This window comes from Anolis sagrei, chromosome 3 (genome assembly GCF_037176765.1).
Source record: "Anolis sagrei isolate rAnoSag1 chromosome 3, rAnoSag1.mat, whole genome shotgun sequence".
Taxonomy (NCBI): Eukaryota; Metazoa; Chordata; class Lepidosauria; order Squamata; family Dactyloidae; genus Anolis; species Anolis sagrei.
Genome location: NC_090023.1, coordinates 103,997,863 through 104,478,865, shown reverse-complemented (window position 1 = coordinate 104,478,865; position 481,003 = coordinate 103,997,863). Strand labels below are relative to the sequence as shown.

Sequence of the window (481,003 nt, the reverse complement as noted above, 5' to 3'; positions counted from 1 at the left end):
TATTTGATACTTCTAAAGCCAATGTGCAGGGCTCTCTTAATGGTTCCTTCTTTTGATATGCAAGACAACATGTTGGTTGTTAGAGATGGATATTGTTGCTTTAATCCTGACCATTACAAATCTATATCTGCATTTCTTTCCATATTTTTCATACATCTTATTTAACAGGAGTATGAAATGAAGTTCTCCCATCACAAAATTAACATAAAATACTGAAAAATGCTCCTGTAAATCCACAGCTATGATCATTCCTTTATTTTGATTTGAAATGTGATCTAATAATATCAGTACATCTGTTATATTACAGGATCTTTGGTAGTAGATCAACTTATATTTTTATCTAAAAAATTTATTCCCGGCAATCTGAGCAAATATATAAATTGATTCCACAAGAGTGCTAATTATAACCACTAAATTGTTTGAATGATCACAGTTTGACCATGTTATATGTTTGAAATGCATACACACACTACATAATGTAGTCCATATTTTTTGGTAAAGATTGTGAGGTATAATGTGATTTGTCTATACTTTGATGTTTTCTATCATGTGTATTTTATCCTTTTTGCTTAAGGTTTCAAAGCCCACATACCCAATAACTAAAGGATAAGAACAGACAGAAAAATAAATGATATTGTTTCTGGGGTATTAAATATAAGCCTGGCTATCACAGCTACATAGCACTAGCGAATTGTAATCAGGTACTTTGACTTAACACAGTTTTGTTTTATAATCAGAGTGGTTGCCATATGTTAGAAAACCTATCTGCCTATGTCTTAGGGGTTTCATACCTCTGTAACAAATCCAAAAACTCATTTTATAATACCTTAAATCTACCCATTGTAATGTAACTCCACTAGTATAAATCCACATCAAACTTTCCTCATGAATGTTGCCAGAAGATTACGTACATTATCACTGAAAGCAAAAGAAAGGAGCAGTGAATTAGAATGCAGTTGATACTGCAAAATAACTTTGGCTAAATCTTCTTTTAATGCATAGTTTTGCAATTTTCCTTCACTCAGCATGAAACTGATTAAAAGCTGCTCATAAGAAAGGCTTTGCACAAACAAATGTATTGTTTAATATATTTACATCTCTAAATGCTTGGCAATGTGAACTGTAATACAGGAAGGTACTGGTAGTCCAAAAAGAAGGCCACAGCGCAGCATTCAACATAGTAACGCTATTTAAATATATAGTACTTTCTCTCGTGTTACTTTGCACAGTTAATACATAAAGTGAGTATATTATATTATAGGATAAACTGTTGATACTATTATTTTTCAAGGTATATTTCTTTGAAACTATAATCATGCAAACTGCAGATTTTCTTTTAAAAGTGCTAATTTAACATGCAAGCAACCTTCAACCCAAAGGGTATCTTCATTAGGACTAGTCATATTGAATTTTCTGTGACATTTTCTCAAAACCCTTTGATAAACAGCAAGATAACTGGCTTTTCCTCCTTTTCACGTTGTTGGTGGGAGTTGGGAATGAAGATTTATTACATTGTCTTTCAATTGGACAGAAACATGCCAAGAATCTTCAAGATGGTTACAATACTACATATCTATAAAATTAAAAACAATGGATAAATTGTGCATTGTCTTTTGAAACTGATATTATATCAAATTTGCCCTAGTATATAATATTATAAACTCATTAATCTCGGAAGTATTTTTCTCCATGTTGGGAGATTATGATAACTTAGCCTTTTCTTTCTTTTCTTCCTTTTTCTTTCTTTTTATTCTACCAAGTAACATGAATAGTATAAAATCTATTCTTGGCAACTAATTGTCATCTGTAATAATTGTCATCATTAGGTGTGTATACCAAAGACAAGAGAGTTAAGCAGTTGTGTGCTCAGCTCCAATGCTGGCATTCAAATATAAATCCTTTGGGGAATCCATTTGCCAAGAAACAGATAAAGTCCATGGAAAATGTTTGTCTCCTTTTGAAACCATACACCCTTTGGGAACTCTTCTGGCACTATTTTGCCAAAGCTGGTTTGGGGAAATGAACTTCTTACAAGAAAAAAATTAAATATTTACAGATGACATCAATTATAAAATAAATAATTTTAAAATATACATAGGGATGCAGATCGTTATTAGTACATGTGTTCTTTTTTCATGGAAAAGAGCTGTATTTTCTGTTTCCATTGGAAAAGAGCCCTACTTCCTGCTTTATTCATCTTCATGCAAATCTTCCTCAGAAAAACTTTTTTTTTAAATGAATGTGCATACAGTTAGCCAGCTTAAATATAACTCTTACATTGAGATCAACGGGAATAAAGTAATAAGATTTTGCTTTGATTGGTTTATACTCAATATACTTTAAAAACACTATTTGAATTATTTCAGTGTAGTTCAAACATTATTTCTATTTGCAAATACAGTATAAGTCTTATATTACTATGCTATGTAAAACAATTATTTCTAAAAAGTGCTTTTTAAAAAACATGAAAAATTGAATATATTAAATAAGTAAATAATGTTGCAAAAGACTGTGCAAAAGACTCAAAACAAATGTTATTTAACTGTTTTGTAAAATCAACATCAAAAGATACAAGAAGCATCTTTTTTTTTAAAAAAAAAAGTAATGTTAAAGACAAATAAGTTAACAATTATATGTGGTTTTGCAGTGGGCTTCATAGAATTTACCATATGTTGGAATTCAATTTCAGTGAGCCTTGGTCTTCCCCACAGGATTAATTGGAATGAGCAGAGCTGTGCACCAGATGTAATCTTTAGCAATCCAATGATGATTTAGCAATCAGAGGGTGTCTCTTTAATTATATGAATACAGGTATTGAAATCATTCTGTCAGAACCTTGAAAAATAAAGCAAATGATGGCTAAAGATATGTTTCTTATCTCAAGACCTTCCCCAGCCTTGCTTGGTCTCTTCACTCTTTGCCTTTGGGTACCAGGTGAAAACTTTTGTATGTGCCTGACATGTTTAGGCATTATTTCTAAACTGAAATTTAAATTATGTATTTTTATATATTCTGCTCATTTTCTGTTTTATTATAGGCTGGTTTATTAGCTTTTTAAGTTTCTTATTTTAAACTGCTCTAAGAATTGGGGGGGTGGGTTTAAAATAGGGTGAATGTGCTTCAAATAAATACATTCTGCAGAAATATGGAATGATTGATGTGATGCAAAAAAAAATGCCCTTTATGGAGTCAGAAACCTATACTATCCATGCACGCCTATTGTATTGTATTGCACTCTGCTGTGCATGATGAAGCGGTGATGCTCAAGCAACAGTACACAATACAGACTGTCCCAAAAGTTGCCATGCATAGGGAAAATGGGTAATTGTAGCTAAATATAACTTTGTTTACAATATATATATAATTTAAAATATAATACGAGTTAAGTTCACAACCTGATTGTTTCACTTGGCTATTCCTGCCAACAGGATAGGATAATTGAACTAGGATCTGAAAATTTAATGTTACGTCTAGTTAAATTATACCAATGCAAGTCATCATTCATAAAAGAAGTCTTCTTTGTAATTTTGTCTTGTAAGGGGCACAGCAAGCCAGAAGTCAGGACATAATGCTAAAGGCCCAGTCCCTATATATATTTCACACTACACAGATATAACACTTCAAAACCACTTTATAGCTGCATCTCAAAGACTCCTGGGATATGTGGTCTGGTGTGATAGTAGAGCTTTCTGGTAGATATTTCTAAACTCCTCATGAAACTACAAATCCAAGAACTCTGTAGGATGGACTAATAGCAGTTAAAGTGGTACCAAGATATGTAATACGAAAATGATTGGTTGCAAAAAGAAAAGGCACTGCCTCTATAAAATGTAAAAAAGTAATTAATATTTAAGATGACTAGAATATCTAACATATTATTGTTCCCTTAATTAAAAGAGAAACTAATAATTTCATAACAGGTTTCTTTTCTCGGTACAAATATTTTTGCTCTACCTAGCTAAAGAACAAGGGCATTAAGTGTAGAACAACTTAAACCTGGAAAAAGCCTTAATCTTTGTCATAACATGTCAGGTTGCATGCATCAGAATACTGAATTTCAGTGGAGGAAACTGACATCAAACCTTTTTAAATCATTTTGTTTAAAAGAAGATGCATTCGGAAGGCTGGAGACAACACAAAACCCCAGAAGCATGAAAGCCTTCAGACACGTTATGTCCATCATTACTTTAAAAGTTGCTTCTTGACTTGTTAAGACATCATGACATTAATGGAATGCCTCCCTGAAATTACAGCCAGTGCAGCTCTCATATACAAAATTTACCTTCTTAATGTTCTGTTGTATTTCTACCAAGAAATTCACCAATTAAGTTGCTTGTGATTTGTGAAGTCCTTAATTTTATGGGATAATTTTGGTGGAGGGGATGTAAGATTTTAATAAAATGGGTTAGCTTGAAAAAGGCCAAATTTCTGGTCTCAAAATAATTGTAACTAAAAGGAAAACTATTCTCAAATTGTCTGGACTTTTTTTGTTCCCTACAGATGGACAGTCTATTTAGTGGAGAAGACAAAAATAATGTGATCATATTTAAGCACATGGTAGTTAATGAGTTCTGCCATCCTTTGGTGGCAGGCAGTTATTGTTTAGAAAAAGACAAAGGAATGCCTCCTTTGTCTTTCTTTGCCAACTCTCAGAGCCCATTACTGAAAATTAAGGTTCAATCAAATTCGTATTCAGAGATAATTAGTGGACAGCTTTGTGGTGCAGAGGATAATATGACCAAAGTGCTGGATCACAGCAGTGAGCACTGAAGTGTGAAAGAGCCCGCTTGCGATCCTTGCTCCTGAGGTCATACCCCTTCTTCTCAGAGACAATGTGGCAGTCAAAATGCAGCATTCATACCTGCTGTGATAAAAAATACAACTCAAAAAATAAATTATTTCAAGGCCCCCTCTGATAGTCTTTCTTTCCTCCCATCCCCATTTGCGGGGGGGGGGGGGGGGGGGCAAGCCAGTTCATTACTAAAAAACCATGACTTGATTAGAATGTCCCACCTAACAGGATTACAGAAGAATGTGTCAATAATTGGCAAAGGTTTGTCTTTCATTAATTAACACCTTTGTATGAATACAAACTTGTTATCCTCACATTTTATAGGTGAAAAATTAGCATAAAATGAAAGCACAAGTATTGTTGTTTTAAAAGTTGCCTTCAATAATTTGAACAATTTGTATTTTATGAGGTTTTGCTTAGCTTTTAGAAGAAATCAATTTCTTATCGACATTCTTTAAGCAGAATGGTTGGCATATGTTTTCTAGGTTTCTTTGTGAAATTTGAAATGTAGAAGAAAATTTAGTGAACCATATTTAACTTTGAAAATTGCACTCTTTTTTCAATCCATATAATAATTTTTGGGGTGGGAGGGACCACAGTCTTAGTAATATCATATATATCAGATGCTGAAATCATGTTCCAAAGTCAGAAACCATTTTCTTCAATTATATTGTACATCATAATAATATCTGTATATACTTGAACATATTTATAATTCTCAGAAATGGACTGTGCAACGTGAGTACAAAATTTAGCACAAGTAAATCATATATGAATTAGTTTTTCAAATTCTTTTTTTGCAAATTAATAAGCCACAGTACACTGAGAATTTCAGTAACGCTAATTTTATTTCTTAAGTTCTTTACAGAAATATGAAATTATGTAAAGATTGGAAATATACAAAATAACCCATTCACTGATACCTGCAAGAGCTGTGCAACTTCAGTTGTTCTTCTCTAGGTTTGTCTCAAAGTTTTAAAAATCATGAGAACGTCTCTGTGTTTTTTCCTGGTGAGACACAGGATCCAAAGAACCCAGAACATAGTTCCATGAATACAACAGAGCTTCATTATTGTATGTATGTGCTCTTTTGTTTTAATGTGTGTTACAGCAAACTATTTTCATGCCATTTTTCCCATGATGTGAGAAAAAAAACTAATTTTTAAAAAATACTGGGATGGCAGAAAAATAAAAGGGCTCGCTGAATCCCAGTTTGCTTCACTCTTGAAAACTAGTATGTTAGGATGCAATCCTATACACTTGTCACTGATAAAAGTAATGCTTAGGACAACTTCTGAGCAGAGGTGTGTATAATTTACATTTTTATTCAGTGAATTTTTCATTCACTGAAAGAAAAATCCTGAAATATACAATTTCTCTGAAATAATCACAATTCACTCTGCTTTAACAGAGTGTCAGTGAAGGAAGAATGAACTTCCTGTTTTAAATGAAATCTTTTGAGATTAAAAAGCCTGCTGATCAAGATTCCATTGATTAAGTTATCATTCAATGGCAGCAATGCATTGCCTTTTCCCAAAGTTTCTCTAACTTTGATAATTTAGTGTGTTTTCTTAATTGCTTTATTTTAACCTCATATCATATAATGTCTGATGTTGTAAATTAATGTAAACTTTGTTTAAATTTTGCAGTTATTGTCTTTGGTATGGGAATTGAATGTTTACCTTTGTTGGTGACCATCTTGAGTCCACACAGGGAGATAGGGCAGGATATAAATAAAGTATTATTATTATTATTATTATTATTATTATTATTATTATTATCAACATATAAAACAAGTTGTTCTGGAAATTAAAACTTCAGTCCAAACTGTGTTGCAGCCTTCTAAAACATGTGTTTCTAACATGCTACTAGACTATGTAAGTATTTATAATCCAGGCTGAGGAAAGGACACCAAATTGAGGAAACCTGACATAAACATTTTTACTGCCAAGTTGTTTAGATGTGGCAGTTTGTTCCTGTATCACTTTGGAGGCCATGTACTTTCCTGTTTGGGACATGGGTGGAAATTGATTTATGCATTCAGGAAGGGATCAAACAAAAAAATGGATATAGATACTAAATGGTAGAATATCTGTTTCTTACTTCTTGAAATAATATCCTAATATGCATGTTTTAAAATGTTTTAATGTTTATGTATGCATGTAATTTATTCATGTCCCAGCATTGAATGTTGCCGTTTGTATGTTGTGCTCCGCCCTGAGTCCCCCTTGGAGTCAGAAGAGCAGAATATAAATGTTTTAAATAAATAAATAATAAATAAATAAATGATGAGGGATGTACTTGCTGCAAGTGTGAAAGAAACAGTTCACCTCTCAATTTCTTACATTCCTTTTTAGAATGCGACTCAATCGAAAGCCCAGTAACAATAAGTGTGAGATTTATGTTACCTGCTTTAATGCTCCTTCAGAGATTGGAAAATATGTGAAGTTTCTTTACTACTACTGAGAATTCCCCAGCCAACATTGGTATTGATTAAAAATTCACTGCAAAGTTTTTAAAATGTCCAAAGCAAGTAAACACAAATGAGGTAGATTCAGGTGTTTCAATATAAAACATCAAATGTCAACATTTCTGTTTTACTATTTCTGCTGATCATTTTATTTTGGGTTTTGTTGTACATCATATGACTTTGGGTTATATTTTTTTTACAAAAATACTTACATTTAAAAAAAACATTAAGATAATAACTAGTTAAATAAACAAGAGAACAAGAAAAAATCAAGAAAAATAATTTTTGTTGCAGTAGCCATAATATGTTGCTTGTTAGAAAAGGAAGAAAGAATCTTGTGGCACTTTAAAGACTAACAACTATCACTCTGACATAAGGTTTTTTGGACTTTTCTTCATCATGTTTGCATTTGGCTTTGTCAGAGTCATGAATGTGGGGAGAGGGCTTTTCCATGAATTTCATAAATATGTGTGCTGTTTTGTTTATAAAAGCCTAATTAACACAACAGATTACTTTCAAACAAATAAAAAACACACAAAACATGAATCAGGCATCATATTCAGAATTCTAAATCAAAATAATAATGTATGTTAAATATTCACTTGTTCTATCAGACAAGGCCTGATGAATATTATTTTAATCAATCTAAATATTTACTGAGGTTCCAGAAAAGCAGAATAAAGTTTCAAACAATCAGAATGTGTTACCATACAGTGTTCCACTCAAGTTAGTGAAATTTCTTACTGCTATATTTAAAAACCACATATTTCTTTTTTCCTCTAACTGGAGAAATGTAAATACAGGAAACCAGAATAGGAAATAGAAACCAGAGCGAGTGTAACACAGGAACTAAGAGGGCATGCTGAGTGCTGGACAACCCTTTAGTCACACATTGGCACGATGGTCTTCAAGTAAAATACTTGATCTTGGCCCCAGCTCCCTATATGTAACTCAGGAGTTAAAATGGCTCACCTGTTGAGACTTTTGCATGTTTCCCAGGAAAACTATTGAACTGTAAATACGATTTTTACACAATTATGCCATATTCTACTTGGACAACAGCAATGGGACAGCAACAAATTCACGCAGAAAACTACACGTGCTTTGGTCTTGAGAATGTACACTTACAAATTGTGCACAAATGTCAAATGCTTATTTGATACTTCCAGAGGAATCTGTTCACTTTCTGGACAAAATCCATTCATGGGCTGAAGCTTTTCATTTCTGTGAAGCTTTAATGCACCTTCAATGCTGAGGTTCTTCTAGCACCACTTGCAGTCTTTTGCTAAAATTGCCCCTGCCTCTCATAACAGAGAAAATTATAAAAACAACCTCTGCAAACTTCCTCCATTTTTGGGATCAGAATTTGGAAAAGTTATTCCATCAGAATCCCTCAGCTAGAATGAATGCTGGACTATTACTATGAGCTGCAGTTTTCAAAATAATTACAGTAAGAATTACATGTGCCAAGAAGGTGTGGAATAAAACCATTATCAAATTAATTCAGTACAAACCAGGGTTTTCCAGTTCTCACTGTGGTCATATCAGCAAGATGGAATGGGTTGATCTCTCCTCATTCTTACTGATTGCACGGGCACCTCATTTTTATATCAGCAGACATGACAGGTGATAGCCAGGCATTCACACAGATCTCCCTGGCCAGCAGAAAGTGATGGTGGCAACAGGGAAGATGAGATATCTTCCCAGCAGCCTGACCCAACTGGACACTGCCTCAGATTCAAGGCATGCATGCTAGATCCAGGGCTATACCAGGTCAGATTAACACTGAAGTAACCCATCTGGTGTAGATGCAGTCTATGGACCACATCATATGTGCCACTGGAATTGCCATGGACTATGGTAAATCTGGTGGTGCATGACAGGGAGCTTCAAGAACCCATCACCCCATGCTCTGCATTGCCCAACTTTCCCCAGGCCCCATCCCATGGGGAGAAGCATCCACTGCCCAGCTTCCCCCCATTTTTGATAATGTAACATGAGAAGCAGACATGTAGCCGGGGGGGGGGGGGTCGAGGGGCTTCAGCCCCCCCCCCCCGAAATTCTCATCGTGGTTCGCGAAAAGGCCTTACTGGTGCATTATTTAAACTGTTATGTTTATTCATATCATGATCTGATCACCATGCTCAATATATCTCATATGCATGGGGGTATTGGGGTAAGGATACAAAAGGTTTGCTAGGCTAGACCCTCTTTCACTCAGACTCAGCCCCCCCCCCCGAAACTCAGCCCCCCCCGAAACCCCCCCTGAAAATTTTTTAGCCCCCCCCCCCCCGAAACGAAATCCTGGCTACGGGCCTGATGAGAAGCCTCCCATATCACCACTGCCATAGCATACACTTGGTTCTACTTTAGTTTAGCCATGGATTGGGAGACAGCAGGCTCTGTAACTAAACTAAAGAGGAAGCATTGTATGCTGCTGAAATCAGACAAGTCCAATATTCTCAGCCAGCAAAGTCACAGAATTTCACATGATAAACAAAGAGGGGAAATCATCAAATGGCATGGATAGCCAGCAGGATGAAGAAAATTAAATCCTAAAGAAAACAAACAAATGTGTACGGTGCTGCCATTACAGGGAAAGGAGGGCTACTTCAAACCTAGTTGGAAAACTCACTTGGCTATTTTGGTTTTTGGACCTCATAATTGCCACAGTATTTCATAGTCTGAATCCTGAAAATATTTTTTACACAATACATAGACAGGAAGAAATCTAATTGTTTGACTTTGTATTGTTAAACCAATCTTTAAAAGCTTATAACGGGCCAAAATGGTATATTAGAACATTTTAGATGTGTGTTTACTTTCAAAATGTCATTACAGGCCATACTCTTACAGAAAGAAGTAGTATTTTGGCTTTCTTTCCTTCCCTCTTTGTGTGTCTCTGAATGAATCACAAAAAGAGAATTTCACTACATTTAACCATAAGAGAGATATCCTGTGGACTTCTCACGAAAGTTTTAAAAAAAAAATAGCTCAGGAAATGCCTTGAGTTACTAAAATTTTAATTTACTCTGAATTAATTACTGGTTAATTATATCTGAATTGCACTCAAAATTTTCACTTACAATTGAGTATTCAGGGAGTTTTCTATATGTGTTTAGTGACAAACAGAATTATATTCCGCAAAGGTACCAATTGCAATAAAGGCATATTTTCTATTGAAAGAGAGCTTTTGCTCAATAGCGTCTGACTCACTTTTTGAATTGTTAAAAATCCTTCTTAATAAAATGATCTAATTTACTTTCAGTTGTTCTTTTTGTAAACCAAAAAGAGGATAGGACTATTTCATGAAACATTATATCATGACCCTGCCATGGGTGAATGGAATTTAATAATCCATTTAATTAAGATGCTCAACACAAGCAAACATTGATCAAAATTTTGTCTTGCTTACAATTGTTTGACATCACAGTGATTATCTGGAGCCGGTTTTTAAACACTGAAAATCATAAATAAAGACTATAATAATAGTAATAATAATAGTAGTAGTAGTAGTAGTAGTAGTAGTATTCTGCCCTATCTCCCTGAAGGCACTCAGGGCAGATTCCAGCATAACAATGGCAAACATTCAATGACTACATAAAACACACAATGCTAACATAAAATCCCAGAAAACCACCACATATAAAAGTAACATTAAAGCCTAACATCAAATTACGACATAACATCAGTAAATTAAACCTGGCATCAATAAATTAAACTACACGTAATGTCAAAATTCTATAATAACATAAATCTAAACAAAACACCCACATTAGTGTACAACAGCCAGCAAAAGTTCACAAAATAGTGTGTGTTGGTTATCTAGTCAAATGAGGTCATTAGACTGGTGTGGACAAGAAAAGCCCAAATAGGAATAGTTCTCAACCAGAGGCCTGGCAGTGATCTCTCGACCATCTAATCCCCCTCCTCTCCATATGCCAGTGAGCAAAAGTAGATCTTCAGTTGTTTTTTAAAGTAGAGGAGGGAGGGGGGCAGCTTTATTTCTTTAGGGAGGGAGTTCCAGAGGAGGGGAGGTGACCACAGAGAAACCCTCTCTCTCATTTCCACCACCCGTGCTTGGGATAGGGATGGGACCAAGAGCAGGGACTCCTCCAATGAATGCAATACCCAGGCTGGTTTGTAAGAGCAGAAGTGATCAGTCAGATATCCTTGAGCCATTTAGGTGATTTCCTTACTTTGCAATAGCTGTTAAGAAGACTGTAAATTATCCTTAATGAACAAATTTTATATAACCTTTATTATTGGAGAGGGTGTATTGGATATTATCTGGCAAATTTTATATGATATTTACATATCTGCTAAATGATATTTACATTAAATGACCACCTTGGATTCTTGTTGAGGCATGGCCCAGAAACCCATTCTTGATACTAGATACTGTTTGGATTTCATTTGATCAGATTCCTTAGTTGCCATATATACTTGTGCATAAGTTAACTGCATGTATAAGTTGAGGTAAGGTTCTGGGACCAAAATTATGAATTTTAAAATGACCTATGTATAAGCTGAGGATCATTCTGAAGAGAGGAGAAATTACCAGGGCTATCTGCCCCCAGCATACACCACCATTTTCCCACCTATGCATTCAAAATGGCAGTGCCGCAGTAGAGAGAGTAGAGGAGGTTGGAGTTTCTTTCAGATTCTCCCATAATGGACTAAGCTCTCAGCTTTTACCGTTCCCTTACTTTTTGATAAGAGTTAAGGTACAGTACTTACATTGACACATGTACAGGGGTTTTTTTTGGGGGGGGGAGGGGGGTTAACAAAAAAATTATACCTGCATATATACAATAGTTGACATTGTTTCCCTCTTTTTTGATACAGCTTCCTTTTATGATCCAAAGGACATGAAAATGGAACATTGCTCCAGTTCTAGGAGAGAAAAGTGATATATGACTGGAATTCACTGCATTTGTTCTTAAAACATGGTTCCTCCAAATATTGTTCCAAGTTTCAGAAATAATGTATCCTCAATGGTGGGGTAAAGCCTAAATGAGCTAAAATATGGCAATGTACAATATTCTAATTATTTCTTATCTTTCATGGGATTTTCACAACCATCTCAATTGACATATGCAAAATATTTTTCAAACTTCGTGGCACTGGGCTGTGTTAAGAAATCTTATTTGGAGATGATGAATGAGCCAACTTATAGTCTTGCAGTGAGATGTTTTGCAGCCTTTTCTTTTATGAGCAAAACAGAACATTGTGATGTTCCCTCATAAAGGTCATTATTAGCCCGAAGGTCTATGGAAACCAGCAACACCAAACATACTAATAATAGACTAATAAAGTAAATAAACAGTGGATGAAGTCATCAGAAAAGAATTTACACCTTGTCCATATGATGATATCTTCCTAAAAGGACTTTATCAAAAGTGCTAACATTTCCAGTTGGTTTCTTTGGTCCTTTCTCATGAAGACATCTAAAATTCTTCAGTGTGGTCAATGCAAGGCTCTTCTTCCATTTGCTTTAGGTTTCTCAGTGTTCTTGTTCTTCTGGTGCATTCTGGTGTCATTCTTTTTCGGAGACATTGACCATATGATCATATTCAAATAGCCAAGCGTTTACAATTTTCAAATCTGCCAAATAGCGAATCAACCTTTATAATTAGAGCTGACAAGCTGACAAGAAAAATGAATGTAAAATTGTATACATATATGAATGTTTATGTCAGATTGCCGTCTGTGCAGTTGTTTTCTCTTTGTCAATAGCCAAGGGCTCATTTCTCTGTACTAGAAGCACATTTTTATATCGAGGCCTTCAGACAGCTCCCCTTCGCCCTAGTGAATTTGCTGATTAATTTTGGATGCTCCTCTTAATTAACACCCCAAAGGAAGTCTAGATTTTCTAGCCTATATTCCATGTAAAATAAGTGAATCTGAAGAACAATGACCTAAGGAGACAAGCGCACCCCATCCGAATGACATTACAAGAACATTGAATATCTCACAAGTCAAGACCTGGTCAGGCAGTGCCTTAGGAAAATGTAGGCCTTTAATCAGGGCAGAAGTGAAATTCATATTAGTCTAATTTCATTTTCTTTGCTGCTGACAAAGAGGCACTGGATGGATGCCACCTGACAGTTGAAACATGGTGCCCCGTATCAGAGTGGGTGCCATTGGCCTTGATTAATAATTGGATCCATTTTGTCTTCCAGGCAGATACGTTGATGATGGATATGAGAAAATACAGTGATGTGATTTATTAGGAAATCAAGATAAAATAACAAACCGGGTAATTGCACATGGATCTCAAAAATGCAACTGTGTAATCAGGAGTACAGTGCCAAACACTCATAATTTCCATACCCCTTCTTAGAGAGAGTTTTAAACAGAATTCCAGCCCTCTCGTCCTTTTTAAACACAGGGTTCTCAAAAGAAAAGAAAGTATTGATGCTGAAGAGAAATAAAATACTAGATATTTAATATACTTTCTTTTTCTCTGCAGTATACAAGCACTGTATACAAACAACCAACTGTTGCTTCATTAGCAGAGCTATGGAAATTACCCATTACCTAACTTTTATATTTAAGTAACTTTACAAGTGAAATACAAAGAAATATAGCATATATTAAAAGGTCAGAGAATAAAGTTGATAACATAAGCTTTCACAGACAAAGTCTACTTTCTCAGACGAATCCCTTGGTGTCTAAGATGCTACAAGATCCCTTTGATATTCGAAGTTGGCTATGTCTTTGAAGTTTACAACTAAAAGTAGGAAAATTGGAGTATAACTTCTAAAATTCTCCAGTTCACATTGCCATTACAAAAAAAACTTTTCTAAGTTCTAAATATATAACACACACACATGCCATTGTAGTTTTTTTTTTCAAAAACCTTGATGCTGATTGCTTTAGAACTGGTTAGAGGAAACTCTAAAACTTAGAAAACTAAATCAAATGTTGGCATGTTTAGCTGTTACTGGTCCTATTGACTGGCAAGAAATTTCCAAGATTTAGGGATAAATTCTTCAGAGCCCAATTTCTAAGGGCTTTCATGGTTATAACTTAATATCAACTGGAATATTACATTGTCTACTTAGTTATTTATGAGTATCTAAGTACCATATTTCGGCTGGACATCTCCTTTCCACCCACATCGCACAGCCTATTTTATAAGACAATCATAAGATTGGAAACGTCCTTCTCCTGCAGCTCAATCACCAGCTGAACTTCCTTTTTTAAAAAATATGGCTGTTAGGAATGGCATTCCTGGGCATGACAATAGTGCCATGATCATGGCCATGTAGTGTTCATGAATACAGATTAGTTATATATCCATAACTTGAGATAACAGATCTGTAAATGCAATACTGAATTTCAGCCATCCTATATCCTGTCCTCATATATGAGTATTTTTCACAGTTTTGTTTTTGCAATTCAGTGTCTTTTTCATCCACAGTAAACAATTGTTCTGTATTTATCATGCTTGTCAGGAAGCCACAAGGAAGCCTATCTAAAAGGAATTGCTTTTAACTAAAAACTAGCTTTAGGATTAATCACAGTTTGCAGCATAGCTGAAAAAAGGTTTTATTTTTTATAATCCTTTAATAATCTTCATTCTGAAGAAATCATTCTCCCTGCAGAATTAACCTGGCATTTATAATAGTCTAACTCCTATATGTTAGTCCCAATTTGAATAGATCTATTTAATCAATTGTTGATTGGCCAGTCAAAGCATAGGTAAATCCCATTGATTTCAATGGATGGGAGAGGAATAGGAGTCAGGCTAATATATTTATGCAGGCTTTTCTTCATCATAAGAAAATGTAAACTACCAAATAAATGTAGCAAAATCTTAAGAACCAACTCTCATTAAAGTGAATGAACTTCCTAAAATTAATCATATAAATTAATCTGGAGAGTAAGATTAACAACAAAAATAGAAAATACAAAATCTTCAACAGTTTTTTAAGCAATTGTTAATAAAATTCATAATGAGAAATCCAAAAAAAATTCTGGATATTGTCTTCTATATATTCACTGGACATAGCATCTATTACCCCAGCCCTTTTTAACTGGTCCTCTGGATGATCTTAAGGCACAGGAAGGCTGATATGGACAAAGACAGTCCTTCATATAATCAGATCCCAACCTGTTTGGAATATAAAAGTTGAACTCAGCACTCTACCTTGGACCAGGAAATAAACAGGCAGCCAATTCAAACAGTTTAATATCAACAGAACTTAACAGAATACCTTTTCATGATTTAAAGCATTGTGGGTTCAGGCTGCTTTTGTGAGTGATATAATCTCTGTTCTATGAAATCTGAGAACAATATATATGCAAGGTTCTCATGCATCAACTCTGTAATTCTCCTGTTAATGGTACATCCGGCATGATAACATATATTGCAATCTTCTATGGCTTCAGATAAGACTAAAGATTCATTTTAGTTCTTAGTAACAGAGACCCTTTCACATTTTCAGAAGTAACTGGCTGACTCTCTTTCCCGCCACCCCCTTCTTAGAAAAGGAAACTATAACATGTGTTGTCCTCTTGACAGTACCTTTTGAACCTTGTTTTGTGTCAATGTAACATAAAGAAACAAGAGGCCTACGTGTAATTTGCTTTTTCCCGAGTATCTGCTTTCCATCTAATGTACTGTTGTGAAATGAAGCCAGTAAAACTATATGTCTAGTCCCTTCGAAGATCTCGTTTTGCTATCTTTATTCAGTGACAAATTTGAGTTTCCATTGCTTGTTCCGTGATGATAAGCCACACAATTTACAGGTATAAGTTAACAAATGAGATCAATTAAAATGTCTCACAGTGGCACCTGTTGCAGGGTTGGGTTGCATTGAATGCTTCCCACATCACTGTGCCTCAATGGTGTACCATTTGCAGCCTTTCCACATGCAAAGCAACAATGGATGTGTTGTTTCCTAATGGTCATGAACCAAGAAAGTAGGCCTTATCGTGTAGCTTAGGTTTATGATTATTATCACTTGTAGAGTTGCTGTGGGAAGGGCAGCAGGAGATAATGTCAGAATATCCCCCCTCCCCATGTCTTTTGCACAAATGAATAATTGAGTCTCATGCCACTCTTGACTGCAATAGCATCTCAGATTGCCCAATTTATTACCAATTTGTGCTGGCAGCAAACTTCATCCATGACACTAATTTCTTTGCCTGGTAAATATGTATGCTTTGCTTTTATTTTGCTTGTTAATTTATTTTAAAAGTTACATTTTTTAAATTTAAGAAATAAAGAAATTGCAAGAGAAGTACAAATTTACCACTGCAGCATGTTCCTATCTCATGTTACATATATTCCTCCTTGTAAGCATATTGTCTCATGAAACTTAACAATCGTTTTACAATTGGTCATATTAATGGAAAAACACATTAAAACATTGTGCTTATCAAGAGTTATGAATGCTCTTCATCATTAGAATGAGAAGCTTTTAAAGGGTACAATACAGCTTAATTGTAGCACATCCCTTTAAGAACAAAGATGTCCAGTTTTGCTGGAAACCTTTTTAAAGAAGCTATTAAAAATCCCCAAGGAAACATTTTTATGTGCATCACTGAAACCAATGATTTGAGTAGAAGGCTAGAATCTTCAACTATCAAACCCCATAGCTGAAATATCTAAGATGTATTTCTAGACAAATTTCTCATATATCAGCTAGTCTCTTGTTAATTATTTAGAATACTGTACAATTAGAATTCAACATACACTATACTCAACCTCTTCAGAATCCATAAACTATCCTCCTCCCCCAAGACTGCATTGCTCGCGAGTAGTTTTCCTGCCTCTCCTAATACAACTAGTGTTACTATCACTGCCAGCAGACTCTATCACAACACCTTCACTGCAAGCCTCTGAGAGTAGCAATTCTTCTTGTTGCACCATGTAGTAAAGGCCACAATCACTGAGATCTGGGACACAGCCCTGCCCCGCCCCCCGTGAAAGTGAAAAAATAAAGACAAATAAAGAAAATACTATTTTGTATTTCAGAAAATACTTCTCTCAAAATCTCTAGGTCCTCCATTGTGACTCTATGGTCAATTTCCATTGGAAGCTGACTATAGATATGAATTAGAGGACCTAGAGATTCCTTGAGGGGTGCTCTCACAAGAAATCTCTAGATCCTTCAGCATGACTGAAAGATGTTGACCACAGAGTCACAATAGAGGACATAGAGCTTCCTAGAAAGAACCTTTTTAATCAAATATGTGAATGATCAAATCCACAAAAGTCATAACCAGATGAATGGTATTTTTAAAACCAACATTTTCAAAACCAGGTGTTACTATAAGGGTAACAAAGTGAATTGCCCTCAGTAAGTACTCAATGAATACTCCTATGAAATTTTCATTCTAGTCCTCAATTTCTAGTGTTGCAGAATGTGGGACACTAAAAACAGTTCATACTGAGAACCCTTACATTTCACGTGTTTACATTTCCTTGGTAACTTTACTCCATTTCTTGGGAAGGTATGTTTCTAAAAGGCCTACTGAATGCTAGAAACCAGTAAGATGCCATTCATCAATAAGAATTCTCATTTAGGGGCAATCCTTTCATTTGCCCACGCTTGTCATAGCCACACCCCAACTTTCAACCATAGTTGCCTACTCTTATTCCAAATGAAGATAAACCTGAAAAATACCAAACAGACATGACCAATCAACTTTACTCAGAAAATAAAACATTTTCCAATGGGATTTTTTTTTCCTGGGGGCAAACACCAGACCTGCGTTTTGATTGGGTTGACTGGAATGTGAGTAAAGTATTCATTATATGTTGTAGGTAGAGTTTGCAATTATGGCTTTCACACAAGTGCAGTGCTGATTGCGACGGAGGAACTGTGAGTGTTTCAACAAGCAGGCTCCACACTTTGACCACTTACTGCGAGTTAAAGCAACAAGGCAGGGCTGCCCTTTTCCCTTGGTGGCGATGTTTGAATTCTATTGATTAATGTTGTTTCTATTCAGGGCTGAAAGGATTGTTTACCACAGACTTTCAATCAACCTGCCTTAGCGGCACCCTATTACCCATGATAACAGGGGCGGCTGCAATTTGGACCTGAAAGAAGCCGGCCTCCAATAGATTCTCGGATGCTTTTGTGCTGCAAAGGCCACCCTGTTATCTTCATTTGTAATTTGTTTTCAAGAACAGTGATTTACATTTCAGTTGGATTACACCTTTTAATGTCTCCCAAACGTAAAGTGGCTGCTGTGGAAGCTCACATCCCTGCTAGATTTCAAACAGTGCATTTGAGGTTTCGATGGAGAGGATTAGAATTACAATTAAAATCAAAAGATCCCTGATTCTTTTAATGATGTGTACTAACCCTTTGTAGCCTATTGCGCAGGGATATAATAGTATTTTTTTCGTATAGTCATATGTAATAGTGGTTTTTTCCCCCCCCTTATCTTCTACAACTAAGCGTCATACCTCTGAGAAAGACAACTTTCTATGTATAAAGAGTTCAGAGAGACAAATTACATTGGGGAAAAGAAAATATTTCCTAAGACAGGAGTTGAATGAAATATTTTACAGTCAGATCTTAGACATCCATATATTTTGGGAACAGGTTTTCCCATTTTTAACATCTGTGTGGTTAGTTTTCAAAGTTGCTCCCTCATATTGTTGTGAATAATTTTATTTGGCTGGGAAAGCAAGCCTAGCCAAGCACAGAATGACCTTCCATTTTTGGAGCTTTTCAAAGACATAAAAAAATCCCCAGATCCCATGTCTGTTTATTCATTTCCATAGAAGTCATATGTAAATATAGATTTACATCACAGTCTACCTGATATCCTCCTCATAATGGTACACATATTTAACAGCTTATAATTCTGCCATTTATTTTGCTTTTTACCTTCAAGACAGGTATATAGCCTTAAAAGGATTAAAGATTTGAGTAGTAATATCATGACATTATAAAGAAATATATAACCTTTGCAATTCTATGCTTTGACATGAGAGCAGTGCAATGCCACGGAAAGATAACAATCTGAACTTCTTACATAAAATTGTACTTTCAGATGGAATTCATGACTCTGATTAAATTATTATTAAAATATTTATTCTCCAATGTACATAAATATATTTATTTGGCCTTTAAATATCACTATGGCTACTGTTAGCTGTTAAAGAGTATACAGTGAGCCCTCAGTATCCACTGGGGTTTGGTTTCAGGACCCCACCCCCCATGGATACCAAAACCCGTGGATATTGCTGTACCATTACACTCAGTGGTGTAAAACAATGGGTTTTCTTATATAAAAGGGCAAACAATTCAAATAAGTGCCAAAGGGTTTTTTTTCCTACTATTTTTTTAGCCATGGTTGCTTGAATCAATGAATGGAGCACCCATGTATATGGAGGGCCAACTGTTTAAATTTTGGAGGGAAATCCTATATTTTTCATAACTTGACAAAACCATACCCACATTTCAGAAATGCAGCAAAACCCTGTTAGTGAATTGCAAATATGCGTTCTGGGCATTGGTAAGTATCCACTAAGGCGCATCAGGCGATAGGCACTTCTGATAAGCATTGGGCACTTATAATCCACGTTGGACTTTCTTGTTGCATTTCTGTACTTCCAGTGTCCGGATGTACATTAAGGAGCCCATTATACATCAGATTGCATTATACATCAGGACATGGTTCATCTCTCAATCTACATGCTTCCATTGTTCAACATCTAGGTATTACGCCCAGTTTTGCTTTACTTTGTTATATAAAAAGTATACAAAATATAGCAGTCATTTATTTTTTAAAATATATTTATTTAAAACTTTTATATCCTGATCTTCTCTACCTCCATAGAGGGACTCAGACCAGCTGACAGCAAGGATTCAGTGCTAACAGTTAAAATCTAAAAACCATACATCGACAGTAAATTAACGAATACATATAAGATAAATTACATAAAAGCCATTCACAAAGATAAAAACATTTCCAACTCAGTCTGTATATTCAGTCCATATATTGTGGTCAATAACTTTGGTCGATTACCAGTCTCAGCCATCATTCTGCAAAGGCCTTGTTCCACAGCCAGTTTTCACTAGCTTTCTAAAAGTCAGGAGGGAGGGGGCAGAACTAATTTTATTCAGGAAGGAATTCCATAGCTGTGGGGTCACCACAGAAAAGGCCCTGTCTCTCTTTTCCACCAGACGTGACTGCAAAGGTGGCGGGACTGAGAGCAGGGCCTCTCCAGACGATCTTAACACTCTCCTCATAGGGGAGAATACATTCGGACAGGTAAACTGGGCCGGAACAAATCTGGATTTTAATGGGTAAAGAAAGTAAAGATACATTCTTTGTAAATGGGTTATAATTCTCTTATCTTTATTAATATGCTATGTTTTGTTTTCTATAGCATTTGTTTCAAGTTTCACTGTTTCAAGTGTTCCTGCCATACATCAAGGGAACCACTGACCGCATAGGGAAGCTGATGAGGAAACACAACATACAAACAATCTACAAACCCACCAAGAAAATCCAACAAATGCTACGTTCAGCAAAGGACAAGAGGGATCCTCTCACTTCTGCAGGAGTCTACCGTATACCATGCAGCTGTGGACAAGTCTACATAGGGACCACCAAACGCAGCATTGCCCAAACAAGAATTTAAGAAATTAACCTTTTCCCTCCATAAATAAGCATTTGCCTATAGCGATTCTGAGTATCAGACAATGCTAGAACACCCAATTAAAAAGCGTATCCTTAAATTTTGTTCTTTTAATTTATTTTGCTAACATTCCTAAAAGAGAAGATTAGTTACAAAGTAAGGGCATTTTGTCTGTCTCTCTCTGTGTGTGAATGAAATGTTAAAAAGCAAATATAATTAAAAAGAAATACTGGAATTGACGAGAATTAAGATTCAAATACATGTTTATTTTTAATGTGAAAGAATATATTACTTAATTTTTGTTTTGTTTCGTTTCTGTTATTTATTTAGAAATACAGCTGCAAATCTTTATAAAGACTATTTGTCAGAGCTGGAATAAAAATTGCATACATCTTCATCAGTTCATTTCTATTAATTTTTAAAGAGAAGCAAAAACCTAGGGACACTTTGATGCAATTAATTAGTGTTGCCAAGTAAAAAGCTAGTGGGCAGTCAACCTAGGATGTCTTAAGTGATTTTGCCACTTAGGGATAATTTAGTTCATATATATGTGTGTGTGCGTGTACACACACACACACACACATGACCACAGTATTATTTAAAGAATGTGCAATTTGCAGCACAAGCCTTATTTAGTCAAGTCCAAACAATTATTGCTTGTTGTATAGCAGAAATTTTCTTTTCTTTTCTTTTGAGAATGAACTTCTGGCACACGGCCTTCTATCTTACTGATATTTTTATTTTTTATTATTATTCCCTTTCTTCTCTTTCTTTCTTTCTTTTTTTTTAAAATAATGTTATTATTAGATAATTTTAAAAATTCTAATTTGGTGAAAAAGAAAAACAATGTACAAAAAAGGAGAGAAATAAGAAAAAAGTAATGAGAAAAAAGTACAGCAAATAAAACAATTTACATTTGATCTCTAATTTTCCTAACAATGGTTATACATTCTACCATATAAATTAACTTCTCCCACTATAATTACTATTCATATACTTCTACAGCTTAAGCAAAACTATTAGTTATAGAGATCTACAGTTAATATATTATTCTCCTATTTCTGCAAAAAGACAATCAATGGTTTCAAGATTTCTGAAAATGTCACAATTAACTTCTCTCTAATTATTTGCTATTAGAGTTGATTTTTTTTACTATGTAATTCTTCACTTTTCTTTTTCAAAAATAACTTCGGGAGTAAAGTTGGTACTACTCCTACCTCAAGCAGATCATTACACCAGTGGGATTTAAATTAGTTGTTCCATTTATTTCCACAGGTTTACTCTAGGTGGAATTGACACTGAATTACAATTGCAAGCTGCAGGTAGTATAAAATACATCCCCCTTCCAGCAACTTCATTGCTGTCTCGATACCCACTGCAGAGCAGAATGCAGGAACATGTGCAATTCTTCCTCCACCCTCTACACCCTTGTAACTGAAAAAATAACCAAAACATTAGTTATGCTGCAAAAGGAATTATTTCCCTTCCCTGGTTACTATTTATGACCTCATCACATTGGACTGTTTTTGGCAGTTTCTTGATAGTTTTATGACACCAGTTTCTTGATAGTTTTATGACAGAGCTCACAAGTTCTAATCCCACGACACACAGAAACTTCCAGCGGGGCTCCACCATAAAACTATGAAGGAACTGGCACATGTCATCAAGGCGGCAGCACGGGATGAGCCATGTGATGCAAGATGTGGGGTGATGGGTTCCCCATTCCCCTTAAAGGGCATCACCTTTGTGAGAAGTCGACAATCATAACATGACTCAGTTATACATTGGTCAATGGGGAAAATAACTAATTCCAGGTAGTTCATTCTTTATAATCAGCTACTTCAAAATGTTCCCTTACTTAGTTGTATTTTCTTACTTTGTTATAGGCACACAAGTATGGATGTGAGAGATTGTGAGAAACAGTGAGAGAGAAAGGAAGACAAACAAAAGACATCTTTACTGGCTTATTTGTTACGTTTCTAGTAAATCAGAGGTAAAAATGGCCTTTCTCCCCTCCTTCTGGTATAGGTTAAAATGCTTAGAAATTCTGCTCTTATTGGGCAATTGTAACTGTATTTCATTACTTACCTTTACCTGGGAGTAAGCCCTAATGAACCCATATGAATTGACTCTGTAAATTTGCCTGAGATTGTACTGTTATATGTGGGTTTTCTTTTCCTTTCAACATAAAAGTAAAGCTTCAATTCAATGTTGTGTTAGCTTATGATAAAATAAGCTGCACAGCAATCCAGGGGACACTTACTTCTGAGTAAATGAAGTTAGGATCAGTCGAGCTATAAGCTTCACTAAAGACAGTTAAATTGCTTTTAGTAAGCTCTTCTGTTCTGGCGCTAGATATACCCAACAATAACAGGTTAAGGAAAGGAGATTATCATAAAGATGTACTCATTTTCAGTGGAACAACTGACACAGATAGGTCAGTGTATTATTTGAATATAAAAAGATGGTAATTAACATTGGAAGACACTTGTCTATTCTCTGGCTCAGCATCTGCTCAATAAAGACATATGGTATTATAGGCATTTCTGTCCAGAAAGACCAATCATACAGAAAACCCAGTAAGACAAGGGACATGAAAAACATGTGGCATGGATGGGTACCATATAATCTGCCAGGTGTTGTTGAAATGTATCTCTGAGAAGCCCTAACCAATACACCAAATAGTAAGAAATACTGGGAGTGGGAATCCAAAATTATCAAGATTTTAAGGACTTTATCACACGAACCTTACTGTACTTCAGCAGTTGAGTTAGTGTTGATAATGTATGCATACAAAGTTGAGCCTTTTTGATATTGCACCTCCTTTCAGAAATGCCAATGCACCAATTTGCCAATTTATTACCAGTCTTCTGCACACTCTCATAACCTGACCTCCCTGCACTATTCCCTACCCATCATCATCATCATCATCATCATCATCATCATCATCATCATCATTATCACAGTTGTGCCATTCAAACATTTTTAAAAAATCAGCAAAGACATGTATAAAATAAAGGTAAAGTAGCCACCTTGGGAATAACGAAAGGAAGGATGAGTATTCTGCCCACAGATGTCACAGCTTGCCAGCACAGAAGTGGGAGGGATCCATTGCAGTATGATAGTCAGTGGGAACATAGTCGGATAGGGAGTTATTGGTGGATTTTGCTCATCAATAGGTAGGGACAAGAGAATTGGGGGAAGAGGGGACAGTAGCGAATGAACATGGTGTTATTCCAGCTGCAATGCCAGTTAGCCTGCCTCATATGATAAACTCATTTCTGTGATGTTGTTATATGTTGTTATATGTTGTTATATGCCATCGTTGATTTCAATGTATGTTACTCTGTGGTCAAAGGGTTTTTAACTGTGAATTTTAAAATACTGTTTATATTTAATTCTGTTTTAATGTTTGCATAGTTTTAAATTTATATTGTATGCTAATGCTTTTATGTTAAGCCAGTTTGAGTCTCCTTCAAGAGAGATAAAGCGGGCTATAAATAATAATAATAATAATAATAATAATAATAATAATAATAATAATAAATCCTTTCTTCTTTCCTTCTACCTTTGACATTATCAGTGACAGCAACTGTAACAGAAGAAACAAAACTAGTGTGGGGAGCTTGTTTAGCATCATTGCCAAAGTCAACCACACCACTAGGCAGAATAAAGCAACTGGCATAGGAAGATTTAAAAAAAATAAAAGCAGCTTCATAGCTTTCCTTGCCCCCACCCCACCCCACATCCTGTTCTGCTCAGGGGGGGGGGGGATGTTACAGAATTTTAGTTCATTGCAATTGCGAAGCAATATTCAGCTGGCATTCTCCTTGTGTATGATAGAAGAAGAAACATCTTGCCCTCTGCCACAGGTGGTAAAGTGTCTTTGACTCCATGGAAAGCAATAGCAGAACAAAAATGGAAACTAGGCAGATCAAAAGCAGGTGAGCTTTCTGGCAAAAAGGAAAGCTGGACATCAGTAAGATGAGGAAGAATATCAATTCCATACTACAAGGTTTAGAAAGTAAGTGCTGTCTCTTTGAAGTTCATAAAATGGTAGTATTGGAAGAAACCCAAGAGTCTTGAAGTCCAACCCCCTCCTATGCAAGACTCCACATCTGACAGATCCCATAGAATCATAGAGTAATGCATGGGGGCTTTAAAATGCACACATTGAATTAGACTATGCTGATTCATATAATTCACATTCTTCCAAACAAAGAATGTCCCTGGTATCTTTCAGAGAGGTTGGGTGATAAAACATCCAAATCCTGGGAATAGGTTCTTTTGCTCCTATGAGTTTTTACATGCCTTTTCCCTAAATATGTGATTGGATGAAAGAATCACTGTGATTCCTGTGACTATAGTGTTCTCAAGCTGATTATATAAAATTCAATGAGAGTTTCATATGAGTATTCCCTAGGTCAAAATGATTTGTCTGAAGACATCAATTGATGTGGTAGAATTAACTGTAGAAGCAGGTGACCTTGCACCATTCTTGTCCAATCATGCAAAACCATTCCTTCCTTTACAAAGATCCTCTGTCTTTTTATATTCCTCTTCAAGGACAAACACACTTCGGACAAAACCTCAGGAAAGCTTTTTCGCCTTGCTGTGGTATCATTTCTCTTTAGTGACAGGAAAACCTCTCTCTTAAAAACAATAGAAAAACCAAGTGGCAAAGTCTACTGACAGCTGCTTCCATGATTGACATGAAAGGATTTCCCTCACCACCACCACAAAAAAAAAAAAAAGGCAGACGCATGCCTCAAATTTTTATTTAAAGACATTCTGGTTCATATATTTCAATCCAGATTACCCAGACAATTGTGCCTTCCATTGGTAGTGACCCAAGCACTAAACCTCTTAATTTCACTGCTAATGAAGCTGGTAAAACTTACATGCAAAATATATATTTCTGTTCAGCAGCACAAGGAGAAACTTGACAGGGGTATTATCAGAAAGGACACCTTTCCTGACTGAAATAATCACCTGGCTAATCTGCTGCCATAAATCATGCCATATTACTCTTCCTCTATCTTTAAGAGAGGTCATCCTCAAATACCTAAGGCAGTTTCATGGAACGGACTCCCTGGACATGGTTTTAGCAAATGGGACCATCGTAAATACTTATCTTTGGATTTTCTGTCTTGCATTTGGCTACTTTTCTTTCTAGTTTTTCAAAATCATTTTATACAGAATGCATTTATATGATAGACAATACACCACACTCCCTTCACTCTGATCATAGGCTGCTGTATTAACAAGCCATTGTGCATTCTGAATAGGGTGATTGGTTGGTAGTTTAATCTAAATGGAAGACGATTAAATACAACAGATTTTCTTTTTGCAACCAGTGGTGTTATCCTCAGAAACCATTCTGTTCACTTGTGTGCATCTCTGCATTTCAGCATTCTATTGTGTTTAGCTCTGATGTGCCCAGTTTTCTAGGAGAGCATTAATATTAACTTATGAAAGTGACATTTATGCTGTTCTGCTTATTAAGTGCAATGCCTTTTCCCCCTCCTACCCAAGGCCTTTCTGTCATATATGCTCTTATGTATGTATGTTTTTATAGTATTATCAAAGCAATAAGCAAACACAGCAGTCTTCTAAAAGGGAGGGATATTTTGGTGATTTATGAGATGAATAATACATTTATCAGAACTGACCTGTATCTATAAATGCATGAAGAGCATTTCTAGATGGACAAAGAAGGAGACAAACAGAAGTTAGTAATCTTATAGAATTTATAGAATTAAGTATTAACAGAGAGTTTGATCATTCTGTACACTACACAGGACAAATACTGTACTACGGTGAATGCCCCCACTGAGAAGATACTCACAAAATGCAACTGGACCTGTATTTTTTATTTTTCAACCCCTGCATAAAGCATGGTTGAGCAAGGGGACAGCCAAGCACAGACCATGCCTATTCACTTGGCCAGGTTCCCCATGGATTTCTATATGCAGATTTAATTCACTGTAAAAGTTATTTCACTTGTAATTTCCTTTGATCAACTGGATGCAATTTTCAGATGTTCAGCTCTATATACAATGAAAAAAGATGGACCCAACTGGGTGCATGTAAGCAAATTAGTAAGATGGGGTGAGGATCTTCTGATCCGTTGTTGAATGATCGTGCCAGTGTACCTCACCATTGGCTATACTGATGAGGGTTTTGGGAGAGAGTAACCCAGGGGACTGCATGTTTCTCATTCTTGAAGTAAGTAAAATGCTATTATCAGGATGAAAACACAATCTGACCCAAAATCAATAAATGAAATATGAAGAATTAATTCGAAGAACGATGGGTATGCACATTGCTGAAAGGGGCATAACTCAGCTATGCTTAACTACCTGTTTTCTCTCTGCACAATGTCCTGCCAATGAGCAATGATAGTGTACCGTGTATGTAGAAAGTAGGTGTCTGAGCACAGCTGACTTATGTCCTTTCAGCAATAAGCACTCCTGTTTACCTTAATTTAATTATTTCCCTTTCTGTTATTCATTTATTGATATCTCATTTTATCATTACCCACATATAGATATATTATCATACCCAAAGTCATATTTTAGAATGTGTTTCATTTGCTCTGGACCAATGTTTTGGAGGAAATGCAGCTTGGAAGGGTGACTCCTCTTATCAATCCACTAGGTTGGTATGGACATGTTTCTAGATGCTGTAGACCACATATTGTTGGAATTGCAACAGCACTCTGGCCATCTACACCAATTATTTAATGTAGCTTCAAGCTATTTCTAAGTAGCTAGATTATTTATGCTATGAAGGCACACTGCAGCATACTCTAAACCCAATAATCTGAAACATGCAAAGGTGGGGAAAAGTCAATTCAAGTGCTGGTCTTGGCCTATAAAGCCCTATATGGCGCCGGCCCAGCTTACTTGTCCAAACATAATTCCCTCTACGTTCCACCTCATAGTTTAAGATCGACTGGGGAGGAATTGCTCTCAGTCCCACCAGCTTCGCAAATGTGTCTGGTGGGGACGAGGGACAGGACTTTCTCAGTGGTGACTCCCTGCCTGTGGAATTTGCTCCCCAATGACATTAAGTCGGCTTCATCCCTACTTTCCTTTAGGAAGGAACTGAAATCATGATTTTGGAACCAGGCTTTTGGCCAGCAGGCATGACAGCACTTTGGATGTCGACCTGGACTGCATGATTGTGATAATAATGGAAATACCTACATTATTGTGATAATAATGTTTTAACTGTTTTTAACCTATTGTTTTATTTATTGTTTTATATTGCTGTTATATTTGTCATATTTGTTGTGGCATTGAATTGTAGCCAGTGTAAGCCACTCTGATTCCCCCCCTCTGGGGATTGAGAAGGACAGGGTAGAAATATTGTAAATAAATAAAAAAAATGAAACCGCTGATGTGCATCGGCATGCTGTAGCATAAACCACATTGCACTGTCAAATTGATTCCACAGAATGCAAATTGCTGTGGCAATATCCAACATGCTCCTCTGATATGCACATGCGCATTCAGGAGGGGTGGAGTGTAGGGGGAGGGGACACATTCTCAAAGGCTGTCAAGCCATGGACACTGCAGATCCTGGAATGTGTCTGAGACCAGCCACTGAGGGCCCTTACACATAGGCCCAAAATGCAGGACCTGTTACATTTTTAACCTGAGGCATCCAAACAATGCCTAAGGTAAAAGCAAATTCATTCAGAACACAGCAGGATTTCCTTGCTTTGTTCCAAATTTATTAGACACCCAGTAAGAACTGGGTCTTACCAGGTGTGGGCCCAGTGTAGATTGGCCCCAGGGACTGGTTCACACAATCTCCAGGCAGAGGCGGCCCTAGGTAATTTTCGACTGTAAGCAAACAGTATTTTGGCACCACTACCCCCTCCACCAACCAATCACTGATATATATTTTCTGTTCGTCGTGGGAGTTCTGTGTGCCATATTTGGTTCAATTCCATCATTGGTGGAGTTCAGAATGCTCTTTGATTGTAGGTGAACTATGCATCCCAGTAACTACAACTCGCATATGTCAAGGTCTATTTTCCCCCAAGAGCGCCTCAAGAGTGCCCCTGGGCAAAACCAACTATACCGCGAATGCTTACTTTGTGTAATGTGTTGAGCCACCCCTGTCTCCAGGACCAATCCACACAACCATCTTTGTTTTTTGGGTGCAAAAACCCGAGGGCATCTACCCCTCCCCCAAAACTCCAAAAACTACCCTTAATTTTTTTTAAAAAAAACTTAGCCAGCTGTAATTAAGATACTCTTTCAGTTCTCCTGGTGCATAGAAATTATTTGCCAGGAGATGGGAGTTGAGAAGGAAAATCGCTCCTCCCCCTGTCTCCTGGCACATCATTTCAATGCACCAGGAGGACTGAAGGAGTATCTTAATGGCAGCCAGGTAAGTTTTTTAAATTTTAAGGGTAGTTTTGAGGGGCTTCTGGGTGGTTGGGTGCCATTGTGATAGTTGGCATGGGGTGGCATCTAAACACCTTGCCCAGGAAAGCCAGGGTTTTGCACAGCTTATGGGAACAAAAACTCACACCGAAGTGGGTTTTACCCTTGTCAAGAAGTGCCCTAAGTGTGTGTAATCATGATCTAGGCCTCAAATTGGTTCCAGGTTTTACAATGTAATCATGCACAAAGTGAACCCACATTCTTCAATGGTAGTTTCAAACTGACTTAAGTAGATGTGCCCTTAGAGTTTAAAGAGTTGGTTTTCTCTTCAAGAGAGCAGCAGTGACACAATTAATTCATGTTTCATTGACCTAAAATCCCCTCATATCCACTTATTCAAACTTCTCTTAACCTGATATGAGAAATAATTCCACTATTTTTCTCTGCCCTCTTTTAGTTCTTTCATGGCCTCAAAATGAAAACTAAGTCCTCTTATTCTATCTATCTATCTAACACCCTCAAAGAGCTTTCCTATCTTTAATAAAAGTTGAGTTTATTTTTATAGCAATTGGTATCTATGATTCTTAATTATAGTAATTAGACATTGAACACATGCACTTTCTACCACATGTCAAATAAGGCGTTAGAATCCAGTAATTGTAAGGTACCACTAGGCCAGGAAAAGGCGTATCTCTGGGGGCCATTGTGCAGCCAATTTTTGCAGCAACACCATTTTTAGAAAGTCCCCCTTCCCTGGGTACATTTACTGCAATGCACTGAACTCAGAAACCAACAGGTGCCTAAAACCTCTTCTATACTGACACTATAATCCATCTTGGAACCAGTTCAAAAGGAACCAGTTTCACTGCGAGGTGATTAGGCTGACAGGTCTAGAACTGGTTTGTGGCCAAGATAGTGATTACATTGAACACTGAACATGGAACCTGGCCTCAGAATGCTTTGCAGGGGTTTCCCCCCATTTCGAGGGGAGATGTGCATCAGTAATCCAGAGGCATATGTGATGGGGGAAAACGGAAAGTGACAGCAGTGAAGGTAATCACTTACCCCTTCCAGGGAATGGATTAGCCCCTTGGTACCCAGCCAAGGCCTTGGAGTATTTTTGAAAGCCCTCATTTGGGATCTTTATTGTGCTTCAGCTAGGGCAGTTATCCACAATGTGCCCTACATTTTGGGGAGCTGATTTTGCCCTATATCTGGGATACACATGAATCAGCTGCAGCCCATTCTTTGGCTGATCTCAGACTTTTCTATGACTTTTTAAAAAGTGCTATATCACCCTTGATATAGATTGCAGAGTGCATTGATTGTGTACCTTTTTGGCCACTGCAACCTCAAGTCAGCTTTGGACTGCATGATATGGTCAATGCAGAAGTGCCCTGAAATCCATACAAAGAGGAATAAGTCAACACAGGTTTCATTTTAGCATAAGTCTGTCTCAGGGCCCATCCAGACAGCCCCTTTATTGGGGAAGCTTCAGCAATAAAAAAGGGGCTGTCCAGATGATGTTCTGGCCAACCCACAATTAATTCTTCACAAACCAGGAAAACCCTGGTTTGTGGTGAAATAATTAGATAGTGGATTTATTCCACATCTTCTTGGAAGGCGCAGGATAAACCCACTACTTCTGGTGTCTGGACTGCAGTCCAGATACCATTCCCACAGTTTTCTGGGCTAAATTAGTGGGGAGAACTGTGGGAATCTCAACCACCTCCCCAAAAGCCCTAAACTCCCCTTTTAAAAATAAAAGTACTTACCAGCCTCCGTTGGAGATCTGTGGTGATTTTCCTCCCCCCTCCCCGCTCTCCTGGCACGTCATTTCTACATGCCGAGAGAGCTCTGGCAAGACTGTAATGGAGGCCAGGTAAGTTTATTTTACTTTTAAAGGGGGTTGGGGGATGTGAGAAAGGGGGGAAGATCTCCAGATGTTCTGCCAGGCCAGTCCTGGCAGAACATCTGGACACCTACCCCAGAATGCATGTGCTTTCTGGGGTCAGTGTAGACAGACCCCCCAGGAACATTTGCGTGGATGCTCCTCAGATAAGGGGCTGTCTGAAAGTGCCCTCAGAGATCTGAAAGTTGTGTGTTTATACTTTTAAATAATCATATTGCTCTTACTGGTTTATTATGTGATTTTTATGCCAGTATTTCAGAAGTATCAATGCAAAAAAAAAGTTTCTTCTTCTTAACTTTGAGGCAGATTTAGCATATAGAACCATGTTATTATAGGTATAGCATTGTTTTGTTTAATGTCTTTAAGTATCAACCGGTATTGGGTAGTACACTACTGTACCACATGGATTGCATTAACAAGTTTAAAAACTGTTAAGATCCATTCTTCTTTTGCCAGAGACAAAATGGGAGAGGGAAGTAAACTGGCATGATGCAGGCAAACTATGTTTTGGTAAAAGATATGTGGTGGGGTTCTAGGAGCAAGGCCTGTGGAGTTCACACTGGTTCTGAGCTATAGTTTAAAATGAAAGTCAGCAAATCCTTGTCTTGTTCTTTATTTTGCAATATCAAGAATATAAAATCAGTTGCAGAGCAGAAAACAAATGCTGGTTGAATGGGGCCCATGCGAACCAAGGTGCATGGGCATTTTAAGTCCCTGTTTCACCAGGAAGGTTATTCAATTCAGTGCCTAAATTTGTCATATGGTTCTCTTTTTGTTCTTCCTGCCTCTAAATCTCATTTCAATTCTGTACCTTTCATACTGTTCTTAATGTTCATCTCTGTTGTAAACTACACTTTATTTTTTCTCTGAAAAGCAGTTTTAAAAAGTCCCTTTAAGATGTGAATAAAAACGGAATAAAATGTGTTCACTTGCATTTACAGTGCTCCATAACTACTTGGAAATCTTATATTTCATAACAACTATGGAATATAGAAAAGATGCCTTGTTTTTAACAGGCAAACCATAACTCTAATGCCTTCAGGGAAGGACTATCTTTAGAGCAAGCCTAACACCTGAACAAAATGGGATCTAGCATCTGCTCCTTCCATGTATCAGATGTTGCTTTTGCACTGATGGGATTATAGGGGTAATCGGCAATTGAGATTATGAGAGTTGCAGTTCAGAAAACCTGGAGGGCCCCATGTGCTCCATTTCTGATTTAGATGATACGGTATGCTTATAATCATTTCAGAAAGGCTCTGTACTATTGTGGTTGTTGTTATTACCTGGAAAAAGTATAACTAGCAAACTGGGAAGGGGGAGTAATTGTTATTATTATACCCCAACAATGTTTTTGGCCTTGGGTTTTATATTGAAGTTATTTGATAAAACAAACTTGAGTGACAGATGCAAACTGAGGGTGGCACTGGGTCCCTCTGATCTTCTCTAATTGAATTTTTGTAGGCTGAATTGAATGGGGAAAGTTCAAAGATCTGGGGATCCATATTACACAAACATTGTTTCATTTAATCAAAACACTCTTTGAAGTACAACACTTGTAGACCACCTGTAGCTTTGAAATATAAAGTCATATGAAAGCCTCAGTGACTCTGAAGAGGAGTGCGTGCAGCTATGATATGCCAATGGAAAGAAAAAAGCAAAGTGGGTAAGATGATCATGAAAGCATCGTTTGTATTAATGTTACTCTTCAGCGTCCTTTTATTCCCCAGGGAGAAAAACCGTCTAAAGTGGTAAGCAACACATTGCTTTATTCAGGATTTTATCTAGATTGTTTTTATATTTTTTATTATATTATATTTTTGTATGGTCCTGCAGCTTTAATTGTTTCTACACCTGACTATTTCATGTGGATTTTGCTTTGTTCAAGGTGTTCTGCTAAGAGCCTTATTCCAGATTCAATTCTCCTCTGTGAAGTTTACATTTAAAGGCAATTTCAAAGACAAAATGGGTGTAATGCAGTCCTTGCTTTTATATAAAGGATGCAATCAAGGTGGTTTTCTGCCTTAGAATTCAACAAGCATCTTGTAAAACCTACGAGGAATGTGAGCACAACAAAGGCAGCAGCAATCCACTAATATATTCATGGGTAGCTGAAAAGTTTATGGTGGCCAGACTTTGCATGGTCCTCCATATCTTCTCCTTGAATGTGTTTTTTTTTTTGGGGGGGGGGGGTTCTTTTGCCAAGGAAACTTCTCCTCAGAATGAGAGTGTCATTTCCTCATAAGAATTCTACCTCCCCAATGAAACTTAAAACTTAAAATGGCAGTTGCACATTTAGAAATACAGTTTGGACAACTAGAGAAGCAGAACTAGCAAAGCTACTATGAAAATTTAACAATTGCAAACACAGTCCCATGGATTCCTGTATTTGCTTCCAATTTGCTATCACAGAATACTGTGGCCACCATCCCAGCTAGGAACTGGTTCCTAAGGTATTTGTTTAGGCATTCCTCCCCCCCCCCTTCATTTTTCTTCCCCTACCCCTTTCTCTCCTTTCTTCCTTCTCTACCTCTTTTTTTCATTCCTTCTTTCGCTCTTTGGTTTCATCCTCCCTTGTCTCTTTCCTTCCTTCCTTCCTCCTTTCTCTACTTCTTCCTTTGTCTCCTTTATTCCCTCCCTGTTTCCTTCCTTCTTTCAATTTTTATTTCCTTTTCTCCTTCCTTCTTTACCTCTTTCCTGCATTTCCCTCCCTTTTTCTTTCCTTTTTTCTACTTTCTCTTCTTCCTTCCTTCCTTCCTTCCTTCCTTCCTTCCTTCCTTCCTTCCTTCTGTACCTCTTTCTTCCTTCCTTCTCTCCTTCCTTCCCTCTTTCCTTCTTTTCCTCTTTCATTCCTTCCCTTTTCCCTCCCTCCTTTCTTCTCTTCTTCTGCTGTGGCTCAGTCTGAGTCTGAGTCTGAAACTGAACTTTTTGGCCCTTCTGGGCCTGGGTCTTCTGAGCCTGAGCATGATTTTCTGCAGGATGACAAGGAGACTGATGGATTTAAGATTCCTGTACATGAGATTCCTGTACATGCTCCAGACGGGACTGATAGTGTGCCTTCTGAAGAAGAAACAGCAAGTCTTTTCCCCGGGTAAAGGAATGTGCCTTTAGATAGAAACAGTGGAATCCCACAAGTACAACTGGAGACTCCTTTCGGTTCCCAGAATGATCCGGCCCAGCTGGGCCAAGATAAGGAGTTTGAAGATAATAGTGAATTAATGAGTAGACAGGACCGTTTGCAATTAAGGGTTTGGAGAAGCACACGCCTTGCTAGCAAGAGGGAAGCCAAAGGTCAACGCAATGCTTTCATGTTCGGGAAGGTTATTTAATGATGTAGCTGACAGGCATTTCTTGTCAGTCCAATGTTACTTCTTACCCGTTAACTTCTGTGGAATAGCCTCAACTTTTGCAAAATGCTCCTGGCTTTTTGGAGACTGGGATTCTGATCCTGATTTTACCTGTTTGCCATGGACTCTTGTTTGACCATTGCTAAGGGATTATGCTTCATATTATTTGCCTGTGGATCTTGGAAACCTTGCCTTTGCATTTAAGACTCTGTTTTACCTATTGTACTTCTGCATCTTTATTTCTCTGTTTTGATTTTGCTTTTTCTCAATGAACTACAAAACTACAGCTTTGGTGTGTGCTGGTGTCTTGAGCAAGGTGAAAACTACCCTGAGTTGCAACACCTTCCTTCCTGTCTGTTCTTCCCCAATACCATGGTAGAGTCCCTGGTGAGAGGAGGAGAAAATGGAAGGAAAGAAAGGGAGGAAGGGGAGGGAAGAAAGTGAGGGAGGGAGGAGTGATAAAAAAAGGAAAGGGAGGAAGGAGGGAAAGGAAGGAGAGAAGGGAGGGAGGGAAAGAAGTAAAGGTAGGAGAAGGAAGGGAAGTAGAGAAAGGGAGGAAGGGAAGGGAAGAGGGTGGGAAGGAGGGGGTTGGACTGGATGGCCTTTAGGACTCCCTTCCAACTGGTTGGCCATCTGTTGTGAGGGCTTTGATGGTGTCTTTCTTTAATGCCAAATGAGATTGGGCTGGATGGTCTTTGGGACTCCCAGCAATGTCACTTTCGTGTGTCCCTATTACCCCCTTCATGGCACCTTCCTCTTTCCTTTGTGCTATGGGAGTGTGTGTGTAGGAGACAGAGAGTCAGAGTGTGTGCACAGAGTGTGGCCCGTCTCCCTCTTCTCCCCCCCCCCTTTCTCTCTCCTCCCCCTCATCCTTCTCCTCAGCCTCTGCCCTTTGATCTCTTGCCTTAGTGTTAGTTAGGGGCCGAGAGACATGCTGCTTCAGAACCCTCATTCTGTGACCTCAGCGCGAGGGGGATGGGACAGGGGAGGTGTGTTGTCTTCTTCCTTTGTTGAATTTAAAGATGTTTTGTGGGGGTTTTTTTTCAGTGATGGTCACTCCTTGGATTGTGAGGAGTTTTGTTGCTAAATTTGGGATCATTTGGCCCTGTAGTTTTGTTTTTTGTTTTTAAGGTACTCATTATGCACAGAGCATTTATATATATAGCATTTCAGGCTACAGAGATGTGTGAGAGGGAGATATTGAATGTACAGTATGTACAAAGAATATATCTCTGCTCTGGGGATAAAAACAATTGCAATTACAATATGACCTCTGTATCTGCAGAACTTATATAAGTCATTTAACTTATCCACAGTTTAATTTATGGCCTCATCTACAAGCTGCACTCTCTTCTCTGCAGTCCATCCCACTGACAATAACAGTGTTTGCTAATATCCATGGTTCCACATATCCAGGAATATATCCTCTGCAATATAAGAGTCATATTGTTTGTTTGTTTATGTTTTTAATGATTTATTAATTTAATACCCAGCTTTTCAATTGAGATGGGATCCCAGGTAGCTTGCAGTACAGTACTGCAACTTGCTTCGTTATGACACTAGGGAAATGTAGTTTAGGGTGGGGCCTTTTGAATTCCCAACTGCAGACAGCAGAAATGTAGAGCTACCCACTTTAAAGCCCTGGTGTGATAACATCATAAGATGAAAAACCTCTACAGATCACCAATCTCGCTTGTATAGAGTGATGCAGTCTTTAAGGGTGACCAAAGATATATAGGATTTTAAAGATCAAAATAAGTGCTTTGAATTGTGCCTAAACGTCCTCAGCCAATGAAGATGTTTCAATTGAAATAGATTTAGATAATCTGTCTCATCCAGGAATTTCTAGAACTGGGAGGCCAGGCCACCACATGTACAAAAATGGCCTCAACACAGCCTATTTGAGGCAAAATTGAAAACCTCCCTTGATATAGTGAGGCATTCACTATTCTCCTTACACATTCCATCAGTCTACCTTGGGCTTTTTAAAGGTGTGGGTCCAATATGCATGTGATAGCTCACCACTTCAAGGATTCTGTCCACATCCTCAGATTGCACAAACTGAAATGTATTCAGTAACACAGGACTAACAAGGACCAAAATAACACCCGCCTGATCTATATCAAGAATATTCAAGTCAGAGTAGGTCCAAGTGATTTTATTCCATTTCTTCTGTTTTTTTATCTTTAAAAAATTAATCTAGAAACAATTTCCAAATTTTTTTAAAAAACAAATCAAGTTGAATTAAAAAAAAATTCCTAAAACTTAGGAAAACTCATTAGGAACAATTTAAAGCAGCAAGACTTTTGTGCTCTTTTTCCAAGTACAGGCAGTTCCCTAGTTACAAACATTCATCGTACAAAGAAGTAGGGGTGGGACAACAGGAGATTCATCTACATGTGCATTAAAACACGACTCACCCTGAATTGGCACCTGGCTGTCCTTAAAATGCTTCTCTACTTATGGTCAGTTCAAATGGGTTAATCTGCCTTTGTTCTACTTCAGCAAAAGCCAGAGGATGAAACACTAGATAACCCCATGGCTTCATGGCAGTGTGAACAGTAGGACCAGGCAGTGTGAAGCAGTATCAACTCCTTTTCTCTGCATGAAGATTGTGCTTGTGTCACCACTGTTGCTTCTCCCAGCCATCCACAGAGCTCTCTGTTTGCTCCTGGTTGTCACAAGCACCCTGTGTTACCATCATCAGAGGCACCAGCACAACCAGGAAAGAGAAAGGGCAATTGTCATGTGGGCACCATGCTGATATCACCCATTAAGGCCAAGAACTCACACTGAGCTCTGTATGGGGCTGAGAGGAGTAATTGTATACTATATATATATATATATATATATATAGAGAGAGAGAGAGAGAGAGAATTGTGATTTCTTTTGGGATGACTTGGCTTTATGTAATTATATGATTGCTTTTAATGTATTTTATGTATTGGCGTGTTATATGACATGATGTTTTTAAACTACTGTTTATGAATCATGTTGTAAACCGGCCTGAGTCCCTCTCTGGAGGTCGAGAAGACTGGTATATAAAAGTTATAAAGGACAGGGCCTTCTCGGTGGTGGCCCCTCGCCTGTGGAATGCACTCCCCGGGGATATTAGGACATCAACATCCCTCCTCTCCTTCAGGAAGAAGCTAAAAACCTGGATGTGGGACCAGGCCTTCGGGTAGGCTGGCAGATGGACAAAGACAACCAATAATGACCAGAGTAGGAAAGGACAACGACAATGCTAATTGGTTTATGGACTTGGGTTTGGTGAACACTGACCACAAGATGTTTTTATTGCTGCTAGTTTATTGTCTGATTGTTTTAATTAGCTATAACTGAGATATTATGTGTTAAATTTGTGTATTGTATATTGCATTGTATGTTGTAGTTGTTAGGCATCGAATTGTGCCTTTTGTAAGCCGCCCTGAGTCCCCCCTAGGGGGTTGAGAAGGGCGGGGTAGAAGCACCCCAAATATATATATATATATATATATATATATATATATATATATATACACACATACATACACACACCACCACCACCACCACCACCACCACCAGAAAGCACTGTCTCTATTTCAGCCATTCATGCAGATGATTTTGGAGTACTTTGGAATATTTTGGAATTCTGTAAAAGCGATGCTCATTCCGTATTACAAGACATAATCTTCAAAACATTCAAGCTCAGACTGGAGGTACAGGATAATGAATTTTAAAATTTCCACAGGGTAAAAAATGTGGGAGACTCTAGCATGCACATGGAAAGCTAGCTACATTCATCATTATAACAAATGATACAGTTGTGGATATGATTAATATTCCTTTTGCATAGCAAAAGAAGCCTTACCAAGCAGTGACCAGCATGCATAGTGATAACCCCCTTCACCAAATATGAATTAATTCTTAGAAGGGGGAGGAGATCATAAAAATACTCAGAATGCTTTTTTGGGAACTAGTTCCTACTGCCATAAAATAATACAGACAAGAAGAAACTTCAAGAGAGAACTGCTGAAACAAAGCTAAGGTAAAATCTTTGTTATTCTCTGTTCCTCTGAAATTGTGGGGTTTTTTGCAATTCTCAAATTTAGGCAGAGAAAAAACAACTTTTATATTATTCAACATCCTCTGTTTCAATGCATGTGTCTACTGGCTTTTTAGGCTTTTTCAAGTGGCTGTGACATTATTAACAGGAAGGCCTTCATCTCAATGTTTTTAACATTCTAATGAAAAAAGCCCAGTTGTATGGGAAATATTTGTGTATTGCATTGTGATGAAAAAAAAATCTAATAATTTGTATTATTACTATTTATTTAGTTTATATGCTGCCTTTCTCCCAGAATGGGACTCTAGGCGGCTTCCAAAAACAATATGTTAAAACATGAACATGACTTTAAAAACAATTAAAATCATATATCACATTCTAAAATTGATTAAAAGGATACAAAAGTTAAAAAGATATATCAAAATACCCAATAAAAAGCCACCCTGTTATACATTTATATAATTTACTTAGATAAAAAAGTCTTTGACTACCAGAAAGGACAGCAAGGGAGTTTCAGATGGTGGGATCAGCCATTGAGAAGGCTCTCTCATGTCCTCACCAAGTGATCCATTTACGGTGGCAGGATGGAGAAAAAGGTGCTGGCAGATTGATATAGAAAGATATACTGGTAGACTTTCAGATAGTCTGGATTTTTCTTAGATTCAGGGGCCCAAATTCACATGAAATAAGTGTTTTAAATGGCAATTTCGTGTGAATTTGGAGGCCACACCGGGGGCCAAACTGCCACCTTTTCCATGAGGAGGTGGGCACAGCCCCCTGGCGCCCTTTTTTCCCTCACCCCCTTTCCTGGCTTCAAAAGATTAAAAATAGACTCCTTGCTGAGTTCGGAAGTCTCCTTTGCTCCGTTGTGCCCAAAAATGATGCAATGGAGCTTTTGAGATGCAGACCTTTCTGAAAGGTCCAAATCTTTGGAATCATTTTTTTTAACCCAGAATAACCCTGGATTCCCAGGTATATTCCAGGTTAAGGTACATTATCATGAGGTGTCATTTGGACTCCTTATGATAATGCAGCCCCTCTCCTTGTCCCTGTCCCTGGATCTATAGCTAGTGCACAGTTCTCCTCACAAAGCAATATATGCAGTATTTATTTGCTAGTAGTATTGAGAGGTTCCAAAACAGAGTTCTCAGGAAAGCTTGCAAGAAGAAATTTAAATGCATAGATGTTGGAGAAAGAGTAAGAAAAGGGCAGCTGCTGAAAGATACTCTTCCCTGCACCTTGTCATCAAGAGGGGCCTGAGCCAGGCTGCAGTCCCCATTAGGTAAACATAAAGGTTTTCCCCTGACATTAAGTCCAGTTGTGTCCAACTCTGGGGGTTGGTGCTCATCTCCATTTCTAAGCCGAAGTGCCGGCATTGTCCGTAGACACCTCCAAGGCCATGTGGCTGGCATGACTGCATGGAGCACCATTACCTTCCCACAAGAGTGGTACCTATTGATCTACTCACATTTATGTGTTTTTGAACTGCTAGGTTGACAGAAGCTGGGGCTGACAGCAGAAGCTCATGCCACTCCCTGGATTTGTACCTGAGACCTTTTGGCCAACAAGTTTAGCAGCTCAGTGGTTTAACCCACTGCACCACCTGGGGCTCCACAGTCCTCATTACAATGAGTAAAAATTGAGAGTAAACCATAGTTCAAGTCTCAGGAAGTAGATAATTTCAATAGACTTCACTGTTATCAACAGTATCCCATTTTCCTAGTAAGTCCAGGAACAGATCCTCCATGGATATGTGAGTCATACTGTACTTAAAAAAACAAACAAACATGTAAATGCTACAAGTTTGGCCTAAAACAGAACTCTCTTCCAGTCTTCTTTGCCCATGCCTGAATGAACACCCAGAATCCATCCTGTAGTAGCAATTCAAGGTGCAGCTTGAGGTAGCACTAGGAGCAGGTGATATTTCTTGACCACCATTCAGGGACACCACATTTAAAAGCTACCATACCACTACATCCCTTATTATATCACAAATTGAATGAAATGTAAATAAAAGGGTAAAGGTTTCCCCTGACATTAACTCCAGTCACGTCCAACTCGGGGGGGGGGGGGGGTGCTCATCTCCATTTCTAAGCTGAAGTGCCAGCGTTGTGCATGGATGCCTCCAAGGTCATGTGGCCAGCATGACTGCATGGAGTGCCATTACCTTCCCGCAGATGCGGTACCTATTGATTTACTCACACTTGCATGTTTCTGAACTGCTAGGTTGGAATGTAAGTATATATTTGCTATTTGGAAAAAAGAATGTTGAAAATGTTGAAATGATACAATGTTCAATATTTAATGAGATTCCATCAGAGGAAACAGAAGAAAGATACACAAATCTTCAACATGTTTAGGTTTATATCTGCCATAGAGAACAAGCAATGAATGTCTGGGGTATTTTATCCCGTAAAACAAAAAAGCCCGCTACCTCCTAGCACCTTTTGGAGGCATAACCTCTCCCACCCTTCTCCTTTGGACTCGGTCATTCATGCATCACATGTTTTAAGGAAAGAGAAGGGGAAATGGGTTAACGATAGGTAAGTTCAATCATCTCACCTGGCAGAGAAACCAGCTGCCAATTAAAGCTTTCAAGGACAGTCTTTCCCTTTCTCTGCTTTTGTGGATTTCTTGTAGGCAGGAAAGAGGCAACTTCTATTTATGAATATCTATTTGCCTCTATCTCCTCCACAGGTGTTAAATAATTAGAGCTGGCAGAATTATGCACTGCAAATAATATTCATTGTGAATAGAGCCGCCCCTCCCTCCCCTTTTTTTTGTTCACAAATAATTAATGAAGCTCTATTCTTGCAAATGTGTTTATTCTCATAAAAATTCATCAAAGACTTTGGACAAAGACTTCATAATCTTGAGAAATGCTGTGAATACTTTCACCTTCAGGTAATCTAGCTCCTGTTTGGGCCCCGAGCAAATGGCTGTCTCACTTTGTAGCCTGTTGAGTTGCTACTTGAACAAAAAGAGGAAAAGGAGATGTCGTGCTAAAGTAATTAGTGGATGTCAGTGCTCATACAGATGAGATTTCTTTAGCAACACTTGGAAGTAGAGATGAAAGGAGATATGAGACCTGACATAGGTTACTACAAAAAATAGAAACACAGGACTCTTTCCCACTACACAATCATTGTGCTGTATTTCACCTTAACTGCCATGGGAACTTCCTTTGGAATCCTCACATTTCTGGTTTAAATCTCTCTGACTGAGCATTCTGGGTAGAATTTGGAGCATTCTAAATGTTTCTTCCTAAACTGTGAACTTGTCATAGCAGTTAAAGTGAAATATAGCATTGTAACAGAGTATTAGAACAATCAGCAAAGAAGTGTCCATCTCTCTCCTTGTAGGACTTCATCACATGAGGCAGATAAATTGGCATTGCAACTGGACCATCACCCAAGATTCTCATGATACCGTGTACATTGCATGCTGGTCTGCCTCCTCTCCTTGGTTCTCCCATTAATAGCTCCCCAACTCAAAACATCACTCCCCATGAAGACCTAGGTTCACAGCTTGGGAGTTCTCCTGGATTCATCACTGAACCTAGAAATGTGAGAGAAATAAGGTTGAACACTGTGAAAGCCTTACTGGTACATTATTTAAACTGTTATGTTTATTCATATCATGATCTGATCACCATGCATAATATATCTCATATGCATGGGGGTATTGGGGTAATGATACAAAAGGTTTGCTAGGGCAGACCCTCTTTCACTCAGACTCAGACTCCCCCCCCCCCCAATCAAAATCCTGGCTACAGGCCTGGCCCGCTACAAGGGTCTTCCTCCAACTTGGAAATCCCTAAACAGATGCAGAAATGGAGTGGGCAAATCAAAAGACAACCTGGCAAAATGGCACTACCTAAAAGAATCCCTCATCTTGTGTGACTGTGGAGCAGAACAGACAACTCTGTACCTGTATGCCTGTCCGCTATGCCCTGCCTCATGTAGAGAGGAATAATTGTTGGAGGCTACAGACAATGTTGTTGCTGTTGCCCTTTTTTGGTCAAAGGTTATTTAGCCACCTGCGCTCCTACTTTTTAAATCAGTTTTATACTCATTTGTGTAATGCTTTTGATACAAAATAAATAAACTACATCAGAGGTTAAGTTTGTCTGTGGAGACCCTGCTCTTGGTTCCACCTCCTTCACATGTGTGGTTGGTGGGGACGAGAGACAGGGCCTTTTCAGTGGTGGCCCCTTGTCTATGGAATTCCCTCCCCAAGAAATTAGATCAGGTCTCTCCCTTCTGACCTTCAAGAAAAAACTAAAAATGTGACTATAGGGCCAAGTCTTTGGTCAGTAATTTTTTGATCAGTGCAAAAAGGTAAGGGAATACGAAATAGTGCAATGACAAATGGAGTGGCTCTGGATTATGATTTCGGGCTACATGGTTTTAATGATTAGTTTTAATATTTGATGTTTTTAACTTTTTGGATTTTATTGTATTTATTTTATTTGTATGTATTTGTGAGGCATTGAATTGTTGCCTACTGTAAGGATGCTCTGAGTCCCCTTTGAGGTGAGAAGGGTGGGGTATAAATGAGGTAAATAAATAAAAACAAGTAACATTCCTATCGTCTACTTTAGTGCAGTGGGTTCCTTCTGCTTCTGTGCTGGTAGCTGGCAGTAAAGTGATGACAGGGTACAGGATTCTCCCCCACTGCCCCTTCCCCTCACTATTCCTAATCTTGCTGCTTTCCTTTTATTTGATATTTTATAGTTATATTTTCCTTTTTTCTAAAATGCTGCAATTGTGCAATTGCAATAAAATAATTTTAAAAGGAACAGTGGTAATGCATGAAGGCAGGGTTATGACAGTGTGCAGAGGTATGGTCGTAGTACCACAAATAATGCGATTGCACAATTGAAAGAAGTGTGATATCAAGGATACTCAACCTGATATGCAGAGGCGGCCCTAGGTAATTTTCAATGGTAAGCAAACAGTATTTTGGCGCCCCCCCCCCCCCCAAAAACCAATCACTATCTATCTATCTATCTATCTATCTATCTATCTATCTATCTATGGGGGCATGGACAAATTTTGGCCCTCCAGGTATTTAGGACTTCCTACTGGCTGTTTGGAATTGTGGGAATTGAAGTCCAAAACACGTGGAGGGCTGAAGTTGGCCCATGCCAGCCATACATACACACACACACACACACTAGTCATCCCCTGCCACGCGTTGCTGTGATCCAGTCTAGTGATCTTGAAAAGAAAGTAATAAGAAAGTTGGTTTCTAATATATGTAATTTCTTAATGCTTGTGGGTAAATAGTATTTCTTGTTGTTTCTTTGTCAGTGTTGATGTAGTTCCAACACAAAATACTGAAGGGATTTGGGGAAAATAGACTCTGATACTGGAGGGGTTTTGGGGAAACATGTACAATAATTTAGATTTGCAGTACCTTCAGTCACTTCCGTTCATGAAGAAACCTCCTTGCCGCCCTGAGAGGGGTGATGGCACAGCTGCCTGGAGAGGCACTTGCAATGCTGCCCCTCTTCACACAGGAGAAGAGGCCCTGTGCTCCATCGGCTCCTGGGTATGCGCTTTGCATTCTCTTCCCCCACACGCTTTGCAACTCCGGGAGAGGGACACGCGCCGGCATTACCAGGCGCACGGAAAAAGAGCCCTCATGCAGGGAGCATGCTCTCCCTCCATCCTTCCCTCACAAGTGCGCACGTTGTCCTCCTCTCCTCCTCCTCCTTGCAGGCCAAGGGAGACAACAACACCAGTGTGCATCCTTCTCCCAGCGTTAGGAAGTGCATGGAGAAGGAGGGCGATGCAGGGCGCACATTTCCTAATGCCGAGAGAGGGATGCGCAGTGGCATTGCCGGGCACGTGGGAAAAGAGGCCTCGTGCATGCCTCTTTTGTGTTTCATCTTGGGTGCTATCTTTGAAATGTGTCATTGTGTATGTAAACAGCTATCCCATGATCCCAAACATTTTTATTTATTTACAGTATTTGTATACCGCTTTTCTCACCCTCAGGAGGACTCAAAGTGATTTACACACTTCTAGTTCAAAGCACTTTGGATCAGGGATACTCAACCTGTATTACATTACAAACTGCTAGACCGGCTGTTAGGTATTGTGGGAGTTGAAGTCCGAAACACCTGGAGGGCTGAAGTTTGCTCTTGCATGTGCTTGACCCAGAAGCAGATGAAGAGCCCTCCTTCCATCCAACTGCCACTGCTTTGGCCTTGGAGAAACAGGTGGCATGTGAAGCCATGGAGCCCTTCCAGACAGGCCCTATGCCGCATTATCACAGGGTGTTTACGCCCTACACCACTGGAAAAATTATACTGCCTAGCTGGTATTGCGCCACCTGACATCCGCCGGGAAGTGGCGGCCAATAGTGAAAGGACCAAGGCAGAGACATCTCCAGCTCATCCTCTGTTTGGGTATCAGCCAGCACGTCAACGACTTAAATCTAGAAATAGTTTTCTAAGATCTACAGAGACACTCGCTGGAACACCTCAGCAAGCGAGAGTCCAAAAGTGGCAGCCTCAAACCCAGCACCTCAGCCCATGGCTGATACCAGATGAGAGACTCCCCCCTGGGCACACAGAGGACTGGGCGACTTGGAAGGCACTGAACAGACTGCGCTCGGACACCATGAGATGCAGAGCCAACCTTCAGAAATGGGGCCACAAAGTGGAATCCTCGACGTGCGAGTGTGGAGAGGAGCAAACCACTGACCACCTGCTGCAATGAACCCTGAGCCCTGCCACATGCACAAGGGAGGACCTTCTTGCGGCAACACCAGAAGCACTCCAAGTGGCCAGATACTGATCAAAGGACATTTAATCAACTACCATACTCACAAATTTTGTAATCTGCTTGTTTTGCTTTGTTCTGTTAGAAATGTAACATAATTTGACTGGTTGTTCTGACATGACAAATAAATAAATAAATCCCAGGTTTTCAGCTTTAAACTGGATCATATGAGTCCACTCTGCCAGATAATCCAGGATAAACAGAAAACCTGCAATCACATCCTGGGATATAGGGCCTGTCTGGACAGGCCCTTCATCCCTTCCCACACTGGCATCCCTTTGCCTTTGTGTCATGTTTTAATTAAATTATACACCTAAGGGCAGGGGAGCATTTTGTTGTTGCTTTACTCATACAGTGACAGTGTTACACAGTTGGTGTTCTGCAACCACTGCTTCAACCATCCATGGTTTGAAAAGATTTTTTTTAAAAAAAATCCCAAAGCAGTCTTTGATTTTGCCACTTTGTACTGTGGAAATATAAATATAGAGCTCCATAGTGTCTCGTCCAACAGCAGTTGGGATTGAGCCCTGGAACTGATGGAAGGATAAGTGGAAGGACAAGAGTTAGCAACCCAAAAGACACTGCTGCAAAATGTAATTGCTAAAATATCAAAGTCAAAATATTATCCAAATTTAAACTATTCAGCCAGCAATGGAAAGGAATCACACAGGATCATATTTTTGCAGTCCATTAAGTGTGTTGATGACAAATCAGATAAAGGAATACTGGGGAAATTAATATAAAGCAGTGTGTATAAAGGGACATTACATTTGGTAATCTAATGCAGGCTTTAAAAGGTTTTAAAGATCAAGTCAGGGTCTGCTGCAGTTTTTAGTTTTGGATATGTTTTTTATGGATTTTAACTGAATTTTTAAAATACCAATGATATTTAATTCCATTTTAATGTTTGCATATTTGTGGATTTTAAACTGTACTGAAATGTTTTTAATCTAAGCCAACTTGAGTCTTCTTGGGGAGAGAAAAAGCAGGGTATAAATAAACATAATAATGTGTTGTGGAAGGCTTTCATGGCCAGAATCACTGAGTTGCTGTGAGTTTTCTGGGCTGTATGGCCATGTTCCAGAAGCATTCTCTCCTGACATTTTCCCCACATCTATGGCAGGCAACCTCAGAGGAACAAAATCTGGCTACCAGTACCCTCTAAAATAACCCTCTAAAATCAGAACAATAAATAAAGAGCAACACTAAAAAAAGGGGGGGGGAATTCCTGACATGAAGCAATCAGGGCCAGTTAACCACTCCCAACAAAGGATTCCTGGGCAGCAACTAGCTCGGCTTCGAAGCTGCAAGGCCATTAAATACTCATCAAGATGACCAATTGCAACATTCACACTTACCTCAAGCAGACATGAGTTCTTTTTCCCACCCTGGACATTCCACAGATATACAAACTCCACTTGCCTAGTTACAAACAGACCTCACAGCCTCTTGAGGATGCCTGCCATAGATGTGGGTGAAACATCAGGTGAGAATGCTTCACCAAGCACCAAAGAGCATTCTGAACTCCACCAATAATAGGACTGAACCAAACTTGGCATACAGGACTTCCATGACTAACAGAAAATACTGGAGAGGGGGTTGGGAAAAATAGACCCTGACATTTGGGAATTGCAGTTTACCAAGCACCAAAGAACATTCTGAGCTCCACCAACAATAGAATTGAACCAAGCTTGGCATATAGGGCTTCCATTACCAAATACTAGAGGGGTTTGGGGGAGGCATGTACAAAAGATGACATTTGCAGTACCTTTTGACCAGGCCTCCTTGCTGCCCTGAGAGGGGTCCAGGCTCAGCTGCAGGGAAGGAAAGGGAAAGAGAAAGAGCCTGGCTGGCTGCCTCCCTCCCTCCTGGCAGCACGTGGAGGGAGGGAGGACTTCCCTCTCGCCTAGTGGGCGGGGCCTGCGCTTCTCCATTCGAAGGCTGTGGAGGGCGCATGGGGCCTGCAGGAGGAGGCGTGGCCTAAGGACAGAACAGCGCCCCCTGGCAAAAAAAAGTATTCCGCCACCGCTTACTTCGAGTAATGGACGGGCCGCCCCTGCTGATATGCAACCAGTATCGTTAATTAGAGCAGAGGAATAAGAGGCTCGTGCAATGAAGTCCATTGTGATGCATTTAACGACAAACAGTTGTAACAAGACCCCACAGGAGATCTTCCAAGCTGCAGCTGCCTGTTGCAAAGCAATTCAGTGCTTTCCAAAGTACCTCTTCATTGACAAATCTATTTCTTGGAAAACTCTATGTTGGCACAGCAGCCTTGCTTCTAAGATAGGTTTTCACATCTGAAAACATAGTTATGCTGATAGATCTCTGTCATCATAGCTATGTCTCCCAATGTAGAATCTTAGCACTCATCGTTAACACTGACCAGAAGATACAATATCACGTTCTGTGAAAAAGGAAATAACTATCCCTACAAAGCTTCAATTCACTTCCTTTGTTTAAAAATAGAGTGTATAAATACAAAAACCCAAGGGTTCAAACATCTGAATGTAGCAGAAAGCAAAACTGACAGATTTGCCCAACTTTATATTATATCTAAGGGCACTATGAAAATAATTAGATTGTGTGTGCACCATAAGAATTACTGCTAATGCAAAGGCTCAGCCTTCCTCTCTCCAAAAGAAAAGATATAAGGATTGCCTATGATGATGGTAACCTTAGTATTTTAACTTGTTAAAAGATGGGTGAAAATATTCTGTTCTTTATTTAATCAAAATTGGAAATTTTAGCACACCTTGGAATACATCCAAACTATTGACAATTTCAAGTAATTTAAACTAACTTTACTCTTTTTTGAAATTGTCTGTAATGGGGCAATAAAATTGAAATTATACATTCAAGAGCATTACTTTTTCAGGAGTTGCCATGGGCAAAACTAGATGGAAATACTTGTCCTGGCTCCAGTGATTCATGATCAGATAAACTCCTGCTTGGATTCCTTTATGGACATCAATATTTTAACAACTGGAATTGTGATCACTAGTTAGCTAGAACTATACCATTTTTAAAAGAATTGCTTTGCCTATCTATGATGAGGATCACTTCTGAAGTAATGTACTGACCCTTATATTCATTGCCAACCTGCCCATGCAATAAGATCTTGAAATGAGGCAGTCCTGTGAAAGTGTCACAAGTACCTTGTATATAAAAAAATAAAGGCAATTTATTGTGCCTGACCCCGCTCCCCTTTACCTTTAAAATATTATTCCTAAGAAAGGTCAAATATGCCAACAAAATAAACTTTTGGGGTAACAAAACAATCATATAATGACACTTAAAACTGGTTGTTGATGTTGTTTTCTTAGGCTCATTTGTCACATTTCAGTTTTAGCATATGTGTGAAGGTTGCTTTTCTTGTTCACTTGTATTTTAAGTAATAGATTTGTTATTGTAAACTTATATGTCTTGTATATCAATCTAGAATCTATCTGGACAAGAACAGTGTAGAAATCAATCATTTAGGTACTCAGTCAGTGATCATTGCATGCATTTCTGTCTATATCCACACAAATTTTGTGAGTATATCAGCACAAAGACATTAATGCTTCTTTTTTTAAAAAAAAACTATAAAGCAGTGTTTACATAGATCCCAAAGGCATCAGATTTGTAGCATGCTGTCTCTGGGTGCCATAAACGTGCAGACAAGGTTGTCAGATTCATGATACATGAACTCCAACAATCCACAACCAAATATCACATATGAAAATTTTGCTGATGCCTTATCCGAAGAGTGGAATACAATACTCTGCATTTCAGTATTTTGATTGTTTCTTATGTTTGGATATTAGAAAAAAAATGTTAGACTAAATTTCTCAGTATCTTTTGACCAGCACGTACTTTGCCTAAGGTGCTTCAGAATTTGGAAAGTGTAGCTTTAACAAAGACATTTTGCAAAATAATAGTTTATAGCAGGTTAGTAGTCAACTTCTTCTAAGCACTTTTTCCCTCTGTAATAGTGATTATTTACATTCTGAAACATCTGGTATCAGTCAACCCCCATTTCAATTCTTGTGGCAATTTCATTCCCAATCTCTGCTGCTTGAAATACACATTTTATTCCATTTTGAGCTCATAGTCATCTCCTAAAAACATTTGTAGTGTGACAGGTAATGCACTTGTTTAAATCAACTAGTTGTTTCTTTTTCTGACTTCCCTGGAATAGTAATTTTTCTTGCCTTAGCCCCAAAGAAGTTCAATCAGATTCGCTCTGAGAAAGCAGAAACAAAAGTTACTTACAACAAAGTATCAGTGAAAAGGGTGAGCAGAAGCTGTCTTCTCCACCTTGTCCTTGACAGCAACCAAAAGGAATATAAGTAAGGATTGTATTCAAAATGGGGAAGCAGTTTTAATAGTCATAGTCACTTTCACAAAGCAATGTAGTTGGAGATCCTCTTTTTAAAGCATACCCTGTTTTATAGAGGGGATATATCAGTCACTTATCTTCCTTCCTATCTCCAGTCTAAGGTTTTCCACTGAAAAGATGCTAATTTTTCTATCATACATTTCCAGAATCCTCAATTTTACCTTCAGGAGTGTGTTGTTGTTTATTCATTCAGTCACTTCCGACTCTTCATGACCTCATGGACCAGCCCACACCAGAGCTCTCTGTCAGCCATAGCCACCTCCAGCTCCTTCAAAGTCAAGCCAGTCACTTCAAGGATACAATCCATCCATCTTGCCCTTGGTCAGCCCCTCTTCCTTTTTCCTTCCATTTTCACCAGCATCATTGTCTTCTCCAAGCTTTCCTGTCTTCTTATTATGTGGCCAAAGTACTTCATCTTTGTCTCTAATATACTTCCCTCCTGTGAGCAGTCAGGCTTTATTTCCTGGAGTATGGACTGGTTTGATCTTCTTGCAGTCCAAGGCACTCTCAGAATTTTCCTCCACCTACACAGTTCAAAAGTGTTTATCTTCCATCTCTCAGCCTTCCTTGTGGTCCAGCTCTCACATCTATAGGTTGCTATGGGGAATATCATTGCTTTAACTATGCGGATCTTTGTTGCATGTGTGATGTCTCTACTTTCAGGAGTGTAGCCCACACTAAAAACTACCGAGATGATCCAATATTGCCTGCTTCTATTTGAACCTTGCTAATGTTCAATGAAAATTGTGAGAATAACAGTATTTTCTGTGGATTCCATAAAATAGAATTTTCATGATATGTGTTTCTTTTGTGGCTGTTATTATTATTAGTTTTATTTCATAGTTATTACTGAAAATACATTTGTGATAGAAAAGAGGAGGAGATGTTAAAAATAATCCATTCTGGGTGTCAAATATACTAGGTATGCCACAGGTGAGGAGAAAATGAAGTCATTCATTAAAAAAATATGTGTGAATAGAAATAAGACTATAAATTTCATGGGCAATTTTGGCAACCTTGGCTAAAATTGCCAAAAAAACTCAGGAAAAAAAAAACAAGAATAGATCAATGGAGAATAAAATACAAAAATTAGGAAGATGTAATCAGAGTCAAAGACCTTGAACAAAGTGATACAATAGCAAAGGGGGCTATCAAGTCCACACTGGCAGGGAGGGAAGCTCATTTTCCCCTCTTCTTGTGTGTACTTAAACCCCCTTTGGAGCAGGTTTCTTAAACCCGCTCTGAAGTGGCTTTAATGTATGTGTGGAACTAACCTAAGATTTTTAGAATTCTAGCTTAAATATAAAGATTAGACAAAGATGTTAAGTATTTAAAAAAACTCAGTTTCCATAGATGTAGTCAGAAATAGTGACAGAGCTATGTTCAGTGAGGATTAATGGATTGATTGAGACTCCATGGAAACCTATTTGGTGACTTTGGGAAAGTCATTCTCTAACTGCAGGAGGAAAGCGATGACAACCCACCTGTGAATAAATCTTGCCAAGAAAACCATAAGACAAGAGTCTTCATAAGTCAGAGTCAGTTTAAAGGAATGCAACAACAAATAGATACACAGACATCTATACTTATAGATAGGAAACAAGCATGTACAATAATTTGAAGAATATTGAAAGAAAGATGCTGGAAGCACTAAGTAGGAAAAACAAAACAGATACATCAAGATATTTTATAAGAAGAAACACCTATGGAGTAGAGATACTGAAGAGAAATATATAAAATCATAAAGTTCTATTTTTTAAAAAATGTATTATTAATTCTCATTCTTCCGTCTCTGCCCATAACACCCCGAAGTTCATGTCACCGCAATATCAAGGGCTTATCCTTACCATAAAGACAGCAGTGAAACTACCAATTATGGGTGAAATGGTGCTTAAGACAACTTAATAATTTCAACAGTAGAGATAAAATTAAATGCATGATCAAGAACAAGTCCTTATTACTGTCCTGCTTTTTTATATATCAAACAACGTTTGAGAAAAATCCATGTTGTCTATTCATATGGAGGAAATGGCATAATTAGCGTACAACACTGAGAAAGGGGAAACCATTTTCTTAAATGATGAGAGATACTGGCCTAGAATTATTTTTAAAGAAATTATTTGGAGCAATAGCACTAAAATGAACAGCCAGCCCTATATGTAGGCAGATCAAGATAAGCTGCCTCAGGCAATATATACTGAGTACAATATAAAACGTCTCCAGTTCTTTCTGTTTTAGGAAATGTTGAGCATCATGAAAAAGCAGCATAGTTTATTTTGAATATATTTTTACTATCAGGAAAAATGGGAGAAGGATTATATTTTCAGCCTCAGGAGCTGAAATAGCCTGTACGGTCTAGGCTTCTTTATACCTTGGGATATGAGGGAACCAAATGTGTTGCTCTTCCTTAGGTCAAATATATCTATAGGACTAGTTCTAACAAAATCCTATGAAGGGCTATTCAGAAGTATATTTGGGTGTTATAGCTAGCTGAAACTTCAGCCTGTGACTGTTATGTATACCCAGAAATAGCAATGGAAATTGTTGAGACTGATTTATACTGCAAAAATATAAATGTTATATCATACTCTTTTTTGCTACCTGACACTAGTTCCCAAAAAAAAGCACATAAAGCCATGAAAAAATCATACAAACTTCATTGGTTGTGCTGCATTCCAGAGAACAAAAAGGTACATAAAACTCACGAGAACATTTGAAAAATTTTGTGGTGTCGTGATTTGAGCATTGGACAATGACTCTGAAAAAACTGTTTGAATTCCCATTCTGCCATGAGCAAGTGACACACTCTCATCCTTAGAAGAAGACAAAGAAAAACACCACTCTGAATTTTTAAAAAACCCTCTGAGATAGGTTGATCTTAAGGTTGCCATAGGTTGGAAATGACTTAAAAGCATACAACAACAAAAATCCAAACAATGGAAAAATACAAAGAAATGTGCCTTAGAAAATTCATATGAAAGAAAAACATATTTTAATGTGAGAGAAATACATCTGAATTCCTTTGTGGAAGAAAAGAACAAAGGACCTCATGAAAAAGGCTCATGGATTTGCCCCTTGCAGGGCGAATACGTAGGCTCCTGGTGGGGGGCGTGGAGAAGCCATTGCTCCAAATCCTGCATCACCCATTTTACCTTGCCCCTCATCCCATGGGGGAAGCGTCACCACCTGGCTTCCCCCCATTGCTGGGAAGGCATCATGGAAAGGCTCGCGTGTTGCCACGGCAGCAGGATGCACTGCTTCCTCTCCTTTTTTGGCACAGAGCCCAACCTCAAGTGCCTGTACTTCATGTGAAGGGATTTGTGCCAAAAACGGGGGGGGGGGGGGTCAGAGTACGACGGGTAAATCGGCCCATCTGATGAGGTAGAAAGTCTCACATCCAGATTTAAACAAAGGATAAAAATGCAGGTGGAGTTAGAGAACTACAAGAAAACTTCTCCTACCCAGATCCCCTCTCTGCTTCCTGTTCACTTTCCAGGAGATAAAAAGTTTACATTTCTTTTTGGCAAAAGTAGAAGCACAGAATGCAAGCTTTCATTCTATTTCCTCAGAGACTTTTTAAAAAACTATCAAAAAATCCATCAATGAGCACCACAGCGCACAGTGGTTGGTATTGGTGATGAAGATTACATCTTTTAAAAAGGAGCTATCATATAGTACACCATTACTGGTAGGAATTTAAAGAGTGAAGGAGCAGAAACAATCTTTCCAAATAGGAGCTTTTTGGATTCGTGTTGAACAGCAATTGCACATTAGTCTCCCTCCCTCATTTTCAGTGTGTTGTGGGGGGAGAGACTTGAGAAACCTTCTTCAAACTTTTGATTACTTTGGTCTTCAGGATTGCGGACTGATATCTCATGCATGATTTCTAGAGTTGCGGGTTTTTCCATTCCTTGTGCATTCACTCAAAATGATAAATCAAAAAAACTTTACAAAGAAAGGGACACTGCAAGAGCGATCGCTTCCATGCTGAGCTTCTCCTGTTGTCTTTTTAAGGTTGTTCTTTCTTTCCTTTTTCACAATACAAAAGCAGCAATTGGCTCAGCAAGATCTGATAAATGTCTTATTATAAAAACTCGAACGTCAGCTTGCATTTAAAAAGGAAATGATGGAACTTGTAATCAAAAGAAAAAGGGAAAGGGGATATAAATGACTGGCAGTTCCCATTTCTTTACAAGTGTTATATTTCAGTCCCCTGCCACTACCACATGTTTCCTGTTCACAGATAATTTGTACAACATATTTTATCATTCAGTTTTAGACACAGTTGAAAGGCTTTTGCCTAAGGCTTGGAACACTTTGAAAATTGTATACCATTTGCAAAGCTTTCTTCTGCTTCAGTGTGCAATTAGGTGACTGCCTTTTTCAGCAGACATTGAATTTATCATTTGTGGAATTAGAATTCCCCCCCTTCTCTGCATGCATATTGCACCCCTGCCAAGGTGACTAGGGAACAAACATTGTTCCCACTGAGGAGTTTGTGTACATAACAATTACTTTTCTCCCTGAAAAGTAAGAGAAGCAGCAGGTTTTAACCATCTGAAAGGATGCTTCTTCTCATACCAAGTCTTCCTTGCTAGCCACTTTTTAGCTATTTTCATAATGCAGTGGTGAAAAGTGGTATTTTAGACTCTGCAATAATACTTAACTAATATGTATGCTTGTGAATCATATGCAAGGCTCTCACATAGTTGTTTCTTATGTACTTTCGCCAAGATCACCTCCTTCCTTCCACTCATATTCTCATGAAAGTTTTCTAAGCCAACAGAGCCATAATCCCACTTGTGTGCTAGGAGCCTCCCCTGCTGGAAGGTTCTAGCAAAAGGTGTCTTAGTTGGGAAGTTACTGTCCGGGACTCAGTATGCACTCTTGATGTGTTAACTTCTTTCCAGTACAAGGATGGCTGAGTTGAGGCCTATTTATTTAGAATGCAAGTTCCATAGATATTCAATGGGATTTCCTGTTAGGCAAGTGTGCACAGGACAGAAAAAGAATCACACAATGCACCTTGAAAACTGACAAATTTCCAGTGGAAAAAATCTTCTGGGTTTGATTTTGCTCTGTTCCATTTAGTAAAGCCGAAACATGTCTAGGGTTGTTTTTAAAGGCAAACAGATTTATTGCAGAGTAGGCTTTCATGGGCAAAACTCCATTTCATCTTAGGCGTGAAGCACATCCTCAGTTGGCTCACATAATCCTGTAAACAGTAAGGCCAAAAGAGCATGAAACACAAGAGGTACAGTCTCTGATACTTTGTGCAAAACCCAAATGTATAAATGAGAAGCATGGGGGCCATTCACAACTACTTGGCAAGACCACATTTTCCTGGTTTCCTAACACCTGCAATGGAAGAGGAAGTTTTAGTAGTTTCAAGTGATCCTTGAACACTAGAATGACAAGGAAAATAAAATACAGTACCATCCGAAATCTGATCTTGAAACAACATTAAGAAATACAGACTCTGGCACAGACTGAGAAAAGGTTTGAAGGCAGAAAGATGTTTTGAACAAAAAAAAGTATGTCATTAGATATTATCAAAGCCACAGTTGGGTTTTTGAAAAAAAAAATCAGTATTTTGTGTTGTTTCACAACAGTGTTGAACATTCCTTACTTGGAATTCCATAATCTGAAATATTCCAAAATTGTCTACATGGGTGACTGACACCTATGTATTTTGATGGTTCAATGCACAAAAGTTTTGTTTTATTCACAAAATTATTTTTAAATATTGTATAACATTATCTTCAGGTTATGGGTATAAAGTGTATATCCGACATAAATTAATGTTGGATCCCATATTCAATATTTATATATATGTGAATACAGGCATTCCAAAATCCAAAATAAAATACAAAATGCAAAAGGATTATGGCCCCAGCCATTTCAGATAATGGATGCTCTACCATGTCATAGCAATGCTGACTTAAAGGTACAGTGGAGGGGGGGGGGAGTATTTAGTCAGATTCCAATTGTACAAGTTCTCCCACTTAAAAAGATGAGAGAGGCCTGTAATTGACATCATAGGTAGACCTCGACTATGAGAGAGAACATGAGAAAAAGCATCCAGAAAATCAGATTGTCTGATTTTTAACAAATTGATGGTGGAAAATAAGTATTTGGTCACCTACAAACAAGCAAAATTTCTGGGTCTCACAGACCTGTAACTTCATCTTTAAGAGGCTCCTCTGTCCTCCATGCATTACCTGCAGTAATGGCACCTATTTGAACTTGTTATCAGTATAAAAGACCTCAAGCAGTCACACTCCAAACTCCACTATGGTGAAGGCCAAAAAAGTGTCAAAGGACACCAGAAACAAAGTTGTCACCTTGCACCAGACTGGGAAGACTGACTAGCCAAGCAACTTGGTATGAAGAAATGAACTGTGGGAGCCATAATCATAAAATTGGAGAGATACAAGGTTACTGATAATCTCCCTTGATCTGGGGCTCCATGCAAGATCTCACTCCGTGGTGTCAAAATGATCACAAGAACGGTGAGCAAAACTCCCAGAACCACACAGGGAAACCTAGTTAATGACCTGCAGAGAGCTAGGACCAACGTAACAAAGGCTACCACCAGTAACACGCTATGCTGCCAGGGATTCAGATCCTGCAGTGCCAGACATGTCCCCTGCTTAAACCAGTACATTTTCTCATGCTTTCTTATGTTTTGTCCACTTTCCTTTGCCTGACACAGGCTGCATGTGAAGTGGCAGTGAATTTTCCTTTCTCATCTACCTTGGCCTTTCCCAGCAACACATACTGATTTGGGCTGGCCTAGAAAGTTTTTGATTTGTTGCTACTGCTCTTCCCAGAGGCAAAGAAAACAGCAAAAAAATTCATTTTCTGTCCCTAGAACAAGTGGTTTAAATGAAACAATGCAAACCAGCTGAATAACACCATCTAGCCTCTCAGATTTAAATAAAAGCATTCTATTTATTGTATTTAATCAATTCCAAGTTGCCATTCATTGCAACATACACACAAATTTCCAGCTTGAGAAATTAATTTCCTAGAATATTTTTAGAGTCTGGTTAGATATGCTATTAGGTGAGAAGGGGTTCAAAAGGCCATAGGAAACTGTTTTTATTCTGGCTCCCTGCATGTGCCTCTCTCCACCCCAAACCACCTTACATTTTGTCTCATTGCACAGCCAAAGTGTTTGAGACTCTGGATTGTTGTAGGTTTTATCGGGCTATATGGTCATGTTCTAGAGGCATTCTCTCCTGACGTTTCACCTGCACCTGTGGCAAGCATCCTCAGAGGTAGTGAGGTCTGTTGGAACTAGTAAAATTGGGTTTATATATCTGTGGAATGACTAGGGTGGGACAAAGAACTCTTGTCTGCTGGAGCTAAGTGTGAATGTTTCAACTGACCACCTTGATTAGCATTTAATGGCCTGGTAGTTTTTTTGGTGTTTGTCCTGGCCAGCAACCAGAAAGCCTCCCCAACCCTGCTGATGTCCTGTCCCTGAGTGATTTGTTCTTTTTAAAGCATTAAAAGGGGACTATTGTTGTCTTTTGGCTACTGTAAAAGCAAAACTGTTGCTTCCACCATCTTCCACTGTTGGCTGAGATGATAACAGTTGCAGAAATGGAAGCAGCAGTGACCAAGAGAGCAGGAAGTGAAGCTGGCAGAGAGCAAGAGGTGGCCATCAAGAGTGGAGGCAGTAGAGGCAGTGAAGAGGTGAGAAGCATCTGCAGCAGGCCAGAGACAAGAAGTCATTTTTTGTTGCTTCTCAACACTACTCTTCATTGCTGCAGCCTCACACTCCAGACCATGTGGCTTATTCTTGTCTCCTGGCTGTGGCAGATGCTCCTCATCTCTTTGCCGTTACCATTGCCTCTACTCCTGATGACCTCCTTTTGGTCTTTGCTGGTTTTCCTCTCCTGCTCTCTCATTCACTGCTGATCCTGTTCCTGTGATTGTAAGGTGTACCTCATTTTTGAAGGTTTTTATGTGCAAAAATATAAACCTTATAATTGATGAAATATTGTGTTATTGCATTGGCCTATGAGTTAAAAGAAATTACAGAAGGCCTTCCACATTCATTGTGATTAAAAACACAGGATCCACATGATCATGGAAAAATATTAATTAAAAAACACTATATTTTTACCTGAGAGAACATCACCATGGGAATCTCTAGGTCCTCCAACACAACTCTATGGGCAACCTCCAATGTAAGTTGGCCACAGTGTTGCACTGAGAAGTAATTCTGACAGATAACATATTAATAAAATCCAGGAATAATCAAACCCATAAATGTTAAACCTGTGGATGTGGAGGAGTAACTTTATTTTTTTTTCCTTCTGATAATGTATAGCAGAGACACTTTAAAAGGGAAGTCTAGACTAAACATTGCAATGCTCTGACAATTTCAGGACATAGTCAAAGTTATTTTTTCATGAATATCCTAGTTCATATGCATATTAAGTGAACTGAAGAGGGGCTGGTTTCTGAAACTCCAGCATTGACAGAAAAATTCCACGTTTCATCACTCTAACAGAGAGCCTTTGTGGTTGTTAACTGAAATATATCAATTAAAACCCTGGGAGACATAGAAAAGCTGTAGTGTGAGGGGCAAAGCTAACAGGATTTTAATCTAATTGTGCACTTATCTGTTTTGTAAATAATAGGTTACAAATTGCCAAGTGTATGGAAGACTCTATACAAGCCTAATTTATATCAGAATATTGAATTAATAGTGGGCTGCTGATATCCTGAAATTGAAACCTACTGGGGTGTGCTGAATATGTATGTATACAAACAGGATGGCATGGCCTATTCTTATGATCACTTAAGAATACAGTGACAGAGAAAAAATGGGCCAGTGAGGTCTGATCCAACCAATGATTTTCAAATGTGCTAAATGACAACACTAAAGCTCCAAACCATCCCCAGTCAAATTGAAATACTGGCTGGGGATAATAGGACTTACAGTTTAATGTAGTTAGACAGTGGAATCGTAAATTACAGGCAACACAGACACTTAATTTTTTTTTTAAAGATAGCCATATTGGTCCATGACAGGGGGAGGTAGAATTCAAAATCTAGAGTGCAATAGCACCTTTGTTAGGAGCAACCAAAATGCCACTAAACTATCTGCAAGTTTTTGAATGTTTCAACACTATCAGACTTGATTTCTCAGAGTTTAGAAAGTCACTTTTTAAACAATTTTTGTTATAGCATATGAGGAAGTGGAAGATGATCGCTTTTAATTAGAGGGCTGATTATTTTCCTCCAGGTTTCAGCACAAATGTTGAAAGAGCTTGTGGAAACCCCTTTTCACGCTGACCCTGCTGTTCCAACCCTTGGGCTCCTATTACTCATCTTTTCTCTCAGCCTCCCTTGATGATTCTGGAATGCTTATAGTCATGGACAAGAGCCTGTTTTGATCAGTGTGGTAAAGTGTGGCATTATTTATTAAAATAAAACATACAGACAGTAGATATAGAAAATAAAAATATTTATAATTCATTTACAGTAAATATTTATTACATAATAAAAAAAATAAATATTTAGCCTTATGACAATTCTACATACATAGTTCACTAGTAATCATTATGTTTGAAACCAGGAAAAGTGTCTCCCCGAACTCTGTCTACATTATTTGATACCCAATACCCAGTTCATATATTCTCCATCCTCCTCCTCCTGACATCCTAAATATATTTCATCTTGCCCCTAGCCCTCTCTTTAACACACATGCCTCAATGGATCCCAAGCTTTTGTCCTTCAAGTATTTGAGACTTCATCTCCCAGAAACCTCAGTCACCTTGGCCAACTGTCAGGAATTCTGGAAGTGAAAATTCAAAACACTTGGATGACTAAAGGTTGGGAACCAATGTTCTATTTATATCTATCTAGGCCTCACTTCGAAGCACTCCAAAAGTTGTAATTGGTTGGCCCTGCTCAAGTTTGTCCAGATTCTCACTTCCTAGAGGTATTCAAAATGTACCATTTATTATGGCACACAGGGTACAGTACTTTGGTTGTCTAATTAAAAGTCAGGACTAAGGACTTTACTGCACAAGTCTCTAAAACCAGATCCTGGCATTGCAAACCTATCTTGCTTTGACTTGGGGCCCACCAGGATAACCCCTCTTCTCTGACTGTTTCAGCATTCAACCTGTCCATGTAAACACTTGCTCTGCATTGTTCATATGCTGATTGACTTCAATGGACTTTATGACTTGATCCAGAATTTCCATTGGGTTAGTTAATAGACTGTTTCCAGCTAAATGAGTGCCATAGTGCGCATTGGGGATGTACATTTTGTGGATACCACAAATGTAATCCAACTTCAAAGTGGATTTTAGTGCTGATGTAGTAGGCCCTTACATATTATATTGCTCTTGTAATTTAACCATATTATAATTCTTTAATTTCAAAATTACAGGTAACTGTGTCAGTTATAACTCATTATTTCCAGGTTCTGGGTGTTTCATTCTTCCTACAACAGGAACTCAGAGTTTAGAAGAAAAAAACCATGATGACTGACCATGGATGGAATAGAAATTCATCAATTCCCTGAGTTCCCAACCCATGATAAATTCATACAGGAAGAAAAGAAGAAGAAAAGAGACACACTGAAAGTCCCCACACATGACAGGATTTTTTGTTGTTATAATTCTCACTGAAAAATAAACTCTACACATTTTCAGAACTGTGAAATATTTTGAGAAATTGTTCAAGTTTGCAGTAAATGCCTGTGCTCACAGTCTTTTTACTGTGCAGAGAAAACTGTACCTGGAGGGAAAACACTTCAACTATTTAAATTGTTTTTTGCTATGTAATTGGAAATTACACAATATACAAAACTAAATTCCACACTATATCCCTATGTAAATAATGTGGTAAAAGTTTCAACATCATGACTGTACTCTTTGCAGGTTAGAAAGCCTAGTAACCTAAATTTCATGCAACAGAAAAAGAAACACAGACTGATTGAGATTGCAGCCACAGGTGGTTTCATTATGCAAAATCACTGATTTTGCCCAACATTTTTGTTCTGTAACATTGCTGCTTTCTGTGAACAATAAAGAGCACTATTGTACAAAAATGGGTGTGTGGTTCCAATGCTGTTTAATCTTCTGCATCATTGATGTTATGCAATATTGATATTTTTCATGTAGAAAACACCAGTGTTACACAAGACAATGTGCAAAATTCTGCAAAGTTGCAGAACAGATGGGCACATGGTTTTGTTATGCAACATTGCTTTTTGCCATCAAATATTTTCGTTTTGTAAGATTTTTGTTGTACAATTTTTTTGCTGTGAGATATAATGGCATCTAATAGCTGTGAAAGATATTATGCTAAATAGGAATTTACAGAATATGAGAGATATAAATTACTTTCTGTTATATATTATGCATCAAGGGTGCAATCCTATCGATGTCAGTTTAGAAAGAAGTCACATAGCTTATTCCTGCCAAGGTGTACACAGAATTAAAATGGAAACTGGCCATACTATATTCACTTGCCTCAGAGCATAGAATCATAGAATCATAGAATCATAGAATCATAGAATCATAGAATCAAAGAGTTGGAAGAGACCTCATGGGCCATCCAGTCCAACCCCCTGCCAAGAAGCAGGAATATTGCATTCAAATCACCCCTGACAGATGGCCATCCAGCCTCTGTTTAAAAGCTTCCAAAGAAGGAGCCTCCACCACACTCCGGGGCAGAGAGTTCCACTGCTGAACGGCTCTCACAGTCAGGAAGTTCTTCCTCATGTTCAGATGGAATCTCCTCTCTTGTAGTTTGAAGCCATTGTTCCGCGTCCTAGTCTCCAAGGAAGCAGAAAACAAGCTTGCTCCCTCCTCCCTGTGGCTTCCTCTCACATATTTATACATGGCTATCATATCTCCTCTCAGCCTTCTCTTCTTCAGGCTAAACATGCCCAGTTCCCTAAGCCGCTCCTCATAGGGCTTGTTCTCCAGACCCTTGATCATTTTAGTCGCCCTCCTCTGGACACATTCCAGCTTGTCAATATCTCTCTTGAATTGTGGCGCCCAGAATTGGACACAATATTCCAGGTGTGGTCTAACCAAAGCAGAATAGAGGGGTAGCATTACTTCCTTAGATCTAGACACTATGCTCCTCTTGATGCAGGCCAAAATCCCATTGGCTTTTTTTGCCGCCACGTCACATTGTTGGCTCATGTTTAACTTGTTGTCCACGAGGACTCCAAGATCTTTTTCACACGTACTGCTCTCGAGCCAGGCGTCACCCATTCTGTATCTTTGCATTTCGTTTTTTCTGCCAAAGTGGAGTATCTTGCATTTGTCACTGTTGAACTTCATTTTGTTAGTTTTGGCCCATCTCTCTAATCTGTCAAGATCGTCTAACTGAATTGGGTAGGACTTTATATCTGAAGACACATGTATGCAATTGCACTGTTAAAACCTGGGTAAAATAATTTCAGATGTTTTTGTTTTTTATAAAATAGGAACAAAGCCTAGCATTCTGTTCAGCAATTGTACATTAAGACACACAAAACAGAGTTTATGGGAAGTCTCAAATATATGAGGGGTATTTTTTAAGTAAGGTCCGTTTTGTTGTAGACACTAGTAGTTCATGCACATACTGCAATGAGCACGTGCGTTGTGTACCGGCATGCCTCTGGAACAACTCTGCTCAGTTTCCGCTCTATAGCTAACCTGTACGGTTCTGTTCTGTGCTTTAAAAATGTTTAAGACTATCAACTCACCCGCCGCATGTGAGGTTCGCTCAGTGATACGGTTTTTGTCAGCAAGGAAACTGCCTGCTGCAGAAATTCATTGACAGATTTGTGAAGTGTACGGTGATACTGTTATGAGTAAAAGCAAAGTGCGTAAGTGGGTATGACAATTCAAAGATGGCCGTGACAACGTCCATGATGAAGACTGCTCCGGTCACCCTTCTTTGATTACAGACGATTTGGTGGCTTCGGTTGAAGCGAGGTTTCTATGAAGAGGGTATTTTAAAATTGGTTCAGAGGTATGATAAGTGTTTGAACAAACTTGGCAACTATGTTGAAAAATAGAGTGAAGTATGTACTTTCTGAAAATAAATTTACTTTTTTGAAATAAACTTTCATTGTGTCCTTATGTTCAAACGGACCCTACTTAAAAAATACCCCTCGTAAGTTCAAAGTAAGATCTCTGTGAATTTGAAAATGAAATGATATTTTTAAAAATATATCCTATCACAAAAAGCCTGTAGTGGAGTGCTAATATCCATTCAAGGAGATAATGTGCTACTGGTATGAAAGGCCATGGAAAATAAAGTTTTACTACTTCGTTATTCATAAGCACATAAGACTAGTTCTTTGTTAAAGGAAAATATTAATAATAACTTCTATATTATTTTTCCTGAATCCTTTTTTGTTAGTTTTCAACTGGCTAATAATAGCAAATTACATTATTCTTCACTCTAGAATACATTGTATGGATATGTACAACTTAGCTATTGCAGTAGTATGCCTTCAAGCTATCCCTGACCTGTGGTGGTCCTAAGGTGAATCTATCACAGGGTTTTCACAGCCAGATTTGTTCAGAGGTCATTTAATTCCTCTGAGGCTGACAGAATATGCTATTCCCAAGGTCCCCCAGCATGTTTCCATGTGAGGTGGAGATTTGAATTCTGGTTTTCCAGAATCCTAGTGTAAGTGACTACACCACATTGGCTCTCTATACAGTGCAGGCAACTAATAATATTAAGTCAGTTTATTTTACCACTCAGTTCAGTATTGTTTAATTTAACTGATAACAGCTATCCAGGAGGACTTATTTATTTGCCTTCTAGATGTATGGGCAGTTTAGTGTGCATCAAAGAAACAGGCTCCTAACTTACATTCACATAACCATCTATAATGGACACTGGTTATTGAATAACATCTGGTTTAATGAATATGGACATCATAATATTAGGCTGCAGGCTTTTTCCCATACTTCCTGGCCATCTGTAGCCACATACACACTCATATCTGTGTTCAAAAAGAACAGGAGTCTTAAAACAAAAACCCAATGAAAGCAGCGCCCAAAGCAGCCAAAACATCCATTGCAACATTCCACTGCAGATGGTCTACCCAAGGAAATCAAGCAGGTCAAAGTCTCCCTATCATTCTTTAAGCACAGGTGATCATACAATGGAGCAAGCTCTTTAGGTTCTAAATCCAGCCCAAAAGTTAATTTAAATGTAGCAAGAAAACTATCTTCCTTGTTGAGAGTATGGAGTTAATCAACAATCAATAACCTCACTGTGGCCCAAAAGGAGATGGTAGCAACCACATAATAGTTGTTTTGCTATTCTGGGTCAAAATTAGCTTTCTTAAGGTTGTTTAAAGACACCCATAACTATTTTTAAAGTGAAGTTGATAAAGATGGAGTGTTAATATAGAAAGTAAAATGGGGGATGGGAGAGAACATGATATTGATGTCACATAAATGCCATATATATATTGTTGTTTATTGATATTGTGGCATTGAATTATTGACTATGTTAGCCGCCCTGAGTCCCCCCCCCCCTCGGCCGGGGGTCGAAAAGGGTGGGGTAGAAATGCTGTAAATAAATAATAAGTAAATATAAAGTGTTGAACAAAGAGTGCCAATTCTTCAATGGAGATATGACATTGCTTCTGCTAACTATATAATAAGAATGCAATCAGACAGGGTTGGAGAGAGGGAGACTAAGAGAGATTGAGAGGGAAGAAACTGAAACTAAAGCCCTTAGGCAAGAGTATTTAGGCAAGGTAATTGGAAGAAAGCCCAATGTCAAAAACTTCATATGGATACTTTGATCATAAGTAGCATGGAGACAGAAAGTTTTTTGAACAACAAATCATATGAGTGAAAATATTCATGGCATAATTAGATAAATAACAGATCTAGTGTCTATTTTTATTTTCCTTGATGAGAAGCTTTGCAGGAGAGACTGCTGATAGTTAATTCTCCCTAACAACAATCTGTGTAATCACAAACCCCAATTAGCTGTGCCTGTTCTATGCTATACAAACTATTTCCTTAGCGCTTCACATCACTACTTTGTAATTAGCTTTCATCTACACGAGCTTTGACTAAAAAAAAAATTATATAAAAGAGTGTAAGTGATTGTACTGCCACTCAGTATTCTGTGAAATAATCGCTAGCGATTTCAATCAGATTAATTTTATCACCCGTATTAAGGAAAATTACCTCCCTCTTCACTCTCTACAGCTGAGGGCTATTTCATTTCCTGAGATGTTCATAAAAGCATAATATAAAGCAATCTGTAATTGTAAATATCCTTTCCTAATAACTTTGAGATATTTCCTTAATACGTCTTTACATTTGGAGTTTCCGTTCCATAAAATACAGTAACAAGTGCTCTATTATGTTTTAAGTGTGTGCTGTTAAGCTGGACAACTTAGCACTGTCCTTCCTGTTTTTACATAGGGTTATATTTAACTTGTAGATAATGGGAACAAGGTTTAAAAGTGATGGAGCGGAATAATGGCGTTACAGCAATAATATATCTTGCTATTGTGAAGAATAGAACTTTACAGCCCTTTTGCAGGTCAGCCAACTCTGCTTCCATTTTTCACTGCCTGACAGGTTTCACCTTCACCCATGTTTGAAATGGGCACTAAAAGTGACTTTTCCAAACAGGGCCAAGCTTTTTCTGTTCTCTTGTCTTGTATAGGTAAGCCACCTGCTCGAGGCTTGCTCCCCCCCCCCCACAAAAAGTTTATATTTCCCTATTTGCCTAACTGCTGACAGTTCATTTTCTTTTAATACTCATCTTTCTAAGCATAGATTAAAATGCTTATAATGGTTCCAGTAACCATGGGAAGTCACTCAATGAAACTGTCAGAGCTTGGGAAATACCCTTTTGGAACAATAGCTCTGGGATTATCCCTCAAAGACCATGGCATACGGGAAGATTCAGTGAGTTATTGTTGGAAAGCTAATTTTCCAAACCTCTCAAAATGGTTAGCTGAAAATAGATGATACCACAGATGTGTGGCATCATCAGCTTGAGGAAAAGGTTGCAACATTTACATTTGATTTAGGGAAGATTGCCACATAGACATTGCCAGAAACAAAGGAGAAGAGGACACCAATGTGCAGGAAATATTCATACGCTAATCTTTAAAGCCTCTCTATGTTTGGCAGTCTTTAAATATAGGCTACTCTTTCCAGCTCTACATTTCTATGGGTCTGTATGAACAATATGATCCCAGAGGCTGACTCGAAGATCAACCTCTTAGAAGCATATCATAAAATATGCCTGAAGGACCTAGGAAGTGCAGTACTGACTCTGTGGATATGGGGGCTACATTGAATAGACACAAGTGTCTATAACAGTAACAGAAATAAAGTAGAGCTCATCATAGCAGGGAAGAATGTGACCAAACGAATGACATATCTCCTCAGACCTCCTGACCAAGTACTCACTATTGATGGGCACGATTGATGGGCAGCCCTTTCTTTTGCTTTTTTGCCTAAGAACCTATTTGCTTGGATAATTAATCCCACAGAGAAGAGGTAATACAGCACAGCTATAGGGGGAAATGGATGATGGGTTCTGTAGTAGAAGTTTGTAGCCATGACAGCCGCCACCTTCAAAAAATAAAGCTGTCCTACTGAAAGATGTGCTTCTCAAAAGAGGTTTTCTAAAATGGAGAACTACAGGAAAGAAGATTCCACTTGAACACTGGGAAGAACTTACTGATTGTGAGAGCTGTTCAGCAGTGGAACTCTCTGCCCCACCTAGAGTGTGGTGGAGGCTCCTTTTATGGAGGCTTTTAAACAGAGGCTGGATGGTCATCTGTTGGAGGTACTTTGAATGTGATTGTCCTGCTTCTTGGCAGGGGGTTGGACTGGATGGCCCACGAGGTCTCTTCCTATGTTTCCTGTTTCTATGATTCTATGATTCATGGCAGTTTATCCCCCCCCCCCCCCCATGACAACCTGGTTTAAAAAGTGACTTGTAACATATAAATGATCCTTCTGCCATGGTAAGTCACCAACAGGCTTCCAAAGATTCTGTGCACTGAGAACCCTTGAAATATTAGGTTGCATTGTGTAAAGTGCTCACGTGACTGCCCTGGATTATATATGTATGTGAGAGTGTGTGTGTGTGTATGTGCAATGTGTGTGTTCAATGAATATTTTTCAGGAGGAGATAACTTGGTGCACAAAATCGTAGTGTTGTACAATATCAATGTGTATGTTTGTGGCCAGAACAGAAAAATGGGACAGAATGAGACTGGGATAGAAAAATGTGGCCGGAACAGAAAAATAAGGATTACTGGTGTATAGACCACCCTATTCCTCAATAGTTTCCCTTCCTGAGAAGTCCGAGTTGGTTTCAGTACTAATGTTACTGTCATGTTCCACCAGCTTATTTTTAGGGAACCTCAATATCCATGTTGAGACTGCTCTGTTTATGATTTGCTTTTCTTCAGGATACCTATAGATCAATTCCAAGTAGTATCTCATTCTATTAACACCATAGTTCACACCCTGGACCTTGGTGGGATGGTGGTGAATTGAGTATAGAACTTTTCATAGTTATGTTATCATGGACAGATCATTATGTGATGGGTCTGAGTCTCACTGCGACTTGAAGTCTCTATGAATGGGGTACTAAATTAAGGGTCTGTCCCAGGTGGCCCACTGACACAGATCAATTTCTGATGGGAATTTCATATTTACTTGGCAAATGATCCTGATCAATCCTTGGCTGAACTCTGGAACAGATAAATGGCCCAGGCAGCATACAAAACCGAGTATTGACTCCCACAGAGAGGGGTTTAGTGATCCCCCTGGTTTACTAGAGAATTGATAGCAAATGAAAGTAGATTAAAAATTATAGAGTTATGGCAGAAAACATGGAGTAGGTGTGACTAAAATAGATGGGAAAGTTTTTTAAAAGTCATGGGAAGTTTTCACTGTGGCAGTGAAGAACCCATGCTTCTCTATCAACAGATATCATTGTGTCTGTATATGGTCACTTGGAGAGATGTTTTGTGTGTAATCTTGCACAAAAAAGAGTATGGAACACCTGATATCCCTATGAAAAAAATCCACAACATTTTGCAGAGCAAATCATTTTGATCCTCTCTAAATTGGATTCTATAGTTGATCAAGTTTCAGTGGATGTAACCTTGACCCTTACTTGTAAAGTGCTTCTGTGTTTCAATTTGTGTAACCTGAAGATGTGGTCAGGATCCCTGGAGAGGTAACTTTTAGGCTTGTTTGGTCATGGGAAGAAATGGTTCAAAACTCGTTTTGGATGTAGGGGGCGCTGGCGATTCGGTTCGGAAATGATTTCCGAAAATTCCCGGAAAAAAAGTCAGATTTTTCCAAATTTTCTGAAATTTCCGAATTGTTTTGTTAATTGCGAGCATGAGTACACAATACGTGAAAAACTGCTTCCCCAAGGTAATTATGAACAGATAAAAGCAGATTTGTAGTTCTCACAAGCACAGTGTGTCTCCCAAAGCAGGGACGCCTCAAGGAAAGTACTGTTGGGCAGTTCACAAAGGTCATTTTGAACAGATAAAAGCAGGTTTCTATCTCCCACAAGTAAAAAAGTACAAAAAAGTACAAAAAAAGTAGTATGCAACCCCAGGCAGAGATATTATTATTAGAAATTATTATTATAAATTATTTGAAATTGTTAGCAAATAAGGGGATTCTGAAAGTCCAAAGGGACTTTCTGGGATCCCAAAATCCAAGGTCTCTAGAAAGTTTAATTCAATTGGCAGACAGTGGCAGGCAAGAGAAGAACACTTGTCCCAGTTGCCCTTTTGTGCTGCCCTGCCCTTCTTCCCTCCCCAAGCAAGCCTCGCAGGCAATGGGCCTGCTACCAGCCTTTCTCTTCTCCCCAATTTGTTGTTCCCTTCCGTTCCTATCTGTAACCCTGTTGCTCAGTCGCACCTTTCCCACCCAAGCTGCCTTCCTGACCCGTTCATGTCCCCTGCTCGCAATGAGCCCATGAGGCACACACAGCCCTTTTTAAAGGGCAATGGCTGCTGCGCCATAACCCTACCCTCTCCCCACATGGTTTCCCTTCATTGGCAGGAGGCAAACATCCCAGCATGCAAACTGCTGCTTGCCTTGCAGCGTGCTTGCCTCCAAACACTGAGTCATTTCTCATTCACTTCCTGGCTTGGAACAAAGATGGCGACAGTGGCTTTGAAAGGGCATGGATACTTCTGGGTTCCCAAATCGCTTCGAAATTGCTTCAAAACGGTTCAGTCCTCTTGGCTAGTGCAACTGACAAAATACATCAGGACTTGTGGACTTCCAATTCTATACCCAAATCTACTAGAGGAATTAGATCCAAAAATGGTGGCACAACGAATACAGGATATAGAGGCTCAGAAAGACATTGCCACCCTTAGTAAAGCCGGCTCACTGAAATGGTTAAGTTGTTTTAAACATACTTTTCAAACAGCCGAATACCTAAAGACAGAAATGCCCAAACATCTAAGGAGGGTATTCACTAGAACCAGATTCGAACAGACAGATACAATGGTTAAACATGGAAGGTTTAACCAAGTTCCATATAATGAGCATTTCTGTATCTGTGGGGTGACAGAGGTAGAGGATATTACACATGTACTGTTTAATTGTATTTTGTACAACAAAGAGAGAAATCAATACCTCGGACCATTCATCATACAGAAGACTCACTGGGATCCCCATATCAAAACTACATTCTTAATGGCTGGCCAGAATGCTAAGATAACACACCAAACAGCCCTTTTCCTTTATAAAGCAATGCAGCTGAGAACTGCGTATCTGGAGGCGATTGGGGTAAACTGTAGGGGTGACACAGATATCTAAGTGGCTTGGGATTGTGTAATAACTGGCCTATTTTAACCTTCATTTTAACCTTCGTTTTTAATTTTTGTGGTATGAAATTTTATCTTGACATTTTAATGATAATATTTTTAGTCATCTTTTAACCTAATGTGTGTTGGTTCACTGTTGTGGGGGTCTTGGGATGGTCATTGTTGTCTGTTTGTGCACGTGTCTGTTTTTGTTTTTAATGTTGATGCGGTAAATAGACTATTCAATAAACTTTGCTTTGCTTTGCTTTGCTTCAAAAAGGAATTTGATCCGAATTTAATCCAAATTCCAAGGATTCCGAATGGACCAAACCATGCCTAGTAACAGTAACTACATGTATGCTAGACCTGTGCCCTACCTGAGTTTAAAAACACCCAGAGGGGGGCTGTGTAAGTTTGTAAGGGAAATAGTGAGTGCCTTACTGCAACAAAGCAGGTTCCTGCCATGTCTGAAAATGATTGTAATGAAATTTTTGGAAAGAAGGAATCATCCAACTTTTATTTTTAAAATTCCTCTGAGGAATTTTGTGTGACTTGCCCAGCTGCTTAAATTGGAAAAAAATCATTTAAAACAGTGTATGATTGAAACATACTGAAATGTTGCAGGAATGATGCCCTACCCATGTTCTGGCAATGTAGAGAAATTCAAGGGGATACCTCATTTGGTTTTTTTAAAGACATTATTGTAAAAATGTTTTAAAATTCCTTAAAATCTGTGGATTTGCTTACAAGTGACAAGTTTTATCCTAATACCTATAAAAATCACAGAGAAACGAGCCTCTCAAGATTTTCCATTGCCGCAAATGGATTGCATCTTACCAAAACAAGAACAAAACTTTGGAATTCGAATTACAAATTGAAACACCCACCTCTGAATCTTCCCAAATCTTCCCAAAACAAAAGGGGGGGGGGGGGCACCTGAAATTCAAAACAAAAGTGAAACAGATTTCTGCCATTTTGCACACTTTTATTATTTATACATTTTCAATGTCAAGTATTCCAAATGCACAAAAATATTTCCAAAACTCTTCTGGTCCCAAGCATTTTGGGACCGGAAGAGTTTTGTCTATAATATCCCCTGTATTATAGACAAGGGGTTATGAGGGAGAAACTTTCTTATAGCCTTCCAATAAGCACCATATAAATATTAAGCATTATTATTAAGAGCAGAGCAAGCCAACTAAAAACACTGGAGAGCACTGTCTCCTTGAGAAGCATGAAATGATATATAAAGATTAGGTGAAATCAATGCTCCATTCAAAAAGTGTACCTTTCAAAAACATGTTTCAATTATGTTCATTTAACCAAGGGTTAACCACTTCTGAAACACAAAGGGTCCAATTTTCTAATGATTTGTGTTAGTGTACAAAATCAATTTAACTGTCCAGTTTCTAGAAATGTACAAGCCCCCAAGATGAGTTCCACATTCATCAAATCTGTTTAAAACCCATTTGGAGCCTTTTTCTTATTCTTTTTGAGATGCAGAAGCATTAAGAAGATTTAATAGTTTAAGGAAATATCAAGGCTATTTGACTACAATTATTTCACATTATTAAAAATTGACTTTGCTTTCCCCTCAATTGCTCATTTTGGTAGGCCGAGGGCAACACTCACAGAAGAAATCCCTTAATTGTTCTGTTGGAAATAAACTTTTACACATTAAATTTTGCTCATCAAATGCTTTTTTTCCAGTGAATATTTTTCAAGAGGAGATAATGTTGTGCACAATATTCTAGTGTCATACAGTATCAGTTTGGATCCATGAAACTTATGAAACTACCATCTTCATCCATTCAACTACATTGAACTACAATTCAACCACGCCCACCTTGCCCTTCCACATCACTGCTTGTCACCAGGGAGGCCAGGGAAACTGCGAGATTGTAAATCTTGACCAGACATCCGAAAATAATTCCGAAAAATGGGTAAATTGTTTCAATTCGTAATTACTCCTCACACTATTCCAGCATGGCTCGAAATTGTTTCACAAGTCATTTTAATACGAATTCATTACGAGTTTAGAAACTTATGAACACGATCAACCAAGCCTACAAATTACTGTAATTGATTTGAACACAGGGCACATGTGTTTTTATAGATATTGAATAGTAAAAATAGGGCTATTTATTTTTACAAATAGCATTAGAGCTCTTGGGTTTCTTTTAAAGTGAAAGAAGTTCTTTCACTTCAATGCAGAGGAACACTGTGTGCTCAAATGAAACTGTGACCAAGGTAAGGATGAATTATTTTACAGATGTGGATTCACTCCTAGTCCTGCCTAGGTATTTTGTCCCACAAAGTGTTGTACTGCTGTGCATTATAACCATTGCACTGTGGTTATGCTGCTTGCCTCACTTGTGCAGTGCTCTAATGGCACAGTAATAACCATGTCCTCCTCTGAAGCTTTGATTATTTTGCTAAAGAATCAGGATTTATGGGCACATACTTGTCTCCTAGCAGCACAATAAAGTCATAGCTTTCATATATACACTATTTAATTAGTAAAAGAAAAAAATATCAACTGTTGTAATTCATCAGTAGTTCCAAATAGGGGTGTGCAATTCAAGTAAACTCTGTACAATTTTTGAGTGCTCCTATTCTGGTTTTTGAGGAACTGACTGAATTTGGGAGGGGGGAAATACCATTTATGGATTTGTCAGCCAGAATTTCCATTTTCGCTCCGGGAAGATCTGGCCCATTGGCAAAAATCGTGGAAATTCCAAGGCTCCCCTTTCCATCATTTTTAGGGCTATTGGGACAATACTGGCCACTAGGGCTGGGCGGTTTCATTCGTTAATTTCATAATTCGTTAATAATTCGTTATTTTTCTTGATAACGAAGCGATAACAAACTATTCAGGAGCAACTAAAAAACGAAACGAATTTTTAAAGCTATTTCGTAATTGTTTTGTAATTGTTTCGTTATTATTTCCGTATGTCTGGTGCAAGTTTTATAGTTGTTTCCCTCCCCTCTCCCTGGTTGCAAGCGGTCGGCATTTACCCCACTTCCGGGTCCCTGGCCTCTGCTTAAGTGGATCAAATTCTCCTCTCCTCCTGTCATCACCTCACCTCGTTCCTCACTCTGGCCTGCGTGCATTGGGCAAAGAGACACAGCAGTGCAGCACTCAGAGACCTGCCTGTTGCCTGCCTAACCTCTTTCCTTCTCCAGGTTAAAACTATTATATTTATTATATTTATTATATTTATTATTATTATTATTATTATTATTATTATTATTATTATTAAGAATGGATGGCCATCTTTCAGTAGTGCTTTGACTGTGCCTTACAAGCACGAAGGCAGAAAGTGGTTTGTTATTATTATTATTATTATTATTATTATTATTATTGAGAAGCATTGTCAAACCAGAATAGAGATCTCACCCCCCTCTCTCTCTCTTTCCCCCCTCTTTCCTTCTCTGAGGTTAAAACTATTATTTAAAACTACTATTTTCACGTTGCGCAACCGCGTCCGCCATTTTAACGAATTGATTCGTTAATATTAACAAAATTTCGTAAATATCAAACTTTTTAAAAGGAAAATTTTGGAATTCTTTTAAATATCGAAACGCAAAAAAACCCAAAAAAATGAATCGATTTTAGAAACAAATTTTTCCGTTTTTACCCAGGCCTACTGGCCACACACAGAGGATATATTTATAACTGCAAAACCACCAAGTTTCAGAAAATTTGGATCAACCACTGATGTTTAGGAAATTCTTAAAATTTCTAGAAATAAAAACTTCTTTTCAAAAAACAAGATATGCCTTGGAATTTCTCCACAGCAACAGTATAGGAGCAGCAGTAGGGCATAATTCCTGCCAACTTTCATAGATCCACACATTCCAAAATGCACAGGAATGAAAAATATAACTAATAAAAACAAATACTGTTCCTAAGCTTTTGAATGTCTACACGGTTGTCAAGCTAAGTGAACTTGGACAGGAGTATACACAAGGCAGAATGTAGGGCAGGGAAGATGAATAAATGAGTCAGTCAAAGAGGTGAACAAGAAGGGGATATATATGTGTGTGTGTGTGTGTGTGTGTGTGTGTGTATATATATATATATATATATATATATATATATACATACACACACACACATACATATACAGTTGCAGGGAGAGGTAGGTGCAAGATAGAGTACAGAAACAAGAAGATAGAAAGGGTTGGGGAGGAATTGAATTCTTCCCATGGGGACTCAAGAGAGTCAGGCTATCCCACCCCCACCCTCCACAAAGGTCCACTTTCTTACTCTTATTGGTTCAGGCAAGGCTAAGGGAACACACACGTACACAGTGTGCCTACTGCCACAATGCTACTGAAAACAAATGAAAACAGCTGTTTTCAGCAGCCACATTGTCCATTTCTGCCAAGTCAATCCAAGCCCTATTACTCATTCTGTTTCTGGGAATTTTGTTTCCAAAATTGCCAGATTTCCCAGATCCCATTTGAAAAACAGCACAGCGCACACTCTAGTTCCAAGGTACTATAGATACTCTGATGTGTTGTATTTTTAAAAAAATATATATGAAGGAAAGCATGCCTGGAAAATGTTATTTCATAACATTTCATATCAAGATCTAATCATCACATTAAAAAAAAAACCCTAAAAGTTCCCAGCATAAGAAAACCAATTTGTATTTTAAAGATTGAAGATTTAAAAGAGCAATCAAAATAGTTTTAAAAGGCAAAAACTTTAAAATAATTGCTCCATCTTTCAAATGTCTTTGGTTAACATGGTTAAGCATGAATCATAGAATCAAAGAGTTGGAAGAGACCTCATGGGCCATCCAGTCCAATCCCCTGCCAAGAAGCAGGAATATTGCATTCAAATCACCCCTGACCATTCAGCCTCTGTTTAAAAGCTTCAAAAGAAGGAGCCTCCACCACACTCCGGGGCAGAGAGTTTCACTGCTGAACGGCTCTCACAGTCAGGAAATTTTTCCTAATGTTCAGATGGAATCTCTCTCTTGTAGTTTGAAGCCATTGTTCCGTGTCCTAGTCTCCAGGGAAGCAGAAAACAAGCTTGCTGCCTCCTCCCTGTGGCTTCCTCTCACATATTTATACATGGCTATCATATCTCCTCTCAGCCTTCTCTTCTTCAGGCTAAATATGCCCAGCTCCTTAAGTCGCTCCTCATAGGGCTTGTTCTCCAGACCCTTGATCATTTTAGTCGCCCTCCTCTGGACACATTCCAGCTTGTCAATATGTCTCTTGAATTGTGGTGCCCAGAATTGGACACAATATTCCAGGTGTGGTCTAACCAAAGCAGAATAGAGGGGTAGCATGACTTCCCTAGATCTAGACACTATGCTCCTATTAATGCAGGCCAAAATCCCATTGGCTTTTTTTTGCCGCCACATCATATTGTTGGCTCATGTTTAACTTGTTGTCCACAAGGACTCCAAGATCTTTTTCACACGTACTGCTCTCGAGCCAGGCATTGTCCCCCATTCTGTATCTTTGCATTTCGTTTTTCCTGCCTAAGTGGAGTATCTTGCATTTGTCCCTGTTGAACTTCATTTTGTTATTTTTGGCCCATCTCTCTAATCTTTCAAGATCGTTTTGAATCCTGCTCCTGTCCTCTGGAGTATTGGCTATCCCTCCCTATTTGGTGTCGTCTGCAAACTTGATGATCATGCCTTCTAGCCCTTCATCTAAGTCATTAATAAAGATGTTGAACAGGACCGGGCCCAGGACGGAACCCTGCGGCACTCCACTCGTCACTTCTTTCCAAGATGAAGAGGAAGCATTAGTGAGCACCCTCTGGGTTCGTCCATTTAACCAATTACTGATCCATCTCACTGTAGTTTTGCCTAGCCCACATTGGACTAGTTTGTTTGCCAGAAGGTCATGGGGGACCTTGTTGAAGGCCTTACTGAAATCCAGGTACGCTACATCTACGGCATTCCCAGCTTCTATCCAGCTTGTAACACTTTCGAAAAAAGAGATCAGATTAGTCTGGCATGACTTGTTTTTGATAAATCCATGTTGACTATTAGCGATGACCACATTGGTTTCTAAGTTTTTGCAGACCACTTCCTTGACAATCTTTTCCAGAATCTTGCCTGGTATCGACATGAGGCTGACCGGATGGTAATTGTTTGGGTCATCCTTTTTTCCCTTCTTGGAGATTGGGACCACATTGGCCCTCCTCCAGTCTGCTGGAACTTCTCCCATTCTCCAAGAACTCTCAAAGATGATTGCCAATGGTTCCAAAATGACTTCCGCTAGTTCCTTCAGTACTCTTGGGTGTAGTTGATCTGGCCCTGGGGACTTGAACTCATTTAGAGCGACCAGGTATTCCTGGACGACTTCTTTCCCAATTTGGGGTTGGATGTCCTCTAATCCCTCATCCACTCCATCTTACTGAGGTTGAAGATGACTTTCTTTTTGTGAGAAGACTGAGGCAAAGAAGGCATTAAGTAGTTCTGCCTTTTTCCCTACCCCCTGTCAGCATTGCCCCATCTGCTCCTCGAAGAGGCCCTATCGCCTCCTTGTTTTTCTTTTTTCTACTGACATAAGAAAAGAAGCCCTTTTATTGTTTTTAATGTCCCTGGCAAGCCTGAGCTCATTTTGTGCTTTAGCCTTGCGGACCTTTTCCCTACAGGTGTTGGCTATTTGTTTGAATTCTTCTTTGGTGATTTCTCCCTTTTTCCACTTCTTGTGCATGTCTCTTTTGTGTTTTAGCACAGTTAGAAGTTCTTTGGACATGCATTCTGGCTTCTTTGCACTTGACCTATTTTTTCTCTTTGTTGGCACAGTTTGCAGTTGTGCCTTGAGTATTTCACTCTTGAGAAATTCCCATCCATCTGTAACTCCCTTGTCTTTTAGTATCTGTGTCCACAGAATGCTGCTCAGCATTTCCTTCATTTTTTGGAAATCGGCTCTCCTAAAGTCCAAAATGCGGGTTTGACTTGTCTTAGTTTCAGCCTTCCATTATACCTCAAATTGCAGGAGCACATGGTCACTTGCCCCTAAGGATCCGGCCACTTCAACCGCATCGATCAGGTCCTCCGCATTTGTGAAGAAGTAATAGTTTAGTTCAGTGCCTGGTGATTTTGAGCTATGGGTACCCGTGCAAACTAAAATGATCCATTTCATTAGAATAAAACTTGAGTCATATCATTAAAGCTTCATTGGCTAAACTGACATAAAAAATCAATTATTTTGATCTTCTTGTGTACAATTAGAAGAGGGCACTGCTTTACTAAATGAGAACTTGCGTTGTCCACAAAGGCTTGGATTCTGGCCTTGAGTAACCTCAAATCAATTATTTATCTGGTTTTTCAAATTAGTTGAGATTTTTGGATTTTGAAGCCCAGAATACTAGGAGGACAAAAAAGTGAGAAGAGCTGTCTTAACTGGAATTCCTGAAACCAAGTATTATTTTCAACTTGAAGTTAAAATCAAAAACAAAGGATTGTATTCAATCTTATAAGTGCAATAGAACAGAGCCTAGTTAGTATTACGGCAAAGTGGCATATGATATAAGCTGGAATTCTGGATCACCTACTTAGAACAGATAATCTATTATCCTGTTGCTGTTCTGGTATGGTATATACCAGATTGGCCTCAAGAGGGTTTACATAGATATGCATACCCAGTGTGGCAGAGGCAAGAGAGAGTCCCAACTACCCAGTGATGCCAAACCTGGTTTGGCACCACTGGACAGCCACCCTTACCATCCCCTCTCATTCTTCATGTTGCAATGATCTCTAGGTGTGACATGGATCCTGCTTGTCAGCCGTCACCTGTGATGAAGTTGGATGGGGTAACAGAATTAAAAGGGAAGAGGGGAAACAATAATTCCCCCCTCCTCCCCCCTTTCTTCCTGATTACCTTGGCTGACATCACTGCAGGCAATGGCCAACCAACTAGACCTATGGCAGTCCTAAGTAATTTTGTAAGTTTGTATTGTTCTGACTATAGTTTATGCACAAATGATATCTTATGATTATCTTGACATTCTCCACCATTTAGTGGGCAAAGAAATTAGGAGTGCTATCTCTCCAAATTCTTCCAGAAATAAGATAAATTTTACAGCACTTTCTCAGAAATAAGGGTTACTATTAAGGGTGAAGCAGTTTAAAATCACATCCCCAACATGCCCACAATTACATGTCACAGTCCCCACATTCACTGCTTTTGGGGAAGCATATCTAAAAACACTTCGAATACACTGGGTTGTTGTAGGTTTTTTCAGGCTATGTGGCCATGTTCTAGAGGATGTAGTGAGGATACCTCTGAGAATGCTTGCCATAGATGCAGGCGAAACGTTAGGAGATAATGCCTCTAGAACATGGCCATATAGCCTGAAAAAACCTAAAACAACCCAGTGATTCCAGCCATGAAAGCCTTCGACAATACACTTTGAATACAGGTTCGGAGCACTTTCAACTGGTTAAAAGTGGGAGTTCCATTTTTCAAAACACAGGTTACAATCAGTTTCAGACTGGTTTGGAATTAATATAAGACAATATTGTTGCTATGGTAAGTAATTCTGTTCATGATCGGGGAGGCTTCAGCTCATATTATAAGCCTCGTGTGATAATGTTCAAAGTCAACTTGATGAATTCCACCCAAATTTGTTCACTAATTCCACCTACAATAGAGTAATTCATTCAGCTGTTTAATGATGAGTCAACACTTTTGTCAATTGCATTCATTCAATGGGTTTAATCTAGTTGGGACTAATAATATATTGCAGATTATGAATTAGAAATAAGAAATGCAAGCATCCCAGAAGGAAATATAAATGTGCTCTATACCTCTCCATGCAAAGAATGTAGAGAAAAAACATTTCAGTTGAATTTTCCATTAATTATTTTCCTTTGTATCAGGACCACATACACGTTAAGCAGTCTTAACCACCATAGTCAAGGGTAAAAGATTGTGCGGTTTATTTATGAAAATTTTTCTTCCCCAACTTGTAACAAAAAATCTCTAGTAAAATCAGCACTAACAGGTTAAAACAACTTAAAAACAATAAAAATAAATTGCATAGTCTGAAAACATATTAAACAGTAAAAACATTAAATGGGCTTTAAGGTCTTGTAATTCAACAGGGTTTGGCAAGCCTCATTCTAGCTTTCTATGGATATACACAGAAGCTTTTGCAGCAGGGTAAGAAATGCCAAGCTTGTTCAAATTCAAATTACTACCGTCCACATTTCTCTTGTGCCAACACTGGAATATGAAATTTACAGGCCAAGTGTAATACATCATGCATAACTGTATATAAGGTTATATCCATGCAACGTTTTTTTTAAAAAAAAACGAATACTTTGAGCTCAGTTTGTGCAGAATGAAGCTTTAGTCTCTTCACTTTTCCTGCTGCCCTACCCGTCACCTGCTGTCTCTTGAAAAAACTTATAGTGGAAAATGGTATTACCTAGAGATGTGAGAATTTTTAAAGTCCTGCCTGCATTCCTTTGCCTTCATTTCTTGCTCACCTATAATTCTCCTCTGTGATGGCATTTATACTGTGGTGGTGTAAAATATCTTTGGCAATATGGAAACCATGCTTAAGAATGAAAGCAAGCAAGTGTATATCTGCATTAGTCTTGCGGCAACTGTAGTGAACAGCATGTTATAGAATATCTGGCAGCATCATAACGATACATTATCAGTGGTATAGAAAGATTTCACTTGTTAGATGCAGCCAGCCCTCCATATCAATGGGTTCTGCATCCAAAATTCAACCAACCATGTCCTGAAAATACATTTTTAAAAATCTAACTGATATATGCTTACCTTGCTGTGGCCCCACACCACTTTGCAGATTATCATGCTCTCTCTTGCACTAATTTGCCCTTATATATAGGTTTGTCATTTCTCTGCATCTTTGCATAGAATGGGATTTGAGTGGCCACACATTTCTGTATCCACAGGAGAGGGGTGATCCTGGAACCAAATCCCCGCAGATTCCAAAGACCCACTGTATATCTTGCATTACCTTGGAAGTTAAAGATTTGAAAAAGATGGGAAAGTTGGGAACATGCTGCGGGAGTAGACACTATTTTTCAGCAAACTGTTTGCGCAGTTCTCATCTCTATGGAAGAGCGAGACAGGTTGGACTGGGTATTTTGGTTTTCTGTTTTTCTTCTGCACTAAACATACCCCTTGGGAGTTCCTTCTCGTTTAGCCTCACCAAGGAGTGCACTCAATCCAGGGACCCAATTGTGATTTATCTGGAATTAAATTGCCAGTTAGGGATACTCTACCTGTTTAGGAGTTCTGTCATTGGTTGTGATAGGAGAAGTGACCCCACCAGCAAAAGGTAGGAGCCCCTGGTGGCGCAGTGGGTTAGACCCCTGTGCCGGCAGGACTGAAGACCAACAGGTCGCAGGTTTGAATCCGGGGAGAGGCGGGTGAGCTCCCTCTATCAGCTCCAGCTCTTCATGCGGGGACATGAGAGAAGCCTCCCACAAGGATGATAAAAACATCAAATCATCCAGGCGTCCCCTGGGCAACGTCCTTGCAGATGGCCAATTCTCTCACACCAGAAGTGACTTGCTCCTGACATGACAAAAAAAAAAGCCAGCAAAAGGTCTAGAGTGCTTCTCTGCTGTAGACCATTTGCTGCATCATTTATTGCCAATAAATATAGATTTCCTCCTTCCAATAGCATATATCTGTGCTTGGTACCAAAGTCTTGGGGAGGGCTAGAACGATGACCATTTCCTAAACAAAATAGCAGACTAATTACATTTAGCATCCTATGACACTTCCACTTGAGCTGGAGGACTGGTGGGCTTGCTGCCCATCAGATAACACAAGGGAGCTTCCTGTGGAAACCCCTCCTCCAGCTGGAGGGAAAGCACCATATGATGCTTCCTTCTCAACACAGGAAGCTTCCCATGTTGTGCTGGGTCCCCAGCATGGGGCTTCTCCAGGAGGGCACTGCTTTCCCCTTGTGATGGCAAAAGTGTCACTGAGAAGGAAAGATTCGCCCCACTGCTCCCTTTTTCCTCACCAGAAGCCAGGCAAACGGGATGCTTTGACTGGTTAATATGATGAGGCTGTAAAAAAACAAAACAAAAAACAAAGGTGCTAGCATCTAAAGTAGAAGACTCTGCTTTGTTGTTATTTCTACCATAGTCTAACAGAGTTGAAAATGTGTTAAGCATAAATATTTAGCAAGTACAAAAGAATATCAGGTTTGTATAATCCTATCTTATTCATCTCTACTCAGAGGTAAATTCCATTTCAATCAATGGCATTGACTCCTAGATAAATGGGTATAAATCTAAGTCCTAACTATAAATTCTGACAAGCAGTGTATGTGCATATGTGCAAAACATTGTCTTGGTACCATTCACATTGGTTCTGTATTTGACTTGCACTGTTCTTGATAAGGACATGTCAAGATAAGAGTCTACACACACATACCTAGAGTGACAGAATGAGACAATTATGTTGGGAAGGATCACAACTTAATCATATTCTAGAAGCCTAGTAACTACCAGTGTGACCAAGATCAAGCCCATTGATCAAATTAAAGAAATCATTTGATGAATCAGCAGTGTACAGTAGGGAAATAGGATGCACCGACTGTTAATAAGAGTGCACTAGCAAATTCCGAATTAAAACAGGATACCAGTTATTCCTGCAATGTTCTTGTAGCAGAATTGCACATTAATGAGGCTTAAGGTGCATCTACACTGTAGAATTAATGCAAAGCACACAATGTTCCGAAGATGAAGTGTGAGTCCATTGAGGTACAAGATTAATTCTAGATCTATGTAAAATGAATTCAATTCCCATCACAGCTGAGCTGGTGCCTCAGGCAAGACAATGGCTGAAATCTTGCATCACGGAGATTTGTGAATCATGTAGCTATATCTGTAGCTCCATCTCCTGATGCAAGCTTCACAAACCCACCTTGTGTAAGCAGTGGGATTGCTAACCCATATGACCATTTCCATGTTGTCAAAGAGTTGAGAGAAGTCATGGGAATGTGTCCAGCTATTTACATTTAGTTGAAAATGCTGTAACAATGAATCAACAAGAAGCTTCTTGGTACGTTTCTGCAGACGAAATCCTTGAAGCAAAATTAAATAAGGGAAACAGTTGAACATATTCTTATTGTCCCTCCACCCACACATACTGATAACATGGAAGTGGCTTTAATGTGGATCAGGCTACATGGCTTGGGGAAGATTTGAGTGGTTGCATGGTCAGAACAGAATTCTGACCTTCCAACCACTAAAAAAGTTTTATGATCTAATAATAATAATAATAATAATAATAATAATAATAATAATAATACACTTTATTCATATTCTGCTCTTCTCCCCTAGGGAACTTAGAGCAGATTGCAGCATTTACATACATAGGCAAACATTAAATGACTTTACAGTCATATACAATGGTAACACACAAACACAAACAAAGGCTTCTCCTTTCATTTCCAGCTTCTGGAGGCAGTGCTCATCTCTGGCTCTGGGGAGGTGCTTTCTCCATTTTCAAGCCGAGGAGCCCACTATGTCACTTCCTGGTTATGTGGCAGGCAAAATTGCTTGGAGCATCTCTTTGCCTTTTCCTGCCAAATCAGTACCTATTTATCTATTCACATTTGCATGTTTTGAGCTGCTAGGTTGGCAGGAGCTGGAGTTAACAGATGGAAGCTCATCCCGTCTCACGGATTCAAACTGCCAACCTTCAGGCCAGCAGTTCAGCAGCACAAGAATTTAACCCATTGCACCATCATTGCCACATAATATTATTGTTGTGTGCCTTCAAGTCATTTCTGACTCATGGTGACCCTAATTCAGCCCATTTTTCTTTGAAGCTGAGAGTGTGTGACTTTTTCCAAGGTCATCCAATGGGCTTCCATGTCTGAGCAGGGATTAGAAATGCACACTGCACAATGAAATCCAATACATAAACAAGAAAACACCATCTTACATCACTGTAATTGAGTAACAGAATGCCAATTATGTTTTTTCAAATGCTGATTTTAATCTGAGTAGAAATATATTAGGGTCTTTTATTCCAACAAAAAATAGTCTTGTGGCAACTGTAGTGAACAGCATGTTATAGAATATCTGGCAGCATCATAATGATACATTATCAGCTATCCAGTGGTATAGAAAGATTTCACTTGTTAGATGCAGCCAGCCCTCCATATCAATGGGTTCTGTATCCAAAATAATAAAAGTATTGCAAGGAAAAAGTGCAGAGTACGAAAGTGCAGTGTATAGCAATAATCTTCATATTGTGTATATACCCACATTTAACCTATAATCTTTTCAGGTAGGTATTGCATTTCTGTTGATCTTTTTAAAACTCCTTTTAATTAAATTATATTTTAAATTTCTGTTTTGCCTCGGCCCTTTTTTGCATATTGTATTTTTGTCTGCACTGTTTTTGTGTTATGTTGTAATATGCCTTGTGTCCTAATTCTGGGAGGAAAGTGAGGTAAGAATGAATAGTGTGTGTGTGTGTGTGTGTGTGTGTGTGTGTGTGTGTTCTTTCCTTTCCTCTTATCCAACAGTTTTGAGGCATCCACATTAGGCAATACTGAAACACAAATTGGATCCAATCTAGTAGTTGAAAATAAGTTCTGTTAGTTCAGAAATAGTGATAAAACCTGAACATGCCTAAAATCATATAATAACATATTATGACCTGGGAAGCTAGAATCCCTTTAACATTACATCCGAATCTCCTTAATCCATCAAGTATGTTTAAGCTCAAAACGGAATTCCTCTGTGTATTCCTGTATTCTGTGTTTCAAACACCTCCCACGTATTTCCAACATTTTGCTCTTTGACATATACTAGTTAAGCTTATTAATTAGCATTTGTCTCTTATTTCTTTTTTTTTAAAGAAAATAAGTATTGGCTGCGATCACAATTGTTTTGCCAGGCAAACATAAAAGGGGCACTTACATTTATTGTCTAAGACAAGCTAAAAGCAGTACAGCTCCATTGCACAGATACTTTAATGAGATGGTGTTTTTCCTTCCCTCAAACTGAATGCCAAAAGATGCATGATCCACTTTCTGAGCCAGGTCACCTTTAAGAGAACAGCGACGTGCCTATCGAATTCCCCGCCATTCCTTGCCAGAGATGTGTCTGCGGGCGCAAAGCCTGTGACAAAGGACTGAAATGACTGCACTTTGACTCCCTTCTACATTGTGTTTGTTTAGGAAGGTCCCAGAAATTGTATTTTACCAACCACATTCGCTATCAACACACAATTATCTGGCTTAATCATGTGGAACAGTGGCAAATTCACCTGGGGCTTAAGAACTAATGACATTCTCGTCTGAGCTGCTTTAGTGAAATGGCCTAGCACCTGAAGCAGGAACAGCAAGATTGCTCAAGAAAATTTGGTTTTCTTTTTTCATTTCACAGCATAGGGGCTCTGCTCAAATCAACAAACGCTTCTGATTAAATAGCTGTGGTAGTTGACTTATTTGCACTTGGGTGTATGGCTCTGAATGTGCATTGAGAATCCCTAACCTTTACAGGAAAGGAATTGTCTGTGACTTGTGTTTAAGGCAAGACATCTCGTCATGACAAACATGGTCAAAGAAGCTGAGGCAAAATCATTTTTGACTTATTACCTTTGACTTAGCAATGTGGCTTCGATATTTGGGGGGGGATTCAATGTTTTAAGATTTTAGATATGTATATTTAAATTAGAATAAGAAATCTATACATAAACATATCTATTTTTGTATAACATTTCCTAACATTTATACGATGTGTGTACATAATTATTCTGTTTCCTCCCCACACCCATCCCGTTATCAGTGGTTTCCAACCTCTGGTCTTCCAGGTGTTTTGGATTTCAGCTCTCAAAATGCCTAACAGTTGGTAAGATGGCTGGGATTTCACGGAGTTGAAATTCAAAACAACAGGAAAATCAATGCTTGGGAATCACTGCGTTATGTGGGTTGAAGATAATCATACAGCATATGTTTATGTCCTTCCTTCCTAGTGATATATTTTTCCATTCTTCTTCTAGCATCATAGCTATTATTTTAAAATTCCATGCAAAGATTCTGGCAAATACAGATTAAATCACAAAGCCTTCTGTAAAAGTTTTTTTTCCTTCTCCTTTCTTTTTACAAAAAATTAATTCCAAGTCTTCAATAAAGCTTTTTTCTTTGTTCATCATGGCCAATTTATCTTTTTCAGATTTTCTAAAAGCAATTACTGTCCATTCCTCTATTGTCAGAAGATCTGACTTTTTCCAATACCATGCATATAGCATCTGTGCTGCACTTATCATGTAATGCAGTACTTTGTGGTTTAGTAGATTAAATTGTTTGTTTGGCATTCCCAATAAAAATAGTTCAGGTTCTAGTTGTGTTTTTGATATGAAAGTTTCTCACAGTTTCTTGTACCCTGCCCCAGAATTCCACTGCAGTTTTGCAACACCAACACATGTACTTCTTGTTCCTTATATACGTTTTAGCAAGTTCTGTTGTTAAACAAAACAGTACTCTTATAGTAAACATGAGTACTGATCTGTACTTGAATCATTTGTCTGCCTTATGTGATTGATTTAAATATATTTTTGCATTATCAGAACAGTTTCAAATACAAAAGGAAGTGTCAATATTTTGTAAATCTTACTATACAAAAGTATTTTAAATTCCATTATATGAAGTAACACTGCACAGCCAAATTAATGGGTTTTAAAAAAAGAATGCAAGTATAATGTTTTCTCCAAGCCCCTCTGATATAAATTACTTTTTGCTACATCATGCAGTGCTCGGCACACCTGTACATTTTGGCCAGGAAATGAGGGGCCAAATTAGCCTCTCTTGGGCTAATGTTGCTTTATGTTCCTTCAAACAGCCCTTAGGATTTTAAATTCTTCACAAAAAGTCTTTCAATTTTTTTTAAAGACAGGATAAGCCCAACAGAGTTCTCAGAAGACAAAAGTAGATTCATGCAACAGATTCCACTCACTTGAAGTCTGCTTATTTAGTACTCTGATATGAGCTAAAGTGGAGCCCTGGATCATGATTCCTTAAGTAGGGGTGTGGAAAAGATCCAAATGTATTATGAAAAGTTCACAGATGCCGAAATTCTATCTATCATTCTAAATGGACATATTGAACCAATGGGATTCATCTAAGTGTTTACTCTCTATTCAAAACATGATTCAATGGATCTAATCTAAGTTGGGAGTAATCAATAGGATTCAAAACAAAGAGGAAAACTTTTCAGAAGTTTGCTTGAATTTTTCATAACCCTTCCGTTCTGATGGATGATCCAGATGATTGAATGATTACATTACATTCTGCCATAGAGACATATTACATTCCTATACCACACTGAAAATATGAGGGTCGGCATGTTATAGCAATGGTTTGAGCATTGAATTATTACTTTCTCTTTGGCCATAGAAACCCACTGAGTGAAACTGTGCAAATCATAGTATCAGAGGAAGGCAAAGATACCCCCTCCCCAAGCGAGCAAATCTTGCCAAGAAAACCCCATGATACAAGATTAGGGTCACTATAAAATCACACAAAAATAGATAATACACAATATTTATTATAGTTTCTAATGTGATCGCAGATTTGTTTCAGGTACAAGAGTACAGAAAATTTGAAGCATTCAACTTAATGGATTCATACTCCCAATGTCTTCTGGATATAAATGTATTTCTTTATTTTAATCAAAATGGATTAATTCTGTTATGCTGTATTTAGGCAATCTTGATCACTCTGCTGGAGAAGAGCTATGGATTGTGGTCCTAAAGTCTTTTCTTGCGCACAGCTTGGTTACATAGGTGAACTATAGAGGGGGAGGGGCACCAGAGAGAGCCTTGGACCATCATAGATTTCTTTAAAAAAAGACTTTTGTAATTGGGTGCTTAAAATATTTATAGCCTGCTCTTTCACATTGCTGTTTACCTGGAAGTTAAGATAAATATACTAATTTAGATATAAAATAACAAATACCAAAAATACAATAATCTAAATGCAGTGGCACAAATACATGCTGTAGCAAAAGTTCTTTCAAACTACTTTCCTTTAAAATGTTTAACTTGGCACCAAAACAACCACAAATACCGTGTGCTGTTGAGCACCATTACCTGAAAGCTATGGGCTAATCAGCAAATGCCAAAATAATAGCAAGAGGTTGGACAATCAGAGCAGGACCTCAGACAATATCTTATGGGAGAATAATAATATAATTATAATTATAACTTTATTTTTGTATCCCACCACCATCTCCCCAAAGGGACTCAGGGTGGCTTACATGGGGACCAAGCCATGAAGTGAGTGTATGGTTGAAGGCTTTCATGGCTTGAATCACTGGGTTGTTGAAGGTTTTTTCGGGCTATATGGCCATGTTCTAGAGGCATTCTCTCCTGATGTTTCGCCTGCATCTATGGCAAGCATCCTCAGAGGTAATGAGATCTGTTGGAACTAGGAAAATTGGGTTTATATATATGGGGAATGACCAGGGTGGGACAAAGAACTCTTGTCAGTTGGAGCTAGGTGTGAATATTTCAACTGATCACCTTGATTAGCATTTTGATGGCCTGGAAGTTTTTTGGTGTGGCTTGTTAGTGCCTGGGGAAATCTTTTATTGAGAGGTGATTAGCTGTCCCTGATTGTTTCCTCTCTGTTGTTTTGCTGTTGTAACTTTAGAGTTTTTAAAATATTGGTAGCCAGATTTTGTTCATTTTCATGGTTTCCTCCTTTCTGTTGAAATTGTCCACATGCTTGTGGATTTCAGTGGCTTCTCTGTGTAGTCTGACATGGTGGATGTGAGAGTGGTCCAGCATTTCTGTGTTCTCATATAATATGCTGTGTCCAGGTTGGTTCATCAGGTTGATCTGGCTGACTTCTCTGGCTGAAGTAGTCTGCAGTGCCTTTCATGTTCCTTGATTCGTGTTGGGAACTGCATTTGGTGGTCCCTATGTAGACTTGTCCACAGCTGCATGGTATACGGTAGACTCCTGCAGAAGTGAGAGGATTCCTTCTGTCTTTTGCTGAGCGTAGCTTTTGTTGGATTTTCTTGATGGGTCTAAAATTACAACAGCAAAACAACAGAGAGGAAACAATCAGGGACAGCTAATCAATCACTTCACAACAAAAAATTCCCCCAGGCACTAACAAGACACATAAAAAAACTGCCAGGCCATCAAATGCTAATCAAGGTGGTCAATTGAAACATTCACACCTAGCTCCAACAGACAAGAGTTCTTTGTCCCACCCTGGTCATTCCACAGTTATATAAACCCCATTTTCCAAGTGCCAACAGACCTCACTACCTCTGAGGATGCTTGCCATAGATGCAGGAGAAACGTCAGGAGAGATTGCCTCTAGAACATGACCATATAGCCCAAAAAAACCTACAACAACCCATGAAGAGAGTACTCTAACTGATGCAGTCCCATATATATTATGAAAAGCTCACAGAGGCCCAAATTAAATAAACTCAAAACTAATCCACTGGTCATCATTCAGTTTATGTAGCAAAAGATGGGCACAGACAAGGAAAATTGGTCTCATCTCCACTATTGGCTTTATTCACAATATAATCTGACTTTGTGGACTTTTCCAGGATTACTCTGACTTTGCTCTGCTTTTGGCAAAGTGGGGGGATATTTCAGACCTTCCTGGAAATTCTGGAAAATCCTGGGATTGCATGGCAGCCTGGACAGCTGAATCAAGTCCAATTCAGTCTGAATCACACTCCAGACATCACACCATCACATAGCACAGGGGTAGAACTGTTTGTCCTGTGCCACAATCTCCCTTCCTTCATGTGTGTTGCTCAGATACCCAATTCTGACATCAACAGAGGCATTGTGATGGCCAGCAGCTCAAATGGAGTACTGTGGTTGCATTAGAGCCGCAATGGCAACATGGAGGGTGAAATGGTTGTCCAATGGGGCCAATGTAGTCTCATCCTGGTTGGACTGTCTAGATGCCAATATGATGCCATACAAATTTGTCTGGGTGTGTCTTGTCACCTCTGGCCTGGCCTGTGCTTTAGCAGCTAGTGTGTAAACTGAACCCTGTTGGCATTGATGCCTGTGACAGATAAGGCCTGGCTCATTACTTTGTCCCCTTTGAAAAAGAATAGTATGCTAACGTAGTTTGGCTTTTTTTTAAAAAAAAATTACATTAAAAAACTGAGGATCAAATTATGCTTGTTTTTTTAAAAAATAAATCAGTTTATTTAACACCCAGTTATTTTTCTTTAAAAGCAGTGTTATTTTTCAAAAGCTGTGGGAAAAGAGACACCTCTGTATCTAATTCCACCCTACTGGGTCTGCTTTACTTTGGCTGCTTTTCTCTGCAAGGGGAGAAGAAAAAGGATTGGTGATTTACCTGAAAAAGAACTGAAACACATCAGTTTTCCATTTTTTCAACTTTATTCTCAAAATAAAATTGCATCTATTAAGTTGGAGTTTAGCACCCTTTTCCTTTAGTTCCCTAACACCTCTATTCAAAAAGCCCTTTTCCCTAAGAATGCTCCTTATTTTAAATGCTAATAAACTCTTTGGGTTTGGTGACATGCATTTACACATTCTATATAGTTTACAGATCACATTCACGAGTATATACTGTAGCTTGAATGCAGTACTACAGTCTAAATACCATACCATAAGGCAGGCCCGTAGCCAGGATTTCGTTTCGGGGGGGGGGGGGGGGAGGGCTGAATTTTTTTCACGGGGGGATTCGGGGGGGGGGGGCTGAGTTTCGGGGGGGCTGAGTCTGAGTGAAAGAGGGTCTAGCCTAGCAAACCTTTTGTATTGTTACCCCAATACCCCCATGCATATGGGATATATTGAGTATGGTGATCAGATCATGATATGGATAAACATGTTTAAATAATGCACCAGTAAGGCCTTTTCGCGAACCACCATGAGAATTTCGGGGGGAGCTGAAGCCCCCCGAGCCCCCCCCCCGGCTACATACCTGCCATAAGGTGAACATCATGTATAACCTACACAATTACCTCATGCATGAACTGGTCCTTAGAATTATAATTCTGATCATACTATGGAAGTAGTTAAGTGATAATGAAGGGGGGGGGGGGATCCAGGTAGTACAGAACAGAAATCCTGGAAAATACTATCATAATATTAAATGCTAGCGCCTATATAGAGCTATGGTAGTTAGCTATTCTTCAGTCACTTATCACTGAGATTAGCATATTCAGACATATCTGAATTGGGAGGATAATATGATAATTTTCACAGTCACCAAGTGGAAAATATTTATGGTGTGGCAGTTAAATACATTGGAGTGTTATATTTCAGAGGTTTTAGCTTGATGACATAATAAGCAATTGGGTTTAAATAACAGCTGGGTGAGCTCAAGAAAAGGCAGGGGAAAGCCTGACTAGGTAGAAAGCTTACTCCTTAAAAAAAAAAAAAACATTCACCATCACGATTGCCAGCCTGGGGCAAGCTTAATTAAAGTCAATGGAGAAAAAAATTGAATATGTAAAAGTGCAATTTGGGGCTCACAAAGCTTGAATGAGTCAAAATATGAAACAGTAAATGTTTAATAGTTGGGAAGTTTTGTGCTTAGTGAGTAGTTTATCATTTAGTGTATTCCCGCCTATTTGCTTTTCTTTTCTTTTCTTCTTTAATCGGGTTCTATCCAGGATATAGGACTCCTGAACCTGGAAAGAAATGATATTTTGGGTTGAGATGTCTGAATGGCATTGTCACCAGACACACAGAAGGCCCAATGAAGCAAAGAACTGAGGTGAGCCTCAAGGCTGAAGAATGACTATTGAAGAATGATATTCATTCGTAGTAAATTAGCCTATCTTCCTAACAGCCTCCAAGAATAGCTAACCAAAGAGGTTTACAGGTGGGAGGGAAAGAATGAACTCAGTGAAATCTCATCTTCACTCTTACCAGTCATAAAGAATATCCCTTTTTTTAAACAAAAATGATGTTCTATTGAAGAGTGTCAATGATTTGTTTCTAGATGGGAAAATTCTAATTAACCAAACATTAGCTATGTAGACAGCAAGATCAATTCTGATTCAGACCAATCCATTGTTCACATGGTGCTCATGCATTCATTTTTAATGAATGGAGGAGAAATTAAAATGGACACATTTCTCATGCCTGATGCAAACAGGCCACAGTGGAACGTCTCTGACCTAATCCTCACTGGAAAATATATATGATGGGGATAATATGAAGTTATAATAAGGACAGGAATATAATTTCTCTGATGCTAAATAATACTGGAAGGAGATAGCTAGAGTGGCTAAATGGGACATTTGGGCCTCTGTAATACCAGCTAATTTACCAGCTAGGCTTTTCACCCTCCCATCTACTTTCCCTATGCCATCTAGCCAGGATCATTTAAACAAGGATTTCTAGATATCACTCCACAAACTGATATATCTTTGCTGCCCGACTTCAAAAACAGAACAACATTTGGCATAAAAAAGTACCTTAGGATGAACCTCACACAGGGAACAGGAATAGCTTTTACCAGAATTAGATTCGAGCAACTTAATCCTATGGTAAGAACAGGACGATTTCAAAAAAATACCTTACCACGAAAGAATATGCATCTGTGGTGCATCAGCCATAGAGGCCATTGTGCATATTTTGATTTTGTCTGGTTGTTGTATATATGCCAAGATGGGATCTCAATATTTTCAACTGCTTTTAGTCAGAACAACCAACTGGGACTCAATTGTCAAACTGTCTTATTTTCTTCCTGGGGAGAATCTACACATAGTTCACTGCATAGCCGAATTCATTATAAAGACTGCCCACCTGAGAGATCTCTTAATCTCACAAAATAGGGTCCCTTGTCATGGCGGTGAACTTATCTAAATTCTCTTACTGACTCTTACACTCATCACTCTACTCCCCCTGCTTTCATTTTATAATTTAATCCCATTTTACCAATCAAGCTTTATCATGTTTTAATTTATTTTAGTTAACTATCACAATTTTGCATAGTGATTAGTGTCTATTTGTCTGTGTATTTTTGTTTTTGTCTTTTATTGTTGATATGGTCAGTGGGCTAATCAATAAACAGATCTATCTATCTCTTATAATAGTTGATCCAGGAACTGATGTTTTGAAATTTTAGCAGGTGGAACTACATCGTATCGCATTCTTCACCTATCAAAAGCCATTTTTAGCTTATCCAGTCTACAAAAAAAAAAAAAACACCCCATGATTATCCCCAACCTTCCAAGAAAGTAGTATGGTGTGTGATAGCAGTAGAGGAGCATCCAACTTCTTATCTATAACTAGAGTCACACAATATGGGATCAGTAGTGCTATGCATCCTACCCACATGTCTCCCCCTCCCCATCTCATTCTATAGATCAAGCCTGCACAACCTGCAGGCCTCCATGTGTTTGGGCCTCCAACTCTCAGAAGCTCTAGCCCAGTGGTTCTCAACCCGGGGTCCCCAGATGTTTTTTTGCCTACAACTCCCAGAAATCCTAGTCAGTTTACCAGCTGTTAGGATTTCTGGAAGTTGAAGGCCAAAAACATCTGGGGACCCCAGGTTAAGATCCACTACTCTAGCCAGTTGTTCCAATGGTCAGGAATTCTGGGAGCTGAAGTCCAAAACACCTGGAGGACTGCAGGTTGTTCAGACCTGTACTAGATGGTTTTCTGTGTTTAGTTGGCTGTATCAGTTAAAATGGGGCCACGGAAAGGGGGGCAGGGAGAGACATGCTGTAGGTCTGCCTCAAGTGACTTTATAGCATGTTTTCCTGACTCAATATCCACTTATCATATAAGCTATAGGAATCCTGTTCTGTATTCAGTCTTGCAACTCTAGATACCATACTCCAACTCCAATAATATTGCAATATTTTTTTAAAAAATGGAATAAAGTATGTTGACCCTTGCAAGTGGCAATAAAGATCACTTTATCCATGTGCATAAATAAAAGCAATTTCCCATATACTACTTATTTTATCAGCAAGCACATACTCTTATTATCATCCATTCTGAGCATGGCAAAAGAATCCCCAATAAAACTCTTATCCTTTTCCCAATAGTGTCACCAGAAGGATGTTCATGATGGAAACCACACTGGGTGACACCAAGAAAGGGGATTACACCAAAAGGACTGCCTATAAAATCCTTGTGCAATGTTTCAACAGAAATGTATTATTGTTATAAAACATATCCCTGTAGTTAGATATTACCACTTTTTCCAACTGCCCTGCCCTATAATTTCATTGCACAAGCCCCTGCCTGCCTGAATTTAGTACTTGATTACTTTGCCAAGCTATTGACTGTTGTTGGTGTTATTTTATGTTGTTTATTATGCTGCTTTTATAAACTTTACGCTGTTATGTTTTTATGTTTTGATCTATGTTTGACCGGACTAGTCCTCATGTAAGCCACCCCGAGTCCCTTCGGGAGATGGTGGCAGGATACAAAAATAAAGTTATTATTATTATTATTATTATTATTATCACAAAAACATTTTTCATAAACCCAGCTCCAGCTTACAAAGAAGGTAAATCTCTTTGCTTTTTTGGTTTAAATATTTTCATGCTGTGGCCATTTTATAACAAATTACAATGACGTTTCAAATTACGTGGTTTCATCTGCATTCACTACAAGTACATGCAATTTTTAATGGCTGGTGATTTTTTAAAGTCACTGATTCTGTCAGATTTTTAGCTACAATATTGTGTAATGATCTGGTATGGTAGGGGGTCCATGGGGTTGATACCATTAATATCTACACAGGGCACCCCAGTGAAACCACGGCTTCTTTTTGCCACCTCCCCTGGTATCTCTAGGCATGGTACACTGGAATATTGTCAAGACTAGGCAGGATATATGGCTTGTTGTAGGGTCCAACAAGAAAAAGGCACATTTGAGAGCTTCTTCCGGATTTGTATTCTGGGCAATAAAAATGCTCACCCTGGAAAATCACAAGCTAGTTAACATATTTCCCAAAACAAAATGGGACCTCATTGTGAGACAATTCTTCAAATGAGAAACCCTTGACACTGGCAGTATAGAAAAATAAAGCACATGTCTCTCAGTGGGTACCCAGGACCTATATTATGTTCTACTGCTGGTTACAGAATTTTCAATATTTTCATATCTTTTTTTTTCACTCATATGAACTGCAGCTTATAGCAGTGGTAATCATTTCCTGTGTTTGAAAAAGAGATGAAAGCATTCATGGATGAAAGCAAGTTGGATTTAATCTCCTTCTCTCTCATCCAGGGCACTGTACTGATCATTTTCCAAAAAAACAAGACTTAAGCTCATTTTTGTCATGACAAAACTAGTTTCATAATAATCAGATGGCAATTCCTAGTGTACACAATTCTAATATAATTACCAGGAGGGAAATGTAGAGGGAGTTGCAGGTTTGAGATAAAGAAAAGCCTGTGGAATTTTGTATTAATGTCTCAGACTCTCTTATTTGTGCAAGTAATCAATCTTTCTGGGAGTAGAATAGTAATTCTTTGTGGGGGAGAGAGGGGGAAAATGACAAGAGTCTGAGGAAGAAAGAAGATAATCTGAGTTTCATTCTGTACACAGCAGGTCAGCTGTGATTGACAAAGCTCATCACAAAACTATAGCTCCCAGAATAATCCCAGTAGCTGAGTTTCATTTGCAGCCAGAGCAGTGTTAATGACATGTTTAACAGCTGCTTGTTGAAGTTTGGAATCTGCATTAACCTGCAGAGCAGTGAACAGAGAAATGAGGGAGTCGCATTGAAATCAAGCCTTCATTATGCTGACAGGCCAGGTTAAGGAGGAGAGAGAGAAGGCTCAGTGGGAGGGAGGGGAAAGTCTCTGGGTACAGAAGGGTTCAATTGCAGATAAGGGCAGTGAAGAAGATGACAGCGCCTGATCAATAAGCACAAAAGGAAAATGACATGTGCTTAATGCCAGACTTTTTAATGAAGGGAAGAGGGTTAGGCAACAGGGTTATGACACCTCAACAGAGAAGACCACAGAGGACAGGGTGGGCAGAGGGCAGGCAGATCTCTCAGTCTTGTTTGTGTCGCATTTCTCTCAATTCTACCCAAATTTGCCTCCAGAACATGGCCATATAGCCCAGAAACACCTACAACAACCCAATTCTACCCACCTTTTCCTTCCATCCTTGTTTTGTGTTAGGTTGCAAGACTTAGTGTATTTTTCTGCACTATAATATTGACACATCTTTTCTAATTTGCACATTTTTGTGGAAGACTTCAATGAGGTTAACTTAGGGAACCCATTAGCTGAAGGATGTTTCTATGTATTTTTCCATTTTTGTACATTTTAGCTGTTCATATTTTAAAATGTGTACGTTGTTTTGTTTGCATCTTCCTCTCCTCCTGCTGACACACTCTGTAAATCTGACAAATGTGTGAATGCTATGGGAGAAGTGTGCTTTTTCTCACAACATGTCTCACGAGGTGCCAAAATCCTACTTTCAAGAAATGGTTGGGTTCAATGATTTTTTTTTCATACTTACTGCATGATAGTATCATGCTTATTGTGTGGTGCTGTTATGCCAGTCTCAAAGAAGAGAAAGTTTATACAGCTTGGCATGACAAAATAACCATTTTTATAACACCAGCATACATGTCTTCACTTGTGTGTATTCAGTGGTGAGCCCTGCTCTGCTCCAATAACACACCTGTTATACCTTTAAGGACAGGGTTGCCCCAGGCCTGTCATAGTCCCCCAGTCACAAGAGGGTTCAAAAATGCTGTCCACCTCTCCTGGGCATGAACATTACTGCCCTACACACCCTAAGTCCCATTCAGGGACATCATTCCTACCAATGCTCAAGAAACAAGAAATTGGTGTCTTGGATCCAGGATCCATGCCAGTTACCACAAAAGGTGGGCAAGGCCCTGCCAGAACTTAGCTTTCATCAACTTATTAAAGCTGCAATCAAAGGACAAGGTAATCAACAATGTCTATGGCATGCCAGGAATGTCACCACTCAAAGAAGATTCCATGCCCTAATCATTTTCCCAAAAAAAAAGTTAATGTAGCTTCTTAGTGCACCACATATACCTTCTCTATCCATGAGATTGTCCCCATTCTAGCTGCATTTCCCTCACATCTCCTAGTAATGCATCCACACAGTCCAGAATGCTGCAATCATTACTGCCACAGACTATGATATCCAGATCCATCTCAAGTGGTTCCTTGGTCTTGCCCTAAGTGCACCCCACTGCCATGAGCTTCTCTTTTGGAGCCTGCATCCATGCCCAATCATGAAGAAGAAACTACAGATCTTTTTGAAAGCAAGGGAATGAATCTGCAATTCCATTATCCAATCCTCAAACATAACAAGCAGAGGATAATATATTAGCAAAGCATAACAACACAAATGTCTTCATTAACTTCATCACCTTCCCTGACCAAAAAGACTCCCTATTGATGACGCTAACAGATCATTGGTGCCCAAACCAGAAACATATCCTCTTGTCCCTGAAACTATTCACCCAAATGGAAACAACTCCTAATATAGGAGAAAGAAGTCACAAACTATATCACTTTCCAAGCAACCCTTAGGTGAAAATACATCCTGAATCCAATGCTCTTAGTTGCTTCCAAGTGCACCTCCAAATCAGCATCTAGTTATCACATCTCCTGCAACTGAGAAATTTGATTGTGATATTTGAGGAACTTCAGCCACACCCCCAAGTCCTTGCCCTAAGTGCACCCCATGTGGTAGTATGGAGCTTTAACTCTAGCTGTAAGCCCCCCATCAGAAGACACCATTTTGCAAGCAAGTAAGGTATCCTAACAATCCCCTCACATCCATTTTCACAGAGCCCTGAGCCAATCTCTTAGTGCAGTGGTTCTCAACCTGTGAGTCCCTTGGTGTTTTGGCCTACGACTCCCATAAATCCCTGCCAGCTTACCAGCTGTTAGGATTTCTGGGAGTTGAAGGCCAAAACATCTGGTGACCCACAAGTTGTGAACCACTGCCTTAGTGCTTCCAGTTTTTCCCTTGGCAGGCAAGATAGTGCTCCCCGCCCCCCCCCCCCCGAGTCTAACCAGATGCCTAAGAATACCAGCGTATTGCTCCCCACCCCCAGACTCCTGTGGTAGTGTGACATATTAATTCCATAGTCAATGTTTGAACATCATTCTTTCCCAGTACTGCCCATCACCAATAAATCATCAAGGTAATGGATAGGATGAGACAACCTTAGACTTAATTTCCCACTCGAGTAAGTAGATGAAAGTCTCAAGAGTAGCACAACTTACTCAGCAGCCCACAGGCTTGGCCTTATCATAATACCATTGAAGAAAAGGCTGAGAGGAAACATGATAGCCATGTATATGTGAGAGGAAGTCATAGGGAGGAGGGAGCAAACTTGTTTTCTACTGCCCTGGAGACTAGGACGCAGAAGAATGACTTAAAACTACAGGAAAGGAGATTCCATCTGAACATTAGAAATAACTTCCTAACTGTGAGAGGTGTTCAGCAGTGGAACTCTCGGCCCCGGAGTGTGGTGGAGGCTCCTTCTTTGGATGCTTTTAAACAGAGGCCGTATGGCCATCTGTCAGGGGGAAGGGTGCTTTGAATGTAATTTGCCTGCTTCTTGGCAGGGGTTTGGACTGGATGACCCACGAGGTCTTTGCCAACTCCATGATTCTATGATTCTATGACCCCAAAACTGAAAGCCAAGCAGGCAGAAATCATCAGATGAACTGGGAGAAGCTGAAATGTTGACTGGATGTAACTTTTTTGCCATAAGTGCTCACAATCCACATGCACACACCAGATAAACTGTCTGATAAAGGACTCATTGGGTGTCATGCATTACTCTGGTGGATTGGCATCATTCACTGATGCTCCCTTCAATTATAAAATGTGCTGGATATGCTTACCTACCCCTGGGGATTTTTTAAAGATCATTCCCATAGGAGATGTTCCCAAGTTGCTCATAGGTTGCTCAGCAAATGGCCCTGCTACCTGGCTGGCCTTGCCCTCCATCTTTATCTTTTCAGCCACCATCTCCAATAAATCACTGTCTGATCAGAGTTTGCCTGATTCAAATGCCATATGCAAACCCTCAAAAGGAATTTGAAATCCATAAGCAAAACCCTTATTACTCAATCTGATGACAACTTCACTACTGCCACTTTCCTTAGATTGTCCCTCAACACTCCAGCTCAGTCCAGTTCCTTCAACATTTGAAGAACAAATGCTCTTGCATTCAAAGGATCTTGAGAAATGCAGAAACAGAAACAATCACACACATATATGTATCCCCACTCAATCTGAATAAAACCCTCATCTGGATCACTCAGGCCAAGCTATAGTGTTCAACCCCTTCATTCAAACATTGTCATGGAATGGACTATATAATCTTACTAATTCAAGGACTACAAAGGGTTTTTTACGCATCTGAAAAAAAATCTGACACAAAGCACATAAAAAAATCCTCAAAAATGGGAAATGGCTTTAAAAATCTGAACATCTTTTCTTTAACAGTAGAAGAATCAAATATTTCTCTGTGTTTACCTGCCGACTGTATCTCTATGAAAATGCACTGTTAGCATTGTTCATTCATCCCCTAAAACATGTTAACAAATTCCATATATCTGTGACTGTCACTTTTGTACCTCAATCTTTTAAATCCATATTCTAGAACAAAGGCTACAGGCAAAGATAAAGTGATAGCAACTTATTGGATATAAAAACAAGAAACGAATAAGATAGATTATTATAATTTTTGGACAAGGCTTAAAGGAATTCTGTTTTGTGTTGTTTTCTGTTAACATTCTAGTTACCCCAGAGTGCCAAACCTTTTAACAAAAGTTTTAGATCTCAGTTTGACTTTATGTGCCTGTTGTTTCAGTATGTTTGTCTAACAAGAAGACTCCGTTACTCCTAAAGCCACAAATGGAAAAAGGTGAGTAAAATTAAAGTTCATCTCATTGACCACCACCCCCATGTATAGTAATTAGACAGATAGATGAGAGTTCTTACTTGATGTCTCTAGTGTAATTTGATTTTTTATTAATTTTGTTTTGCTACACAATGTAACAATCAAAATAGAAGCTAATGCAGCACTTGAGGCTATCTGAGTAACTGACACTCGCATGTCTATCCAATGGGTCTCCTGTAACGTAAATGTAATTAATTCGCAATAACATTCCATCACAGATTCTCTTCAAGATGAGATATATTTACTTTGTCAGCACAAAAGGAGGAGAGGGGATTGTTTAACAAGAGTAAAAAAAATGTGAGGTTACTTAATCACAACTAAAGCAATTTGGATATGAGTTCAAAAATATATACTGTCAGGAAAATGTTGATAGAGGATAAATTCCTACAGCCTTATCACATAGGGCAAAAAGGCATCCTAGGATGCTTCTGCCCCAGTTCACCAATGGAGCCCCATGCCACCCATCAGATAACGTAAGTGATTTCTGGAAGGGATCTATGGGTGAACTAGGGTGGCAGTGTGGTGGGACATTGCCATCACCAACATGGAAGCCTCCCTGTATTCCGTACGGAACAAGGGGACTTTGGCGGACTCAAGCTTTATGGTGACGTTTCCCCACATAATATGGGGAAGTGTCAACTGGTGGCCGGGGCACCAAGATTGCCCCAATACTGCCCAGATTCACCACAGAGGCTGATGAATCTCAGCTTAAACTTACTTTACTTCTAAAGATAAGCTCTATTAAACTTAATATGAGAGCTACTTTAGAGCTGTGGTATCAAAATGATAGTCCCTAGACCTGTTGTGGTTACTCAGCAATTGACTTGCATGTTTCTAAGAAAGAAACAATATGGTGGGTCAGTCCCTGATACCTTGGGTTTCATTAAAAATGCTGGTCAACCACATCAATATCCATTGCTGTTGTGAGTTCACTCCATAGCCTACATTCCTTTTAGACTCAGCAGGGTGAATGCTATCTGGCTTTTAAAGCTTATCTTTTTTCCAATGAACTCAAGATGGCAGATCTGGTTTTCCTCCTCCACACTTTCTCTTTAATGCTACACTGTGACTTAGGACAAGGTGAGAAAAACTCACTGACCAAAATTCACACAGCAAGTTTCTATGGTTCAGTAGGAACTTAAACCTGGAATTTTCAAGCAGTAATCCAGTAGTCTTGCCACTGCTCTACAATCGCTTTATCTGCAGCAGGGGTGACAACGCTATGGACAGGATGGGCATCTTTGCTCCAGACCTCAGCATAGCTTTGGACACCTCAACCACAATTGCATCAAAGAAAATTTACAAGTTTTTGCAAGATCTGCAATTTGCACAATTTCAGTGCTTTTGGACACAATCAAAAGCAGAAGACAGTGTGAAAACCACTTTGAGTCACCCAAGGGCTGAGAAAAGTGGTATATAAATATGGTAAATAAATAAATATGCACCAGGAGTGACCAGAACCTTTCATTTCACCCAAATTTTGGAGATGGGATGAGGTTCAAGGATCTAAGATTCTATACCCAAAATATAGGGCTTTATAGCTGCAAAAATAATTTTGGAATAGATTATAACTGAGGAACTCACTAGACTGATATCTTCAAGTGAAAGAATAGAACAGTGTTTCTCAACCTTTCTAATGCCGTGACCCCTTAATACAGTTCCTCATGTTGCGGTGACCCCCAACCATAACATTATTTTCGTTGCTACTTCATAATTGTCATTTTGCTACTGTTCTGAATCATAATGTAAATATCTGATATGTAGGATGTATTTTCATTCACTGGATCAAATTTGGCACAAATACCCCATATGCCCAAATTTGAATAATGGTGGGGTTGGGGGGAGGGACTGATTTTGTCATTTGGGAGTTGCAGTTGCTGGGGTTTATAGTTTGGCACACAGAACACCCATCACCAACAGAAAATATTGGAAAAGTCGGTGGGCATTGACCTTGAGTTTTGGAGTTGTAGTTCACCAAACATCCAGAGAGCACTGTGGACTCAAACAATGATGGATCTGGACCAAACTTGGCATGAATACTCAATATGTCTAAATGTGAACACTAGTGGATTTTGGGGAAAATAGACTTGACATTTGGGAGTTGTAGTTGCTGGGATTTATAGTTTACCTACAATCAAAGAGCATTCTGAACCCACCAATGATAAAATTGGGCCAAATTTCCCACACATAATCCACATGACCAACAGAAATACTGTGTTTTCTGATGGTCTTTGGCGACTCCTCTGACACCCCCTTGTGACCTCTCCAGGGGTCCCGACCCCCAGGTTGAGAAACACTGGAATAGAAGGATGTGATTTTTTTAAAAAACTTCAGTGCTACTTTGGCATTTACTCTAGCACATATATTATCTTTTTAAAAAATGTTTGATTCAACTAAAATGTTTTTCCTGTTTCAACTAATTAGATATTTTAATTTCCAATGCCAGCTGAAGCACAACCCAAATAGCACACTCACCTGCTCGGGGTTTTTGAGTAATCTTGCTAATCCTGCTCAGCTGTTTTAATAGTAATTCCATCTATCTCCTTCGAATCAGAACCATACCAAGTCTAATTAAATTTATAGCTTTATTCTATGTGTGTTTACTTGAAAGTAAGTCCTATTGAGTTCAACTGGATTTACTGCTAAGTGCGTGAAGGATACAGGATTATTTGAAAAAACTGGATGGAGTCCTTTCAGGGTCAAATCACAACAAATATAGCAGGGAAGCTTGCCCCTGATCTACAATTTATCTTATGGGTGAATTCTTGTAAAGTTTGTAAAAACATCGTGGATAAATAGCAGACAATTTTAAGAAATTCTATTTTTCTCCTTTCAGTCCATCACTTGCTCCTATTGGTTCAGATAATTGTGGACTTAGCAAGGAATAGCTTCAGCGAACTTCTTTTCATTGTATTTCCATTTTTGGAAACCTTAATTGTTTGGCTATTTAGGAGGATCTTTCAGTTCTCTGGAGCAGATTTTCAAGTACAAAGGATGGGGTTGGAGAGAAGATCTGTCAAAAACTGTTTCCCTTTTCTATCCACAAAGGACCATGATAACTCAAAAATCCTTCTCAAAAGAGAAAGACAATGTAGGATAGAGTTCTCCCTGACCACTTATATGCATACTATTCATTTAAAGAGACCTCTCCAAGCATTGTGAAATGTTAATGCAACTCTTTTCCTAATGATCAGTGCTTCTAGCTTTCTAGAAGTGAAGAGAATCACAATTGTTTGTTTCAGCTTTTCAATGAGTGATTGAGCAAATAGTCTTGATAGCAACTGTGAGTCCAATATCCTCAACCAGTGCCATCAGTGGCTAATTGGGCTCTGTTTAAACACATATTCTTTTTTAAAAAATAGTTTTTATTAAAGTATTGTAAATTACAGTGAAAGTGGGAGAATATTTTCAAGAGGATAGAAAAGTAGGAAAGTTGTAAAGGCAGATAGAGAATAAAAACAAATGTGAAAAACACAAGAAAAAAACTTAAAAATTATATATTTAAAAAATATAAAAATATGAAAAATGCACACACAAAAAGAGAGAAAAAAAACACATGTTCTATATGCCAGGTCTTGTCTACATTATACTTTTTCTGATAGAAAAACACAGCAAGCAGGGGCTCAGTGAAGTACTATGTATATACTATGTATATAAAATTAGCTCCTTTTCTTTATCTTGCTACTTGTTCATCACTTCCCATTTGCCCTTGAAATCTAATCTAAAGACCACACACACTACAGACACTGTCTTGTTATGTTTTCCAAACAACTAGGTTTGTATGTCTAGTTGTTTGGATAATATAACAAATACTTAATGGAAAAATACATAATGTGTTGAACTTTGTGTAAACCAGGTTCAAAGTAATGCATTAAAAGTTACAAAGTGGCAACAAGTAACTTCCAAGGTTAGCAAAGGGCAATGCTATACCAATGCAATGATGTTCTTTTTTCTTTGCAAAATGAGAAACAGCAGGGGGGAGGGTAGGAAATATATTGTGAGATGTATTGAAGAAGCAAATAGATTAAGTGATGTAATACTCTTGCAAGAAGTATCCCTAGAAAACAAAAAAAATGCATACAGGTTTTTTGGAAACAATCCCCATTTACAACTCAGGCTTTAGGTCCTGTGTTCGTGCAGCATCTCCAAATTGACAAATGCATTGGAATTTGTTAAACCAAGCATGACTGGAAGCTTAAATGCTAGTCTTTAGTTAGCATTTCTAAACGAACTTGAAGGACAGATGTTTCTTCACATTTGGGAGTTTCACTTTTTGAGACCTTGATTTTTCATGGATTTGTTAATATCTTCTCTTTAGGATTCTCTACATCCAAAGGAGTGATACCACCAAAGGAGTGATACCACCAGCAGCCACAGGAAACAACAGGGTGCCTTGTTATTGCTCAGAGGTGCACTAAAAGAGCACCCTGAATCATACCAAGGGTCTCAATGCCACACCTACCTTGTTTGAAAGTTAAGCAGAAATCCATCTTTTACTAAAAAGAATTTACACTTGGGTATTTATGAACCAAACAACACAGCTGAAGACCAGTGAATACTGAGAATGGATCAAGCAAACCATTCACGATAAATAATTTGCGTGGTAAATTATTTCTTCCTTCTCTCCTTTTCTACACTACGTACTGTTATTTTCTCTTTCCCCATCCCTGAAGATTGATTTCTGAACAGTTATCTGCTAGCATTCAATTGCTAATTATACTTGCACACAACACAATTTGTAAAGGTTGTGTTAAATCTTTCCCTTAAGCAAGGCAAGAATGTTTTATATCTCAGGAACCATATGAGGCAGAAAAAAGAGAAATGATAGTAAGTGTGAAGAAAGCTCATTTTTTCCAGTGTAATGTTTTCTCCCTCATTCTTTTTTTCACCTTAAATTAGAAGACAGTGAAGAAGTTTAAAAATTAATATATCCAGCCATCATTTCTTTATTTCCCAGACATTTGATTGGAACACCCCAATATGCACCTCTGGGACTATGTCTGTATCCTCTGAAACAGAGATATTTTCCCAAAAAGATTCAGGTCAGGTGAAATAGCTTGAGGGCTGCTTCAAAGGACTTCCTCGCTTTGCCTAGTTATAGGAGCAACCTTGACGCCACAGGTCTCCTAAGCAAGTAAAGCTCACAAAGAGTGTTCTAAACATACCAAATTGGAAGAACTTACCACTAAGAATTGAAAGAATAGCCATTACTGTTTATTTCCTGATAGAACATTCAAGAAAGACTTTACAAAGGATTAAGTCAAAGGTCTGAGCTTTTATTGCCTACCAAAAATATAGAGATTATATTGTCCCCATGGGATTGCCACAATCAGTTCTTCCCTCAAGCCTATACAAAAGGATACCATAGAATATGTAATAACCTATTTCTCTCTCTCAATCTCGCCTTCTGTCTCAATTTCTCAAATATCCACACACAGACATTTTATTTTAATCCACCTTTTTTTTTTTAGATAAAACATTATGTTGAAACGCACATGTTGGAAAAAAGTATCTTAGGCATGGCATTTCGGAGGAACATTTATGAACAAAGAAAGCTCTTCAGCAACAAGATGGAGCTGTTGGGGTTCATCCTGGGTGTGAACCTGAACCTGAACCTGATTCTCTGATTGTATTTCCTGATGCTGTTCTGTCGCCGCTGGGCCTATAGCTAGTTGACTTTAGATATAGTATGTGTAACCTTTACCCAGCGGGAAGCCAGGGGTCCTAAGAAAAGTTCTCAGAGGCTTCCTTTACAAAAGGAATCTTCAAATGGCTTAAAAGGTACAACAAAGTCTTTTATTAATGAATCAAACAGGAATTGTAAAGCTTTCTTGGTAAAGTATCAGTTCTCTCAAACTTGTCTGCAGGGAACAGGCACTATCTTCAATAACTTTCTTCTTTACTTTAAAGGAAAATTCCCCTTTTTAACTTCTCCCAGGGCTAACTAAAATCCAACCCTCACTGGTGTGGGCTCCTCTGCCAGGCCGAACTGCTTCTCGAAACACTGAGAGGACCTACCAGACAGGCAATGGATGTTCTTTAGAGTTGGCTGTCTTCCTGGAAACTCCCAAGGCTGTAGGAAGGAATCCCTTGAGTTCTTAGGAGACCCTTAAAGCTGTGGGAATGCTTCCCTGGCGTTCTTTCCCTGGAGCTCTTAAAGGTTGAAGCCTTTGTACAGAGGAAGTAAACACATCCTATACATTGGCTAACCTTGCTGTGACTGACTGGAAATGGCTTCCTTCCCTCCAAAGCCTAGAAAGGGGGTGGAACCAGGGAACCCAATGATAATTGACAGGTGGCTTGCCCTATGAATGCAGCCAAAAGAAGCCACCCAGGCATGTAGCCAGGGGAGGGGCTCGGGGGGCTTCAGCCCCCCCCCCCCCGAAATTTTCATGGTGGTTCACGAAAAGGCCTTATTGGTGCATTATTTAAACTGTTATGTTTATTCATATCATGATCTGATCACCATGCTCAATATATCCCATATGCATGGAGGTAATGGGGTAATGATACAAAAGGTTTGCTAGGCTAGACCCTCTTTCACTCAGACTCAGCCCCCCCCCCGAAACTCAGCCCCCCCCCCCCCCCGAAACCCCCTCTGAAAAAAATTCACCCCCCCCCCCCCGAAACGAAATCCTGGCTACGGGCCTGAAGCCACCTATCTACAGAGTCCCTGAAACTTAGAACTATAAACATTCAGTGCAAAGCACAAAATTGGAGCTCCTGGAACAGCTGTTCCAGAACAGATGCTACTGAAAATGTATTTTCTGATGCTAATGAAAATGTATTTCTTGATGCTAATGAAAATGTTGATTCTGAGGTTGTAGAATCAGTGTAGAGGAAACTCCTGCAGGCTTGGGAAGTGAAAGTACACATTCTCATGAGAATGTTTCAGAACCAAGCAGTGATAACTCTCCAGAAAAGCTAACACCTGGGATCCTTAATGAGGATAGAAGAGGACTGATTTGGCAAAACAGGGGTGAATCGTAGAGTTTGCGAAGGTCAGCCAGATTGAAAGAAAAAGTAACAAGGGCTTCAAAGCCTGGAGGCATGTCACGAAACAGATTCCTCGGCTCTAAGTGCCTCTCGCTGGGTTGACTCTTTAGATCAGGCATTGTTTTAGTCTGAGGCATTACCTTGGCAGATCTCCCATTTCCTGTGGCCTTCATCCCAAGAGGCTTCTAGTGCTCCAAGTACAGTTAGTGGATTGCTAACAGGTTCCAGGATTTTACAGTGTTGCTTTTGGTTTTTAATCTAGTTCATGGATATTTCTGATTGCTGATTTTTACTGTGGCTTTTTGACTTTGCTCTATTTTGTAACCATTTTTCATCAATAAAAAAGGGATTGTTTTTTCCCACAGTCAAGTGTGGTGGATTGTTGTCTTAGGGTCTCGTTTCCTGCTCTGGGTTGCAACAGCAGCAACAGCACCCTCCTGTAGCTGGAACCAAGCACAGCCTCCAAAAGATGCCAAATGATGAGGAAAAAGCCTAAATATACCTCTATTTGTTGTCTGTCTTGTCGTTGTAAAATTGGCATTGAATGTTTGCCATATATGTGTTCTGTGATCTGCCTGAGTCCCCTTCGGGGTGAGAAGGGTGGAATATAAGTACTGTAAATAAATAAATAAATAAATCAACCAACCCGCTAAAACCACTGATTTAAAACAATGAAAATACAAAAAAAATATCGCACACCCATTGAACATCCTTATGTCCCAGCTAGTTAAAGGCTGAAGGTCTGTTTTAATAAAAAGGCATTTGGTTGTTGGAACAATGGGAGCTTGGTGGTGACAAGTCTTCCTTGAAGTGAGTCCATAGAATAAAAGCTTCCACCAAAGAGCTTTCTCTCATGTCCTCATTATTCCACTAGATAGCTCTATGTAGGTGATAGGGAAATAACCACTCTTGAAGATAATAAAACTCAAGTAGACTTGTGTATGGGTCTGCATATGTACATTATCTGTATGTGTATATATGTGTACATACATGGTAATCTCCTAAACCAGAAATATTAACACCCAAGCAGACAGCATTTTGAAAGAAGTTTAGTTTCACTTGATATTTAACTCCCAGAAACTTCTAAAAGTCAAGAGCAAATGAATACACATCATAGCAACGCTATGACCATTTAATCGTTTTTCCATAAGAAAAGATTAAAATGCTTTAGTTATGCTAGATTAAATGCTTACTTGATAATTGCAATGGACAGTATGCTTTCAGAATAGGAGAATTAAATTAAAAGAAAGACAACTGTGGCAAATGTACTAGTGGTAGAATTAGAGAGTGTTTCATCAGCTCCCAATGCCTCCACTGTAATGAATCTGTCAAAAGATAATAATATTTTAGTGAAAGGTGCGATTGGATAAGTCACGTTATTTATTAACTGTTACCTTAAAATATCACTTTTGTCTTATTATTAAAAAGTGGTTAGAGTGCAGCAGGGATGCCTGACATAAAGCATTTAAAAAGGATTATGTCTCTAACAGGCCTTGGAGTATATTCAGTGTGCTGTAGACTCAGTAGCAGAACGTGTTAATACCTGATGACTGGGGGCAGTCAAGGCGCTGTAAACTGACAGGGACTGTATCAGACTTCCTCGGATCGCTCCTGTAATTCATCCAGTGCATTTAGAGAGTTCCCTGGAGCTATATTTGTCACAACAGTTTTAACCAGCCAGCATCAACAGCCTTAGCTTTTCTAACCTTGATTTCCCAAAGAGCTGCAATTATCTGCTCCCTATTTGCTCACAGAAAAGGGATAGAAGAGAAAAGAAGTTACACCAGAGAGAGGAAATCAAAGGTTGCTTTTTGCCCCCTGGGAGTAGGGAGAGCAATGCATTTGGGTCATCCAACCTATGTATTTTAAGTTATTCTGGGTACTGCAGTCTAAAAGAGTAACTTTTCCAAGCTCTGGAAGTGATGAGAGAAAATTTAAAATTCCACAATGGAGGACATCATGAGAATGGTCCATTGTCATTCATCAATGTCTCCAGAGGAGAGCGACTAAAATGATAAAAGGTCTGGAGAACAAGCCCTATGAGGAGCGGCTTAACGAGCTGGGCGTGTTTAGCCTGAAGAAGAGAAGGCTGAGAGGGGATATGATAGCCATGTATAAATATGTGAGAGGAAGCCATGCGGAACAATGGCTTCAAACTACAAGAGAGGAGATTCCATCTGAACATGAGGAAGAACTTCCTGACTGTGAGAGCCGTTCAGCAGTGGAACTCTCTGCCCCGGAGTGTGGTGGAGGCTCCTTCTTTGGAAGCTTTTAAACAGAGGCTGGATGGCCAGCTGTCAGGGGTGATTTGAATGCAATATTCCTGCTTCTTAGCAGGGGGTTGGACTGGATGGCCCATGAGGTCTCTTCCAACTCTTTGATTCTATGATTCTATGATCATAGTGGAAGTATACAGAAGGGAAGAAACAGCACTATGAGACAGAAGACACAACTGTCTGGGACTTTATTCTTTGAGGTTTTAACCTTCAGTAATCGTAAAAGCCTTTCATTTGGACTACAATTAGCAGGTTTTATCTATATAGCACCTAATGTTTTTTCCAGTTGTAAAATACAAAGATTTCTTGAGAAATTCAATGTCCTCTGACTCAGAAAGGCGCAGTTAACTTTGCATAGGACAGAGGCAGCCTGAATCTCAAGGCAAGTTACGTTTCTGCTACTAATGGAATATTATCTGATTTTTACTGCCCGTTGTTCCTCCCCCCCACCCTCCACCACATGACCAAGATAAGGAATTACCTGCATCAGGGTCCCCTCCCTTTAACCCATCTTAAATGACAACAGAAATAACATCTGAAACTGTTCACCTCATCATACCTTCAGTGGCAACTCTCAGTGGTGCTCTGGTTCACTGTCGGTCATGAAGAAGCTGTCACCACTCACCCCACTTCACCGGGTTCCTCTGGCATCTTTTCACACGGGGGGAAGCATTGTACACACATGGAGCGCACAGTTTCCCCCATGGAAGGAATGGCAACACAGGAAGCCTCCAGTGTTGCAATGGTGGCTGCACCCAGTTCCGCCTTCCTTCGACCATGAAGTCGACACGACATTGTGTGACTGGAGCCAGCTGGTTCCGTGGGTGACTGGGACTAGATTGGTATTTGCCACTGAATCTAGTCCCATATGATGAGGTCTTAAATGTAGGCCTATAATTCTGTCATCACTTTTCTTCTCCTGTATGATTTTTTAAACAAATTTGACTGATGAAGAAGCCAGCAAAGTTTCAAAAGCATGAATTATATATTTTGCTATTTATGTTTGCCCTTAAAGCTTTAAGTTATTTTATGGATTTTGGATCTTGTTCTAGCCTGGCCACTGTTCTTGCTCCCTTGGCACATGAGACATAGGTGGATTTGCTGGTAATGTGTGTTCTCAATAATACCTGCACATAGCAACACTTTAAGTCTTGCAGTTGACCTGGGAGGTGTCACAGTTCGCATGCCATTCCCAAAGTCCACTCATTTTTAAGGCTCTTATGAACACACCCTCCATTGGGAAAATAATTATGGACTTTTGTAGGAGATGTATTTGTTTTCAATTACCTTCAGTGTTTAAAATAAGGTATGAGGAGAAGATGTTAAATATCTCTCACACAGAGAGTGCTGGCACTCTGATAAACCTCAGAGCCCCATGTGATTTCCTGAAGTTGAAAAAAAAGAAAAATATAGGAAATATCAATCACAGATCTCCCACTGACAATCACCTAAATTTAGCCCATGTGGAACATGTTTCAAAGTGTGATTGCGTAATGTGACTCGACCGCTATGTTCTTCCCTGTCATCAAACAACAGGGGTTGATTTCTGGTATAGTTCTTTTTCCTCAACCAGCATGTGGGGGTTGATACCATTTCATCACTGTCTGTAGCCTTTGGAGGTGACCACAGAGTGAATTGTTTGATATCTTCTACCAGGCTGTTAGCAGAATGATACAATCGACCCTCCATAACCACAGTTTCTGCATCCACAGATTCTACTATCCATATTTTGAAATTACTGCACACACACCCCCCCTAAAGAAATTTGATTTTCCCATTTGATATAAGACATGCCATATGCCATTGAATATGATGGAACTTGAGCATCCACAGGTTTTTTAATTAAGGGGCCCTGAAATCAAACTTCAGTGGATATCAAGAGTGAACTATACATCTTATTGAGAAATCTACTGCATTTACCTGTGGGACAACAAATGATGTCCTTTGGTGCTTTACAGCTACAAATCACCTTTTTCTCTGGGTGCATTTACACTGTAAAATTAATGCAGTTTGATGTCACTTGAACTGTCATGGCTCAATGCTATGGTATCCTGGGAATTATGACTTACAATGTTTTTTGCTTTCTCTCACAGTGCTGGTGCCTCACCAAAGAGCAAAACCCTGACACCATAGCATCGAGGCATGGCAGTTAAATGAGAGTACATTTTGCTTAACTGTACTCTCAAGTGTCATGGATCAGTTCCATGGCTATTGCATGATGCACATAATTGATCTGGGGAAATGTGGTCTTGACCTGCATTACCTGAAATCACTGGATACTCTGTAGCTTTCTCAAATCTCTAGAGCATCCAAGTACTTTGGTGGCATGTAATCAACTGTGCTGAGTAATTCAGAAGAGGCAGCTGCTTATATCCCATTCAGCTTACCCCGGACACAGACAGCAAAGGGAATGGCACCAAACTTGTTCCCATCTAATTTATCTTAGCAGTACTCACTGGGCACAAAAATAGAAACATATCCTCCTTATCTCCTGGAGTGATGATATCCAGAACACAGAGGAGATCAGAGTGGGGAAGGGGGAAAGAGAGAGCTATTCCCCCTCTTCCCCTCCTGCCATATCTTCAGCACATTTGATATCACCATCCCAAGCACTAAGAGGTATTCACTGCCATTTTGGTGTCTAGTAGACACCACTAAAATAAGTTAGAAGGTGGCAAGGTATAGGTGGTGTGTGTGTGTTGCACAGAAGCAGTTCTGGTGCTGCTCACTCATGCAGCCACCATGCAGCTGCCAGGCTAGCTCGGGGGCTAATAGTGTAACTAGCACTGATGCTAATAAGGAGTAGCCCAGATCAGTATTAATATAACTGCCCTATCAAGATGCACCCCCGGTCTCTGTCTCTCTCACACACATACATGCACACACATAAAAACGTAACTTTGGCATTACAACGGTATATCAATTAATAAAGAAGTTCATTTTTAATCCCTTTTAATACCTTCAGATTTAATTCTCTGGGGGGAAATTGCATTTCAGAACTATTCTCATTGTATCCTACTGGGTTTCTGTTCTTCCTACTTTTCCCTTCTCCTCATCACATCCAAAGCCCAGATACATACAGGCAGTACCTGGGTTACAGTCATCTGACTTACAAATGGCTCCTAGTTAAGAACATCGGTGAGCCAACAGGAAGTGAGAGATATCTACCCCTTGGATGGGAAATTCATTCATGAAAGAGTCATCATGGGGGGGGGAGGTGTCTCCACTGAAGCTTTATCACCAATCCTTGTTTCCACAAGAAGCCACATTTCCAAAATCCAGTTATCCCAGGGACAGAAAGGAAGATGAAATCTTCTGCACAGACAGCAAAACAAATATCACAGGGGTGTTAATTCTTCCCTATGCTATCCAGAGCTGATATAGATATATTTTTGCTGGAGTTAGACAAAAATGTACCTGTTCCAACTTACACACAAATTCAACTTAAGAACAGACCTACAGAACCTGGGGACTGTCTGTATATATTAACGTATAAGTAGCAGGTCCAGCAGAGGCTATGTTAATGCACACCATGGACTCCTAATTTTGTAGAGGTACCTTCTACCCAAGCTGGCCCTCAAACTCCAACCCCTGGGAATCCTGACACTCTTCCTGTCTTTGTTCCCCTAATTTTTCCTTTGCTGGATTGGGTTAGTAGACACCTTGAAATGAACTTATGGTTGTGCTGTGGTCGTCCTCTTTAACTAAATTCACAGAAGAAATATGGTGCTATGCAGGAAGCATGGTAATTCTGCTTCTGAGATCCAGGAGTTTAAAGGGTGTCTTAGGTCCCCCATAAAAAGGAATATGGATCGGATTTTTTTGAGGACATGAGGAAAGGGCAAACAATAAAAACCCTTTTCACAACAAAGAATTGGCTTTCTTTCATACACTTGGGCAACGTCAAGTCCCTGGTCAATACAGGCTGTAATATACATCATAACAGCTATTGCAGAGATAACACTGGCCTTAATACCAGTGTTTTCTTCAAGTAGCCAAAATAAACCTCTAATTCTAGTTGGTCCAAAGGATTTGTTTAGGTATTGAAGTTTCAAATGGAATTACAGTAGTGAAATCAACTTTCCAGATCAAGTCTGGATTTCCTTCATATATTTTCTCTCTTTTAGACATAACACACTTCAAATAAAACTTCTGTTAACTAAGGCTCTAACCACAGATTAAATATTTCTTCTGACATTATTTGACTGATAATATCAATTTCAAAGTTCAAATTTTAATAAGGTATTACAAAGCATGGGAAGAAACAAGCTAATCAAGCCAAGTTTCATATTTCCTCCCTTTGTATAAAATGATAATTGAATTTAAAGCTATGCTTTGTCTCTTTAATATCTGCTAAATATGGATGAATTACTGAATATATATTTATTCTCAGACTCATTTGAAGGCAAATATTTACAAGGCTTTTCTCATGTAATCTGATTTTAATATCTCAACTGAAAATGATTCATAACATGTGGCTTCAAATACCCTGTAGTTAAGGAGGCCAAAAATTAATTAGCAGATTCTGCTATGGGTTTCTTGAAACTTACACTGCCATTTGCCTGATTATTTTAAATTATTGTTACTTTCATTAGGTAGCAATGACCTGTAACCATCCTGTTCTGACTTTTGATGCCAGTCTATGATAGCTGTAATACAGTAATTTTCCTGTTGCTTGCTTTGAACACTTTGAACACACCTAGCCCTGTTTTGAAATGGAGAGAAAACCAAGCTAATTCTTGCAATCATTTTCATGCCTGAGCAAAGCACAATAACATACAATTGTATTGTGGTGTGTGTAGCAGATTGCAGTACTACTTGGAGCATTCATCCTTCTATTTACATAATTTGGGGTGGTATTTTGGGATGGGGGAGGTCAATCAGGTCCATCTTACATTCAGTTATTTGTGAATGTGTACTGACCCTCTCCTTCATAGGTACATCTACACTGTACTTACTTACTTAGGAGATCCCTCATTGTCCGAGTAAGATTGTCCTCCAAGTTCGGTGTCCTGGCGGTGGGCCCGTAGGTAACTGTGGAGCCCTATTTTTGACCTGCATGTTCTCCCGCAATGAGGGCATTGGTTTCCAGGTGAAAGGAAGGAATGAACTTTAATTGCCATGGCTTAATACTATAGAAAATTAAAATTAAAAGTTTGATGAAGTTCGAGCAATCTTTGATAGAAAGGGCTAAAAACCTTGTAAAATTACAATACCTGGGATTCTATAGGACTGAACACTTACAATTAAAGTAGTATCAAATTGCATTCATCCTACAATGTATCAGTGGTTCTCAGCCTGTGGGTCCCCAGATGTTTTGGCATTCAACTTCTAGAAATCCTAACAGCTGGTAAACTGTGTGGGATTTCTGGGAGTTGTAGGCCAAAACACCTGAGGACCCACAGGTAGAGAACCACTGAGATGTACTCTTAGCCTCCATTAATTATCTAGATTTTGATATTCCGCCTTTTATTTGGACTAGGCAAAACTGTAAAAGTGGGGGTTTTAAAATCCAATTTTGAGTTTTCTGACTGTTTTTTAAATTAAAGGATTGTACACTGTGTCTAGATTCTTATCACTTTCAGAAATCCAGTTTCCATCCTTGTGCAAATATTAATTCAGAATCATAAAATATGTGTACTAGCTGTTCCATAAGTAGCCACAAGCAGAACAATGCCATTAAAATGTTTTCTGTTTAGTGTAAAATTGGATACCACCAAGACATAAATGATGGCATGGATATATGTTTATTGGACTGATTAACAAACAGAATGTAATAGTTTAATTAATAGGCAAAATGTTTCTGGTGCCAGACTCCTTAGTTGATTAAAATAAAAAATAAAAGTGGTGTCATAGAAATAGACACACCATTAACACAGTACAATAGGCTCCAAAATATGTCTGATTTTTGCGTCACATTCTGGATTATGATATTTAATGGTAGCCTTACATCTATCTCATTCAGGAACTGTGTAGTTATCCATATATTGGTGAATTGCCATTTTAATACCTCAAGCTAGTATAGCTAGTGGTGAGGAATTCTGAGAACTGTTATTCCACAAATATCTAGATATGTACACAGTTTCCATAATGAGCTGCAATAAACTTTTTAATCTTATGCCCTAGCTATGTTGGCTGAGAGGATCTCAGATGTGGAATCAAAAAAGCTACCTTTTCCATTCTCTGTCCTAAAATATGTCAATTTACACAATTGGCCTTTGGGAAAAGGTTTTTGAGAGCAATTCACAAAAATCCTTATTTTATGAATAGTGGGGTTCTCAGGCTTCTCTCCCTCTCCCCACACAGCTTCTTTATCCCTCAGCAAAACACCCTTTCTCCTTCACCAAGACAAAAGAAGTTCTCCTATCAAAACCTTTCCCTAGTAATCTCAGAGGACAAAGCAAGGTCTCACACATACACATACGCTAGTACCCAAATTACCCTCAATCAGTCAGATAAATAAAGTTTGGTTTTCCTAATGGTTTGTAATGTTCTGCTGAAGGTTTTATTGCTTCCTGCTACGTTCTGCACATCACAATGCTCTCCTTGAAAACCAGTCTTCAAACATCAATTGCACACAGCCTGAAGGGCTCCTTAGAGAAGGGACTGGAGGCAAATATTCTGAGGCTGAAATCCAATAGATTCTATCTTGAACTAAATGGGGCTTGCATTTGAATTGATATTGAGAACTAGAGTTGCCCAGGGTGTCAACCCTTTCTGCAGAAAGTATGAAAACTAAAGAGGAATCAGCCTTCACTTTAGTAAAGTATCAAACATATGTGCCTCAGTTTTACTGTTTCCCTGAATTAAAACTACTTCAAACATAAAACAGCAAGCAGTTTCAGGCTAGAAACTTAGGACCTCTTCACATGGGGCTAAAACAGTCCTGTTTTGTCACTTTTGGCCAGGTCTGAATGGGAATTGCTGAACATCATCAATCGTTGCTCGGCAGGTCCTACCCACAGTCCTCCCAAAGTGGAGGGGAAGCGCAAGAAGGTGCTTCCTCCACCACCACGGGGAGGAAAGTGTGTTTTGGGTAGCTCCAATTGAGCTACTTGCATTTTCCTCTCTCTTCCCCATATAATGGGGGAAAGGGCAGTGGGACAATGAGTGATGCCACGCATTGCCAATCTTTCTCCCATCTGATGGGGACAGGGTGCCAACATGCCCTGTCCCACCCCCACAGTATGATGGGGGCACAAGCCACCTTGCCTTTCACTGGCAACTGCTGGTGAAACCGCATGGAAATCCTTAGAAAACATTTACCAATAGTTTTTACATTTACATATGCATTGAGAGCCTAACTAGCTAATACAAGGATTTTGTTTAAAAAATGGGGCCTTCATCCTTAACTTACCATCTTGGTGATAGAGAAGTGAAGCATGGCTGAAGGAGAAGAGAGGAAGAACAGATATATGAGAAAGGGCAGCATGTATTTTAATATGATAGATAACTCTAGAAACTTTCACAGGCCACATGGTGTAGTTATTTAGATATACAAAATAGATGTATCATCGTCTATTTCAAAAACCAGGAAGAACAAACTATGTGTGCTTTAGGGAAGAAAACCAGGAGAGTTTTGCATGTCCTACCCAGAATCCAATTGCTCTAACAATTGAAGGAGGGAAAGAGTCAGTACTGGAATTTTCCAACAACAGACATATATAGGGTTATTTTATTAATAGACTCCTTATCATCCCTGTTTGACGTCATCACACCTTTTTTAAAACAAAAAGGAACAAGGAATAGGAAAGAAAAAAACAAGTGAAAGAGTAAAGACAAAGCAAAATATAAAGAGAAAATATAAACACTGTATGACAGAAATATAGAAAGTAGCCAAAGATGAGAAGAAGGATATGAGGAGAAATAAACCATCAAGTCATTTGAGGAATGCCAAATAAAAGATAGGAGACATGATTGTTTCTCAAAGTTTCTTCATTCCTTTCAGAATAGAGGATTTGTGCCCTCAAATAAGCCAGAAAATGGCAGCAATTTGGGCCTGAGGTTTATAATTTTGTCTTCAGTTTAGGAAGGTTTTTACAGAACTCATGAGACACTGGAATGGTCCAAGACATTTTATTGCTGAAGCAAAGATGAAGCACACACATACAATGTATAAAGTGTGTATAAAGTGACCCAAATCGTCAACAGTAGATATTTGACAGTATTTTCTACAAGATCTGAAGGCACCAAAGTAGTTTACTGAGTCCCCATTGGGATAAATAATGTGTGTTGTTGTTGTTATTGTTGTTGTTGTTGTTAGTGCATTACAGACAAGCTCTGTCTTCATTAGTTAGCTCCACAGCATTTGTCCCACATTACTTCAGAGCTGGCCCTGAAGCCTCTGCAATATGCCTAGTTCTAGGGAAAACCTTTGGGTAATATGTATTTAGAAGAGAGCCAGCATCGTGATGTAGTAGTCTGAGTGCTGTGCTGCCACTCTGGAGACCAGGGTTCAATCGCACTTGGCCATAGAACCAACTAGGTAACCATAGGCATGTTTTACTTTCTCAGCCTCAGAGGAAGGCAACAGCACACTTCTCCTGAACCAATCTTGCTAAAAAAAATCTGTGATAGATTTGGCTTAGAATCACCATATGTTGGAAATAACTTGAATACACACAGGGATTGCCTCCACGGCTGTCGTTTTCCCCTTTTCTTGTCTTCCTCGTATGCTCCAAAGTGCAGGTGAACATTCCAACAGAGAAATGGAGGGAAAAACTGCATTCCCCAGCAACTGTGAAGCTGCAGATTCTGCAGAGCTTCAAACCAGTTTGAGATGATGTTCCATGGTTAAAGTAATGACCTTTTTGATCTCAAACTTGTTCTAAACATGTCCATCTAATCATCTGCAGAGTGAAATGATTTCTGCCAAACCAGTTCCAAACCAACTTAAGTAGTCAGTGTAGAAGAGCCCCTAGTCTAGCATTTAAACCATTATCTTCCCCTGCAGCTCATTAACTTTGTATACATTTAATGCAACATATCTTTTTAACCCTGTAGATGTGCAAGAGGAAAGGAAGTGATCCTGCCCTCAGCAGTAGGCATGAGTATTTCCTTTGGCCCTTCTTGAGTAGATGGCATGTTGTTAGCATCAGCAATTAACTTCCATGCTTTGATTTATGTGCAAAAGAGCACAAATGTGGACACAGTAGGCATAGCAATAACTATTGAAAAATCTCAAATTCAACTCATGGTACTTGATATGCACTGTGAATTCTACATAGAAGAAAAAAGAGGAGATGGGTAATGGCGTAAAGCACCCTGTTCTGTCAATCACCCTGAAAAACATTCTCAAAGAGCAATGATGATTTTAAATTATCACCCCTGGGTGTGGTTTTAGGGTGATGGAGGGGGAGATGATGATGATGATGATGATGATGATGATGATTTACAATCAATCCCCACACTTACAATCAATGTCGTCATCATTTAGGAAGGATGTGAACATGCTTCTTTTCAATTTAGCCTTTTCAGTTGTGTTTATTATAATGATTTTAATGTTCTGCTCTTTAAAATTGTTTTAATTATCTTGTCATTGTGTTGATTGCCACTTTTGGGGACAACATATATACAAGCTGAGCATCCTTTATTCAAAATGCTTGGGACTAGAAGTGTTTTGGATTTCATTCCCCTTCCCCCCAGATTTTGGAACACCTGTATTTGCACCTATATACATCTTGAGATATTAAGATGTATATAGGTGCAAATACAGGTGTTCCAAAATATTTGGATATGGGACCCAATTTCAAGCCACACAATTAATTTATGTTTCATATATATCTTATATAGCCTGAAGGTAATATACTTAGTATATACAATCTCCAATCTCCCTTTCTTGGGTAAGGTGCTGGAGCGGGTGGTTGCCTCCCAGCTCCAGGGCTTTTTAGATGACATCAACTACCTAAATCAGTCACAGTCTGGTTTCAGGCCTGGTCACGGTACCAAGACAGCCTTGGTCGCCTTGGTGGATGACCTCCGTAGAGAGCTGGACAGGGGGAGTGTGACCTTGTTGGTTCTCTTGGACATCTCAGAAGCTTTCGATACCATCGATCATGGTATCCTTCTGGGTCGACTCTCTGGGATGGGTCTCGGGGGCACGGTTTTGACGTGGCTCCGATCCTTCCTGGAGGGTCGATCCCAGATGATGAAGCTGGGAGACGCCTGCTCGGACCCCTGGCCTTTGCCCTGTGGGGTCCCGCAAGGCTCCATTCTGTCTCCCATACTTTTTAACATCTACATGAAACTGCTAGGAGAGGTCATCCGGAGTTTTGGAGTTAGGTGCCACCTCTATGCAGATGACACACAACTCTACTACTCTTTTCCACCCAATTCCAAGGAGGCCTCTCGGGTGCTGGACGAGTGCCTGGCCGCTGTGTCTATCTGGATGAGGAGGAACAAGCTGAAGATCAATCCCGACAAGACAAAGGCCCTCCTGGTCGATCGTAAACCTGACTGGGGTAACCCCCTGAAGCCACAGGTCCGCAGTTTGGGAGTCCTCTTGGATTCATCGCTTACGCTTGAGGCTCAGGCATCGGCGGTGTCTGGGAGGGCTTTCGCACAATTGAGACTCGTGCGCCAACTGCGACCATACCTCGCGAAGGCTGATCTGGCCGGGGTGGTCCATGCCTTGGTCACCTCCAGATTGGACTACTGCAATGCGCTCTACGTGGGGCTGCCCTTGAAAACGGCTCAGAAGTTCGAACTGGTCCAACGGGCAGCGGCCAGGATGTTAACTGTGGCCCCTTACAGAGAGAGGTCAACCCTCCTGTTCAAGGAGCTCCACTGGCTGCCGTTTATTTTCCGAGCCCAATTTAAGGTGCAGGTGCTTACCTACAAAGCCCTGAATAGTTTGGGACCCTCCTACCTGCGTGACCGCATCTCCATCTATGAACCCACACATTCACTTCGGTCATCTGGAGAGGCCCTGCTCGTGATCCCGTCTGCGTCGCAAGCGCACTTGGTGGGGACACGAGACAGGGCCTTTTCTGTGGTGCCCCCCCCCACTCTGGAACACCCTCCCCAAAGATCTTAGACAGGCCCCTACATTGGCAGTCTTCAGAAAGAACTTGAAGACCTGGCTGTTCTGATGTGCCTTCCCAGATTAGGAAATCTCCAATACCAAGTCCCATAAGCACTTTACTAGAACTATGATTGCTGCACACCGCACACTGCACTTGCCCTATAATCCTACATACCTCCTGTCACATCAGCACTTTTAATCCTGTACCCATTACTCTGGCCCGGCCCAGTTTTATTGTGTCTTAGTGTATTGTTTATTGCTTGTTGTTTATATTGCTTTAATTGTTTTTAATTTGCTTTAGGTTTTGTATTGTTATATTGTGTGTTGAGGCCTTGGCCTTTGTAAGCCGCATCGAGTCCTTCGGGAGATGCTAGTGGGGTACAAATAAAGTTTAATAATAATAATAATAATAATAATAATAATAATTAGTCTGAAGGTCATTTTGTACACAATTTTTAAAATAAGTTTACTCATGGAACAAAATTTGGGTACATTGAATCATCAGAAAGCAAAAGTGTTGCTATCTCAGCCACACATGTGGATAATTTTAAATTTCAGAGTATTTCAGATTCCAGAATTCCAAGTAAGGAATGTCAAACTTGTATGTATTTGCACGTGTGCATGTGTGCATATGTAGCCAACCCCAGTTTTTGTATATGTGAGTGTGAATTTAGGCAAACGCCATGGCAATTTCATAACCTGAGTACCAAAAACAATCTGTAAAGAGGTCGAATAAAATGCATTACAATCTACTTTTGAAGCACTTTGAAATGGTGACAAATGGTCTGAGCAGTGAATACAATGGCAATCCTTAAAGTTAAAAATGAAGAACATTCAAAGCATTAATAAAATAAACTTGCGGTTTGATGGCAGCTGTGGAAAGTAATGCTACCATTATAGATAATATAAAGTGCACTATCTTCCATTAATTCAGTCACTATATCCTGTTTAATTTTGTCAGAGTAACACAGGAGAATATTTGATAGATTTCCCCCTCCTTGGGCCTGCATACAAGGTTCAGATAATAAGTGATTTACAAGATCTTCAACATGATTGCAGCCAAAGATACACTGCTGTTCTGTCAGAAACATTTCTGTTGTTGTTATTGTTCAGATCAGCACTCACTACAATGTGTTCTCCATCTCTGTGCCTGCAGTGCTCAGCTGTGTGTCTCTCTGGCACATGGCTGTCATTTTCACAGTCCACAGTGCCATCTCGTGGCAAGGCGTTAAACAAACCCCCGCTGGCTCCCCCGCTGCTACACTCAGCAAGGGGCTGTGGAGTGCAAAATGAAGAGTCAGGGCAATCAGGCAGATTGATTCTCTTCTTTTCCTTCATGACTTAGTTGGGTCTCTCATCAAATGGAAGGCAGATCTATGTCGGCATGATTAATACTCTCAGTGCATTTCTACAATCTTCAAAAGCAGGGATAACAGTTGAGTCACATATCTGGAGACTCATAAGGCAGGGAGACATTCCCAATGCAGAGAAATAAATCTATATCTGGGGCAAATAACCTCACTATGCTGGGATTTTGCCCCATTAAGCTGATTGTTAGACTCAGTCAGAATTTGTCTAAAGGCTTTCTAGTTTGTGACTTTGGCCTTCTTTCCAGGGACAAACAAAGGTCCAGAACTTGCAAAAATTACCTTTCTGAATTAAAATTCTCTGAATTTTCAACCAGCATGTCTGGGATTCTGGAAATGATAGTCCACAAGATGATTTTAGCAAACTTTGTGAAAGGCTATAGCTCAGGTAAATGGTTGAATGATTTATAGGTAAAAGAATCTACTCTTCTTCTTAAGCCTCTCCAAATAGGATGTGAGAAGACTTTTGCTTACAACTACAATATGCTCCCCCTTTCTACCATCTTGGTACCCAGAGTTTTACTTACCCATTCTCCCAAAAAATATCTCCGCCCTACCCAGAAGTGCTTGTTGGCCCTTCCACTGAAAATTCCAATGCCGTGGTCTGTTTCAGCCCAAGTATAGTTACAATCTAGGGTTCTCTATCATCTGTAATTTCAGATATCTACTGGATTCTTGCAACATATCCATGGGGATCATACTGTAGACTGACAAAAGGCTATCAGTTTCACTTTCTCCCATATTTAAACTTTAAAACAAAATAAGACATAAAACAATAACTTGGCAATTCTTTCCATCCTCAACATGCCATTTGTATATTTTCATAAACTACCCAGAAGGAAGGAAAAGAAAACTATACCCAAAATCATTTTGGGCAGTAAAGAAAATGTAACTAGAGTTATGGAGCTGGCCAGTGAATTCTGATCCAACCTTACATCTCTACTTCCTGGGAAACATCTGACAGAGGTTTGTCCCTCTGTTGTTCAGGAAACAGCTGACTGACATGCCCACCTTATCCAATAAGTGATTCCCAGTGCATCATGCAGAAGCAGTACCACTGTTGCAATTCCCCTTTCATAAAGGAGGTCATTCCTATGGGCGGGTGTGGAAACATCATCAGCTGCTCCACAAGTGGAAAATGGATCCCTCTCAAGCACAGTGACCACTTCTTTGTAAGTGAGAACTGGGTTACTTTCATGGTTCCTATGTGTCCCTATGGAACCAGCATGGTGTAGTGGTTTGAACACTAAACTACAAATCTAGAAAACAAGGTTTGAATCCTTTCTCAGCCATGAACACACATTCAATGACCTTAGCCTCAGAAAACAGTCTCCATAAATTAGAAACAACATGAAGGAGCACAACAACAGCAACAACAAAGTGTCTCCTAATCTATGTAGGGATTGTGAATACCACACAGTCATGAATACATCACTCCAGGTGATGCATTCATAACTCCACAAAAGGTTTACAGACAGGATTACCCTCATTCCATTTGCACTGATCAAATTCGATAGGCAAAGGTATTCCAGACATGTATGTGCTTCTATTAGCATATTGTAGTTGATGAGCCTCCTGAGAAAAAAAAAGTGGTGGCTTAATTGAATGCTGACAAGATGGAATGCAGAGGGATTCAAACCCAGACTGTCAAGAGTTCATTACTGAAACCCCTGGGCCTATACAAATAAAATCCAGTTTCTCCCATTATGTTTTTATCTCAAATTGTTTCATACTGAATATGAAAGGATTTGCAATTTTTTGTCAAATTCAGAACAAGAATTGTTTGAGTTAAAATCTTATCCACTCCCATTTCAAAACCTGGAGGATTACTACAATGAATAGAGCGCTAAATGATCACACAATACACATGGCATATTTTGTTAGAGCATCTTATTTCAGTAATCACTATCTATTTAAAAAAATTTAAACATTTGTGATAGCCAAATTGTTTTCTTGTAGATTGTTAATCGCCCTATTGGTTGTTGTTGTTGTACCCTCAAGTCAATTCTGACTTAAGGTGGCCCTAAAGTGAACCTATTATGGTAGTGGTTCTCAACCTGTGGGTCCCCAGGTACTTTGGCCTACAAATCCCAGAAATCCCAGCGAGTTTACCAGCTGTTAGGATTTCTGGGAGTTGAAGGCCAAAACATCTGGGGACCCACAGGTTGAGAACCACTGTATTATGGGGTTTCCTGGGACTGGGGATGTATGACTAGACTATCCCAAGGCTACACAGTGGCCAAGCAGGACAGCTATGGAAGACTTGCTGCTTTAGCCTACCAGGAGAATTCAGAAAGCCACCACTGCTTCCCAACAAAAAGGAATGTCTTCTCCAAAGACTTTGAAATCATGGGGGCATTTTTACCATGTTATGAGAAGGCATGACTCAATAGAAAAGAAACAATGCTAGGTAAGGTAGACGGCAGTAGGAAAAGAAAAAGACCACATTCAGGGAACCCATGACCCTGGGGGTCTTTCCAGATAGGCCTTTATCCCAGCAGAATCTGCATTTTAAAAATGCAGATCTTCCTGGGGGCCCATCTACATTCACCCCAGAAAGTACACACTTCTTGGGGCAGGTGTCCAGGTGTTTATAAATGACACGTCAGGAGAAAGGGGCGCAGGAGCGATTTTCCTCCCCCCCCCCCTTCTCCTAGCATGTCATTTGTATGCAGCAGGAGAACTCCAGCAGCCATCTGATGGTGCCCGGATGAGTTTTTTTCTTTTTTACTGTGTTTTGGGGGCTTCTGGGAAGGAGGTTGGTATTCCCACAGTTTTCCAGACTAATTTAGCCCGGAAAACTGTGAGAATACTGTCTGGACTACAGTCCAGACATTGGAAGGAGTGGATTTATCCCGCGCTTTCCAAGAAGGTGCAGAATAAACTCACTATCAAATTAATTCGCCACAAACCAGGGTTTTCCTGGATTGTGGCAGATTAATTCTGGTTTGCCCAGAACATCGTCTGGACAGCCTCCTTTTTATTGTGGAAGTTTACACATTAAAGGGGCTGTCTAGACTCACCCTGTGTCTGAAAGACCTGAGCAGGGCTGTTGATGACAAAGTGTCTTGAAGGCCTCTCATTCATTAAGTCAGTTAAAAACAACAACATAGATTCTATAGGTCTATGAACAAAATTTTAAAGGTGCTGCCATACTTCTTTTTTGTCCTCCCTTTTCTGCCTTTTTATTCTACAAGTGACTAACTTGGCTACTTGTTTGATAACAGATTTATGATAGCTTGAGCTTTCTTGGATTACAATATGTAGTTCAGTCAAGTGCAGGGCACTGTGTTCATAATAAAGAATTAATTAAACAGCTATGCAGTACCAGTCGTTACATTCAGCACTATCAGGTAGATGCCTTGGCATGTCAATTAATACCAAAATGACTTTGAATATCAAAATGACTTTGGAGGTAGAGGCTGGATCTGTTGGGAGTGCTTTGAATATGATTTTTCCTGCTTCTTAGCAGGGATTGGCCCACGAGGTCTCTTTCAACTCTATGAGTCTATGATTCTATGATTCTGTGACTTGTATAGGGTATCAAGTGCTTTGTGTTTTTTTGCTGGGGGTGGGGGCATTTAGTCTTCTGCCTTGGCTGTCTTCCATCCAAACTCAGAACCCTCCTATGAATTTGCAGATTCATAGCAACCTCTGGTGCAATATTGTAAATCCTCTTCATAAGGCATGTTAGTAGGATAATAGCTTTACTGGGTCCTATAATTTCACCTTGGGCCCTTTCACACCACATAATTATACTGCTATGATTCCACTTTAATTCTCATTGCAGCCTTCAATGGAATCCTGGTCATTTGATGAAGCACTGGTTCTCTCTGGCCAAGAACCTCAACACTGGGGTGTTGTGTAGTTTCCGGACTGTATGGCCATGTTCTAGTAGCATTTTCTCCTGATATTTCACCTGCATCTGTGGCTGGCATCTTCAGAGGACGCTGGCCATGAAAGCCTTTGACAATACATTGAACCTGAACACTGCTTCCTAAATAGCAAATCCTAGAACTACAGAGAGTGCAACCACGGCAGCCAGACTGGGAACATAGTGCTATAGTTTTGTAGCATGAAAGGGTGTCATGTATTTTCTATGCTGGTGTCTGTGTTGACTGTACTTTGCTGCTGTTGTCACCCCTATGTGAGCCTGCCTGTGGTATTGTTTAATACGGGGGGCTGTCCCATGTTTCTTTGACAGAGAGTTTGTTAAAGGAGGAGGAGAGCTATTGATCAAATACCCTGACAGTGTCGATTCGAAAGCAAAGCATGTATACCTCCTCTGCATGCTACATCTTAATTTAAGGGAATGATGACTTTGGAAGACAAGTGACAAAGTATTTTAAAATAAATGACAACTATCATCACATATTTTCACTTGGCAGGGTGGTAATTTATCTGATCTGTTTTAGCTATGAGGAATTAGGGGCAGGAATGGAGAGGATGATTATACCTAGAGTGAAGGGAAACATTGGCAGTTATGAAGTAGCATGTAATATATTGTCTAGTATCAATCTAAAGGATTACCAAGCAAGTCTGTCAAACAGGCCATCTTTTATAACATTGCTCATTTTTGCTGTTAGTATGTTTTCCTCAGAGGAGACTTTTTACTGTCAAAAATATCATTAAGCGAGGATCATTTCCTCTGTATGTGTTTGCAGGCATGCATGCATACGATTGCATGTAGGCATATCTGTATACATATCTGTGTATCTGTGTGCATGTGTATGTATTTGTATAGGGATATATAATGCAGTTTAGTTTTAATTTTGTGCATTTTTGTAAGTTCATAATGAAAAACTACATAGTGGGTAGGTTTCTTCTCTCATAAAGCTGCATTTCTCTGTGTGTAGTGAAAAGATTGTAAATGTAGATGTTTCCTGCAAGGTCGTGTAATTTTTAAAAACTATGCAGTTTATGTTGTGCCAGGAACAAAAAAGTGCGGTGAATTACAGGAACCTTCTCTATGCAGTTTTTCCTTCCTGCACAACTTTCTCAACTTATGTGGAATTCCAGATTTGACCCCAGTAGAGAAATCAATGAATTCCCATTCCAACCCTGATGTGTGTGTGCATGCATTTCTGTGTGTGTTTTTTTATTGTATATTTGTACAGTTATTTATGTATCTAAATCTTTATTCCCCTATTTACTATTGCAGTGTATTTGTGTGCAAATCTACATTTAACTAAATTGATGTATAATCATGAAGACAGAGAAAATTGCCTGACCACCTTAAGAAAAATCCACCCGATACTAAACAAGCAATCTAAGAATGGTGCTACTTGGGAAAATTAAGATGGAGATCAGTTAAGAGCCTGTGTGGTTATTTGTTTACATGTTGGACTGGAACTCTTGGACAACAGGATTTAAATTTTCACCAGGCCATAATAACCCACAGACCAATGGGTCCATCTACACCCCAGGATTAATGCAGTTTGAAACCACTTTGAGTGCCATTGCTCAATGATATGGAATTACAAACCCAGAGATACAGTGTCTACTCTAAGAACCCAAAATGGTACCTTAGATCCTTCTAAGTGGTGATCCTACTTCTCTGGAAAGTTCTCCCAAAAGGCCTTTCCTTTTATAAAAGTCATTGATTCCTTGCTGTATTCTCAGTGTCACCGTTTAGTCTACATTACTGGCTCTTAATATCATTTTAATATCAGAACATTCCAATATTTTAACATTTTGCTTCCTTTTTCTGCCATTCTACTTACTTATGTTACAGACTGATATTGACTTTCCTTGATGAGCTGTCATTTACTGGCTGAACCATTTCCCAGTTGGGTAGTATATACTGTTGACCTTTGGGAGCATTTCAAGTTGGGTAGTATATACAGTTGGTCCTTGTAATCCACTGGGGGTTGGTTCCAGAACCTACAGTGGATACCAAAATACATAGACACTCAAATCTTGTCACGTACAATGGCATTGCAAAATGGTTTCCCTGATGTAAAATGGCAAAACCAAAGTTTGCTTTTTGAGATTTTTTTAAAAAATACATTTGCAATCCATGGATGGCAGAATCTGTGGATATGGTGAGTTAACTGTTAATATTTAAAATACATACATACATGTTTTTGAAATATTGTAAGTGTGGTCACACCAGAGATATACAGAATAGCATAATGACAAACGCTTTGCATTAAAAACAAACAAACAAAACAATAGCACTCATTTCCCTCCCCATCCAAATACATATTGTTAATGTAAAATAAGGCCTCTATCACTCAGCTGTATAAAATCCACACTGAACTGGATTATATGGCAATGTGGACTCAGATAATCCAGTTCAACGCAGATATTGTGGATTATCTACCTTGATATTCTGGGTTATATGACTGAGTGGAAGAGCCCTATGAGATTTTGATTGTGGGTTTGGAAACTGGCCCAGTTCTTTCTTAAGTCATTCACAAATATCCTTGACATGTCATTTCTTTCTGCTTAGCAGTTTTTTTTTATTTTCTGTAGTTTATAAGCTCTTAAGCAAATGTAAGAGGGAAGAGAAGCTAATGTATCTGATAATTCACTATATCTGACTGACAACCTCACTGAATTTCCCTGTGGTGCTAGCAAAACACTGTTCCAAAAAGTAATAACATACAAAAATGAAAGGATCATAAGGATCTTGTCGTCAAATTTAATTTCAGAGAACAAAAAAAACCCGTGTGAGATAATTTCTGTTTAGATCAGTCAAAAACTAGTCGGGAACATTGGTGCCAAAAGCTGTAGTGGAGTAATATGATCTAAGCTTAAAATAGCTGCCAAGTATACCATGTGGTGACTGGCACTATTATATGTGTTTTAGTGTGAATGATCTGTTTCAAAGTAAAACTACATAACATCAAGCTACACCAATGAAGAAAAGAAAGGTTTCCCATTAACCCATCTAAGTTTTACTCTCCTGTAGTTCTTAAAATGCTAGAGTTTTCATTCCAACACACACACACACCCAACACATACACACACACTTGATTTGACTGCTGGGGTTTGAAGTTCCGATTGGTAAGGAACACTCTGTTACTGGCTTAGTGATAGAGTACATGCTTTGCATACAGAAAATTTCACATTCAGCTCCCAAGAGCTTCAGTTAAGAGGGTCAGGTGATGTGCCAGTACCCTAAGGAGCTTATCATAGTGATACGTGACGGGCTAGATCAGGATGAGCAAATGCCAGCCCGTAGACCATGTGTTGCCCCAAAGTAGTTTTGGGGGACCACAAGTTAAAAGGTAACTTCTAAGGACCTCATCACATTTGAGCATTTTCCCACTTCAATCCACTTTAAATGCTGTGACTGTCTCCTACAGAACTCTGAGGCTTGTAGTTTAGGGAGGCCACGGGCGTCTCTGGATGAGCAGTTTAAAGGCCCTTCCCTAAACTACAAATGCCAGAATTCTGCAGGAGGCAGTCACTGCAGAATTCTGGGGTTTGTAGATCATGACTAAAATGTGGAGCTCTAAACAGTTTAATAGCCTATTTTGCAAGACTATGGGGCTTTAGCCATCAAAAGGCATCCAATTGAGAAAAACAGCAACCATCCACCTTTCTTTCTCTAATTAGATAATCCTCTTACCACTTTTGATTATAGCTTAATCAGTCACAAGGAACTTAATGAAAGGTTCAGCAACAACTCTTGAAGAGCACCTAGAAACTAACAAACTGAACAAACTTACAAAATTGTTTCCATAGTGTCACCCAGGACATTCCATAGTAATCAATATATCTATATAAATAAAAATGTAACGTTCATTTGTGGGATTGACATAACTCAAAAACCACTGGGCGAATTGACACCAGATTTGGACACAATACATCTATCAGGCCAACAAGTGACCATCCCTCATAAAACCACTGAAAAACACAGCGTAAAAGACTTAAAAAGCCAAAAAAATACATTACAATGCATGCGCAAAGCCATATATATATACAAATATACACACACAAAACACATATACACAAACTGGGCCACACCAACGCATGACAGGGGATGGCTAGTCCATAATAATTTGAGATAATATACTTCATTGGAAAGCAAAAGGGTGTCATGTACAAGTGTTTAAGCAAATAATGCCTCACAAACAATAACAGTTCTAACATTAGCAGTAAGAACTTAGTCTTTGAGATCCAAGTATCTAAAAAACCTCTCCTCCATGCCTTAAGTAATTTTTAAAGGTTTCAATCCAAGATTCCCTGATAAGACAAAAGGAAGAAGGTAAAAAGGGGGGGGGGGAGCAGGAGTAATATACAAAATGATAGTGGAAGCAAAAGAAACAATGCTTAGAACAATAATGGAGTAAGGAAAGCATACTTTCAGAGGAAAGGGTGGAAAAGATAATGAAGGGGTAAGTACCATTAAAATGGAAAAGTTTCAAAAATTAGTAAAAAAAAATTATTTAAAGTGGTATAGAACCCCAGCTCAGCTAGCATATATGATAAAAGACTCCAGCTCAAACTGCTGGCATTGTAAAAAGGGAAAGGGATGGTTTACGCATATGTGGTGGGAATGTGAGGAAGTGAAGATTCTGGAAGAGGGTATTACAACAAATAAATGAGAACATGGATATAAGCTCTGAAATGCCTCAAAGCTCTACCTTGTCCCACATGTTGTTAAATATCTTTTTCAAGTAGTTAAGGGAGATCTTTAGAGAGTTTGATAATGGGTACTATCACTATTTTGATAAGACAAAACTCTACTTATGCTTGGTATTTGATTCAAATGGTTCTGTTGATGTGCTGGACCACTGCTTACATCCTGTAATGGATCGGGTGAGGATCATAGAATCATAAAAAAGGTAAAGGTAGTCCCCTGACATTAAGTCCAGTCATGTCTGACTCTGGGGTGTGGTGCTCATCTCCATTTCTAAGCCGAAGAGCCAGCGTTGTCCGTAGACACCTCCATAGAATCATAGAATCAAAGAGTTGGAAGAGACCTCATGGGCCATCCAGTCCAACCCCCTGCCAAGAAGCAGGAATATTGCATTCAAATCACCCCTGACAGATGGCCATCCAGCCTCTGTTTAAAAGCTTCCAAAGAAGGAGCCTCCACCACACTCCGGGGCAGAGAGTTCCACTGCTGAACAGCTCTCACTGTCATGTTCTTTCCTCATGTTCAGGTGGAATCTCCTTTCTTGTAGTTTGAAGTCATTGTTCCATGTCCTAGTCTCCAGAGAAGCAGAAAACAAGCTTGCTCCCTCCTCCCTGTGTTTTGTAACAATGCCATGTGGCTTCCTCTCACATATTTATACATGGCTATCATATCTCCTCTCAGCCTTCTCTTCTTCAGGCTAAACATGCCCAGCTCCTTAAGCCGCTCCTCATAGGGCTTGTTCTCCAGACCCTTGATCATTTTAGTCGCCCTCCTCTGGACACATTCCAGCTTGTCAATATCTCTCTTGAATTGTGGTGCCCAGAATTGGACACAATATTCCAGGTGTGGTCTAACCAAAGCAGAATAGAGGGGTAGCATTACTTCCCTAGATCCTATTGATGCAGGCCAAAATCCCATTGGCTTTTTTTGCCACCACATCACATTGTTGGCTCATGTTTAACTTGTTGTCCACAAGGACTCCAAGATCCTTTTCACACGTACTGCTCTCGAGCCAGGCATCCCCCATTCTGTATCTTTGCATTTCGTTTTTTCTGCCTAAGTGGAGTATCTTGCATTTGTCTCTGTTGAACTTCATTTTGTTAGTAATTTTGTTTGTCAATAAACTGAAACAGAACCTTTCAGATGGAGGTTTGGGAACTGGTTATTTTTCAAGACTGAGAAATGAATGGGGTTGTACTGCCTCTGAAGGAGCAGTGACTTGGAAATACTCACAGATCTATGTTTCTCTCTGGTGGCCCAAGTACGCTGAATCCCTTGGAACCAGCTCTGATTGGACACCAGCTGCTGCCCTCCCTGGATCGGGATAACCTACTCACAATAGTCAATGCGCCAGCAATTTCTCAATTAGACTACTAAAAGGCTCTTACAAGAGACTGAAGATGACTTGGAAGTTTCAGATGGTGCAGTGAAGTAGTAAGACCAGAGTATCATCTCGACAACACATAACACCAATTCAGTTCTGGTCTGAATTTCAGGTGCTGATGATGACATTAAAACCCTTACATAGCTTAGGACATAGATACTTGAAGAGTATATACCTGTTCACAAACTGAGGCATTTTGGAGGGGTGTCCTCCATTTCTCACTAGTAAGAGTGATATTTTGCATGGACATGAGAGAGAATTTCCTTTGCTATGGCACCTCAATTTATGGAATACTTTCCCCTTAAAGATCCAATTGGTGCTAGTGGTAATTTCTTTTAGGCACCAAGTTAAAACATGGCTTCTTATTAAAACTTTTGCAGCCTATCCTTTTTTAATTGTACACATCCATGGATTTAACTGTTTTAGTCCTTGTTGTTTCAGCTTGGTAAATTGCTTTTGTCTTACATAAATTATTCTGCTGTTTATATCTGGAATTGTTTACAATTGTTTCTATTTATATACTTGTCAGCCTCCCTGAGATTTTACAATACTGAGATTTTACAAAACTGATACAAGTACTGATTTCAGTATAATTTAAAGATGTAAATGCTATATCTCAAAATGTAGCCTGGAGGTATGTAGGACAATATCTATATGTAGTTTGTGGTCAGAGCTGAGAGGAAAATAGTTTAGCAACACTATCTATACCAGCTTAAAGTACAGGCAGGAGAAAAGGTGGGAAAGAAAGGTAACACTGGCCCTGAAAAAAAAATAGTTATCCAAGCAAGTTGCGGATACCATTGTTGTGCTAAATTAATGAAATTCAACTTCACCATTTGGAAAGAGAGAGAAACCTTCCTTCATACAAATATTTTCTTAATTAACTTTTTATTTTAAAAAAGAGAACATATACAGCAATTTTTCATAGAAAACATATGTCAAACACAAACAAATCTAGATATATTTTAAGAAATTCAATTATAATATATTCCTGGCAAATGCTGGAATAAAAAAAATTATCTATGCAATCTGTCCATACTTTCAGGATGTAGTTTTGGCATACATTTAGTTGTTAATCACTTTCTTCTGGCTCATCGATCGTGAAATAAATAGCCACTCCTGATCTGAGCTCTGTATTATGCACTAATGCACACAGAGAGAAATCTGGACAGCCTTTTTTCTTTCTAATTACATCCTTTTAAAGATCAACCATAGCCTGGACCCAGATGACATGAAGGACAACCAGCCCTGCAGTCAGTCAGATATAGGTTAACTATTATGACATGTTTCCATGCTCTTAACACAAGGGTGGGCAATGTAACCCTCTACGGGTCCTGCTACATGCCACAATTAAAACACCATGATTTCATTTTAATTGCAGCTTTTTGCTACAGAACTGTGGAATTGGTAATTGGGGGAGAATCATGAGAATTCTCAAAGAGTGCTAATGCCTTACCGAACTAGAAATACCAGGATTTCACACAACGTTGGCATGGAAGTAAAGTGGAACACAGTGCTATAGTAGTGGCATATGAAAGAGTCCCAGATGTCATTGTATTGTACTTCACAGTATCTCTGACTGTTGACTATACTGACTAGAACTCATGTGAGTTATGATCCCAATTTAATCTAGAAGGCCACAGGTTGCATTTTCTTGATGTAGGAAATAGAGTGTGTAATACATTTCTTTGAAACATGTGGAAAGTTATTCTCTGAATCACTTCTATAGTTAAGCAGGTGATTACAGGATTCTGGGAATCTGAAGAGATCTTGGCAGTTACATCAGGACATGGAAACAGGGTGGGTTCCTGCCTCAGTCAGTGGATCCTGTTGGGATTATCTGGCTGTGCTGACAGCACCCAAGCAACAATAGGCAGATGGGCTTAATCAGCCATTAAATTTTTGACAATGCTCCCAACACTCCAAAAGTTGTTGGGAATTGAAAAAAGGGCTAACTAGCAGGCACTGCTCAAATAGCTGGACCATAAAAGTGGGGAAGGAATCCCAGAGGCATCTTCAACACTGAACCCTGTTAACAGATATTGATCCCTGGCTGCGAGGAATAATTTATTTCCCCATTGGCCTCATTGATCTGAAAGGAGAACCAGATGAACAGGGGTGGGCATATTCTGGAGCTCAGAGAACTGCACCAGCTAATTTTGACATCTTGAAGCTACCATTTTTACAACCAGAAATGATGTTGCATCCCTCCTGGTGAGCATTTTTTTCTACCCTGGGTATGGTACAAAAGAGTCAGGGAGGTGTCTGATGAACTATAAGCCAAATGACTTGGCCAAATGAGTCAGGCCATAACTGCAAGGGGAAGAAAAACAATGACAGCAAACTATATAATACATCTTCTACAATCAAGAACACCAAAAACAAAAAAACAAGCTTTAGAACAAAAGCCTAATTAAATATGCTTCCACAGAGGATTTAATCCATGAACTCTTCCATTCTCCTGCACTGTTTGAACATGGAGGCATTTGGTGAAGAAATTCTGTGGCTTTCCAGATACTGTTGGACTGAAAGTATCATCTACCCTAGCTAGCACAGCTAATTGTGAGGCATGTCAGGAGCGGCTGGAGAATAGTTGACCTAAACTCCACTGAGTCAGTGAAACAGATCTAGATTGGGGAAGGCTAGTTGTGAGAATCATATAGCACTTTAGATATTGTTAAATTGCAACTCTCAAGTATTGGCTATACAGGGGGCCTTTGGCATCTACTGGGGTTTGCTTCCAGGACCCTCCATGGATACCAAAATCCGTAGGTGCTCTAGTTTCATTATATACAATGACATAGAAAAAAAGTCATTTATATAAAATGGCAAAATTAAGGTTTGCCTTTCAGATTTTAAAAATAATTTTAAGCCATGGATGATTGAATCAATGGGTGCAGAATCAATGGCTACAGATGGCTGATGATACTGTCTATGTCTGCTGGTATTTGCACAACATCTGGGAAGTCACCCCTAATTTGGGCTATACATAGCAACATCGAAGCGCTATTCTACTGACCTCATCTTCTGTACTCCCATGTTAGCTAAAACATTCCATGGACAATTGGATGCTATTTTAAGAGCCAGAACATTTGCTCAGATTAAACCTAATGAAAAGTATTGAAACAAGAGATAATAGGAAACTGAAATGCTCTGTGGAACATTTGTTAGTTCCAGCATAAGTACTTCTGTCATGACCATTTATACATTACTTACCTAATAAAAGAAAACACATGGTCAAGCTTACTCAGAACTAGACATACTTATTTGGAACCAAGTGCCACTGAATTCAGTAAGGACTCACATCTGAGTAGACATGTACAAGACTCTGCTACTTGCCTAAGCAGACCTAAAATGGCACTATCCATAGACTGGACCGTAGGAGGAATAATAGTAATAATAATGTATAAAAATAGCTTCTCAGCAAACCTTCCCTATGATTCCAATATTTCAAAAACTCAACTAATCAGAGTGCAGGTAAATTGTACGTCCTACCAGTAGGAAAAGCATTCCTGAAAACACAGTAAAAAATATTCCAACTGGCGCCAACATAAAAGACCAACCATAGCGAGCATAGAGAGAAAAATCTGGACAGTCTATTTTCTTCATAATCACATAGTTTTCAAGATCCGCCATTGCCTGGACCCAGATGACATACAGCACAACCACCAGTGTGAACAAAATACCTAGAAAGAAGAAGAAAAAAACGATAGTTTTTATTGAAAACAATAGTTTTATCAGACTGTACAGCAAAAACCATTGTAGTCATACTGGCCGAGGGATTTGGGGCGGGGGGGGTGTCTATTTTAAAAAACTTGCCCTTGGCTTCCCAGCAGTAGAAATACCTGGAAGACACAGTGAAATACTGTATATACTTGAAATACTGTATATACTAGTTTTTCAGCCCTTTTTTAGGCTGAAAAAGCTCCCCTCGGCTTATACTTGGGTGATGAGCCTGGCAGGAAAGTGTGGGGCTGAAAGAAGGGTTTCTTTCAATCCTAAACCTTCCTTCCAGGATCCTCATCTCTCTGCATAGCAACTCAGTTCGCCTTCCTCTCCTCTCTCGCGCAGTGCCCACCTCCTCTGCTCATTGTTATGCAGCATGCACCTTCCTCTCCTTCTCTCTCAGTGCCAGTCTTTCCCACTTTTCCTTATTCATATACACACAACATTTCCCCCAAAATTTATTGTTAAAACAAATGATGGTCATTATTGGAAGGATGAAAAAGCACATTTACATTGAAAAGGGTTAGAATAATTAGAGTTGGACAGTCTTATCTTAAATTACAGTTTTATATAAATATTTTTTAAAAATTAACCTACTGATGCCTCAATTAATGTAATTTTATTGGTATCTATTTTTATTTTTGCTGTATGTCTCACTCTCGGCTTATACACGAGTCAGTAAGTGTGCCCAGTTTTTTTGTGGCAAAATTAGGTGCCTCGGCTTATACTCAGGTTGGCTTATACTTGAGCAAACTTTCGCTACGATCCCCATTTCAAATACTCAACTAATTAGAGTGCAGGTAAACGGTATCACTTATTACCACACAGCTCATTTAATATCAATTTATCTTCAATAACCATAGGAATTGAGAGGATGTAGAGACCAGAGTAGAAGACAACAGACACTGCACAGGTGCAAGCAAATTTCTTCATTGTTAAAAAGGCAGAAACCATCTTCTCATGAAACTCTGTAGAAATACAGGAATCTGCCTTTGACAAAGGGATATTATTGATTCACCTAGCTCAGCAGGTAGGCATTAACTTGCAGTGAATTTCAAGCTGGTGTATTTCACCTAGAAAAGCTGGGGACTGAACTGTTACACAGGGGGAAACTTGATATGTATATGAACACAGATCTTTTCTCTCCAAGTTAGATAACTCTCGTTATATATTAGGCTCCTTTGTAAAGTCACTGAATGATTCTGGGAGTTGTAGTCTGGCAAAGAAACTTTTTTTCTTGCTCTGATCATAATATTGAACTTGCTTATTGCAAGGATTACTAAGAAAATGTATAAAATTGCTCTGAACCCTCTGACCAACTGCCTCAATTTGGAAAAGACAGTCATGATTTATCCTCTGTTATCCCACTTTTTAACGCTTCTAACGTTTTTATTTTCTCATCCTACTTCTCTCTTTTGTCCTCTGCTAACATCAATGGCTAAAAACTGAGTTCTCCTTCATCCTCAAGACAATTTGGTCCATGGGATGGAAGACCAAGTAGAACTCACTACTATTTATACATAACAATAATGATAATAATAATTTTATTATCCACCTCTCTTTTTGGCTTGAGGTGAGGCACAACATAGTCAAATACATCTATAAAAGCACACATTAAAACACAATTAAAATGCAACCATAAAAAGTTTATATGAAAACATACACACATTAAAATGCATGAGATAAAAGATGAAACACAATAAATATTTGATATTATTTTAAAATTTGTAGTTAAAACTGACTGGGTAGACCTGCCAGAGATAGGTCTTCAGTTGTGTTTTGAATTCTCACAGCTCATTTAGGTGTCAGCAGGTTATTCCACAGACTTGGGGCAGCTGATGAAAAGGTCCTCTGGGTGATGGTTGTCAGTTGGGTACTGGCTGGTTAGAGTAAGCGTCCACCAGAGCACCTAAGTGTCCTAAAGGGCAGGTTGTGCAGGAGATGGTGATCCTGTAGGTAACCTGGTCGCAAACTATGTTGAGCTTTAAAGGTCAAAACCAACACGTTGTACTTTGCCCGGAAACTAACTTGCAACCAGTGGAGTGACTTAAATATGTAGGTAATATGCTCACTCCTGGGTGTTCCTATAACTAGTCTGGCTGCAATGATTTCAACTAATTGGAGTTTCTGAACTTGGAACAGAGGTAACTCGGCATAAAGCTCATTACAGAAGTCCAATCTTGAGATTACCTGCAAGATGAAGTGCTCGTATACTGTACATCTTGAGATAAGACTATTTGAATGACTATATACACATTTGCCAAGGTCTGAAGAACTGCAGAGGAAGCCTTCTTCTTGGCTCTGACACCTTTAAATGTTTGGTTGGGATGTCAGAGAAGACTATGGCCATTTCAAGGGATTCTAAGCTGCCTTTCTTTCTTCTATCCATCTGTCCAGATGTGTTACATGAGGAAGTTTTGGCTGTTTGAGGAGTGGCATTTCTCTTTATTAAAAATTCTGAGGTTTATTAATGTGACTTTAATTGAGTTTTAATCTATATTTAAATTTAATCCATATTTAAATTTAGTTTCCATCCATATGATCACCTTTCAGTGTCATTTTTTGGCAGAAAGGCTGGGTATAAAACAAATAAACATGCCAAACAGAATGCATTTATTTTGGGGGAAACTGTTCTTAGCCTCTTGTGCTGACAACTGTCAAGAAAGGCCAGAATTGATGTTTTCAAGCCCAGTGGTTGGATTAACCTCATCTCTGCCATTTTAACTTCAAGAAGCCTACATTTTTAGACACATTTCAAACTGCTGCACATTTCTTCATTTTTAGCTGGTTAGACCTTTGCTTGAGGCACAAGTGTCTCTTTAGTAAAAACAGAATTTTCTCAAAGCTGCAATGAATCACAAACGACTGGAGGAAATTATTTCTAAAACGTGAAATATGTGCCTGAAAGAGATTAGGAGACATACGCATCCATTCCCTCACACAGAGAGTCTCTCCTCCTGCCTTTTCTATTTTGTTATTTTATTTATAAAGTAGACCCATGTTTGATACACAGCACTGTGCAATGAGATAAGACACAAGCTTCTTGGAGGTCAGTCTTTTCTGCCATTAACATTCCCTCTTCTCAATTGGTTTCACTCAAACTCTTCTGCTTATTACAAAACAAAACAAAAAGGGGGGGGGGGGGTAAAACAGAGAATGCAGAACCTTTAAGAGTGTCTGGGAATTCAAGAGCAATTTCGGGGCCTTGTGTGTTCTCTGCACACAGCAGTGCCTTTTGCTTGTCAGCAATGAATGGCTGTTTATGACATAAAACTTCCAAATCAGATACAGACATGAAGTCAACAGGTGCCAAGCGGTGTGACAGCAGCCTTGGGCAGATGCCTATAGTAAATTTAGAGCTATGCCGATTTGTAAAAAGTCATTTTGTTCACCTGTTTACCTTACGGATTTTGCTCTTGCTGTGGATATTGTTGGCAGGGGACTGCACACTGATGGGAGAATCTACATACAACAATAACAAGACAAGTTCCACTGCTGAAACTTTTTAATGGGAGTTATTCCAGTAAAGGCTGGCATGAAATCTAAGGGCATAATTTAGTATGAGCTGAGGCACAAAAGAAGAATCTAGTCACACAGCTGTCTCCGTCAAGATAGTGACTAATAGCAAAAACCAAAGCATTCCACAAGTGATTGAGCATCAAGGAAGGAACAGAACACAAGGCAGAAAGCATTTCATATGGTCACTGTAAGAGTGCCACAGCTAAAATCAGGTTTTGCTGTTGCCAAATCCAGTCCCTACTTTTCCTCATAGAGTAAGAGAAGTTAATGCCAAAATAGCAAGGGGGGGGGGGAATCTTCTCATTTACACAAAATGCTGATGTTACTTTTTGGATGCCTGAGGGTGCATCTTCACTCTAGAATTAATGCAGCTTGACATCACTTGAACTGTCCTGGTTTAGTGCTATGTAACCCTGGAATTGGTAATTTAATGAGGCACCAACATTAGTTGGCAGAGAAGTACTTGTAAAACCCCAGCTTCCATGATTCCTTAGCATTGAGCAGTTAAAGTAATAAAACAAAACATATGCATATGTTAGGGAGTATTTCCTCACCCAGTTTCCAATAGGTCTTCCCATTGAAAGAAAATTCAGTTTTCCTCAAACAGCTAATCTTAGTAATTGTTATCTTCAAGGCAACTCTGACTTATCACGGCTCTGTAATGTCAAAGTACATCACTTCTGTTTTGTAGACCATGGTTTACTGAAAAGTATAAATTTGTATCTATATATCATATGGGTTAAGACAACAAAGTATCTTGATTTGGGGGGGGGGCAGCAGATGTGATGGAACATTTTCCCACAAGACTTTTATTTGTTTATAGGAGGGAGGAACCTAAATGTGGCAAGTCGTTGAAACTGGGTAAGGTTTTTTTAATGCTATGGAGATGGCAATCCCATATAGAATCTAACTTTTTTTTATTTGTGTACATTCTGCAGGACAGAACAATATTTGGAGGAGTAAAATTTCCCATTGCAATTCCTGAGGCTTAAAATGTGTGATTAGCATTTTCATTTTCAAAATGCAGTCTCTCTGTATGCTCATAGTGTCACTGCACGGTAGCTGGTGAAAAATTACTTCACCTTGGTATGGACTCATACACAAGAGAAATGTCTATAGTCTGGCAACATTACCATGGAAGCAGGAATCATTTGGGTGCTAGTGTAGGGACTTTTTCTAGGATCTTCCCAAACAAGACCATCACTATAGAGATTACCACAAGATTATAACTCTAAACATTGCCTATTTGAGAGGGATGAATGCCAACCAGAAGTGAAAATCAGCAAACTTTAAACAGTTCTAAATTGCTTCAATGCCCCTCCTCTGGCCACATTATGGGTCAGTTTTTAGAATATACATATAGAAATGGTGGCCATAAATATAATCTGTTACATGTTTCTAGGAAGGAAAAGCCATATTGCACTCAGAATTTTCTTCACAATTTCGCTAAAGCTCGGGTGTTTATGTGTAGTCTGTAAAGTGATTGATGACTATGATAGCAAGTATTCCAATATAGTCACTATTTTATTGAAGAAAATGAGGCAGATGACATGTCCACAAGGCAAAAACAGTGAGGATTCATGATCAAGGACAATTTTTAGTCCAGATACTCCAGAGCCAAGCTCAGCTTCCTTTGTGATGGAAAATAATAATTGATGAGACACAGATAACCAATAGGACTGTGTGAGTGATATGTTTCAGATTGTTGAATTATCTCTTTTTATATTTTATATCATCTATCTATCTATTTATCTATTCATCACCTTGTCTGCATTGTATTATTAGTAACAGCAAAGTCTAGTGGTTTGAGTTTTGGACTCAACACTCAAACCATTCATGGAAGGAATATCTGCTAAACCGGGGAAACCCACTGAGTGATCGTAGGTAGATCATACTCTCTCAGCCTAAAAGTAAGGTAATTAATCTAACCAGAAAAATCTTCTGTCCCAATCATTATAAATTAGAGTCAAGTGGAAGCAAATGACAAAAAAAAACAAAAACAAACAGAAACAGAAACAATCTAATGTAGCTGCAATGTTCATAATAAATTTTAAAATGCTGTGATATCATCATAGGATATCTTTAGCATATTGTGATAGGGATGATGGTTTGTTGTTCATTCGTTCAGTCGTCTCCGACTCTTCGTGACCTCATGGACCAGCCCACGGCAGAGCTCCCTGTCGGCCGTTACCACCCCCAGCTCCCTCAAGGTCAGTCCAGTCACTTCAAGGATGCCATCCATCCATCTTGCCCTTGGTCGGCCCCTCTTCCTTTTGCCTTCCACTTTCCCCAGCATAATTGTCTTCTCTAGGCTTTCCTGTCTCCTCATGATGTGGCCAAAGTACTTCAACTTTGTCTCTAGTATCTTTCCCTCCAGTGAGCAGTCGGGCTTTATTTCCTGGAGGATGGACTGGTTGGATCTTCTCGCAGTCCAAGGCACTCTCAGAACTTTCCTCCAACACCACAGCTCAAAAGCATCGATCTTCCTTCGCTCAGCCTTCCCTATGGTCCAGCTCTCACATCCGTAGGTTACTACAGGGAATACCATGGCTTTGACTAGGCGGATCTTTGTTGCCAGTCTGATGTCTTTACTCTTTACTATTTTATCGAGATTGGACATTGCTCTCGTCCCAAGAAGTAAGCGTCTTCTGATTTCCTGGCCGCAGTCTGCATCTGCAGCAATCTTTGCACCTAGAAATACAAAGTCTGTCACGGCCTCCACGGTTTCTCCCTCTATTTTCCAGTTGTCAATCATTCTTGTTGCCATAATCTTGGTTTTTTTGACGTTTAGCTGCAACCCGGCTTTTGCGCTTTCTTCTTTCACCTTGATTAGAAGGCTCCTCAGCTCCTCCTCGCTTTCGGCCATCAGAGTGGTGTCATCTGCATATCTGAGGTTGTTAATGTTTCTTCCAGCAATTTTCACCCCAGCTGTGCATTCATCCAGCCCCGCACATCGCATGATGTGTTCTGCATACAGGTTAAAAAGGTTGGGTGAGAGGATGCAGCCTTGCCGTACGCCTTTCCCAATCTTGAACCAGTCTGTTGTTCCATGGTCAGTTCTTACTGTTGCTACTTGGTCCTTGTACAGATTCCTCAGGAGAGAGACAAGGTGGCTTGGGATGCCCATCCCACTAAGAACTTGCCACAATTTATTATGATCCACACAGTTAAAGGCTTTAGAATAGTCAATGAAGCAGAAGTAGATGTTTTTCTGAAACTCCCTGCCTTTCTCCATTAGGTGGTGACCCTTTGCTGGAGGGGATGATGGTGGTGAGTATGCAATTCTTTGGTTGTCTGATATGCTTATTTTTGAAGTATGTCTTGCCTTAACCTAAACGCAAAGTGCAATGTATATCACTGAGTAAATTTCACCTAGAATTTGCCCAGGTTAAAACCACTTGAAATGAACAATGGGAGAAATATGGGGATTTTTAATCTAAAGCTTTTGTTCCAATGAGGCTGGAGCAACTAACATTCTCAGATGCTGTGGGTTTATCTGGATTTATTTACCAAGAAAAGACCAGCTCTTCATCCAAAGTGTGTATCTTTTAAAAAATGCAATATAATAATTATGGTGGACATGGAGTTGCCAGAGTTAAAACTGCGCACAGTTCCTGTACCTTTAAGGGTTGGGTCCTGTCTGATTTTAGAGGCTAAGCAAAGTCAGTATTTGTTAGTTCTTGGATGGAAAATAACAGCAAATACAAGGTGCTATAGGCTATATTTCAGAGGAACAAACTGGCAAGACCATCTCCGAGTATTTCTTGCCCAAGAAAACTCCATAATTCCCATGGGCTTGCCCTATGTCAACAGGAGACATGAAGGCACATACACAATTTTTCTTCTTTGACGCAATGGTTAAAGGAACAGGAGGGCAACTCTAGGAGGGTACAATTTTATGATTTTATAAATGGCTTGTACAACTGAGACTTCAACAGGACACTTACCAGCAGCGATGAAGAAGCCTCCCCCTGTTTTGTACAGCACATGGCTTCCAAATGGGGCAGCACAAATGATGAAGAAGCTAGCGATGACTACAGTGACTACTCCCAGAAGCAGAAGGACTGACCAGAAACCACGATAGACTAGATGTCACCAAAAGATGGGAGAGAGACACAAAAAGCCTGTTATTTTTTTCTCCTTAAACCATCCTTAAGGGCAGAAGGCAATTTTATAGACCCCACCCTTTCATATTTCTCATTAGCAAGCCCAACATTTATTCCAAAACAGCTTCCTATTTAACAATAATCTCAGAGTACCATATGTCCTTCATTAGGCTTGAATGCCAAACCTTATCTGATAATCTTGGGTTATAATGATGTACATTAGAGTGCTATGAAGCCCTCTTGCTTGGCATTTCCATTGTACATGTGTGGTTAATAAATTCATTTACTTGGTCAATGGAAATTGTTCATAAAATAGTGTGCTGAACTGTGGCCAAGATTCTTCAAGATAATTATATGGTTTCACTAGATAAGACTGATTTTTCCAAAGTAGTAACAGAGACGAGAATGAATGTAAGGAAGGCAATACCTAGGACAGAGCCAAAATAAGTCATCATAATCTCACCCCTTAAAAACAATAAGTGATCCCTTTTGTGAAGATGTATAAAGTTCACAAAATGAATGTATATATAGTTTTGAAAACAAAACTCTTTCCTGACAAAGGAAAAAGGCAAAAAATTATAAAGGAGCAAGTGAAATTTGCTATCGCTGAAGCCATTCTCACAGTAAAGTTCTTTGTATGTTATTCAAATCAAAATGTAAAAATACAGAATCTCATTGAGCCAAGGGCAAGCAATGCAGAATTAATGGAAGCAGCTGGTGATAAATGGACTGAGAGCTTTGTGACATATGGTGCTTCCCCTCCCCAAATAAATGTTCATAACAATCGTTTAGCAGGCTAATTACACATCTATTTCCAGAGACATTTTACAAAGACCATGGTCATGGTGGAAATAAATTCATTTCCGAAATTTTAAAAGGAGCAATATTAATTCCACTTGCTCAACACATTACAAGTTGTTATAGGTTCTCCTATAGACAGAAGAAAATTAAGAAATGAAGGCCATGTGTCATAAATAATAACTGAAGTTTAACGAGAAGATACCTAAAGTAGTTGAAGAACCTTCATGAAAATATTGAGTTATGCCAAATATCACTCATTCAGTCTTATGATTATGAAAAGGTGTGTAACTTTACGTCCCCAATGATTCCAAAAGCTCTGCGCTATGTGAAAATATGAATGAAGTTCAGAATTTATTTATGTACTAAATGTGGATTGGGATATCTAAATGACCAATTTCACATAAAATCCCTGGTTGAAGGACGATCAAGACAGTGTTCTTTCTGAAGCAATTATCCATTCAAGTCCAATTTAAAGATAAAGTAGCATCACAATGAATAGCAGAGGCTTTCAAGTTACCCATAAACAGATAGTAGTGAGATAGGCAACATATATGCAGTTCATCTTTTTCATTCTTTTTCACTCTCCCTCAATCTTTTATTATACTTATACTTAGATCAATCATTGTATTTCTGTTCCATCTTATTTCTGAGAGTGGGACTTTAGGTGGCTTATAGAATAAAACGAGATAAAAGTGAAGTCATAAATTGCTGAAAACATACTAAAAGATAAGATTTAAAATACTATTAAATTATCTACAGAATTAAAACACTAAAATATTTTCATCTGAAAGGATAGTTTAAAAAAACCATACAGCAGTAAAAAAAAGGGGGGGAAAACTAATTATATAAAACACTTTCCAAATGAGTTGTTGTAGGTTTTTTCGGGCTATATGGCCATGTTCTAGAGGCATTCTCTCCTGACATTTCACCTGCATCTATGGCAAGCATCCTCAGAGGTAGTGAGGTCTGAGGATGCTTGTCATAGATGTAGGTGAAACGTCAGGAGAGAATGCCTCTAGAAAGTGGCCATATAGCCCGAAAAAGCCTACAACAACCCAGTGATTCTGGCCGTGAAAGACTTTTACAATATTTTATATTATTATTATTTACTTCATTTGTATACCGCTCTCTCTCAGCCCGTAGGCGACTCAGAGCGGTTTACAGCCAAGTAAGTATACAAAGTGCACAACATTAGCATTTAAAACAGTAACCAAGTCAACTACATCAATATAACAATACATCAATATAACATCAATACATCCATATAAGTAATGGATGTAAATACAGTTTCCAAATGCTTATCTAAATAGGTATAATTATTTCTAAATTTATTTTCATGTAAATTTGCATGTGCACCTTTTTGGTAAATGTATGCCTTCTCTCATTTTTTTATTTGATGATGCATTTCCTCATTTGGGGGGGGGGGGGATGCATAGGGATAATTTATATATCACTATTTTTTATTGTTTGGAGCTTCTGGAGACCAGAGGCAGATCTACACTGATCCAATAACCAGAGCCAATCCAGTGTGGTATATGCCAGATCAGCTGTGATATGGGTCACACAGGCCCTTTCCAAGCTACTGAAGAGGCAGAAGGGTGTCCTGGCCATCCAGTGGCATCCTTCTGCCTCTTCATGGTTCAGTACCCCTAGACAGTCACCCTTATCACCCCCTTCTGTCCTTCCATGTCATGGCAATCTACAGCTGTGAAACAGGTCCTTCTGTCAGCCGTCACCTGCAGAGGCATCAGATGAGGAGATGAGGCAATAAAGAATGGGGAGAAATGAAAGGAATTGGTCCCAGATGAGCTTTGTGAAACATTGGTCACCACTGAGCTGATCCAACCTTAAAACAACCTAAGTGGTCAATTTTTATTTATTTATTTATTTATTTATTATTTGGACTTATATGCCGCCACTCCCCTGGGGTTCGGAGCGGCTTACAAGAATGGCTAAAATCTAACAAAATTTAAAATCAATTTAAAACAATTTAAAAACGGCAATATCAAACATTAAAAGCCTGTTGAAACAGGTATGTCTTACATGACCTGCGGAAAGCTGGTAAGTCCCGCAAGGCACGGACTTCAGGTGGCAGATATCAATGCAGATATCCTCCAGGATATCCCACCTTAGCCATGGAAACCCATTCAGTGACATTTGAGAAGTCACACTATCTTATCCTCAGACAGACCAAAGGTGAACAATGTTTGAACAAACCGTACTTTTTAAAAATCCCATTAATAGGTTCACTTTACATTCCCCATTAGTTGGAAATGATCTGAAGTCACATAACAATAACAAAAAAGGCTATTACATTCAAGCCACTTCTGTTTCAACAAGTAACTACGTTGTGTCATCATCAGCCATGATCGAAACCTTCAACCTTCTCACATCAACCTAGTATTTATCTTGTCAACTAAATGAACTCTCATGACTGCCCTACTTTTTTTTCCTGATAAACAACTTGTTTGATTTGCACTAACTCATTTTAATAATATTAGTGAGCAAAATAAAGCTGAAATACCAACCAATTCAAATGATTTCAGCTGCAATCAGATAAATACTTATGTGAGAGTAAGTTCTGTGGAATTTAATGAGAATTTATTTCTAGGTAGTCATGCAAAGGATTTCATTTAAAAAACTCAGTGACACTTGAACATGGAAAAAATAGTAGACAAAGGCATTTTGTAACACTTGGGGATTGAGGGCTGTACCACACTGGTGCAAAATGTGGTTGGAACCAGAATAAAAAATGCCAGCTCTGAGCTATGTTGCATCTATTCCAGGCAGCCCTAAGCTGCCTTTGCAGTAGGAGACCAGCCAGCCAGCTCAGCTGTGCCAAAGCTGGTTTGACAGGTCTGGGCATGGGCTGGGTTTCCTACCCTCCCTGTGTCCCCATTTGCCCCCAAAACTACAGAAAGTCTGGACTTTCTGATTCTGCATCATGCAGAAAGCAACAGAACCTGGGAGGAGTAAGTCCCCCCATAATCCAAAACTCTGTTGCATCTTGCATGATGCAGAATCAGGAAATACAGATCCAGCAGCAACAGTAAAGGATTTTCTGTAGATTTGGGGTGAGGGATGGGGATGCCTAGGAGCAGAAAGGCACTACCATCCCTTCCTCAGACTGCCTGAGCCTGGGAAGAGGGATGGCTATGGGGACACAATCTTGGATCTTGTATGGTGAAACACTAGGAAAGAACCAGATCTTCCTGAATGATTTGGACCTTTCACAGTGGGTTTTTTTTCAACCAGGGTCAAACTGGATTAATTTGTTTAGACTGTTTGTATTGTGTGGATGCACTAGGATAAAACGACTCCTACACTGCATTAAATAGCACACCTGAGAGAATGAGGTTTACCAAAAGCATACACTTTTATGGATTCAGGCCAGTTTAGACTGTCTGCTTAATCTAGTGCCAGTCAAATCTACCAGGATGGTAGCCAAATACACTGAACTGAATGCTGTGTAATGGATCTTCCCTGAAAGTAGGCTGCCTGAGCTGCCAGAAGAAGCTTTGGGATAAGTCTGCTTCTTTTTGTTGGTGTGGACATGGCCTAAGTCAACTGCCTCAGATGAAAAAAAATAGTACAATAATGCTACTTTCAACTTCTTACTTTTATACTGTTACAATTCCATTGTGATATTATTTTAAAAAATAAAATGAAATTTTAGTTTAATGTTTTAGGACAACCTCAGAGGCCTGGGGCATAGAGATTTTAATGATAATGATATCAATAATTTTTAGGTTTATTTATATTTATATGATTTGTGTTTTATGGACAAATGTATATGTTGAGTTGGGAGGGAATGATGGTATTATGTAGTTTTGTGTTGTTGTTTTTCTTCTATTTTGTTCACCATTTTGAGTCCCATCCGTGGGAGAAAAGTGGGATAAAAATAAAATAATAATAATAATAATAATAATAATAATAATAATAGAGCAGAAGCAGCTAAAATATAGGCTTACAAAGAGTGGCATGTGAGATTTTCGTTCGTACAATCTTTTGGTGAGCAAGAACAGGAAAGAGAAAAAGAATAAAACTTAGCATATTGTTATTCATTCTGAGACCTTGGAGTATGCAAGTAAACTTAACTGATGCCATAAATACTCCATGTCTACTCACACGTGAATGTGGAAATTAAGCTATTTATCTGTCAGATGACTGCATAAACATGAGGTTAGATGCAATACTTACAAGCTATATAAACTATGTCATCTTTATATGCAGTATATTTTCCAAGTAGTAGAGTATAAAAAGGCTGAATAGTCATTGAACTTGGTTCTGCATTTTAAGTTTGACAACCCTGTGTTGTTGCAACAGGATAACTGAGAATAGTTCCCATACCATAGCCCCACAAGATTTTTCTTCAATATGTCATAGCACTTGCTGCAGCTAAAAATAAAATGACTTGCTAATGTAATTCATGGAATCAGTGGACTTGAAGTATCAAGAGAAATCCTGAATTATAGTCCCATGTCATTTGGCAAAATGTGGCGATAGCTCTCTTATGTATGCTCAAGGTTTTTTAGAGGTAGGCATGAACCCAGAACTTTGGAAGCCTTTTTAGTGTGCACCCAGTGATAGAGTGAAACCAGGGTTTCCCTGGTTGAAGTGCTAGGACATTTTGTTTAGTAAGGGTAGCATCCTATACCATCACCATTTTGATGCTTCCCTGTTCCCTTCAAACCTTTTAATATGTCTTGAGCAACAACAGAAGGAACTTTCCTAGAAACAATATATTGCTGAACATGGAGTATCATACTGAAGCTGAAACTATTTTGTTTTTTGTAGCTCCAGAGTCTTGAACATGGAGCAATGGATTCAAACTACAGAAAAATAAATTCCTTCTAAGAAGATCTTCCAAATGTAAGCACTGTTAGACAGTAGAATATGCTGTTTTGAAGTGTCGTAGATTCTCCTACTTTTGAGGTTTTTAAGCAGAGACTGGATGGACATCTGTCAGGGCCCATGAAGCAAAATACGGTCCTTCAAATAATCTGTATCCAAGCCATGTAGTGCTTTATACATCAAAATCATTATTTTGAATTGTGCCCAGAAACACAACAGACCTGTTGCAACAAGCAAGTTGTCTGCTTCCTGTTGTCAACCCATTCACAATCTGGTTTCAGTTTCAGTCTGAAGTTTCTATCTGCTTTCCAAAGGTTTATGAAAATCAGAAGCATACGTAAGGAAGCAGATGTGGTTTTCACTCTGACAGACCCCCCAGGACTATTCTGTAGTATCTCCCTCCCCCCAACCCGCCCGCCCGCCTCATGATTCAATATAATGTTTTGTCAACAAATGTCTCCAAACACTCTCCATGGGATATGTGGTCATTTTAGCATATTTTTGCCTCCCTGTGTGTTAAGTTTTTACAACAGGTCATTTTCAGTCACAAAGCAGGCTTTTCCTAGATCTATAACAAGCCAATGGGAGAAAAAATGTTTCTTAGCCTTGTAGCAAGGCAAAAGTACCACTCAATACAATCCACTGTCTTTAACAAATACGTTTTCTTCCCATTTACAGATATACCATTTGAGATATGGCTACTTAACATATAGCTCTGGCAAGCGCAAATCATGAAAGAACAAAATTTAAGAATATATATTGATCTAGAGTTCAGCTGTGACCTTTCAAGGGTTGTTAGCTGTGGTTCCTGTTGTTAGAACATAGGTTAGGACAGTTCCAGCCTAAAAGCAGTTTGTGTATCAACTTTGGAAGAAAATCCCTGTTTCAAGTTTCTGTTTTATCAAAGCTGAGTAGGCTCACCATGCATGTATGATTAATTATATCTGATAAGAACTGCATTCTTATCTACATTTACTTGAGAATAAACCTCTATGAACTCAGTGGACCTTAATGTCATGAAATAAAATGCATAAGATCTAGCTTTGTGGAGACTGTGTTTCACAACCATTTGTGGTTATTATTAGTCTTTTATATAGTGGCAAGACTAAAAGGATGTAACTGGAGATATTCAGAAGAACAATGGAACGCCAAATATCCCACAATGACAAGCACACTGATAAATATAATGCACTTCAGACTTGGAATATGTACAAATTGTAGTGCACAGAAATGGTAAGCAAGACTGACAAATACTTTAACACACACGTTTTGTATTACAAAAACTACGTAGGTACTACACTGGGAAATGGGTAGTTGAGGACAAAGAGAAGACAAATCCCCAGAGGCAGATATTTCTATTATACCAATTATCCTGTAATAATTATTTCACAACTTCTTTACTGTGAGATAACTCTCAGTGGCGGCACATTAAAAAATATTCTAGAAGGACACATTTTCAATATTCCATGGGAAACTGTCATTTAAATATGAATATTATTTCATCACATTGCACTTTGTAATGAAGATCTTAAAATTATTAATTACAATGAAATTAGTCCACATGAAGGAACTGAAGATGAACATGTCAGAATCTGGCTACTTTCCAGAGATGATTAACCCCCATGATCTATATATGTATACGGAGAATTACAGTAAGTCCCATAGCATTCAACAGAATTTGCTCCCCCAAAATATATATATAGGCTTTGGAGATGCAAGATGTCATTATTAACCTGAAATACTAGCAAATTTTTCATATTATTTTCTATTAGAGCAATAAGACAGTTTAGAATGGATTAATGAATGATTAAACACAAGAAATTTCGGAAAGATAGAAGAGCCACACAGCTAATTCCCATTTATCACATTATTGTTGAAGAAATATATTTTAAAATCAAAGATAATGCAATCATAGTTTAATTATTAAAATCTCAGTGTAACTGCAGAGCTTGACTATGCCTAGGAAATTGCCAATATTGTAATTCTCCTCATGAAGAATTTTGTTTGTTTAAATTTGGGATAAGCTTTAACTGGATAGACACACTTCATTATAAACAAAAAAGCTCAGATATCTATATTCAAATCAGAAGTTTTAGAGAATTTTAATTCAGTTTGAAACAGCACAATGCATGTATGCAAAATCCAAATCAAATTACATTAATTGAACGTTTTCATGACAAAGTTGGGAGATCTGGATATATTTTGAAAAGGGAATGCTTTGATAACAAGATATAATCATTTCATTCACAGATTTAAGAAAAAATCAACAGCACTGTAAAAAGAACTCATGTCATTGATAAATTATGACTCTATGAAACAAAGGATTCTGTAAGCACTTTTTTTCTACCGTTTTGCCATTATAATCTTTATGAATATTTTGGTCTTAATTACATTCTGTGCCTTTTCATATTTTAAATATATTTATAGTGGGGATATTTTAGGATTTCTAATCTGTTTAAATGCTCTTTGTGAGTTTCAAACTGCATTATATTGCTTAGCTGCCACTACATGCTTTTGTGTCATCTTGTTGTCATTGGTCTCACTTATTCATAATGTGTGGATTGAAAGGACAGGGTTGAATCTAGAAGGGACATTCCACACTTCATTTGCAGAAGTGTTGTGTTGGCACTGCCTAATACAAAAGCCTGTCCCCACGTAACAGGAACAGAGCTTGGAAAAGCCATCGTTTTGAATTACAACTCCTCAAGCTTTTCTGTCAGGGACCTTTGTCTATGCTGGTTGGAGCCTGAGTGCAAAAAAGTTATCTTTTCAAAATCTGGACAAAATCTTCAAAATTTGGGGAAAAATATAAATGCCTTATAATCTAGTTTCAAAATGTGAATTAGCTGCATTGAACTTGTCTACACTGACCTATAATCCAAATGAATGCAGTTATTCCACATTCTGAAACTGGATTATAGGACAGTGTAGATCCAGCCTCCACTGAAAAATCACAAAATCAGATTTTGGTCCATCTAGGCCAGAAACATATTTTCAACAGCAGACATGGATGTTATGAAACAGATCACCCTACTCACAAACCAGTGAACAAGAAAATGCTTACTAATTGCAGAATGATAGGCAGTTGAGTTGTTTTCATCTCGTAGTAGAGGAAATGGAGAGAGGTAGGCATGGGTGCAGTTTTTAGAAGGTGATTGATTTGCTGAAAAACAAGAACAATCTGTTAAATTATTGTCTAGGTTTTTCATAGATGTGCAAGTGTAACATCTATTCCCTTTTATGAAGTATTTGTGCACCAATTTGGATGGCCCAAGCACCGCAGCAGCACACATACGATACTTCTCAGTGCCATTGTTTTTCATGACTACTTCTAGTACTAGTATTATTGCCATGCTCTGGAGAAAGAAAAGGATTTTCCAAATAACCACAATAAAAAGGACATGTCTGTCATCACTCTTACAGCATAAAACTATCCCGAATAATCACTTTTTGAACTGTAATTCCCAGAATACCTTAGCCAACATAACATAAGAGTTGACGTTCCCTCAGAGAAACATTTCTAAGCACTCTCTAAATCAAAGTCAGCTCATGGGAATGTGAAAGTAAATCTAATGCTCCTTGTTGAGGAGTTTGTACAACCTCTTGCACAAGCAAAAACATGCAAACAGCTTTAGCACCTGTTACAGAATACTGCATGGACTCTTATGTGAGCATCTGAAGAATGCATTCGCACAGACTCTTGAAGACATTTGCCAAATCACACCAGTGGCTGCCTTCCTTCAGCACAAAGTTCTGAGGAAGCCATGCACAAGCCCAACAATTTGGAGCCAATCTGCCAGCTCTTGAAGTTCAAGGAGCAGAGAATTTATGCATAGTGTAGTGCAAACTAGCATATTCTATCTAGTCTAAATATATGACTGGATAATTGCAATATAGCATTTTCTCCAACTGGTGACATTACAGGTTGCTTCAAAATGTGTTTGTCTTCCAAAAAAAATGGTCTCTTCCCCTTCCCTCTGCAGATCCCCAGATCTATAGATATCCTTAAAAAAATAGAAACTCAGTATTCACTGGAGGTTGGTTCCAGGACACACACAGTCCCCTGTGAATACTGACATTTGCTAATGCTCAGGCCTCATCAAATACAATGGTGTCCCTTTATATAAAATGACAAAATGATTTTGTTTTGGATTTTTTGCGAGGTGGAGGGGAATATTTTCAAGTCATGGATGACTGGATCCATGGATATAGAGGGCCAATGGTAGATGTGGTAGACTTAATGAGAATGAACCCCTTGTCAGCAAATATATATTTGAATAAAGCAGAATGAAACCCTATGCAAATATAATTTCTTTTTCTTGTTTATAGTTTGTATTTAAAGACAAAAATAATACAAAAACACACACATAAAACAAAAACATGTTTACACAAATTGCTGGTTGGGATATTTTTTAAAATGACTACTTATCTAAATTCTAACAATTACTAATACTACGCTACTATTAAAGGCTTAATGCAGATAATACAACATAAATACAAAAATGAAACAGACACTTATACAAAAAGAACAATACTAATGAACAAACATAAACTAATCTATAACCTCTGACTCACTGTATGCTGATTTTTATCTCTCTTTAATCTATTCTCTTTATTTAAATCAGTGGTTCCCAACCTTTTGAACAGGGACCACTTTGACCAGGGGCCACTTGACCCTGGTCAAACCACTCTCCAACATTAGTACCAAAAGGTTTACAAATCAGTTTTTGGTCAACTTTAGATTCAGTTTGGTTATTTGGGGTGCTGATTCAGGGAATTGCATTGGATAGACCACATCAGCTCTAGTTTCTGATACAGGACATAGGCCATCCAGTAGTTGTCATCCGCTCACCCACAGAAAACCATATTTAATAAACCTCAACACTATAAGAGGGTATTACGAGACCAGTCGCTCTCATTGCAACTGTGTAGTAAAGGTGCAGCCGCAAACCATATTTTAGTTCTTGCAGACCACTGGTGGTCCATGGACCACAGGTTGAGAACCACTGCTTTAAATGCTATTTATAAAATTACCCTTATACTTTTAGTATACTACTAAATCCTAAAACTTTCAATAAACAAATGCCCCCCATACAAATAGAATTTCTGAAGTGAATATAATGTATCAAGAACAAAACATGTATTTAAAAAAATCTGTTCTAAGTAAAATTAGACTTATATAAAAGAAGGATACTTACTATACCAAAACTTCCACATACTGTTAGCATTCTCATCTACCTTCCCATCAAACCAGCACCTCCAGAAGAAACCTTCATGATGGAAAGTAATCTTCTCTTCCTGTGGGAAATAAAAAGGGAGATTACTATTCAACCCAACTGATAAATTTAAAGAAAGAAGGCAAAAGTCATACATTTATAAAAGGAGTCACAATATCTTCTTTTTACCTGTGCTATTTCTGAATGCATCTGATCAAATCAGAATTAATCATCAAAGTGTCAAAGAAATTTAGATGAAGCAAACATTTATGGCTGGTATTTCTAGATGAGGAATAAATAAACGTCTTATGACAGTACTTTCAGATGCCATTCAAAAGAATAAAAATATATACTAACCGCTGTGTCATTCAGACTTTCTGAACACCTTCCAACTTCTGTAGCAAGGAGCCAATAGTCTGTTCCAAAGGCAACCAAAAAGAACAAAATTCCCAGAGCTCCAAAGAAGCCTCCAAAAAATATCCCAACACTCAGTTTCATTGCTGATTTGGTTTTGATTTCCAGAACAGTGTATTTTCAAGAAAGGGTTTGGAGGGGAATCTCCACAAGAAAAAATAGCAAAGGATTACACCACAGACCTGAAAGTGCTCTTAGGAAAAGAATAATTGATTTAAAATATTGTATATAAAATTATCCCTGTGGGTTTTTCCACTTGCTGTTGTGTGATTTGTGTCCCATTAAAGTGCAACCTAACAAATAGACAGGGACTTCTATTTTTGGAGACCCCATAAAAGAGCCTTACAGTACTTCCCTCAGTAGGTGTGGCCAACCACAAATAGCTGACCTTGCCTTAGCTGGATATTGACTTGAAAATTGTTGCACTTGGTGCTTCAACCGATGTGGAAGGGGATGAAGTTACTGCATGCCCTTGTCAATCAGCAGAGGTTGGGTTTCAATGTCCAGCACTGGCCAGCCATTCCTGGTGCACAGCCTGCAGTCTCCCTCCATAAGCAGGCATGGAATGCTTACCCTCCATACAGACACACTCACAAAGCACAGGCCCAGGGTTGAGGCTAGAAATCATACTATGAACATATTATACTATTCCTTAAAATGTGTGGATCTCATTCACTGACTGAGATGTAAAGTCACAGCAGCAGCTATTAATGTTCTGGATCTCTTAGTGTAATCAATCTATTATCGGCCTTATTAGAGGTTCCATAAAGTGCCATTTAAAGTTCAATCCTATACAACATGGCAGTGAGCAGCTCCCAAATCAGCGTGAAGTGAATCTGCTCCAGGTTTTAATCCAATCTTTAATGGAGATATCCAATGAATAGGATTTATTTTTCAGGGTGCGTGTATAGGTTTCAGTACCTTGGATAGCTCTTTTAGAATTCAGGTCCCATCTATAATGCCATATAACACAGTTTGAAAATTTTATTATATGGTCAGTGTTGACTCATATAATGCAATTTAATGCTGTTAAACTGCATTATATGAATCTACAGTCATCAGGTAATGCAGTTTCAAACTGCATTGTATAGCAATGTAGATGGGCTTTCATATAATGCAGTTCAATGCTATTAAGCCGCATTATAGAGTCTACATTGACCATATAATACAGCTGGGGCCTCAAACTTAGGGTGCATCTTCACTGTGGAGATAATACAGTCTGACATCATTTTAACTGCCAAATAGTGCTGGTGCCTTGCCAAACTACCAAAATCAGAAATACTCCTAAATCCAAACTTGTTCACACAAGGATAAGCAACAGCCAGGAGACAGGTGCTTTCAAAGTCTCTTCCTCAGTCCCCTTTCTCCTCTTAGCCGGCTTGGGGGCGGGGGGCAGGGGGTGGGGGGAGAAGCAGTAGGATTTCCTTCTCCTCCTGAGGTGGCAGGCAGATGTAGTAAGCAACAGGTTTTTTTTTTTGGTGTTTTTCTCAGTGATGGTCACTCCTTGGATTAGTAGGTGTGTTGTGGGCAAATTTGGCATCACTTCATCCAGCAGTTTTTGAGTTATTATGTCACTAAAAATGAACAGAGCATTATATCATATATATATATATATATATATATATATATATATATATATATATATGGGGCTGGATGGCTCTTTGTTAGGAGGGCTTTAATTATGTTTTCTTGCCCTGGTGAAAGGAGTTGGACTGGATGGCCTTATGTATTTTCTGTTGGTCATGGGGGTTCTGTGTGGGAAGTTTGCCCCAATTCTGTCGTTGGTGGAGTTCAGAATGCTCTTTGATTGTAGGTGAACTATAAATCCCAGTAACTACAACTCCTATCGTAGGTCTATTTCCCCCAAACTCCATCTTTGTTCATGTTTGGGCATATGGAATATTTGTGCCAAATTTGGTCCAGATCCATCATTGTTTGAGTCCACAGTGCTCCCTGGATGTAGGTGAACTACAATTCCAAACTCAAGGTCAATGCCCACCAAACCCTTCCAGTATTTTCCCTTGGTCATGGGAGGTCTGTGTGCCAAATCTCCTTGAGATCATCTGGGGGGGCCCTTCTCTCGATCCCGCCTGCCTCACAGGCACGTCTGGCGGGGACGAGAGAGAGGGCCTTCTCGGTGGTGGCCCCCCGGCTGTGGAACACTCTCCTTGCAGACATCAGGCAGGCGCCCTCCCTCATGTCCTTCCGAAAAAGCCTCAAGACATGGCTTTTCGAGAGGGCATTCAATTAATGTGCAACAACAATATGACAATATGGCAAGAAGATCGGAATGGAACAAGGAATATGAGACTGGTTATGATTCTACTAAGAGACGTAGCGGATTTTTAGTGTCGTCTGTGGTTGTGTATAGTCTATATGTTTTCTGTAAGCTGTCTTCTGTATGTGTTTGTACACCGCCATGAGTCGCCCGAACGGGCTGAGAATGGCGGTTAATAAGTGCATTAAATAAATAAATAATAAATAAATAAATTTGGTCCAATTCCATCATTGGTGGAGTTCAGAATGCTCTTTGATTGTAGATTAACTATAAATCCCAGCAACTACAACTCCCAAATGACAAAATCAATTTTTTTGAGTGATGGTCACTCCTTGGGCTAATAGGTGTCTAGTGGCCAAATTTGGTGTCAATTCGCCCAGTGGTTTTTATTTATATAGATAAATAAATAAATAAATAAATAGATATGAAACATAAATCAATTCTATGTTTAGACTTTGATCCAATCTCCAAGATATCTCATTATGTATATGCAAGTACTCTATTCCAAAATCCCACCCACTAACCCTCCAAAATTAAACAAAAACAGAACACTTCAGGTCCCAATAATTTCACATAAGAGATGCTCAACCTGTAGCTGTTTTAGGCAGCAAATGATGGCTGGTGCAAAGAGAGTCATGGTGGGACCTTCCTCTTCTGTTACAGCATAAAACTGTATGTTACAGGCCACTTGTCTTGCACCGCTTCAAATTTATTATAATTCTGCTCCTTCAAATATATACTTTCACTTTTAAAGATTGTGGTTTCATAAGGCTTGTTTTAAAAATCTACAAAATCTATATAATGCCCCTCATGAATCTTAGTGGAAAATCAGATGGTGGCATTTCTTAACCACAATTAAGCCCTTATGTTCCATTGCAAGAAATGAACCAAACCCCTGTGCAGCTCTGGCCTCAAGTCTTATGGAAACAATTATTGATTCACTCACACAATCATATAAGGCAGACATTTCTGGGCAAAATTTATATTTGCTATTTAAAAATCTGTATGTTTCACTAGCTCTTAATTTGACACATGACATGTTATGGTTCTGTCTACGGAGAGTATTCCTCCAGAGGGGTGGGATTGGATTGTTGTCATGCTCTCTTCCAAGTCTTATGTTTCTATTAATTTATGAAGAGTCTTGTGTTTAGTTACATGGAACATAGCAAAATGTACCTCTTAGCATGCTAAGCTTGCCTATGTGTAAATGTATGAAGTATCCTAGTATGCCATTTTTTCCCTAGTAGACTGAAAAATTGAAGTGCTCATGCCTTATAATAACAACTTCCTTTATTGATCTTTACTTGTACTGTGTGCCTTGCATGCATTCTGCATAAGTAAATTGATTTGAGCCCCATCTACACTGCCATATAAAATCCAGATTATCTGATTTGAACTGGATTATATGGCAGTTTTATTTATTTATTTATTTATTTATTTATTTATTGGAAGACGCCTGTGCGTGAATTTTTTTAATGTATGGAGATCAGTGCACAACTGATCAACACACAGTCTTCACAGATGGAACAGTTTAACAAGACAGCCGTGGTGTTGCAGCCTTCTTCCACCTTCACAGCCATTGTAACATGTACCATGCTCCGCCTTTGAGGTCTTTGGGTCTCCAGATTGTGCTTGGTCTGGAACCTCCCCCACGGCCACTCCTGGGAGTGCATGTGTAATGAATCCCTTACCTTAGCTGGCTGGCTGAAGCCTATGGGAGTGGGCCTGGCAAAGCCACAGTGTCCATTTTAGAAAAGGAAGCTGGGTGGAAGCCATTTTAGTTAGGTTTTCCTTGAGGGGGGTGTTCAAGTCTTAGAGGGAAAATAAGGAGGCTAGGATTGGCTAGGAAGATGGGGGCGGAGCCTAAGTGGTCTAGAGGGGAAAAGTGTCTTTTTAAAACTGAGGCTTGAAGTCCCAGTTAGTCAGTTGGAGTTGGTGTTGGAGAGTGGGTGTTAGCTCAGAGTGAATTTGAGTTTAGAGAAGAAGATTGGCTTAGGCTTTTGTGAGGTATTCAGAGTAGCTATTAGTAGATAGCTAGAATACTGTTGTGGAGCAGGGCCCAGTTATTGGACTGTTCAATTCCTAGAGAAGTCTAGTTCAGAGTATTTTTGGCTAGATTCCTAAGGGGCAGTTTTGGGAGTTACTTTCAGAGATTAATTTCCTGAAGTAATTTTCTGTGGTGGAACTTTGAAGACTTGTAACCCAGAAGAGTTTAAGATTTTACTCTAACTCAACCACAAGCTTTTCATGCCAGTATTTTCTGAAACCATTAAGCATTTGTACCTGAATTACTTCAAGCTTGTTCAATAAACATTCTTGTTCTTTTATTAACTTATACCAGTCTCAGTGTGTGTACCTTTGTGGCGAAAATATTTCTAAAGTCAGCTTCACTGCAGCCACTAAGAAACTATAGTGGCACAGTGTGTGTTACAGAACAGACTCACAATATTACCTCAGCCTGATTAGTACTGGAATGATGGCAGTGGGATTCATTTGAAGAAGCATTTTAAGTCTCTCAGTTCTAGTGTTTCCCAGTTCCTACCTTTTAAAAGGCTAAGTGTCTATCCCCTTCTCTGCTCTAATCTCCTCTAATATTGGTATAATCAATGGGATATATTACAGCTGTTTCAACAACAAAAATATGTAGCCTTTTGACGGCTTCATATTTTTGTTGAACACGTGTTCATATCTTAGGAGGTACCTGTGCGTTATAGCATGACTCCAGTCGTTGTGCCCGCAGGTTCATTGGAACACACAAGCCCTCTCACCACAACAAGGTGACAGTCCATCGGGGACTTTATTTTCCATCTTCATCGCTATGATACTGCACCTTGTTGATGGGAAGCTTCCCACCGGAGTGGAAATCATCTATTGGACAGATGGCAAGCTATTTAACCTCAGCAGACTGAAAGCCAAAACCAAGGTTACAACAACATCTGTTATAGAACTCCAGTATGCTGATGACAACTTCATCTGTGCGCATTCAGAAGAAGACCTACAAGCCACTCTAAACACCTTCGCAGAAGCATACGAGCAGCTCGGCCTGTCATTAAACATCGAGAAAACCAAAGTGCTCTTCCAGCAGTCACCAGGCAATCCCTCTCCAATCCCAGAAATACAGTTTAATGGTGTAACATTAGAAAACATTGACCATTTCTGCTACCTTGGCAGCCACCTCTCCACAAAAGTCAACATTGACACTGAAATTCAACACCGCCTGAGCTCTGCAAGTGCAGCCTTTTTCCAAATGAAGCAGAGAGTGTTTGAGGACCGGGACATCCATAGGGATACCACGGTGCTTGTTTATAAAGCTATTGTCCTCCCAACCCTGCTGTGATGTCCGTGAGACACGGACATCACATGCAACTCCTGGAACAATTCCATCAGCGCTGCTTCAGGAAATCTCTTGGGAAGACAAGCGGACAAATGTCAGCATGCTGGAAGAAAGAAAGACCACCAGCATTGAAGCGATGGTCCTCCACCATCAACTCCGCTGGACCGGCCATGTTGTCTGGAATTGCTCTACTCCGAACTCAAGAACGGAAAACAGAATGTTGGTGGACAGGAAAAGGAGATTTAAAGATGGGCTCAAAGCCAACCTTAAAATCTCTGGCATAGACACTGAGAACTGGGAAGCCCTGGCCCTTGAGCGCTCCAGCTGGAGGTCAGCTGTGACCAGCAGTGCTGTGGAGTTTGAAGAGGCACGAATGGAGGGCGAAAGAGGGAAATGTGCCAAGAAGAAGGCTCGACAAGCCAACCCTTTACAACAACAACAATTTTGTTGATTAGCCAATTGGCCTTATCAAAAACAAACGATGCAGACATAACATACAACATATATGGATATGGACAAGCCAACCCCAACCGGGACTGCCTTCCACCTGGAAACCAATGCCCTCACTGTGGGAGAAGATGCAGATCAAGAATTGGGCTCCACAGTCACCGACGGACCCACCACCAGTACCCCGACCTTGGAGGACCATCATCCTCGGACTACGAGGGATCACCTAAGTAAAGTAATATGGCAGTGTAGACTCATATAATCCAGTTCAAATAAAATAATGTGGATTATCTGCTTTGATAATCTGGATTACATGGTAGTGTAGAAGGGGCCTTGATTTGAAAAAGACATTTCTAAGTGTTGCTCTGCAAGCTCTATCCAAACTGATATTCTTAATATCAAAATCTTCCTGACTAATTCAACTGTTAAAGCAATTATCTTAAGTTTGTAAAAACTACATTTCACATGGTTGTTCAATGTTACTACAATGTTATTACAGTTTTTACTATGAGTGCCTAAAGGTAATTTTGTATACAATATTTAAATTGATTTTGTGTATGAAACAAAGTTTACATACATTGAAGAACCAGAAAGCAAAGATATCACAATTTCAACATGGATGATATCAGATTTTGGCCCGGAAAACTCACAGCAACCCGATGATTCCGGCCATGAAAGCCTTCAACAACAGCAACAAAAAATCCTTTTTCCAGACTGATCATAAATATGACAAGTTGTTATATTTATTTCTTTCTGTGATGTCTATGACGGCTTTCTCCAGCCGACTCAAGGTGGCTCTCAACATCTTAAAAAGTACATAGAACATAAAACCGTAGCTAAAAACAGATAATCCATATTATTAAACAATAAAGTTGACATCAGTCTAAAATTCCCCATCTGACTGTAAAATGCCTGGCTTCAACTAAAAGTGGCTTCAAAAAGGAAGGTCTTCCCACCTTTCATAAAAAGGAAGGTCTTCCCACCTTTCATAAATGACATCAGTGTGGATCATGTGAGTCCACACTGCCAAATAATTTGTAACTCTGGGACTGCCTGCATTCAGTAAAGAAGCAAACAGGCTCTTTAAGAGTGAAGCACATTACTGTTGTATGTGCGCTCTAGGGGCCCTTCCACACAGCCATATGACCCAGAATATCAAGGCACATAATCCACAATATTTGCTTTGAACTGGATTATCTGAGTCCACACTGTCATATAATCTAGTTCAAATGGGATTTTATACAGCTGTGTGAAAGGGAGCTAAGAAATACAGTGTGACTGCATACATCTTAGGCTGGATCTACACTGCCATATAATTTATTTATTTATTTACTATATATACCGCCTCTCTCAGCCCGCAGGCAACTCGGGGGCGGTGTACAGTCAGCATCAAAAACATAAACGGCTGATCGTTTGTGGGATTAACATAACTCAAAAACCACTGAACGAATTGACACCAAATTTGGACACAAGACACCTATCAGGCCACCAAGTGACCCTCACTCATAAAAACACTAAAAAAAACACAAAAAGCCAAAAAAAATACAACACATTTGCAAAACCACACACACACACATATATGCAAACACATATAAACACATATACACAAAATACACACACATAAAATACACACAGACTGGACCACAGCAACGCGTGGCAGGGGATGGCTAGTTAAAGATAAAACAACAATATCAATATCAATAAAAACATGGATCAGTTTAAGTCTTCTTGTTAAAAACATTATCCAATAGCATCGTCCAGCCGTTCCGTTTTTTCTCCATGTGTTATATTGTGTCTGCAAAGGCTTGCTCAAAATCCAAGTCTTGACTTTTTTTCGGAATGTTAAAAGGGAAGGGGCCGCTCTAATATCCCTAGGAAGGGCATTCCACAGCCGAGGGGCCATCCCTGAGAAGGCCCTGTCTCTCGTCCCCGCCAGACGTACTTGTGATGAAGGTGGGATTGAGAGAAGGGTGTCCCCAGACGATCTTAAGAGTCAAATTATCTGCTTTGAGCTGGATTACATGAGTCTACACTGGTATATAATCCAGTTCAAAGCAGATAACCTGGATGTTATATGGCTGTCTGGAAGGAGCCTGGCTTCCTGGTTGTCAGCCCTGCTTTTTCGACTCTCCTTTGAGACTGAAAGCCTGGGTGCATCTACACACTGTAGAACCAATGCAGCTTGGCACCACTTTAACTGTTGTGGCTATAATGCGATGAAACCAAGGTGGTTTTCCATGGTCTTTAGCCTCCTGTGCCAAATAGTGCTGGTGCCTCACTAAACTACAGATGCATTGAGCCCTAGCAGTTAAAGTGGTGTCAAACTGGATTAACTCTACAGCGCAGATGCACCCCCAGGCAGCCAGCTATTGGCAGAGAGGAGCCACACAAGTCTAAAGTGCGGGAGGGACCTCCTTCAGGTCCCTCCCAGAGGCCACACTGCGCAGGCGCGGGGGACTTGGCCCTCTCCCTGGCTGCTTGGTTTTGCTTCCCTCTCAAGGCGGCCGCTGCGGTTTTTCCTTGCTTCCTTCCTTCCTCGGCGCCCCTTCGCTCCTTTCTTCGGCCTCGTATGAAGAATGGGAGTCCCAGCCAGGACCCAGCCCCGCCGATCCCTCCTCCTCCTCCTCCCGCCGGAATGGAAAGGGTTCAGGCGGCGGAAGGAGCTGCTTGGCCCGCCCGCTTCGTGCTTTGCTTGTACGCCGTGGGCTTCCTGGTGAGCAGCTGCATCCCCATTGTGCAACGAAGGCAGTTGGGACAGCACTGGAACCGGCCATGGCTCAGTGCTGTGCAAACATAGGGGGTTGGCCTTTGGTGAGGCAGAGAGAGCTTCAGACCTTGCAAAACCACAACTCCCATGATCCCATTGCATTGAGCCTTGGCAGTTCAAGTGCTGTCAAACTGCATTCATTCTACAGTGTAGCTGCACCCTCTCAAAGGCACCTTCCACACAGCTATATAAAATCCCACAATATCTGCTTTGAACTGAGTTATATGGCAATGTGGACTCAGATAACCCAAGGCCCTTCCACACCACCCTATATCCCAGAATATCAAGACAGAAAATCCCACATCGGTTTTGAACTGGGTTATAATGCGATTAAGCATTATATTAAGCATTATATTAAGCATTATATGGCGGTGTAGACTCAGATAAAGCAAAGCCATTCCACACAGCCCTCCATCCCAGAATGTCAAGGCAGAAAATCCCACAATATCTGCTTTGAACTGGGTTGAAGAGAGATATTGAGAAGCTGGAAGGTGTCCAGAGGAGGGTGACTAAAATGATCAAGGGTCTGGAGAACAGGCCCTATGAAGAGCGGCTTAAAGAGCTGGACATGTTTAGCCTGAAGAAGAAGAGGCTGAGAGGAGATATGATGAGGGCCATGTATAAATGCGTGATAGGAAGTCATAGGGGGGAGGGAGCAAGCTTGTTTTCTGCTGCCCTGGAGACTAGGACGCAGAATAATGGCTTCAAACTACAGGAAAGGAGATTCCATCTGAACATTAGGAAGGACTTCCTGACAGTGAGAGCCATTCAGCAGTGGAACTCTCTGCCCCGGAGTGTGTTGGAGGCTCCTTCTTTGGAAGCTTTTAAACAGAGGCTGGATGGCCATCTGTCAGGGGTGCTTTGAATGCAATATTCCTGCTTCTTGGCAGAATGAGGTTGGACTGGAAGGCCCATGAGGTCTCTTCCAACTCTATGATTCTATGATTCTATATGGCAGTGTGGACTCAGATAACCAAGGCCATTCCACACAGCCCTCTATCCCAGAATATCAAGGCAGAAAATCCCACAATATCTGCTTTTAACTGGGTTATCTTGAGTCCATACTCAGATAATGTGGGGTTATCGGGCTGTGTGGAAAGGCCCAAAGACTGGCTGTTAGCATTAATTAATTTGTTGTTGTCTTTTAAGACAGTGGGGGGATTTGGATGGGGCTTGGGCACTGATATCCTGGCTCCTACTTTCATTTCTGGGTCATTACATTTATTCTGCTGTGATGTTCCAGGTGTTTTGGACTCCAGTTCCCAGAATCCCCGATCATTGGCCAAGGTAGTTGAATTCCAAAGACTGGAGAAGAGTTTGGGAATCACTGCAAAAGAGACCAGATCCTGTCTGAGGCCCCTTCCACATCTGTATAAAATCCACATTGAACTGGATTATATAGCAGTGTGGACTCAGATAATCCAGTTCAAAACAGATGTTGCGGATTATCTGCGTTGATATTCTGCGTGTGGAAGGGCCCTGATTATAGAAGTTAAGCAGGGTTAGCCCTGGTTAGTACTTGAATGGGAGACCTCCAGCAAATACCAAGTGTTCAAGAAAAATATCTGCACGGTGTCAGGGATATCCACATTAGTTCTTTCTGTGCTTCATAATTTTCTCTTTGGATTCACCACAGTTGCCAAATGTACAGTCTTTGGCAAAAGTATGATAGCTGGCACCCAATGCTGGTGGTGTGACCCGGGTCAGAATAAGAAAATTGAACGTATTTGAACGTGTTTGCATATGATATCCGCATAGCCTTAAGCACTATGCATGGCTGTTTGTCCCCCCCCCCCCCTTTTGTTTTTCTGGCGAACTATCTTGCCATGACTCTGTCACACCTCCGTCTCTCGCTGCGCTGTCTCGGCATTGGGTCCCAGCTATCATACTTTTGCCTAGTCTTCATTCAGTATGTACAGTAGACCCTTTGTATCTACTGGGATTTGGTTCCAGGAGCTCTCAGGGATATCAAAATCAGTGAACATTCAGGTCCCATTCTGTACAACAACATAATAAAATGGCGTTCCTTATATAAACTGGCAAAATCATGTCTTGTTTATTGGATTTAAATCTACTGTATACATCTAAATCTATATTCAAACAATGGATGTTTGGATCTATGGGTGGTTAAATTTGTGGATACATAGGGCTGGCTTTATTCTCAGAATGGGTCTTTGTTTGCATGTGTCATACTAAAGGGAGGCCCATACATTGAACAGAGTGGTAGATTAATCATAGAATCATAGAGTTGGAAGAGACCACGTGGGCCACCCAGTTCAACCCCCTTCCAAGAAGCAGGAACATTGCATCAAAGCACCCCCGACAGATGGCCATCCAGCCTCTGTTTAAAAGCCTCCAAAGAAGGAGCCTCCACCACACTGGGACAGAGAGTTCCACTGCCAAACAGTTCTCACAGTTAGGAAGTTCTTCCTAATCTTCAGGTGGAATCTCCTTTCCTGTCGTTTGAAGCGATTGTGAAGTAAACTACAAGTTGCAGTAATTTCCCAGCATACTGTTGTTTACCTATGACAAACCTTGGTCCACAAATCCTAAACCCATGAAATTGGAGCTCAGACATTTTCTTTATTGAATTGCAACATAGCAGGAGGTGGAGGAAATCTGTTTACAAATTATTACATTAAATCCTCTGTTCTCAGTATATCTAACTTACAACAAATGTGTATTGTCTCTTTCAGGATTTCTTTGGAGTCAGTATGGTTGTCCCCTTATTAAGTCTTCATGTCAAGTCTTTAGGAGTGAGCCCAACAGTTGCAGGAGTGGTAGGTGAGCATGTCAGCTTCCCTTATAAGCAAATGGTGGAAGGTTCTCGTCAATACCATGCAATTTTGCATTTAAGCACTAGCCTGGCAGTTTATGCGAAGCCGTGAGGCCCCTTCCACACTGTCCTATATCCCAGATCTGATCCCAGATTATTTGATTATCCAGGGATTATCTGACAGTGGAAACTCATATAATCCAGTTTAAATCAGATAATCTGGGATCAAATCCTGCGATAGAGGGCGATATAGAAGGGACCTGGGTGGCTTGATGGAGAGGATGGAGTTCTTGCCCTTCCTTTGAGCCCAAAACAGAACCAACAAGGTTAATATAAGAGGAGTGTCCATTCTTCTCTGACCAGCACAGAAAGAAACACTGTGGTCTGTTACAATAGGAACCAAACTCTTAATCCCTCCACTTTTCAGACTAAATATTGCTTCAAAATGTCTAATGTTTCCTGGCTTATTTATAAAATCAAATTTAATAGCTACAATTAACCAAAAAGGAGATCTTTCTGTTTCAGTTTATAGTAAAATTCAAAGAGATATCTGGGCAGGGGGGGAACAACAAAAGAATCCCACCTCTGCCACCAAAGCAAGCGAAAATTAACGATATATCTGAGGCAGGGGGGAACAACAAATCCCACCTCTGCTTAACAAGGCAAGGGATGATAAAGTATTATAAATAACCGATGTTATTGGTAGTATTAGCCGCCACCACCTCAGCTTTAGTGGTCTGAGGAACCAAAAGTGTGAATGTGTTGTAGGTAAAGGTGTGTTTGCCCTGGTTCTTCTATGGCTTCTTCACTGGCTGACTGGACTTTGAAATGGTTTGACAGAGTGAGGCTGACACCAGTTAAAAGTGAACTAGAAAGAGTTTATTGAACTTGGAACAAATATCACCTCATAGAATGAGGGGTACAGAAACTTGATTCAGATGCAGAGACTTAATAGGATTAAACAGTTAGTTCTACTGACAACAAAGCTTTTAAACTTGTGAGTTTCCTTAAACACACTGTTCTATTCTTAGAAACAGTAACTCTTAGAGAACAGACTCCTGTCTGCCTCACACACAGGGCAATAAGATATCTTTAAACTTCTCCTAAGTTTAATAAGACAAAACTCTCTTTTACTGGTCCTCTTAACACAGTAAAACCCTAGCCTTTGCCTCAACCTTATTCCCTAACCTTAAGGCTCACTTTCTAGCTTTCTTTCCTGTCAGAACCCTATTCTAGCTTCCTCTCCTAAAATCCTATCCTTCTGTGTCTGATGTTAAGACACTTCTCTCTCCCTGTCAAGAGCTGACAGCCTTTTTCCCTCTCTCAACCAACTCCTCCCCCAATTGCTCTACCCAATCAGGAGATGGCTTGACTCCTCCTCCTGCCTCTGCCTGCCTTTCAAGATGAAAGCTACTGATATTCAGCCTTCGGCCTTGTCGCCTAAAAGGTAGATTTCACTACAAGTTCTTCTCCGTTTTCGTTACAAACATCTGACTTACAAATGACTCATAGTTAAGAACGGGGGTGAAACAACAGGATCAAGACTGTAGCCGCGGTTAACCCCCCCCCCCCCCCCAAATTTTCAAGTTAAAAAACTGGTTTACTCAGGAATTTTAACTGGTTAATCAAATTCCCATGCTAAGTCTATGAGAAGTAAAAGTTAAATTGATTTAATTAACTCTATATAGAATGAACCATACTATTTAAATTATTTTGTGTTATGGAACTTCTCTTCATGATTTGTTGTTGTTTTTTTTCAACCCCCCCCCCCCCAAATTTGTTCTGGCTATGGCACTGACAGAAAGTGAGAGAAATCTAGATTTAGTAAGGGAAATTCACTCCTGAAAGAGGTTTCATGGGGAAAAAGGTGTCTCAACTGAAGCTTAATCCCCAACTCTTGTTTCCACAACAAGCCACATTTTTGAAAATCCAATTATCACAGAGATGGAAAGTGAGATGAAATCTTCTGAACAGGGGCACAAACAGGAAAACAAACTCCACAGGAGTGTTAACCCTATGCTACACAGAGCTTGTGTGTGTGTGTAGTAACACTTTAAAATGTACCTGTTCTGATTTACATGCAAATAAACAAACCTACAGAGCCTATCTTGTTTGTAACTTGAGGGCTGCAGATAGTGACATTTCATAGCTTGCACACCGGAAGTTCTGACAAATTTGGTGTTCAGCTGTGCATATTTCTTCTGTGTGTATTGCATTTGTAGAATAGAAATCACATTCTTCAGATCAGCTGTGACATTACCTTTGCCCTCAGTTGACATATATGTCTAAATCTGTGGGTCGCCGGGTGTTTTGGCTTACAACTCCCAGAAATTCCATCCAGTTTACCAGCTGTTAGGATTTCTGGGAGTTGAAGGCCAAAACATCTGGGGACCCATAGGTTGAGAATCACTGGTCTAAATGGTACGGGTTCATATAATGTAGTCCTAACTCAAAGAAGAGATAGCTGTAAGGAACTCCTTTTGCCAACAGAAATTCTCTTCCATTAACAGAGGCCTCTTCCATCCGCTGGTCTCAAAGATCTACAGTACCTAGGGCCAGATCAACTACACCCCAGAGTATTGAAGGAACTAGCGGAAGTCATTTCGGAACCATTGGCAACCATCTTTGAGAGTTCTTGGAGAACGGGAGAAGTTCCAGCAGATTGGAGGAGGGCCAATGTGGTCCCAATCTTCAAGAAGGGAAAAAAGGATGACCCAAACAACTACCGTCCGGTCAGCCTCACGTCGATACCGGGCAAGATTCTGGAAAAGATTGTTAAGGAAGCGGTCTGCAAACACTTAGAAACAAATGCAGTCATCGCTAATAGTCAACATGGATTTATCAAAAACAAGTCATGCCAGACTAATCTGATCTCTTTCTTCGATAGAGCTACAAGCTGGGTAGATGCGGGGAATGCCGTGGATGTAGCATACCTGGATTTCAGTAAGGCCTTCGACAAGGTCCCCCATGACCTTCTGGCAAGGAAACTAGTCCAATGTGGGCTAGGCAAAACTACGGTGAGGTGGATCTGTAATTGGTTAAGTGGACGAACACAGAGAGTGCTCACTAATGCTTCCTCTTCATCTTGGAAAGAAGTGACAAGTGGAGTGCCGCAGGGTTCCGTCCTGGGCCCGGTCCTGTTCAACATCTTTATTAATGACTTAGATGAAGGGCTAGAAGGCATGATCATCAAGTTTGCAGATGACACCAAATTGGGAGGGATAGCCAATAGTCCAGAGGACAGGAGCAGAATTCAAAACGATCTTGACAGATTAGAGAGATGGGCCAAAACTAACAAAATGAAGTTCAACAGTGACAAATGCAAGATACTCCACTTTGGCAGAAAAAATGAAATGCAAAGATACAGAATGGGGGACGCCTGGCTCGAGAGCAGTACGTGTGAAAAAGATCTTGGAGTCCTCGTGGACAACAAGTTAAACATGAGCCAACAATGTGATGTGGCGGCAAAAAAAGCCAATGGGATTTTGGCCTGTATCAATAGGAGCATAGTGTCCAGATCTAAGGAAGTAATGCTACCCCTCTATTCTGCTTTGGTTAGACCACATCTGGAATATTGTGTCCAATTCTGGGCGCCACAATTCAAGAGAGATATTGACAAGCTGGAATGTGTCCAGAGGAGGGCGACTAAAATGATCAAGGGTCTGGAGAACAAGCCCTATGAGGAGCGGCTTAGGGAACTGGGCATGTTTAGCCTGAAGAAGAGAAGGCTGAGAGGAGATATGATAGCCATGTATAAATATGTGAGAGGAAGCCACAGGGAGGAGGGAGCAAGCTTGTTTTCTGCTTCCTTGGAGACTAGGACGCGGAACAATGGCTTCAAACTACAAGAAAGGAGATTCCATCTGAACATTAGGAAGAACTTCCTGACTGTGAGAGCCGTTCAGCAGTGGAACTCTCTGCCCCGGAGTGTGGTGGAGGCTCCTTCTTTGGAAGCTTTTAAGCAGAGGCTGGATGGCCATCTGTCAGGGGTGATTTGAATGCAATATTCCTGCTTCTTGGCAGGGGGTTGGACTGGATGGCCCATGAGGTCTCTTCCAACTCTTTGATTCTATGATTCTATGATTCTATAGAACAGAACTGTTCTGCTGAACTCTGATAAGTCAGAAAAGCAGGTAGAAATGTGTGGGATACGGAACTATCCAAATTATGCCAAATTCAAACCTCCTTTATCTCAAAGACACAACCAGAATGGTTAGGGAAGGGTAGTCCTATATAATTTTAAGTATCTTTAGACTAGTATGGTTTCTATATGGAATAATTCCATCTGGCTTAATGTTGGTGCAACTTGTTCTTATATGTCTTTGGTCATTTCGATTGTGCTCATACAAGGGATGTTTCTGCAGAGCTGATGCATTTTAGCATCAGGGTAACATGTTCAATCAAAGTAAATTTGTCCACTAGGGAAACCCCTTGGTTCCTCTCATTGCATCCCAAGTACTGACAAAAATACCAGATTCCAGCTGCTGTCAGTAAATTATTTCAAAACTTGAAAATGTTATTGGAACATTATTACAGCTTTTGAAAGGAGTACAATTAGTGCTACTTGTTTAAAAAATAAGACACAAGTAACATTACTCAGGTGTCATATGTAACTAACACATTAATCTTACATTGTTATTCATTTTTAAAAGCCCCCCATAAATAAAAATGAAATAATAAGTAATTGTTGCTCATACTAACAAAGAAACACCCAAACTAAGCATTCAACTAGTGTCCTCTCAATACCCCCCAAAGTAACACATCACAAGTGACAGTACCATGTGTAGCATCCTAATTCCAAGGTCTGAATTGCTCACATCGTTTTCCCCATCTCGTTTCCACAAGGCCTTGCTAAATAATGAAGTTATTCAATTTTAAAGGGTTTATTTAGCCAGAAATATTTGTGAACCAGTCAGAGTTGATGTCAGAGATTATTTGCTTTGCTATTGTTGAAAATGCATTACAAAAAAATTGCTCCAAAAAGATGACTAATATTTGATTTTCAACATTTATCTTGCTTTTAGGGTCTTTATATGGAATACTGCAGCTCTTTTCCAGCACTTTAGTGGTAAGCTTCCCCGATGATAAAGTATTGCTGAGTTCATAATGCAAAAATATCCTTTTGAAGGTAGTCTTTAAGAAGAATGATATACCCGATCTTTAAGAACAAGTGATATGTGTTTTAAAGGCTATTTAAGTGTATTTATTGTATTTTAATCTGTTTTTACCACACTGTCACTATTTTTTTTTGCTTTTATATTGTGCTTTTTAAACTTGATTAAGTTGAGATTGTTAGCTGCCTTGAGCGCCCATGGGGAGAAAGGTGGGGCATGATCGCTTCTCGGTCTTTTGGCTAAGATCAAGTGTAGAATAAAGATAATAATAATAATAATAATAATAATAATAATAATAATAATACAAATTCTGATATAAATGAAAGTATCATTTACTGCCACCTCGGCTGCTGCCTTATGCTCTTGTTCAAAGGAATGTGGAAGCCTCACTTCATACCTCATTCCACACAAAGCGGTAAACAATACTTCTGTATGCAACCCAGACAGCTGGATGCATATGGGATGCACACAGGAGCCCATCACACCCTTTTCTGTTCTCTCCAAACTTTTAGAAAGAATGTGTTGAGAATCATCACACAGTAGACAGTTTTTCTCCTCCCACTCGGTCCTAAGCCCCCTGACATCGCTCCCTGTCAGTCCCTCCTTTTTTTTTCAAATCTTGTGCAGTTATGCAGGGGTTTTTTTTAACCAAGCAGCCAGTTAGCATCTCCCTCACCCCCGTTCCTGCTTTGTCATGATTTTAGAAAAATACCAGTCTCATGGTGTGAAGAAACTTCAGAATTGTGCCGTTTCAATATTTTCAAAAAAATAACCAGAAAAGAAAATCACTAGTTAGTTTAGAGGCTTATCAGGGGTCTGTCCCCAGCAACCACTGCAAGTGTAATGGCAGCTGCTTCCATAGAGGGTCAGCAAAAGCCACCCCCAAGGAGACGTCACAGGCACAGCCGACGAGTTGCATACTGCAGCTGACGTCTCTGATGTGCACTGAGTGAAAAAACATGATTTGAATTCTGTGTTCTTTATATTCCATTTCTGACACTCTTTGCCTACATTTGACTAGCAGTTGCTAACGAAAGGGACCATGCGGCATGTGGTAGAACCCATACGCAACTGCAGGCAAAGGATCTCAAAAACAACATCTAAGACTATGTGATGAAATCCTTCATGTTTGCAGTCCCGCTCAATTTAGTAAAGCTTGTAGAAGCCAGGCTCACTCCCCTAAGAACACTGTAGCCTTCCATCCTTGCCCATTCCTGATCTCGGCAAGCTCAAGGAAATGTCTGTTGCCATTGCAAAACATATTTTAGTACCCACCTCCACTTTAAAAGCAACTTCCTTTGCATTCTGCACATCTCTATTTAAGAGACTGCAGAGCAAAGGTGAAGAACCAAGGTTCCAAAAGACCAGAAAGACCTGCTGAGACACAATGTAGCCTTAATTACCAGTCTCATGGTGTGAAGAAACTTCAGAAGAAACTTCTGATATTTGGTCCCTGGCTAGAGTGTTCTCAGAAGCTTCTTTGGCTGGAGAATTCCCCTGCCTTGTCTGCTGTCTCTACATGGAAAGGGACAGGAGAGGAAAGTGTATTAAACTATCTCAACATCAGTCGGCTCCTGAACATCAGTTGGCTCCTTCAAGCATTTGTCAAGTATGCAGTCAGCTATACGGGCCACTCATCATCCCAACTGGGGTTAACATTGCTACTCTCCTAACACAGGAAAGGCAAAAGTGCAGGTGAATCTAGGAAGTGGTTACTCCCAGACTATGGTCTCAGTGGGCTCCTGGAAGCACCAGTTGAGTATGTCCCACTTAACACAGTGGTTATCTACTGGGGAAAAAAGAAATGCAATGCCATTATCATACTGTGTAACATCTTCTCTGTATAGATTCTCTCACATCTTATTATACACAACTTTTCTTTATTAGCTTGCAGTTTACTAAAACCTCAGGAGAAAAATATAAAGAAATTCATGGTTTTGTCTTTGATCAAGTGACCAAAGATAAAAATGCAAATTCCTCTTTCTGCAAGCCTGTCAAAGAAATGAACTTTATAGGTCACTTGGGGAACTTCTGTGAACTGAATGTCCTGTCCATGCTGCAAAGTAATTAAAAGATTATGGCTGACCTCTCATATACTTTAAGTTAAGATACACAGAATCAGTCCATTCAGAACAAAGAGCTGGATTTATTTCTGTATTGCTGTTGTTACTGTTATTTTATTTTTATTTTATTTTTTGGTCGTGTCAGGAGCGACTTGAGAAACTGCAAGTTGCTTCTGGTGTGAGAGAATTGGCCATCTGCAAGGACGTTGCCCAGGGGACGCCAGGATGTTTTGATGTTTTACTACTGTTGTGGGAGGCTTCTCTCATGTCCCTGCATGGAGAGCCAGAGCTGATAGAGGGAGTTCATCCGCACACTCCCTGGATTTGAACCTGCAACCTGTCGGTCTTCAGTCCTGCTGGCACAGGGGTTTAACCCACTGCGCCACCGGGGGCTCCTGTTACTGTTATTAAAGGAGGCGATCTAATTCAGGAGCCTCTGGCGGCACAGTGGGTTAAAGCGCTGAACTGCTGAACTTGCTGACTGAAAGGTTGCAGGTTTGAATCCGAGGGGCAGACAACGCCGACTCTTAGGCTTAGAAATGGAGATGAGCACCAACATCCAGAGTCAGACACGACTGGACACCGGGGGAAAATCTTTACTTTACCTATCTTAATTCATCTGGTGCCTGCATAAAGCATTTGCTTTGGATATTTTTTTTTCTAAGTCTTTTTTTCTGAGGCTTCCAGGATCAAGAAGGATCTGGTGCTTTTAGGGTACTAGCATACATCCATTGCAATCCACAGGACTTAAGTTACTCATGACCAGTTTGTCTCACTGATTTCAGTGCATGCTAAAATCACTGAGAAAAATTGGTCATAACTAAGTGAAGTCTTGTGTAATTTAGTTGATCAGGTCTAAGCATAACTAAATCTGGAGTGAACTTCCTAAATGTTTACAGTGATTTAACTTTGAATGTGCTTTGAATATGTTTCAATGGTTTATATCTGAATTTTTAAATTCTGTTTATATTTAATTCTGTTTTGATGTTTGCATATTTGTATATTTAAAATTGTGTGCTAATGCTTTTAGGTTAAGCCTCTTTGAATCCTCTTTGGGAGAGATAAAGCGGGGTATAAGTATAATAATAATAATAATAATAATAATAATAATTTTCTTATACTGATTTACTGAAGTCATTCCTTCTGTGTCTTCTATAGGGATCTTGGAGTGATGTAGTAGGAAGACCATATTGCCTACTTGTCTGCATTCTCTTCAGTGCATTAGGTTATTTTGTGCTTAGTATGTCCACTAATATTTTCCTGTTTGCTGTTGCTCGCATTTTTGTGGGTAAGTAGTAATTTGCCATTTAGACTCAATCTCAATCAATAATTAATACGATATCAGGAATTATAAATCAGTGTGTTTGTTTAGTTCAGAAAAACAACAGTTCTGAACAGCTATGTTGTGCATCAGCAAAAAGGTTAAACATGTTTAATACCAATGTTTTTCCAATAGAAAAACAGAAGATATAATTCTGCTTTATATTTTATTTTTAAATTAAATTGTACCTGTTCTTGTCATAAAAGGTGCAACAATTTGGAAACAGATTGGAACTTGGAAAAGGTATTTTTTTCAGACTATACTTTCAGAATCCCCCAGCTAGCATGGCAAATGTGATATTTTATATTTTGAATTGGATTTGTATTCATAGCAGTTCATTGCTTATGTCAAAAGATCATTGAAAAACTACATAATAACAAATATGAACTGATTATAAACAAGAATATATGTATATATCACTGTTGTACAATATAAAATTATTGGAAAGGTTGGTTTCTGCAGAATTCAAAACGCTTGTCATCTAGGAGACTTGGAACAACCCACAATAATTTTGCTAATACAAAACAATTCAGTGAGATAGATGTGCAGTATAACGAATGAGTTCACAAAGATGTCTCACATCCTGCTTCAAGGGCAATGCAGGCTATAGAAGACCCTGCTGTCTGTATCATTCAGTAAAAATACTTTTTATTTCTTGTCTGTGTCCCAAGCTCAGTTCTGTCAAATAGAAAGACAGAAATATTTCTCAGGAGCAATTAAGCAGTATAAAGTGGGCGCTAAAGGAGATAGTGAGGGAGAACCTCAATATTGCTGACTCCATGCACACATTTCCTCAGGATAATAGGGGTTTTCAAATATCTTCTGGTCAATACTGTTGTTGGCACTGTCTGAGTCACGATCTGGTAAATGCTTTCCTCCTTTCTTAAACTACAGCTGCCTTCTCATGCTGGGTAGGGAATTATGGTGAATGCAGGAGATTTCCAAAGATCATACTACTTAAATTTTGTAGACATTACATATTGCATTTTTTTAAACTCCCAATTTCTATTCAGGGCAAAATGTGACTTTTGAACCATAGACATGTCCCAGGCTCTTTTTGTGGTCCTCACTTCCCCCTAACTGTTTCTCCTTTATAGTTTCAAATAACTTGCAAGGGCTTTAAGACTCAAAGTACAGATTTTTCAAAACCAGCAGTGAATATCTAGATCAGGAGTCCTCAATTTTTTTAAACAGAGGGCCATGTCACAGTCTTAAATACCTTTCTTGTTCACTTTTAGGTATCTTCAAACATACGCACTCCATTTCAAAAGTTCTCATCTCTGACTTGGTTCCTGAGAAGCAGCGCCTCTTAGTAATAGGACATTTCAATGCAGCCGCCAATTTTGGCTTCATTTTGGGACCTCCTGTTGGAGGCTACCTTACAGAGCTAGAGGGTGGTTTTCACTTGACAGCATTTGTCTGTGCCTCCATCTTCATCTTGAATGCTGGTATGTATGTGTTGCTCTGTCAAGGTTTTAAAGCTATTTATTACTTCATTATATTCACAAGGTTTATATGATTTATATGCAAACAATGTAAATCAGTTCTATACACTTACCCTAGACCAAGGCCAGCTATGAGGACAATCCCTATCCTGAATATTTATGCATCTTGTATCTTTATATCATGGGGAAAAATTAATGAAACCATACACATGAGAACTGCTGAAGTGTTAATTGAAAGACTCTTAATTCAGGAAGGAGAAAAATAAGAGGCATTTGTTCTGCTGCTGATAGACAATTAGAAATGAGTAAATCTGGTAATCTCTATAAATCATGCAGGTGTCTACTGGTAGATCTGGATCTACCTGTACTTAGCCTCACCTCACTAGGGATTGCAATTTTGGATTACCTCCACTTAGTTTTCTCTCATTCCTCACTGCAGCCACATCCTGTTTTCTTTATTTTGGTTCATAAATTATGACTTTGGTTTCTTGCATTGCATATAAGCTGGTAGTTGATGTGATGCTGTCATTGTGCCTTCTTGTGTGAAAATTGGTCTTCCTCTCTTTAAACCGGCATAGTTCCATTCCACTTAGGCAGAAAAAAATGAAATGCAAAGATACAGAATGGGGGACTCCTGGCTCAAGAGCAGTACATGTTATAAAGATGTTGGAGTCCTCATGGACAACGAGTTAAGCATAAGCCAACAATGTGATGCGGCAGCTAAAAAAGCCAATGGGATTTTGGTCTACATAAATAGGAGTCTAGTGTATAGGTCCAGTGAACTCATGCTACCCCTCTATTCTTTCTTGGTCAGACCACACCTGAAATCACACTGTATCCAGTTCTGGGCACTGCAGTTGAAGGGAGTTGTTGACAACTGGAATGTGTCCAGAGGAGGGGCCACTAAAATGATCAAAGGTCTGGAGAACAAGCCTTATGAGGAGTGGCTTAAAGAGCTGGGCATATTTAGACTTCAGAAGAGACGGCTGAGAGGAGACATGATGGCCATGTATAAATATGTGAGGGGAAGTCATAGGGAGGAGGGAGCAAGCTTGTTTTCTGCTGCCCTGGAGACTAGGACGCAGAACAATGGCTTCAAATAACAGGAAAGGCAATTCCACCTGAACATTAGGAAGAACTTCCTGATTGCAGAAGCTGTTCAGCAGTGGAACTCTCTGTCCAGAGTGTGGTGGAGGCTCCTTCTTTGGAGACTTTTAAACAGAGGTTGGATGGCCATCTGTCGGGGGTGGATTTGTTACAACCTGTTCAGCTTGATGACGTGGACAAGATTCTTGGAGCGTTGAGAGCAACCACCTGTGCCCTGGATGCTTGCCCTTCCTGGCTGGTCAAACTCGCCAGTGGGGGATTGGCCGAGTGGATCTCAAAGATCATAAATGCCTCATTGGAACAGGGTCATATTCCATTGAGCCTGAAAAGTGCAATTGTGAGACCGTTACTTTAAAAGGCGTCCCTAGATTCCTCGGTCCTAAATAACTACCAGCCTATCTCTAACCTCCCCTTCCTGGGCAAGGTTCTAGAGCGGGTGGTTGCCTCCCAACTCCAGGGATTTTTGGATGAGGTTCCATTCTATCCCCCATGCTTTTTAATATCTACATGAAACCACCTGGTGAGGTCATCTGGAATTTTGGAGTTGGGTGCCATCTGTATGCAGATGACACCCAACTCTACTACTGATTTCCACCAAATTCCAAGGAAGTCTCCAAGACCCTGAACCAGTGTCTGACTGCTGTGATGGACTGGATGAAGGTTAACAGGTTGAAGCTTAATCCAGACAAGACAGAGGTCCTCCTGGTCAGTCGTGGGGCCAACCAGGGTATTGGGTGGTAACCTGTGCTTGATTGGGTTACACTCCCCCTGAGGGCACAGGTCTGTAGCTTGGGCTCAACGCTGTCACTTGATGCTCAGGTGCCGGCAGTAGCCAGGAGGGCCTTTGCATGACTCAAACTCATGCACCACCTGCGACCATACCTCATGAAGTCTGACTTGGTCAGCGTTGTCCACGCCTTGGTTACATCCAGATTGGACTATTGCAATGCGCTCTACGTGGGGCTGCCCTTGAAGACAGCCCAGAAGCTCCAACTGGTACAACGGGCAGCAGCCAGGCTCCTTACTGGAGCAAACTATAGGGAACATACAACGCCCCTTATAAAACAGCTTCACTGGCTGCCAGTAAGCTTCTGAGCCAAATTCAAGGTGCAGGTTATGACCTATAAAGCCCTAAACGGTTCGGACCCCACCTATCTTTGCGATCGCATCTCCTTCTTTGAGCCAGCGCGGACTTTAAGATCTTCCAGGGAGGACCTCCTTTCGCTCCCACCACCATCACAAGCATGGCTGGTGGGATGAGAGAGAGGGCCTTCTCAGTGATGGCCCCCCGCCTCTGGAACGCCCTTCCTAGAGAAATAAGACAGGCCCCATCCCTCCTCTTTTGTAAGAGCTTGAAGACCTGGTGGTTTAAACAAACCTTTGAGAACCACTAGTTCTAGCTTAACCCTAGATACTGTTGAAATTGGCCATATCTTTTTCTACCAATTACCCAGGTTACTTTCTTCTATTTAGCCCTGGAAATGTACAGCCATAGACTCTACCTAATTTCCTGGGCCCTCTAAAATCACACTAGCCTTGGCCCGGCCTTTTCAATTGCCGTGAACAGGCAGGATTATTTTAAATATATACGTGCTATTGTGTTTTTTAATGCTTCTATTGTCTTGTTAATTTTATGTTTATTCTATTTTCCTTGTATGTATTGATTATGTTATTTGGAAACCACTCTGAGTCCCCTTTGGGAGACAAAGCGGTATATAAATAAAGTTTTTTGTTGTTGTTGGGTACTTCAAATGCAATTTTCCTGCTTCTTGGCAGGGGATTGCACTGGATGATCCACAAGGTCTCTTCCAACTCTATGATTCTACGATTCTATGAATTCAAAGCACCAGCTTTGCATTAATTCTCTTTTATATATACCTGTATATGTGAGACTGGTGTTTTTTTCCAGGATACTTCATTACTTCCAGAAAATAATTCAGAACTCTATGATTGTCACTCCATTTTCTTTGCAGGAGTTTTCTGGATGGTGCTGCAACATGAAAGAAAGACCCATGGAAATGAATGGGTCACTATTAATAAGAAAAAAGACATGCTCTCAACAGAGATTAAAAACAGCCTACATCTCCAGTCCTTATCTCATGATGCTGCAAAGTACAGCCCTCCAACTGAATCCTCTTGGACTCAAGTTATATCTGTGCTCAAGAGGCTTGACAGCATTGCAAGGTCTGATCTGTGGGACCTTTTTCTGGTACGGCTGCTGATGTCTGTTGCAGTGATGTTGTACCACAGCAATTTTGTCTTGGCACTTGAAGAGAGGTTTGAGTTGAAGCCTAAACTGACTGGCTACTTTATAAGCTACAGCAGTACACTTGGAGTCGCTGCTGGCTTTCTGCTTGGACCAATCACAAGACTGTATCAGCACAATACCTATGCCATCCTGCTGCGGTCCACTGTTCTCACTTGTGTGCTACTGATGCTATATTCGTTGTTGGAAAGTGTATGGGCTGTTGTCATATCTTCCACATTTTTAGCTTTTTCAACCACTGTAGGCCGCACTTGCATTACTGACCTTGAACTGACCCTGGGGGGTAATGAAGCCAGTGGTCTGCTTATAGGCATTGGTCAATCTGTGTCAGCCGTGGGACGAATAGTTTCCCCTCTCATCTCAGGAATTGGCCAGGAATTCAGTCCATGTGGGCCTCCTCTTCTTGGAGGTCTGCTGGGATTTGTAGCTGTACTCATCATGATCATGAATAAATCGCGATATTCTGGCACCAGGAGCACGAAACTGAAAAGCACGTAGTGAACTACATTGCATTTCATGCAAACAAAATAAAAACAACAGTGAAATCAAAATGTTTTATCAAAGAATGTAGGGGTTCAAAAAGACTGTGCTGCAATTTCAGAAACATTGGAGAAACAAGGAAGAAGCTGAATGCATCTCTTGCATTTTTCCCCTGACCTGCCAACTCAACAGGGGTGATCTGAAATGACCAGAAAAATACATTAAATCACTAAGGATTTCCCAGCTGTAATTCAAAGGGAAAGTTGTCACATCTAAGGTCTGGAAAATCCTTTTAAAAATACTGTAAGACACAGCATTTTCCGATTCCAAAATTATACTTGCTACTTTAAATGGGTTAAAGGGTGCCATTATCATTGTCTGTGGTAATCAGTTTGATCTTAAAATGTAGGGCATTCTTCCATGAAGAAGGAGCCCATTGTGTTGCTGTCCTACAGCAATTCCAAGAGTGGGCCAAGTGTCGGTACTTTTATGCCACTTATCACTCTTGGCTTAGAATAAGGGTAAATGTATTGAAAGATAGATGGCATCATCTGGTTATGTGCTTTAGACGCTACTAGTTCTCAGGATCCAGCTGAACTGGAATCTGCAAAGCCAAGAAAGATAAATCAGAGGAGAATGCTAGTTTCAGAGCACCATCTCACCTTTCCATGTTACTCCTCTATGGAATCTTGGGCAAGATGTACTTTTTTTACTCTGTCTCTGTATTCTCAAGTCTCCCTTATGTTTGTAACACTGGAGGACTGGGTTGCTGTGAGGTTTTTTGGGGGGGATTTATGGCCATGTTCCAGTACATGCCCAAAAAAACCACAACAACCTAGTGATTCCAGCCATTCCAGCCTTCGACAACACCGGAGGACTGCCTTCAGCACCAGGGGAAGACTGTGGGCTTGTAGCATGCCACAAAATATGCATCTTTTGATGGATCAGGAATTCTACAGGCCTGCTTTAAGTAAATAACTCAATAGAAAAAACCAGTCTGCAAAGAGAATGTGTTACAGTCACCAAATAAAGTTCTAACAAGGCAAAAATGGGTGATTTAAGGAATCTATAACCTCTCTGTACTTAAGGACCAATTCTAAGCACATTTCTTCAGAACAGGTTTCCTTGGAACAAATCTTGAGGCTTAGTTACATATTACACCAGTGAGTAACTGAATTCTAAGAAGAGTAGGGTAGGGGATGTTAATATTTTCTTTACTCACTGCTCCAAACTAATATCACTTCTCCTCTTCCTCAACACCTCGTGCTATTTTAGTTGTACTTGAGGGTGAGAACCCCACCAGAAAGCAGGAAGGGAAAGTTGTAACTTGGTTTGAAATGTGGCACATGTATGCACTTTTAACTATTTGGTCAGTTTTACTCTTCCAAATAGTCAAGTTCAGGGTATAGAGCAGGTGTATTCTGACTTCCATTTGCTCAGAAATATGTTGTGCATGGGAAAGGGATGCATACAGTGGCAAGCTTTGAAACCAAACCAGCATTTACCTGTTAACAAGTCCAATTTATATCCTTTGGGGACTGCATTTATTTTGAAACTTGACATAACATTTAATTAGGTCATTTAAATTATGTAGATAAATAAAGATCGTGAAAGTATTGTGGTATTCCTGGGAAAAGGCAGGCTATAAAAATATGGCCTCAGAAATGTCTTGTTTAAGACAATTTTGCAGTACTGTACTTGTTTAAAGCAAGCAGAATGCTTATCTACAATGTTACTGTTCTCAAGATTGCACTATAAAGTTGATAAAGGGAAATAAAAGGAAAATTATTACTTTTCTGCTTGGTTTCATAATTGTCACTTGCTTAATTGTTGTTCCAGTTAGAGTACATACACAGTAGGCACATGGTATTCCAAAACTGAACAGGTTGTTTACACTTTTAAAATATAAAATACTGTATATAAAGTACAAATAAGCAAGGGACCATTGTAGTATCTTGCATGAATACTTAATTTATCACTAGATGGCAATGTCGAGCTGGATCTTTAGTAGACTGGACAAGGTGTGAGTTGGATGTATAATAAAATATACATCTCTGCAATTTTCTTCTTGTGGGCTTATTCTCTACCATTCTCAAGCCATTTCCCACAGGTTCTTTTGGTCAATAAGCAGTTTATGACACACCACCAAGGTTGGTTCTGCATTATCCACAGTTTTGAAGAACAGAATATGGGATGTACTTACATGACATGACTAACTAGGAAGCCAGATAAATTGTGGCTTGTCATGGAGGAATGACACAAGAGTGTCTGCCTTAGGGCCTACAAAGACAAGATTCACAAATATATATATACATGAATTGAGAATAAAAACAAAGATATTTCAAACTATCCATTTTAACAGATTTGCACATTTAGAATGATCTGTCAGTCCCTAATGGTACATTGAAGCAAAACGGTGCCAAATACAATTATACCTAGAGGTTATGAAAACCTTAATACAGCACTGGCTGGCACAGAAATTATTGATGTTTTTAACAGTGACTCATATCTTTAAATTTTACATTTACCTGGTGTTGCAGAAACACACAGAGCTAATTTCAGATGCTTCAACTGTGAGAGTCTATAATGTCAATCTGCCCTGAATTCAGGAGTTGTTCCAGGTTTGAAAGAACTACCTGCATTGCTTCTCCACTTCTGCCTTCTTTTGGTTTGTGGACCTACTGGAGAAGCAGAGTCATGGTCATATTGAAAGTTGGAATGCATCTCTGCTCAGAAACACTGGGTAACAACCATTGTAATAACCCACTGTCCTTCAGGGATCTATCATATCACTGACTTAAGTTCTCAGAAGTACCCCTTCCTCTTAGTCTTTTGCAATGTAAAGAAACCTTTTCTAAAAGACTTCTGGCTCTTGTAATCTGATTTCGGGATGATTGGAAAGAAGAGGTAGCCCCAGGTCCATTGCATTTAACAATTTTGCCAGCAGAGGTCCAGCACTGCATTCTGTCCATAGTAGAATATTGCACTGGTGCTCATTAAATGCTCATTAAATCACTTGGAAAAGGGAACCTTTGGGATATCTTTTGGCCTTTGTTATCTGCCAAAAAAGACTGCTTGTTGGTCTCAAGAGAAGAATTAAGGAAAAGCAGGGTACTAGTGCCCCTCTTAGCAGGTTATACAGAAAACCAAGAAAAACAGCAACCGTGAATATGGCTGGTTTTCATAAAATATAAAGAGACTCGGGAGTGGTAAGCTACACAGATTCCTGCTAATACATAGAGAGTAATGTCTGCTTTCTCAAATTATGCTGGTTGCATAATTCCTGAATGTAAGCACATAAACTGATATACCATACATACTTCCCATGGATGGTGTGAGCCACATTTGTGGCGCCAGAACTTAGCGTATGAATTACTATTAGTACAAACTCTGTTTACCACTATCAGCCATCTCTAGCAGTGCAGTGAACCACACAATGTATTCATTGACATTTTACAGATCAAAACATACACACGTAGCCAAGCAACATCAAAGTGTGATCAAGCTGGCAAAAGTTATTAACAAGGACAGCTGGACATTAGAATGTAGTAAGTCATGCTGTCTTTACAGTTGTGTACTGTCCATACTATCCGCTGGACAATATGTAATGGTTTTAACATGTGCAACATTATTAATCGTGAAGTAATAACTTTACAAAGTTATACAACTTGGTACACAAGACAAAATGAACTTACTGTTTTGCAATCTTACAAATGTTTGTTCAGACATCCCATGGAGTTAGGTGAGATTTCATCCCATGTAAATAAATATACATACACATACATGCACTATTGTAAATTAATACAAGTACTATACACTGCCTTGCAGGGATTTTACCACCCTTCAGCATCACTGTTGGTATGCATCAGTTTCAAATTGGCCAGCTAGGAGATGGACACTTGGTTTTTGTGATGTTAATTGATTCTAATGTTTTTATTATTTGTTGTTATTGTTTTTACTGTGTCTGTTTTATCTGTAATCCTTGGGCTTATCCCTCTGTAAGCCACCCCAAATCCCTTCGGGGAGATGGAGGCAGGGTATAAAAATAAAATTATTATTATTATCAGGAATCAACACTCTCACCATTACTATCCATTCTCTGCATGGACACTGCTACAGCAGATTTGCAGACTATGCATCCTTGGACACTCCTATATGCAGATGACATAGCACTCGGCCACCAAAAACGTGCTGCCCCCCAACAACAGCTGCAGATATGGAGTGATAGACAGTGAAAATGGACTTCAACTGAACATACCCAAAACAGAGTATCTGGAATGTGGCCTTCATAGGGTCACTGGTCTCCATAGATGGCGACACAATGCCAGTCGTATGGTCACGAATAAATGCAGCCTGGCTGAAATGCTGGCAAGAATGCCTGAACAACTCATGGCTAAGATCTACACTACAGTTGTTCACTCAGTAGCCCTCTATGGGTTCCTGGACCCCCAAAGAAACATGAACAAGCACTTATTAACACAATGGAAATGGAAATGCTTCTTGACTGTGTGCCAAATGATGGCAGCCATGAAAGATTAGGAATAGAAGTGATCAGCAAGAAAATGCAGGAAGCAAAACTATGATGGCATGACCATGTCATGAGAAGACAACCAATCTCAGTAGCACAAACAGCACTCCATTTGGAGATTGCAGGATGATGACCACATGGATGGCCAAAAAAAGATGGATGGACACCATCAATGAAGACATGCATGCTGCCAACCTGAGACCTGAGGATGCCCAAAACAAAGCCCTGTGGAAAGGACAGTCACAATGCTAACCCCCTCCATTAGGAAAATAGCTTAGAAAGAAGAAGACACAAGCATGCACACACACACAATGTCAGATTTGTTGTCTCGATTATTCTACGCTTTTTCTAGAAACATGGTGATTTAACCGATGCATGACAGGACATCTACAAAAAATAATGCCATTAACTGACAGTTTTGCAGAAACTCATTAGAGTTCACCCTTTTAAAAGGGAGGAAAAACAGTAATTAACACTCAGTTTTTCCATTTGTCCCCAGGAGATGGCACTAGAGGCCAGCCATTGTATCTTATGCTCAAAACATCTATATATTGCTTTAATATTCAGGAAAAACATCGACCATTTTTGTATCAACCAATAGCATCAAACATAAATTCACCATATTAGCAGCAATGTTTAGAGAATGCTAATCAACTAATCTCATATTTTAGTCATCAGTTTGAACTGTCTGTAGCATGATTTCATATGTTCAATACACACTAATTCAGTAAACTTGATTTTCTATAGTAAAACTCATGGTCTTTTGAAATAGTAAATTTGCTCAATTAAACTGATCACATATACTAGTTTGGACTGAATATAGTCAAGACACATGAACATCTTTTATTTATAAATTTGCTAAAGCTCTCAAGTAAAAGTTTTTTAAAAACTAAGTTGTCTAGGAAATGTTTCAAGTAACAAAATGACTCTGAAAAGAACAAATACTCAATGGTTTTTTGGGGGTTTTGTTGTTGTTGTTGTTGCTGTTGTTGTTGCTGTTGTTGTTATGTCAGGAGCGACTTGAGAAACTGCAAGTCGCTTCTGGTGAGAGAATTGGCTGTCTGCAAGGATGTTGCCCAGGGGACACCCAGATGTTTTGATCCTTGTGGGAGGCTTCTTTCATGTCCCCGCATCAGGAGCTGGAGCTGATAGAGGGAGCTAATCCGCGCTCTCCCCAGATTAGAACCGGCAACCTGTCGGTCTTCAGTCCTGCCGGCACAGGGGTTTAACCCGCTACCCCACCGGGGGCTCCCTCAATATATGGACAGAGCACATTGTCATATTCTGTTGTAACTATTAGTTATGATAAGTACTTCTGCTCTTTACATCACATTGAATGTTCAACAAAGATTAAAATATATTTTATTGAATAAATAATTTTGTCTCGTTCAACTCTTGTTGGTAAAAAAGTATGTCTAGGCATTTATCTCATCATATTTACAAGGGTTTAGAATTTAGACATCTTTGAAACATCCTTCATATTACCTGAGCCAAATAATAACAGTAGAGAAAGAGAAAACAAGAGAATGTCAACTACCTCACAGGCTACAATGTATAGTTGCCGCTGCTGCAGAGTAACATGTTCAAGCATGATGAGGGCTGCAGTCCTTCACCCAATTTGTTTTTGTTATTGTTTTGCGCCTTCAAACTGTTTCCAATTTATGGTGACCCAAACCAAAGGGTTTTCTGGAACTGAGACTGTGTGAGTCACCCAAGGTCACTAAGTGGGTTTCCATGGCCAAGTGGGGAAACAAATACTGTTCTACACAGTCATAGTTCAATGCTCAAACTACTACACCATGATCCCTAGGAATAAGCCCCTTTGAACTCAACAAGCTTTACTTCCGCATAAGCATGTATATGGTGGCCACTGTTAAGACATTTAACAGTTTACCACTGCAGCCTTTCCCTCTTCAGTGCAGCTCTGGAAATGATTGTGTTTTCAGTGTCTTGTGTGCCCTTAAGAGCAGAGCTAAGCAGCTGTGGAAAGCTAGGGAGGCACATTAGCCACCCAGGAGACCATGGAGGGCCACAACTTCTCCCACAGATAAAAAAAAAAGTTTTCCCCTAAACCTCTGTGGGCATGAGTGCTTTAAAAAAGTATTTCCTTGATTCAGAGATCTGTTCTCTGAATACCACTGTGGACATTTTGGAAAATGTGGGGCTAGAAAGATGTTTCTTGGAGGGAGGGGGGAATGCAAAATTGTTTTTTACCTTCAAGTGGGCAGGGAAAGCTCCAAATGTAGTGGAAATGCCCTGAGAGTACATCTGGGATTATTTGGAACTCAAAATTGAAAAAAAATGTGCAAAATTTTTTGGCCCCTGGCAAGGGGGGGGGGGGGGCTCTGGCGGCCACAAAATAGTCCCAAGGGGAGCATATCCCACATTCAAGCCATACTTTGCACACACTTTAGGGAATGAGTTCTTGCAAGTGCCATTAAAAAGAGGTGCATTGTGCAATTTTTCAGTGCAACTCATAGTCAAATTTACCATTGACAGCTTTTACAACAAAACACATTGTGCATACTAAAAATACAATACATACTTGATAAAGCTTCCCTTCATTACAGAAATTAGAAAAAATGCAAAATTGTTGCATTATTTGGCTCCATGTAGCAGGTAAGGATCCTTTTTCTCTCCTGGCAACTAATGAAAGAACATAGTCTTCTTTTATTTTCATTTCACACCAGTATCTGGGATCATACCTTTAAATGGATCCAGTTGACCACTTACAGTCTACAGAGTGCTAACCTATCAGATCTGTTCTTGATTGATATAATTACTCTGTTTATTGGTTTTCAATATGGTTCATTCTCAGATTTATCTCGGGGCCTTTCAGCTTTTGATGTCTGTCGGGCTAGCCGAGGCGGTGGAACTGGCTTTGCTGATTTGTCTTCTTCTGCTGACTCTTCTTCATTCACAGTGCCAAATGTTGGTCTTGGCAGCAGTGGCTGCCTGAAGGCTCTGGTTCCCAGAGGATGGCTCACTGGTTCTCTGTTATCCTTCTTTTCCATTTCATTCTTCAATTCAAACCGACATTGCTGCTGTCGAAGTCTCTGGTCTCTTAAAATTCTTCCAGCTTCTGACTTTAAATTCAGCACCGAGGTAGGATCGGGTTCGAGGTCACTGTTGTCACTTACTGTAAATGCGATAAATAATTAGATATTAGTATTTTTTCTGATGATTTATCATCAAATTAGGTTATGGAACAAAACATTATAGTAAGAATCTTAGAATGTGAAATCCACAAAAAATAGTTATTGCATGAACTACAGTGTTACTGTGTGCCCCAAGGGCCCTTCCACATAGCCCTTTATCGCAGAATATCAAGGCAGAAAATCTCACAATATCTGCTTTGAACTGGGTTATCTGAGTCCACACTGCCATATATCCCAGTTCAAAGCAGATAATGTGGGATTTTATTCAGCTGTGTAGAAGGGGCATGAGATAAGAGAGTAAGTCCAGTGGTTTTTCATGGCCAAGTGGATATTTGAATCTTGATCTCTCAGAGTCCCTGGTGCAACTTTCAAAACACTACCCCATCTATTTATTCAATTATTTGTTTATTTTATTTAAGAAATTTATACCCTGCATTTTCCCACTTAAGGGCCCAAGACGGCATACAGCAAATAAAACATGCTTAATAAAAGTTAAAACATTTAAAATCAAACATTAGTAGTTCCCATCATACATTCTAAAACATACATTAAACTATAATAAAACATTAAAACTTTAAAACTACCTATAAATACATCATACAGTCCAGGTTTGTCCTCAAATTTGTAAGTTCAGTCAAAGGCTTCCTTAAAAGATGGGTTTTTAGCTTTTACACATATTACATTATGTATTTGAGAACTCTTCCTTGTGCAAATGGGGAGATTCTTCTTTCACATGACTGCTAACATGATTCAGGTCATGTTAACAGCCATGTTTCAAGTCTCTCAGGTTGTGCCCCACCCTCCCTATCACATTACTCTTGACATATTAACCACATGACTGAAAATGCTCCACATCTGACTTGCATTACTCATTTCCCAGGCATCTTCAGAGATACATTTCAGTATATGTGTCCAATCGACTTGCTGTTGTCAAAACACTTAGGATAGGACTCATAGCAAACCTCGTTTGCCTAACACAGATTTAATGGGAACATAATCCTGTATGAAATGGGATCGCCACTGCAAAGAAGCTGAATGAAAGAGGGATTCCACCTGATGTATCAAATGATATATCTTGGCACATGAGGGCACAGTCAGGCACCAGTACAGTCAGCCATTATAATACAATAGGGGAATAAAACAGTGCCTCTGATATAAAATAGTAAAATCCAGGTTTGCTTTTTGGATCTTTTAAAAAACACTTTCAAGTTGTAGATAGGTGAACCTGTGGATATAGAATCTGAGGATCCAGAAAGCAACTGTATTGTGCTGAAAGTAAGCTGCTTATACTACATGAGAAGTGGCATTGCTTTGTGATGGACAACAATTGCAGCTATCATTTGAACAGCCTGTGTCTTAGAAGAAGCCTCTGCTGCAATATAAAACTGGGGCCTTTCATTACTTAGCTGAATCAGAGTACAAAACAAGGCTGCAAAGATGTTTTATTTCTGCTAAAATCACCCTCTTTTCACTCATTGTTGCAAAGTAAATTCTACTTCCTCAGCCAGTATATTCCATGTTTGTTCTCATACACCCTCAAAATCATTGCAACAGCATCCAAACTTGATCCACTGATGACGAGGAACAGCCATGTAGTGCACTGGAAACAAGGTGCTAATTTACCTTTAAATAATACTGGGTAGAGGGAGGAGCAAGGTTACAGTTACACTAAAATATGAAATAAAGGGAGAGAAATGAGAGCAGGCTAATAAATGACCACAACACATTCACTGTGTTGGATTTCTAAAGGAAACATGATAGGGTGCAATGGGTAATGGATGTATTTGGTTCTTAGCCCTTTTCAGATCAAAAGAGCCTTTTACAAAGGCATGCTACTAAGAGAAAGGCCTGAAAACCTAATAAACGGAGACAAACACAGTGGCATACTGAGGATTCTGGTCAAATGTCCCAAGCCTAACAGCAAATACATGGAAGAAGGAAAGACTATGGTTGCTACCTGTTTGAATTTGATATGCACATGACAGTTACTATGTTTACCATTGTATTGTTTGAAATACCACATGTTTACAACACATGATCTAGCAAAAGCAGAAGGTTTGAAAACCATAGCTAAGACACAACACAATGGCATTGGAAACCTGCAATTATCAGGAATCTATGGCTGAGATCCAAAGACTCAAACAGCTAATTCCAAACATCATAGGGCGTTGGGGATTGTGGTCCTTACACAACCTCTTGGAAAACTGCTTTATAGACTTTTCAATGCAGTTTTTGCTGCAGTGGGGGCTGCAAGTGAATTACAGAAAGTCAAGAAGGGAACTGGGAATGTTCAAACACCTAGATGTGCCTTCAGTTGTTCTTTGGATGTGGGCCTAGTACTTTAACCTCAGGGGAAAACAATAGTTTTCTTCAGAGAATTAAAGATGTCGCAACAGATCCATTGTTACATGTCCCATTTTTGTCACACATCAAACAGGTTTCGCAGGTGTTTTTTTTTAAAAAAAGCGGAGACAATGTACAACAACAGGACTAAAGTAATGGGTGTGTAACAGCCAATGATGCTTCCATCAGACTCCCTTCCAGGACTAGTTCAAGGTGATGATGATGGAGTGGAATTCAGTCAAATATTATCCTGTGATCTACTCCCCCATCCAATCTTTCTCAGTGTAAGCTCCTGTCAAACTCTCTTTCCACTCTCCCATTAATCACAAAAAGTACTATAGACTGTGAACAAGTGTCTCCATGCTGCGTGCCTAACTCTGTTGTCACACACTCAAGCAACATGCCTTTGATCTAGAATTGCAATGCTCAATGCAATGTACTGATGGATTCGGATAGGGAAGAAATGTCTCTTTCTACAACAGGGTGTTATTAACAAGACAGGAGACAGAGATTGGGCTAAGTGATTACAATTTTTATTTCAGACAAACAACAGAAACACATAAAAACAACCTGATAAGTCAGGCAACTAAAAACATACATTTATAGAGAAGAATCAATGAGTTAGAAGGAGAAGGTGATGCAATATATTTGAATATTAGAGGAGAAGTTGTGAGGAGGAGAAAAGAAAAGAGTTGGGCCCAAACAAACAAGTGGGAAATGAAATTGGGCAAACAGAAACAGAAATATTAATACCTTACACATCACAGTACACATATAATTTGCTTAGGCAAGGAAGGATAGAGATAATAGAAAAGCAGAACATGAGAGAACAGGATGCAATATTTTATCTCCAGCAAAGAAAATGTCGATCTGGTGTGTATTGAGAATAACTCTAATACTGAAGTGTTATGGTTATGCCAATAGTCTCCAGTTTGAACTGCATTATAATAAACAGTATAGACCCCTATAATGCAGATTTTAACCGCACTGAACTGGATTATATGAGTCTACACTGCCGTAAAATCTAGTTCAGGGCAATTAACTTGCATTCTGAAACTGAATGAAAGGGCAAATGCAGATGAGGCCAAAATGGCCTTTAAGTCAGGTTTCAGAGTCAAATGTGAATAGGAGACCATTATGGATTCTCGTAAGTCTGTCTTACTAACAGGATGTCGGCTATCTTTTTTTAAAAATCAAGGATGGGGGAATACACAAATATTAATTACTTCTGACATTTCTTCAAGTCCAGATTACTTCGCATATATCATCTAATCTTTGCTTGATTACTTTTTGGGACTACAACTCTCAGAATCCCCAGCAGGCACAACTGTTTACTCCCTCTGTCCTGCCTGCACAACTTTTGTTAGGCATCATCTCTCCAGCAGAGTAAAATATTCTCAAATTAAAGCGCTAAGCAGTATACCCAGCAGCAAAACATAATCACCTAGAAAAATGCACAGGCTAACGCCAGTTATACAACTGGAGACACAGATATATACCAAAACACTTAGGGAATGTTGCACAAAAAACACTTAACATCTGCCACATAATAGATGTGTAGTAAAACTACTTTGGACATATGAGGGAAAAAAATCTTGACCTTATCTAATGTTTCCGATCCCTTAACGGGTAAATGGGATAGAAAAAAATGCTGAATAGTTCATTCTTCTTTTCATTCATTACCTTTGAAAGAAGCCTGATTTCTCTTCCGTACTTTCTCAGCAAGTTTAGTGTTTTTAGGAAGTGAAAGGTAACGTGCTGCTTTGGAAGCTGGCTGTGAAAACAAACACAATATTGTATGTAAAAAATGGTAGATAAAATGTATGAGATGAGTATTAGTGGTGCTTTTTCCTACCCCACTGCATGTAGAAGTAAACTTATGAAAAAGGTGGACAACGGCACAACTATGCTAATTAGAAATTCACAGAGTGCACATATGGCACACACAATCCTGCTTCCTGTGTTGTCTACAATTTTTTTACAAATTTTAACTGTTGGAATTTGTATGTTTTTTAAGTTGAAAGCCACCTTGAGTCTGCAATGCAGACAAAGACAGGGTAAAAATACTCTAAATAAATAAATAGTGCATAACTTTTATCTCCCTTAAAAGTTCTCTCTGTGTGTGCACACATGCATATACATATACCTTGCTTTAAACAGATGTGACTTATGTAATGCTCTACAAGAAATATTCTCAGATTTCATTGGCAATGATGCTGACATAATGATCACTGTCAGATCCCAATTTGTGATGAGAGTGATTACTTTAAGGTCAGCTGAATTATAGTCATATAGAGTCTGCTGTGTACTCATGAAACAGAAACCACAGGTACCAAATGAAGCATGGCGTGGCTAGTGAAAACCACTTAGTAGCCTCACCATGTTGCTCCAACAACATTTAGTCACCTTGCTAGTAGCCTATATTATAAATAACAAGTACCGGTCTCGACAGGCTGTTGCTCTTCCTAATGCTCTCCCTCAGGCTGTGTCGCCGACGAATCAAGATTTCTTTAGCTTGTTTTTCATTTGCATCTTCAGCAAGACTGTATCTGTTGTATGATGGTGTCTGAAACAAAATGAAACCAACAGTCATATTTTAAAAAATGTATTAGTGCAGTAAGGGTATTAAGGATCAAAATACAGCCATAATTTGGTGCTTTCAGAAATTTCATGAACATTCAGACTAGAATAAAATAGAAAATAAATGTGTCACTGGGGATTTTGACAGTAATTCATAATGGATTTTAATTGTTCATTTAACACCAATTCATTGTGGATTTTAACAGCATGCATGAGTATACTATTTACACTCATGTTAGCCTTCTCTATAAGTTAAGGGCAAGCTTTGGGACAAATCTACAGATTATGATATGATCAATTGATAAATGAAAGTTTATTATGTATTGAGGTAAAAACACCACCTCAGGGGCCAGCCATCTCTGTCATTTTCCCAGCCAGGCATCCTAAAAGGCCAGAAGCCAGGATGGAGAGAAGTTGGTACTTTTTAAGGTTCACCTGGGATAGACTTATCTGTCACCTTTCAATACTCTACTCTGAGAAGGGGATGGTTCCTTTTATAAGTCACCCCATAGATAAGTCAGCCCTTTTTGGGGGGTTGATTTTTGATTAAAATTTTTTTGACTGATAACTTTTTAGGGATGTGCAATTTTTCATTAGTCATTGTAAGTTGTATCAAATTCATTACCTTCATACAATGTGATATACAACGTGCAGGTATTGTCCGTGCCAAAAACATAAGGTTCAAAACTTACTCAATACTTTTTTGTTTGCATTATCGATATCTCCCAGTTTCATTTTCAGCACAAGGAACCAAAGCAAAGCAAAAAAGGTTGCATTTCCTCTTTAAATTAATGGCCTCTTGCAATTAGGAGAGGGAAGCAGCAGGGAGTAAGCAGAGTTCACTGGGAAAGAGACTGGGAAAGCACAGAATTCTGGGAAATGTAGTTTGAGAAAACAGGGAGCCCTAGGGCAGAGAATGCAAAAGGCCCTGCTTGAAACTACTTTTCCCAGAATTCTGTTCAGCATCAGAAAGCCCCAATCAGAATAGGGGAGAGATGTGTCCCTCTGTAGCAGCAACCAGCCAGACTTCCAATAAATTGATGAATGTGCAAAGAGGAGGACTGACCAATACTTCTAGTAAGTAAATCTCTGTGCTGGGTGGGAAATCCTAAATGGAAGTCCTATTAGTTAATATGAGAGACATTCAATGATATAGCTGTTAGGCATCTCCCAATATTTATTGGGAGATGCCTAAGAGCACTGACTTTTAAATTTGTTGATCCTATGAGAGAAGGCAGAAATGACATATAGCTATGCTGTGTGCTATCCACAAAATCTCTTGGGTCATACTGTATGTTTCATTTTAATTATCATTTGTGGTAATTACAATTCTTAGTTTTTGTAAATTAATTAATTTTCAGGCATCAGGTCCAAGTTACAAAAGCTCTGGAAAAGCTTCTTTGAAAACCATAGGGTGGAAATTAAAAATAAACATCATGGGAGGATGTACACCATTAACAACCAAGGATTCATACAAACAAGGGCATGAACTAGAAGACAAGCCACTGAGACATATCCTAATTCTGTACCACAGGAAATGCATCACTATCCATTGGTTAGTGCAGCATTTAGGCACAAGAGATCAGAATCAAAAAGTAATTGTCAGCATTACCTGTTGTAATTCTGAGATGTAGTGTGGTTCTATTAATCATTATACTTGTAAAGTAAGTAAAATAAAACCAGAACTGCATTGTTTATTCCTCTTTTTTACTCTGTAGTTATTTTTTCTGAACAAAAAACAATGTAGAACAGTACAAAATGTGACTAAAATAAGAAAAATCCCTGAAGATGCTTTTGCTGCTCCAAAGTAATGAGTAAAAACATAAATAACCAATACTTTTTTTAAAAAAGTACTTACCAGTAATTATGTGACTTTTAAAAGGTGCATCATTATTCCCCATTGCTCAATTAACATTATTATTTGTAATGGGCTATTTCCAAATGGTTGCAAAACCTCACTTGGTCAAATTTAATCTTAAATGGTAGCACTACCAATCAGCCTCAGTAATCTCTTAATGAAAAGATCTTTTTATAATAATAAAGACAAAGAATTATTTTTATAATAGTCGGGGTATAGAATTCTGATCCTTATTGTTGTTGTGAACTTTCAGGACATTTCCATCACATGGTGACCTTAAATGAACTATTATGGGGTTGTAATGGCAAGATTTGTTCAGAAAAAAGGTTTGCCATTGCCTTTCTCTGGGCTGAGACCGTGTGGCTTGCCCAAGACCACTGATTGGGTTCAATTGCTGAGCAGGGATTCGAGCCCTAATCTCCAGAGCCATAGTCCAACCCTTAAACCACTATGTCATGCTGGCTCACATGCTAGAAAATGTATCATAAATAAAATGTACTGATGTTTTGAATGAAATATCAGTACATTTTTGAATGAGCTACAGCATATTCAGAGTTTATGTTAGAGTAAACACTGTCACTCCGGCTTAGTGCTAAAGAATAATATTTGAAACCAAGTTCCAACAGGCTGCTACAATCCACTCTTGAGTCTTTTGGTAAAGACAAAAGTACAGCTTGTCAAGTTTCTTTTTCTGTAATACAATTTATTCATCAGCTTTCTTATATGCTAATCCTAAATACATTTGCTTGGAGGCAAGTCTCACTGATTTAAATGGAAATTGCTTCCAAGTAAGCTTTCTTATGATGGCATCCTAGTGCTTTCAACAGGGAAGGAAAAACATCACCAGCTGAGGAAGTAGATACATTCACAACAGGGCAGTCCATTAATATGGTTTTCTACTTACTCTCTGTCGTATTTGATAGAGATTCTTCGTTAAAATATCTCTTATATCATCCGTAAGGGCAGGATAAGAAGGAATTCTTTTTTCTTCTTCTTGAAGCTCACTGTTGCAAAATAAAATATAAAGCTCAACATGTTATAATTCGAAATAATCTGACCTACTTTTCCTTCAAGACAAAGTGTTATTTTAAAGTTTGAGAGGACATGTTATATTTTTATCAGAAAAACATGACTGGTCTAATTAAAATGATCAAGGTAAAGGTAAAGGTTGTCCCCTGACATTAAGTCCAGTCATTTCTGACTCTGGGGTGTGGTGCTCATCTCAATTTCTAAGCCGAAGAGCCGGCATTGTCCATAGATACCTCCACGGTCATGTGGCCGGCATGACTGCATGGAGCGCTGTTACTTTCCCACCGGAGCGGTACCTATTGATCTACTCACATTTGTATGCTTTCGAACTGCTAGGTTGGCAGAAGCTAGGGCTGAGAGCGGAAACTCATGCCGCTCCCCGGAATCGAACCTGTGACCTTTCCGTCAACAAGCTCAGCAGCTCAGCGCTTTAACCCACTGTCCCACGGGCAGTGATTATGTATTATATTTAAATGATTATGCATTATATTTAAATGGCTCAAAAAGCACAAAAGTGGATAGAAACTAACTAAATTGCTGATTTTTTTAAAGAACAGGCTGAAGCGAAATGTTTTTTCAAATCTAAACATGAAAAATTGGATTCAAAAATAATTGTTGGCAGGATGGAGAATTGATTTTTAAAAATAAATGATCATCTGCCCTTTAAACAGACTACTTAATATAAATAAATGCTTGTAGTATTAAAATACAAAGGTATTGCCAAAAAATATCAAATATCCCATTGTATCCAACTGAAAAACGCTCAAAGAAACACTATAATAAACATGTGGTTTGAGAATCCCTTATCCAAAATTTATGGAACCAGGAGTGTTTTTGGATCTTGGATGGGGTTAGATTTTGGAACATTTATTTATATAAAGTAAGTTATCTTGGAGATCGAATCTAAGCCTAAATATGAAATTAAATTATGTTTCATTTACATCTAATCCACATAGCCTGAAGGTAATTTTATACACAAATTTTTAAATACATTTGTACATGAAACACATCTTCCCCTTAATCTACACTATGCTCCCACTGAGCCTGCCCATTCAGTGACATCTTTGTACAGATCAAGGACCTCATAAGATGGGCAGGTGGAAAGTGGTGTAAAGAAGGCGAAATGGAAAAATAGACTGAACTGCCCTCCTTCATTCCCTACCACCTTTCCCTGTCTCTTGGGATGGCTTCCCATCCAACATGGTTTCCTATCCTTTCCTTATCCTTTCCCTGTTTCCTCTTTATCTTCATCAATTAGGAGTTGGATAACACCTGACTCCTCCAAAGCCAAACGTTGTCAAAACAGAGCTCCATGGAGTCCCACCAGAAGTTGCCTTGTGTCATGTGATGGGTTCTGTGGGACTCCGTTTCGTCAATGTGGACAAATGAGGAAAAGACACAGAGAAGACTGTGTCCGATAAGATTCTTAGTTAGCAGCAACAAGAAACTGGGCCTTTACAGTGCTGAAGCTACCACTGTGAAATGCTTTCAAAAGGAAGTCACCTGATAACTGTTTTTCTCATAATTCTGGCACAAGGCAAATACTTTTCCTGTAGTCCTAAGCATTTGAAATGCTATCCCTCTAAATGTCCTCATTAATCCCCTGCCATCTCATTTTCTAACAGTTATTAAAATGTTCTTGGAAAATCTTTGAAAAATATAAATCTTTGGAATAAATGTACTGAAACATGCAGCCTTAAATGTGGAAAATAATTTATTTTCACTTTCAATCTTGGGACAACAAGAGAACAACACAAACTTCAAGAAAAATGACCTTACAGCATGGAACAGCTCATATCAGGACAACATAAACTGACAATGGTATTACCATCTACATACCTGAGAGAAGCTAGAGATGGTACTGTTGTCATCATTCCATTCTCTGCCATCTCAATGGCATGTTTTATTTCAAGTTTCTGGTATAGAGCTACTATACTTGATTTGGGCTGACTTTCCCTAATTAGAAGTTTCCTCAGGTACTTCTTATCAAACTTTATAAACCTATAAGAAGAAGATGTAGTGGTATTAACTAATTTATCTTGCTAATGCATTAAAGGAGTACTGTAGTTAAGGCAAGTTCCACCCCAGACACTATTTTCCTTAGTCTGAAAAGTCTATTGCTTATAAAAGTCACACCAGTTCATTATCTTTTCAGTAGAATCAGTGACAGTGTCAAATATCAAACTAATAAAGTTAAAACTGCCACAGATTCAGGAAAGTAAAAACTATAAAAGTTTACATTTACCTTTTTTACTAAAGTTTTAAAACAGGTGTATCATATAGCACTTATTAAAAATGAATTAAGTCTTGGTGAGGACACAGTCCTTTACATCTTGATGAGATTCTCAATAGTGACTATGATGATTACAACAGTTTTCCTGTCCCATATCCTAGAAATCCCCACTTCTATTCATTACAGACACTTGGCACCACAAATTGATTCCAAGTAACTGCCTAATGAATTGTGTGGGATGAGGAAAAGATGATGCCCAAATTGCAGGGCAGCCTTGGTTCTCCTGGTGGAGGAGGAGCGACCTGGAAGCACATGGTGGATCTCAGAGAGGCAGTGCAGCTGCAGGGATCCCCCCCCCCATTTCCCACTCCACTCTGCCCCACCCCACCCCCAATGCATGACCACTGCAAGCCAACAGCATCCCAGAGCTGCTGGGAGCTGACTGGCTGCTTTGATCAGCTGGACAGAGCATATATAGGCATTCCACAGCAAGGGGCTCTTCAGCTGCTTCTGGGTTTACTCAACTACTTCTCCCTCTAAGTACGTGCGGCAATTTTGTTACAACTTTGAGTTGAGGAGTAATTGGCATTGGTTTTGGATCCAGGAAATAGGGACCAATGCAAACAGTCACTGCTGAATTCAAGGGGTTCCATGGTGGAGAACCCCGGTTGAGGTGTGGCTATAATGAGGTCATACCCAGGTGGAGGTGGACCCAGATTGCATCAGGGACATGAGGTCTGAGATATATCATAAGCTGGGATGGCCCAGAAGGTTGTCTCAAGCAGCCATGACTGACAACCGGCACAAGGCCAGCTATGTAGTTATATTGGTTAACAAGCAGACCTGCTGACATTAGGATCGAGACCCGTGTAGGGCAACTTTGCTGAGCTGCAACCAAATAATATTGTGGCCTTTTTACTACCAATGCACAATGTTGTTTTTTTCTGAGTACATCTGCGAGGAGGGCCAACGATCCGCTTACACAGTAAAAGGGACAGCAGGCAAGACTTGCATTTTAGTAGCTACCCTTTTCAATTTGCCTCTCTGGGCAACTGACAGTCCAGCATCAGAAAAAGTGGTGGAGGATGGAGAAGGTGGTTGGACAGGGAGAAGAGAAGGTGAAACAAAGAAAAATGATTTTGAAGTAAATCAAGTTTTGAATTCAGATAGTGAATTGATAGCTGGTAGAAAGGCCAAGCAAAAAGCAAGACAAAAAAATAACTCCTTCCTTGGAAATAAATGTCTCTTAACTCATGCAGACTTTCTGCCAAGTAAATTTTCCTCTTATTGAAGTGTCATTTTTATATATTTTTATTTAAATATCTAGCAGTCGAGTCTCATAAAGCTCATTATTTGTGAAATATTATTACAAAAAATAATATTGCCATCTTGTCCCCTGTGACATCAGCGCCCCTCCCCCAACACCAACGGCCACTCTGGGGCCAGAATAAAGAAGGGGAGCCGGGAGGACATTGCCATCTTGTCCCCTGTGACATCAGCGCCCCTCCCCCAACACCAACGGCCACTCTGGGGCCAGAATTGTTTTTATACTATGTCTTGAATTTTGTTGTTCCTATGTTGTACACCGCTGTGAGTCGCCCCTGGGCTGAGAACAGCGGTATATAAGCAAAGTAAATAAATAAATAAATATTGTATAGAATTAGCACATTTCAGAAAGTCAATATTGTACCAATTAATCTAACTGGCCTTTGACTTTTGGTCTTCAATGCTCTACGTACTTATCTTTCCAAAAATTATGACCCCAATGTCCACACACATCTTCAACACCAGCCTTGACATGATCAAAGAACTAAAATGTAAAGAAAAAGAGAAAAGAATCATTACTTATTTTTGTGCATATGTTTGCTATATGTGAATCTTACAGGAACATTAATTTGTCACATAGATGTAACAGAAAAAGTTTCAACTGATATAAAAAATTAAGACTAGGCCAACTCTAAAGTCTTTCTATATATTAAACTACACCCTCATGTTATGATAACCCACCCAAGGTGAATGGGACAAAAATATTAAAGACTCTGCTTCCCTTATACAAAATTCTGAAATCCAAAATATTCCGAACTCCAAAAAATGTCCAAATGGGTGGCCAAGATGGTAACATCTTTACATTCTGATGGTTCAATGAGCATAAACTTTTGTTTCATGCACAAACCTATTATAACTACAGTGTATAAAATTACCTTTGAGGTATGTGTATAAGATATACTTAAAACATAAATGGATTTGTGTTTAAACTTTTGTCTCATCTCCAAAATATCTCATTATATACATATATACAAATACATGCAAAATACAGAATGCATCTAATCCCAAGCACTTTGGATAAGTGATGCTCAAGGCATTTCTCCTTCATTCTTTTTTCTCAACCAGTCCTTGGTCTATCCAGGCATGACTGGTGGGGACGAGAGACAGGGCCTTCTCTGTGGTGGCCCCTCGGCTATGGAACTCCCTCCCCAGTGAGATCGAATAGGCCCCCTCCCTCTTGACATTTAAGAAACTACTGAAAACGTGGCTTTTCAAGCAAGCATTTGCGGAGTGAGATGAAGCAGTCAAGATAACTTCGGGATTGGTGAAATGTCGAATGTTCTATGTTTTATGTTTGTCTATGTCCGAAGTTTATAGTTCACGGGTTTTAATTCATTATTATTTGCTATTTTAGTGATGTGACATATTTTATACTTTGTGAGGCATTGAATTTTGCCAGTTACTTGTGGTGAACCACATTGAGTCCCCCTAGGGGTTGAAAAAAGCAGTATGTTAATGAAATAAATAATTAACCATGCCTCCTCTCTTAGTATATATGCATGTCCTGGTATGCAGGTAGCTCTTGCTTTGGAATGTATTTCCAAAGCAATTAGATTGGGATGAAAGAGAAATCCACTTGGCCATTTGTCTGTAGTTGTGCCTTTAGGCAATGTTTGTAGGACCCATTGCCCTGGTCCACATGCAGCCTTCAGGAGACCGTTCAATTTTGTCTACATAGCCTACATACAAGTATACTAAAAAAAAAAAAAAAAACCAACCCAAAACCAAAACCCAATATCAACAACAAAAGATTAAAAATACTTTTTCTAGAATAATACTATTGCATCCTAAGCATCCAAAAAAACAATAACTGCAAACTACAAACAATCTATGTTATCTAACCTTAGGGATTTACATTCTCTGTCTGGTGTTTATATTCTCTCTGTTTTCTGCACCCATTTAGTGAAAAGGCACTATTGATACATCCTTTCTCACATACTAACACACTTGTAGTCCAAAAAAAAAAAAAAAAAAAAACAGTGATGGAGTTTTTGCTCCATCTTAGCTGGATGAACACAATAAATGGGGCCCAGTCTTTCTTATAGTTAATTAGATTTTTCTCCTTAATCAATACAGTAAGTTTATCAATTTCTGCAAGTTCACTTATTTTCATAAACCAATCGTCTTGAGATGGAATCATTGAGTCCTCCCCTCTTTGAGAATAAGTAATTTGAACTGCCATTATCATGCATACCAATAACTTTCCCTATTTTCTATTGAGAAAATAGTAACTGTAAATATTAACTGAATTAAATTCATGTATAAAAGGAGAATGCTGTAGTAAATTTTCATCACCATCCAAGGGGGTTCAGGGAGTCCCAATCTGGCTATCATTTGGGCTCAATCTGGCACCCCAGAAACTGAATCAGGCCCACATTTCTGGTCAGTGTATAAGAGCCCAAGGCTCCATCTTATACAACATGTTATTCAATATGGATATGAAGTACTTGGGGGAGGTCATAAGGGGATATGGGGAAAGATGCAGGTATACAGGTAATGAACCAGTACCTATATAAGCTGAATGCAGTCCAATACACTGAAGATGCTTCCAGATAAGACACAAGTTCTATGTGGGTTGCTGGGTTATGGAACTGTGAAACTTTTCTGCCCTTGATAAAGCTGCACCTCCCTGAGAAAATGCTTTCTTGGGAGTATTCTTGAATCCATTATTCCATTGCAGAAACAGATGGACTTTGTGGCTAGAGTATTTGGAGCCAATTTTGACTGGTCTACCAGCTATGGCCACACTGGTCCATGCACTGGTAACTTCCTAATTATAGTACCATGCACTTTATTCAGGATCACTGTTGAAGATTACTTGGAAACTTCAGCTAGTACAAAGTGCAGCAGCTCAACTGGTAACCAGAACATCATACAATAATCATATCACACCAGTTTAAAAGAAGTGCAATAGCTGCCAATATGTTTGCAATCTGAATTCAAGATGGTGATAATTGCATGACCTAAATGGCTTGAGTCATTAAATCTTGAAGAAGCACCACTTCATATACATACCTGTCCAACATGTATTTATTTATTTGTTTGTTTATTATATTTATATACCATCTCTCTCAATCCGCAGGCAACTCAAGTCCGCAAGGTGAGCCCTCCTCTGTATCCCATCAGTCAGGGAAATATGTGGCAGAGAGCCTTCTTTGTTATGGCATCCCAATTATGGAACACCCTTGAAGGCCTGATTGTCACCAGCACTGTTGTCATGTCAATGTCAGGTGAAAACGTGGGAGCTAACTAAAGCTTTGAGGGCCTGATTTTCCACAAACCTCACTTGTATATTGTTTTACATTGTTTCAACACGTTTAACTGTTTCAACCAGTCTTTCTAACTTGTTAAAATGTTTCAGCTTTTGAAAGCTTTGCTATTATTTACACCTTTTCAATTTGTCAGACTGGTCACATTGTATCCTACCTGGAGATCTCTGGATAGGTGAGATTTGTAGTGGTGATAGCAATAAAGAAACTAACACTTAAAATATGATAAAGGATCTGAAAAACTCCTTTGGATATGTTTCAGTCCTAAAATAAACCATAAATGTATATAATAAATGCATTACATGTGCATTATGTATAGCACACTACATTATTTCCTATTACAGAAGAAAAATGCAGCTACCCAAATGAAAATTCACTGCATTTCCAAGTAGCACATTATGCACGCAAGCTGTAAACATACCCGACAATAAATTTCTTCACTGACAGCAGGTTGCTTTTTATTTGCTTTTTTAACATCAAGAAATTCCACAAGTGGGCGAATTGTTATTCCCTGTGCAAAAGACAACAGCAACAAGCATAAAAATTAATTCAGCCCTTGAAGTTATTTTCCATTTGTTATTTTCATATTCTGTTGGATAAATACATTTTCAGCATGTGACATAAGGGTGTGGAGTTATTCAAAGGTAAAAACAAGAACTTTGTGTTTCATAAGAGAAGGTATGGCATTAAGAAATAGTTTAATATTGTCTGGAATGGAATTCTAGACTGAGCTGCATTCTAGGCTACAGTGTATGAGGAGGAAGAAAAAGATCTGGTACTCCAGCAAGAGTACACTATAATCCAGAATTTAGATGAAAAGGAGACAAATTCTGGATTTTTCAAGGGATTTACTGGAGAAAATCACAACTAAATATAATGCAAAGGCAATGGAGGCATAAAACCCATGTCTAGTTAATGTAGAGTTAGCAACCTTATAACCAAATTGCTTGGTTCCATTTCAGCTGACTCCTTATTTGTTTTTCCCTCATCTACTTTCCTCACTTTAATCCTGTCATTTTTTTTCTTCCCACTTTCCTTTCCATTAGACAGCATTTTTGAATTTTCACACGTGTCTGTATGTAAAGTTCTGAGTCCCTTTTGGGTAAGAGGGGTGGGATATAAATATAGTAAATAAATCAGCTACTGGGTTGTTGGTTTTTCAGGCTATATGGCATTATCTCCTGACATTTCACCTGCATCTATGGCAAGCATCCAAACCTCACAACCTCTGAAGATGATTGCCATAGATCAGTGGTTCTCAACCTGGGGTCCCCAGATGTTTTTAGCCTTCAACTCCCAGAAATCCTAACAGCTGGTACACTGGCTGGGATTTCTGGGAGTTGTAGGCCAAAAACATCTGGGGACCCCAGGTTGATAACCACTGCCATAGATGCAGGCAAAATGTCAGGAGAGAATGCTTCTAGAACATGGCCATATAGACCAAAAAAGCTACAATAACCCAGTGATTCTGGCCATGAAACCCTTCGGCAATACAAATAAACTACTTTTACACATTTTACATTGAAGCCCCAATCCTGAGTTTGCAAAACTTGAGTGAGGCTGTTGGTAACAGGGTGACTTGGAGATCTCTCATTCATATGTCCTTTGTTTGATATCCCCTTCAAACAACACTCAAATGGCTTAAGAGCCTTTTCAAACTACAGTTACAGCATTAAAGCTCTCTTTAACTATCATATCCCATCCTATGAAATCCTGGGATTTCCAACTTAGACATCAGTATTTAGAACTTTTAGCCAGAGAGCTCTAGTGCCTCACAAGACTGCAAACTCCAGGATATTTATAGGTTGCAGTCATGCCAGCTAAACTAGAATCATAATGTTAAGTGTAGTGTGAAAAAGCCATATGACAAGATCATACAAGATGATAAGAGTAGACATTATATTAGTGCATTATTAACTAATTTATCAATAAGCTCGTGTGTTTCTTTTTGAATGAAATCTTTGATAATAGGAACTGGGCCTATTATAGGATTGTAAAGCAAGTAACTATTTAGTTCCATCATGTTGGAAAGTACTATGTACACAGTCTCACCTGAATGAAGACAGTAAAGAATATCACCACAATAGCAGCTGTAATGAAAAGCTTCTTTCTGGGGAACACAGCAGATGGAAGCAGGAAAACAAGTGAAAAACATATGGCTCCTCGGAGGCCTCCATAGGCAATAATAAATTGGTCCTTAAATGTTATAGGAATTGTCCGGAACACATTAATGATTTGAGTCAATGCAAAAACCCCTAAAGGAAATAGGAAAACCTTACATTTAAGAACCACTCAGAACCTTACATTTAAGACAATGGAAAGCTTCAGAAACAAAGAAAAATACACATATATTTCTATTTGCATTTTTCCCCTCCTTGGGAGTTTCTCTCCATCCTTTCACAAGGGTGGAGGATTTTCTTGATAAAAATCTCATACCTACAGTATGTAAGAGAAGGACCCTTTTCCACTAGGAAAAAAAAATCCCACGTCTGCTGCACTTAAAAGAAATCAGATGCAAGGATTTATTTATTTATTATTTGTGGTATTTGTATACGACCCTTCTCAACCCCAAACGGGACTCAGGGCAGTTCATAGTATTGGCAACAATTCAATGCCATTGATAAAATACAGTATAAACATCAAAATTAACCCTTCCCTGAGAAAACATTAAACATTATTAAACCCATTGCATAAAATCACATATCAAACAAAGACATAGCCATGGTTCGTAAACAGTCCTGGGTCATTGCACTTTCAAATTTCACTTTAACTTTAAATATTCCTATGATGGGATTCTACAGAATTTCATTTTGTTTTATAGTGCTATATCATTTTTTTTCTATTTTCCATTCTGATGTTGCTGGGCCACAAAGAGAAAATGGCTGACTCTTCAGTTTTGGATCACGGATTTATCAATTTTGATGCTTAAAAGTCCTTAGGAAGGATCACCTGGAAAGTCCCATTATTTTTGTACCAAAATCATATCTTACAAGCAGTTTTTACTTCCCTTGAGATTAGCTTTTTCTTTGTCAAAGGCACCACTCCATTAAATATAACATTTTCTGTTATAAAGTGTGTTACAGAGCAAGTGAGAATGTATTCAGTAACTCTTACCTAGTGCACGCCAAACCAAACAGAACAGGAGAGTGAAGCAAACAAAAGCCCAGTTCCACTCATGATTTTTTCCAATTGTAGATACTCCCATGAAAATAAAGATAAGCGTCTCACTGACACTGCTCAACATCTTCATGAAATATTTTATTGTAGTGTACGACTTTTGAGAAACATTCTCCTCCACATATTTGTTCATAGTCATAGCACAAGCTGTAATCCTGCAAAAGAAAACCATATTCCGTTTCTTTGTAATCATAAAAACGCATTCACTATGATCCCAAAAACATAGACTATTATCCCAAACATTTTCTAAGAATTGTGAAAGGGTATTTTCAAATTTTCAATTTTCAAATTTCTAGTGAAATTCTCACTTAAACAACTCAGTGCACTGTGTATATTTTCAGCTTCACAGAGATACATCAAACTGTGGTTAATAACAAACCCTATTATTTTCTGTTGGACAATCAACAGAGGAGTTGTTGAAAGGACATAAATGAATAAAACGTTGCTGCTATTATTATTATAAATTAATAAAATGTTGCTGTTATTATGACCCCTTGCTTCTCCCAATAATAGGACTAAAAGCAGCTAATAACATATTTTTAAAAAATAGTAACATCAGTACTGCTCATTTTATTTTCCTCCTGCAAGGGTACTTTAGAATAATTGTTCAAGGGTACTTTAGAATAATTCCTGAAATATACGGATTGTCTCAAAGCTAAGGCTAAACTTTTAATTTTTTTCTTGTAGAAAAAAATTAGAAATGAATAACCCTTAAAGGAAAGTCATTAGTCCTTGATGTTTTGGAAAAATATTTCATACCATCATACTGACTAAGCATGATGAGCAACTGCTATAATTAAGTGTGCCTTATCTGTTGTTCAGCTTTGTGGGATGTGATGTGTCATTATTTCACTTTTCATGGGATGGCATTCCATGACGTTGGATGAGCTGCAAATGCATATCTTGTGTCTGTGGCACTAGGCTTCCATTTTAATTTTGAACTTTGAGCTATTTTCCAAGATGTGCCATGACCTACAAAATATTTTCCGGATTGACATCTGAAACTTCTGCTTTGTGTAAATTTCAAATGTTTGCAAAAACAAATCTGTCTTTGCTACAAATAAAATTATGACTCATCAGATCAGATCTCAGAAAAGTTATTTTTGGACTATAACTCCCAAATTTCCAACAAGCATATGACACAATGTGTGTTTTTATTCTTGTTAAGTTTATCACACATGCAGATGTATACCAGTGAATACTGCAAATGAGATACTCAAAAATATAATGCATGCAAGGCATAAGCTGCATCTACATTGTCATATAATGCAGTGTGAGTATCACATTAGCCTGGTGCATCCATACAAGGCATACAGGCTAATGTGATTTACCTCTAGGTAAGTGACAATGCAGCTGGATCCCAAATTTACAAAAAAGTGGAGAATGTCTGAATTCTGCAGCAAGATTGACATCTTCCCCACTTTGGAGCAGAGGGGACGCCATTCCAGATCCTGATGAAGGCTCAAGAATTGTGTCCCCACAGCCGTCTCATGCTCCCTGGGCCTAGCTAGCCCTAGGAGGTGAGATGGCAGTCCCTTCCTGCTCCCAGCATTTCCCTCATCAAGAAAATCTCCCCTTTACATCCTATTCTTCTCATCCTGTTTATTTATCATTAAGTGAGCCTGATAGCTTTTGGAGGAGGAGAGGGTGCTCACTCCTCCCAAACTGCTTTTCTCACTTAATGACCAAAACAACAGGAAGGGAAGAGCAAGCAGCACTGCTATTGGGAGATTTCTTTGCCTTTTTCAGAGGAATGGGGGTGCTGGGGAGGAGGGTTGGAATCTTGCCCCATGTTCAGATATAGTAGCTTCTGCACAGCTGGCCTGTAGCACCAGTGTCCTGTCACAGATGCAGACCAGAATACCCTATGTGGTCTCAGTGCAACTCAGAACTGTATGGAAGGTCCCAGGGCCACTCTTGATTTGGAAATAGGAAGCAGGAACCTTCTCTGATTTTCCATTTTTACCCCATCAGCTAGAGTCCCTAACCAAATTTCAGCCAGTTTGCAGTGTGGCACAAATAAATTGACAAAAAGGAGGAAACTACAGTGTGTGGCCTGAATCATACTATTGTCATCTAAATTTAAGTGGTCCTTTGATATTCACATGTCAAGTAACCACATTATGCTCACCAGAAGATTTCATCATCAACTGCAACTTCTTGGGGAGAACAATGGGGATATCACACCCAACCAGTCCTGGGTTTCATTGGATGTTTTAAGTCTATTGGGCCTCACAGACATTCCAGAGTCCAATTATTTCCAAGGTTTGCCAGTCATTCTACAGACTGATAATTACAGCACCATTGTGAATTGTAATCTTAATAACTGAAATAAATTATAATTGTGCACAGTTTGAAGCTATAGTATGTTTACCAGCTTTGACAGTGCAATGTCATATGAGTACATGGCCTCTCAGAAATAAGTCCATTGAATTCAATAGGCAATGCTCCCAAAACACTGTGACCTAACACTGACATGTCCAGGAATATGCCAGTGTTCTACTTTTTTCCAATAAAAATAAATTAAACATTGGATTATTAAAATATGAAAACAAGGAAATGAAGCAGAAGGGAAAGAGGGAGAGAAAGAAAAGGGAAAGAGAAGAAAAAATATGTAGGATATTTAGAAGGGCTAGGCATAGCAATTGACTATAATGTCCAAACTGCATTGCTAAAGCAGAAGGATCCTCTGTAAGAAAGATTTCAGCTGACTTAAACGTACCTAGAATAATCACATTCACTTATCTAAAACCATCTTTAAACAAGGAAAAATGAAACTGTTTAAGGGCAGTGTATGCATATATTTTATAGGTCCACCATGAATGCAAGTCACCCTTGCACAAACAAGGCAGTTTCTGTCTGGTGACTGGAAAAATCTAGATCACTAGCTGTGGTCATCAAGTTTCTTTGACCTACTACTAAGACTTACAATAGTTTCAGTGTGCTTCTAGCCATTCTAGTTTGGAGCAAAATTAAAATAAAATAAAGACTTTAAAATAACATAAGAAGAGTTAAAAGTATGTACAGGTAAAAATCTAATTTTTCCAAAGCAAAAAAATTCCTGGGTTATCTGTTCTCATTAAGTTTTTAAAGTAAAAAAAAACAGTTAAGAGGAATTCAGGAGCTGGATATGAAGCTGCTCCAAAAACACATCTGAAGCTGGGTTGTTGTAGGGTTTTTTTGGGCTGTATGGTCATGTTCTAGAAGCTTTCTCTCCTGACATTTCACCTGGATCTGTGGCTGCCACAGATGCAGGCAAAACGTCAGGAAAAAATGCTTCTAGAACATGGCCATACAGCTCAAAAAACCTACAACCCAGTGATTCCGGCCATGAAAGCCTTCAACAATACATCTGAAGTTGCTCAGTGTTGTGTATCTTCCTCTTAATTCCCCATTTTTAAAAAAGAGTTGGAATCAACTTTAACAAAGTGTGGCCATTGTAATGAATATGCTATTAATTAAGGCTATTAATTTCAATGAATCTGATCAAATTATTACTAAGCGTGGTTCTGGCTCTATTTATCTGCTTGGACAAATGCAAGAGGATTCCAGGCCATCCCCACATTACCTCTTCCTCTGGGAAATACCCTTGTTGTTGCCATTGTGATGGACTTAGGGTAGCAGTCAGAACAGATGGACATCGTCAAAATATTTGGCTTTTGAGAGGAGGGGGGACCTTATTTTTGAAAAACCAACTTGTCCAGAGACTTCAAGGTTTTCTTGGTAGTTTCCAGGGGGCCAAGAATGGCTCCACTAGGACAATATGTGGCTGATGGGATACAATTTTCCCACCTCTCCTATATACCAGTAAGATGCCTAAGTATGACTGCAACCACCAATCAGATAGGGAAATATATTAGGAATAAAATATGAAGAAGTAATTTGTTGCCATCAAATCATTTCCAACTTAAGAAGACTCAAATGCAAAATCATCAAGAGGATTTCCTGCTAAGATTTGTCTGTAAGGAGTTCACCATGACCGAGGAGGGATTCATGCATTGGTCTCTCAGAGTGCTAGTCCAACAGTAAAATCAGTGTACTATACTGGCTTTCAGTTTCTAGGTTAATGAACTTTTAGCACAGCACTCTGTCTGTTAACTGAGTTCCGATTACAGCATGCTATATATGCAGCTTATCAGCAAAGAACATTCTTGTAGGCTCTAGGTAGGAGGTTGGACTTTATTCTAACCTTCTTTATTCTGCTTGCTAATTAATAGCTGGCTAATTGTTATCAGTTGTTGGTTCTGGGATTGCAGCCTAATGTAGGGATATCCTGAACTACATGAAATAATAGTTGGCTACTGGAATTTACCAGAACAAAATGTTATAGCAGTACTGAGGTTAACAGCAGTTAAAATTAACTTATGTTCCAGCAAAACCTGTCTTTCAAACTGGCTGTGTTAGCATTTCCAGAATAACTGCCTTTCATTTCATATAATTACAATACATCACTAAGAAAACAAGTTTCCAGTGAGGGTCTATGCTAGCTGGATGCAATAAAGAGTTATCTCAGCAAATGACCAAGTATCATAAAACAGCAATCACCCTGTTAGTGCCTTGTGAACTCATTCTGTTTGCAGTCAAATCTCTTAGAAGGCCAGTTGTAGTCCTCTGTTATAAGCACAACAAAAAATCTCATGGCAATAACAGATTTATGGTGGCATAAGCTTCCATGGACATTGTCCATATAATTCGAATTAGAAACAGGAGGAAACTGGTAAGTACTCATATACTATTAATAGTATCTGAAAGTCTAGATGGGGCTTTTCAGAATGGGGTCACACAGTTTAATCTGTTGCTTTATTTGGATTTGTATCTAAGAAAGAGGCATATTTAACCTTATTTAAATTAATATATTTTCCCATTGTTCACTTTATGTATGACCAAAAAATCTTCCAGAGCAAATTTTTTGCACCATATAGAGATATCAGAAGAGTTGCATTGCTACTGGAGATATAGATAAATATATATAAAGGAGATTATCACACGACATTGTTAAAGCACTACTATACCATTTTCATTCCTACAGCTGCCTCTCATGTAATTATGGGGTTCTAGTCATACTAGCTACATGATCTAGGAAGCATCTATGGACAATGCTGGCTCTTCGGCTTAGAAATGGAGATGAGCACCACCCACCAAAGTCAGACTCCACTAGACTTAATGTCAAGGGGAAACCTCTACTTTACTTTAGTTCAGTGATGCCCATGAACTCTCTGACTGAGAGTTTTAAAGAGTCCTCCCCCAAGCCGCAAGTCCCAGGATTCCATAGGAGGCACCCATAACATTTAAAGTGAGATAACAGTGCTTTAACAGTGTAGTGTGAAAATCTCCAAAGCCAAGTTCCAGCACTTCAAAGTGAGATTATGGCTCCTTCTACACTGCCATATCATCCAGTTCAAAGCTGATAAACTGGCTTTTAAAATTGTGTGTGTATTTCCCAAAACAATGAAAAAGGACATTACATTAAAACATTCACCATCTGGTTAGAGTGAGCAATAATCTGATAAATGATAGGGATCATTTAGTCATTTAGTCCGGAGACTCAACTATGAGAGTCTTGATGGTCAAATTTTATCATTACAGGCTAGTTTTAGGGAGGCTGAGCCTATGTTCATGGGTCTACAACTTAAGTAAATCTAATTCTACTCACAAAGAATATTGAATCTATTATTGTCCTTTGAACATTCATAACTCACAACTATATCCTGGTGATCTCAAAGGAAAAACTGAGATTAAAGATTCTAATGAATTCATAGTATTCTTAGCACTGTATATATTTTAATGGATACTTACGCCATAATGCCTGAAAGGTGAAACATTTCAGCTGTTATGTATGCCAAGTAACTGTATAAGAAGACAAAGAGTGGCTCAATCACTCGGATTTTGTGAGTATAACGAGTAGTAAATGCTGCAACAAATCCCAGTACGATTCCAATCAAGACTCCACCAATGCCAACTACAAAGAAATTAGCAATTCCAGCAAATACGTCAATGGCTTCAATTGTACGCATCTGGCAAAAAGACTTGAATAAATTGTACAGGACCTATGAGGGGAAAAGGTTGACCTTTTAGAATTCTATTAAGATCAAATCAGCACAACATTAACCCCAAATGTAAAACTGTATAATTTAGATGTAACATAACTTCCAACAACATAAAGTTTCAAAATAAACAAATAAGAATTTTCAAAAAAGGAAATATGTGATCTTGAAACACAAACTACTCAAATCAAGTTACTTCAATGTGTATTATTTATTTGTTTGTTTGTTTGTTTGTTTGTTTGTTTCACATATTTGTATCCCATCCTTCTCACCCCCAAGGGAGGACTCAGAGCGGCTTCACGACAGGCGAGCACAACATGGGATACCTCCCGTGTTGCTAGGAAAAGTGCCTCACAACACTTTTACCCCGGTTGGCAGAGGTTGGAGGTGGACCCACAGGTGACATCTGATGGCTGCAGTGGATCTCCATCCCTGAAGCATCTTAGGATGCTTCTTAGATGCTTCTAAGCATCTTAGGATGCTTATTTGGAATTGTGTGACGAAGTCACTAATTTCAATGCAGGTTGCAAAATATGTTCTGACTGCTAGAAAACTAAGGGTCAAACAAGGTAATTAGAACTGGTGAATAGAATGCATCTCTTTCATTTTCAAGCTTATACCTATGCTTTAATTTTGGGAGGATGTTAGTGTAATTATATGAGAAAATAAAGTTTTATTGCAAATTTTTATTGTTATAGATTTAGTTTTTTTTACATGTAAGGCCACTGTATGATAATTATAAATGTCACATTGAGCTGATTTGTATTATTATATGTATTTTGCATTGTTAAATACTTAATAATGATGGTCCATGGTGAAAATAATAATAATAAAGTTACAAGTTATAATTACAGTTACTTAGATAGAGATGTTTGAGGAGAAATTGCCAAACTGAAAGAGAGGGTAGAACACTAAAGCTCCCTGACATGGGGTTTGTATCTATTGCACAAGAGAGAACCTGAACTTTCTGAAGCACATTCCCATCTCACATTAAAGCTGCTTGCTCACTTCCTTGTTCCATTCCCCAGACATTCCTCCCTCCTATCAAATATCTGCCATTAAACTTGGGAATTGGCCCAGTTTATTTTGAACATAATGAAGCAGTCACTGAGCCGTGCCATTTCACATTACAAATGCAGAATCTCATGTTTGAATGATCCCATTTAAAACAAAAACAAACCCAAAATCCTACTTATAGAAGAATGCCTTTTTACTGTAGCTGACACTCAATTTGACATTTATGAGTATTTATGAGATATGTTTTAAGGGTTCCTGTCTCAGGCTGTTAAATGACCAAATGTCAGAACCAAAACTTACTACTTAAACAAAAAGCTGTATGAGATATTAAAGATTACAGTACTCGATTTGTAGCACACTTTGCAGCAAGTAGCTTTGGAATGACCCGAGGGGGGGGGGGGGCTCTCTCTCCAGCTGCTTATATCACTGTCTCCCACAACAGGAAGCATTCATCATTTCTAAATGCCCCAAGTCTTAGAAACCCTTCAGCTGAGATGCTGGCCTGCTTACAAGCCAGGTTTTGGTCTGTTTGAATCTTCAGAAACAGCTACAATAATGGAGCTCATGGCTGGAATCACTGGGTTGTTGTAGGTTTTTCAGGCTATATGGCCATGTTCTTGACGCATTATCTCCAGACGTTTCACCTGCATCTATGGCAAGCATAAAGAGAGCTTTTCAGGTGAAGAACCATTCTAATATGAATCTCCACCTCTGGCTACCTAAAGTGGTTGAATTTGTTATCATATAATAGGCATAGTCTCCTAAATGTACCAAAGAGAGGAAACCTATTGAAGGTAAAGGTAAAGGTTTTCCCCTGACATTAAGTTCAGTCGTGTCTGACTCTTGGGGTTGGTACTCAGCTCTAAGCCATTGTCCGTAGACATCTCCAAGGTCATGTGGCTGGCATGACTGCATGGAGTGCTGTTACCTTCTCACCAGAGTGGTACCTATTGATTTACTCACATTTGCATGTTTTTGCTAGGTTGGCAGAAGCTGGGGCTAACAGCGGAAGCTCATGCCATTCCCCAGATTCGAACCTGCAACTTTTTGATCAGCAAGTTCAGCAGCTCAGCAGTTAAACACACTGTGCCAACTTATTGAAGGATGATCAGATCTATTCAGATTAATATGAAAGGGAATGGTTCAAAAAAGCTGCTCGTCATTGTAGGGGTCTCTCTTGACATCAGAATGGATTCATGTAAATGAACCCCAGAAGTATTTGTGCACATCTTTAGTTAATCCAAAAATCTGGCCATTTTTATTTGTGCCTTCAGTTACATTATGAAAATGCATCCCATGTGGATCTGCTTTGGAAAAATATTTAGAAATTACAGCTAGTACACAATATAGGAGGCAGACTGTTGTGTGTACTTTAGAGACTTTGTATCATTAGTCCCAGATCTATTTCACTCTCTGAGAGGGCAACAGTTTCTCCATATGATGGGGAAACCATCGTGAGAAGGAGTTGTGAACGGGGCAACAGATTCACCCCGTGGCTTCCTCTTTCCTCCCCAGAAGCCGGCCAAGTGAGTTGCTTTGCCTGGCCTATATGATAAGGCCATAAGATATCACTGCCTCCTAGCAATGTCCATAAGTGTTGCAAGTAGACATGTATGTACAGTACTGAGAGTTTCAGGGATGTAGACCCACTGCAAACTCTAACACATATGAAGGATGATCAATGGGTTTGATCATCCTTCAATAGAATATCTGGTTTCTTCTCTTTGGTACATTTAGCAGACTATGCCTATTACATGATAGCAAATTCAACCACTTTAGGTAGCTGGAGGTGGAGATGCATATTAGAACATGCTTTCACCTGAAAAGCTCTCTTTAATTTGTTTCTAAGAGCAAGTCAGTAAAGACACGGAATGTAACATACAACAACCTGAACAGTATTGGCCCAGGACACCTTCTATACTATTTCCTGTCCTTTGAGCCTACCTGATATCTGACATCTTCATTAAAGTCCCCATTGCAAGTGCCACCATTAAATAAAGTTAATGGATGAGTGGGCACACAGGATAACGTTTTATCTGCATTGGCACATTTGTCAAACTCCCTCCTACGAGGTCAAGACAATTCTATTCCTATATTTGCCAGAAAATAAAAAAATGCATCAGGTTGTTTTTAAAATTGTTTTTGATCCTTTTAAACATTAAATGGTATTATCTTTTACTGGCTTTGAAGTAATTGGAGATACAACTTACACTATATCTATATTAACCCACATGCACACACATTATAATTTTTTCTGCTATTAAGCATCACAAAAACATCTGAAAATTTGGGGGAAAGAGCAAGCAGGATTAGATGGACCTTTGGTCTGCTCTAGCAAAGCTTGTCTTATGTTCTTAATATAGTAAGAACACATTTTATAAATATTTCATAAGCCTCCAAAGCATGGCTGGTAACATCTGCTAGTATACACTATTATTAGATTGAATATATTATCGGGTTACCGTCATATAAGATTTTTAGACCTTTTCATTTTTTTTAAAAAAAAGCAGAACATTACAATTGGGGAAAACTCATCTTACCATGAAGACAAACCTTCCTTAAGCATTGGCTCTTAAGTTTTAATGATCTGAAAATTTAGAAGGCAAGTATGGGGAATCATATGGTCCTCTAGATATTATTAGACACAGGGTCTCCATCTACACTGGCATATAATGCAGTCTAGGAATCACATTAGCCTGTTGCATCCATATGATGCACACAGGTTAATGCAATTAAACTCCAAGTAAGCCTATTAATTCATCTAGACCCCAGGTTAAAAAGAAACACAAAGATGGTCCCGGATCCTATGACAAGATTGAGAAATTTTCTGGTGTTGGGACCATGGCGGCCCCTTCCACACAGCTAAATAAAATCCCACGATATCTGATTTGAACTGGGATATAGGGCAGTGTAAACTCAGATAACCCAGTTCAAAGCAGATATTGCGGGTTATTCTGCCTTGATATTATGAGTTATAAGGCTGTGTGAATGGGCCTGGAGACTTCCCCCAAGTCTTCAGAGTAGTTGAAGACACAGTGATTTATTCCTTAAGCATTGATTATTCACTACAGTAAGATTTATTGATCTGAAAACTTATAAAGCAAGTCTGGGGAATCATGCGATCCTCCTGATGATGTTAGACTCAGGGCCCTTCCACACAGCCATATAACCCAGAATATCAAGGCAGAAAACTTTGCAATATCTGTTTTGAACTGGGTTATCTAAGTCCACACTGCCATATATTCCAAAGTCGATAATGTGGGATTTTATTCAGATGTGTGGAAGGGCCTCAGGGTGGTTCCAGACAGGCTGTTATCCTAGGAGTATCTGCATTTAAAAACATGGATGTTCCTGGGGGCCCATCTACACACACCCCAGAAAACGCATGCTTTCTGGGGTGGGTGTCAAGATGTTCTCCTGGAAGTTCCCAGGAGAACACCTGGAGACTCTAACCTCCTCCTCAAAAGCCCCAAAACACCCTTTAAAAAACGAAAGTACTTACCCAGCCTCCATTAGAGAGCTGCCGAAGCTCTCCTGGCACATAGAAATAACATGCCAGGAGAAAAGGCAGGAGTGGTTTTCCTCCCCCCCCCCCCCTTTCCTCCTGGCGCATCATTTCTACGCAACAAAAGAGCTCTGACAGCCGGGTAAGTACTTTTGTTTTTAAAGGACTTTTGGGGGTCTTCTGGAGAGGGTGTTTGGTATTCTCACAGTTTTCCAGGCTAATTTAGCCTGGAAAACTGTGGGAATACTGTCTGGACTGCAGTCCACACACCAGAAGTAGTAGGTTTGTCCTGTGCCTTCTAAGAAGGCACAGAATAAACCCACTATCAAATGAATTCGCCACAAACCAGGGTTTGTCAAATGTTTTCATTGGTGCCAAAACAGGAAAGGGTTTGCTTCCCAATTTCATGAATTTCATCCCAGTAATGCTTCTCGTCATGAACACAAACCAACAATTCACTAAAGAAGACAAAAATATATACCTGCACATTATGTATCTAATTTGAGATTTGTTTTTTTCTTCTCAAAGAGCCAGTCTGAGTGGATGTCGTTTGAAGGTTTTTTACTGGTACATATGTACTGAGAAACCATATGACTTCGTTATTACAATAGTTTGGGTCCACACAAGATAAATACTATGCATTAAAGAAGAAAAATACAATTTTGTTTGAGGAGTGGAATTCATTGTACTTTTTATACAATAATTGTTATAACAGTATAGAAGAAAGTGATGGATACAAAAGGGATTTTTCAAAAGAAAACTAAGTGAAGGGCAAAGTCTAATAACGTTCCTTGTGTGATCATTGTCACTTATGGAAATTGATTGCTTGGGTAAATGAAGTCTGTCATCTTTTAAAACAAATCCAGTTAATGATTAACTATTTTCCCATCTCAGGGATGCAGGATCAGTTACATAAAGGAATAACCTCAAAGTGCTTATAAGCAGGTAAGTATCCACATTGAGCCACTGCCGCATGAAATATCTGAATGCAATATTCATATGCTCTCCATGCTCTGTGTACTTATCCCAAAGTCAGATAATGCCAAGAATCACTCCCCCACATGTTAATATTTTTGCTTTTTGTGGTGGCTGTTCCCATAAGAGGCCAAGCTGCCTCCTCCCTTGCTCTTTCTGCTGGCAGGAAAAGATGCTTTTATATAAAGAGCCATTTGGTGGTAGCAGATAGCAGATCTATAGTATTTTGATTTTAGCATGCTTTAAATATCTTTCAATGTTTTAATGTATTTTTCAGTCATCGTTTAATATTAAGAGTTTGTTAATTGTATTGTGTTTTTAAGATGTTGCACACCACTGTGGGTCCCATAGTGGGAGAAAGGCAGGATGTAAATGAAATTAAATAAGAGAAATACATAAAATATATAAGGCATGAAAAAATCCAGTAATGAAACCATTACAGTGTATTGCCAATATTTATCCTTCAATTAGATTAGGCAAGGACAGGCATTGTTCTTAAACACAATAATATTTCTGCTCTATGTCTTTTACGGCTGAAAATAAAATGACAAGTTAGAAGTAACAGGTTAAACCCAACTAAAACAGAACTAGTGAACCAATGATCCAATAGTAAGTCAACTCAATTTAATCTGATTGGGTCCACTCTAGTTAGGACTAACAATAAAATTCAGACTACAATAGCTTAAAGTGATATAGATATTGATATAGATATATAGATATCAAAAGCAACTTACCACTGTTACAGCATCATTCAAGAGTGACTCCCCAAAAACTAGGATGTACAATTGCTCATTGACATGAATGTTTTCAAAAACAGCCAACACTGCTACAGGATCCACAGCTGAAATCAAGCTGCCAAAGAGGAGGCTTTGCAGCAGGGTGATGTCAGTCAGGCCAAAGGCATCAACCTGGCAAATGGCAAAGAGTGAAATGCCAATTCCAAAGGAATTCCAGAGAGTTCCCACAACTGCATACCAGAAAATAGTACCAAAGTTCTCAAAGAAGAGGCGTGTTGGCATAAAATAGCCAGCATCAAGGACAATTGGAGGAAGAAGATACAAGAAGAAGACATCACTTTTCATCACAGGGGGAGATGTTTCTTGTACTCCAAACATAATCCCTCCTAGAATTAATCCAACCAGAATAAGGAGGCAGCTCTCAGGCACTACATGGGGCAACTTGTGATAGAGATGAAAACCTTCAAGAAGGAAAGGCCAGAAAGAAAGAGAGATGGTTAGTTTGTGCACATATAAACTAATATTCTGCTATTCTCTGTGAAATTGTATATTTATATACTTATCTTTTTTCCCAAGTTTCCTGCTACATTCCAGTTATTTGAGGCACCAATATATAAATAATCAAACAATAGTCACAAAGTAACAAAAAAATCCAGATACACTCAAATATGCAGAAGTGAACAAGGTTGTGCCAACTAAACAAAAAGGGTTATAAAATTTAAATGGTCTGTAAAATAAGTCAGAGGCGGGAAATCACGGCTTTCCAGAAATCTGCAACTTCTACCAGTCCTAACCTGCATAGCCAGTAGTGAGGGCTATTGGAAATGGTAGTCTGACATCCTGAGGGCCACAAAAATACTCTTGGCTCCTAATATAATCTGTAGCTCAGGGATGTATAATTCCCCCATTGTATAGGCACTAGGCAGTGCTATACGTTTTCATCATGAGATAATACTGGCATTGTTGTTGTTGTTCATTCATTCAGTCGTTTCTGACTCTTTGTGACTTCATGGACCAGTCCACGCCAGAGCTCCCTGTTGGTCATCATCACCCCCAGCTCCTTCAAGGTCAATCCAGGTCAGTCACTTCAAGGATACCATCCATCCATCTTGATCAGCCCCTCTTCCTTTTTCCTTCCATTTTCCCCAGCATCATTGTCTTCTCTAAGCTTTCCTTTCTTCTCATGATGTGGCCAAAGTACTTCATCTTGGCCTCTACTATTCTTCCCTCCAATGAGCAGTCAGGCTTTATTTCTTGAAGTATGGACTGGTTGGATCTTCTCGCTGTCCAAGGCACTCTCAGAACTTTCCTTCAACACCACAGTTCAAAAGCATCTATCTTCCTTCACTCAGCCTTCCCTATGGTCCAGCTCTCACATCCATAGGTGACTATGGGGAATACCATTGCTTTAACTATGCGGATCTTTGTGATGTCTCTAATCTTCACTATTTTATCAAGATTGTTCATTGTTCTCCTCCCAATAATTAAACGTCTCCTGATTTCCTGGCTGCAGCCTGCGTCTGCAGTAATCTTTGCACCTAGAAATACAAAGTCTGTCATGGCCTCCACATTTTCTCCCTCTATTTCCCAGTTGTCAATCATTCTTGTTGCCATAATCTTGGGGTTTTTTTATGTTTAACTGCAACCCAGCTTTTGCGCTTTCTTCTTTCACCTTGATTAGAAGGATCCTCAGCTCCTCCTCGCTTTCAGCCATCAAAGTAGTGTCATCTGCATAGATGTATCTAGCAGTGCTTCATATGCCTGTTTATGTTGACTGATTGTTGACCTCTAAATGAAAAACATTTGGTTATCCAGGTGTTGTAGGACTGCAACTCCCAACAAGCCTCTCCAAGATAGCCACTAGTTCATGATATGGGGTAATGAGGTTACATTTATGGAACCTTACTCTTATTTCCTGTGCCCCCCCCCCCCCCACAAAAAAAACCTTAGAAGCAATGGGCAATATTTAGAAATAGTGTTTGAGGGGCAAAGCAGAAAAAAATAGCAGGCAAAATCAGGTTCTTCCTTTTTCCAGAAAGATATTCTGCTAGATCCCAGCCATGTCAGCAAATAGAAAGAAACCATCATTGATGTATTTCCTTCCATTAATCCATCCAATGATAAGACACTGTGATTTTTTATTGCTCTATCAACAATATACATATCTTCTTTAACAATTATGTGGCTCCAGGCCAAGTAATGGAAGATAAAAAGGCCACCACTCCTCATTATCACGAAGGAAGAAGTATGGATTGGAGACTAATGTCCATTTGACACAGATTCTCAAATGCTAAAATCCAAACTCATTTGAGAAAACTATGAAAGCCATAATACAGGTTTAAAAACTCTGAATCCTTGTCATTTCTTGTGTTCTAATGAAACAAAGGAAGGCTGATTCACAAACATTTTAGATTCATCGGGGCTGCCTGTCTACCTGGGTGTCAAACATTCTGTATTTAATGGAGCACAACCACAACGAGGCAGGGATACAATGACAACCCTGCTCTGTTGGGAAGCTAAACATAACTGAGAATCCACTGCACAATGGGAAATGGATTGTCTTTAATTTCAGTTTTGTTGGGTTGCAGACTCCCTTTATTTGTATTTTACTGAGTTGAAACGGTTCATCCTGGACATTAAGTTACACATCAAAAGATCCAGTTCATATTTAACATGTAGTGAAGCACTCAAAATATAGCTACCTACTACAGAAAGTGTTGCAATGTTCGGGTGTACATCATAATATGAAACTTTTTATTGCATTGAGTGACTTTTCTCAAAAGCTATAATTTTATGACCGCCTCCCTAGATGCCATGGGATCATGGACATATTTTCTTATATATGAATAGAAAGCTGACAAACATAATTGTCTTGTGAATTTTTTTTATTGCTATTTTCCTGAACTTTTATAGCTTACGGTGAATAGTATAATGCATACATCGAGTATATCACTCATTCGGTAGAGTATACTATTACTGTAAGCTGTAAAATACAGATGAATAGGTCTTTAGTACAGAAGATAGTACAAAAACTGTGGGTCAAGAGAGCTGAAACTGGGAAGCAAGGGGGATGACTAACCAGTGGTCATAAACCCTTTGTGGCTGTAACTGAGGCAATCTCCCTCTACTGTTCTTGTGAAGAGAAAATCTGCTCATTTAAAGATACCTTTATGTTCAAGTTAATTATGTGAAAAATATGAAAACACATTTTTCAATGTTTTTCAAAGCATTTCTTTATTAATAAAATTTCAAATCATGCAGGGAATACTAATGCAGGATTTACTGGAAACCAATCAAGAAAAATTGATCATAATTTTGCCTAATATCTCTTCAAAACCATTAGACCGATGAAGGAAATGGAACAGTTTAAGTACTGGTAAAGAAGTATTTCTTTTTGCCTCTCCTGAGTTGTGGTTAACATGATACATTTTCAAGTGCAAGCTCTGATAATGACAGTCACTATTACCACCGCTACCACAGGATTGACCAAAAATTGAGACAGTTTTAATCTATATCAGTTCTTTTGATCCATGTCAGCTGTTTTGATCAACATCATTTCTGATCTATATTGTCATCTCAACCAGGAACAGGACTTTTTGCAAAGTGAACAGAAGTTAATTGCTCTTGCAAGACCAATCGACCTCAAAGTATTGGCTTCTTCAATAATGACAGGCTAATATATAATCTGTGATAAAATAAATTCCCCTGCCCATCCACTTTTGAGAGGAAGGAAACAGAGAAATTTGAGAGTAAATAATAACATTGTCCTGCCTAATAAAAAAATCCTCATATGTGGAGCCTGTGATTCCTGCCTCAATTATACTACTGGGCCAAATCAGTACAGTCTCAATTGTTTCACTAATGTATTGGTTTGCAGTGTCTAAAGTGTATAATAAAAGGGTAAAGTGATACAAAAATTGCACTCTAGGAGTGACCACACATATCCTCACAATAGTAGAAATAACCAACTCTACCATATAAACAGGATCCATACATGCAGTTATCTCAGAGTAAACTACACTGAGTTCTGAGTAGACCTATGTAAAACTACAATATTAGGGACTGGAAAACGTCATTCGAGAGCCTGTATCTTCCACATCCAGTAATCTAGTCCCTTTATTAAAGCAAAAACAAAAAAAAACCCTCACAATTCTCTTGATTGTGGCTGCCATTGGTGAATCAACTGCTATAGTTTCATATAAGCAAGAATATCCTTGATTACTTTATTTAAAACTAATATTGGAGAATTTGCTTTTTCTGCTGGGTATGCAGCCACATCCATCATGTTTTTACTTAATACTAGCTTAGGTACCTGGTGATGCCTGGGTTAGATCTTTTATCAAGATAAACATAAAAAGTATTCATTGTTGGCTTTTGGATTTATTGAATGGACCCATTAGAAAATGCATAATAATATGGCTAAACCCCAATCATAATCTGTCATTGTTCCAACTCTACTCATATTCAAAGTTGGGCATGTTGGGTCTGTGTGCAAAGTTTGGTCCAGATTCATCATTGTTTGGATTTACAGCACTCTTTGAATGAGAGTGAACAATAACGCCCTAAATTGAAAGTCAGTTTCCACCAAATCCCATGAGTATTGAAAGTTGGCCATGATGGGTATGAGTGCCAAGTTTGGTCCAGATTCGTCATTGTTTGGGTTCATAGTGCTCTCTGGGTGTAGGTGAACTACAACCCCCCAAATTCAATGTCAATCTTCTCAAACTCCACCAGTATTCAAAGTTGGCCATGTTGGATATGTGTGGCCATATTTGTCTAGATCTGTCACCATTTGGGTTCACAGTGCTCTCTGGATGCAGGGTAAACTACAGCTCCCACATTGGTGGGTCACACCCCCCCAACCCCCTCCAATATTTTCTATTAGTTAGGAAGGTTCTGTGTGCCAAGTGTGGTCCAGATCCATCATTGGTGGGGTTCAGAGTGCTCTCTTACTGCAGGGTGAACTACAACTACTAGCATGGTAAGTCTCTCCAAACCCTTTCAGTATTTTATGTTGCTCATGAATGGGGGTCTGTGTGCTAAGTTTAGTCCAGATCCATCATCGGTGGGGTCCATAGTGCTTTCTAGATGCAGGGTGAACTACAACTCCCACCATGGTGACTCAGTACCCCCCCCCCCAACCCCTCCAGCATGTTCTGTTGGTCATCGGGGTTCTGTGTGCCAGGTTTGGTCAGATCCGTTAATGGTGGGGTTCACAGTGCTCTCTGGGTACAGGGTGAACTACAACTTCCATTATTATAGGTCAATCCCCCCAAACCCCTCCAGTTTTTGTTGGTCACATTGGGTCTGTATGCCATCTTTGGTCCAGATGCGTCATTGGTGGGGTTCACAGTACTCCCTATATGCAGGATGAACTACAAATCCCGTCATGTTGGGTTATCTTCCTCACCACTATTCAAAGTTGGGCATGTCGAGTATGCGTGCCAAGTTTAGTCCAGATCCATTGTGGGTTGGTTTCAGAATACCCTCTGGATTTATTTATTTATTTTATTTATCATGTCATCAGCAGCCAGACATTTGTATTACATTTTTAACAAAAACAAACAAACAGACAAAAAACAGAATTTGCAAGCTTGGTAGTTGATTAAATGTCCTTTGACCAGTAGCTGGCCATTTGGAGTGCTTCTGGTGTTGCCGCAAGGAGGTCCTCCATTGTGCATGTGGTAGGGCTCAGGTTGCATTTCAGCAGGTGGTCTGTAGTGCTCTTCTCCACACTTGCATGTCGTGGATTCCACTTTGTGGTCCCATTTCTTGAGGTTGGCTCTGCATCTCGTGGTGCCAGAGCGCAGTCTGTTCAGCGCCTTCCAAGTTGCCCAGTCTTCAGTGTGCCCAGGGGGGAGTCTCTCATTTGGTATCAACCATTGATTGAGGGGGACATGAGAGAAGCCTCCTCACAGGATTGCAAGACATCCGGGTGTCCCCTGGGCAACATCTTCGTAGACGGCTGATTCTCTCGCTCCAGAAGCGACCAGAAGTGACTCTCTGGATGTGAGTGAACTATAAGTCCAAATTCTATATTCAATCCCCACCAGATCCCTCCAGTATGTTGGCTCTTATGTGCCAAGTTTGGTCCTGATCTGTCATCAGTGGAAAGTTGGAGCAGTCTTGGAAATACGTTGCCTACAAACATCCATACAAACATTGCCTTTTATATTAGATAGATAGATATAATAGATAGATAGATAGATAGATAGATAGATAGATAGATAGATAGATAGATGATAGGGATTAATTGTTCTGAAAGTGTAATATGATTTCCCTCACTATAAAAATAAAATAATAGAAAATGTAAAACTAATAAGCAACTATTAGAAAATAAATCAACAAAATGATCCAAGATAATTGCTGTGGAGTGAAGAGTGTGGGTGTAGAAAACCTCAGGTTAATTAAAAGAGAAAGAGCACAATATTACATATTCCACATAGAATCATAGAATCAAAGAGTTGGAAGAGACCTCATGGGCCATAACAGGAAGATTTCCTTTAGGGAGAGAATTTCAAAACTCTGTGACACCACAAAAAAGGGTCCACAACTTGTCAGTTTTTCTAAACTTTATTGGCATAAAAACCAGAAAATACACATAAACAGTATCATCTAAAATGATTTAGTACCTGTTTGTACACATATACATATAGTAACAGAAAACTAGAATAAGTATCACATATTTCATCATATCATCTCATGGATTAAATCAGATTATCTCCAAATAAGTGCTTTTTGAGATCCAGCATAGTGTAGTGGTTTGAGTGTTGAACTAAGGAGGCTGAAGCCTGTAGTAAATTTGCTTTGGTAACAAAATGGGAAGAAGGTACCCCTCCCTGCAGAGAAGGAGCAACATGTCAACAGCAGGGTGGAAATGCTCCAAAAATTGTGTGTTCTGCAATAGATAAGCTAGTCTTGAAGGTAGGGCTTGCTGAACATGGGCTGAGGCTTGGGCTGGGACATGAGTGGAAACAGATATTTGGCTGAAATTTGCCCCTGAAAACATGTGCCGTAGAATCATGATAGATAAGAAAAACCTATATGTTGTGTGGTTAAGGGGTGTGGGGGCACGGCAGCCTTTTCAAGTACTGTGACCTGCGTGTGCAGTACAGCTGATCCATCTCCTTATGGCCATGATGGAATAAACCTGAGACTGGTTTGCTGTTCAAATCTGGGGAGTGGAAGCTCCCATCTGTCAGCTCCAGCTTCCCATGCGGGGACATGAGAGAAGCCTCCCACAGGATGGTAAAACATCCGGGCAATGTCCTTGCAGATGGCCAATTCTCTCACAACAGAAGTAACTTGCAGTTTCTCAAGTTGCTCATGACATGAAAAAAAATAATCCAATAGCTCAAATACCCACACTGACCACCACTGAACATAGCTATAGTGATGCTACAGGAAGAAAAAGTGGTGAAGACTAATGAAGTGAAAAAAGATGTTGTAATAAGCTTCTTTCTCAGAGGCAAAGGGTGGGGGGTGTGCACTGTAGAACTAATGCAGTTTGATCATGGGAATTGTAGTTTTACAAGTTCTCCAGACTTTTCTGCCAAATACTACTGGTGCTTCACCAAAATACACATCCCATGATTTTATAGCATTGAGGCACAGTCATTTAAAGTGGTGTCAAACTCCATTACAGATCCATCCTTTGTTAACAGAAGTATGTCTATATTAAAAAATGAAGTGTCTGAGATACAGCATATATGTCTCCACGCTCTCCCCATCACAACTTCTCATTTTACAGTTGTTTTGTTTTCTAAGTGGACAAAAGATTTTTAAAAACCGCCTAAAAGGCATCAGGTTGCACATCAGAAAGATATTATTATGCAAGAATCCTCCAACGCCCGATCATTATCTGGAGATGTTCCTCTGGTCACAAAAGCAAGAGATCAGTGCTTCTTTGGTGCTTCCTTTGTGATAGGAATCATCCGCCCCGGTTGTTTTATGAGAAACAAATTGTCAGAGAAATCTTTATCAGCCAAACTGGTGAAAGGTTTAGATTGGAATAGCCTGGGATTTTTCTTCTGATTTGTCAGTTTCTGAAGGGAAGCTCCAGGAATCTGACCATTCCGGATACTCGCTAGGAAAACAAGGATGTTCCAGGGCTCAGAAATACAACTTGATACAGGCAAGAGGGGGAAGAAGGAACTCCTGGCATTCCAGGTGTGAAGGACTACAACACCCATAACACTATGTAACAAAAATTGAAAACAATTCTGTTCCTGGTCTGAAAGTGTTATTTCTTGTTTAACTGTACAGCACTTGCTTTGAACATCATTTTTGTACTCCAGAAACTTTGTTTTGTGGGCTGCCACAAACTATGTTGAATTGAGGTATTCACTGAAAACTATAGCAGAGTATGCTGCAGGATGTCCCGCAAAAACAAAGTTTTGGTAGTGTTATAAATATTTCACATGTTTTATGATAGAAGCAATCAGGAAATGACATAACCCAGGAACAAAAGTTGTGTTACATCAGTAGTTGATGGACCACCAGTGGTCCACAAAAGTCAAAACAAAAATATGGTCAGCGGCCTCACCATTACTACACTGTTGCCTCAAAATCACATAGCAATTGGAGCGACAGGTCTCACAAAACCCTCTTTATAGTGCCAAAGCAGAGTGGTGCAGTGGGTTAAACCTCTGTGCCGGCAAGACTGAAGACCAACAGGTCGCAGGTTTGAATCCGGGGAGAGGCAGATGAGCTCCCTCTACCAGCTCCAGCTCCTCATGCGGGGACATGAGAGAAGCCTCCCACAAGGATGATAAAACCTCAAAATCATCCGGGCGTCCCCTGGGCAACGTCCTTGCGGATGGCCAATTCTCTCACACCAGAAGCGACTTGCAGTTTCTCAAGTCTCTCCTGACACACACACACAAAAAAAAATGGGAATGTCAGGAGGGGAGAGGCTGACTACCCACAAAAGGTTACTACTACCACATCAGATATTAAATATGGTTTTCTGTGGGCAAGCAGATGGTGACTACTGGATGGTATAAGTTCTGTATCAGAAACTAGAGCTGATGTGGTCTATCCAATGCAATTTTCTGAATCAGCAACCCAAATAACCAAACTGAATCTAAAGTTGATGAAAAACTGTTTTGTAACCCTTTTGGTACTAATGTTGGAGAGTGGTCCCTGGTCAAAAAAAAAGAAAAAAAGAAAAAAGGTTGGGAACCACTGTGTTACATAGCAGGAAAACTCACAGCAACCCATAGTGTAATCCTCCAGCAATGGCTGTGTTGGTTGGACCAGATGAGAAAGGATGCCCAAACTCTATGGAGCGCCAAAGCCGGGCATCTCCCTACCTGCGGCGCTCACCTGTGCCCTTTCCCCGCCCCGGGACGACCCCTCCCTCCCTCCCTGCCTCCCTGCCTGCCCTCTCCTTACCGATCTTGGCCAAAGAAGCCAGCAGGATCCAGAGGGTGATCTCGAAAGGCACCTGGACGTGGGGGTAATCCAGGGTGAAGACCTGGAGCCGGGTCTCCTCGACGGGGGTGGCGCTGGGCGCCGGCGGGGTCTCTGCAGGGCCGACGCTGGCGCCCATCCTGGCCTCGGGCGGCAGGCTGTTCCCCGAGAGAGCGGCCACGGCGCAGGGCTGCAGGAGCCCGGCTAGCAGGAGCGCCCAGGGACCCATCGCCCCCTCGCTGCCGCTGCCGCTGCCTCTCCTCCTCCTCCTCCTCAAAGAGCGGCCGGGCTGTGCTCCAGCATGGTCGGGGCCGGCGCTGGGGTGGCACTGCTGGCCGGCAGAGGGAGACAGGCGTCACGCGGAGGAGGAGGAGGAGGAGGAGGAAGAAGAAGAAGAGGGCAGGGCCCGGCACCTGCTGCGCTTCTCCTCCTCCTCCTCCTCCTCCTCCTCCTCCTCCTCTGCTGAGGGCGTCCTCCCCTCGGCTCCCAACTGGGGCTTCTCCTCAAAGCCAGCGCCTCTACCTCTCGCCCCAGGGCGCCCAAGCACGCTTTCCCCCCGCCAGAACAATACAGAACAGGAGTTATTCCTCTAAAGCTGATTCATAAGCAAGCCCCGCCCCGCCGCAGCCGAAGCCCGGACAGGTGCTGCCTCACGCGCCTCGGGCTCCGCTGAAGGTCAGCACGCGGCAGGAGCGCAGAGGGGGGCGCGCGCTCGGGAAAGCCACCTGCCCCAGCAGTCGCAGGCAGGACCTACACTGCTCTAGAATACAGCTTGGAGCTGCATGGTTGGTCAGTGTAGACCAGGCATGGGCAAACTTCGGTGTTTTGGACTTCAACTCCCACAATTCCTAACAGCCTCAGGCCCCTTCCTTTCCCCCTTTCCCTTAAGCCGCTGAGGGGGGAAAGGGAAAGGGCCAGAGGCTTTTAGGGATTGTGGGAGTTGAAATCCAAAACACCTGGAGGACCCAACTTTGCCCATGCCTGGTATACACTCATACCATGAAGTTGAATTGCACTTAACTGGATTATAAGTCTACACTGACCACGTAATGCCTCAGGTTGGATCTATTGCCATACTTCCTAGATTTGGAGCATGGCAAAAGTTCAACCTTGAGGTTACTAGTGCATGCACTATGTCTGTGCATGCATTAGTAACCTCAAGGTTGAACTTCTGCCATGTTCAGAAACTCCAGCTGGTTCAAAACACAGCAGCTGGTTTGGTTACAGCAGTGGTTCCCAACCAGTGGTCCACAAGAATGAAAATGTGGTCCATGGCCTCATCATTAATACACTGCTGCCTCAAAACCACATGAGAGCGACTGGTCTCGCGAAAATCTCTTATAGTGCCGAAGCAACAGGGATGTCAGGAGAGGAGAGGCTGACTACCCACAAAAGATTACTACTACCACATCAGCTCTTAATTATTAAATATGTTTTTCTGTGGGTGAGCAGATGGATGGCATATGTTCTGAATCAAGAACTAGAGCTTATGTGTTCTATCCAATGCAATTTTCTGAATCAGCACCCCAAATAACCAAACAAAATCTAAAGTTGACCAAAAACCGATTTGTAACCCTTTTGGTGCTAATGTTGGGGAGTGGTCCCTGGTCAAAAAAAAGGTTGGGAACCACTGGATTACAGGAACATCTAGGCTAGTGGTTCTCAACCTGGGTTCCCCAAATGTTTTTGGCCTACAACTCCCAGAAATCCCAGCCAGTTTACCAGCTGTTAGGATTTCTGGGAGTTGAAGGCCAAAAGCATCTGGGGACCCCAGGTTGAGAACCACTGATCTAGTCATTAACATATTACCCCTATCCTAAAGTCACTCCACTGGCTGCCAATTAGTTTCCAGGCAAAATACATTGTGTTGGTTTTGACCTTTATAGCTCTACATGGTTCGGGTCCAGGTTACCTACCGAATCACCAACAGTTTAGGTTGTGTACATTAACTTTCAACTATCCTGATAACTTACTATAATTGCCACTTTGTAGATTTTTATATCCACAAAATAAATGCTATAACACGACTTGATGCCACTGAGATATTATCTGTCCTAATGTTGAAAAACTTTCCTATAGTTGGCAGGGTGAAGACAGGAACACTAAACCAATTGGGACAGTCCATTTTTACCTGGAAAGGGAGCTTCCCGACTATAACCAATAACTAAATTTACATTTGGGGGGCAAATGGCATAAGAGCAGGGCACATGATGCACACTAAATATGTGTATCTATAGAATTAAAATACCAATTCACACTTTATTGGAAAGCATACTTGTCTCATCTGACATTGTAGACAGTAATTTCCTATATAACACCTGAATGTTTCAACAGCAACAACTCCCTTGGGAGGAATATGTCACTGGCCAGAGAGCTCTGCATTTATATGACTTACTCACCATGGTATAGTGTTCCTGCCCTAGCCCTGCCAGCTCTGAGATTCTGTGAATAAATAGAATTCTGCTTCCAATAATAGCCATGACCCAATGCCTTGAGTCTTCTGTTGGTGCAGAATTAGATACTACAACTCCAACCTTCTCATGTCCTCAGCATAAGGAATATTGAAAAAAACAGTGTAAAGTTTCTCAACTCTATGACAGCTAACGTTCCTGTTATGGCATTCCATTTTGATTTTTCAAAATCATGTATTGGAATGTAGTGGGAAAATTGCCATGAAAATTAATTTATGGAAAGCTATCCTAAGTCTAATATATAGCCAACTTTACACATTTGAAATGCAAACCTAAATCTAATATGCAAAGAAGCAGCACATGGTTTTAGTAGAACATTAATCCATGCCATGCCTAGTGGCAAATAATGTAATAGAATCTCATGTTCTGACTGAAACTGTGCCCTACAAATGAATGAACTGGAGGTTTTTATAGAGAGAATGTACAAAGGGAGTTTGCTAATAGAAGCCATGACTCAGTTTCTGTCTGCAAATTTGGTATAGTAATATTAACTCTTCAGGATTGTTGAAAAGTAATGGGTGTGAAGGGGTAATAATGGCCAGCATTGTTTTAGTGACATTTCAAAGCGTAGATGCAAAATGTTTACATCTGCTGACACTTTCATAGGGCACCAGGAGATCGCAATGGATGACATCATCAGTCTTCATCTGTCTCTGAGAACATAGCTGGTCACTTCTCTGATCTGAACAACAACTCTCCACCAGCCACTCAATAACCTTGGAGGCTGCCATGATTAAACAGTATCTTGAAAGGAAATTGAGAAGAAAGATGTGACATAGGGCACATCTACACTGTTCATTTAACATGAAGGGCCAGTGAATTAGCTCAGTAGTGGCTAACCGACACACTAAGCAAATCCAGGTTAATGTAAGCCAGGGCTGCTTAATATGGCCTTGAATTCCATTAATTAAAGTCGTGGATTGCTATGAATTCTTCCATGGAATCAAGAACAAACCACAACTTTGTGCCAATGTAAGCAATTGGACCAGTTTCAAGATCCCATGGCCTTCCTATGTTCTCTGTATGATATGTGATCGGAAACAGTCACCGAATTTCCTTTGTCCTAGGTAGCAAGATGGACGGTCCCATCCCTTCCTAGACACTTGTGATGAAGTAAACAGAAAGTGCCGGTGACCTTGCAAATATTACCTTTATTTACTGTAACACATAGAATTCCTAAGGTGTCTGGGGCATTGTAGGAAAAGTAGTCCCAAAAGTAATTTATCCAATCTGTCTTCTGAGCATGTTGATGTTAGTGTGCCTTCAAGTAGTTTCTTACCTATGCTGACCCTAAGGCAACACTATCACAGGATTTTCTACACCATCCAATGTTTCAATGGGTAAGCAAAAATGTGAACCTTAGTTTCCAGAGTAGTAGTGTACTACACCATACTGACTCTCATGCTTTGAACATATGCATCAGAAGTTTTAAAACAGTTTCCACAGGCAACCCCTTGTAGAATGTGTTATAGTTCAAATGGGGTATAATCAAGATGTGTGTCACCACAAACACACTAATATGGAAATGGACTGTACATGTGCTTAAAGCATATTAATGTTATCGTGATATTACATCCTATTTGGACTACTGTAACACATCTTATATGATGCTGCCTTTGCAAACATTTTGCAAACTTTTATTGTAGCAAGAGCGTTGAGATCTGATACAAGGACTCTTTTGGCCCCCCCTATGTTGAAACAGCTTCACTGGTTTTTTGGTTCATTTCTAGCACAATTCAAAATGCTAGCTATGATCTTTAAAACTCTATGCCACTTAGAGCCAGACTATTTAAAGGCTCTTTTATTACTTGAATATAAATATCTGAAAGTTCTCTTCCTCTATGATCCTGAGCACACCTCCTCCAATTCGGTTTCTGCATGAGTCTTACTCATTCCCATTCCAGCCAGGTTGGCCTCTATTATTTTGACTCTGTGTACCATGTCAGTTCCCATCCCTGGTCCCTAATTTAATGCACTCTATATTGGCTTATTTGCAACATGCTCATGCTAATAATACTTTGTCAGCTTACAGTATTTCTTGTATGGCTAGAGGAATTATTGAATATTGTATGAATACTGTATCGATTTTCTAAATACTAAGAGAAGAATAGTGGAAGACAGCAAAAAAAAATTAGAACAATATCAGCCTGTGCTTTATAGATTTTAGAAAAGCTTTTGAGGGGTACTAAATTGCACTGCAAGTGAATGAATTTAGTCAAGGAAGACCCAGCTCTCAGTTTGCAAGTCCATGTTGATTATAGGGTGACTTGAAGATATCTCATTCATAAGTTTGACAAAACTCAAAGTTGACTTGATAACAGTTGGTTGTGTCAGGAGCGACTTGAGAAACTGCGAGTCGCTTCTGGTGTGAGAGAATTGGCCGTCTGAAAGGACGTTGCCCAGGGGACGCCCAGATGATTTGATGTTTTTATCATCCTTGTGGGAGGCTTCTCTCATGTCCCCGCATGAGGAGCTGGAGTCGATAGAGGGAGCTCATCCACCTCTCCCCAGATTCGAACCTGCGACCTGTCGGTCTTCAGTCCTGCCGGCACAGGGGTTTAACCCACTGCGCCACCGGGGGCTCTGACTTGATAACAGTTAACAAATGAAGTGTCAAATGTCCACTTTTGTTTTTGTTTTGAACAGCTGTCAAATCAACTTTGACTAATGATGACCCCATGAATTAGAGACCTCCAAGGATGCATCTACACTGTACAATTAATGCAGTTTGACTCCACTTTAACTGCTACATTTCAGTACTATGGAATCATGAGAGTTGTAGTTTTATAATGTGCTTTTACAATTCTCTACCAAAGTGTGCTGGTGTCTCACCAAAATACAACTCCCAGGGTTCCATAACATTGAGCAATAACAGTTACAGTGATGCCTTCTTCTTATGCTATTGCTTTTGGCCTTCCCAAGTACTGTTGTCTTTTCTAATGAATCATGTCATTTTATTTTATTTTATGATAAAATAAAAGTACAATAGCCTCAGTTGAGACATTTTAGCTGATAGTACAGAATTTTCATAAAACTCTTTCCTAGAACCACATTTCAAAGGATTTGAAATAGTTTTTAAGGATGTGCGACTTGGCAAAAAAGTGCTGCTTTTAGTCCAGTTTTCAGCTCCCCCCCCCCCCCAATTTTGTTTATTGGGAAACTCCCACAATCAGGAGGTGGGTGCCATTTTCAGTTCGGTAAGATTCATTCCATTGGTGCAAATGGGGAAACTTTAGACTCTTTAGGCTTGTGTCTTGGTCGTTTTAGGCCTCTCATGATTACACTTGCCTCTCTTGTAGGCTATATTTACAACTGTAAGCCTGCCAAGTTTCAGAATATTTCACCAATCCATTGATTTTTGGGAAATGTATAAAGTTTGTACCTTTACCAAAGCTCGACTTGAAGTTGTCCTTTACTCTGCTCCAGTAGCTTATTGAAGGGTGTGTTGATTGTGCTTTTCCTGCACAGCAGGGGGTTGGACTATGGCTCATGTGGTCTTCTCCAACTTTTATTATTCTATGATCCGACCTGAAAGTTTCAAATTCTGGCATTATCTGTGGTTTCATTTTGGGTGGTCTCATTCTAGAGTTTTCAAGATAAAATGGGTATATCATGTTGCCTTCTGTTCTGTCCTAATAAGTGGTATCTATAGTGGCACTACCATTGTTCCTGAGAGATTCACCACCAATGTAATCCCCCTCCCTCCAGTACAGCTTCTGACCAATAGCTGTTTAGCACATTTAGCCTGGCTCCTCAGCAAAAGTCTGTTTGACTTGGGAGACCTTACCAGGAGCACTACTACCAGCAGCATGGCCTCTTGCCTCAGGAATATGCAATTCCACCACCACAGAAAGATACTTCACTCTAGAATCACCAGTAATCATATAATCCTAGGTCAGCCAATTAGTTCTCAGTAACAACAAATTTCAAAGGAAAAAGTAGAAGAGGAGTCAGATAACAGTCTTGAGTCAATTCAATTACCAAACTTCCAAATGACAAAAATGTGTCCATGAATCCAACACTGAAATCACAAAGCAGTCCAAAGTTCCAACAGCATTCACAGGTCTCTAGAGCACAAGCTCCAAGGCTTGGTTTCAAACGTTGCAGCCAACAATCGGGTAGCACACTGTAGACCCTTAAATGCTGCTTTCACAGCTGATCCCAGTTGCTGGCCATCTTCTCCGTGAGTCTAGCTGAATGCCTCAGCTAGGACTTTTCTATTTTCTGCTAAGGTACCATTAACTCTTCCTCAGCCTGCTCCACAGATGCCTCTTGAATTTGGTCAGCAGGCTGAGTAGTTGTTGCTTCTGGATGTTGTTGAGGGAGTTGCTGTTTCTGACTGGGCACTATCTCAAAAGCCAAACCCTCATCTATGTTATCCATGAAAGTGCCATTGGTGGGCCATTTTGCGGGGGGGGGGGGGGGGGGGGGGTTACGATTATATCCTGCCTTTACAGTATGGAGGAAGGGGACATATACAGTTCTTGGGGTTTTTTTCTAATCTCAGAGTAATTCTATAAGGTATTTTATGTTCTTATTTTATTTATATTATATACATATCACACCTTTCTTCCTACATGGGACACATGGCAATAAGTGAGGCCCAAGCAGCTTATTGAAGGGTGCTTTGATTGTGCTTTTCCTGCATGGCAGGGGGTTGGACTAGATGGCCTGTATGGTCTCCTCCAACTCTATTATTTCTGTGATCTGACCTGGGAGTTTCATATTCTGGCACTATCTGTGGTTTCATTTTGGATGGTCTCATTCTAGGGTTTTCAGGATCAAAGGGGTATATCCCAGGCATATAGGGGGGGGGGGGGGCTTGAGGGGCTTCAGCCCCCCCCCCCCCGAAATTCTCATGGTGGTTCGCGAAAAACCCTTACTGGTGCATTATTTAAACTGTTATGTTTATTCATTTCATGATCTGATCACCATACTCAATATATCCCATATGCATGGGGGTATTGGGGTAATGATACAAGAAGTTTGCTAGGCCAGACCCTCTTTCACTCAGACTCAGCCCCCCCCGAAACTCAGCCCCCCCCCGAAACCCCCCTGAAAAAAATTCAGCTCCCCCCCCCCCAAAAAAAAAATGAAATCCTGGCTACGGGCCTGCATGTTGCCTTCTGTTCTCCAGGCCCCCAAATGTCTCTTTGGAATATGCTATGATTTCTTTCAACTATTGAAAACTTTGGCCCTTTAAATGTTTTTTGGAGCACAAATTTCATTCAACATTACCTATGCTAGTAAAGATTGTAAGCCAAACAAATGTGAAGGGTTTCAGTCACCCACATCTGCTTTATTTTAAAGAGCTTTTTGTATTATGTAATAATTTTTTAACTGCACTCAGATGAGAGGATCTCTCCTGTGTTAGTCCAGTGGTGCCACTTTGGCTTAGATTGCAGATTACCATATTAGCACCTTCTCTCAATATCACAACACATTCATAAGTGGACAGAACTATATTTCAATGATAAGTCATGTAGTGGGATATAAAAACATGTGGTGACCTTCTATGGAAAATAAATGTTCCTTGGAACATTTTCTGTTCCAAGGAACAGAAAATGTACCTAAGAATTTACTTCCTGAAAATACTAACATACTAAAACTATATGTTTTCTTGGTCACAAGAATAATTGGGAATCTATTATTTATTTACTTTATTTATATACCGTCTTTCCCACCTTGGGGTGGGGGGGGGGGAGAGATTCAAGGTGGTTTCTTATTCTTTTTCTCTTTGAAGACAAAAATATTATGCCCAAATGGACCTGTTGTATGCTTCTATTTTGGACCATCACAATATCAGAGAATGACTGCACAGATAATTTATCAATATATATATACAAAGATGGAGATCACAACATATCTACACAATATTTATTTAATGGCCTTTTAAGCCACAGTAATCTGACTCCCTGTTTAATATTTAAACATAAACTATTTAAAAATTGAAAAGCGAAAAATGTTCTCCTGATGTCATATACCAAACTGCAGCACAATTATTCAGCTCTAATATCCAACCAACATCATATAAGATAAAATACAATTATTTCCCCCCTGTGCAGCTTTGGGGAATGTCACTTTGATATCTGACAATTTATATTCTGATACATTAGACCACTCTGAGTCCCTCAATGAGATAGAGAAGCCGGGATATAAAACAAAATAAATAAATAAATAAATAAATAAATAAATAAAACTAGGATAATAAAACAATTTTCTAACTTGCAAGTATCTTTCTTCAAGCATAATCTGGATATTTCCAAGCATAATTTCCCAAAATATTTACAGTTAATTCTGCCTGAGTGAAAAGATCAGCTGTTAGAAAGAGAAATGGAAAGAGATGAATAATGGTGCATCTGCACTGTAGAATGAATGGAGTTGTCACTACTGTAGCTGTCAAGAGTCAATGCTATGGAAATCCTGGGAACTGTGGGTTCTTTAGGCTTCTCTACCAAAGAGTGCTAGTGCCTACCAAATAGCTTCCCCTGTTAAGATGGTCACCATCCCCAAGTATCCATTGTGTACATTGGACTAATTCTAGTGTGCTAACCAGAGGTAACCTATTAAGCCAATCAAGGACCCATTGCATATTGCTAAACACTGCATCCCTTTCATATCATGCCCCTCTCAGAAGTGGACCATTAAATGGATTTACACTTCAAATGTTTCAATGACAGTTTATTGAATTTTCTGCCACTCAAAAAGTCAACCAACAATGATATCCAACAGGGTCCTGAGCCATTCAGGATGCAGATCCTAGCCAGACAGTTTTTCACCCAATCAGGAGCTGGGTACAGATTTCTTGAATGACTGTCAAATGAAATAAGCATGCTCTGTATTTTCAATTGTGTTATGCCAGTACTTTAGAGTGCTTTCTCTGCTGACATTCTCTCTGGCCATTGAGAATAAACCTCTGCTTTGGTCTTCTACCCATTTGTGTCTGATTTAGCCATATGGGAAGCTAAACATGGCAGGGGGCCCAAATCTGCAGTTTTATATACAGTTTCAAACTGCATTATATGCCAGTGTAGATGGGGCCTAAAGCCTGCTATCTTGTGGTGTGGCTGTAAGATACATTTAGGCTGTGATCCTATAGTCCACTGAATGGCATCCCAGAGCTATAAGGTAGGTCAGTTCCCTCTGAGATAGGACCTCATTAGGAGGACGAAATCCAAAGTGGGACACTCTTCCCACTTCTTCTTAGAACTTGAAAATGCTATTTCTGGACCATTATTCTTAGTGACCATATTGGCTGGGTGGGGAGCTATACATTTAAAGTAACTCTTTTGAATTATCATCATGCCTCCAAGAAGGGAAAGGATTTGCTCCAGCTCTGGTGCTATCAGGAATAGGAATGTTGTTGTTAACAACAATACTATAATAAATGAATAAGTAGAGGGAACTGAGGAGGGGGAGGGATAGAGTAGAAGGAGAGCAGCAATTTCACTCCTCCCTGACTTCTATCTACCCGGCAGAGCTTAGAAAAGTTTGGAGTACTTCAGTTGTGAATTAGGTTTCCCTGCCCAGCCAATTTCAAACCTACTTAAATGACAGGAAATGAGGCCCAAATGAATATTATATGCCCTGTAATAAGACAGGAAATAACAACCTGGCTGTGTCCAAACATCAACAAATCTCCACCTCCTCCTTAGGAAAATGGCTAATATCCTGCCTAGTAGTAGTAGAGTATCAAGTTCCCAAGTGTTATCACAACTGTTGATGTTATCACACCATGGCTTTAAAGCAGGAAGCCCCACATTTATGCTGCTGCAGAATTCTGGAAAATATAGTTTGGCAAGGAATGGACCTCTGTAGTTGAGAATTGAAAAGATCCTGCTCTAAACTACATTCCCCAAAATTTGGCAGGCAGTAGAAATGTGGGGCTACCCACTTTAAATCCCTGCTGTGAAAATGTGGTTAGTGGCTGTTTGGTCCAGGAGTCTGATGAAGCCATTGCCTCCAAGTAAGAATTTGCTCCCTATGAAATTTTCCTTCAGACTCTAAATTTCAGTCATTACAGAGTGATACATTGAAGATTGTTCACACTCAGAAAATATTAGATTGGCTGTGTTCCCATTCCCTTGATAACTTTGTCTATCCACTACCACCCCTTTTGATGCCTAAACTATTAAGTAAAGTTTGAAATTACTGGAATGCTACAAAATTAGATACTGAAGACAAAATTTCATGGGTGGAAACAAAAACTCATATCTGTAGGACCAAGACCTACATTTTGCCCTTCCTGGAGCTGCACCTGATGCTGCCTTTGAGGCATCTATAAGAAAGCATTATGCAAGGAAATATTAGACATATTTTTGTCTAGTATCCCCAAAATAGTCAAAGTGATATAAGCACCACTTTTCTAGCTTGAAGTCATCAATAATTTTCCTTTATATGGTACACTGTTTTCTATGACAAGATACTTTTGAAACATGAACTAATTGCACTGCAACACAAGATATCATTACAGAGCATAGTACACACAAAGCAGGAATGACAGGACAGTGTATCAATCTATGGCCCAGAAAGTCTTACTCCTTATTCCTTCTTATAACACTAAGCAGAAGATCTAGCAGGAAGAATGTCCTGCAAAAAGAAAACATGTGACATTTTAGCATGCTTTCCTATGTCACCAGTGGTTAACCTGAAATTTGACTATGGGACAAAGAAGATTATAAGACAAGAATGCAGAACAAGCCATCATTTATGTTATTTAGAGGTACACTGCCTCTAAAATTAGCAGTAAAATATAACTTAACTACCATGGCCAGTCATCATTGATAAAGATGTCATCTTTATTGACCTGTAGAGATCAAACAGATCAAATGTATTTATCTGAGGCCCAATCTACACTGCCATATAAAATCCAGATTTTCTCCTTTGAACTGAATTACTGTATATACTCAAGTATAAGCCAACCCAAATATAAGCCAAGCCACCTAATTTTACCACAAAAAACTGGGAAAACGTATTGACTTGCATATAAGCCAAGGGTAGGAAATGCAGCAGCTACTGGTAAATTTCAAAATAAAAATAGATACCAATAAAATGACATTAATTGAGGCATCAGTAGGTTACTTGTTTTTGAATAGTGTATTTCAAAGAAAAACAGTAAACAAGCTCTGTAAGTGGAAATGTAGGGTCAACAAACACAACATGGTATCAACAATAACTTTAATAATAAAAATACAATAGATCACATCCTCAGCTGCTGCAAGAAGATCATGCAGACAGACTACAAGCAGAGGCATAACACCGTTGCTCAGATGATTCATTGGAACTTGTGCCACGAATACCATCTGCCTGCGTCAAAGAACTGGTGGGATCACAAACTGGAAAAAGTTACAGAAAATGAACACATCAAACTACTCTGGGACTTCTGAATTCAGACAGACAGAGTTTTGGAGCACAATACCCCTGACCTCACAATCTTGTTAAAAAATCAAAGTATGGATCGTCGATGTTGCAATCCAAGGTGACAGAAGGATTGAAGAGAAACAACTGGAAAAGCTGACACTATATGAGGATTTAAAGATCAAACTGCAAAGACTCTGGGACAAGCCAGTCAAGGTGGTCCCAGTGGTGATTGGCACACTGGGTGCAGTGCCTAAACACCTTGGCCTGCACTTAAACACAATTGGCACTGACAAAATTACCATCTGCCAGCTACAGAAGGCCACCTTACTGGGCTCTGCATGCATTATTTGCCTATACATCACACAGTCCTAAACACTTGGGAAGTGTCCGACGTGTGATCCAATACAACAGCCAGCAGAGTGATCTTGTCTGCTTTGGACTCATCTTGTTATGTTTCAAATAATAATAATAATAATCATCATCATCATCATCATCCCATCCTATTTCCTCATGGGGACTCATGCCAGCTTCCGACATAGTAACAGGCAAGCATTCAATGCTTATATAAACAATGCAGAGCTAGATATAGATCTATAATTATATATGCTAATTTCACATAGGCACCTCCCCCTGAAGCATTTGCAAAACCTCTCTCTCTATATATGCATTTCCCCCCTGAAATATTTGCAAGCCCTATATATCTATGCAGAGGTCGCCCTAGGTAATTTTCAACGTTAAGCAAACAGTATTTTGGTGCCCCCCCCCCAACCAATCACTGATATATATTTTCTGTTTGTCGTGGGAGTTCTGTGTGCCATATTTGGTTTAATTCCATCATTGGTGGAGTTCAGAATCCTCTTTGATTGTAGGTGAACTATATATCACAGTAATTACAACTAGCATATGTCAAGGTCTATTTTCCCCCAAGAGCACCTCAAGAACACCCCTGGGCAAAATCAACTATACTGCAAATGCTTACTTTGCGTAATGGGTTGAGCCGCCCCTGTATCTATGTTTATATCTATCTAGACATTCCCCCCCCCCTTTCTCTCTGATCTATAAGGCCGGCAAAGGGAACAAAAATGCACATATAAAGTGAATACATTTAGATACACAGAAATCAGGCTTCCAAAAGATTTCAGGGGAAATTGATATATAAGATGAATATGCATATAGATATGTACAGATAACACAGGGCTTGCAAAGATTTCTAGGGGGGGAATCTATATATTATTTACAAGCTTTGGAACATGCATTTGCCCAAGGAAGTAATGCAAGCAAAGCCCCCCCCCCCCCCCGAAAAAACTTTGGCATCTTTTCTCCTTCCCTTTCCCACCTCTTTTATTTTTCCCATTTTCAAACTCTAAACATAGCCAGAAAAAGCTTTTTAACACCCACCCACCCCCCAAAAAAACCCACCCTATTTTTTTCCTTAGGAATAAAAAATACACACCTTATGTTGCTGACTTTTGCAAATATAGGGCTTCATTTTCCTTTGTAAACAGATATAGGGGAAGAATGGAATAGATATTGCTTCTTCCCCACCAGAAATATCACTTCTGGTTTCTTTGCAGGAAATTGGGTGGGTTTGAAAGAGAACCATACAAACAAGGCGGAAATGAAATATATCTCCTTTTCCTCCTTCCCTCCCTTTTGACTTCACACTAATAATAATAAATACTGCAGATTTGCAATGTTCTGGAGAAGCGAAGGAGTGAGGGAGGATTTGTAAAAGAATACATACTCTGCCACCCAGCTTGACCTCATTATAAGCTGAGGGAGGCTTTTTCAGCTGACAAAGGGGCTGAAAAACTGGGTTTATCTTCAAGTATATATGGTATATGGCAGGGTAGGCTCATATAATCCAGTTCAAAGCAAACAATGTGGATTATCTGCTTTGATAATCTGGATTATATCGCAGTGTAGAAGGGACATTAGCCCTACCAAGTACATGCTGATGCTATGTAATACTAGTTTACACCCCTTGGAAGAACTTGACATATTTTCAATGTAGCAGTATTTTAGAGAAATACAATGCCTTTAATCCATTAGGAGTATCTAAATTCAAAGCTAATATTACTTGGCAAGAGATATGTGTGATTCCATTATATTGCTATGAAAATCTCATTTTTATAGATCTCATTCATTCACAGGAAAGAGCTAAATGAGAAAATACATTTCTCACAGCACACAAATGACTGGTGTTTTGTGTGAAAACTAATGAAGTTATGGAATTACTGCAGAATGATGATGAATTATACTCCCTTATATACAAAGGCTTGTCCATTTATGTTCTAACACAAAGGACTTTTATGATCAATCCAATCATAAGGGGTGAATAGGTTCTAAAATTTTCTTAGTCTTGAAATACTTGGCACTTAGTACAGTTCTGAAAAGAGAGAAGTGCTCCATAAAAGTAAATGAACAAATTATCATTTCTTAAAAGGTTTTGAAGGGTAATTGATCAGATTGTCTTCCTGTGGGTTGTCACACTATTTCCCTTCCCATTAGCCTCATCTCTCAATGAATCTACAATGTGCTTCAGAGTTACTTTCAGTTGTTCATATATTAGAGAATATTGAATTAAAGGGCTAAAGATTGTTCATATGAACTTCCTCCAACCAAAATCCAGTACAATTGGATAAATAATTTACATTTTTTTGCATTAGCTTTTGCTAGGAGCCTGCTACACAAAATAATTAGCTCCACATTCACTCTTAGAAACAAAGGGCTCAGGACAGACTGGCACAATCGAAAGGAATATTTCTCTAATTAAGTCCATGAACAATGTAGTCACCATATCATGAATTCTGCTTAGGCTTAATGCCCTGACTTTGACGTAACCAAGTCAGATTGTGTAAAGTGATACAGCAAGTCCAGAATTTACTGTTTAACTAATACGTTTGTTTCCAATACAGAAGATACAATGAATAGATTTCCTGTTCTTCCAGAATCCAGCAAGTCATTTTTACACTAGCAGATCAGTCATGTTTCAGCAAAGCATTTCCTATACTGAGATTTTAACTGATAGGTTTCCCTTCTCAAATATATGACTGCACTATAATTTTCAAATTACAATAATGGGAGAACATCTGTTTAAATCAGGCATGGGCAAACTTCAGCCCTCCAGGTGTTGGACTTCCACAATACCAAACTGTAAGCTGTTTGGGATTTCTGGAAACTGAAGTCCAAAAGATCTGGAGGGCCGAAATTTGCCCATGCCTGGTTTAAATGTTTATCTCAATGAAGCTTATTAATACATTCAGTCAATCAGTCTGTGCTGGGCTTTTCTCCTGAGATCCAAAATGGCTTACAATGTAATTGAAAACAAAATAGGTTGCAAAATAACTAAAACAAACAAAAGCTAAAACGCCAAAAATCTTGATGGAAGTGATGTGGTCAATATAACATTAAACAAAGCACTTGGAACCATCTGGAACAATCTAAAGTAATATTATGGCTTTCAAAATTGTGTGAACAGTGTATGTTAAAACAGAAATCCTCATCCCTGTCAAGCCTCAAAAAGTTTGGTGAAGTGCCAGGTTTTAATTTGGCACTAAAATGAGGCCACTGCCGGCACAAATTGGGCCTCAGCAAAGAAGGATTTCTGCCTGAACTTCATTGTTCCCATCGATAGGACACAGAAGAGACCTTCCCTTTCTTGTCCTCAGACAAGTATATACAGGAAGAAGACCTTCAGGTGCTGAGGTCCCGAACAACCTAGGCTGTGTGGAATTCAAGAACAGAGATCTTCTTTTCTTTACCCATGTTAAGGGGAATATCAGGCTGTATCAACACTGCAGAGTTATAGCAATTTGACAACACATCAACTGCCATGGCTCCGTGCTATGCAATTCTGAGATTTGTGGTCTTGCTAGATATTTACTCTTCTTCATCAGAGAACTCTGGTTTCACAATTACAAAAGGATTTTATAGTCTGGCACTATAGCACTGCTATAAATTTGCAGGGTGAACGGTCTATCATTTACATGCACTAAGCAGTTTGTCTAAATACACAGAAAAGAACTAGAGGTTTTTATAAAAAGCTTCCACGTACTGAAGTTTTCATCAAGGAAAGTTGAATCTGTGGGTGGCATAACAAATAAAACTTATATTCTTCCATATCCAGAGATCAGTTAGTGCCTTTGCTCTATAGCTATAAATCTAGAAAGTAAATTAAGATAGCCATAAAAACTTCATGACTGAAACCAAAACCCAGTTACTTGTGAATGATAAGGTTATATACATACAGCTTTTGTTTGGGTTATAAAGGTTACATTAGTATTAAATACACAAAAAGCTGCGTATGTGTGAAATTTATTAAAAGGAAGACAGTCTTGAGCAGGTAGTCAAAGGCTTGATAGAATGAGAACTTGAAAAGGATTGTGAAGCTGTAAAAATAGGGAATTTCAGCAGATGTTGCGTGTTACCTGATTGCATGATTAGCAGCATCTACTAGACATCCTTTCTTTTCCAAAAACCCTCTCTAGTTTTCAACCTGTCAACCTATAAGATAAAAAAATATGATGATGATGATGAACTAGAAGAGCAAAGCTTGGATCTGTTACTTTTGTGGACTACAACTCTTAGCATCTCCCTGCTGTTATGGTCCTTTGACATAATAGACAGCAGTTTTTCAACAGGAAAGAATTTCTTTACCAAGCACTATTTGGGGGTTTCAGAAACATAACTTTGAGAACAGCTCCCATAATCCTTCAAGCACATAGATGGCTGATTCTGAGGTGCGTAATAAATAACTTCTCCACTCTCCACCTCTTTCTGACTTTCAGAGGCTGGCTGCTGTGCGGACTTTGCATATGGCCCACTGCAGCAGTTCTTAAACGATGTGTACTAGAAACTTTCACTAATTCCACCAATTCCTTGTAAAGTCGGGACATTGCTTACGCAATTACCTTTCTTAATATTTCTTTTCAAAACCAGCTTTGGCTAGCAGATGGTTTTAAAGCTAAAATAAACTTTCTAAACAAATCTTTCTGTGAGCCATGTAACAAGTAATGGATTGACCAATATTGAATTGACTTTAGTTTAAGAATATAGTTATGGCAGGCTTTTTTTTTTTTAAAAAAAAAGATTACTGAAATATTTGTGGGCTGCAGGACAATTTCATTTGGGAGCAAAAGCTTCATTCTGAACCCCACATCCTACTGCTACACTCCTGCTTTAGTTTAGACTGCCAGATTAGGAAGTGACCTGGAAAAAATGGCCTTCAGAATTTGTGTCCCATCAACAGAGTGTAGCCTCCAGCCAGGTATCTGTTGGCCTTCCAGTCACCTGAAAACTTGTCCCATCCTGTTGTTGTGGTCCCAGGCAAGCAGTAAAAAGTTTTGTCATTGTTTCCATAAGCCTCCACCCACTTTGGTGTCACGCAGCACAACTCAGGCCTGGGGCAAAAAAACCTGAAATCTTCAAGAACTCTCTCTATAAACTATTCCTCTCTAGGGGGAATTGCATATACAGCTTTCTCTACATCTACGTTGTACTAGCTAATTTTTAGAATTCTGGTGGAACAAGTAAAAAGTGAATATTCATTTTACCCATAAACGAGACACTGTTTCATAAGATCTATCTCAATTTGAGAGAGACAATTGCAATGAATACACCTCACTTTTCAACTGCTTTTAAAGTGTACCAGTTTCCCTCTCCACCTCTAACATCTCCCACTTTTTCCAATTATTTCAATTGCTAAGTTCAAAATACAAAAAGAATTTGCACTCAACTTACCAGTGGGAAGAGAACAGGGGCATATTCTTGTCCTTACCTGAAAACTTGGGCAAAGCCAACTGCTGCAGCAACTCCTCATTTAGCTTTCTGCAGGTTCTCTTTATTAATCCTGCTCACACGCTGGGCCATAAATGACCTAATTTTCATATGTGAGATGCTGGAGGATATGCTGCTATTGTTAGTTACTGACATCTTGGATTTATCGTGTTTTAATTGAATCATGGCTGCCTAAAATTAAAATTGATTTATTACTGATATATTGATATGGAATGTTATGCTTTCTGTTGTAAGTTACCATGAGAAGACTTCAGTCTTAGAAGGAAGTTCAAAATTCAAACAGTAATAAAAGTTTTATTGCCTAATATATTGACAAAAAGGAAATGTTTCTTGGTCCTCTCTCTAGTTTTAGTTTTATGGTTTACGAAAACAATACCAAAGTTACTATACAAAATTATCATCTACAAAAGGGACATCAAAAAATGTCACAATCAATATTATTTCCTAACACACACATACCCTCCAACATTTTGCAGATAAAAACAAGGACAGTAGAGTCAAGTGACATCAGAGTGTGGTCAAGATGGCAAAAGTTATTAATGAGGAAGAACACACCATTTCCAGTAGATTTATACAAAAGCAAACTGAACATCTCCTCATCACACTAGAGAATGAATCCACTTTAAATCCGGTTTCTGCCTCCTCCAGAATTCTGTTTGTAGTTTAGTGAGTCTGTTAAAGGCTCCTTCCTAAACTGCAAACCCCAGATTTAAAGTGGATTCATTCTCTAGTGTGATGAGGAGATGTTCAGTTTGCTTTTGTATAAATCTACAGGAAATTGCAATATTCTGCCCACTTGTCTCCTTCTATTGAATTAATTGAATGCAAATTATCTTTGTACTTTGAACTCAGTTTACAACAATTGGACTATGCTAATGACGAAGAGTGGACACAAGAGGAGAAAAAAGAATATGGTACATTTTTAAAAGTGGGACAACAGAGTATTAATCAGGACTGTCCCTACCAAATCGAGTTAATTGGGTAGTATGTGTCCAAGTTCTGAAACAAGGCTATGATGCTGAGACTTTAATTGTATTGTTAATCCCAGCTAGAGAAGACACACTAACTCAATGCTAACTTAGTACAACTACACTTATTTATTTAATGGGTCTACTCTAACTGGGACTACGAACACGATTTACGGAATAAACTTCATTTCATAATCCCAAATGGCTTCATAATGTTCCATATAATCTGAGTTTTATATGCTAACATCACATGAAAAACTGCAAGAGTATTGTTTCTTAAACCCTCTGCAATATCCCACCCCCCAGCCCAGCTAATCTATGAGCAAATTGTCAGGATGATTGTTTCAGGCAATTGAGTACAGTTTAGTCCTCTATAGCCACAGATTTTTAAAACCCATGAATCCATAACTGGAAAATCCAAAAAGCAAATCCACAGGATACTTGGAACCAAACTGGTATTAAGAGCCTGCTGTATGTTGAAAAGGGACTTAAGGAGTGTCAGAAAATCTCCCCTCCCTCACAGGCCTTTTAGAGCCAAAGCAATGAGCATATGTTTGATGTTCAGGAACGTTCCCTTGAAGTTTGTAGACATGCAAGCATACAACTGAAGCAGTTCATTTGGCTGGTATCAAAGTAGTGCCATTCAATAAATGCCTAAGAATCTGGGAACAAAGATTGCAATTTATGTTCTAAGAGCAATCCGTGTTCTGTCACTTTGAAAATAAATGTTGCAAACCTGGGCAATTCTAGGCAAAAGCAAGCTTGTTGACTAAAGTAATTAAACATTCCAATTGCAAAGAATTCTACTTTTAGTAAGCCCCTGATTGTGAAATTCATTACTTCATGCTATCAACAGAGGTCAGTGCTGCACTTCTATTCTTCTTGCACTAAAAGCATCTCATTTCGAGCAAGTTTGCTGCAAGTTTGTTATCATCTTCATCATCACCACCAGCAGCAGCAGCAGCCATAATTTAATTTAGGTCCCATTGTGAAGACACTGGAATCTATTTCAAAACACTTGAATGGCTTTGGAAGTTTGAAATGTTGCCAATTTTTAAGTGGCAGGGGTTGTGTGAGAGGTGTTAGAATACATCTTTTCCCAAGGCTGGCCCAAAACATTTCCTTCTGCAAAGTGGAACAATAAATAGCATGTGTGCACACAATCAAGTTACATCATTATGCCCAAAGCCAGCTAAATTATCTTGACATATGATGCAGAAGATCACACACATACCTCTCACCATCCCTGCAGTAAAACAAAAACAAAAATACATCAATGAAAAATTAAACCATAAATGTCTTCCCTTATATAACACCTACATTCTGCTGAGCTGAGGTAGGTACCTTACTATCCCTGAAAGCAGACCCCACCCTTTCTTCAATTAATATTTCTCCTCACTCCCTATTCATCCTCCCCAGATTATAGCCAGCCGCCCATGGGTGTAACCACAGAAGGTGAGAGTGTGGGAGGGTAGAACATGTTGCTCGTTTAATTACTCAGTGCATAACTGTGGTTGCATCTACACTGTAGAATTAATGCAGTTTGGCACCATTTTAAATGCCATGGCTCAGTGCTATGGGATCACCACTGCAATCACGCTACTATGCAGTGAATTGTATCCACCCTTCTCCTCTTGTAATTCCTGCTTACTGGCCAACAGCCATTGTAGTCAATGGAGGTCCATTCTGCTCTCTTGGGAAACAGCTGATTGGTGTTACCATCCCCTCCCATGAGTGATCCCCGTGTGACAAACAGAACTGAGATTCCTGTCACAATTCTCCCCTGTACCAGAGATTACTTGTGTGAGGGATGGAGTAGGAACATCAACCAGCTGCTTCCAGAGTGACAGCAGAATTGACCTTGATTGATCACAGCACCAGCTGTCTGGCAAATGGAGACCTAGAGGTATACATCTACACTGTTTACTTAATACAGTTCGGCTGCTATTACTTTAATTGCCATCACTCAATCCTATGGAGTCCTGGAAGTTGTACTTTGGTGAGACACCAGCACTCTTTGACAGAGAAGACTAAAGACTTTGTAAAACTACAATTCCCAGGATTCCATATAATTGAGCCATGGCAGTTTAAATGGTGTCAAAATGTATTCATCTGATGATGCAGATGCACCCCACAAGGCTTTCACAATCCAATCTAAACTAGTTGTAAATATGTAACACTAGGTTATGCATATGTAACTCAGCAACAGGATTCTGGTTGAAATCCTGGGGCTCAAATATTGGGCACATAAAAATAACTTAAGAGTGACACTGCAGAATTGATGCAGGCTGATAACACCATAGATAATGCTATGGAATCAGCTTGACAGTTCTCTGCCAGGGAGTGCTGGTATTCTTTTTAGTTTCCATAGACATATGACTGTGCTTGGGTAAGAAACAAGAAAGATTTGATCAGCTTTCCTTCTCTGGATTATCTCTACACATCTTGGGGCCCTTCCACACAGCAGAAAATCCCACTTTATCTGAATGTGGACTCATATAACCCAGTTCAAAGCAGATATTGTTGGATTTTCTGCCTTGATATTCTGAGATAAAGGGCTGTGTGGGAGGACCCTTAATATAGAGCTCACATGAAATTCCAAATCACTGGGGGACCATCAGAGATTCAGGACAGCACTCCTGGAAGAGACTACTGTAGATTGGAGAAGATGGATTAAGGGGATCCTGATATGTTACAGAAAATTATATGTTACATTCATATGCAAAAAAGAGGGAGACCTATATGTGTATGTGTCATTGACGTACTTCCAAGAAGATGAAGTCTTTGTACAAACCCTCAGAGTTTGTCTGAGGGCCCTTCCACACAGCCTTATATCCGATAATATCAAGGCAAAAAAATCCCACAATATCAGCTTTGAACTGGATTATCTGAATCCACACTCAGATAATGTGGGATTTTCTGCCTTGATATTCTGGGATACAGGATTGTGTGGAAGGGCCCTGAATCATATGTAACTGTCAAGTTCTTCCACTTTCTATCTTCTAAGAGTGAGAGTTCAAGTTTCAATCTATTGTTTTGACTGCCAGAAGAAGTTTCAGGCACACAACCTGTTTATCCAGGAAAAGAAGCAACAATGTAACATAGGGTCAAAGGTGCAGCCTCTTGGTTTCAAAACAGATATAACTGGCATTACCCTTCTATGCATAACAACGTGTACATGTTATGGAAGGTTAATCCAAATTCGGCTGCACAAATTGAAACTGGTTCATTGATCATGATTCATCTGAGATTGCTGTCAGACATAAATAGCTTAATTAATAGATGATTCACATGCTTCAGCAACTATGACTTATTTCATAGTTGCTTATTTGTGTGTTTAGGCGGTTCTGTGATTTGTGATTTTTGGGTTAGTCTGATAAAGACATCAGTTATATATTGTGACTTCTAATCCTTCATTAACATTTTATATTAGACTAATGGTCATAGATAATTTTGATCACAATGCTTTTGAAAGTATTAATGGAAACAAAATTTGAGGCAGTATTCATAGTTCAAGTGCCATATAAATGGTAAATGGTACAATTTTGGTAAATTAAGGCAATCCTAGAGTTGCCACAATTTAGAAACAACTTGAATGTACATAGTACCAGCAGCAACTGGAGGCCCTTCCACACAGCCTGATATCCCAGAATATCAACACAGAAAATCCCACATTATCTGAGTGTGGACTTAGATAACCCAGTTCAAAGCAGATATTGTGGGATTTTCTCCCTTGATATTCTGGGATATAGGGCTGTGTGGAAGGGCCCAAGGTCTGCATTAAGTGCAAAATCAATTCTTTATTCTCTATGGAATCATGCTTGAGGTCTTTGGGATAAAGATTAAGATTATCTGATTATTGTTTTGTGCTTTCTAGTGCCCTTCCAAACAGAGCTCAAAATGTGGGGCATATTGGACTTTTACCAGAAGCATCCAAACAATGCCTCTGGTAAAAGAGAATTAATTCAGGACAAAACACGTATACCCTGCTTTGTCCTGAATTAGCTAGATATCCCATTAGACCAAGGCCTTCCTGAAAGATCTGGATCTAATGGGATATTGGGCCTGTGGGGACTGTCTCCTGGGTACTCCCGGGAGTCAGTACCCACAGCCCTCTCAGTTCTTTGGGCTCCATGAGCCCGGAGAACTGAGAGGGCATCCACCCGTTCCCCAACACCCCCCCCCCCCAACTAGCTTTAAAGGCTTAAAATAACTTACTGGCCTGCCATTAAGCTCCTATGGCAGGTCTCCTGGCACTTAGATGCCCCAGAAGGGGGGGGGGCTGGGGAGATGTGACACATCATTTACATGCACCAGGAGGCATGCTGGAGGAGCTTAATTGCAGCCCGGTAAGTTTTTTTAACTTCTAAAGCTGGGGGGGGGGGGGGTAGGTACTGGAAGGACATTGAGAAAGCTTGGGTTTTGGGGAAGGATGTGTGGACCCACATCCTCACTGAAGCGAGTTTTTTACACCCATTTTGGCACAGATTTGGGCCCTGTCTGGAAGCACCTTAAGTCATTTTTGTTTTTGTTGTTTGTGGGAGTTTTGACAACATTTGTTCAAAGGGGTCTTGCTTTTGCCTTCCTCTGAGGCTGATTCACATGCTCCCCTGTGACTCACCCAGGGTCACCCAAAGGATTTCCATGGACGCGCAAGGATTCAGACTCTGATCTCCAGAGTCATAGTCCAGCATTCAAACAAGTACGTCACACAGAGTCTCCTAGAATTGCCTTATCCATATACAAGGCCTTCCCGGTGTTATGGAAATAAGGTCAACTGAACTCAAACCTTTTTTTTAGTAGACACATTTTGGACTGCATAATAGTTACTGCTAATTTAGACATATTTTAAAATAAATGGTAAATTGCATTATACTAACATTACCAAATTGCTCTGAAATTATAATTTCTCCCTGAAAATGCAATCTTCCAGTATGAAAGAAAGAACAGGAAGTGAAAAATTAAAACTCTCTCAGAGCAGGATAGGCTACAGTAAACAAAAGCTAATATTGACTCTGGCAACTTTATATGGTGATAACAACACTGAAAGAATTACTTGTAACTACTGTTCTAAAAAGAAGTGAAAATAAATGAAAGCAAAGTAATAGATCATTAAACAGTACCCAGTTCTGCCAAACTTTCATTGGCCAGTCATATCATAAAAATCTTTTGATTTCAAAACTCTTCAGTAGAAACATTATGGTTGTTTCACCACTAGTAAGGGTTCAGCCCAGAACTAAAGAACATATAGCTCTCCATGTTTCAGACTCCTATCTTTTATAATCTCTTATCATTGACTGAGTTTGATGGAGACCGATGGCCAAAGTACCTGGGGATACCGTGGATTAACCCAACATTTACTTGTATCGCCATAGTCTAGGATTATGTGGTGAGCTAAGTGGAATGTACTTTTTTTATTTGAACCAGCTAATACCCAATAGTGTCAGATCTGTTGCTGAGCTTAGAGGTGTGAAAACCCTAGTTTATTTGCTAACTCATGTATTATCCAATCCTAGACACTTTAACAACCCACAACAAATGATGCTCTATATCAACCATCCATGGGTTTAATCAGGTTGACTGACAGCCCAGCAAAAAGAAGAAGTGACTTAACTGAATACTGGATTTAAGACAACTATGAATTATGTAGTAGATTGCAGCCAAGCCAAAACCTCTGGTTGGCAGATGCCCCAGATATCATTCAGAATTTGTGGCTTGCTTCTGAGAAATAAGACTAAAGTATGGGTACATCCAAACTAAGCAGCAATTAATGTTTAATCCTTGATTAGTGGAACCATAGGTGTGAATTTAATTCTTTTTCTGAGTAGGTTTACCCGTTATATTTGAGGTTAAGGAAAGAGAAGTTGGGTAGACTTATCAGGTCTACACTTCATCCTTGATATCCACTGGACAAATAGTGGCACAGGAGTCAGACAGGAACTTAAAATTTAAAAGTATTTTGGAATACATCAACACAGAACTTTATTTTTAAATTGTTTTTAAACTGTGTTCGATTTTAAGCCGCTCTGCAAAAGCAAGACCCCTTAAGCTGTTCTTGTAAGCCGCTCCGAGCCCCAGGGGAGTGGCGGCATATAAGTTTGAATAATAAATAAATAAATAAATAATTTTTCAGTAACAAAACTGAGCTCATGTTTTCCCTTCACACATTGTCCTGGTTCTCCCTCATTCACCAGCTTTCTTCATTCCAGTATCCTGATTTGGATTGCAGAAGCCTTTTAAATATTTTGCCATTGTTAGATAGTTAGGCATGAGAACCCATGCCTATCTATTTTCTGCCTACCTCTCTTATGCTATATTGTGTGTGTGCATGCCATCAAGCCACTTGTCAAACTATCGTTTTCTTAGACTTAGACTTGAACAATTGGTTGTACTACTTTTTGGGACAAGACTAGTGGAAAAGAAATTGGCAGGAAAAGAAAAAAGAAAGAAGCAAAATACCCAGGGCAAATCTAAGTAGATTAGAAAATGGGTGGATGGATGGAAGGATGAATAGAGCACAAGAGGATCTTGTAGTATCTTTGAGAGTGACTGAGAGCCCTTCCACACAGCCCTATATCCCAGAATATCAAGGCAGAAAATTCCACAATAGCTGCTTTGAACTGGTTCATCGGAGTCCACACTCAGATAATGTGGGATTTCCTGCCTTGATATTTTGGGATACAGGGCTGTGTGGAAGGGCTCTTTGAAAGAAGCTTGTAGCATAAGCTATTGTGAGTCTATATCAGATGCATATGATATAGTAGAAGAATGGTATATGATTTCTAGACATCACAAGTCTCTCTGAACAAGCTGGAGCAGAAGATTTCAATTTTTAATTGTTTTAGTATATTGCAATCTTTTAAACCATTTCCCTGCCAATTGCATAATTCAGTAGAAAACAGTTCCACTCCATTCATACCTGTTCTCAGCAGCTTACTTCTCATGGTGCAAAAATGACATCAGCCATCAGGCTTCTATTAGGTTAATCCATAGAGTAATTACATTGCAGTCCAAGATAATAGCAGAGAGTGGAACAAAGTGTTTTCCCAACTAAGGTTTCAGTTGAGGTTGGAAATCCTCCAGTTTGTTCTCCTTTGCAAATCATTACCGATAATAATCCCTGTTTTATTTCATCTTCTTGCGGTCTATGGGTTTTTCAACAACACACCAAAAGCCCAAAATAATATTTCTTGTTGCAAGAACCCAAAAGGGTACATTCAGTTCAAATATCCTCTTTTAATATATTTTCAATAAATTTAAAAATGTTTTGGAAGTCGATTCAAATAGACACACAATATCCTCTATTTGATGCTGCATCTTCATCACTCACATATCGTACATTCATATGACTAATAAGGAGTCCCCAGTGGCGCAATGGGTTAAACCAGTTTAAACTGGGTCATATGGGTCTCCACTGCCAGATAATCTGGGACAGTGTTTCTCGGGCTCCTTCTACACAGCTGTATAAAACCCAGATTATCTGATCTGAACTGGATTATATGACAGAGTAGATTTGGATAATCCACTTCAAAGCAGATAATAGGAATTATCTTCCTTGATATTCTGGATAGCATGGGAGTGTGAAAGGGCCCGCAAACTCTGCTCCTCCAAGTGTTTTGTACTTCAGCTCCCAGAAATCCCAGCCATTTTACCATGCTGTTAGGAATTGTGTGGGTTGAAGTCCAAGACATCTGGAGGAGCAAAGTTTGACAAACAGTAATCTGGGATAATCAGATACACAATCTACAAACTATCTACAGACCTACTAAGAAAATCCAACAAATGCTACATTCAGCAAAGGACAAGAGGGATCCTCTCACCTCTGCAGGAGTTTACCCTATACCATGCATAGGGACCACCAAATGCATCATTGCCCAAACACGAATCAAGGAACACTGCAGACTACTTCAACCAGAGAAGTTAGCCATAGCAGAGCACTTGGTGAACCAACCTGGACACAGCATATTATTTGAGAACACAGAAATGCTGGACCACTCTAACAACTACCATATCAGACTACACAGAGAAGCCACTGAAATCCACATGCATGTGGACAATTTCAACAGAAACCATGAAAATGAACAAAATCTGACTGCTAGCATTAAAAAAATCCCTCTAAAATCATAACAGTAAATAAAAAACAGCACTCAAAAACAGGAGAATTCCAGACAAAAACAATCAGGGCCAACTAATCACCTCCCAACAAAGAATTCCCCAGACAGTAAGAAGCCTGACCTTGAAATTGCAAGGCCATTCAATGCTACTCAAGGTGGCCAATTGAAACTTTCATACCTACCTCAAACAGACAATAGTTCTTTCTCCCATCCTGGACATTTCACAGATATATAAGCCCCATTTTCCTAATTTCCAACAGACCTCACAACCTCTGAGAATGCCTGCCATAGACGCAGCAAAATGTCAGGACAGGATTCTTCTAAAACATGGCCATACAGCCTGGAAAACTCTCAACAGCCCTGTGATTTCAGCCATGAAAGCCTTTGACAATACGATAATCAGATAATCTGGATCAGATCCTGGGATATGGGAGGCAGGTGTGGAAGAGGCCTCAAGATGCTTTCAAAATGAGTAACAATATGTTCTTTTTTTGTAAACCTGTGAAATATATTTTGGAGCAGGTAGTGGAGTATTAACAATAAAAGTAGTTTCTCAAGTCACTCCTGGCATGAATTTTTTTGTGACTAATAGATATTTGCATAAACTACTCACATTGAATAACATTGTTGATAAGAATAGTATGACATGGGATTACTACAAAGATGCAGTAAAAAGATAAACAGATTCTGTATGTATCTTACCATAAATTGCAGTGGTCCAATGAATAGTAAAGCTAATCTGAAATCATTCATACATTTCCATTGGACATATACCTCATATATCTTTGAGACATAAGCATAATGTATCAGGAAATGTACAAGTGTGCACCTATGACCAAACTGGTAGTACAGATTAGTAGCTCACAGAAGATTGTAGTTTACAGAAAAGACTAACTCTATGAATTAAGGCAACCCAATACCAACAAGCTCTCAATCAAGCACAGGATGGAATGAATGATGTAATTGCATCAATGCCTGTGGTTGATATACGAAAATGCACAGGTAATTGTTCCAGCATTTCAGAAGTGGGTAATTGTCTAAATGTCCTTCCAGTTTTGACTGTGCACAGTGACAGCATAAACAATACACCAGACCAGCTTCAACATTTTGGAAACTCTTGAATGGCCAGCCCATTAAGTGGGCTTCCTTGATAGGCAAGTCATAGAAAGAATTCAGGCCACACAAAATAGGAGAGATCCAAACCTTAATGTTGTGTTTAAGATAACTCACAGCTTCAGATCTAAGAATATGGCCATGCAAACTTAGAAGAACTTGCAATGGGAAAACTTATTGAATTTTATAAAATTCATCACACTAGAGAATGAATCCACCTTAAATCCAGTTTTTGTCTCCTGCAGAACTGTGGGGTTTGTAGTTTGGTGAGGCTGTTAAAGGCTCCTCCCTAAATTTCAAACCCCAGAACTCTGCAGGAGGCACCAACCAGATTTAAAGTGGATTTGTTCTCTAGTGTGATGAGGTCCAATTAAATCTCATTGGTCTCAATTCAAGATCTGCCACTTTCATAATGTTCTTGAACAATTTGTGAAATGTAAACAATCCTGCAGAATAAAATTGGGAAAGTTAAATAAAGCAGGAAAGCAATAAATCCACTTTTAAAACTCGTGTGTGTGTGTGTGTGTGTGTGTAATCAGAGTAGATTGTACAGTCGTATGGTTTTATAAGTAATTGTTATATATGTCTGTGTTTATGTATCTTTAAGCCCTGTTATTGGTTTTTATTTGGGTTTTTTTCTGTTAACTTTTTAAATTTAATATATAGGAAGAACGCTAGTATAATGTAATTGAATGGATGAATAAATTATAACGCATGTGCCAATGGACTCTACTCCTTTACACATCAAACACACAGCATTGTGTGTAAAATTACACATAAAATCAACTTGCAGGGATACAAGACTTCTTATAAAAACTCACACTCACCTATTTCTGACCATGTAGTCTAGGTTTTTGTGCTACAAGGATATAAATGTATTTTTAAACTTCTAGCAATGGACTAGCCATATAGTAGAGCTTTTGTACGCTGCAATTCCCAGAATAAGCAATAGCCAGAATGGCTGGACGATTCTGGAAATTGTGAACCAAAAAATAATAATAATATTTCTAACCTTTGTAAAACAGCCTGTAGATTTTAATATCTTCCTGCAGAGCTTTCAGACAATCAGGACTCATATATTTTTCTTTACCCATGATGTCTAACAATATAGACATATTCCACCATTAGAGTAGAATCATAAGTATTTCAGAGATACCCAATATTTCCCAAAAGAAATAAAACAAAGCAATGAAAACAACAATTATTTTGTGTGCTGATGGGGGGGGGGTCATGTTTTTCTTCCTGTAAAGTGTCTTTCTGGCCCATAAAAATGTTTATCATCCCTGGATTCTGCTGTCCATTTGATGGCAGGGACCAAAGGGAATGGTGCTGTGTCCACCACATCCTCTGACTCAGGTTCCTGAATATCAGTTTCAATTAGTGCATTATGTTGAGGTTTCAGCAGCAACTGTGTTGTTTGGGCTCTGGCTATTTTCTCTTCTTCATTTGTTCTTCTTCTGCAGCCTGCAAAACCTGCTCGTTCACGTCTTGAAGGCAGCTGCCTCATAGGAAGTAGTTCCGGCTGATGCCATTTCCTTTGGTGTGACCTTTGCTGCGGCTCTGAATTTAGTTTAATGAACAGAGATTCAGAATCACTACTGGAATCTCCTGAAATTCAGAAACACAGGAGACAAAAAAAGGATTGTAAAGAGCTGTAATATGTAGATAGTAGGGCTGGGCAGTTTCATTTCGTTAATTCGTAATTCGTTAATAATTCGTTAATTTTTTCAATTACAAAACGATAACGAACCATTCTGGAGCAATTATTAAAAAAACCGAATTTTCAAAAACGTTTTGTAAATGCTTCATATTTCGATATTGTATTCGTTTCGTTATTGTTTTGAGGTCGTTTCGTTATTATTTCCGCATGTCTGGGCCAGTTTTATGGTTTAATTAGTGAAAAAAAATTATAATATCACACCAACAGTCAACAACAGAGGGAGAGGGAAGCTTCAGAAGGTTTTGGAGGTTTTTTAGCGTATTTCGCGGTCGCATCCGCCATTAACGAATCGATTCGTTATTGTTTCGGAAATCGATTCGTTAATTTTTTACCATTTACGAAATTTCGTAAATATCGAACTTTTTAAAAGGAAAATTTTGTAATTATTTTAAATATCGAAACAAAAAAAACCCCCCAAATACAAATCGATTTTAGAAACAGATTTTTCCGTTGTTACCCAGGCCTAGTAGATAGATTTAGCCACCTTTTGAAAGGTTGCACATTTTAGTACAGTCTAAGGTCCTAAATATCCTAGAGAAACAATGTTCTGTATGAATTTGGAAGTGAAGTAGGGTCATTCTTGGTTAGTATTTCAATGAGAGACTCTCTGGAGTTAGCATGTGGACCACAGAATGTGTTGATACAGCAAATTACCTGCTCACAACCCTCTCCTCTATAGGTTGCTGATAGGTTAGACGCATGCATGGGTCCATATCCAGACATCAGCCAACCTTTTTATCAGTGAACCTGACCACCTAGGCTGGGACTGGGACAATAGATTTGGGGCTTATAGTCCCTCTGCTAACTACATTTGCAGGAAAGGCATCCAATCCCGACTGGACATGGCCATTTCTACCCAATTCATCTCAAGTCCTTTCAGGAAAACCACATTCCTACCAAGACTTGAAGAACTGGCAAACGATATCATGGATCCAGGGCCCATGCTAACCACTCTTATAAATGTACAATGAGGTGACAATACAAAAGCATAGCAAGAACACATTCTGTATTAGAAAGTAGATGCTCAAAGCACATCTTGTATGTATCAAGGAGCCAGGCTTCCACCCAACCTTTGTAAGCATTAATCTGGATTATTCACATCATTTCCACCAGCCAATAAATTCAAATTGAGATTTAAACTAATTGGCTCATTTCCTTGTGTCCCCCAGAGGCTGCATGAGCCATACAGACCTCTGGGATGAAGATACAGGCTACCTACCATTAAAGGTGACTACCAACACTCTATTTCTTCCTTGAACTACAAAAAACTTTGTGTGGTTGAGTCACACAGATTTTTTTCTGTATGTTTTTAAATACACCAAACCTCAGTCTCAGCTATTTTCATATATATCAATCATCCTGCATTAAACTGGATTAACACTGGTTTTTCATGTTGCAACTGTCTTCATTACCTATTTCCGCCAATAAAAGCCCACTAATAAACAACAACGCAAGCCAGAACATCCTTGGCAAGTAAGTCTGTAATTAGCAACTTGTTTTGATTAGCATTGAAACCCAAGATTGGATTTGAATCACATGTAATTGCCAAAGGATTTTTTTTTTGGGGGGGGGGGGGGAATCTGGGTACAGAGAATTTTAGCTTCAGGGCCCTTGGCTGAGCTGCATTGTGTCAGAGGGTGTGGCATTCACTGCCACCATCTAATCAGATGATCAGAAGGGAAAATGTCACAATGCAACACACAAAAATGCTGGCTTCTTTTTTTCCCAGAAGGGGGTTGAAATTCAAGGGGCAGAACATAGGTGTTGCATGTCAACAGAGATGTCAGCAGAGATTTAAGCCCTGGTCTTTGGAGAGAAAGTCCAGTGCTCAAACACAGCACCATGCTGGCTGGTCCTTTTATTTATTATTCTTAAAGGTATGATTCTACCCAATAGCTTTTGTTGGTAAGAATGGGTTATTAAAATGATAATAAAAAGGGATAGTCAAGTATCCAATGCTTGTCAATCTAGGGCGCTTCCAGACAGTGCCAAAATCCCCACTGGTTGGTCACCTAGAATTGCTTTCTTTATATGGAGAGACTTGATTCTTTAACAAATGCAAAACAGACAAATACCAACAGGTGAATAATACCATCATTTTACACCAAGTAAGAAAACAGTGTTACATGGTGATTTCTGTCTGATACTCAAAAGACTGAAGATGCCATGTAAAATGTGTGCGTACATTCTAGTCTCAATCCTATGTATTCTCCCTGCTTACTTTCCATCAAACGAAAGAGGCAGAAAGTTTTAAAAAGATATTATTCCAATAGTATGAGTATCTTTCTCCAGTGAAAGCAAAGCATCCTGTGAAACACACCATGCAGTTCATCACACGTCATGCATTCCTGATCCAAAATCCTCTTTCCTGGGAATAGATATAACTATTTGTTAGTTATCTCAGGAACTATCCATCTTACCCTTATCCTGGAATCTCAAGGCAGCACACAATAAAAATATGAAAACCGGTTTTAAATTAGAAACATCAATAATAAAACTTGGTAAACATAGTCACTATTAAGACCAGTTTTAACTGCAATTAAACCACTTTTAAAGCCACAACAATTTAAAACCCTTGAATTAGAAATAAATCGGCACCTCAAAGCTTTAATAAAAAAACTTATTTTAGCTTGCCACTGAAAAGGCTAGTGCCAGTTGGACCTATAGATGGACGACATTCCACAATCTGGATGTCATGAAGGCCCTCGTCTGTGTCCTCCCACTTCCTTAGGGCTTTCACTGTTATCACAAGCACCTTGCATTTGGTGTGAACTAGGAGCAACTGACAGCATTATAATATTATTTTGGTGGAAACATGTTACCTGTTAGATCTTCTTTATTCCTAGCTGTTCTTCTGTTGAATCGAGTGTTACCAAATGGTAATGACAAAAAACGTACACTTTTGGCAGGTGCCTGCAGACAAACCAAGGTCAGGAAGTCAATAATATTATTCTTCAATAATCTATGTTACACTTCAATGAATTTGGTGACTCTGAAAGGAATATGTAATACACATCTGATAGGTATTTTGAAATTGGCAATTAATGAAATACTGCCTGCCCTCCACATTGGTGAATTTAATTTTTGCAGATTTGACAATTCATGAATTGTATTGAATCCTTCAGTGCAACTTTGGTGAAAGTTGACCATAGAATCACAGTGGAGGACTTGAAGATTCCTGGAGAGGTGTTTTCTCAGATAAAAAGGTTTTTTAAGGTGCAATTCTGAAGATAGAACAATTTTCTGAACTCATATTGATTTCCTGCAAGACTAGCTCTTCAGAAATAAATTTTGTAAGGTTTATCATGTTTGTAAATGCCTGCTTTGCTTACTTTCACAAAACTATGGGCATTGTTGTATATATTCATAATCAAAGCAGTGTCCCAGTTCAGACACAACAATGGATTCAGGATTCAGGATTTTGAGGTTGTTTCTTGTAATGCCGAGGTAACTTCTTTTTGCTACATCTGATTAACACAGCTACTAGGGGTGTGCACGATTTTGTTTTTGTGTACCGGATTCGGGTGTTTCAGCAGAGTTGGTTCCTGAATCCATGAAAACGCGCCTAGTGCAGGGCAGCTGAAGCCTTAGCTGGTACAGATCACAGCAGCAGGATCCTTTTGGCTCATGGGGGCTAATAAAGGGGACCAATGGGACTGAGCAGCACTCTGCGCGTGGGCATAGCAGCCTCACAAATCAGGAAAGCTCCTTCTTTGCTTTCTTCCCCAGCAAGCTCCTCCATCCCTTCCTGAAGGCCCTCCCCGCCACGCCCACTTGAGGCAGATGGGAATTTGCTTTCCCATCTGCTTCAAGTGCAAGCATTGAAGGAGCCTTGTGCTCCCTCCCAGGGTATGATGGGAATTGAGGTTTTTCTGTTTTTGTGTTTCTCACTTTCTTTCTCAGCCAATCAGAGGCCTGGTTGACTGTGTCTGTCCATTCCACTCCCCCCTTGTGATGTGTGCTTGGGACTTCAATTCACAGAACCTCCTAGAACAGGCATGGGGAACCTTCGGCTCTCCAGGTGTGGTGGACTTCAACTCCCACAATTCCTTGAGGCCAAGGTAAGCCTTTGGGGTGAATGCCGAGCCTCAAGGAATTGTGGGAGTTGAAGTCCACCACACCTGGAGAGCCGAAGGTTCCTGACCCCTGTCCTAGAATCATAGAATCATAGAATCAAAGAGTTGGAAGAGACCTCATGGGCCATCCAGTCCAACCCCCTGCCAAGAAGCAGGAATATTGCATTCAAATCCCCACTGACAGATGGCCATCCAGCCTCTGCTTAAAAGCTTCCAAAGAAGGAGCCTCCACCACACTCCGGGGCAGAGAGTTCCACTGCTGAACGGCTCTCACAGTCAGGAAGTTCTTCCTAATGTTCAGATGGAATCTCCTCTCTTGTAGTTTGAAGCCATTGTTCCGCGTCCTAGTCTCAAAGGAAGCAGAAAACAAGCTTGCTCCCTCCTCCCTGTGGCTTCCTCTCACATATTTATACATGGCTATCACATCTCCTCTCAGCCTTCTCTTCTTCAGGCTAAACATGCCCAGTTCCCCAAGCCGCTCCTCATAGGGCTTGTTCTCCAGACCCTTGATCATTTTAGTCGCCCTCCTCTGGACACATTCCAGCTTGTCAATATCTCTCTTGTAATTTTTTAAAAATGTTATGGTAGAAATTTTAAACATTTCTAAAAGATTAGTGGACTGGTGAAGAATTCTGAAACTTGGCAGGCTTTCAGAAGTAAATGTGGCCTACAAGTGAGGTGAGCTTCATGCTGATAGGCCTAAAAATGACAGAGAATGAGCCTCTAAAGTTTCCCCATTGAGGCCAATGGACCATTTCTCTTTCTCTACCTCCCTTCCCACTCCAAGGCTGCTAAGGGAGGGACAGGCCAGAAGTCTGAATCATTCACATGTAAAGATCTTTCCAATTTAGGGTTGAAGGTACACGAGATAGCTAAAGCACCTCAGGTTGTCCATCATTGACCTTCACGTATGATTTAGTAAGTAGAATTGTAGGTTGTCCTAGTACTAGGCCACAAAAGGGAGCACTTTAAAAAACTAAAGAAAAAATGGACAGGAGATTACCCAGATGTATAATCATCATCACCCCTTACTCCATTCATAATGTTAACTGCATAACATGTTTTCTATGGTCATCTCGCACTACTCAGTGTTAGGGCAATAATTCCACATTAACTCCCAGAAATCCCATCCTATGGAATTCTGAAATTTGTAGAGCAGTGGTTCAGAACCTGTGAGTCCCCAGGTGTTTTGGCTTACAACTCCCAGAAATCCCAGCCAGTTTACCAGCTGTTAGGATTTCTGGGTGTTGAAGGCCAAAACATCTGGGGACCCACAGGTTGAGAAGCACTGTTGTAGAGTAATGAGGTAATAGGCCTCTCCGGCTGAAAATTCTGAGTACCTGTCCTGAATCTGTACATTCCAGGATTCCACTTAAAATACTGTGAGAGTCCTGTAATTCAGAAATCCATATCCATGGCTTCACTTACCTGCACCTAGGGGGAAAAAAATGGTCTTTCTGGGAATTGGCTAGGTCCTAAGTGTGAGTCTATGATATGCTTCTTCTAAACATTATCAGTTGGTTTGACAGTTAGCAAATTCCTAGAAAGGTCCTCTATCTAAAAAGCTCTAGGTACTCCAAGACAACTCTATAGTATGCTGGGACCAGAAGTAAGCTAATTTCCTGGCATTTGGTCATATCCACAGTTTCCAAAAAGCATGGTCCAGCCAGGAACACAGAATCATAGCACTATAATTGGGTAATTTAAAGGTGCCCCAGATTACCATGAGGAAATTAATGATTTGTTTTCCTCCCATTTGTTTCTAAGCGTATTATACTTTGTATACTAGGATTCTTGTTTTCTGTGTCCTGAAGAGATAAATTGATTTCCAGGCTTTTCAAAAAGGCCATCGCACCTTTCCAACCATTCAACTCACTTTAGGTATTCCTGTTTAAAAACAATCATTTTCATGGTTTTCCCTGTGATATAATGATAAAGGGATGCTTGTGCTAACTCTTTTAAGAAAGGAGAAAAAACATCAAAAGGAATGCAGGCACGTTGTTTGCCACCCCAGCCCTCCTCTGCCCTACCTAGAGCACCACAAAGAGCCTTTATCTTACTACAGTTGCAGGAGCAGAGCTGGAATAATAGGATTGGTGAGCACAGAAACTCTCTCTGGGCCATAGCTGAAAGTGCTAACAAACAGTATGCTTTGTGTCGCAAGATGTTCGGCTTATTTGCATACTTCAATTCCACAAATAACGCAGCTTGTGTAAGTGGTACCAACCTGCCCTCCCCATGGAAGGCTTTTCTTCACAGTCTGCCTCAGGCTCTGCTGGCGTCGGATGAGGATTTCTTTGGCTTGCTCCTCACTTGCATCTGCAGCAAGGTTGTACCTATTATATGACAATGTCTGAAATGACAAAAACATTCCTTCCTATATTTGTCAAGTTATACTCCCCATATTATTTGCATGCATCATTGTCATCAGCTGATCTTTACAAAGAATGATGTTGGCCACCTACTGCCAATGCAATGTAATAGTAATAGCAAATTAGCACTACAAGGTTGGATCTGTATATAATCAGAATTTCACTTAGCTACACCAAAGTTATTTTTGAACTATAATTGCACACATCAAGGTATCAGCAGGCTTGAGCAATCCAGAAGTTTTGAGAAATGCAAAACTTGTAGAGGGAGAAATAGCCCATTCAGGACTGAATATGCTCATAGCATGCTAGATGACTTTTTAAGTTGAGATTCTAATTGATTCTAATATACTAGATTTTATGTAACTGCATCGAATATTTTTATGACCGAAAGGGGATATCTTTCCAGTTCCTTATGTGCTATTGTCTTCTACAATTATTTCAAATATCCATTTATAAATGCTTTAAACAAGGTCCTGAAAGTTGAAACCAGCTGCTAAGCAATTTAGTTTGCATTACAACAACAGCCTTATGCTAACTTAAAGAGGTCCTGGAAGAAGAAGTTTCATTCATTACTGTATCTAGTCCATTAAAGTTAACAGAATAAGACATTATTTTCCCATTCTTCTAAGTTGCCAAAATATTATTTGGAATAATGGAATGTCCTTCCAAGACAGTCTCAGGCCAGTTCCACACAGCAGAAAAGTCTACGCCAAACCAGGTTTTAAAAACCCGGGTTGGAGCAGACTTTAGTCTGCACACCAGCCCCAAAAGCCCACATTTTCCACAGGAGAGTGTCTAGATGTCCTCCTGGTACCTTTCTGGAGAACACCCAGACACCTAACCCCCCCCCCCCATGGCTTTTAAAAATAAAACTACTCACCTGGCCACCATTCAACTGCTGCTGGAGCTCTCCAGGCACATAGAAATTATGAGCCAGGAGGAGGGGGGGGGGGTGAGGAGTGATTTCCTTCCTCACTCTCCCCTTCTCCTGGCACATCATTTCTACATGCCAGGAGAGCTCCAGCAGCAGATTAATAGTGGTCAAGTAAGTTTTTTTTAAGTACTTTGGGGAAAGTTTTGGGGGGGGGGTGTAGGTGCCCTCGGAGTTTTCTGGACTACCCGGCAAAGCCGCAGGAGATCCCGCACTATGGGTCTTGTGTGGAAGAGCCCTCAGCCCTCACTCTACTCTGTTCTTGCAAGCAGGCAAGGGCCAGCTTATCAAAACAGAACTTCAGCTTTTACCTGGTTGCGATAGTGCAACAGATCTGTTAGTTTTTCATGTGTTTTTGACCATTCTAAATTAAAGTTTGCAAGTGGCTTATTGTTCAGTCCTTTATCCGTTTTCATATTTTAGATCTGTTTGTTTAAAACACATTGTTTTAATTATTTAATGGGTAAGCTGCCTTAAGTACTATATGAGTGAGAAGCAGGACAAATAAATAAATAGATAATAAAATAAATTTGCAGATTTTGCTATGACATGCTAATATAACAGCGAGCTCTCTGCAAATAACTAGATAGGAACTTTCAATCATTCGGTTTTGCAGCAAGTGACTTATGCCACCTAGTGCTTGTTCTGGGAATCTAACTCATTCTGTCGTAGATCATCATCAAATCATAGGCAAGGCTATCACTCCTGGCCAAGTATGATTGTCTCCCAATGGTAGAGTCTTGACGGTGGGTCTCTAAGTAGAGACCTATTCTGGATCTGCATGGTCTTTCACTATGGAGACATACATTTCCAGATGGAAGGCAAGCCTGACAAGGGTTTGCTTGATGTGCCTTCCCCCGGCACATCTCTCCTTTTCTCTCTATATTTGTGGCTCTTCAGAATTTGGTAACAGCTAACCTCCAGTTAGAATGCTTAAGTGCCAGATCTTCCCAGTTCTTAGTGTTTATAGCACATTTTATGTTAGCTTTAAGCCCATCTTTAAATCTCTTATCATAGATCACCAATTAAAGCAAATACCATCAGCAGTCCGTCACATCCACAGATTCCACACCCATGGATCCAACATTCTGTGGCTTGAAAAACAATTTAATGCCAAAAAGCAAAGCTCAATTTTGTCATTTTATGTAAGATACAATATTTTACTACACCATTGCTTTTAATGGAATTTTTGCATCTACAGAATTTGATATCTACAAGGAGGTAGGGCGTGTTCAAGAATAAAACATCTGCAGATACCAAAGGCCAACTGTATTTTGGAAGACAAAAACTGGTAGACCTTTCTGTTTGCTTGATATAGAATGAGCACAGCATTACCCTCTGACACACACACTCCCATGCATACACATCACAGAGAGAAACTGAGTACATATTCATTAAGGATTAGGATCCACATTTCCCCAAAAGGTTACTGTGATACTCAGCTGCATTAACCTGCAATCAATGATGCTGACATTTCAGTTATCACTGACCGTTGCTAGGGTTTTTAGGAGTGTAAACATGGCCTTTTATTCTAGAACAATGAAATGAAACATAGTACAAGAATGAAAAAACACACACCCTTTGTCTCACTTGATACAGATTGTGTGCCAGTATGTTTTGGATGGACTCCACTTCTTCAGGGGCAAGTCTTCGGGTTCTTTGATGTCTGTACCTCCTGCAAACAGAAAGGAAGGAAAACTTGACATTGGTTATTATTAAGTCAAAGGGAAGGGAGTGTTTCTAGGTAAGCACTATTATTTGCATGCATCAGATATATACAGAATGCCTTGCAAACAAAGGATAGGAAAGTTTGAATATAAATGGATCAATGCCCCATTTTTTAATTACTTTTGGTCACAGCAATTGGCCAAATCCAGAAAAAAATCTGTTTACATGGCTATAAAAAGTAATTATTGACATCCATTTAAACACCACATATTCTGTTCACATAGAAAATGTTGGTTTGTTGAAAAGCAACTGCCAAAATGCAAGTAATAATGACACTTAATAATTGTTTTCTTAGTTAGCAAATTTGCACCGGTCATATTTAATATATCTTTATTTTGTTTTCACAGTCTCACCTATGCCTGTACCTTCTTTCTACAATATGAAATGCAGAACACCACCATTTCTGTCTTCTCTTATTGATGTGTTGTCTTTAGTTGTGTTTCAATGTCTTTATCCCCCTCCCCCCCCCTTTTTTTTTTTACTTTAATTTCAGTTTTTTTCTGTTCTAATTATAAGATTCCCTAAGTTCCACTCTTGGAAGAAAGATTGGGCATATATTAGACCAAGACACAAACAAATAATTTTTTTGCAAATTGGGAAAAAAATTCTCAAAAGGATATACTTGATATGTAGATCCAGTTGTATAAAATGTAAAAACAAGGGGGCAAGTCTAACAGGCATTTTAGTTTTAATAGAGAGGCGCTTGTTAAGAGCCATCTAAAGATAGACCCACTGGGTATCTCCAATGTATTTCTGAGTTATCATGACCCTAAAGTAAACCTAACATAGTTTTGAAGTGTATTTTCTTTGATCTGATGCTGAGAGTGTGACTTGCCAAAGCTCAGAAAGTTTCCATGGCTGATCAGGGATTTATTTATTTATTTACATCACTTATATCCCGCCCATATCAGCCCGCAGGCGACTCAGGGGGGTCTACATATTGGCACAATTCGATGCCATCAATACAATACAAAAGCAAAAACAATTAAGTGCATTTAGGCAAAAAAGACAGTGCAATAACAATTTAAAAAGAGCTATATTCTTTCATTCCAATCCTCATCCGTTTCATCGTCTTGGCCATTCCTGGGTCATTCTCCATCTCAAGCTTGACTATTCCGTGGTTCCGAATGCCTGCTCGAAGAGCCAGGTTTTCACTCTCTTACGAAAGGTCAGGAGGGAGGGGGCTGATCTAATATCCCTAGGCAGGGAGTTCCACAGCTGAGGGGCCACCACAGAGAAGGCCCTGTCCCTCGTCCCCACCAAGCGTGCTTGCGAAGCAGACGGGATTGAGAGCAGGGCCTCCTCAATGATCTTAACTTCCTGGAGGGTTCGTAGGAAGAGATGCGTTCAGATAGGTAGGCTGGGCCGGAACCGTTTTGAATCCTGGTCTTCAGAGTCACAGTCCAATGGACAAATCTCCACACCACTTTGGCCCTCCACATACACACAGTGCATTGTAAATATATAAGAGTAGTCCAAGAAAGTATTTGGCTAGCAATTATTATCATAAGAATTGTTAGGGAGCATATCTGAATTGGCAAATTGACATATTTAACCCTTCAAATATGCGGTGGGCTTAGTCAGGACTGCTAACAAAGGAAAGAAACCATAATGTGCCAATGGCCAGCTCATGTGATTCTCTAAACAATTCTATTCAAATGTCCTTAGTTTCAGGTGAACAATGAGCAACTCTTCAAATATTGTGAAGTCACTTTGTCATCCAGCTAAAACACAAATATAGAAATGGATGACTCTTTTCATCAAGTTAGCTATTAACCAGACAATTTGATAACAATAAGCATGTAACTCTTCATAGAGGAAGCAATGTAGTTTCTGTTTAATAAATCTACACCTTCTACAGTTCTGCAATACTTATGATACAAAACTCTTTCTAAATAATAAAAAACAGGCATGTTAACAACCTAATGAAATGTGTTTTTCTTCTTTTGCTGAAGGCCTTCCCCTGATCTCTGCGCTCTCTGGACAAACATTGGGCTTAGTTCAGGTGTTGTATTTACATAAAGAAAATTTCTTTAGTGATAACGTCCTCTGTTCTCCTTAAAAGAAGATTGTAACTTTCCCTTAACATTCTGCTCTTAATATGATTGCATTCCAACTTATTATAGGTATTAGTTCCTTAAGGACATGGGATGATTTTGCCTTTGTTACATAGCTATAAAGTATCTCCCATTCCTTCCACTTTCCTCATTTATTGGGCAACAGCTCCTGTGAGAGATAGAATATATTCTCCTGTTAATCAGATTGCCATAAACATGGACCCTGTTGCAATTCCCCCTTGCAGGAGGAGGGTGAAAACACTGCCAGTTGCTTTCCAGTCAATAGGGAACTAGAACCTCATGATCGGTGGCAGCTGTTGCCAGGTAAATCAGGACTTGAGGATTTTCACAGTTCCTACATATCTGTTCAAGTAGTGGAAACATAGGGATTATGAATATGAACCAGTCACCAGACTAGGTTATGCATTTGTAACTCCCTTTAGTAAATTCTGACCAATTCTGACATGCACAAGGAAGCATAGAAATGTGCGAAGAGAGAGATAATTAAGTACAACCATTAAGGATTTTTGAGAATGAGTTCTAAATTGAATGGATTCTAATCAGTTTATTATTTTCTTTGTCAGGGTTTCTCAACACTTAAAAAATCCCATGTTTTTCGAATATTATTGAATATGTTTTGAATATGACTCCCATAAGACTGGCTATTCAGAGTTGCCAGTAACTTGCTAGTGATCCAGTCTAGTAAAATAAGCAAAACTATACATCTTACAAATGGCATGCCGGCAGCAAGATTTTGTGAAATAACCTGTCCACTTTCCAGTGAAACTGAGTTTCAGATTTCCTCTACTATAGTGATCTCCCCTCAGGGTGTGTAGGTCCTAAGAGGAATGTTGCCTAACCTACCACAGTGCATATTTCCCTATGGTTGCTAAACTAGCTAAGTTTCATGGGGAGCGGGAGAAGCAGTGAAGCAAAGGCTTCCTTTCCGTATTGATGGGTAACATTTTTAGTGATCTGGCCCAATCTTACTCTCATATGCCCACAGTACAAAGATACCAGTTTTAAAACTTAAGAGCTCTATTATGGGGGCATTCTGTAGAATTTAAGTGGAACTCCCACATCATCACCTGAGTACACTTTATTTATTTATTTATTTATTTATTTACTTACTTACTTACTTACTTTATTTCTATACCGCTTTTCTCAGCCCTCAGGCGACTCAAAGCGGTGAACAACATCGGTACAAAATATCACAAAACAAGTATAAGGCAATTAAAAACAATTATCACATAAATCATTAACATCAGTATAACAATCATTAGTGCCTCAACAGTAAAATCAGAATCCAGTCTCATCATCCATTATTCCGTATTCCTATGTTCAATTACACTGTTTAATCAAATGCTTGTTGGAACAGCCAGGTCTTCACTTTCCTCCGAAACGCCAGCAGGGAGGGGGCCAATCTGATATCTTCAGGCAGGGCGTTCCACAGCCGAGGGGCCACCACTGAGAAGGCCCTGTCTCTCGTCCCCGTCAAGCATGCCTGTGATGCAGGCGGGACCAAGAGTAGGGCCTCCCCAGATGATCTTAGTGTCCTAGTCGGTTCATAGGAGGAGATGCGTTCAGAGAGGTAAGTAGGGCCAGAACTTTAAAGCCCCATGCATGAGGACACATAGGCATTCTCTTATTTTCCCTATGAAAAACACATAGTTTGGGTAGAGTTTCTCCAGGTTTGAGAGTTTGTGGTTTAGTTGGTAGACCACAGTTTGAATGCAGAAAGTCCCAAATTCAATTCCTGACATCATGACTGAGAAAGGCCCTATCTGAAACTGTAGAGAGCTAGTGTTGTTCAACATAAAGGAATAGTCCCTATATTGGAATGTGTGTACAATCGACTAATGTAATCCATGCTACTTCAAATTCCTGTTCTCAAATATACAGACAGTCCCTGAGTTACAAGCACCCAATTTATAAATGACTCATAGTTAAGAATGGTGGTGAGACAACAGGAAGTGAGAGAAAGAATTATTATGATAACTTGAAAGAGTTATTATGAGAGAAAAGTGTCTCAATTAAATATTTATCAGCTATCTTTGTTTTCAAAATACGCAATTAAAAAAAATCCAGTTCTCACAGAGACAGAACGTGAGGTGAAATCTTCTGAACAGGGGCACAGACAGCAAAACAAACACCTCAGGGGTGTTAACCCTTCCCTATGGAGACTCCGCCACAGTCCTAGGTGTGAACATTTTTACTTTTATTTACATAAGATGTGGCAAAGATATGATTCTGTGTTTTCCAAACAGAAAAACAGATAACCTATATGAAAAAGTGTATGAGTATTTCATATTTGAATGATCATTTCCTACCACAGTAATAGTTCAAAGCCAACTGGATTCCAAACACAGAACAAGTGTCCCATATACTTGCAGGTGGACTTGCCAGAAAATGAGTCTCCATCAAGAAAAGTTTATTCCTCAAAAACCAAACCTAAGGATTCTCAGCAGGGACTTAACATTTGGGGAGTTTATTTCCAAAATGTACAAAATCTATTCGAATAAATTTTATAGGAATATTTTTAAAGTGCTGAAGATACACATTCTTTTGCTACGAAATGCGATTTTTGAAGTTCTGTGCCAAAGTGATTTGATGCATTTTTATCATTTAGATATGCCTATAATAATCTATTCCAAGCCAGCAATGGCAAGCAGTCACTTATAATCTTTTCCAGACCACTAAATGAACATGATGGTAGGTAAGAATAGCAGAATCATGACAAGAAACCCCAACTTAGTTGACTTATGTTCATTTTAATAATAATAATAATAATAATTAAGGTTGCATCCAGTGCTCTCTCCACTGATCACAAGAGCACAGACTTTTCACTCTCATCTCCCCTTCCCATTAGTTAGGATAGATCCTGTCCAGTGGCATCCTGAAAGTCTTACATTATCCATTCATGATGTGGAGAAGTTCCACATATATAATGGCTAGGCTCCTACATCAGGAAACATATTGTAAAGTTCTGCACAGTTGTCTCCCTTGCCTCCCCAAACTCAGCTTTTAGCTGTCACAGTTCCTTCAACATGGCCATTTACTGAATGGTGGAGCATGGCATAAGGAGGCAGAAAAGATTCCCATTATGTTCCCACAGCTAGATGTACACAAATGACCTTCATCATCTGAGTCATCCAGAAGATTCCAGTTATTGTGCATCCAACTGTAAAAACATAGCCAGATGCTTCACAGCTATCACTCCTTCCATGGGTCAGTACATATCAGTCTTAAGGAATGAGGTGTGGTATTTAAAGGGTTGCAAGAGGACTTTTATTGTTATGTGATTGAGAAGGCACTCCAACCACTCCAGTGTCCAAAAAAGAAAGAAAGAAAGAAAGAAAGAAAGAAAGAAAGAAAGAAAGAAAGAAAGAAAGAAAGAAAGAAAGACATAACTTGCACAAAAAGATATCACTCAAAGTTGTGTACACATAGTTGGGGAGAGAGCTCGGGTTAAAAAATAAATTTATTATTATTATTATTATTATTATTATACAACATCTCCAGCCCATCCTTAAAATGAGTGTATGAGTCTCACTTCTTTTCCCTCCACACATTTGTATAATGTGCAAAAGGGACACTGTCTTCCCCTCAACCACTATGCATTTCAAATGACCTCCATTCCCCTCTTTAAGAAGGCTTAACAGTACTCACAGAGAAGATTGTGTGGATGTCGCTGGTGTCATTGCCCCACTTTCTACCATCTCAATGATTTGTTTTATTTCAAGTTTTTTGTACAGTGAAACAAGACTGGATTTGGGTTGCTGCTTGTGTAACAGAACCTTCTTTAGGAATCTGTTGTCAAACTTCTTAAACCTGGGTGCAAAGAGAATTTTTAGAAGTAACACATTATGGCGAGAATCAACTGTGACTTTGTACAAAATACAGCTTTGTGTCCAATACAAGTCTTTCTGGGCCAGAAAGCCACGGAATGATCCTATGGATTATTAATAATCTGAAGACAGAAGCTGTTCCTCAGGTTCCACTGTTCCTCATTTAAATATAATCATTTCTAAAAGTAAATTAGATGCTCAACTCATCAGGCAGCTGAGGTTGCAGTGCGGGACAGGACAGAAGCCATGTTGGGTGCCTCCCTATGCAGCTTGTCCCAGCAGTCTCCTGTCCAGGAACCTTGCTTGGGTTCAGCTGAGCTGTTGCTCAATAAGAATAATCCTGCCAAACTTCATTGGCTGGCACCTCCTCCCCAGCTAGGCCAGAGTGATCCAGTTGCTCAGCTTTCACTCTGGTCAGCTGGGGAATAAATGCTAAACTGACCAGACAAACATCTCTCCAAACCTCATCCCACCAGTGAATATATTCCACTGGAATCAGATGGGGGGCTTGAAATTTGTGGCAGGGGAACGGTTGTGCTAGGCCAAGGGCAGACATTTTGCCCACAGCCACTGATGACTGTGTGACCATGCTGAGTTTCTGCCCAGCTGGAACTTTACTGGCTTTCCCATGTGATTGAGCAGAGGGGTTGGATTGGCAGATTCATTGATCAACATTCTTGTTGGTTGGTGCCTGGATTCAGATCCACGCAAGCACCAAATCTATTTACAGTTGTAACCAAATAAAGTTTTGACCTATTTCTTTCCATTTGATGGTGCCTGTTTAATCTCTGATTTTATCATGTAGGATGGAACTTGCCCCTGTGCATGCACTCAATTTTAAATCATGATTTTTATTTTTATTCTATTGAATATTATTTAAAAAAATATTTTTATTTCTGTATATTAATTCTTAAATGACATAGCATTCTCTAAATTGATTATTTATTTATTTTAATTTATTCAATTATACTCACTCACAAACTCAGTGGTAGAGGCATGTAAGGCAAGCTAGATGCCAGTTGGAAACTCTTTGTGGCTGATCAGAAATTGAGAGCTCCCAAATCATGGAGACATGGAGGAGGCTTGCAAGGAAATGGCTGCAGACATTTGAGGGAGTCTAGAAAGCTTCTTTTCTATTTCCTTGTTTAACAAATGCTTGATTGTTAATGGAAGACCAAAGCTCTTCTCTATTAATTACTGAATGAAATGGATTGTTCCCTAGGTAATTGCTTCCCCTTTGGCATTCTGTTTCCACCTCAGGGTGATTTTCATCAGTAGACCACTTACTTGTTAAATAAAATAACTCTTAATGTTTTACTCATGGTCAATTCTGTTTCAGTAAAAGCCTATCCACAGTCTAAAACCGGTGAGCCACACATGACTGGAAAAATTGCATCAATGACATCTAAAGGGCACTCTGTATGTGTGTAAAATATATAACCAAGGGGGTTGTGGACTGGGAATTGGAGCAACCTATGGCACCCCATGTGGCTACATGCAGCCACATTATCACCACCATCACCATCATTGTGATGGTAATGATATGTCATCCTGCCTTTCTCTCAATAATTGGGAGAAAGGTGGATATCAACATGCCTGGTTTTCATCACATAATGGTCTCCATCACATAATAGTTGTACTCCTTTTTTTGGGTCTCAGTTTTGGTTTTTTAACATTCCTCCCAAAAGAGTCCTACTCTTAGCTTGTGGGTGTGACTGCTATGCAAGGGGGCCACACCCAGCTGATCACCTCTATGAAGGGAAAAAGCCCATGGCTGTGTGAGCCTTCAATCACCCACATTCAGCCCTGTAGCCAGAAAGGGGGGGGGGCTTGAGGGGTTTCAACCTCCCCCCTGAAATTCTCAGGGTGTTCCGCGAGAAGGCCTTACTGGTACATTATTTAAACTGTTATGTTTATTCATATCATGATCTGATCATCATGCTCAATATATCCCATATGCATGGGGGTATTGGGATAATTATACAAAAGGTTTGCTAGGGTAGATCCTGAGCGCCCCCCCCCCCCCCAAAAATCAAAATCCTGGCTATGGGCCTGCCCATGTAAATACTTGGTAGCCAAGAGAGGCCTCATAGCTGTCAACAGTGGGTGTGCAGATGGCTTTGCAGATACAGGGTTTCCCCTGGCTGCTAGAGCTGCAGAAAAAAATCTTTGTGAAAAAAAATCTTTGTGGAGCCCCTCCACCAGAGGGCTATCCTTTTTGAGGAGGGAGCTCCAAAGTCTGGGAGTAGTCACTGTGAAGGATCTCTCTCTCTCTTGTTCCCATCAAACAAGCCTGAGAAGATAGTGAGACAAAGACAAGGGCTTCTCCAGACAACCTTGGAACTCTCCTGGGCACATCCAGGTAGATAGGATCTGCCTGGACCCAGAGGCGGACCTAGGTAATTTTCAACGGTAAGCATTTTGGTGTGTTCCCCCCTCCCCCAACCAATAATTGATATTTATTTTCTGTTCGTCATGGGAGTTCTGTGTGCCATATTTGGTTCAATTCCATCATTGGTGGAATTCAGAATGCTCTTTGATTTTAGGTCAAATATACATTCCAGTAACTACAACTCACATATGTCAAGGTCTATTTTCCCCCAAGGGCGCCTCAAGAGCGCCTCTGGGCAAAATCAACTATACTGCGAAATATTACTTTGCGTAATGGGTTGAGCCGCCCCTGCCTGGACCCAAGCCATATAAGCATTCAAAGTCAGCTCACGTCTTGTTCACTGCAGTTTTTTCATACTACACAGTTATAAGACCATGGTTCCACTTTACCCGTTATGGCAACATTCTATGGAAACTTAGGATCTGGGTTTGGGGAGAGGTATATAGAACAACAAATTACAAACACCAAGATACTATAGGATACAGTTGTGGCAGTTAATGTGGGATCATAATGCTGTACTACTAAGGGTGCTCTCAAGCAGAAAATGTGTACAGTGAAGATGTACAGCACAATAAGTAATGAATTCAACATAACTCAGCTGACCCTTACTAGATTCAGGAGGAAGAGCAGGACAAGAAGGTAACTATATATTTTTGCTAGGACTGTTTTCCTACACTGCTGGAACAGTTTTAGTTATTTTACCTGACAGACACATTCTTACTTGTCTCTCAGCTGATAATGACTCCAGTGTCCACAAATATCTTCAATGCCTGCTTTTAAATGATCCATCAACTGCAAACACACACAATTCGAAACAGAAGTGAACTTAGAGTGCTGTAGTTTTTACAAGGCTACTATATAGACATTTTGTATCCCAACAGAACTACAAAACTATTTTCAGTTGTAAAATAGGAATACTGCTAAGAATCATGTTGCAGGATTCTCTCTGCATTAACTTCTTTTGAAGACACAATCCACTTCATTAGATCCTAGCATTAGTCAGTGTAATTTCTAGTCTTAATATTATTCTTAGTTTGATGGGTAAATTATATAGGTCCCTCCACCTCTGGGTGTCACTAAAGTTGGACTGAGTATCCATCTGGACATTAAAGTTTATTTTAAAATGCATTGACTTCTGGTCCAGCATTTTAATTCCACTGGAAGTCAAGAAACGAAGAAAAATTCTAAAGAAGCATCTATTTATTTAGGTCCAACACATTTCAACAAATAAGGGCCATAGCTAAGAGACAAGAAAATGACTTTGCATGCAGCAGATTGAAGATTGACAGCTTGAGTTGAATCCAAACTATATTGAAAACAGACATATTGGAAGTAACGGTCTTAAGTAGGGTTTGGCTAATTCGGTCTCATTGACTACAACTGCATTAATTCTACATGATAGATGAATCCTAAGTCTGAATTCAGCTCTGTTCTAGACTATAAGTAGCAAAGGATCTGACAAAATATTAACTTGCTCCATAAAACCCTACTTTCAATTAAAAGTATACATTTTAAAAATTAATCTTACACGTTCATGAATTTCCTCATTGATAGACTCTTTTTTATTGGTCTTCTTAACATCAAGGAACTTTACAAGTGGTCTAATGGTAATTCCCTTCATTTGGAACAAAGAGAGAAGAAAATTATGTAGTTCAGTTGTGTAACAGAACATGCTGAATCCTAATGACATGACATGGTCAAATCAGTGGGTACATCCTGCCTAATGTGGCCCTTTGCTTAGAAATGGGTGAATATAGAGTTGTTCACCACAAGCACTAAATCTGCTTGCCTTGATTCTACTGTCCCTAGAAGGATGATATGCAAACATAAACAACATACATACAATGTAATTGCTTCACAAGATTGTCCAGAAAAATAACCCTGACTATTGACCATGTGGAAATGTCTGAATGAAAAGTATCATCCAGATACGTCATCCCTGTAGGGAAGGGCAAAGTAAGTAGCATAGGAGGCAACATCTTATTTTGTGTGATAGATTAGGGGAGAGTAATACTACTACTACTACTAATAATAATAATAATAATAATAATAATAATCAACTTTATTTCCAGACTGCCCTCTCTTCCTGGAGGGATTCAGGACAGTTTACATACATACAAAATGGCAACCATTCAATGCCACAATAACATGACACAATAAGGAGAGGAAGCTTATGATCTACTAAGCAATCAAAACCGGCTTACAAAGCATATCAGACCCGTTAGATCAAGAAAGAGAAACCCATTCCTATGTATGTTATTAGACTGAAACTTCTATAATCTTTTACTATTAATGAGAGTTACAACCTAATATCAACCACAAATTATGCATGACAATGCTGCCTTATGAATTATAAGTATTCTTACCTGGATGAAGACAGTAAAATATATCACCACAATAGTAGAAGTAATAAACATTTTCTTTCTAAGAAAAAGACCTGCAGGAAGCAAAAACGCAAGGGAGAAATTGCTGGCTCCTCGTAGACCGCTGTAGATGATAATAAGTTGATCTTTAAAAGTGAATCTATAGGTCCGGAAAATGTTGCTGATGCTGAACAGAAAAAACACACCTGGAAAAAAAATGAACAGAAATGTACTGCTAACAAAATAAAAATAAATGAATTCATATTTCCACAAAAACAAGACACAAAAGGTACTATGTAGGAATGCGGCATCTATGTTAGAGAGTGGCAAAGACTGAAATGTAAGTTGTTGGAAAGCTTGACTTGCAATTGTCTAAACCAGAATTTAGAAATTTATGAAAATGGAATATAATGACATACTTATACCATCTATAACTGAGCAGTGGCAGTCATATCAACTAACTATTTAACATCAATTATGTTATCAATTAAATTAGACATTTTCTAATGATTACTGTGTATATGATATTACTCATTGAGAAGTCCAGGGACACTCTGAAGAGAGGGGAAATTGTCAATGCCATATCGGGGGGCAGCCACCATCATTTTCTTGTCCAGACATTGCAAAAGGCCAGAAATGGCACCACAGTGGAGAGAGCAGAAGGGGTCAGTGCGTCTTCTAGGTTCTCCCAGGACTTACTAAGCTATTGCCTTTCCCTACCCTTCTCAGAGGGATAGTTCCTTTTTTGATAGGAGTTTGGGTACAGCACTCACACTGACCTGTGGATAAGTCAACCCAGTTTTATTGAACTGATTTTTGACTAAAATTTCTAGGCTTTTAAGAAGTATATAGGATAACTAATAAAATAAGAAATTATACTAAAGATCCAACAAATGTTACCCTAACAGATGGTTCTTTCCTGAAAATCTAGTTCTCTTGGATTTTTGCAATAGTATTTGTTACTTTCTGCTTATCTCTCAGGGTTGGGTAATTATAGTGTTTTGTTTAATAAATGTAAAGGTTTTCCCCTGGCATTAAGTCCAGTCATGTCCATCTCTGGAGGTTGGTGCTCATATCCATTTCTAAGCCGAAGAGCCAGCGTTGACCATAGACACCACCAAGGTCATGTGGCTGGCATGACTGCATGGAGCACCGTTACCTTCCTGCCAGAGGGGTACCTATTGATCTACTCACATTTGCATGTTTTCAAACTGCTAGGTTGGGTTTACAAGATTCAAATTATTACAGAAACAAAGGACAATCCAGATGTTGTTAGATGTCTTGGGTTTTTGTTTGTTTGTTTGTTTTCATTCATGATTACAGTATGATCAGTTAATCACTTCTAAGGTTTAATGATTTTAAAACAACAAAAACATAATGTGCCCTATACCCATCATGGCATGAATCTATCTCCGATAGGTTTTTTGACCTTTCTCACAGATGTGTCAGTCTTGACAAACCAAATCCACGCAGCCCACTTTACCACTTTTTCTTATCACGAAAAGCAGATCATGCCATATGTGGTTGTGTAGTGTGGGATATTCCCACATTAGGCAACCTTAACCCATCCTAACTGTTATATGCAGGCCTGCCCATTTTCCTTTATTACCTTGCAGGTAGCTTCTCCCTTCCTATCTGCCTCTATATATGTCTTTGACATATATTGTTTTGTGATACCAGGTGACTCATATTCAAGTGGTATATCTAAATGTTATTAGGAAAACAGATTTCACTCCTCTCAAAGCTTCCTGAAGCAATCAATTCAGAGTATTTCTTATCCATTGTCTTTGTATTATACAGTTATTTGTGAAATAACCTGAACAATGGAACACACCTATTAAGGTTCTCACCAGACTGGTAAAGCCAGTCAACACTGAGATTTCTAGCTTCACTCCCTCTCTCCTGGTGCTTAATGGTGTGTCTTTCAAAGCTTGGAAAAATTAGCTTATGGCAGTATAATTACAATGCTGGCCAGAGAATTCTGAGAGCTATCTCACTCAAAAGCCAATTCCTCAATCTTTGTCTTAAGATGGGCAGACTTCAATTTTATTAGATATACTGCACATTTATTAAACTTCTGAGAGTAATCGAGAGCCACATGAAAAATGGTAGCATAGAATTGGGAGAAAATGGTTTTTTCTTTAAAAATTCCAACTACAAAAGACTCCCGAATCACCAAAAACATGTATGGAATTTATTTTGATTCAATTGGATATACTGTGGTTGTGACTAGCAACTTGATTTAGGTTAGAGGTGGAGAACGTGTGACTTGTGAGTTGCATGAAGGTCTTGAGCTTTTCTCTTTCATGCACCAAAGCCCCATAAACCTTCTTCTTCTTTTAATTTCAAGGCTCATTTAGATGTCTCTCTGCATGTGCATACACACACATAAAAACCATTTGGAAATGTAGCAGTTTTGCTTTCCAATCCCACATAAAGTTTTTACAAGTGGGAGTGATGTGGCATCATGTTTGGTATAGCAGTGTGGCCTGTATGTGTGGAAGGAGAATTTTCTTCAGTCCTGATTAAAGTCTCCCAAATAAGGATTAGAAGCTCTAAGTACACACTGGACCCAATATACTGTTACACACACACATTTAGTTATTATTATTTTTTTGCTTTTTACCCTTGTTCAAGATTTTATTTCAAGGTTGCTATTTATGGGTGGGTGGATGAAGTTTGGCTTTTTGCTATTTTCACTGGGAGTAAGAAAATGCTCTGCAGTCACTTGTACATCTCCAAGAGATCTATGGGCAGATGCCAGTTTTCCTTCTGCCCATCCCTGCTTTCAATCCTGTAAAACACTACCTTCCACCTGCTTTGACTTTATTGACATATCTCTTACTTACTTAGTGCCCTCCAAAGGATGCAGAAGAACAATGTAAAGCACACGAAAGCCCAGTTCCATTCATGATTCCAACCAACAGTGGACACTCCCATGAATACAAATATCAGGGTTTCACTTATACTGCTCAGCATTTTCATGAAATACTTGATTGTTGTATAGGAATTTTGGGAAACGTTTGCCTCCACGTATTTTTTCATAGTTACTGCACATGCTGTGATCCTGTTCATTCAGAAACACAAAGGAAAGCATGAATGAGCCATTGGAAGAAATGCAGAAGAAGCCTTTTCCCTAAGTACCTCGTTTCTGATTGTGTATCTAATAAGATAATGGATGTTTCCATTTTGTTTTTGTTTTTTTGGTACACTGCAATCCAACCTGAGGTTGAAACTTGTCAGTAGAGAAGGAGTGCTGAATCAGTCTAGGAAAATTCCATTTTTAAATTACAACTCCTAGAATCCACCAGCCAAGACAGTCATGACCCATGCAGACTGATCAGTTATAGTCCAAGGTAACCCTTCCAAGCTCTGGACTACAAGGGTTACCTTGGACTATAACCTTTTCCAGATGTTTTTGGCTATAGGTCCAATTGTATCTGATTACTTGGACCAATGTGATCTGTTACTGAAATTTTCTGGAGGGGACTAAATGGTGTAAACCTACTCTAAATGACTTCTTAACCAAGTCAGACCATTGATATGCCTAACTCTGTATTATCTATATTAAATTTTAACAACCTGATCTTGACTACCAATCCATCAGGTCTTCTTCTGTGGAACAGACTGAGAAAGCTGTTTATGGTATATGATCATATCTGCCTGGAGATGCCAGAAACTGACCCTAGCCACTTTTTGTATGCACATGTTGTTTTTGTCTGAACTGTGACCTTCTTCATGTTGCTTAGAATTGCAAACTAATCTGGGGTTGTAGGTCTATAGTTGCTAATTCGAAGTATTCTATCATTAGAAGCAATCAACACAACATTCAGGCAGTTTGGGAACAGGAATGTAGCTACCTTCTCAAATAAGAAGTATTGTCTCCCAAATGAAATTTTCCTTCAGCCTGCCTTTCAAATCTCATGCAGTAATCGACAGTTTACCATTTAGAAACACATTTCTGCTAACACAGCAAAGAAAAAGAAGTCTAGGTGTGAATGACTATCAATGTTAAATTCTCTACAATGCTAGATATTTGGAGACTAGTCAAAAATTTCATTGGAAGTGGCAGAATTTCCATTTGAGGGCCAAGTCCTCATTGTGTGAAAATTAGACATGTTAACCTTATGCCACTAATACTTTCAAACTGAGGTGTATCTATGAAGGGGCAACACAATGAGGACTTGGCCCTCAAATGGAAATTCTGCCACTTCCAATGAAATTTTTGACTAGTCTCCAAATGTCTAGCATTGTAGAGAATTTAACATTGTGTAAATTTGCCTCTATGACAGCTTTGACCTGAGCTAAGATCTTCAGCAGTAACAATGAGATAGTGCCCTGCATCACTCCTGAGGGGAGCAGGATTGCAGGAATGTCCATGTGTCACAAACCATTGTCCTCCAACAAAGAATTATGGTCAAGGAACTCAGGGGAAAAATAGAGTAGGTACCACTGCTTCCCTGCCCAGCACCTGCCATCTAAGATAGTTTTCTCACTGACTAACACTAGGACTATCCAGATAACAAAGCTAATATTCCTCATAATGTTACTATTCCACCTAGGGGACATTTGCTAGGAAAAAATAGTGCTAACTGAACTTAATTTATAGCACCTATGGACAACAGACTCATTGAAAACAGTGGGACAAGTTACTATAGTTATGACTGGGAATGTATGTAGAGCATGTTTGCTAATTTCTTATATTTCAGTGAGAACAGCTGCCTCATCATGTTAATACATCTCATTGAAATGATTGAAGAAATGGTTCAAATAACTATTGCCTCCTCAATATTTTTTCAACAGGTCAAGACCAGCATAATTATCAACAGTAGTATCAATTGCAAAAAAATGGATTTGTGTGGGAAAATGTTACATTTTGTGCAATAGTTCAGATATATTATGCTGTTGCACAAACAAATATCCACACATTCTTCATCAAATGGCCCATAAATGAAAGAAATTAATCTAAATTGCTTTAAAAAATCATAGTTTTATCCACAAATTTTAAGCAACCCTTTGAAAATCCTAACTAGGCAGCCTTAAACCTCTCATAAAAAAGATTCCAGTGCAGACTGAGCATGCTTGGTAACCACATAGTAGATCCAGTTTGAAAATACCTTCCTTCCAAAAGCCTGTCCCTGTGTACACTGGCCTAAACATCTGTAATACTTAGTAAATACCTGGATTTATATTTATCTGAATTTGTTGATATAAACAGAGGAAGTACGTTAAAGAAGTTGTTTATTTGACTTGCTTGTTGCATTTCTTAAGAGCAATTGGTGTTCTTAAATATGCTCTGACACAGGCAAGAACTTAAGCGTGTAGGAGAGAAATGAGAAGTCTGTTCAGTGGTGAAAACTGGTTGCTGTTATACTCACGCCAAGATGCCAGAAATGTAAAGTGTTTCCGCAGCTAAGTATGACAAATAGCTGAACATGAAGACCAGGAGAGGTTCAATGGCTGAGAAGTTCTTTGTGAATCGAGTCATAAATGCTGCCACAAAACCAAACACAATGCCAAACAGCACCCCGCCAAGACTCACGACAAAAAAACGAGTAAATCCTGCCAGGATGTCAACTGGTTCAATCTCTTCATATTTATGCATCTTGGTAAAGTCAATGAGGATGTTGTATAAGACCTGATCAGGGAAATAAATACATATCTCATCTCTTTGTTACTCCAAAGTGCCACTTTGACAAAGATTGGGACAGGGGATTTCAGGCCTTAGATTTAAAGATGCCCACCCCCTCTGAATTACATGCCAACCCTGGAGTTCCTGTAGATGGCCAGATCATCACTGTGTGGTTTGTTAGCTGTTGTTTATTTTCTCCCATTCTAAAAGTTTGAAATATTTATCATTAAGCAAGAGATTACTGGTGGGATACACTTTTTTGAGCTAAAATATACTGGTATTCATTTATTTATTGTTCCACCTCTTTTCCTTTTATCCAGGCCAGCTCTTGAAAACAGACTCCAAAGTCTGCTGTGAACACATGGTGCATGTACTCTGTTGAATGAATGCAGTTTGACACCACATTAACTGCCATTTCTCAGTGCTATGGAATTCTGGGAGTTGGCAGTTAAAATCTTTATTTATTTATTTATTTCATGCATTTTTGCCCCACCCTTCTTCCCCCGAAGGGGGATTCAGGACAGCCTCACACAAGCATCATATGATGCTATCAGCATATAAACAATCAAAAATTACATTTAAAACATTAAAAATAATTTAAAACACATTATACAATTCATTAAACAATAAATTAAACATGCCAATTAAAACCAAATCCAAGTCAGGGTAAATCCAATGTTGCGGATATCCTAAGTTTTCTTTCCAATTGCCGCTGTGCACTAATCAAATGCCTGGTCCCAAAGCCAAGTCTTCAATTGTCGTCTAAGGGACAGGAGGGAGGTGGCCAACCTGATGTCCTTAGGGAGAGAGTTCGACAGACAGAGGGCCACTGCCAAGAAGGCCCTGTCTCTCATCCCCACCAACAATTTTAGCCTTCTCTGCAAAAAGACTGCTGGGACCTCATCAAATTACAACTCCTAGGATTCCATAGCATTTAACCATGCACTTAAAGTTGTGTCAAATTGCATTCAGGATTCCCAATACCACCCCCTCCAAATGTTTCAATTTAGCAGGAATAACTTTCTTAAACCTCTGCCATTCCAATTTCTCTGCTGTTTTCAAAATATACTGGTTTTTGTCCATACATTACTCTTTAACCTTAGTTTACTGCAATGGCTGAAAATGTATTTCAAAGTGCAAATATACTCTTAACCCAGGTGAGCAGAAGTAAGAGAAAAGGAAAGAGTGGAGTCTTGTCCTTCCCAGCAAGCAAACTGTTGCAGCTTTTCCACAGTATAGCATCATGTACTGTGTGACTACAAACTTTTTCTTGAGTTATACAAAAGGACACACTTTGTACAAAGCAGGGGAGAATCCTATCATTTAATAAAGTCTTCCCCTGTGGAAATCCTGTTAGAGTTAACACTCCTTGAAGTGTGCACCAGGTGCTATCTCTGTCTCTCTCACAGATCATCTCATACTCTAATTTATCCAAAACAGAATCAATATTGCAAAGAAGCATTTCTGATTTAATTCCTTCCTCTTCCCCCTTCGGTTATGATTTTTGTTTATTCTGTACATTTGCATAAACTTCATTTTTAAAGCTCTAGTTTTACTGGCTTTCTTCTCTCCACCCATTTTCTTTTGATTTAACTAATCTTCTGCCACATAGTTCCAAAGGAAAGAAACTGTAACTGTAGACATCAAACATTGGAAGACACATCACTAACTAAAGTACTCTTAGAGCAGTAGAGTTATGTGGTCTTTTTTCCACTGAGCAATGTTCCATTTACATCAACATCAACTTTAATCAACATTAATCACATACATATTCATGCAGAAGTCCCAGTGATTTGGGAGAAGTGTGTACAGAATTGAATCTCAGCTGACATGTACTAAAAGGTGATTGGAATGCATGCATTTCTTATTACAGTTATGGGGGTTTTTTCCAGTTATATCTTCCTTAACAAACTACATTCCATTTATATCCTCGAGCGAAAACAATTGTACATGGCTTGTCCTTTGTCCCATTTTTGTGGTAAGAACAACCCTGAAAGTAAGTTGAGATGCTACATTAGGCTCACGAGGCCATGTGATTATTATGCTATGGACAAGCTGGATTGGATTTGATCTATAATGTACATTATAAAAGATTTGGGATGAATACATAATCTATAAAGTGCATCTCAGAGAAAGCTGTCATTTTGAGTAGGTTTGAGAAAGTCATTTTGACAAACACTCAAAGTGAGCAACAAAACAAATCAAAACAACAAATAAATAGAATCAGTTTAAAACTTAAATGACAACCAAAGAATAATTAAAAACACATAAACCTCATCATACACATTTACATCAAAAGGCTCTAAATAATTAAGGTGCAATTAAAAATATAAAATGATGAGTGATATAAAATATAATATTTATTCTTATGCTTATACATGCAAGTATGTTGTTTATTAATTTTGGATTTTTTAAATTTCCTAGGCTCAATAGGTACCACCTTGCTGGGAAGGTAATGGTGTTCCATGCAGTCATGTCAGCCACATGACCTTGGAGGTGTCTATGGACAAGGCCAGCTTAGAAATTGAGATGGGCACCAACCTCCAGAGTCAGACATGACTGGAATTAATGTCAGGGAAAAACCTTTACCTTTACTAGGCTCAGTACAAAAATTGTATGGTTTCTTTGTTTAAAGAAATTGTTTTGTGTATTCTTCCTCATTAATTACTTTTGCCCTTTTGTTACCTAGCCAAACTCCTTTGACCATGCTGATGTTACTCAGCCACATTTCCATCCATGAGATGTTGGAGAGTAAGCCATGCTTTCACCAAGGCAGGCAGGCCATATGCAAAATGTCATGTTGTATAAGTGATAAAAAAAATCCACCTTAATCCCTATTGTAAATTACTCATCATTTTAAATAACAGGAGAATGACAGGAAATCGAGCACCTAACATTTTAAATGCCAGGTTTCTACATACGTTGCAATGTACTTACCACTGTTATCCCATCATTTAGCAAAGATTCTCCAAATATCATCATATAAAGAGACTCATTAACAGACATTTCTTCAAATACAGCTAGGACTGCTGTAGGATCCACAGCTGAGATCATGCTCCCAAACATCAGGCTGTCAAGTAGGTTCACATCCTGGAGGTCAAAGGCTGTGATCCGGCAAATCCCATAAAGTGAGAAGCCAATGCCAAAGGCATTTATGAGAGATCCCATTGCAGACCACCACATAATTGATCCAAAATTTTCAAAAAAGGGCCGGGTTGGCATAAAATACCCTTGCTCCAGGATAATGGGAGGCAAAAGATACAAGAAATAAATGCTCGTAGTCATGACTGGTGGTGATTTATGGTCAGTGCCAAAAATAATTGCACCTACCAAGACACCCATAGCAATGAGAAGGCAGCTTTCTGGCATGAAGTGAGGCAGCTTGTGGTAGAGGTGGAAACCTAGAACAAAAGACATAGAAAAAATGTTACAATTTAAATGTTTATTTAAAAAAGAATAATGAAAAAAGCACATGTACTGCAAAGCAAAAGCCTATAACTGAGAAGGATGCTTTAAATTGTCAATGACGAGACCTTGGACTGGAACTCTGGACTATGATTTGGATTTGCATACTCAGATTTGGTTGTGTTAATATTTTAAGGGCCATTATATTAATGTATTTTAATGTATTTTTAATGTGGTTGACCCATTTATGTTAATTGCTATGCTGTATTTTTTTTTGTCGGCATCTAATGATTGCCAGTTGTAAGCCTCCCTGAGTCCCCTTCAGGGGTTGAGAAGGACGGGATAAAAATGTTTTAAATAGATAAATAAATAAATGTAACTGAGGATAATACATTTAAATGAGGATAGTGTTCTAAATTTAATTTTTTAATATTTGATATTTAATTTTCAGAAACAATTTGAAAACCTGTAGCCAAAACTGTAGCACAATGATAGATGCCAGAATACTAAATTGAATAACATAACATCTTGATTTTTTAAAATTTATTAGTCATGAATCTTGAGAAGATAGTGGTACAAGTCTAGCCAGAATATAGATTGGGGGGGGGGGGGGAGGAGGTTGCAAGTCAATTGAGTAAGAAACTCCCCTCCAAAAAAATAGCTTGCTAATTTATTTATTTATTTATTTATTTATTTATTCACAATGTTTGTATCCCGCCCATATCAGCCCGAAGGCGACTCAGGGCGGTGTACAAGTCGGCAACAATTAGATGCCATGTATAAAAATACATACATCAATAAAAAGCAAAAAAAAACACCAGAATACATTTAAAAACCATAAAAGCAATGAATAATAAAAATTATAAAAACCATGTCTTCTTGTTCAAATCCTCAACTGTTCCATCATCTTAACCATTCCTAGTTCATTTTCTGATTGGAGTTTTTCTGGTCATGCTGTGGTTCCAAATGCTTGCTCAAAGAGCCAGGGTTTCACTCTTTTTTTGAAAGGTCAGGAGGGAGAGGGCCAATCTAATATCCCTGGGTGGGGAGTTCCACAGCTGAGGGGCCACCACAGAGAAAGCCCTGTCTCTCGTCCCTGCCAAACGTGCTTCTGAAGCAGGTGGGATCGAGAGCAGGGCCTCCTCAGACGATCTCAAGTTCCTGGAGGGTTCATAGGGAGAGATGCATTTGGATAGATAAGCTGGGCCGGAACCGTTTAGGACTTTATAGGCTACAGCTAGCACTTTGAATTGTGCCTGTTAGCAAATTGGCAGCCAGTGGAGCTGATGCAACAGCGAAGTTGTATGCTCCCTGAGCGCCGCTCCCGTTAGTAACCTGGCCGCTGCACACTGAACCATTTGAAGCTTCCGAGCAGTTTTCAAAGGCAACCCCACATAGAGCGCATTGCAGTAGTCTATATGGGGTGTAGCCAGAGCATGGACCACCATGGCCAAGTCAGACTTCTCAAGGTACGGGAGCAGCTGGCGCACAAGCTTTAACTGTGCAAATACTCCCCTGGTCACCGCCGAAACCTGGGGTTCCAGGCTCAGCTATGAGTCCAGGATCACACCCAAGCTGCAAACCTGCATCTTCAGGGGGAGTGTAACCTCATCCAACACAGGCTGTAACCTTATGCCCTGTTTGGCCTTGCAACTGACCAGGAGTACCTCTGTCTTGTCTGGATTCAATTTCAATTTGTTCACCCTCATCTAGAGTGTCATAGCAGCCAAGCACCAGTTCAGGACCTGAACAGCCTCCCTAGTAGCAGGTGGGAAGTAGTGACAGAGTTGGATGTCATCTGCGTACAGATGACACCGCACCCCAAAACTCCAGATGATCACTCCCAGCAGTTTCATGTAAATGTTAAACAACATGGGGGACAGGATAGAACCCTGCGAGACTCCACAAGACAATGGTTGTGGGGTTGAGCAGGTGTCCCCCAACAACGCCTTCTGAGAACAATCCTCTAGGAAGGACCGGGACCACTACAAAAGAGTGCCTCCAAGGCCCATTTCTGCGAGGCATCCCATAAGGACATCGTGGTCGATGGTATCGAAGGCCACTGAGAGATCTAGCAGAACCAACAGGGACACAATCCCTCTGTGTAGCTTCCGACATAGATCATCAACTAAGGCGACCAAGGCTGTCTCGGTACCATGTCCCACCCTAAAACCAGACTGTGCCTGGTCCAGATAATCCGTGTCTTCCAAGAATACATGGAGTTGTGAGGCCACCACATGTTCCAAGATTTTGCCCAAAAAGGGTAGATTGGAAACAGGCCGATAGTTGACAAATTGAGTGGGGTCCAGTGATGGCTTTTTCAGCAGTGGATTTATCACAGCTTGTTTTAAGTTCACTGGAATGTTGCCTTCCCAAAGGGAGGCATTAACCACCACCTTCACCCATTTGGCCAATCCCCCTCTGGCCTCCTTTAGAAGCCAGGATGGACAGGGGTCTAGGATGCATGTGGTCGCCCTCATTCCTCCAAGTATCTTGTCCACATCCTCGGGTTTCACTAATTGAAATAAATCCCTCAAAATCAGACAAGCAGATGCTCGTGTTACATCATCAGAAACTGCCATTAACATGGTGTTCAGGTCAGAATGGATCAAAGCGACTTTGTCCACAAAGAACCGAGCAAATGCTTCACAGCATGCCACCGAGGTGTCAGAGTTCCCGTCCATCTGGAATGGTGAGATTTAACAGATCTCTGACAACTCAAAACAGCTCCTCCGGACTGTTCTTTGCAGACGCAACCTTGTGCTCAGTCACTGAAAGCCACAGGGACAAAGTCTATTAATTATACAATCCTATGCACTCTTAACTGAGAGTAAGACCTACTGAATAGAAACACACTGTAAAACTGAATGCTCCTCTCCATATTGATTCAGAAACAAAACCTGGAGTTTTAGCTATAGTACATTAAATATTTTTGTTAAGCTTCGAGGCATATATTGCAGAAACAAAGTAACTTCTGTTCAAACTGAAAAGTATAGTATAGTACAATCCCTGTATCCACAAGGGATACATTCCTGAACTTCACATAAACCACAAATAATAAAAAAACTATCTTAGAATGAAGGTCATGTGGCCCAAGAATACCACAGAGTTGTGTTAGAAGACCTAGAAAATGTCGAGAGAGAGAATAAAGTTTTTTGGATGTGGATAAATGAAACCACAGATAGGTCCTGTGAATTCAGGGGCTGTACTGCATATTATTCAGAATACCAAAATGCTGCTTTCATTCAATTAATTTTGCAACATCCTCTTGCTGCAATCTGAAATGTTTCATATACAGAAGTAAATTCTATTAAATTAGTCTTACTCCCAGGTTATTGAATACGGGACTCAAAGGATGTTCACTTTTAATACTATTAACACTTTGTGTTGTTGCATTATTGGTAACAAGGGTGTTTAATTGTTCACATCAAGTATTGTCAAGCCACTGAAGGAATCAGAATATATTACCATGCTAGTAATATTTTCTTTATGTTATTTTCTTAATAAATCTACTTTTAACCTTTGTATGTAGGGATGTGCAGTAGAGTCATATGCATGTTTACTCCAGAGGAAGCCCCATGAGATGAGTTTCCTCCCAGGAAAGTATGTATAAAGCTGCAACAAAAATGTTTTGACTTACCTATTTTCGCAAGAGAGGCCAAGAGAATCCAAAGGGTGACTTCGTAGGGTATTTGCACATATTCATAATCCACTGTGAAAACATGCAACCTCTCATCTCTCCCTGATTCGGTAGCATCAAATGGGTCAGCTTTACCTGAAGAACTAGCATTCCTGGGTGGCAATTTCACATAGCTGGCAGCAAAACAATCTTCCAAGGTTGATAGAAAGAGTAATAGCCAGAGAAAATTCATACACTGGAGGCTCCGGCTGCCCATGCTGAAGAAGAAAACTTCTCTGTATTCTCTAAAACAGATATTTTTCACAAAAATGCCTTTTTGAATTTTCTTGTTCCTACGTTTACGAACATGGATTGCCGAAGGAACATAATTAGTTTGTATCCAGCTGGTTTCATTGTGCCAAAGTGCTTTTCTTCATTAACAGCCGATTTGAAGTCAAGCTTGACTTGGAGAAAAAGGGTCCTGCAATTCTGCAATTTATTGCTGCCCCTGGCATGGATTGCAATGGTAGCCTCTTACAAAATACGGTTTTGTGCCCAATATGACTGTTTCTAAGCTAAGTAACAATACTATGAACTACTAAAAATCTGAATACAGAGGCTGCTCTGCAGGTTTCTCTCCCGCTGTTACTCACCCCAGTTTATCTAAGCTTAATCATTTCTGACTGTGTAGAAAATGGATAGTTCTCATTTACAAATACATTGAATATGTTAGAGACATCTAGTGGATACAAATGAGAAAAACACTAGAAAGCACGGGATATACTTGGGAGTATCAAACATCTAAACTCTTGGTGACCTTTCTTATAAACTCAAAAGGTGTGAAACTAGTCAAACTAGAAAATACTTTAACTTCTAAATACTATGACTGAAAAAGAAACATCACTTATGTGAATTGTGTCCCCCACTTATTTGTTGTTTTATTACCATAAAGATACTTGTAATTTATCCTGTGTATAATATACCCCAGAAGCCACAGCATGTTGTATTCATCTGAGTATTGGAAGAGACTCTGGGGACCTCATCACACAATGGAAACTCAGTGTCCTAGGTCGCTTTTGTCCCAGTTAACCCACGGAGCCCCATGCCATCCATCACGTGACATAGCCTCCCTTTCAGTGGGGCTCCATGAGTCAACTGGAGTGGTAACACCATAGGACGGTACGCCACCAATACGGGAGCCTCCCCGTATTCCATATGGAATAATGGGGCAAGTGTGGTGGGGGGGGGGAGCTGCATGGTGAAGCTTTTCCACATGTGATGGGGAAGCTTCAGCTGGTGGCGAGATGGGGCACGGGGGACCGTGATTGCCCCACTGCCCCTCATTTTGTGATGGATGCTGGTGAATCAGAACACTGAACCTCATCAATGTGATGAGATCCTGGGAAACCAATGTTCAACTCTACACTCAGTAAATGGAAACCCACTGGGTGTTCTTGGAAAGTCACACTTTCAGCCTCAAAGGAAGGCAGTGGCATATTTCCTCTGGAAAAAACATTGCCAAGAAACCACCATAAGGTTGCTATAAATCACAGTAGACATGGGGGCACATAACAGGAACAAATAAAACCAAAGAGATTATTATGTGGATAGAATCAAGTGCATTCCCTTCAAAGACAGAGATCCAAAAAACACAAGGTAGGATAAAAGCAAAATAAATGTAGATTTTATTTTTAAAATAAATATCCTATAATAGCACAACTATGATATGACATGAATATATTGAATATTCAGTAAAAACAATTGTTACTGTTTCAAACAATTGAAGGCACATGATTGAAATATATAAAAGTTCAAAACACAACCTCACAAAACAATACAAAACACACAAAACAATACAAAACTACTTCTCCAACAACAACAAATATAAGAATAATCAATTTGCATAAGGCCAGTATATATATAAACACCGCTTATATATATACTAACTGCTTTTCACAGTACAAAATACTTGTAATATTTCAATAAGAATTTATATTACTATTGATACATGAAAGATAATCAAACTTTAACCTGCAAAGTTTCTCTGTGCTGAGCAAAAGTTGATAAAAGTATGCATTGGTATTGTTTGACCCAGGATCCCTAACCAACACAGCCTACCACAACTGTCCATGTTGTTTGGGCAGGGATTCTGGATTTTACAATCAAAACAATAACCTTTGAAACCATGATACTGATTTTCACCATTCACTCAGTCTAGTGTTGACTATTAAAACTGGCAATGCCTCCTGAATTCTTTAGGAGAAAGCATTTCTACATCCATTGTCCCATAGCCTTCCTGGCCTTAGCTCTTATGGTATGTTTAACTGGCATGCAATACCACAGTTTTTTCGAGAATAGCTTATTAGAAGTAGAAGAAGTAGATGCTTCCCAAGTAATCCTGGGCAAAATCTTGAGAACTTTCTTCACTTTCTGAGGTAATAATTGTGGCTCCTGGAAAGGCTTGAACTGAATTAGGATGAGTTTGATGGTCTTATCATCCAGCACAGTGTTAACCGCTGCTTCAAGTTCAAAGAGGGACTCTGTATTTTTGAAATAGCTGGGACTCAGGATCATTATAGCCCGCCTACTCCTTCGGAGAGCATTTACAATGTCATCAGTGTATGCTGGAAAAAAAGAAATCAATGCTATTGACATGTCTAAACCATTCTAAGAATTTGTAAACCAAGTTTTAATTCTAAAATGATGTACATAATATTTTGTCAGAGACATAGCCATGTCAGTCTGAAATATGTCAAAGGGATTTTGTAGTACCTTAGGACCTCATCCCATGAGTAGGGGAAAGTGGAGGGAACCACCTTACTTAATTCCCTATCATCAAATGAAGTTCAGGGAGAGCTGTGGTTCTAATTCAGGGGGTGCTGTGGGTGGGATTGGGGGGGATATGAGTTTTAAAGGCCATTTTAGTGTATTTACCAATTTTCAAATTTGTTTTACCATACTGTTACGATTTAATTACTTTTTAACTTTTGTATTGTACCTTTTAAACTTGTCTAGTATAGAGTTTTGACAAAAATGTAACCTCACAGGGAGAAAGGCAGAGTATAAATAAAGAAAATAATAATAATAATAATAATAACAATAATAGACATCCGTTTTTTGGGATTGTCAGCCATGCCATGTCCTTTCCCCACCTTTCCCTGTCTTTCACCATTACGGTATCAGGTAGCACACACCTTCTGAAAATGCATTCTGGCCATCATTTCCATGCGCTTCAGAAATGTATTCTCACAGAGTCCCACCAGAAGTGCCGTTTCCAAAGCACATGGAAATGGAGCCCAGACTGTGTCAGATGAGACTAACTAAGGGTCCTTCTCTACTGACAATATAATAAAGTCCAAAGCCTACTTGAGGAAATGTTGGCCACAAAAAGTACAATACCAATACTCGCTGCAAAGCACATCTGAATTCTGTCAACAAATGTGCTGTTGCAGATGCCAATGTGTGCCAGCTCCAGAATTCAGCAGAGCATTGTAGAGCAATGCTCTGCTGAAGCGCGTTATAGAATCCAAAAGGGTGACTGCCGAAAAGAACCCCAATGGCATGACTGGGCAGCACAGGACTAACTGAATCCCTGGGAGAGGTGATTGATTATCTTTATTCCTAACAGTCACTTTCTTTTTTTCACCACCTATATCAGCAGGCAATAGACAGAGAAAAAAATCTTCGTAATGGTTTTGAGACCAGGTTGTAGTTCATGTTGACCTGAAATTATTTGTATCACTTGAGTGTTTGGTTTTAGGGAAAGTCTGTGTTGCTATATTGATTACTTATCCTATAGTAATTTTTTCTATCAACAAATGGTTAAATTTTTTTACAGGAATTATTATTCAATTAGTTAAAGCATTACCTCCTCCTGGAAGAATGTTCCTTTCCTTAAGACACAGTGTATAGCCATATTCATTTTCTAAAATCTGAGGAAGAAACTCCAAGGCAAACTGTTCCTCATTGCACAGTGCTTTATCTACCAGAGAAGAATCTGGCTTTGCATAGGATACAAATGCATCATATTCCTTGCAATCTAAAAATAAATAAATAAATAAATAAATTTGTTACTTGCCTCGCCTATGACTCGAGGTGTGGTTGAACATGGTTAAAGTACACAGATAAAATATAATACTATATGTGTGTGTGTGTGTGTGTGTGTGTGTGTATACACACACACACACATATATATATACACATACACACACACACAGTTTAACCTGTTGCCCCCAGAGGTGCAACAGGTTAAACTGCTGAGCTGCTGAACTTGCTAACTGAAAGGTCTGCAGTTCGAATCCGGGGAGTGGGGTGAGCTCCCATTGTTAACCCCAGCTTCTGCCAACTTAGCAGTTCAAAAACATGCAAATGTTAAGTAGATCAATAGGTACCGCTCTGGTGGGAAGGTAACAGCACTCCATGCAGTCATGCTGGCCACATGATCTTGGAGGTTTCTATGGACAATGCCGGCTCTTTGGTTTAGAAAAGGAGATGAGCACCATCCCCCAGAATTGGACACGGCTAGACTTAATGTCAAAAGGAAACTTTTACCTCTTAAAATAATAGTAATAATAACTTTATTCTTCTATCCCACAACCACCCCCCTGAACAAAGACTGATTTTTTTTCATAAGCAATACAATAGAGAAGAAAACATTCTTTAAATAAAAAGGAACAAAAAGGGAGGAAGAGTAGAAGTATTATTTAAGACACTTGTACTATAAAGTGTCTTGCACTTTGTCAAACAAATCAAACTTTTCCTTATTGACAATAGTTGCTTTAAAATTTCTGGAATACAACACTTTTTATTTGCACAACACAGGTAAAGCATTTCCTAGCATCAGGCATGTAGCCGGGGGGGGGGGGGGGCTTGAGGGGCTTCAGCCCCCCCCCCCCCCAAAAAAATTCTCATGGTGGTTCGTGAAAAGGCCTTACTGGTGCATTATTTAAACTGTTATGTTTATTCATATCATGATCTGATCACCATGCTCAATATATCCCATATGCATGGGGTATTGGGGTAATGATACAAAAGGTTTGCTAGGCTAGACCCTCTTTCACTCAGACTCAGCCCCCCCCCCGAAACTCAGCCCCCCCGAAACCCCCCCTGAAAAAAATCAGCCCCCCCCCCCCAAAATGAAATCCTGGCTACGGGCCTGTCTAGCATTATTATCTTTTTAGAAAAATAGTCTCATATCTTTAGTCATGCCTAGTTGAATAGTCTAAGAGTGCCAGATCCTGACTGATCTTGGAATCTAAGCAGGGTCAGCCCTACTTAGTACTTGAATGGAAGACCACCAATGAATACCAGATGCTATATGCTGCCTTTCAGAGGAAGGTACAGGCAAAACCAGCTGTAAGGAGCCTTACCCAAGAAAAACCTATGAAAATCCATGAGGTTGCCATAGCTTGACTGGAAGACACATACACAGAGACATACAGAGCAGTTAGTTATGACTAAGTAAAAAAAAAATAAAGCAATGATTAAGTTACACATTTAATGAAAGCTGTAGTTCAAACATGCTTTTCCACTATTGCAAAAATAGGAGTGTATTTTCAAGGATACCTGAGGACTAAGTGAAAAAGTTCCAAATGAAAATTACAGAATAGCTCTGCATATTACCTATGCCTCCTCCCTCCCACCCCTGCAACAGCATAACAAATCAAAAAGATAGTTTAAGTTGAATAATTGCAACTGATCCACAGTGCAGAACATGTAAATAAAGAGTTACAGTTAAGGTAGTTAATTAGGGTGTAATGAAGCATGTTGACTGGATTTTTTTCAAGCTTAATGACATTTCCCTATCAATTCTAGCCCCCTCCCTCTTCTAGAAAGTAATTCCACCTCCCTCGCAGGGGGAGTAAGAGAAAGGCTGGGTATAAATAGGATAAATAAATAAATAAATAAATACAAAGTCATATAAAATATGCATACTAAGTTATTCATTTCCAGCATCATAATGAATAATGGCAATGAGTATTTTAATAGTATAACAGAGAGCAGGACTAACTACATCTGACAAATAAGATTGGTCTTCTATAGCCACAGATTCTGCATCCACAAATTTAACCACCCACAGCTTGAAAATATTGCATCAGCCTTTGCAATAAGGAGATACGTGGTTTCAGAATTCCATTGGTTTCTAATATGTGATCCAAAATTAATTGTTCTTCATTTTAACAGCAGAGGATGCTGCAGGACAAGAGATCTAATCCAAGTGAGCAGGAAGTAAACTATTTCCACATGTCAACCAGTTCTGACGGAGTGGTTACAAATATGGAAATAAAGGCATTTGAAAAATTTATCAATACAGGTTAAAGAAAATTACCATAAGTTAATATGGAAATTGTATTTAAGACCAATAAGAATTACAAATATAAATAAAAACTATTTTAAAAAATTCTGGAGAACATGCCGAGAATTAAGAACATATATACATATGTGGTGGCAATGTAAATATGTAAGTAATTCGGTGGGGGGGGGGGTATTTAGAGAAAAAGAGGATATAATGAACATTAAATAGAAAGAAGCCCTAGTATAGCTTTAATATCATTATATAATAATAAACAACTGAAAAAAGAGGATAAAGATGTGATAACAAACTTATTGACAATAGCAAGACTGATTATAGCAAGGAATTGGAAAAGAGAAATAAATATACAAAAGAGGAATTGTTTAAGGAAGAAGGGAAATTGGCAATAAATAATAAGCTGACATGTAAATTAAAAGTTAATATGGATATGGAAACAAAGTGCTTTTGATGATGTATGGAGAACATTTATTGAAAAGGGATTCAAAAAGAAAGACAGAAAGTTACCTCCACAAGAAGAATTGAAATTTTGGACAGATGATATATAAAAGATGTGGCTCGGGGGGGGGGGGGGGGGGAGGGCACAGTGGTGAAGGATAGATAATATATATACACATAAAAATAACAGTAGATGCCAAAGGTTAAAGCATGGTAGATTTATTGAATATTACTGTCTGCTGTAAAAGAAACAATCTAAAACAAATATATTGAATTATAATAAAATAAATAAAAATGTATTTTTTAATCTGACATAGAAATTATTTCCTGATGTTTAAGGTTATTATGATAGAAATGTATGTATTTTTACGTTCAGCCACAAATCCCAAAATCTGTCCAGGGATTAATTTGGAGATATGTAATATTATATCATTATAGGTTGTATGCCTTATGATGAGAAACCATACCACTTTACATGAGGTAATATCTGCTATTTCACGTAAGGCTGGGGCAATTCTTCCAACCTGGGGGCCTAATCCAGAGAGTCTTATGGACAAGGGCAGGGGTGTAACCACAGCCAAAACAAGGGCTCTGCTTTCCCCAAACAAATGAGCTCCCAAGTGAAATCTTCTCAGATAGGTGCGGAGGGATAAAAGCTCTTGCTGCCAGTAACTAAGTCTAGCAGAGATATTCTGTCCTTTCAATGATGCTGAGAAAAGGAAGTGGACATGGTCATGTCAGGAAATTCAGTGAGCCACATTTTGATTTGAGGAGGGCTGGATTTGTCTCTAAGGTCTGAGGTTCCATAGTCCTAGTTTCAAGTGTTACTAATGCATGTTGTTAACTTCATCAGTATGCTAAAAATGCAATCTAATACATATGTTACTCTAAAGCAAGTTCAGTGCCACTTATATCTCAGTAGACGGGTATAGAATTGCAGCATTAAGGCTCTCAAATCCTTTTTGACATCATCCCTTTTGCACATATTCTGGACCAAGGATGAATTAGCTTTCTACCATTCTAGGAAACAATTAGATGGTATTTTGATGCACATCAACGTTTAAAAATATTTGAATTTGATTTTCTGTTTGTGGCTTGACATGGAAATGTCAACTTCAAAATCTTGTTTTAGGTGGCCTTCAGCAAGTTTCTTAGCCTGGTATTCACACTTTAAGCAGGATAGCAGAATGAATACATTTAAAATATGTTCTAACAATTCTTCAGTGTCAGTTTTCTTAAGAATTTTCTATTTCTGATCCAATTTTATTTCCTCAATTCATTTTTATCTCCACCCAAACTCTGATTGCTGCCTGTTCAGGACTAAGCTGATCTTGCTAAACAGCCCTTGTGTGCAAAATAGCAATGCTGGAGGCAGATACAGCAGTGAAGAAAATATTCAGCAGGTTAGGAATTTGTTTTCCAAAGGCCCAAATACCTGAAAGACACCAAATCCTTACTGATCTTACAAGATAAACAGGGTCATCCATAGTTACTTCTTAAATGGGAGACTGCAAGGGAATACCAGAACTGTACGCTGTATTTCAGAGGACTGAACTGGCAAAACCACCTATGAGGATTCCTTGCCCAAGGAAATACTGCGGAATTCATGGGGCCACTATTAGTCATTAGGGGGTTTGAAATGCACATGCATACAAACCATACCTAGAAGACCAAAGATAGTCTCTAATCTAAAAGTTGCATAGAAAACAGCATTTTTGATGAAAGGAACAGAATTTCTGCAGAAATATTCTTGGCAGAAAAAGTTTTCTGTGAAATGTGCAAATTTTGCACAGATTACGTCCTGAACTGTGAAGATTCCTGATAGTTCAGCATTCCCCTCATCAGTTTTCCCTACATTTGAGAAATATTTTCCAGATTAGTGCAGAGTAAGACACTTTGGAGTTGTCCTGATGCAGCCTGGTAGTGTCCCCAGAGCCCTTTGGTGTCTTCACAGCTAGTTGAGCTGGAAGTGCATTGAAGCCACCACCGCCATTGCAACCATATCAAAAGCCACAAGCAGCAACCAGTAAAAGGCTTGATGGCAACAATACATTTGCTGGTCACATGGATGAGTGCCCTGGTAGGACCTCATCAATAACAATGTTGCAGGCAAGCCTCTGGCAGGGAGCTGATTGTGGCCAGTGACACAATCATGGGTCCCCTGGAGTAGTACACAGTGGATCCAGGCAAAACTTTGCGATCACTCTGGAGATGTCTGGTAATTCTGGTTTAAACCTCATTTGTCCTTGAGCCGAATTAACAGCTTGATCCAGTGCTTCTCCCACTAATCTAACTGTGCATTGTGCAGACCCACCACAGCAGCTGAGACTTGAGTCCACATTATTTGGCCTGTGTAGACATGGCTTAAGTCTTCTGTACAGAAGTGCTTTATGGGGTATACTGTCTTTTAGTCCTCCAAGTAGAAGAGGGATGGGCATCATGCTGCCCTCCAGATTCTATTGGACTGCAACGTCCAATGTTTTCTACCATTGGCTATACTGATGATGACACTTGGATTTACAGTGCAACAGTATTGGCAGGGCTGCATGCTTCACATTCCTGCTGTAGAGGGTTAGCTAGCCTGATGTGGTGACTACATGTGTTCAAAAGACCATGCTTCAAATTCCTATTCCATTATCAGTCTTATGGTTTGACCTTGACCATTCACTGAAAAAAGGGGAAGGGGGAATATAGCAGCGCTGTTCAAACTAATTGAACAATTTTAGCACAGTATTTTGTGTATATTAATCAATTTCTTCAGATTACAAAACAACATAATATTTATTTATTTATTTATTACCCGCCTCTCCTTGTGACGCGAGGTGGGTTACAACATAGTTCATAAAGCTAGGTAAAACAAAGTAAAGGTAGTCCCCTGACATTAAGTCCAGTCATGTCTGACTCTGGGGTGTGGTGCTCATCTCCATTTCTAAGCCGAAGAGCCAGTGTTGTCCATAGACACTTCCAAGGTCATGTGGCTGGCATGACTGCATGGAGCGCCGTTACCTTCCCGCCGGAGCGGTACCTATTGATCTACTCACATTTGCATGTTTTCGAACTGCTAGGTTGGCAGAAGCTAGGGCTGACAGTGGAAGCTCACGCCGCTCCCCGGAATCGAACCTGCGACCTTTTGATCAACAAGCTCAGCAGCTCAGTGCTTTAACCCACTGCGCCACCGGGGGCTCCACAGGTAAAACAAAGCATTGTTATAATATGGTGCTTTGATAGGTGTTCATTTAAAAAAAACTCAGAATGAAACAGTAATGAGAGGGAGACAAAATGTAACAGTATACATTAATATGCAAAATGTGAGCCTGGGCATAATCTTCAAGCAATTGTATGTTCTCACACATCTCATGGTGTTGTTGTAAGGATAAAATGCCACTATGAGGTCCTTGGTATCTAGCTCCATGCATGCATGCATGCATGTATCCATCCATCCAGCCATCCTTAAAGAAACTGCCCAACATAACAACAATTATAACTGAAGCATTCTTACCCCCTATGGTTTCATCTTTGGCCAGGTAATACCGATAAAGAAGCACTAGATCAATCCAGCGCCAGTAAGCCAGTGTACTTCCCAAAATGATTCCAAAAAGTGTTGTGATGGTACAGCACAAAGCCAGAAGAAAATAGATACCTAAAAAGGAGAAAGCATTGCTATTTGAGTAAATGCAATATTGATGACAAGCTAAAAGATGGAAATAAATTGGTCTTAAAATATTTGGGCAAGACTCTGCTCATTGGTGACTTAAATAGCAATATTAACTGCTCAAATTTGAACACATACTGGTCGTGATGCCAAGTCATTAGGCATTTGTTTTATTTTCAGAGCATATATGTATGAACAGTTCCAAGAAGATTTCATTCATATATAACCAGAGGCTGGAAATGTCACTTTTTAATCAAACTTCCAGAATCTCCTAAGAAGAATGGACAGTGGTTTTAATCATTGGAGGTTTAAGGGGATGTAGACCAAAAGGTAACTTCTGGACATCTTGGGGCTGTGGTAGCACAGCAAGGAAAAATGGAACGAGAGCACCTCCTCATGGCCTGAGTTGAACATCGCCTCCAGATGCCAGAGATGGAAAGGGAAACCTTTGCCTTTGTTTGTGTATTGCATGTCATTGTTCACTGTATAAAAGGCATTGAATGTTTGCCTGTATATCTGTATACTGTCATCCACTCTAAGTCCCCTCGAGGAGATAGAGCGAAATATAAATAAAGTATATTATTATTATTATCTTGTAATTTGAACTTGTTCAACTGTAGGGAAAGGAGAACCATTTTGATAAAAAGAGCAAAGCAAACTTTATTGCCTAAAAGAGTAAAGAAAGGCTATAAGAACATAAGTTTTCTATTTATCTGCTGCATGACTCAAAAATAGCAGATGTATTCTATTCTACTGGTACAGTTAGTAAAGCCAAGAGACAAAAGCCTGAAGTGAATGCATAGCCTAGAAAAGTTACTTATTGGACAACAACTCCCAGAATCCCCAGTCAACACAGTGGCCACACTGACTGGAATGTTGTAGAAACTGTAATCCAGGGGTCCTCAAACTTTTTAAGCAGAGGGTCAGGTCACAGTCCCTCAAACAGTTGGAGGGCTGGATTATAATTTGAAAAAAATAACACAATTTGAATTCCTATGTACACTGCACATATTTTATTTGTAGTGCAAAAAAGCACACTTTAAAACAATACAATAATTAAAATGAGGAACAATTTTAACAAATATAAACTTATTAGTATTTCAATGGCAAGCGCGGGCCTGCTTTTGGCTAATGAGATAGGATTGTTGTTGTTGTTGTGTGCTTTCAAGTAGTTTCTGACTTAGCTTGACCCTGAGTGAGGGCCATATCCATAGTTTGAGGACTCCTGCTGTAATCCAAAAAGAAATGTTTCTAAGCACTAGCAGTGATCCATTTGTTCACCTGACATGAGGTCTGAATGCTTTTAACAAAGGTTTAAATAAATGCACAGATGACCAATATATTTATAGCTGTTTGCCATTATAATTGCAATATATTGAACTTCCATTCTTTGAGGCACTGTTTCTTGATTACGAGACCCTAGAGAACAAATAAACAACAGGAAAGGTCTGCTGTCTCTATGCTTTTTCTGGAGACCCCTTAAGTATTTACTTCCAGATAGACCTTTCTCCGATCCATCTTACAAGTAGTGCTAGAACTAGCAAATGTGTCTTGTAGTATTAAAGTACTTTTAATTTTTTGTCATTTTTGCTATTTAAAGAACATCTCTGACAATGGTGGATAACTAATATAAGTTATCTTAAGTTGTGTGCAGGATATCAATTACACATACACAATTACCTCTTTCAGTTTTTCTCTCAAGCCTGAACATGCCAGTGGAGTAGCCAATGGAGTTTTGAGCCAAGCAAATGAAATGGCTCCTTAAATCTTCTTCCTTTATTTCCATCAGGGTGAAAACATTATTAAAGATTTGGCCTTCTAGTCCCTTTGGATGAACCCTAAAGAAAATAATATTTCCATAACACACTAGTTAGAATCAATGTTCATAGATTTACATTGCCACTGGATGCTAGTTGACAATGATATTTTTATATCATGGCTGGTCTAATTTTCTCTCTGACAATGACTCAAAGTGCAGAACACGGACATTTTCCATAGACAGCCAATGAGAAGGCACTTCCCCTCAACACATGGGTGGCTGAGATAGTGATGGTTCAATGTATAAAAACCATTGTTTCATGCACATTTTTTTTTTACTTTAGCCCTTCAAGTATGAAGGAATCACACTTCTAGAATCTGTCACATAGCATCCTGCTATGTTTCCAGCCAAAATTATACCTATGATGCATCTCCACTACGGAATTAATGCTGTTTGATAACAATTTAGCTGCTGCACTTAAGTGCTACAAAATCATGCAATTTCTCTAGTAACTCCTGACACGGAAAAAATTGGAAGTTGTAGTTTTACAGTTCTTTAGCCTTCTCTGCTGGCACCTTGCCAAACTACAACTCCCAGGATTTTATAGTATTAGGCCAAGCCATTTAAAGTGGTGTCAAGCTGTATTAATTCTACAGTGTAGATGCAACCCTACTATCCTTGTACAGTTGTGTACTTATTCCTCTGTGCAGTAATATAAAACAAAGCCAATCAGAAGGTAATAATTTACCAATGGTGAAAAATTTCCAAAACTAAGGAGATTGCTCTTGAAAACATAGGGAAATGACATATAAATGAAGAAGACTACTTCTGATTCCAGCAACCCTTGTTTTTTCCTGGCTTATGTATCACATAAAACATTACATAAAATGCTGCTCTGAATCTACAATTCTCTCTTTCACTGAAATTATATATTTTAAAAAATAACGTTTTGCTATATTCAATTTGGAGATTATTTACCTTTTTTTAGACGCGAATACCTTATTTTCACTAGTTTCTATGTACCACTGTATTGAAGATGAGGCATTCATTTCAAATCCAAACTTGGCTTTGCATTCAAGCTCAACATATTGTCCTGAGCAAAAGAAAAAGAAAAAACAAATAAGGACATGTAAAATTTAGCATATTGAACATAGAAATGTTCCAGACCAGAATGAAAATGCTTGCATTATTCTTTAATTAAAAGTAAAGGTTTTTCCCTGACATTAAGTCCAGTCATGTACGACTCTGGGGGTTGGTGTTCATCTCCATTTCTAAGCCTAAGAGCTGGCATTGCCCATAGACGCCTCCAAGGTCATGTGGCCAGCATAACTGCATGGAGCACCGTTACCTTCCTACCGAAGCGGTACCTATTTATCTACTCACATTTGCATGTTTTCAAACTGCTAGGTTAACAGAAGCTGGGACTAACAGCAGGAGCTCACCCCATCTTCAGATTTGAACCTGTGACCTTCTGATTAGCAAGTTCAGGAGCTCAGTGGTTTAAGCCACTGTGCCAATGGGAGCTCCATATATTATTTAATTACAAGCATTAAAACAAAAAGAACATCTGAGCACATAAATCAAAGTCTTTGGAAAACATTGTTCTCTTGATTGGAATTCAAGTTTTCTTGATTTTTCAATGTAACCAACTTACCAAGTTCTACTTCCAGGATTGTCACACCGCTGGGATACAAAACTGTAGGAGGATTCAGAGTGTCTTTCGCTACAGTATGAAAAGTGGGAGGTCACAAGCATGCAGTCCATCAGGCACTTCTTAACATAAACTATAGTAATTTTTCTTAAGAACTTCGATCAACAGGTGAAGATAGAAGTTTATAGTCCAATTCTATGTAATCAGGAACCCTAGAACATCAGCAAGTAGGTACTAATAGCAGAGAAAATGAGAGAGGGGGCTGTGTAGACTTGAGCATGCTCCCTTTGAGCAGAACTGGTGATGGAGGTAGGACCCACACACTTGTCTTTATGTGTTCATTCAAAATACTTTGTAAATGTGTGAACAGCGTATATCAAGTCCAAGAAAATTATTTAATGGAGTCTTAAGTAACTAGAGTACTATGGAATGATGGATGAAAGCAACTCAGTCAAATACTATTTGAATACATTTGAATGTTTAATAGTATTGAGAGCTGAATAGATTCACTACTGAGGTAGGAACAGATTTTCCTAATATGTTGTCTTGCCTGTATCTATTCTTTTCTAATGTTCATTGTCCTAAGTGCTTTTAATTCTATTAATACTTTAATTGTATTTTTTGTCTTTTTGTGTTATATGAACATGTAGTAGTATCTGTTTTAACTTTTGTAAATCATCTTAAATTCTGGACTGAAAAAAGGAGGAGATTATGGGGATAGAGGATGGCAAAACTGTGGCCCATTTTTCTGACAATTTAATCCCACATCAGTCTTCCAAGACTCCACCTTAACCCTCCAATTTTAGTTTATTTTTTAATCTCAAATCCCTTAGTTTCCCTCAATTTCTGTTCCAAATGGATGCAGTATCAATTCAGGGCACAAGTTGGAAAGAGACGCATAGACGGTTGTTTAGCACATTTGGGAAACCAGCATATTTCATCACACTAGAGAAAAAATCCACTTAAAATCTGGTTTCTGCCTCCTGTAGAATTCTGGGGTTTAAAGTTTAGTGAGGCTGTTAAAGAAACCTCCCTAAACTACAAACCCCAGAATTTTGTAGGAGGCAGAAACCAGATCTTAAGTGGGTTTTTTCTCTATTGTGATGAGGCCCTATAGAATCATAGAATCATAGAATTGGAAGAGACCTCATGGGCCATCTAGTCCAACCCCCTGCTAAGAAGCAGGAAAATCGCATTCAAAGTGATTTTTGCCAGTCTCTAGGCAAATTGTTCCCCAGTCCCAAAGCAAATGCCTGCAGCCTATCTTGTACATCTATACCAGAATATAATGAATTGCTACAATGGAGGCATACTACTTACCGATAATAATGACATCAACTATTGTTCTCACTTGCCACTGAACATTGTTATCAACCAGTGTGTAATCACACACGTAAGTACCATTATCTTTGTCATAGACTGTAGGTAATATCAGTTTATCTTCCTTTAACTCTAGGCCAGGTCTTCTGATCTTATCATGTTTTATTTTTCTTCCATTCTAAAGGGATAAAAAGAAGACAAACCATCCCACACAACATTAGATTGTTAGGCAGCACTTGGCAACTAGCAAAGGATGAATTGAAGTATGTGATGTATCCTGTACCAGGGAGGATCTACCTTTGCCTGAATTCCCAGTTACCTACTCATTTGCCCCAGTTGCTAATTTCTGAAGTGGCTTAGATAAAATGGAGAAAAGATACATACTTTCTCCCTGGTGCTGGCATAGTCGTGCAATTTTCTTTTTGATCTCTCTCCAGGCCTGAGTGAGGTGCAACATCCATGCTTCTCTGAAGCCCCCTTTGAAATGTTCATGTTCACTCAATTTATTACAATAATTGTTAGAGATTGGAAAGGTTACTGTCTGGACAAAAAGTCCCAGAACCCCCTGCCCAATTAACTTTTCTACTCTCTATTCAAGAGTACATAATTCATCAGCAAAAAAAATATCACCAAAAACCTATAGTGCCCTATTCCCTACACTAAGCAAGCAGGTGATTTTGGGAAGCCTACAAAACATTAAAGTGATAGGTTTCCTCCCAGTGTTGTTTTCCAACTACTTGTATTCAGATGTATATAGACTCTGATTCACAAAACAGTACGCCTTTCACTTATGCAGTGGTTGAGTACACAGGCATTGCTGTGCATTGCTGTACAGCAATGCACTAAATCAGTGGGACCACCAATTCCAAACACACACCACCAACCAATAATATGCCAACTGTTCCCAGCAATAAGGCCTCAGGAAGTTCGATTTAAACGAAGATACAACTTCAGGAAGGCAGATTGGACTAAATTCTCAGACATGTTAGATGACATGATCACATCGGTCGCGCCAATCCCTGAGGAATATGAGCATTTTATTGAAATAGTGAAAACCTGCTCACGGGCCTCTATACTGAGAGGATGCAGAACCAACTACCTTCAGGGCATTACTCCTGAAACAGCTGCCTTGTTGGAAAACTATTACAGGCTCCACAACGAAGACCCATTTGGTGAACAGACTCTTCAGGCAGCGCAGAGCATTGTGTCCTCCATCTCTGAAGCCAAGAAAGAACAGTGGATCAAGCTGATCACAGAGGTCGACATGGGCAGGAGCAGCCAGAAGGCGTGGAGGTTGCTAAGACAGTTGAGCAATGACCCCTCACAAACTAATACCCATGCCAACATAAAAGCAGATCAGATAGCACACCAACTCTTGAAGAACGGGAAACCCAATCTTGCCACCAAAGTAGGAAAGAAACCAAGAAGCCAGACAACAAGAGATTGAGAACAACAACCGTCATGAACCCTTTACATCTACTGAATTGGACATGGCTCTCAATAAATGTAAGAATGGCAAAGCAGCTGGCTTGGATGATCTACGGATGGAACAAATCAAGAACTTTGGCCCAAAAGCAAAGTGCTGGCTACTGGAGCTGATGAACAACTGCACTGCATCCTGTCAGATCCCCAAAATCTGGAGGAAAGCAAGAGTCATTGCCATCTTGAAGCCAGGCAAAGACCGTAATGATCCAAAAAGTTACAGACCAATCTCCCTGCTGTGCCACCTCTACAAAGTTCTGGAGAGACTTATTCTGCATAGAATTATGGAAAAAATAGACCCATGTCTGATTCCACAGCAAGCTGGCTTCAGGAAAGGCAAAAGCTACACATCGCAAGTGCTGAACCTGACTCAGCACATAGAAGATGGCTTTGAAAAGCAGCAGATCACAGGAGCTGTCTTCATAGACCTGTCAGCGGCTTATGATACTGTGAACCACCGCCTCCTCCTGAGAAAAATGTATAATATCACAAAGGACTACCACCTCACCCGCCTCACCCACCTCATAGGAAACCTGCTACAAAACAGGAGCTTTTTTGTTGAGTTCCAGGGCCAGAGAAGCAGATGGCGGAAACAGAAGAACGGCCTGCCTCAGGGGAGCGTGCTCGCTCCATCCATGTTCAACATCTACACAAATGACCAGCCACTGCCAGAAGGGACAGAGAGTTTCATCTATCCTGATGATCGTGCCATTACCGCTCAAGCAGGGAGCTTTGAGATGGTTGAAAAGAAGCTCTCCGAAGATCTAGGTGCTCTTACTGCCTATTACAGAGGAAACCAGCTGATCCCTAATCCATCTAAAACACAGACATGTGCCTTTCACCTTAAGAACAGACAAGCATCCTGAGCTCTGAGGATCTCCTGGGAAGGAATCCCACTGGAGCATTGCAGCGCACCTAAATACCTGGGAGTCACTCTGGACCATTCTCTGACCTACAAGAAGCACTGCTTGAACATCAAACAAAAAGTGGGTGCTAGAAACAATATCATACGAAAGCTGACTGGCACAACCTGTGGATCACAACCAGATACAGTGAAGATATCTGCCCTTGCGCTATGCTACTCTACTGCTGAGTATGCATGCCCAGTGTGGAACACATCTCACCACACTAAAACAGTGGATGTGGCTCTTAATGAGACATGCCGCATTATCACAGGGTGTCTGCGCCCTACACCACTGGAGAAATTACACTGCTTAGCCGGTATTGCACCACCTGACATCCGCCGGGAAGTTGCAGCCAATAGTGAAAGGACCAAGGCAGAGACATCTCCAGCTCATCCCCTGTTTGGGTCAGCACGTCAACGTCATCAGCCAGCACGTGAACGACTTAAATCAAGAAATAGTTTTCTTAGATCTACAGAGACACTCGCTGGAATACATCAGCAAGCGAGAGTTCAAAAATGGCAGGCTCAAACCCAGCACCTCAATCCGTGGGTGATACCAGATGAGAGACTCCCCCCTGGGCACACAGAAGACTGGGCGACTTGGAAGGCACTGAACAGACTGCGCTCTGGCACCACGAGATGCAGAGCCAACCTTCAGAAATGGGGCTGCAAAGTTGAATCCACGACATGCGAGTGTGGAGAAGAGCAAACCACTGACCACCTGCTGCAATGCAACCTGAGCCCTGCTACATGCACAATGGAGGACCTTCTTGCGGCAACACCAGAGGCACTCCAAGTGGCCAGATACTGGTCAAAGGACATTTAATCAGCTACCAAGTTTGCAAAATTTGTGTGTGTGTGTGTGTGGGGGGGGGGTTATCTGTTTGTTTGTTTTGTTCTGTTAGAAATGTAATACAATGTTCTGGTTGCTCCTGACACGATAAATAAATAGAGTACACAGGACCCCTACAAAAGTAGAAAACTATGAATAAAAACCTTTATTTTTATCTGAGAAAACATCTTTCTAGGGCAGTGGTTCTTAACCTGTGGGCTGCAGACCACCAGTGGGTCGCGAGGATTAAAATCTAGTCCACGAGCTTTGTTCCTCTTTATTTTATTTTATTTTATTTCCATTCCTTTCGTGCCATCTACTACTCCTTCCCTGTCGCTGACCATGGCATATGTTCAGTATCGGAAACTAGAACTGATGTGGTCTATGCAATGCAATTTTCAGCATCTCAAACAAAATCTAAACTTGACCAAAAACTTATTTGTAACCCTTTTGGTACTAATGTTGGAGAGTGGTCCTTTGTCAAAAAAGGTTTGGGAAGCACTACTCTAGGAGGACCTAGAGATTCCTAGAGAAGTGTTCTGTCCACAAATCTCTAGTCCTCCAGTGTGAGTCTATGAACAATGTCTGGCAAAAGTTGATCACAGAAAGCAAGTCTCCATACACACACACACACACAACCCAATAATACAATTCTAAATAGAAAACAGAATTATCTGACCCCAAATTGATCTTACCTTGTACCATTTAACTGATGAATGCTGAAAATTATGGTAACAATCTTTTCCTGGGCAAGAAATAGATGTTCCTTGAGAAATAAATAGATATTTCTCATTCACGCTTTTACCTGAGCAATTGACCACCTCTTTTGTTCCAACAACTATAAAAATATTGATGCATGGTGATATCTTTTCCCTGTGTAACATAAAAGGAAGTTCAGGTAAAAATACCCTGAGAAGACTCAATTCTGTGAAGGCATGAAAAATCGCTAAGACACACACAACAATATAATTTATTGTTTTAAAATACATAATGAATCTTCACCTACACATTTAAATCCATCCCATTTCAGCACTATAGCAGAGAGATCATAATGCATCATACAACATTTTAGGGAACAAGAACAAACACATTCTGAGCAATGGATGACAAATCAATATGAATACACAAAATCCAATTTAAAATAGAATCATAGAATAACAGTTGGAAGAGACGTGCCATGCAGGAAAAGCACAATCAACACATTTTAGATGATGATGATGATGATGATGATGATGACAATACTTTATTTATAACCTGCCCTCTTTCCCCAAAGGGACTCAGGGCAGTTTTCAAAGGATAACAAAAATGGCAAACATTCAGTGCCAAAAACAAATGAACAACAATCAAGATGAAACACGAAATAAAATGAACTCAATATAACAGAATGCTCTGTTGGGTTCTGTTGGGCTCCATCCTAGTGGCGTGCCAGCAGCCTCTATTTAAAAGCCTCCAAGGATCACACTCTGAGGCAGACAGTTCCACTGCTGAACATCTCTTACAATCAGGAAGTTCTTCCTAATGTTCAGGTAGAATCTCCGTTCCTACTATTTGAAGTCATTGCTCCAGGTCCTAGTCTCCAGGGCAGCAGAAAACAAGCCTGTTCCCCCTTCTTTATGAGAGCCTTTCAAATATTTAAACATCATGATAATGTCTCCTCTCAACCTTCTCTTCTTCAGGCTAAACATACTCAGCTCATACACACTCCTCATAGGGCATGGTTTCCAGATACATAAAGTCATGTATTCAAATGAAATTGCACAAAGAATGATCTGATAAAAAATAAGAAAGCAGATTGGAATGTAATCATATTTTCTGTTTTATGTTATAGCTTCAGATGATGATATAAGACGGAGAGAATGTCAGGCCCAAAGAGGTTTGGATGTAGATGCTGAGGATACAAACTCTGCATATTAACCAAAGGAGATTTGGGGGAGGGGGAGAGGCATGAAAATATTGTGTCAGAACAACAAACCTATTGATGCAGACATATGTGCCAGAATGTTGAACTTCAAGAGGATCAAACCAAAGGACATTCCCCCTAAGAGTAGGGTTGCTGGTTGCATTCTTGATGACTGTTTCATTTCCTCCATCACTTGGTTGCCAGAACCACTGCACTTGGCTTTCATAGAGATGAGAAGAGTTGAAGATCACGGTGGGGTCCTCAGATGGTAAGTCACAGGATACAACAAATTTCTGGTCACTAATAGCTTGATACCTCACATCACTGGGTTTTTGAAGACATCCTGAAAAGATGTGAAAGAGCCATACAATTTGAGAAGAAACACAGCCATTATTGTGACCTCATCAAATTTGGTTTTTTCCCCCATCCTAGCACACTGCTGACACGCAGCTGCGACGGAGTTTGGTGGAGCCCATCATATGACACAAGGCTACTTCCGCCATGGCTCTGTTGGGCTCCATCCCGCAGCGTGTCGGCAGTGGGCTAAGAGGGAGGCCCAAGGATATGGGTGACTACCTGTATCCTCATTGAAGAAACCAAAGACAGCATAGGAGAAAGCCGAGGACAGCCAGAAAATGTCGTGGGATGGCAGACCACAACTAACCACAGTATGAGACATGCTAGGTGTTGTCCCACAGTTTCCCACACTGTCCCTTGGCTTCTGGACCTCCATATGATAAGGCTCTTAGTTTGCAGTTCAGTAATATTATAACAATTTCTCCTTCACTGAGCTTATAAAGGCTCTAGTTTTCTTACCTGAGTACCAGCTGCCAAAACTGATTTAAAACAAATGACAAGGGAGCATTGGCCCTTCTGCTCTATACTATATGGCAGCAAAGGTGTTTCCCACACCTACCCAGAGAAGACAGGGACTTATGTTGGAAACTTAGTACAAGAGCATATTATCTTGTACTAAGTTTCATACCCTCCTCCATCAACTGCTAATAAATGCTGATGATAAAGAGAAGCTAAATTTACAGGCTCTTTGGAAGGGAACTATGATTATAGGAGAGAAATATTTGTATCTCCTAGGTAAGATGCCTGTACATGTACACTTTGCCACTGAAAGTCCTAAAGCAGCCCAAATTATTTGATTGGAAAACCTCTATAGGTAAAAGTCATGCTTTCATTCAAAAACTGCACCTACAAAAAGATCCGTTTTCAAACTTCTACACAGGAAAATGCTATGCTCTGTGTGAAAATTAAAACTGAGCTAACTGCATCACTACAGAAAATGAACATTTGAACTGTGTGGACAAGCAGCAGAACATGATGTCTTACCTGTAATGTTAAACTCTCTGGATTCTGCACTTTTCATTAATAGCAGAATAATCCAGTAAAATAGCATTGCTTTCTAGCATGGCATTTCTTCATTACTGAGTTCTCATTTGGCACTGAACATTCATGGTCTGTGCAATTTTTCCCAGGACAGTTTATCTACCTGTAAAACAAGTGTTAAAAAGAACAAACGGTCGACTGTTTTGGGGAATAGTTTGTACCATTCAGGACACCACAGCAAAATATTGGCATCCCTAAGATTTGTTCTCAATTAATTGTTTTTGAATTTTATTGGAAATGTTTTTAATTTATTGTCTTTGGAAATTGACACGTTAAATCAATCAATCAATCGATCCAACATGACATTTCTTCATGTCATGGTTGATGATCTTTGGGCACAATTTGCCCTATGCAGGTTTGAGACAAGTGATGAAAGCCATGCTGCTAGATCAAAAGTGTGTCTATCTAAACAGGAGTCCTTGTGATCTCCAAGAGTCCAATGCTACTGTGGGGGTGGGTTTCCCATTTGAGGATATCTGAACTCTGGTTTCATCTACCTCTAATGATACCCACTTCACCCTGAACATGCCTAATTCCCTTTGGCAGGATTTTTAAAAGGAGATAAATAAGTGATTTGACTGATACTCTAACGATTCATTAGTTACAGCCCTCCAAGATAGCCAAGTGGAGCCTAACTATTTTGCTAAATATAGTGGGGAGTTCAATACCAGTAATTCCTGGTATTTCCCCTCTGGGTGAAGGTTGATCAATGGTGACTTGCATTTTTTAAGCAACATCTCCATCATCATGCAGAAGGACACCAAGGCCCCTTACACACAGCTGAATAAAATCTCACATTATCTGCTTTAAACTGGGATATATGGCAGTGTGGACTCAGATATTCCAGTATAAAGCAGATATTATGGGTTATTCTGATGTTATATTCTGGGTTATATGGCTGTGTGGAAGGACCCCCAGTTTCTCTGGGACAGAGTTTAAAAAACCCTGCTGTAGAACAAATGATATAAATCAGTGGTGAATAACCTCAGGCCATGGGTATCTGAAATCTGACTGTTGGTTTCCTATAGAAATTTGTCTGTATTCCAGTTTTTTGTATTATCCTAGTTTCCAATAGGTTACAAGCCTCTTAAGGCTTGGTTACTAGCATTGTATGATGCTAAGTATCCTTTTATTTCTTCTCCCATGGGAACATAGTCTCCAAAACTTGTCACAACCTTGTGCTGAAAGATTACCCAGCTTACCATAAAGGAAGGGTAGTAGTTCGATGACAGTGTACATGCTATATGCAAAAACAGTTCCAATACCTTTCAGTAGGGCTGGTAAACTCCATATACCAACTTTCTCTAAGCATAGTTGTAGTTCTCATCATGCTTAGCATGGAAATTGTTCCTGGAAGGGGCAGGTTTGGAGCAGACAACAAGGAACAATTATCTGGCGTAGTATACATTTCTTTACATGATCCCCTCAAAATGCAATTTTCATGTAGTGATTAAAGAGCAGAATGATAAGCATGGAAGTGTGTGGCTCAGTTTAGGCACAAATGCCCAGGATGTAACTGTTAGTCAACCTCAGACTTTCATACTGATACAATAAATATAAAATAGCATCTAGAGATTGCTGTGTAAGGCTTACAAAGAGATGCTTCAAGTCAAGCGCTACTAAAACTCAAAAGACATTGTGTGCTTATTTTGTCTGTTTTTGGTTTTGGACTACTTGATTTTTAAAAAGATTTGTAGAGTGGGAGAAAACAAATGATATAATTACAAGTGGAAAATATCATCTGGATCTCATATAAACCATGTTTGAGGGCTACAACCCAATAACTCCATAAAGTGGAAGCTCTCAGAAAAATCTATTTAAAGTAATTAAAAAAACATAGTAAGCATAGAGATTCCAGATAAGGATATTTTCAAACATTGCCCTTCCTTGTCTATTGAATTTTACAAGGCCTTTACATGAGGTTATCTTCATCATCCTCCACTGATTCCTCACTTCTTTTTCCATCTCTGTTTCTATCTTTTTTTCTTATTGGGGGAAATCCACTAAACAGAAAAGGCCAGAGTAACTGCACAGTGCCTTTTCATCCCTACTGTCATGAGGCCTCCATTTGGAAATGCCTTAGGATTACTAATAATCCCACATAGAAAAGGAAATATTTTCCTGGCGGACACAGCAGGGAAAATATTAATGATCTTTTGAGCCCCTGAAAGAGGACACAATTTTTGGTAATATTCTAAAAAATACTGCAAAAACATTCCAGAATTCATCAGTTATAATTTTACATCAAGTGTCTGATCAGAAGTAAATCCAAATGAGTTCAATGGAATTCATTGGTGTGTATAGTGTTGCAATTTGCTAGTGTAATCCTATAGCTGCCTATTCAGACTCAGTACCAGTACCACTCACAGACTCCGATAAAGTATATACATAATTAAGTTTACATCAGGATGAGTTTCATTTAATTGATTTCTGAGAAAATTATGATGTAGGCTTGATCTGTTAAGTTTCTATAGTAAAATGAAAATGTCTATAATATAACCAATTATCATGCCACTATTCAAACTCTGAGTATTACAATGTACCACAATGGTTAAGTATAATATTTAAACTAAGGAAGAAGTCAATTTGAATTGAAATTAATATTTTGTTGGTTCCCTCTGAGGGAAATAGAGAAAGATGGAAACTACTCCTGCTTCCCTGGAGACTAGGACACGAAACAATGGCTTCAAACTACAAGAAAGGAGATTCCATCTGAACATGAGGAAGAACTTCCTGACTGTGAGAGCCGTTCAGCAGTGGAACTCTCTGCCCAGGAGTGTGGTGGAGGCTCCTTCTTTGGAAGCTTTTAAACAGAGGCTGGGCGGCCATCTGTCAGGGGTGATTTGAATGCAATATTCCTGCTTCTTGGCAGGGGGTTGGACTGGATGGCCCATGAGGTCTCTTCCAACTCTTTGATTCTATGATTCTATGATAGCATCTATGTGACCCGTAAAATCTCCGAGACTCTGCTGCACTATTAAACAATGCTGACCCATTAGGAACTGTTAATTACAGCTGGAGCAAAATAATCTTTCCAAAAACAACTAGATAATATATCTTCCACAAATCCTTACAGAGAGAAATCAGAAGTGGGGAAAGGCAATATGCTTATCAATGGGAAAGAGAATAAGGCCATCACAGGCAACAAACCTCAAAACCTTTTGCTTCAGAAATATCTGGAGCAGAACACTACAGAATTAGTAATCTGAAAAAATGGCTCCTATCTGAACAAATATCTTACCTCTGAATCCTGCCAGTTACGATAAGAGCTGTGATTAGCTCTGAGGTGGCATGTCAGTTTCCTTCTAATCAGAGTTTCCTTTATCTCAATGTCATCAACTTCCTTTTTGCTATGTGTTTCCGTCAATTCTACTCATAAATGTGGGAGGGGAAAACTGAAAGAACTTTTCAATGAAAGCTACCAACGATGTCTCGTCTTATTCTTTATTTACGTAAAGATTTCCAAGATCATTTCACCAGGAAATGCCAGTCTTCCCACCACCATCACCACCAGTTATGCAGTTGGTAATAGAAGATTGATGCTAAGACATTTCCATCTAATGTTATTCTTCCTCATATCTATCTGCTCACCTGCCCTTTTGCCACCAGATCACTGACAAGATAAGGTTGACTTATGAGTATTTCAGTTTATATACTGTGTGCTACTGTCTGAAAAAAATCTATAGGGTAACAGCACTGAAATCCTGAAGATCCCTGCACTTTGTAACTGAACAATAGAGGAATTCCATACACTCCAACAGTTCACACATGAAAGCTGGGACATGTGGTCAAGCAACATCAGGATGTGGTCAAGATAGCCCAAGATAGTTAGGCAACACTACAACCATTTACTTTTGCTTGATTTTATGTGCAAGAGCAAGATTCTGCCTCTTTCTCTTTCCTCTGTTGAATTAATTGAGGGCAAACTGCTTTTGTGCTTTGAAGTCAATTTTCAGCACTTGAGCTAAGCTAGGGGTAATTCCCAGCTTAGAAATTGTTTTTCCCCACTCTTGGCATACAGGCTATAAGGTCTGACCTGATAAATACAAAGTAACCACATGCCCACCCCCCACCCCCGAATTTGATTCTTTCAAATGAAATCTGTACTATTTCATGATAACAAATTACTAAAGAAAGCAATCTAATTTATGAAATAGAGAAACAGTAAAAGTTCATGCTATTACAGTCAGATGTCTTTTTCTTTCACTCCAGGAAGTACAGTTTTAAAATATCCTCCCCTCTAATTTGTCCTTAAGTTGATGATGGCTAATTCTAGTATTCCTGAGATCTCTTTCCAAATCACTACCCACTTCAAGCCTTTATTCCCACCCACCCCTTCACTTTTCTCTAATTTTTTTTACCTCAATGTATGTTACTTTATAATTATTACTTCTACTGAACAAAGTTATCCCCATTACCTATTTTGTAGAGATCCTTTTGAAAGTATTTGCAAGTTGCTTAGCTTTTTGCTGGTCTGAATAACCAGGTATCTTCTCAAATTCAGCCACAATCCCAGATCATTTAGGAAGGAGCCAAATAGCTTTGCTCCACTCATTTAAAGATGCCTGGGAGCCCCACTGCATTTTCCTCACCACTGCAAGAACTGTTTACTCATATTTGCTACATCTGGCAGTAATTCAGAAATCACTATTGCTTCAGAGGACACACAGGAAATTGCAGACAAACTGTCCTGTATGTTGAGCATGGGATGCTTTATGAAGACAAACACTACTCTGGCAGCATCCATCACTGATTTCCTCCCCTTCCAAGGTTTTCACAGCCTCCAAAATCTCACAGATGAAAGCTGGGATCTGTGAAAGAAGCACACACAAACATACACACTCTGAGGACCCACTGGAGTTTGCTTTTGCCTGAGTACACCAAGGTTACAATTCTGTCTTCTCAAACAAGAGATAATGGGAGAAAGTGGGGCAAGAAAGGATGAATCAGAACTGCCCCATGATCTGATCCCAGGTTCTCTGCTTTAAACTGGATTGTATGAGTCTGCACTGCCAGGTAATCTGGGATAAACACAAAACCTCGGATTAGATCCTAGGATATAGGGTCTGTCTGGGGACCCTTCCACACAGCCCTATATCCCAGAATATCAAGACAGGAAATCCCACATTATCTGAGTGTACTCAGATAAACCAATTCAAAGCCGATATTGTGGGATTTTCTGCCTTGATATCCTGGGATGTAAGGCTGTGTGGAAGGGCCCTGGAAGGGCCCAAACTGGAACAGCTGGAAGGTACATATATGTACACTGCTAACATGAGTAGAACCAATAAGTAATAGCATGTTACCTTTAAAATACTCAAAAATCTGGTACTCTCCATTCCAGTTACTGCTGGGTTACTCTTTGAGTAAGCTTTGAAACATTAATTAAAATTCCATAGCCTAAATGCTTGGAGGTTATAGTATAGTCAGGTTGGAGGTTATAGTATAGTCATGCTTGGAGGTTATAGTATTTTTGGCACTGTATTTAGAAACAGGATTCCAACATCCAAAGAAAAAGTGGTAAAGTTACCCAGGGATTGTAAACACAGAAAGTGGGAGAGTTCTTGTTGTGAAAGATTTTGAATGTCTCATGTTCTATTATACTAGATATTTGGGAGCCTAAAGAAAAAAATTCTTTGATGTGGTAGAGTTCTCAGTGAGGGGGGGGGGTGTCCTTATTTGGCCCCTTCCCCCATTATGCAAAACCTTCTTATTTGGAAGTTTTAAAAAAGAAACTGGATCTCTATCTGATGAGAATGCTTTGTTTATGTATTTTTGCATGGCACAAAGGGATTGGACCGCATGGCCCTATCATTCTATCATTCTTTCCAGCTTCAGCTCCAAGTTCCTGCTCCTTACTTCCTGAATTGTCTACTCACTATTCATTTTCTGAATATCACTTGAAGGCAAAGTTGATCATGACACATAAATGGTACCACTTTGGACAGAGATTGTGTAGTAATTTTATTTTTTATTTTTTATTCACCTCTTCTCACAGCTCAAGATGGGGTACAATACAACCAAAACACATATACCAAAATACATAGTACAACATTTAAAACATACAAATAAAATGCAAATTTAAAATCCACAGTTCAGAACAGTTTAGAAAAAGGATAAAAACATAATAAATTATAACAGTAGACACCAAACAAATGGTTTTTTGTTTGTTTATTTATTTGCAGCAATTGTAGCCCGCCTTTCTCAGCCTTGTGGCAACTCAAGGCAACTCACAGAAATAGCAATTTTAGTGCTATGCATTCATAAAAATACAGTTTAAAACATTCAACTCAACATCAAAAAAGCATATATAAACCATTTAAAAACATATAATCACCTGTTGTCCTGTTAAAATCATTATCCAGCAGGATTGTCCAGCTATTCGATGTTCATTCTTCCTATTTCATAATTACCTATTCCACTGCACTTCCAAACGCTTATTCAAAAAGCCAAGTTTTTACTCTTTTTCAGAAGGTAAGGAGAGACGGGGCCAATCTAATATCCCTAGGGAGTTCCACAGCAGAGGGGCCACCACTGAAAAAGCCCTGATTTAAGCTGATCTTAAATTTTAAACACACTTGAAAAGCCATTGAAAACACACATCAACAGGAAACTATATCCACATGTTCACAGCATCTTCTTCTGCAGTCCATTTTCAGAAGTCTACTTGAACAAAAAGGACTTTGTCAACAGAAGTACAATGGAATTGGCTGAGTCTCCCATAGCAGGGAGTTCCACGGAGCAGCCAATGAGGAAACTTGTGCCCCCCCCCCCCACCATGTTTCCTTTGAAAGGAAAAAGATAGTAGTTTGAGGAAAAATAGAGGTAACACTGTGGTCAGAGACAATCCCGATATGGCGCACAACACACTAGTTGTTAATGCTCTGTCCTGAAAAGATTCTGCTCTTCAGAAGTAGTCAATGTTTTTCTCAAAGGGGGTTTAGCAGGCATTGCATAACGGAGCTTCTTCCAAAACCTAGAATTTAAAGACAATGATTTCTCTTTGTTCCATTTCACCACTTGTCTGGATGAAAGAAGTTTCAAAGACGTGGGCAGGAAATTGAAATTAGTTACAGGCATATATTCTATTAATATTACTTTAATTTTTCTTTCAACTAAAGCCTTGTGGAGCCCCATTTCAAGTTCAAACATGACTTGGTCAGAAATATAATTCTTGCTCAGTATAATGATTAGTCTTCGACTCCTGTCAATAAATGACTGGACATCATCAATAACAGCTGTAAGCAGAAGAAAGATGAGTTAAAGTTCAATGAAACAATTAAGGAAATTAAATGCTAATAAAAATATTTGCAATGTTCTATTTATGGTGTGTATTATAATAATGTGTAACCCACAGGACTATAATAAAACCATCTGTACTACTACTAAGTATTTTTTTTAAAAAAAAAAAACCAACAAATGAACAAACCAACATTTGTTCTTTGGATGCCATTTTCCTTCTTCTTGGCAGGGGATTCGACTGGATGGCCCACGAGGTCTCTTCCAACTAAATGATTCTATGATTTATAGAGTTTTTTCTCCCAATGCAACCTTCTCAAAGTGAGCAAGAGCGATAATAATTTTCCCACACAAATTAAAATTCCTAGTACATTTTCTTTAAAGGTTCAATCCAGAAGCTAGTTAACCATATCAAATGACTTCTGTTCTTTCCCCTCATGCCTGTTTTGCTGTTCAATTTCCCTACTATTTATACATTTTAGCAGAGGTATGGAGAATGCATTTCAAGACCATTTTGGTGGGTTTTGAGATCTCAGTGAGCCACTCAGTGCATGCCCAACTGGGGGCAAATCCTATTTTGCAATAATTTCAGAAACTATTTTTGAAAATGTCCAGAACTTGTATGGCCTATGTTAGATCCAATGGGTAGAAAAAGATATCACTAGAATCTCTGATGTTTCACCACTGTAATATAGTATGCTGCTTGCTGCTGCTGTTATATGCCTTCAAGTAAATTCCAACTAATCGGAAGCCTGTCTTAGGTCATGTCTACTTAGGGGTATATTTGCCCCAGAGCTGGTGTCCAGATGGTCTAGCCAGGGCAACATTTTCCAACATGAGCCAACAATGTGATGTGGCAGCAAAAAAAGTCAATGGGATTTTGGCCTACATCAATAGAAGTATAGTGTCTAGATCCAGGGAAGTCATGCTACCCCTCTATTCTGCCTTGGTTAGACCACATCTGTAATACTGTGTCCAATTCTGGGCACCACAATTGAAGGGAGATGTTGATAAGCTGGAATGTGTCCAGAGGAGGATGACTAAAATGATCAAGGGTCTGGAGAACAAGCCCTATAAGGAGCGGTTTAAAGAGCTGGGCATATTTAGCCTGCAGAAGAGAAGGCTGAGAGTAGACATGATAGCTATGTATAAATATGTGAGAGGAAGTCATAGGGAGAAAGGATCAAGCTTGTTTTCTGCTGCCCCGGAAACTAAGACGTGGAACAATGGCTTCAAACTACAAGAAAGGAGATTCCATCTGAACATTAGGAAGAAATTCCTGACTGTGAGAGCTGTTCAGCAGTGGAACCCCCTTCCCCAGTGTGTGGTGGAGGCTCCTTCTTTAGAGGCTCCTTCTTTAGAGGCTTTTAAACAGAGGCTGGGCGGCCATCTGTCAAGGGTGCTTTGAATGAGATTTTCCTGCTTCTAGGCAGGGAGTTGGACTGGATGGCCAATGAGGTCTCATCCAACTCTATGATTCTATTATCCTTGTGGGTTATCACCTCACCCTCCATGTTGCTGCAGTCCTCAGTAGACATGGACTCCTTCTTGCTGGTCATGCAAATCCCATGTTCTGATATCAGCAGACGTGACAGGATTGACCAGACATTCAGAAGGAGCTACACAGCCAGCAGGGAGCAGGTTTGAACCACTCCCTTTCCCCGTGCCAATCACTACAGTATAGGGAAAGGGTGATTCACCTAGACAGGGGATCATGCTGAAACAAAACTAATCCAGCTGTTCAGACTGCCACAGAACTCCAGAATTGCCTAAAGTGAGGCCAGCTTGAATCCAGACAAGAAAATCCATAATACTGGGTTTTGTTACTAAGACAAGCTTCTAGTTTTTCTGTCAATATTTATTCAGAGGAAGTTTGCAATTTCCTTCTTAAACTGAGAAAGTGCAGCTTGTGCAAGGTCTCCCAGTGGGTTTCCATGGCTAGATAAGGACTTGAAACCCTTGTTTCTCAGAATTCTAGTCAAACACTCAAACCATACATACTAGTATATTGAATGTCATTAAAAGACAGGACTATCTCTCTAAGGCTGTTGCAAACACAAAATTGCAGCACGTAGTTACAGTCCACCTCACCTCTTCCTCATTATGCTTTTTGAACATAAATATAACATAGTTTTCCCGAGATATTTCCTTCTGCAGTTTCTCTTCTCTTCATTATTCTTTTTAAAGGGACCAATAATTAAGATGTGAAGGAATTGGCATTTTGTATTATCATACTACAAAAATGTGTGAGGCTTTTCTTTAAAAAGTAGGCTATAGATATTTAATGAATAACTAAAATGATATTAACATTTAATGGTGTTCTTTTTTTGAAGGCTCAGAAAACTGTTAAAGGTTGTCCATGATACATAATGCAAAATTGTGCAACAGTCACACAAGATCAAATCTGTGGTGTCTGCGGACTTCAGAAATAAATTAATTTCTGCAAAGGAAGGAAGGAAGGTAAGATGTTATCTGCAATATTATCAGAAACTAGACAGCTCTTCCTTTAAACCAGTATGACTACTTAACCAAACTGTAGAACAACAACAACCTATGTCAGTCACACAGTTTTGTTTTGAACAGAGTAAAAAAAAACATCAAAATGTCTTCAGCATGGGAGCACAGATCTCCAAGTTGGAAAGCTACTTTTTACAAAAGCAATTTGTTCCCATTATGCATTGCAGGGTCTGAACATTTATTCTCATTATCTCTTACAGTGTCTTCATTAAGAATGGATGTGTTCTTTGTTAGTTTACATAACACATTAACACAAGCATAAGTGCATACCTTCAAGCAATATTTTCACATTTTAGGATGCATATGAAAGTGACTGATCAAGTTTCCCAGAAAAAAAATGTAAAGAGAATATGAATTGAATCTATTTCATTCCATGAATCCATTGTTAAATATTTTTAAATTTATAGGCCCCCTATCCTGATTTTTAGTGGCAAGATGTCTTTAGCTGTGGTTTCTGCCATGGACTTTCTCTAAGGCTAAGAAACTGACTTGCCTAAGGTCACCCAGTGGGTTTTCATGGCTGAGCAAAAATTCAAACCTATTCTCCCAGTGTCCTAGTCCAACTAAGACAACTAAACCATGGTAGATCCATGTATATAATGCATTTTTAAAACTGCACTCCAAGGGGACACAATATTGTACAATTTGCAAGAATGTTAATTTGTATACATGGGTAGAGAAGGAGGTTTAGAATAACGCAGAAAAAATATTTTCCTTCCTCCAAAATCTAGTTGGAGCAGACAGATGGCATCTAAAGATTTATCTGCAGACTGCATGTGATTTTAAATGCAAAATATGCCAGTGATTTTTTTAAAAGAAAAGTGTAATCCTCAGATAAGACCTATTCTAGCTTGCAATCACAACCCACAAGGAGAGGGTGAGCAACCCTTCTTTTCCTGACCCAATCCAGGAGGGAGGGAACCAAACAATTCCCTCACAGACTGTAAATGATGGTCAGGAGAGTATCCAATAGGCACCAATTGAACCTTTGTTTTTACTGCTATTTGCAGAGGGGTGACTTTTTTATTTATTATTATCATTATTAACTTTATTTATACCCCGCAAAATCTCCCGAAAGACTCAATGCGGCTTACAAAGGCCAAGGCTGCCAAACAACAACAACATACAATACACAGTAAAACTCATAAGCAAATAATAAAACATCAAGTAAACAATAAAACAATAAAACAATGACATCGTGACGCAATTAAAAACCTAGAGGCCGGGCCAAATGTAATGGACAAAATTTAAAAGTGCTGAGCCTGACAGGTAATATGTAGAGGTATTTGGAGGTAGGTGCAATGTGGTGATAATCCTGAATCTCTAACAAAGTGCATTTGGAACTTGAAGCCAGGAGTTTCCTGTTCTGGAAAGGCACACTGGAACAGTCAGGTCTTCAGGCCAATGTTGGGGCTTGTCTGATGTCCTTAGGGAGAGAGTTCCAGAGTCGAGGGGCTACCACAGAGAAGGCCCTGTCCCTAGTCCCCACCAAACGCGCTTGCGACGCAGGTGGGATCATGAGCAGGGCCTCTCCAGATGATTGGAGGGAGCGTGCGGGTTCGTAAACGGAGATGCGGTCACGCAGGTAGGCAGGTCCCAAACTGTTTAGGGCTTTGTAGGTGAGTACCTGCACCTTGAATTGGGACCGGAAAATGAACGGCAGCTTTCAGGAGTGAAGCAACTGCAGTTCATCTCCCTGTACAGTGTGTTCCCATCCAGAATGTCACAAGCTGCACTTGACTTCCCATCCACAATGTATACATGGTGTCACAATCTGTGCTTGATTTTGCTATTTAAAAACAAAAATAAAGTGACTGCATGTGACACATTTCATGCACAGGCAGTCCCTAAGTTACAAACATCTGACTTACAAATGACTCCTAGTTAAGAATGGGGAAAAGACAACAGGAAGTGAGAGAAATCTAGAAAGGGAATTTTACTCCTGAAAGTTATGGGGGAAAGCTGTCACCACTGAAGTTTTATCCCCAATGCTTGTTTCCACAACAAGCCAAAGTTTTCAAAATCCAACTATCACAAGGACAGAAAGTGAGGTGGAACATTCTGAACTGCAGCCAAGACAACAAAATAAACACCACAGGGGTGTTAACTCTTCCCTGTGTTATCCAAAGCTATATTTGGCTGGAGGTACACTTTAAAAAATGTAACTCTGACTTAAAAAATTCAACTTAAAACAAACCCACAGAACCTATCTTGTTTGTAACTTGGAGACTGCAATACCTAAGCACTAAGACCTCAGAAAGCTGTTGTTTATCAGAGTAGATAAGCAATACCACATTAACTAAAGCAATGGTCTAACTCAATGGTTCTCAATCTGTGGGTCCCCAGATGTTTTGGCCTTCAACTCCCAGAAATCCTAACAGCTGGTAAACTGGCTGGGATTTCTGGGAGTTGTAGGCCAAAACACCTGGGGACCCACAGGTTGAGAACCACTGGTCTAACTCAATACACAGTAACATCTGATGCTCAACATCTCTGAACACCAGAAAAGATCATAACTTATATTACTTTTTGGAATATAGTTCCCAGTATCACTAATCCCAAATGGCCATTACCCATTCTAGATTATGATTCTAAGTGGCGAAATCCAAAAATGTAACATTTCCAAGCTCTGGGAAATGGAAAGTATTGTTATATTTCATAACATCTGTAATCCTGCTATGAACTGGGTGTGTAGAATTGATTAAACATTAGCTCCTGACAAGGGCTCATTTCACATGAAAAGTTTTGACGAATACTGCTCAACACTCAAGTTTTTAAGAGTAATCCCACCCCACCAGCTTACCTCCTCCAGGGGAGATATCTCGTTCAAAGATGCACAGTTTGTATCCAAAATTCTCTTCTAATATTTTGGGTAATATCTCCAACGCAAATTTTCTCTCTTCACCATATATCGGTACAGAGTCTTTCAGGTAAGACACAAAGGCATCATACAGCTTTCCATCTAAAAATATCAGGATACAGAAACCAAATGAATAATTGACATTATTATAAGAACAGCATTCTTCTGTTTTCTTCTAATCTGTCTTTGGAAAACACAAGGTTTGCTGCTAGGAATTGTAGCATTACAGCAGAAAAACATGGGGGCTGGATCAGATTTTTTTTCCTGCCTGAAATAAAGGAAAATATACCATCCGCCCCTACTACACACCTACAATTTTTCAAAATAGAAATATTTATGACTGACTGACTGTCAAATTTTACTTCAGTATTGGCATTGGGAGAACATCTTCTAAAAACTCTAAAGCAGTGGTTCCCAAACTGTGGGCCGTGAGAATGAAAATCCAGTCCGTGAACCTCCTTCTTCTTTATTTATTTTATTTCCGCTCCTTTCCGCAGAGCTTACCAGCACCACCCCTTTTGGTACTAATGTTGGAGAGTGGTCCCTGGTCAAAGTGGCCCCTGTTAAAAGTGGTCCCTGTTAAAAGTGGGCCCTGGTCAAAAAACAAGCTTGAGGACCACTGCTCTAAAGGGAACAAAAGAGAAGCTTTGCTTCCAAAATCTTGTTGATATGCATTAGCCATCCTCCACAATATATGCTATTACAATACTTTAATAATAATAATAATAATAATAATAATATAATAATAATAATAAAAACAACAACAACAACAACAAAAACAACAAAAACTTTATTAGGTTCTTGTGGGTTTTTAGTGATTCCAGCCATGAAAGCCTTCGACAATACTAAAACTTTATTCTTATATCCTGCCACCATCTTACAGCTTACAGATGGCACAAAGTGCCTAAAACAAACATAAAAGTGAACACAATATAAAATACAATAAAATAAAACATGCACATATAAAAACATAAACTCAGTCTCAGTCAAGCTGCAATCCTCTAACCATGGCGATCAATAATTGGCACCATGGTCAGGCTGTAAACATTGGAATAAAATAAGTGCCAGCTGCAGTAATGGGGAGAGGGCATGGAATAAAGGGAAGGATGTGCAACTTTACTCTCTCTTCCTGATCGTAGGTTTCAGTTAACCACCCCTAACCCATTGAACATTGTGAAAAGACTGGAAAACTTGCTCATGTCGGCAATAACTCCAAAAATTCCCCAATAAGCATTATCAGTAGTTTTGATTTCTGGATTAAAAAGAAGAAGGAACTATGAATGATTCTGCATATTTACTGTTTCCTGAGAAAAAGTTCATCTCTCAGTCCATACAGATTAAGGGCATGAAAGTTCATAAAATAATGAAAGAGTAGGAATTGCTATTATTATTATTATTATTATTATTATATCCTACCTTTCTCTGAATAAGGAAACACAAGGCAGAGGAAATTACAGACCCTTTTCCATTCTCAGATTGTATTTACAAGATTAAAAGGGGGTGGTTCCTGGGCAAAATTATTTGAAGTAGCACTGTAACCCCAACCTTTAAGAAGCATAATCATCATCATCATCTTTATTTATACCTCTCCCCATCTCCCAACAAGGGACTCAGAACAGCTTACAGTTATAAAATCATAGTAGATCACATAAAACAAAATAAGTAACATATCAAATTTAAAACAATCACAAAATTAACACTATATACTGATATATCAATAGGCAATTATTATATGAAGCAAGTTGAACAATATTTAGTGATTCCCATGATGCTTTACCTCCTAAAGTTTCATCTGTCCCTGTTATCTCTCGATACAGTAACACAAGTTCAATTCTGAACACCACAGACAGAATCACGATAAACACAGCAGCAAATGAAAATAATATTGCCATGATAAGTCCAGTTGTAAAGACATGGGCAGGTAGATCTGGATTAGAAATTTCTGGGTAAGGGAAAGAAAGCAACTGATTATTGCTTTTTTAAAAAAAAAAAAGACAAAATCCTTCTGAGGAAACTTGATCAAGTTTTTAAAAAATGATAATAAATTATTACCAGACCACTGCACTGCCAACCCAACTCAATACACCTTTAGGCAGAATCAAGATGACCATAAATATTTTGACCCAAAATGAAAAGGGTTCCTACAACCTGTCTTCAGGTTCTGTTACTCGTAAAAACAACAAATTCTAACAAGACATTTTTAAAGAAATTATTTATTGAAAAGTTATTTATCTCTCTGTAATGTTTTTGGTTGCTATATCCTGATCCTAAGGGTCAGCTAAAATTTCCCCAAAGCTACGTTTGTGAAAGCAACATAAATGTTAAGAGGGACTGTGTGGATTATCTAAGAGAGAATGAATGAGACCAAAAAGTGTTGCAGATGTGAATGCACTGCTTTAGCTATAAATCAGAAATAGGCAACTTGCAGTTGTTGTTGGATTGAAGGCAATCTCCATCACCCCACATTATTGGCTTGCATTGACAGGAGTTTCAATCTAACAGCATCTGAAAGTAATCCTTTGCTTAGTATAACAAGTATTTTAAATATGGGTTTAAGATACTTTCTCCGATTGGAATACAAAGTGTACCATACTAGTTCAATGACTGTCTCACTGTCAACAAAAATATTTTTCCCTTTATTGATTTTCAGTAGGGTTCAAAAGTTGCTTTGTCTGTTATAGTGAACATGTTACTTTCATTTCTATTATTTTAAGAATTTGATAGGAGAAATAGAAGAACACAAATATCTTTTCATTTCTGGTTTTTTACAAATATATTTGGAGATTACTTTATAGAGTGGGAATTACCCTGAAGAAGACACCACAATGCTGCTATTGGTGTTTTCCTTGTTCAATATTCAATCAAATGGCCTGATAAAACTGACTGCACCAAATGAAATCTCATCTCTGCCATGTCTGCCTTAATTCTTGGTCAGCTCTTTCTTTTTCTCAGCCTATATGTGTGGTCTATATAGGGAGTTAAATAGTAGGCTCATTATAGCTTACTAAAGGTCACATCAAACTGAGATTAATAAGCCTGGTGGCAGCGGGGACATTCACCATGCATCACCTGCTGAGCTGCTTTCCCCATCACATGGGGGGGGGGGGAAGATCTCCACCTGGCTTCCCCCCATTCTTAATTAGAGCACGGGAAGCCTCCCATTTTCTCATGGAAGTGCCCTAGCATGCTGCCAGGATGCTTCCTCTACGAAGCGTGGCCAAAAGTTTCTTTACATCATGTGATGGCATCCAGTGGGCTCCATTGAAGAAGCATCCTGGCAGCATTCTGGGATGCTTCCAAGTCTCCATGTGATGAAGTTATAAGGTACATAGCAGCCATAACTGCGACGGACCTTACACTAAATTATACCCTACCTTTCAGCAATGTATGTATCTGACATATAATTCTTCCTTTGGAAAAAATACAGCTGTACGATGAATTCATGTCTTCCTCTTTAACACTTTTAATCCACAAGATCTTTGTGACATAGTATCCCGGTTCTTCATAACTGCCAAATAAATGAGAGAGAATCAACGTTTAGCAGCTCCAGCTCCTGTGTGCCTCCCAGTGCCATTGCTACATAGAGGTTTAATCATACATTACACACCAGCTTTATGTTTGTTGTATATGTGCCTACCTACAGTTTTTCTGAATTTTTCCTGATTTACACACAGTATTATACCTAGAGCCAGTGTGATATAGGAGTTTCAGCACTGGATTATGACTTTGGAGACCAGGATTTGAATCCTTGTTTTGTCATGAAAGTTGACTGGGTGACCTTGCATAAGTTACACTCAAAAAGTTACACTCACATCTTCAGAAGAAGGCAAAGACAAACCATGCAAGGAATGCTTTCATTTGGGACCATTTCCTCCTAGATGTTCTGTTTTTTTCTCTAGAATGGACATCCCAGGGTTCCTTTCTCCTTCCAAATTTGTATGACTCCACCCATTGCATCTCACTTAACCCTTTCCTACCCATTCCTATGGCACAAGGCAAACAGGAATTGATTAGTAATTGATCAAGACATTTGGGAAGAATTCACCATGATTTAGAAGAGTTGTAGTTCACCTACATCCAGAAAGCACTGTGAAGCCAACCAACGATGGATCTGGACTACACTTGCCACAGATGCCCACGATTTTAAGAATTGCAGTTCATCCACATCATTATGAATTTCGTAATGGGGGCATTCATTAAAAAACAACAGGAAAGACTGGCTTTTTCCCAAGAAATAGAGCTACCAATTGCCAAACTGATATTACCTAACACCTCAAAACAAACAGTGTCTTTTTCAAATAACCTGAGCCAACATAACATACTGGAGGGGTTGGGGGGGAGTAATGACCTACCCACACAGAAACTGTAGTTCACCCTGCATCCAGAGATATTATCAAACTTCCGAAAACAAACAATGTCTTTCTCAAGTCACACGGGCATCGCTGGGTCCCCAAGCTTATAGATAGATAGACAGATTCAGAGTTTTTCAAACTGTGCTCCTACAGATGTTTTAGACTTCAGCTCTCACCATTCCTAACAGCTGGTAAGCTGGCTGGGATTTCTGGGAGCTGAAGTCCAAAACACCTGAAGGAGTACAGTTTGAGAAAAACTGCATTTAGTCCAACACCTACAGACTTATTGGCTACATTAATCCATAGAACACTCTTGGAGATATCACATTCTGTTCCATTTCCTGCTGCAAAATAGACTATATGATCCAGAGAGACCCATAAACATGATATTTGCCATATATTTATTTATTTATTTATTATTTAAACTTATATGCCACCACTCCCCTGGGGCTCAGAGCAGCTTACAAGAATAGCTAAAATCTAACAAAATTTAAAAACATTTTAAAACAATTTAAAAACAACAATATCAAACATTAAAAGTCTGTCGAAACAGGTATGTTTTACATGCCCTGCAGAAAGCTGGTAAGTCCCGCAAGGCATGGACTTCAGGTGGCAGAGTATTCCAGAGTGATGGTGCCACTGCTGTGAAGGCTCTGCGTCTGGTTGCTGTTAGACACAAGGTCTTGACACTGGGGATTTCCAATAGATCTTGGTCCTCAGAACGGAGGGATCTCTGGGGTTGGTAGGGGGTGAGGCAGTCCCTCAGATACATCGGCCCCAGACCATGCAAGGCCTTAAAGGTGAGTACCATCACTTTGAAAGTGATCCGGTGCTCAATTGGTAACCAATGCAGCTGTAGTAAGATTGGGGTTATGTGGCATCTCATCGGAATTCGCGCAAGAAGCCGAGCAGCTGCATTTTGTACCAACTTGAGCTTCCGGATCACCCACAGAGGAAGGCCAATGTAGAGGGTGTTACAGTAGTCCAGTCTTGAGATGACCGTGGCGTGGATCACCATAGCTAGGTCGTCCCTGGACAGGTAGGGGGCCAGCCGTCTAGCCTGCCGCAGATGAAAGAAGGCGGTTCTGCTAACGGCGGAGACCTGGGCCTCCATCATCAGCAGAGGGTCCAAAAGGACTCCCAGACTCTTTACCAATGATCACGGGCGTAGCACCTCGCCATCCAGGGTAGGCAGCTGGATGTCCCCACTGCCTGGTCAACCCAGCCATAGGATCTCCATCTTTGCTGGATTCACCCTCAACCTGCTGGCACGCAACCATCCAATATATATGGTGTGCTTCGCCCTGAGTCCCCTTCGGAATGAGAAGAGCATTTATGTTTTAAATAAAATAAACAAATGATACATGTACACCCTTATCTCCCAAAGAGTCACACGATGGGCTATATATTTTTTAAAATGTTGGGGCTCCAACTATCCAAGATGCCCACATTGACTATGCAGCACCTAAATCTTCACTACCATAGTGTGAAGGAGGGGGAACTCTATGGATATGCAGAATGGATTGTCTCAAGAATTAAATGTCATTTTATCCACACAAAAATGGTACCATCTTTTGAATCTGAGGAACGCATGGACACATCTTTCCATATTTTTAACTGTTAAGTTTCCAGGACTTGGAATTGGCCATTAAACCCATTCAGCTGGTTAAGATAACAATGCAAGACAGATACCCTGGGAAACCCTTAACCTCTGCTATGAATGAGCCTCTGAGCCATGTGCTCCCCTTTATATACAGCAATGGCTGCCAGTGCTGAAACCCCTCCCCTCCCCAAAACTTCTCCCCTGATTGGCTGGGAGGGGAGGCAAGAAGCCTCCCAGCCTTCCAGCAGGCTAGAGGCCTGAAAATATGCTGAATCATTTCCTGAGTCGTAACAAAAAATGGCAGGAAAAGCCTAGGAAGGGCAAAGGGACTTCTGGGTTTTTAAAATGCTTCAAATCGCTACAAAAAGGTAACTTTAATTAAATTATTATGAGTAACAAGTAATCCGACAAGGCTCTATCCATGCCTAATATATAGTATTGTTCTAGGAGCACTACTTACTATTTATGTTCTTCCATTTGGCATAGTGAGATCTCTGTGTCATTCCCACATGGTTTTATTATGTCATCATTGTGAATCCAATAAAAACTGAATTTATCTGAATCGTTGGAATAACCCAGAAAAGCTGTGCAGTTCAGTAAAACTTCTTTACCTATGCAAAAAAAAATATCCAATTAATGGCCATATTAATGAAAATCTACCTAATGGTTAAAGTGGGGGAAAGAGAATAATTTAGGTCACACCACATTCACTTTCTTTCCCAGAAGCCACTCCCTTTTAATACTGTGCAGCATTTTGTCCCTTAAATGCATAACAAGTTCAACCTCAAACCACAAAGGTTCCTCTAAACCCCAGGAAGCCCCATTAAAGAACTGCTGCAACAGCACTAGGGTATCAATAAATAGAGACAACCAACAGAAATGCTGAAAGGCTACCAAATTTACTAAAGTTTAATAGGTCATCATGTTAAATTTCAGAAGGGTGGAAATCTAGTTCAACAATCTTGTTAGTTTTGTCATATCTTTTATTTTACACTGGGGAAAGTCAACTTATAACTTGACAGTATATGACAGCTACTGCTGTTCTTTTAGTGTGGGCCATCTTATTGTTTGGCTTCCTAAGACGTTGACTGTGAATTAAGGTTTTGGCTCCCCTAGAGATGAAATTGGAACATTATTGGAACATTATATCAGAAATATTTAGAAATAGTATTTCTAATATTTTCTAGACAATTCCATGGTGAGAATGAACATCAAAGTAATACAAAAAGGCATTTTGAAAAACATGTTCAACCTGCATCCAGGTAATCATTATATAACCTCATAGAGACCTGATGACCCTTCTACTGTTCCACTTTCAATGTTGCATCAACCGAAGAATAGTATCCAGATCAGAAGAACAACAGTGACAGTCTATTCTCCTTGGAATATTAGCTCTAGGCACCACAGAGGAGGGTGACCAAAATTTTCAAAGATCTGGAAACCAAGCCTTATAAGAAAGAACGTAGAGAACTGGGGAAGACTGAGAAGTGGCAAAATAGCTATCTTTAATATATGAAGGGATGCCATGCAGAAGGTGGAGAAAGCTTCTTTTCTGTTGCTTCAGAGGGTAGCGCATGAATTAATGAATTCAAATGACAAGAAAAGAAATTCCACCTAAACATTAGGAAGAATGTCTGGATTTTAAGAGCTGTTCAATAATAGAATAAACTGACTCAGAAAACAAGTCACATTTTTCAGACTCAAATACCCATTAAACAAGTCTTGCACAGCAGGCCCCATCTTAGTGTTACTATAAATTTGAAGTACTCTGAAGGTATGCCATAGCCAGGACTGTAGCCAGAAAAAAAAAATTGGGGGAGGGGGTTGAATTTTTTTAAGCAAATCATGAGAAGTAGTTCCATAACACAAAATAATTTAAATAGTATGATTCATTCTATATTTTATATACACTTAATTAAATCAATTTTCTCATCTCTTTCATGGAGGGCTTCAAATCCCTACCATGGCTTAGGCTTTGTCTACCAGTCATGGGTGGGCCAACTTGGTTGCTTTCACTATATCAGCTATTGCTGCAATGACTGTGAATAAGTTGTCAAAATTTGCTTGAGATAGTGCTTGTAGTTCTGGAAAGACTTGTTTAATTTTTACTTTTCATAGACTTAGCAGGGGGATTTGGTCAACCAGTTAAAATTCATGAGTAAACCAGTTTTTTTAACCTGAAAATTTTCAAGGAGGGGGGGGATTGAACCTCCAAACACCACTGCCGCCCCTGCCCCCGCTCTTGGCTACAGCCATGGCCATAGCAACATGACAATCCTTGTATTGATTTCCACTATTCACATAAATGTGGAATCCCATTGAAAGCTAATAATAAAAAATGCAATGCTTACAAAAGTCAACCTTCTGAAGATGCTGTTGATTCCACCGAGTAAGTCCACCTGTCATACTTCAGTAGCATCAATGTACATATATAGTATATGGAGAAAGCCTTTCTATTTACAGCTATATGGTGAAGGTTTCCATGCACCCTAAACTTTGCAATATTCGGGTCCCAGGATGTATGTAAACCTTGTTGTGTCTTATGACTGTATATACAACACATTCCTTCACCATCATCACCCAGGCTAGCATGTCTATATCCTTACCAAATCTGCAACAAATGTTTGCTAGAGTATATGAGATATTATATGTAAATCTGAACAGATACATACATAAAGATTAACAAAAAGGTTGTGATGTTAGAAACAATGAGAGGTACCTATTTCTGCTTTGGAAGTACTGCGATCTGATCCAATTAGTGCTGGTCCTGTGAGTTCTTTATCACCTGAAAGAGAGAAAAAGAGAAATTGTTACTTGAAACCCAGATTCAATCGACCAATAAATCTCAACAAATTCACTCTAGGATAAAACTATTAAATGATTTTATTACAAAACATATGCTATGCAGCTCAGCAGAGATGACTCTTTAGCTAATTTAAAAGGTTTTAAATCCATTAAATTGAACCAGTCACTCATTTAAAGGTGGCAGTTCAGCTTGTAGAACAATACACCACAAATAAATGGCATAGATACTAAGAGTTTATTAAAAATGTAAACCCACAGGACAGTGGATAGTCTACAATATTCTCTTTATGAAATTCTTCAAGGTCAGAGGCCCAGAAACACAGAAAGCTTCCCAAATCCCCAGACAGCATGGCATCCTTGATAGGGATTCTGAGTCCTCCAATCCAAGGAGTAGGTTTGCAAGGGGTTTTTTTCCATGTCAGGAGTGACTTGAGAAACTGCAAGTCAAATTCTGGTGTGAGAGAACTGACTATCTGAAGGTCGTTGCCCAGGGAACGCCTGGATGTTTTACCATCTTATGGAAAGTTTCTCTCATGTCCCTGCATGGGAAGCTGGAGCTGACAGATGGGAGCTCACCCCACTCCCTAGATTCAAACCACCGACCTTTAGGTCAGCAGTCCTGCTGGCACAACGGTTTAACCCATTGCACCACCGGGGGCTCCTGCAAGTAATAAGATCTGTATTTTTCATCTTCCTGTCCTATCTGCCCAGACACATCCCTAGCTTTGAAGAAGTTTCCTATATTACAAAAGAATGTTTACAATCATGTTTGCCTGTGGTTATTTAATATTATATTTACCATAATATAGAATACATTACATTTAATATAATGGTCTGTGAAAAGGATAGTTCTCTGTATTTTTGCCATAACCAACCAAGGCCCAAGTTGTTAAATAGTTTTGTTGAAGCTTACCATTCACTATTAGGTCTATTGTAATTGTAGTATTGTATGTCCTTCCTCCATGAACAAGTGATTTCACACATGTGTATTTTCCACTATCTTCAGCTTTTAACTGTTCAATATGCCATTTTTCTTCTGTCTGGCTCACAATCCTTTCGCAGTTCTGTTTAAGTACCAAATCATTCAAAGGAGAAATATGATTAGCATAAAACTTGCCAATCCAAAACATGAAGAACTATGGAATACTATGAGCACCAACACCTTTGTGCAGATATGGAGAACTGATCCTTGTACTCTAAATAATTGTTTTGATAAGCATAATGATTGCTTTCTATACACTTTTTACTGATTACATGAGTGGACTAAAATTTCACCAACATTGTGTTAATTGAAATCACTAGGCAAATGTTTAAGGCTTTCAAAGAACACTTGTATAATTACAGTTCTTACTATTATTACATTACAGTTCCCATTATTGCTCAATAAAATGTTTAAAAGCAATGTTGCTAACTGTGAGAGAAATAAGGTTGAACATCATGAAAGCCTCCGCCCAGTAGACTCAAATCAAGGAAAAGCTTCATTAGAACCAACATGCTGGGGGAATGTTAATAGAACATTCCCCCAGCATCAGCAAGACTATCCCTCTGGGTAGCTAAACCAGGAAATCCCAACTGGATCCCCCCCCCCCCTGCCCCCATGAGAGTCTTCCTCCAGGGGCAAATCAAGAATGGGCAACGTGGAAGTCCCTGAACAGACTCAGAAGTGGAGTGGGCAGATCAAAAGAGAACCTGGCAAATTGGCATTACCTAAAAGAATCCTCCAATTAGTGCAACTGCGGAGCAGAACAGACAACTCTGCATCTGTATGCTTGTCCACTATGCCCTGCCTCATGTACAGAGGAAGAATTGTTGGCGCCTACAGACAACGCGGTCGCTGTTGCCTGTTTTTGGTCAAAAGATATTTAGCCACTTGTGCTCCTTCTTTTTTTATCAATTTTATACTAATTTATGCAATGGTTTTGATACAAAATAAATAAATTACTCAATAAAATGAAATTACAAGGCAATACTACTAAAACTGTTTCTCATATAATACTAATATAAATGAAGAAATTATCCAATGTCCAATGAGTCAAGCCAACAAAAAGAGTCTTAGAAACAGACTACATTGGAATGTTGTTACCATGTAAGCTTCAATGGGTCCAGAAATCTTAATCCATTTCTTTCTGACTGGTACTAGGGTGCATTTACACTGAAAATGAGTTTAACATCACTTTAAATGACATGGCTCCATACATTGGAAACCTGAGATTTGTAGTTTGGTGAGGAACCATCACTTTGGTTAGGGACCTTGTTAAAAAAAACTCCCATCATCCCATAGCATTAAGCCATGGGAGTTAAATGATGCCAAATTGCATTAATTCTACACTGAAGATGTAGTCTTGTCACCCACTCATCCTCAAAGTGCATCTATACCACATATTTATAACAGTCTTGTACCGCTTTAACAGCCATGGCATTATTCTACAAAACCCTGGGATTTGCAGCTTGGTAAAGTACTTAAAATTATCTGCTGCAGAGCCGTACTTCAAAAGAGTGGTCCATGTGCAACAACAAATGAGTGTGTACAAAATATGAGGCCTTTTCAATAACATCATTAAAATTGTGAAACTCACCATTCCCGTCCTGCCTTTACACACAAGGCTTTTAAGGCTGTGGTTTGCTTGTTTTTTATTATTTTAAAGCTGTGATCTGCTATTGTGTGTGTGTGTGTGTAAGCTGAGAACAACTAACAGCCTATTTCATTTCATCTGTCTAAGTATTTATTATTTATATCCCACCTTTCTACCAATGTGGCATCTAGAGCAACATGCCAGATAGATTAAAACAAAATACAGTTTAAAATGATCAGTGAAGATAACAAAGATCTAAAAAAAGGAATTGCATAAGATATCCTATTTAAAACAGTTTAAAAGTAGTTATATAAGGAGACGTATACTATAAGAAAAAGTGGTTTTCAAGAAATACCTTGTACCATGTTATGTTGGAAACATTGGCAGTATGAAGGACATCATTGCATGTAAAGAGATAGGATTTTCCAACTATTCCTGGTATCCCAGTTAACACATGATCTGCCTTGAAACAACTTTCTTTATTTCTTTTGATAATGTTTAGGGACCATTGGTAACAGCTGATGACTTCTGTCCCATTGCTGTGAGGCATAATGGAGAAAAATGTCACTATACATAATTTTCAAGCAGAAGAAGTTTTATCATGATTAGTACAAACATATGCCATATCTTTCTTGCCCTTAAAACTTCATCACACTAGAGAGAGAAAACCCACTTACAATCTGGTTTCTGCCTCCTTCAGAATTCTGGGGTTTGTAGTTTAGTGATGCTGTTAAAGGCTCATCCCTAAACTACAAACCCCAAAATTCTGTGGAAGGCAGAAACTGGATTTTAAGTGGATTTTTTCTCTAGTGTGATGAGGCCCTTAGTCAATGTGTGCATTTTTGAGAGGCTTCCTGGAAAAACCAGACATTTAAGGCCTCAAAGTAGAAAGATACAGCTAGTCAAAATGAAACAACACTGATGAAAACAACAATATTCTTGCCTTGCCAAATGAGAAAAGACAACTATATTCTTACCCTGAGTTTGGATTTTTCTTTCTTTCTGGGCCTTGAGTCAGAATCCACTATTAACTGTATTGATTGGATTACAACCCCCACAACTCTTGTTAGGAAATGTGAGAGATAATAGTAGATCTCTCAAGCAGAATGATCAAAGTGGCAAAGCAGAAGCTAAACAGTTACTGTCCCACATGCACTCACATGGAATTAGATGCTAAATAATGCTCATTCGTTTAGCCAATTTTTACTAATGCAGCCCCTCATATTTACACAGGTAAGCAGCACACTCTATGAAAGTTTTTTTTAAAGTGAATTTTAAAAATACCTCCCTAGGAATGTATTTTTCCATCTAGAGATTCATGGAAAGAAGATTTTAATCAAATCCATAATAATCAAATATACAAAAATCAAATCTACAAGTGTAGAAGGCCAACTGTATTGTAATTCTTGACACTACATTCTCCTATAAATGGGTGCTGAGCTGTTGTAGCAAGGAAGTATAGATATTGTAAGGCCTTGACTGACAATACACTTCTATCTGGGATAGTCACCCTCTTCCACTAAACATCCTGCTTCAACAACGGACACACATGGAATAGTGGATGAGAAAGGAGATCCTCACCTAGCCAGTCAGATCAACCAAATCAACCATGGTGATTAAGGGATTGACAGATGTCATAAATGTTAAAACACATTAGACTATAACCTCACTAAACTTAGTAGGAATTACCTGTGCAGAATATAAGCTTTAAATAACTTTTTTTGCAGTTCCACCTGTATATCTAGATAATGTATCAGGACTGTGAATTCAACAACTCCCTGAAGCCTTCTATGTCAGAAAAATCAGCTTTCTCAGAGTATAGTCATCTCCTTTCCAATCTACATGCCCTACTAAAACGAGGTGATGATTTCCTTTCAAGATTCTGATTCAGTCTTCATGACCCAACTGTTGATAGCCACAAAAGACACAGTATGGACTTGATGTGTGAGAGAGAAATCTTAACAAGCAGCAGCACAGAAGACTTTTGATAAATACTTGTCAGATCTCTTTTAAAGGGATCTGTTTTAGCAAAATAAAAAAAGATTGAAAAGTGCACAGCTAAATCAGTTATTAAAATGCCCTAGATTCTTAGTGACAGTGAGGAAAAGCCAATGAAATATTAGAGCCAGTGTTTCTTCTCTCTCCTCTCCACAGGTTAGTGTGGTGGTAGGCAGATTAACCTTCACCCAAACCAGTTGTTAAAATTGGTCAGGTCCACTGATCCCCTTGTGGCATCAGAAAATCAAAAGCTAACTGTGCTTCTCTGGCCAGCACACATGTTGATTCATTCCCAACAGCCTTCTCCAGCAGCAGCAAGTCAAACCCTTTCCCAGACAACTCCAAGTCATGTTTTTGCTCACAGTCTCATATATCAGGTAAAAAAATAAGTTTTTGTAAAGTTTAATGTGAGGAAAGTCCACAGGTTATTATAGTTATCTGAGGTTTGTATGTAATATTCAAAATACATTTTAAAATAAGATTAAGGTAGATTTTAATATCCTGAGCTGCATTAAAATTATGATTCAATTTAAATAAACCGTTGCTTTTTACAAAGAGGGCCACTGCCTTTAAAAAATAACAATTTAATTTTAAAATATTATTTATTTATTTATTTATTTATAAAGGGAAGTAGTAAAACGATATTATCTGTAATAATGGACTAAATCCAGATAACATTCCTAGAAGAATGGGTTTTTGACCCTTGCAACTTCCTTTGTACTTAAATACTGGATCTGAGGACACAAGGGGAATTGACCCAAAAGAAGGCCTCTTAGAAAACCCCTAGCAAAACACAGGAGGCTTTCCTAACTATGCAAACATTGTTGATTTCTTACAAGAAAAAAAAACCACAACTGCTAAAGGTTATGAATTCAGTGTTGTTTCAGGATAAATCCAATGACAACGATGTAAGATATTAAAGTTGGAGTGATTAACCTTGGCACCTCTGTTTTTAAAGAACTGAAAAAATGCATTTCAAAATGCTATGTAGTGACTACTACTAATGTAAATATGGACTAACACTGCTTTTCTTCATATGAAATTAATATGAAGAGTAATTAAGACTGAAAAATAAGCATACTTGTGTTTATTCATTTGGGCACCTACCTGAGACAACAATTATATTTCCCAGTGTCATTCAATGCAACAGGCCAAAATTGCAAATATCTCCCATCCATTTCAATTCTTTGGTCTTCTTGAATTTCCATCGACTTCTCTTCTTGTTCTCTATGCCAAGTTATAGTATATCCTTTATCTTGTTTTACAGCAGGACAGCCAATTGAAAAATATTCATCTTCTAATACATGGTATAGCTTGCAGAGTTTACCTTGAAAGAATTTTGAAAATGCATATATAAATACATGTAGTTCAGCATGTTGGTAGTGTTGCTACTCCTGGTCTGCTCAGGAGTCGAAGGGAGAACAGCAGCGTAAGCGCATTAGGGAAATCATTATGGCACCAAGTGATACTGACACGTTTCAAGGCTTCTCTGATTGTGAGATGGGGGAAGGGAGCAGAGGTGTAAAGAGGGCTGCTCACGAGCCGGAATCCAAAGGGGAATTGCAGAGGAAGCGCATCCGGGAAATACTTAGTGCACCAACAGAGGATGAGGATTTCCTGGGTTTTGAAAGGAGTTCTGGGTCTGGGAGTGATATGGAAGAGGAGGAATTGGATTGGACCCGTGTTCAACAAATAAGGGACATTTGCAATCAACCCACCTCTAGTGAGGAGTTTGAGGGGTTCACTGAGGATTGGCAGCCAGGGACCTCTTGTCAGGATCTAAGTCTTAGCAGACGCTGGCAGAGGTGGAGGGATGGGCGCTCGGATTCAACTGCCGGGTTGGGGGCAGCTGAGAGTGATGAAGAAAGGGTGGGGAGCTCATCAAGCTCTGATGAGGAACTTTGAGTGGGGTCTGTTTGCATGATACTTTGCAGAAGGCAAAGCGTCTTTATTGGACATAACTCTTTGTACTGCCAACTCTTGAACTGGATCCCTGGGCTACAGCTTTGTGTGTTCCTGAATTCCTGTTCCTCGAAGATTCCTGTGTTCCAGCGTTTGTTTACCTACGGCTTGACCACGGACCGGTTTGACTATTGTTTTTGGCTTTCTGGACTTTGAACTTTTATAACTTTGTGCTTGAACAATTCCTCGTTTTGGGACTTCGTTTTTCCATCTTCTGTGACTGTGTTTTTGTGCTGTGCCAATTTTCAAGCGAATTGCTTAACTTTTAGTTTAATCCAGATTATAAGGCAGTGCTATAATCCGGGTTATATTTTTGTTCCTGGTATCGCTTTGTTTTTGATGCCAAATTACTCCTGAGACTCTTAGCACTGAAGTTAAGTGCATTGAAAGACTATTTTTGTACAATAAAGCTGTGTTTGAACTCTTATTTTGTGTTTGGCTCTAATTAAGGCTTCTGGGTCTTGACAATATATTTATGGCCTTTCCCAACATCTGGAAAATGATGATTTATACTAATCCTATTCCTAATTAGGCTTTGAAAAATTACTTTTTAGTATATCAGATTGACATAACTTTAGCAAACATTTGTCCAGTTATTCTCCTACAGACTGAAGATACTGAAAATGCAAAGAAATGTAAAGAAATGTGTACTTATGTGTCACTATTATGCTGGCATGTCCAACAGCACTGTACTTACAATAAGGAAGGAGTCAACACCATTGAATCGCTCTCCGGTTTAGAGAATGGTCTGGATTAGAATGAAATTCAACCCCAACAAGATAGCTTTCCATCCTGATTGTGCTATGCCACAACAGTCATGTTCATACTTTAAGAGTACACCCTTTGTCCTTCCACACAATCTATGTCATTATAAGAGTATATTCCATTTTAACTGCCCTGACAACATCCTATGAAATTCTAGATTTGCAGCTTAGTGGAAGGCATTCAAATTCTCAGTGAGAGAGCTTCACCAAGTTACACATCCCAAATGTTTCCCTGTCAGTTAAAAATTGGAATATAGCATTATAATTGTGCAAGTGAAAATACCTGTTAAATCTGCACAGTTCTTAGCTTGCCAGTTGGCAGCAGTGGCAAAGAATGCTTTTGCACCATTTGGCTTAGTGTATTTGCTATCATTTTTTCCAAGTCAGCCTTACTGTCAGGATGTGCCTTCATGTTTCCAAGAGATTCCACGAAGTCTTCTTCCTGACACTGTCCTGACAGTAGGGGGAGTAGCCATGATAGATTAGTTTATAGTAGGGCCATCTGGCCAAGCTTTCACTTTGAAGATGTGGGAAAAGAATTGTAGTCTAAATGGTGATAAGCCAAGGGGGAAAGGGGGGAGCGAGGCCAGGAGGGGGGATTGGGAGAATCCTGGCGGGAAACCTCAGTTCTCTCTTTGCTGTTGTACTGTGTGGACTGAATAAACCGCAATTCCACGATCTGTTCTTGTGAGTGTGTGTTTCATTCTAAGACCCAGCGGTATACCTGACACTTACATAGAAGCAGATACTCACATATGAGTTGCACTGTGTCTTAACTACTGCAGTGCCAATCTTGAAAACTGTCTGGGAAGCTTCAGCTGAGACAACACACAACAACTAACTGGTTAGTAGTAGTAATAATAATAATAATAATAATAATAATAATAATACTTTACATGTATTCTGCCTTATCTCCCAGTGGGGAATCAGGGCGGCTTCCAGCAAAGACAAAGGCAAATATACAATGCCTTGAAACAACAAACCACAGATAAAGGTAAAGGCTCTGAGGGGTGGTGCTCATCTCTGGCTCTGGGGGGTGGTGCTCTTCCCTATTTCTAAGCTGAAGAGCCCGTGTTGTCCGTAGAAACCTCCGAAGTCATGTGGCTGCATGGAGCGCCATTTACCTTCCCACCGAGAACATACTTATTCATCTACTCACATTTGCATGTTTTTGAACTGCTAGGTTAGCAGAAGCTGGGGCTAACAGCAAGAGCTCACCCCATCCCAGGGATCTGAACTGCCAACCCAGTCATCACGTTCAGCAGCTCAGTGGTATAACCCATTGCACCACTGCAACACAACTATGGAGCATGTATTGAGATCATGTTAAACCAACATCAAAAGACATGAACTTGTTGCAAGTGCTTCCTAGGCCCAATTGAAGGAGTTGCCCTCTACCTTTCAAACTCTTGTTTTGGGTTTGGTTTATTTGTTTAATTATTTATTTATTTACAATATTTTTATCTCGCCTTTCTCAAATTTGAAGGAGACTTAAGGACTACCTGTTTTGTTATAGACTGTCTATCTGCAATCTCAGTGTTTGAGAATTGCTTGTATGTATTACTCCCAAATTGTGGAATGCATTCCAAATTAACAATCAGTACCAACTTTTCTTACCTTTAAGAAGGCACATACGAGGCACATACAAAGAAGAAACAAACCAGAATCCAGTGAAAGACTACTTAATTCAAAATAACTTCAAAGCAATGACATAGATAGACAGATCAACCCACTGCCAGGCCATTCAAGAGGAAAGAGAAGAGAAGAGCACAATTGGGATAATAGAAAGACTACAAAGAAGAAATACTAACCATGATAAAAAAGATGGGAAGTTCTAACCATACCCTTAGTGTAGGATTCCCTTCCCCTTCCCAAACCCCAATGTCTTTACCCCTACAACCTTCCCTACCCTATTTCCATAGTTTTTAGTGTGTTTATCTTTTGGTGTTGTAGTGGTGGTGAGATTGGGTTTAGATGAGGGGGTTAAGTGCACATGTCTTTGTATAACTAATTGTTTTTTTCTTTGTTATTTTAGCCTGTGTATGTTTAAAAAATTAATAAACATTCTTTTTTAAAAATAAAAAGGAGGCTCTCTAAACATCTGTCTTAAAGATGTTGCAGCAACTGAAGCGTCTCAGACAGTCTTTATATTGGCATATTTCATGTGTGAGGGTAAAGACAGTGCAATTTTGACAAGCATTTTCACTTTACACAATTATAATGCTATAGACCACTTTTAACTGCCAGGGCTTTGAATACATGATATGACATGTATACTTCAGTTAACAATGATGACAGACATGGTGTCTTCAAAATAATATTTGATACCAGAGACAGAAATAAGATAGAAAGTATAAGTACAGATTCCTACATCACAAAAAAGAGCAGTTCAATGTGTTCCAGCAAAGTTGTCATTCATACTAAGCAATATGCACATGTGAAATGAAACAACAAGTTCACCCTAAGGCGAAGCTATCATAGGAGGCTTCTTGGCAAAATTTGTTCAGAGGGGGTTTCCTTTGCCTTCCTCTAAGACTGAGAGAGTGTGATGTGACCAAGATCCCCCTGAGGGTTTCCATGGCCAAGCAAGGGTTCAAACCCTGGTCTTCAGAGTTGTAGTCCAGTACTCAAGCCACTACACCACACTGGCTCTCTGAAAAGAGGACTGGAGGTTTGTTAACTGATGTATGCCTGTAATGTTAATTGCTTGATTAATATTGTGATTACAGTGTCTTATTGTCTAAGGCTTCTTCCACACAGCTGAATAAAATCCTACATTATCTGCTTTGAATTTGAATATATGGCTGTGTGGACCCAGATAACTCAGTTCAAAGAAGATATTGTGGGGTTTTCTGCCTTGATATTCTGGATTATATGCCTGTGTGGAATGGTCCTAATTTGCTTTTAAAGTAGTTTTGATTTGTTTTTAATCTGTCTTCTGATTATCGATAATTGCTCATTGAGTGCTAAAGTAGAAAATAAGTGACAACAACAGAAAACGATTTTAACTTGTTATAAATTGCATTAAGAAGAAAACACTGAGTTACATTTACCTGGGCTGACAAAGCCAAAGATCAGCAACACCACAACAGTCAGTTTTTCAAAATACATTCTTAAATTAATGTAGCTGTTTCTCCTCTGGAAAAAAGTTAGAACACAGAGAATTATAATATATAGGCTACATCAGGATATGACTAAAATGAGAACTAAAACTGCAGATAAGATTTCAGCTGGAAAATTATTCTTACACAAAAGAATATTTGCATAACCAAAGTGGAAACCTTTGGAGTTTCTTCTGGCCCCAGCCCCTTCTTATGTCAGATTCTGACTCTAGATATGAGGCAAATTTGCTATTTGGATTATTCATCTTGCTAAACATTGTTAATATTATAGCAGACTACAAATATTTCTGCACTAGAAGAACACCTATTTGGAAAAAGTTACACCCAGTTGGAATTTTTTTAATCTATGTACTTTACGATTTAAGCTCACAGAATTCACAACGTTGAAGCAAACTGATACAATGAATATAGCACAGATACACTTGTTGAATGAGACATGGCAAGATCATAATAAACACTTTGCTTAAAACTGTCGTGGTTAGTAGTGCGAGTAACCATCCATTTTGAAGTATCCTGACTGTGAAAAGCTTAACCTGAATTGCTTCCTTTTTTTTATGTCAGGAGCAACTTGAGAAACTGCAAGTTGCTTCTGGTGTGAGAGAATTGGCTGTCTGCAAGGACTTTGCCCAGGGGGTGCTCGGATGTTTTAACATCTTGTGGGAGGCTTCTCTCATATCCCCGCATGGGAAGCTGGAGCTGACAGACGAGAGCTCACCCCGCTCCTTGGATTTGAACCACCAACCTTTTGGACAACAGTCCTGCTGGCACAAGGATTTAATCCATTCCGCCACTGAGGACTCCATTGCTTCCAATGAAGAAGCAATACAAATGACTAAAAGACATTAAGAGGCTACCCTGTGTCATTTGTCCAGAAAGTGGTAGAAAAGAGACAATTGCAATAGAAAGATGACAAGACTCCATAAAATGTCATGATTAAGGAGGTTGCACTGCACATTACAAAACCTCATTTTCAGAGGTTGCAGAACTTCAAATGGGGGTATTTTGAGGTCAGAACAAATTAGAAACCACTATTTCTTATGACTTGAACTCTAGTCGGAAGGAAGTGTACCAAAAAAGGAAGAGGACATTGGGTAACTCATTTAAGATTGAGACTAAAAACTAAACAGGCTTCTCTCTGCTCTAGAGGAGAACCACATTACCCATTCTCAATGCTATTGTTCCCCTTTAACTTCAAGGTTCCATCCGATGTAATCCTGGGATCTGCAGTTCAGGAAAACTGGCTGAGAATTGTAACTATCCCTCCCTAAACTACACGTCCTAGGAAGAACCGTTCTATAACTCTGCAGAGAGAGCGTGCACTGGAAAGTAAAAGGCTTATCCTTGCATGTTCTGATTTGTGAAAAAGGCTCCTGTCATGTACAATTTATTTCCACTAGAATCTAAAGTAAAAGTTGGTATCCCTTGTTTGAAATTATTAGGACAGAGATGTTTTGTATTCTAGATTTTGGTCCTTTGAATGTTAGCCCGTTTCTGGGGGCCCTTCCACAAATCCATATAACCTAGAATATCATGGCAGAAAATCCCACAATATCAGCTTTGAACTGGGTTATCTGAGTTCACACTGCCATATATTCCAGTTCAAAGCAGATGTGGGATTTTATTCAGTTATGTGGAAGGATCCTGGATATATTTCACCTGCTGATTCAAAAAATGTCACCAGTTTTTCCCTATCAGCCCTCAGTTTTGAGATATTGAACATATGCCATCTCCCAGTCACCATCTGCTGACCCATAGAAATCCATGTTAACCATATCTAGGAAACTACAGCTGATGCAGTTTCTCCAATGCCATTTTCTAAATCGGTGCCCCCAAATAAGCCCAGGAACAGGCCTCAAAACCAAGTCACCAAGATTGTTTTGTTGTTGGGCTGAGAAGAACTTGGGATACACTACAGATGTATCTTTTTAAATATGCAAGATTTCCTTGGGGTTGGGGCCCAAGTGTAAACCTAACATTCATTTATGTTTCCTATACACCTCATGCACACAGCCTAAGGGCAATATTATTTAACATTTTAAATTATTTTCTGCAATTTGTTTGTGTAACCTGAACCATCAAAAAGCGAGTGTGTCAGTATCTCAGTCCCCATATTGACTGCCATATAAAATCCAGACTAACTCCCTGTTCTGACCAATGTTCTGCAAAATGTCCTCTGAAGCACTTTATCCTTCCTGTTGGGTCAATCACCCTACCTTACCCTCTAAAAACCCCTGTTCAGATTCATTTTACTACTGCTCACACCCAGTATTTTAAATGTTTAATCTATTAGATTTGGCCCTGCCCTTAGTGTTGGATTTTTGTGTTTTAAAATGTCTTGTTTTTGCTGATATGTTATTTATAATGGCTTTGCATTGTATTTTTATTTTTATTTATTTGTTTGTTTGTTTTCCTTGTTTATTGCTGTGTTGATTTACTAATGTATGTATTGTCGGGCTTGGCCTCATGTAAGTTGTCTCGAGTCCTCTTGGGGAGATGGTGGCGGGGTATACATAAAGATTATTATTATTATCTGTTTTGAACTGGATTATATGAGTCTACACTGGGACACCCAGGGTTCTTCCACGCAGCCCTATATCCCAGAATATCAAAGCAGAAAATCCCACAATATTTGCTTTGAACTGGGTTATCTGAGTCCACACTCAGATAATGTGGGATTTTCTGCCTTGATATTCTGGGACATAGGGCTGTGTGGAAGGGCCCCCAAATGGCTAATTTGGGAAGATTCTGGATTTCTGATCAGGAATGCTCAATCTGTACAACACTTAACCTGAACCCCACTCCATATATAAATAGAATCATACAGAGATGGAGACTCCAGAGACCATCCAGTCCTGCCCCTTTTTGTTGATGCGTCCATGCTGTAGCGTTCAGGCAATATGATCTCACTGTAGCTGCCATGGCACAAGGCTTTGGCATACTGGTATTTGTAGTTGGTTTGTTTTTTTTCCATGTCAGGAGTGACTCGAGAAACTGGAAGTCACTTCTGGTCTGAGAGAATTGGCCGTCTGCAAGGACATTGCCCAGGGGACGCCAGGATGTTTTGCCATCCTGTGAGAGGGTAGCCCTTGAGTACTCTAACTGGAGGTCAGCTGTGACCAGCAGTGCTGCAGAATTCAAAGAGACACGAATGGAGGGTGAAAGAGAGAAATGTGCCAAGAGGAAGGAGTGTCAAGCCAACCCTGACTGGGACCTCCTTCCACCTGAAAACCAATGTCCTCACTGCGGGAGAACATGCAGATCAAGAATAGGCTCCACAGTCACCTACAGACCCACCACCAATACACTACACTTGGAGGACCATCATCTGGGTTTATTTGGGGCACTGATATAGAAAATCAGTTCCAGTTTGAATGATTTTCTATGGGCAATTTTCTATGGGTGACTAGTAGATGGCATCACCTGAGTCAGTAAATAAATCAGTCTCTCTTGTCCCCATGTGAAAAGCTGGAGCTGACAGATGGGAGCTCACCCCACTCTCTAGATTCAAACTGCCAACCACTCGGTCAGCAGTCCTGCTGGCACAAGGGTTTAACTCAGGAATCCTCAAAGTGCGGCCCTACAGATGTTTGGGCCTCCCACTCCCAGAAGCCCAAATGTGTTTGTCCAATAGTCAGGAATTCTGGGAGTTGGAGGCCCAAACAGCTGGAGGGCCGCAGCTTGAGGAAGCCTTGTTTAACCCATTGCGCCACTGGGGGCTCCTGTAGTTTGGTGAGACATCCTCAAACTGGCAGTCCTCCAGCTGTTTGGGCCCCCATTGGCCATTGAAAAGGAATTGGGGGTGGGAATCTCAGGAGAGCAACAGTTTGAAGATGCCTGCTATAGATCTTGGGAAACTACAACTTCCATCATCGTGTAGCATTGGGACATGGTGGTTAAAGTGATGCCAAATCTCATCAAATCGAAGGTGTCCCTTGCCAAGGAAGAATACCCAATGAAAGCACTCCAAAAGAAGAACAGGCTTGACCTTGAGCCTTGTAAGCAAGCATGGGCAAACTTGGGCCCTCCAGGGGTTTTGGACTTCAAATCCCGCAATTCCTAACAGCCTACGGCTGTTAGGAATTGCGGGAGTTGAAGTCCAAAACCCCTGGAGGGCCCAAGTTTGCCCAATGCCTGCTTACAAGGGATGAACCTACCTGATCTCCTCCAGCCTCTGGCTCTCTCCTTGCAAAGATCGGGTCTCAAGGAGAAAGGCGGCGGGGAGGAAAGAAAACCGCACCTTTAGACCCGAAAAACTTCGCGGAGGCTCCGAGGAAAGCTCGCCAAGGCTCCGGAGAAATGCTGAGAGGCTGCGTCCAAGCGGAGAAATACCAGCAAATGCCCTTTGAGGGCTGTCAAAGCTAAAGGAGGCGCACACCACGCTTCTTGTTGGCAAGCCTGCGCACTCTGACTCGGAAAGCAGGCTCCAGGGCAAGAGTCGGGGCTCCCCAGGCAACGGGCGCCAGGTCGAGTTCTGGTCTTCCTGTTTACACCAACTGGAGGCGGGTGGACGAGGCTTGGCTTGGGCTGGATCTTGCTGCAGAGTTCATGCAATCTGAAATCATCTCTCGTTCCCTTGACTTCCCAAACAAAGGAAACAGAATGAAGACTGTCAAGAAAAGGGCACCACAACTCCCATGATTTCCTTCCTTACCATTGTGTCATGGCAATGTCAAACTGCATGAATTCTACAGCACTGGTTCTCAGCCATCCTCATGCCGCGACCCCTTAAGACTGTTCCTCAAGTTGTGGTGACTCCCAGTCATAACATTATTTTCGTTGCGACTTCATAACTGTCATTTTGCTCCTGTTATGAATTGTCATGTCAATATCTGATATGCAGGATGTATTTTCATTCACTAAACCAAATTTGGCACAAATGCCCAATTCACCCAAATTTGATTGGGGAAGGGTGTTGATTTTATCATTTGGGAGTTGTAGTTGCTGGGATATATAGTTCACCTACAGTTAAAGAGCATTCTGAACTCCACCAACGATGGAATTAAACCAAACTTGGCACACAGAACTCCCATGACCAAGAGAACATATTGGAAGGGTTTGGTGGACACTGACCTTGAATTTTATATTGCTTACTGTACTCATATGTTTTATGTACTTTACTGTGTTGTTGTCTTGTGCTTCAGTTTTTATTTTATTGTAATATGCTGTTGGGCTTGGCCTCATGTAAGCCACCCCGAGTCCCCATTTCGGAGATAGTGGCGAGGTATAAATAAAGATTATTATTATTATTATTATTATTATTATTATTACCTTAGAGCCCCGGGTGGCACAATGGGTAAAAACCCTTGTGTTGGCAGGGCTGAAGACTGACAGGTCGCAAGTTCGAAACTGGGGAGAGCGCGGATGAGCTCCCTCTGTCAGCTCCAGCTCCCCATGTAGGAACATGAGAGAAGCCTCTTACAAGGATGGTAAAATCATCAAAACATCCAGGCATTCCCTGGGCAACGTCCTTGCACACAGACAATTTTCTCACAACAGAAGCAGCTTGCAGTTTCTCAAATCACTCCTTACATGGAAAAAAACCTTGAGTTTTAGAGTTGTAGTTGACCTACATCCAGAGAGCACTGTGGACTCAAACAATGATAGATGTGAACCAAATTTAGCACAAATACTCAATATGCCCAGTTTACTTAGTTGGGAGCCCCCCAGTATCTGCAGGTCCCTATTCACTCATTTAATGTGTGTATATTTTATAGCCTTGTGTATAAAACATCTTTTGAAGAAATAGACCACCAATCACGACCTTGGTGACCTTTCATCAGCACCTCATAACCTGAGAATTTGTTCTTGTTTTGAATTCACACGTACAATTTGCTCCAATATATGAAGACTCTATATAACTGTCATGACAAATAATGATTAAATGTTTACAACCCACAGAGAATTTTAGAAGTTTGAAAGAAGCGTAGTGGAGAAATTGAAAAAAAAAAAACATTGACCTCTTTTCCTGTAAACAACCTGGGAATATTGGAACTAAAAAAAAAGTTAAACTCACAGGAAACCACCAGAGGTTTTTTTTCTTATAAAGGATGTTTTGCAGCTGTTTTAGAACATGTCCCAATTCATGCTTAGAAAGCCACAAGTTGCAAAAAAAAGGTACTGGATCATAAGAAGAGAAAATAGAATAGACTGAAGTGTCACAAGAGATGGTAGATTTAGAACATATTGGTGTTCTAAAAATGTGTGAAAGTGATGTGAATTCATTTTTTTTGTACTGCCTTCTCTTACTATAATCAAACATCACGAAAAAAAATTAAAAACTGCAAACAAATTAAATGGTTAAGATTGGCATAATCAAATAATTTAAACTATTCCAGAAGCATTCTGGTTTGTCTCTGCAGCTATCAATAGGACCATGAAGTTTGTTCCTGTCTCAATCCTGCACAGCATCTCTCACTTTAAACAGTCACTCGGTATGCTTGACGTCAGTCAGTCCGGGGTCAAAGCCAAAGTAGATTCAAACAAACTAGGCAGGGATAATCCAGTAAGCGTAGTCAATATTCCAGTCCAAGGGTCCTTACCAACACATCCAAACTATAGCTGTAGCAGTTTCCAAACGTTACTCCCAGCAAAGACCAAATCCAAACTGCCACTCTTTATGCTCCATAGCACAAGTGGTATGAATAGCATGAGTCCTCAGTTGCAATCTTTCTGGGATACTTAACTCTGCCTCATTGTTCTCCTGATCCCGAGTTAACTCAAGTCTCCCCCTTGCCTGAGGCACTTGGTCCTGCACTGCAGGGGTAGCTTCCTCAGTGTCAGGCTGCAGCTGTTGTTGCTTTCTTCCACTGACTCAGGTGCTGGGCCTAGCAGCCCTTCATCTTCATCTGTATTGCAGACCCTGACAGTTCCATATATACCAGCAATATTAAAATATTCCAATTCTTACAACATGAAGTGGCTTATACAAGCAATTGAAAAAAGGGCATCTTCTCTGTACTTTAAGTATGCAACTGAGAGATTAACTTTACCTGTGAACTTTTTCATATGGGCAGGAGGAGCTGTAGATGCAGGCTGGGGAAATACAAGAAGTTTCACCTCCTGCAATTCCCTTTTCTATTCCAATATTAAGTGATTCAGCAGACATATCTTTTATCCCATCTAATCAAATAGGTGATTGTAGCCTTTTCCACTTTTTTGTCAAAGAAAAATGAGGCTCACATCAACTTGTGACTTGAAGGCACACACAAACACACAGGGCTTATGAATTTGGAGGTTCAATATTGTGGCCTGTAGCTGTTTCAAAGTGCATTTATTCTACTTTGTAGATGCACTCTATAATATACCACTTGTCAATTTGGAGTTATGGAGCCCCCAGTGGCGCAATGGGTTAAACCCTTGTGCTGGTAGGACTGAAGACTGACAGGTCAGAGGTTTGAATCTAGGGAGACCACAGATGAGCTCCTTCTATCAGCTCCAGCTCCCCATGCAGGGGCATGAGAGAAGCCTCCCACAGGATGATAAAACATCAAAAACATCAAGGCGTCCACTGGGCAATGTCCTTGCAGTCAGCCAATTCTCTCACACCTCAAGAGACTTGCAGTTTCTCAAGTCCCTCCTGACACAAAAAATGGAGTTGGTTTGGTATAGTTAGACTGTTGGACTGAATAGAATAGTTAGACTGTTGGACTGAGACACAAAAGATCCAAGTTCATTTGCTTATGCTTCCATTGCAATCGTGTTAATCCATTTTGTCAGTATAATGGGAAGTTTACCAAGGAAAGTATTTTGAAACAGAATGCAATCTAGAAGTCCTGTTGGCCTACTGTTCAACATATCCAATACTCCCCATTAAAGACTCAGATACTTGTTGATGCTTACTGTCTGATTATCCATTAATACTTAATCATATGCTCTAAACATTTGATATTTAGTGCTACAATCCATTTAGTTTGTCACCCCACATTATATTTTGGTAACACATTGAGTAATCATGCTGATTTGTATATAATTTGATGCCCATTGAAACTTTCCTGAGCAGACTTTGGCTCAATCAATCCCTCTTAGCCCTGCCTATTTCAGAAGATGTTTTTAGGATCAATGTAGGAAGGAGCTGTGTGTGCAGGTGCACAATGAATGGAGGAAAAACACCAATACATTCCCAGCATAGTAGAGCAATGCTAGCTTTTTTTAAAATAAGCCCTAAACTATTTTGGCCCAGCTTACCTGTCCAAACGTATCTCCCTCTGTGAACCATCTCAAAGATTAAGATCTTCTGGGGAGGCCCTGCTCTCGGTCCCACCTCCTTTGCAAGTGCAGTTGGTCGGGACGACAGACAGGGCCTTCTCAGTGGTGGCCCCTCAGCTTTGGAACTCCCTCCCCAGTTAAATTAGATCAGTGCCCTCCCTCTTGGCCTTCAGAAAGAATGTAAAGACATGGCTGTGGGACCAACCTTTGTTTAGTAAGCAGTGCAAGAAATGAACAGGAATTATGGGCAATCAACATTTGGAATTGCCTTGGTCTGGGATTTTGAATCATGTGATTTTAATGTTTATATTAATATGTTTAAATTCTATGTCTCAATGTCTAAATATTGCTTATGTTTTATGGTTTAATATGGTTTTAATAGTTTAATTCACAGTTATATGTTACTGTTTAATTTTATGTTTTGGTTTTTCACATGTATGTTGGCATTAAATTTTGCCATGAGTATGCTGGAAACCACTTTCTCACCCCAGGGGTCAGAAAAGCAGCATTAAAATACAGTAAATAAATAAATAATCCCAAGAGGCAGTCTCTTTTTTCTTGCTGAGATTGCCGCCTTCTGGCTAAAACCAATTACATTTTTTATAAAACACAAGGATCATCCTCTACTACTACTACTACTACTACTACTACTACAACCTATAGTCCAGCCTCCCAACAATCTGAGAGACTGAAGACACACAACAACAAACAAACAAACAACCAACTGTTGTCCGGCCTCCCAACAGTTTGAGGGACTGTGAACTGGTCCTTTGCTTTAAATCTTTGAGGACCCCTGCTCTACACGGTGGCACTTTGTGCCAATTTCTGTTGCACCATTTTAAGACCTCATCACATGGCTGGTGACAGTGGCGCTCTTCTTAATGGCGCGGTATGGAGGCGGTCATTTTGTCTTGCTTCGTCAGCCTATAGGACGATCCCATGGAGGAAAACGACATGCGCGCATAGTGCATGCGGCTTCCCCCCATGGAGCTGCCAATACAGGAAGCCTTTCATGTTGCCTGGATGGCAGAGTTTTTTATTCCATTTATTGACCAGGATTGTCAACAGGATTGTCAGTGATACCAGCCATAGAAACCTCTAAGACCTTCTGGAATCTCAAAGATACAGTGAAACAGTGGATAGTCAAAGAAGGGGGGGGGGGGCAGGAGCAACAATTCAACAATTATAGTCCGTTGGCTGGGTCACAGCTTTTATTTAAACGAGAACTTGAAAACATGGCATCCAGGCAAAGGCAATAGTACTATCCTTACATAATTCGATGTACATATATTTGAAATAATACAGATGATATATGACTTGGTATCTGCAAAGAGAAGATCACTATTCTTTCAAATAGAACACATGCCAAACATTTTACAGATTAACATATGCAGATTTGCGTCTTGCTGGCATTTGATATTCCACATGTTTCCAAAATGCAAAGTTTGTTGAAGCTGGGCGAGCCATATATTTTGTTTTCCATTTTATAGTTCCTCGTTGATGAATGAGATGTTTGAGAGACTCCTGAAGCTGTGTATATTCCCCAATCCCCTCCATTTCCAACAGTATGACTTTCACATCATTTTGGATAAGGGCACTGTAAAAGGCAATTTGGTGTTCATACATAAAACACTGAGTTTTGGCTAGGCATTCTGTGAGGAGGATTATCAGTCTCCTGCTCTTTTGGATTCTCTTTTCAACTGCATTGATAGCATCTACCAATATGTAAAAGAAAAGAAAGGAAATTAGCTTCAATCCACAAAGAGAGATGGGTAAGGAATACTATTATTATTATTATTATTATTAAGCTAAACTCCTGATAATTGCAACATATCATTTCTGCTTCTCCACATCTTGATTGACTGAGAAATAGCATATGTTACAGCTGTGAATTGACTGGTCATAATTGAGGTTAGAAACAGAAATAATAATAATAATAATAATAATAATAATAATAATAATAATAATAATTTACTCACCTCTGCTAGTGGGAGATCAGGATAACATAATAATAATAAATTTATTCTTATATCTCGCCTCCATCTCCCCAAAGGGACTCGGGGCAGCTTACATGGGAACCAAGCCCAATATAAACAAAGGTTACAAGTAACACAATTAAAAACTTCCCCCACTCCCCAGTAGATAACCTATATCTCTTCCCTCTCCTTAGAAATGTTTCCCTTCCTCTTAACTTCCCTAACCCATTCCTCGCCTTTCCTTACCCAACTCTACTCCTCATTTTATGATTGTTGTTATAGAAAAGCATTTAATAAAAATTTATTTTAAAAAAAAACATAACACTAAAATGTATAAAAACAGTAAAACCAATAAAATCTATGACATCATAAAACATAAACTAAACATCGAACAACCAGTAGCTGAGAAAAGTGGGCATGTGAAGATTTGGGACAAATAGAGCAGGGCAAGGGTTTGTGCCAATGCAAACTGTAGGGCCAAGGCTGGGAATAAAGTGCTGGAGATCCAACCAAAAGGTTGGGGCTAAGCAGACTCAATCAGTAGCTAAACCATTATTCAAAGGCACATTGGAACACCCAAGTCTTCAAGTGATTCTGGAAGGTGGACAGGGTTTAATCTAATCTCCCTGGAGAAAGAGTTCCAGAGCTGGGGGGCCATCACCGAGATGACCCTCTCTCTTGTCCCCGCAAACTGTGCTTGTGATGGAGGTGGGAGTGAGAGAAGGGCCTCCCCGGTAGATCTTAATGCTCATGCCAGTTCATAGAGGGAGATACAATTATGAAGATAAGCAGGACCCAAACTATTTAGGGCTTTATAGGTAATAAGCTGCACTTTGAATTAGGCCCGGAAACTTATTGGCAGTCAATGGAGCTGCTTCAGTAGAGGCGTCATCTGCTCCATGTAACTTGCTTCAGTTAACAACCTGGCTGCTGACTTTTGCACAAGTTGCAGTTTCTGGGCCATCTTCAAAGGCAGCCTCAGTAGAGTGCATTGCAGTAATCCAGTCTAGATGTAACCAAGGCATGGAGCACCATGACCAAGTCAGTCTTCTCAAGGTACGGTCACAGTTGGCACACAAGTTTTAACTGTGCAAAGGCCCTCCCTGCCACAACATCAAGCATCAGCACAGAGTCCAGGAGAACCTGTGTCCTCAGGGAGAGTGTAACCCCATTTAGCACAGGTTGCCATGCTATACCCCAATCAGCCTCACAACTGACCAGGAGGACCTCTGTCTTGCCTGGATTAAGTTTCAGATTGTTAACCCTCATCCAGTCCATCACAGTGGCCAGACACTGGTCCAGGATCTGGGGGGCTCCCTTGGAATTAGGTGGAAAAGAGTAGTAGAGTTGAATGACATCTGCATAGAGGTGGCACTGAATCCCAAAACTCCAGATGACCTCTCCCAGCAGTTTCATGTAGATGTTGAAAAGCATGGGAATGCAACCTTGTGGGACCCCATAGGACAATGGCCAGGAGTCCGAGAAGGTGTCTCCCAGCTTCACCAACTGGGTGCAATCCTCCAGGAAGAAGCAGAGCCACTGCCAAGCAGTGCACCCAAAACCCATTCTGGAGAGTCGCCCCAGAAGGATACCATGGTCAATGGTATCGAAACCGCTGAGATGTCCAAGAAAACCAACAAGAACACACTCCCTCTGTCTATTTTTCTGCAGACATCATCCACCAAGGCAACCAAAGCCATCTCCATACCGTGACCAGACCTGAAACCAAACTACGATAATTGGTTTCATCCAAAAATCCCTAGACATGAGAAGCCACCACTCTCTCTAGAACCTTGCCCAAGTAGGGGAGATTAGAAATTGGCCGGTAGTTGTTAAGGACTGAGGAATCTAATTTATACCTTTTCCCCTTGCTCCCCCCGCAGAACATTGATTTGGCAACTTACCTTCTCCAGGCAACACATCTCTCCCATAAATACACAATTTATATCCACATTTTTTTTCTAGAACTTCTGGTAGGATCTGATGAACAAAAGAGCCCAGAAAATTATTTTCGAATGTGCTATTTACAAGATTGGTGGGATTGATAACATATGCATCATATATTTTCCCATCTGTGAGATAAAATGAGAAAGAAGTTCAAAACTAGAACATGAATTAGAAAGAAAAAATGTTATTTCAGTAGAAAAACAATCATATAATTGTCAGATTAGTTGTGTTATAGTAGATCATTCTGACACTTCCTGCAAGCCGTTTTTTGTTATGCATCATGCTTCTCGCTCAGTAAATTGTAAAAAGAATGTATTAGAATAGATTGCTCAGTAGATTGTGAAAAGAATATATTCAACGGGATCACAATTCAGTAAGCTTTTAGTGAACTTGAAATTATTCATGTTATTCAAAGTAGAGTTGAACAGACCATTTACTAAAGTTGCTTAGATTCATTGGAATTTCAGGATTATTTTAATTAAATCAGTATAATTTTTATAAATTACCCAGAAGGAATAGTCTTTAATCTGCCCATTCAGCTAGTTATACAGTGAACAGCAGGAAAAGAAATTAGCTAATATTTTAAAGAAGGAACATACTGTCGCTCCTCTGTCTCCACAGTTTCTTCAGCCAGGAATTCTAGGATCCACAGCTTGAATATACTTGTTAAAAATCCTAAAGGCCATTTTACTACACCACTATATATAATGGGACTTGATTTTTTTTAAGTGGGAGAAAGTGGTAAACCTTGTCCTTTTTATATGTTGTAATCCTGTTACCCAGAAAGCCAACCATTCAGGCATGTTGTTTTGTATTTTTTAAAATGAACATTATATGCAAATAAGTATTTAATGTCTATACCCTTCTCATTTCTTCATTTAAATTCCTAGTTTAATATAGTTTAATATTTTAATATTTTATTAAAATAGTCTGATAAGTTCAGAAACTGGTTTTCTAGAGCATCTGGTTTGCTAGTGCATCCTGTTTCACATTGGATGGGATTCAGACAGGATTTTCTGAATTAATTTGCCATGGTAAGCACTCTTTCCCCACATAAGGAACCAGCTATCAGTAGACAGTGAGAGAGGAGCATCTCCTTGGGTTGGGTGAATCTATGTGCTTTTCAACCACTTTTGAGCAGTTGCATACATTTGATATCCTTACTCACCATCACTGGATTCAGTATATTTAAATATTCTTCTGTACAATAATGTAATGTCAACTCGAAACAAATAGTAAAGTAGTCCCAATAGCTTTAAAACAACTAATATGATAACAAATGCTACAATCAGCCAGATGTTGCTGTTACCTAGCAAAAAGAAAAGAAAATATGTATAGAAAATATCACTCAAACCAGATGGTTCCCATAATTGCTGTAATTGGAATGGCTTTATTTATGATCATATTACATTTTTAAACCCAAAAGCTTTATGACTTAATCCAATCAACAGTAAAATTAACCAGAGTAACAAGAGTAACACCAGACATTAACAAATAATCATTGATTGACTAATATTAATAATGCCCCTGAAATATACCATTGCCCTAAAACTTTAATTGCAGTAAAGGGCAAAAGGAAACTATGATTTGCAGTCTTAAAAGATGTTGCCCATCACTTTACATCTGAATGCAAGCTAGACTACTTGATTGGAGGCATTTCCATATTTTTCTGTATCACAGAAAATATTATTTCCATCACTTATCCCAGCATTTCTCACTCTTCCTAATGCCACGACCACTTAGTACAGTTCCTCATGTTGTGGTGACCCCCAATCAGATCATTTTTGTTGCTACTTCACAACTGTAGTTGTGCTCCTGTTATGAATCATAATGTAAACATCCTATATGCAGGATGTAATTTTTAAAATAATTTTTATTGAGATATAATGTGATTACATGAAAAGTGGGAGAATATTGTGAAGAAGATAGGAAAGTAGGAAATGAGAGCAGGGGATGGGGAGGGGGGCTGGGATTGGGGAAAAAATGGGGGAGAGGGAAGAAGAAAAAAACAAAACAAAAAAAACCACCCACAGTCCCATGGAGTCTAATCAAAGGTTCTCCTGGGAGAAAAAGAAAAAATAATAATAAAAACAGAAATAGAGATAAAAATAGGGCTAAAAAATAGAGCGGGGAAAAAAGGATAAGATAAAAACTTTGGTTGGACTTCCATCTGTTCTTTGAAGATCTTTTAAATAGGAAAAAAGAAAGACTACAAAAAAGATTCTTTCTATTGAAATGGTCAAAATTGCTTTCCTATTTTGTTACTGTTATATTTCATATTGATGTCCTTCAGGAATTGACCTCTATTTTCTGTTGTTTGAAATAATTTTTCACCAAGTCCCAATTTGTATGTTTCTTTGGTGTTCCTTCATTCGGCAATAACCAGTATGTTAATTCATCCATATTCATTATTTCCAGTATTTTACTTTGCCATTTTTCTCTTTGTGGTATTTCTTTTTGTCTCCATTTCTTAGCATATACAATTCTGGCTGTGGTGGTTAAATAATTGAAAATAATGTCTTTGTTTTTATCTCCTTCAACATCAAACATTCCCAGCAAAAAGAACTCTGGTTCCTTTTTCAATCGTATTTCAAGGATCTTTTGTATGTCGATGTGGGCACGACCACCAAATGTGAAAGAAGGATCCTATTTGTAGCTCACATTTCCAACATTTATTGGAAGTATTTTTGTAGAATTTCAAGATTTCTTGAGGTGTAATGTACCATCTATGTATCATTTTTAACAGATTTTCTTTCAGGTTATAGGAGTAGGTATATTTCATTTTTTGGTTCCAAATCTTCTCCCATTGATCTAAGTGGATTTGATGAACTATATTTTGTGCCCATTTAATCATGGATTCTTTTATCTGTTATGTTTCTGTTGCCCATTCTAATAATTTTTTGTAGATTTTTGTGATTGTTTTGTTGTTGGTCTTCATAATAATGTCCCAGAAGCCATCTCTGTCTACAAAGTTTAGTTCCTTATCGGTTTTATAGCAGTCTAGTATTTGTCTATAATTTAACCATGATAAGTTGGTAAAATTTTCTTTTACTTCTTTTTCTTCTTTTAGTTCAAATTTTGCTCTCACTTTCCTTAAAACATCTCTGTATGTAGGCCATGTCTCCCAACCTAATTCTCTCCTGCGGAATGCTTCAAGGGGTGACAGCCAGAGTGGTGTGCTGTTGTATAGTCTTTTTTTTTTTTGTACCTTTCCCATATTTTGATTAATCTCGCTCTTACATAATGGTTATTGAATTTTTTTTCTATCTTAATTTTGTCATACCACAAATAGGCATGCCAACCCCGTCTTGAATCAGCACACTCCAGTGTCAACATATTCCTTTTTTAAAAGGTAGTCCAGTCCTTTATCCAACTGAGTCCGCAAGCTTCATAGTATGTTCTCAGATCCGGAAGGCCAAATCCACCTCTCTCTTTTTCGTCAATTAGGATAAGTCGCTTTATTCTTGGTTTCTTCCCTTGCCATATAAATTTGGAGATATCTTTATTCCATATATTGAAAATGTTCATGGATGTATTTGCATTCACTGGACCAAATTGGGCACAACTACCCAATAATACAACCAAATTTGAATACTGGTGGGTTTGTGGAGATGATTGATTTTTGTCATTTGGGAGTTGTAGTTGCTGGGATTTATAGTTTACCTACAAGTCAGGAAGACAAACACGTGGTATTGACCAAAGGCACAATTATGCTTTCATGTCTCTGACCCTGGCTGTCTTAATGAATCAGTCTTATCTGTTTTTCTGTTGCAAGCATAAACTCCAAGTGACTGGGAAATTAGGGGGTATAAGCTAACCAGTTTTATCCTGATGTGCTTTTATCCTTGAAAAGTAACTTCCTCACTGCAGCAACATTAGCGGTCTCAAATGTCAGCATTTTTTTGCAAACAAAGGCCTCTGCAATCAAGATACATGGGACTTTCAATTATTGAAAGCATCCCTGAAAATCCCCTATATCTCGCTCACTAGAAAGAAGACTGGCAAGCAATAGAAAGAAAATAAGAGGAAGAATGCCTCACCTGTAGATGGGCTTTCGCACAAAGTAACATTGACTCTTTTGTATCCCATATCATTGGCAATGTAGCACGTGAAATTTAAACCAAGGTCCTCTTTCTGCACTTCTTTGATTTGTAATATGGCCTCTGTAACCTGCTTTTTGAGAGCTTCCATCCACCTAAAAGAAAGAAAGACATTTGAATTTGCATTGTGCTTGCAAAGCTCTCCCACCTAGGTTGGAGTAATTCAGGATTGTCCAAACCCCAGAGGTTTTTGGGCCAAAATCTGAGATCCAGGATGTCCTAGATCTAACTTGGTTTATTCCAAATTAATTCATTTTTACTGGAGGCATCATTTGGATGCCTCCGATAAAAAATGAGACATGTCCCATATTTTGGGATTGTTTGGATGGGCCCTCCAATCCTGCTGCCAGAACTATTGGAAAGGAAGGAAGAAGCTACTTCCCCAGAAGCCCTATCCCCAGAATGTGTTTGCAGGTTGCTGCAATAGATTGATTAAACCCGGGGTTCTCAAACTTTTTCAGCCATGGATCGCTTTTTGAAGTAAAGTTTCATGTGGAGCCCCCCAAAAAATTATATATTATATTATATGAATTGTATTATTCATCAGGCATCAGCAAACTTCTTAACCAAAATAAACTTAACAGTATTTCAGTGGAAGACCCCAGGGGCCATCCAGTCCTGCCATGCAGGAAAAGCACAATCAAAGCACCCCTAACAGATGGCCATTCAGTCTTTGTAATAATAATAATAATAATAATAATAATAATAATAATAATAATAATATGAGCAGCAATTTGCTGTTTTCCTTACAGAGCTGGAGATTTCCCCACAATCCTGTCCTCTTAAACAGAGCTCAGCAAACCAAAAGTGGAGAGTGTGCATCCTCATCTCCTGCCTTGAGATATGACCCACAAAAACTGCAGGCTCACGGCCAAACTCTCGGATGTGGCAAATATCCACTCAGGTGAAAGGTTCAACCAAGCTTCTCTTATTGCCACCAATTGCTATTGGGTGCCTTCAAGTCACTTCTGACTTATGGAGACCTTAACATAATGGGCTTTCTTAGCAAGATTTGTTCAGAAGATTTGCTTTTGGGTGAGAAAGGTGGAGTTAAAATTGAAGTTTGTTGTTGTTGTTGTTGTTTAAAACATTTTTAAAAGAACATGCCTCTGATTAACTTAAGTTTTCATAACCTGAACATCTTATTACATTATTTATTTATTTATTCAATTATTTATTTCACATATTTGTATCCCACCCTTCTCACCCTAAAAGGGGACTCAGAGCAGCTTACAGCAGGCAGTGATTCAATGCCAATACATATAAATATAAAAATAAACACATACAATTGAAACATACAATTAAAATTAATTATTAAAACATCATTAGCAGGTACTTACGTCTGACTGGAACGAACAAAACGCTTGGGATCTTTTCCAACATTATTTTCCCAGTAGCTGGTGGCCACTGTATCAGCTCCTTCACCCAGAATTGCCTTACAGGAAAGGTTCTTAGGAAAACCTAAAAGGAAGAAATCCACAAAGAAACATCATTAATACAAATACTGAACAGAGAATAAAGCATCTTGGGTCTGATCATCCACAATGAGATGCAATTATTCATCTACAAGGATTGGTAGCTGCATTTGGGTGAGCACATGCATGATTTCATCGTGTCTACTCAGGGCCCATTGAATTCTGGGTGGCTTGTGCTTAAGTATTCAAAGGGTTACATTTTGAAATGTTGGGGTTCAATCTTTTTTTTTACTGACAAGTGGAATCATTTGAAGTATTTGCCCCCCCCCCCCCCCAATCTACACTTGCTATGTCATATTTCTACCCTACATATTGAGAAGATAATCAGTGATCTTTGACTGGACATACTAAAGAAAGCACAAGCCAGATAAACAGATCTATTCTCATCAAAGGAGGATATATGTTGGAAGAGAGAGTTTAGTAGCTACATTGCCTCGTGTTAACTGTCCAGAGATCCTCTGGAAATTCCCCACTACATTGGATTCCTCATGAAGATGAAATTTTGTGATGAACAAATTAGTTATTAAGGAGAAGAAAGAGGGTGGTCGGACATCCGAACAACATGGCTGATTTTTTTGGAGGCAACGCTGATGGAGTCGTTCCAGGAGTTGCATATGACATCTGTAGACTGTCCACGTCTCGCAGGCATATAGCAGAGTTGGGAGGACAATCACTTTATAAACAAGCACCTTGGTATCCCTACTGATGTCCTGGTCCTGAAACACTCTCTGCTTTATTCGGAAAAATGCTGCATTCGCAGAGCTCAGATGGTGTTGTATTTCAGTGTCAATGTTGACTTGTGTGGTGACGTGGCTGCCAAGGTAGTGGAAATGGTTAACGTTACAACATTAAGCTGTATTTTTGGCATTGGAGAGGGATTGTCTGATGACTGCTTGAAGAGCACTTGTTCAATGGTAGGCCGAGCTTCTCGTATGCTTCTGCAAAGGTGTTTAGAGTGGCTTGTAGGTCTTCTTCTAAATGCTCACAGACAATGTTGTCATCAACATATTGGAGTTCTACAACAGATGTTGTTGTAACCTTGGTTTTGGCTTTCAGTTTGCTGAGGTTAAATAGCTTGCCATCTCTCTGATAGATTATTTCCACTCCGGTGGGAAGCTTCCCATCAACAAGATGAAGTATTATAGCAATGAAGATGGAAAATAAGGTTGGGGCAATAACACATCCCTGTTTGACACCTGGTTCCACCATGGGTCACTTTGGGGCCATTGTTGTCCAAGACTGTTGCCATCATGTCATCATGGAAGAGCCACAGGATGTTCACAAATTTGTTAGGACATTTTTCTTGGAGCTGTCGTGCAATGAAAATCATGTCCACTATTCCTCTGGAGGGGTGGAAGCCATTCTGGGAGGGTGCCTTTTGAGAGGGGTAGAAGGTGGTTTGCAAGGATTCTTGCGAGGATTTTTCTAGCGGAGGTTAGAAGAGAGATACCTCAATAGTTTCCGCAGTCTGTTCTTTCTCCTTTTTTGAAGAGGGTGATGATGGTGGCATCCTTGAAATTTTCTGGGATTTTCTCGGTTACCCACACTTTTTCTATGAACTGGTGGAGTTGTTGCGTGTCAGCTCCACCAGGGATCCCATCAAGTCTGCTGGCTTTGTTATTTTTTTGTTGGCTGATGGCATTGCTGACTTCTTCCAAACTAGGCAGTGCTGCAAGCTCACCCCTGGTTTGTTGTTGCGGGATTTGTGAGAGAACCTCTTTGGCCACATTGAAGCTGCGAAACAGGAGGCTTTGGTAGTGTTCTTTCCAACGTAGTGCAATTCATTTTTTGTCCTTCAGAAGTTTGGTTCCATCTGATGAGCGTAGAGGCTGTATGCCATGGTTTCTTGGTCCATAGATGACCTTTGTGGCTTTGAAAAATCGCTGAGCATTATGGGTATCTGCCAGGTGTTGGATTTCTTCAGCCGTCTTTGTCCACCAGATGTTCTTGAGTTCTCTTGTCCTTCTTTGGACCTCAGCTTTTGCACTGGCGTAGATCTTTTTCTTAGCAGCACAGTTGACGTCTCTCTGCCATGTTTGGACGGCTTTCCTTTTCTTCACAATTAGCTGTTTAATCTCATTGCCATTTTCCTTAAACCAATCTTGATGTTTCTTGGTTTGATATCCAGGCTGTGATGATGGAGGTCTTCAGTTTGTTCAATTTTATGATATCACTGGAGGCTGTTATGTTTAATATGAGAGACAAGGTTTTCACTTTTGGACTGCATGCCCACACCCACTTACCGTGGAAAAGATCATACAGTGGAACTTATTTCTATGTAAATTATATGAGCAGGGTTGTCCTTCCAGACTGAAACACTGGTGTTGTTCTTGCCTTGATTTTCTTATCTGTCACTGCCTGCCTCCATCAGTATTTGTCTCACTGAGGCAAGGAGCAGTTTGAGGCCTGGGAGCTTTTTATAGCACTATGATTCCATTGTATGTGACACGGCAAATGAGATCATGAGAGCAGCAATGGATGAGGAGTTAAGCCCACGTTGAAATGTGTGTATCCAATATCTTACTAGAAGTGGCATCTTAATCATGCTTCTGCTCAGTAGTTGCTAACTTATACATCTCTCCAAGAACACAGTGACATGTCCACTTAGGCCTGTGAGAAACTGACAGAAAAGAGAGGTGTTTAACCTATGCATCATTATGTGAAGTCATGGAACCAGTCTAAAGGCTGTATGTTGCTCATACAAATTGCAGAGATTAGCCTCAAACTGTGGGAAACTGGACACTTTTTCCCATACACACACATATACACACACCTGCCTCACTCTCTGGGGTGTCAGTCTCTTAATTTATTCACATGATGTGATTTTCATGTAAGGCACTTCCAAACAAAGAAAAAGCCCAGGAGGAAGTGGGTTATTTTAACTCATTTCATCCCATGTTTCTGTTTCCAACCCAAACCTCAGGCTCTTCCTTGAGGGGTGGCTAGATGCCCCTGCCCAGCCCCATTTCTAAAAAAAACCTACTGGAGAACAAGCCTAGAAGCAGAACGTAAGGTGGTGGGAGTGGCCCCCCACCTCCTGATGCATCATTTGCATGCATCAGAAGTACTCTACAGATGGGCCTGCACTACTGGCAGCCCCTCTGGTAAGTTTTTTGGGGGGAAAATGGGGGGTGGGAGGGTGGAGTGCCGTCCCACTCCATCAGGCTCCAGGATCCTGAAGAAATTGGATGGCTGTGGGGATTGACCTCCAGGACTGTGGAAGCAGTCCCGGGGGTCAATCCTCACCAGCCCAGAACCTGCAAAGATCTGAACCTTAGCTGAAGGTCCAGATCTTTCCAAGTGTCAAATCAATCCAGAGTAAACTGGGAAATCCCAGTTTAATCCTCATTAATCTGGGTTTATCTGAGGCATCATCTGATTTGATCAACAAAATAAAAATGTATTTCTTTCCCCTCTGAAAATATAGCAATTAAAGACATAATATCCTTACCAATTTTGACTTTTATAACCTCGTTGGGTTGTGGATACTGAACTGTTAATGGTCTCCATAAAGAAAGTTCTGGGATATGGGAGGAAGAGAAGATTAAAAAAATGTTATATTAAGTCTAGTTTAAAAAAATTAAAATTAGCTATTTTATCTATCGAAATCTGTAAGAAACTTTATACAAATGCTAGCACATGTTGGTCCATTCATAAACCAAATCTATTTACAATTGTGGCATTGTGTAGTCTTTACTGTACATTCATATTTTTCTGAGAATTAAATCCCAATTGGCCAATGAAATTAATTCCTAGGTGAGTTTCTGCAAGATTCTAATCACACATGTTTTGTCATCCTGAACCAAATCCTATATAGATTAAGCATCCTTTATCCAGAATTTAATATAAAACAATAACTAAATTAAAGTGTAGTGTTTACAAATCTATATTTATGAGTTTGTACGAGATGGTGGCAGGGTATAAATAAAGATTATTATTATTATTATTATTATTATTACAATAAGATTGAATGTATGCATTAAAAATGTATAGATGATGTCGAAGCACACATTAAAAGATTAATTATATGTGTACATCATTTGTGCTTGAAAACTAAGTACAAAACAGGCAGAAATAAATACAGACTGGTAATTCAGGTCTTGCAATTGATGTTAGTGCACTTCAGACATAACTTTTCATTTCATTGAAGGATACCTTTTGTAAGCGATATGCCATACATTTTAACTGTCTGGATCATCAATATGTATGTAATCCCACAAACAAGCAAAACAGAAGTTTAGAAACTATATTCTTACCATCAATTCTAAAACCCCTTGTTGCAGATACATTAAATGTTCTGTTACCATGTCTATATGTAAACAGGCAAGTATATTTTCCAATGTCCTTTACATTTGCATCATGAATGAGAAGCATCTTCTTCTCTGTCCTGTATCTTGATCCATGGAGTTCCTTACAGTCCTGAAATAAAAAAAAATATTTTCTGCTTTTGATCTTTATTATTACACTATATAACACAATTTTTGTTACTGGGTTATATGTTTCATTTCCTAATTGGGTCTATCATTTAAAAACATGGGAAAATTTTATTAAACTGCAAAAACTTTGTTTCTGTGGGACATCCTGCAGTACATTTTGGTATAGTTTTTTGGTAGAGTCTCAACCAATTCAACATAGTTTGTGGCAGACACAAAAATGAAATTTCTGGAATATAACAACTCCTTTCAATGTAAGTTCCACACAATTAAAGGGGAAATAACACTTTCAAACCAGGAACATTATTTTTCAAATTTTGTTATGTAGTGTTAGTTGTAATTTAAACTCAGGATTGTAGCCAAACCCACCAAATAACAAAAGGGAGGAATCAGTAGCATCTGAGAAGCACTGACATTCTGTTGTTGTTTTTTTAAAATAAAAGTGTAAAAGATAGGATACTCATTAAGCACAAAGTAGCTATAAAACAATATTAGTGGGAAATGAACAGAAAATAAGGAATTCCTTATTTTTGTTCTCCTTACGTCTACTAGGATTCATTCCTTAATGAAAAAGTAACAAAAATGTTGTTATGTTGTTATAATAACAATTTAGACCCCTTACAATATTTTAGAAACCCTTTAGAAATGATTCGCTGCCGCCCGTAATGAGTATTGAAACTTTTTTAATTGATCGCACAGGCCTAATACATACCTTGTACCACTTGGGGGCAGATGCGTTCCTATAGTAATCAAAAGTCGGGCAATAAATTTTTCCTGATCCAGGACTTCCCACAGTTTCACTATATAACATATTCTCGTGGTAACAAATGCTTTCTCTTCGTGGATATATAGTTACAGTATTAATCTCAGTGAAAGCATCCCTGTGAATACAAAACAACAGTGGTTGAGATCCTGCTTGAAGAGAGGTAGATGTGACAATTGAGCTCCATCATCATAACTATATCTCCCTGGGTAGGCCCACCTCCAAAACCAAAACTTACAAGCCAGACAGCCTCACCAATATAGGGGTTTTCAGGTCCTGGAAAATGAAGCACTTTGCAGCAGGCCACTGCAGGGACCATGTTGCCTTTCACAAATTACATTTCTGCTGGGACAGACTGAACATGTCTTCAGTCACTGCTTTATTTCCCAGCAGCTCAGAAATCCCTGGATTGGCAGGGATCATTACAATCACTGCAATGATACAACAACCACAAATCTGAATTCCAAAATTTACAATGTCATAAGTCTGACTTACTACATACCAAATAATGAACAGAAAGTTAGCCAATCTGTTTTTGGGGAAAAAAACTAACCAACTAAAGCAAAAAGAGAGACGTTTTTGTCCCACTTTCTACCTACTCAGAGTCAACACACGTATAATTTCCAGAGTCCTTAGTGAAAGCTGGCAGAAACCAAAGTTCGCGTCCCGAAGAATGCATCCGTGCTTCTTTGTCTGTAGAGATGCTTGTGTCACCAAGATACCAGGTCATAGAAGAGAGTTGACACTCCATAACAAAAGCCTCGCCTTCTATTGCAAACCCTGGGAGTGAATGAATAGATTCAAAACCTCTTCCTCTAAACCAGTGCAGATGAAGTCATGCATTCATATGATCACTTGATGTATGTACAAAAGCGGGGATTTTACAATTTATTGGAACCTGACCCCATTTCTGGTGAATCTGTAGATCTGTCTTTGTTGATCCACCTCCATTCCCCCAGCTCCAGTGTGTGTACTGGGTAGCAATGGTTCTCAATCTGTGGGTCCCCAGGTGTCTTGGCCTTCAGCTCCCAGAAATCTTAATAGCTGATAATCTGGTTGGGATTTCTGGGAATTGTAGGCCAAAACACCTGAGGACCCACAAGCTGAGAACCACAAGTATAGAGGATAGAGAACAAGGAGGCATACCAGTGTCTAAGAACATCCTTGCAAATTTTTTATCTTGAAACACTAGCTATACACGTTGCTGTGGCCCTCAGATAAGAGAGGAATTTCAGTTGAAGCAATAGACAGAAGGAACAGATGGAAGGGGCATTGATAGATGGAACAGAAGGTAGATGGAGAGAACATAGATAGGTTGGTAGGTAGTAGGTAGATAGATATGTAGATGGAGTGGTTAATGGATTGAAGGATGGGTAGACATACAGACAGACAAAGGGGATTGGACTGGATGGCCTCTGGGACTCCCTTCCAACTGGTTGACCATCCGTCGGGAGAGTTTTGATGGTGTCTTCCTTTACTGTAAAATGAGGTTGGACTGGATGGCCTTTGGGGCCCCTTCCTATACCTCAAAGGGTTTCCTGCGCCCGTCCTTCCATGTGTGGCATCCAAGGGCCCCTTTCCCAGCGATCCCCTTCCCTCCCCAGTCTCCCTCCTAGCCACTCGTTGCTGTGGCCTAGCTTGGTGATATGGAAAATATTTGAAAAGTAAACAACTAAATACTTTTTAAATTAAAATACTAACAGTAAAGTATTTTAAAGTGAATTAAGTATTTTTAGATTTAAATTTTGTATAGGTAAACAATTAAATATTTTAAAATTAAAACATTAAAATTAAATAATTTAAAATTAAATAATTTTTTAAAAATCAAATTAAGTAATTAAATATTTCATAATTAAACCAAATAAAATACATTAAAATAAAGTATTATGAAATGTAAATATTAAATATGTATAAATTATAATATTAAAATTAAAGGAATAATATTAAAATTAAACAATTTTATATTTTAAATTAGAAATATTAAAATAAAGTAATGAAACATAAATAATATTTTTTAAATCAAAATATGTAAATAAAATATTGTAGAACTAAAGAATTAAATATTTTATAATGAAAATATTAAAATATGTTTAAATTAAACAAATATTTTAAACTTAAAATATCTAAATGAAGTACTCAAAAGTTAAATATTTTTAAATGAAAATAATTAAATATTTTAAAATTAAATAAGTATTTTATAATTAACATGTTATCAAAAATATTTTGAAAGGGTTATATACATTTATAGATATATATTGCCAATTATTACATAGCAGTATGGATTCGTTGGGCCAGTTCAATTTTTTGTAGTTCTTTGGGATAGATTTTTATGTGTCATATCATTGACTTAAAGCTTATTAGAGTTGATATATTTATTATTTTGGATTATTATTATTATTATTATTATTATTATTATGCTATTTCATCCTATATGCTTGGGATGCTGTATTTGTAGAATGAATGGTGTCTTCCTGCCTGGCAGAATGGGGTTGGAATTGGATGGCCATCTGTTGGGAGGGCTTGAATGGGGTCTTCCTGCCTGACATGAATAGGGGGTTCTGTATTCTGAGCCTGGGTTATCAATGGATCTGCTCTGAGCTTGATTGCTTTTGCTTCCGTAGAGTTTCCTTTCTCCCGAATCCATCCCATCGGCGGTAGATTAGTCGGGTCTGGAGAGATATTTTAAGGAAGGCCTGCGGGGATGAGGGCTTTTCCTCTAGCTCCTGAACAGAGAGCCTCCGTGGGAGCCTGCTGGCCATGCACGTGCACTCCTTCCCTCCCCCCTCCCTCCCTGAGGCTTAAGTTGGACGTCTTTCTGAGGGGGGAGGGGGGAGGGAGGGGAAGTGTTTTTTGGGGGTTTTATGAGTGGAGAACATAGCTTGCTTGAGATAGTGTCTAGTGTCCAAATTTGGTGTCAATTTCCCCAGTGGTTTTTGAGTTCTGATGGTAGCACAAACGAACATTACATTTTTATTTATATAGATAGTAAAATCTAATTTTGTCCCACTCAGTCCAGAGCAAGGAATTCCCAAACTTAATAAGATACACCTGAGAGGCAAAAGAAATTGAGGGGCAAAACAGACATTTTTTTAAATTCTAGTGCCTTCAGCCCCGAACCTTAAACAGCAGGTGGGAAATCACTGGATTTTGTACCAAGGTTGTTTGGAAGGGAGCACCCACAATCTTAGAAAAGGAAATATTTATTTGATAATGGAGAAAATCAAACATACAGAAATATGTGGAATAATTCCTAGGTAAATGGACAACTGGTGTTAATAATTAAGTGTAGCTATATATTCATCCCTCTACATTTGCAGTTTTGACTTTTGAGATTTCTAAAGAGGACATATCTCAAGGATTCTCTAGATCCTTCTAGTACAATTCTAAGATAAGCTATCTAGAAATTCCAAGAGAGGTGTTCTCTCAGGTAAAAAATAGCAGTTTCTTTATTTATGTGTGGGTTTTTGTTTTTCTTTATTGTGCATTCATGGATGGCTTATACTATTAATCCCAGCAAATGTTGAGGGCTGACTTTTTGCACCTTACTATATCAGAATTAATAGGACCAAAATGGAAAATGAGAATGAAACAGAATGAAAACAACATAAACAATGAGATTTTTCTAGCCCTCTGCTTTTTATATCTAAGTAATCTAAGTAGTTTTTATTAACCCAGCACAAACTGAGTAGCCACAGAGCTGTCATCCTTCTAGAAAAACCTATTTTACATGAAGAGGTAGACAAAACTATCTTTAGACTTCAAGGTGCCTCTCCAAGTCCCACAAAGCCCATCACATGACACAAGATCATTCTATGGGTTCCTCATTAAAGCCCATTTCTTAAGTGTGTAGAAATGCACACTTAAGAAATGCTTGGAAGTCAACTTCAGGTGATTCCCTGTGCATAGAAACAGTTTGAAAGCCTGAAAGAAGTTAATAATGCAGGGGATTTACAGATGACACACTCAGAAAATGGAAGTCATTACAGGTACAGAAAGTAGCTTCTCTTGTCACACTAGTGGCCTCCAATACCCTCTTATGTTATTTTGAAATGATGGTCTTTATTTTTAGTGGAAGGTGGGTAGCTAATCTGTCAATTACAATCCATGCATGGGTACAGATATTGGACCCAATATCTACTTGTAGACTGGGAATTGCTATTTTGACATGGAAGCATGTAGCCAACTCTATCCATGGCAACTTTTTGTCTCCTTCAACATTTCATAGCCATCTTGATGTTAATAAAGCATGACAATGGAAGTAACATTTGCAGTGACCAGATGTCCAGAGTGCTCCTATGATCTGTTGATTTGTTTGAGAGCTCATTTGTAAATTTAGTTTGTGTGCATTTTAAGAAAATGTGTGTTAAAATCAACATAGAATAACACTTACAGTTTCTCTGTGCAGCACATTCACAGAAAAATGCAGCAAGCAAGGGGAAATACAGCAGAAACATCGTTTTGCTAAATTAGAAAAATGATAAAGTTAAGCAATTTCTTTCTTTAAAGACGCCTATTACATCTTGGATTGACTCATCAAAGCAATCATAATCCTGATAGGAAAACATTTACTTTTCTTCAACTGACATAAGTTTTAAAAGTTTCCAGTAAAAGAAATGTATAATCTCATATTGATAACTTTGCAGTAACCCAAATCAGCATGCATTATATATATATATATATATATATATATATATATATATATATATAAGTAAAGAGCTTTAAGGCACTTCAAAAACAAGCTGTTATGTGATAAAAACTTTCATGGAAATTCCACAGTATTTTATGCCACATAAAATTCATTCCTCTACAAAGTTGAACAAGACTGCTGTTTTTGCTGCAAAAGACTAGCATGCACACACTCCAATTAAAAAAAAATATATCAAAGCATTTCAGCCCTTTCTGTTTCTTCGTTTCAGGAAAACTGTTCCTGAACAATGTCATTGCTATGGGAGAATAAGGTGGAAGACAAAGAGTAGCTACACAAACCAACAGCTAAATAATGGCAAGCAGAAAGACTCACAGATTCTGTCACTTTGGCTGTTCCTCTTTTCTTCAAGGAGCTGCACAACTGATTTCAAACATAATTGCATATAAATCATATTTTGAAGCACCTCCTACAACATGTTTTGTCATCTTATCAGCTATTCAATGCTTAGCTATTTATTTTAATGAGCATGATCAAGGCCATAGCCAGAAAAAAAATTCAGGAGAGAGGTGAAACTTTGTTTTAGTGAATCATGAAGAGTAATTCCATAAGATGAAATAATTTAAAGCATGGTTCATTCTATATTTGTATATAGGCTTAATTAAATCAATTTTCTATTTTAGTTGCAAAGTTTCATGTCTCCAAATAACTGAAAATAACTGTTAATTGGTAATTTATAGTTACAAAAGAATACCACACCATCTGTTGGAAACACTTGAAAACTCTGTCAATACACCTTGGCAGAAATCAGGCTTTATCGATAAACTACAGAGGACACTCAAGAGTGCAAGTCCAGTCAGTCTTTCTTGCCCCATTGTGCTTCTTATCAGGCATGTAGCCAGGGGGGGGGGCTCAGGGGGCTTCAGCCCCCCCCCCCCCCCCGAAATTCTCATAGTGGTTCGCGAAAAGGCCTTACTGGTGCATTACTTAAACTGTTATGTTTATTCATATCATGATCTGATCACCATACTCAATATATCCCATATGCATGGGGGTATTGGGGTAATGATACAAAAGGTTTGCTAGGGTAGACCCTCTTTCACTCAGACTCAGCTCCCCCCCCCCGAAACTCAGCCCCCCCCCGAACCCCCCTCTGAAAAAAAATCAGCCCCCCCCCCCAAAAACGAAATCCTGGCTACGGGCCTGCTTCTTATGTATGTTTTCAAACATTTAAGAGTTGAAAATGACCTATATATAGGAATAGCAATGGGAACCCTACTATCTGGAAAAAGGGAGGGGGGAACAAGGAGGGAAAAGCCTAATTCCCCATTAGGAATCTGCCTCCTACCTCAAGCTGAAACAAAGAGCACAGCCGGGAGTGGGGGGAGCAGAGCAAAGCAACCGCCCCCACCAAGTCTGATCTCCTTCATGGGGGCTTTCAAATCCCCCCCCCCCAAATTGACTTAGGCTTTTCCTGCCAGTCATGGTTGGGCCAACTTCACTTCTTCACCTCACTTCACTTTATTTCTTAATTAGCCGCTCTCCACCAAGGTGCTCCGAGCGACTTAGAATTTAAAATAGCATTTCACAGTATAAAACTATTGCTGCAGGTAATGACTGTGAATAAATTGTCAAAATTTGCTTGAGATAGTGCTTGCAGTTCTAGAGGAACTCGTTTAATTTTTGCTTCTCATCGATTTAGCATGGGGATTTGGTTAACCAGTTAAAATTCATGGGTAAACCAGATTTTTTAAACCTGAAAATTTTCAGTGGGGGTCATTGCTTGGTCAGGGTCATTGTCAAGGATGCAGAATGATAAACTTGTTGCTTCTTCCGTTCTTTCTTGTAGGACCTAGAACAATTTAAACCAGAGCTTTTCAAAATGTGTTATGACTTGTTAGTTTGTTGGCTGCATTGTAGAGGTATGTTGCACAAACATAACAAGAGATGACAAACATTATGTAAATTTATGTTATTAATTTGCAAATCATATATTTTTCAAAATATAAATGAAGGTTTTCATGAGATCTGTTATGTTTCCATACAGTTCTTTATTACAATTTATACATGTGTCCTTATCTATTATAAAGGGTTGGTTTAACCTCTGGTTTGCTTATAAAACCAAATTACTGCACCCCGAAATGATGCACGTCTAAAAAGTTTGTCACCAACACAAAACGCTTGGAGAATTCTGATTTAGACAAAACTTACTAATGAGTCTCACCTAGGGGGAAAACATTAAATATTTAGCCCTCATTTTCAACCTCATTTTCAAAATTCAGTGAAAACACTAAAAGTCCACATACCCCACAAATTGACTCAGATTGACAGAGACATTACTGATGACTCTCCTGTCATCCCAATTTTTCTGCTTTTAAAAAATTGTTCAAGTTTCTCTCTCTTTCTCCAGTTGTCCCTTTTACTGCTCAGCTTACTTCATTTATTGCATATGGGACTCATCTTCACTGGCCACTTACTGCTGGACCCAGAAGCCTTGAAGCAGGCCCGTAGCCAGGATTTTGATTCGGGGGAGGGCTGAGTTTGATTCAGGGGGGCTGAGTCTGAGTGAAAGAGGGTCTACCCTAGCAAACCTTTTGTATCGTTACCCCAATACCCCCATGCATATGCGATATATTGAGCATGGTGATCAGATCATGATATGAATAAACATAACAGTCTGAATAATGTACCAGTAAGGCCTTTTCACAGACCACCATGAGAATTTCGGGGGGGGGGGTGAAGCCCGCAAAGCCCTCCCCCCCCCCCCACAGCTACATGCCTGCCTTGAAGGTGGCCAAATACGTTGTCCCCAGTCTGTGACAAAGTGCAGTCAACACAATCCAGCTAATCCAAGACTGAGTTGCTATGAGTTTTCCTGGCTGTATGGACATGTTGCAGGAGCATTCTCTCCTGATGTTTTGCCTGTATCTATGACAGGCATCCTCAGAGGTTGAGGGGTCTGTTGGAAATTGGGAAAGTGGGGTTTATATATCTGCAGAATGTCCAGAGTGGGAGAAAGAACTCTTGTCTGTTGGAGGCAAATGTAAATGTTGCAGTTGGCCACCTTGATTAGCATTGAATAGCCTTGCAGCTTCAAAGCTTCTGGAACATAGCCATATAGCCTGGGAATCTCACAGCAACCCAGTGACTCCAGCCATGAAAGCCTTCGACAACACAAAATAATACCTTTTGTCAGAAGTCATACTGGCTTTTTTATTCTGTTTACCAATCCATTTGCCAAATACTAGTGTTATTTGCCATTAGGAAGAACTTCCTGTTAGAGCTGTTCAGCAGTGGAACTCTTTGTCCCGCAGTGTAGTGGAGGCTTCTTTGGAGGCTTTTAAGCAGAGGCTGGATGGCCATCAGTCGGGGGTGCTTTGAATGTGATTTTCCTGCTTCTTGGCAGGGGGTTGGACTGGACGGCCCATGAGGTCTCTTCCAACTCTATGATTCTATGATTATATGACTCTATTGCTTGGGAATAAGTGTTTACTTGCTGTTTTAAGAGTCAAGTTTGAAGGGCCCATAGATTTTCTGGCAATATCGTCTTAGACAACAGGCAGTTATTTTAGAAAAAGTTAACATTACTTTCACCAAAAGTTGATTTTCCTAGTACAAAATCTAGAAGTCTTCCAACTCTATTTGGAAACCCTTGAGAATACAGAGCCAGCAGTTTGTTTCCATGGGAAAACAAGCAATTTGGGTGCTGATTTGTGTAAGTCAAATTCCTCTGGGTTAAGCTTGTTTATAACAGCTTTTCAAACAGAAATAGTACACCATGAAATCAATACTGCATGTCATTCTTAAAGTTTATTGTACTTTCCACAGATGCTTTAAAACATGCTGGTGATCACAAGTTCAAAAACAAGAGATTTCCTTTTATAAGAAAGGAAATGCTGTCTCATTCTTTTGATTCAAGATAATATTTCAAAAGTGTTAATTAAATTCTGAAGATAATAAGCAAACATTATTTGTGTAGTCTTGAATCCTAAATTAATTAAATATATAAGTTTTTAACCTTTTACATCTGTTTTAACTCTGTTTAATATGTTGCCATGTTTGAAATGTTTAGGTGATTGTGCTGAGCCATGACATTGTGCCATTGTAAGCAGCTTTGAGTCCCCCTGTCGGGATAGAGAAGGGTGGGGTACAAATATGGCAAATAAATAAATTTGCATCAAGACTGCTTTGGCCGGTGCACATCAACTTGCCTGTTGTCACTGCTGCAGACAGCCACAGGACTCCAGGTCCTGGCCATCAACAGGCATACATTGAAGCCATAATGAGGATGATTATTGTGCAATGTGGATACACAATTCTGTATCAGTCTTAAAGATGATGCACAAACTGTTGTTATGCCAATAAGATGCACTTTACAATTCTGCTTTCAAAGAATTTGAGCCCCATGTTAAACACATTAAAAGGAAATGGCAATAGTCACAGATAAATAATTGGCAGAAGAACTATGATCAATTATTTCTTTAAATAGAAAATGTTGTTTCAGCTCTTAAAAGTGTTGTTTTGCAGTCCAGTAACTGGTTACAAAATTGTCTGACCTGTGAATCTTAGGTCCCAAATTCTCATGGCTGGGTATGATAAATAATGGATTATTAGCCTTTCTGGGGCCAAATACTTCCTATTTCAGCTCATGACGAAAAACTAGTAGTCTGTAAGGCTACATAAAGAAATAGTGCTTGAATATGAACATAATATGAATATGTCAGCATTTCTGCATCATAATGGAACATAGCTGTATCTCTATCTCAGATAAAAAGGGATATCTGTAAATCTTACCACCAAGCTACCAGAAATAAAACCCATCTTGTTTATATATGACTGCATGTATACCCCATCTTTCTTCCAAGGAACTGAAAATAGTCTTGCCCATTTTATCCTCACAACTTATCTAGGAAAAAATTACAGTAATAGCAAGTGACTGCCAAGTGTCAGTTTTATGGCTGAGCAGGGTTTTGATTCGTAGTTCACTTCGCAGCAAGTTCAAGCTGGCACTTCAAACTGGCACTAAGGAAATGAACAAATATGTAGAACAGGAAAAATAAATATCTATACTGAACAGTTTTCCCCACATTCACACTCTCCACTATATTTGCATCAAACTGGGCAGTCCAGTCAAGATCAAATTACTTAGCTATGTTCTGGGTGAAATATCTTTGAATAAGAAAATAAGATTAATTGCTAATTAAATATATTTTTGCAAGAAACTTGATCAATTGAGATAAGTCATATATAAAGGTTTCAGGCATGGATTCACTTCTTGAATCCATCCACTCTAGACAGCTTCAATGACTGTGTAGCCAAGGTCTAGTGCATGGAATATTTCATGACAATGACACAACTCTAACAAAACAGCCAGTATGGCATTACCATACCAACTAGATGTGGATGATTGAGATGTTTTTAAACAGTGTATTTTAATGTTGAGACAAATGTTTTTAAAGTTTATGTATGCATATAATTTATTCATATCCCAGCATTGAACGTTTGCCATTTGTATGTTGTGCTCCGCCCTGAGTGCCCTTTGGGGTGAAAAGGGCAGATTATAAATAAATAAAATAATAATAAATATTACCTACCTACCATCTTATAACATTGAGAAATTTCTCAGTCATAGGACACTTCAGCCTCTTTTCAAGCATGGACAGGCACTGAGTTCATCACATGAGTTAAACTACTTCCTGCTGTCATGCATAGCCCTCCATGGCTGAAAAGAGGCAGAAGTGTCCTGAAAGGAGCAAACTCTGGCAATCAACCTCATCACATTGAAAATTTTCCCCCTGGAACATGTGATGAGCTACATGTCTCTTTTTAAGCGTGGAGGGGCATGGAGCTCATCACATGTTCCAGGGTTGAAAAGAGGCTGAAATGTCCTGAAAGGAGGGAACTCTGAACATGGACCAGCAATCACGTTCAGAGATCCTACCTCTTATCACACTTTACTCACGTCTTTACAACAGAGAACAGATGTGATTGGAACCATCAAAGTTTCCTATCCTGTTTCATTGCCTAACCATCAGCAGTCTCTTGTATCCTCTGGGATTCAATGCAGATCAATAGGATCCCCTGGAAAACAATAGTTTTAACCTGGATCACTGCCCCTTGTATCCTCTGGAATTCCATGCAGATCAATAGGATCCCATGGAAAGCAATGGTTTTAACCTGGATCTCTATACCTTGTATTCTCTGGGGTTTGGAGCAGAACAAATTTTCTCATGGGAAGACGAGATTTTAAACTGGTGTCAGTCTCCTTTAATATAAGGGGCTTTGGGCAGGGCAAGTAATCTCTTGGTTTTTGGATATTGTTGTTTCTCTTGATTAAAAACAAAAAAGTAATACTACATTATGATGAATGTAACATGAATGTATTGCCAGCTCTCAAATTTCCATGTGTGAGTGTGATGGGGAGACAGAACATGAAACGGGACTGCTGACAATATAAGAGGGGCGATTCTCTGTGCTACAAGGACCATCACCCATGCTTTCCCCTCTCAATGTGATCAGGTACCTAGAACGTACCAAAGGTGTGGTGGAATAACTATTTTGGTTTATGCCTAAACATACCTCTTGAACAAGCCTAGGAAACAAAAATAAGTTTTTAATATTAGAAGAATATTTAGAAGAATACAATCTGTCAAGAAAACTGCAAAGACAGAGAATATGATCCAAAAAAATCCATAAATTGGTCCATCCAAGAAAGATGTCTAAATGACTGCAGCTGTACTAAATTTCTAGGCCAGAGCCCTGTAGTTCATCTGTGGAGGTGGCCAAGTTTTTTGTCCTTTTTAATGAGAAACATTAGCCTTCGGTTTAAGGTTGGGCAAGAGAAGTTTCACATATAAGGATATACATTGTGCTTAGGTACATGCATATTTGGTTGTGCATTTAGTTGCACAGTTGATACCCCAATTCACTTGTATAGCATTGCTATTCAGCACAGGGCTGTGTCATAAAACTCTGTATTAGATTATTTGTACTACAGAGCCCTAAAGTATAATGTTGGCCTTTATTTTTGGAAAGTATGCCCTAACAGTACAATTTCTATTGACATGCTTTATGGCCCCATGCCCTTCACCCTATAAATTAAAAGTATGGAAGCACATTAGTTATTTTTTTCAAAGTGATCTCATTTTATTCAGATATTTTCCATGTAGTGGAGACAGACATACGTTTGAAACATTCTTATATCATTTAGAATGATCAGTCCAAATTCTATGTAAAATTTTATTAGGAGATAATCTCTCCCATGTGACTTTAACCATTGGCAAGTTTTTCTCCAAGATAGCCAGGATAAGACAACTTTCTGTATTAGGCTAAAATTTGCCCTGGATTTATTTGCAGTGTTCTCACTCTGATTCATATGCACTTTATATAGCACGTCGTCCTGCATTTTAATCAGTTGTATCAGTTTATGAATCTGTCCACACTTCGTCCACTTTTTACTACTATTTGGGTCTTTGGATTGTAATAAAGTTTTGATTTATGGAATGTTATTGTGGCTTATTGTCAGTAAAAAAAAAACAACATTTGCCCAAACAAAATGGTTTTGCTTAATACAAAGGATGTCGTAATGAAAATTCTAAGCTCTGGAATTGAGGGGCCACTAAAAATGCCCTTTCCTGATTGCCATGTATTCTCCACCTCTATCTTAAAGGAAATGTTTGGTTTTGAACTAAAGCAGCATATTTGATCACAGTGCAAGACAGGCCCGTAACCAGGATTTCGATTCGGGGGGGAGGGGCTGAGTTTTTTTCAGGGGGAGTTTCGGGGGGGCTGAGTTTCAGGGGGGGCTGAGTCTGAGTGAAAGAGGGTCTGCCCTAGCAAACCTTTTGTATCATTACCCCAATACCCCCATGCATATGAGATATATTGAGTATGGTGATCAGATCATGATATGAATAAACATAACAGTGGTTCTCATGGTGGTTCGCGAAAAGGCCTTACTGGTGCATTATTTAAACAGTTTAAATAATGCACCAGTAAGGCCTTTTCGCGAACCACCATGAGAATTTCGGGGGGGGGGGCTGAAGCCCCTCAAGCCCCCCCCCCCCCCCCCCGGCTACATGCCTGGTGCAAGAAATATATACCCCAGTGGATTCAGAGGCCCCAGTGTGGGTCCTATCCTTAGATGCTATCCTGCTCTACATCTTCACATTATAACAAATCCCTAACCATTCCCTAACCATTCTTAAAGTGATTATGATGATTCAAGAGTTTGAGGGGACAATGAAAGTACAAATCAAATGTTACTTTTCTGTCATATGAGTGCCTTCAAGTAGTCATGGAACTGTGTTGTTCCAAGTCGTGAGCGGTCTTTTATAACATGACGCTTTAAGACAGAAGTGGATAGCATATAGGAATGGACTGCAGAAGGAGAGGTGTTGTGTAGTGTACAAAAAACAGGGACCTAAAAAAGAATCCTACTTATCAGTAGAGCTTCCTGTTGTGTTTCTCAGAAAAACCACTGCAGTTTCCTTTCTACTGACAGCCTTTTAGCAATCTTAGGCTTTATGAAATGTTTGATAAGCCTAGAAATAGTGGGAACTTAAGTTAGTGAGGGCAACACCATTTAAGGGCAACACCAACAGAAAATTAAAGCCTTGGCAATTAACCCACATGAGTTGCCTGTATGAGGGCATTATGGGACAGGTGGAGGGAGGACAAGGAGGGGCTGCCACGTGGCACAGATCAGCATTGCTTCTCCCATCAGGGCAATGCTGCCTTCCTGGAACGGAGATGGAAATAGTAGTGAATGAGTTCAAACTGCAGTGTTTGATTTATTTATTTATTTATTTACTTTATTTGTATACCACAGTTTCTCAGCCCGTAGGCGACTCATTGATCTCATTGGCTGACTTGCATCCTCATCATACAGGGCTACAATTGGCAGCATAAGCCAATCTAGCCCCGGTCACCCATGGAGTCAGAACCTATTTGAACCGACACGAACCTACACCAAAAAAGTCTGCTCTAAACATGTGTGAAAGAAAACAAATGCTCCCATTCCACAGTGACCTGCAGAAGTGGGCTGGTATCCTGTTTATCATTTTTGAGACCATAAGCTGTACATACCATTTCAAAACTTTGAAGTTTATGTTTACTGTCATAAAAGACCATAGATGATCTCAAAAACCACATGATCCAGGTAGTGCTCCAACCAAAATGTTTCCCATGTTCCCGAGAAATGTCATTGTAACATGCTCCCATTTGCAGGGCAGATTGAGACAAGAGGTTGTGGCAGGAATCCCAAGTGGTCTCTCCAGATGCCCATTTCAGTGTGCTCCACAGAACTAAGTCATTTTCCAATACTAGAAACTACAATGCTTCAGAAATCTTTCAACTAGAGAACTGCCTGGCTTAAGAGGACAGTAGTTGACTGAAGTAGGTACAACAACAGAGCTTTGCCATTATAACTACATCTGATGATGTCTGTGATATTTTGCCACAGACTATGTGGTGAACGTTCATGTAACTGAATGAAAGCTAGGAAGAATGCAAGCAAATGGTTTATCCAGGTCTGGGTTTGAGACAGTTATCTACTAAGGAGTACACTGCTGACTACATCTGCTTTTAGATTTGCCTATGTCTCTGGTAAAAAGACAGAACACTTATTAAGATCCACAAAAGGCGTGTTAACATTATTAGGCACATGTGAATATGCATTTACAGACAGAGAGCTTCAAAATAATACCTGCCTAGATTTTATTGGGTTTTTTTTCCTGAAGTAGCTCAATTGCCCATGGTAACTTACCAGACACTTTCACCGAATTAAGTGTTTTGTCAATTTTGAGTTTGCAGTTCCCACACTCATGCAGGACACAGTATGTTCTTGTGATAAACTAGTGTTATGCAGACTCATGAAAAAATAAGGAAGTATAAATGTCATTTGTAAGAGAAATGGGAACTTCAAGTTGAAATCGTGTCACCAATTTAACATTTTTTGTTTCTGGCAAACACAAGCACATTTTGCTTCCTTCTTTGCTGGTCACTCTTAGTACACATGAACTTTTCACCATGTTTAAGATTATGTCAGCATGAAAATGCATTAACATAAAGTTGGTTTGCAAACTAATTACTGGCCTTAAACTGTTTGTTTCTTGTTGTTACCTGCCATCAAGTTGACTTTGACTTATGGTCACTGTCCTGGCCTTGGAGGGAGAGAGTAAGATACAGATCCATCAAGTTAGACCTAGAAGCAAATGAAGAACCCTGCCCTCATATTAGTAAGCCATGCCCTACTACAGACAGACAAACATTTGTCAGTAGTTAGTGATCACATCACAGTCCTGGGACTTATCTGTGCAGTGATCTCCAAGTCACTGCTTGTGCTGGCATGCTATCACAGTAGTTATCTTATGTAATGGGACTGTCCTTTCACCATCTCCTTCTAATAATAATTACAGTTTAAAAATTATTTATATTATTTATATTAATTATTTATAACCACACACACACACCCATCCACAAAACTGCAGGAGAGAAGAGTTGCCTCCTCAACAGAAAATCTGGCAGGACCACAGAGCAGCAAAATGTTGTCATTGCAATACTAGAGGTGATTGTCACTGTAAGTTGTCAGCAGCAGTGATTGCACAAAGGCTGTGGGCAGGCATGTAGCCGGGGGGGGGGGCCTCGGGGGGCTTCAGCCCCCCCCCCCCAAAATTCTCATGGTGGTTCGCGAAAAGGCCTTACTGGTGCATTATTTAAACTGTTATGTTTATTAATATCATGATTTGATCACCATTCTCAATATATCCCATATGTATGGGGGTATTGGGGTAATGATACAAAAGGTTTGCTAGGCTAGACCCTCTTTCACTCAGACTCAGCCCCCCGAAACTCAGCCCCCCCCGAACCCCCCCCCCTGAAATTTTTTTACCCCCCCCCCCCCCCCCCCCGAAACGAAATCCTGGCTACGGGCCTGGCTGTGGGAGAGTGGCTTCATGCAATAAAGCTCTAAGGGATCTTTTCCCCAGTTCTCCCTGCTTGTACTTGGTCAGAAATTTCTTTAAATGAATACAGAGTTCCCACAATGAAGCATTTAGATTGTTTCAAAATCTCTCTATGAACAGATTCAGTTCCCATAACCCAAAGATTCTCTTCTCCTAACACAGTGATTCTCAACTTGGGGTGCCCAGATGTTTTTGGCCTACAACTCCCAGAAATCCCAGCCAGTTTACCAGCTGTTAGGATTTCTGGGAGTTGAAGGCCAAAAACATCTGGGGACCTCAGGTTGAGAACCACTGTCCTAACATAACCCAACTAAGGTTTTCAAGTGTTATATGTTGAAGTGGACCTTGATCGTGAAATTTGGTCTTCAAGATGCCACACGATTCTTTTCACAATGTAAATGGCTCTATAGACAGTGATTGTATTAATAAAGATAGAGAAGTTTATCTCTGGTAAAAAAAATTATCTGTCTTTATTAGTTAAATCAACTCTATCTACATTCTAGGAAATTGTAGATGGAAGATTAGCAGGAAGAGAAGAGGTGGGGGAAAATATGCAAGTACTTACCCGCATCATTTGTTTAATTAAAGGATTTATGAAAACAAGAAAAGACAAATACTTGCACACATATAGGTCAAAATATATCCCCTGAAATATAGCCTATAGCACCTGTATTCACCCAAGTACTAACTAGGGCTGACCTTGCTTATCTACCAAAATCAAATGAGATCTAATGCCATTAGAGTATTTAGGCCACTAAATACTACCATTCTTAATATTATATTGGTGTGTGCCTTCATGTCATTTCTGACTTATGGCTTATCCTAAAGCAAACCCATCGTATGGTTTTCTAAGGCTGAGACTGTGTGACGCTCAAGGTCACCTGGTGGGCTTCCCAGAGAGACGGAGGTGCAAAAATGGACTTTTGATTGTATATTTCCATCCTTTCATTACAAGAGAGAAAACAAGTAAATAAAAGTAAGATGAATTGTTAATTAGTTGAATTAGTATTTTTTTTAAAACTACCATGAATGAAATGTCAGTCAGAGACATGAAGAAAAACAATAAATATTGTTGATAGATCTTTACCAACTGTGTTGGGATGCAGCCAGTAAAAACCCACTATCCATATGTTAATTCACCATTAATGTACAATTTATACTCACATGTAAGTTTTTTACAGGTCAGTATTGATGGAAAATATAAACTATCTTACATTTCATAAAAATAGGATACAAATATTACAAATAAATATTTTTGTGTCACCTTAACAACTATTACATTTGCCCTGGTACAAGCTAGTGTGGACTCGTTCATCTCATCAGATGCATGAAATGTTGACATATGCATGTCTGTGTGCACATACATTCATACAAGTGTTTATGATAAAATGCAAACAGTAAAACCAGATGGAAATGTTGCCAAAAAAAGACAAACAACAACAACTGCATTAAGTGGTGATTGTACATAAAATTAAATATACTGACTCTTTAAAGAAATTTCTGTGCAATTTTAAACAAAAGGTTTAAGGGGAAATATAGCATTAGTAAAAGTGAGCAGTATCATCCATATCAGTCAAAAACATGTAGAGAAAAAGGTAATCATTGATGAATACGGACGTCAGCCACATCTGAAAAACATCATTTTGCTGGAACCAAAACAAAAGAAACAAATGGAAATCTGAACACAAGAACAAAGAAATACTTTCTTTTTTCCAGCTAAAACTAACATTTCCAGAAACAGCCTCTGTATAACTTTAGTTGTGTCAATCTTGAACTTTGAAAATAAGTTTAATTAATTCAAAATTCTTGATGCAATTACCCATTTCAGAGTACATTGTCTCAGAAATCCTCATTTCTGCAAGGCTTTAAGTATGTTTTGTATCCTCAGGACTTGTACATACAGTTTCATTTATTCCTTTCCAACAAAATATGGCCTATTTAGGTATTTTCTAGGTCCTCTGGCATGATCTATGGTGTTCTTGGGATGGAGGTCCTTCATTCCAAACAGGTTTGCTATTATCTCCAGTTTCGTGTCTGCCCCAGCAGGTACAGGGGGTTGTATTATTTAAAATTCTGAATAGCAAATCATGATGTATAACAGAAAGTATGCACAAATGTTCGTCAGTAATGGGAAAACATAAAATAGGCAGATTAGAAAAGTGTTATAAAAACAGTATCCATGCAAGAAAAATGGCTAACATTTCAAAGTATTTTCTTAACTCTAATTTAACATAATTTAACCTTTTCTGGTTAAATTATGTCACCAAAATTATGTTGTTTATTAGATTCAATGGTGTATTTGAATTGCATACATAAACCAGATGAAGGGCCAGTTAGGAACCACATGAGACTGGTGACCTTGGCCTGATGGGGAGGAATGGTTTCCCCTTGCCTGTTGACTCTTTCAGTGCCTGCCTCCCTGAAGCATTATTGGGCCTGCTTTCTTTCACATACCACCCCCAGAGCCCCTCTGATAGGCCGAGACTGATGAACTCACCGGTCTTATGCAGGTCCCAACTGATCCCTTCATCAGTCTTCCCCTGATGTGGGGAAGCAACCTCCCCTTGCCTGGAGTGTGTGTGGAAGAGCAATTTTTTTTTTTGTTTCAGGCTTTTGAAAATGGAGGGTTGCATTAGATTCAATGGTGCATTAGACTTGAGTAAATATAATATTTGGCAACATTGTATGGAACATCATAGGATTTGCGATAGGATTTGGAGAAATAAATCGTGATGGAGTGTTTTCACATTCCCACCTATGGTACAGATGCAACTTTCCCCTTTAAAGGAGTTGGCAATCTGCAGATGCAACAGATATTATAATACCTATAAATCCCAGGCACTACAGCCAATGGTCAGAGATTAAGAATGCATTTGCACTGTAAAACTAATGAAGTTTGACGCCTCAGCGATGGTTCAGTGCTGTGGAATCACAAGGAGTTGGGATTTTTACATGGCCATTAGGCTTCTCTGTCAAAGAGTGCTGGTGCCTCCCAAAACGTCAAGTCCCATGATTCCAAAACATTGGATCATTGCAATTAAAGTGGTACCAGGCTAATTAATTTTAGTGTAGTAGATACATCCTAAGAAAATAAAACTTCTGAAGGACATCAGGTTGCTCATCCCTGCTTTATATAAACCTCCAGTTCTTTTGATAGACTTTCTTTTGAGGAAGTGAGACAGGTTTCAATAACCTTTGTTGAAAAAGGTATCTGCACAGCCACAACAGATGTTACAGGTATGTGTCTGTAACTGAGCTAAGCATGTTATTTCTCTCTTGCAGAAGAGGAGACACTGGCAACATCATCACTCCTGAATTATATGTACTTTGAAAGAACGAGTTCTTACTCTCCTGTCACAGTAGACACAATATCACACCCAAACATAAATGCGGTAAGCATTCTTTAAGAAAAACTTGTGAAAGTGGTAATAAACAGAGGTGGCAGTCATGTTCTTGCTGGTTCACAATCACTGAATGTTATTGAGACCAAAGGCAGTTCAGGGGAATTTTGATGTTCAGGTGGCATTCGATATCTGACCCTTTTCCAGAACTTGTTGTTTGCAGAATAAGAGCTTCTCTTTGTAAGGTCTCCTTTCCATCGGATAGCACCCTGTTTCTGCTTGATGTATCTGATGGATTCTGGCATGTGACTGTAATCTTTTATTTTAGCCATTTCAATCAAGATGACTTTAATTCCATCAGGAACAAGGGCCCGGTACACAGCTATGTGCTGCTCAGCAGCCTCGTCCAGGCTAGGCAGCTCAGGTAGCAAAATAATGATCAGCCTTCTACTTTGTCGGATGGTTTCATCAACAACATTGACTAAAGCTGTAAATTGCAAAGAGAGATAGTTTTCAACCATTTCAAAAATAATAAATAAGTTTCTGCAAGTAATCTATTTTTGGCAGCATGAAACACTGTGGTAAGTTGTGTCAAGGGACTGGAAAAATCACAAAAATACTTATTTCAATGGAGAACTGCATACGGGGAGATTTTCATCTCCACACTCCCTTTCACAGATACACTGGCACAGTGCTATTTCTGGCCACCATTTCCCCCATTTTCAGTAATTTATACTCCTTTTGGGGGCCTTGGCAGCACAGCGGTTTAGACCACTGAACTGCTGAACTTGTTGACTGACAGGTTGGCCGTTCCAATTGGGAGGTGAGCTCCCATTGTTTGGGCCAGCTTCTGCCAACTTAGCAGTTTGAAAGCATGCAAATGTGAGTACATCAATAGGTACCGCTTCTGCGGGAAGGTAATAGTGCTCTATGCAGTCATGCTGGCCACATGACCTAAGAGGTGTCTACAGACAATGCCTGCTCTTCAGCTTAAAAATGATGAGCACCACCACAGAGTTGGACATGACTAGACTTAATGTCAGGGGTAACCATTACCTTTACTTTTATACTTTTGTTGGAGCTTGTTGGAAGTTTGTAAATGAAGCTGTGAGAAGTTTTGGGCAGCTGCAAGCCATCTGGGGACAAAACATTCCTCCGAAAATTGGCTGGGATTGTTTTTAATTCAGCTGGTTTGGAGACATCTATAGAGGGGGGTCTCAGGAACTGCATAAATGGGGTTAGAGGTTTTAAGAATACATTACATTGGCCATTAAAACTCCCTAATGGCCTTTATTGTAATTCTGTTCTTTTAATACTCGTTTTTCCTTCTTTGAATTTGCTTGTCATATTTGTTTATCTCAATATTATTTTATACCTTTATTTGATATAACTTCCTGATCCATTTGGAGTTGGAAGACAGTTACAAAAATCATCTTGACAATACCCCCCTTTTTGTAGCAGAAGCAAAAAGAAAGAAAAGCAGAGACCACCCTCCCTCAACTGACTCTTCAGTCCTTCCAACTTGAAAAATAGAAAATGAGGCTTCTTGTTCTTAATATGTAATTTTTTAGTATATAAGCTATTTGTTTTACTCGCCTTGAATTCCAGAAGGCTGTGTGAAAAGAAGCAGCATCAAAACCACAGTTTAGGTAGTATTACAAGTAATTAACATCTTCCCACTTATTGTTGACAAAATTAAGATGAAATTATATATGTTATATTAAAAATCACTTAGGAAGAAAAACACGTCAAATTTTACCTTTTCCTGGTAAATCATCCCTGCCAGGTATGAACAGATTGTACCCACACTGCTTCTCCAAAACTTCAGGAAGGACTTTCAAGGCAAAGCAATCTTGAGTATCGGTTTTTGGGTACAAAACATATGCATCATAGACCTTCCCATCTAAAACTGAACACCAAACACAAAGATGACTTGCAAAAATAAACAATACCATTATTATGCAGTTCCTTTAATCTAATACCAATGTATATTTGTTGTTATGGGACATCAAGTCAACCCTGAATCATGATGACTCAACTCTAGGGATTTTTTTAGTTCAGTGGGGCATTTCCATTGCCTTCCTCTATGGCTTTGTGAGTGTAGCCTGCCCATAGTGACCAAATGGGTTTTCAGGGTTGAGTGGGTGTTTGAACCCTAGTCTCCAAGAGTTCTTGTCCAACACTTTATCCACTACACCACATTGACTCCTTTCCAATGTATGTACCATTTGGTTAAGGAGTATTCTCTTCCTGAGGTCTTACATTCCAGTAACAGCATTGTGAGGAAAAAATGGTAAAATTGAGACTTCTGGTAAATACTCCCTCTTCTTCTTGCTCCTCCTGAATTTCCTATCCTGATATTTCCATATGTAAGTCCTCCAGGATAAATGGATCGACAAAAAAGTTGTGAGTCAAATGTATATAAATTCATAGGATGCACTGCACCTTATACAAGAATTGATCACTGCCTCAACAAGGCTGAGCGGGGCACCGACCTGTCACACACATAGAAATTGATTCTAAAAAGGGATCCATGGGTCAAAAAGTTTGGGAACCACTGCTATAATGGAACTCCTCAGTTAGCAAACTATTTTGAGGTAGCCTTGAGTATTATAGTTCTAGCTTTCTTGTGGTTCCTTCCCCTACGTCTCCTGTAATATAGTACAAAAATGCAGTCATTCCCTACTTAAAGGTAAATCCCACTGATTTAATGGTTCTGCTTTCTTCAGGACCTTCAATGGAATAGGATTCAATCATGAACAATAAATATGTAAAAGTCAACAACAAAGGAGGGCAGGTACTGCAGTACCACAACTGGCTTTACATCTCAGCACCTGAAAATTATCTTGTCGTCTGCAAACACTACTCATCTATTAGGTGTGGCATATTTTTATTTGCCCTGGACACATATATGGCATTCATTTCACTTTTGCAGCATGATGGCGTTAACAGTATAGCATTACCTCTTTTGTGAAAAAAGGGGCGGCATAACTTTCGATACCAAAGTACAATTTCAGTCTTGAATAACAGGCAGATTATTACCGGAATAAGTATTAACAATACCAGTGCAGCAAGTCCTGTAAGATTTCTGGCTGCATTTGAAAATTAAAAAGAAAAACACAACATTAGAAATGACATCATACTCAGACAAATATGTATAAATGAACCTGTTGCATCTAGAAATCACCATGACTAAAATTCCCAAAGAGACAATGACAATGGTTCACAGGATGTTGTTCTAGCATTTCAAGTGGAATCATTGTGCTATAATTGTGTATTATACAAATGTCTTGGGACTAGATAAAGAAAAAGGAGGCTAGGCCCATTTGGACTACATAGCTACAGCAGTAAGATTCTACTTTAACTGCCATGGCTGTATCCTGTGAAATCTTAGGATTTGCAATTTGGTGAAACCTTAGTGGGTAAGTACACTTCACTTAAGTTTATATCTGAGAACTCCATAGGCTGGAGCCATTGAAATTAGAACTGAATAATAGCACTATAACTGTGTTATGTGATAGTGTCATGTGCAAGAACATGATGGGAACATATGAAAGAAAGCTAGGTATTTTATTCTGTTTCCCTTTTATTAATTCATCATCCTTTTTGTAGGCATGAATGTAGTACTTCTAACATATTCAAGGTCGGTGAATCAGAGGACAAAGTTCCATCTACTGTATATATACTATATATAAGACTAGTTTTTCAGCCCTTTTTTAGGCTGAAAAAGCCCTCCTTGGCTTACATTCAAGTCAAGATTATTTATTATTTTACTCTGTGTTGTTGTTATTGTTGTTGTTGTTACATTTATTATTTTCTCTATTTATAATAATAATGATTATTATTATTACATTTACATTATTTTACTCTATCATTATTATTGCATTTATTATTTTACTCTAATATTATTATTACATGTATTAAGTTCTCTGTTATTACTGATTATTACATTTCCATTGTTTTACTCTGTTATTATTTTATTACATTTATGATTTTACTCTATTTATTATTTTTGGAAGGATACGTAAGCACATTTACATTGAAGAAGGTTAAAATAATGGTTTAATCAGAGTTAGGCAGTCTTATCTTAAATTACAGTTTTATGTAAATATTCAAAAACATTTAACTTACTGATGTCTCAATAGATGTAATTTTATTGGTATGTATCTATTTTTATTTTGAAATTTACCAGTAGCTGCTGCATTTCTCACCCTCGGCTTATACTCGAGTCAATACGTTTTCCCAGTTTTTTGTGGTAAAATTAGGTGCCTCAGCTTATATTCAGGTCGCTTATACTCGAATATATATGGTACATCATCTTTATATGCAGCAAACAAAACTCATCTCTTAAGGAAACTCTGCCCTCTTCTGCATGAAGATGACTTTGAAATACACCATATTTAAAAACAGGTTGTGAAAGTCTGGCTCTTTGTCAAAACAGAAAGTACATGTACATATTTGTCAGACAGCTTCCCCAGATAGTAGTCAGAGTTAGCTTTAAAAACTTTTAGATCCATTTGACTTTTAGATCCATTTGAAGATTTTTTTTTCAATTCTCTCCCCCAAAGTTGAGTTTGGAAATTGCAGTGTGGCTACTAAAAAGTGAAAATGTTCTTAAAATATTCCATACTCCTAAGAAACACAGACATGGTTAAACTACGGTTGAAAATTATCTACATATTAGAAAGATGCATACAACAAGACATGTTTCTATATCAACTTGTAGAGGGTCACTCTATCTCCTACCGTGTAAAATATTTCAGATACTGTACTGGAAATATACCATATTCTAATTTCTTTGTATATTGGTATGTTTTCGTTTTTCCTCACCAGTTTGTAGCCTTCACAATCATACATTTCTATTCACAGATATTAGATTACTTACTTGGACGATGTATTGAGATGTATGCAGCAATTTGACCAGCTCTGCAAACAAACAGCTGGCCATAATCTTCATTCTGCAATTTTTTAATGGTCAGAGGGACCACGGAAAGCTGTCCTCCCTCAATATCATTGTCTTTTCTGTCCCCAAAAAAGTAGCAAAAAAAACATGTTGAAAATGTGCACTAAAGGTTCTTGTTTTGAGGGGAAAGGTGTGCTAAGTACAAAATTGTGGCCCAGAATTAGTTACTATCCCTTTTTGGGCTGATGCAAATATGCAGGAAACATTGACAGAGCATTTTCATGCAACTGTGCTACCCGAGATATTATATGCTATCAAAGAAACGTTACCCTAGTGAAATGTTTAGTGTGTGCCGTTATGGACCAGAACTTTGCTTATATTTCAAGAAAAACTTTCATATTTCAACAACACTTAGGGAAGTTCACACCAATTGAAGCTAATTATAAAATATAATAAAATTCCCAAACAGCAGCGATTTAAAGAAAACAGATAGCATGTTTTAAACATTATATTTAACCCACATATCAAATGCCTATTAGAATGTCTTCCGCATGCTGCAAAATACTGCCAAAGAGTACAATTCTCTGCACATATTTATGGTTTTGTCTTTTGCAGATTCGATTAGTCACAAATTTAATTTGAAATATTCTCTTGGAGAATCTTTATGGTCCAGTTCCTCCAGTCATGCTAGAGGACCTAGAGCTTCTTTCATTCTGAAGGACAAAAATAAAATAACTAGTACTATTGCGATAAGAATGTGAAGCAGCTAAGAAAATGTCCACAACATGCATACGATGACAAGTCACAGCCACCAAACTCATAAGTGAAGTGCTTTTACAATTCCCACATAGCTGAAAATACTGTGAACACTGGGTTGCTGTGAGTTTTAGGGGCTGTATGGCCATATTCCATTAGCATTATCTCCTGATGTTTCATCTGCATCTGTGGCCAACATTTTCACAGGTGTGTTAGAGGTGAGGCAAGTGGAGTGTGTGTGTGTGTGTGTGTGTGTGTGTGGAAGGCCTAGGGTAGGAGAAAGAACCCTTATCTATTTGAAGCAAGTGTAAATGTTGCATTTTTTTTGTCATGTCAGGAGCGACTTGAGAAACTGCAAGGCGCTTCTGGTGTGAGAGAATTGGCCGTCTGCAAGGATGTTGCCCAGGCGACGCCTGGATAATTTGATGCTTTTATCATCCTTGTGGGAGGCTTCTCTCATGTCCCCGAATGAGGAGCTGGAGCTGATAGAGGGGGCTCATCCGCCTCTCCCCGGATTCAAACCTGCGACCTGTCTGTCTTCAGTCCTGCCGGCACAGGGGTTTAACCCATTGCGCCACTGGGGGCTTCAATGTTGCAATTAGAAAGCTTGATTAGCATTGAGTAGCCTTGCAGCTGCAAAGTCATTCAGTGCAGGTATTTGTGTAGAGGTAGCCTGGCTGTTGTGTCTGGAAGCATCTTTTGTTTGGGAGGTGCTAATTGGCACTTGATTGTTAGCTGTCTGGAATTCCTGTTTCTGAGTAGTGTTCTTTATTTAGTGTCTTGATTCTGGTGTTTTTTAATACTGGAAACCAATTGTTGTTCATTTTCATGATTTCCTCCTTTCTGCTTGAAAACAAGAGTCCCCCCCCCTTTCCCCCCCCCTTTTTTTTTAAAGCACCACTTATAGTTGACTTACAGACAGATTTGGAATGACTCTTGAACAACACCATGCAAGTGTAGGTAATTTTATTCATGGTTGGGAAGGCTGTAGCTCATATTACAAGCCTCTTGTGATAATGGCCAAAATGATATTTTATAGTATTCAATAACAAAAGAAGTCAAAGTTTGCTCAATTCATTTACTTATTTAAGAAATATATACTTACTGGAAGCCTTCTTCAATTCTTCCTTTAAAAAGTAAATCAACAAGAGTATTATTGACCATCCAGGAAATAGAATAGAGGTTGTTTTTGGAATGTGAGACATTGCACTCTATAAGTATTTTGGATCCTGTAAAATTGGTAGCACAAAATGGTCATCAGAAACCTGTAATAAACTGTGGTTTCATATCCTGCAACTATCCCACTTTGACCAGTGCAAACACAGGCCGGTTCCACACAGGACTTCATCCAACGGCAATCGGGTTTAAGAAACTCAATTGGGTGCAGGTTAAAATCCATACACCTCCCTCCAAAACCCTCGCTTTTTTGAGGGGGTGTCTAGATGCCCTGCCGACCCTTCTGGGTCGGCAGGGCACCCAGAAAAGCTTTAAAAATTAAAAATAAGCCAGAGCTCTCCTGGTGCATAAAAATGATGAGAAAGGGGGACAAGGAGTGGTACCAGCAGTTCCCTCAGGTAAATTTGCGGGGATGGGGGGGGGGGCTGAATGCCATCCCTTTGGTTGACCCAGGATGGCATCTAGCCATCCCCCAAGGGGAAGCCCGGGGTTGTTGGACTGGGTGGGGATTGAAATACTGGAGGGAAAGGGTTATTTTAGCTCACTTCCTCTCAGGTTTTAGGTAAGTGTAGAAGGGGCCTTAGTTGAGTTAAAATGTCATCGTTTCTTACCCCTTCCCACCCCACCTCACTTCTTCCTTTCTTCTTGTCTTGCTTCTACAGCACTCCTAAGTTTTTAAACAAAACAGCCTATTTTGTGTGATTCTGAAATGTTTCCCAAGGTTAGCAGCCAGAACAAACACAGCATGTATTTTTGCATGTCAGGAGTGACTTGAGAAACTGGCACTTGCTTATGGTGTAAGAGAACTGGCCGTCTGCAAGGACGTTGCTCAGGGGACGCCCAGATGTTTTATCATGCTTTTGGGAGGCGTCTCTCATGTCCCCACATGGGGAGCTGGAGCTGACAGAGGGAGCTCATCTGCACTCTCCCTGGATTCAAACCTCCGACCTGTCGATCTTCAGTCCTACCGGCACAAGGGTTAACCCACTGCACCACCGGGGGCAAGCAAATGGGACAATCCTACTAGGAATGATAGCTGCCTTCCATTTCCAGCTCTTGGAATTGAACTGTGGGGCTTATGTACACCATTTTTAATTTTCTTAGTGCCAGTAAAATATATAGTAGTTGAAGCATTAGACTATGACTCTAGAGACGAGTCCTAATTAATCATGAAAATTCACTGGGTGCCATTGGTCAAGTTACACTCTCAATCTTAGAGGAAAGCAGAGGGCAATTTGGCTGAAAAGAAATCTTGTGATAGGATCCCCTTAGGGACATCATTGATTGGAACAGACTGAAAGGTACATAACAGCACTAAACAATTAATTTTTCCTTACTGAGATTAAAACATACTTGCAAAGTGGAAGGGTTTGTTACTTATTCTACAGTACCAATTCTACAGATTCTCTAATCAATTATTAGTATTTTTTAAAAAGCAGCTAAAGACTTACCAAGTTCAGCTTCAATGGTATGGTTTCTAGGATGCAGAATCTCAGTTCTCTTCCTCTGAATTTCTAGAAGTGAGATAAGCCACTGATATTTCTTTCATTTAAAAGATCGTTTATTTGTGTGAGTATATAGAAGAATTATGTAGGACAATGGAAATAACAAAATTTCAGAATATTTCAGATTTATAATAGTAATACTGCAATTTATATAGGATTTTACAATGTCCTAAGGACATCACAAATATTATCTTAGAAATCTTAACACTACTTCTGCAAACAGAGCCAGAATTCTGCCAGGGCCTTAAGTTTTCTTAAGAGAAATTAGAATTGCACAGTTGCATAATGTCTGTATCCAGTAGAAAACTACTTGTATATTGTTACATACCAGAGTTAGCAAAGTACACAATGTACATAGGTGCCTTGGGCACTCCCATGACTCATCTTCACAATTCCATAAAAGATCATCTACCTACATACCTCTGCTATGTAGATAGATATTCATAAAATTACAAACTCTAACAGGTCATATAGGATTCCAGTGATGATGATGGTGGTGGTGATGGTGATGATAACAAACAACAACAACAACAACTTTATTCTTATATCTCACCTACATCTCCCCAGAGAAACTCGGGGCAGCTTACATGGGAACAAAGCCCAATATAAACAAAGTTACAAAATAACACAATTAAAAAATATAACCATCAAATATATTAAACCAATACAATCTAAGACATCATAAATCATAACCAAACAGCAAGCAACCAATGGCCAAGAAAAGTGGGCATGTGCAGATTTGGGACTCATAAGGCAGGACAAGGGGTAATGCAACATAAACTGTAAGGTTGGGGGCTGGGAATAAAGTGCTGGAGATCCTACCTAAAGATGAGGGTTAGGCAGAATTCATCAGTAGTTGAACCATTATTTGAAAGCACATTGGAACAACCAAGTCTTCAGGTCTTTCTGAAAGGTGGACAAGGTGGAGGCTAATCTAATCTCCATAGGGAGAGAGTTCCAGAGATGAGGGGCCACCACCAAGAAGGCCCTCTCTCTCTTCCCCACCAACTGAGCTTACAATGGAGGTGGAAGTGAGAGAAGGGCCTCCCCAAAAGATCTTAGCACTTGCTCCAGTTCATAGAGGGAGATGCAGTCACAAAGAAAGACCCGAACCATTTAGCGATGGTTTGTATTGCTATGCAAATTGGAGGGACTGAGACTAAAAACCATGGTTTTAAGCTTAGAATTACAATCTCAATTCAAAGCAGGGCCATCTGAACATCCACTGGAAGTTGACCAAAGAGTCACATCGGAGGATCTTAATATTCCTAGAGAGAAAAATTCTCTAGCTATTTTGTAGCTCTTCCAGTGCAATTCTATGACCAACTTCCAAAGAAAAGTGACCCATAGAAGCTGAGCATAGAGTCATGCTGGAGGATCTAGTAAATTCCCAGAGAAATGTTGTCTAAGATTTTAAAAATTCAGGTTTTTTACTCACAGTTTTTCATTTTCATAGGGAATCTATGCCTAGCTGCTGTGGATGTGAAAGGCTAATTGAATGTAACTGGAAGAAATGTGTAATGTGGCTGTGTTATCTTTGCAGGGAAAAGAGCAAGGAGGAAGGAGGCAGGAGCCAGAACATTCTGGAGCTCAGGTCAGATAGCTGAGTTTGGATCTACATTGCCATATAATGGAATTTGGAACTGCATTATATGGTCAATGTACACCCATATCGTGCTGCACTTCATTATATGGGGTACTACACTGATCATATAATGCAGTTCCAAACTCCCTTGTATGACAGTGTAGATCCAACCAGAGTTTGTTGAGCAGAAGAATGGCTAAGTTTGGGGAAGAAGGAGGAAAGAATAGAAAAGCTGTAGTGAATGACCATGATTTCATTTAGTGCAAGAATAACAATGTTGACACTAGTTAGGCCTCCAAGGAGAGCGGAGAAGTATTTCTGCTACATCCTACCATGATAATTTGGGGTGAGCTGCAATGAACCCTTTGCATTCTTTTGTGTATGATTCACATAGTACTAAGCTCTTTGATAATTAAATGATTTTTCTTTCAAATCTGTCTCCCATTTCTTTTTTCTTTTGGCTGCACTCTTTTGCCATTTTGCTTTCCCCTTCTCCACTTTACCCATTTCTTTTCATTATACAGTCAAGGTTAAAAGGATTTGAACAAGAATGGGCATGTTAAATATATGACTATTAAAATACATATTCTATAGATTGTGTTTGGCATTCTTGGCTCTTGATTTAGTGTACAGGCTGAACATCCCTTATCCAGAATTCCAAAATTCAAAAACCCAAGTTGTCCACGTGGGTGGTTTTTTATTTTGTGTCAGGAGCGACTTGAGAAACTGCAAGTAGCTTCTGGTGGGAGCGAATTAGCCGTCTGCAAGGACATTATCCAGGGGATGCCCAGGTGTTTGACCATCTTGTGGAAAGCTGCTCTCATGTCTCTGCACAAGAAGCTGGAGCTGACAGATGGGAACCCACCACTCTCCCCGGAGAGATAGTTCAATGTAGACAAACTTTGTTTCAGGCACAAAATTATTTAAAATATTTTATATAAAATTATTTTCAAACTATGTAAGGTATATGAAACCTAATTTTGTGTTTACAATTGTTTACATTTAGACATATATGGAAATACAGGTTTTCCAAAATCCCCCAAAATCCAAAATACTTCTAGTTCCAAGCATTTCAGGAAAGAGATACTCAGCTTGTACTGTACTATATCAGCTTAACTTTTAACTGTCCTTTTATTTGAAGTTATCAACATGTATCTTAGTCATCCTGTAACTACAAAGTGAAAGGTAGGCTATACATTTAAGCAACAAATAATTCTTACAAAGAAAACAGGTATAATTGTCAAAGTACAAAATGACACTTACTTAAATCAGATACCCGAATACTCCTTGAGAAGTTGTATTTGTGCCTCAGATAAGTGTAGGATCCTCTGCACTGGTATTTTCCCATATCATCTTTATTGATATTATTTATTATAAGTTCAGATTCAGAGGTGCTAAATCGTTCACCCCTAACCGGATTGCATTCCTAAACACAAATTTATGTCATTAAACTTTGAGGCAGTAAAAATGCCTTCCACAAAATTGTTACATAGTGACTATGGAAATTTGCTTATTTTAGTCACAAATCTCAATAACCATTCATCACACATAGCTTACTCTATCTCTTGTTTTCTCTAATGTACACAAAAGCTATGCAGCCACACACCTGCATAAGCAACACACCATAAAGTAATCTGATTACTTTCACAGATAAAGGAATAATTGCATTATTTGTTTCGAGTATAGAATAGCATAAGCTATGTTTTTATTCTTCCTCTCTGTTCCTATGCATGACACAGACAAGTAAACTTTAATATGTACTTTAATTAGTTCTGGATGACTTCTTAATATCACATTTGTATTCCATTCTTCTTCCTTTCCCTTCCTTCTCCTATTGGACATGCTGGCTGGTGCTGATGGGACTTACAGGTCAACATATCTGGTGACCCAAAGGTTCTCCATTCAGGATCCAGAAAGTTCAGAGAAATGTGGCATCTTTTTATAGGAATTAGCACATAAGAGCTGGTATTCTATATTGGTTCAGCATGACATAAATATCCAATAATGGAATTATGCTGTGCAACCTCTGTACTGAATACTGCCAAATGCACTTTATGTGTACCTAGTTAACAATCTACAGTGTAATTGCAATCCACAAGGTGCAAAAGCTTTGCATAGAAGCAATGCATATTCACATGCTATTCGTCTACTTTTAATGTGTCAGTGGAGTGCAATTGTTGTATATTGTTTAGAAAAAGCACTCCACGTACATAACAGAGGTTATACTTATATTTTTCACTTGTGTAGACATACAAAATGACTTTGGGTTTCCTATAATGTTCCCCATAATGCCTTTGGGAAATACTTTACAATCTTCTTCTTTTCTGTATTGTCGAAGGCTTTCATGGCCGGAATCACTGGGTTGTTGTAGGTTTTTTTCAGGCTATATGGCCATGTTCTAGAGGCATTTCTCCTGATGTTTCGCCTGCATCAGAGGTAGTGAGGATGCTTGCCATAGATGCAGGTGAAACATCAGGAGAAATGCCTCTAGAACATGGTCATATAGCCCGGAAAAAAAAACCTACAACAACCCAGTTCTTCTCTTCTATTTTTTAGTACCAGGGCACAAGCGTCTGATTTAAGATTTCAATTATTCACAATGTCCAGACCAAGGATCCTGAAACTTTTAAAGCAGATGGTCAGTTCACAGTTCCTCAGACTGTTGTAGGCCAGACTACAGCTTGAAAAAAACATGAACAAGTTCCTATGCACATTGCATATATCTTATTTGTAGTGCAAAAAAGAAGAAAACCCTTGGGGAAAAAAACAATACAATATTTAAAATGAAGAACAATTATTAAACAACACAAACTTACAAGTATTTCAGTGAGAAGTATGGGCCTGTTTCTTGCTTATGATAATTAGAATTATTGTTGTATGCCTTTTTTCTGACTTAGGGTCTCTCTAAGTCAAAAGTTTAGGGTGGGAGCAAGTAAATTATCTTGGAGGTTGCATCTGGCCCACAGGCTTTCATTTGGGGACCCCTGGGCCAAACTATGGAATGTCTACCCCTCTCACACCATCTGCAGTGCAGCTTGTTTAAACTATGTTTTGTGATATCATGCCATCAGATTCTTATTTTATAAGCAGTGGTTCTCAACCTGTGGGTCCCCAGATGTTTTGGCCTTCAACTCCCAGAAATCCTAACAGCTGGTAAACTGGCTGGGATTTCTGGGAGTTGTAGGCCGAAACACCTAGGGACCCACAGACTGAGAACCACTGCTTTACAGTAAACTTCTGACTTTTCCCCTTCACTTGTCATTTTAATTATAGTTCATTACCTGTCACTTCTGTCACTTCAGAAAGCATGATTTCCCATTGCAGCTAAACTCTGTTAGTAAAAGAATCCATAGTAATTGGTATTGCTCTCCAGAATTTTAGAAAATGGGTTTTCCACTCTGGATCCTTTTAAGTAGATATGCCAGTATCTGAACCTTAGAGCCTCTATAAGCAAAGCACATTCTGCGCAACTGACCTTTGTGCATGTTCCTTCCAGCTACCTATCAACTTACGGTGACCCCGGGATTTTCATAAGGCTAAAAATACTCAGAGGTAGTTCTGCCAGTTGCTTCTTTTGAAATATTGCCTTTGGCACCTACCAATATATTTCAGACAACCAATGAATACAAGGTGCTGTAGGCAACCTGAAGCCACAAACACACAGTTCAATGAATATGTTTTGCATACAGATGCTCCCATATTCCATTCCTGGCATGTCTATTGAAAAGAATCAAAAATAGAAAAGACTGTTCCCTGAAATTCTGGAGAGTAAATGTCAATTCAAATAGACAACAATGGATTAAATGGAGTTACATTCTGATGGTATAAACATCTTCTAGCTTCAAGAAGTTTTTTTTTTCCTTCCAAGTTCAGAACTTACATAAAACCCAATAAATTTATGTTACATTACTTATTTTCACAGCTCTGCTTCCTTTATATATTGTAAAATACTAATGATCTCATCAGACAGGCTGGGGAAAAGTGGGAGAAAGAGGAGGGAAACGTCCTCCTTCATTGCCTACTGTCTTTCCTTGACTTCTGGGATGGCCTCCCATCCCATGTTGTTTCCCGTCCTTTCCCCGCTTCCTCTTCGTGTGAAACAATGCATGAAGAGTCAGATAACAACCAACTCCTCCAAAGGCGCTCTGGGCTCCATTTCTCCATGCTGCTGAAACAGAGTCCCACCAGAAGTTATCCTGCGTCATGTGATGGGCTCTGTGGGACTCCGTTTCAGCAACATGGAGAAACTGGGAGAAGACACAGAGAAGACTACATCTGATAAGGTCCTAACATGGCTACTTCTTTGAAAACTTGACAAATTCTCTTTCTTCGATACAGAGAATAATGCCTCATTCCAATTTATCATTACGAGGGACACACATCACATCTGATTGTTGCCCGAAAATGTGGGGGGGAAAGTAGTTTCAGGTAGCTTTGGGAGCAGCAAAGCTACCTGAAATTTCGTACAGTTTTTTTTTATTATGTCCACCTTTTGTATGTTTGCTTCTCTGTGTCACTTTAGCCATATCATAAATTCATAAACTAACATTTATTGGCATTCTACTTAGGAGTTCATCAGCGATAAATCCACTACGTTGCTTCTAATAAGCCAGTGCTATCCTAGATGAGGCATTATTTCAGCCCAGCATTTAGGCCAGGCATGGGCAAACTTCAGCCCTCCAGGTGTTCTGGACTTCAATTCCCACAATTTCTAATAGCTGGTAAGCTGGCTGGGATTTCTGGCAGTTGAAGTCCAAAACAACTGGAGGGCTGAAGTTTGCCCATGGCTGATTTATCTGATACAGTGGAAACATGCAGAGACTTATCAGGCCCTAGAAGTGCTAAGTTCCCTTTATGTCTATTTACTCTAGAAAGACTTGTTCAGAATCTAGCTAGAAAAATACATTATTTAAAATGTCCCAGGATAATTTCTAGAAATTCATTCAACAGAGAACAAATAAATTGCTCCCTTTCCAATAAGATTAACTTAGTAACACTACTGAGTTAGTCTTAAAATGGAAATGAAGGATTGGGAATTCCATGTCATTATAGCATTAGTTAGGTAGTATTGACAATTATGCTACAGAAAGAAAGAAATACCTTAAACCAATCAATGGACAAATCGTCCGGCTCTTGTCCTAACAAATGATCCTTGTAATTGCACACAATCTTCTCATTTGTTGCGACTGGTATCCTTTGCTCGAAGAAGTGATTCTCATTAAAGCAAAGGGAACCACTGTGGTTGAATACTTCTATTTGGAAATTCTTTTTGTAACATTTTGTTGAATCCCTGTATTTAAGCAGGAAAAAAGCATTTTTGTTACATTAACTGTAATCCCCGCTTTCTTTCTTTTTTTCAACATTAAGGATGTTCACAATGCAAATTATTATAGGGTGCATCTATACTGTATAATAATATGATTTGATACCATTTTAACAGCCTTGGCACAATCCTATAGAAGCCCAAGAGGCATATTTTGGGGAGGCACCAGCACTCCTTGATAGAGAAGGCTAAAGACATCGTAAACTACAACTCCCATAATTCCAGCACATTGGGTTATAGCAGTTACAGTGGTGTCAAACTGCATTACTTCTACAGTGTAGATGCACCCATACAAACATATCAAAAGATAAGCATTCAATTATAGCCTAAAGTCTTTGTACACAGCTTATCTGCAAAATACTTCCATAAGCCATGGTTCAAGAATGACTGACGTACGACATATAACATGATTCAAATACCTAATGGTTGACTAAAAATTATTCATTCCACACAAACTGTATCCAGCCAAAAAGCACCACAGATAAATACAAGCTCTCACTGTGTAATGCATTCATATGATCCAGAATCATGATATGTCACAGGCAGAAACCACAGCGCAGTATCTTGCTGATGAATTCTTGATGAATTTTGTTTAGTTATAGGAGTTTTGCTTCCATTTCTGTACCAGTAGGTGCTAGAGTCGGTATGCTGAAAACAATCAATTCCAAGAACTTCTCCTTCCTCAATACGTTTCTGAGATGTGTTTTCTACCAGAATGCATTTCTCTGCAGAGAAGATTAGATTTTGAATCAGTGAGACTGTCTTCACTGTGGGGTACATTTAAAAGAGAAAACAATGGTTAGTCATGATAACAGGCAACTAGAACGAGGGTATTAGAAAGATGGATGCTTGGTTGTATTGGTTCTTCTAGACCAGGTTTTCATGGGCAAATAAACAGACTCCCTTTGCAACTGCTGTGGGAAATCCTCCTGACCTATGGCTGGTTTTTCCAGCAGAAGCACTGCTTCCAGCCATGAATCCAGAAGAAGGGAGCCGGAATTTACTTTGGAGCTCCACGGGCCACAGAGCCTGTCAGTTCCCTTTCTTTCTTGCCCATGTATGCATATCAAAACACCAAAAACCTAGAACCATGGATTTTTTTCATGTCAGGAGTGACTTGAGAAATGGCAAGTTGCTTCTCATGTGAAAGATCTTAATCTACTAACTGGTTCATAGACGGAGATACGTTCGGACAGGTAAGTTGGACCGGAGCCATTTAGGGCTTTATAGGCTAAAGCCAGTACTCTGAATCGTGCTCGGTAGCTAATAGGCAGCCAATGAATTTGCCACAACAGAGGGGTTGTATGCTCCCTGTGCGACACCCCAGTTAACAACATGGCTGCTGCGCATTGAACTATTTGCAGCTTCCAAACAGTCTTTGAAGGCAACCCCATGTAGAGCGCATTGCAGTAGTCTAGACGGGATGTAACAAGAGCGTGAACTACCATGGCCAAGTCAGACTTCCCAAGGTACATGCACAGTTGGTGCACAAATCTTAGTTGTGCAAACGCCCCCCTGGTCACTGCTGACACCTGGGGTTCCAGGCTCAGTAATGGGCCAGATTATAATGTGAAAAAAACATGAATGAATTCCTATGCACACTACACATATCTTATTTGTAGTACAAAAAAAACTTTAAAACAATACAATAATTAAAATGAAGAACAATTTAAACAAATATAAACTTATTTGTACTTCAATGGGACATGTGGGCCTGCTTTTGGCTGATAAGATAGGATTGTGGTTGTTGTTGTTGTTGTTGTTGTGTGCTTTCAAGTCACTTCAGACTTAGGTTGACCCTGAGGGAGGGCCGGGTAAATGACCTTGGAGGGCCCCATTCGGCCCCCGGACCTTAGTTTGAGGACACCTGGTCTATGGTATCAAAGGCCGCTGAAAGGTCCAGGAGAACCAACAGGGACACGCTCCCCCTGTCAAGCTCTCTGCGGGGATCATTCACTAAGGAGACCAAGGCTGTCTCAGTTCCATGACCTGGTCTGAAGCCAGACTGTGCCGAATCTAGATAATCCATGTCTTCCAAGAATCCCTGGAGCTGCGAAGCAACCACACGTTCCACAACTTTGCCCAAGTAGGGGAGATTGAACACTGACCGAAAGTTATTCAAATTAGTGGGGTCCAGTTATGGTTTTTTCAACAGCAGTTTGATCACAGCTTGTTTTAAGCTCGCTGGAATTTTGCCTCTCCGAAGGGAGACATTCACCACCACCTTTACTCACTCAACCAAACCCCTTCTGGCTCCCTTTCTTAGCCAGGAAGGGCAGGGGTCTAGGATGCATGTGGTTGCCCTTGCCTCTCCAAGGATCTTGTCCACATCCTCGGGTTGCACAAATTGAAATGAATCCATTAAAACTGGACAAGTAGATGCTATCAATACATCCTCAGAGACTGCAGAAACCATGGTGTCAAGGTTGGAGCTAATTAAAGCAACTTTATCTGAGAAAAACTGGGCAAAGATCTCACATTGAGTTACTGAGAGGTCTGAGATCTCATTCTGTGAGGGGGTGTTTAACAAACCTCTGACATATGAAATAATTCAGCTGGTTGATTTCTCACAGCTGCTATCTTGATTTCAATGTAGGAATGTTTTGCAGCTTCTATTGCCTTTGAGTATGCTCTTATTTGGGTAACGGCCTGTTTTTTGTTTGACTCGCTCTGCAACCCTGACCACATGTGCTCTAGACCTCTCGTCTTGCGTTTCATCACTGCCACCTCCCTGGAAAACCAGGAAGCTGGTTTACCTCTTTGCATTGTGAGGGGATGCTCCGGAGTGATCGTGTCTATTGCCCCAGCCAACTCCCCATTATAGAGAGAGACTAGAGCATCAACAGAATCACCTGCCAAGGTGGCGGGAAAATCCCCAAGAGCCATCAGGAATCCTTCTGGATCCATAAGCCTCCTGGGGCAGACCATCTTAATGGGTCCTCTACCTCTGCGGAGGTTATGGGGTGAAGTAAGTCTAAACTTGATCAAGTAGTGTATCCTTCTCCAAAACACATTTACTAGGGAGCGAGCAAATGGTTCACAAGCTCACACAGATATTTTTTGCTCGTTTGGTTGGTCTAATAAAGACTTTAACAGAATATGGAGTTTGGATTTTGCCTTTTGAAATGGTCAACATTGCTATCCTTGCCTATGTATATATTTAATTAATTTTGAATTTAAGACTACACAAATAAGGTTTGCTTATTATCTTCAGAATTTCATTAACACTTTTGAAATATCTTTAAACTCAGGGGCTTCCTGAGTTTAAAAATTAACTGCTCTGTTTGAGGGGAGGGGCTTCCTGAGTTTAAAAATTGAGGGGAGGGGCTTCCTGGTTATCCTATATAAACCAGTGTCTGAACCCAAGGGGCAGCTGGGCTTTCCACAGAAGTTGAGGAAGCAGGAACCCATTTTGTTTCCTTCTGCTTCAGGGTAAGCTTTGTTTAAATTTAACAGCTTTCAGCGCTGCTTTCTTTGAGAGGCGGGGCTTCCTGAGTTTAAAAATTAACTGCTCTGTTTGAGGGGAGGGGCTTCCTGAGTTTAAAAATTGAGGGGAGGGGCTTCCTGGTTATCCTATATAAACCAGTGTCTGAAGCCAAGGGGCAGCTGGGCTTTCCACAGAAGTTGAGGAAGCAGGAACCCATTTTGTTTCCTTCTGCTTCAGGGTAAGCTTTGTTTAAATTTAACAGCTTTCAGCGCTGCTTTCTTTGAGAGGCGGAGCTTCCTGAGTTTAAAAATTAACTGCTCTGTTTGAGGGGAGGGGCTTCCTGAGTTTAAAAATTGAGGGGAGGGGCTTCCTGGTTATCCTATATAAACCATTTTGTTTCCTTCTGCTTCAGGGTAAGCTTTGTTTAAATTTAACAGCTTCCTGTACTTTCACCCCTGCATACAGACAACAACATCAAACACACACCAAGAGGAGGTCATTAGCAACCTCCAGATGGAACAAACACGAAAACTTCCCATCTCATGCACAAGCTGTGGCATGTTTAGCTTTTTCACACTACAGTTACTCAATTACATCTGCCCCAAGTGTACACAGATCACTCACATGGAACACAGGATACGACAACTCGAGGACCGTATTAAGACCCGTAAGGACATTCAGGAACTTGAACTGTTCTTAGACACCACACGCCACACTGGCCTAGACACGCAGCCCATATCACACCAACATTACGGGGAGGCTCAACAGAACAGCACCTCAGATGTGGACAACCCTCAGGCTTGGAGAAATGTCACCCTTAGAAGGACACATAGGACCCGGAAGCCTCCTCAGAATACTTCTGCTCAGCTGCAGTTACACAATAGATTCCAAATTCTCACACAACTAGCACCTGACCAAGAAACACAACACATTGGGGAAGACCAGAATGGCTTAGATACTGATCAGTGGCTCATCCTTGATCAGTGTGCAGGGGATAGCCCTGACTGGGACAACACTTCACAACATTCACACTTGCACAATCGTGCAGGTGTACCATCCCCAACCATAGACCAGGAGCAACAGGAACACATACAGGAGAACCATAGGCTCTTGGACGAATCTCAATGGATTGTCCTTGACGAATGCACCGGGGATGTCGAGGAGGAGGACAACACTTTTCGCCTACACAATTCACACCAACAGGATCACTTTTCTGGAGACCTACACACTACATTGCACAAAAGGGGCCCTGTCATTCCTGAAAGTAAACAGGTCTTGGTAGTAGGCGACTCCCTCCTTAGAGGAACGGAAGCTGTCATTTCCAGACCAGATGGGATGGCTCGAGAAATATGCTGCCTACCGGGGGCAAAAATACACCATATCACTCAGAGGCTCACCAGGCTCCTCAAGCCCTATCACCGTCCTCCCCTCATGTTGATTCATGTAGGAACCAATGATACTGCAAGGCATACGTTTCAAAAGATCACAAATGATTTTCGAGCTCTAGGAGCAATGCTAAAAGAATGTAATGTACAGGTGGTCTTTTCATCCCTCCTCCCTGTTGTAAGACACGGACCCACAAGAGCCAGAAAAATAGTACAGGTCAATGACTGGCTTAGAAAATGGTGTCAGGAGGAACGCTTTGGCTTCCTCGACCATGGCCTGCTATTCCAGGAGGATGGCCTACTGGCAAGGGATGGGGTGCATCTCACACAAGTAGGAAAACACCTTTTTGCTCACAGACTCGCAAACCTCATTAGACGCACTTTAAACTAGGTCCACCGGGGGAGGGGGACAACAGCCTTGCGAACACTACTTTACCCATAATGTCTGGGAATCGCCAGAAGGCTAAACGGAGGGTTGCACAAACACAACAAGGACCAAGTACCAAAAGCACAATAATCCCAATTAAACAGCTCAAGGGAAGATCCCAGGGGCTCACATGTCTTTACACTAATGCACAGAGCATGGGAAATAAACAAGACGAACTCCAACTTCTAGCACTACACCACAAATATGATATCATAGCCATCACTGAAACCTGGTGGGATGACTCCTATCGCTGGAATGTAGATATCGAGGGGTATAACCTCTTTCACAGAAACCAAACAAAGGGGAGAGGAGGCAGAGTAGCCTTATATGTCAAAAACTCTTATGCTGCAGAAGACATTCAAGACAGCAATCTGGGAAACCAGCTTGAAATCATCTGGATAAGAATCAAGGGAACTGGGACTCAAAAAGATGTCGTTGTAGGCGTCTACTACAGACCCCCAAGCCAGGAGGAAGATCTTGATGAAGTCTTCTGCCAACAGTTGACCAAACAGGCACAGAAAAGAGATGTAGTAGTCATGGGCGATTTCAACTATCCCGATATTTGCTGGAAAACAAACTCGGCCAAGAGTACAAGGTCCAACAAATTCCTCGCTTGCCTTGCAGACAATTTCATGGTCCAGAAGGTAGAAGAGGCAACAAGGGGATTGGCTACTCTTGATCTCATCCCAACAAATGCGGAGGACCTGATCGATGCGGTCGAAGTGGTAGGATCCTTAGGGGCAAGTGACCATGTGCTCCTGCAATTTGAGGTACAAAGGAAGGCCGAAACTAAGACAAGTCAAACCCGCATTTTGGACTTTAGGAGAGCTGATTTCCAAAAAATGAAGGAAACGCTGAGCAGCATTCCATGGACACTGATACTAAAAGACAAGGGAGCTACGGATGGATGGGAATTTCTCAAGAGTGAAATACTCAAGACGCAATTGCAAACCGTGCCAACAAAGAGAAAAAATAGGACAAGTGCAAAGAAGCCAGAATGGATGTCCAAAGAACTTCTAACTGTGCTAAGACACAAAAGAGACATGCACAAGAAGTGGAAAAAGGGAGAAATCACCAAAGAAGAATTCAAACAAATAGCCAACACCTGTAGGGAAAAGGTCCGCAAAGCTAAAGCAAAAAACGAGCTCAGACTTGCCAGGGACATTAAAAACAATAAAAAGGGCTTCTATTCTTATGTCAGTAGAAAAAGGAAAAACAAGGAGGCGATAGGACCTCTTCGCGGAGAAGATGGGGCAATGCTGACAGGGGATAGGGAAAAGGCAGAACTACTTAATGCCTTCTTTGCCTCGGTCTTCTCACAAAAAGAGAGTCTTCAACCTCAGCAAGATGGAGTGGATGAGGGATTGGAGGACATCCAACCCCAAATTGGGAAAGAAGTCGTCCAGGAATACCTGGCCGCTCTTAATGAGTTCAAGTCCCCAGGGCCAGATCAACTAGACCCCAGAGTATTGAAGGAACTAGCGGAAGTCATTTCGGAACCATTGGCAACCATCTTTGAGAGTTCTTGGAGAACGGGAGAAGTTCCAGCAGATTGGAGGAGGGCCAATGTGGTCCCAATCTTCAAGAAGGGAAAAAAGGATGACCCAAACAACTACCGTCCGGTCAGCCTCACGTCGATACCGGGCAAGATTCTGGAAAAGATTGTTAAGGAAGCGGTCTGCAAACACTTAGAAACAAATGCAGTCATCGCTAATAGTCAACATGGATTTATCAAAAACAAGTCATGCCAGACTAATCTGATCTCTTTCTTCGATAGAGCTACAAGCTGGGTAGATGCGGGGAATGCCGTGGATGTAGCGTACCTGGATTTCAGTAAGGCCTTCGACAAGGTCCCCCATGACCTTCTGGCAAGGAAACTAGTCCAATGTGGGCTAGGCAAAACTACAGTGAGGTGGATCTGTAATTGGTTAAGTGGACGAACACAGAGAGTGCTCACTAATGCTTCCTCTTCATCTTGGAAAGAAGTGACGAGCGGAGTGCCGCAGGGTTCCGTCCTGGGCCCGGTCCTGTTCAACATCTTTATTAATGACTTAGATGAAGGGCTAGAAGGCATGATCATCAAGTTTGCAGACGACACCAAATTGGGAGGGATAGCCAATAGTCCAGAGGACAGGAGCAGAATTCAAAACGATCTTGACAGACTAGACAGATGGGCCAAAACTAACAAAATGAAGTTCAACAGTGACAAATGCAAGATACTCCACTTTGGCAGAAAAAATGAAATGCAAAGATACAGAATGGGGGATGCCTGGCTCGAGAGCAGTACGTGTGAAAAAGATCTTGGAGTCCTCGTGGACAACAAGTTAAACATGAGCCAACAATGTGATGTGGCGGCAAAAAAAGCCAATGGGATTTTGGCCTGCATCAATAGGAGCATAGTGTCTAGATCTAAGGAAGTAATGCTACCCCTCTATTCTGCTTTGGTTAGACCACATCTGGAATATTGTGTCCAATTCTGGGCACCACAATTCAAGAGAGATATTGACAAGCTGGAATGTGTCCAGAGGAGGGCGACTAAAATGATCAAGGGTCTGGAGAACAAGCCCTATGAGGAGCGGCTTAGGGAACTGGGCATGTTTAGCCTGAAGAAGAGAAGGCTGAGAGGAGATATGATAGCCATGTATAAATATGTGAGAGGAAGCCACAGGGAGGAGGGAGCAAGCTTGTTTTCTGCTTCCTTGGAGACTAGGACGCGGAACAATGGCTTCAAACTACAAGAGAGGAGATTCCATCTGAACATGAGGAAGAACTTCCTAACTGTGAGAGCCGTTCAGCAGTGGAACTCTCTGCCCCGGAGTGTGGTGGAGGCTCCTTCTTTGGAAGCTTTTAAACAGAGGCTGGATGGCCATTTGTCAGGGGTGATTTGAATGCAATATTCCTGCTTCTTGGCAGGGGGTTGGACGGGATGGCCCATGAGGTCTCTTCCAACTCTTTGATTCTATGATTCTATGAAAAGAATGAGACAGCATTTCCTTTCTAATAAAGGAAATCTCTTGATTTTGAGCTTGTGAGCACCAGCATGATTTAAAGTATCTGTGGAGAGTACAATACACTTTAAGAATGACATGCAGTATTGATTTCATGGTGTACTATTGCCTTTTGAAGTGACTGGACTGACCTTGAAGGAGCTGGGGGTGGTGACGGCTGACAGGGAACTCTGGCGTGGGCTGGTCCATGAGGTCACGAAGAGTCGGAGATGACTGAACGAATGAACAACAACATTGCCTTTTGAAAATCTGTTTTAAACAAGCTTAACCCAGAAGAATTTGACTTACACAGATCAGCACCAAAACTGCTTATTTTCTCATGGAAACAGCTACTCTTGGCTCTGCATTCTCAAGGGTTTCCAAATAGAGTTGAAGATTTTGTACTAGGAAGATCCACTTTTAGTGAAAGTAATGTTAACTTTTTCTAAAACTACTGTTTGTTGTTTAAGACAACATTGCCAGAAAATCTATGGGCCCTTCAAACTTGACTCTTAGAACAGCAAGTAAACACTTATTGCCAAGCAATAGAAAAAGCAAGATGGTTCACATAGACATTCAGAAATTGTTTTGCTTGTCATAATGACTCCTTTGCTATTCATGCTACAAAAGTTTAATGTAGCAAAATAATAGGGCAAAAGTCCAGCAATTACAAGTCAAAGGTTAACTAAAACAGAGTGACCTTGTTGTCGCCATACATTATTATCTCAGCTGTATTCATCTGACTTGATCCCAAAGCTTACAAAGTGGGGGGGGGGGGGGTAATACTGATGAAATAATTTTTGGCAAAATGCTTCTGAATATCAATGTTAGCAATTAGGATTTAATGTTTGGCAATTGTGTTAATGATGAGCTACAAGAGTCAATTTGTCATATGGCAAATAACACAAATATTTGGCAAATGGGAGGGTGAATGGAATGAAAAAGCTAGTATGACTTCTGAAGAAAAATATTTTTCATTGTGTTGTCAAAGGCTTTGATGGCTGGAATCAATGGGTTGCTGTGGTTTTTCCAAGTTGTATGGCCATGTTTCAGAAGCATTCTCTCTTGACGTTTTGCCCACATCTATGGCAGGCATCATCATAGGTTGTGAGATCTCACAACTTCTGAGGATGCCTCCCATCGATGTGGGCAAAACGTCAGGAGAGAATGCTTCTGGAATATGGTCATACAACCCGGAAAACTCACAGCAACCTGATATTATTCTATTTCACTTATGCTGAGACTTTAAGGACTGAAAACATATCAGGTGTTATTAATTAAACATATGGTTTATAGCAGTCAGATTCTTGACCAGATGATTAGGCACAGATTCTATGTATATAGAATTATAGAGCCTAAAACCCAGCGGCCAGACCAACATTTAATCCTACAATTTTCCTAGCATGCATTTCATAGTTGTGTTGTTGTTTTGATATGTACTTTTTAAAACTATGTATTTTCCTTCAGCAATCCAAGTCACTTTATACAGGAAACAGCTAACTATTTTTCACTGTTGTTTAATACTCTCTTTCTACAACTACATGGCAAATTCTCTACTAAACTTGTTACCAATCATTCATTACCTACCTGAATAGAGCACAGAGAGGAATGGCAGAATAACAGCACAGGAAATCTCTAATGTAGGCTTCATGCTTTACTACACATACAGAAAGAGAACAAAACTCAGTATTACTAACACATTTCATCTTTATGCCTCATTCGAGTTATCTGGATTTTTTTCTCCAAAGAGAGAAGTTATCAAAATTAAATAAACACCCTGGATAGTTTTTTGGCGTGGGGCAGGAGATTTGCACAACAGGAACTATGAGATCAGTCCCAAATATTTGATTTTCTCACTCCCAGTTATGATGAAATATGACATAAAACTTTCCACTGTTCACAAAGGAGAACAATGGAGGCAATGTAGAATTCTCAATCAGTAACATGCCAATACCTTAACTCCTTCATGCAAGCAACACTCATTAAGTTTGCTATATAACGGGTAGAAGGGGAGGGATCATGCATCTTTTCAGAGGTTGTCCTATCCGGTCACTAATGATAGAATGCTGGAAGCCTGTATTCAACAACATTTGAAAGGCTACATGACTCCCACCCATGCTGTAGTATAGCCCAATAGGAATCATGTAGCTGCATAACATGAAACACGTGTTGCTTATCTTATAAATATCTCTCATGCAAGTGTCAGTTAGTTATTGTTGAGCTTTTAAAATATAATTAAAATGTCACAAACCTGGCCGCTTCAAGAAAGTTCAAGTAAGTTCCAAGGCAAAGTTGACCTGTCCACTGAAGAGCAAACTTTAATGAAAACAGAGCAAGGTTGAAAGGCACTTCTTCAAAAGTAATACTTCTCAAATAGAAATATAAAAGACCAATCCATATTTTCAATGCTTAAAATTAAAAACAGTTTGCTTATTCCTGTTTAAAGCTCCAAGGAGGGAAGAAAATTAAACTGTTACCCCATTTTGGTTTTGCATAGGTCTTATCTATTGAATCCACTTTTGGTGTGATGAAACACACATAACTGATACTGACAGTGGCAATAAAAAGACTAAATTCTGTAAAGTTGGTAGCTCTGATTGTACAAAATGTCTGATAAATACTAAACTCCCCATCCAACCTGAGACAGCTACGAGAACACCAACTGATTAAACAGACAAGTGGAAAACTACAGAGCAATGTATGGCAAAGGTTTTCTCCTCTTCTTTGAAACGGGTTTAACCAGATCTGGAAGGCATCTCAAAGTAACACAGAAGAGAGAGAGATGTTAAGGCACGTTCAGAACAATTATATACCACCTTTATAAAAAAAAAGGAGGCACAAATGAAACCTCTGCTGAGACTTGCTCTATCCACAGTGAGAAGGGAGATCAGCTCTCTGAACACACCTTTAAAATGAATCTCTGAGACACCAACATATTTGTAGCAGGCATGGAATTTTGTAGGAGGGAACTCTACACTCACAAGCAGGATTGGATTGCTTCTTGTCATTCAGCAGAGCGAACAAGTTGAAAAGCTGAGATCAGCAACCCTAGGGCTTCTACATCACCTGGCAGTGAAATCTCTCTGGGTTTGGGTTCAGACTTTACAGATGTTATCCGAGGTGCTGGCCTCTTTTCTAACAACAACAACAACAACAACAACAACAACAACAACAACAACAACACTTTATTTATAATCCGTCCTCTCTCCCCTAAGGGACTCGGGCAGTTTCCAAAAGATAACAAAAATGGCAAGCATTAAATGCCCAAAACAGACAAGCAACAATCAAGACAACACATGAAATGAATTAAACTCAATAGAACTTACAAAACAGCCAAAACCGAGAGTTAAACTAAATAAACATAATAAACGCAAGGAGTCAAACCAGTTCAAACAACATACATTAATATATGACATCAGCAGGCTTGGGTAAGTATCCAATATCAAGGCAGGGATATGTGTAAGATATGCTAATTCTCCTCCCTATAAGCTAGATTGCACTTTTAAAGGAGGAGAGAGGAGGGCATTTTTTGTTCTTTAGGGAGGGAGTTCCAGAGGTGGGGAGCAGCCTTGGGGAAGCCCCCCCCCTCTCGTTCCCTCCAACCTCGCTTGAGACAGGGGATGGGACCAAGAGCAGGGCCTCCTCCACAGACCACAATGCTTGTGCTGGTTTGTACGTGGAGATGCAGCCTCAAGTCTTTGATCTTATCTTGAATTCAGATTTCAACTTGCGAATACATCCACTACTCACTGACATGGGGACCATCTCCTGCTCAGGAGGGAGGCTAGGCGACAAAAATGTAGGGTCCCAATGTAGGATCTAATGGAAGCCCTCCCTTCTGTCCTCCACTCTGTGTTATGCCCAGAATTCCCTCAAAGTCTCAGCAAAAGATATGTTCCCCAACTAACTGGGTGACAGTTTGGAGAGTGGCACTGTTATTGCAGGGCACGGAGGGTGTTCTTCCCAAAAGCTGCACACTTTTGTGCAGGTTCTGTGAGGGCAGGAATTACCAAACAATGTAACTGTAGGCAGTGTTTCAGAGGAAGGAAATGCAGGGATCTTTCCCTCGGATCCAGTGCTGTGACATATAAAGCAAAAGCATCCTCCCAGCGCATCAGCTTCAACTTGTCTTGAAGTTTCATCCTGCCTACCCATCCATCCAAGTATCAAATTTGCTATGCATATATTTTGTTGTTACTACTTTGCGTAGTAGTATTTGGAAAGATGCCTTTAAGGAACTTTGGGGGTGTGGATGGCAGAAGTCATGGCCATCTTAGGAGGAGTGTTGGTTTGCTACAGCACCAAGTGACAGAGAAAGGGTAGGAGATGATATCGTCATTCCTTCTTGTCAAGACAATGAATGAACTTCTGACCTTGGTCCCTAGACTCTACTGTATTACTGAACATAATCCCTCTCCCTGTTGTTCAGGGAGATCCAGGACAGGGAATGTGTTCCTTTCTCCAGTTCCTCCATGCTTTTTGCTTTACATTTCAGCAGATAAATTTAGTAGCAGAAGTATACAGCTATGCTAGCAGAGCCCCTTGGACCTATTCTACAACGGAAGGGTGATGCCTAATCTATAACAAATCCTAATAAATTTTCTTCATAGGGCCACAAACCTTTAGTTTGTCCTGGGCTTATTTGTGACCCTCAATCTCTCTCACACACAACAATGTGAATTCCCATTCTTGAAAATCTCAAGGAATAGAAAACGGTGTGTTGGATAGGAAGTGTGTCTTGAACCCTACCAGTTCCCATTTCAAGCTTAACATGTAGTTTAATCTTTGCTTTTCTTAAAGAGTATTTGACAGTATCTACATCATAAAGTTCTCAGGAGGTCTTTGAGAGAACTGGGGAAGGGAGCACTCATCCCCAAAGGGACCTCTTGCAGACTGTCAATGGATACATGGCACTTGCACCATAGACTGCCAGTGGAGATATGGCAGTATTGAAAAACTGAATCTCAAATTAATCCCAATTCAGGTGGGTGAATTAATACCCTATTACCCCACAGGTGCTAAAACAAAGCAGGTTGTGAGGAATTTGTAACTATGACAACTCAATCCCCAACAGCTTTTCAAGCGGTTTTACAAGTGCAGTACCGTTTCCCCAACATATTATGTATACTTTAACCTTAGACAAGGAGTTCTACCTCTACAAGATGAAACCTATAGATAATGATTTTATCTATGTCTGAACAAAGTTCCTCACACATCATATTGGATCAAATAGCAGTAGAAGGAAATACCTGCAAAGGCTCCTGTACACATATTCACATACCTCAAACACGTCACACTGTGTGTGAGAGGCAAAACCATGTTTCTTAGGCAACATTTTAGATAAAAGAATGTATATAGTTATGCTAGAGCTGCCCAAAATTCAAGTTCACTGGCAAAACTGAAGAGATGCAGGAGACATCATTCTGTTGTTTCTTTATCTCTAATATTTGAGAAAAGTAACTCTCTGGTGAGTGTAGGTAATATTGAGCACAGCTACAGCACATTTGCACTTCACGTTCTGAGCCTCAAATAAGCCATTCTCTTTGCTGGATCTAGTGATGTATTTTTAACATAATGCAGTGAGTGGCTTCTAGGAAATCTACAGGACATGTGTGAGGAGAACAACTCTGTCTTCACTGAGATTCACATGCGTCAAATATGGTGGAATGGCCACCTTGTCAAAGAGATAACTGGGGTTACTTGATATGCTTTCACCTTTCCTTAGCCCCCCACCCCACCCCCGCCGCCTCACCCCCTTCTTTTTAGATCAGGGGGTTACTTCACACCACTTTAACTGCCACATTTCCATCCTAAGGAATGGTGGGATTTGCAGTTCATGGAGGAGCATTTAGAATTATGTCAGAAGTCTAGGGCTTCACCAAACTACAAATTCCAGGACATCATAGGATGCACCTATGCCAATTAAAATGTGACCATGGTGCCATAATTGTGTAGTATGAAAGGATCCCTCAGACAGACAGCTTCTGCAGGTCAAGGGGGTGGTAATCTTTTTTGCCTTTGGAACTTACCAAGAGTCACACGGAGAGCACCAAATACAGAAAAATACTGATGCAAATGTATGTATGTTAAGCAAATAGAAGTCAGTTTCTAGTTTTGAAAAAAAAATTAAGAAAATCTTAAATGATGTGGGTGGTGGTCATGAACAATTCAAAAGCGCTCCTGGAGGAATCTGAGAGACATAGGGCCCTTCTACGCTGCCATATAATCCAGAATATCAAGGCCAATAATTCTCATTATCTGCTTTGAACTGGAGTATATGACTCTAGACTGCCATATAATCCAGTTCAAAGCAGATAACCTGGATATAGACAGCTTTGTAGAAGGAACCATAGTTCACCACATTTTTCCACAAAGAAAACTAGCATGAAATCTTATGAGGTTTGAAGACTTCAAACCCAGCTAGGGAGGCATACAGAGCTTCAGGACCCACTTTGCCAACCTCTGACCTAGGTATGATAGGACTTCTTCTGTCTTAGTCAACAAAAAATGTTCTCTTTTAGCTATGGAGCTAGCTCTAACATTTCAATCAAAATATATCTCTAGATTACTAAGACATATTGCATTTTGCTTTTAACAATTTTGCTATTTATTCCAAGTACCAGGTTCTACATAGGCCCAAATTCTGTACATTTGGTTTAGCCAGCTTAGCTAAAAGGACTATTTCCCAGCCTTGTGTCTCTCATTTGAAAGCTATGTGACCTAATGTGTAGTCTTATTACAACTACCTTTGGAGGTGAATTCCAAGTCAGCATTGCATGGATAGCTGTTTTTTGTTCTTCCTCATGCCAGTCAATGTAAATAGATATTGCTAAATTGTAGAAAGTTTTAGAAGAGGAGTAAGCACCTCCCATATCCACACCAATCCTACTTGTCTAATTCCTATAGATGCAAAGCAAGCACTATGTATCTGGTTAGTAAGTTGATGACATTGATTGGGTTTGATGCAATTGTACCTCATTTCTATGACCAATATCCCCCAAATGCACCTTGTAAACAATACAGCTCATACCCCAGTATGACCATTACTGTGTTGATGAGTGATGACGTCTCTCGCTATTTTTCTATTAGATGCAAGGCCATCATTTGCAGAAATATTGCAAGGATCCCAGAGATTTCTGCAGATGCCTATTGTAGCACCCTCAATCATTCCCTTGCATTCCAAGAACACAGAAACAATGGCATTAGGAGGCATATCTTCGAAGATATATACATACACACATACACACATATTTCTCCAGATGCAAGATATCAGCCTTTAACTGATCCTCAGTTGTAAAATCCAGATTTGTTTAGCTGGAGTTTTCTGTGCTTTTCTCATGGTTCAGAGTGTACATAGTATTCTAAAAACAGCTGTACCATAGATTTATAAAGGAGATTAGACTGGATCCATATTTATGTTAATGCAGTCAGCATGGTGAAAGTAGATATTACTGCCTCTTCATGTAATTCAGGTTTTCAAGTAAACAAGATAGGGTATAGATTCAAATGATATTCAAAAATATTTTAAAATGGGTTGGAAATGTGCTTGAGTACTGCAGAAACCCTGGTGAGAATCCTTAGCCATCTTCACAATTGGGGACTTATTCTGCATTAAATTCCTGTCTGTTTCTGTGTGTATTAAACACTGTTTCTACACATCATTTTCTGCATATGAAACAGTTCAGTATAGAGAATTTCCCGAGCAGGAAACAAATTTCTTTGCAAAAACAACACACTTAACACATGCAAAAAATTCTATAGACTACACTCTGAACTGCAATATTCTGAAAACTGCATACTTTTTACATACTTTCTTGTAGCAAGAGAACTATTTGAAGTATTTGTTGCTTCCTTCAAGAGTGAAATTAGTAAATAATTACTTTAGTAGGCAGAAGGAAAGGAGGGAGTTGCAAAACTTGAGTAAATACACATTTCATATCTACTGGAATACTGGCAATTCCCTCTTTCTCCCTCACACTGATCCTACCCAATTCAGCCAAGACCTGTTAAGACTTCGATGTAGCATTCAAATTGGAAGGAGAAGGTGTTAGATAAATTAGATAAATTAGAACTAAATTAGATAAATTAGATAAATTAGAACTAAAAATTCCTAAATAAATTTAACTCAGCATGCAATGGTTACTTCAGTCACAACAAATCTAGAACATCCTTGTTCCTGCTTTCAAAGTATTCCCATGAGGTGTGGCTGAATCTTGCAAAATTAGAGCTATGCAGAGTCCTTGGCAACAAGTCTGATTAAGAACTTTATTTCCCTAATTTCCATCTCAAAGATGAGACTCTCAAAAGAGGTTATCACTACAAAAGGTTAAAACCCATGTAATAATTTCCTCTTAAAGAAAACTTTTAACAGTATACAAGCAGAAGCATAAAGGCTAGAGAACACAGCAAAAGCCATGGAACATCAATTTCAGAGCAACTCAAGCTATAACTACACCTAAACAAACGTGTTTGTTTGGTGTCTGAAACTCACTTGGGAGGGAGCCTACTCCAAAGGTAAGGATGTCCACACCTTTGGCACCATGGCAAACAGGTTTTCCCAGATTCTAGTCAACCGTACCTCCTGACAATCTGTGGGGTCGGAGACAGAGGCAAGATTGTGTGGGTGCAAAGTCCTTCAAGTATCCTGGTCTTGTGCTCTCAAAGCCTCAGAAATAAACCAAACATAGTGCAGCTGGTTCAGCAGTGGTATCACGTGTTCCCTCTAAAGAATGATTCAGGTATGGATGTTGCAATATACTCTACATGTCATAATGAAGGCAAATATGAAAAATTTTGTGGCATAGATGTATTTCACAAGTTCCAAGAATTGTTACATAACTATACAAATATTATTTCTGTCATAGAAACAATTATTTACCAAAGTGTTATTTTCAATACCAGTGCTTCTCAACCTTTGGTCCTCCAGTTGTTTTGGACTTCAACTCCCAGAGATCTCAGCTATCTTACCAGCTGTTGGGAATTGTATGAGTTGAAGTCCAAAACACCTGGAGGACCAAACGTTGGGAAGCCCTTTTCTAGACCTTCTAGACTTTCACGTATTTGGGTATAGTTTGAAGACTCATATCTGGGTGTCTACTCTACAGATCATAGCCTCAGAAAAGAATTAAAGCCATACGTTTGCCAAAGCTGGGGCTAACGTGATAGCAAGTAACAATAAATATACGGTCAAAGTGTGTATAAATCAGGAAATGTTTCGCAGATTGGACCCTGTGCAAAAATTACATTTGCAGTCCAAAAAAGAGAGAAATTATTACTACTAAACCATTTCATCCAGTAAGTCAGTGTTTTTGTCAGCATTGTCATTTAATAAAATGTGAATCAAATCAAAGAACCTGTGTTTTTTTGGGGGGGGGGGGTTGTATTTGCTTTCTGGTAGGACCATCTATTTAAACTTCCTGTTTCAATTTTTCTCCTTGGGAGATACAGAAGGAATACACATAGTATTCAAAATCTCATCATAACTCCAGCATAATAGTGGATGTATTGGCACTTTACTCAGATAGAGAGGCAAGAAAAGATGATCTGAACATTAAAAAAACAATCAGAAGAATACCTAGAAAAGAGGCTGGTGAGTAAAACGATGCTCCTGAGTTGGATATTCTGAAGAAAGTCCTCTTTTGTTGCTTATGCACCACCATCATTGCAAGATTCAGTGTGGGGTAAAAGGCAGCCAATTAGTGGGTTTGTACATATTTAAAAAAATATTTTTACTTGTATTATGCTGGCTCGGAAAGACAGGAGCTAGGGTCATTATTGACCAGTTGTAGTGTTGTTTAGAGCAAACCTTTGGAAGAATGAAGGATTCTTCTTAATTGTGGCTTTAATAGGATATGGCCAAAGGGGGAAAAACTTTGTTTGAATACATGTGTCTCAGCTGCCCAAAACCACAGGAACTTGTATGAGTGATGTGGGCAGAACCTGTTCAGAACTTAAATGGAAGGTTTGTGAAATGTTACAGCAGGAAAAAAGGTGTATTGTTGATCCCCAAGGAGCTTGGTGCAGAAAGGACCAAAATTAACCATTTCCTTATCAAATTAACAGTGCTCCAAGCAGTTATGCTGGCCACATGACCTTGGAGGTGTCTACAGACAAAGCTGGCTCTTTGGCTTAGAAATGGAGATGAGCACCAACCCCCAGAGTTGGGCATGACTGGACTTAATTTCAGGGGGAAACCTTTGCCTTTACCTTATCAGATTAAAGGCTCTCTCTGAAGGAAAGGTACTAGTTATTTCACAGGGTGATTATCTGAACACAGAGATCCCTTTGCAAAGCTTGTTCAACAATTCTTGCCCCTTCCAGGATTCTGTAAAATGACACATTTAAAAAGTAAACAAGCAAATAAAGCAGCTATCAACTGGTTCGTTTGAAACCTGGTATTTCAGATTTAAAAACCTAATGACACTCCATTTCCTATGTAGTCACTTCTGTCTGTAAACAAGGACTATGTAAAATAATGGCTCTTTCTGTTCAAGTGTTCACATCATTTTCCCATTTATCCAGAGAGCTCACTGACTCCTCACAGTCTGTGCAAACCGTGCAAATTAAACTGTTCAGTATTCACTCTTCAACACCTGCTGATAGGAGGGCAGGAATATGTTCGCACATGAAGGATCCTCACAGAATCCATTGTACTGCAGAACACAAGTGGCCTTGGTATCATCCCTCTGAGATCTGAGAAGAGTTGAACATCACAGGCCAGAAATGAAGATCTAAGGAAGGAGAAATTTTGTTTGTTGGCATCTGGTATCTCACATTTTTCCAAAACCTTGTTGTTGCCATTTGGGATTTGGCTGAGAAGTCTCCTTGCCATGTGAGCACTCCATGTTTCTTTTTAAGATATTTGATAGATTCTGCCATGTTGCTGTAGTCTTTTATTTTTGCTAGTTCAATCAGTATTACTTTAATTCCATCTCGAATAAGAGCACCATACACTGCAATCTCATGCTCAGTGGACGCTTCCTGAATGCTGTAAGGTGATGAACCAGGAACTAACACAATAATCACTCTTCTGCTTTGTTTTATAGTTTCATCAACAACCGTAACCACAGCTGTGGGGACAAGAAAGCAACAAAACAGGCACAAGAATGTGGTGTAAGTACAGGCAATAAAGTAAGTCTAGTACTAAGATTATTGCTTAGTGGACCTCCTGAACCTAGTGTCCTTCAGGTGTTTCATGTTGCATTGGTAAGCCAAGAAGATCCCAAATGAATGTAAAAGGAAATTCTGGGCTGTTGTAGGTTTTTCAGGCTGTGTGGCCATGTTCTAGAATATGGCCATACAGCCTGAAAAACCTACAACAACTCAGTCATTCCAACCATGAAAGCCTTCGACAATACATAGGCAAATTCATTGCTTTGAAGTGTAAGGAGGAAGAAATTGTTCTTTGGGCCAAACTTCCAGAATTCACAGTGGCATGGCCTCTTGTCTAAACTTTGGGGAGAATAAGGATCAAGGGTCTTCTTTGACAATTAAGCAAACACATTTGCATATGTAAAGCTTTCTTATACCAACTTGGGACATTCTGACCTCCAACTCAGCATAATTCAATTTCAAATACATATATTTCCAAGTCCTACTTGGAGACGTTAGGGAATAAATCCTGCATATCACTGAGTCATATGCAAAACTTTTACTTTTTAAAATTAGTATATTCTCATTAAAAATTATGATGTTTGAGAAATTATGTTGCTATTACTTTCTGTGGATTTTCTGAGAGGGAAAACTCAGGACTGAGCAGAGGAAGACATAACAACTTTCACATCCAGTGATGTACTTCAAGGTTCATTTAGAATCATGTTCCTCTATATTATTATTATTATTATTATTATTATTATTATTTATAGACTTCTCTATCTCCCCAAGGGGACTCAGGGCGGTTTACTCACAAAAAAGGCAAATATTCAATGCCCTAAATAGATACAAACATCTAAAAGGAATACAAAATGACACAAAATAATGACCAAGAACTTGTGATAAAAGAATTAACATTGAAATGAAAAACGGAATACAAGTAAACAAATAAAACATAATTATACTCATTATATAATTAACTTTAAAACATATTGCCTGCGAGAAAATTTAAAAAACATAAACATGGCTATCACGGTTGTTCTTTAAAATGTGCCATAGTAACAATGGGATATAAATCAGTTAGCCAGCATTCCAATAGAATTAAAAGTGTCCTAGTTCTTCTCCTCTCCATACACTAAAGGGCATAGGTGCGTTTTCAAGTTTTTTAAGGAGAGGAGAGCAGAGGCCATTTTTATTTCTTTCATAGGGAGTTTCATAGACGGGAAGTGATCACGGAGAAGGTCACCTCCCTTGTTCCTACCAATCATGCTTGTGACAGGGATGGGACCGAGAGCAGGGCCTCCTCCGATGACTGCAGTGCGCAAGATGGAGATCTGATTGGACAAATAGTCTGGACCCGAACCATTTAGGGCTTTATAGGCATCGACCAGCACTTTGTATTTAGCCCAGAAGCAGACTGGCAACAAGTGGAGCTGCTGCAGCATGGTAGTCATTCTCTCACAATACGGCACTCCAGTTAGCAATCCGGATGTCAAACTCGCACCAGTTGCAGTTTCTGAACTATCTCCATGATACTATCTCTAGTTCCAAACTGTCTCCAGTTGCAGCTTCTGAACTATCTCCATGAAGATGCTCATTAAATTACATACCTTGCCCTGGCAAATCATCTCTTCCAAATATAAAAAGCTTATAGCCGCACTGTTTTTCTAAGACTTCAGGCAGTGCTTTCAGGACAAAGATATCCGATGAATATGCACAGTTTGTTAAACATCGGGGATACAATACATATGCATCATAGAGCTTCCCATCTGAAACTAGAAAGTAGAACACTGAGTTTTAGTATCTCTTGTTAATCAACCTTTTTCTTCCAAAATAAGAAATGTAATTTCTCCTGTTAGAGAGTCAAGACTAATTCATATATACATTACCTCCTCTTGACTGTAGCATCAAGTGATGACTGAACATGAAAGGCAGCAGAACTGTTACATGAGTTAACACTGACTCAAAATTTGTAGTAGTTTTCATCTTATTACCAGGTCTCTCATGTTTATGATGAAATATTTTAATATACTTTTTATTTTTTTAAAATCTATTTATTAAGCATAATACATGCAGTTTCATAAGGAGTCTCCTGTCTGTCAAATTAAAAATAGGGAAACGATCCCAATCACTATTGGCAAAAGTATTAAGACCTCCATGAATTACTGTATATTCTGGCGTATAAGACTACTTTTTAACCCAAGAAAACCTTCTCAAAAGTCAGGGGTCGTCTTATATGCAGGAGCCATCTTATAGAGCGAGTGCTGAAACTTCCAATCCGCATTGGAGAATCTGTGGTTGATGCAAATTGTGGGGGAGCTCAAAAATGGCAGTGGCCGCATCCCTGCCGTATGCAGCGACTGTATGAAAACATTAAGGGCGACGCTGTACAAGTATGTTAGAAGAAAATCTATTAATCAGGATTCGTGGACTTAATGCGGTCTCAATGGTGAGGTGAAGGGGCGCCTCACTGGGAAGGTGTAAGTGAAGGGCGGAGCAAGCTGTAGGCGTCCGGGGCACCCGGGGTATGGAAAAAAGAGATAGCGTGGCTCTGGGCCCAGAAAAACACAACTCTTTTACATGTCTGGCTCGCCCTTGTATCCTATTACTGTACATCCTCCTTTGCTTCTCAGATCTCGCTCCTGAAGACTGCAGTGAAGTGGTGCAGGCATGCATGTGTGAGATCTGAGAGGCAGAGAAGGAGGTACAGTAATAGGAAAATTACCATATTGAAATCAAATCTGATGCTTTTAAAAATTTTATTTGGTGTGTGTTGGAAGAGGGGTAGTCTTATACGGTGAGTGTATCCCAAACTCTATATTTTAACTGGAGTCATCTTATATGCCGGAATATGTGGTAAGTCATTCAGTTTTCTCTTTTGAATGTTAGAAGCAAAGACCTACACTTTTCCCCTTTGACCAGGAGAGGGCACCCAGAACCAGACTTACCTCTTTCCCGGAAAACAGTCTGGTAAGATTCACGGTACCAGAGAACAATGTCCACTTTGAAAAACTTGCAAGTGAGCAGAGCTGCCAATATAACAAATAGTGCTGAAACGAGTCCTCCAATCAAATAACCTTGAAAGTTCGGAGCTGCATTGGCAAAGGGAAAAACAAAGTTCTAGTGCTTACTTTTAAAACATGCCTGTCATGGATGTTTACAAAACATCTGTGGGCTTTATGATTTCAATAAATGCCATGTCCCATCCTGTGGAATTGTGAGGTTTATAATTTGGTGAGGAATTAAAATTTTCTGTATGAGAATGTTATATGCTCCCCCCTAAACTTCCATTGCAGTTAGAGTGGAACATGCCCTATTTACTTGAATCTAATGTTCACCTTTTTGGGTAAATGACCTCACTAAAATTAAGGTGTGAATTAGATTTACATCATACAGTAATCTTAATGCTGAGTCAAAGAAAAGATGAAGCTGCTTCAGGGGCCTCTGGAGCTCCTTTTTGAAGGATGACATCTCTAATTTAATGGTCATGGCTCAATGCTCTGCAACTCTGAGATTTGTAGTTTGGTGAGGGTCCGGCATTCTTTGACACTGGCAAAATACATCCCCCATGACTCCTTTGCATTAAACCAAGGCAGTTAAAGTGGATTCATTCTACAGCACAGATGCACCCTGAAGTCTTCTTCCCCATTTCTGAAAGCTTTGGTGTCATAACACTTGTTTTTAAAGGAATACAAAGATGGAGGCAACTGCAATGTGCAACTTTTTGGGTCATATGACAAAAAGGGCTCTTTTGGCTGCTGCACATTACATTCGGCAAGGTTTTGAAAACTGAGGTAAATATGGGAGAAAAGACCCTTAATCATTGGGTCTCTTTGTGAATAACATACCCGGCTGATGTAGCATGACATATGCTACTCGTTGGTCTGTACCAAAAGACTCTGCAACACAGGAATATCTTCCATAGTTGTTAGACTTCATTTTTGATATATTAAACCTTACGACCGATATCCATTTTTCAGGCAGTTTTGTCCTGTTATCATAAAGGAACAAAATGGAAAAAATGAAAATTAAGTCACAGTGTTTCATGAAAAGATAAACAAAATTAAAATATTTTATTATGGACAAAAATTGTCATTTTTATCTCAGGTTTCTACATTAAGTAAGTAATTACCTCCATTTTCATATATATGAATATCCATACAACTACATAAATCCATAGTTTTTATTAGCCCAGAAAAGGAACAAAAATAACGTAATTTAAAAATGAGAACTTTTCACCAATATCCTGCATCAGAGTATTTAATTATGAATGCCTAACTAGCATCTCTTGGCCCAATCTCCTGCCCCTTCCCTCAACCTTAAGAGCCAAGAGACATATCAGTCAAAGGGGGTCTGTTCAGCTGGTTAACAAGCTGCAAGGCGGAAGATGTTTCCAGCGCTCTCTTACCATCTAATGAGACTGTGATTTTTTTTCATGTCAGGAGCAACTTGAGAAACTGCAAGTTGCTTCTCGTGTGAGAGAATTGGCTGTCTGCAAGAATGTTGCCCAGGGGACACCCGGATGTTTTGATGTTTTGCCATCCTTATGGGAGGCTTCTCTCATGTCCCTGCATGGGGAGCTGGAGCTGACAGAAGGAACTTAACCTGCTCCCCCCGGATTTGAATCTCCGACCTGTTGGTCTTTAGTCCTGCCGTCATAAGGGTTTAACCCACTGTGCCCCCGAGGGCTCCGAAACTGTGATGAGGAATTGAACTGGAGTTCTGTTTCCAATTGTTGCAGCTTCACTTGCTGGTGGAAGGGGACTGGAAATGACATCCTCCTTGAGCCCTGATTTGAAGCTGAACAGAACATCATTGGTCACTGCGGCTGCTGACTAGAAAGGAAGGCTTGTTGGGGTATATTTATAATTGTGATTATAGTGCTATGATTGTAACTATGTAGCGTTACTGAATACAGAGTTAAATCTAGGTTATGAATCAATAACTGTGATACAAAACAGCAGTCGATGTTAAGAAGATATTGCCTATATTTCAAGATTTCCTCTCCTTTTTTATTAAACTGTGCTGGTGTCTCTCATTAAGATCCTTCAGTGTGAAAAATATAATTAATCACCTTGCTCCTACACTATGCGGTAGCCTTAAAAATTCATTCAGGAGAAAGGAAAGCTGTTTTCCTAAGGTTCAAAATTATATCTAAAACACTGCATGTGCCAACCCTCAACTCTTCAAGTCACAGACAAAACATCTGGCAAAGACGTGGGTCTGCACTAAATGATAAAACATCTATGTAGTTGAAGATATATCCCTATAACAACAGCTCCACTGTACTGTAACGTACACAACAGAATGATGCATGCCTCAGACTAACACTTGGGAAAGCCATTCTCCATACATGGGATAATCTCCGTTCTGCACATTAGCCCAGGGGATGAAAGGCAAACTAAGGCCAACTGATAGATCTCTGGCTAATTTCAAGCAGGCCCATTAGAATTTCTAATCTAAAATGCAACAAATAACATGGATCTAATCCAAATTGTTCAATTGAAACAAACAAGCTCAAGGGGGAAGATAAGGAAGTTCGTAAGAGATATCTACAAGCTATGTTTGGGGGATGAAAAGTGCCTACGTGAGCATTGACTTAAAACCAACCTTGTTCCTTAGTTCTAAGCCTGCCATATAAAATGCACTTAATATAAAATGCAGTTAATTTCTGATAGACACCAGGATTGCTGTGCTATTAGCATATGACATAACATTGTCAGATATTAACTCTCATTAATAAATTCTACAAGACTGAAGTTGACTTGTCTTATGCAGAACTATTCAGGTATAAAAGCTTTTTGGTACTACATCAGAAAGTATCAGAAACCTCAACTCCTAAATACCAGCAGAGCGTTAATCAAGCCAATAGTCCAAAAGAGATACTAACGCAACAGAGAATGTGAATGTCCAGTAATGTCTCCAAAATGGAGGGACACTGAGCAGTGCTGTGCCACCCTTTTGGAGCATCATTCAATCATTGTCAGGATCAATTGATCAAAGGACAATCAGGAAATTTCACATCATGGTCCATATTTTATGTCCTGTATCCTCCCTTTGCCTAGTACTTATCAGTAGGAACTCTTCATCCCAAACCCACCATGTACAAGGCTAGAGCTTATGCTAATGGGACAGGGGAGGGTCTGGCGAGCCTCCGGCTTATCAAAGCCAATTGTGTCTAACAGGGTGGGTTACAGAGTGCCCATAGATCCATGACACCATCTCTGGGTGGTTCTTTGCAGAAAGATAATTATTTGTTTCAACAACAAGGAACATAATTTGACAGAAGGCATGGAGGAGTCTCACAAAGACAACAGATTTTTGACCACTCAGTATTACTTGAATAATTTTGTTTATAGAACAATTGTAATTAGACTAAGGGAGAAGTGATTTGTACTGAACCCGTCAGACCAATCTATGATTGTCTGGAATCCCATTAGTCCTGATTTTTCAAACTAAGTAGAATATTTTGGAATTAAATGAAGAAGTGTGGAGAAATGCACTAATGTTTTAATACTGCTAAATCTGACAATTTATAGTACTCTGTTTCAATGAGAACTTTCCACAGTCAGACATTACTGGGCTCTACAATTATTGTAATGTGTGCTGTCACAAAGTAACCACAAAATGTCCTAATCCAACAACTAATTGAAATTCGACTTTATACTTACTTATATTTTTCATATGTGCTCAAATAATCCTCGGGTTGTTCACCACTGAAATTCCACTCTATAAATACATCTTGGCTTAATCCTCTTGAGGCAGTACAATTGATGGCAATGCTGGATCCTACACACAAGAAAGAATGGCTGCAAATCAGTGTACAGAAAGATTTAGAGTTTGTTTAGGGAAACACTCAAAAAACATTTTCTTATTCAATTCAAGAAGTTGCTTACCAAGTTCTACTTCAATTGAATTATTTTTAGGATATAGGATCTCTATTGGTCCCACTGGTGGTGGATCTAATAAAAGAAATATAAACAAAAGCAAACCATCTTTGGATCACCTCTTACAGTGCTGTAATTTTAAGATCTTAAACTGAATTGTTTTATTGGAATTCCCTCCCACCAGAGATTAGATCTGCTCCTTCCCTCCTGACTTTTAGGAAACTAATAAAAACCTGGCTTTGGAATATGGCATTTGAGGACTGAGTCAATAACCCTTGTCCACATGGAAGGATGGCGACAAATTGTGACTGTACTGACAACTTGGCTTGAGTAATGTGATGATGATGTTTTTATTGTACTTATATTTTAATGTATAATGATGATGCATTGTGCTGTTTTGTATATTACTGTATATGAACGCATGTTGTGAACCGGCCTGAGTCCCTCCTTGGAGGTGAGAAGACCGGTATATAAAACTTCTAAATAAATAAATAAATAAAAATTGCTGTTGACAATTGATTACTAAACATTGCTTTCCTGATATGGATTCATATCACATATTCACAGAACAGACTACGGGAATTAGAAAATTAGCTTCATCATCAAAAGCTGAGAGCATTTAATGACAATTTAAGAAGAAAGTATTTCCAATTTTGGTACTCAATAACGTTGTAATATTTACTGTATATACTTGAATATAAGCCGAGTTTTTCAGTCCTTTTTTTGGACTGAAAAAGTCCTCCTCGGCTTATATTCAAGTCAAGCCGGGTAGCGGAGCCTGGAGGAGAGGCTCCAAAGCTGGCTGGCCTTCACCTCCATTGAGTAGGTCAGAGGAGGTAGATGAATTGTAGCGGAGCCCACAGGCGAGCCTTGCATCTCAATCTTCAGCCTTGGGCCAGTAAAGTAGCTGGCGAGCGCACCTGCTGCCAGTTCCAGCAAAGCCACCTCAGGCCTCCATTTACTTTCAGCTGAGTGAACCAGCTGGCAAGTGTTCCTGCCACCATTGCTACTTCCAGTGAGGCCGCCTCTGGCCTCCATCTTCAGCCTCCGGGAGCGGCACAGCGTGGGCCAGACTCTCTGTCAGCCAAGCGGGGTCCAGGAAGGAAGAAGGCATCATAAGGCCAGAGGGAGCCTCCTTGTAAGCGGAGACGGTGGCAAATGTGCTCACCAGCCACTTCATTTGGTTGGAAGTGGCTTCGCCAAAAGTGAGGCCCAGTACTGCTGGCTGCGGAGGCCAGCATGGGTCTCCGCAGCCAGCGCAGGCTTCTGCAGGCCTCCGCAGCCCCAGAAATCAGCCAGGCAGGTCATTGCGAGTGGAGTTCCTTTTCCGCTGCATCAGCTGCATCCTCCGCTCACTCCTGCGGAGGCCTGAGCTGGCGTATGCAGTGAGCAGAGAACGCAGACAATGCAGTGAAAGAGGACTTCCGCTTGCAGCAGCCTGCTTACCTGCCTGACTTCTGGGGCTGCGGAGGCCTGTGGAAGCCTGTGCTGACTGCGGAGACCTGCGCTGGCCTCCACAGTGCAGGCCTCCGTAGCCAGCTCCACTCAGCCTCACTGCCTGCCTGACTTTACCCGTAGCTGCTGCATTTCCCACCTTCGGCTTATACTCGAGTCAATAAGTTTTCCCACTTTTTCATAAAATTAGGTGCCTCGGCTTATATTCAGGTCGGCTTATACTTAAGTATATAAGGTATGTAACAATTAAGCAAAATTTTCATACATTTAATCAATGAAACACTCTAAAAGGAATATTTAACCTCTGATGCTCCACACCAGGTTAAAAAAGTACAACAGTACAATTATTGCAAACATGCATTTCTAGAGAAAATGTATTTTGTTAGTTGTGTTAATGATAAATTAGTTATATCATCAGACAAGCTACACTCTGTAGTACAATCTAAGATATCAAGTACTGTACTGTGAAAGCCAGATTTTGCATCTATGGTGATTTGTAGACTTTACATTTTGTTGATCTTTGGCTGCTTTTCACCTTGCCCACCCTGCATGACATGAGAAGACAAGGCAGCCTTTCCCGGCGGTCCTGCACCAGCTTCTCACATACCATCCAAGCGAGTCTATTTGAGTACTAGACATGAGAAACTGAGAAAGTGCTTTTTTTCATTGGATTTATCAGAGACCTTCTCAAGTTTTTCCTTTAGGTATTCAAATATTTCTTTCAATTCCTACAGTGGCTAAAATATTTTTTATTGTAGCACAAAAATAAACACAATTTGGCACCTCTTGTATACAAGTAAACTTGTGCTTTGCTGTGAAATGCCTAAATAAGCTTTTGTGCTACTCGCGGCCTCCTGTAAATACACCTGTTCATGAAGAGTATATATGAACAGCCTCATGCAGATCAAGAAACATCAGCCAGGATTGGGTTATTTTAAAAACAAACCAAATTATGGATTATAAATATTTTATAAATAAATATTTTAATCTTTACATTTAAAAACATACAATATAAAATTAAAAAAATCAAAACGTGCCAAAGTAAAAAACAAGATAAAATGTATACACATACCATAGGTGGTTAAATGAATGGCCCGTGAAACATAATATTGTTTTCCCATATAAGTATAGTTTGCCCGGCATATATATGTTCCTTCATCATTTTTAGTTACATTGGTAATAATTAAACTTTTTCCAGAAGCCCAGTATCGGTCACCTTTAAGTAATCTAGGACTACATGCCTGAAATATAAACAAATACTGTAAAAACTGCAATCACGATGGTTACTTTATAAAGTCCCAAAATGAGTTGCAGAGTTTAAAAGAAAAATGAATCAACACACAATAGGCCTTTGGTATCCCTTCAGGATTGATTTGAGGACCCCTGTGAATGCCAAAATCAGTGGATGCTCAAGTTATAGTTAAATGGCATAGAAAAATGGTCTTTTGGAATTTTGTTAGGGTTTTTGGGAGGGGGGGTATGAATACTTTCAAGATGCAGATTATTAAATCCATGGATAAAGGATACATAGATATGAAGGGTCAAATGTAATCCTGATCTATTAGTGGGATCTAGGGCACATTTATTTACTACAAGGACTCCCAAATCAGTTCTGTGGCAGTTAAACTACACATGGAGCTGCTCCAGGGTGACATGGCACAAGGTCACCTTAACTTGGTCCTGTGTTAACCAAAGTTGTTGGATACTCCAGATTCTGGTCTACAACTTTGGGCCCATGTAAATAGTAAAGCCAGTTCTAAGCAGAACTAGCCACACTGTCATTCTGTGTTTCCCAGACTCAGGCAGCCCGGGACAGAGCATGACACTTATGGTCCCCTCCAGTTTTCAGTGTTGTGGCAGTCTCCAGTGGATGTGGGTCCTGCCAGTTGACTGTTGCCTGCAGTGATGTCAGCCAGGACAACAGGATGGTTAGAGAAGGAAGGGAGGAGAGGAGGAGGCAATTTAATCTCTTCCCCCTTCCTTGTCATTTTCCCTCTTTTCTGAGATGCCCATTTTGGTCTCTACCATTGCACCCTGTCTCCCCACCCCATTCCAAAGGTTATTTTCCCCTTTTCATTTTGTTTTGGCCCACAAAGGACCAATGTGATTTTTCTGAAGAAATGCCATATCTAACATCAAGGTAAGTGATTTTAATGTTTTTGTATGGATATAGTCTATGTTTCGGCATTGAATGAATATTTGACGTTTATAAGTTGTGCTCCACCCTGAGTCCCCTTCAGGTGAGAAGGGCGGAATATAAATGCTTTAAATAGATAGTACAGCGCATATTAAGTATATGTGGTTTGAACATGTTTTTTCTTACTTATCAATAACATTTTACAGAGAAAACAAGTACGCACAGTGATTATAGTCAACTCAGTTACGCACTTACCTTGTACCATTGTAAGACAAGCGAACTGTCTTCATCTTCAAAATCATCAAGATCAGGACAAGTCAACGGTCTATTTTTACTCAATGCAACTTTTTGTGGGTAAGTTGTTTTGCTATTAAAACATAAACCATCATCGTTCTGGACCACTTCAATGTCCTTGTTCCTTTTTGTTGCATGACTGTAATGACACCAAGATAGCAGTACTGCAATATATTATTTACAGACATACACATACAAAATACTGTTGTATTCACAACAGCAAATGTTTAGAAACATTGATGAAAACATGGCCAACTTTGGAATCACTCCCTAGACCACTTTGTTTGGGAGTTAGAAAAGGATCCAGTACAATTAAACACTGCTCCAACCCTAGATCATCCTCATAATTCCTTATTTGATTATCCCTATCTATTCTTAAAGAAATAAGAGAATAATTAAGAACCAACGTCACACTATATCCATGTTGGTATCAATGGGAATTTTTTAAAAAAAATATTGGCAGTCTCAGAACACAGCTATGGAGTGAAAAAAATAACCTTTTCCTCACTAGGGAAAAGAAGATTAAAAAAAACTGCCTCCTTCGGCATGACTGCTATTAATCTAACAAAAATAGTCTAGCCAATTGAATGTAATTTAGTTCTCTCACAACCACTGAATGTTTTGTCTTATGTTGAAAACCACCTTGAGTCCTCTTGGGGAGACAGGGCAGTATATATAACCACATGAGAGAATGTGGCCAAGTTTACTTTTCTGTCACTTAAGAAATATTAAGAAATATTTGGAACTACTTGATGAAAGAAATATGAAGAATTCTGGACAACTTTCATTTTTCCAGATGGAACAGTACAGAGCCATATTGAGAAATATCTAAGGATGCATTAACTCTGTAAAATGAATGCAAGTTAATGTTACTTTAACTGCCATGGCTCAATGCTATGGAATCTTGGGATTTGCCAGCACTCTTAGCTCTGTAAAGCTTTTTTACTACCCATTTTAAATTTTACTACCCATCTTTATCCATGGTCCCCCAAGCTGCATTGAGATCCCTACAAACCATCTTAACTGAGAACAAAAAAAAATCTGAGACAAAATGTAAGCCAGTGATTTTAACATCATCACTTTTCTTCTCCCATACAATTTCTAACATTGTTGCCTGGTGAATAAGACAACATAACTTGCATGGTGTATTTTGTGCATTTTAGTTGGCCAATAAAAGTCTCACTGTTTTGTGGATTCTGAATGTCACTGAACTATTTTTTTTGTTTACTTTGTTTTTACAGATATATTTTGTACTTTCTGCAAGATGCTCAGGCCACCATGCAATAACTTTGTGAGGTTGGTGGAAAACTTTCCAAAGCTTTATATAACTTTTATAAAACTGTGGACATACAGCATCATTTCTGCTCCAAAAATTCTATCTTGCATTATGCCAGAACATTCTATTCTATTCTATTGCATCCAGCTTAGCAACTATGGTTTAATAGTTAACAATACATAAAAGATCTACAGGATCACCATAATCATAAAGCTACTCTGGCTAAGTACGGAAAACCTGCTTGCCCTAGTAGAAAGGCTGGAATGTATTTTTTATGTTTTTAACCAGTTTTATTCTATGTATTTTATTTGCTTACTGTTTTAACTGTTTTTAGTTAATGGGATATGTTTTATAACTATGTTTAAGTGGCATTAAATCTTGCCGGAGTTGTAAGTCGCCTTGATTCCCCCTGCGGAGGTGAGAAAGGCAGGGTATAAATGAAGCAAATAAATCATAAATATATTTGAATCAGAGTATCCTAATCAGGATTCCATACTTTATATACTGCAGGAACACTAGTTATGAGTGCTAGTTTTAGAAAGTTATAGGAAAAATTGATGCTTTTAATTGATATCTGGAATGTACTCTTTAATGTCTAGAATTTTGTTTTTATCGATAAAATTTAAGAAATAGGGAGGCGTACAGCAATATAGACTTTTAAAAAGTATTGACTTTTAAAAAAAACTTCCATCATCCTCTAAAACAATTACTATGATGTTTAATAAAGAAGAAGAAACAAAAGAAGAAAATTATTTCTTGACTAAAACAAAAGGTTAGAAAAGTGAATATAGAGTATATAGAAAGATAGAAAATAGGAAAGTTAAGAAACAGAAAGCACTATCTTCCTGCTCTAACACTGCTGCCTTCTTCATAAGCAAAATATCTGTCTTTTTTGTCTTGCACTTCTTACTTCTGATAAACTTTTCGGGATCTGTTGAATATCATTGGGGATCCTGCTGTTCTTGTCACTAACACCCCCTTTTTCTTTTCTTTTAAATCTTATATCTCAATAATAGAATTATCTCTTTTTTCCTCTTATTTTAAAAAGTCAATAAAAAGGCTGTCACTCTTCTTCAATTAGTAGCTAAATAATTCTACTAATTATTTATAACAAAAATCATATTATTGCAGCATGAAAAAAATTCTTCCAATTTGGGAGGGTCTGGCAATTGTATAAGCCTAGTCAATTTGTCCATTTTCACCAGATACATCATTTTAGTAATCCATAAATCTTGAGTGGGATTTTCTTCTTGTTTCCATTAATAGCAAATCATGAAAAACTCTTCTCTTGTTTGGCAAATGTAGTCCATTTATATTTAAAGAAAGTATATTTAGGATCCTCATTTTTGTGATTGATGATCATCCAAAATAAACTCTTTTTTTTCTTTACTGAGGTGGAAGTTCTCTTAATACTGCAATCCTGATGTTTCCTCTTTCAACCAAATTTTTGGCATGAGCTTGCAAAACTTGGTCTCATACTTTCTTTTTTGTAAAGAACACAATCACATCTCTTGGAAGTTTACACCTTATTGCATATTGAGATTGAACCCTAAAGATTCTATCAATTTGAGTCTCATCCTCCTGCTCTGATTTACCGAGGATTCCAGCCACAACTTTCTCTCAGTCTCAAAGAGTATTCTCTTTGCAAATACTCCAACCTTTGGAGTTGAGCTGAATCTCTTTAGAAATCCTTTTGCATCTTCTTTTGTATCCATTCAATTATTTTTATTTTCTGTTTTTGCTATTTTTACTGCCTCAAATTACCACTCATTGTGTCTGCCATCTATTGCATATTTTTCTTTGTCTCTTGTTGATCTTTTTCTAAATAGTTCTCTGCCTGTAATTGTCTTATCAATCCTCAACTCCTCATTTTTCATTTCATCTGTAATAGTTCTTCACTGGGTCAATATTTTCTTCATTGGATTTGCTTTTTGGTGAAAGAGACTATCTCCTGAGAGCTTCTTTCTAGTTTTTCTGATCTTTGAATCTTAGTCTTGTTGACATTGCAGTCATTTCTGCAGTCAAGCTGTCTTTTAAAAAACAGAGTCTAATTTTTGAAGATTTGTTGTAGTGCCTCATTTAATCACTTTCACTTCTTGCTTACAATCTTTTTAGTTGCATCCCTGTTTTCTGTTCTCTTCATGTCTTACTTCCCTGTTTGGAATCAGTCCAGAGGCTCCATGTGGTAACAGAATGTTATGACTACCGTGTTCTTAGGTATGTTAAACAATTTTAATTCCCACGGTTCTTATAGCATTATTATTGATTTATTATTTACTTTGTTTTTTACCCTGCCCTCTCTCCCTTACTGAGAGACTCAGAGTGGCTAACACTCATCAACAATTTGATACCATTCAAACTTAGGATGGTACAATCTCAAAATACATATAAATCAAACACACCAGATGTTTAATACTTCATATAAAACAACAGTACATGATAAAAACAGTATTATAAACACCTATATTAAGAACCAGCTCCATCTCACTGCCAAAGTCAGAATGCATTGCCATTTTAATTTGCTTTCTGAAGGAAAGCAAGGAGGGAGCCATTCTGATGTCCTTAGGGAGGGAATTCCAGAGCTGAAGAGCCACCGTTGAGAAGGCCCTCTCTCTCATTCCCACCAGCCATACTTGAGATGGTGGTGGGACTGAGAGTAGGGCCTCCCTAGCAGACCACAGAGCTCGGGCAGGCTCATATCTGGCTCATATCAGGAGATGCAGTTAGACAAATAGGTTGGGCCTGAACCATTCAGGACTTTTTAGCAGTCTTTGACAAATTAAATCACTTTCACCCTTTGGTCTCACCAGATAGTTTCATCAGGCAGACTTAGAAAATTCTTGAAAAATTCCACTAATTAGATTTTTTTTAGTATCTACAATTTCCAATGGAAAAAAATACAGTTTACCTGTCAATGACATTTTGTCCACGAAGTTGGTAAGCTTACAGCAGATTTAAGGGCATCTTTTGTTTAGAATTTCAACATTAACTTACATCATCATCTGGATCAAGTGCAAACTCTGTATACCTTCCAAATCTGTTTTACAGACATTACAGCAAGCACTCATCCAGGTTAACAAAACATGAACTGCTACTTCTGTGTCTTCTGGCAATGAAATTATCGTAAACAAGTTCAGAATTCTGTCATTCAGAGTGCATCTACACTATACTGTAGAATTAATGCAGTTTGACACTACTTTAATTGCCATAGTTCAATGCAATAGAACTGGGGGAGTTGACGTTTGGTGAGACTCCAGCACTATTTGGCAGAGAAGGTTAAAAAACTTGTAAAACTACAATTTCTATCATTCTTGTGCTAAAGCTATTGAACCACTTTCAATTGCATTATGTTTCCTATTCTCCCTTCTTATACTAAACTTGCTTCCTCAGCAGTAGAAATTGTAATATTTAATCAAAATCATCAACTTCTTCACTTCACTTTACTTCACTTCACTTTATTTCTTAATTAGTCGCTCTCCACCAAGGTGCTCCGAGTGACTTACAATTTAAAATCAGTACAAACACAAAACAATCTATGCGTAATGTCAAAGTGTATTATCTAAAGAGCATACAGTATTCCATTTACCAAAATCCCCAGAACATAGCTCAATTCAGTGGTACACAGAAATCAAAAGGAGCAGCCGCTCTCAAACATAACAGTTCTAGGTCTGGATAAGGATTCCACTGTATATAGGCTTCAGGGATACATTCAATAAGAAAAGTCATATAAACAAAGTAGGTATTGAGTCATGAGGCTATATGTAAACTGAAGACAATAAGGAGGATGAAGTGCCACTCTCAAAACAATCTTCATGGAAAAGATCCAACTAAAGTCCAGTGAAAATGGAGCACTGCTTCTCAAAATAAGTCTTCAAAGGAGAAGTCCCAATGGCATTCAACAGGGGTGCCCGGGTATTTTTGTACTCTGGGATATTGTGTAGTTACAATTTAAAATAGCATTTACACAATACAAAAACATTCAACATAAAAACATACAACAGTGACTATTTGGCAAATTAGATCTGATCACTTTACTTAAATGCACAACCAAACAGCCAAGTCTTGAGCGCCTTTACAAAAGGCCTTTACAAAACTTCTCATGAACTTACTTGATGACACACTGATAGCGTCCTGTGTCTTCTAGGATTGTAGGGACAAACCAAAGCAAGTCTCCACGCTGATGGATCCTGGAGAAGTTATTTGTTGTTATGGGTATATCAACACCATTTATGTACCAGGTCAGACTGTAGTTAGATGGCAAGGACCTCATCGGACAGCGAATAACATAAGGCTCTCCTACAGGAACATAGGTGGGAAAGGCTACACCTAACAAATAAATAAAATTCATGTAATGTATATATTTTCATATCACTGCAACAAATGATGTAATTCAAATATGTGTATTACAACATTACCAGAAAATGTGTGTATAAGTATGGCCTTTGAAAAAGAATTAAGTTGGCTTCTATTATTGACTTTGCTGTAGCAAGATTATTGTAGACTCTCAACTGCATTATCTGATATAATAGTATTAAAAACCACCAGTTTCAAAGCCCCACATAATTTCATATTGCTTCTAACTCACATCTACCTATTCCATTTTTCTTTCTTGCATTTTCCAGATAGCAATATTGCTCAACATTTGCAGTTTTCTAGCTAGTATAGATTGTACAAGTGATCCAAAATTTTAGGGGCCAGAAAGTGTTTCCGATTTTCATTGTTGTTGTTGTTAAATTTTGACTATATTTGAATAATGAGATATCTTGAAGATGTGACTCAAGTCTAAAGAAGACATTAATATACACTTGATACACATAGCCTGAAGATAATTTTATATTCAATGTTTGTTTGTTTTCTATTTTTTTAGATTTTATTTATAAATTTGTCCTACAAAATGTATAAGCATATATTCTTCTCTCTTTTTGCAGTATCTTAGACAAAAGAGTATGTCATATTATATACAATCTAACAGTAAAAAAACATCAAAAACATTTTAATCATATTTCTTATCATTATTTTTAAATTTCCATTACAACTTATACTACCTATAACTCTATCACACACCTTTTATCCAGTTATACATATTATATTCCTTTATAATAATAATTATTATACCTTTTTCCCCTCTTTCCCTTACCCTTAGTTTGTGCCCCCTTCACCAGGACCAACCAACAATGTTTGTAATAACTTTGTGAATGAAACAAAATATGTGTACATTGAATCATCAGAAAATAAAAGTGTGGGCAATTTTGGATTTTTAAATATTTCAGATTTTTACATTCCGGATAAGGGATGCTCAACCTGTAGTATTAACCCATCACTTTTAAGGCTTAGGTGCATAGAAAGCAATAATATAGTTTTCCAGCTTAGATTGGTTCAGAATCACTGAACCTGAGCCCTCTTCTCTACCCGTACTTCCTTTGTATCTTACCTCCTATCCTCCCTTTTTATACCTAGCATGCTTCCTCAGCAGTAGAAATTCTTATCAGAGTCTCCCTGCCTCTTTTTACTCAAAACCTGGGAATAACAACCTGAAATCCAAGATGGAGAGGACTTGGAAAGAGGTGGCTATCATCTGTTCTTTCAAGCATTCGCAAAACAAAACAAAAATGCAACAGAGTATGCTAAAGTGTCTAAAATATGAACTGGATAAATAAATAAACAAATAAATAAATAAATAAAAGAAGCTCAATTTTTAAAGAAAATACTTCCATTACTAACTCCAGTTCCAAACCAGGAGTTTGCAGTGTACACCATTACCTGGGTTCACAGCTTATATTAAAGTTATGAATAGTGTTATATCTTTTATCTTACAGATAGCACCATCCAGTGACCATTCTAGGCACTAAAAGCCTAGGAAACCAGTTTTGTGGGTTTTGGTTGAAGTGTGTTCAAAGTCTGGTTGCTATAGAAATTGTATAATATTAAAAGCAGAGTATTGCTTTCCATTATTTTTACTTGAACAGATCTCAGATGTTTCACAGCCATGAAATGCATCCAAAAACCATTTCTTGCAGCACTTATATACATATTTGATTGGTCAATGACAGGAAATTTCACTTGGTTGCATTCTTATAAAAGGAAACTTTCTATTAAAGGACTGAAGGAAAATATGGTATAATTTGTTTACCATCTCTTCCAGATGTTAATTTAAGAGGTGATCTTATTTTGGACTTTACCTTTTAATACACTTTACCTTTTAATACACACTTCATTTTTTTTTCGTGTCAGGAGCAACTTAGGAAACTGGAAGTCACTTCTGTTGTGAGATAATTGGCTGTCTGTAAGGACGTTGCCCAGGGAATGCCCAGATTTTTTGATGTTTTACCATCCTTGTGGGAGGCTTTTCTCATGTCCCCACATAGGGAGCTGGAGCTGACAGAGGGAGCTCATCTGAACTCTCCCCAGATTCGAACCTCTGACCTCGCAGTTTTCAGTCCTATTGGCACAAGGGTCAGTCTGTATGCGAGAAAAGGTTTTTTTCAAGGAACAATAAGACCCCTATGACCATCAAACTCACATCCACAGTTTCGCTTATCTGTGCTGGAGGTGGAGGCTGGTCTCTAGAAATTTGCTAGGTCCTCCAAGTGATACTTGCCCCAGATAGTACCATACAGTGGTACTGGAAAACCTAGCAAATTTCTAGAGAAGATCTCTCTCTAGGAATATTTAAATTCTCCAACACTATATGGTGTGCTGGGATCAGAAGTGTTCAGTCATATTGGTGGTTTCATGTAACTGTGGTCCAACTGGGAATGTATCCCTTGCATATGTGAAGGTCTTACTGTATACTGTCACACTCATTTTGTGATGCAGATAATACAACTTAAAATGAATAAGAATAATTGACTTACAAAAGCTGAGTGAAGAATAAGCCAAAGATATCCAACAAGCCCACCACAAGGCAGATATCATTGTCCCCTGGTAAAGGAATGGAAAGGTATTCAAATATTCAGTTTTTTAGATAATGTCCACTACAGCTAACAAACTAATAATAATAACAACAACAACAACAAAAACAACAACTTTATTTTTATACCCTGCCTCCATCTCCCCAAAGGGACTTGGGGCGGCTTACATGGGGTCAAGCCCAGATAACAGAGTTAAAATATAGCACATCAGAGTGCATCAACAAGAATTTAAAACTACATAAACAGCATTAAACAATATACAAACAGATGTCAAAACCAACAGCAATAGAATGGTCCGGTCTCTACATGGGTGGGTGGCCTGTTGTCCAACAGATCAAAGGATAGGGCAATGAATAAAGTGCATAGGGCATGTGTAATAATGATCAACGACAGCTTGGCAGGGGGGACAAGCAATCCCACCGCTGCCACCAGTGTAACGAAGATGAACGACACACTGGGCAGAGGGGACAACCAATCCCACCTCTAATCACCCAGTGTGAAGGTTAACGTTCAGCTGGACACTACTTTGACGTAGATAAATGACTATGACGAGGGGGAAAGACTCTCTTATCCCACCTCAGAAATATTGTTAAGTGACCAACTGATTTAACGTTGTTAATGACCGATGTATTAGGTAGATTCGCCGCCGCCACCTCAATATATGTCTGAGGAAAACCTAAGTGTGAATGTGAAATGGGTAAAGTTTGTTCAAGCCTTTGGATCTTCTTTAGAGACTGCTTCCTTCGCTGACTGGACTGAAAATAGTTTTCTTTAGGCTAGCTGAGATCTGATGATTGTGACAGACCGAGGCAGACACCAGTTTAAAGATGAAAATTAGAAACAGGTTTATTTAAACTTGGTGAACACATCAACTCTTAAAAAGAGTGGTACAAAAGCGTAATGCGTTTCAGAGGCTTAGCTGGTTAGACAAGCAGTCTTTCCTTAAAGACTTTAACTTTTGTTCCCCAGTGAGTTCCTTGCCTCACACTGGCCACTACACTGACACAGTGTGTCCTTGAGAACAGCCCAATGACTGCCTCACAGAGCAAAATAGGCTTTCCTTCACTGACCCTACTCTGTACAGTGAACCAGGAACCTTTGCCTTTCCTATGCTCTAACCCTCAAGGCTCACTTCAAAAGTTCTCCCTGTCTAAATTCCTCTCAGCTCCCTCTCCCTAAAATACTTCTTCACTCTACGATGTTTAAAACTCTTCTCCCCAGCTTGTCAAATAAGACAGCCTTTTTTCCCTCTAAAAGCTAGCTCCTCCCCTGACTGTTCTAGCCAATCAGAAGTCGGCTGACTCCTCCCTCTTGCCTCTTAGCTCTCCTGCCTATCTCTCAGCTACTGACTTTCCAGGCTTCGGCCTTCCTGGCAAAAGGTTAGATTCATGACAGCGTGTAGCTGTGTTAAGGATAAGAACAATAAATAAGGTCAAACTTAAATTTTAGATAAACGGTAGTAAAGTGCATAGTCAAATTTTGGGGTCCTGCCTAAGGACAATTGTCAGAGGAAAAGTTTAATCAAATGTACATAACATATTCTGTGCATTTTTCAAGGATTATTCCAAGGACATTCAAATCCAGAATAATATCAATTCAAGAGAAATTATTCTTGCATCATTCTGTCAAATTGCCAAATAATGAGCAAACACATGGAGGTTTGGATAGGAGTTTAAAAAAAATACACCTAATATGTGGTCTAAAGAGAAGCTGAGTTCATCATATTGATGGTCCCCCAGTTTCATTTTGCCAGTGAACTGAAGGTAAATGGAAGGTGCACGTGGCACCTCGAGGCAACCCGTGCACCCTCCTTCTTCCTCCAGGCAGGGGAAACGGTGGTAATGCATGTTGTCACTTTGCTCTTTCCCCCATCAGATGGGGGAATGGCCTGAAAATGTGAGTAGCTCCATCAGAGCTACCCAAAACACAGCTTACCTCTGGTTGTTGGTGAGGAAGCATCTTGCAATGCTTCCTCGCCACTTCGGCCATCAATGGGGAGGGGCCATTGGCTGGGTCAAGTGATGCCATTCAGCAGGCCCCATCCCCAAAGAGGAGCAAGGGGCCAATTTATGCCTGTATGATGAGGTGGTAGAACAGGGCTGGGGATCTGTATGGACTGAAATTCTCAAACAATACTTGAACCAGGGATTATGTGTTTTGCCATCCAACAATGGGGGGTCATAGCCCTGATTTTACAAATATACAGCCACCTCATAAGCATATGTTTTCTCTTGAAAATTCTTCATGAAACGCAGTTGAACTTATACATGGTGATCTAGTTCATGAATAGCAGAATACCAGGGCTACATCCACACAATTAACCGCAAAGCAAGGGCAAATGAGCTCCATGGTGCACCAAGTTGATACAGGTTCATGCAGCCTTATACTGCATTAACAAAAGTTGTGAGTTGCTCCAAGTTTTTTCCTTGAGACTCCAGAACAAACCATGACTTCATGGAAGTGTAAACTGGTCCAACATAGAACCAGCCACAATTGTTTACTATGAAACTCCCTCCCGAATGAGATTAGATCTGCCCCCTCCCTCTTGACCTTCAGGAAGCTAGTGAAATCCTGGCTTTGGAATGAGGCCTTCCCAGAATAATGACCAAGCCCGACAACTGAACAGAGTTATTGACCACATGTGGACTGAGTTTGGACATGATTTTATTGTTGGCGAATTGGCTTATATGTATTTTATTCTATATGTATTTAAATTTTTCTGTTAATATATGTTGTTTTAGACTGTACTGTAGCATTGAATCCTTGCTGTCAGCCGGTCTGAGTCCCTCTACAGAGGTTGAGAAGATCGGGATATTAAAGTTTTAAATAAATAATAAATAAATAATACTTGGTCATGTCCTGTTTCCAGGCTCTGGCAGCCCAAGGACACAAGATGCACCTACCTTCCCCCATCCATCCAAAATGGTACCTACCTTCACCCAAATCGCATCCCCCTGTACCCCTTCTCCCCCACTGCTTCAGCTCTTAGGCTGATGACATGCCTGTTGTCACAGGAAGGCAACCAAACATTCTGAGGCTGGAGGTTGCAGCAGTAGGATGGATAGTCACCAGAAAAGAAATATGTCTGTCCAACAGTCTGGGAGCTGGAAGTACGACTCGTCAATACTCTGGATCAACCCTGAGACATTCCGTCTGTTTCTCACCACTCCTAGAGTATCTACATTGTAGAATTAATGCAGTTCGACATCACTTCATCTGTTATGGACTCATGGTAGGTTTATAATTTTAGTTTTCTCTGCCAAAGAATGCTGGGAACACACCAAACTACAACCTCTACGATTATACAGCATTGAGCTGTGGCAGCTAAAGCGGTGTCAAACTGCATTAATAGTGTAGATGTAGCCCTTGCCAGAATATCAAACACAATCATGTTTGATTTCAAAATAGGAGTGGACTGCAGATCATTACTTACTAGTATATTCAAAAAGGGAATAAGGTAACTGGAAACTCAACACTGAAGGGGGAGCTAGAGATCTACAACATTGTCACCTGAACAATTGGTAAATAATTTTCCACAATTTCACCCACTTGCCATCATTATATTTCTCTAGAAATAAAAATAGCATGAAGATTAAATGTGCTAACAAAACATTTTTTTTGTCCCAGCCAGTGCAATATATTGGGAGAAATTATCCCATAACATGGTTCAGGGTTTTTTTTTCTTCTGTTGTTGTTAATAGCTTGACCCTATCTGGAGGAGGGTAAAACAGAACTTTCTTCTACTAAGCTAAATCAAAAGTGAACATTTAATTGTATTTTATTTTATTTTACTTTCATTCCACCTTTTTCCTGGCGATTTAAGTAGCAAATATATGAATCTATACACACAAACATTTCCTTGGACACTGAGCTTTTTACTGCTTATAACCAATGAAATTTTCATTGTGGTCTGGAAATCATCTATATTTTAAACAAAATGCTGAATAACCAAACAAAACTACTTCACCTCCTAGAGCAGGAATAGGAATTGTGAACCCTTCTGAAGTTGCTGAACTGCAAGTCTTGGCTGTCCTAGCCACTGCTGATGAAGAATGCTGGAAGAGCTGCCAAGACAAATAGAGCAAAGTTCAATTTTTTTCCCAAATGTGGACCAAGAAAAAAGGAAAACAATCTTTGGCAGAACAACTTTAAGTTGTTGATATAGCATATGGGAGAGAGCTTAAATGCTTATACACATTAAAAATACTTAAAAGACAGAGTCCTATGGCACCCATCATACAACGCAAAACAACTTCTGACGGTTGCCCATGGGACTAAATCTTAAAAATGTGTAGAAACTAAGGTTTTGGAATCAGGAAACAATAATCTTCAGAACTCCTGATTTGTGCAGAAACAGCTAAAAGCACTTATTTTAATGTGGGATGGGAACTGTCAGATTCCCTCTTGTTAAGAGTGTTGTAGTGATGTAAAAGACAGTATGATTGTGGGCAACTTCGAAGTGTGCCTAGATGCTTCTTTTCTTGCCAGTAACTCTCTTATATGAAACTTGTACAGTGTTTAAAAAAAATTCTATTCTTCAAGATATTACACAATTTCACTATATTACCAGTTTGCTGTAGCTATATTTACTCATTTTTAAGACCTGGAATTTCCTAATTTTGATATAGCTTGTTAATGTTGAATTTTCTCTTTTATCTTACAAATAATTTAAAATACCAGGGATGGTCTTTCACAAAGTCCTGGAAGAATTTACAAATATGCAATTGTGCTTAAATTCTAAAATTGGTTAGACATATCAAATATCTAACAAATGTAATTATAATAATGAGGATGATAACATAATGACTTCAGCAATTGCAAAGTTTCCCTTATATATGTATTTTTTAAAAAGACAAATGAAGAATCGGCAAGGACTACACCCATCTGAGTGATAGCTCAGAATGCAGAGGATTACTGGAGAAACAGAAACAGAAAAAAGTACATTACATGTGATGGGATGAACATATTATCTGCTTTCCTTAAAAATGGAACAGAATGCTACAGTAAGAAGATGATTTCTCCCTGCTTCCCGCCTCAATGGGGATGAGGTCCATAGCGTTAATGGCAAAATACATCGTTTTTTCAGAGTCTCACTTTTCTCTATATACTACAACTTCTCCATTAGTAGAATGTTAATCCAGAGTAGTTCCTTTATACAAATGAGCTTCTGTTTCTTTTTTAACATGGCTGTGACCTGATAGGTGTGATAGGACAAATAGTGCTTTGTTAACTGCTTATGCTGCTCCTGAAAGGGAAGTGACCTTCATGCATATTACCCTTTGTTCCATGTATGTGATATAGCTACCTACTTAGAATTTTTAAAATCCGGCACTAACTCCTTTTTTTCACTCTTGCTCACTTTGCGTGTGTATGTGTGTGTGTGTGGCATTCTTGTTTCCCATCGGAAAGAGGGGGAAAGTGTAAGAAAATTCAAAAGTAGACAAACTCAGCTTTATAAAGTGGGAGGGAAATATGTTAAGTTTAGTATACATGCTGCCAGAATTAGAAGTACAACACTGCTTTTTCCAGCCGAAGATGCCTGAGGGCTGAATATTGAATGCTCAGTCCTGAAGTTTAGATGCTGACTCAAGAGTATTTCAAAATTTTCCACCATGGACAAATCCTGGAATGCAGTTCAGATCAGCAAAGCACATTGCCTTCTCTGGACATTGCAAAAGAGGAACATTCCACAACTCATAACAGTTATTCTGACTCTTTCTCATGATCTGGTTCACTGCTCATCATTACCAAACAATTCACAGTGGTATATGAAGAAGATCGTAATTAGCCCTAAACATTAGGTTTTCTTCTACATATGGCTTCTATTCTTTCTTATGAAATTGTATGTGCCATATACATAAGTGTTGAAACTAGTTACACTTTTTAAAAAGGTCTTTTTTCCTTTCTACTTTGTGTAATTTTGTGAAAAGCGTGTTTCTCTTGGCAGAAAATATAGAAACATCAAGAGTTCAAAAACCCTTTGCATGTTCTACCCTATCTTTACTGTGTTTACTCAATTTTCCTCCAGAATCCAAAGTATACAGGACTTTGTTTTTCCAACATCCACAAAAAGAAAGGCATCAATGACCCGATTACTTAGGAACCGGTTCTTTTTTCACATGCATGTATGAATAGGCATTTTCTGTGCAGTGAATCATCAGGGTAACATAACTTTGTTGTTGTTGTTGTATTTATATCCCACCTTTCCCCTAGTTTTAACAAAGCTTTAAAAATGTACAAAATAGAAAAGTTAAGATGTGATTAAGTTGCAGAAAGTGAAAACCAGATAAAAATAAACCACAAAAAACACTCTGATGATAAACAAATTAGTACATTGTTTAAGTGCGAACAATCTTGTTTGAAAAGTCATCAAACAAAAAGGTATTAGGCATTTGCTTGTCTATGGGAGGGTGGTAATCTAATCTTTCTGGGAAGAAAGTTCCAGAGTCTGGGGTTTCCACTGGGGCCCCTTCCATAGTCCCTCTATATTCATGATCTGATCCCAGATTATCTTCTTATCCCAGATTATCTGGCAGTGGAGACTCATATAATCCAGTTTAAATCAGATAATCTGGAATAAGATCCTGGGGTACAGTTTAAAAGGGGCCTGAGAAGGGCCTCTACTGTTTTCCAACCAGATATGTCTGTGAAGATGTAAGGCAGAAAAAAGGGCTTCCACAGCAGAACTCAAAACATAGACAGGTTCATAAGTAAGCATATGGTCCTTCAGATAACCTGGATCTGATCTATAGGGTGCATCTACATTGGATAATCAATGTAGTTTAATCTTACTTTAACTACCATGGCACATTGCTATGGAATCCTGACAGTTGCTATTTGGGAAATCACCAATGGTCTTTGACAGACGAGACTAAACACCTTCTAAAAGCCATGACAGCTAAAGTGGTGTCAAACTACATTAATTTCACAAAGTAAAAGCAAAAACCAGAAACACAACAGCAACAGTAGAGTTGGTACAATGAGACAGTTGTGTGTTTCTGTAGCCTGAAGAATCTGGTTGTAGGTCTGCTGACATTTGCAAACACTTTTTTGAGACAGCCCCACGAAGAATACAATATAGTAATCCAACAGGTATGTAATTAAAGCATGTTCTTGCTTTGGCCAGATTTGAGATCTCAACAACTATGTGTAACTGGTGCACAAGATTAACTGTGAAAATGCAGTCGTGGCCACAACCAAATCTGAGATTCCAAGCTCAGGATTGAATCTAAAAGCACATCCAATCCATAGACCCACATCTTCAGGATGAGTATAACCCCACCTAGCACCCTATTCCCTGATCTGCCTTGTGACTGAACAGGAGCATTGCCTTCTTGCCACAAAGTTCAGACATCATCCCGTTGTAACCCAAGTCTTGAATCTCAATTGACACTAATGCACACAAAACCCAGGCCCATTCGTCTCATTGCAAGGCAAAGTCAGGTTTCATAGCCTTGTTACAACTAACATATTCAGGCAAACCAGATCCTGAGACACTGAATCTGCTGTTTCCATGAAAATGAGGAAACAACTTTATAATGAGGGTGCTGTTAGTTAGATTTACAACTACTTAACTGTTACCTATTCACATTTATAATTGTGGCATCATAAATGTGCATGGCAGGAGGTTGGTCTAGATCAGGGGTCCTCAGACTTTTTAAACAGAGGGCCAGCTCACAGTCCCTCAAACTAATGGAGGGCCAGATTATAATTTGAAAAAACCTGAAAGAATTCCTATGCACATTGCACATATCCTATTTGCAGTGCAAAAAAACACTTCAAAACAATTCAATAATGAAGAACAATTTAAACAAAAAATAAACTTATTAGTATTTCAATGGGAAATGTGGACCTGCTTTTGGCTGATGAGATAGGATTGTTGTTATTGTTGTGTGCTTTCAAGTCATTTCAGACTTAAGTTGACCCTGAGCGAGGACCGGGTAAATGACCTTGGAGTGCCGTATCCGGCCCCCGGGCCGTAGTTTGAGGACCCCTGGTCTAGATAGTCAATATGATCTCTTCCAACGCTATGATTCTTTGATCTTTGCCACAATCATAAATGCCCCAGAAACCCACCTTAAAAGCCAGTTAGCCATCCTGCTTGATGGAGTTCTGTGGTGCTGGTGAGCAGGGTGCTGTTTATTTATTTATTTATTTCCTATATTTTTACCCCCCCCTTCTCACCCCCGAGGTGGGACTCAGCGCAGGCTCACAAAAGCATCATAGGATGCTGACATCATAAATCAATCAACAATCAGCAACACATTAAAATATTAAAAACATTAATTAATTGATTAAAAACACACCTGTTAAAATCAGAATCCAGAGTCCAATTACAGGATGTGACCAGGGAGACTTGTAACAGCAGTGCCTTATCGACACCGATGGATGAGGGTTGGCCATGTCATCCAACAGCACCCCTCTTACCAACACCACAGAACTGACTTTTAAGGTGAAGTTCATGGGTCAGATCAGGAGTTCAGCTATGATAGTTTCACTACACCTCTGAGCTTTGCCAATATATTTTTTTTCAAATACTTTGTAAATATTGATTTTTGAAGATTAAAGTGACAGCATCAATTGTTGAAACTCAGAAACACTGCCATATAAAATCCAGATTATCTGTTTTGCATTATATGACAGTGTAAACTCATATAACCCAGGGTTGATGTGGGTTTTCTGGGCTGTATGGCCATGTTCCAGAAGCATTCTGGAACATATATAAAGCATACAGCCCAGAAAACTCACAGCAATCCAATGATTCTGGCCGTGAAAGCCTTTGACAACTCCTATAACCCAGTTCAAAGCAGATAATGGAAATTATCTGCTTTGATAATCTGGTTTATACAGGAGTGTAGAAGGGGCCTCAGTAAGAATGCTCTCACAACTGATCTCGATTACCTTACATATCAACTGCAAACTCAGAGCGGGTAGTAGTCCTTGAAGTGCAGACAGTAATGTGAAGTCAAGCATCCAGAAATAGCAGGAGATTCTCTCTGATGGGAACCCAGAAAATACGGGCCTTTCCAGACAGGCCCTATATCCCAGGATCTGATCACAGGATTTCTGCTTTAAACTGGATTATATGAGTCTGCCAGATAATCTGAGATACACGGAAAACCTAGGATCAGATCCTGAGATTTGGGGCCTGTCTAGAAGGGTCCTACATTGAAAGGTGAGCAGATCATGAATACAGAGGGCAGCCTTAACTCTCTGAGGGCCTTTCCACACAGCTCTATATCCCAGGATATCAAGGCAGAAAATCCCACAATATCTGCTTTGAACTGGGTTATCTGAGTCCACACTCAGATAATGTGGGATTTTCTGCCTTGATATTCTGGGATATAGGGCTGTGAGGAAGGGTCCTGGGGGACTAAAGGAACAAAGATGCCCCTAGAACAGCATTTCTCAACCTGGGGGTTGGGACCGATTGGGGGGGGGGGTTGTGAGGGGGTGTCAGAGGGGTCACCAAAGACCATCAGAAAACAGTATTTTCTCTGTGTGGTAGAGATATACATAGTATAAGTTGTAACGGAATGATAAGAAATATGCTTAAAGATGTATTTGATTATTTTTACTGTTAGATTGTATATAATATGACAAATTCTTCTATCTAAGATGTTGTAAAAAGAGGGAAGAATGTATGCTTATACATGTTGTTTAATAAATGTATAATAAAAAATTAAAATAGAAAACAGTATTTTCTGTTGATCATGGGGGTTCTCTGTGGGAAGTTTGGCCCAATTCAATTGTTGGTGGGGTTCAGAATGCTCTTTGAGTGTAGGTGAGCTATAAATCCCAGCAACTACAACTCCCAAATGTCAAGGTCTATTTTCCCCAAACTCCGCCAGTGTTCAAATTTGGGCATATTGAGTATTTGTGCCGAGTTTGGTCCAGATCCATCATTGTTTGAGTCCACAGTGCTCTCTGCATGTAGGTGAACTACAACTACAAAACTCAAGGTTAATACCGACCAAACCCTTCCAGTATTTTCTGTTGGTCATGGGAGTTCTGTGTGCCAAGTTTGGTTCCATTCCATCGTTGGTGGAGTTCAGAATGTTCTTTGAGTGTAGGTGAACTATAAATCCCATTAACTACAACTCCCAGATGACAAAATCAACACCCCCCGCCCCAAACTTAACCAGTATTCAAATTTGGTCATATCTGGTATTTGTGCCAAATTTGGTCCTGTTAATTAAAATCCATCCTGCATATAAGATATTTATATTGCGATTCATAGCAGTAGCAAAATGACAGTTATGAAGTATCAACGAAAATCATGTTATGGTTGGGGGTCACCACAACATAAGAAACTGTATTAATGGGTCACGGCATGAGTTGAGAAACACTGCCCTAGAAAACTGAAAACATCTCATGATGAAGATGCACACAGACGCACAATGATTTTTATGGATGGGGAAGATGTGAGCAGGATTCCAGGGTGATCACTAGATTCCAGGGACTAGGGTTCGAATCCCCTCTTGGATTCAGAAACTGTCTGAAAGTCGCACTCCCTCAACCTCTAAGGACAACAAGGGACCAGTCATGTGTGGGTTGGGAGGCCATGGGATCCAGACAAAACATTGTTCTGCCTTTTCCAATTTGAGAAATTTCCAATTTGAGAAATACTTGCTCAGAGGCATCTGCCTGCAAGGTAGGGTGCATCTACACCAGGCATGGGCCAGCTTTGGCCCTCCATGTGTTTTGGACTCCAACTCCCACCATTCCTAACAGCCTCAGGCCCCCTTCCTTTCCCCCCTAAGCCGCTTAAGGGAAGGGCCTGAGGCTGTTAGGAATGGTGGGAGTTGGGGTCCAAAACACATGGAGGGCCCAAGTTTGACCATGCTCGATCTACACTGTTTCCTCAACGCAGGTTGACAGCAACACCCCTTGCATTGGCATGGTGAGCCAGCCACAGCACTGCAAAGCTAAAGACCCTGTAAAATGACCACTCTTGACATCCTACCACATGGGAGCCAAGGCAGGCCAGACATCACTCCCAGGGTCACCCGCAGAGCGCTGCTGCTCCATTGAGAAAGTCAGGTCGGGGCTGGAGCGTGCCAAGGGAAAGCTCTCTTCGCAGGGAGCGCTAACTCTCCCTCTAGAAAAACCTGGCATGAAAGGCAATGAAGCAGGACAAAAACGTGGAGAGGGAAGGTTCCCGGGGGAGCCCCGTCTCGGTCCAAGGGGTCCCGGCGGCGACTCACCCGGTGCCTGGAAGCCCGGACCCTTCCCGGCCAGTCCGAAAGCGCCGGAGCTCCGCTTGGGAGGAGGGGGAGGAGGAGGAGGAGGAGGCAGCCCCTCCGGCCTCTCTCCGCTTTGCGCCCACAGCCCACACTCACTCCCTCGCCCGGCTCTGGCCGCAGGCGGATCTGGCAGGAGGTGCTCCCGAGGCACGCCCAGCGGGGAGAAGGAGGAGCCGGAAGGGAAGGGAAGGAGAACTCTCCGCCAGTCCTTAGGCGCAGACCCAGGGCCCTGGCTTCTCTGATTCATTCATTCCCTTTGGGTGCATCTACACACAGGGCCGGATCGAAGACGAATGAGGCCCTGTGCTGGTGAAGTTACGAGGCGCCTCCCTTGAGCCCTGGAGGAGGTCGGCCTACACCACCTGCTTTGTGCCACACTCCCACACACTATCAACCTTTCAATCGTTAGGTTGCGGTGAGGTTTTCAGGGCTGTATGCCCATGTTCCAGAAGCATTCTCTCCTGACGTTTCGCCCACATCTGTGACCGGCATGCTCAGAGGTTCTGAGGTCTGTTGGAAACTAGGAAAATTGAGTTTTTATATATGTGGGAAGTCCAGGTTGGGAGTTTACCAATATTTAAACAACTCTTAAATCAGGACAGTAAATAAAGAGGAAACACTCAAAAAACAGGGGTGTTTCTGATATGAAACAATCATGGCCAGCTAACACCTCCCAAGAAAGGATTCCCCCAGGCAGCAACCAGCCAGGCTTTGGAGTACTAATCAAGGTGGCCAATTGCAACATTTGCACTTGCCTCAAGTAGACAAGAGTTCTTTCTCCCACCATGGACATTCCATAAATATATAAACGTCACTTGCCTAGTTTCCAGCAGACCCCACAACTTCTGAGGATGCCTGATATAGATGTGGGCAAAATGTCAGGAGAGAATGCTTCTGGAAAATAGCCATACATCCCCGGAAAACTCACAGCAACCCAGTGATTCCGACCATGAAAGCCTTTGACAACACAGTGAAAAGTGTGTTTTAGATAGAGTGTCTCTTCTACTCTTATCTAGGGTCAGTGGAGATCCATTATGACAGAAATCCTTTCACTGAAGGTCTTAGTGCCCTGGTACATTGACACTGAGATATACAGTCTAAGAGCTGTAGCAAACTACTGGAAGTGAGAGCGAGCTTGTGCTCAAGCTCGCTCCGAAGCCCCACCTTTTTTTCCCCGAGGCTGCTCTCTCTCTTGCTAGTGTGCCTGTTTTCCCTTGCTAGGGAAGCGATGCGAGTGTACTCTCGCAGTTGACAGAATTCAACTGTGAGCGTAGGCTCGCATCCCTGCCCTCTGCAATGGAAAACAGGCACGCTAGCAAGAGAGAGAGCAGCCTCGGGGGAAAAAAAGACGGGGCTTTGGAGCAAGCCCGAGTGCAAGCTTCCTGTAGTTTGCTGCGGCACGAGCGTACGCTCGCAACGCTGCCCTAGCAAAGGGAAATAGGTGGAGAAATAGGCGGAGCATCGCTCGTGCTGGCTTAGTTTGCTCTCGGAAAATCCTAGTTTGCTACGGCTCTAATTGTGCGACCCTCCAAAAGTTTGATTGAAAATGCCAGCAGCATTAACTAATATGGGAATTGGTGAGACATTCTGGGAACTGCCATTCAACCACTGAAAACAGACATGAATGGGCACACTGCTCTTAACCAAAAAAAGAAACTACCACAGGCTTATTGTGTTGTCTGAATTTGCCTCAGGTGGCACAGGCTTCTATCCTGTAAATGTTTTGAAGATCTCACAACCTCTGAGGATGCCTGTCATAGATGTGAGCAAAACATCAGGAGAGAATGCTTCTGGAACATGGCAATACAGCCCAGAAAACTCACAGCAACCCAGTGATTCCGGCCATGAAACCGTTCAACAACACAACCTTTCAATCATTATGTCTGGAATTGCTCCCAAACAGGACGCCTTCACATTTAGAATTGCACCACCTAAGAAATATGCATCCTATACAATTTGGGGGGGGGGGGGGGGGGTTGGCCGGAAAATGATCAAAGGGGCCCTGAGCATAAGCACAAGGGCAAGTCCATCACTGTCTCTCTACACAGTAGAATTAATGCAGTTTGACCCAACTTATCAATTTTAACCTTTGTTTTATTGGTTTGGCCTGGTGTGTACTTGTTATATGCCTTTTAATAGTGTTTTATCACCCTCTTTTAACCGTGTTACTTGCCTCCAGGAGCAAAGAGAGCATGCCTCATGCTGCTGTCTCATGCTTTGCTGTGAGTGTTGAAACAAAGTGTGTTTGCCTGCTGCATAATCCAAATTATCTGTTTTGAACTGGATTATATGAGTCTACACTACCATATATTCCAGTTCAAAACAGATAATCTGGATTCTATGGGGCAGTGTAGAAGGAGCCTAAGAAAGCTATCTATTAATCACATTTTATTTTTGTTTTTGTTTTTCCATATCAAAAGGCTTCCAAATGATAGGACACACACAGCACTTGGCTTCACATGCAACTTCTAGTCAAAGCTTAAAAAAATGTAAAGACATGAACTACCAGTCTCCATGTTGAGAACAAGAGGAGAAGGAAGCTGCTCCTCAACAAAACACCGTCAAAATGTGATCAAATGTGATTATGCTTCACATAATATAGAAAGTGTAGAATTGATATAAGCACCCTTACATAATCGAATAATGCTCCTCCAACATGTTCCCTGTTGCTACTAGCACTGCTGAGCTTGTAAAAGCCTGTAAAATATCCAAAATTCAATAAATCCTTGTCACCCTCTCTCACTTTTCAAATTTCAGCTGTAGCCCAAGTTCTAAGTATGATAATATTAGTAAAGCTTTGAGTTAAGTCAGCTGCAGTGCACAGAAGGATAATGCTGGTGGGGATTGTTTGAAAAAAAGGGCCCCAGAAGGATGCGGTCATAGTGTTGGGAATCAAGAGCTGTTAGGCTCAAAAATAACCCTCTCTGGGGTTGATTCCACCAAAAATATAGCAGAGTGCAGGGTGCACAGTAAATAAGCAGCAGAAACTTACATGTAGTGAGCAAGGTTTGACTTCCATTCAACAGGATGGAACAGGATTGCAGATCCACAACTCATAGGATCAAAATAATATGTTTATTAAAGATAAAAGAAATCCATTCTGGATAGGAAAGGTTCTTGGAGCTAACTAGCTTCACTGAGCTATCTTCTAAGGTAAAAGAAAAGGAAAAATAATAAAAGTAACTATTTCTCTACTACATCTTTGCTAGACAAAAGCAAGATGCTTCCTCTCTCTATGGAGGACAAAAAGAAGAGAGCCTGAAAAATGGAGACAGGCCACATGGCTCAGGCCAGGGTAATAAAAATACCTTTAAAAGAGGAAGTTACGTTTTCCCTATAGGATTACATTCCTAGGTATTCAAATGTGGAGGAGATAGTACCATGCAAAGGGCAATTCCCCCTTCTTAACCCCTTCTTAACCAACTTAACTACAGGAAATTGGGAGGAATCCCTAAGTTTATCTAGTCTATCTACTCATTGAGGGCTGGAGACTTGTGCAGTCAGGGATGAAACCCAACACATAGACCTTTTGTAATCTAAGAAAGACAGTGATCATATTTCCTGTAGTAGATGCATACTCTTTTTGTTCGTTTAGCCAAAAAAAAAACCCCGTAATGATTCAAAACTCATCTGCCAATGATTGCAACTATTCAAGCTTGCGTAGGCTGTGATTCTTCTTGAAATTGTTAAGGAATGTCCTCACTTTCCCTACAAGTTGCTTCATTATATGTTGAACCCATGCACCCCACATGCTGCTTGAAAGCATGAAGCAACATTTTGATTTTTCCTGCCCCAACTCAGATACCCACTTCACTGCATAGATTGCCGTTCTAGGGGATCTTTATAAATCACTGTCATCCTTCATCTCAGTTGAATAGATATTAGATAGAAGAAATATTACCAGCCAGTCGGAACATAATGTACAGTACATTAAATCCATGAGATGTAATGGTATGTATATTTTCTAGGAAACAATTCCCATCTGTCCAGTGGCTAAGCATGTGTGCCTCTTCCTTTATTCCAAAATGTTTTTTCTTCAATGAAAAAAGTCATTATTTGGATATGTATGGTATATTTATGACATAAAGTTACAACCTTTTGCTTGATGTATTATTTTAATTATTCTATGTTCAAGTTTGGATAGCACATAGACAAAATCCAATTTGCAAGCTATACTTTTACAGAGAAAGTGTGGCTACTTCTCACACACACACCCCTTTTAATTTGGTCTTCTTTTCTGATGTTAGTAAAATGCTATGGAATTATGAGAGTTGTAGTTTTATAAGGTCTTATGCCTTATCTGCCAATGACTGCTGGTCACCCAGGATTCTATAGTATTGAGTCATGGCAGTTCAAGTGGTGTAAAACTACATTAATTCTACATTGCAAATTCACCTATTGGTTGATTTGCCTTTGTCATTCTGATTTCAATCAATCTAGTCCAAGCATGACCGTGTTTGGCTTGAATTCAGTATGTTTTTGCATTTCCTCTGTGTATCTTTGGTTGACACTTGCCAGTGATCTTTAGTCATGAACTAAAATCCTATTGGTTTCAAAGACAACCCAATAACTGAATTGCTACTAAGTTAAATGATATCATTGATATCATACAGGTTATTGAGAAATTCAGGCAACTATGTAGATTACCAGAGACCACATTGTGAGTAATGTTTTCTAACTGAGTCCCCTTTGGGGGAGATAAAGTGGAGTAATAATAATAATAATAATAATAATAATTTCCTTATTTGGAAGTAGCAGTCCTGAATTTATTGAGAGAAGGCAGGAGACAACTAAGAAAGAAAGAAAAGAAATGCTTTTCAGCAAGGTTAATCAAATTACTGTCCTTAATGGAGTGTTCATCAATATTATTAATCTCTCTCCCATTGTATTCTTGCAGCCTCCTCATGGAGGAAGAGTTGTCTTATTACTCCCTAATTCCTATTAGGCCTAGGGTTCTCTTCAAGCTGTTGTCAAGCCACAGATACCTTCAAAGGGACTTAGAGTTCACCAAGGGCTCACAAATAAATATATGATTTTTCCTTTTTTAAAAATGTAAAAGCCTTTTTCGGAGGTCTGGAATTGCGCAAGTGCAAGGCTTTGGAAGATCGAGAAAAGACCCAGCAGTAGCAGTATCCTCATTAAATATAGTATTCTATCTAGTTCTTTAATAAATTGTATCAGTTTTAAGTTTCTGTGTAACTTGTATCTTTTAGTTGTGTGCTGTATTTTTCCTATATAAAACGTATAAACTGCCTTACAGAAATGTATCAAATGTATCAAAATGCAGCCCAGGGACAACCACCCCTCTGGAATAATCCCCTGAAAATAGGAAGGTTGGGCAAATCCCTCTGGCTATTTCCCAAGTCAAAAAATAATCAGGTTTATTGTGTGTATAATACAGAAAGGTGATTTCCCTTGCCGGCCAGATAAGCAGAATGTTTGTATAATCCACCTGAGGCTCAGCATTCTTTGGCAAAGAAGGCTAGAGAACTTATAAAACTATAACTCCCATGCCAGTTAAAGTGGTGTCAGACTTCATTAATTCTTCATTAATTCTACATAATTTCCTTATAGGTTTGTAGAAATGGGGGATAATGCCCTGAGTCCCCCCTAGGGGGTTGAGAAGGGCGGGGTAGAAGTGCCCGAAATAAATAAATAAATTAGTCTGTGTACTCTTTATTAATGGAGACCATGCCCTATGAGGAGTGTCTTAAATAACTGGGTATATTTAGCCTGCAGAAAAGAAGGTTGAGAGGAGACATGATAGCTATGTATAAATATGTGAAAGGGTGCCATGTGGAAAAGGGAGCAGTCTTGTTTTCTGCTGCCCTACAAACTAGGACTCAGAGCAGTGGGTTCAAGTTACAAGAAAGGAGATTCCACCTGAATATCAGGAAGAACTTCCGGACTGTAAGATCTATACAGCAGTGGAACTCTCTGCCTTGGAGTGCTGTGGAAGCTCCTTCATTGGCTTTTAGACAGAGGTTTGATGGCCATCTGTCGTGGGTACTTTTGTCATGGGTACTTTAATTGTGCTTTTCCTGCACGGCAGGGAGTTGGACTAGATGACCCCTTGGTTTCTTCCAACTCTTTTCTTCCATGATTCTATACATGGGTAACCAGTGCAGTGTTGTGGTTAGAGTGTGGGACTGGAACTTGAGTAATCCTGATTCATGATGCATTGAGCTACTAAATCTGACTTTCACGCTGGATCTACACTGCCATATTATCCAGATTATCAAAGCAGATCATTTTCTTCCAGAAAATTAGAAACATTGGAGGTAAATTTTAGGCAAAAATTGGTATGATAAGAAACAAAGATGGCAGGGACCTAACAAAAGCTGAAGAGATCAAGAGAAGGTGGCGAGACTATACAGAAGATCTGTATAGGAAGGATAATAATATCGAGGATAGTTTTGACAATGTGGTGAATGAATTAGAACCAGACATCCTGAGGAGTGAGGTGGAATGGGCCTTAAGAAGCATTGCTAACAACAAGGCAGCAGGAGATGACGGGATCCCAGCTGAACTGTTTAAAATCTTAAAAGATGATGCTGTCAAGGTGATGCATGCCATATGCCTGCAAATATGGAAAACGCAAGAATGGCCATCAGACTGGAAAAAATCAACTTATATCCCCATACCAAAAAAGGGAAATGCGAAAGACTGCTCAAACTTCTGTACAGTGGCCTTTATTTCTCATGCCAGTAAGGTAATGCTCAAGATCCTGCAAGGAAGACTCCAGCAATACATGGAGCGAGAGTTGCCAGATGTTCAAGCTGGGTTTAGAAAAGGTAGAGGAACGAGAGACCAGATTGCCAATATCCGCTGGATAATGGAGAAAGGCAGGGAGTTTCAGAAAAACATTTATTTCTGCTTCATTGACTATTCTAAAGCCTTTGACTGTGTGGATCATAATAAATTGTGGCAAGTTCTTGGTGGGATGGGCATACCAAGCCACCTTGTCTCTCTCCTGAGGAATTTGTACAAGGACCAAGTCGCAACAGTCAGAACTGACCACGGAACAACAGACTGGTTCAAGATTGGGAAAGGCGTACGGCAAGGCTGCATACTCTCACCCAACCTTTTTAACTTGTATGCAGAACACATCATGCGATGTGCGGGGCTTGATGAATGCAAGGCTGGGGTTAAGATTGCTGGAAGAAACATTAACAACCTCAGATATGCAGATGACACCACTCTGATGGCCGAAAGCGAGGAGGAGCTGAGGAGCCTTCTAATCAAGGTGCAAGAAGAAAGTGCAAAAGCTGGGCTGCAGCTAAACATAAAAAAAACCAAGATTATGGCAACAAGTATTATTGACAACTGGAAAATAGAGGGAGAAATTGTGGAGGCCGTGACAGACTTTGTATTTCTAGGTGCAAAGATTACTGCAGATACAGACTGTGGCCAGGAAATCAGAAGATGTTTACTTCTTGGGAGGAGAGCAATGTCCAATCTCGATAAAATAGTAAAGAGTAGAGACATCACACTGGCAACAAAGATCCGCCTAGTCAAAGCCATGGTATTCCCTGTAGTAACCTACGGATGTGAGAGCTGGACCATAAGGAAGGCTGAGCGAAGGAAGAGAGATGCTTTTGAACTGTGGTGTTGGAGGAAAGTTCTGAGAGTGCCTTGGACTGCGAGAAGATCCAACCAGTCCATCCTTCAGGAAATAAAGCCCGACTGCTCATTGGAGGGAAGGATACTAGAGAAAAAGCTGAAGTACTTTGGCCACATCATGAGGAGACAGCAAAGCCTAAAGAAGACAATTATGCTGGGGAAAGTGGAAGGCAAAAGGAAGAGGGGCCGACCAAGGGCAAGATGGATGGATGGCATCCTTGAAGTGACTGGACTGACCTTGAAGGAGCTGGTGGTGGTGACGGCCGACAGGGAGGTCTGGCGTGGGCTGGTCCATGAGGTCACAAAGAGTCGGAGATGACTGAACGAATGAACAACAACAATCAAAGCAGATTATCTGCTTTGAACTGGATTATATGAGTACACTACCATATAACCCAGTTCAAATGAAATAATCTGGATTTTATATGGTAGTTTAGATGGGGCCTCACTCTCATCATGACTTACCTCATGAGGTTATAATAAAGATAAAGTGCAATGGAGATGCCACATAAACTGTTTTTACTTTCATCAGAGTCATAGATAGCTTTCACCAGATAAAAGGCAAAAATAGTTAGGCATGCCCTCTGGAAACTGATGAGATATGCTTCGAAATACACAATGTTATATGACTATTGGTCTTCACTTCTACTAGCTTTATAATGAACTCACAACTTCTTTGGGGCTTGTTGTTGCTGTCTTGTATCTTCTAATTGTTTTATAGCTTATGGTGACCCTAAGGAGAACCTATCCGGGGGGTTTCTGTGCAAGATTGGTTGGGGGGGCTTCCTCTGAGGCAGAGAAAGAGTTATTTGCACAAGGTCACCAAGAGGATTTCCATAGTCAAGTGGAGATTTGACCCCTGGTCTTCAAAGTCCCGTTCCAACACCCAAACTACTACACCACACTGGCTTTGTGTTTTGGATCTGCATATAGGAAGTTAAATTAAAGCTATAGCTGACACTGCTTAATAGCATAGTATTTGGATGGAGTGGCTCTTGTGACATATGATTTGTACAGCTTGATTTATGGGATTCAGGATGGGCTTAACCTTCATCATGCTAAGCATGCAGCACAGTCTGCTCTCTCTCCCTGCCTGCCTCTAAGTTGTGACTGGTCGTTCTTTGGAAGGCTAAAAAGAAAGTTTTTCAATTAACTAGGTTTTTTTTAAGTGGGGAAGGAAAAGAACATGTTGGTTATTTGATGTTTGTCATATGCTTATTTATACTCCACTTTCCTCTCTCAAATGAGACTCAAAGCTTTCCTGTCCTCTCCTTGTTTTCTTGAGACAACGGTTTCCACTAAAGCAGAGTCTTCAGACTGACAAACTTCTGGCAAGCCACCTACATTATGAACTGAGTCATGATATTCTGTATGAAAAGAAACTTTGAAAAGCTTTCAGTTTGGAGAGATGTCAAGAGTCACGCCTTAGGGCTCTGAAAGCATGAAATACTGTTGGCAAAGCTAAATTGCTTGTTCATCACCCAGCTCACAGGGCTGATGAAATTATTCCTGGAAACTGCCATGACTGACTGGTACACATCCAGATGCTTCCAGGAGTATGCAAGGGTTGTATTTATGTTGATTTTTTTCCTTAGTGACACATTTATTTCAACACTCTCAAAGTACAAATGGCTCACTTTGCTCACCTGTCCACAGTTTACCATGTTATATTGAGTTTTCACTTCGTTGTAAGTTTATTTTCAGGTATGATCCAAGGGCCAGTAAATTTCAAGGAGAGCCTCATGATCTGCCTTATCAGTAACCCATGGCTATATTGAGACTACAGCTGAGGGACAGGTGGCCCCCCAACTGCAATGGTGATGATTATGTCAGTTACAATCTAAGATCTGGCAAGTGACACAAACCCTATCCCTGATCAATGCACAATCCTGGAGTCCAGGTGACATAGAAAATGGCTGTCTGTCATATTGATGGTATTAATATATCTCACTTCAAAGACTGAATCATGCTCATTTTGAGCCAAGAATGGAATGTTGTGGGACTCTGAAGAACATCCTGTACAGAGAACAAGCAATTGCTAAGCATGACTCTGTTATTTTATTAAGAGTAAATGACAATTAATTTCCTCATGAAACTCAGTGATTTATGTGCTAAACTAAAAGAGGGCAGAAGACAGAACCTGTAAGACATTGGCCTAAATCCAATTACTAGTCCCAACATAGAGTAGAATCATGGAATGTATTACTGAATGGTGAATCAATGGTTCTGAATGTCCAGTTTAGTCAACAGACATAGAAGCTCAAGTCACTTCTAGTGTGAGAGAATTGGCAGTCTGCAAGGACATTGCCCAGGAGATGCCTGGATGTGTTACCATCCTGTGGGAGGCTTTTTTCATGTCCCCGCATGGAAAGCCGAAGCTGACAGACGGGAACTCACCCTGCTCCCCGGATTTGAACTGCCGACCTTTCAGTCAGCAGTTCTGCCAGCACAATGGTGTAACCCATTGCACCTCTGGGGGCTCTGTAGCTGAAACAAACAATTCATCTTAGGCCATTATTTTCACTTCAGGAATGAAATACCATATTCATATCTGGAACAGACTGCAAAAGTGGACAGTCCCAGTCAGCAGCTTGATAATTATAACAATGCAGTCACATTCCTTGACAGGAGCATGTGTGCAACTGTGCCAGTTTGTGGCTCTGCAGATATACTTCCCCTTAGCTTTGTAATTCTGTTTTCTTGTATGACTGCTGCTCCAAAAAAAGTAACAGTTTTAACGCAATTTTGCAATTACAACTGTGGTTACTTTTTAAAAACCTTCAAATGAACTTAGGAATAGCGAAGTAAAGTGGGGAAGCGTGGGCAAGAAGGAGAATTTTGCTCTTTGACATAACTTCAGTAGTAGCATCCTGGAATTGAAGCAGAACATTGCATCAGGTAACTGATGGGGATATGATGCAGTCTGAAGCTAAGTAGCTTTTTTTGTCAATAGCAAGGGATGGGTTTATCACAACAGCAATGGGATGCACAAGGCTTCAGTGCTGGTTTGCCACCTTCATGCAATAGAGTCCTTGGATGTAATGTCCAATTTATAATGGGGGATAGCATGACAAGGTATTTGTTGTTACCATGGGGCTTAGCAGTAGTAATACATTTAGGTATTGACTGTTAGTAAAGAATGTCTGTCACATACTCAAAACAGACATTCGGCGTGATGTACATATGTGTTGCTTTCTGGTTCTGGATGTTTAGGTGTTGTGGGACACCCTTCATTTTATCCCAGGTTGTGGCAGTGGCCAAGGGAGCTTTTGTACAATTAAAACTTGTGCACTAGTTGTGCCCATACCTTGGGAAGTCTGACTTGGCCATGGTGGTCCACACACTCGTTACATCTAGGATAGACTACTGCAACACACTCTATGTGGCCCTCCCTTTGAAGACTGTTCGGGATATTCAAATAGTCCCTCGAGAGGCAGCCAGATTAATAACTGGAGTGGCATACAAGGAGCATACAACTACCATACTACTACATCAGCTCCACTGGCCGCCAATTTGCTACTGAGCTGGCTTTGGGCTATAAAGCCCTAAATGGCCCTGGCCCAATTTACCTGTCAAAACGCAGCTCCCTCTATGAACCATTGTGTAGATTTAAATCCTCTGAGGAAGCCCTGATCTCCATCCCGCCACTGTCACAGGCACGATGGGCGGGGACGAGAGAGAGGGCCTGCTCAGTGATTGCCCCTCGGCTATGGAACTCCCTTCCTGGTGAGATCAGATTGGCCCCTTCCCTCCTGTCCTTCAGAAGGAAAGTTAAAAACGTGGCTGCGGGACCAAGCTTTCGGGACAGTGCAATAAAGCAGCGAAACCTTACCATGCCAACTAGATGCAAATGATTGAGAAGCTTTTAAACAGGGCATTTTAATGTTGAGACAAATGTTTTTTAATGTTTATGTATGCATATAATTTGTTCATGTCCGAGCACTGAATGTTTGCTGTTTGTATGTTGTGCTCTGCCCTGACTCCCCTTTGGGGTGAGAAGGCCAAAATATAAATGTTTTAAATAAATAAATAAATAAATAAATAAATAAATTATACCCACCAACATTTCTATAGAAGTGGGCATTTTTATCCACTTAAAAACACTTGAATTCCCATGGAATCAGAAAATACCCCCCAGAAATCACTGAAACATTTTTTTCTACATCTTGATCAAGTTGAAAAGACATGTTAGTCTATTTCAGCATTAACTATATAAAAGACTCCCATTGCACCTTTGCAACCCTGGCCAACACATATTTTGGTGCCTCAAATGTTAGACCTGTTTCTGGGTATATTTGACCTATTGATTAAAAAATGGCACCCATTTTCCCCTAGCAGCTCTAGACTTTGAGATACAGAACATAGGCCGCATACCAGTCTTCATCTACTTGCTCATACAAAATCATGACAAGATTATCTAAGAAACTAGAGCTGATGCGACCTATCCAATGCAATTTTCTGAATCAGCACATCAAATACTCCCAACACCAGGCCTAAAAACCAAGACACCAAGGGAAAAAATATTGTTGGACTTCGCAAGTGTTTTTATTACAGAGCTCCTGAGCTCCTATACCAACACTGTAATGGGTCTTGTTTCTGAGTAGATAGGAGGCTCAACATTTTAGCAGCTACATTGTGAATACTGGTGTAGGACAAAGAAAGAAAAGAAAAAATTGAGGCGGGGGGAGCAAACCAGCAAAACAGATTGCTTCCTGACGCTTGTCCAAAATCAGGTCACTTAACCACATCATCTCTTTTTCTCATTTTGCTCTTTGATGTCTTACACTGAAAAAGAAACAGATGAGTTTTTTATTTTCAAACTGCCTGAATGTTCAGAGTTTTGACTTCTGTTTACTGCTTGATTAAGAATTTTGTTTGCAAACTTGCCTATTCTTATATATATATATTGTTGTTGTTGTTCATTCGTTCAGTCGTCTCCGACTCTTTGTGACCTCATGGACCAGCCCACGCCAGAGCTCCCTGTCGGCCATCACCACCCCCAGCTCCTTCAAGGTCAGTCCAGTCACTTCAAAGATGCCATCCATCCATCTTGCCCTTGGTCGGCCCCTCTTCCTTTTACCTTTTATATATATAAAAGTTTGTCTGCTTTACTATTTAAAAAATACTAACTGTCTCCTAATTAACCTTCTCTATCATTTAGAACTTTGTTAATTCAAAATAAAGTACGTGGATTGGAACTGTTCATCCCAGGAGAGTTTCCACTAAAAGAAAAAAAATCAGCTCTAGTCAGTGGCTACATACAAGGTGTTTTTCCATCGCACACAAAGGGAGGGATAGCTTCTTCTCCACAATGTGTATACAATCCACATTGAACTGGATTATATGGCAGTGTGGACTCAGATAATCCAGTTCAAAGCAGATATTGTGAATTATCTGCCTTGATATTCTGGGTTATATGGCTATGTGGAAGGGCCCTTAGCAGAGGATGAAGCAGGCTTTTTCTTTCCCTGAGCAATTGCTCAGGGGCTCAGCCAAAATGCTCCGTTTCAGTTCAAATTGCGGGCGCAGATGAGTCAGGAAAGACAGCCAACTGGGTTCAGCAAGAATATCATAGTTTATTTATAGCAGCTGCTAGTGGCTTTTCGACACAACATGGCGTCTCTGGAAAAGCCCACCAGCTTCAAAGGTAGTGTTCCTTTTATACATCAAAAGGGGTTCGGCTTTAAGAGCCGCCCCGAAGATTAAATCATTGGTTAAAAAGCTGTCAATATTATAATTATTATTAAGCAATTAGCTCATATATTTTTAAGTTTCGCTTCGCAATAAGCAAACCCCTTCTTGGAAACATCTCAAAATGCTGACATGCAAAATACAGCTGAAAACATCTGCTGATCTTGGCAAGTTCTAACTTTAGCCTTGGCTACTTCCTTTCTGCAAAGTTGGCAAGTCTCATGACCGATTTTTCACCCTTTCACAAAAAAAACTCATCTTGAGTCTGTCTTTGTCTCCCATATATGGTCAAGTCCATCCGTTCTCTTTTCTACATGCAAACCCCTGCAGCTTTAGTAAAACTACAACTGTGCTTTTTACCTTTTCTATAGCTGTACCTTTCTGCCTTATTCCCACATGTTTTGTTTTGCGAAGCGGTTTACAAAAGCGAGAGCAAATCAGCAAGGGTTAGATATTACGGATCTCTCCAATTATGCCTTTTAATGAGAGCTATCTTTTCTATCGAAGCTGCCTGATGCATATATCTCTGGCAAACTTGAAGCAAAATTGGAAAACAGCACATTAGCAACAAAAAGACAAAACCGCATAGCATAATCACAAGTATTATTTCTCTAAGCCATGATGCTGAAGGAAGCAGAGACGTCAACCATGAGAAAGGTTGCCATCCATCTTCCTTTACGTTATGATTTATTAACTCTTGCAATTTTTCCAAATCATCTTCAATTGTTTGGTTCAGATTATGAAATTGGACCACGCACCGGCCCTTTATTATAGAACAGAATCCTCCTTTTGTTGCCAACAAATAATCTAGGGCTAGCTTGTGTTGCATTGCCATTTGGCTTAGTTCTTCAATTTCTGATTGTAATTGTCTAACTATTTTTCCTGTGGCATTTATGCTTTTCTCTAATCTACATGTGAGTCCCATGATACTCTTTCTGTTTTCTTGGGCCATTATTCCAGGATAGGACCCGAGGGTTAGGAGCCCTGTTATTAATCCTCCTCCTATCCTTGAGCCTCCAGTTTCGGACAGTTGTGAGTCTATAATCACTTCGTCTGAGCACTCAGGTCCTAGGGGTGCTATGGCTTTCAAAGATCTCTGAAGCCTCCTAGGGTGTTTAAGGACTCGTACAGGGAATGTCAGGTATCCTACCCCAACACATTGGTTTCCTCCTGGATGAAAATTGGTTGCCCATTTATCAAAGAAAAACCACATATTGGGATCTCTAATATGCCATCCTGAACAAATACTGCCTCCATTTCTCAGGGATGTGTAATTTGACTTAAACAGCGGGTACTCAGGGTACAGTTCCTTCCAGTCCGTGTCGGCCAGATTTTGTTTGTTAACATATGTAGAGTTATAGGTTCCATATAAATAAAACTTGTCCTGACAGTGAGTGTAATTTGTCAACCTTGTTAGGAAGGCTTTTCTGTGCTCCCAGCCTTTCCATTTTTGATTCCATGTACCCTTGTTTGCACAACAAAAACACATTCCTCTCGTGGTGGCAGTATATCTTATTCGTCTAAATTTAATGTGTTTTAATCCATCGGGGACCTGAGAAAATATGGTGGGATTTTGAATAGTTCCTTGTAACCCCCCGAGCACCACCTGGGGGTCAGCTATTAGGGTAGGGAGGAAAGAGAAGTCACCTACTTTCTCTGGATGTTCATATAGGAGTGCCACATCTTTTCCATGCTGATCAAACATGAATCTAGCATGCTCTTTTAGCCAATTTCCCTGTATCATAGTGATCATGTTTATAAGCATCATATATCCAAAAACCGTTCGAACTCCTATTGGTTTTCTAGGGCATCTTTCCCTCCTCCCCATTATAATCTCTATCCACCACTTCCAAGATAGGGCTTTCGTTGGGCCACACTGCGTCATACTTGACCTGCGACGATCTGTTGTTCCCGAAGAGGTCAGCTTCATGGCCTTGTTGACCCCTCAGGGAGTTGCCGGACGATCCTGAGTCTCAGGTCACTCTGATCTGCCTTTTTTATCTCCCACATGGGGGGTGCCAGCTTGGCACGGGTGTAATGTATCCAAGGTTTAACTTCCTTCACTTTAATGGCAGTAGGGGTTGATATCAGCACAGTATAGGGCCCTCTCCACTTGGGTCCTAGTGGGTCAATCTTCCACTCTTTCACAAGCACCTCGTCACCTGGCGAGAAACAATGCAAAGGTGTGGTAGGATAGGGTGGATTTAACTCTGAAGTATATTGTGCAATTTGTTTTATCTGTCCAGCCAGGGCTTGCACTTGTTGAATGGTTTGTTTATCTCCAATCACATGTTGGTCTCCCCCTTTGTCCAGTATCGACCTCAAATTTAATGGTGGTCTGCCATATAGTCTCTCATAGGGGGTCAGACCTGTTCTTTTGTGAGGGGTACACCTTACTCTCAATAGTACCATGGGCAGTATTACAGTCCAACCCAGCCCTGTCTCTTGACAGATTTTTGACATAGCAGTCTTTAGAGTCCGATTCATTCTCTCAACTTTAGCTGAGGACTGGGGCCTATAAGCGCAATGCAATTTCCATTTTGTGCCCAATATTTGACACAGTCCTTGAATCACCTTGTGTACATAAGCTGGACCGTTGTCAGACCCTATTTCTAATGGTATTCCAAATCTGGGGATTATGTCCTTCAAAAGTGCTCTTGAAACTTCTACTGCCTTTTCAGTTCGGGTTGGGTACGCCTCTACCCACCCGGTGTAGGTGTCCACAAAAACAAGCAAATATTTGTAGCCCTTTTGCGGGGGCATCTCAGTAAAATCAGTCAAAATTGCCTCGAATGGGACGTTACCTATGTGTTGAATTCCTGGTGGCTTTAAGGGTCCTTCTCGAGGATTATTCTTGGCGCATGTCCAGCATCGGTGTGCTGCGGCTGCTGTCAGGCTATGGAGTCCATCAATGTACATTTGCCGTTCTAGCAGCTTAGCTAAGGCTGTCTTACCCAGGTGTGTGTTGGAGTGCATATGTCGGACTATGTGCCACGCCATATCCTTAGGGACATAAACGCGGTTATCTGGCATCACAATGACCTCTCCCTTCCATTCTCCTTTTTCCCCCAAAGCCCAATTCTCCTCTTCTTTTGTGTATGTAAACTTTTCTAACGGGGGATCTCTTATTACCGTCACAGCCAACAGGTGCTGCCTATTGTGGGGGTGCTTAGCTGCCTCTCTTGCGGCCAAATCAGCTAGTCTATTACCCTGTGTCACTGGGTCTTCTCCCCTTTGGTGTCCTTTGCAATGCATTACAGCCACTTTGTCCGGGTCCCAGACCGCCTCCAGGAGGGCCACAATCTCAGCTGCATTTTTAACGCCCTTTCCAGCCGACGTAAGGAGTCCCCGCTCCTTGTACAGAGCTCCATGGGCATGGAGCGTAGTAAAGGCGTACTTTGAGTCCGTGTAGACATTGACCCGTTTTCCCTTTGCCAACTGCAGTGCTCTGGTGAGGGCGATCAATTCAGCCCGTTGAGCGGAGGTTCCCAGGGGGAGCGACTCTGCTTCCAGAATCTCTCCCCCCCCCCTGTACCACCGCATATCCTGCACGCCTCTCACCGTTCTCCATGAAGCTACTGCCATCCGTGAACAGGGTCATGTCTGCCTTGGACATTGGTACGTCCTTTAAGTCAGGTCGGCTGGAATATACCTGTTCCATCACCTGAATGCACTGGTGGACTGTTTCCTCTCCTGGGGCAGGCAACAAGGTGGCCGGATTTAAGGTGGCACAAGTTTCTAGGGTCACCATCGGGTTATCACACAACACCCCCTCATATTTTGTCAGTCTCTCATTTGTGAGCCAGCGCGGTCCCTTGGTGTCTAACAGCGCCTTTACATGGTGTGGTACTTTGACGGCCAGTGGCTGTCCTATGGTCAATTTACTTGCTTCTTTTATCAAATCTACTGCTGCTGCCACTGCACGAAGACAGGGCGGCATTCCCTGTGCTACCGTGTCTAACTGTTTTGACAGATAAGCCACTGGTCTCTGCCATGATCCTAATGTCTGGGTAAGCACCCCTATAGCCACTCCTTCTTTTTCAGACACGAACAAGTCAAACGGTTTCTCCAAGTCTGGGAGCCCGATCCTCCATTCCTCTTCCATGGGTATTGTCAATTCCATTTGGCCATCGTCTAAAAATTGGATCTGTGCTCTTAATTTTGACAAAATGTCTCTTCCTAATAATGACACTGGGCAATCAGGGTGATATAGTAATTTATGACTCACACTATGGCCTGCCAGATTACATGTCCGTTCCTGTAGAAAAGGGCATTTCTGAATTTTTCCTGACAGCCCCACCACTTTGGTGACTTCTGTGCTGGTAGGACCAATAAGTTTGTTCACCACTGATCGTTCTGCCCCAGTGTCCACTAAAAAGTCAACTTGCTGGTCCCCTACTTCCATAGTGACCATCGGCTCCCCGGGGTCCAGCAAAACGAGAGCCTGGTCGGTTCATTCCTCTTCCTCCGCATCCTCCCATTCTTCTTCTGCTATTGCAGCCACTACTGCTTCCCTCTTCTGGTGTGGAGTGTAGCCTCCACTGTCTCTTCCACATCCTCTATCTCTTTCTCTGCCTCTGTCTTGACCTCGTCCTTCGCCTCCTTCTTCTCCTGACACCTTCTCTGTACATTCTCTCTTTTAGTGCCCATAGCCACTGTTAGCGGGGGGCGCATTGGGAATTGCATATCGCTGCCCCCGGTAACTATGTTCTTCCGCCGGCTCTTCTTCCTGGGCAAGGATCTTAACCTTGACTTTCCTTTCCTTTTTCCCTTATCATCATATACTGCACTTCTTTACACTTCCGGACCCAATCAGGATTTTGGGTCACCACGTTGTCCCAGGCATCAATATAAGTATATTGATCCAGATGATGGTTAGCACAAAATTTTTCTACCTGCCTAATCTTCTTTAGGTCCCACGACCCCTCTGCAGGCCACCCAAAAGGAAAGGTGGGCCATTCTCCTGTGCACAGATTCCTTAATCTGTAGTCCTTAAAATCTCCTGGATCTCCCTGACTCGATGCAGCTACAAACTTGTCAAAGTTGTCTAGCATACACTGAAGCGGAGACACTGTCTTTGAGTTCCTCCCACCCATGGCCTCTAGTGGGGAGCAAACCTTGACCTAGACGCCCGGACACTCGACGGCACGTTTTAGGAACTGCAAGGTTTGCCCCGTCCTCCCACTACCCCACGGGATACTTAGTGGTCCCCCTTCCCCCAGCGCTGGTGTGTGTTACCTAGTGTCTTACTTGACCACTTATACTTGCCGGGTCTCTGTAGACGTTGGAACAACCTTCGTCCCCCGGACTTTCCTCCTTTTGGATCCTTCTTATCACTCCTCCACTCCCAGTTGATTTCTTGAGAACCCGAAGAGTTGCGATTTACCTTGATCAGCAGCACCGACAGAAGAGGGGAGTGTCGCAGCCGGCTATTAGTAGTCGGGGGCCCCCTTTGTCTCGGCTAACGGCAATCGCCTCTCGCGCCCCCAATGCTGATCAAAAATCGTCTTGCCAACAAGATCCGTCTCCCCCGACTCTGGCCCGTCTGAATCAAATCTCGGTGGAACCTCCAAAAATGAAGCAGGCTTTTTCTTTCCCTGAGCAATTGCTCAGGGGCTCAGCCAAAATGCTCCGTTTCAGTTCAAATTGCGGGCGCAGATGAGTCAGGAAAGACAGCCAACTGGGTTCAGCAAGAATATCATAGTTTATTTATAGCAGCTGCTAGTGGCTTTTCGACACAACATGGCGTCTCTGGAAAAGCCCACCAGCTTCAAAGGTAGTGTTCCTTTTATACATCAAAAGGGGTTCGGCTTTAAGAGCCGCCCCGAAGATTAAATCATTGGTTAAAAAGCTGTCAATATTATAATTATTATTAAGCAATTAGCTCATATATTTTTAAGTTTCGCTTCGCAATAAGCAAACCCCTTCTTGGAAACATCTCAAAATGCTGACATGCAAAATACAGCTGAAAACATCTGCTGATCTTGGCAAGTTCTAACTTTAGCCTTGGCTACTTCCTTTCTGCAAAGTTGGCAAGTCTCATGACCGATTTTTCACCCTTTCACAAAAAAAAACTCATCTTGAGTCTGTCTTTGTCTCCCATATATGGTCAAGTCCATCCGTTCTCTTTTCTACATGCAAACCCCTGCAGCTTTAGTAAAACTACAACTGTGCTTTTTACCTTTTCTATAGCTGTACCTTTCTGCCTTAAGGATTTCTGCAAATGAAAGGATTAGTAGGAGAATTATATAAAACGATGATAAAAGACGATGAATATGTAGTAAGAACATTGATATTGTACAAAGATTAAAGAGGTTGTGTTTGTGGTTAAAATAAAGATATAGAGAGAAAAGTGGTGGGAGGAGTAAAGATGGGTGATGAGAGGAAGGGGGAGAAAAAATGCAAAATGTAATATGAACGAATCTGTAAAGAATGTGAATAGATAATATAGAAATACGTTATCTGTTCAAATATGTTATTCTGTTTTCAATAAAAAAAATTAAAAAGCAGAGGATTTCAGCATTAAAGGATGTGACCCACAAGTGATTGAATGGCAGTTTTCTTAACACATTGGTAATAAGTCTAACAAGTTAAGTGCCTTATTGTTTATTTGAAGCAACTACAGGCTATCCGCAAGTTACAAAGAAGATAAGTTCTGTAGATTTTTAAATTGAATTCCTTTGTAAGTGTAACTTCAGCCAAACACACACACACAGAGAGAGAGAGAGAGAGAGAGAGAGAGAGAGAGAGAGAGGAGAGAGCTTTGGATATTATTGGGAAAAGTTAACATACCTGTTGTGTTTGTTTTGCTGTCTGTGTCCATGTTCAGAACATTTCACCTCAGTTTTAGCCTCTTCACACCAGAGTATAGATCCACTTAAAATCCGGTTTCTGCTTCCTGCAGAATTCTGGGGTTTGTAGTTTAGTGAGGCCTAGGACCTGCCTAACTGAGCAGTTTGAATACCCCTTCCCTAAACTACAAGCCCCAGAACTTTACAGGAGGCAGAAATTGGATTTAAAGTGGATCCATGCTCTAGTGCAGTGGTGACAACCATTTTTTTTGACCAAGGACTACTTTGACCAGATTTTTGTCCTCGCGGCCCACTGGTGGTCCATGGCCCACAGGTTAAGAACTACTGCTCTAGTGTGATGAGGCCCTGTGATAGTTGGATTTTGAAGAAATTGACTAGTAGGAACAAGGATTGGTGATAATGCTTCAATGGAGACATCTTTCCCCATGATAATTCTTCCAGGAGTAAATTTCCCTTGATACAACATTCTGTTGTATCGCCCCCGTTTTTAACTCTGAACCATTTGTAAGTGGGATGTTTGTAACTATATAGAAGCACAGCTGATAACTGTGTGAAAAGTGACATTTGACTTTGTTCTTTTCATGTCTGTTGCACTGTATACAATTTGGAATATATCCAGAAAGGATGAGTTTGCAGGCTAAGGGAATAGTGCCAAAGATGTTATGGGAAGACTTGTGTTCATCGGCAGCTCAAACTAGAATCAGATAAGATCCCCCCTCTCCCCCCACACCCCTGTAAAACTGTAATATACTTTTACATCAGTTTGGGAAATATGTTATGTTGAAATTGACTTTTACTAGTATTTCATACACTTCAGCCATCACACATGGTTGACAGTCTTGTAATTCAAGTTATATACAAGTTTAAACAGCTGCATATTTGTGACTTCATACCTGACTACATTACAAGTAGTGTTTGTATATGAAAATATCTTTTTTTTATGACATACCACCATGGGGACCTCACTATGAAGGGATTATATAAAAGCCACTGAATCACAATGGATTACTTGGTTCTAATATTTGTAGAACTAATATTTGTAGACATACAAATATTAAGTGTGTAAACATCAGACAAATATAATGACCCCAAAATGGAAAGTTCAGAAAGCTGGTTGAAGATACCATCCCTAGCAATGCTGTTAACCATTTCTCTGTTCCAAGTAACACAATAATACTACTCTTCATACTAAATTAAACTTCATATTCTCCAGTTGTGTTTAAGGAAAGCCATATATCTACACTTGGCTGAAAGTAAGCATGCTTGTCACCTCATTGTGTTCCACAGGACTCTGCCACCCCATTGTCTTTGCATTCACCATCATATCTGAAAGGGGTTGTCTAATGCAGAGATTACAGGGATGAATTCAACAGATGAGCCAGCTGGTCTGCCATAAATTTGAATAAAACCATGTGTCTTTTTATAAAAGACACAAGAATTCCATTACATCTAACAAATTATCATAGTCAATTTATTAAATCTTTTCTGGAAAAAAGGATATGGTAAAAGTAATATTTATCGGGCAAATGTTCAGTCCATGGCAGTCCTTCCTGGGATCTTTTTTGTTTATTTGTTTGTTTGCTTGTTTTAATCAACTTTGTGTCATAAATACTTCCTGTTATGCACAGTAGCAAATCCACTGAAACCTAGCATTCCTACAATCATCTTCATAAACAATTATGCAGTTTATTTATTACAATGAGTTATAATTTATTAGACAGAGAGATTGCTTTCATTCTGGATTCAGGCCTGAGAAGGAATCCCACTGGAGCATTACAGCACACGAAAATACCAAGGAGTCACTCTGGACCGTGCTCTGACTTATAAGAAGCACTGCTTGAATAACAAGCAAAAAGTGGGTGCTAGAAATGATATTTGAAAGCTGACTGGCACAACTTGGGGATCACAACAAGACACAGTGAAAACATCTGCCCTTGAGCTTTGCCACTCTGGGGCTGCATGTGCATGCCCAGTGTGGAATACATCTCACCATATCAAAACATTGGATGTGGCTCTTAAATTAGACATGCCGCATTATCGCAGGATGTCTACACTCTACACCATTGGAGAAATTATACTGTTTGGACCACCTGACATCCATCAGGAAGTAGCAGCCTGTAATGAAAGGACTAAGGCATTGACATCTCCGGCCCATCCTCTGTTTAGATATCAGCCAGCAAACCAATGCCTTAAATCAAGAAACAGCTTCCTATGATCTACAGATACAAGTAGGAACACCTCAGCAAGCGAGAGTCCAAAAGTGGCAAGTTAAAACCCAGAAACTCAATCAGTGGCTGAAACCAGGTGAGAAACTTCCCCCTGGGCACACAGAAGACTGGGCAACTTGGAAGGCACTGAACATGCTGTGCTATGGCACCACAAGATGCAGAGCCAATCTTAAGAAATTGGACTTCAGAGTGGAATCCACGGCATGTGAGTGTGGAGAAGAGCAAACCACAGACCACTTACTACAATGCAGTCTGAGCCTCGCCACATGCACAGTGGAGGACCTTCTTACAGCAACGCCAGAGGCACTTGAAGTGGCCAGCTTCTGGTCAAAGGAAATTTAGTACAATGCCAAGTTTTTAACTTTGTTTTTTTTTCTATACATTACAACTGTATTCTCAATTTGCTTCTAACACACTAAATAAAAAATAAATAGGCCTAGTTATGTGACAGAAATGATACCTTAGTGACTTATTTCCACTGGGAAGTGTCCCATTAGTTTCTCTTTGACTTTCAGTACCATTGATCATAATGCCATTCTGGGCCACTTTGTTAGGTCTCAGAGATACGGGTTCTTCTTGGAGGTGGTAGTCAGATAAATGGAGTCTGGCAAATGTGCATGGTGTGGTGTTGTAGAGTGTTGTAAAATGAAAGTATGTAATATGTCTTAACTACATATGTATTCAGTAATTCAGGCCATAAAGGTTCTCCAATGGTTATACTCTGACATTTGAAAAGGTTACAGAATTCAAAGCTTTTAAAACTAGTTCTAAGAAGAGTTGACTCTGTTTTGCAACCCTTGTTTTCGTGAAAGAAAGAAGCAGGGTTTTCTTATCATACCAAATATTGTGTCATAATATCCACTTATTAACTTTGTATTTTCCATAGACCTCTTGATATTTGCTCAGTGACCTCTATGTTGCAATTACTTCATTTTTTCAAGTGTTCATTAAATGATTTTGCATTAATAAAAGAAGGCATAAACAATTGCCATAAATCTTTATGCTTAGGGGTTTGTTTATTTTCCCTATCACAAAAGATTGGAAAGCAAATATAATGTTATTATAGACCCAACTTTGTTTCCAGAAAATACTTGGCTCGTTGCTCTTTTACTTTCAGTAAATGATGTGATCACCAGTGAAAAAAATAGCTTGACATTTCCAGCATTATTTGATCTTGTCCATGTTAACTTGGCTATCACTCTTAGAGAATAACTGGGTACTACTCGTTATTATGACTCTCCCTTTTGACATTTGACTAGTTTCTGGAAAAGGTGCTGCTAATGAATGAACACTGTATTTTCGTATTGGCTTGATGTGTTTTAAGTGGTGTTGCTTAGTTGTGTTTTACTGCTATAGTTCATTACATTGGGTTTTAATATTATAACTTTTGGGTTTTGCTTGCATCCTTTTAGTTATTCATGAGTGAGCCAATATGAGTCCACATTTTTAAAGAAGGTTCAGTGGTTTTCAGCTGCAAGACTGGACCAAAATGTATCCATTTTCGCATTACAGTTTCATAGAACTGTTTTATGGGTATGGATCTTGAGTGTGAAACTTTTGGTAGAGCATTGGACACCATGTTCTACCAAGATGTTGTCATAAGTTGAACTCCCAGCCCTCCTCATTGGCTGTGCTGGTTAAGAGGTGTTAGAACTTGCTGCATTACATGTGGAGGGCTCCATGGTTCTTTCCTCGTAGAGAGCAGAAGGCAGAAGGAAGAAGTACAACAGCAAATCAGTTTTTAAAAAATGAATCATTCCTCTCAGCCAAACTCCATGCATGCGGGTACCTGGGTATAGGTTTTTTTTGTATGTATGTGGATAGATAGATAGATAGATAGATAGATAGATAGATAGATAGATAGATAGATGATAGATCGGTTTCCAACACAACTGAAGCTATATCTATTTCAGTCAGTTTTGGAGGGGGGGACAAAGTATTTTTCCTCCATTAATCCTAAACAAACATGTTACATTGATTATGAATGCACTCTTCATTAAGTCATGCCTCTCCAAAAAAATGAATCATCATTGGTGTGAGGTTCCTGGAATGAATCATCACCTCAGGATAAAAAAAAGCCAGAGACAAGTTAAAACACAATTTACAGATTTATTAAACACATTTAAAAAATAACAACTTATAATAATCTATATATGAGCCAATGTACTGATTTCAGTGCTAGACAAGGATTCAGGGATTTGAATTCCTATTTGGCCATAAAAACCCATTGGGTGGCTTTGAACAAGTCACACACTCTCAGTCTCAGAGGAAGACAATGACAAGCCTCTTCTGATAATATTTTTCTAAGAAATGGGTTGGAAAAATCAATCAAAGTCAATCTGAAGGCACATAACCATAAGCAGAGGATACAGCAAAAACAATATATTATATTAATAATAATATATGTATTATAATATATATTATCTAGATATATTATGTAAATTTAATCGAAGTCCAGTAATGTTTCTACATAAGAATAGGAATAAATTGTAGCTGTTTTGCATTTCCTGATAGGAAATAGGGCTTGCCCTAGACATTTGCAAATATATGAGACATGCAAGACATTTTGAAGTGATAAAATTTGCAGACAACAATACACTTTTAAAGTGAATTGCTCAAAAGGCACACTGTTGAAAAATCAGAGCTTTGAAGTGTTTATCTCGTGAACACAGTTTCCGTTTTTCCTTGGATGATACTCATGATTGCAGCCATCTTGGATTGTGTGGTTTTAAGCCATTGTTGTTGCAGTGTATCTGTCTTCATGCGTATCCTGCTAACAAGAGAAAGGAAGATTGCCTCCTGGTTCTGGAATTTCCTTTTAGACACTTTTCATCATATGAGTTTTCAAATATTTGTTTTTGCTTCTTTACCAGGTTTCCATGATACCTAAAAGATCATTTGTGGATTTTGGCTTGACTCCTACAAAGAATGAAAGCATGGAGTACTTCAAATAGTTTTGCAAGTTGATGAATGATACTTCAAATGGGCAGACCCAGCAGATAGGAACAATAAAATGCTCTGTCATAAAATAAAAGGTTATTGATATGTGGGCTGAGAGGCTATTGTAAGCTCCATGCAAAATCAGGATATACATGCAACAAATAGGCTTAAAAGTTCCAAACTTCCAGTGTGACAGATAGATGGGACTCATCAAGCTGGATTTAGGAACTTGTAGCTTTCCAAAAGTTATTGGGCTGCAACTTTCAGCATCCTTCACTACTTACTATACTGGCTAGGGTAGACAGAATTTGTACAGTTGAAATATCATATACTGTTATAGATTTATTTTTATGATAATGTCTAGGATCCTGGATCAGGAAATATACAGGTATTATGGGTGTGCAAAACTTTGTTTTAATAAGTTTTACATATATGAACAAATATTAAGAAATCGGGGAGGGAGGCACACAAAAACTTAAGAATCAAAACTCACCCAATACTTTTTTGTGTGAATTCTGTAATACTCACTTGCCTAATTTCCAACAGACCCCACAACATCGGAGGATGTTGCCATAGATGTGGGCAAAATATCAGGAGAGAATGCTTCTGTAATATGGCCATACAGCCCGGAAAACCCACAGCAACCCAGTGATTCTGGCCATGAAAGCCTTTGACAACACAATGAAAAGTGTGTTTTAGATAGTGTGTCTCTTCTATCTATAGCAGTGGTTCTCAACCTGTGGATTCCCAGATGTTTCTAGCCTTCAACTCCCAGAAATCCTAACAGCTGGTAAACTGGCTGGGATTTCTGGGAATTGTAGGCCAAAACACCTGGGATCTACAGGTTGAGAACCACTGATCTATAGGGTGAATGGAGATCCACCATGACAGAAAGCCTTTTGCTGAAGGTCTTGGTGCCCTGGTATATTGACATTAAGATATAGAGTTTAATAGTGTGGCTCTCCAAATGTTCAATTGAAAATGGCGGCAGCATTAACTAATATGGGAATTGGTGAGGCATTCTGGGAACTGCCATTCAACCACTGAAAACAGGCATGAATAGGCACACTGCTCTTAACAAAAAAAATTAGGCTTATTGTGTTGTCTAAACTTGCATGAAGTGGCACAGGCTTCTATCTTGTGCCCTCCTTTCATCTCTGTAAATGTATGTCATCAAATCTACTACATTTCAATAAAAAAAACCAATAGAAGAAATGTATTGTAATTTATACTAATTGAGGTGACAGATAATAGAGGCATGTTTTAAAAACATTTTTCAAAATTGAAGCTGTTTTTAATATACTTCTGGCTGTTAGATTTATAAAATACAACAAAAATATTGGGTTCCTGTAAGTTTTTCGGGCTGTATGGCCATGTGCCAGAAGCGTAATCTCCTGGTTTCACCTGCATCAATGGCAGGCATCCTCAGAGATTGTGAGGATGGATGCAACCCAGTCATTCCGGCCATGAAAACCTTCAACAACGCATTGAACATCTCTACGGGGAGAAACTGTTCCAAGACACACAAATAAAAATATTGTACCACACACAACTCCCAGTCCCTCCTAAAACTCCTTTTAAAGCTTTGCAAGTTGTGGTTCATTTTGCGATGTGAAATGAATGCTTTGCTGGGAGTACATGATGCCACTACCCCAGGCTTAACAAATTCATTCAATCTGAGAATCAGCAACACAAAGGGTTTGAGCCCAAAGTACAAAAGCTCCAAGTTCAGGACTCATTTACGCAAGGCGGACCTATTTCTGTGTCATGAGAAGGCCATCATTTTAATAAGGAAGAAAAAAAAATGCATTTTCAAAAATTGAAGAACTAGCAGTTTTCTGGCACAAAACTGGAACATTCTTTGGCCAAGAGAACATACTCTGTTTATTTCATTTTATTTTGGAAGCCAACAGGGAGAGTAATTAAAAAATCTCTTCCCACCAACACCAGTGAACAGTTGACTCTCTTATTCAATGTCTGGAATCTGTCTAATGATATTCCCATTATTCTTAAGAACTCTGCATTTGGAAACAACACTGATAATAGAAAAAAATCTGGCACTAGCAGTTTGTTTCACTCTCACAGTGTATTTGTATGCTCCAGAATTTATAGAATAAAGTCAGAAAATTTGACTGGTCACATGGTGAGAAGGTGTCATCATAAAACCAGAAAGTTGCACAACATGGCGTGTGAACTCAGACAAACTCTTGAATGACACTTGCTCATTTTTTTCTGTCTCAAATACAATTTCAAAGCGTGAGATTAATGCATTGTGTTGACACATAGGAGAGAGCTTTCTCAGCCATGGCACCCCAACTGTGACAGCTCCACCCTTTTGAATTGGCCCCTCTTTGGTACCAACATTTAACTAATTTAGATTTAATTGCCTCTCACCATGAGGAGAAGAATGCAGACTAGAACTATTTATCAAGGTCCAGTAATGGACCTTGATAAACAATTCAAGAAAGATATTGACAAGCTGGAACTTGTCCAAAGGAGGGTGAATAAAATGATCAAAGGTCTGCAGACCATGCCCTATGAGGAGTGGCTTAAAGAACTGGGCATATTTAACTTGCAGAAGAGAAGGTTGAGAGGAGATAGTTATGTATAAATATGTGAGAAGATGTCACAAGGAAGAGGGAGCAGGCTTGTTTTCTGCTGCCCTGGAGACTAGCCATCTTTTCACACAGGGCATTTTTGCCCCGTTTTGCCTCTTCGTTGCGTGATAAGGATGGAACCTGCCATGCGCCAAAGCAAGATGCATGGCAGGCCCCACCCACATTCCTCCCAAAGTGGGATGGAAGTGCTGAAGAGCACTTCCTCCACCACTACGGAGAGGAAAGTGTAGTTTTCTACATATGATGGGGAAAGGGTGGTGGGGCAATGCACATTGCCACTCTTTCTCCCATCTGATGGACACAGGAATACCCTGTCCCATCCTGACCATGTGATGAGGAAAGGGCACACGGGGCACCATGAGCTGCCCCATGTCTTCTGATTTGCCAGTGATTGCCAGTGCAATGACATGGCCCAAAAAGGCCATGTAAAGATGCGCAGGGCTTGACAAATGCAAGGCTGGGGTGAAAATTGCTGGAAGAAACATTAACCACCTCAGATATGCATATGACGCCACTTTAATGGTCGAAAGCGAGGAGGAGCTGAGGAGCCTTCTAATCAAGGTGAAAGAAGAAAGCGCAAAAGCTGGGTTGCAGCTAAACATAAAAAAAGAACAAGATTATGGCAACAAGAATGACTGACAACTGGGAAATAGAGGGAGAAAACGTGGAGGTTGTGACAGACTTTGTATTTCTAGGTGCAAAGATTACTGCAGACTCAGACTGCAGCCAGGAAATCAGGAGACGCTTACTTCTTGGGAGGAAAGCAATGACCAATCTCGATAAAATAGTGAAGAGTAGAGACATCACACTGACAACAAAGATCCGCATAGTTAAAGCAATGGTATTCCCCATAATCACCTACGGATGTGAGAGCTGGACCATAGGGAAGGCTGAGCGAAGGAAGATAGATGCTTTTGAACTGTGGTGCTGGAGGAAAGTTCAGAGAGTGCCTTGGACCGCAAGAAGATCCAACCAGTCCAAACTTCAGGAAATAAAGCCCGACTGCTCATTGGAGGGAAGGATAGTAGAGGCAAAGATGAAGTACTTTGGCCACATCATGAGAAGAAAGGAAAGCTTAGAGAAGACAATGATGCTGGGGAAAATGGGGGGGGGGGGAAGGAAGAGGGGCCGACCAAGGGCAAGATGGATGGATGGTATCCTTGAAGTGACCGGATTGACCTTGAAGGAGCTGAGGGTGGTGACAGCTGACAGGGAGCTCTGGCGTGGTCTGGTCCATGAGGTCACAAAGAGTCGGAAACGACTGAATGAATGAACAACAACAACAACAACAACAAAGAGGACCTAGAACGTGGAGTGATGTATTCAAATTACAAGAAAGGAGATTCTATATGACTGTAAAAGCTGTTCAACAGCTGTTGTTCAACAGCAGAACTCTCTGCCTTTGAGTGTAGTGAAGACTCCTTTTTTGGAAGTTTTTAAACAGAGGCTGGATGGCCATCTGTCAGGGGTACTTTGATTGTGGTTTTCCTGCATGGCAGGGGTTGGACTGGATGGCCCATGTGATCTCTTTCAACTCTATGATAGTATGATTCTAAGGGCTTTGTATCTCGATTCATTCCAAATACTTGTGCACAGTTGGTGGGGACGAGAGACGGGGCCTTCTCAGTAGTGGCCCCTCAGCTATGGAACTTCCTCCCCAGTGATATTTGATCAGCTCCTTCCCTTTTAGCCTTCAGGAAGAAAGTTAAAACATGGCTATGGGGCCAAGCTTTTGTAGATTAACTGCAATGCAATAAATGAACAAAGAATCTGTGCTATGACATTTTGGAATGGCCCTGGACTATGACATAGGGTTATGTGATTTTAATAATTGATGTAACTGTTTTTATATGTTTTAATTCTCTGTTTATAATGTAGATGTTTTTATAAGGCATTGAATTGTTGCCTATATGACAGGCCGCTCTGAGTTCAAACCATTGTTGCCTATATGACAGGCCGCTCTGAGTCCCCCTAGGGGTTGAGAAAGGCAGGGTACAAATATAATAATTAGATAAATAGTTTCAAAACATTTTAAAATCTTTTAAAATTTATTATAGTGTAAAATATATTTTTAGCTAATTGAAATTATTGTATTGCTTTAAGATGTTTAATTTGGGGGGTTTTTTTGCTATATGTTGTTGTTGTTGTTGTTGTTGTTGTTACAATGGAGACATTGTGAATCTATATTAAACTGACACAAAATGGGATTCACATCCCAGAAAAATGTGCTAAAATCTCCATCAATCCTGGAATGTTTGTTTTTGTGTGCCTTAAAGTAATTTCTCACCCATAGTGACCCAAAGATGAACTTACCATGAGTTTTCTTCACCATAGTCCACCCATTAACAGCCACCTTAGCTTTTGGGGTAGAGTTTCCTTCTCTCCCCCTGAAAGAAAGATATTTTGTGAAAGAGAGAAATAACTGTCCACTGCCACTCCAGTTCTTTCCAGTCCAGATCATTTGGGACTGATGTCTCTCAATATCTGCTGTACCAATGAGGTGGAGCAAAGCAGGAGCAATAGCATTAGAGTGACAAGCGTCCAGCATGTTCTCACTTCTTAGCCAGGTCCTGTTTTTTGGGTTGGAGGCTCTTCATTTTTGTGGAACACTTTCTGACAGTGTCACCTGGTGTGATTCGTACCCCCTCAGCCTCCTAATGAGAATATGTGTGCATTGATGTCATAAGAAGCCATGATTCGCCATGACATCAAAATTATGAACAATGCATACACATAATGAAGTAGAGATAGTGCTCTACTTCATTATTAGATGAAGTAGAGCACTATCTCTAGGCAGGCTTCAAAGGGGCTGTAACCTTTAAAAAACAGAATGAGGTGACTTGAAGAGAAAGTTTAGGGAAAGATTCGTGTTGTTGTATCCAAAAATAATCAGTTTGACTAATTTAACACATGCAAATAATCATTGGCAGAGGACCTCTGAATCATTGCATTTTTTTCTTGGTTGAAGTTATAAAGAAAATATGCAAATACTGCGTGAGAATATAATCTCTAAGGGTTTGTGGTTACTGTTTTCCCCTCCAGATCTCAAAAACGTGCTCTGACCACATCCTCCTTGTGCCATTTCTTTTTTTTTTAAGCATTCATAACTCTATACTAGTAAAATACAGCCTGATAAGGGGCATCAAATCCCTTCCAGGTCCTTTCAGAAGCTCTCGAGTTCTTGGACACCCCACCAATGTTTCTTTAAAGAAAACAGTGTGAACTTCTGCTCCTAGAAATCCTCAGGATTGGGTTATAGGCTCCCCTATAACCCAATAAAAATATCCATTTTTTAAAAAAAATTCAGACATTTCTGATTCATTTTTTTAATGTTTGGTAGTCTAAGTGGTAGCCACCAAATTTTAGAAACCAAAAATCCAATCTCGGCCTCATCAATGTTTCTCATCCTGACTCTAAGCTCTATAGATTTAACCCTGAGTTTATATGTCTATCTACTAGGGCTTTCCTAGTGGCTATCCTTAAGCTCTGAAACTATCTTTCCAGGGAGGCCTCTTCCTTGTCATTCCATTAGCAGACTAAAATCTTTTTATTTAGCAGACATTTAAAAAAAAACACAGGTTTTCAATAACAGACTAGGTGACTTTTTAGCTGAACTGGTTTAAATTGTATCTTATTCTTTTAATTTGGGATGTGACATGTTTTAATACTGAGATGTGTTTAATTCTATTTCAATTTTCACCTTTTTTTAACTTGCATTATTCTTTTAAATTGTGAGCTACTTGAAGTGCCAATTTCAGGAAAGTGGGATACAAATATGATAACAATCAAGTCATATCCATGACTTTGTTGTTGTTGCGTGCCTTCACATCATTTCCAACTAATAGCAACCTTAAGGCAAACATATCACAAAGGTTTATTGGCAAGATTTGTTCAAAGGGGTTTTCCTATTCCTTCCTTCGAGGTTAAGAGACTGTGACATGTCCAAGGTCAGCCAGTGGGCAGTGGCATCAGTAGGGTTGGTATCACCCAATATGGGGAAGCTAATAGCAAACACAACCCTGGGATTTATGGAATCAGCCCTTTCACCAGCCTGGGGATGCCATCTGGCAATCTGCTGCCTCTTTTTTCCCAAAGCAGTCCCAGCAGGCATTGCAGTAGCAATCGGAGCAAAAGGAAAGGTAAGAGTTTTTCCCCATACAGAGGTCTTCATCCCTTCCTATGATTGACAAGTGCTCCCCTTCCACTGGCAGCAGTAATCATTTATATAATGATACAGTATTGGACCAGTGCCTGGTTTGGACCCAGGAGCTGCAGGGGGAAAAGAAATCATGGCCGAGGGACAGCAGACCTGCTGAGGAGAGGGGAGGAATGGGAGATGAGAGCAGGGAGACCCCCAGCATCACCACTGGAGCAGGTAATGGCTGAGCTAGGAATACTCCCAGTAAAAGCTCAAATCTTAATGAGACAGTTTAATTACTGGTCAAAAGTAAACACTGGAGCAGGTTGAAGGCCATGGAAGGGTTGCCCCGCCCCCCGTGAGACAGTCATTTTGGTGTCATGTCCTCAAATTATCATGAATAACATTTCAATAACTTCAAAGCATAGGTTTTTTATTGCATTTTCCAGTGTGAGAGGGTATATCAGAACTTTTACATTTTTACACAAAGAATAGCATTACATACAGATATACGGATTCTATGCAACTACATGGAATCCACAAACAAGCTACAGTTACATTGGCTAACAAACAAAGAAAGGAGAATTGCATTTTTACTCAGGATTCACACCACATGTACATGCATTCATCCTCATGCATACATCACCATTCTTCCTCCATCGTCTCCTAGAGAAGAACAAAATTTAAAATTCATTTACATCTCTTTTGCTATATTTTAAGGTTCAAAAACTGCATCTTGCCCTAAATTGCAACTTCTGCTACATATTTTACCTCCGACCTTTGACCAAAAAGCCCCCTTTTATGTCAATTTGATGTAAAAACAACTCCAAATGCTATCTCCCCTCATTGGAAAGATTTCGCTTAATTCCCCTTTTTAAAATCCTTAAACATCTTTAGTCTTTCTGTGGCTTAAAAACAAAACAACACTCAAGCTTCTACACCAAAGACCTTCTTCCCCCTCCATATGGGAATTATGGGAATTCCAATCCATTGAAACCACTCCAGCATATTTACTTTTCCAGAGAATTGGGACTCTCCCTTGTTTTTTCGTCTTCTGCAATACTTCCTTGAAGATGATCTAAACACTTTATTTCTATAAGTTATAACAGAAAAATCCTTCTCTGAAAAGAATAACCTGCTGACATTGAATAGAATATACTGCTCCAATTTGTCACTCTCTCTCACTGAAATGAATAATATACCCCACTTTTGACACCAAAAATGTTCTTCTGCTCTCTCATACTGAAAAAGAATAATCCTGTTCATGATGCCAATTTATGTTAGGAATAACTTTAATTGGAAATGAATATCCCATCCTTCTCACCAATTTGTCATGAATAATATTTCAATTACTTTAAAGCATAGGTTCTTTTTATTGCAATTTCCAATTTGAGGGGGTATATCAGAATTTTTACAGAACTTTTACACTTGTACACATCTATTGACATTAGACATACAAACATACAGATTCTATGCAACTACATTGAATCCACAAAAAAGCTACAGTTACACTGGCTAACAAACAAAGAAAGGGGAGTTACATTTTTACTCAGC

The 481,003-nt window shown here is 39.5% G+C and overlaps 9 protein-coding genes across 14 annotated transcripts; 1 reads left to right on the top strand and 8 right to left on the bottom strand.

Moving 5' to 3' along the window:
- Positions 1–131,012: 131,012 nt before the first annotated feature.
- On the bottom strand, positions 131,013–153,681 carry TMEM182 (transmembrane protein 182). The gene is made up of 5 exons (XM_060769729.2): positions 152,723–153,681; positions 152,348–152,447; positions 150,214–150,312; positions 141,336–141,473; positions 131,013–133,829 (listed from the first exon to the last, which is right to left on the bottom strand). The coding sequence occupies exons 1-5, from the start codon at positions 152,861–152,863 to the stop codon at positions 133,606–133,608; spliced, it is 702 nt and encodes a 233-aa protein (XP_060625712.1). The 5' UTR covers positions 152,864–153,681; the 3' UTR covers positions 131,013–133,605.
- Positions 153,682–161,273: 7,592 nt separating this feature from the next.
- Positions 161,274–179,972, top strand: MFSD9 (major facilitator superfamily domain containing 9). The gene is made up of 6 exons (XM_060769730.2): positions 161,274–161,551; positions 164,302–164,389; positions 169,406–169,449; positions 172,717–172,846; positions 174,118–174,327; positions 177,405–179,972. The coding sequence occupies exons 1-6, from the start codon at positions 161,408–161,410 to the stop codon at positions 178,193–178,195; spliced, it is 1,407 nt and encodes a 468-aa protein (XP_060625713.2). The 5' UTR covers positions 161,274–161,407; the 3' UTR covers positions 178,196–179,972.
- A 5,193-nt stretch (positions 179,973–185,165) lies between these two features.
- SLC9A2 (solute carrier family 9 member A2) lies at positions 185,166–225,706 on the bottom strand. Its single transcript, XM_060769731.2, has 12 exons — positions 225,353–225,706; positions 215,954–216,417; positions 209,475–209,725; positions 203,616–203,833; positions 202,554–202,756; positions 200,923–201,012; positions 197,646–197,716; positions 195,513–195,674; positions 193,549–193,648; positions 190,647–190,772; positions 189,890–189,980; positions 185,166–185,844 (listed from the first exon to the last, which is right to left on the bottom strand). Exons 1-12 carry the CDS (start codon positions 225,597–225,599, stop codon positions 185,504–185,506), a joined length of 2,364 nt encoding a protein of 787 aa, XP_060625714.2. The 5' UTR covers positions 225,600–225,706; the 3' UTR covers positions 185,166–185,503.
- A 28,717-nt stretch (positions 225,707–254,423) lies between these two features.
- SLC9A4 (solute carrier family 9 member A4) lies at positions 254,424–287,672 on the bottom strand. Its single transcript, XM_060767099.2, has 12 exons — positions 287,360–287,672; positions 283,252–283,715; positions 280,061–280,320; positions 277,532–277,749; positions 274,686–274,888; positions 273,848–273,934; positions 273,041–273,111; positions 269,749–269,910; positions 263,873–263,969; positions 261,219–261,344; positions 257,738–257,828; positions 254,424–254,803 (listed from the first exon to the last, which is right to left on the bottom strand). The coding sequence occupies exons 1-12, from the start codon at positions 287,613–287,615 to the stop codon at positions 254,424–254,426; spliced, it is 2,415 nt and encodes an 804-aa protein (XP_060623082.2). The 5' UTR covers positions 287,616–287,672.
- Positions 287,673–289,140: 1,468 nt separating this feature from the next.
- Positions 289,141–313,544, bottom strand: IL18RAP (interleukin 18 receptor accessory protein). Its single transcript, XM_060766880.2, has 11 exons — positions 313,403–313,544; positions 308,928–309,087; positions 307,659–307,929; positions 306,382–306,559; positions 302,469–302,646; positions 301,152–301,220; positions 300,476–300,590; positions 299,419–299,576; positions 297,586–297,726; positions 291,207–291,377; positions 289,141–289,962 (listed from the first exon to the last, which is right to left on the bottom strand). Exons 2-11 carry the CDS (start codon positions 308,992–308,994, stop codon positions 289,610–289,612), a joined length of 1,701 nt encoding a protein of 566 aa, XP_060622863.2. The 5' UTR covers positions 308,995–309,087; positions 313,403–313,544; the 3' UTR covers positions 289,141–289,609.
- Positions 313,545–314,956: 1,412 nt separating this feature from the next.
- Positions 314,957–345,012, bottom strand: IL18R1 (interleukin 18 receptor 1). The gene is made up of 11 exons (XM_067466836.1): positions 344,934–345,012; positions 340,711–340,795; positions 336,039–336,258; positions 333,289–333,472; positions 331,274–331,424; positions 330,275–330,340; positions 328,016–328,166; positions 324,975–325,108; positions 323,378–323,542; positions 321,544–321,702; positions 314,957–316,222 (listed from the first exon to the last, which is right to left on the bottom strand). Exons 2-11 carry the CDS (start codon positions 340,766–340,768, stop codon positions 315,861–315,863), a joined length of 1,650 nt encoding a protein of 549 aa, XP_067322937.1. The 5' UTR covers positions 340,769–340,795; positions 344,934–345,012; the 3' UTR covers positions 314,957–315,860.
- Positions 345,013–350,183: 5,171 nt separating this feature from the next.
- IL1RL1 (interleukin 1 receptor like 1) lies at positions 350,184–368,753 on the bottom strand. The gene is made up of 11 exons (XM_060769734.2): positions 368,699–368,753; positions 368,069–368,139; positions 364,278–364,458; positions 363,628–363,796; positions 362,739–362,901; positions 361,934–362,002; positions 358,348–358,468; positions 356,948–357,102; positions 354,076–354,216; positions 352,865–353,032; positions 350,184–350,699 (listed from the first exon to the last, which is right to left on the bottom strand). The coding sequence occupies exons 2-11, from the start codon at positions 368,130–368,132 to the stop codon at positions 350,359–350,361; spliced, it is 1,572 nt and encodes a 523-aa protein (XP_060625717.2). The 5' UTR covers positions 368,133–368,139; positions 368,699–368,753; the 3' UTR covers positions 350,184–350,358.
- A 12,158-nt stretch (positions 368,754–380,911) lies between these two features.
- Positions 380,912–415,387, bottom strand: LOC132771569 (interleukin-1 receptor-like 2). 4 transcript variants are annotated; one of them, XM_067466835.1, is made up of 12 exons: positions 414,594–415,387; positions 408,354–408,406; positions 407,690–407,759; positions 398,376–398,601; positions 397,654–397,843; positions 393,817–393,979; positions 390,915–390,977; positions 389,393–389,516; positions 387,514–387,650; positions 385,592–385,720; positions 384,388–384,537; positions 380,912–383,115 (listed from the first exon to the last, which is right to left on the bottom strand). In XM_067466835.1, the coding sequence occupies exons 3-12, from the start codon at positions 407,751–407,753 to the stop codon at positions 382,733–382,735; spliced, it is 1,629 nt and encodes a 542-aa protein (XP_067322936.1). In that variant the 5' UTR covers positions 407,754–407,759; positions 408,354–408,406; positions 414,594–415,387; the 3' UTR covers positions 380,912–382,732. The 4 variants fall into 4 exon arrangements, with proteins under 4 accessions (XP_067322936.1, XP_060625722.2, XP_060625724.2 ...); XM_060769739.2 differs by lacking the exon at positions 414,594–415,387 and adding an exon at positions 408,580–409,875 and having other exon boundaries at positions 408,354–408,418; XM_060769741.2 differs by lacking the exon at positions 414,594–415,387 and adding an exon at positions 408,741–409,875 and having other exon boundaries at positions 408,354–408,418.
- Positions 415,388–415,479: 92 nt separating this feature from the next.
- On the bottom strand, positions 415,480–447,458 carry LOC132771568 (interleukin-1 receptor type 1). Of its 3 annotated transcripts, XM_067466834.1 has the most exons (12): positions 447,361–447,458; positions 440,121–440,217; positions 436,097–436,163; positions 433,352–433,568; positions 427,928–428,105; positions 426,608–426,776; positions 424,090–424,155; positions 423,865–423,982; positions 421,042–421,184; positions 420,142–420,285; positions 418,804–418,968; positions 415,480–417,171 (listed from the first exon to the last, which is right to left on the bottom strand). In XM_067466834.1, exons 3-12 carry the CDS (start codon positions 436,155–436,157, stop codon positions 416,780–416,782), a joined length of 1,653 nt encoding a protein of 550 aa, XP_067322935.1. In that variant the 5' UTR covers positions 436,158–436,163; positions 440,121–440,217; positions 447,361–447,458; the 3' UTR covers positions 415,480–416,779. The 3 variants fall into 3 exon arrangements, with proteins under 3 accessions (XP_067322935.1, XP_060625719.2, XP_060625720.2); XM_060769736.2 differs by lacking the exon at positions 440,121–440,217 and having other exon boundaries at positions 447,361–447,436; XM_060769737.2 differs by lacking the exons at positions 440,121–440,217; positions 447,361–447,458 and having other exon boundaries at positions 433,352–433,538.
- Positions 447,459–481,003: the final 33,545 nt, after the last annotated feature.

Bases quoted from the DNA above. Each gene is read 5' to 3' on its own strand.
- SLC9A4 (XM_060767099.2), bottom strand. From the start codon at position 287,615: ATGGGCAGCCGGAGCCTCCAGTGTATGAATTTTCTCTGGCTATTACTC. The intron at 273,935-274,685 runs GTAAGAATACTT...TTCCAAATGAAG, and splicing joins ATTTTACTGTCTTCATCCAG to GGAATTACCATTAGACCACT. The intron at 254,804-257,737 runs GTAACATGTTTC...TCTGAATTTCAG, and splicing joins GAATAAAGAAGATCTAACAG to GAGATTCCAGTAGTGATTCT.
- TMEM182 (XM_060769729.2), bottom strand. From the start codon at position 152,863: ATGAAACTGAGTGTTGGGATATTTTTTGGAGGCTTCTTTGGAGCTCTG. The intron at 152,448-152,722 runs GTTAGTATATAT...TATTTCCCACAG, and splicing joins AAAGTCTGAATGACACAGCG to GAAGAGAAGATTACTTTCCA. The intron at 141,474-150,213 runs GTAAGCATTTTC...GGTGACATCTAG, and splicing joins TGCCTATCATTCTGCAATTA to TCTATCGTGGTTTCTGGTCA.
- IL18RAP (XM_060766880.2), bottom strand. From the start codon at position 308,994: ATGCTATTTTACTGGATTATTCTGCTATTAATGAAAAGTGCAGAATCC. The intron at 302,647-306,381 runs GTAAGATCAATT...TTATCCCTTTAG, and splicing joins CATCAGTTAAATGGTACAAG to AATGGAAGAAAAATAAAACA. The intron at 289,963-291,206 runs GTAATGCTTTAA...CTTTTTTTCCAG, and splicing joins GAACATTCTTCCAGGAGGAG to CATACACTGATGACATTGTA.
- MFSD9 (XM_060769730.2), top strand. From the start codon at position 161,408: ATGAAGAATGGGAGTCCCAGCCAGGACCCAGCCCCGCCGATCCCTCCT. The intron at 164,390-169,405 runs GTGAGCATGTCA...TCTTGCTTTTAG, and splicing joins AACAGTTGCAGGAGTGGTAG to GGTCTTTATATGGAATACTG. The intron at 174,328-177,404 runs GTATGTATGTGT...TTTTCTTTGCAG, and splicing joins CATCTTCATCTTGAATGCTG to GAGTTTTCTGGATGGTGCTG.
- SLC9A2 (XM_060769731.2), bottom strand. From the start codon at position 225,599: ATGGGTCCCTGGGCGCTCCTGCTAGCCGGGCTCCTGCAGCCCTGCGCC. The intron at 216,418-225,352 runs GTAAGGAGAGGG...TCCTTCTTGAAG, and splicing joins GGCTTCTTTGGCCAAGATCG to GTTTTCATCTCTATCACAAG. The intron at 203,834-209,474 runs GTAAGTATCCAT...TTTCTTTTGCAG, and splicing joins CACCTTTCAGGCATTATGGC to GATTACAGCTTGTGCTATGA.
- LOC132771568 (XM_067466834.1), bottom strand. From the start codon at position 436,157: ATGATATCTGCCTTGTGGTGGGCTTGTTGGATATCTTTGGCTTATTCT. The intron at 424,156-426,607 runs GTATGTGTATAC...TTCTTTTATTAG, and splicing joins CATTCATTTAACCACCTATG to ATCCACCACCAGTGGGACCA. The intron at 420,286-421,041 runs GTATGTTATTCA...TTGCCAATGCAG, and splicing joins TGTCATGCTACATCAGCCGG to CTCCGAACTTTCAAGGTTAT.
- IL1RL1 (XM_060769734.2), bottom strand. From the start codon at position 368,132: ATGTTTCTGCTGTATTTCCCCTTGCTTGCTGCATTTTTCTGTGAATGT. The intron at 363,797-364,277 runs GTAGGTAGAAAG...TTGTATTCACAG, and splicing joins TATACGTGTGTTGACTCTGA to GGATGCTTTCACTGAGATTA. The intron at 362,902-363,627 runs GTATGTATTAGG...TTTTTATTTCAG, and splicing joins CTGCCCCCAAGTGGTACAAG to GACTGTAAGGAACTCCATGG.
- IL18R1 (XM_067466836.1), bottom strand. From the start codon at position 340,768: ATGTATTTTGAAAAACTGACTGTTGTGGTGTTGCTGATCTTTGGCTTT. The intron at 325,109-328,015 runs GTAAGTAGTGCT...TTTATTTGGCAG, and splicing joins CAAATGGAAGAACATAAATA to TTATGAAGAACCGGGATACT. The intron at 321,703-323,377 runs GTAAAGCATCAT...TGATATTTTTAG, and splicing joins GACAGATGAAACTTTAGGAG to ATGGAAAGCTGTATGATGCC.
- LOC132771569 (XM_067466835.1), bottom strand. From the start codon at position 407,753: ATGAAGCCTACATTAGAGATTTCCTGTGCTGTTATTCTGCCATTCCTC. The intron at 398,602-407,689 runs GTAGGTAATGAA...TCTTCTCTGCAG, and splicing joins CCTCTCTGTGCTCTATTCAG to AGAAATGCATTCTGGTAGAA. The intron at 383,116-384,387 runs GTAAAATTTGAC...TGCAATTTACAG, and splicing joins GGATGATTTACCAGGAAAAG to CTTTAGTCAATGTTGTTGAT.